The 576,716-nt window shown below is 41.3% G+C and overlaps 3 protein-coding genes, 1 non-coding gene and 2 pseudogenes across 5 annotated transcripts; 4 read left to right on the top strand and 2 right to left on the bottom strand.

The window, feature by feature from the left end:
- Window positions 1-20,245: 20,245 nt before the first annotated feature.
- NIBAN1 (niban apoptosis regulator 1) lies at window positions 20,246-169,167 on the top strand. Its single transcript, XM_028121575.2, has 14 exons — window positions 20,246-20,402; window positions 81,807-81,937; window positions 84,703-84,834; window positions 89,107-89,221; window positions 94,048-94,215; window positions 141,933-142,048; window positions 147,990-148,094; window positions 148,590-148,752; window positions 153,767-153,954; window positions 157,340-157,501; window positions 159,038-159,148; window positions 161,410-161,517; window positions 166,206-166,317; window positions 167,919-169,167. Exons 1-14 carry the CDS (start codon window positions 20,348-20,350, stop codon window positions 169,052-169,054), a joined length of 2,802 nt encoding a protein of 933 aa, XP_027977376.1. The 5' UTR covers window positions 20,246-20,347; the 3' UTR covers window positions 169,055-169,167.
- Window positions 101,242-101,624, bottom strand: LOC114222900 (large ribosomal subunit protein eL33 pseudogene; annotated as a pseudogene).
- Window positions 169,168-200,068: 30,901 nt separating the features above from the next.
- Window positions 200,069-268,857, top strand: EDEM3 (ER degradation enhancing alpha-mannosidase like protein 3). Of its 2 annotated transcripts, none has more exons than XM_028121539.2 (20): window positions 200,069-200,407; window positions 205,380-205,425; window positions 218,543-218,643; window positions 219,379-219,418; window positions 224,489-224,601; window positions 225,567-225,720; window positions 230,777-230,911; window positions 233,230-233,335; window positions 239,336-239,433; window positions 241,049-241,174; window positions 241,373-241,456; window positions 243,125-243,208; window positions 243,727-243,851; window positions 248,198-248,363; window positions 248,677-248,831; window positions 249,766-249,919; window positions 251,958-252,149; window positions 253,469-253,634; window positions 256,785-256,970; window positions 264,905-268,857. In XM_028121539.2, exons 1-20 carry the CDS (start codon window positions 200,247-200,249, stop codon window positions 265,312-265,314), a joined length of 2,802 nt encoding a protein of 933 aa, XP_027977340.1. In that variant the 5' UTR covers window positions 200,069-200,246; the 3' UTR covers window positions 265,315-268,857. The 2 variants fall into 2 exon arrangements, with proteins under 2 accessions (XP_027977340.1, XP_027977339.1); XM_028121538.2 differs by having other exon boundaries at window positions 249,763-249,919.
- A 35,839-nt stretch (window positions 268,858-304,696) lies between these two features.
- LOC148162802 (signal recognition particle RNA) lies at window positions 304,697-304,994 on the top strand. The gene has a single exon (XR_015766586.1).
- Window positions 304,995-319,149: 14,155 nt separating this feature from the next.
- Window positions 319,150-320,956, top strand: LOC114222849 (serine/threonine-protein kinase PLK1 pseudogene; annotated as a pseudogene).
- A 15,122-nt stretch (window positions 320,957-336,078) lies between these two features.
- On the bottom strand, window positions 336,079-557,607 carry CUNH1orf21 (chromosome unknown C1orf21 homolog). Its single transcript, XM_028121568.2, has 6 exons — window positions 557,265-557,607; window positions 472,527-472,744; window positions 436,504-436,598; window positions 362,937-363,013; window positions 354,836-354,896; window positions 336,079-336,889 (listed from the first exon to the last, which is right to left on the bottom strand). Exons 2-6 carry the CDS (start codon window positions 472,618-472,620, stop codon window positions 336,851-336,853), a joined length of 366 nt encoding a protein of 121 aa, XP_027977369.1. The 5' UTR covers window positions 472,621-472,744; window positions 557,265-557,607; the 3' UTR covers window positions 336,079-336,850.
- Window positions 557,608-576,716: the final 19,109 nt, after the last annotated feature.

The raw sequence follows: 576,716 nt of genomic DNA, 5'->3' as shown, positions 1-576,716 counted from the left end.
TCCCCCTGCTTGTGTTCCCTCTCTCACTGTGTCTCTGTCAAATAAATAAATAAAATCTTTTAAAAAAAATTAAAAGTAGAAATACCATATAATCCTATAATCCTCCTACTGGGTATTTACCCAGAGAAAATGAAAACACTAACTCCAAAAGATATACGCACCCCTATGTTTATTACAGCATAATTTACAATAGCAAAATTATGGAAGCAACCCAAGTATCCATTGATAGATGAATGGATAGATGATAGATAAATGGATAAAAAGATTTGGTATGTATATACAATGGAATATTACTCAGCTATAAAAAGAACAAGATCTTGCCATTTGTGACAACATGGGTGGACCTAGAGTTATTATGCTAAGTAAAATAAGTCAGACAGAGAAAGACAAATACCATTTGATTTCACTTATATGTGGAATCTAAAAACCAAAAGCAAGCAAACAGACAAAACCAAATTCTTAAATAGAACAAAGTGGTGGTTGCCAGAGAGGAGGTGGGTGGGGGGGATAGAGAAATAGATAAAGGAAATTAAGAGGTACAAACTTCCATTTCTAAAATAAATAAATGACAGAGATGATACGTATAGCATAGGGTATATAGTCGATAATATTGTAATAATGTATGGTGACAGATGGTGATTACACTTATGGTGAACACTGAGTAATGAACAGAATTGTCAAATCAATATGTTGTATACCTGAAACTAATATAACATTGTATGCTAATTATATTTCAATTTAAAAAAGAGCATGTTGAATAAAAGCAATTTTTCTCATTTAAAAAAAAATCTGTCTTTTCTAATAAAAATTTCACACAGAAGCTCCTGAAACTTTCCCTCAAGAATCACTGATGAGAAGTTGGATTCCATCTTGTATATATTCTCTCTAGAAAAGATTTTATCCAGCTTAGTTTCCTGTAGTTTGTATTATGAAACAGCTTTTTATGTCTTTCAAAAATACAGTTAGAGTATAATAGTACACTTCTTCCTTTTCAAAAGTACCCTGCCTCCTGGAAAGTGATTTGCCAATCATAAAGGTATTTAATAAGAATAAAATGAACTAGGAAGCAAGATGGCAGAGGGGTAGGAGACCTGGATTTCGTCTGGTCTCAGGAATTCAGCTGGATAGGGATCAAACCATTCTGAACACCTACGAACTCAACAGGAGATCAAAGAAAAGAATAGCAACAACTCTCTGAACAGAAAAGCGACCGCTCTCTGGAAAGTAGGACTTTCGGAGAAGTGAATCCGAGGTGATATTCGGGAGGATAGACAGCAGGGGAGGGGGCCTCCGTCGGCCACTTCTGGCAAGTGATAGAGCTGCAGAGCACAAAATCGGAACTTTTAGAAGTCGGCGCCGCTGAGGGGCGTCGCTCCAGTGGCTACGCTGGGGGTGGAACCCTTGCGGGACAGTGTGGTCTCACGACCCTTGGGGTCACAGAAAGACCGGGGGTGCCTGAGTGGGGCAGAGCTCCCAGGTATCGGAGCAGGGAAGCCAGCTGCAGAGACGGAGCCGAGGCGCGGGCATTCAGCTCAGGATTACCATAAACTGTGTAGTACTGTCTGCCAGGGACCTACTCAATACGTACATTAGTACGATGTCGGACCTAGAGTTCAGAATCATGATTTTAAAGATACTAGCTGGGCTTGAAAAAAGCATGGAGGTTATTAGAGAAACCCTTCCTGGAGAAATAAAAGAACTAAAATCTAACCAAGTCGAAATCAAAAAGGCTATTAATGAGGTGCAATCAAAAATGGGGGCACTAACTGCTAGGATAAATGAGGCAGAAGAGAGAATTAGCAATATAAAAGACCAAATGATGGAAAATAAAGAAGCTGAGAAAAAGAGAGATAAACAACTACTGGATCACGAGGGCAGAATTCGAGAGATAAGCGATACAATAAGATGAAACAACACTAGAATAATTGGGATCCCAGAAGAAGAAAGAGAGAGAGGGGCAGAAGGTATATTGGAGCAAATTATAGCAGAGAACTTCCCTAATGTGGGGAAGGAAACAGGCATCAAAATCCAGGAGGCACAGAGAACCCCTCTCAAAATCAATAAAAATAGGTCAAGACCCCAACATCTAATAGTAAAACTTATGAGTCTCAGAGACAAAGAGAAAATCTTGAAAGTAGCTCGGGAGAAGAGATATGTAACCTATAACGGTAGAAATATTAGATTGGCAACAGACCTATCCACAGAGACCTGACAGGCCAGAAAGGACTGGCATGATATCATCAGAGCACTAAACGAGAAAACTATGCAGCCAAGAATACTATATCCAGCTAGGCTGTCATTGAAAATAGAAGGAGAGATAAAAATCTTCCAGGACAAACAAAAACTAAAGGAATTTGCAAACACGAAACCAGCCCTACAAGAAATATTGAAAGGGGTCCTCTATGGGGCGCCTGGGTGGCTCAGTTGGTTAAGCGACTGCCTTCGGCTCAGGTCATGATCCTGGAGTCCCTGGATCGAGTCCCGCATCGGGCTCCCTGCTCGGCGGGGATTCTGCTTCTCCCTCTGACCCTCCCCCCTCTCGTGTGCTCTCTCTCTCTCTCTCTCATTCTCTCTGTCTCAAATAAATAAATAAAAATCTTAAAAAAAAAAAAAAAGAAAGGGGTCCTCTAAGCAAAGAGAGAGCCTAAAAGCAGCATAGACCAGAAAGGAACACAGACAATATACAGTAACAGTCACCTTACAGGCAATACAATGGCACTAAATTCATATCTTTCAATAGTTACCCTGAATGTAAATGGGCTAAATGCCCCAATCAAAAGACACAGGCTATCAGATTGGATTAAAAAACAAGACCCATCGATATGCTGTCTGCAAGAGACTCATTTTAGACCCAAAGACACCCCCACATTGAAAGTGAGGGGGTGGAAAGCCATTTACCATGCTAATGGGCACCAAAAGAAAGCTGGGGTGGCAATCCTTCTATCAGACAAATTAGATTTTAAAACAAAGACTGGAATAAGCGATGAGGAAGGACACTATATCCTACTTAAAGGGTCTATCCAACAAGAAGATCTAACAATTGTAAATATCTATGCCCCTAACATGGGAGCAGCCAATTATATAAGGCAATTAATAACAAAAGGAAAGAAACACATTGACAAAAATACAATAATAATGGGGGACTTTAACACCCCCCTGACTGAAATGGAGAGATCATCTAAGCAAAAGATCAACAAGGAAATAAAGACTTTAAATGACACACTGGACCAAATGGACTTCACAGATATATTCAGAACATTCCATCCCAAAGCAACAGAATACACATTCTTCTCTAGTGCCCATGGACATTCTCCAGAATAGATCACATCCTAGGTCACAAATCAGGTCTCAACCAGTACCAAAAGATTAGGATTATTCCCTGCATATTTTCAGACCACAATGCTTTGAAACTAGAACTCAATCAGAAGAGGAAAGTCGGAAAGAATTCAAATACATGGAGGCTAAAGAGCATCCTACTAAAGAATGAATGGGTCAACCAGGAAATTAAAGAATTAAAAAAAATTCATGGAAACCAATGAAAATGAAAACACAACTGTTCAAAATCTTTGGGATACAGCCAAGGCAGTCCTAAGAGGAAAGTATATAGCAATACAAGCCTTTCTCAAGAAACAAGAAAGGTCTCAAATACACAAACTAACCCTACACCTAAAGGAGATGGAGAAAAAAGAGCAAATAAAGCCTAAACCCAGCAGGAGAAGAGAAATAATAAAGATCAGAGCAGAAATCAATGAACTAGAAACCAAAAGAACAGTAGAACAGATCAACGAAACTAGGAGCTGGTTCTTTGAAAGAATTAGCAAGATTGATAAATCCCTGGCCAGACTTATCAAAAAGAAAAGAGAAATGACCCAAATCAACAAAATCATGAATGAAAGAGGAGAGATCACATCCAACATCAAAGAAATACAAACAATTATAAGAACATATTATGAGCAACTCTATGCCAGCAAATTAGATAACCTGGAAGAAATGGATGCATTCCTAGAGATGTATCAAGTACCAAAATTGAACCAGGAAGAAATAGAAAACCTGAACAGACCTATAACCACTAAGGAAATTGAAGCAGTCATCAAAAATCTCCCAAGAAACAAAAGCCCAGGGCCAGATGGCTTCCCAGGGGAATTCTACCAAACATTTAAAGCAGAATTAATACCTATTCTCCTGAAACTGTTCCAAAAAATAGAAATGGAAGGAAAACTTCCAAACTCATTTTATGAGGCCACCATTACCTTGATCCCAAAACCAGACAAAGACCCCATCAAAAAGGAGAATTACAGTCCAATATCCTTGATGAACATGGATGCAAAAATTCTCACCAAAATACTAGCCAATAGGATCCAACAGTACATTAAAAAGATTGTTCACCATGACCAAGTGGGATTTATCCCTGGGCTGCAAGGTTGGTTCAACATCCGCAAATCAATCAACATGATACAATATATTAAGAAAAGAAAGAACAAGAATCATATGATCCTCTCAATAGATGCAGAAAAAGCATTTGACAAAGTACAGCATCCTTTCTTGATCAAAACTCTTCAGAGTATAGGGATAGAGGGTATATACCTCAATATCATAAAAGCCATCTATGAAAAACCCACAGCGAATATCATCCTCAATGGGGAAAAGCTGAGCGCTTTCCCCCTAAGGTCAGGAACGTGGCAGGGATGTCCACTATCACCACTGCTATTCAACATAGTATTAGAAGTCCGAGCCACAGCAATCAGACAACGAAAAGAAATCAAAGGCATCCAAATCGCCAAAGAGGAAGTCAAACTCTCTTTGCAGATGATATGATACTTTATGTGGAAAACCCAAAAGACTCCATCCCAAAAGTGCTAGAACTCATACAGGAATTCAGTAAAGTGGCAGGATATAAAATCAATGCACAGAAATCAGTGGCATTCCTATACACCAACAACAAGACAGAAGAGAGACAAATTAAGGAGTCGATCCCATTTACAATTGCACCCAAAACCATAAGATACCTAGGAATAAATCTAACCAAAGAGGCAAAGGATCTGTACTCAGAAAACTATAAAATACTCATGAAAGAAATTGAGGAAGACACAAAGAAATGGAAAAATGTTCCATGCTCATGGATTGGAAGAACAAAGATTGTGAAGATGTCAATACTACCTAGAGCAATGTACACATTCAATGCAATCCCCATCAAAATACCATCCACTTTTTTCAAAGAACTGGAACAAATAATCCTCAAATTTGTATGGAACCAGAAGAGACCCTGAATAGCCAGAGGAATGTTGAAAAAGAAAAGCAAAGTTGGCGGCATCACAATTCCGGACTTCCATCTCTATTACAAAGCTGTCATCATCCAGACAGTATGGTACTGGCACAAAAACAGACACATAGATCAATGGAACAGAATAGAGAGCCCAGAAATGGACCCTCAACTCTAGGGTCAACTAATCTTTGACAAAGCAGGGAAGAATGTCCAATGGAAAAAAGACAGTCTCTTCAACAAATGGTGTTGGGAAAATTGGACAGCCACATGCAGAAGAATGAAACTGGACCATTCCCTTACACCACACACAAAAATAGACTCCAAATGGTTGAAAGACCTAAACGTGAGACAGGAGTCCATCAAAATCCTAAAGGAGAACACAGGCAGCAACCTCTTCGACCTTAGCCGCAGCAACTTCTTCCTAGAAACATCGCCAAAGGCAAGGGAAGCAAGGACAAAAATGAACTATTGAGATTTCATCAAGATAAAAAGCTTTTGCACAGCAAAAGAAACAGTCCACAAAACCAAAAGACAACTGACAGAATGGGAGAAAATATTTGCAAATGACATATCAGATAAAGGACTAGTATCCAAAATCTATAAAGAACTTATCCAACTCAACACCCAAAGAAGAAATAATCCAATCAAGAAATGGGCAGAAGACATGAACAGACATTTTTCCAAAGAAGACATCCAAATGGCCAACAGACACATGAAACAGTGCTCAACATCGCTCAGCATCAGGGAAATCCAAATCAAAACCTCAATGAGATACCACCTCACACCAGTCAGAATGGCTAAAATTAACAAGTCAGGAAACGACAGACGTTGGCGGGGATGTGGAGAAAGGGGAACCCTCCTACACTGTTGGTGGGAATGCAAGCTGGTGCAACCACTCTGGAAAACAGTATGGAGGGTCCTCAAACAGTTGAAAATAGAGCACCATACGATCCAGCAATTGCACTACTGGGTATTTACCACAAAGATACAAAGGTAGGGATCCGAAGGGGTACGTGCACCCCAATGTTTATAGCAGCAATGTCCACGACAGCCAAACTGTGGAAAGAGCCAAGGGATCCATTGACAGATGAATGGATAAAGAAGATGGGGTATATATACACAATGGAATATTATGCAGCCATCAAAAGGAATGAGATCTTGCCATTTGCAGCCATGTGGATGGAACTGGAGGGTGTTATGCTGAGTGAAATAAGTCAATCAGAGAAAGACATATATCATACGACCTCAGTGATATGAGGAATTCTTAATCTCAGGAAACAAACTGAGGGTTGCTGGAGTGGTGGGGGGGTGGGAGGGATGGGGTGTCTGGGTGATAGACATTGGGGAGGGTATGTGCTATGGTGAGCGTTGTGAATAGTGCAAGACTGTTGAATCACAGATCTGTACCTCTGAAACAAATAATGCAATATATGTTAAGAAAAAAAAAAGAAGAAGATAGCAGGAGGGGAAGAATGAAGGGGAGTAAGTCGGAGGGGGAGACGAACCAGGAGAGATGATGGACTCTGAAAAACAAACTGAGGTTTCTAGAGGGGAGGAGGGTAAGGGGGATGGGTTAGCCTGGTGGTGGGTATTAAAGAGGGCACGTTCTGCATGGAGCACTGGGTATTATGCACAAACAATGAATCATGGAACACTACATCAAAAACTAATGATGTAATGTATGGTGATTAACATAACAATAAAAAAATTTAAGGAAGAAAAAAATAAAATGAACTCATGTTGATATGTTAAAAAACAGTTAATAAAACAACTTTTTATTTATTACTTCTTGTCATGCTAGCTTCATTTAGAGAATGCTAAATATGTGCCAGGCATATTAATATGTATTAAGTGCATTACATATATGATCACATTAAATTTTCACAGACATTCATTTTAAAGATAAGGAATATAAGGTATTAGGGGCACCTGGGTGGCTCAGTCATTAAGCGTCTGCCTTCGGCTCAGGTCATGATCCCATGGTCCTGGGATGGAGCCCTGCATCAGGCTCCCTGCTCAGTGGGGAGCCTGCTTCTCCCTCTCCCACTCCCCCTGCTTGTGTTCCCTCTCTCTGTGTGTCTTTCTCTGTCAAATAAATAATAAAATCTTTAAAAAAAAGGAATATGAGGTAGAAAATTTATTTTCCCCAATCATGAAACAAGTCAGTATCGGAATGACAGCTGGGGCTTCTAAAACTTATACCCCTGAGAAAAACAGAACATATCAGATTATTGCAACAATCTTGCTAGTAAGTGAAGGAGCTTATTAAAAAAAAATTCATAAAATGACTTTCAATAGTTAAGCTACAACAATCTATAAGAGATATTTTTGAGGGGCGCCTGGGTGGCTCAGTTGGTTAAGCGACTGCCTTCGGCTCAGGTCATGACCCTGGAGTCCCGGGATCGAGTCCCGCATCGGGCTCCCTGCTCAGCAGTGAGTCTGCTTCTCCCTCTGACCCTCCCCTCTCTCATGCTCTCTCTATCTCATTCTCTCTCCCAAATAAATATATAAAATCTTTAAAAAAAAGAGATATTGTTGATAAGATTAGGCATTCTTCAGAAACTATACAAAGAGAAAAGAGAAGGGAGTGTTTTGTTTTAAGATTTTATTTATTTGTCAGAGAAAATACAAGCAGGGGGTGCCACAGGCAGAGGGAGAAGTGGGCTCCCCACTGAGCACGGAGCCCGATGCGGGACTCGATCCCAGGACCCTGGGATCATGACCTGAGCCGAAGGCAGACGCTTAACCAACTGAGCCACCGAGGTGTCCCAACAGAAGGGAGTGTTAAAGGAAGATTGGAGGGTACCAGAGACAAATGTAATTGATTTTACAATTTGTATATGGTTAGCCAATCTTCAAAGAAGATTATTGAATAAAGAACATAAGGAAATACATTTTAAGAAGTGTTTAATTTGCAATGTGTGTTAGCGTAACCGGGTCAATGTCTTTAATATATATAAAGCTCTTCCAAATCAATAAGAATAAGAAGTCAATATGTTACGGAACCTGGACTGGATCGCCCGACGGAAGAACCAAGCGGCACCCGGAGATCTTTTATTTAATGCCGGCGGGCTCAGAGGAGAGTCGTCTCCAAAGGTCTGAGCCTCAAGCACAAACAAAGGGGGCAATTTATACACTTCTACTTCTGCATACTTGGCACTTTTGGCAGTGCATGAAGCGGGGCAGGGAGCAGAACCTAGAAGAGCCCCAGGGCAAGGACTGGGACTCTCTCCCTGGCTCGGTTGGACAATTAGGACACAGATTTTCCTTACCATTCCTCCCTTTGATGCCCCTTTAAACACCTAGTTTAGAGGGCATCATTCTGTTTGACTCTGAGGGTTGACTGCAGGGCTTGGGGTGAACACGGACTTAATCATAAACTTAACAGCACACCAGGTAGCAGAAGGCCAGGACTGACTAGGGCCAGGAAAACCATGGTGAAATGTGCTTGGGAGTAGACGGCAGAGGGCCAGTAAAAGTGGGATCTGTGGGGCGCCTGGGTGGCTCAGTCGTTAAGCGTCTGCCTTCGGCTCAGGTCATGATCCCAGGGTCCTGGGATCGAGCCCCACATCGGGTTCCTTGCTCGGCGGGAAGCCTGCTTCTCCCTCTGCCACTCTCCCTGCTTGTGTTCCTTCTTTCACTGTGTCTCTCTCTCTGTCAAATAAATAAATAAAATCTTTAAAAAAAAAAAAAAGTGGGATCTATGACCTTATGTAGAAGCCTCTGGGGGAAAGTCCAGTCAGGAGGAGCAACAGTGTAGAGTCCAACTCCCAAGATGAGAGAAATCATGCCCATGAGGGCCAGGGACCACGGTGAGCAGGTGTCCATCAGTCGGTGGGGTCTTGTCGAAGGTGAAGCCGGAGTAGGTTTGTGAAGTCTGGCTGGACTCTCCACTGGCACGGCTCCTCGTCCAAATGATGAGCTTTCTTCTTTCTTCCAATCTTTGACCCAAACTGAGTCCCCTGTCTGGAAGGAGTGTACCTGAGACCCTAAGGAAATTGGGGCCCTCTCAAAGGGCCCCAATTTTATAATTTTATAATTATATAATTTTATCTTTTATAATTTATTTAGGGTGGCCCCCAGGGCCTGAAGCTGCTCCTTTGTCCCTTTATCTCCAACCTGATGCAAGTTTCCTGGAAGGCTTCTGAAGCACGGGGGAGGCCATCCATATATTAATTCAAATGGTGAGAAACCTGACGTCCCGGGCGTGCAGTGAGCTTGCAGGAGAGCTAGGGGTAGCAGATCCGGCCATGGAAGTTAGTCTCCCGACAAAACTTTGCTGAGGTTCCCTTGAGGGTGCGATTCATTCGCTCTACTGCTCAGAGACCCCATCTCCTCTTGCCTTGGGTTCAGTCGGAGGCTAGTGTGTCCAGTGGGCTCAAAGGTTATCTGAGCCCTAAGCTTGGAGAGTATGTCTCGGCCCAGGAGAGGGATAGGGCAGTCAGGCAGTTAAAGGAATTCATGCCGGACCTTGTGGCCCCCGAGTTCCCACTGGTGAGCCTGGCACAAGGGCTGTCATATCGCCCGCAGCATCCCTGTGGCCCCAAGGATGGTTGCAGTCCTTTTGCTTAAAGGAGCCACTGGGGAGGTGACAACAGAGTGCTCGGCCCCAGTATCAACCATAAAAGTCACTGGTTGGCCCTCCACCTTCATTCTGACCGTGGGCTCATGGGGGCCAAGGAGGAAAGAGCCCGGTCCCCCTCAGTCTGAGTCCATCTCCGCAAGGCCTATGAGGTCCTCCTCTTGGGTTCTTCCTTGTGGCGGCTGGGCATTCGTTTTTCCAATGCCCTTTCTCTTTATAGTAGGTACACTGATCCCTTGCCAAGGGGGTTCTGGGCTTCCCCCCCTTCAGTGGTTGGGGTCTCCCCACCTTTGTGTTGTCCTTTTCTCTCAGCGTGGCAGTGAGGAGGCTGACTTTCTTTTTCATCTTTTTTGTTGGCTTCCCGTTCAGCTGCAACCTACCTGTTCATGTAGACCTTATTGGCAATCTCTATTAGTTGGGTGATGTTCATCCGGCAAAACCCTCTAGTTTCTAAAGTTTTTTTCCTGATGTCTGGGGCGGCCTGAGCCACGAAGGAGGTGTTTACCATCTGTTGGCTTTTCTGTGCTTCGGGGTCAAATGGAGTGTATATCCTGTAGGCTTCACATAGTCTTTCATAGTAGGCCCCGGGGGACTCCCCTGGTTGTTGAGTGACCGAGGATACCTTAGTCATGTTCATGGGTTTCTTAGCTCCTACGTGGATTCCCCAGAGGAGGGCCTCCTGGTACCGGCGGATGTGGGCCTGTCCCTTGGTTGTGGTGAAGTCCCAAGCTGGGCGCTTTTCGGGTGTGACTGTATTAGCCCAGGCAGTGGGGTTGATGATTCCCACTGGTGTGTGCTCTTCCAGGTACTGCCGTGCACCTTTAACTGTTGGCAGTCTTCCCAGGTTGGCTGATGAGTCTGGGAAAGGGATTCTATGAGGTCTACCATGGCCTGTGGTAGACAGTCTTGGGGTTATGTATGGTGGGGGCAGGTTCGGTTTGGCCTCGGGATCTCTGGCTAGGATTTGTGGAGACTGGGGCTTTTGCTGATTTTCTTTATGTCGCTTGGATGAGGCAATTAAGACCCTGGCCTGTCCCTGCCTATTGCAAGTGAATCACACCCAGTGGGAAGGGTCTGAGCAATTCCTAGCCAGGAATCAATGTACAGAAACTGGTCAGGGTGTCCTGGTTCTCCTGTTATGACTTGCCATACTTGATGAATCATTGGGACATCCAATGTCCCTTCTGAAGGCCACCTGACATCAAAGGTGGGCCATTCCAATTCGCATAGGGTTCTCAACTTGCCAGGGTTCATCCTGACTCCATAGTCTCCTGAAAACCCCTTTCCCTGAACTTTGGGGCCGGTAAGCAGTGTGGAGTCTCCAGGTGATGTTGAGAGATTTGGTCAAGACCTGTGCAATGTCTGCCACAACTGCGGGTCCATTGTCACTATGGATTGTTAATGGCAGGCCAAACTGGGGCACCATCTCCTGCAAGAGGACTTTAGTTTCTTCCTGGCTTTGCTCCGTCCTGGTTGGGAAGGCTTCAACCCACCCAGAGTATGTGCATACTATTACTAGGAGATATTTGAACCCCCTGCTTGGAGGAACATCTGTGAAGTCTACCTCTAGATCTTCTTTGAAGGGGGTTGCTCCCATCCTCTGGACACCTGGCGGGGACCATGGTGCAGACCGAGCATTATTTTTCGTTCACTCATTGCTTGGCATAGTGCTGGCAGCTGACTGATGTTTTCTTGACTAGATGCCCTCCAGTTGCTATTGGAACAAAGATGTGCCCGTCTGGCATCATCCACCATCCCTTTTCAGTCAGGGTGGCCCCCTCAGCCATGGCCCATTCCTTCTCCTTTTTAGTGTTTAGGTTCTTTAGCTTCACAGAGCACCTTTCCCTGTCGTCTCTGGGTGGTGGGAGGTTGGGGTTAGTGTAACTGGGCGGGAGGGACTTCTTCCGGGGGTGACCATGGTGAGGGAAGGGGCTCTGTCCATGTCCTTCCTCACTGGCTGCGGTCTTGGCTGCCTCATCTGCCAGACGATTTCCCTGTGCTATGGGGTCATCACCTTTCTGGTGTCCCTTATGGTGCAGGATTGCTACTTCCTTTGGAAGCCAGACGGCTTCTAGGAGTCTCAGTATCTCCTTATTCTTGATAGTTTTCCTGCTGCGGTTAGGAGGCCCCTTTCCTTGTAGATGGCTCCATGTGTATGTACAGTAGCGAAGGTGTACTACATAACCCACTTTCCAGGCACCCTCTTGTAGGTAGCTGCTGCCGTCGCTGAACAGTGTGAGCTCTGAATTCTTTATGGCTTGACCCCGCAGATCTGGACGGCTCATGTAGACCTCTTCAGCTACCTCAGAACAGTCATGGTCTGGTTCCTCCTCTTCCATGGGGAGAAAGGTTGCTGGATTTAGATCTGTTTCGAGGATGACCCGTGGGTTTTTGCAGAGGAGCCCTTGGTATTGTGCTAGCCGAGAGTTGGAAAGGAAGTGGTGTCCCTGTGCATTCATGAGGGACACAACTGCATGAGGAACCTTGACCTTGAGTTCTTCTCCCAGGGTAAGTTTGTCTGCCTCCTTGATGAGTAGGACTGTGGCTGCCAGCACCCTGAGGCACGGTGGCCATCCCGCTGCCATGGGGTCCAGCTTCTTTGACAGGTAAGCAATTGGCCATTGCCAGGGTCCAACAGTCTGGGTGAGTAGCCCAAGCACTACTTTTTCTTTTTCAGTCCAGGCAGGGGGTTCTCAATCTGGTCCCCCTAAGAGATCATAAAGGGGTCTTGCTATTGCCGAGAACCCAGGGATCCAGATGCGACAGAATCCTGCAGCCCCCAGGAATTCTTGTAGGTCCCTTTTTGCCTGGGGCTGTGGCAAGAGACGATGATCCTTTTCCTCTCTGGCCCTAGTTCTCTTTACCCTTGGGTGAGGAGAAAACCAAGGTATCGGACCTGTTGTTGGCAGATTTGTGCCTTCTTCCATGAGGCTCGGTATCCCGAGTCTGACAGTTTTTTTCTGAGCCACTTAGGTGCCCCCGGGGGTTGCTTTTTAAACACACAGCTTCTGGGATATTCCCCCCATCCCACCCATTTTGATTCAGTGGGTATGCATAGGCCGGGTAGTATTACACCCGTGCTCATCACAACACCTGCCCTCCGTAATACCCATCACCTGGCTACCCCATCCCCCAGATAGTTGCCTTTTTAACAAGGTCCTCCCGGATGACTCTTACAGAGGAGGTCTGGAAACAATGTCGAAGCCTTGCTGTTCAGAGTGTGGCCAGTGGACCAGCAGGATCTGTATCACCTGGGGTATCTTGTTTAAATCGCCAATGTCAGCCCTACCCCAGACAGACAACCGGAATCTGTCTTTGAACAGTGTAGTAGCTTGGCTTTTGATCTGATGTCTTCTCTGTTTTCATTTTAGTAGGGTTCCTCCCCCGACTTCCTTGCCCCAGTCCTCTCCAGAAGAGCCAGTGTCCCCTACCTCTCCCTACCTGAGACCTGTCCCATCCCTTGGGGATGCTCACCCTAACCTCCCACCACCCGGAGACGACAGGGAAAGGTTCTCTGTGAAGCTAAAGAACCTAAGCAGCTGGAGATCTTGCCTTGTTAGAGAGAAGGCTGACTTGACTCCCAGGTCCTCCGACCTCCACAATTTCCAGACCCCCAGGCCTGTCTCATGATCTCAATTTTGGTTGCTCCACTTGGTCTCCATCAAGTGTTCTGAAGCATTTCACACACGACTGGGCTTAGGCAATTTGGCCAGACCTTCTTGAAATTTTTGATCGTGGTCTCTAGAACCGTAGGTTTACTCTGCCCTGACCCCATGGTCATGTCCCCGTGTGCAGGGGTGCAGAGAAAGACAAGGGGGGGTGCCTCCTGAGATGAGAAGACCAATCAGATGCCTGTCTGGCCGTGTCCTGAAGGAGCTTGGGTGAGGCTTAGCCTTAGCGGTCTCAGCCCTGTGACTTATGATCGGAAACTATTCTGATGCCACCATAGACCGTATGCCATTCACCACAGAATCGCAGATGGGCCCACGCAGACTCCGTAGGCTTCTGGGGGACCTTAAGGGTGCCTGCCCGTGGAGTCACAGAATCAGTCCATTTGAGCAAGCCAGCTCAGACTGCACATTCTCTCACACATTCACACTCCAGAAGTTACTACATTCCCTCCCTGGGAATCCCTACTTGTGAGACCTCTAAGAAGTCTCTGGGAGGTGATCAGTCTCCCCTTCCACCCCAATGGGGGTAGGCCTATCTGGGTCCTGGGGCCCCAGGCCTTACCGGAATCTGACGTCAGGACCAGGTCCTCACTTGCCAAGTCTCCTCCAGTCCAGCAGAGCAGGGCCCGCCCGAGGCGACCCACCAGGGCGGGAGACTGCTGAAAATTAGGCAGGGTGCGCCTTCTCCGTTAGGATCCCTCCTTCCGTCACCGCCCCGCCATTGCCCCCAAACCGGTGGCAACAATGGGCCAATGCGGTTGGGTTTCCCAGTCAGGGAACCAAATGTTAGGGAACCTGGACTGGATCGCCTGATGGAAGAACCAAGTGGCACTCAGAGATCTTGAAGCACAGGAAGTTTATTTAATGCCGGCAGGCTCAAAGGAGAGTGGTCTCCAAAGGTCTGAGCCCCGAGCACAAAGGGGGCAATTTATTCACTTGTACTTCTGCATACTTGGTACTTTTGGCGTGTGCGCGAAGCGGGGCAGGGAGAAGAACCAGATTGGTGCGAGAGGGAAGCAGAGTGGAGAGAAGAACCCAGAAGAGCCCCGGGGCAAGGACTGGGACTCTCTCGCTGGCTCGGTCGGCCATCTCAGGACACAGAGTTTCCTTCTCAAATAGCAAAACAGAAAAATATAAGAACAACCTATTCACAAGGGAACATGTATACCCAAAAAGCCCATGAAAACATAATCTTTCTCTTTAAAGATTTCAAAATCAAACCACAGAATGTGATACTTATTTTGACTCCTAAATTGCCAAATATTAAAATGAATAATGAAGGGCGCCTGGGTGTCTCAGTCGTTAGGCATCTGCCTTCGGCTCAGGTCATGATCCCAGGGTCCTGGGATCGAATCCCACATCGGGCTCCCTGCTCGGTGGGAAGCCTGCTTCTCCCTCTTCCACTACCCTGCTTGTGTTCCTGCTCTCGCTATCTCTCTCTGTCAAATAAATAAATAAAATCTTCAAAAAAAAAAAAATAGGGGCGCCTGGGTGGCTCAGTCATTAGGCATCTGCCTTCGGCTCAGGTCATGATCCCAGGGTTCTGGGATCGAGCCCCACATCAGGCTCCCTGCTCGGCGGGAAGCCTGCTTCTCCCTCTCCTACTCCCCCTGCTTGTGTTCCCTCTCTTGCTGTGTCTCTCGCTATCAAATAAATAAATAAAAATTTAAAAAATGATTAAAAAATAAAAGTGAAATGAATAATGAAATTCATGACGATAATTCAAAAAAAGATATGAAAATGTCCAATGTGACTGAGAAGTAGGGAAACAAGCAGGCATACATTGCTGGTAGATAGGTGATTTAGGTTACATTTACACAATGAACTATCATTGACCTAGACCTACATATTTATTTAAATGAAATATTCCAAATGAAAAATTACAATAGAGATTACAGAATATATAAAGAGCATCACCTCATTTTGGTAACTAAGTAACTATAAATAAATTTTTATTTAATTCTAATTTATAATTGCACATATTTCTATGTAAGTTTGTAGAAATCTATAGCAAACTGGTGATTTTTATTTATCTAAAGATATTGACATTGGGGCACCTGGGTGGCTCAGTTTGTTGAGCGTAGGACTCTTGATTTCAACTCAGGTCAGGATCTCAGAGTTGTAAGATCAAGCCCCACCCAGGGCTTGGCGCTGAGCATGGAGCCTGCTTAAGATTCTCTCTCTCCGGGCGCCTGGGTGGCTCAGATGGTTAAGCGTCTGCCTTCGGCTCAGGTCATGATCCCAGGGTCCTGGGATCGAGTCCCGCATCAGGCTTCCTGCTCCTTGGGAGACTGCTTCTCCATCTGCTTCTCTCTCTCTCTCCCCCCCTCTGAGTCTCATGAATAAATAAATAAAATCTTAAAAAAAAAAAAAAGATTCTCTCTCTCCCTCTGTCAGTCCCCCTCCCCTGGCTCACGTGCACTCTCTCTCCTTCTCTCTATCTAAATAAATAAATAAATAAATAAATAAAATACAGATACTGACTTTGGGATCTGGATGATCCCCCCTTTTTTTTCTTTTTGTTTGTCAGTAGTTTCTAATTTTTTATAGTAAAACCTGGATTATTTATGTAAATAAACAAAAGCAAGATTTAATATAAAAGTAGTAGCATCCGTGGTTAAGAAGATGAACTCTGGAGTTAGATAAACCCAGGTGACAGATGACCTTAGTTAAACTGCTTAAACTTCTTCACCTTGATTTTTCTCATCTTTAAAATGGTGCTAATAACAGTGCCTACTTCAATCTGTTTTTGTGAAGATTAAATCGGATTACTGGTAATAACCTATCATGTGCACTTATCATACAATCAAGTAATTACAGTCCTCCCACTCCTGTATGACACAGCCATACAAGGTACTTGGGGAAGTGCAAAGAAGTTTGAGATTGTCCGTGCTCTGCGGGCAGTTAAATGCCCAAATAGACAGATGTCACTAACTCAAACGAGAACATGGCAAACAAGGGGTTCATAGTTCTATGACAGGTAAGGGGATCCCAAAACACATGCTTATTCTACAGATACTAGGACTAAATGTCTATTAATCTAATCTGCTCCTTTAAAAAAGGTAATCTAAATGGGTGAATTTTATGGTATGTGAATTATATCTCGATTAAAATATTTAAAAAAGTAATCATTTTAGAATGTGCTATTTACCTGAAAGAAGTGTGTGTGTGGGGGGGTGTATTTTTTTTTTTTCAGGTTTTATGTATTCATGAGAGAGAGAGAGAGAGACAGAGGCAGTGGGAGAAGCAGGCTCCCCCGCAGAGTAGGGAGCCCGACACAAAACTGGATCCCAGCACTCTGGGATCAGGACCCGAGCCAAAGGCAGATGATTAACTGACTAAGCCACCCTGGTGCACCCCCCCTTTTTTTAAGATAAAGGGTGAGAGCACACTGGGGCTGGGGGAGCAAAAGGAAAGGGAGAGGGAGAAAGAGAATCTTAAGCAGGCTCCACGCTCAGCAATGAGCCCCACACAGAGCTAGATCTCACAATCCTGAGATTATGACCTGAAATCAAGAGTTGGACACCTAACTGACTGAGCCACCCAGGCGCCCCCGAGAAAGAAGTGGTCCTAAGGGTATTTTAAAACAAAATACATTGATATAATACAAAAACTAACATTGCATAGGAAGTTCTCTAAACTAGCTGATTTGAATCATATGAAGTTGAATCTGTTTCATAAAGTTATTGAATTGCTTGGAGACTCATTTTTAGCGTGTGATTAATAAAATGATGCCCACATAGGATTTGCAAATATTAAATACTATGACTAAAATAATGGATTCCTTATTTTTTCCTGTAAACCAGTTGGAGGAAAGGAGCTTTATTTGGGGGATAAAAATGGGAGCAGAAGTTCTTTCTTAATGTAATAATCAGTGATTTTCAAGTTCTAATTAAGATTATACTTTCTCTAGAAAATTGCTTCCTTGACCACTCTTGTTGTTACTGATAATAACAATCCGAGCTTCCTTTACTGAATACTTAACTATGTTCCTGGGAATATGTTAAGTGTTTCACAGACCTGATCAAATGTAATTTTGACAGCAGCACATGAGGTAACTGTTACCAACTCCATTTAACAGATAAAGAGACTGAAACAAGTAAGTTAGGCAATTTGACCGGGTCACATGTCTAAGTTCTCAGGTTAGGATCTGAAGCTGAAAGTGTGGTTACAAAGCTTATTGATACTACACACATATGAATCCTTCCTTGTACCTTGCTCCATCTGTGAGTGCTACAAATGAGTTAAGAACGAGAGATGAGAATAATCAGTCTTTTCTCAGATTGTTTCCAAACAAGAGGTGACAAGCCAAAACTATCCGCTGGCAGAAGATCCAAATTAGTTTTCTTCAATAACAATAACAGCATTCTGAGGCACAACTTTTGCAATTTATTTATTTTTTTCTTAAGATTTTATCTTTTATTTATTTGACAGAGAGAAACACAGCGAGAGAGGGAACACAAGCAGGGAGAGTAGGAGAGGGAGAAGCAGGCTTCCTGCTGAGCAGGGAGCCTGATGCGGGGCTCGATCCCAGGACCCCGGGATCATGACCTGAGCTGAAGGCAGACGCTTAGCGACTGAGCCACCCAGGCACCCCACAACTTTTGCAATTTATATAATGAATCTACTCTGAGAAGATATACTTCTTTTTTTAAAAAAATATATGTATTTATTTATTTATTTGAGAGAGTGAGAGAGAGAGAGAGCACGAGCACGGGAGGAGGAGAGGGAGATGGACAAGCAGACAGCACAGATCCCAAAGCCCATCCTGGGGCTCCATCCAGGACCCCAAGATCATGACCTGAGCTGAAATCAAGAGACACTTAACTGACTGAGCCACTCAGGTGCCCCAAGATATACTTAATTCTAAGAGCTAACTAGAATATTGAGAAAAGAGTTGAACATTGAAGACTTTGAATCATTGAGTAGCTACCTGGAAATGCTCTTTATTTTGAGATTCACAGCTTTCGTTGAGTCCAGATCCGATATTTTATATTTCACCCATTCACTCATTCAATGTTTTTTTATTGAGCACCTATGTACCAGATGCTGTTCTAGGCATTTGAGATATATCAGAGAATACAGTGAACAAAAATCCCTGCCCTTAAAGAAACAAGAAGAAAGAAAATGAATAATTAAAAAAACAAACAAACAAGAAACAACATCAACAAAGAAAATCCCCAACCTTATGGAGTTTCCATTTCAGTGGGGACAGATAAAGAAACATACCAGATGATGCTAAGTGATATGAAAAGAAATAATGAAGGGAAAGGAGTGGGACAGACATGAGGGCCGGCGTATAAACAGGGGCTAAAAAAAAAAAAGCCTCTTTTGAGGTGTTAGCATTTAAGAGGAGATTTGAATGAAATAAGAGACAGAGAGTGCACCACGTGAATATCTGAGGGCAGACCATCCTAGGCTAAGCAAGAGCACATGCAAAGGTGTGTCCTAGAGGAGCAAAAGGGCCAGTGGGGCTGGAACAGAGAGCAAGGGGGAGAGTGGTGGTAGATGAGGAAGTGGGGCCTAGTGTCAATGATATACCGGGGCTTACCAGTTAGGAAGCTAGTATAATTATCCAGGTGAGAAATGATGAGGGTGATAGCAGGGGAAGGGGTGAGAAATGGGTGGATACTGGATATATTTTCAAAGCAGAATGGAGAGGATTTTATTGATGGATTAGAGTGTAGGGTGAGAGAGATTGGGTGTGAGGTGCGAGAAATCTTGGCATTAAAATGCTAGTTAATTAACTTTTGAGGGCAAAGCCTTCCAAGTCCTCTTCAGGCCTGGTTCTTGTGTGTACAGACCATTTGACCTTGGAGGTTAAGTCAATAGGAGTCACTAAAAATCTGATTACTAAGAATAGGAAGAAATGCATGGTGACCCTTCTGCCCCAGCTGAGTGTTATTTGGGAGAGGCAGCCAAGCTAAATAGTGGTTGTGGGAAAAAGAATAGATGCCCTTTTTAATGAACTTTTTCCAGTTTGTCAAGGGGAAGAGCTGGACCTAAAGGTGTTAAGAACAGACTTTGATGGGGGTCTTCAGAAGTTTCAGGACTGGCAACATATTGCAGGACCCAGGTTTAGGTTTTCCCTGTTTTTCTATTTCTCCCTTTCTTTTTTCCCCCTTCATTCCTCACCCCCTCCTTGGCCCTACTTCATGGCTGCAGGAAGGTACAGTTTACTGTTGGTTCTCAAACTTCAGCAGGCACCAGAACTACCTGGCATGCCTGTGAAAACACAGTTTGCTGAGCCCCACTCCTGGAGTTTCTAATTGGGGTGAAGTATGTGTGCGCACGTACATGTGTAGAGGGGTATAGAGGGCTGGGGGTGCTGCAATTTTGTATTTCTAACAAGTTCTTAGGTGATGCTTGGGAACTGCTGTTTCTTGTACCCGGAGGGCGTGCAAAGCAATAGGGTCTTGAATTCCACCTCGTGTGGCTTGTCAGTGGAGAAGGTTCCAGCTCACAGAGGTTTACAGTCACTAAGGGAAATTGTCCACTTACCCAAAGGTGTTTCTCGGCTGCCCATAACCGGTGAGAAGAAGAGGCAAAAAGCCAGCAAGGAGAAGGAATGAACGGGAAGTCTTTCCAGCCTGGACATCCCCTCGGAGCTCCCCAGTGAAGCGAGGGCGGGAAGACAGCCCCCGGGCCAGCCCACAGATCCTCAGAGGGCGCGGACCTGGAGGAGGCGCCCCAGAAGGCGGCGCCTCTCGGAGGAAGTTTGTCCTTTAACTGCAGAGCCGGGTTCGCCGTCGCAGCCACCTCCAGGAACGAGCGGCGGGCGCCGACGGCAGCTGTCAGCGCCGCCCGGAGTGCACCGCCCGCACCGCCGCCATGGGCGGCTCGGCCTCCAGCCTGCTGGACGAGGGCAAGTGCACCTACATCCGAGGTACGCGCCGGGAGCGCCGCGCCCGCCCGGGGGGCCTGCACAGCTGCGCCGACCCTGGCCCCAGAGGGCGCGTGGAGAGCGGGTGTCCGGCCCGCGCCCCGCCCTCCACCTGCGGGCGCGGGGACCTCGGGGGTCCAAGGGCGCCTCGCCCGGCCAGCTTTCTCCTGCGGCCCGCGGCTCGGGCGAGCTGCGCTTGGGCCGAGGGCCAGCGGGCGGGGGATGCTCTGGGAAGTGCGGCGGCACGGTTGCGGGAGGCAGGTGCAGGCCGCGGGGTGGGGGACGCGACCTCGTTTTCTCCGCTCAGCCCGCCTTGGGGTCTGTTCAGGCCCGGGCCCAGAAACACCTTGCTCTCCCCTAAGTTCTGAGCTCTTTCTGAAGAGAGCCGCGGGGATATCCCTTGTTTATGGAGACTTCCCGGGGGATTCCCGGCCTATAAAGCAGAATTTCCCTCCGGGTAATGTTGGCCTGGTTTTGTAAAACGAGGTATCGGCCACAGCTTCACTTGAACTTTCAGATCACTTGTGGGATGATTTCATCAGAGGCAGAAAGGACCGTTGTCATTACGCTCCCAGGTTGTACGGTTCCTTTCCCTCTCTGGAGGGGGGCGGGAGGGAGGCAAAAGAGGAACATTGGCATATTTTGTAACACTTGCTAAAGTTATAGATGGAGAGAAACTCAGCTGGGGAGACTTCCAGAGATATAGTGACTCACTAGAGAGTGTGAGGCAGAAAAAAAAAAAAAGACCCAAACTGAATTGAAACTGCAGAAAATCATGACCCTCCTGGGTATATTTGGCGCCTATCTCTTCCTCCCCGGCAACCTTGCCCACAACCACTACCTAACATTTGGTTATCTTGTGAATTTAGTAATTTTCTGGCTTTAGAAATACCTTCTAAACTAGGTATCGAACTGTAAGTTTTACCCTAATTCTGTAAAGAAATGGTTAAGTTCTTCCTGATTACGTTCTTTTTCTCTTTCTGGCCCCTGAATCTTTCCTAAAAGGAAAGCGTTTATTTAGTGTTCTTATTCCATATTTGTTTTCAGTCACCACAACATTTATAACCATTTTAAAAGGATATCAGATCAGGGCACTTGAGAGCAATGTAATTGACTTTCCAGATTCTTCCTCCTGCTCTGGTACTTCTGGAGGCAGGATCATCAACAACCCATTCTGTTAGGGGATACAACTTGGTCAAGTATTCCTTTGCTGTCGTTTATTTAACATGGGAGAAAGATGGATGACTTATTTATATTAGTAAAACAGCTAAACTAAGGCTGTCTCGAGTCTTTCAAATTTGGCTATGTGCTTGTTTTCACCAGTGTGTAAGGGACTGACACAATTGTAGGAGAACACAGTGAGAAGGGGTTTGCATTTAGTTATTTGCAAAATATGTTTATGCCATTCCTTTTATAAGACTTTATTTCACTGCAAAGCTTAAAAACACCTACAGCTGAATCATGGCCATCTATAGTAGTCAGTGGAAGTCCAGCAAGGTAAGGGATTAAGGTTCTCGAAGCCTTCATAGTCCTGACCATTGTTGCTGCTGGTGCAAGCATTGTATTCACGTGAAAAGAAAACGTGTTACTTTTTATTTTATTGTGAAGTTAAATTATTACACATACAAAAATATGAGATGGCTAGTGCACAGGAAGGACTTGGAATGAATACGTTCTGAATGAATAAAACTATAGCAGATTGTGTAACAGTCATTTCATCCACAAGTCCTGTTCGATTTTATCTCGTAATTCTCTGGGAGGGCACTTTCAAGGTATGCACAGGCAAAGGGAAGAGAAGAGTTAAAGTTAGAATACCTCCAGAGAAAATGAGACATTGCCTCATTTGAGAATACTCGTCTTGCCAAAGGAGAAAAGAGCATTGGAAAAATGCATGGCGTTGTGAATTGTTAGTGCATGAGCACATGAAGGTCATGGGGCTGTGATTTCCTGATGGTTTTGAAGCCCCAGATCCCTGAAAAAAAACAAACAAACAAACCATAACCCTATCTTTTTCACCTCGCCCATCATTTAGCCCATGCATATTCTCAAGTTTTGACCTAATTGTATGCAGAACAATTGAAAATATGACAGTAAAGTTTAAATACAATTTTATGACCTGTTTCTCATAAAGTAGCTGCCAGTGAAATATTATAGATTTGAAAGCTCCTAGAGCTGATTCAATAACTTTCCTTCAAGCTTGATAAACTTTGCTAACATATGGAGAATAACTAGTCAGTATATTTGGAGTGAGTTTTGTTAACTTAATCTTGTATGTGTTATAAGCAGCTGAACTTCTGGTATGCTAACGAGTCTGAATCAGCATTTACTTTTAGACAAATCATTTAACAGCTGCCGTTGAGTTTGTGTGCATCGAAACTGTGTGTTGATAGTCATGTTCATCACATGGATGTTTCGAAAATACATTATTTCTTAGGATTTAGTAAATTTCTAGGTAAAAGGATATCAGAAGTATTAAGGAGTTACTTCATTTCTAAAGGTATTTTGAAAATTACTACCACACTTTTCTTACCACAGAATAAATTTTTAGTATTGCTTCTAGAAACTTTCAGTAACTTTGTTGATAAAGATGTTTCAGTTAAGAAATAATACTAAGACTTCCTTGTAATCATATGGACAGTGTCATCTGTTTTATCAGTGATGCTTTTAGCACCGACCTAAGAGGGTCTTCTTTTAATGAGAAGGAAAGCTCGTATAATCCAGGCATTGGTTGACAAATTTCAGGCACTTTTCTCTCTTTATGCTGGGTTTTCTTTTACTTTTTAAACTTTGATATGCAAAAAAGTGAACTATAGCTTCAGAGCACACGATGTCTTCCTGTTTGAGCAATAATTGTCTTTCCTTTTTTTAAAATTGCCATTGGATTGTTAATGAATCAAAAGAAAAATGAACCTGAAAACTCCCCCCACGTAAGTCCTGTGGAAGGTCAGAAGAGTACTATGAAATCAGTGCTGTAGCTGAGAACTGTGGCTTAACACAGGTCTGGGTGGGGACTGGTGGACTGTTCTTTTTCTAGACTTACTATTGCAGTCGGTCATATTTCCTGTGAGGGCCCAGTGGCTTCCAGTGAAATGCTCATCGGTGGTCTGATGCTTATAAAGTAGGAAATGAATTTCAGCTTAAAAACAACATGTATTTCTCTTAGGGAGATTTTCTCATATTGATACCAAAAGGGTTAACTTAGGTGGCTGTATATGAAATTTGTACTGATACCATTGCCTGGAGTGACATCTCCACAGACAAGGTGAACGGAAGATAGGGAGCAGTGTACATGTTTGCAGTCTACTTAATCTAGATGTGTACTATTCCACACATTTGTTTACTCTTCAGTCACGATTTGTTGGTAGGAGACGGGCATAAGAACTGGGCTGATTTATAAGGATAATTATGACAGTGTGATCTGAGAGTCCAATTTATCTGGCTAGAAATGGCAGTATATCATAATGAGAAGTTAGAATATGGAGTGTGGTAGGCACAGTTGGATGTCAACCCAACATCCCTTCCCCATTCCTCTTTCAAACAGAACCCCAATTTTGTTTGGGTCTTGAACTTCCTTTATGCAAAGCTTTCAGAGAAGCTCACCCCACTTACAGCTTTTTTGGGGTGGGTGCTGATCGGTCCATGCCTGTCATGGTGGTATCTTCTCCTTGTCAGTGATTATACAAGGCATGGGGTTGTGATGCATTCTGGCCAGTGAGGCTTGAAGGAAAGTTTGCTAGCAGCTTCTAAGAAAGTTCTCTTCCCTTTCAAAAAGGAGACAAAGGGTAGAGACATATTCTTCTTCCCCTTCTTTCGGACTTTGTGGCATCTGGATATGATGCCTGGAACTACTGAGTAGGAAGGGAGCTAGCTCAAAGACACAGCCAACATTGGGGCATTGCCAGGCCAATGGAGTCTCAGAGAAGAGAAGCTGGAGCCCTGGCACACCTCGTGCTGATCGCCTGCTGGTCCTACTCCGGAGCATTTCTTGTGTAGTATGCTAACTCCTCTTTGAGTTGGCATGGTAGAGAGTGCTGGTTACCCCCCAATATCATTCTTCCCTGATTTTTTAAAAAGCTTTTTGTTTTGTTTTTGTTTTTTAGAGAGAGAGTGCACGTAAGTGGTGGGGGGTGGGCAGAACAGAGTGGGGAGGGACAGAGAGAGCATCTCCACACTGGGTGTGGAGCCTGACGCTGGGCTCAATCTCAGGACCCTGAGGTCATGACCTGAGCTAAAATCAAGAGTTGGATGCTTCACCGACTGAGCCACCCGGGCGCCCCTGAGGTGTCCTTTTCAGAAGGAGTTCAGGCAGAGTAAAGTAAGTGGACAGAAGGAACCTAGGTTCATGAAGACTTCTTGTAGTCAACCTCCATACCAGCACTGAGCTACTTACTGCTGGACCTTAGTAAGAGAGAAATAAAGTACTATCTTATTTAAGCTCGTGTTACCTGTGTTATTATTATCCACAGACAAATCTTATTCTAATACAGTTGTCTTCTGTACTCGTGCCCCAAAGTGCCATAACCAGCACACTAAGAGCGCCTTATTGTGTCCCCCTTTAAGAAAAATTAATCAAAAGAAAGTAGGAGGTGGGTAAAGATTATGTCATTAGTATCTGTCTTAATTCTTAATTTGTAGCAATGAATGGGTCGCCCTGGGAAGTGAGGAATTGCAGCTCCCCAGGTGGAAATAGCAGGGATGGGAGGACGAAGGAGAGGGCTCAGTGTAAATAACACACAGATGTATACTGATCACCTTATTTTTTAAAAAAAAGGTTCAGTTATTCATTTGAGAGAGAGAGAGCCCGAGCGAGCAAGCGAGAGAGCGCAGGTGGTCGAGAGAAAGGGAGAGGGAGGCTCCCGCGGAGCGGGGAGCCCGATGCGGGGCTCGATCCCGCGATCCCGGGATCACGACCTGAGCCGAAGGCAAGCGCTCAACCGACTGAGCCACCCAGGCGTCCCCTGCTGATCACATTATATTTTGATTAAAAATGCCGTTAATCATTCCGAACCACGGGTGAAGCTAGCAGGAGTTTCTGATTAGGAAAACTATTGCAGACTGGTAATTTCAAGTGGCAACAAGAACTTTCTACTACCTTCAGTCTTTGTGAATGGATGCTAAGACCTTGGGAATTTAGTGTGAATTGAGAGTTTCTTAGACTCCTCAAAAATAAGCACACACAGACTGAGACAAATGAACATTTTTCCTTACGCTTGTGGAAGAAACAGTGACCTTCCGGCCTGGGTCGCAGTTCATGCCTTGATGAACCTCATGGAGTCAGACACTGAATCAAGATCTGGTCTCCATGAAACACTTCTTTTTTTCTGTGGATGTTGGCTGTGAGAGGACCACATCATCAATGGTGCTTTAGTAATAGTAATTACTAAAATGACAATAGTGATTCTTTTTATTGTTTTATTTATTTTTGCTGGACTACTAAACTGATTGTAGTTTTACGCTACTGTCATCTTTGGGAAGGTCTGAACTGGGTTCGCAGGTAGAAAGTGCAATAGCAGGAACTCAATTTGTAATAGTTTTTAATCCAATTAAAATAAATGTACTGTGAAAATTTTACAAAATATTCAGTGTGAGTTATGGCAGTGAATTTTAATCTCCTAAGCAGAATTTTTAATTGATCTGCTCAGTAAAGCTAGGTAACATCATTCTAAGAGAAAAGGTACATACAGCAATTTGCACTGGGAAATGGGAAATGAAGTCAGAAGTAAAGACAAAAGAATAAAAGAAAGCAATTCAGATGTTAAAGTCTCTTTAAAGCACTTTAGAAAAACACAGGACAGGGGACGCCTGGGTGGCTCAGTCAGTTGAGCGTCTGCTTTCGGCTCAGGTCATGATCCCAGGCTCCTGGGATCGAGTCCCACATCGGGCTCCTTGTTCGGCGGGGAGCCTGCCTCTCCCTCTGCCTGCCTCTCCCTCTGCTTGTGTTCTGTCTCTCTCTCTGACAAATAAATAAATAAAAAAGAAAAGAAAAACACAGGACATGAGAGCTAAAATTCTAACAGTTCCAAACTAAAGCACGCGCGCGCGTGCACAAAGCCCCAAATGCAATACAGATTTTTCCCTTGAAACTGGAAAATTCATTTAAAAAAGAGACTAGCAAGTTGCTGCCAGTAAGAAAATGCAGGCCAACTTATAAAAGTGTTACTGCTGCTTCTCTTCTTATTTTTTTGTTGGTAGACATATTTTTTCTCACTTCGAGGAGAAAAGATTTAGAGATATGAAAGCAATTAATTCTGTTTTGCAAATTGCAAGCTCCGGGACCCAAAGAAATTTATATTTGCATGCTTGATGTTGTTTGGATATTGATGTCTATAGGATTAGAATATATTAGTAGTTTTAACTAGGAGCTCCTAAGCGGTGTGTGTGTGTGTGTGTGTGTGTGTGTGCGCGCGTGCGCGCGTGCGCGTGTGGGTGTGTGTGTGTATGTGTGTGCGCGTGCGCGCGCGTGCGAAATGGTGGTTTTATTAAAGCACAGGGACAAGACCCCCAGGCAGAAAGAACTGCTGCCTCTAAGTGATTCCTTAAAAGCCCGTAGTGTGAAGGAATTTTGGAGGAAGAGTAAATGTCTCTATGCCAAACCATGTGGATTTTCTTTCTTCTTTTATCTTTTAAGATTTTATTTATTTATTTATTTGACAGAGAGAGACACAGCGAAAGCGGGAACACAAGCAGGGGGAGCGGGAGAGGGAGAAGCAGGCTTCCCGCGGAGCAGGGAGCCCGATGCGGGGCTCGATCCCAGGACCCCGGGATCACGACCTGAGCCGAAGGCAGACGCTTAACGATTGAGCCACCCAGGCGCCCCTCTTTCTTCTTTTAAAACTATTTTTATTTTAACATAAAACACAGGTTCAGAAAACCACACAAAACAAACGTATAGCTTAGTGAATCACTATAAGGCAAATATCCTCGTGGCCATCACCCAGGTCAAGAAATGGAAAGAACTTCACTAGCCATTCCAGAAGCCTCCATGTACTCCATCCTAATCCTAAACCGCTTTGTTTCTTCCACAATAACCACTATTTTCAGTTATCTATTGCTGCCTAATAAATTACCACCAAAAGATACTGGCTCTTCAGACAATGGTATTTGCTCACAATTCTGCTATCTGCCCTGGGTTCAGCTGGGTGGTTCTACATCTTCTGTTTCACAGGTGGTCATTCCTGTGGCTACACTCAGCTGGTGGATTGGCTGGTGGCCAGACTCAAATGGGAAGGCTTTCTGTCTCTCCAGGTGGCGTTTCTACATGGTCTCTCCTATAGGATGCTGGGCTTTTTATTTTTTTTTTAAAGATTTTATTTATTTATTTGAGAGAGCGAGAATGAGAGAGAGAGAGCACATGAGAGGGGGGAGGGTCAGAGGGAGAAGCAGACTCCCTGCTGAGCAGGGAGCCTGATGCAGGACTCGATCCTGGGACTCCAGGATCATGACCTGAGCCGCAGGCAGTTGCTTAACCAACTGAGCCACCCAGGCGCCCAAGGATGCTGGGCTTTTTAAATGATAGGTCAGGGTTTGCAAGAGTGCCACAGCTTCTAGGAGGCTCTTAAGGCTTAGGCTTGGAAGGCCATGGGATTACTGCACTACATTTTATTGGTTAAAGCAAGTCTTGGGTCCAGCCCAGATTCAAGAGGAGGGGACTGCACAAAGTCATGAATATCATGAGTTGTGCTTCATTAGGTAGGAGTTACCACCATAACGGACTACTACACCACTAATCTAGATGTGGAGTAATGACTTCCTTATATTTCCTGATGGTTTATCACCCATAACGCATTTTTAAACACTATAGTCCCGGCCACTTAAAAAATATCTTTTTTAAGTTTCTTTTAATTTACAGGTTTCCCTTTTATCTCTTTTACTTGCAAATTATCTGTTGAGGGATCTGGGCTATTTGAATCTGCTCATGGTGCAGTTCGACACATTTCTTCTATATTTTGTACACATTGACAGAGTGATAGTGAAACTTGATTAGACTCAGGATTAATACTTTTGTCAAGCGTATAGGCTGTGATCTTCATTTGAAGGCACATAACATCTGATTGTCTCTTTTTATGATGTCAGCAGCCACTGATGCTCGTTCCTGGGACCCATGAATTCACTGGGGGTTGAAAAAGTGGTGATATCCTAATTATGTCATTTTGTTTTCATCTATTACCTGGAATAATTTTATAGAGTGGTACTTTTTTAATCTATAGTTTTGTTACCTCATATTACAGTTCATATAGGAAAGACAAGATAAGAACTTTATCCTTTTATTTACCATTTTCAAATTATTTATTACTTTCTTGTCACTCCCCACAGGTGATCAATTAATTTAAAAAATATTATTGTGAACTCGTGAATTCCACTGTAATTCTAATCCTTATTGAAGCTCAAATTTCTCATCATTGGGAATGAAAACCTCTTCAAGTTGGCTCCTGAGTCTTTTTGAAATGACCCTAGTAGTATCTGATGGCTTCCTTGCCATCTGGTAGGTCAAGCTGTTTTAGGCTTACCCTGTTTATATCCTACCCTGTATCTGGAATAAGCAATATCTATAAGAAGCCCTGACTTCTTTAGTGGGAAATGGTATTTCAAGATGACAGTTTGGGCCTGGGAAGGCTTATGGCAGTGACTGGGTTAGCCATTGTTTCTGGGCCTATTTAGCGGATAGAACTAGGAAAAAGTGTATGTTTTCTGCACTACCTATATCTATATCCTATCCATCTATCTATCTGTCTATCTATCTGTCTGTCTATCTATCTATCTATCTCCTTTTCCTTGGTTCTCAAAGCACAAGATGATAGAATTAAATATCCCCAAATTCTTACTTGCTGTATTCCTCCTAATACATACAATGGCCTTAGACAAAAACATAAATACTACCACCATCAATTATGATTGTAGAAAACTATTGAACAAGCTGTTTTAAGAATCAGTAACACAATTTTTGTGTATGCTATCTAAATTCTCCAATTTTATTTTATGATTTTCAATGTCAGAGTATATAACTATTATATTATATTCTCTTTTCTCACTCTTGTTTTACAAATAAGTTTTATTTATTTATTTATTTATTTATTTTACAAGTAAGTATTATTTACTATATCTGTCCTTATATTGATATCTCTCTGGTCCTTGAGGCTCATTATCTAGTAGATGCCTTAAGAAGAGCTCATGGGAACGTGAAGAAGTATAAAGATAGACTGATTTAGTAGATCAGTGATATCACCAAAGGTCAGCTTATTTTTATCTTTCTACACTCCATGCACTAGCTCTTCTTATGGTTAAAAGATGACTAGAGCAGCAAAAAGTATCACATTCTTAGGTAAATCAATGTCCCAGAGGCTAAAAAGAGGCCTATCTATTCTTTGAATACCTTTATAAGAGCAAACCTTTCCCAGATGCCTTACTAGGAGACTCCCCCTTATATTCCACTGATCAGAAATTGTGTCACATATTCCTTCCTAAGCCATCACTGGCAAGTATATGGAATTACCATGATTTGGTTAGACTAATCCAGATTCATCCCTGGACTAGGGGCTGGGCCAAACTTCCTTGAAGCACATGGCTGTAGGGAAGATCTTGGATACCTGAACAAAATCAGGTTCAGTTATCAAGGAAGAAGCCTGAATGGCTATTAGATAAATAACCAACATTACAAGTTTTGATAATTATTATGCAAGGAATTAAAAGGGTAAACAACATTATAAGTTTTGATAAATATTGGGTGCCTGGGTGGCTCAGTTGGTTAAGCGACTGCCTTCAGCTCAGGTCATGATCCTGGAGTCCCAGGATCGAGTCCCGCATCGGGCTCCCTGCTCAGCAGGGAGTCTGCTTCTCCCTCTGACCCTCCCCACCTCATGTGCTCTCTCTCTCTCTCACTCTCTCTCTCAAATAAATAAAATCTTTAAAAAAATAAGTTTTGATAAATATCATGAAGGGAATTAAAAGGGTTATTGAGACAGAAAACTGATGGCAGTGATAGAGCAAGGAGAAGAGATATACTTAAGATGTGGTACTCAGGAGGATAAGTTGCTATCCATATGAAGAACCAGGGGAAGAATATTTTGAGTAGAGAGATCAGCATATAGAGGGAGGAGAAGGAACTTGAAGGTACTAAGAACAGTTAGTACAGCTAGAGTGTAGTGAGCAAGAGAGAGAAAAGTTTCATGGGAGGGAATTCCTTGTAGCACTTATTACTAAAGGACGTACGATATGTTTATTCCTTAATTTTGTATTGCTTGCCTACCATCACCACAATGTAAGCTCCATGAAAGCAGAGTCTTTGTTTTGATTCACTGCTATATTCTTAGCAAATAGATCAGCATCTGGCATGTGGTTTATTATCAATAAGTATTTGATTAATAAATGGATGAAAGGAAAAATTTAGAAACTGCAATGAATATCCTTAAAAATAAGAGAAGTATTGCGTTTGTAAAACAAGTTTAGGATGCGATGAAGTAATGATACTGGTAGATAAGAAATAGCTCTTGGAAAATAAAAATCTGGTGATCAATATTTTTTTTTAAGATTTTGTATTTATTCATTTGAGACAGAGAGATAGAGAGAGAGAGAGCACATGAGCATGGGGAGAGGCAGAGGGAGAGGGAGAAGCAGGCTTTCCGCTGAGCAGGGAGCCAAATGCGGGGCTCAATCCCAGGACCCTGGCATCATGACCTGAACCGAAGGCAGACGCTTAACCATCTGAGCCACCCAGGCGCCCTGGTGATCAATATTTTTAAAAATCCAGTTGTTGCTTCAGAAAATAAAGTTGAGGACTCTTGCAGAAAATAGAACAAAAAGATCAAATCATGGAAAATAGAAGAGATAATATTAAAAAAATTAAAGGGCCAATCCAAAAACTTAAAACGTGACTCACAGAAGTCCCACAAAATAAAGACCAAAGAAAACGGAGAAAATTACCAAGGAAATAATACAAGACCATTTTCTAGAACAGAAGATCATGTTTCTCTGGATTCATAGAGCCAAACATTTCCTGGAGCTCATCCAGAGCTGGGAATAGTTCATGTTTCCATCATCCAAAATAGGAAGACCTTATAATATGTAGGGCATTGTATAGAGTCTTCAGTAGTAGTGAGCAGAAATTAGCCCTGCAGGACTGCTTTGGACTTGCTCTAATAATAAATGTCAAAGCAAACCTCAGAAGAATTAAAAAAAATAAAAATAAAAACTTAAAAAAATAAAAAGAACAGAGATAGATGGTTTTTTCCAGTTGGAGTTTTCTGATGAGAATTCCAGTTGAAGTATTTTTCTATGTTGACCTCTGGATTGGTATCTCAGTCTGGGAAGTTTTAAGTTGACTAAGGGATAGATGATCACTAAGGATTCCTTTATTCATCTCAGTAACTCTGTTTTTTGCCTTTTTAAAACAATATTTTATTTATTTGAGAGAGAGAGAGCACAAGGTGGGTGAGGGACAGAGGGAGAGGGAGAAGCTGACTCCCCACTGTGTAGGGAGCCCACAGAGGGCTCGATTCCAGGACCTCAGGATCATGACCTGAGCCGAAGGCAGTCGCTTAACTGACTGATCCACCCAGACATCCCTCAGTGACTCTGTTTTATGCAGTTTGAGTTCTCATGTTTTCTATAAGGGTTGCTCTATAATTATCATAGTTGCTTTACTGAAAAAAAACAAACAAACACATCCAACAATGTAAAGTGCACAATATCCAGCATCCAATCAAAAATTACCAGGCAAACGAAAGCCGGAAAATATCCATAACTCTAAGGAAAAAAAAATTATCAATAGAAACAGAGAGGAATTACAGACATGATGAAATTAGCAGATAAGGATGTCAAGACAGTTTTTATAAATATGTTCCATATGCGAAAGTGGAAGAAAACATGAACATGTTGAGAAGGGAAATAGAAGATATGAAAAATGATACTTGTCCCCAGTCTTTAGGAAGGAGCGATATGACTACTTTGTTTTTGAAATCTGTTGGAACATCTGTTGGAAAATGTAGCTGTACTTTCTGCTACCAACAATCCCAGCTGACCTGGGAAAGGAGCAGAGCAGACCTGCATGAGGAGCTGCTGACATGGGGCTGGGCTGGGTCAGGACAGAAGAGCAGGATCAACTCAGAAATGAAGGGAAATTGTGGATGTTCTTTCAAAAAGGACCCTGCTAGTAGTGGACATGTGCCATTACCTCTGGGGCTCACACAGGGCAAGTGACAATTTCTATAATTAGCTCAGAAGAATTCAGAGGGGTTTTTTCCCCAGTTTGGATTAAGAGTGTTTGTTTAAAAAATTATTTCCTATGTAAGTCATGCTTGAATGAGTTAGATGGATATGCCTGAAGAATTGCCTGAGCAAAACAGACACAGGCTTGGAGTTGGAATAAAGATAAATTTTATTAGCAGTAATAGCAAATGTGTAGTATTTGGAGTATAAATATTTAAAATGGTTTCATTGGAAAGAAGGATTTAATCAGTAACATTAATTGAAATGTACTGTTTAAACTTAAAATAAATAAGAATTTTAAAGAACAACTAAGACCTGGGCCTTTCAATTGGGATGTCAGTTCTTAACTATAAATGGTAACTCCTGGCCTGAGGAGTGATAATAGTAAAAATAACAGTAAACACTAACATTTATTGAGTGTCTACTAAGTACCAGGCAGTGAGTATCTCAGAAAAAAAGGTAATGGGATGTCAAATGTTCTTCCAGAAATTCCAGGTCTTGTCCACGAAGCGTTTTCTTTAATGGAAAGGAGTACCAAACTTGATAGGCTTCGAACAGTGGCTTGTCCACTTTAAATGAGCTAAACCAGTAGTTTATTTCTTGGTAGAAACTGAAACATTTACTAAACCCTTAATTCCATGCTTTAATTCTAAATGATCTATTTTTCAAAGTGAGTATTTCCAGTGGATAAGATTATAAATAGCATAGTCCAGAAATTAAAATTCATCCAAATGTTAGCAAAACAGGGGCGCCTGGGTGGCTCAGTTGGTTAAGCATCTGCCTTCGGCTCAGGTCGTGGTCTTCGGGTTCTGGGATTGGCTGGGTTGGGCTCCCTGCTCAGCGGGGGAGCCTGCTTCTCCCTCTGCCCCTCCCCCCTCTCGCAAATAAATAAAATGTAAAAAAAAAAAAATGTTAGCAAAACCTAATACCAAAGTTACAAATAGGTGGAAGCAGGAATAGTAGGTCACTTATAATTAACTTTAAATAAAATGGTACCATAGGCAATTTCTTCATTATAAAAGAAAATATTAATATTTGGGAAACAAGACTCAAAAGACTCATAAATGGAGATTTCACATTTTAAAAACAGGCATGAGACTCTTCTGAGGACTCGCTGAATCTGAAGCTGGATTCTCTGTAGATTGTGGGTCTGTCAGCCGGCTGCCTTCAGTTTCTCATGTGTCAAATGGGGACAGCTGTACTGCCCAGTGAGATAAAAGGAGGTCAGCAATGAAGGTGATACAATTCTTGGATTTCCCAATCCTACTATTATGCTAATCAGTTTGCCTTTACTATCAGCTAGGGTACCAGGCCTTCCCAGAGTAAATAATTGGCTTTCAGACGCTGCCAAATAATACCTATTTCACACATTTGTTCTGAGGACTAATTAATGTTTAAAGTGTTTAAACACAAAATGCCTCTACAGAAGCAATGGCATTCTAATTTGTTGGGACACTCTAGTATTGTAATTAGTACTAATTAGGGGATTCTTTTCAACAGCTTGTTGAATTTACAAATTACTGCATCTAAGGTATTCTTTATTCATCATGAAAGAGTCAGACACAATGGTTTCAATTGGAGCCTTTAAACAGCTATTCTCAAAATTCCATGCACACCCCTCCCCGCAAACCAGGGGAGGACAATAACAAGACACATTTCTAGAAACTGTGATGGGAGAGTGGTTCCCATGGTGTGCGGGAGCCAGCTGACGCCGACTGGCAAGAGCTGAAGCTGGGCATCCCTTCCTTAGAGTTCAGTGACATGGTATTGGTAGCTTGAAATTAGTCACGGTAGGTGGGGTTTTTGTTTTGTTTTGTTTTGTTTTGTTTTGTTTGGGTTTTTTTGAGACTCATTTTATCAGCGCATCACTGCCAGTGCCCTCTCCTCAGTATTTGGAATCTGGCTAAAGTCATACCCAATTGTCAGGGCATGAAGCCAGATTTCAGTTATACATTAGTCAGAAGGGGCTTAACCACCGAAACGAATACTCCCCGAATCTCAGTGGCTTGATGTGATAACGATTTATGTTTCAGTCATTACACAATCCAGTGTGATTCCGTGTGGGATAGGGAAGGGGGGTGGGTCATTCAGGGATCCATACTCCTCCCATGTAGTGCATTGTGCCACAGACCCCTTTAGCAGTCTGGTGAAATCTATGGATCCCGTCTCAGAATAACATTTTTTTAAGTGGAAAAAAAAATACACAGGATTACAAAAGAAACCAATTTTATTGAACTGCAGATATCAAAGTATATTAAAAATCTGTGCCATGATAACATATGTGTTTCTTTATTAATGCATTCAATGACAAGGTTTCAGGGTGGGTCTAATAAAACTGCTGTCACTTTGATGAAGTGCTATCCTAAGATGTGCAGCCAATGAAATGTGCTTTGAAAACATCTGTGATCTCTAGTGATGATAAAGTCACAAGCTACCAGAGGAGAGGGGTGGGGGATGGGCTAAATAGGTCATGGGGGTTAAGGAGGGCCCTGGTGATGAGCACAGCGTGATGTATGGAAGTGTTTAATTACTGTATCGTACACCTGAAACTAATATCACACTGTATGTTAACTCACTGGAATTAAAGATTTTTTTAAAAAAAGAAAAAATCAATAACAGAAGTAAAGCAGGAAAAAAAAGTCACAAGTAGTGGTAAATTCTACTGGTCTGTGGCCTCCATTCATAATTGAAGGAAATGCTGATTTTGAGTTGGATGTTAATAAAAATAAGATATTATTTTCCCCCATTCAACTTTTAGACCCCCTGAATTCCATCTGCAGATCCCATAAGGGTCCATAGACCCCAGATTAGGAACCCCTGATCTAGTGGTTCCAGAATTCCTGGGGCTCCAAAGACCTTAACTGGATACCCTGCTTATGTCTGCTAATAAGAGAAGAGGGACAGTAGGGGATGAGGGTAAACATTTTAACAACCACGCGAGGTGGCAGACATCATCTCTGTCCAACTTTCAAACTTCCACGTGACACAGCTTCCTTCTGTAATCTCTCCATTTGGCGATTTCTATCAGAAATCCTATCCCTTTTTTGATCACCTCTTCTCTGACATCCACTCAATATGTGACCTTTCCATTTTAATGAATAGCTTTTGTACTTTAAATATATTTTCACTTTGAAGGTAGGCTGTATCTTTATTTTTAGGTGAGAAAAGTTCAAACCCTCTAAACTTGACTGTTGAGCACTGGAAATGTGGCTAGTCCCAACTAAGATATGATGCAAGCGTAAGATACACATTGGGTTTTGAAGACTTAATACAAAGAAAAGAATGTAAAACGTCTCATTAATATTATTTAATAGCAATTACATAGTGAAGTGATAATATTGAAGTCTTACTGGTTTAAATAGATATATAAATAAAATATGTTAAATATACATAAAATAAATGAAAATCAATTTAATCTGTTTTAAATATTTTAATGTGAAAAGTTAAAATTACATTAGGCTCACATCCGTGGCTCACATATTTCTTTTAACTCCTGTTCTTTTTTTTTTTAAGATTTTATTTATTTATTTGACAGAGAGAGAGAATGAGAGAGGGAACACAAGCAGGGGGAGTGGGAGAGGGAGAAGCAGGCTTCCCGCCGAGCAGGGAGCCCGATGCGGGGCTCGATCCCAGGACCTTGGGTTCATGACCTGAGCCGAAGGCAGACGCTTAACGACTGAGCCACTCAGGGGCTCCTAGACGCCTGTTCTTGAATAAAAATTCATAAAGACTCACAGAGCTGCAAGGGACCTTTGGATGGTTATCTAATCCAACTCCGTTGTTGTAACCTGAGAGACTGAGTGAGTTGCTCCTATCTGCAATGGCTAGAAATAGGACAGGAACTCAGATCTCCATATTCCTGGTACAGAGCCCTCTTCATATCTATGGGGTTTCAACCAAATCAAAACAAACCAAACATCTCTAAGCTCTAAGTTTTTAGTCTAAACCAGAGTATACTTTAATTAGAGTTACATGTAAAAATCCTAAAAATGGCAAGTTTTTTTCAATCTGATGTGTTATTCAGCCTTAGGTTTAACACTTAAGTATAGCATTCCCTGGCTACTGAAGAAGTGCAGGTGGGCAGAGAGACTGGCCGGTACTTGACTCCCTCACGATCCCAGAAAAAAGAAACCCTGTGGTCATTCTCCTTGTCTCTGGTCTCCACATTTCTCTCTGTTGAATATTTAAGCTCATGAAGAAATGTTAATTCTTTTCTCCCCTGTATTTTGTCTTAAAGGGATGGAAACATGTGGAACCCTATTCTACTTAACACAACCACCCCTTTCTTCCAGCCAGGAGATGACAGAATGGATAGCAATTAAAAGAAATAAATGATGGGCCCTATTTTTTCTTCCATCTTTTCTTCTTAGCTGCCACTGTGGACTCTATAGCCAACTTTAAGAAGATATCTGGAATATTTACTGAACTTTTTGTTCCAGAATATTCCTTCCCACAGATTTTTCTCCCACCAACTCATTCAGTCTGTGATGCACCAATTTTTATAGGATCACATTTGAGCCATTGTGTTTTTAAATAATATTTAAGGGAGGGCCTGGGTGGCTCAGTCTGTTAAGCACCTGCCTTTGACTCAGGTCAGAATCCAGGGTCCTGGGATCGAGTCCCACATCGGGCTCCCTGCTCTGCAGGAAGCCTGCTTCTCCCTCTGCCTCCTGCTCCCCCCTGCTTATGCTCAAGCACTCTCTCTGTCAAGTGAATAAATAAAATCTTTAAAAAATAATAATATTTAAGAGTTTAGGTTTAAAAAAAAACCTTGGCTTTATTTTTTTTTAAGATTTTATTTATTTATTTGACAGAGAGAGACACAGCGAGAGAGGGAACACAAGCAGGGCGAGTGGGAGAGGGAGAAGCAGGCCTCCCGCGGAGCAGGGAGCCCGAAGCGGGGCTCGATCCCAGGAGCCCGGGATCATGACCTGAGCTGAAGGCAGACGCTTAACGACTGAGCCACCCAGGCGCCCCAAACACCTTGGCTTTAAATCATGTATTGCCAATACATCATTTTTTCCTCTTAGGAATTTTAAGTAATACAAGTGCTTCTTGAATCATACAATTTGCTGAAAATGAAATAATATAGTCACATTACTCAGCACTGTCTGAAAAAGATTATACGTTACCTACGCTGGGTAACATAAAATGGGATGTCCCATTTTTCTCTGAACTTGCACTTCCCTGCATTTGCTACGGTCTCTAGAATTCTAAGTTCCAAGAAGGGACAGAAGGACTACATCGTGACCCATGGTAACTTTCATGACCCTCCTGCCTACAGATGTCATGTTTTGACATTTCTTCTCTTCAATATTGCTATTTGGCACATTCATGAGAAACTCTCGAGGCAAACTGGAACTAACTTCTTTGTTTTGGATCATCACAGCTGCTGACATCAATGGATGTCAAAGAGGGAGCGCAAACCCTCACTTGTCTCCATATGGTTTTTATGAAAATATATGATGCCTTGCGATGAGTTGATAACCAAACCCAGCAGTTCTCTGGAGACTTTTCTTTTTAACTCTGCATTGTTAATTAAAAGAAGAAATATACACATAGGTTGTATTTTGCAAATGAGTAGAAGACTGATTAAGATTTGTAATAAAAACTTTCCAAATGGTATTTATATATAATATGCCTCTGTCCTGTTTTCACAAGAGCAGACAAAATAAAATGAACCTACAGAGCAGATAAATCTTAGGAAAACATTCATCATGAAATGTTAACGGTGCAATTTTCTTGACTCAGTAAAACACTGGCTCTGCAGGTAGACTGCTCAGGTTCAGATGCTGGCCCCAACACTTGCTAACTGTGCAACCTTTTGCCAGTTACCTGAAATTTGGTGTCTTCCACTGTAAAACGGAGATAATGCTACTACCCCAGGTTGTAAGAGTTCATTGTGCTAGTTCTTGTAAAGTACTTAATACCAAGATAGGGATATGGCTTCTCAACAACTGTTAGGTGTTTTATGGTTTACAATCTTATACCTTATTCATCTTAAAACCAAAGTAAAATATTTTAAGTACACTGTACATCAAATAAAATCTCTTCCCACGAGATTGTTAGTCAAGAGGTTGGAACCAGAACTGAACTTCTACACAGTTTTTAACATTTACGGAATCGAGCCTACAGCCTGCTCCAACATGGACGTTAGGGGCAAGGACTTGAAACGATACAGAAGAACTTATATGAGTCCTGGTTCTAACACTTCCCATGTGACTTTGGGCTTGTCTTTAAGGCCTCAGTTTTCTTGTTAGTGAAACAAGTCATTTAAGTGATTAAGTATCTCCATAGAATCTTACTGAGGATAGACTTCTAAAACCTCATGGAATACATCTTCTCATGGTGAGGCATTCATTGCGTGTTTTTCTTCCTAATTATCAAACAGGATGTGCCCTGCTCTATGAACTGAGATGAAACAGACTAGACTGCTCTTGAGAGATTTCATCATGGAGGTGGTGGTGGGGGGCGGAATACAGTAAAGAGGAAGATGGGAGGTGGTAATCACTATTATAAAGAAACAGAAGAGCATGGCAAGGAAAGAGAGTGATGGGGGTTTCAGCTTCAGACCAGGGGTCAGGGAAGCCCTCTCTAACTTTTGAATGAAATGCCAGAGTGGGTCGTAGGAGTCCCCAGGGCAAGTACCTCCCAGGCAGAGGAAATAGCAAGTTCAAAGCCTCTGCATTTGGAAAGGAGCTCATCTTGTCTTAGGAACAGCAGAAAGCCAATGTGGTTGGAGAGGAGTGAGCAATGGATCTTATGGGAAGAGAGAGGGCAGGGAGGTAAGTAGGGTCACATCAGGGAGGGATTTATAGGTCACCATTAAGGACCTGGGCTTTACTCTGAATGAGAAGAGACATCATGGGGAGTTGTAGCAGAGGAGTGACATAATCTGATTTCTCTGACTGCTGTGTAGAGAATGGATTGCAAGAGGAGCAAGAGAGAGAGCAGGAGGTCAGTTAGGAAGCTAGATCTATATAATCCAGGTCAGGGATGGCTTGCGCGAGGGGGTAGCTGGAGGTAGTGAGAAGGGGTTGGGTTACAAACACATTTTGAAAGTAGAGCTGACAGGACTTGCTGTGGGAGAGGAGGAAAAAAGTGGCTTGAAGGACGACTCCAAGATTTCTGACCTGGTCCACAAAAAGAATGGAATTGCCACTCCTGAGACAGGGAAGAGCGGGGGAACACGCGGGAGGGGGACATGCTAAGTTTGAGATCCAAGTGGAGATACCAAATAGGCAGATGGACGAATAATCACCATCAAAACTATTCGTTAAATGAGGCCAGGCATTTAAGAACTTTATATACATTACCTCATTTAAATCCACACAGTAATTCCTGAGCTAGGTACTATTATCATGCTCATTTTGCAGATGGCAAGACTGAGGCTCAGGGAGATTAAGTCTGTGTTTAGGCCAAATGTCTAACATTTAGCAAGTGGAGCTCTCCCTGAAGCCAGAACCCTGCTGGTCCAGGGTGGCTGTAGAGCCCCAGGAGGAAGAGGAGGCCGGGCTTCGGAATGACCATGCTGAGTTCCTGCTCCCAAAGGGAGTCTGCCTTGGGGTTTACATCAGTTGCCTCTACCTCTTTTTATCTTCATTCCCATGGGCACCCTGCAGGTTGTTAAATTCATATCAAAACATCATTTATTATTTAAGAGCAGAAAGATGCTGGTGACATATATTTCCAACATATTTAACTTCTGAGGATTACAAATAATTTTTAGTGCCAGATACTATAATTTCAGGAGAGCAGTAAGGGGTGTCATCTGATGAAGTTATTGTTTGCAGAGGAAATAAACATGGATGCTGATCCTATGGCCATGATTTTCCTCTTTTATAGCTGAACGAGGCATTTGGCCATGAATTTTCCTTTCTAGCATATCCTGATCGGAAACCAGCTTCTTATTTGTGATGCTGCCACACCAGGGAAGTTTTTCCATCTATATATCATGATAGCCTTTAGATGAACAAGCAGAAGTATAATCCTGATGTTCTCATTTGCATAAGCATCTCCCTGACAGGTCATCAGATATCTTTATTGTTCTTGGGTACATTTCATGGGCTGCTGAAGGCATGCATAATCATCTCTAGCAATTCATCTTCTTACCTAGTTTAATGGCCCCTATTACATTGCAGGAGAATGATGGAGTGAAAAGGCTGTGTGTCCAGGGCCTGCCTGCTTAAGGATGTGGAGTAAATTACAGTGGGGAATAAATTACATTAGCTCTTTCTCATTATTCAGTTACCTTTTGCAAATTTCATCCCACTAGGCTAAACAATCCTGGATGGCCTGCAAAAAAAATTGTGCACCTTGTCACCAACATGCTCAGATTCCTTGTTTAGCGTCAAGCTAATAGGTGAGCAACGTAAAACCATGAATTCTACATTAACAAAGATGCCTCTGCACTAGTGAATCGGGCTAACATAGTCGCTTGAGTTGGGGTGAGTGGGGTCCTTATCTTTCTAACTCTTGATTTTTTAAACTAACTAACTAACTAATTATATATATATATATAGTTATAGCTATGTATAGTTATATATAATAGTATATATCTATTGGGAGATAAATTAGATAAAAAAATCCTTATCTTGATTGAGTTGTTTTAAATAAACTGTACATTGAATTATCTCTTTTTTGCTTCTTCCTTGGCCTCCTTTCAACAATGCTGAGGGCAGCAGGGATGGTGATGATTGTTCTCTGCTGGTAGTGCAAGAGCCTTATTTATGGCTGGTCTGCAGCAGAGGGACCCAAACCCAGTTCTACATAATTTTCTGTAAATATTATCATCCTCAATTTCCAGATTAGGAACTGAGACTTAAATGCTAGCTTGCAATTTTACACTGGAATATGTGCAATTCATGCGCCTTAGCATCGTCCTAGTTCAATTTTGATAGTTACTCTGAAGGAAAGCATTATCGCAAGATTAATAACTGCTTTTTCTTGAGAGGGAAGTGCAGTGTGCTTCTGCCTTGGATCCTATTTTGTATATAAATCTGTACACTGCTACTCCACATTGTATCACAAACAATTCCTTTATCACTATATATTCTTCTAAAGCATTAAGTTTTATTGGCTTTGGAGGCCATTAGGTTCGATATATCCTATAATTTACTTGGCCATTCTTTTATTGGACATGCAGGTCATTTTCAAATTTTTGTTATTACAAATAAGATTTTAATGAGCATTCTAACATTTATATGTCGCTCTATTTCCTTAGAAGTTCTTCTTAGGTGTCAAAGAGTATGAACAACTTAAACAATTATAATTTTAAAATGAGAGGCATAATGTATGCACGGTGTAGCAGTCACACTGAATTTCTGAACCTCCTGGGACACAGTAACTAATCTGAGCTCTTAGGAGCAGAAATTTTATCTTCCATCTTTTCCTACCACCTTTGTATTCCATGATATCTGTCCTCAATGCTTGTTTGTTGAATGAATAAATGACTAAATATTTGCTTTGGACTGGAGTTAATCGAATCTAGACCTCTTTCAGGCAGGAATATGTCTGAATTAGCCCATTCTAAGTACTGTATATACCTAAGAATCTCTTGAAAAAAATCCATAAGCAATTTTAATAATGATTATTGTATTTGACAATTTTTACTCCTAAAGATCTTTTCTTCTTCCTACATATTCTTGAGTATCCTGATTGTGTAGGTTGATAGGAGTAGGTTGATAACCAAATAATCTGACAGTACTTTTTCCATCCCCATTATTGTTCTACTTCACCACTATTTGGGGGCACTACTGTGTATATCTCATAGTTTCAGGAGATTATGATAAAGGAATAAATATCATCCGCTTACCCTTTGGAAGGGGATTTAAAGGTCATTAAAGGTCATCGTACGCTTGAATGTTCTTAAAAAAGCTGGTGAGCAGCTTTCAATACCTCTAGTAATAGGAAACTCATTATCTCCTAAAGCCAGTCTATCCATATTTGGACTGTTATTTTGTTAGTGAACTGCGCCAGAACTGAATTCTTCCTAGTTTCCATGCCTGCCTCTTGGCTCACACTTAGCTCCTGGACCAGGCCCTCTGCCCCCGCTTCTTACCCAGCCCCAGTCAACCCTCCCAGGTCTCTGGCCCTTGGTCAGTACCCAACCTCCTGTGTGTAAAAGAAGGGAGCTTAATCTATAAAAATCTGGGTTCAAACCCAGGTCTCTCTGTTCAAAGCCCCTTTTAGTTTTTTATTATGATACACAATGTAATATTTATCTTTTAGCCATTTATGAATATACAATTCAATGCCATTAAATGCATTCACAATGTTGTGTAACTATCACCACTATCTATACCCAAAACTCTTCATCATCCACAACAAAAACTCTGTACCCATTAATTAATAACCGTTTTATTCTGTCTATGAAGTTGCCTATTCTAGGTCCCTCTTATAAGTGGAATCATATAATATTTATCCTTCCGTATCTAAAGCCAGATGCCTTTTTACTGTAGTACCTTACCTTCATAGCATTATGTTCCATCATAAATGAATTTTGTCTATTTAAACTTCTTAAACCCATTCAGTTCCAAGAGCTGCCACACTTTTACAAATGTCTCAAAGGCTTTGACTGCATGTCAGTTGCTTCAATAGAGATCAAGTCAGGAGAAACAATATATTTCTTTGTCTTGAACTCTAAACTCCTCTGTAGGCAATTACTCCTTCCTGTTGTGCCAGATTTCCTTCTATGAAAATATGAAGAGTGGAGAATATGTGTCCCCCTCCCTGATCCCCAATAGCAGTCATTCTGACTTTGATCCACTTTTTAAAAGAAATGCCTCTAGGCATGCCTGGCTGGCTCAGTCAGTGCAGCCTGGGACTCTTGATCTCAGGGTTGTGAGTTCGAGTCCCATGCTGGATGTAGAGATGACTTAAGAATAAAATCCTTAAAAAAATAAAAAATGAAAAAAAAAAGAAATGCCTCTATTGTTTCTCTAATAAATATGATAGTTGCTTTTAGTTTGATACTATTTATGATTTTTTTATTTTGAAATTTCAAACCATCCCATTAATATCAATTCTATAATTATTCCTGGTATAACAACAAAGCTCAAAGGCCTGGAGATTGCAACATCTGCATCCTTTCCTCCTCTTTTCTCTTTTGAGAGTCAGATCGACATGTGTTTGTCCAACTCTTCTAGTACCTCTACTGGTCCACAACAGCTTGGCGCTCTTATCTGTGAGTTTTCTCAGTGCCCTGGATTGTAGTTATTTTACAGTGTCCCACTGCTCACTTTAAATCTCTTTCCCTATCTTGAGCTTTCGTTTTCTCTTACCATATTAGGTCTTCTATTTTAAGTCCCAAATCATTCTTCTTGGAAGAGAAGACAAGGACAAAAATCATAGTGCAGTTGTTCTTTTTTCTCTTTGTTTTTTCAGCAACATCATGCCAATGGTGTCAAACATTTGACTTATCTCTTCCTGGTATTCCTTTTGTTCCTAACAAATTCTAGGTCTCAATCTATCTGTCACTATTTTTGGAGCACTTTTCTTACCTTTGTTCTTGGGGAGCTCTTCTATTTTTTATTTGAGCCCTATTGACATCAGAGGCTATGATAGAACTATGTAGGAACCCCCATCTTTTCTCTTTTGGTGGAATCGCAGTCTAGGGTTATGTAGATAGAATTACAGACTGTGTGGACAGATGAGTGCCACTCACCTTCTTCAGAGTCTCTTGCACCAGAATCATGCCTTTGTTTCTGCTGACCCCCCCCTTTTTTTTAAAGTAAGCTCTGGGGATGCCTGGGTGGCTCAGTCGGTTAAGCATCTACCTTTGGCTCAGGTCATGATCCCAGGTCACGGGGATAGAGTTCCAAGTTGGGCTCCTTGCTCAGCGGTGAGCCTGTTTCTTCCTCTGCCTGCCACTCGCTCTGCTTGTGCTCTCTCTTGCTCTGACAAATAAATAAATTAAATTAAAAAAATAATAAAGTAAGCTCTGTGCCCAATGTGGGACTTAAAGTCATGACCCCGAGATCGAGAGTCTCATGCTCTACCAACTAAGGCAGCCAGGTGCCCCTTTGCTGCGCCTTTTGACATCTGCCCTCCTGAAGTCAGGTTTTGTCATCATTTTCAACCATCCCCTCTCTGGCTATCAGAAATGCCAGGGTAGAAGTCCTTTATCTCTTGCTGTTGGAATGGAGTTGGACAATTAAAAGACAGCTAAAGTAGCAAATCATAAAAAGACACATGTACCTTGAATATTTTGTTTTAATTTAAAATATATTAACTATGTATTTATATGTATATATTATGCTATATATTTATATATTGATTCACCATCTTTTGATATAGGGCAAAGGTCTTTTTTTAATTGATTAGACTTCCACCTTATTATTTGTGTATCATCTATAAGTTTCAGTTTTGATTTCCTTTAAGCTGGGAACGAACTTGTAAAAAAATCTAATCACAGAATCCATCTAGATCTATGTTTTTTGTGGTTTTGAAGTTTTCAAACAATGTTTACTATTGAATTGTCTACACCTAATTTAACAATCTTAGAACTCTTTATCAAAATTTTCCAAAACTTTTAACACAGTTAATAATTCTTTTCTTTTTGCACTAATATTTAGTCAGTTTGTATAGTATTTAACTATTTAACTTAAATTACAATATCCAGTACAACTGGCAAGGATAGGTCTGGAATATTTGATAAGCACACAACATACCAGGCAAAGCAGAGGTCCTAGAGAGTATATCGAACTGGAGCCCCGGGTCCCTGTGCCTCGGTAAGTGTGTTTTACAAAAATTGTGACAGCCTTGGATGAGTGGAGGATGGTTAAGAAGTCTTTGTTATATGCTATAATGATATCATTGCTTCCACCCAAGTTTCATTAAAGGCAGACCTCAGGAATAATGTGGATTCAGTGCTAGGCGACTGCAATACAGCGAATACTGCCAAAAAGCAAGGCAAATGAATTTTTTGGTTTCCCAGCACATATAAAAGATGTTTACACTGTACTGTAATTTATTAAGTGTGCAATAACATTATAGCAAAAAAAACACAAAGTACATATCTTAATTTAAAAATACTTTATTGCTAACAAAATGCTAACTATCATCTAAGGTTTCAGTGAGTCGTTATCTTTTTGCTGGTGGAGGGTCTGGCCTCAATGTTGATGGCTGCTGACTGAACAGGGTGGTAGTTGCTGAAGGATGGGGCGGCTCTGGCAATTTCTTAAACTAAGACAACAGCCAAATTGATTGGCTCCTCCTTTCATGAATGATTTCTCTGTAGCATGCGAGGCTGTTTGATAGCATTTTACCCACAGTGGAATTTCTTTCAAAATTGTAGTCAATCCTCTTAAGCCTTGCCTCTGCTTTATCAACTAAGTTTATAGAATATTCTAAATCCTTTGTAGTTATTTCAACATAGTTCACAGCGTCTTTACAAGGAGTGGATTCCACCTCATGAAATCACTTTCTTTGCTCATCCATAAGAAGCAATTCCTCATTTGTTAAAAATGTTATCATGAGATTGCAGCAAGTCAGTCACATCTTCAGGCTCCACTTCCAATTCTAGTTCTCTTGTTATTTCTATGACATCTACAGTTACTTCCTTCACTGAAGTCTTGAACCCCTCAAAGTCATCCATGAAGGTTAGAATCAACTTCTTCCAAACCCATATTCATGTTGATATTTTGACCTCTTTCCATGAATCATGAATGTTCTTAATGGTGAGTCCTTTCCAGAAGGTTTTCAACTTACTTTGCCCAGATCCATCAGAGGAATTACTATCTATGTCAGCTATAGCCTTACAAAATGTATTTCTTAAATACTAAGACTTGAAAGTTAAAATTACTCTTTGATCCATGGGCTACAGAACGGATGTTGTGTTAGCAAATATGAAAACAACATTCATCTTGTTGTTCATCTCCATCAGAGCTCTTGGATGACCAGGTACATTGTCAATGAGCAGTGATATTTTGAAAGGAATCTTTTTTTTCTGAGCAGTAGGTCTCAACAGTGGGCTTAAAATATTCAGTAAACTATGTTGGAAACAGATGTGCTTTGTTGTTCCATTTCTAGAGCAAGGCAAGTAGATTTAGCATGAATCTTAAGAGCCCTAGGATTTTTGGAATGGTAAATGAACATTGGCTTCAATTTAAAGTCACCAACTGCACTGGCCCCTGACAAGAGAGTCAGACTGTCCTTTGAGGCTTCAAAGCCAGGCATTGACTTCTCTGTAGCTCTGAAAGTCCTAGATGGCGTCTTCTTCCAACATAAGGCTGGTCCATCTATATTAAAAATCTGTTGTTTAGTGTAGCCACCTTCATGAATTATCTTAGATAGATCTTTTGGATAGCTTGCTCTAGCTTCTGTATCAGCATCTGCTGCTTCACCTTGCACTTTTGTGTTATGGAGATGGCTTCTTTCCTTAAGACTTGTGAGTCAACTTCTGCTAGCTTCAGACTTTTCTTCGGCAGCTTCCCCATCTCTCTGTCTTCATAGAATTGAACAGAGTTAGGGCCTCGCTCTGGATTAGGCTTTGGGTTAAGGGAATGTTATGGCTGTTTGATCTTCTGTCTAGACCATTAAAACTTTCTCCAAATCAGCAATAAGACTGTTTTGTTTTCTTCTAATTTGTGTGTTCACTGAAGTAACATTTTTAATTTTCTTCAAAAACTTTCCCTTTGCATTCACAACTTGGCTAACTGTTTGGTGCAAGAAGCCTAGCTTTCAGCCTATCTTGGCTTTTTGATAAAGCTTATTTCTAGCTTTTGATTTAAAGTGAGAGACATATGACACTTCCTTTCACTTGAACACTTAGAGGCCATTGTTGGGTTATTAATTGGCCTATCTCAAAATTGTTGTGTCTCAGGGAATAGGGAGGCCTGAGAAGAAGAAAGATGGAGGAATGACCATCAATGGGGCAGTCAGAACACATACACTTATCAATCAAGTTGGCCATCTATTATGGGCATAGTTCATAGTGCTGCAAAACAATTACAATAGTAATGATCCCTGATCACAGATCACCATGACAAAACAATAATAATGAAAAAGTTTGAAATATTGGGAGAATAACCAAATGTTGGAAGAATAACCAAAATGTGACACAGAGACATGGAGTGGGCAAATGCTTTTGGAGAAATGATGCCAATAGACTTGCTTGACGCAGAGTTGCCGCAGACCTTCTATTTGTAAAGAATGCAGTGTATCTATGAAGCACAGCAGAGCCAAGTGTGGTCAAAGGAGGCATGCCCATATTTCACTTCACTAGCTGATATCTTCATTGTTTAGAATTAGATCTAAATAGCAGTTCCCTGGTTACTTCCTCCATCTATAAAGAAAGAAAGTCGCTATCCAGGCCAGGCAGTAACTTGTCAGACATTCTGCTTTTAGTTGAGAGCCTCCAGTCAAATGTTTGCGTGGTTCAAGTTTCCCATCACAACTGTTTTATGCCTCTTGCCAGCATTGTAAACTAAATTAGGAACACATCATCCATTTCTTCCATTTGGCCTGATAGTCTGTTGATATCAATTTCATCAGCAAAAGAATATCTTTTCCTCTCATCTAATCTTTATTCGAGTATCTCTTCATCATCCTTTACCACCTGGATTTTCACACAAATGATAAGTGATATTTCTTTACCACCCTTCCTTACAGATCTCTCTTTGGAATACTGCCACCTTCCAGTAATTATTATGAGATTGTATGTACCATTTTATTCTCAAATTTGCATGCTATGTACTGGTCCCATATAGCTATGAGACCCTTGAGAGTATCGTTTTGGCAAGTTTTCCTAATTGTTTACTTATAGGAGTCTCATGGCTCCTCCTGAACTATTCTTTTTCCCACAACATGACTAAAGACATTTCAGGTAACTGTTTTCATGTTTTTACATGAGCATTGCTTTTTTTCCCCTTCCGTATTCAATTTAAAGACTACATAGTCTCAAAGACTTTCTTCCCTGTCCTCATGAGATGTACTCCAGCCCTACCCAAAGGCCATCATTGTGGCACATAAAGGCATCAAAGAGAACATGACATCCCATTTACCAATCATCTCTTAATAGTAGGCCGTTCACTTCCCCAGTATTCTCACTTTTCCAAAGTCCTAACCGCTGAGGGGAAGAGGTATAAGAACCACACGTGTGTTCCTGGGTCTTTTAGTCTCCAGCCTGTGACTTCCTAGGTGCAAATGATGCTCCTTTTGTCTTCTAATGTGACTCATTCCTAAGAGGATCCAAGGACTGAATCATGGGTTAATATGTTTCAGTAGACTATTATATTCCAGAACTAGTCACCAGAAAGATGGACAGCAAGCATGACTGACCATATCTTATCTGCATAGAACCCTAAACACCCACAACAAGGATTGGCAACAATCACCCACCCTTTTCCTCCCATGGCAGTAGCAGCTTTCTTTATTCTAATGCTTAGGTATCTTCTGGATAAAACTCTTTGATGCTCCACATATGTAAAGACAGCAATTGGTAGTGTGCTTAGAAGTAACTATGTAGTGGTTTCTGTACAGTGTGGCAAGGATAAATGTAGTACATGATTTTTCCATATTTCTTTTTGGAAGATCATCCTACCCACCCTACCTCAATTTTTGTAATAAGCTTCAAATCCTGAGCTTTCTTTTTTCCCCTTTGGTCATATTCTTCCACAGTGAACTCTACTCTTACATATCACCCATAGTGTTGATAGTATTAGTGCTCTAAAAAAGTTGGCACTTGTTAAAAGTTTTTTAAGTTAATTAATTCACATAAGATCCCACTAACTATATGAGCAAAGATTGTGAAGTCGTTTTTGAAGAGTAACTTGCAGTTGCTGAATTATTGGTTCTGACTTGCTACACTACATTTTCCTTAGCAAATAGCAAATATTTGCCCAGTAAGATATGTGGTCAAGTTCTAAACAATATGGTTGGTTTTTTCTGTGTCCTTTAGCATTAACCTTTGCTAGCTTCATTAATAAACCCCCAATCCAACTTCTGTGTTGCTATTAAGGAAATAAAAATTTCTCCCTAAGAAATGACAATGTGTTGGTATATTAAAGTTGCAGTGAGGGGCACCTGGGTGGCTCAGTTGGTTAAGCACCTGCCTTCAGCTCAGGTCATGATCCCAGGGTCCTGGCCCTGCATCGGGCTCCCTGCTCAGCTGGAAGCCTGCCTCTCCCTCTTCTTCTGTCCCCCACCCTTGCTTGTGTTCTCTCACTCTCTCTCTCTCAAATAAATAATCTTTTTTTAAAAAATTGATGTGATCAGGAGCCTATATTAATTTCAAAGAGCCACCATTTTGAAAATTGAATTTAAGTCTGAACCAAAAAATTAATAAAGTTTAGATGTAATCTCCTCTATTCCTTTATTCTTTCAGGACAAGCCCCATTGTTTTTCCATGTGTTGGACAATGCAGACTTCCCACAGAATACATTCTGATCTAACTTTGTAACTGAGAATATTAGTCTTGCTAGCTGCAGAAAGATTCCTCACGGCCATCTAAATCAAAATGACTTGGGGTCAGGGAATTGGAATTGGCAGAATTTTCTGTCTGTATACATTTTTCTGGAATCCCAAACTTTCAGCATATTATTAAAGGGGTTTATGACCCAAAAAAGCTGAACCATTTTTTTCTAGACAAATTGCAAGAAAAAGTATCACTTTCTCTCCAAAATAAGCAAAACACATAGCTCACATTCTCATTGATGTTCTTGTCACGGCATGTTTCTTTTTTCTGTTCTGGGTTGAGGATTTTTCTGAAGCATCATTGATTTTGAAGTCACACAGAGGTGCCTTTCTCATATTTGATGTGACAAATCACAGGGGCTGGCTGTATTGTTGGTGCACAGAGTTACAGAGTTTGAGTGTGAGAGACTGCTCCCACCAGTCATTACCATGGTTCTAAATGTGGGCAGTCAGGCATATCAGTAACAGTGTCCAGGAGAAATGTGATTCTTTTAAAAATGGCAGCTGTTAGCATATTTTTACTACACATATGTCTAATACTGAAGTTAACCCATTAAATATATTTTTAAAGATTTCCTCAAACAGGTGATGAAATTCAAGGCTTCAGTCTATTTCATTTGTGTTCTTCCTGCTGTGTTAAGGATATGCTCCAAAGATAAGTGTTTTTGTATTTTATAACCTGCGAAATGCATCTTGTCTTTTAAAGTGAAAACAGCTAAATGGACTAAAGAAAGGATAACTTAAATGCACACAGGAAGTGGAAAGATACAGTAATTACTATGTTCTCTTTCTGATAGTTTATTATTGTATTTCATGGCCTACACAGCTTTCATTATGAACTCTATTGGCTCCCTGAGAAATTGTTCTACAGGTCACTAATTTTTGTGTATTTGAGTCAATGTTAAATCAGGGGCTTCAGGAAACTAAGTTGTACCACTTAATTTGTTTTTTTAAACTGCAGGCTCTGTTATGTACTAGGCATTGTCTTTTTTTTTTTAAGATTTTATTTATACATTTCAGAGAGACAGAGAGACAGAGAGAGATCACAAGCGAGGGGGGGGGAGAGGCAGAGGGAGAGGGAGAAGCAGACTCCCCACTGAGCTGGAAGCCTGACATGGGGCTCCATCCCAGAACCCAGAGGCAGACGCTTAACCATCTGAGCCACCCAGGTGCCCCTAGGCATTCTTAATACAGTTTCTGTTCTGTCATTGAGCTGTGAGGTGTGGGAAGATGAGTCAAGGTCAGTTCTCTGTCTTAACATCACCTATCTTTGAGCTGTCTTCATATCCTCCCCTATGGTTGAAAACTTCCCTCTTCTGAGAACTGTGAACATCCTTCTTACGGGAGATTCACCTGCCCTCTGCACTTCCCTGTAAGAGTAACTGACTCCGTCAACCCAGCCTTAACCTCAAACACCAATTACAGACTTGCCCATCATCTCTTATACTTTTGCACATCTTCCCAGGTCCTAGAAACATAATTCATGGTGGGACTGATAACTTCATGCAACTCATTTCTTTTTCTTTTTCTTTTTTTTTAAATGCAACTCATTTCTTAAAGAGAACTGGGGAGACCAGACTCGAATTCACTGTGAGGAGGTCAGAGAGCGGCAGAGGGCTGAAGAATTTGCTACAAATTAGAGCAAATATGATCTCCTTTACCTCCCAGTGGCTGGACTGTTGCTCAAGCCCAATTATAGCTGCATCTCTGAGAATGTTGCAGGAACATGACAACAGACACCAATCTGTGTTGTCCTCTAGCATAAGACATAGGGAAGCACTTCTAATTGGTTTTTTGCAACCAGAATAAAGTAACTGGTAGTATAAGATATATCTGTTACGCCCTCCCTCCCCATCTGAATTCAGGAAGTCCATGGACTCTCTCACACTCTTTAAATAAAAGTGTTGACATCTTAGGTGTTTATCTTTCCTAATTTAGAACAAGACTTACTGTAGTTGAGAGGGAAAAGCCTGCCAAAGGGTTTCAGTTGGCTTTAGTTTACTTGCCTCAATTTCTTTTTTTTTTAAAGATTTTATTTGTTTATTTGAGAGAGAGAGAATGAGAGAGAGAGAGCACGAGAGGGAAGAGGGTCAGAGGGAGAAGCAGACTCCCCGCCGAGCAGGGAGCCCGATGCAGGACTCGATCCCGGGACTCCAGGATCATGACCTGAGCCGAAGGCAGTCGCTTAACCAACCCAGGCGCCCTACTTGCCTCAATTTCTTGTCTCCTTTCTTTTTTCTTCGATTTGCCAACCCCAGTCTTTTGGGTATCGTTCTAAGAGATGTCCAGAGGCAATATAGGGTCTATGAAGTTTTTCCATAACTTGAACCAGAAAATAATTGGGACTTAAGAAAGGGTAGATGGAAGTGAGCCCTTTTCTGTTGTATCTATGTTTGCAGCATATTGTCCCTTTTTACTGGCTAGATGTATGAAGACAACTCAGGCAGCCCATCTCAAGCAGAATGAGTGACAACATGTTCATGATTTTTCTGTATCTTTTCCATCCAGAAATTGCCTTCTCAGATTTTTTACAAATATTATCCATTTTGTCTATTATTTGAATATAGAATGTGCCTAACTAAGCAGTTTACTCACAGAACTAATGAGAACAAGGGTTTTTTTTTTTTTAATTATACAAATGTTTAGTTTAAATTTCTTCCCAAATACTTCCTTTAATAAGAAAGTTAATATGAATCATATTATTGTTGGAAGGCTTTAAGACAATGGTAGTCCTCTCCCTAGCCCCCAAATAAAATAAATTGGGTATTTGAATTTACACTAATTAAGATCCTATATACTGGGGCGCCTGGGTGGCTCAGTTGGTTAAGCAGCTGCCTTCGGCTCAGGTCATGATCCTGGAGTCCCGGGATCGAGTCCCCCATCGGGCTCCCTGCTCGGCAGGGAGTCTGCTTCTCCCTCTGACCTTCCCCCCTCTTATGCTCTCTCTCTCAAATAAATAAATAAAACCTTAAAAAAAAAAAGGTCCTATATACTTACCAAGTGCTTTCATCAGAAAACTATTTAAATGCAATAAATTATAAATTTTCTTTCCTGTATTTTTAAGCCATTTGCTGCTGAGTGGTGTGAGGGGAGTTGGTAATATTACATGATTTGAAGAATTTTAAAAGTTTCAAGTCCGTGCCAGGCCTGCAAAAGTCATTTGGGGGAAATGTACTCACTATAATGCTTCCTTGTTTTCATTCACATCTGTTTCTGCTTTCCACCTCTTGATATCACTATTGTATACATAACTCTTAGGTCTTCACATTAATGTAAATAATTTTCTTCTGAGCACTGATTTTGAATCACCATCTGCTTATTGGATATTTCCTCCTGAAGATCTTCTCAGAGACACTCCCAGAACCAGATATTGGCCAGTGAAATTTTTAATTTATTCAGCATTTTCCAAGTGCTATGCTAGAGTCTGGAGATACAAAGATGAATGGGATATATCCCTACCCATCAGAGGTTTACAGTCTGGTGTGGTAGAGTTCTAAGTATGCCATAACAACAGTGGCCAGCACTTATTGAGCATTGACCTTGGTAGATTTGATGCTAAGCTCTTGACATAATATACCCCCTAACCAATCCTGTAGGTATCAGTATCTCCATTTCATAGATGTGGAAATCAAAGCACAGAAAATTAAGTAGCTTGCTCAAAGTCCTTTGGACGTCAAGGGGCAAAAGCAAGGGACTTAAATCCAGGAAGTTGTTCTTAAATAACATGTGATATATGCATTTAAAAATGTGCCTGGGGGCGCCTGGGTGGCTCAGTCGGTTCAGTGTCCAGCTCTTGATTTCCACTGGGGTCATGATCTCTGGTCCGGGGATCTAGCCCTGCCTCAGGCTCGCTGGGTGTGGAGTCTGCTTGGGATTCTCTCCCTCTCCCTCCCCCCCCCCCGCCCCCACCATGTGCATGCAGGTGAGCTCTTGCATGAGTTCTCTCTCTGTCTCTCTCTCTCTCTCTCAGAAAAAGGGGGAGCCTGGAGGGGTTTTGTGAGTTACAAAAAGGAAACTTTAAATTCTACCTAAAAAGGTCAGAGAGGGCTTCCTAGAGGAAGTAACATTAGAATTGAGACCAGCAGAAGGAGAAAGAAAGGAAGGCATTTTAGGCGAAGGAGCCTCAGTGAGAAGGAGTGGGAACTGTAAGAAGGGAGAAAGCTTGAACTTACCACTTTCTGCCTATTTGTTTATGTGGTTTTCTCTGCCTGGGATTTGTTCTACCCTCAACTCTCCCATCAGTTATTCCCCTTGAATGTAACTCTCCTCTGCACTCCAAGAGCCTTGTCATGGCCATTATGTGGTGCCCAGTGCACCCTGCCTTGAACTGGACATGCAGTATCTCACCTCTGCCTCAGCACCAAATTATGTTCTTTATAATTCTGTGGCTTCTCGTACAGTTGCATTTAATGGCAACTCAATACACATTTGCTGAATATGGAATGAATGTTAATCAGGGCAAGAGAAGTAAAATTATTGGAAAAGTTGAGCAAAAATAATCCATAATCCTTGCCAGATGGTAGTCAATTTTTTTTTAAGATTTTATTTATTTATTTGAGAGAAAGAGAGAGAGAGTGAGTGCAGGAGCTGGGGGAGGAGGGCGGGGTGCAGACTCCCCACTGAGCGGAGAGTTTGACACGGGGCTTTATCCCAGGACCCTGAGATCATGACCCGAGCCAAAGTCAGACGCTTAACCGACTGAGTCACCCAGGCACCCTGGAGATGGTAATCAATTTACTTCAGGAGTAAATAAGCCAGTAGATGTTTGATAATGTAACCTACTCTAAGTAACTTGATTTGGTTGCTGCAGCTAACTTCTAAAGATACAGTGTATCCACTGGCCATGGGATAGTGGTCATGATTACTGGGGTAATCACTGAGGTGAACCCTAAAATTCTCCTTTTACAATTTCATTTATATTTGGCACCTAGAGCCTCTCAGCACTCTATCATTTCTTTTTTTTTTTAAATATTTTATTTTATTTTTTGACAGAGAGAAAGACAGCGAGAGAGGGAACACAAGCAGGGGGAGTGGGAGAGGGAGAAACAGGCTCCCTGCTGAGCAGGGAGCCCAATGCGGGGCTTGATCCCAGGACCCTGGGATCATGACCTGAGCCGAAGGCAGATGCTTAACGACTGAGCCACCCAGGCGCCCCTATCATTTCTTATTAGTGAAAAGAATGCCTTAACTTAAGAACTCCACCAGAATCATTACATTTTTTAAAGAGTAAGCTTAACAGGATTTAAAAATACATTTATAGTGGCTTTGTGCTGTCAAACAACCACTTGAAAGCTGAAAAATATGTTCAACATACTTTTGTATTTATATCCCAGCTTGAATTTCTGTTTTGGTTCAAAAAGAAAGATTTCATTTGATTTTATTAGAAAGAAAACAGTGAGAGAGATGGAGGGAAAGAGGGGAGGAAGAAGAGAAGAAAGAAAGGAAGAAACGGAGTCTCTTGGTTGTTTTGATATCATACAGATGTAACTGGTGAATTTTGGAGCCACTCTGATCTTCTTATTCTCCATTACCTGTCACAGATGATCTCCCCACTAAATGGTAAATTCTAACTCCAAAATGTGTCTAATATTCCTCTTCTCTTGTCCTCTTCCATGTCAGTGTCTGACTTCAAGCCTTTATGAACTTTGGCCAGGATCCTTACAAGTTTTAACTGATCTCCCTAACTTTTGTTTTTGTGTGGACCCCAAACCATCCTTGACCTGTTTGTATAAATCTGAGCATGTCACTTCCCTATTACCAAAGACTCCCTGTTAACCTAATGACTGACCCCTGCCCACCTGTTTGGCCGCATCTCATGACCTTCTTTCCAATTACCTTGAGCTTTTGGCTTTTGCCTGGACTGACCTGACAAACCGATACGTGCCTGTCAAGTTCCTGTTCAGGTCTTACCTCTCCGTCAAGCTTCCCCAATTCCCTCGGGTTGGCTTGGATTCTCCGTGCCCCCGCAGCATGCCAGGTGCTTCCCATATGTTATACTATTTAGTTCTCGCAACAGCTGTTTAAAGTGGGTAGTCTTTGTCCCCTTTATACAGGTAAGAACAGTGAGGCTCAAAGAGCTAAAGTAATTTGCCTGAGGTCACACAGTAAAACACTAAGTGGCAAGCTGGGATTTGAACCTTGTTCTTCTGTTTCAAGAACCTGAGTTCTTTCTGCTACACCTCCTCCTTTTTTTTTTTAATTGTATTTATTTATTCGTCAGAGAGAGAGAGAACACAAGCAGGGGGAGCGGCAGGCAGAGGGAGAAGCAGACTCCCCACTGAGCAAGGAGCCCAGTGTAGGACTTGATCTCAGGACCCCAGGATCATGACCGGGGCCAAAGGCAGACGCTTAACCGACTGAGCCACCCAGGCGTCCTGCACTGGTGTTGACTTTCATTATGGCATTCGTCACGTGTACCTCTGCTGCACTTACTGGGGATATCAGCCCACCTTTCCCCTTTCTATCTCCAAAGATTAGTGCAATGTTTGCCTCATGATAGGCAGCTGTTTATTGAGGTAATGAATGAACCAAGCAACATGCAAATAATATACAAACTCCAACTGTCTGGGAGGGAATAATATCCCTTGATCTTTTCTGGGTGGTGGTATAGAGAAGCTGAAAAAGGGGAAACCCTTCCTGAAGTGGAAGGGTTGTTGCAGGACAAGGGTAAGGCTGTGCAGAACCTCCAGAACCGTTTTAGGAAGGAGCTTTACATCTGCTGCTGAAAGAAGTCAGGAATGGAGACTTAGATAATTTTATTAGATTTTTGAAGGTTTGTACTGCCTAACAGATGAACTTACAATTAATCCATATAAAAATGTGCCTGTGTAAGTAACAAAGGAGCACAGGAGGAACAGGAATAAGATGGAGAGAAGTCCTGCAGTGTGGCTTCCTGAGACCCTGAGTTTCTTTATTTGAGAATATTTTTATGTTAACAGTTTACATTGACAGAAACTATTTTTATATTAAGAGTGGGCTTTTGTTAGCATGGCTTGGTCGACTGAAGAATGTCCCTTACCCCTGACACCTGTAAATGTTCACTTATTTAGAATAAGGGTTTTTGTAGATGTGATTAAGTCAAGGTTCTTGAGAGGAGGTGATTAAGGGCAATCACAGGTGTCCTTACAAGAGCAAGGCAGAGGGAGATCATGCGCATGCGCCCGCATACACAGGAAGTGCGGCCCTTCCAGAGGGAGGGGGGCGTGCTGACACCTTAATTTCATCCCAGTGACACCAGTTTTAGACTTCTGGCCCCCATGACTGTGAGAGAATAAGTTTCTGTTATTTTAAGTTGGTGGTAATTTGTTACAGCAACCACAGGAAACGGATACATATTGGGAGGCAGCAGTCTGGGAACATGGTAAATACGAGAACCCACAAACAGAGAGCTGCTTGGGGTGGCTCTTCATCCCACTTTCCCTGGAAAGCATTCCGCTTTCATGTTCCAGGGGATCAAAAATAGTGTCTGCCTCTAGAACTATACTCCCCGAATCTGGGAGTGGTCCAATAATTTTTCTCTCCCGTGATCCTCTGGTCCCAGGATCCATCACAGTTCCAGCCGTGCATATAGCATTCCTTTTGAGTGCATATGGCTGTTGCTGCCTGGTGATGGAATCTGGGAGCACAGCTATATTTGGTTGAGGCCAGTTACAAGTGGGCAAGCTCACGTTATTTAATTAGCTTAGCATAAGTGTAAACCTTTAAATAGACTCAACTTTCCCCTGTTCTTGTGTCTATCACAAGAGCAGGTTTGATTAGATAATAGCTCTGATTCCTTCCAACTCTGAAATCCTGTCTCTCTCAGTAGTCTGCATTTGCTTTCAACGATGAGGCTCTAGGCCTTTCTCACTGGGTAGCTTCTTCTACCTCTAGACGCAAGTTGAGCTCTGTCTCTGGCTACATTAGTTCCTAGAGAAGGAGGAATGATTTTCTTTCTGGATCCCAGGTCCTGGTCAAAGCTTAAAAAAAAACCCTTAGCTCTTGACTAATTTGGTGTCCCTGGATTCAGACTTTGGAATTTACCCACCTAGGCTTTCTTTGGTCCCAGTTACCTACATTTCACCCACTATTGTGAACAGAACTTGATCAAACCAGTCTGAATTCTTGCAAACGTCTATTCTCTTTTTCACACTTTTTTTCTTTTAATATGCTCCAGCATGTTGCTTCCTTTAGGCCTCAGTCTCAATCAGGATTTCCCCAGGCACATTCTGAGGTCCTTTAGAGCTTTCATCCTTCCTCTCTTCCTGACTTACCATAAAGGTTCAGTATGTCCCCATTTCTCACGACATCAGGGAGGAGGCTTTTCTCAGACCCTCATCTCTGCATCATTATGAACCAGCATTGGCTGGCATTTACCAGAATACTTGGAACACAGGTTGTTTTTGTAGAACACATTTCTTTTTCCTCTGACCAGATTTATTGAATAGAATAAATTGGGCATAGAATAAGAAAATTCTATGTACAAAGTGACCTGGACCTGCTTCTTCAAAACATGATCCTTTCTTACTAATATTTGGATAAGTCAGTCCATTGAGTGTCAAAAAGCAGCTTACTCTAAAATTAATAGAAAAGTGCCCAATGCACACTAAATAAATGGCCTAACTACTGGGACTTTCATAGTTCTACAAGATAATTTACACAGGTAGGATTGAGCCCCGATGACAGGCTGCTGGAGAACTGGTATGAGCTGTCAAGAGGCCATCTTGTGCACTGCCAGGGTGATGCCATCATGTTTCTGGGTCATAATGTTCCCATTTTTTTTAAACATTTTTTTTAAAGATTTTATTTATTTATTTGACAGCGAGAGAGGGAACACAAGCAGGGGGAGCAGCAGAGGGAGAAGCAGCCTTCCCGCTAAGCAGGGAACCCGACCCCAGGACCCCGGGATCATGACCTGACCCGAAGGCAGACGCTTAACGACTGAGCCACCCAGGTCCCCCATAATGTTCCCATTATCTGATTCTAGACACAACACAGGAATATCAGTGGGGTCTGAGGTCAGTTTAGCTGCTTGCTGGGCTAGAACAGATATCACCCCAGCATGCTCATCTGACAGGGTCCCACGGCAGCCCAGATTAAGTCCTTGTGAATCTGTGCACAGGACTCCAACAATGGATGGATTCTTCATTGTATCCTCCAAGAGCTGCTCCAAGGTGGCCTCCATCCCGCCCGCCATCCTCCTGGCCCAGGATCCCGCAGCTCGTTGCCTCCTTCTCCAACCTGTGAACACATTTTGAGCACCTACTATAAGCCAGATATTTCATAGGACTGGTGTTCCAACTATACTTTAGAATAAGATTCAAAACAAGAATAAATAAAAATGAGAAATACAAAATAAAAAATAAAGAATAGGGAAAAACAAGATATTATTGTAATTAAGAAGGTAAAATGATCGCACAAATAATAAGATCATGTGAATGCTGCTGAAAAATTATGGAAAGAGCCCTGGATACAGAAGCCAGTAGATCTAGGTTCTGATGCTTAACAGGACACTCACTATGAATGTGAATTTATGAGCATCAGTTTTCTCATATGCCTGGTGGGTCTGTGGAAACTCTACTTAGTGAAGTTCTTGTATGGATTACATAATGTAAATGTATGCAAAAGTGCCCAGTATTATCTCTGGTATAGAGGAGATCAGTAAGAGATTCTTAAGTTGAAGTAATACAAGAGAAGAGGATTTACAGGAAGGAGAGGTCATAGGTGGTTGAGTGGATCTATGGGACTTTGTGGAAGATGTGGCATTTAAGATAGGTCAGACGGGTGGCTCCTCGGGGCAGGGAAACTTTCAAATTACTTTTTTATCCTTCGTATTCTACACATAGACTGTGCTTAATATACATTGAATGAATGGACTTTGAAGGATGGATAGGATTCTGAAGGATTGCAATGGACTTGGAGAAAGGGCATTCCAGGTAGAGGAACATGGGAAGGTGCCCGTCATGCTGGCAGAACAGTACTCTAGTCTGACAGGAGTGTGAAGAAGTACTAGGAGTAAGAGTAAAATGTAAGCTGGGAATATTACATGGGCTTTGAAAGGGTTTTCAATAGACTGGGCAGTTTGTATTTAATTCAGTGTGGTTACTTTTTTTTTTTTTAAGTAGGCTCCATACCCAGTGTGGGGTTCAAACTCATGACCCTGAGATCAAGAGTCGCATGCTCTACCAACTGAGCCAGCCAGGTGCCCCCAGTCTACTTTTCAAAATTCCTCTGTCTCCAGCCAAATTTTGGAGAAGGGACTTTTTTGTCATGCTTTCTGGGTTATTGACAGTTTACCGTTATTGCCATCTGATGTGTTTCTACTGTTTTTGGAAGGTTTTGGGCAGTCCTTGCTATAGATAAAGAGATTCTTTTTCTATATGCTAAAGAAAACAGATATGAAGAGACTGGTACGAAGAAGGAATAGAGAGGTAGATAAGTTTTTCTTTGATTATGCCCAAGCTTTGTCTTTTTTTTTTTTTTAAGATTTTATTTATTTATTTGACAGAGAGAGACACAGCGAGAGCAGGAACACAAGCAGGGGGAGGGGAAGAGGGAGAAGCAGGCTTTCCGCCAAGCAGGGAGCCCGATGCAGGCAGGGCTCAATCCCAGGACCCTGGAATCATGACCTGAGCCGAAGGCAGACGCTTAACGACTGAGCCACCCAGGCACCCCCCAAGCTTTGTCTTTCTTAAGTCCTATGCTAAACATTAATAGCTTTCAAGATTTTTGAAAAAATCATAAAATTCAAGTCAAAGAAGCTACATATTCAAAGGGACAATTCATGATTTTTGCATGAATATTGGTGGCCACCAATAAAGTAGCCAAATGTATTTGAACCCAGGATTTTCCATATGCTGAATTATTTGAAGGAATAAAGCAAAACAGTCTTCGGGCTTGAACCAGCCTTGTCCATATTTCATTTTATAATTAGGTGTTATATTTTAAATACTAGTATCCCTGAGAGAGGTAATACTAAGAGGCAGAAACAACTGGGGAATGTACTGAGCTACCTGGAGGGGAGGAGGCTAAAGACAGGCTTGACTGTGGTGTTTCATTGACTTGCATATGACCTCAATTATAAGTATGTCACTATTTTATGTACCATTAAGAAAAAAAAGTGCTGTCAATTATGCTTAACAATCATTCTGCACTAAACCTGAATTGACCATATTGGCTTATCATTGCTTTGGCATTTCTTGCTTCTCTTCTGAGGTATTTGGCCTATGGCCTGCTTTTCAGTTGTATTGCTTGGCAGGAGGCAGGCAGTCCTTTTCATGGATCTCTGTAACAAAATGCAACTCAACCGCCTCTATCTCTCGTTTAGATCCCATAAGACAATTAACTGTTGCTTTGCAATCCAAGGATTGTTGTCATTTTCCCAAAGATAAATATTTATTCCACTAATATTAAATTTGTCCTGCAACTTCATTCCCCTGCCTTTTTATTTACACAATGATTTTTTGTTCTGATATCAAATCAGTAAAATCTTCTAAAGACATATAAAAATGGCGGTTAAATCCAGCACTAGCTATGAACAAATCTCAGTTAAAGTGACTGCAATATGAACAGCTATCACCAAGTTCGTGTGCATGCAACCAGGTCACAATAGCAACTTCATGGCAGACAATTCTAAGACTCTGTTGATTATAAGACACACTCCCGATGTAGAGTTGTTAAAGTGTGAAGAAAACGTGCATTTTAGGAGTAGTGGAGCACATTTACTTTAAAACTTGGCCAGAGACCCTCCTACCTCTTGCTGAAGTATTGCTTCTATCACTAAAGACTAAATTAGTTGAGCCACATCCTCTTGTGGTTCTGGTTTCTTGATGTGCACTAATGGGTGTCCTAAAACCATCATTTGGTGACCACATTCACCTGACCAAACAGCTCGCCAGAGGGGTGGCTGAAGCACTGAGCATCCATATTCTTAAACTTTGTTTCCCAAGTTGGTGGTTGTGTGTATATGGGCAGAAGCATCATATGCCTATTTGCCTTTGTTCCATTCCACCCATAATATGCACCAGTTAGGAGTTTATTCAGTGGATAATTTTGTGCTTTTCTTGTCTGATGGACTTCTTGCTGGTCCTCATTCAGTAAAGCCTATCTTTTCATAGACACAGGAAAACCTATGTTGAAATCACACAACTTATCCTCTGTGAGTCCGTGTCACTCTTATCACTGTGAGCATGCTCAAGTCAGGCATCCTAGTACTGCAGAGTGTGCCCCACAAATAGAGATGTGGGAAAGCTGCCAAAAGAAATCAAACTGTCAGTCTTTTTATCTTCCAGGCAGAAGGTTGAGAGATACATCTCTATTTTGGCAGCCTTCACTCTGAGTTGAATGAAACTTGAACTTTCCTCTTAGCAGTCTATCTAGAGCTTCATCTCTGAAGACTCCTTTTTCGTGGCTGATTATTTGAAACATGGGTAGATTTGAGTGTTACCCTACCTGTTTTTCTCCAGTCAATTACTGGTAAAATAAAATTTAAAAAACAAACAAACACTGAGCAGGACATTGTGAAAGAGGATAAAGAAAGACTCAGCAAACTGGCTGGATAGTCCTGAAAAGTCTGCAGGAGGGGATGAGTAGGGGAGATAGAGCAGAGGCTTTGGTCATTGGAGCATGAAGAGGGCAACATCAACGGGTTGCTGGGTGTACTCATCCTGGGAACGTCCTTTGGACTTCTCTTGGGGTGGAAGGGTTCTTGATTCCTGTTTTTGATCTTACTCCTACTGCTATCTCTGGAGGTTTGCTTCTGCTCTAATCTGCAGGGTGCAGTCTCACAACTGGCTAGATGATGAAATGTGATGATGTTTAAAGCACCAAACACAATGTTCGGTGCAAGTTAGACAAATCTTCCTATTAGGAAATATATATTCTGATCATTTGGTGACCACATTCATCTGACCAAACAGCTCGCCAGAGGGGAGGCTGCAGCCCTGAGCATCCATACTCTTAAACTTTGTTTCCCAAGTTGGTGGTTGTGTGTATATGAGCTGAGGCATATCTAATTTAACAGGTATACTCTTTAACACTTTTGACTAAGCATTAATGGAGCTGACACAGTTAGCCAGCATTCGTTTTATCATTATATTAAGCGAACAAAACAAAACAAAGCAAAACAAAATCCAAATTTAAATTTAAGTGTATAATCCTTCCAGTGGGGAAAAATTTCAAAGGGAAATCCTTGCACAAGTGAGTTTATTCCTTAAAAACAAAATGAGTGCCTTAAACCATATTTCTTCTTTTCTTGAGGTTGAAAACATTCTTCTAGGAAGTTGCTATTTACAGAAAATAAGTGGCATAGACTTTTTTTCCAAACTTTTAGAAACTAGACTTACTAAATCTCACTTAAGTTGTCAAAGGACAACACTGTTTGGAAACATCTTAAATATTATGATTTTAGGGTATTTGAATATTTAAAGGAGAATAAAAGTAATTATTTGTTAGATAGCATGAATTGTTTTTTTTAATTGTGTTTTTGGGGTGATAAAAATATTGTATATCATGATCATGTGGTGATTGTACAATTATAAACATTTGTCAAAACTCATTGAATTGTGCCCTTAAAGTTAGTGAATTTTATTGTATGTAAATTAGGCTTCAATGATGCTGACCAAAAAAGTGAAGTATTCTGGGATTTAGAAAAGGACTCACTAGAATTCCAAGGAAGGAAGTTTCTATGGACAACCCATGACACCAAGGTCATAGACGGGAACAGAAATTATTTTAACCAGAAGCCAAATGTAATGAACTGTTAAGGAAAATGATTTTATTTCATTGTACTTTACATGCCTATTTTTTTTTAAAGATTTATTTGTTTATTTGAGAGAGAGAGAGAAAGCGCACAAGCAGGAGGGGCAGAGGGAGAGAGAGAGAGAGAATCTCAAGCAGACTCTGCACTGAGCACAGAGCCCAACGCGGGACTCGTCTCATGACCCCAAGATCACGAGCTGAGCTGAAACCAAGAGTCAGACACTTAACCGACTGTGCCTCCCAGGCACCCCTGTTGTACTTTACATGACTATTATACTCCCCAGTATATTTGAGATCTTTCCACTGTGACAGTCACTTGTTTGTGTGGAGATGGAGTGGGACAGCAGTGAGGGGCTGGGGGTGAGTGTGCCTCACACAAAAATGAAAGGCGTGAAGAAGGTAACCACTGAAGATGGAGAGTGGGGAAAATTGTTCTTTCTCTTTGACCTGCATCAATTCATTTACTATAATTATGTGCACATAATAAACATTTAATATATTTTGACAGAATCATGTATTAAAATTATAATATAGAAGCAAAAAATGAGAAGAGAAACAGTTAAGCCAAAATTGGTATTTTTATATAATTACTAGTTCTTTAAAATTGGACTACATGCTTAAAATAACCCAAGCACAGAATCATAGTTGAGCTAAATCAATTGCTTATTTCAACTGACTGAATATTCTTGAAAATGGTGGCAGAATTGATGCTTTTGCAGGGATTACTATTAATTATTACTACTCTTAAAATAATTGGATTGATTATGCCATGCTCTGGCTGTTAATGGGGGCACTTATTTGCCTTGATTTTTAAATACTAGTTTAATAATACAGAATGATTTTATTTGTGCAGTTGTGTGCTCTCTACCCAGGCTTTCAGAGCTTTACTAAGCAGGTTATTATTTGGTCTGTACTGTTTCTCTGGAGAAAGTTTTTGTCTTACCCATTCAAAAATAAAATATGTCTACAAAGCATAGCACTTCATAAAAATAGAAGGGAAAAAATTCATGCATGGGTCTATTACTCAATGATAAAAACCGTTATTTTTTTTTTTTAGGATTTTATTTATTTATTTGACAGAGAGAGACACAGCGAGAGAGGGAACACAAGCAGGGGGAGTAGGAGAGGGAGAAGCAGGCTTCCCGCTGAGCAGGAAGCCCAAGGTGGACTCAATCCCAGGACCCCGGGATCATGACCTGAGCCAAAGGCAGACCCTTAACCACCTGAGCCACCCAGGTGTCCCTTCCTTGAGATTTTTAATAATTTAATGACTTACATATATTTTGATGGGAAACTTAAAAGGTTTTATATACAATCCACCTTCTTTCTTTTTGGTCTCTCTTGAATATCTTCTTACAATCTCTTTAAATAGCCATAAAAGAATAATTGGTTGAGTTATGCATCTTTGTGATAATCTAGTCATGGACTCTGAGTTTCTCTCTTAAGACAAAGCCCTTGATTTTCCATTTTTACACATCTTGTGGGTTTCCTACTCCTCGATCCTCTCTTGTTGATGGCTCAGAACCACTTCCTCTTTCAAGCTTGCCTAATTTCCTGTCCATTCATGTCCCTGGCTTTGGTTGGCAGGTCTTATTTATTTAAAACCATAACAACTAAGATACATTATATATATATGTGTGTGTGTGTGTATGTACATATAGATACACACATAATATAAATAAGATCTATATATGGTATATATAAGATATTTATGATACATATATTTTTTCTTTCTTTCTAGTCCTGCGTAACTGAGTGAGACAAAACTTGTCATCTTTCCCTCCTAAGGGAATTTCCTTCAATCTGGAGATTATTTTTGAGTATACGTTGTTTAAAAATTGTGTTTTGGTTATTGTTTAGTGCTTGCTTTGTTTATTTGTTTATCTAGAGATTATTAAAGAGCCTGTGACTCATAGAAGGTATTGTGTAAGCAGATGTGTTTTATACTCATTACCGAGGATGTTTACAGAATCTCCCCCTCCCCCAGGAAGTGAATATGCAGCTGCTTTGTATACTTCACCTGCTGCCATTACCCAAATATAGACAAGTTCAAAGCCCCACAGACACCCTTCACAGAAAACAGGAAAACAGATGACAAAATATCTCACTTCTTTTCTCTTTAATGGTCTTTCCTTTAAAATTATTTCCAGCATAAATTTGGAACTGTTTTGTTTTTCTAATAAGTAGCAAATTTCTAATATTCAGACTGTTTAAACTTGATTCTTTTCCCTTTCATGCAGAGTTGTATTAAATCAACCAAGTATTTTTGTGACACATAAGCTTGGTCTTAATCTAAATGTTTACCTAACTTTCTTTGTAAATGCGTAGTTTGATGATTTGCTCCCAGTGGAACAGGAAAGTTCAGGTCAGATTTGGAAAAAAGGAAAGAAGTGCTCCTGCTGTGAGTCCCAGGCTGCTGTGAGCAGGTCAGCTTCATTCATCAACAGATCACAACAGTCCAGTTTGTACCAGATATCTAGACACTTAAGATTACTTATTTTTATTTTATTTTTGCAATTTGTCTATACTTAATCAGTATATGTACTGATATGCTAAACATATTCTTTAGGATGAGTTTTTCTGACAAATTATTATTTATTTAAAGCCTTTCTGGTTCCATAATGAAGGGAAAATTAACTCACAGTGTGAAAGAAACGGTTTTGGAATGGAGTTTTTTTTAAAGAATTATAAAGGTACTAACAAGTTTATTTTATTTTTTTAAAGATTTTATTTATGTATTTGACAGAGAGAGCAAGAACAAGCAGGGGGAGCAGCAGAGGGAGAGAGAGAAGCAGTCTCCCCGCTGAGCAGGGAGCCCGATGTGGGGCTCAATCTCAGGACTCTGGGATCATGACCTGAGCTGAAGGCAGATGCTTAACCAACTGAACCACCCAGGTGTCCCCTAACAGGTTTAAATGTTGGTATAAATGTTCCATTTGTTTGGCAAACTAATTTTCACATTTGTTTTCCCCTTAGTCCTGTGGTGGGTAGAGGTTGAGAAGATGGGTAGGGAAAATGCTATACTATTCAGTATAGAACTAACATGACTAATATTACAATATCAATCCAACAACTATTTATCAAAGCATACCATGTACCTGTTACTGACCTTTCTAGGCTCTCAGGAGTGAAGGCTGAGAAATGCACTTTCAGTGAGCTGTAGAGTTATTTAGCGGGAGACAGTAGGAAATATATGACAGAGTGTAGGAGAGGATGGGATAGCAAACATGCATGTGGGAGTCATCAGGGTGTATAGTCTGTGTGGTGGGATTGTGTTTCAAGGGGAAAAGTGGCTGATCAAGAACGAAATAGGAGGTGATGAGACTGGGAACAGTGGGTTTGGGATACTGTTCAAGAGGTTTGATGGTGAAGGGAAAAAAAAAAAGAGGGCAGTTGCCTGAGAGGTAGATGAATTTGTTTTGTTTTGTTTTGTTTTGTTTTCCTTCAGAACTTGAGTACATGTTTGGGCTTGGAGGCAAAAGCAAGTAAAAAGAAAGATAATGACAATCCAAGAAAAGGGGCATAATTGATGGGGTAAGCATTTAGAGGAAGAAGATTGGGATATCTTCCTTTTGAGAAAGTCAGGGAAGAGGAAAGTATAGTAGATAAGGAGATGAACTTGAGACTTTGTTTTCTGGAAAGAGGAAGTCTTCCAGGAGTAAAGGGGGAGTGGGGAAGGGAGCCTGAGGACACCCCAGAACAGCTGCTGGGGAGAATAGACGAGGCAGTCACCCAGGATGAGAAAGGGCTTGCTGAATAGTGTTGGGTCCAGCTCAGGCTGGATGGAGCACATTTGTTTGTAGTGGAGCCAAGCACACAGCTTCGTTATGTCTTCTGCACTACTGGAACACCTGCAGGAATGCTATTAAATACCAAACTGTCCCGATCATAAGAATCAACTGGAAGAACATATAGAGAATACAGGATTTCCAGCCTGTCTTGGGTCCATTCTGATTCAGTGGGTCTGAGGTAGGGAATGGAATTTTCTATTTTTCTAGATCTCTTAATTTTAAAAAAGAATACATTATAGTGGCTACACAATATGTTTTAAAAGGAAGACTTTTTTTTTTTAGATTTATTTGAGGGGGAGAGAGAGAGAGAGAGAGAGAGAGAGAGAGCACAAGCAGGGGGAGGGGCAGAGGGAGAGGGAGAAGCAGGCTCCCCACTGAGGAGGAAGCCCGATGCAGGACTCAATCCCAGGACCCCAAGATCACGACCTGAGCCAAAGGCAGATGCTTAACTTACTGAGCCACCCAGGTGCCCTAAAAGGAAGACTTTTGATAAAATGTACAGAATCCAAGCTGAACCACGCTAATTTAACTCCTTAATGAAACACAAATCTTGATTTTGTTTATTTTTATAATGGACTAATTATAGTTGGGGGCAAAAATGGCAAACAAAATCAATATACTCTATCAAAATATTTTCCAGATCTGTTGACTAGGAACCTAAAACCTTTTTCTAAACTGAAATAACCCATCTGATTTAATTCCCACATAGTTTTAAAATGTGCCTTCACGTGGGGACTTAATAAACTCTAGAATGTCAATTGTGTGTGAAGTGTGAATGAGGAGTTTTAAACTTTGTTGCAGAAGATATGATTGAGTACATGGAAAATCCAAGATAATTTAAAGATAAATTAATGTACAGAGTTTTGGGTTTTTTTTTTTAAGTTTTGGGGCCTAAGACAAACATACAAAAGTTAAAAACTAGTAATAAGCAATTAGAAAATGGACAAGAAAAAAGATGCCATTCTTAAGAGCAAGACAAATCCATATGAAATTGGGATTCAGGAATAAATCTAACAAATATGTGCAAAAATCTTCATGAATGAAAATGACAAAATGTTATCAAAGAGCATTAAAGAAGACTTGAACAAATGAAGAGAGAGGCCATGCTAATGAACGAGAACAGGGCTGCTGTCTACAATTATTCAGGATACTCATAGCATAAGGCTCCTAACTAAGGAGGCAAACAGAGGCTAAAATGCAGCCTGTGCTGCATTTTCCACTAATGTGAGGCTGGCTGCATCTGGGCTGAGGAAGAGTAGCTTTTCCTAGTTTGCACGTAAGTGCCATATGGGCTAGCAGCAGTCTTAGATGGAAAGAATATATCATAAAGCTATCAGCCTCATGCTAATCACAAATTCACTGTTTTTCCAATCAAAATCCTGACACTGTTTTCCTATGGGACTTGACATAATTCAGCCTAGGTTCATATGGGAGAGCATTGGCTAGAGAATATCTAAGACAATTTGAAGAAGAACCAAGTGGGAAGAGTTTATAGTCCTGAGATCAGAAATTCTTGTAACACTATAATAATTAAGACAATATAGTACTAAGAGCACACGGATAGACAATAGGCCAATGGAATAGACTAGAGAGCTCAAAAGAAACTCATTCAAATATGGAAACTTGGAATCTATCAGAAATGGGCACATGTTGGGAGAAACGTGGACTATGCAATAAATAGCATTGAAATAATTATCTGTATGGTAAAGTATGGATTTCTAAATCAGTCTACACAACAGATTAATCCAGTTTGTAAAAAGCCTTATGCTAAAGTCCTTTTATTTTTATTTTATTTCTTTTAGAGCGAGAGCAGATGGGGAGGGGCAGAGAGAGAGAATCTTAGAATCTTAAGCAGGCTCTACACTCAGCGCGGAGCCTGACAAGAGGCTTGATCTCATGACCCTGAGATCAAGACTTGAGCTGAAATTAAGAGTCAGAAGTTTAACTGACTGAGCCATCCAGGTGCCCCTAAAGTCCTTTTAAAAAAAAAATGTGGGAGAACATCCTTATAAAGAAAATAGTAAGGAAGGATTTCCTAAACCAAACATTAAAAACAAAAACCAGAGAGAATAGGATAGTTATATCTGATTCCATTAAACTTTAAAACTGTTGTTCAACACTATAATCCAAGGGAAAAGACAAGCCACAGATTGGAAAAATACAAGTGAAATGTTTATATCTGAGGATTCATACCTAAAATTGACAAATAATGCCTACTTGTCACTAAGAAGACACATGGGGAGAGGATATGAATTCACAAAATAAGAAACCTGAATGGCCAATAAATATGTGGAAAGATGCTCAACTCACTAGTAATCTGATAATTGTAAATTAAGGCACCATTTTTCACTCATCAACATAGACGAAAATGTGTAAGTAGGACAATTCCTAGAGTTTCTAAGGATGTGGGAGGAAGGAAACTCTCATACTCTGCTGGTGGGATGTGACTGACACAGCTCCTTGGGAGAGAAATTTGGCAATGTCAAGTGCAGATGAAGATGTTCACACTTGGCCCCAGTATTCTAGACACACATTCTGGAGAAACTCTCCCATCTCTGCACCATATATGTTCACATCAGCCTTGATTATAAGAGCAAAAAGAGAGGAAACAAGTGAGAGGCCCATCAACAAGGAGATAAATAAATTGTAGTATGTGTTAGAAGTATGGATACCAGTTAAAATGAATAAACTGGAAATAAATATCATATATATACATGATATATGAGATCTATCTGCCATAAGCAAGCTACAGAATGACAGGTAGAATTAAGTTAGAAAATGTGCATATCAATGCTATTAGTTAGATATGGATACATGCATATGTTGGAAGAATCCAAAATGACTTACAGGAATAAATATCACTTTGAGTATAGTGGTGCCTAGTAATGTTGTGGGACAGGGTAGAGGGGGCCACAAATGTAGCCATAGTGTTTTGTTTAAAAAATTTTTGAGCAAATATGGCATAATGTAAAGACTTTGTTTAGCTTGACAGTGGGAATATATGTTATGCACCTTACCATTCCATATGTCTGAAATAGTTCATAATTAAAGAAAATACAGACATAGACAAAACCCTTGTTATTAGCGGTATATCATTCAATACATCTCACCTCTTGACTCATACAAAGTAGGATACAGAGAAGAGAGCAGAAAAACTTTGTTGAAGGGGCGTCTGGGTGGCTCAGTTGTTAAGCGTCTGCCTTTAGCTCAGGTCATGATCCCAGGGTCCTGGGATCGAGCCCCGCATCGGGATCCCTGCTTGGCAGGAAGCCTGCTTCTCCCTCTCCCACTCCCCCTGCTTGTGTTCCCTCTCTCACTGTCTCTCTCTGTTAAATAAATTAAATCTTTAAAAAAAAAAATAGAAAAACTTTGTTGAAGACATTTCAAATATGTGGATGATAGGCCAGGTCCATAGCAGTACCTTTTAACCTTGATTTGGTACAAAATACATTCTTAATCAGTAAATAAGAAAATCTACTTAATTAGTGAATTTCCCAGGGAGCCTTATGATATTAGCCAGCAAAGACTGTAGCTTTAATTGAGACAGGGATGCCACTTAATTGGCATCCTGGTTAAGGGGTACTCAGATAAGGTCAGCTTGTTTCCCCCACGCCCAGAGCTTTGCTGGGTCTCTGCCTTCTTGCTGGCAACTTCTGCCAATTAGGATGAAGCTGAGCCAAATGTTTTTACTGTCCTTCATAAATCACTTAATGGAATGTTTTAAATACAGATTCCATGAATTTCAGAATGTGTTCTGAAAGACATTGGCATGCTAATTCTACTGATAAATTTAGAATTTATTACATTGAAGCACTAGACACTTGCATTGCTTTTAATTTGTTACTGACCCAACTGCTTAATATGTATAGATTAAACGAAATAAATTGATAATTGTGTTGGGACTCAATAATGAATTTTGTTTGGTTATATCAGTATTGTCAGGGTTCTCCAGAGAAACAGAACCAACAGGAGAAAGAGAGAGATTTTTTAAAATAAGGAATTGGACAAATAAATAAAATAAAATAAAATAAAAACAAAATAAGGAATTGGCTTATGCAGTTATGGAGGCTGACAAGTCCCAAGATCTGAGGTCAGCAAGCTGGAGACCCAGAAGAGCTGATGGCATAGTTCCACTCTGAAAGTCAGCAGGCTAGAGACCCAGGAAGAGCCAATGTTTCAGTTCAAGTCGAAAGACCAGAAAAGACCAATGTCCCAGCTCAAGGAAGTCGAGAAGAAGGAAATTCCCTCTTACTCAACCTTTTTGTTTTATTCAGGCCTTCAACTGATTGGATGAGGCCCACCCACACTGGGGAGGTCAATCTTCATTATTCAATTCATGTATTCAAATACTAACCTCATCCAGAAACACCCTCACCGACGCATTCAGAATATCTGGGCACCCCATAGCCCAGTAAAGTTGACATGTAAAATTGACCATAACAACATCTTTTTACCCAAATTTAAGATCGTTTCACAAGACTTCTTTTTTTTTTAAAGATTTTATTTATTTATTTCAGAGAGAGAGAGAATGAGAGATAGAAAGCACGAGAGGGAAGAGGGTCAGAGGGAGAAGCAGACTCCCTGCTGAGCAGGAAGCCCTATGTGGGACTTGATCCCGGGACTCCAGGATCATGACCTGAGCCGAAGGCAGTCGCTTAACCAACTGAGCCACCCAGGCGCCCGGGCTAGTTAATTTCTTGATCTGAACACAGGAGGACATGGAATTTATTATTATGATCCGATTCAGCTCTAGAGGTCTGTAACTTTGATCTTTTCATCAATATGTGGAAGTTGCAGTGTGATTGGCATTGGCATGTCTGTGCTACCATCCAAATAAACTCAAGTTGCTTTCTTAGGGTTATTGTGGAAGGTAGTCCCAGTTATTTATAGCTCTCCTTCATATTTAATTTCCTTGGTGCATATAATGACTAGTTTAGAGTAAATGAATCTCACCTGTGAGGCTCAGACTCCAAGCAAAGCCAAACTTATGAGGTATCAGCACATTTATTAAGTACTGTGTGAACTTACTTTATAGAAGAGCGATTTCCATAGAAAAAAATGGTGGTTCCATAGAGCTTGATACTATCTAAACAGCACTATTAGAAGGTTTGGTGGGTCTTTTTCTGTCTCCTTTTTTAGAGTATCACATATAACAGCTTTGAATAATTTTTCACTAATGTACATTACTCAAGAATATTTTAATTTATGGGCAGCTGGGTGGCTTAGTGCATTAAGCATCTGTCTTTGGCTTAGGTCATGATCCCAGAGCATCGGGCTCCCTGCTCAGTAGGGAGTCTGCTTATCCCTCTGCCCTTCCCCGCACTCATGCTCTCGCTCTCTCAAAAATAAATAAATAAGTAAAATTAAAAAAAAGAATATTTTAATTTAGTGATTCACTGCTCTACTGACTGGCAACCATTAGACTGTCAAAAAACCAAAATCGTACTATGTGATGAGCTGTATTTTAGACTCTGCTAGATTCAACCTTATTATTGGAGATATTTGGGTTGTTATAAGAAAACTGTATTCTGAGGACACAGTGCCTGACCGAATCAAGTGGACAGGAATTAGAACCATTTTGGTAGTTCTTAAATTCTTGTGAGGATAAGTTAGAGCATGCTAAAATAATTTTCACTAATGAGTACTTTATCTGGCCTTGTAAATAGTTTCAAAAAGTTAGCTGGCCTACAGAAATGTTGACTAGTTTATGAAGTTCTTCTGGACCCTCCCAAGCCTAGCATTATCATCTTTCATTTTCCTAGCCAAGTCACTCCTACTTATTGTTACCCATATCCCCAGACTAACAAAACAAAGCATATCTGGGCTCCAAACATGGTTCTCTAAAAATGCACTCTTTCTTTTTTTACACCAAAAGCATAGATTCTTGAGCGAGAAGTAGAAACTGTAATAGCAAGCATTTCAAACAAATATACTTCTGTGTGGGGAAAAGAGAAGAATGAAGAAAAAAGACGGAATATCACTGGGAAAATAAAAAAACCTGAAAAAGACACCAGAACCTATTGTGTTGGAAGGGAAATCACTTAGTAAAATTCCTCGGCTTGTTGCCTGGTTTATTTTAAGTCTAGCCTGACTTCTTTTAGGTACATATTGTGTTCATTTACATGGCTGCAATCTGAAAGCAAAGAATATTTTCAGGATTCTGGAATAATCTGAGAGCCTCTGATAAAATATGTGCAGATAATTTTAATGACTATAATTAGACTCCAAAACAGCAAAGGAAACCTCATTCCTTCTTTCTTTCTTTCTGAATTTCAGTTATATATTTTCTTCAAAACCAAAAAGTTTGTCTAATGGGCAGCCATGATTCCTTCTGAATTCATAGTTCTTGTGATGCTTTCTGAAAAAGTAGCTGTGTCAGATTGGTTTAATTTTCTCTTTCACACGCTTTCCTCTCGTTTTTATGAAGAAAAAGACAGCCAATCTGCAGCTTCCTTTGGGGACATTACAGCTTAGAGAAGTGGCAAAATAAACAGGATTTATTCTCATCAGATGTGTCATGGGAAAATTGGAGGCATGCTGTGAGATAATGGCAAAATAATCTTGAAAATTTCCAAGCGCGTTTTCCAAATGAAATGGAAGAAATTTAAAGTTAGCTTCTGCCTAATTATGGCTAAAGAAAAATGTGTACATAAAAATATGGTCATATATATATCTTCCAACAATACTATTATAGTTTCTTCCTCTAAAAAAAAGAGGAGGGCAGACTTAAGGTCCTACAGTTCTAGAAAGCTGATCTCTGGAATAGCTGACCACAGGGGTTTTTAATTTTTCCATAGAATAAGGTAATGGGAATTACAACATATAATATGGTAGTGTTTTTTTCCCTTTCTTAGTGTCTCCTTCATTTCTCTTCTATTAACCTGTGAAGGTATTTTCTACTAAATGCCTAGTGCAGGTGAGCACCTTAATTTATTTCAGTGCTGTGGTCAATTGTAGAAAACATTGTTTTTGTTTCTGGTGCTAACCTTAAAACCGCCCTTTATTCTACCAGCAAAAGATGGGTTTATTCAGGAATAACAGAGAATTACAATCTGGGACAAGCAAGCTACAGCAAAACCCTAAGCAAATCCACACGGAACAAAGGAGAGGAATGCTCTTTTACAGAGGAAAAGGGGAAGTTGGGAAGACTGTTATAAACAAAAAGTCCATTGGAGTAAACTGGGAGTTCTAAGTATAGTGGTTTTTCATTGGCTGAGTTGTGACTTTCCCTCATTGGCTGGGCTACTGCAAGGGCAGGAAAGCCTTTCTTCCTCCTGCTGGGAGAATGAAGGCTATCCACCAACAAGCAAGGTCCATCTCTTCCTGTTGGATTTACAATTGAGGAAGAATGGTAGGGCATGAGAGCTCCCCCTGTGGAATGTCCTGACTCCATTTCAGTTAGGTTTTCATTTATGATTTTCACACTGTTGACCCAGTGGAGTTGGTGTCTGGCCCTTTATGGAGCATCTGTAAGTACATGGGGATTCACTGAATGTCCTTAACAAGCCAAGCTTTGTGGCCATGGTAAAGATACGGGGCCTGCTTTTAGAATAGGGATTGCAAAAGATTGAAGGTTTTTAACAGTCCAAGGACAAGTTATATCGCAAGCCCAACTCAGAGTTTTGGATCTCTGTGAGTGTGCGTTTGGAAATGAGGAAACCATTCTTTGTTTATCCCTAAGCCTGTCTGTTTTCTATCCAGATGCTTTCTCAATCTAGAGAGGGTCCTGGCATGCCTTTGAAATATTTCATATAAGCTCTTGTGAGTGTTTGTTTTGTTTCTCTTCTGTGGATTAATGTCTGAAGTAAATCACAGAGAACATAAGTGGTTTATATGTCTCTAGTTTTTAGCACGAAGTAGAGTTTCTGCCAGGTAAGCTTCAGGGAGTTGATGGGATTAAGGCTCCCCTTGAAGAATTTTTTACTCTTCCTATAGAGTCTGTTCAAAAACTTATCACTCAAGCACCAATAATAAATGTGCTTAAACACACACACACACACACACACACACACACATACACTATTTAGTTCAATTATGGAGAATCCAATTTATCCCCATTCTCTAAGGCATTTACTAGAAGAGAGAGTCCTTGGGCATTATTCTGTGTAATTAGATTTTTGCACCTTTGTATTGTGAATTGGGATTTCTGAATTTTCCACCCTAAGGTGCAGAATGATGATGCTCAGAAGCCTGAGACTAAAGCTGATGTTGTAATTCATCAGAATTTTTTAAACTTTTATAATTTGAGAAACTCTGGGGAAAATAAACAATAGTGGATATTATACTCTATTTTATAAATATTAAATATTTTATTTTTTAGAGCGACTTCTCTTGTTCCTCCAAATTAATCTTCACCAGAAACCTCAACAGTTTTTAAGAAACTGTGTCAAAGGCTTACTTAATCCTCTTCTCATGTGTGGATTTGGATCAGTTTTGGAGAAATAGCCACTTTGTTAAAATAAATCCATTTTTTTTTTTAATTTTGTATTTGGGGCACCTGGGTGGCTCAGTCAGTCAAGCATCTGCCTTCCACTCAGTTCATGATCATGAAGCCCTGGGATCAAGCCCTGTGTCGGGCTCCCTGCTCAGTGGGGAGTTTTCTTCTCCCTCTCCCTCTGCCTCCCACCCCAGTTGTTCTCTCTCTCTCTCACAAATAAATAAAATCTTCAAAAAATTTTTTTTGTATTTTTCTTATTCATAGTAACAATAAATATGCAACATTTGAAAATAGTGATTTTGAGGGGTAGTATAGGAAACAACAATGATGAAATGTTAAATAAAACTGGATACAAAATATAATATTCTCAACTATTTAAAAAATATAAAAATGTTTAGAAGAAAATATAGCAAAGATATGTTTGGATTTTTTATATCTTTCTGTACTTATGAGTTATTATTCTAAAAGTATTTGAAGAGGGAGGAATCTGTGTATTTCAGAGAAGACTTTAGAATATATTATAGTTATATTGACACTACAAATGATGGGAAAACTAGGAATAATCCACTATAAATAGTATCTTTCAAGAAAGAAAACTAATGATAAAGACTAGATTGGAGTTGAATTACTACAGAACTGGAAGGTTAACAAAGTAACTTCTAGGATAAAAAATACACAAATCTTTTAGGTTGTTCAGACTTCATGTAAGTTTTACCGCATGTAAGACTTCATATACTTCCCATGATTGCACGTTGGTCAAGAAAAACAAAGGAAGGCTTTTGTTTGTAAATAATTCCCCACATATAATTTCATGGACAAAATTCATATTAAAGCTTAAAAGGAATTAATCAGTAAGTCTGATTTTTTTAAAAAACAAATGAGTTGAGCTTTGAGTGTATATTTTTAATAATAAATAGTTGAGGGGCACCTGGGTGGCTCAGTCAGTTAAGCATCTGACTCTTGGTTTTTGGCTCAGGTCATGATCTCATGGGTCGTGGGATTGTAAGATCAAGGTGAGTATAATCGGGCTCTGCGCTTACGGAGAGTCTTCTTGAAAATTCTCTCCTTCTGCCCCTCCCTGCCACTCACTCGCTCACACTCTCTCTCTCTTTCTAAAAAAAAATAAAAAAAAATAAATCTCAAAAAAAATATTCGAGTGAGAACTGTGCATTTCTCCTTTCTGGGGACATTGGCATGGGTTTCAAGATTATGATGCATTGTACTTGGCTTTACTCTTAAACATTTACTCAGCCATTCTTTCATTCATTCAACAAATATCTGCCGAGTACACAAATACAGTATATCCTTGGAGAAGAGATAAAGTATATTTAAACAGCTGTAGCAAAGTGGAGCACAGTTTTGGAAGAACACAAAAGAAGGTGAGATTGTTGGGGAGAACCAACTTCTTTTTCGGATGGAAGCGCCATCTGGGCTTGAAGGATCTGAAAGTGGCTGGCAGAGCATTTAGGGCGAGAAAGGAGGGGTGAAGGCATGAGCATGTACAGGGGGCAAGGTAGGAGTAGGAGAGGTAGGAAATCAGGACAATTGGGGCCAGATCACAGGGCCTTTGGCACTGGGCTAAGTGGTCAGTACTCTGGGCAATGGGGAAACTGTTGAAGGTTTTTATGAAGGTAGTGACATCATCTTGTAGCAACCTGTCAAATGAAACTTGTCAGGCCAGGACCCAGAGGACTGTAGCTTTCTGTACTGACCATGAGGTTTTCAAGAGTTCCCTGGAAGCATTAAGCGTAAGACCTGGTTCTCAAGGACAATTCCCCACTCTAACATCTGGGCCTTGGTAACCTGTGCTCCTTTCTGGTGAGTGGGGCCGTGGTGGCCAGCTTGGGCTCAGCCTCTCATGTTCTGCTCCATCAGCCCTGGACTCACTCTGGCCAATCCCCAGGACCTGCCTCTGCCATACTGACCAAGCTTTGGCTTATTTCCCATGCCCCCCACCCCCCCAGGATCTCTGTATCAGCATTGGCATTCCCCATCTCCCGCTCTGGTTTTGACTTTTCTTGTTCCTCTTTTAGAGCTGAGAGCTAGCACTTTTGTTGTTGTTTGTTTGTTTATGTCCCCCCTGTGATACTGAGGGCAGATTAAGAGACTTTTACAGTGTTGAAGGTGTGCTGGTTGGGATGGGGCCAAGGGGGTGGGTCAAGAAATATTGTAGGAAGAGAAGGGACAAGATCTGATGATTGCTGATGATTGAATACGAGCACAAAGGAGAAGGAATCAAAAACTGAAATCGTACAGTTTTTCAGGCTGTACGAATTCAAACAGCTTTAAGGGGGCCAGAAGATGCTTTTCTGACTTTTACAATATCAAACTGAACCTAAGTGTTATAGACAGAGCTGTTGAAGAGTGTTCTTTCAGCTTTGGTACTGATTAGCCTGAAGCGTGTTATGAGCAGCTTGGTTGAGTTAGTTGTACTAACACAATGCCCCACACAGGCTGCAATTATTGAGTAGGACTGGAAGAAATATACCTATGCGGAAAATGTGGAAGAAGCCTCCATTGGTTCTAGTCTTTCTATTATTGATTAGCCTATTTTTAGTGAAAAAAAGTGCTCTCTTTTACAATTTAGGAAAAGGAATGTGATACTAAATCGCAGCAGGGGTTGAGGGGGCAGGGGGAGGATGAAGGCAGTTCAATACTCAAGAATATTGAAAACTGGAAAACAAGCTGCTTTTGGCTAAGGTTATTTTATGTGGTGTCTGTGGGCTGATCCACTTATTGAAATATTTTCATAGTGGAATATTAAATACTAGTAATAATAGTCAAAATTTATTGAGCAACTAGTGTCAGGCAGTACTCTAGGCACTTTTTTACCTACAGAATAATATCTCACTTAATCTTCACAAAACCAGTGAAAATGGGCAATTTACCCATTTTACGTGAGAAAATTGAGGCTCAGGGAGAGAGAGGCTCAATGTAACACAGTAACTAACTCATGCTTTTCACTCTGGTTCATTAATACCAATGTTTTATTTAGATGGTTTTCATTTAGGAAGGTACTGAGGGTCCCGTATGTGCTGGTAAGTGTTCCTGAAACATCTGTGAAAATGTAGGTTATGTTTGTTTCAAACCTGCAATGAGTGGGATACTGAACAGCCGTTCGGTATGCAGCTGGGCAGGATGACCCCAGTTGAAGAGTTACACAAGACAGCCTGCTTTTATCTTCTCCCTGATTCCTTAATTCAGCTTCAGGACCTTCCCCTGGCAGTTGGCTTGGGTGCTCATCACGATTATCATCATTGATTTAATTACTATTGATTATTGAGCACTTTCTATGTGCCAGCTACCATGCTGAGCAGTTTACTGCATTATTTCATGAATAACTACAATAACACTATGAGAATGCTCCTCTTGTCTTCATTTTATATGAGGGGAATTAACTTGCATAAGGTCCCACTGCTGGTAAGTAGCAGAGATGGCATTCAAACCCAAGTCTTTCTGACTCCAGAGTCCATCTTCCTAACCAAAGTGTATTTTGCCCCAACACTAGGCTTTTCTCTAAATGTCAAGATCTGGACTTCGGTGTTCCTATATTTGGGTTTAGATAGGCTTACTCTAAAATCTAGATACCTTTTGAGAATCGCTTTAGGTTCTTTTCCCCCTAGAACTTATGATATTTTTAGCTGTTTCATTCACATTTTGAACCAGTCATTAGGTTAATTACCAAAGGAAGCTGTAATCCCTTTCTTATAAATGCTGCCTGGTGGAAGATGTGTTGCTACTCAAATTACAGAAGCATTTTTCTCATACACTGGGAGGGAGTGGTGGCATCGTAACACCTCTGTAGAAACAGGGCATCCTTGGGTGAGGCTTTGTGATGTGGCAGGAAATCAAGTTTCAAAGCTTTGTAGAGCTCATCATAAAATGGCATCCACCTTCTTTCATTTAAATCCAAATGCTTGCAGGAGTGCAAAAATTAGCATCATAAATTAGCAGGCTGCTCTTCTGTTAGACAAAATAGTGGTCACTTGGTCCCAAAGGGCAAATTTTGTTAATTGTTTATATGTTTTGGTGATGTGACACTCATTCTTATTGTGGGAATTCTTAAAGATATCCTACTCCTATGTAAGAAAATTATAGACAAGGATCTAGAATTTTATTTCTTATGCACTATATAAAAGCTAATAAAAATATTAACCAATTAGATAATTATAAAGCCTGAGTATATTAAAGTATTATGCAAATACTGATTAATAGTCATACCATGGACTCACAGAGCAAGCAAAAGCATGCCTGATTCAAATTATAGGAGCTTTTATTTGCATTTGTACAGAACCTATTATTAATGGGTCTCAAAGCACCTTTCAAGTAATAGTTATTAAAGCCCATAAATATGACCCAAAAATGTCATTTTATTGAGGGGAATAAGCAAGAATTCCCTTTTACCTCAAAAATAGTATGAGATTGAAATGCCTGAGATAAAGGAGGATTCTTCATATAAAGGGATTACTCATACACTATGGGTCTTTGGCTGCTATGAATTCAAGGTTCTCATATTGAATATCTCAATCTATGGGGTTAGAACTCTTCACTTATTTTTGAAATTTTACATGCACAATAGCTCCAAACAGATCTTGCCGGTATGTTATATTTTAATATTTCTCTGTGACTATATCAAATTTGAAAACAAAAATTATGCCAAGTTCACATGAAAGTATTTAAAAATATTTTGGAATGTCATATCAGGTTTATTTTTTCTCAAGATAATATCTTATTCCAAGGACTAACAGTGTGTGAGCACAGTCAGTGGGACCTGTGTTTATTTCTCTACTTTGTAGCAAGTCCTTGACAGGTTGTGAGGATTTCTAATCTGTCTCAGAATATTCCTTTGCCCTTCCTCCCCAATTTCTTTTTCTCCTTTCCCTCCTTTGCAACTTCCCTACTCTCTAAAGCTAAGCACAGGTTGGAAAAGCTCAAGAATATTCCTAGTGTCTGACTCTCCCTCTTCTTCCATCTTGAGTCCTCCAACTGCCCCCTTCCCCACTGTGATTGATCCTAAGCTTTATTTTCTTTTGGTGCTGAGAGATCATAATGCAGTTGCTGGTCACTATTGGAAGACAGCTATACTCATGTTTATACTTCAGTGTCATATAGTTTCCAAGAAAAGTATGGACTAGTGAGCACCTTCCTTTATAGTTAGGGACACTGGAGCCTGGAGAGAATGAAGGACTCAACTGAGGTCATCCAGCTGGTTTCTGTCTCCCTGGAATTGGGACCACAGCTCAGGTCTCTAGACTCTTAAACCAAAGCTTTTCCCTCTACCTCATAGTAATTGTATAAGGCTTTGAGTCACACAAAAAATTTACCCAGAAACACAGGGGGCAGAACTAGAAGAAACAGTTTGTTGATTTTATCCAGGGCTGTGGGTCAGCAAGATGAGGTGGAGTCTCAGGGGTCTGAAGAAAAACAGAATATTGTGTGTGTGGAGTTGAAATGGTGGACCCTGGGATTATTGTGTAAGAGTTGGGTGACTGGAGGTAGAGGGGGATGAAGAGCAAGTTGAAGTGGAGAATCGGGTAAGGTAGAATGGTAGTTGTAGAAAGATTTAGAAGGATGGCTGAGTTTATGGCCTTGGTAATGTGAAAATTTCTATCGGTTACTGGATGGATGGTCCTTAGGGATAGTAGAGTCTCTCAGGATGATGTCAGGGAGAGGGAGAGATAAAGGCACGTATGGCATGTTACAAAGTTCTCAGGGAATGTGAACTCACCACAAATCCCTGGGAAACAGTGGTCTTAGAGGGGTAGATATGTGTCTATTCTGTAAGAGATGCTGTATTTCTAATTTCTAATTTTCATATTTTTCTAGGGAAAACTGAGGCTACTATCAAAAACTTCAGTCCCTACTATAGTCGCCAGTACTCTGTGGCTTTCTGCAATCATGTACGCAGTGAAGTAGAACAGCAAAGAGATTTAACATCACAATTTTTGAAGACCAAGGTAACTATGGACATTTGGTTGACATTTTCTCCCACTGAAGAATGCTTTATAACTCATCATATTTCTGAAATAAACAGTAATTTAAATGGCAGTTTAAAAAAATCTGTTCTCAAATCATTTCATGGTCAAAAAACTCTATCTTCCTAGAAGTTAGAGTGTATGGTTTCTTGTTGTTGATGTAATCCATATAGAAAGAAAACTAGTATGATCCAATTTTATTGTTTTTCCCACATGATGCTTTAATATCAGGAAATTTGACTTGCTGTAGTGAAGTTCAGTTTTTAAAAAGTCATAATTTTAGTGTCTCATATTATGGGCATTTTTGTTTTGGTCATTGATTAAATATGATTTTTTTCTTCGAGTCCCCTGACTTATTCTTTTTCCTTTGCTCCATGATAATAATTACCCACAACCTCAACACATATTCATTCATTGACACCTACTATGTGTCAGGCCCTATTCCAAGAATTGGGGATCAAGACAAATTCTCTGCTTTCCTGTATATATTTAAAAGTAGGAGACAGTAAACAAATAAAGAAACAAATATCAGGTGATATCAGGTCATAATAAATACTCAAAGAAAAATAAAGCAGGAGCCTTATTTTAGAGAAAATGATCAGAGAAGCCCTCTGTGAAGATGAAATCTGAGCGGGAACTGGAGTGAAATAAGAGTAGGCTGTGCGAATATCTGCGGGATTTGGAACAGTAAGTGCAAAGGCCCTACAGCAGTCATAAGCACATCAAGAAGGCTATGTGCTAAGAGCAGTGCGAGCAAGGGAGAAAGGATGATAAATGACTACAGAGTGAAAGGGAAGGACCAGACCATGGAGGAGCTGTAGACCATGATAAGGGTCTTTATTTGTAAATATGAAGAGAAGTTATTGGAGGATATCAAATACAGAGTAACTTGGAATTTTCAGCAATCTCTCTGGCCTCTCTATAGTGAATAGACCATGATGAGGGATAAGAGGGGAACCTGGAGACGGGTGAGGAGGACACAGTAGCAGTGCAAGAGAAGAAGGGTGAAGGCAAGTTGGATGAGGGTGGTGATGGTAGCAGTTGTGAGGAAAGGTCCAAGTCAAAATGGACCTGAGATAGAGCTGCTGGAACTTGCTGATGCGTTGGATAGACGTTATAGGAGAGTGAAAGTCAGGGATGACTACTGGGTTTTTAGCCTGCGCAAATAAGTACATGGAGTTGTCTTTTACTCAGAAGGAAGGGTCCGAGGTGGGTGGGAATCACATGTTCCCTTTTGGCCATGTAAGTTTGAGATGCTTATTTGACATACACCTGTGGAAATAGTGAATAGGTAATTAGTTGACATTTGGAGACCAGGAAAAGAAGGATCCAGCGAGATGGATTGATAAGAAATAGCCTTGCAGGAGGAGAAAATCAGGAAAGAGGAATGTGCCAGAAGGCAAATAAAGAAGGGCTTACAAGAAGGAGGGAGTGATAAATGGGTCAGATACTGCTTAGAATTTAAGTTGACCAATAGATTTAGCAGCATGGGTGTGTAGGGATAACTGAGTGTCATTCCCATAAAAGAGTGATTCTCACAATGTAGGGAGCTTGTTAAAAATGCAAAGTTTGGCCCACACCTCCAGAGATTCTGATATAGTAAGTCTAGGGTAAGGCCACATTTTTAACAAGCGTATCAGTTGATTTGAGTGGCCCAGGTTAAAAAAAAAATGCTGCACATAGAACTATAAAGTTCAGCCTATATATGGGTTCAGTCTCATTTAAAGAGAAGAGTGAGATCCTCTCTTACCTGTTAATAAAGCAAGATAGGAAACGGCCTCTTTTATCTGTCAGGATAGAATAAATTCAGAAGGCAATTTAGTTCATCCCTTAGCCAAGTCTTAAAAAGATTACTGTATCTGTCTTCTCCCTATGCTTCATGTAAATTTTGCTTGAAGGTGGAGGGATACGTTTCTAAAAGCACTTTGATTTTTTTTAATAAAGGGAAAAGAGATATAAATTCAGTGACACATGAAAGACAGGAGGCCCATTCCTGTATTTTGAGATAATACAGGGATTTTACCATGAGACAGGATGGGAGTTATTCCTTACACAGTTAGCCCAAAGGGAGACCTAACTAAGAATCTAGTACAGACTTCCCTATAGCACATATGTCATCAGGGTTAATAAGAAAGCCTCAAACTTTTACTTAAGTAGAAAGGTAGAACTGCAGTTTGCTGGCTAGCCTGCTTGTTCTTCAACCAGAGGGTAAACACAGTCTCTTTGAGGAGCATGCACACGGGGCAAGGGTTTACAGTCTGGGTCCCCAGGGCTTTTAGATCTGGGAAGACCATTGAACATTGACCCTCAAGCCTGTACCTGGAGGTATGGTGGATACAGGAGCAGCCTATTAATTCTCCTGTTTTCAGGGATATTCACAGTGTTGGGGTATACAGCCACAATTTACACTTACCTACCTCTTCTAGAGTTTATCAACGATCCTTAAGTGACATGTATACAAGGCACAACCTTATTCCTACAATCCCTTCTACCATCCGCTTCTCTTTTTGTAAAATAATGGAGGGAAATGAAAGTCACAAACATATCAATAAGACAAATATTTGCATTTGGTCAGAGGGAGCAGGAAGGGAAAGTATGGAGGGAGGTGGGGGAAGCCACAATTTCCCCAGAATCTCAGCACAAGATAGTTTCTGAAAACATTCCTTGAACTCCCGCGGATAGACTTAGTGATAGCATGCTATGTTATCTTTTGTTGTCATGATTAATGATATTCACCTTCTTTAAAGCCACCATTGGAGCCTGGAATTGTTCTGTATGAAGCAGAGCTATCACAGTTTGCTGAGGACATAAAGAAATGGAAGGAGCGGTACATTGTGGTCAAAAATGATTTTGCTGTGGAGAGCTATGAGAACAAAGAGGTACGATGTTTCCTTGTTTGTAGTGGTTCTTGCAACATTCTTCAACATTGGCTGGGTTGACTGATATGCCCCCTCCTCTGAGACTGATTCCTTCAATAAGCACTCACTCATGCAGCTACTCACTTCAGTTAACATGTTTACTGAATGCCTATGATATGCCAAGTGTTATAGAAGGTTCTGAGCCTCTAACAGAAGATGAAACAGATGCTTGCAGCCCAGCAGGCAAGATAGATTTGGAACGAGTAATTGCAAGGGAGTGTGAAAATAGGTTACACCAAGTGACCAGTGCAGGAGCCCTTCCTAGGATCATTCAGCTTCAAGGTCTTTTTCAGTCACTGCCCTCATATCTCTCCCTCTTGGCTCAATGTCTCCATGTCTTCCTACTGGTAAGCCTCCTATGTGACAAGCGGCTGAGAAGTTACTTAATAAGACTATGACTGCATTTGCATGGGTTCCTAAAAATTCAAACATTTCAAGACTTTATTCTACTTACAGATTTTTTTCATTTAACTTTTTCCTGGTTATCATATGATTTTTCTGTAAAATCATTAGATGGCTATCTAATACAATATGTCTGCAAACTCTGGAGAAAATGAGGTCATGTATAAAGTGCCTAGCACCTGAGAGGACTTCCGTTTTTGTTGGTTCCCATTTCTCTCCCCACATGGTGAGGTCATTTGGTCTAGAGGAAAAAACACTGGGCAGTGAATTGGGAAAATGAAAGTTTAGGTTGGGCCTCAGTTACACCAGAGAGTGAGGCTGAATGATCCCACTGGTTCCTTCCCGATCTTGCACTGTACACATTTTTAGAGTACATAGATCCTCAAGCTCCTTTTGGAGTGAATGTTTATCAGTTAAAGGTGGTACCAGGTTTAAAACTCTGCTTTCTTGACTCCAAGTTTAAGAACAGTCAGGACAACCTCCATGGATACTTGGAGTAATACCTCGGATGCTAAAGCATTAGGAAGAGGCTTCAGATTGACAAGTCAATGTGCTTCCTTTCCATTTCTGATGGGAAATAGAAATAAAATACAGTTTGAACTTATTCCACAGGCTACCAGGCAAAGTTGAAGTGCTCTCCTGGGTAGTCTTATTCAACATTCATTAAGCTAATATCTTCTCTGCTTATCTATATCAGGACTTTATTCAACACTTGATTTGCTCTCAGACGCAAATTATCAATGCACTACATACAATAATGATAATGATAATAAATCACCTCAGGGGTACCTGGGTGGCTCAGTTGGTTAAGCATCTGACTTCTGCTCAGATCACGATCCCGGGGTCCTGGGACTGAGTCACATGTTGGGTTCCCTCTCTCTCTGCTCCTTCTCCCACTCGTGCTCTCTCTCTCTTTCAAATAAATAAATAAAATCCTAAAATAAAATAAATCACCTCATTTTGTATGGCACATTACAATGTTCTGTCAGGGAAGCTTGAGAAGAGGCAGTAGAGCATAATGGTTAATATAAGGTGCTTTGAATCACACCTTTGCCAGTTACTAGATATGTGCCCTTGCATAAGTTATAAATCTCCTTGAGCCGCTATTTTCTCATCTTTAAATGGTGAGCATGATCCATCCCTTCGTCACCATGTTGTTGTAAGGGTTAAATAAATGAACATATTAAAGCACTTAGCATATGGCCAACCACTGGTACAGCCGTTACAGTATGATTACTACTATTTGAGAGGAAACACTCATAGAGCTTGCTCTTGGATTTATTAGGGTTTTCACCACATTTGGCACTAACTGAACTTTTAATTTTGAATCAGATTTTGGTTTTTTCCTTCTTTTCATTTTTTCAAGCTTGCTCCTTCAACTTGCAATTTATGGACTATATTGCTTTCTTTGCTTTGCTCATCATTAACTTGTTCAGGTTGGGTGCCTGGGTGGCTCAGTTGATTGGGCGACTGCCTTCGGCTCAGGTCATGATCCTGGAGTTCAGGGATCAAGTCCCGCATCGGGCTCTCTGCTCAGCAGGGAGTCTGCTTCTCCCTCTGACCCTCCCCCTCTCATGCTCTATCTCATTCCCTCTCTCAAATAAATAAATAAAATCTTTAAAAAAAATAAACTTGTTCAGGTTGTTAAGATATGGTCACTGAATTTGGTAATAACTACATATTTTTTTAAAAACTTGGAAATTTTACAGGGGTGCCTGCAGAGCACCTCAGGGGCGCTTCAGTTTGTTAAAAACTTGGAAATTTTTTAAAAGTGCCCATGCAGTTTGTCATAATTCCTCAAAGTTTTAATAATATTCTGTTTTTTTAATTTATAGAAGGGCATTTTTTTATTATACCTAAGACTTACATATTAAGTACCTATAAATTGCCTATTGTTTCATTGAGAGTCTGGTTTTGGAAGGTAATTAAGCAGGAAAAAATGAAGCGTTCTCATTCAATAATCATGCCCTACTTCCTGTACACTTTCTGGACAGACTGGGTATGAATCTGAGATTTGTCACCAACTCACTGCTGGGCCATTGACAAGTTCTTTGAGCTTCATTTTTCTCATTTATAAAATGGAGAAAATAACTAACTCATAGCACTGTTTTGAGGATTAAATAACATAAAGTTTATAAAAGTCCAGATTGGGGCCTGTTAGAAAAAATAACGCGATTCAGTCTGAGCTGAACTGCTCTTAGACTTTCTCAGTCACAACTTTAGATTCTTCTCTGTTGTGCTCTGGGTCCCTCGTGTGCTTAAGCAGTTGAGTAGGGGTTCTTACAAATGGAAAGCAACCGGGGCGCCTGGGTGGCTTGGTTGGTTGAGCATCTGCCTTCAGCTTAGGTCATGATTCCGGGGTCCTGGGATGAGTCCCCCATCGGGCTCCCTGCTCCTGGGAGAGTCTTCTTCTCCCTCTAACTCTCCCCCCTGCTTGTGATCTCTCTTTCATGCTCTTTCTCTCAAATAAAAAATCTTAAAAAAAAAAAAAAAGGAAAACAACCTTCTTAAGTATGCAAGAATTTGTTTTGGGGCTTCTGGGTGGCTCAGTCTCTTAAGCGTCTGGCTTTGGCTCAGGTCATGATCCCAGGGTCCTGGTTTGAGCCCTGCCTCGGGCTCTCTGCTCTGCAGGGAGTCTGCTTCTCCCTCTCCCTCTGCTCTGCCCCACTCTGTACTCTCTCTCTGTCTCAAATAAAAAAATCTTCAAAAATGTTTAAAAAGAAAATAATTTGTTTTGTTTGGGACTCTTTACTCGCCATCTTATTGATGGAGAATGTGTTATTGTTATTCTGATTTTGTTGCCCTGGTCAACATTATTTTAGTTTTCCCCAAAAGCATACTCTAGATTTTGGGTCGTACAGTTTCTTGGTATCAATTCTCAATTTGCATTGAGGCTGTTATTCTCAAAATTTTGCCTTGACGTAAGCCCTCCCATCAGAGGCACATACTTCAATTTTACCTTATCTGTCTATCCTCATGAGTGGATCTGCCACACAAACTGCTCTGGAGTGGTAGCAATTCTCTGCACTTCTTCTTTTTTTTAAGATTCCATTTAATTATTTGAGAGAGAGATAGTGAGCGAGAGCACAAGCAGGGGGTGGACAGAGGGAGAAGCAGGCTCTCCGCTGAGCAAGGAGGCCGAAGCTGGACTTCATCGCAGGACACTGGGATGACGACCTGGGACAAAGGCAGATACTTGACCAACTGAGCCAACCAGGCGCCCCTCTTTGCCCCTCTTTTACATTTCCCAAACAGCAGAGCTTTTTGTCTGCTGGCTAGAATTTGTTCTGTTGTCATGATGGTGCATTTCCCTCCCAGATCATTTTACTGCAAAACAGTCTCATGTGGTGTCATGTCTTATCATGACAACACTTTTCTGTTTTGGGTGAAAATCCATGGCAACCATCATTACAATTTTATGTCCCCCATGTCATTCGACATCGGTCCCCAAGCCTTTTGTGCAGGGAGTATCTACATGCATCATCACCCTTGTGGTTATGAGAATGATTCAGGTGCTAGCATCTGAAATGCTAAGTATGGTGCAGGATTTCTAGAAGTTACTAAGATGTTTTCCCCACTTGAGAAACATACCTAGAGTGAATCTCCTGAGATTAAGGACTCTGATTTACCATTTTGTGACCATCACTAAAGTACTTTGCAAGTCACAGGTACACAAAACATATTTTTTAAATATGTGGCTCTTCCTCAGAGACATAGTGTAGGAATTATCTCTGAGTGTGTGTGTGCCTGTGTCTCTTTCTAATATTCTTGGCATTTTCCAAAAATCCAAATGGGGGGAAAAATCACCTATTTATGCCTTTTTCTCCCCAGGCCTATCAGAGAGGAGCGACTCCTAAAAGCCGAATTCTTCCAGCTGGTGGCAAGGTGTTAACCTCAGAAGATGAATATAATTTGTTATCTGATCGGTTCTTCCCAGACCCTATTGGTGAGTCGCTGAGCATTCTTTCTCAAGGCAAAATTCCAACACTGGCTTTGTTTTGATAGACCAGTGGTTCTCAATGGGGGAAGGGGATTTTGCAGGACATTTGGTAGTGTCTGGAGACATTTCTGGTTGTCACAACTTGGGAGGCTGGTGCTACAAGCATTTAGTGGGTAGAGGGCAGCATGCTATACTGCACAGGATAGCCCCTAACAATGAAATATCTGTAGTTGAATAGTTGCTGAGGTTGAGAAACTTTGGGCTAGCCACACATTCTCTGTAGACACATGGAAGATTGTCATTTCTCTAATTTGGGTAAACATTTTACCACTTCTGTTATTTTAAATCACATTCAGTAATACACAAGGCAGGTACTGTGTTTCTAGCCCATGGAAAATGTACCATTCATCTGTCAGGCATCTTGAGGCTTTGAAATATATGCCAGCTTTAATTGCACCATACAGAGCAGCAGAAACAAATAGGTAGGGCCCTATTTCTATGAAATATACAATTCCACCTTTAAGCAAGCAAGTCCAGACCTGTCAGAATATTATTTTTATAATTTTAGGATGATATGCAATAAAATATCCTGAGTTGAGAAAATAACAAGTCACTCATAGCTACTGTATAAAAATAGCATTGCATTAATCTGTAAGTAATAACTAAGTAATAACTGATTGCTGTCATGGAAAGAGTATTGAACTATAAATTTAGAGGCTGGATTTTTATCTAGTTCTGTGACACTTATCAATGTTTTCCCTAGCCATTGTTGAGCCTCTCTGGTTTCTGATTCTCTAATTCTAGGCCCTTGAACTTAAAAATCTAGAAGGATCTTTCCAGCTCTAACGTTCTTGGATTCTCATTTATTCTACTTTTTGCATTAGAGAAAGTGATGGATAATATAGAGACCAAATAGCACGTTTCATAGAGATTCACGAACTGTGGATAATAACTCCATCTGGCTTTGTGTAAATCATACCACACAGTAATTACTTGGTTTCTTGAAGAGAGCCCTGGTTCTTATTAATGGGCATAATCATATCATTAGGATTTATGGAGAAAAATGTAGTCATTTTATCAATTGTTATTTTGGTATAGAATGCTTAGCATAGTGTTTTTAATAGCACTATTATAGGATTAGTACATGGACCATAAACCTAGATTAACAAACTCTTACTAAGTAATTCAAGCTAAAACAACACTTTATGTGCACTATACATATTATTATATTTTCTTTCAACATCTACTTGTATGTCATCTTGGCTCTGGAGCTGCTGCTAGAAATGGGAATGCCAACTTGATGACTCTTCAGAATTTCTCCAGCAGAACTTTTCAATGAAATCAGTCAGAATAGACAATACATTTATTGGTTTATTGGTGAAATCATATCAGAAGAAATGAATAGGAATAAAAAACACAAGGCCTGTGTGACTAATGCCATTTGACCCAAGGCTTCAGATTGGGGTATTTCAAGGACTTTTTTGTATTGAATGGTGTGGCCCTCTGAGTTTTAAAAATAGAATATTCTACAGTAGATCATTTGTGATATCTTTGTAACTCAACTCGGAAAAAATGCAGATCAATGGCATCTGGAAAATTGTTGTAAAATGTTAAATGAGAGATAACTAGAGGCTAAGAAGAATTTTATGGGGCTTGAAGCTTTTATATGCAAAGGGTCAGTGTTGCTTTTGAGTTGTTTGTACAAAACTGTGACATCTTGGAAAGGGTGAGGGGAATTGTATCATAAAACCATGTGGATCAGGAAGACTCACTGTGTGATACTAATTCAGCTGGAAAGAATAAAGGCACAATACAGATAGGAGGTATTAACCTCACTTGAGAGAAAGCACTAGAGGATATGAATAAATATGTCCTCTTTACACAGTATTCTACTAAGATGATGTATCAATAATGCCTTCATATTTTGCTAAAGTGATTCACTTATGTGACATTTGTTAGTTAGCATCTAGTTTGCTGCAAACAACAAAAGACTCAAATACGTAAGGCTTTATTCTTTTGCTAAAAATATTTTGGATATTCCAAGTCCAGGGCTGGTATAGCAGTTCCATTAAATGTCAGGGACTCTTTTTAGCTTTCTCTCCCTTTATCTCTAGGTTGTGGCCCTAAATGATATAATCAGTATCAGTTGGAGCGTCAGTCATGGTTTTCTCATTCCAGACAGCAGGCAGGAGAAAAGAGAAGGTGGGGACATTCCTCTTTTTAAGGATCCTTCCAGGAAGTTTCACTGCCACTTCGGTTTCTATCCCATTAACCAGAACTTAGTGGCTGGGGCCCACCAAGCTGTAATGGAAGCTGGAAATGTAATCTTTATCGTACACAGTCACTTGCTCAAATGAAATTTGGGGATTTTATAACTAAGAATGGAATGTTGGTGCGACAAGGAGATTTTATTAAAGCACGGGGACGGCCCCGTGGGCAGAAAGAGCTGCTGCACTGAGGTTGGAGGAATGGCTGATTATATACTTGGGAGTTGGGGGAAGTAAGGGACAAAGGGAGGTGTCCAAAAGGACTTTCATATGCTAAAGAAGATTTCAGGATACTGGAGGCTTGTTTTTCCTTCTAGTAAGGCATTAACATTAAGACAGCTGGGAGCTTCCTGGAGCAATGTTATACTCTATCTCAGGTCCTTGTCAATGGGCTGCAGGTCTAAAGAAATTCAATTTTGTTTACTTTCCCTTCTGCCTCAGTTTTCCACATCACTCATGGAAGGGAGGGTGATGTTAGGGCTCCAGAAAATTGAGTTACGAGTTATGGGTCTCTGAAAGTTAAGCTATTGATAAGAATGCTTTTTCCTTGCAAATCACTAAGACATTGGTAAAGTGATGGGAGACTCATGTCCGGCAGGACTGTGATCTCTGTCAGTTAACGATCTGTTTTTTCCCTTTCCTTAGTTTTAGGGCAGCTAGGACTCCCTGAGAAATGGAGTGGGGAGGGGGCAGTTTGCTTGGTCCTCAGCTTGACCTCTGCTCCCTCATCAGATATGTGTGACAACTAGGTCTGTGCTACCGAATTTAATCATTGATTAATTCGTTCGTACAGTGATTCATTCTTCTATTATGTGCCAGGGAATTTGTGAGGTACTGGTGCGCCAAAGTTTGTGCTTCTAGCGCATTCTACTTTGTTACCTTCCGATTTCAGGACATTGAACCAGAGTCCCCATATATGCCCCAGGAAACCTATTTTTTATTTATCCAATCTTGATTTATTAATTTGCTGGTAGCAAGACTCTGTCCTGGAGTCTCCCATGTGGCTCTGATCCACTGTTGGGTATGTCTAGTGCTTTCGGTGGCCTCTGAGAGGGTCCTTTTGTCCTTCCCTTCCCTGAGATTGGTGCCCATTTTATGTAGGTAGAGAGCACAAGCTAATAAGCTGGGGGTCATTTAGCCAAGCATAACATCATATGACGGGAATGCGTGGAAGGGAATAAAATTTAGGTAGGGATCTGAATAGTAGCATGGTTTAACATGAGTTTCTTCGAACTGATTTTGAGGTAAGTGCTAAACGTCCATCGTTTAAAAGTTTTTAAGATTTCCTAGGACAACATAGCACGTTTACTCAACAAACTGTAGTTGAATATCTCCTCGGTTCCACAGCTGTGCTAAGGGCTGAGCATACAAAGATATGTAAGGTGCGGTTTCCATCCTCTTAAGAGCTCCAGGGCACTGGTACTGCTTCCTGGGGAAAGGAACTGTGTGAGAACCAGTGGGGGAGCTCATCTCACTCTGAGCCGTCCACCCTGCCCATCAGACATGAAAAGAGACCTGTACAATATTTAGGGAGAACAAGGTAGAACAAGAAAGACCCAAGACCAACAAGGAGAACAAGAAAGACCCAACCCTTTCTCTAGGGGCACGGGGAGGTGCCAACAGAGATGCCCCAGAGGAGCAGCTTTTGAACTGACTTTTAAAGGATGAATGAGAATCTTCTAGGAGAAAGCATGGTGTAAAGGATAGAGGAAAAGGTAATAGGACCTGCAGAAACAACATTCCATATTATGGAATGGAGGACCACGCCAAAGGAGAACAGAGACTAGTCAAAATGGGACAGAACAGGGCAAAAACACCAACACTTCGCAGGGGGATGGAGAAAAGGGGCAGAGGAACCAATAAAGCTGACCATGAAGAAACAATTTTCAAAAAGCACAAAGGACACCAGGAGAGAGGTGATCCTGCAAGTCAAGGGGAGAGAACCTTTTCAAAAGAAGGGGTAAACAGCAGCAACAGACACTTCAGATCAGGTTAAAAGTTTTAGATAATGAGGAAAAAAAAGGCTTAGGTAATGAAGAAGAAGCCACAGGCTGGCAGTTAGGACATCAGTGACCTCAGCCATGGGGTTTTGGGGCTGGTGGGGCAGGAAGCCGACTGAGGCAGGAAGAAGCAAGTGCTGGGTTGGCAGCGACAGGGAGGAGCCAGGGAGCGCAGGGCAGAGAGAGAGCAGCCTGGTGGAATGGGCGCCTGTGGGGACGGGAGGGTGAGTGGCTGCGCAGGCCGACCTGTGAGCCTCAAGAGGGCCAGCGGGGCCACCCAGACTCTGCGGATCCTTGATAGGAGGAAGTTGAGAAAGACGATGTCTGGTGGCCTTGGCTGTCCCTGTCAGGGAGGGGGCGAAGCCACCTGCTGGAGTGAGACAGTTACCTGTGGAGGGAGTGAGAGGAGCCTGAACTGCCATTTCCTGCCATCCTGGGACGACATCTCATGTCACCTTTCTGTCCCATGGCCCGCCCCAGAGAGCTGCCTTCACGGCCCGAAATAAGTATTTTAAATAAAAGATGCACGTTTTAAAATGTCTTCGTGTTTTCCACATTCCGTTAGCCTCCAGTGAGAAGGAGAACGCTCAGCCCTTCGTGGTCTTGCCCAAGGAATTCCCGGTGTACCTGTGGCAGCCGTTCCTCAGACACGGCTACTTCTGCTTCCACGACGCCGCGGACCAGAAGAAGTTCGGCGCTCTCCTGAGTGACTGCATCAGACACCTAAATCACGGTAGGACACGGCGCCCTCACATGCCCCGCGACGCTGCTTTGGCTCAGGGGACCCTGGTCAGTCGCCGGAAGAACGGTTCCTGGAGCGTGCCGCCCCCCGGAAGGAGGGGAAGTCACGTGACGCAGGGGTTGGTCCGCCCCAGCGCGGTCATGCCGCCGCCGGTTCTTTGGTTAGGTCTGGGAAGCCTCCGCGAAACGGAGTGCGGGGGCCTTATCCCGTGGCACGTGTGAGCCAAACGCATGCATATAATTTTGTGTATCATTCACCCTCTTCCTTTCTTTTGAGGTTTCTTATTGAACACCAAGAATGTTCCAGCTGTCCCTGGTGATTTTAGTCCTTACAACGTTTCTTTTTTTTTTTTTTTCTCACCTTTATTTCCGAATAACTTGTGCAAAATTTTATGGTACCTACAATCACTGGGCGAACTTCTTGAACACAGATTTTTTTAGTGGCTCCAAGCTCAGATATTCTAATTCGCTGGCTCTCTGGTGGAGCCCCGATTTTCTGACAAGCTGCCCGGCGATGCAGATGCTGCTGGTCCCTGGCCACACCTGGAGTGATGTTGCTTCTCTTTGTCTCTAGGTACGGACTCTAGGTACCATCAGGTCTATAACGGAAAAGACTTTTCATTGCAATATTGCAATGAAACGCAACTCATTGATGAATTGATGTGAATGCTGGTTTTTCTGGAATCCACGGAGTCTTCAGTTACAGATGATTAAGCTCTTTTTGTTCTTTGGCAGCTGGAAAGGCAGTCGTTAGTCAGGTATCATTGAGGGATTATTCTGTGCCAGCCTCGGCAGGTATTAGGAACAGAGTAATGAACCATGCAAAGTCCCTGTCTCGGGGTCTGTATTCAGAGACGAGGGACAACACAAGATAACTTGATAGTTCTCAAAATTAACGTGTCGAGGTGTAACTAGAGGTGAGTACATGGTGAAGAATGGGAGTTCAGTACTTTAGGCTTGTCAGAGGAGGCCTCTTTGAGCAGGTGACGTGAGGTGAGTCACCTTCCCCATCAGTGCCTTTTTTTTTGTGATAAGGCTAATGTCATTGTATCTTTAAAGTTCTGAGAATGTCAGTCCCAAAGAGCAGGAGTCACTAAGTGATGTGTGTTGGTCTGTTCTTGATTTTAGCTTGTGTATTGATAGGAAGCTAATGAGAAAATATAATGTCACTGTATTTTGCTATAGCAACTCTGAGTAACGTGCGTCATAATATTGGCTCATAACAAGTTAGGGACTTTATAAAAGCGATACTCTTATTAATATCTTGCTTTGTGGTTTGGATGTTCTAGAGACAAAAAATTGCCCAGCATTGCCTGTTCCGTCTAGCTCATTCTTCAGTACACTTAGACCTCTGTGTGCAGGGCCTGGGTCTAGTATGAACATGCAGTTGGCACTAAACACAAAAACCATGAAGTTTCCTTAAGCAGAGAATGTTCTCTGCCTAGCCAGATGGGACTTGCTTCATTCTCCCTACCATGTACATAATAGGAAATTCCCTGGGGGAGTTTCTGGATGTTAATGTAGCCTGCATTCAGATTCCATTTATGGAAGATTTCAGTCAATTCAAAACCTAACTCCGCTCTCCAGTGTTATCAAAAGCACTAAGATAATGAGGTCTGGTCCCGTTGCTCTCATTTTCCATCACGTTCCTCTATCCAGAAACCACTTTTCTTCACTGCAGCTTTATGCAGACTTGATGGGATGTGGCGTAACTTCCAGTAGCTCCAGGCAGAACCAGAGACCGTCAAAACATTGTAGGGAACAGTCCTTGACTGCTATGGGTCCTTCCCTTCTGGCCTGTTTTTCTGTGTTTTTGACAGCACAATGTACCACCCGTCTTTACTGACTCACCTTTGTTGTTTCTACCTCTACCCGGTATTCATTGTATGATCTTGAGTAAACCTGTAAGAGGTTTGAGAATAGCGAACCATGATTTTCTTTCCCATAATTACTAGAAGAGTCTAGAAATAGATGTAAAATTAGGGCTCAGGAAAACAGAGTAGGGCTGTCAGCCTGTTGTTGCTGCTCCACTGGCCCTCAAGCCACAACATACGTCTGTTGAGAACTAGCATATTCCAGCAGCTGATGCCGGGCCACTAGATCCTGTCCACTCACAAGTCCTCGGGGGTCTTCTTGTCTTTTCAGTTTTATTGAGGTATAATTGTATCAGTTGCAGCTGTGTCACATACTAATTTGATGTATGTATATATCGTACAATGGTCACCACAGTAAGTTTAGTTAATATCCATCACCTGGCAGAATCACAGTTTTTTTCTCATGATGAGAACCTTCAAGATCTACTCTCTTGGTGACTTTCAAATGTGCAATACAGTATTGTTAACTGTCATCACCATGCTATATGTGACAGCCCAGATTTATTTATTTTATAACTGGAAGTTTATACCTTTGACCACCTTCACCCCATATCCCCACTCCCCACCTTCTGCCTTGTGTATTGTAGCCTAGCAGCTACCAATCCAATCCCTGTTTTGATGACATTGAGGTTTTTAGGGTTTTGGTTTTTTTTTTTAGATTCCAAATGTAAGTGAGATCATACAGTATTTGTCTTTCTCTGACATATTTTACTTAACGTGATGCCCTCTAGGAATCTTTGAGGGAAGATTATTTCCTTGCCTTTGTGGTAAGTTCCACCAAGGATGTCTGTCACTCGGGTTCCTAGGACACCTCTCTTCGTGCTCAAATCCCACCACAACCCGGCCCACTTGCCCCAGGAGTTGTGGGTTCAAATTGGTCCAGTTATACATGTCTAATTCTTTCTGAATCCAGAACCACTTCTGTTCCTCCTTATGGGGTGTGTTTGTTTACTATTTAACCCCAACAAAGGGCCTGGTTGCACTCTGTTCTTGGACAATAAGGCTACGTCCTAGGGCAGGTTAAGGCAAGTAGAAGGCTTTCTGCTCCTTCTTCCTTCAAGAGAGGGAGCTGCTTCTGGGCACCTCAAAGATTAGGTATGTAAAGGTATGTGTGAGCGTGTGTGTGTGTGTGTGTGTGTGTGTGTGTGTGTGTGTGTGTGTGTTTGTTTTTGGCACCTCTTCTTTGAGCAGGCATACAAAAATTCCACAATTATTCTTGAGCAGACCATCCTACTCCAAGACTCTGGACTAAATGTCAAGCCCATTACATGATATGTGTCTACAGCAACTGCTGTCCTCTGTCCTTTTGGAATCACACTGCAATCCCTTGTCTCCAGTGAGGGAAGGCCAGGGTTCTAAATGTCCACTGCTATAAAATGGGAGTTATGTAATGCCAAGGTATTCCAAGATAGTCCTGTTGTCCAAAATTCAGTCTTATTCTTTAGAATTTTAGTTTGAAAAATCTGGTCATTGTAGTTATAGGGATAGGCTAGTTAAAACTCTTTAAAAAATATAGAGTTGTACATATGCAACATGGAATAATGATCATTATCAACACAAGTCTGTCTTTTCAGCTCAGGGTAAACATTCCTTGGCATAGGAATTTGCAGGATGGGGAGAAAGTGTTTCTGGCAGGAAGAATAGAATGTGTGGGGGCCAGGAAGATAGAACATGGATCATTAGGGAAACTGAAAGAATTTTGTGTGGCTGGTGCTTAGTGAGGAGAGAGGAGCCAAGTGGGGATGGGGAGATGGGCAGGATCCAGGCTATAAAGGGCTTTGCAATGGATATTAAGGGATTTGCACTTTATTCTAACAGCAACAGGAAACTATTAAAAGGTTTTAAGCAGAGAAGCGACTCAGTCATATATTCATTTTAGAAAAGTCACACTGGCTGCCGTGTGGGCAAAGGATGGGAGGGTAGCATGCTGGGATGCCAGTAGGCCACTTAGAAAGCTTTGGTAAGCACCGGATGGTGGGAGCCTGCACGAGAGAGCTGATCATGGGGATGGTGAGAGGTGACCGGATAAGAGAGAGATCCAGGAAGTAGAATGAATAGAACTTGAGGTTAGACAGTGTGGAGAGTGAGGCAGTGGGAGGATTCCCACCTGCTGCCATTCTCTGAGACAGGAACCTTGCCTGAAGAGAAGCAGGTGCCAAGGACAGATGATGAATGTGGTCAGTGTCGTAGACACTGAGTTGGAGAAGTCCATGAACATCCAGGTGAGGAAGTCTCATAGACGGACGCATGGACAGGGCTGGAGACGGGAGGACCCTCTGGAGGGGAGACCCGAGTGGGAAGTCAGCAGCCTGCAGGCCGTCATTAAGCTGTGGCTGGCTTTGTAGGAAGGCTGTAGTTTGCGAGCCCCTCAAACGCAAATTGTCTTTTTTTCTATGAGTCCCCATTCCCAGCAATTGTCCAAGGGCCTAGTGCCAGGTAAAGGCTCTGTCAATCTCTCTATTCTCCATCCTTTGGTAGTTACAAATACGCTCATGTGTGAAAAAGCATGGAACACGTATGTTGGTACAGCTTAAAGATGTTTGTATATAAAATCTGCGAACATTTAAGGAAAATGGGTCGGTGCTTTTATGTTAGGTAAGTGCCAGCTTACTCACTACACGGATCTCTGATTTTACTGTTGAACCTTTAAAGCAGCATGCTCGTCAGGAATATAAAACCTTTGTGAAACTCAGTGACTGTTAGGCTCTCTGACTCACCCTCTGCATATGGATACCTCTTTAATTGCCAGTGTCTCTTCTGTATTTTATTTCAAGTTTGCTGCTACCAACCTGCTTTGGAACTCATATAAAAAACATTCCCAGAGGCTTTTAGTTGATCTGATTTTTTTCCAATTACTGCCACTTCCTTCTACATGTAACAGTCAGATAAATCATCTGTAAGCACAGTTTTTTATTAAAATCCTTCGGTGGCACCGCCGTTGTCACAAAGATGAAACATTTCATTCCAAGGAGATTGGCTGTGCCTGATCTACTGTATTCTCAAGCACAAGCCTTCTTTCTCCCAATCTTGATGTCCTACTCCTCCTGCCTTTGAATAGGAGTGTTACTTGGACACCTTCAGCTTTGCATACACCTCCAATACCCACTCCTCCCTTCCACCTGTTCAGATTCTCTCTTGCTCCTTTAAGACCCAGCTTCAGTCTGACCCCTGCCGTTATCTGTCCCACCGATGGGAAACTCTCCACGGTCTGCCTTACATTATTCATTTTCATGTCTACTTGTCCTGTTTCTCTTCCTCTATTTCAAGTCCCTCAAGGGAAATTGTATGTCACCCTTTGTATCCCCCTGCAGCGCTCAGACAAGTATCTTGTGTTTCATAAACTGGCTCAAGGACATTTGTGAATTAATAACTTACTGCTTAAAGTAAAGCTGATTTCAGAATTGAAGTGCAGTTTGAGAGATGATCATAGTATATGTGGCCTGGCCTACTTTATAAACACATTGGCATGAGTGAGTAAAGAGATTTGTCAATACAGAGCCTAAAGGGTTTGAGGAACAAAAGAGTCAGATGCCAGAAGACAGCCACCGCTGGATGCATGGTGATTCTGGTCGGAAGGTGGAATGATGACCATGCTGTGTTGGATGGTCCTGTGCTAGCTTGAAGGACAGCCAGGACTCTGCCACTGAGCAAATGCCAGTGTCCCCATCGTCATGAACGCTAAGGAAGAGGGGACAGTAAAATATCTGGGAAGCAAGGAGGGCACATGGGTCGAAAAGATAGTATAAAAGAAGGGCCCAGAGGATTTTGGAGAGAAGAACAAAATTATGTCAAGAGGCTCTGCGAACCTCTGTTTTGAGTTGGGCTGTTCAATCACTTATGACAATGATGACATCCAAGGGTGCCTGTGATAGAGTGAGTCAGGCTGAATGTGAAGCTGTCACAGTGATTAAACTCAGGGTTGTATGCTTTGAGCTCTTCTCCCAGAAATCCCATGTCAAATCAAACGCCTTTATTAGATTTGGTTTTGACATTTGCACATTTTAAGTGTTCAGTAAATGTTGCTGAATTAAACTGATTTTTAAAACAGAAAAGGATCTTCTGATTCAAGTAGCTAGAGCAAACCCTTTTTGGTGTATGTTTCTTTGAACATGATGTGTTATGCTCTCCAGTGCTCACCAGTAGATTTCAGATCTGTTTTCACTAACTTCTACGTGAAGCAGTATCTCCTCAGCCCACCATCACCTGTGAAACACATTCATTACTTGAGGGACTGAGTGATCTAATGTGAGCATCAGTGAAGTTGAACTGAAAATATACAATGTGTTTTATGTTATCATATCTGAAGACATACTTATGAATTTGTGGCACGTGCTTGTATTCATAGACACACCTATCTATGAGTCAGAAAATTCTAACTATGCTTGGGCTCTTTTGGATGTTTTATTACAAAAGAATGTTCCACTGGACATACATAAATAAAAGTACAGTTTTTATAAACATCTCTTTGCATGCTTTTACTTCAAAAAGCATTCTGCAGTGTACTATTGTTGCAATGCACGAAAACCTCTATGCACTGTAAAGAAAAATGCTTGCCAAATTACTGTTTAATCAGTCACTAGATATCAGTTTCCAGTTTTCATAGGACTGTCCCAGACAAAATTCTTTACAAGGATTCTCTCTGCTTGGAGACTATATTCTCCTTGATTTTAGCATGTGCTCTTTGCCTCACACAGTTAATGCTCTACAAGTTATAAACATTTCTCTCTGTCCCTTTGTGAATATGCCATTTTCTCTTAAGGAGTCATCACTTCCTTTCCAACCCTTGTTTACTGTTCATAAAAAGTTAACTTTGGAAGGGACCTTTAGTGGTCACCTATTCCAAGCCCTCAGGGTTCATTTATGATAAAGGCTCAAATAGTGACTCACATGCCCAAGGTCATAGCCGGTTCGTGGTAGAGGACTAGTTGTCCTGACACCTAGTCCTTGTAATTTATCATCTTTCAGGACTACTTTTTAGAAGACTCTTTAATCTCTTGGTCACTTAAAACACAATACTATTAAATCAGACTACTTTTGTGATATATTTGCATGACCCGAATTGAAGCAAACTCAGAGCTGTTCACTGAAGGTCATCTGAGACCTGGGTTATGTCTGGTTTCTTGATAAGCAATACTATCTTTTTTTTTTTTTACAAGAGAACAAATCTACACCTTTATTTACTTTTCATTAAATTTAAATCCTTGAGGGGTACAGCATCACACGGATTCTGTGGCCAATGACTTTAGCAGGAAGGTTGCTTTGGAATTTGGCACGAACCATGCCACTGTTTCCATGAGCACGAGTTACTTTTCCCCAGATTATTCTGGTTTTGTTTGGTTTGCCACCAGGAGTCACTGTATTGTTCTTTGCTTTGTACACATAAGCACATCTCTTGCCTAGATAGAATTCCGTTTGATCTCGAGCATAAACAGCTTCGGTTTTAAGAAGAGCTATGTGCTCCCTCTGGTTCCGGAGACCCCGCTTATAGCCAGCAAAAATGGCCTTGGACCACAGCCTTCCAGACATTATTTGGTGTTGTAGGAGTCCTGTTCCCAGCAGGCCTCCACAGACTCCAAGATGGTGGAAAAAGAGCAATACTATCTTGAATTTAACTCAGTATTTTGCCCACCTGCTAAACATGGCTGTATCTTTTAGTCTAGGTATGCTCTGAAGATAAAATATCTGATAATGTAGCTTGTTTATTGGTTAAATTTTGTGTATGGTAAAATGCAAGCTACATATGGTTTTATACAGTTTAATAAAAACTGATTTGTAAAGGAAAATTATGGTGCTTGTGAAGACTTGTGTTGGAATAGTCTAAAAATAATAGATCTAAAATTAGCCAGACAGGGAAGACAAATACCACATGGCATCACTAAAAAAAAAAAAAAAGCCAAACTCACAGAAAAGAGTAAAAGAGTGGTTACTGGGGATGGGGGCGTCGAGGAAATAGGGAGAGGTTAGTAAAAGTGTACAAACTTTCAGCTGTCAGATGAATAAGGTCTGAGGATCTAATGTAAAACATGGTGACTGTAGTTGACAGCACTGTATCGTATCATTGAAATTTGCTAAAAAAAAAAATAGAATTTTAAGTGTTCTAATCTACCTCCCACCCACCAAAAGGTAAATACATGAAGTGATAGATGTGTTAATTAACTAGATGGGTGAATCTTTTCATTATATATGTAATCATTATATATATACATATATGATTTCATTATATATATAATGTATATAGTCATTATATATATATATATAATCACCAGGATATACGTTTTACACATCTTATAATTTTATATGTCAGTTGTACCCGAATAAAGCTGAAGTGAAGAGCCAAAATAATAGATCCAGACAGGTTTTATTCATATTATTTATACTTACAGATATACTTAAATTACTCAAAGCTCTCAAAACAGTTTAAGAGTTGATACTGAAAGAACGGGTTTACATCGGAGACGAGAATCAACAGAAGTATTTTCTCGCAGTCATTCAGCATTCATCACCACAGAGTACCTACAAATGTAGCCTTCCGTTCATTTGTTGCCTAAAGCTATGTTGTCGTGAAACTACTGTTGAATGCTTCTTTTGGGCCTGTCCAGCCCAGTTATCACTTCAGTGAAACCGTTGATTCTTGCCACCCCTCCCACTTCCTACTTCCAAAGAACCAAGTAGTTATTTTGGGAGGGAGGTCTGAAAGTTGTGTTCTTGTGGTAGTTAAGGGTGACAACTTGGAACAATAATAAAGATTAAACAAGCAGAGAGTTGAAATCAATTCAAGTAAAGTTATTTGTCTGTTATTTTGATTGGGTAAATTCCAAAATTACTGGACAGTTTTTGATGTTGCTATGACCGACTTTGGCAAAGCTTGACAAACTTTCAGGTTTTTTGTTTGTGTGTGTGTGTGTGTTTTTTTACTTCTGGATAGACTATGGTAAGATTGAAATGATACAGCAAATGAGATGGCTGTTTTAATATATGGTTGTATAGTCAATGTTATGAAAGATCTCCATTTGGCATATATTCCCAGATTTCTTTTAAAAAATCAACATTCAGGGGTTTTGGAGAAAAGTCTCACCTCTTGTCATGGAATGGTGAGCCGCTGTCCTTCTCGCACTGTGAACAAATTTAGAACATGTAAGATGGAAGAGAGCCATGCTAGGAGCTGTCTGTTGTTCATTCTATTAGGTTGTTTTGAGTTTTTAAAAATTAAATATTGAGTAGTTATAAAAGAATGCTTATGAAGTATATACAAGTTTTAAAGAACATTACTCTCACCTGTGTTATTTCTTATGTGCCTCTCCCACATCCACTGCCTTCTTTTCCCTTTGAGAGAACACCATCCTGGATTTTGTATTTTGCTTTTCTTTATAGCTTTATCATGAGTGTTTAATCATTCAGCATGTTTTTAGACTTTATCCTGTGGAATTGTATTTACATGCCTTCGTTCATGACCTCCATTTTCAATCTTTTACTCCAGTGATTCACCAGTGTTATTGCTTACAGCTGTATTTCATTGAATTTCATTGTAAAATATATATTCCATTATATTAATATACTCTAATTTCTAATACCCATTTTCCTGTTGATAGGCATGTGGGTTGTTTCCATTATTTATTCCGAACAGTGCTGCTGTGAACACTTTCTATTTGTTGCTGGTTTATAGAAGTGTAATTCTGATTTGGTTTGCTAGTATCTCAGGGAATGTTCACATCCATGTTGAGTGCATTTGGCCTATAATTTTGCAATGACATTTTTAGATTTTGCCATCAGGGTTGTTCTTGTTCATAAAAGGAATTATGATAGAGTTTTCCCCCTCTCCTCTTTTTTTCCTTTTCTATAATCTGGAATAGTTTGTGTAACACTTGTATTTTTGCTATTTGATGGAGCTTGTCTGTAAACCCATCTTAGATTGGTGCCCTTTTTGAGGGAAAATTTTAAATTACTGACTTAGATTTTTAAACTGTTACAGGATTATTCCGTTTTTATCCATTTTATTTATGTTTTAAAATTCAGTGGCATGTAGTTATGCATGATATCTCTTACTAAGAATATATTCATGATTCCCCCTATATTCTCTGTGGGGTCTGTAGTTGTTCCTTTTTTATTTCTAATATTGTTATTCTGTATCTCCTCTCTTTTTTTTCTTGGTCAGTTTCACTGGAAGTTCATCAGTTTTGTCATCTTTTTCCAGAAACCAAACTTGGATTTGGCAGACTATTGCATATTTGTTTTCTATTATGTGAATTTCTGATGTTATGTTTCTAATTGCCTTTCTTCTATTTCCTCGGGCTTTATTTTGTTCATTTGTTCCCCTGCCCCTCATCTCTTTAGGTAGATACTTAGCTCATTGTGATTGTTTTAAAATGCTTGCAAATTCTTTGACACTTTTTCCTTCAGAAAAATGAAAACCCAATTTCCTTCTCTTAAATATGGGCCAGATTTGGTGACTCTTACACTTCTTACAAATAGAAGGTGGCAGAAGTAATATGTTGAGTTTCAAGAATAGGTCACAAAAAGAATAGCTTCTGCCTGGCTTTTTCTCTTTTGGTTCGTTCACTTGGGAGGAGCTAGCCACCATCTAGTGAGAACACACAGCAGCCCTCTATGGAGGGCCATGTGGAGAGAAACTGAGGCTTCCTGTAACAACCAACACCAATATGCCAGCCATGTGGATGCTTCTGTTGTAGTCAAGCCTTCGGATGATTGTAGTTTTGGCCAACCATGTGACTGCAACCTCATGAAACACCTCAAGCCAGAACCACCCAGCCATAGCGCTTTTGAGTTCCTGACCCACAAAAACTATGAAAAAGGATATGTACCATGGTTGTAAGTCATTGGCTTTTAGAGTAATTTGTTATCATAGCAGTAGAAAAACTAATATACTCACTAATCATCATCCTTTCTTCTGCTCTAATAAAAGCGTAAATGCTTTACATTTCCCTCTACATATTATTTTAACTTAATCCCACAAGTTTGGATGGGCAGTATTTTTCATTATCATTTTTGCAGTGATTTTCATTATCAGATTTAAATATTTTCTAATTTCCATTATTATTTTTTCTTTAACTTATGAGTTACTTAGAATTGTGTTTTTTTATTTCCAAATACATATTGTGTATTTATTATTGATTTCTAGCTTAACTGTATTGTAGACAAAAAATATGGTCTGTATGATACCCTTTAAAATGTGTTGCACCTTGCTTTATGGCCTTGTATGGGGTCTTCTGCAGGAGGGAGCCAGCAGCCTAAAAGCTCCTTGAGTACTTGTATATGTATGTGTCTATTAACTTAAGTGTGTCTTTGTGTCATTCCAGTCTGTTTTATGTTTACTGATTGATTGGTTTTTTTTTTTTAAGATTTTTCATTTATTTATTTGACAGAGATAGAGACAGCAAGAGAGGGAACAGAAGCAGGGGGAGTGGGAGAGGGAGAAGCAGGCTTCCTGCTGAGCAGAGAGACCAATGCGGGGCTCGATCCCAGGACCCTGGGATCATGACCTGAGCCGAAAGCAAATGCTTACGGACTGAGCCACCCAGGCGCCCCTGATTGTTTCTTACTATGCTAAATTTATCCCTTACCAAAGAGGGGTCTATTAAAATCTGCCACTATGATGGTAGACTTTTTCATTTCTATTAATTGTTGAATTATATTTTGTTACATATTTTATAACATATCCATGTTACTAGATGGATACTTGTTTAAAATTGCTTTATCTTCCTGTGAATTGAATCGTTTATTATTATGAAATGATCCATTTTATCTCTGTGAATGCTGTTTGCCTTCAAGTCTATTTTGTCTGATTTTATTTATTTATTTTTTTAAGATTTTATTTATTTTTCAACAGAGAGACACAGCGAGAGAGGGAACACAAGCAGAGGGAGTGGGAGAGGGAGAAGCAGGCTACCCGTCGAGCAGGGAGCCCGACGCAGGGCTCGATCCCAGGACTCTGGGATCATGACCTGAGCCTAAGGTAGATGCTTAACGACTGAGCCACCCAGGTGCCCTATTTTGTCTGATTTTAATGTAGCAACACTAATTTTCCTTTTTTAGGGCTTGCATAGACTATTCATTTAATAAAAACTTCTGACAATCTTTTAAAAGGAGCATTTAGTTTGCTGATATCTACTATGATGGTTTGGTTTTAAATCCCTCATATTTTGTGTTTTCTGTATATTCCACCTTTTCTGTTTCCTTTTTCTCTACATGCTTGCCTTCTTGCAGATTGATTATTACCACTGTGCAATAGAAATGTGTATATCCTGTTTTCTGTCTTGTTAGCCTGCATAACTTCTCAAAAATTAATCAACATCCTTAACTTTCTCTAAAAAAAATACAAATAAGTTAGAATGCTAACTCCTATAACATTCCCCACCACCACCATGAATAGACTCTCGTTGACATGAATTTTAATGATATCTTTTTATGTTAACCCTCCGAGATATTCTTATTGCTGTTTTATGCAGTTTTAATGTTTATCTTACACATCTTTACACTCTCTTTGCTCACAATTTCTTCTTGCATTTCAGACCTTCCATCTGGGAGCATTTTCTCTTGCTTGCTTGCTTGCTTTCTTTCTTTTCTTTTCTTTTCTTTTCTTTTTTTTCTTTTCTTTTCTTTTCTTTCTTTCTTTCTTTCTTTCTTTCTCTTTCTTTCTTTCTTTCTTTCTTTCTTTCTTTCTTTCTTTCTTTCTTTCTTTCTTTCTTTCTCTCTCTCTCTCTCTCTCTCTCTTTCTTTCTTTCTTCTTCCTAAACTGTATCCTATAGAATTTCCAGTTTTTGTTTATCAGAAAATGTCTCTATCTTATCCTTGTTCACAAAAGATATTTCACCGCATATGAAATCTGGGGTGACAGTCATTTTCTGTAACCACATTGAATATTTTATTCCAGTCTTTTTGCTTTCCTCATTGAAGTTGAGAGATTTGTTGTTCTTTTGAAAGGAGTTTGATGTATTTCTCACTTTTAAAAAAAACACACACATATTTTCTTTGTCTCTGGTATTCTCCAGTTTCACAAAAATGTGTCAAAACTGTGGAGTTCGTATTTATTTAGAATGCTTGAGATTTGTTGGTTTTCCTGAATCTGTAGGTTATTATTTAATCAATTTTAGAAAATTCTCAGCCATTATCTCTTTTTCTCCTTTGTTCTGTTTCTTCTCCTTTGGGAAATCTGATTAGACACATATTATATTTCTTATTCTATCTTCTTCATCCCTTAACCTTTTATATTTTTCATCTTTTTTTTCTGTTTCTTCCTAAACAGTTTCTATAGATCTCTCTTCTCAGCTATATTTAATTTCCTGCTAAACTCATTGAGTTTTGCTTTTAATTGTCATATTTTTTCTGTTTCTAGTGATTATTTCTGTTCTTTTTCTAATCTAAACAGTCATTTGAAATCATCTCTTGCTCTTTACTCACATTGTCAATTTCTTCTATTTTAAAAACATGTTAAACTGACTATATTTTATATTCTGTGTTACTAATTCCAATATCTGAAATCTTTGTGGATTGTATTCTGCTATTTCTTACTTCTGCTTGTTCTCTCTCATGGTACCTTATTAACTGGTGTACGTTGTGATTTTTCATATAAGCTCATAAGTTCATAATTCACCAGTTGAAGGTGAATTCCTCCAGAGAGGATTTGTGTTTCATCTTACCAGATGATAGAGGGCACTGCCAGATATTTGGACCACTCAGTTAATGTGCATTTAGGCTATAAAGTTGTGGGAATGTGCTTGTGAATATGATTTCTCAAGGGAAGTATTTATCTCCTTTACTCAGTGCCAAGGTTTGAGACAGGCGATTTTCCTTGTAATGGTATAAAACCATTTATATATGGGTGGTTTCTGCACTTTAATTTAGCACCTTATATGGATTGGGACTTTGATTCTGGTACTCAGCTTCCTGGGAGACTACATAAAGGGTAGCACACAGTCATCAGCTTAAGGTGGTAAAGGCACTGGGTCTGTGATGCCTTCACTTTTCAAAAGTGAAAGCTAGCTTCAAGGCTTGGCTTACATTTTGGGAGTTTGTATTAGTTTGCTAGGGCCACTATAACAAATTACCACTGACCGGGTAGCTTAAGCACCAAAAATTTTTTGTCTCACATTTCTAGAAGCAAGATGGTGTTGGCAGGGTTGGCTCCTTCTATGGGCTGTGAGAGAGTATCTGTTCCAGGCTTTTCTCCTTGCCTTATAGAAACATTACTCCTATCTCTGCCTTCGTCTTTACATGGCATTGTCCCTCTGGGCATGCCTGTGTCCAAATATCGCCTCTTTATAAGGACACCAGTCATATTGGATTAGGAGCTCAAACTATTCCAGAATGCCCTCATCTTAACTAGCTACATCTACTATGACTTTATTTCTAAAGAAGGGCACTTTCTGAGATACTAAGGATCAGAGTTTCAACATACAAATTTGAGGGGGAAACACAATTCAACCCATAACATATTTCTTCTTTTACTGCCAGCTCATCAAGGTATTTAAAAATATTATTCAGAGTGTATGGGACGCCTGGGTGGCTCAGTTGGTTAAACGTCTGCCTTCAGCTCAGGTCATGATCCCAGGGCCCTGGGACTGAGTCCCTGGTCCGGCTCCTTGCTCAGCGAGGAACCTGCTTCTCCCTCTGCGCACTCCCCTGCTTGTGCTCTCTCTCTCTCTCTCCCTGATAAATAAATAAAAATCTTTAAAAAAAAAATTAAAAATATTATTCACAGTGTAATTTATGCAGCAAATATGTATATATTTTTCCCATGGAGAAGACCGGTTAAAGTACAGAACCTACCATAGTGCTGGACACCCACAGATAAAATTTAAATGGTGTTGAAAAGCTAATTGTCCCTAATAGCAGTTTTACAAAGGATGCTTCCGTCTTTTAAGCACACGTTCATTTTGCAACCCCGTTGCATTGCCCTTGAGGTTTGGCAGCTGCACATTGGCCACCTTGCCCTCGGGGAAAAGACTCAAAAGCTAGCTAATCTTCAGAAAATTTTCAAGTTCCAGGGCCTCGTTAGGAACCAGTGTTTCAGGGCGCCTGGGTGGCTCAGTTGGTTAAGCGACTGCCTTCGGCTCAGGTCATGATCCTGGAGTCCTGGGATCGAGTCCCACATCGGGCTCCCTGCTCAGCAGGGAGTCTGCTTCTTCCTCTGACCCTCTTCCTTCTCGTGCTCTCTATCTCTCATTCTCTCTCTCTCAAATGAATAAAATCTTAAAAAAAAAAAAGGAACCAGTGTTTCAGTCTAACTCTGTGTTGAATGCTCTCTGCAACTATAGCCGATACCAGCCATAGTGGTAATAATAAAGAAATCTCAGTCATCAAGGTTAAATTCTACACTGTATGCAATGTGTAAGATGATAGAGAAATGCAGAATACATTTTAGAAAGCTTTTCATTACATATAAAGGAATCAGCCTCAGTTCTCTGAAAACTTTGCTTCATCAGAAGCTCTTACTCATTTAAGGTTATCTAGAGACGAAGATTCTTAACAGTATTTTTCAAGATTTTATTTATTTGAGAGAGAGAGAGTGGGAGCAGGGAGAGGAACAGAGGGGGAGGGAGAGGGAGGAGGGGAATGAATCTCAAGCAGACTCCGTGCTGAGTGTAAAGCCAGACACAGAGCTCAATACGGGGCTCAATGCGGGGCTCAGTGAAACACCAGGCTCCACATGGGGCTCAATCTCACAGCCCTGAGATCATGACCTGAGCCGAAACCAAGAGTGGGACATTCAACTGACTGAGCCATCCATGAGCCCCAACGTTTTTCAAAGTGAATCTGTCAACCACTTGCTCTGAATGAATATGGGGTCAGGGTGGGGTGAAGAAGCTGTTAAAATTTCAGATTCCCTGGCTTTACCACAGACCTACTAAATTAGAATTTCTGAGGAGGAAAGCCCAGAAATCTGTATTTTAAAGCAGCATCCCTTCAAAGTTAGAATGGTGGCTGCCTAGGGTCTTCCTCCCAAATGTAAGGAGTTTTTCTTTAAGCAACTTAATCGTTGTTTTTTCTAAAGTCACATTTCTGGTAGGGAGTTAGGATTTTTATAATACAAAATCGTTGTTTGAAGTGGTATTCAATAAAACAGTTTAAAATTAGTGTATGGCCACAATGTGCTTAGCAATTATATGATAAAATCAAACCATTTATAATATTGTAGCTAGGGTACCACAACTTCCTTTTTGAAAATGACCTTAAATCTAATAGAAGTACAACTGAGAAATATTTTATTTATTTACTGAGTTTTGCATTTCTAGTGTAAGCCTTTATCTTTATCTTTCCTACTGCATTATCTAATTGTACATAAAAGCTCACTCTGGCAAGTTGTACCTTGAGTATGTGTGTGGAGATGATCTCCTCTAATAAGATGAGATATCTCTCTTCCCTTCTGCCTGTGTTCTCGCCTTCTGACTACTGTAGGGGAGGAAAAAATTTTCCTCAACCTTCTTAGTCAGACTCAGACCGAGTCTCTGGCTCGGTCTGAAAATTAGACTGACAAAGACAGATGAACAGGAGAAAAGTATACAAATTTGTCTAATACACATGGAATGAAGGGTATATATATATGTAATAAGTCTTTATAATGGAATGAAGACCTAAAGAAACAATTTCACCTGAGCTTTTTTATACTAGGTTTGATGAAGAATGGTAAACTGTGGAAAGACCTGATAGGCCAAGGAGTATGAGCTAAAGGTAGTAAACTGAGGGAAACAGGGAAGGCCTGTTTTTAGATTCTTCTTGGTGTCCCTGTCTTGGAGGTAAGGATGCTCCTTTCCTCTAGGTCTAGGGAAGGCACCTCTCACATGAGGGGATTAGGGTAGGAGAAGGTCAGGGAGACCTTTTAGTTTCTGCCATTTTCTCAAACTACTTCAGCTTAAAAATTCAATATGCTGAGGTGCCATATTTGGGGGTAGTGTGTTCTGAACCCCATTATTACCTTCTACCTCTAACTGAGAGATGGCTCTAAAATCCCAGAGGTAAACAATACCTCTAAAAGTTATTTAGTCTGTTTCCCTTGCCAGTCAGCTATCTTGGAGGCTGTGCTTGATGAGGGTAGGAACCCTGTGTTGTAAAAACTTGAGTTACCTAGCTGCTGCCTTGAAGCATTGTATAGATCAGTAAGAATAGTTAACAGTCTGTGAAGGTTCCCTGGGTGCTCCCATGAGTACAGGAGCAAAAGGAACTGTGCTATTTATTTTATAGGGATTAACTCAGTGATTCTTCAACTTCTGTGGGTGTCAGAATCCCCTGGAGAGCCTATTAAAACACAGATTGTTGGGCTCTATCCCCAGAGTTTCTGAATCATTAGGTCTGGGTTGGGTCCTAAGAATTTGCATTTCTAACATGTTCTCTGGTGATGCTGATTTTGATATTCCTGGTCTGGTGACCATACTTGCAAAACCACAGTATTAACTCATTTAATCCTCATAGAGGTAGGCACTATTATTTTTATCATCCCCATTTTATAGATGAGGATTCTGGCTGGGAAGACAGCTGGTGATTAATACAAGACTTCAAACCCAGGCAGTGTGACTCCAAAGCCCATGCTCCATCTAACCTACTGTACCATGTGGCTTCTCAATTGGCAAGTACTTATTAAGCACCTATTGTTCATTATTTGACTAGCTGCTATAAGAAAAATCTAATCCAATTCCTTATTCAGGCCCACAGGATTTCAGGTTTTAGTCACTTCTTACTGAACTTGACACCAGCATATTTAATTTTGTAATATCTATCTGAGAGGGAAGTGAACTGCTGTAGATTTATTGAAATTAAGGTAGCAATTGAGATGCAGAAGTTAAATCTTTTCTCTGCTTTTCAACATGAAGTTGTGCCTTAACCCAGATGGGTTTTCCTGTGGTAAATTATGTACTGTAAAAATGCTCTTCAAAGTCAATTTTTTTTGGCTTGTACAAAAATACAGCTGAGAATAATTTTGTGGGGTATGTTGCAGGGGTGGGATTGAAAATTCATGGTACTTATGTATTACCATCTCCTTATGTTTTAAGTACTTAGCCTTTTTTTTTTTCCTTTTAGCATTTTCTTATGCTGGTTGGATTCCTATATTGGCTATTGCTGTGGGGGGGACGTCCTGACTTGACCTGATTTTTTTAGCGTTTTCTTGTGGAGACCACAAATTATGCTTCAAGTGACCACCATCCGGCTGTTAGGGGGATGTTCCTATTTTAAGGGGCTCCAAAAGGAAGGTGAAAGAGAAGGAAGTTGGGGAGGAGCAATGACATCATAACACCCACTTTCAGACCAGGCTACTCCCTCCCGAGTTCCCTTTCCTGTCAGGGATCAGGGCATGGGCTATGCAAGTACCAGCAAAGAAAAGAACTGAGACTTCTCTTCATATGTACTTGCTGTTCCTTCCCCAGCTTTCCACAGAAATTAGAGGACTGCCCGGACTGCCCAACTGCCTAGATTAATGACAATAATTTTTCTTCTAGTTTTGTGCAGGTATGTCAGGGATAAATAACACCTTACAAGATGAGATGGGCAAAACTTGGAACAAAAGAACCTTTATTAAGTGTCTACCATATCCAGAACATTGTCTTAGATACTGGGCAGGGGGTGGGTGGCCAGGGAGCAAGCCAAAACCAAACAGCCACTGCCTGTAAACAAGACTTGGGTTGCAAGGCTAGCCCATTCCATCAATAGTGGAGAGTTTTGGGAATTGTTTTCTCCTAACTTTCAAGGACAGTTGGAATAACAACTGGAAAGTAAACCAGGAACATCATTTTACCTCATTCCATCTCGCTTCAAGGCAACTCTTGCCCAACCTGAGGTGTCTCTCTTCCAGAGAACATGGCTAATCAGACTAGAGGCGATCTTTTAACACATCTTAACCATTGTCCTTTCCTTTTTCAGCCCCTTGTGAGGAGGATAATAGTTAAAGGTCTCCCCTCTTCTTTTCTTCACCGCTCATTAAGACATCAGATAAGATATATTTTCAAGTTTTGAGAACCAAGAGCCTTCCAGTACAGCTGTAGACTCCTTTAGGCAATGCCAATGAGTCATTCTTGCCAAGACCATAGGTAGTTTGCATCTGTCTAGCATTTTCTTGTCAGAGGAAGCTTGACATACACAGAATGAGCTGTACTTCCTGGCACTGTGTGCCCTAGTCAGGAACCACAGAATTTTGCAACAAGACCATTCATTAAGGGCATTCAGTATTGCAGTTGGGTCACTTTTCGTATGTGTATTGTGTGTGTATGTGTGTGTGTGCTGTGCTGTGTGTGATGGGGGCTACACCCCAGCTTCCCGGCTGGCCTCACTGATATCACTGCATCGGTATAGGCACTGTGCTTTGTACCTTTTGTGCAGAAGCAGCTCATCATAGTTTGTGTTTGTCTTTATTTTTTTTTAAAGATTTTATTAATTTTTTGACAGAGAGCGAGAGAGGGAACACAAGCAGAGGGAGTGGGAGAGGGAGAAGCAGGCTTCCTGCTGAGCAGGGAACCCAAGGGGCTGGATCCCAGGACCCTGGGATCATGACCTGAGCCAAAGGCAGACCCTTAATGACTGAGCCACCCAGGTGTCCCTGTGTTTGTCTTTAAAACAAACCAATTTACCCATTTGTGTGTTGATGGATAAACAACAATAGAATGGAAAAGAAGTATTGGATTCTGGTTGGCTGAACAAATGCAAAACTTACATTGTTTCTTTTATAGATACCTTGAAGGCCAGATGTTCTTAGGATTGCCAGAAAGTTCTAAATATCACTAATGTTATTAATTTTGAGGTAGGTTGATTGATGTTTATGGTTCAGTTTGGTTGTGATGAAATATAGGGAAATTCCCAGCATAGATAAGTGAGTGGCTATTGGACTCGGAAGGTGGTCTAAACTTTTTCCATCTCTGGTTTCTTTTCTGACTTCTAGTTCCATGTTTGGTGAGGGTTTTTTTTTTTTTTTAATTTTTTAAAAGATTTTTTACTTTAAGTAATCTCTACATCCAACATGGGGCTCAAACTCACAATCCCTGAGATCAAGAATCACATGCTCCACTGACTGAGCCACACAGGCACCCCCATATTTGGTGGTTTTCGATGAATACAGTAGTACTCTGCTCATACCATTTATCCTTTTACCAGGTCAAGAATCTAAGTCTCCTATGGTCTCATTAAGATGTTCCTGGAAATGTGAATTTCATAACCGAAGAGAAGGGAATGGAAATTGAAATATTATAATAGCTAACAATCAGGGCTAAATGGACTATTACACATTATATTCTTGAAATTATATTTCTTGTCTTCTTAGTTTTTCTCCAAAGAATATATCCTGTAATTACAACACTATTTTTACTGCCCTTTGCTTCCTTCTGCCTTAGAAATAAATCCTGTGCCAAGTAGCTCACTTGGGGCTCCTTAGTTCAATTTTCTGAAGGGGTTGGCTTACATGTCATTTCCCCTGGAAAGCCTTCTTTGTCAGGGCTAGACGAAAACTTCTCTGATTTCCTTCTTTCTATCTGTGCATTCATCTGTCCTTCCTTCTTTCCTCCCTGTTTCTATTTCCATCACAGTACCAACCACGTTATTATCATCATTTATTGTTTACTTGTCTGGCTCCTAAAATGAGAAACTCCTAGAAGCCAGGCCAGTGCTGATTTCCTATTGCTTTTAGCAACAGGCCTGGGGTATAGTATGCATGCACACATTTTTGTATTTTTTAACTGAGTGAAAGAGCATAGGGTGGGGGTCATTATTTGAAGAAGGGTCTAGAAAGGATAAGAATAGTTAACAAAGCTATTTAGAGTGTTTTGGAAGAGGGTCCAATTTACTTGTATTAATAGCAAGGCATTTTCCTCCTAAGACTCAGCTTTCTTCCTTAAATACCCATGAAGTTTTTTGCTTATTTTCCATTTCTCCAAAGGTGCATCAACTTTGCAACTTTTCCTCTTGCTCCTCATCATTTGCTGTCATTCCTATTTAGTCTTTTTTTCTGGATAGAAAGCAGTATTTTTGGCTTATTATTCAAATAATTTGTGAAAATCAATTTTACTAGTCGATTTCTGACCAAGACCAGTCTCAGGCAAAGTGATTATTATGCCATTATTTAAATGAATTGTTTTGCCAGCTGTGCCTCATTAAACATGCTTTCTTTTGTTTTAAAAAAACCCTTTATTGTCTTTTATACACCCGTTTTCATTTTACACATAATTCTTTAGAGTCACATTGGTAACTGTAACTTTAACGTTCCTTTTGAATAAGTAACTTAATAAAAGAAGAACACAAACAACATTTCTTCACCCCTGTGAATGAAAGACTTTTCCTCTCACATTAAAGTGGCTTCTGAAACCCTATCCGCTCCATGAAGCTTTACTAGAATAATGCCAGGATAGGTAACTTCCTCCAATCCTATTCTACTCAAATGTGCAAGTCATACTTGTTCATGGACTAAAATTATGCATGTATAAAGTGTTTATTTATTATTAGATAGCTCATAGAGGAAGAAAATGGAAATGAAATATTTTGTATGTTATAGCTTGTCAGAGATATGATTGTAAATTGTAATGGTAAAATATTGGCTAACATTGCTAATATTTATTGAGCACTTACCATGCGCTATGTGCTAAGGCTGACAATAGTCGTATGGATTAGTGTCATCCTGAAGAAACTGAGGCTTGCACAGGTAAAGGAACCTGCCTAGGAGATGGACAGTTAATCATGTGTAGACTCAATCCTGAATGTTTGACCCCGAAGGCCATGCTCCTAAATGATGTGTGTTTAAGAGCTTGGCACCCAAAGGATAACATTCAGTTTTCCCTGACACATTTCAAGAGGGATTTTAGAAAGTGATAATATTAGTCACCAGTATTTGAGTGAATACTGTGCTAGGTAAGGTGCTTGGTGTTTGATATATGTACGCTCTTTCAATCCCAGTGACAATATTAAGCAGAATTAATTTTTAGCCCCATTTTGTAGATGAAGAAACTGAGACTCATGGAAATTAAGAAATTTGTTTAAGGTCACAAAGCTATTAGATAGCTAAGCTCAATTCATACATAGATCTGAGTTCTTGCTGCTGCAATACTACAGTGTGTTCAGGGAAATGTTGAATAGTATGAGGTCAGGAAGCCAGGTTGTATTCTGAGAGAACTGCATATGTGCAGCCTCACAATGATTGAGGGGAGGAAAAATTTTCATATATCTTCTGTCACATAGAAGAAGGATCAGGCATATTTTATTTTGCTCCAAAAGGCAAAAGTGTCTCTTGTAAATATGGGCGATCCCGATTCTGAAATCCCAGTTGCAGTTGCTTGCTTCTAGGAGTTTTATTTAATTAAAAGTAGAAATTGAATCTCTAATTCAAAATTACTAACAACTAAATGTGAGCTCACTTAAAGCCCCTGAGTGACATCTATCACATGCACCACATAGTATATTTTTGTTGTATTAGAAGGAATAACACTTCTAGAGTAACAGAGATAAAGCCTCAAGTCTGCTCCATGTCTGCCTGAATGAAAACAAAAATAATCTTATCTTTCTTCTTTTCCTCCCTACAAGAAGGTGTCAGTAGTTCCAAAGGATGATAAGGTCATCTGTGGGGTAGGAGAGGGGAATTGCTTCAGTGTTCAAGCCTTCATAAGGCAGAGGACATTGGACAAGTCAACTGATAACACCTACCACAATATTGTGATGAAGTGAGTCAACTATTGAACATGAAGTTCTTGGAGCTCCTTACAGGAGGCATATAATGTTAAGTTAATAAAAGCTGGTGAGAGGTTGAGCAGCAAGTAGGAAGTGATGTGAGCAGGATCAGGAGACCCAGTGTGGGCCAGCCTGAGGGTTGGCCATCACTTCCCATCACAAGACAGTGGTTGATGTGGGCCAGGAAGGGGGAATATTTAAGGATAAACAGGCAGTGCCAAGGGAAGGTCTGCAGGTGATTTTCCAATATGTACTTTGGCATGGTCTGATACTGACTTGGTGCAAGGAAAGACCATGTGAACCTTGTCATTATTTCCTCTCTTTGAATGGTAGATTAACTGTGGGTGTCCTTGCATCTGTGGAGGAAAGAGTAGAAAATTTGTTTTTCTTCACATAAAAGGACACTGGAGCACTTGGTTTCTGATGGTACCATAAGACTACATAGTGCTAAGTAAAGAGGTGCTGGGAAAGGTGGCTTTGTGGGACACACTAATTCTACTCCAGGACACAGAACCAGGTTAAGGATGAAGAAATAACCTTTTCTTCCTTCCTTCCTTCCTTCCTTCCTTCCTTCCTTCCTTCCTTCCTTCCTTCCTTTCTTTCTTTCTTTCTTTCTTTCTTTTTCTTTCTTTCTTTCTTTTCTTCCTTTCTTCCTTCCTTCCTTCCTTCCTTCCTTCCTTCCTTCCTTCCTTCCTTCCTTCCTTCCTTCCTTCCTCTCTCCCTCCCTCCCTTGTGCCAACTAATACCCACTGAGCACCTTTTGTGTATCAAGCACATGCTAAGTGCTAGGAATCCAGTGGTGTACAAAGCAGACCTGATCCCTGCCTTCCTAGAGGTTAAAAGCTAGTAATAATAAAGAAAAAAATGTAGTTATAAATTGAGATGTGTATGTAAAACATGCACTAACGACTTATAACAGAAGGACTTGATTTAGATTGGTTCAAGGGAAGGATTCTGTGAAGGAATAACATGGCAAATTAGCCTTGAAGAATGTAAGGTCTAGGAAAAGAGTTGACAAATTATGGTCTATATACCTTGCCCTCTCTCTTCTCTCTCACGCTAAATCTGGCCCAATCTGGCTACCTGTTTTTATGTGGAACATTGGCCACACCATTCACCTGCGAATTGTAGGGCTGCTCCTGAGATACAATGATAGAGTTGAGTAGTTTCAACAGAGAACGTTTAGGCCTGCAAAGCATAAAATATTTACTACTTTGACTTTTACAGAAAAAGCTTGCTGACTGCTGGTCTAGAAATATCCTTGAAAATAAGAGTTACAGTATTTAGTTTGACCAATGGATTTTCAGGCAATGTGGGCCATAGACTTTGCAAGAGTGAAATATTTGTGGGCACAAATTATTTGGACATTGTAGTGTATCTCTCTTCATGAAGTAGGCTTTAAGCAGAACAGCTTTCTCCAAAATTTGACATTACATATTTCAAATGGATTTTCTGTCTGCAGAGAGTGCTATGGCATGGTGGTCATAAGCTTTACATTTGGAATCAGATTATTTTGGATTCAAATCCTGGCTTCACCACTTATGACCTGTGTTATTTACCCTCATTATTCTTTTTTTTTTTTTTGAGATTTTATTTATTTGAACGAGAGAGAGAGCACGAGTGGGGTGAGGGACAGAGGGAGAAGCAGACTCCCCGCTGAGCAGGGAGCCCGATGCCAGACTTGATCCCAGGACCCTGGGATTACGACCTGAGCCGAAGGTAGACACTTCACCAACTGAGCGACCCAGGCGCCCCAACCCTCATTATTCTTTAGTTTCCCCAAATACTTCTTGTGAAAACCAAGTGAAATAATGCGATAGGACTTAATACAATGACTGGCATACAGTAAATACTTAATACATATCATGTTACTATTTTTAATACACAAAAATATCCTCGTAGAAAAGCACATCAATTTTTGAATGTCATCCCATATACAGTCTTCATGGCTTTTCTTTATTTTATTTTCTATCCTAACAAAACATTTTTCACGATGTCTGAAGATAATTAAGAGTGGTGATACCTAAGTCACAATTTTATAATGTTTTGAAATTTTTAGCATATTAAAAAAAAATGTTTTACTCTGGAAATTTGAGGACTTTGCCTACTTTGTCTCTCCCATCTCCCTCCCCATGGACTTTACTTGGTGATTGTGTGCTTCTTAATCCCTTTGCTGACTCCCAGCTACCTGCAGCTTCGCATATTTCTAAATGCCCCTCAAGGCGGATCTTCTTCATGGTTCCCTCCGTCTGCAACCCTAGCCTGTATTAACTCTACAGCTCAAATTCCAACCCCTTCTAACACTGCAGTTCTTGGATTTTTGTTTTTGTTTTTGTTTTTTTAGCTATTCATGAAAGGGCCTATTCTTCCAATGTTTTATTTTCTCTCTCTTTGTTGTATGCAGTCCTTGTACTGACCTGACCATTGCCCCCCTCCATGTTACCCCACCTCAACCTAGCTTATTCTGCCCTGAAGCTCTGGCTTTTGTTCCATTTTCCCATGGCTCTGATGTGCAGGAGTGCATGCGTACTGATTGATAATCACCCGAAAAACCATGGGGTGAAGAGGTAACAAAGGTGGAAGCTGACTGCCTTGCACACACCCACTCAGCTGTCACCTCTACTGTTCCCTGCTGAAAAGTGGCCTTCTCACCATGCTGTTCATGAAACTGGCACCTAGACCTTCCCTAAAATGCCCGTAGGGTGGCCAGCAGTCACCCAACAGAAATTTGGTGATGAGCATTGCAAAGCACACCAGTGATGCAGAGCAAGTGAGCATGTTTCCACACTGGTGATGGCTTCACAGCACCATGAAAAAAACATTGGCTTGATAGCCTAGTCAAGAAAAAAATTAGAATGGGTAAAACAGAAATCAGGTAGTGAGATGCACTCTGCTTCTGCTTTCTGATCCTTTTTGGTTTGTTTGTGTGGGCTACATGGTTACTGGGGAAATACAAACATAGGCTTCTGAGTCCAGTGGTATGGGAAGCAGAGGCATCAAATCAAAGAATCTTAGAGACCATGTACTCCACGGCCATCATAGATAAGGGTACAGATAGATAGATAAGGGTACAGGGTAGTTGAGAATTTACCCAGGATCACGCGGAGGAAGAGTGGCATTGATAAATGTGTGTGGGCTGAGGACAAATTTGTAGGCAGCAGAGGGTTTCAATGAGTCAAACCATTTTTTGAGACAAATTTTGTTTCTCTATTTTTTCTTTAAAAATTTTCACATCTCTCTATCATCTATATGTCCTATATAGATGATATAGTATATAATATGATATAGATGATATAGATATAACATATACATGATTGTATACAAATCCATAAATTCAGTCATACCATAAATGCTAAGCTTCTGTTTTTTTGCTTGCTGTCTCCTCTCATTCCTCCATTAACAACATTAAAAACCTTGAATGTATCTTTCTATATTTTTCTCCATATATATACATACATTAATTTCTTTAAAAGTAGGACTATGTGATACCTACTTTTCTGTATTTTGTTTTTCTCACTCAGCAAGGCCTCATGGAACTCTGTCCAAGTCAGTGAACAGCAGTAATTCATTTATTAGTGTCTCTATAATAGTCCATGGGTCACATCCCATATTACTCAACCATTCTCTTTATCAATCACCTTAACTTTGTTGTCAGCTTTACCACTCTAATCTGTGATGAAATAAATATCTTTGTGCATATATCCTCATGTTCTTATTTCTATGAGACATTGTTTAGGAAGTGGAATTGCTAGGTTTAACAGTAAATGTGGTTTTAATTTAGTCGATGTTGCCAGATTAATTTTCAGATGAAGGGTAAAATTTCACATCTCTGCAGTGTCGGAGAGTGCTCTTGTCCTGTATCTCTATCACCAAGAGACCTTTTGTTCTTTTCATGCGTTGACAAGCTGATAGGGGAGAGTGCATCTCTTTGTTACTGAGTGCCCTTTCCCTGACTTCCAGTGAGTCTGAACATCTCTGCTATTTATTGGCCCTTGGGATTTACTTTTATGTGAATTGTCCCCCATCTCTTTGTCTCTTTTCATGTACATCCATTCATTCATTCTTTTGTTCTCTCCCTCCTTTTTTTGATTATTTTTTTTTGTAAGAGCTCTGTGAAAACTTAGATGTCAACTCTTTTCTATTTCTCCACTTAAAAACATTTTTCTCAAAATCATTGGTTGTTATTATTAACTTATCATATTGGCATTAACCATTAATTATGATGCATTTTGCCATGCAAGGATGTCTCATTTTTGTATAGTCAAATACATCCATCTTTTCTTTTATGGCTTTTGGATTTCCTGTCTTTGTTAAGATTTCCCCTTGCCCCCAGGTTACATATGTAATTTCCTTGATTTTTCTTGAAGCTTTTATGTTGTTTTATTTTTAGCATTTCAGTCTGCACTCTGTCTGAAAGTTATGTGTATATATGGATGTCAGTGGTCTAAAATTTTCCCTTTAAATGGATAACCAGTTGTGTGAGCACCGTTTATTAAATCTGACTTTGCCCACTGAATTAAGGTACTATCCTTGCCATATAAAATGTATACATATCTTGAGATTATCTAGGTATTCTCTTTTCTGTTTACCTACTTATTCCCACATTAATGCAATCTTGATTCTATTATAGTAGATTTTTGTTATATGTTCTTATATCTGATAAAAGACGTTTCTACTTACAATTCATTCATTTTATACTTTTCTTGACCACTTTTAGGCACATATTCGTATTTGTGTTCACATTCATTGTAGCTAATTATCCTCTAATGCCTGTTGGGATTCTAACTGCAATCACATAGATTTATAAATTACTTCACAAAGTATTATTAACCTATTGCCTGTCTATTCAATGGAGGATTTTTAAAAATTCATTTTAAAGACCAGATTCACACTGTTGGGGATAGACTAAATGTTGTAATGTGTGCTTTTCCTGTCAGTATCAAGCTCAAGGGTGCAGTTAGGACACGGAGTGAAGGAGAAGAGGAAAGTCACTAGCAACCATAGAGAACCCACATGGTGCCAGGCTCTGTCCTCAGTCCTTTGCTCATAGAACCTCACATAATACAGCAGCATCTTGGTCACCGTTAGAAAGTCCCGAGGCCTCGTGGACTCCAGAGCCCACCACCTTGCACTCTGTCTTTGGGAAGCCTTTGTAACCACATAATGTTACATCTGCAGCAAATATAAATTAAAAACTCTTTCTGCAGGTTGGCTTGAAGATTTCATAGTTTGGGTGTTTAAAAACAGGCAATGCTCTTCAATGAGGACAGGTCATATGTGCTCTGTATGGTTTGCCTCTGTGCTATGGCTCATGTTCCTCCCTTTGCCTTGAACAACTACCACTTCCCACAATTCAACCTATCCTGTCTACTTAGCTCCCTGCTCCAAGGAAACCTTGCTATCCCAAACCAGAGAGACTCCTTCCTTTTCTGAATTCCCATGATCCTTGCTTTTTCTGATAGCATTTGTTACACTCTTTATTGTATTGTGGATAATTTTGCATTCTTGTTACCAATATTTACCAAATTGAGCATCTGCCATGTGGTTGTTTGGGGGTGCTGGTATATAGTGGTGAGTAGTTGGTGTATTTATCATTATTTCCCACACAAAACTTGATGTCCATAAACCAAATCTTATTCCCTGGTATTCAGAGAATTCCTCACAGTGACTCACACACAGAATATGTTCAGCCAATGTTTGGTGAGTGAATGAATATATGATAGGGAATAGATCATGGGAGCAGTAATCCTGGTTAAAATATAATTTTATCAATTTTACATCAATCATCACTTTTTTCCTAGCTTTAAATTTTTAAAAATATGCTGTATTTGTTGCTTTTTCAAAACCAAATGTGCTTGGTCAAATTTTTCTAAGTTTGCCAGAATTGGTTTTCAATCAATCACTCAATAAGCAAACAAACAAACAAACAAATCTCTTTAAAGCCCCTGCTATAGTTTCGGTCCCATAATAAGCATTGGAGATAAAATGGGGATCAAAAATAAGCCCACATCAATAGAATTGCCATTTGAAAAAATGAAAGTTGAGTTAGTTTTCTCCAGATAGCAGGTAGGTACATTTTTTTATCTAAAATTTTGAGATCTAACTTATAAAACAGGTAAAGAAGTCAGTCAGGAGCCTAAAATATATTTAATATTTGATACCTATATATATATATATATATATATATACACACACACCTATATAAATGATACCTATATAAATATATATATATTTAAAGATTTTATTTATTTATTTGAGAGAGCGAGAGAGAGCACGAGTGGGGGGAGGTACAGAGGGAGAGGGAAAAGTAGACTCCTCACTGATCAAGGAGCCCAACATGAAGTGGGGGGGTGGGGCTCGATCCCAGGACCCAGGAATCATGACCTGAGCTGAAGGCAGATACCTAACTGACTGAGCCACCCAGGCACCCCGATACCTACATTTAAACTGAGAAGGGCGTGAGCATAACTTTGAATATTCTAGATTTGTAGAATCTATAATTAGAAAAATGTGGGAATAAATCAGAAATAATTAGTATTCCTTTTTTTGAGAGAGAGAGACTATGTGTGCATGCACATACAAGCAGAGGTGGGGGGAGGGGAGGCAGAGAGGGAAACTTAAGCAGGCTCCATGCCCAGCGTGGAGCCAGATGTGGGGCTCGATCTCACAAGCTGAGATCATGACCTGAGCCAAAATCAAGAGTCAGACTCTTAACTGACTGAGCCACCTAGGCACACCCAATAATTAGTATTCCTAATCCTTGATACTGAAGAATAACAAACTTTTTCAAGATTAAATATTGCCAGTATAACTCAGTTTTCTTCTATATTGTAATAAAATAAACATTTATTTTTTATATTATTTTATTTTTAAAGATTTTATTTATTTATTTGACAGATAGTGAGAGCAGGAACACAAGCAAGGGGAGTGGGAGAGGTAGAAGCAGGCTTCCCGCCGAGCAGGGAGCCCAATGTGGGGCTCGATCCCAGGACCCTGGGATCATAACCTGAGCCATAGGCACTCGCTTAATGACTGAGCCACCCAGGCATCCCAATAAACATTTATTTTAGACATTTGATTTTGTCTTGTCTGACATGCTTATCAATCAACTAGAAACATGGGTCTAAATGAATATTTATACATTAACTCAATTAGAAACCATGTGGATTTACACTGATCAGATCTATATTCATTTATTAAACAAATATTTATTGAGTGTATACTATGTGCCAAGCACGGTTTTAGGCACTTAGGTTACAGCAAAGAGCAAAACAAAGATCCCCGTTCCTGTGACACTTATATTCTAGTTAAGGACCAATGGTGGAGACAGAAAATAAATCATAATAAATAAGCAAATTATATAATATGTTAAAAGGAAATAAGTACTACGGAAAAATAGTGGAGTAGGTTGAGGAGCTCAAGTGTGCTAGAGGTGGAGGGGTGAGGGCAGCCTGTGGTATAAAATAAGGTCATATTAAATATGCTGAGAATTAAGGAGAGAGAACTATGCCCAGCCCAAAACTTAAGAAATGTTGAGTTGTAGAATACTATGAGAGGAGATCCAAAATTGTAAGTATGGGGTTGAAAAATGAAAACTGTAAGGAATGTTAGAGACACTTGTATGACTCAGCCTGAAAGGAAAGGTCTGGGAAGACATAATAATGACTTTCAAATGGTATTTCTAACTCTACTGAAGATGCTCCTTGCAGAAATATACTCTACTGTAACATGAGAAATGTAGGTTACCCATGAGGGAGAACTGCCTGATAATGAGAACTCACGTGTTCTAAAGTGTGATATACGGAAACATTGAGGGGGTATCTTTTGAATGATTTACACTGATTAATTTTTTTAAAAGACTTATTTATTTATTTTAGAGGGGACAGAGGGAGAGGGAGAGAGAATCCTTTTTTTTCTCTCTCTTTTTTTTAAGATTTTATTTATTTATTCATGACAGACAGAGAGAGAGAGAGAGAAGCAGAGGGAGAAGCAGGCTCCCAAGGAGCAGGGAGCCCGATGTGGGACTCCATCCCAGGACCCTGGGATCATGACCTGAGCCGAAGGCAGATGCTTAACCATCTGAGCCCCCAGGCGCCTGAGGGAGAGAGAATCCTAAGCAGACCCCACGCTAAGCACATTGCCTGAGGGGGGCTCAATCTCAGGACCATGAGATGGAGACCTAAGCTGAAACCAAGAGTCACATGCTTAACCAACTGCACCATCCAGGCGCCCCAGATTAATTTTAATTTGTAAACCCAAGTGGAATGCAGTACTTAATAAATATTAGCTTTTACTGTTATTAATGGTCATAGATCTGGAATAACTTATATGCTCTTTCAGTTATTTAATAAATAAATGCTGTCCTATTAGTAGAGAAATGAATTAGACATTAAAAGCTCGTTCTAGTTTTATGATTCCATTATGTCTTTTTTAATCATAAAAATACCAATAAGAACTGTGAACACTTAAGAGGCATTTACTTATAAATAACACATCATCATAGGAGATGGACACACACAGTCCCTGTCCCTCTCTCTCCCTCTCTCTCCCTGTCTCCTCCTCTCTCTCATATATTTAGAAACTTTGACATTTCCAATCCAGGAATTGAAGTTTTGTTTTTATTTTCTCTTTCTCTGTTTTCCCATGAGGAAATTAGATCATTTCTTCCACTTCTTCCAAATAGTTTCATGGAATGAGTTAATTACATCATGTAATTCAAGTCTATAGCAACTACTGAGACTGACTACAGTAGGAACAGGACACCTAAAACCATCAAGCATGTAAGCTGTTCTTTCTTTTTGGCGAAGGGTGAACAATTTGTTGCTATAAATACAGCAGATGGTTGTAAGGCTGTATCCTGTTTGGAAATGATCTCATCTAACATGTCTGTTGGTGGTTAGCAGTTGTCCACCACACAGAACAGGACTATTAAGACATGGCATTGTTCTTAGAGAACCCTCAAAGTTAAAGCCACAAGGATTCTTCAGGGCCCAGAAGGCAGGGTTTATGAATGAGATATAATTGTCAAGCATCTTAAATTCTAACCTTAATCTATATAGGGACTTGGTATAAGTCATCTTATTTCTGTGCATTACTCTAGTCCTGGAATTGTTTTATTAGATGACCTATGCTATGTGTGCGATGATGAATTAGAGATAGAGTCGGGGTTTTTTCTTTTTTATTGATTTAGAATGGGAATAGATCTGAATTAGATCACTTTGTAATAATGTTGCTTCAATAAGGCTGAGGTGTGCAGTGGCATGCTGTCTTTTATTACCTCCTCCCTCTTCCTCACTCAGATAAACAAGATAACTCTGAAACCATGTGCATATTGTAGAGCTGTGCAGGCTTATACGGTGGTCACCAGCCAAATCTGGCTCCTGAGCACCTGAAATGCGGCTAGTCTGAAATGAAATGTGTTGTTGAGTGTGAAATACACACAGCATTTCAAAAAATTAGTACAAAAAGTGTAAGATATCTCATTAATAATTTTTATATTGCTTACATATTTTGGATATATTGGTTGACATAAAGTATATTACTAAAATTAATCTTACCATTTGACTTTTATGATGTGGCTACTATAAAATTTACAATTGCCTATAGGTTTTCATTGTATTTCTACTGGATAGCACAGGTCTAGAGTCTCTTTGCCCTCCCACTTCCCCTTCCTTTCCTCTGGAGGAGCCTTTAAAGCAGTATTGATTACTATCTGCAGCCTAAGGACAGATTTGTTTGTGTGTGTGTGTGTGTGTGTGTGTGTGTGTGCGCGCACACACACACACACATACATAAATTTGTGCATATGAGTGGTGAGTGCGTTCAGGCCAGAGAATGTTCAATGGGAAGGATAAGAACAAAGGACAGGAAGAGAAGTGAGCAGTTTTGTTGGTCTGAGATGCCATCTACTCTCACTTAGAGTAAGGAAGGAGGACAGGCTGATCGCAAGTTAGCTCCCCACAAGGCAACTTTGCTCTTTTTTTTTTTTTTAAGATTGTATTTATTTGACAGAGAGAGAGACAGCGAGAGAGGGAACACAAGCAGGGGGAGTGGGAGAGGGAGAAGCAGGCTTCCCACTGAGCAGGGAGCCCGATGTGGGGCTTGATCCCAGGACCCTGGGATTATGACCTGAGCCAAGGGCAGATGCTTAACAACTGAGCCACCCAGGTGCCCCTCTTTTTTTAAAAACTAGAGTGAATCACTGCAACATCAGACTTCTCTGAATTCGAATGTAAATACACAAAAAGCTTCCATAACATCTGTACAGAAGCAAACATGAAGTTTTAAGAATTAGCATTGCCATTGCTTTCCTTAGTTAACAAAGATAATCAAGAACTGACCTATATTCCAATTGATAGTTCTTATTTGGGCAAAGGACATAATGTGTTTTGTTCTTCAGCATTTCATAAAAAGAGAAGTTTCTGGTTGAGATAGAATCTTTTAATGACCTTATAGTTCAGACTCAAATACCCAAACTACTATGGTGGTTTTTCTGGAGAACTGGAAGATTGTGTAAATCACAGTGCTTTTGTTAGATTTTAAATTAAGAGCTATCAGGCAGATTGCACTTTTTCAAGAAAAAAAAATGGGGGGAGGGGATATATTACAGACCATGCTCATATGACCGTCAAATTTAATGATTCAGTGTTTTATATAAGACAAATGCGTTTTGCTGTAGACTTGCAATAGACAAAAAATGGCAAATTAAAATAATTTTGCTATTTATTGGGGCACCTGGGTGGCTCAGTCATTAAGCGTCTGCCTTCGGCTCAGGTCATGATCCCATGGTCCTGGGATTGAGACCCGCATCAGGCTTCCTGCTCTGGGGGATGCCTGCTTCTCCCTCTGCCACTCCCCCTGCTTGTGTTCCCTCTCTCGCTGTGTCTTTCTCTGTCAAATAAATAAAATCTTTAAAAAAAATTTACTATTTATTTACCTTAATTAAATAGCCCAATGTGGTAAGCCCATTGGAAATAACCATGAACTGAACTGCGTTATTCAGGTTAATGGAAGGGGAAGAGGAGAGGGCAAAGAGACTCAGATCAGCGCTGTCCACTAGAAATATAATGAAAAGCACATATGTAATTTTTATTTTTATCAAAGTAGGGTTGATACACAGTGTTGCATTAGTTTCAGGTGTATGCCATAGTGATTGAACAAACCTATACATTTTGCTCCACTCCCCACAAATGTTGTTACCATCTGTCACGATGCAACACCATTACAACATCATTGACTGTACTCCATATGTACCATTCTTCCTTGTGATGTATTCACTCTATAACTGGAAGCCTGTATCTCCCCCTCTCCTTCACCCATTTTGCCTCTCCCCCCATTCTGTCCCCTCAGGCAACCATCAGTTTGTTCTCTATGGATCTGTTTCTGCATTTTGTTTGTGTGCTTATTCACTTGTTTTGCTTTTTAGGTCCCACATATGAATGAAATCACGTGGTATTTGTCTTTCTCTCTCTGACTTATTTCACTTAGCAAAATCCCCTCTAGGTCCATCCATGTGTAGCAAATGACAAGATCTCATCCTTTTTATGGCTGAATAATATTCCATTATATATACACCACATCTTCTTTATCCATTCATCTATCAGTGGACACTTATGTTGCTTTCATATCTTGGCTGTTGTAAATAATGCCTCAATAAACATAGCGGTATGGGGCGCTTGGATGGCATAGGCTTAAGTGTCCAACTCTTGGTTCGGCTCAGGTTGTGAGATCAGGCCCCGAGTCGTGCTCCGTGTTTGGCATGGAGTCGCTTGAGATTCTCTCTCCCTCTGCCCTTCCACCCCAAAAATAAATAAAAAAGTCTTCAAAAAAAAAAAGTCGGGATGCATATATCTTTTTGCATTAGTGTTTGTTTCCTTTAGTAAACACCTCATACACCACATATGTAATTTAATACATCTAGTAGTCATGTTGATTTTTTCCTGCAGCCCAGAGAAAGCTGCATATTTGAGAGAGAGAGAGAGGTTTAGCGGGAAGCAAAGGATAAGGTGGTCCTGCAGCTGGACCTTTCTGTCCCCAGGTTAGAACTCTGTCATGGAGAGCACTACTCAAATGTTGGTAGACTAACTGTATTTGCAGTTTATCGCAAAATCACACTATTTCACAGCTGAAAAAGGAGAACTGACAGCCTCTTATTTCAAATGTGATGAAGTAGGCCCAGAGAAGCAAAGGAACTCACCTCAAGTCCCAGAGTCAAAGTGACACCCAGTTTTGAGTCCCACCAGATTGTTGTCTCTACTCTTCCATGTTGCCTCTGTATCATTGAGCCATTTATTTCTTTGTTCATTGGTCTGTTCAAAAGAAATTTGGTGGCAGGCACTGAGGTATGGCCTTGCGATACAGTGATGAATATGACAGTCCTTATCCTCGAAGACATTGTATGTAAGGGGACACAAGTTCATTCAGTTGTGTCACAGATGAACCTCCAGCTTCTAATGCATGTCACACTGTGTCATCCTAAGATCTTACTCCATTTTCATGGCAAGCAGGGGCTAGTAATAATATTTTATTTTTTAAAAGATTTTATTTATTTATTTGACAGAGAGAGAGACACAGCGAGAGAGGGAACACAAGCAGGGGGAGAGGGAGAGGGAGAAGCAGGCTTCCTGCTGAGCAGGGAGCCCAACACACGGGGCTCAATCCTAGGACCCCGGGATCACAACCCAAGCCAAAGGCAGATGCTTAACGACTGAGCCACCCAGGTGCCGCAGGGATAGTAATAATATTTTAAAGGACATTTGTGACAAGCCTGGAAGGGCTCCAAGGTGTAAGGGTTTTCCCTCCATTCATGAAGGAGGCACTGGAGACCTATTCTGAGTAAACCACACTAAGCAAAACCTTTAAGGAGAGGAAAAGAAGAATGAACTAATTCTTCAGTTAATTTACTTTACAAACCTGTCAGTATGGACCCTGTATGTCTGGACCATAGCATGTGCCATGATTCGGCAGTTGCCCGGGCTTCTCTGAGGTTCTAAGAGGCGTACTGCCACAGAACCATTTGGACTCTGGAAAGACAAATATTGCTCATGGTCATGAGAGGACTGGTATTAAAAAAATAAAAAGTCATTAGATCAGCACAGATCTTCCTAAGGTTAAGTATAACACTTCATAAAGTTTGAGCCACAAATACAAAAATCGCCCATAGCTCACTTTTTATTTCTTATGCATTCCCTTTCAGTCATATGGGTGAATATTCACATTGCTTAATCAGGATATATGTGCAATTTTATAATTTTGTTTTTGCAATTAAAATGATCTTTAAATTACTTTTCTATGATGCATATGAGTCATCATAATTGTTATTTTAGTGACTGCATAATATTCCATTCAGTAATCCTACCATGTTTTGCTTAAATTTGTCATTAGTCAAGTTATTAAACAAGATGCTCCTTGGACTTTACTGAAAATAATTGTGAACGCTTAGAGTTTTCACAATAAAATCTCCTGTTTACCTATAAAGCCACTTTCAAAGGATCCCTTAGTGAGACAATGTATGCTAATGCAGTTATAGGCTTTCAATCACCAAAGATGCTTTCCAAGTATCTTTGGTTTAAAGGAATTATGCAAAACTGGTACATACTGTGGGCTCTGTTAACCCAGAAATTAAAAAGAACTCTGTTGGCAGCACTGCCCCTTCTTGTAATAGGTCAGGAGTGTAGACACTATTTCTATTGGTACCTGGCTGCTAAAGTTCTCAGTTTTAAAAAAACGATCTTGTCCCTAAGAACCTGAGGACTAAGTTGTATACTGCCCCTCCAAACTATGGCTGCCATCCCTACTTCTTAGGGAGGTAATGGAGCATGGGTCAATTTAATTTTTTAGGTCTTTGGGGAAAGGTTACGAATAAGGAAACAGACATTTTATCCTAGACAAAAGTAGCTACCACTTCTGCTGTTGGTAGCTGTTTTAAATAACGTTAGGTCCTTTTTGAAGTTTGAGTCTGTATGAAATTTATTTCCTGCTTGTTATTTTTGCTCTCCTTTGATGACCCAATAAAATGAGTTGTGTATTTATATGACCTTGGGTAATGACTTCAACTTCTTCGATTTGTAGTTTTTCCATTTTCTACCTAGGAATGATTACATCTGGCTTACCTGTCTCATGAGGTTGCTATGAGACCCAAATGACGTGTAAACTGTAAAAACTTCTGACAAGTGCAAGGTGGATGCTATTATTAATCATCGGTAATGGTGATGAGTGGAAAATCCCCGGATAGCATCAGCAGACGGTGCTACACTCTGTGGGTGTGTCAGAGGAGGATATGATAAAGTGCAGCCAGTTAAACCCAGTGATTTGTTCTCGAATGTGGACCTGACCAAGTCCTTCCACTGTGTGCCTTACTTCTAGAAAGTGTGCTCCCATGCAAGTGGGTAAGACTAGGCAAGGTGTTTTGAGCTCACAAGACAAAGGTCATCCATAGACTCAGTCAGGAAGAATCTCCTTGATGTTTTTGTGTGCGGCAGTGACGAATTATAACAAGACCCCTGCGTAAACAGTCACTTCTGGGGGTAAGAGAAAGTGTCATCAAAAATGAAGGACAAGTCTGTGGCGAGAGGAGCATCTTCCCTATTTATTTGAAAACTCAAGCTTGCTTTAAATTTAGTGCCCAGCTTGTGTGGTCAAGTTTTGCCTGCAGGGAGTAAGCCCCACGACTGCCCACAATGACAGTGGGAGGCATGAGACCCAGTTTCTGTGGTCTGAGCTGGAAGACAATCCGAGTGTGCACACTACCGCGTCTGCCTGCAAACACTACAGAGTGAACTCCTAAAATTCACATTTTCAAGAGGAAATTAGATTGTTTTCATTTGTTTTGCTTCGGTTTTGAGGTGTGATTATTTTTTTTTCCTGCTGAGGTCATTTCAGTGCTATCTCCACAAATGGTCGGTCTTAGAATATGAATCTCCCAGGACGCCTAGGTGGCTCAGTAGGTTAAGCGTCTGCCTTCGGCTCAGATCATGATCTCAGGGTCCTGGGATCGAGTCCCGCATGGGGCTCCCTGTTCAGCGGGGAGCCTGCTTCTCCCTCTGCCTGCCGCTCCCCCTGCTTGTGCTCTCTCTCTCTCTCTGACAAATAAATCTAAAAAAAAAAAATGAATATGAATCTCCCCCATATAAAGACAGAGAGAGTTGTCCTGGGCAGAGAGGAAATAATTGATTGCCTTGTTGTTCTCCTGGCCTCACTCTGCCCAGGTATCTAAGGCACAGAGAGTGACTGATGAACTCTTTCGGCCCATGGAAAGCATGTTCAATGAACACAGCTTCGGGTCAACAGAGTATCTTCATGGTATTCAGAAAGAAGCAAATATTCTCCCCTCCCTTATCAGGATTTTGATGACACCATCCTTACTTTTTGGAAGAGATAGGAGTGGGGGTCATCTTTATTTTTTTGAAAAGCTTTGAATATTTTTTAAGGCTTTGAATATTTTTTAAGGCTTTGAAAAAAACTTAAAGGAAATAGGATCATTTATGCTAAAGAAAAGAAGACTGCCACACAGAAGATATAGTCCATATATCCACTGAGTACCAAAAAAGAGAAAATGAGATTCAACCGGGGTCGCAACTGAAGATTTATGTCCAGACAATGATGATTGTTTCTGAAGCAAGTGGGGGTTGCCCTCAGTGGATAGAGTTCTAATTGTTTGAAATGATGTCCATATGAACCTGCCTAAAGCATTTCCTTATCCACATACCCTTTGGTAGAGCTTCATCATAGTACTATTTTTATGCATCACTTTAAGTACAAGGGCTCATTTGTGTTAAGTGGGTGAGGAGTTGGCAGAGAGGACTTTTCCTGACCTGATAAGGAGAGAAGTTCATCGAGACCCTAGGCATTCAAGAGTTATGGTCTTCTACTGTATCTCTTTCTTCTATGCAATTTGTTTCTTTCTCAAAATCTAGCCTGTAAACTCCTTGCAACAGAATTATCTGAACAGCTTTTTAAATGCAGATTCCTGGGCCCAGCCCCAGACCTGCTGAATTGGAATCTCTGGGGCAAGATCAAGAATTGCATTTTTAACAAACACATAGGTGATTCTGATGTTTGAGAATCACTTCCCTTATGTTGGGTAGAGGAATGGTTCTCAAGGTGTGCCCCTGGACCTAGAGCATCAGCATCGCCTGGGAGCTTATTAGAAATGCAAATTCTTAGACCTCACCCTGTACCTTACTGAATCTGAAAATTCTGGGGGCTGAAGCTCAGCAATCTGTTTTAGCAAACCCTCCAGGTGATTCTGATTTTCACCAAAGTCTGAGAAGCATTGGAGTAAGTAGGTCAATTTCCTTCAGTACCTCTTTACAAGAGTAAGAAAGAGACTCATTAAGAGAGAATCTGATTCATTTGCAACACTTGGGTTTTATCTGCAACCAAGAAATCTTGGTTGAGATAGAACCTTAAAAGGAGATTTAATCTAGGGGCACCTGGGTTGGTGCAGTTGGTTAAGTGTCTGGTTCTTGGTTTTGGCTCATGTCGTGATCTCAGGGTCTTAAAAACAAGACCCACCTCAGGCTCCACCTGAGTGCTTGGCATGGAGTCTGCTTAAGACTGTCTCTCCCTCTCTCACTGCCCCTACTACCCCCCCCCCCCCGCCCGCCAAGCATGGGTTTGGGCACACTCTCTCTCTCTGAAATAAATAAATCTTTATTTTAAAGGAAATTTAATCTAGTGCCCCACCCCCGTAGTGTTTAAATCCCTTCCCTCCCTCAATCCCTCTTTAAAAAAAAAAAAAAGATTTTATTTATTTATTTGACAGAAAGAGAGACAGCGGGAGAGGGGACACAAGCAGGGTGAGTGGGAGAGGGAGAAGCAGGCTTCCCGCTGAGCAGGGAGCCCGATGCGGGGCCCGATCCCAGGACCCTGGGATCATGACCTGAGCCAAAGGCAAATGCTTAACGACTGAGCCACCCAGGCACCCCTCCCTCGATCCCTCTGTCTCCCTCACTCTCTCCTTCTCCTCCTTCCCCCACCCACCTCTCTCTCTCTCTCTCTCTCTCTCTCTCTCTCTCTTTCTTATGTGCCAGGCACTCAGGTAGGGATTGAGGATACGGTAGTGAACACAAACTATAGTTCCCTGTCCTCTTGGAACTTACACTCTTGGGGAAAGGCATATTTCAAATGATTACACTAATAACTCTGAAATTATAATTCTTATAAGTGCTATGGTGAGGAGGCACATGATGTCATGAGAGCGCATAATAGAGGCATTGGAGCAAATCTGTACACCCCCTATAAGGCAACTCAGCCCAGACAGAGCACTTCCTCTTGAGGAACTAGAAGTGTGTGATGGTAATTTCCTAGGAGCGGATCTCGGAGTCCATCTGTGACTGTCCTTGTCCTGTCCCACATTCCCATGGCCCCCCCTCAGTGGCTTCGTGCACAACTGTATCGCGTCACTGACGTTCACTGGGCTCACCGTTAAGTGAAACCCTGGGGTTATCCATCTTACCTTTTTTAAATAATTGAAAATGTGTTAAGGGCAGGACCTTAGAGATTTTCCTCTGGATGTCAGCCTTTTAGCCAGCATCCATCACTGAGGTTGTTTATTCAGTTATGTTTATTTGCATTATCAACCAATCTAAATTTCTTCCGTGTGTCAGTCAAAAGCATGTAAAACTTTAATAATTGCCTTGCTAAAATCTAGATACAGGATGTCTCCCACAGCCTTCTAATCTGCCAATCTAGTATGTCTGCGTGAAGGAAATGGGTTAGTCTGTCTTCACTTGTTCTAGTAATCACCACTTCCTTTTGTCTGTTGACAAACAGTCTTTTAATATTTATTGACAAGTCAAGAATTCATGAGATGCACTAGTTTTAGTCAAATGAGGCATGCAGCCCTTTTCTACGTGGTTAAAAATTTCTATCAAAACAGTATCTTCACTAGAACACCTTTCTTTCATCCATTTGAGAAGTCCTTCATATCCTCTGAGTGAGTCTCACATCTTCATATTTTCACCTAGAGCAACACCAACATTGTAACTCATCCTCAGGTCTCTGGATCTCCATGGACTGCACTTTTTTTCTTGGCTTATTCTTCTTCTCTTCTTGGTAGGTCTGTATCCACTAACACAAATAAGATTTAGTCAGTAGATGAATATTTTAGTCTAGAAGTTTACAAAATACAATTCAGGGACTTCTAAGTAATCCTGGGGCTAGTGCTCATAAGAGTTATCATTTATAATATGGCAATAAATATTTGCTTAAGTTGGTTATGAATAACTTTTTTTCAAAGATTTTATCTACTTATTTGACAGAGAGGGAGAGAGATCACAAGCAGGCAGAGCAGCAGGCAGAGGGAGAGAGAGAAGCAGGCTCCCTGCTGAGCAGAGAGCCCAATGCAGGAATTGATCCCAGGACCCTAGGATCATGATCTGAGTCGAAGGCGGACGCCTACCTGACTGAGCCACCCAGGCGCCCTAAATAAATTTTTTAAACAAAATCAAAACTTTTATTACCATTTCATGAAAATGGACTCCATTCATTTTTAATTCCAGTGAGGAGTTTTCTTTTGTTTTTAATGATGTCACATTCTGTCTGGCCCTGAGTCTGCTCACTTGTTAAATGAGTGGTTTGGACTAGATGATTCTTTTTTTTTTTAATTTTATTTATTTGAGAGAGAGAGAGCGAGCATGCATGGGGGGAAAGACAGAGAGAGGGAGAAGCAGACTCCCCGCTGAGCAGGCAGCCTTACACAGGGTTCTATCCCAGAACCCTGAGATCATGACCTGAGCCAAACCAACTGAGCCACCCGATCCCAGGGTCCTGGGATCGAGTCCCATATCGGGCTCCCTGCTTGGTGGGGAGCCTGCTTCTCCCTCTCCCGCTGCCCCTGCTTGTGTTCTCTCTCTTGCTGTCTCTCTCTCTTGCTGTCTCTCTCTCTGTCAAATAAGTTAATAAAATCTTTTTAAAAAATTAAAAAAAAATAAACCACGACACATACACACACACACACACACACACACGTGCAAACATACACACATGAACATGTGCATACATGTCAGACTGGTCAGATGATTAACCGACTGCACCACCCAGGCGCCCCATCTCTCTATTATTTCTTTTTTTTTTATTTTTTTATTAACATGTACTATATTATTTGTTTCAGGGCTACAGGTCTGTGATTCATCAGTCTTTTTTTTTTTTAAGATTTTTTTTTATTTATTTATTTGAGAGAGAGAGAATGAAAGACAGAGAGCATGAGAAGGAAGAGGGTCAGAGGGAGAAACAGACCCCCCGCTGAGCAGGGAGCCTGATGTGGGACTCGATCCTGGGACTCCAGGATCATGACCTGAGCCGAAGGCAGTCGCTTAACCAACTGAGCCACCCAGGCGCCCTGTGATTCATCAGTCTTACACAATTCACAGCACTCACCATAGCACATACCCTCCCCAGCGTCCATCACCCAGCCACCCCATCCCTCCTCCATTATTTCTTATAAGAACATGTGACCCTACAATTACCTCAAAATAAAAAGTTTTTAAAATATTAAACCATGGAGTGTTATAACAGGACTTTGGAAGTAAGTAGGCTGACTTGACCACCTATTAGCTTAAACAAATTGTTTAGCCTTTCTGAAGTCAGTTTCTTTGTCAGCCTTAAAGTGGGAATACTAATTCCTACCTAATGGGATTACTGGAAGGATTATGTGAGATAGTGTGTGTAAACATCTTACGTGGTTCATGCTTACACTGACGTATTCAACAAACGTTGGTTACTTTCATGCTGCTTCTCCTTTGCTGTAGAGAAGAAACTAGGGCAGACAGCCTTGTTGCAGCTCTCCCAGGAAAATTGACCTATGACCTGAAGCCGAAGACAATTTAGAAGTATACATTAGTGAGATGAGCCCCATAGCAGTGTAGTGAGTAATGCTGTTACATAACTTTTGCAAATCACCAGGCGGATCAGCTAACATGGCTTGGCGCAGTGAACCAATAAAATAACAACACAGCTTCCAAACCCAGCCTGAGTCAGGGGGTCCCAACACAGCAGCCAGAGTGAAAATCCAGAATGACTGCATAGGCCTCGGAGCTTTGGCGTTTCAGTTGACTCAGACATGCTGTAAATCTGTGCAAGTAGAAAAAAACAAAAGCTGGCCCCCTGGCTAACTGTTCCCCCAAGGGGCCCAGAGAAACTTTCTTTTCCTTGCAAAATCCTTAATCATGTCTCCCAACTATGAGTTTTCCATGCAACTGCACAGATGAGAAATAGGGAGAGACTAAGGTCCTGAGAATGTGATTGTCGAATGAATGGCCAAGATGTGTCTCCCATGTCTTCTAAAATGTTTAGAATTTCCCAGGAATCTGTCCTTGCCCCCAATCTGATGAATGTTTCAATCGGTGAGTTGGATAGAAACAACAGGAAGGAAAGCCCACCAAATTTTTTAATGATACAGAGGTGAAAGGGAGTTCGGAAACAGAATTATAATTTTAAAATGATTTTGGCCGGCTCTGGGGCACTGAGTTGATCACAGTAACTTGTAATTTATTAGGGGTAGCGTTAAAACCTGTACTTCAAAATCAAAAGCGTAAGTACAGGTTAGGAAAGGATTAAATTGACAAGGGTTTTATATGAAAAGTTGGAGGGATTTTATTTGCTTATAAGAAAAGTATGAGTCAATGGTGTAATGTGTTTGTGTTAAAAAAAAAAAGAAAAAGAAGTTAGGGACCAGAAAAAGGAAAGTAATCTTTTTACTTTACATAATTTGTGCAAGTATAAAATACTCAGTGGGTTGGATTCAGTGTAGGGGCCAAATTTAAGAAAGATATTGATTAAATGGAGTTGGTTACTAAGGGAAGGAATGAAAAAAGAGGGCTAAATTTAAAAGATCCCCAAAACTATATTGTTTAAAGAATTGTTGAAGGAAAACAAGGATATTCAGCTATTTTTTTAGAGTTACCATATAGAAGTGGAGTAAACTTGTCTATTTTGCTCTGAAAAGCAGAAATGAGATTAATGAGAATTCATGGAAACAGATTTTTGGCTCAATAAAAGGAAAAGTTTTCAAATAATTAGAGCAGTTCCGTGACTACTTCATAAATTGTGAGCTTTCTGTCACTGGAAATAATCAAGCTAAGGCCAGATGAGCGTCTGGGATTCTGAAGGCTTCCAGCATGGAGTGAGAGCTCAGGGTAGGTGACCTTTAAGACCACTTTCAGCTCCCATAGTCTATGATTTAAGTAAGCAAGAATGCCAAGGCCACTCCTGACATGCCAGAGCTACTTTTTCAGCTCTTGGCTCTGATTCTGACCAGCTGTGTGACCTTCGGCCAAGAAATTAACCATTTTTTTCTTTCCGTTTCTTATCCACCAAATGAGGGATCTGTATTTAATGAAAGTTCTCTCCAGCACATCTGTCTCCTTGAGCATCCTCATAATGATAACATGTTGGGAAAGTACAGTTGGAGCTGAGAACCTGCCATTTTTCTAAGTCGACCTACAAGGAGAAGGCTTAACAACCAAAAGCCTTTGTTGATTCTGGGGACTACTGGACTAAACTCTCAGCTGCTTGTTGGCAGGAGAGCGAGTGATTGTGATCCTGGAATTTGTTCTCATGAGATCTATGGCAGGAAGTTGATCAAATAACTGATAATCCGGTTTTTCTCAAACACCTGTACATTCTGGCTGAGTTCAACAAAGCCTCTACAAACAACTTAGAAGAAATGAAGGTCATATTACCATTGCAATACAGTTCTATTTTTTACAAAGCAAACCTTTGTTCTTTATTTCCGTAACGATTTGGCAGATGCTGTTGAGCTTGGCTTACAATCATAAAAATTAATATCCATAAAGTGGATTTAATATGGCAGATACTGTTCTAAAAGGTTTATAGAAGTTAATTTATTTAACCAGTTTATAACCTGAAAAAAATCTAATGATGAATCAGTAAATTAGATCCTTTTTTCCCTGTGGAAAAGGAATAGTTAAAATCCAGTTTAAATCCATCTTAATGATAGGGAGTCAAGAATTCAGATCCCTGCCCTCATTCTTTTAGGCTTTCTTGCTGATGTTCAATTGCTATAATTTCCTGTGTGGTTCATCTGATTACTAACCCTTTTCTTTTCTGCCTAGATTAGGTGCCTCATCCACCACTACTACATTCCAGCTCTTCTTTCTCCTCTTGGACTTCTCTCTGACTCCCACATCATTGTCTCCAAATCCCATTTCTTCTGTTTTGTTTTGTTTTTTTTCAAAGATTTTTGGAAACACACATAGGGGGGCTGCCATAGTTTGCTTTGATATAATTATGGAAGGTATGAGTAGGATCTCAAATACCTCCTCCAGTTACTGAGGTTAGTGGGGGAAGAAATAAGTAAATTTATGCTTTTTGTAAGGACATGAAGAATTTAAAACCTTATTCCCAGGCTCGCGGGTCTGGCAGTTCTCACTCCATCCAAGTACCACATTTTCTTCCATCTCTTTGTTTCCTTAGGTTGGAAATGAAAACAGCTGTTAAAAATAAGAGCACATGAGTCAATTTTGAATCTCAATGTATAATTACAGTTTCCATCTTTGTTGGTAAAGTCCCTCCCAGTGTACTGAGCCCCGTATCACAGCTCCCTTGCTGTCAATTTTATACCAAGACTTTAATTTGTGTTTTCCAAACCTCTAAGATTAAACACTAAATCATTTGCCAAGCCAGAAAAAATAACAAGGAAGAAAATACTTCAATTTAAAAACTTGATTCTCAGACATGCTCTTTTTCTGATTTAGATCTTGAACAGATCTCTGTGTCAATATTAGAAATGTCAGTTACGGTTCCACATTTTTGAAGGTGGAGATTCAGGGCTTTGTGGTATCCTCACTGTGAAGAATGTTGCTTGAACTCTATAGAGGCTCTGCCTTGAAAGGTATTGTATTTTCTTTTCCAGGTTCCTGAGGCTTATGACCTCCTAAACCAATCTTAAAAGAGTCATCTAGAGCCTATTGATTGTCACCTTCTGGAGCAGATTGATCCTTTTTCAGTTCTGCCCAGTCCCCCTTATCAACCACTCATTCCTTGACGGAGTAATCCCATTGTCTAAAGCTCTGAAGGTCTCCAGTGAATCAGCGGCCTTCAACTGGCTAATCTAATTTGCCCTATAAATACAGATCATATGCTATTAGCAAGAGAACTTGTGTCCTATAGGGGGAGAAGCAGGAGACAAGAGACTTGGTGCTTTCAATCCCTTCATTTAGCCTTATTTCCCCTTTCTAAGATTTGATTTCTTTATTGTTAGATTAGATTATTTCTATGATTCATTTCCCTGAAAAGATTATTATAATTCTATAACCATTGTATCTTCCAAGAGCCAGCTTTGTGCATTGAAAATTGCCTTGGTCAGGGACGCCTGGGTGGCTCAGTCGGTTAAGCATCTGCCTTCAGCTCAGGTCATGATCCCAGGGTCCTGGGATCGAGTCCCACATCGGGCTCCCTGCTCAGCGGGAAACCTGCTTCTCCCTCTCCTACTCCCCCTGCTTGTGCTCGCTTGCTCTCTCTCTCTCTCACAAATAAATAAATAAAATCTAAAAAAAAAAAAAAATTGCCTTGGTCAGTTTAGGCTGCTGTAACAAAAATATCACAGTCTTGGAAGTTTAAGATCAAAGCACTGGCAGGTCCAGTGTCTGGTGAGAGAGATAGAAGTGGGGGGAAGAGCTCTCTTCTTATGAGGGCACTAATCCCATCATGATAAGGGCAGTAATCCTATAATACCTCCCTGACCTGATTACCTCCCAAAGGCTCTATCTCCAAATATTATCATACTGGGGATTAGTATGTATTATCATACATATGAATTCTGGGGGACACAAATAAAGTCAGTTCATAGCAGAAATGAAGACATTTGTATGCATGGTGTGATTTGTGGAATTCTGGGAAGGTTATTGAGCCCTTGCTCCCCCAACCACACTTAAAATCCTGCCATTAAATATTTCCTCTCAGACATAACACCTTTTAAAATCTATTATGTTTGGCTATGGAAAGAGCTCAGATGTCCTTCAACAGATGAATGGATAAAGATGTGGTATATATATATACAACGGAATATTACTGAGCCATCAAAAAAAAAGAAATCTTACCATTTGCAAAGATATGGCTTGAACTACAGGGTATTATGCTAAGCTAAATAAGTCAATCAGAGAAAGAATTATACGATTTCACTCATGTGGAAATTAAGAAACAAAACAGAGGATCATAAGGGAAGGAAGGGAAAAATAAAATAAGATTAAATCAGAGAGGGAGACACACTGAGAGACTATAGGAAACAATCTGAGGGTTGCTGGAGGGAAGGGGAGTGGGGGGATGGGGTCACTGGGTGATGGGCATTAAGGAGGGCACATGATGCGATGAGCCCTGAGTGTTATATAAGACTGATAAATCCCTGAACTCTGCCTCTGAAAGTAATAACACACTATATGTTAATTAATTACTTTAAATAAAATAAAATAAAAGAATAAAGTCTATTTTTTTGGAAGGGCAAACCCGGAAAACTAATATGTGAGGTAGTGTAGCGTGGTGCTGGTATAATGTAGTGTCGTCTGACTGGAATCAGGCTGCCTAAGTTCACACACTTACTAGCTGTATGGCCTTAGGCAATTAATTAATCTCTCTGGGCTTCTGGAGCATCTATATAATCAAGATGATAACACCTCAAAGGTTCTTGTGAGGTTTCAATGAAATATGTAACATGCTTAGAAGAACAGTATCTTGCTATATAGTTGTTAGCCATTGTCATCCTTTGTTTGCGTAAATCAGCATATTATATTGATGTCCTTTTGACAGAAAGTTGTTATCAAGCCACAAAGAAATCAGAGTTTTGTTCAGGGAACGGGGAGGGGATTCTGTGGCTACACAAAGCCCTGTGAAGAAATGGTCTGCCGTAGTGAGGTGCTACGGTTGGAGGCATAAAGCCACTAGGTGCCCCCATGCCCCAGGGAAGCATTTATAAGAAAGATAAAGGGGGGGTTCATCTGCTTCTCGTCCTAGCCAGTCTGCCTAGGAACGGATAGAATGAATCTGCTGCTATGGGGAGCAAGGAGTATAATTCACATCTGCACATGAACTTTGAATTTGGCACCTGCTTAATTTTTCTGTGTCTCATAATTCTCTCCCTTGTAACATTCAGATAATAGTAGGTCCCCTGAAGAGCCATGGTCAAATGTAGAAGTATTCTTCTCTGCTAAATGCCCTTGCCTCTTTCTCTTAGATTACATGAAGCAGACGACATTCGAAGCCCAAGCGTTTCTAGAAGCTGTACAGTTCTTCCGGCAGGAGAAGGGACACTATGGCTCATGGGAAATGATCACGGGGGATGAAGTCCAGGTAACACAGGCTCAGAATTCTGGACCCTCTTCTCTGTCTACATGCGGGGCGTCAGAGTCATAATTTTAAAAATTTTTTAAAAATCAAACAAAAAAGTTGCAAGAACGGAAGATGTAGTTCCAAAGGCTGTTTCTCTCATCGTCTAGAAGCATTAGGTCCACAAGCTATTAGGCACCCTCTCCAAAAACCTCCAGACTGGGCAGTAAACAGGGCAGCTTGAAACGCGTAAACGGCAATGGGGAGAGCTGCTTCTACTGCTTTCTACACAAAGCATGATTCTTTCAACTGGCCTCGTGCTTCCAGACTGTAAGCAAACATGTGTGGTGGGGGCTTAGGTCAGTGGACTTGGGCTAAATCTTGCCAAGTTATTGGACCTCTTTTCGTCTCAGGTTAGTCCTCTGAGAAAGAAAGTAATGATAATGTTTACCTTGCAGGGTTCTGAGCATTAAGTGAGATGTTGTCGGAAAACTATTCGACATGCGCTTGTCTTTATGTATTGAATGATCTGTAAACGAAGTCAAGGAAACACATTTTAAAAGCATTAGACAGTTTTCCGTGCATTTTATTTACCTCTTCTAGTTTTCTATCCCCCGTGGCCTGATATAATTTCCCATGACCTTGATTAAATGCTAGTCATGGGCTGAGTACCTCCATTGGCTTGGTACCAGGGACATTGTTACAAATCTCCAAGGAAACTGTGTCCATGAGAACACCAATCACATGGCTGATTCAGCCAGGAAGGTTGGGTATGGCATTATTTAATTAGAGGCACATAGGGTCCAACAATGCTGTTCTTTAATTTCCCCTCATCTCCCTGAGTGCCTCTTTTGGGGGCCAGTGGAATTTGTTATTAGGAGACAATATTTGGAAGAGACCAGACGGGGCCTTGCCTTCATATGGTCATGAAATATCTAACGCCGAAAACATTTGCTCATGATGATGGGGCTATTCTTCATTGTTTAACCATATGACTCAGAAGCTTCTTTTTTCCCTCCCTTTGGAGGATTCTAAACTCATTTATTTCTTAGCCTGAGACTTATTCCAGCACTTTAGCCAATTCTTGGTTTCTGATATTTGGGGGAAGCACATTCATTTATCAGTCTGAGAGGATTAAGGACTAACTGTACTTATGCCAAAAAGAAAAATGAAAGCAAAAGGGGAGGCTGAAGCCTGCCATGTAAACCAACATATTTAGTAGATATACCAGTATTAAAATGCCTTTGTGTAATGCTTTTTAATGTTCAAATCCTAATTCTGTGTGTTCATCTTACTGATCTCATGAGGTTGCTAGTATTTCCATTTTGTAAATGAGAAAACCAAGGGAGGCATATAACAGTTAAGTGACTTGTCTGGTTTTAGTGCCTCAACAACTATTGAGCCACTGTATGCCAGGCACCATGGTGGGTGCTGGTGACCCAGAGGATGGGCGGGACAGGGCGGCCCCTGCCCCGTGCAGCTGATAGCTTCATGGTCACATGCTAAGTGGACAAACGGCAAAGGAAATGATGGCTTAGAAATGACCAATTCCTGGTCCCGTGAAAGATCAACACCAACAATGGAACGCTACCAAGTTCAACATTTATTTGACTCCTCAAGTTTACCTATGCTACTTGCTTGATCTTTTCTTTCATTTGAAATCTCACGGCGGCTCACATGTCTTCATGATGCCCCATCGAAAGCAGGTACTTAATGAATCCTTTCTTTGCATTGAGTATCATGTTTCTTTTGTTGACCTTCTGCCTTTTGCTTTGCGTTGATAATGTGCGAAGCGCTAGAAGGAGGAAGAGAACTAAATGACTCATCCTCTGCCATCGCAGTGAGGCAAGTCATACCTAGATGTAGAACAAGGCAGTGTTAGAAGTGTGTGTGGGTAAGCATATGTGGGTCTGCACATATATGGACATCATAAAGCATTAGCACGAAGCAGTGATAGGAAGGTGCGAATTTTGCAGTATAAAAAAATACCATAAATGGGAAAGCAGAACTAAACAAAACAAAAGCAGATAAGAGATCAGTAAAAGCTGGAGTTATCAAGTGACCCAGTAAGAAGTTTTGCTCCCTCAGGAATCTGAGTATCTGTGGGGAAGTCAGACTCCTAAAATGTGAGCGCTGGAAGGGCATTTCAAGGATTATCTGTCCATCACCCTCCAGGTGAGAAAAAGAACATGCAGAGAGGTTGGCTGAGGTCACAGAGCCAGTCTGGGATGGAAACGCATTTTAAGCCATGTCTGGCTCTGCCTGGAGAAGCCAGTGAAAGAAAATGGAAGGAAGTGGGCTCCAAAACCCCCCTGTCTGGGGCCCAGGGAGGGTACGTTTCCCTGTAACCTCACGCATGGAGCTGAAGCGGTGTCTCTCTTAACGCTCACAGGAAAAAGAGATCAGGGGCCCAAAAAAGCTACCGAGTAATTAAAAAAAAAAAATAGCATGACATAACTGAGTTTAAGAATATGACATCTTTTGCTTAAAGCACTGCATTTGTTTGCACTTTTTTCAGATCTACTAAAAATTTGATCATTTTGTCCTAACCCCCTCTACCTCAGGGCCTGATATTCAGAAGATGCTCAGCATTGTTACATTATTATCTTCATAGTAATGACTCACATAGCAAGTCTGGTGGGCCCTCATGGTAGGGGTTATTTTTCAGGCAAGTGTCCAGGCAGAGCAAATATCTTAGGATAACTTGCCTACAGACGATTAAGGTGAAAATATTTGTATACTAGTAAAAACTTAAATATAGTTCCTACTCGACTATAAAAATCTAACAGATGAGGTCATGAAGGAAAGCAGTTTGCAAAATGTAAAATATTTACAGTTATTTGGTATATTTATTATTTATCATAGTAACACTTATGTAATATATATTTATTATCTTATAAGTGTTACTATAAATTTAAATTTGCCTTTAAATTAATCAGCTGAGCTGAGAAAGTAGCTCATAATTCCCACAGAACAGGTAGTTTCAAGACAAGAAAACTATCCACATTTTAGGCCTTCTCCATACATTTCAGAGTTGTCTTTTGTCTAATGACCTTGAATGTGACCCCTTTAAATTATTCTTTCACCCATGGCCACACAGTAACATAAAAGGCACAAGGCCGACAGCCCGGTCAGTCCATCGGGCTAGTCTCAGGAAGAGGAGCAGTCTCTCTGGACCTCACATCTTCCCCACAGCATCAGCATCTGGAAGGTAACACATGGTGTGGCCTTCAGGGAGTGAGCCTGAGTTTGTTGATTTTGACCAACCTAATGGCGTGTTTGGTTTCTTATATGTGTGATGGAATTTTAAAATCTACACATCCCAGCAGTTAAATTTACACACACACACACACACACACACACACACACACCCTTTTTTTTTTTTAAACAAAAGTGGTATTTTTAGGGCCCTAAAAATACTTGATAGATTTGTTCTGGGGGAGAAGGTTGAGGAACCCCTTCATTAGTATGGCTTACTTATTTGACTAGCTACTTTCCCTAGAATAGCCCCAGGGCTTTGGACCCTGCTCATGAAGAGCAGCTGACCCAGGTAGGGAATCTCAGAGCGGACCCTGGGCGGGTGAGGGGGCTGCACAAGGATGGGGGGTGGGCTGAAGGGTGGAGGAAGAGGGTTACTCAGCATTGGGATGGACACAGTTGGGCCTCAGCACTTCGAGGCTCTGCCTGCCCTGTGGTGTTGCCAAGCCCCACACCCTTGCAAGCCACTCCTATTCCCCCTTTTTTTTTCCCCAGACATATTTCCTTTTCAATTCCCTAAATTATAAAATAGAACTCAATTTCTTGGAACATTATGGGAAAGACTAAAAGAAAACTATAAGCCCACCCAAATGGAATATTTTTTTCCTTTGGCCTTTGTAACATTTTCATCTTTTCAAACCCATTTCATGCTTATGTTCAGACTCAAACTAATATCTGCAAAAAGATGAATTAGGCAATTTTTATGACCCTGATTTTAACACTATCAACTAAGATAACATTTCCCATTGATTTTAAGCTCTGCCTTCAGGCTCCTTATTTTCCTAGCTCATTCTCCCCATGCCACACTTCCATCAGTCTCAGGGAAATGTGTTCCAACTAAGGACTTACTCCACCAAGTAGGATGGGGGGAGGGTCCATGGATTATTAATTACCTACTTGAATCTAATTGTTGGACCTGCTAATCTCCATGGAGCTTGCATATATCATGTTCCTCTCAAATTCCTCAGAAATTCTGGTTCACCTCTTGACTGCTCCCAGAGAATGGTTAAGAAAGAAAAACATCCCCACCAATGAATTACCAGGACTTGAGGAAATCCTATCCCCATTATAATCTTCATCACACCATAAAGTTCTACATCGCAGGTGACAGGAGCCCCACTCCCTGCACTGACCTGAGCAGCCTGCTCTCCCAAGGACCCATAGGCACAGGGGAATTGGACGGCTCACCCACCTCTACCCTGGGAGTGTTCCTGGACTGTTCAGCTGAAGTTTCCCACCCTGCTATAACAGAGCCCTTGGTGAAAGGCAAAATCTCGTGAGCTCATGAGTATTTGCACTAGCGTGAGACTGACCAATGACCTCAGGAAAAAATCTTCCGTAATTCCCAAAGCCTAATTTGAATTTTTATGAGAAGGAGGTCAATTATTTTGCACAGTTATCATTTTAAATTCATAGAACAAATGTCAAATGATTCTCCATTCCCAAAATTACTCTTTTTCTTTTGTAAATCTTGTTTTGCAGCCTGATACTGAAAACTAAGCTGTGAGCCCCAAAAGATTCATAGTAAAACTGAATCTGAAAAACAAATCTGCTCCAATTTGGGGGGAGGTGGCCAGTTAAGGAAGGAGAAGTTGATGTTACATGGAGCACTGTAATATGTGGACATGGAGAACATGCTCAGATTAAAAAAAAAAAATTCAATGAGCCAAGCAAAATCTCAGGAGTGACTTGGGAGCAAATTTTTTTTTTTAAACATTCTGAAGACTTTAGATCCCCTCGCCCGTGTTCTGCTCATCCCACAAACGTCCAGTTGTTCTAAGTAGTTTTTTTTAAACTTTTTATTTATTTATTCATGAGAGACAGAGAGAGAGAGAGAGAGAGGCAGAGGGAGAAGCAGGCTCCCAAGGAGCAGGGAGCCCGATGCGGGACTCAATCCCAGGACCCTGGGATTCATGACCTGAGCCGAAGGCAGATGCCCAACCATCTGAGCCACCCAGGCGCCCTGTTCTAAGTATTTGTTACTCCCCTCTTTCTCTAAACTTTAAAGATAATGGAGGTGGGGTTCAGGAGACGGCAGGGACAAAGAGCATGAAGACACATAGATCCCAAGGGAGCTTGAGGAGGCATGATGGTCTCAGAGGACACAGAAAAGGACTCAAGCCACCAAAACCAAGCCTGATGCCTGTCACGAGGTTGCTGAGGATGCCCTTATCCATAATTAAACTTTTTTTAAAAGATTTTATTTATTTATTTGAGAGAGAGAGAATGAGAGATAGCATGAGAGGGAAGAGGGTCAGAGGGAGAAGCAGACTCCCCGCCGAGCAGGGAGCCTGATGCGGGGCTCGATCCCGGGACTCCAGGATCATGACCTGAGCCGAAGGCAGTCGCTCAACCAACTGAGCCACCCAGGCGTAAACTTTCGCCTTTTATCCTAAATGCACTAGATTCTTCTAGTTTGAAGAAATGTGAATTTGAGGAATTTGTCCTTTCTGATGGCAAACCGTCAGCAAACATTACTATTCTTTGCGAATATTTAAGAACATTTACCCTCCAAGATTGTCTTTAGTTGAGATTTCTGTAGCCTCAGAACCAGAGTGAAACTATCAGCCTAACAGATTTTATGTAGTCCGGGACAATCTTATGTTGCCAGGATCGGGACTGCGAATTATGATAACTTCACTAGGCCTGATGCTCAGATTCAGTAATCACCACCCAACTCACTCTAGGACTGTCTTCCTCCCCCCAGATCCTGAGTAACTTGGTGATGGAGGACCTCCTGCCAACCCTTCAGACAGACCTTCTGCCCAAAATGAAGGGGAAGAAGAACGAAAGAAAGAGGGCCTGGCTTGGCGTAAGCCATGACTTTGCTATGCGACTGTGCTACTCAAAATGAACGTCCCTTTCCCTTCTTTTTTTAGGGCAGTTTCTTCCTTCCTTCCTTCCTTCCTTCCTTCCTTCCTTCTTTCCTTCCTTCCTTCCTTCCTTCCTTCCTTCCTTTCTTTCTTTCTTTCTTTTCTTCCTTTCTTCCTTCCTTCCTTCCTTCCTTCCTTCCTTCCTTCCTTCCTTCCTTCCTTCCTTCCTTCCTTCCTTCCTTTCTCTTCTTCTTCTTTCGTTTTTTTTAAATAATTCCTTCCCTGGGTGGAGAACTGCCTACCTTGAGTCTGCTCAGTCTCACTTACATGAGGACTAATCCAAACAGGCTCAAACCTTGAAAGAAAAATTAGAGTGTGCCTGCAGTTGTGTTTATGTTAAGATAATCTGTGATTAGCCCTCCTCCCTCTACTTGGCTCCGGCCGGCGCTCGCACATGACAGAGCCCCTGATTTCTGTGCTGTTCTCTGTTACAGCTCCTTGAGGAGGCCTACAACCTGGTTCGGCATCAAGTTTCAGAAGGATTAAGTGCCTTGAAGGAGGAGTGCCGCGCTCTGACGAAGGGCCTGGAGGGAACCATCCGTTCGGACATGGATCAGATCGTGAACTCAAAGAACTTCTTAATTGGAAAGATCAAAGGTCAGTGGAGATAATCCATGCTCCTACAGCTCAATAAGCTGTGCGTGTAGGGCTCCACCAGGTAGTCAGAATTCATGATTTCAGAGGAAAACTGAACTGACGGAATTGGGAAGAATTGAGAACAGGTGTAAAGGGGACATGCAAGTAAGGGCCTGGACCTTCCCAAGGAGACTTCAGGGACACAGAGTGGAGGAGAGTTCGCTTCTTGCCTGTGGTGGTGCCTGCATATTCTGATTCGGCCCACCCCTGCCCTGTTGCAGCACTTCTTAGGCTCATTACGCACGCCCCTCCTCTGCTATAAGCTGTCTAAGAACAGGACCATGTGGCCCCTGTTTCACTCAGGCACACCCAGGGCCTAGTACCATGCCTGGTATATTCCGACTCTCAGCGAATACTTGAATGGGTGAATAAATGGATTTTCTTTTTGCAAGAAGAAAATTGGCTTAGAGTTGATAAATGTAGATTCTAGTCATAAGTGCAGCATTGGCCCGTCAGGTGTACTTGGGGAGGTCACTTGACTTCTATGTGCCTTAGTGTCCTCCTCTGTCATCAGGAGGGGCCTTGAGAGGGAGATCTGCCAACTGTGGCCCCAACCCAAATTGGGCCCACCGCCTATTTCTGTAAATAACATTTCATCGGGACACAGCCATGCCCATTCGTTTATGTATCGTCTGTGGCTGCGTTCATGCTTCAAGGGCAGAGTTGAGTAGTTGGAACTGAGACCTCCTGGGCTGCAACGTCACGAATGTTCGCAATCTGACCACTGACAGAAAAATGGTTGTTGCCTGTGCCCTCACAAGAGGCCTGAGATGGCCTCTAAGGAATTCTACAGGATAACATGTTAAATGTTAATTCCTACGTCCCAACAAGCACAGCACACCGAGTGTCATTTCAGAGAAGCATGCTGGTTCCTCTGCGATTGTTTATCAGCAATCTTATATTGTCAATTCTCAGAGTCTTCACTCACTTGCTCACTTGCCCGCTCACTCATTGAAAAAATATGTACTAAGTGCTTTCTGAGCAAGGTGCTGGAGCTTTAGCAGTGAACAGGAGACTCAGTTCCTGTACTCAAGAGACTCAGAACCTGACAGGGGTTGTCTGCTTGGTGGATTATCCTCTGCCCTTCAGGCCCCATCCGCACTGCAGCCCAGCTCACCTCTGAGCCCTTCCAGCTGGTTCTTCTGAGAGAGAGTAGAGAGGAGGCATGACTATAGCAAGGATGTGCCTGTCTGTTTCCATGCATGAGTGTTCATGTGGTGCCTTCTGAGGCACATAAATTAACCTAAGCATGTATCTTTACTATTATCCATTCCTCCGTTAGCACAACTGATCTGGAATTGACTATATCGAAGTACTTATACAGCCTAAAACTGCCAGCACCCAACTCCTGAGCCCACGTTCCAGGGAGCTGGGCCTCACTGTGACCATTCTCCTGGCCCAAATTCAGCCAGTTTCTCTCTCTCTCTCTCTCTCTCTCTCTCTCTCCTCTAGTCTCGGTGGCTCCAGTATATCCCACATAAGATGCAAAAACACTCTGCCCTAGACTAGTCTTTGTTTCCTAAAAGGATCTTTGAAAGGAAGTCATGATCAAGTCTTTTTACAAGGGAATATCAGAAACACATTTTAACCGAGCCTCTGGTTCTCCACCTTTAAACAATAAAGTACAGTTGAGCCTTGAACAACATGGGTTTGAACCGTACACATGCACTTATAGGTGGGGTTTTTTTTTGGATAAATTCAGTCCAGTACTGTAAATATATTTTCTCTTCCTTATGATTTTCTTAGTAACATTTTATTTTCTCTAGCTTTTTTTTTCTGAAGATTTTATTTATTTGACAGAGAGAGAGGGATCACAAGCAGGCAGAGCGGCAGGGAGAAGCAGGCTCCCTGCTGAACAGAGAGCCCGACATGGGGCTCGATCCCAGGACCCTGGGATCATGACCTGAGCCAAAGGCAGACGCTTAACTGACTGAGCCACCCAGGTGCCCTTCTCTAGCTTACTTTATTGCAAGAATACAGTATATAACACACACAACATACAAAATATGTGTTCGTCAACTGTTTATGTTATGGGCAAGGCTTCTGTTCAACACAGTAGGCTATTTAGTTTTGGGGGAGTCAGAAGTTATACACAGATTTTCAACGACACGGGGGGTGGTCAGCACCCCTAACCTCGGCATTGGTCAAGGATCCACTGTACACTTCAGACTGCATCAATAAAGGGCTTTGGATTTTGAAAGAATTTTGGGAGTACTAAGCAGTGATCTTTCCATTACCTCCCATATGACTCTTGAGAGTCAAGCAACCAATCTTTAGTCCTGCCTCACAGTATTTATTCACTCAATAAACATTTATCCTGCTCCTACTGAACACAAGGGCTACGAGGATTCAACGAAGACAGCATGATTTTACAACAGGAGGATATGAGACATGTTGCAGATTCTGAAGCAGCAGGGAAGAGATGGGAAAGGTGCCATAAGCGAAGCAGGGACAGAGGACACTGTGGTTCCCAGCCAGGAACTATTTCAGCTTCAAAAAACACTGTGGTCTCTTTATAACAATAACGCTGTTTTTGTGTCGGTTGATGGGGAAAAAGGATGATGTCCACAGGTGGGACACGGGCTCACAGTCCGGGAGTGCTTCCCGAGTGCCACCTGTGGTTCCAAGCAGCCGAACACAGTAAGCCTGCTTCATTGTCGCCCCAACCCCCGGAAGTCATGCATCCCGTGATCTGCACCTCCCAGATAAGAACACCGAAGCAGAGATTAAGTAACTTGGCCAGATTCCAAAACTGAGTCAGGCTCCAAACCCCTCTAAGCCCAACACTTTCCGTCTTCGTCCCTGTGCTCCCTAACTTCTGGATGAGTTTATGAATCCACGTGTCACCGAACAGTATTCATCACAACGGCGTCTTGACCATGCCTGGAAGTCAGCAGAGCGTGTCCATGCGGGGTGTTGAATGTATTCCATGCAGAAGGAAGCACCAGCAGGCAGCTCACAGCTCAGAGAGCCGCATGGTGGTGCCAAGGGCATTCGGCCATCTGAGTGGGTGAAGTGTGTACTGGGTCTTGAAGAGGTGAGTGGGTTGTTCACAAGCAGAGGTGGAGGAAGGAAGGCCCAGGGGAAAGGAGCACTGAATGAAGGCACGGAGAGGAGGCTGCAGCCCCTGCTGGTACACAGACATCAGCAGAGAGCAGGCAGAGGGGAGCGGGGTCTCCACCCCTGCCGGTGTCCATTTTCTCCCCGCTCAGTAGGTGAAACCCACCATCCGCCACTAAATCTTTACTGCATGTTGACCTGTGTTCATGATTATTCTGAAATTTCAATCAGGTGCTTTTCAAACAGTCCTTCTCTCCAAGTTAATTGATAAATAATTCATTTATTCTCCCGACATGCAGTTTTGCATTTTGGTAACAAGCAAGTCATTTTTAGAAGTTACAGATCGTTTCATATTTAAATCATACAATCAAAAGGTTTTTTTTTTTCCCTAGCAGTTCTATGACCTCTTTAATATTTTATATGCCAAATATTTGTGAATTATTCATAATATGAATAGTCATCTCAGAGTCTCCAAGAGGCAGTCTGATCCTCCATACCTGTGAAATATTTCTGCAAACTAAAAGAAGAACGTGCCCATTCATCTCACTCTAAGCACCTTATTTGCCAATAAAAGATTAAGAAATACACTTGAAGTATAGTCCTCGATCTGCAAATTAGGGTTTGACCTTGGTCAAGCCCTCGGACATCTCCAGGCTGTCCTCGGACATCTCCATCTGATTTTCCATGTAATAAAATGGATTGGACACCCAGATACGCTTGTCCTTCCTTTCTTGGTCCTGTGGTACCATGACAAGGGCCATGTGACTTAGCAGAGCCACAAAGCTAACCTTCCAGTGTACAGAGCAAGCTCAGTCCTTTTCCAGTTTAGCCTTCCCTCACTAGATCTGCTTTTAAACCTGGCTAATCATGACCTTCACCTTAGCACTTTTAAAAAAATGCAGATTTCCACGTCCTATCCAGACTTCCTGAATGAGCATCTTTACTATGCTCTTCCTCTTTTACTTTTTTTTTTTAAGATTTTATTTATTTATTTGACGGAGAGAGACAGTGAGAGAGGGAACACAAGCAGGGGGAGCAGGAGAGGGAGAAGCAGGCTTCCTGCTGAGCGGGGAGCCCAATGCTAGGCAGATGCTTAACGACTGAGCCACTCAGGCGCCCCAATGCTCTTCCTTTTTTAAATCAAAGGGCAGGATTTGCCTCCAGGAAGTGTGGTTACATTTCTTTCATCCCTCTTAATGATTTTTCTGTGCTCTCTGTATTTTTGTCACTGTGCATGTTTTCCGTGATTATCGGGAAAAAAATAGCCTTTGAAAAAAAATTGGGTGTGGGAGTGGGAGGTGGGGTGGTATTTGTTTTGAATGAAATTTGTTTCTGTTTGCCCAAGAAAAGACTGTGTTTGAGTTTTTAAAACGTCTCTTGAGGAGGGGAGAGGGGAATTGAATTCTATGAGCTGATTAACTCTTAAAGAAATTAAAACAATAAATTGTTATATACAAATATTGAATCATTATGTTGTACAACTGAAACTAATATAATGTTACACATAAGTTATACCTCAATTTAAAAACTTAGTAAATTGTGTTTTTTAGAAGACAAATTACGCATGTATAACGATGATGCTGATAATAAATAGGTGGATCACCAGCATTTTCTGTTTTCTATTAGGCATTGCGTGATCATAGGGACCACACAGAAAAATGCACTTCATCCCAGGGCAGAGGAAAGCTTGGGGAGGGGAGGGATTGTTTGTTCCAATTCTAAAAACATCTAATGGTTTTCCATTCCGGTGAATGCTGGCCTGGGACTCTCTGTGCTGGTCTGTCTTACCCGTTTGAGCTTGCCTGGGCTGTTAAATGGCTCTCTGGGGCACTGCCCACCCCAGGCCTGGCTCCAGGGATTTTGAACCCAATTTTGCCATAGTAAGTGATGGTTTTCTGCCTTTTTCCGATCTCAGCCATGGTGGCCCAGCCTGCAGAAAGAAGCTGTGCGGAAAGTGTGCAACCATTCTTGGCGTCCATTCTGGAGGAGCTCATGGGGCCGGTGAGCTCAGGATTCAGTGAAGTACGCTCACTCTTTGAAAAAGAGGTGGATGAACTTAACCAGAACTTTCAGACCACCAAAGACAGTGCCCAGCTTAAGGAGGTAAGATATGGAGCCAAGGAACTGAGTGTGAATGGCCTGCCTGGGGCTGCCTTTCTCTTGGGCCTTTATCTGCATTTGTGCATTCTTTCCTTTCCTTCCTTCCTCCCTCCCCCCCTTCCTTCTATCCATTCATCTATTTCTTTCATTCAGCCAGCCACCCCATTTATCTATACGTTCACCTGATTTCCTTTATTAATGTTTTTCAAGTTGCAAAACTAATAATGTGCTTGTGCAAGTGAAACAATATATATATAGACAAAAAATATATATGGGCAAAATTGATCACCCATGATGTAGGAAAGAGGTTAGGGTTCGAAGCCGACGGCCAAGAAAGAATTCTTGAGACATCTTTGGTGCAAAAAGGTGGTTTTATTAAAAAGCACGGGGACAGGACCTGTGGACAGAAAGAGCTTCGTGGGTGTCATGAGGAGTGACCCATTATATATTTTCAAGTTGGGAGGGGGTTAGGGATAGCATAAGTCTCTGAAGAATTTTGGAAGCAAGGTTTCCAGGACCTTGAGGGGGCTAGCTATTGTTGGGAAAAGGTCATTTATTTCTGTCTAATAAAACCTGAGTCATGAGACCTTCAGATGTATATCAGTGGGTCATATGCTTGGGGGATGACTGCCAGCATGTAATTTGGGGGAGTAGAGGTAAAGAAAGTTTCCAAAGGAATTTTTATATATAAAAGTAGACTTACAGGATCATGGAGTGGGGGGCGGGCTATTATTGTCTTTTGCCCTTAGCAAAGCATCAACATCGGGGCAGTTGAGTCCCTAGAGGAATGTCACTCTGCCTGTTTCAAGGACTTGTCAATGGGCTGTAGGTAGTAAGGAAATTAAATATTTTTCTTCAGCTTTTGTTTCCCACATTAACCCATGCCCACCCCAACTCCTAGGCTACCTCCACTCCCAACTCCCTGAATTAACTAATATAAATAACTTAGAATGTGTTTTCACATACTTGTTTCTTCTTCATACAAATGTAGAAGCATATATCCTCTTGATATAAATTTTGTTTGTTGATTTGTTTCCAAAAATATAGACTTGTGATGAAAACAATATTTCTCAAAGTGTGGTCCCCGGACGGGTAGTGTCATCAGCTGGCTGTTAAAAATGCAAATTCTCAGGCCCCCACCAGCAATCTACTGAATCGGAAACTCTGGGGGTAGGGCCCAGCATTCTGTTTCACAAGGCCTCCCGAGGATGTGAGGTACCCTAAAGTTCAGGAATCACTCACATAATGTGGCAGCTTGGCTTATACTTGACATATCACTGTCAGTCCATGGATAAAACCAGATACCTCTCTCTTTCCCCCCTTTCTTATTTATTTATGCATACATACACATGTAATTATACATAAACAAGATACATTTATAAATATTTTGAAATTCCTTTTCACAACCCTTTTTAAAACTTGACTTTACTGTCCCTCTTCCCCTCTCCCCCACTACCCACATCCCTTCAAGTAACTAGTGTTAACATCTTAGCATATACCATTCTGTACTTTTCCCCCTGCTTATATAGCTATAAAACATACACTTTTTTTTTAAGATTTTATTTATTTATTTGACAGAGAGAGAGACAGCGAGAGAGCGAACACAAACAGGGGGAGTGGGAGAGGGAGAAGCAGGCTTCCCCCCCCCCCAGCAGGAAATCCCAGTGCGGGTCTCTATCCCAGGACCCTGGGATCATGACCTGAGCCGAAGGCAGGTGCTTAACAACTGAGCCACCCAGGTGCCCCTAAAACATACACATTTATGGGCTGTTTTTTTTTTTTATTTTTCCAGATTGTTTGCTCTTTAAAAAATGGGATTGTATTACAAATCCTACTCTTTATCAGTGTTCTCATTCAAAAAATACCTCGCGAAACTGTCTTCAAGTTAGCTGCTCTAGCTCTAAATCATTCTTTGTAACGCTACATAATATTTCATGTCTGAATGCACCATGATTTATTCAGCTATCCAAATGTTCCTGGCATCATGGACAAAGCTGTAATAAATAACCTTGTTACATATATTATACTCGTGCTTTCATTCCTGTGGGATAGATTCCTAAGGCAGGATGGCTAGGTTGAAAGGTGGCTTTATTTCTCCTGTTAACAGATGTTACCATTTGCATTTTCAAAAAGAAAAAAAAGGATTTAAATTTTACATTTCTGTCCATTGTGTATGGAAGAGGACTTTCTTCCCCATATGCTCCTCAGCAGTAGGCAGTACCACTCCTTTAAACTTTGGCCCGTCTGATAGGAGCAAAGCAGCAGCCCACTTTTCCTCTCTTGTCTGCTTAATTGTTATTTCTTAAAAAAAGACATTTCATATTGTGTGAGGAGGGACAAGTTTGATCTTGTGCGTTTGATCATTAATTCTACCTCAGTGCAGCTCCCCACAACTCACTTCTCAAGGAGACTGATGTGTTCTCTTTACAAACACAATGAGAATGGGCCCTTTAAGAATTCCTATTTAGAGACACCTAGAACTTGAGCTTTGTCACTTTTCTGTGACTTGGAAATCAGGCAGCACATCCTCTATGATACACACTCACCCTGTGTTACTCCCCAGTTCTCCCTGGGCATCCATTTTTAGCACCTATCTTCTCTTTCGCTGCCCACCCACCTGTTTCTTCTAGATATCTGGTATTCAATTTTTAAAATTATTTGAAAATCAGCTTGGAAAATAGAAGGCATTCTGTTGGCAACAACACTCATGGTGTGAGCGTGTGTTGGTAAAACCTGATGTCTTTAGCGGAGGAGACCCATTGCTGCCCTCTTGTTGGAAGCCCTGTGGCTTCATTGCTTGTGCAAACCAGAGGAGGAGGGATCCCCGTTTTTTAACTGGTTGCATCTCCCAGGCCAGGCCTCTTCCCACCACCTACCTCTGCACCCACTAGCCCCATAGAGAACCTATGGCAGAGGAAGCCCCCGTGAGCCCTGACAGAGCCTCAGAGAACTGTGGAGATTCTGACCTCATTCCCAGAGTCCCGGGGTCCAGGGGCATCCTGACCCCATTAAAGAAGGCTTTGGAGGTCCCAGGGGCCCAGCAGCAATTCCAGGTGCCTAAAAGCCTGCCTACCTAGTTCTCAAGCTCTGCAAGTTGGAGCCCCAAGTCCATCAAGAGCTAAGATTGGAGCCCCCTCAAATGCTTTCCCGGGTCCTCCCGTCATCCAGTGGGTTCCTCTACCATTCTCTGCCCTAGCAATAGAGCTGCCCCAGGGACCCCTGAAGGAGGCAAGTAAGACAGTTGAAATGTCACAGGTGCAGTGATTTGAGAAGTGATTCACTCTACTAACGTACATTTGATCATTTAGAATTTATGTAATATGGAATATGCATGTAATCTTGCTCCTGAGTCTGAAGGTATTTAATGCTTCCCTTCACCAAAATGCAGCATCTAGACCAGCTCATGAATCTTCCACTGGATTCCATGAAGATGGAACCTTGTTACAGTAAAGTCAACCTGCTTCAGGAGCGTTTGCAGGATCTCAAGAGCCGCTTCCGATTCCCCCACGTGGATCTGGTGGTCCAGAGGACACAGAACGACATGCAGGAGGTGGGAGTGGCAGGGGCCTCCGTGGGGGGTGAGGATGGAGACAGCAGAGAAACAAGGGCTGGCCAGCGAGGCTGGGGTGCTGGTGCAACTCTTGGCAGTGGGGCCCTTCGCAGTCGTCATCATGTTGAGTTGAGAACATCCTTGGTCGTTCCAGTTGGCTTCATCTTTCTTCCATGTTGATGAACATCAGAAAGAAAAAATTTTTTCAGGGAAATCAGGTAGCATTAATTGATAATTACTTGATTTGCCAAACCAGCGCTTTTAACCTTGGCTGCACATGAGAATCATCTGGGGAGCTTTTGAGAAATGCTGACGTCTAGGCCCCACTCGCAGAAATTTTCCCCCACTCGCATTCCCACTGCTTCTAATATGAAGCCAGAAGAGAGAACTACCGGCTTACGTTAATTCCCTAACCCGGTTAAGAGTAAATCAATCAATCAATCATGGCTTCATATTTGGATCTCTTGGGTCTACTTGATAGGTTCCCTTCCCCCCCCCCCACAAGGAACTTTTTCTCCAGGAACAAGTACAGATTCTTTCCTTACTATAGTGCTTTCTAAATGAAGAAGGGTGTGATCGCTGAAGCCAGAAGAGCACAATTCTATTTCAGGGGTGTTCTGGGGGGAGCTCACTCAGGGGCCAGGCACTGTGCCAGACCCCCCTTCAGAGACAGATGCTTAGATAAGGTCACTATAGTGTTGAGAGTGCTGGACAAAGCTATGTGTTCATGCTTTGGGATCAGAAGCTTGGGGAAGAAAGGAACGTTTGTTCCTTATAAGTTATAGGGCGGATTAAGTGGTACACCTTATTATCTAACCTCTGAGTTGTGAAGGATTAAAGACGGACTGGGGAAACAAAATTGGGCAACAGTTTAACAGAAGTCCCTTTTTGGTAATACTGAACCCTGGTGAAACAGATACAGGTATGGGTGCGGAGAATAAGAAATCGCAATCATTTCCATTTTCTACCCCATGAGCGCATCAGCCTCTGTGCCCACCAAGCCCCGACCCTGCCTCCCTTCCAGCCTGGCAGAGCAAGGAAGAGAAGTGAGGGGGTGGGCTAAGTGCAGAGAGGTGTGCTGGACTGGTTTGCATCCCCCCTCCCCAAAGTGGCAGTGCATGATTAAAGCCGCCAAGAAATAACTGGAGAAGCCTCCCACCTCCCTTTGTCAAGCCCGGGCTGCAGGAACCAGAGACCAGAGGAAGGGGCTGACCACAGGAGAGGGTGGTATTCTCAATCCCATGGCCTCCATGGGTTTTGCAGCTCAGAGCATAAGGAGAAAAGAGGAGGGAAAAAATACGTGTATGCATACATACATGGGTGTGTGAGTGTGTGTTATTTCCCAGACTCTTACTGATCCCACTGTGGCCAGGTGCCTATCTATTTAATAACCCAGGTAGGGGGCTGAGGACCTGTTGCCCTGGGTGGCCCCAGAGTAGTGCCTAGGGGACAGTCTGATGGTCATCCCCTCCCTGCTCCAGGGTAGAGACCCCTGTCTCTGACCGGGCGCTGTTCTGTGTTGCTTTTGGTTTCTAGCTAATGGAGAATGCAGTATTCACTTTCGAGCAGTTGCTTTCCCCACACCTCCAAGGAGAGGCCTCCAAAACTGCAGTCGCCATCGAGAAGGTTAAGCTCCGAGTCTTAAAGGTAAAACCTTTCTCTCATTTGTGGGAAGCGTAAAACAAGTATGACCCCCTGCTTCTTTTGTTAAGTGGAAAATACCAAATTCTGTCCTTGACCCTCCCTGTTTGTAATCCTGCTCCCTTTCCCTGCCTGAAGTAGCAATGGCTACAGCACCACTAGGCCCCCAGCGTGACTTTCGTGCCTATTCTGCCATCTAGTGGCAACTCTAGGGACCACAGGTCCTCGGGATTCCTGTCCATCAGCTCGAAGTGACCTGTCCTTCACAGAGCAATTGCACTTGATATTTATTGGCATTCATAGCAATTGCTATGAATTTATTGAGTGTCCACGCTAAGCAAAGTGTTGTGATAGATATTACATAAAATGTAAAAATAGGCAAGGCACAGTTTCCTTCTTCAAAGAGTTTACAATATAGTAAAACCCATTTAAATTAGCCAGCATTTTTTAGAAAAATCAAAATCTCCTGGCAAAAGAAATACTCAAAAAAAAAAGACACCTGCCATATGAATTTTTTTAAGACTTTATTTATTTATTTGAGAGAGAGAGAGAAAGCACGAGTCGTGGGCAGAGGGAGAGGGAGAAGCCGACTCCCCACTGAGTAGGGTGCCAAATGTGGGGTTTGATCCCAGGACCCTGAGACCATGACCTGAGCCGAAGGCAGACGCCTAAATGACTGAGCCACCCAGGCGCCCCTGAAATTGTTTTTAATGTGCGTACTGCTTAAGTATTTATCAAAATGGTTTTAATAATAGCAGCTTGCACATATATGGTCTATTTTTAAAGCTGTTTTGTTTTTAACCTACCCTGTTTTGTTTGATCTTCACAAAGACTTGTGAGATAATTAGAATATGTCTCCATTATAGAGATGAGGAAACTGACTCTAAGAGCTAACGTGACTTACTTAAGCTCAACAGGCTACTCAATGGTGAGCCTAGAGCTAAAACAATTCTTAAATTTAGTCCACTAATTTCTTACTACCTATCCCCCTAAACAGTGCCTTGGAGCAGAAGATTAAAGTTCCACAGAGCCTAGGAAGTGGTCCCTGAATTTTAGACCCAATCATAATACCTCGTAGGCAGTAGGAAACAATGGCAACCAAATCACTGAGATTAAAAGCAATATTTATGGGGCACCTGTGTGCCTCAGTCAGTTAAGCATTTGCCTTCGGCTCAGGTCATGATCCCAGGGTTCTCGGATCGAGTCCCGCATCGGGCTCCTTGCTACGCGGGGAACCTGCTTCTCCTTCTGCCTGCCGCTCCCCCTGCTTGTGCTCGCTCTCTCTCTCTGACAAATAAGTAAATAAAATCTTTTAAAAAATAAAAAAATAATAAAAGCAATATTTATTATGGGAACACAAGTAATAATGAACTCGCAATTGGAAAGAAAAGATAGTATCAATGTCAATATCACCTCCAGTGTCAGGACACTTTAGACCTCCCTGGACAATCCATTTCTTCTCTGGACACTTTTTACTGCAAGAACATGCTTCCTAATGTGAAGCCAAAGTTGACACTGTCGGTGATTCTCGTTCTGTTGTCTCTGTTCATGTCCTTCTTCCACACAGTAGCCTTTTGTTGTTTGAATAGAGCTATAATTTTGCCCAAAGTTATCATCTCCAGTAGAAATACCTTCATCTCACGAATTCTTTATTTGGCCCGACCGTTCTGCTCACATGCCTGTGAGTGTGTTCCAGAGCATCTGTGATACTCTTAAAGGGTCGTCTAAAACCAAACTCGAGTCTCTAGGTTTGAATATTCCATGCAGAAAAGTGAATCAACATCTTTCTTGGTCTGGATACTAAACTTCTTCGGTTAACATGCCACAGTGTTAAGGTAGCTATGAGCCAGACCCTCCCTTCCTTTGTGGAAATCATTACAACCCACTCATCCTGCTTCTTGGACGTAAAGTGAAGGAAGTAGATGATCTTGGCTCCTTATGGACCCACCCAGGACAGGGGTGATGACATACAAACTCACCCCCCATTTCTGTCCCTAACTTCTTTATAATGCAGAAGTTACTGTTTTGATCTTGCCTCAGTTTCCCTATCTGTAAAAGGGGAGGGTAAGATGGGTCATTAATGGTCATACCCTCTACCCAAAGTATTAGAGAATTGCATAGTAAGATCTTTGAGACCTTGGAAACACCATAAGTGTCCTCAGAAATGGGAAAAGGAAGACAAGTGAGTGACTGAGTTTTTGTTTAAGCAAAAGTTAACAGATTGCAATGTTGCTATTTAGCACATGTTTCTATCTCTGTATTGACAGCAATATGATTATGACAGCAGCACCATCCGGAAGAGGATATTTCAAGAGGCACTGGTTCAAATCACACTTCCCACCGTGCAGAAGGCACTGGCATCCACGTGCAAACCCGTAAGAGGATGGCTTACTCCAGAGAGCCTGCTTTTATTGCTGTGAAGTTCAAGCAAGTTCTTTTGCTAGAATGTGCTTGCAGTCAGTAGACTAGATCAGTGAGGGGTCGGCAAACTTCTTCTGCAAATGGTCAGATAGTAAAGATTTTAGGCTTCGTGGGTCGTACTGTTTTTGTTGCAACTTCTCAGCTCTGCTAAGTGCAAGAGCATACATTAACAATGGGTGCTTCTATGTCCCAATAAAACTTTATTTACAGAAGTAAGCAGCTGCCAGATTTGCCAACCTTTGGACTAGACAGAATCTCAAAGGTGATGATCTGACTTTGAGCCAAACTGAGGGTTGTCATAGAGCACCTGAGGACACCAAGTGCTCCTTGTCATAGTATAACTCATGGGTACCACCTGTCCTCTGAAACTTGACCACTACGTCCAGGGAAAGACCATAAGTAACCTGATTACAGAAGGATATTTTTTTCTTTTAATGTTTGTTTTGTGAAGTCAGTGAAACAGAAACCATTTAAAGCTGCTACCAGTGATAGTCATGATTATGAAGGTGTGACTTGGTCTGCAGAGCAGAGCCATGGGTGAGCCACTTATGGAGGCAGGTCTAAGACCTGGGTTCAAGTCCTGGTTCCTCCATGTATTGGCTCTGGGGCCTTGGCCAAGTCACTTTTCCTCTTTCTTGACCTGGATTCCATCTTCTAGAAAATGAAAATGATACATTTTGCAGTGCCTTTCTTTTTTTTTTTTTTTTTTTTTACACGTATCTTTTTGGCAGCCTCGAAATCCTAAGAAATGTAAGGGGGAGGGGGGCAAAGCTCCAGAGATAAACTTTATTCTTTTTTTTTTTTTTTTTTTAAAGATTTTATTTATTTGAGAGAGAGAGAGAATGAGAGGTCCGGGTCAGAGGGAGAAGCAGACTCCCCGTCGAGCAGGTAGTCCGATGTGGGACTCGATCCCGAGACTCCAGGATCATGACCTGAGCCGAAGGCAGTCACCTAACCAACTGAGCCACCCAGGCGCCCTGCAGTGCCTTTCTTAAGATTGAGGGGACTAAATTACTAATATTTGATGAGTGTTGACCATGTGTTAGACACTATGTTAAACACACTTTGTATGGATTATCTCAATAATTCTCATGACAACTTGAGGAGGAAGTACTACTTATATCCTCAGTTGTACAAATGGGGAAACTTGAGGATTAAGTAATGGGCCCAAAGTCACAGATCTGATAACCACCAGAGTTTGAACTCAGCTCATATTTGCTGATTACAAGGTGTGCACTCAGTGAATAATATATATGACTACTATTACTATTTCTACGTTTCAGAAATGATCTATGAGCCTGGACATTTTCAGTGCCTTCTCCCTATTGGAGCAAATCATAAAGAGCTTATTAGAATTTCAAAAGGACTTTTGGGCAGCGTAGAGGGTCTCCAAGAATTGGAACATTAAAATCCTTGGCATAAGTTATTTTACTACAGAAATTTCTTTGGTTATTTTATATTCTATAAATGCTTTTTTCTTTAGAGTCTTGGCATATCTAGTACCTGACCTTTATTTCTGGGAGTTTGATCAAGCCACGGGAATAAAGAATCTGTCTATATGATTGTCCTTTGGCCATGTGTGGATGGAAAAGTTTAGCCGCCCAAAGGATGACTTTGTCTACCTCTGGATGCGTCTGCACACAGACATTCTACTTAGGATGTTTTTCAATCCCAGAGGCAATTTAGGGGCCTCCGAGCCACTTCCTCCCAGAAGAAGAGAAGGGCAAAGAAAATCCCCCTTTCTTGTCTGTTCCCCCTCCCTTTTTTTTAAAGATTTTATTTGTTTATTTGACAGAGAACGAGACAGTGAGAGAGGGAACACAAGCAGGGGGAGTGGGAGAGGGAGAAGCAGCCTTCCACTGAGCAGGGAGCCCGACATGGGGCTCGATCCCAGGACCCTGGGATCATGACCTGAGCCGAAGGCAGACACTTAACGACTGAGCCACCCAGGCGCCCCATCGTCTATTCCCTTTTTCCACACATCAGCAGAGTTGCACCCAATCTGTAAAATGCTCTTGGGATCTTTGAATCAAGAAAGATTGGTTCCCAAAGAAACTGAGACCCCAAGTTTTCAGTAATGAAGGATATGATTTCAGTGCCAAGAGATTTCTTAAAATCTGGATTTGCAGAACGGATAAATTAAGGGATTATCTGCTCCACTGAAGGATTCTTTATTTTACTAACGTATGTTTCCCTTGGTTCTGTAAATCACAGCTTCCTAGATCTCTGGTACTCAGTCCAGGGTGCCCAGTGAAATTGCCTGGGGAGCTGTAAAAAAAAATTCTGATTCCCCAAGACCCACCCTTAGGGATTCCAATTAAATTGCTCCAAGGAATTAAACATATGTCACGGTTTAGTCAGTTCAATATAGAAGACCTATGTTACAAAGCTGGACATGTCACAGTGGTATAAACATCCCTAGAAAATTGTTCCTTCCCACACACTTATTTAGCTGTTTGAAATTTTTTTTAAGATTTATTTATTTTAGAGAGAGAGAGAGTTGCAAGCAGAGGGGAGAGGCAGAGAGAGAGAGACAATCCCAAGCAGACTCTGCACTGCACAGAGCCCGACTCAGGACTCAGTCTCACGACCCTGAGATCACGACCTGAGCCAAAACCAAGAGTCAGACGCTTAACCGACTAGGCCACCCAGGCACCCCTAGCTGTTGAAAATTTCAAAGGTCTACTATTTCTTCAGCAAACACGTACTGACTATGTATCAGATACGATCCAGGCACTGTGCCAGGCCAGCGTCCCTGCCGTCCGGGAGTTCGTAGGCTTCTCAGGTAGCGGGCCTGCAGTGGATGAGCACAGCAGTAGTCTATGGGAAAGAGGGCCAGGCAGAGCTCCGAGCCGGGTGCCCAGCGCTGCTTATGGGGTCAGGGAAGACTTCCCAGAGTTGTGTTTTCGCCCAGTCCTGAGGCAGGAACCAGGGAAATAAAGAGTGGGAGACCACCTAGGGAGAGGAAAGGGTGTTGCAGAACTGAGCCTGTGGCCCTGGCTTTGCAGAGGCAGAGAGAGGCTTGGAGCAGTGACGTGGCTGGCTCGGATCCCGCAGCGAATCCAGGGCAGCATCCAGCCTCCTGGCCAGTGCTCTTTCCACACAGTTCTCATCTGTGTGTCCGTCCTGCCTCACAGACCCGCTCAGGATCCTGCAAGCTCACGTCTGTCCAATCCTTTAGCTCTGCTCTGGGGTGGGTATAAAGGGACCTCATTATGACCTGCTTGTGATCTGGGCCTGGGCCCCCAAGTCCTAGCACTGAATTGTCTGCACATGGTGGCTTCTGATCACCTGCTGAAAATCCTGTCCCTTCAGGTAAAAGGCATCAAATCCCACTGCTAAAGCCCTGGCTCTTGGGGCCCTTTGAGCACCCTTAGCTGTAAGGATTTCTGAGTTAATCACTGGCATGTGATTTGGTACATTTTGATCCCTACCCTGACCTCAAGCCATCTGGAAACCCTCAGAGAGCAGGAAGGGTTAAAGGATTATGCAGCCTGCCTGGGTTGTCTTAGAGGGAATCAATGACTGTCAGGGCCAGTTGGAGGGAAAGAGGAGAAGGTTCCTGAAGAGTCTTTGACGAGAGAGTTTCCATACCCAGAAAGGGTCCCATTCTAATAGTGTTAAACATACATCTAGTCCAGGACCCAGCAATTTCACTTCTAGGTATACACTGAAGATAAAAAAAGTCCTTAAATCCAAAAAAAATCATGCACAGAAATGTTTATAGCAATTATATTCATAACAGTTAGAAAATGAACAAATCTCAACACCATTGATAGGAGGAGAGTTAAACAATTTTAGTTTATCCATATAATGAATGTCTTTTATCAATAAAAGGGAATGAGCTACTGATATATGCAGCAACACAGATGAATCTCAAAGCCAAACACACAAGAATATGTGATTCAATTTGTGTAAAGTTCAAAAATTAGAAAAACTAGGGACACCCGGGTGGCTCCGTCGGTTAAGCATCTGCCTTTGGCTCAGATCCTGATCTCAGGGTCATGAGGTCGAGCTCGGTGTCAGGCTCACTGCTGGACATGGAGCCTGCTTAAGATTCTCTTTCCCCCTCCCTCTCTCTTCCTCCCCCCACCACACGTGTTCTCTCTCTCAAAAAAAAAAAAAAAATTAGGAAAACAAATTTGTTGTGATATATATCAGAGTAGTGCTTATCTCTTGTTGGGGGTGTAGACTGGAAAAACGCACAGGGTGTTGGAAATTTTCTCTATCTTGATCTGGGCTGTGGTTCCATGGGTATAGTTATATATTTAAAACCACTGAGCTGTACTGGTGAAATGTGTACATTTTACTGTGTGTGACTTATACCTTGGTAAAGTACTGTTGGAGTTTAAAGGGGGATAAAAGGGAAGAAGGGAACATTTTGGTTGTGATGGAAAAAAAGGAGGGCCTTGAGACCCACGGACCCGCAGACAGGGCCTTGAGATGATTAAAATCTGTGTTGTCTACACCCCTCAAGTACACATCGTGCCTCGGTGGCTGGGGACGGGAAAGGGGATGACCAGTGGCTGAGGGCCCCACACTCCAAAGAGGGGATCATGAGTGCAAGTCGTGCTCCCTGTACCTCCTCTACAAACTGGCATCTCATGCCTTGTCCTCTGTCTCCCTCTCTCTCACTGTCCAGGAGCTCCAGAAATATGAGCAGTTCATTTTTGCAGATCACACCAACATGATTCACGTGGAAAATGTCTACGAGGAGATTTTACATCAGAGCCTCCTTGATGAAACTCTGAAAGGTGAGGAAGATTTCCTTGGTCCTGGAGGAAACGGCAGATACAGGGGAGGACCCCTCAAGGGGACCCAGGGAGGCCTGCTAGGTTTCTCAACAGGAATGAAGGGGGAAGAGGAAATTGCTGCTGATTTGTTGGGGAGACAGAGAAGAGAGGAGAGGAAAGAGAGAGGGATACTAACCTTGACTGAGAATCATGACCTGGCACACACTATACTGGCCCTTTGGATATTATTTCTTTGAATTACAAATAAGAACTCCGGGAGACAGAAATTTCAAGCTTCATGTTTCACAGAAAACTGAGGTTTGGGGAGATTAAGGCTAGACTGTCTCATGAACATCTGTCTTCCTCCAGCTGCCCCAGACAGAACAAAGGACAACAGGTGCTTTTAGCCACAGACTTCCGACCCCTCCCTGAGGCAGGGGGAGGGGATTCTGGAACGGGTTACCAGCTGCCTCCTCGGCACATTCCTCATGTCCTGTCCGCTGGACAGAAGCAGACCCAGGGCGCCGACACAGTACTCGGTGAATCTTGGGGCTCCAGTACCCACTGTCCTGTGGAGTTAGGCCTTGCTTGTGATGGGACCATGGGCAGGACAGCCTTGATAGAAATCAGCTGCACAGGGCCATTCCCCCAAAACCGTAGGCCTGTGTCTGGTCTCCACGGGGAAGGTGTTAGTATCACCAGAAACCCCCCACAAAGGAAACGGGCCAAGCACGAGCCCCAGTAGCTAATCCAACGAGATGAGAAATGTGAAGATGTCAGCACAGTGTCTGACAGGAAGGGCCCCCTCAAGCCCATGCCATTCCATCATGGCACCTTTCCACCAATCAGGAAAAGGCTCCCTTTCTCCAGACACTGGGCGGCCCTCTGTCAAAAAAAATTGCCATGATATACTGATTTTTATCAGAGTAGGATGCTCTACTGCTTGTTGCTGGAAAATTCTGCCGAACACACAAATCTATGCTGTCTCTGATGTGAGTGGCGCCCCCTTGGATATGATACCGTTGGGCACTGGACAGCCTGCATAGCTCTAGTGGCCTGTGGTCAAAATGTCAGCTGCTATCGTTGTTATTGTTGTTTTGAGTCCTCTCAAGGCCTCTAAGACTGAGCTGGATGCACGTAGGTCTTCATTCTAGACACTGCAGGTCAACAGGGCTCTCTCTGCATGCTCAGTACTGAGTACCCAGTACACATTCAGGACTGGACTATGAGAGTAAGCAGAGAAATGACAGCCCTGCCCCTGCAGCAGGGCCTCTATGGGTGATACAGATAATACTATTCTAGGTGGTGAGCTCCATGAAAGCCAGTCTTTGGATTCTCAGAGCCTGTCCCATAGTGGATGCCCAGTCTGCATCCATGAATGAGTGAAGGATTGAATGAATGAATGAACACGACAGAGGTCCAGAGCTGAAGATGAGTGTGTGGGCTTTGGTCATGAGGGAAGGAGACCGGGAAGAGGGTGGCTATCAGCTGGAATTTGACATGGAGAGATTTGGGTAGCCAGAAAAGCTGAGAAGGGACTTTGGCTTCTGGATAACATGGGAAAATCCAGGGTGGCCGGGGCCGAGGGTCAATGTCATGTTCTCTTTTCTGGTCTCTGTCAGTGATAAAGGAAGCTGCTGTCCTGAAGAAACACAACTTATTTGAAGACAACATGGCCTTGCCCAGTGAAAGTGTGTCCAGCTTAACTGATCTAAAAACCCCCACAGGGTCAAACCAGGCCAGCCCTGCCAGGAGGGCCTCGGCCATTCTGCCAGGCGTTTCTGAGAGCGAGGCACTGAGTAACGAAGTATTCCAGGAGTCAGGGGAAAAGAAGCAGCCTGGGGTCCCTAGTCCGTTGGCCAAAGGAGAAAGCCCGTCTTTCCCTGTCCCCACCCCTCCCCCAGACGGGACCGGACAGGTGATTCCTTCAGGCCCAGTTGTGGGTCTCGTGACTGCAGAGGACATGGCAGGAGCCCTGGGCACACCCCCGTCAGAGCTGGAGTTTGGAGGGGCTCCTGAGGACGGAGAACCCAGCCACGAAAAGCCAGAAGCCAGATCCGCCTCGGGCTCCTTAATGGAGCTCAGAAATTTGTTGATGGTGACCACTGAAGTGCCCGTGGAATCGGCCACCCTCGAGATTGAGAAAGATTCAAATGAAGAGACCCTTGGTCCCCAAGAAATTGAAAAATTAGAGGAAACAACCCAAATCGACACAGAGGCCGATCAAGCAGTGGCCTCCAGTCAAGACAGCTGTGAAGGCAGTGACATCAGTGAGAGGGAGGCCCATTCTTCCCCTCCAGAGGTGCAGGCGGAGGCCGGCAGGGTGGAGTTGGGGGGGTTGCTGGGGGCTCAGCAGGCCTGTGAAGGGCTCACCCAGGGTGCCAGCAGCCCTGGCCCCCCAGAGCAGCATGCAGAGGCTGGGGAGCCCACTGAGAGGGAGCTCACAGGGGGGACTTCCAGACTGGATGCCCAGGAAGGAGGAGGGGCCGCGGCCATGGTGGAGGGTGAGGCCAGGCCACAAGAAGATTGCATTTCCAGTGCTCACCACACCTGCCCCGGTGAGAGCCAGGGTTCTGTGGAAGAAGCCCTGGGAGGGACCAGCAGCATGGCCCAGGCCACTGCTAGCGTGGATACAGGGGACATTAAGGCTGCTGGTGTCCATGAGTGCCAGTGGGTGGTGGAGAATGCTCCAAACTTCGATCTGCTAGGTTCACAAGATGTGGGGGAGAGTACCCCAGGGCAGTCCTCAGAAGAGTGAAAGGGAAAATTGGGCATAAGTATTTCTTCGCACAAACTCAGCCAAAGGTTAATAGTTATGGGTATGCTTAGGGGTTGCACACAAGTTGTTACAAAAAAAAAAAAAAAAAATTACTTCCTCAATGTGTGTAATGAAACCAGAGGAAATGCACACAGGGCATGCTCACTGAGGCAGACCTTTGTGGAATTGAACTGTTCTACCGTGAATTACTGCTTTAGCATTTTAATAGGAAGTGTCTGGGATGAGAGGCAGCTGAGGATGTTGAAGGGAGGCGGTGGTGTTCCAGCGAAGATGAAGAAAACAGTAGGAGCCCAGTTTCCAATACCCTGCACGTTTTCCTCTCATGTACTTCGAGGCTTTTTACTTTTTGGTAAGGATGCAAATGTATACTGTAAATCCAGCTTCACCGTCCGCTAGAGCAACTTCATTGTTTCTGAAGGACTCAACATTCATCCACAGTCAGACTGCAGGGAAGGGTTGGTGGGGAACACTGGTCACCCTGCTGTGGGCAGCCCTGCAGCCCCTGAGAGAGCCCAGGGGAAGCTGAGCACAAACGGAGGAAGGTTGTGGTCTGTGGGGCTGTCTGAGCCTGTTACTAATTCTGCTATCAATTTCTTGTTAATTAATCATGTTGATTCTTATTAATTAATCACCTTTTGGGGACATTCAGATGAGGCAAGAAAATTTCCTTGGCAGGTTTAAGCCTGAAAGCATTCCAAATTAGCCTTAGGCTGTGCAGAGGGGCCTTAGCTAATTGTCGAGCTACTACAGGTTAAACAAGCATTATTCGAATAGCTGCTCTATGCCATGCACTGTGCTAGGTGTAGTAACAACAGCAACAGCAACAAAAAAGCAGAAGAAAAGATAAGATGCTCTGTCTGACATAAGTTAAAAGACCTACGGGAATTTAAAGAAAAAAATGTGCCAATTTTCAAACCATGACAACTTTCTGTCTATCCATTGAAACAGTCCTGGTTCATTTCCAGAAGGGGAATGAAGTGAATAAATGGGAAAGAAAAAAGAAAAGGAAATAAAAAAGAAAAGAAAGGAAATGAAAAGCCAAGATGTACATCATCAAGTTCCAATCAAGTTCCAAAGATGTCACCAAAAGTGGAAATCATTTGTTTGGTCATTCAGCAAATTAACTGAGTCCCTATGATGTCTCAGGTGCTAGAGATACTATAGTGAAAAAGACTCTGTTCCTCTCTCCTGGAACTTACAAAAGCTTTATGGAAATAGACATAGATACATCTTCTCAATGGACCATGACCTAGAAATGTTGATGTTAAAGGACTTACTTGCAGAAGATTAAAAAGCTGTGTTTTATTATCCTTCCAGAGAATACCATATCATTTCCTAAAAGCTTCAGTCCCAGGTAGTACCTCTTGATATTTCCTTCCACAAATTTTAATATTAGATCCTAACATACTGTCCTAAAATCTTGTTTTGATCATCATCAGCAAGTTTATATCAGTTGTTTAGAGAATTTGTCCCACAGTTTAACTCTTTCAGCAGGAATTAAAATCTTTCTCTGTCCAACTCCCCATGAAGAATTTCTAGGTGATAAAGAATGAATACTAATCAGTATCATTATAGTCTCATATTGAATCATCTTAATTTCTCTTAGAGTGTTTAGATCTTCACATCTATGAAGGGTCTCCTTAGAAGAAGGTAGAGGCTACTCCTCGCCGGTGGTTGCAGTACCCAGTGCTCACTCATATCCTTGCATTGAGCACAGAGTATTGAAATTGTGTTTACTTCCCATCTCTTCTGGGACCTCTCTCTTCAAGGACAGAAACTGGGGTTTATTAATCATGTGTGCTTCCTGTTAGAGACACACAGCCTGGAATAGTGGCTCTTTGCCTTCTCAAGTCACTTTCATATCCCTAGTGCCTCGCACAAAAACTGGCAGGTGTCGAGCTGCTCAAGACGTGTGAGACCTGAATACCTGCCACACTGCTGCGTTGGAGCTATTTGGGGCTTGCTGTCAGGCAGGGAGACGTTTTTAATTGGGCTTTCTGCCCTTGGGGAGGCTTCCCTTAGGTCAAGTCCAAAGTCCAAGAGGCAGACAGCCAGATGGTCAGATGCACTGCCCAGTAAGGCAAGGAGCCCGAGGAGTAGTGCCCAGCCCCACCAAGGATGCCCTTCTCTGCAGGAGAATGTCAGCAAGCAAGGAGGCCCCAGCCCTGCTCGAACCCATGCTGGAGTTTCCCAGCTTCCTTCCTTTGCTCACCTCAGGGCTTCTTGGACCCCTTGGAAAATTAAGAAATTTTTCCAACCCTAAAAGAAAGTACATCTGCATTGGATGGATGACTATCAGTGCCCTCCCTTTACCCATCTTGTAGGCCAGAGGGTACTGGGCACTACATGGTAGGACATACTTGAGAACACGAAGAATTTTTCTGTACATATTTCACAAAAGACAAGTTCACTAGACTAAGCGGGATGCTTGTTCCATTTGAAGATGGAACAGGAAACTAAAGTTCATTAAAAAGATTCCTTATTCATTTTAACATGTTGAATGGAGTAACTTCATATTACTTCATATTATTATGAGCTTGTCTTGTTTTTAATAGACTTGTCTGTGTTGCTTCAGTGGTTTCCAGGTTAGAGCAAGGTTATTGTAATTTAAATGAGCAGCATGCAAAGCTTCTGCAGGCTGCTCTGGGGAATCTCTCCTCCAGGCAAAGCCATTAGAAATACATAAAACCTCAGGACATGGTTTTTGGGGAAAATTCCATGACTTTAAACGAGTTATGTGACAATTGACCTTTCACAAAGAGAATGTTTGCCTTGAAAAAAATTAGCTTGTCATTTTTTTTCCCTTTGCAGCTTAGAGTGGAGACAGTGGTACCCTGAATCATGCAGAGAAAACTCTGTTTTCAAAAAAAAAAAAAAAAAAAGTCTTTTGGAAACCACAAGGATAAGATTCCAATCTGTCCAAAAGCTTTTATAAAGAGGCTGCATGTGAAGAACTTCAGGTCTCTGGGCCTGATCTTCTACATTTTATTGCAAAGATTCTCGAGTCTGGTCTTGTAACCCTCCAGACTGGAGTCCATGATTTCCAAGGGTTTCACAGTTCTGCCACATGAGTGATTTTCACTCTTTATCAAAAGTGCTAAATGCTGTATGCTCCATAGCAATTTTAATCTGGGGAAAGGAAGGACATCACTGACTAAAACAATACAGGTTCACTAGGTAAAAAAGCTGGCTACATGTGTCTTCGTACTTTAAGTAAGCGGGTTTGGGGACTTGTCTTCTGAAGTCTGGAACTTTAAGAAAAAAATCTACACTGTGGATGGGTTTTTCTGGTCACTATATAAAGCAGATAGACTTAAAGCACTTTGTAACCACATATTTACTCTGCCACGTGCCTATATTCCAATAAAATGTTCATCCTTGAAGAGTTGTCCAAATGTCTTATTTATTTTGAATGGGGGTGGTTTCATCTTTTAAGCAAATGTCATACTTGAGCTGGGAGGAACAGCCCTCAGATGGAAAGGTGAGTCACTGTTCCTGCATTATGGAACTTTAAATTTTCTCTTGTCAGAAGGGAGTCCACGGAGAAGTCACTTAATGTCAGATGTAATTATGCTTTGAAAATTATGCTTATTTCTCTAGGAATTGGAATATGTCTATAATAACGGGCAATTACTCCTGACGTAATTGAACTGCTTTTCAAACAAGTTTATCTTCGATGGTAACATTAAGCAAAACATTCCTTCTTTCTATGATCATAAACAAAACAATATTTACTCACTAATATCTACAGTTGCTCATTCCTCCATGAATTCATTCATCCAAAAAATAATGATTGTGTATCTATTATATGCAGGCACTCTAGTGGGTACTGGAGAAGCAGAGGTGAATAGGGTGGATATGGTCCCTGACATCAGCAAACTCAAATTCTCATGGTAGACATGGCCAGGGAGAGCCCAGAATGGGTATTTGCTCGCTTGTTTGGCATAAAACTTGTCTATAACAGTTTAAACTCTACCTGAGCCAACAGCTCCAGCCAGGAAAGTTAGAAACACTGGAGAAATCAAGTCTAGCAGGGATGGGGACACTGGGTGTGGCAAGGACTTTACTACTCCCTCTCCTTTCATACCAAGCTCCCAATATGCAAGAATCATTCTCAGAGTGGCTCCTCCAGAACTTTTATTTAGGGCCAAGGATCGGATTGGAATTGGGGGTTCCAATTCCAGTTGGAGATTCCATTGATTTGAAATGTCTTCTGCATAGTTTTTTCTTAGATTATATGTTTATTTGGTGTGGTTTGGGTGGAACTAATGGACATCTTGGGAGGAGTCAATTAAATAAAGCTCTTCTGTCAGCCCTGCTTGGAGCCTCTCTTGCTTGAACACCTCTCAACCTTTGCCAGAGTCTTCTCTTCTCCAAGAACTTCTGACCCTCCTTTCTCAATCTGGCCAATTCCCACTTTTCCTGTAAGAGTCAGGACAAGTCTGGACAAACCCTTCCTCCTTCCCCCATAACACTTTGCTGAACTGTCACCCTTGTTTACTTGCCCACTTCTATTGTTTTCTCTCACTCTATTGCAGCGATCTACAGTCTCTGTGCAACCCTGTCTTCAATCTTTGTGTCCCTAACAGAGTATACATCCTTGTGTACAGAAAACGCTTAATAAATGTTGAACAAATGAATAAATATCACTAATCCCAGAAATAGGAGACAAGTGGAGAGGTAGCTGATGATTGCCTGGCATAGCGTAATGGTCTGTGAAGCTGGTAACTACTCACCCTCAACCTACTGAGAGAGTTCTGTTTTTGTGATGGAATTTCATCGCATGTTTATGCACACCTGTCCCTCTGGGAGAGAGCATCAGAGCCAAGTCGCCCCCACATCAAGCTAGCTACTGGTATGAATCACTCCTAGTTTTCAGAACAGGAGCCTCCACTGGATTTTCCTGAGGTCCCTATGAGGTCAACGAGGTAAAAAGTTGAGAAGTTTACCCTTGAATTCCACCCAAATCTGGAAGACATGAGCAAAGGCCCAAGAAATTCATGGACAGCCTCTGCCTTCTGGCAATCTTCCTCTTGAGACTGGGCAAGAGCAGGAAAGAGGCTGTGGTCCCTGCTTTTAGGGAACTTGGTCCAGTTGGGAAGACAGAGAAGCAAGTGGTGGTTCTGCAGGCAGAGGAGGAAGCGTTCTGGCAGCACAAAGGAAGGGCAACCAAAGACTCTACTCAAGAAATTTCACATTTGGTTTTGAACCTATTGAGCCTGCCCTTTATGTCCTGCCTTACTTACTTCTTCTCTGTCATGCACTAAAATCCAAACTCTAGCTGCCTACAGATAACCTGAAGAACATTTTTATCAAGACCTCTTTATACCAACCCCTGCACACTCTTTTCAGGAATCTTGTGGCCCCTCTGGATGCTGATCCAGACCTTCTGCAGATCCATTGTGGTTTAATTCACGGAAGCCAAATTCATGGATTAATTTTCCCCCTCTGGTCTCTATACGAAAGGATACACAAGTGTAGTGGTGAACTACACTTGTGTAGTTCTCTTTATATTAGCGATTCTAAGTGGAACTGTTGGGGTGGGAAAGTGGGTTTATGTGTTGGGGAATTGCTCCAAGGTACTGAAGTGATTTTGAAGCTAAGGGGTGGCTTTTGGTGATAATACTAACTCCCCTTTCCCTCCCTGCTTCCACATTCTATGCAGGCTCTTGAATCATGTGGGGGACAGTTTTTTGGTATATTGGTTTGAGGGAGATCATGTGGGGAAAAAGGAAGATATTTTAATTTTTATCTGTCAGAGGCTTCAAGTTTTGAACCCTTAAATTTTTTATTCAGGTCTTAGAATAAATGATATTTTCCATGCACCATCAGGATTCTTTCATGGGGTAATTTTTTCCAAAAATATTTATTGATACCTACTAATGTGCTGTGAACTCTGCTAGGCCCTAGGAGCAGAGAGGCAGATGCTCACCCTAGTTGCATTCAGACTGTGGATTATCTTTTCTGCACTGAAAACTTCTGTTACTCAACTTAAGGGGAGTATTCTTAAATATAAATGAGACTCCCCACCTTTAGATCACATTTTAGAATTCTTCATTAAGTTTGCTTACAAACTTGATTTACTTTCGCTGAGGTCATTTATGAGAAAATTGCATGGCTGTCAACGTATTGTGTGAACTTGGGCTAATTATTTAACCTTTATAAGAACCAGTTTGTGAAATGGGAATAACAGTACGCACATCACAAGGTTATGGCGAGGATTAAAAGCGACATTTAAGCCCAGATGAATAAAATGAGACTCAGAGAAATTAAGCAACTTCCTGAAGATTACACAGCTAGTAACTAGTTGAACCAGGTGCATCATTTAGCAATTGCTACAAAGCAAAACCATTCTGAAACTAAGTGGCTTAAAATAGTAACCATTTAGTATTGCTCAGAAGACTGCAAGCCAGGCATTAGGTAGACAGATCTTCTCATCTTGGCTGGCTCTCTTGACATGTTTGAGGGCTGGCTGTATGTCAATCTAGCCTAGAGGTGTTTGGGACAATGGGGCTCTACTCCCTGTGGTCTCTCTCCCTTCAGCAGACTGTTTTGGGCTTATACATGTGGTGCAAGCAAGGTTGAGAGAGAGAAGGTAGGAAGTAGGAGGAGAAGAGAGAGTGAGAAGGAGGAGGAGGAGGAAGACCAAAAGCTTTTTGAGACCTGGGCTCAGAACTGGTGCAACATCCCTTCTGCCTTGCTCTGCTGACCAAGGCAAGTCACAAGACTGGCCAAGATTCAAGGGATGGGAAGAGCTGCAAAGTCACATTGCACTGGCCATGAGTCCAGGTAAGCCATTAACTGGGGCCATCAATGCAATCAGCTGAGCTCACCAGGATTCAAATGACTCCTGTACTACGAACAAAACCCATACTCTTGCCTCTGTACTATGTTAACCATAAACACACAGACGTATTGGTTCCCATCACATACTTCCCCAATATCTATGTGCTGCTGTAGCCCCACTCACCATTAGATGAACAAACCATGATCACTCCCAACTCAAATCCTTTGGTCTATCAAAGATTCTTGACTTTCGGGGCGCCTGGGTGGCTCAGTTGGTTGAGCGATTGCCTTCGGCTCAGGTCATGATCCTGGAGTCCCGGGATCAAGTCCCACATCGGGCTCCCTGCTCAGCAGGGAGTCTGCTTCTCCCTCTGACCCTCTTCCCTCTCGTGCTCTCTATCTCTCATTCTCTCTCTCTCAAATAAATAAAAATAAAAATCTTTATAAAAAAGATTCTTGACTTTTGCACTGGGTTTGAAAATGAATCTTCCATTGAAAAATATTTTTTACAACTAAGAAGAAAGGTCTAAAAGGGATTTTTCTCCCTATCTTAGCAACAGAATTCACATTGTTTACATGCTGCTTTGATCATCTATAACAAGATCAGTGGTCATGATCAACACGTTAATTATCTCAAGGTGAGTGAGAAAATTTGACCTGTGACATAGCACATAATCTCAGAAAAACAAGCACAATTCTCTACAATAAACGTGCTAATAATGGACACCAGTTTTCTATAGCAAACAATCATAGTCTTCAAAAAAGGTTACAGTCCTTGAGGGATAATTATAAACACACACCCACTCCACTCAACACTTTGAGGGAAGGTTCTTTTGCCTTCTCAAAAGTAAAACAAAATGAAAGAAAAAATGTTAAATTAACTAGAAACTCTGTTCCCTGACACCAAACAAATAAGGATAAACCTTGACACATTTATCCCATCTTTATTCCTTATAACTCTAAGGTAACTGATCTGTAAATATTCCTAACCCCTCTCCTCTTCCTATTAAAATACGATCCTCAGGATATAACATTTTTCAAAGCACTTGTATCAGATTTTACCCTTCTAGTTTTCTTGCTAGAATATTGTTGTTGTGATCTATGGTTGTCTTTTAAAATTTTAAATAAAAGATTTTGGGGCTTACAACAATTTTACTCTAAATCTTGTAGTATACCATCTCATCGAGAATGGTCTTTCTTTTCCTGTCTACCCAACACATAGGACCACATCATTCTGCTCCTAGCATCAATTTTAAGCCTTCTTTCTCTGAACTCCTTTGGCTATCATGTTAACAACATTGATTTGGGCACTTACTTACTAACCATCACCAAGAAACTTTTAATGATTTCCCATGTGTTTTGGCTCATAACTTTTGGAGGAGAGGGAGTTTTCCCTGCATGTCTAGAAACTCAATATACTCCTGAAATCAGAGACTGTTAGGGTTGAAGATACCCTGGTGTTTAACCAGTGCAAATGCATCCATAGTGCTTGCATTTTCCCCTTTATAAACATTCCTGCTAAGCGGCCATCCACTGTGGTTGGGGAGCTCACTATCTCCTAAAGATTATTCCATTTCCAGATAGCTCTGATTGTTAGAGAGCAACTATCTTACTCTCATTCTCCACTTTTCCTCCACCAATGTCATCAGCTATAATTCCTGTCCCATGGGGCGCATTCTACCAGGGCTGTATACAATATTCTAAGCTCTTTCCCTCAGGACAGATTTCAAATCTCCAAACAACTGAAATCCTTTCTCAGAACAAATATCCCCAAATCTTCTCTTTTTTTTTTTTTTTATGTGACATGGCTTTTAAATTTTACTTATTTTTTGTTGAGGTATAACTAACATACATTATATTAGTTGCAGGTGTACAACATATTGATTCAATAATTCTATACATTACTCAGTGCTCACATGATAAGTGTAGTCACTATCTGTCACCAGTGTTACTACAATATCACTAACTATATTTAAATTTTTAATTAGCTGGAATATTGGTAACCAAGGAACTGGACTGATAGAACAGTCATTAAAATTATGTTTAGGACTAGATACTTACCAACACGATCTAACTCTCCATAATGAATATGGTAGCTTAGACCATTTGGAAATGTGACTTGTGCCTGGCGGTGACTTCATACCATGAGCACATGTAGAAGCTATAACCTATGTCGCTCAGGTAATAAAGCGGATTTAGTCTCCATTTAAACTGCAGGAAGGACGTTTCTCCTCCTACTTTCTCCTCTCAACTCAAGGACGAGAGAACTGTCCTCTCCCTCCGCAGGTCTCCAAACTCATAGCTGCACTGAACTTCAAAACACCAAGCAGAGCCATTTAAATCTTTCTGCTGAGCTATTTTATTTTCAGCATATATGGGTGTACCAACCATGGAAAGAATTGTTTACAAATAGTTTGCAATAATATGGAGAAGGCTTAGCCATTGTTTTGAATTAAAAAAAAATCTCAAGAAGATTAAATATATATGCATAGGCAAAAAAGCCTGGAAGAAATTTTGCAGAAATGGAAACAGTGGCTTGTGCTGATGAGATTTTAAATGTTTATTGTTGTCTTTTGTATCCTTCACCCTGCCCCCCAGGTTCCACAATGAAGATGTGTTACTATCAAAATCAGAAAAATGGGAATATTTAAAAATATTTTAAATTTTAATTTAAATTGGGCAAAAGGATCCTCTGTTTTTCTAGAACCCCATATGTTAAGGGATGCTTTGGGTGCATTTACTCCTATCCATAGGCCCATTAACAACAGTGTATAATTGGGAATGATACATAAACACAAGTGAAAAAGTCACTAGAAACCTTTGCCAAGTTAAAATTAGCCCCTAAAGTAACCATTTGATGAGTACTGTTCTGAAGGGCTCTGCTGCTTCTTTGAAGTTGTGATCTCGAGTCAAATCTTCTTCCCCATAATTCCTATGTTGATGCCCTTGCATCTGCCAGACCACCTTGCCAGCACTTTCTTCCCACTGCAGAGGGCCAGACACCTGAGTACGGCAAGATCTAACGGACTGCCTAGTGGGGAGTTAGGAACATCCAGTTTCTATTTTCAGTCATGTAGTACTGAGGAATCCCCCCAAGAGGTCTAACATGAAAGACAACTGAATTTATTTAAGCCCATTACTGCTTGCTTGATAGGCCTTAAGAAATTCCAAATACGAAAGAGATCACACTCATTAAAGCACAACACGATGCACTGTGAAAAACAGCATATGGTTATTATTTGAAGTCTGAAAAGCCTGAATATCCTTTGATGTGTAAACGTGTCCTTTTTGATTCTCTGAAAAATAGTGGTTTCTAGATCAAAACCACAGATGGAAACTCTCTCAGTGGGTAAAAATCACCTGAAGATAAAGTTGATAGACTCCATTAAGGGGATGAGATTAAATACATGAACACAAAACACTTATTTGTTATTTTTTGAAAGATTTTATCCATTTATTTGAGAGAGAGAGAGCGCGCACATGAGAGAGGGGAGGGTCAGAGGGAAAAGCAGACTCCCCGCCAAGCAGGGAGCCCGATGCAGGACTCGAGGATCATGACCTGAGCCGAAGGCAGTTGCTTAACCAACTGAGCCACCCAGGCGCCCTGAACACAAAACATTTAAACACATCTACATGAACACGACAATCTCATAATCACTCTTCAAAATTTAGTAAGCCCATAAAAATGAGAGAGACACTCCTTTAAATATTTTTTCACTCCTAGTTATGTAATAGTTACCATGGAAGTAGTAATTTTGTTCCACTTATTTAAAACCAGTGACCCTTTATAAACCTGACACAGCTGTCATCAAGAATCTATTTGAGGGGCACCTGGGTGGCTCAGTGCGTTAAGTGTCTGCCTTCGGCTCAGGTCATGATCCCAGAGTCCTGGGATGGAGCCCCTCGTCGAGCTCTCTGCTCAGTGGGGAGTCTCCTTCTCCCTCTCCCTCTGCCTCTCCCCTTACCTTGTGCTCCCTCTCTCACTCACTCTCTCTCTCTCTCTCAAATAAATAAAATCTTTTAAAAAAAGAATCTATTTGGGAAAAATATTAGTTCAGAGTTATAGTAAAAGCCTTGAGAACAGGGTTTACGCACTAAATTTTATGCTTACCTCTTACTAACTAAACTACTGCTAAGATGTAAGTGATGAAGTTAATTGTGAAATTGTAAAATTCAGGGTGCCTGAGTAGCTCCGTCGTTAAGTGTCTGCCTCCCACTCAGGTCATGATCCCAGGGTCCTGAGATTGAGCCCCGCATTGGGCTCCCTGCTCCGCAGGAAGCCTGCTTCTCCCTCTCCCACTCCCCCTGCTTGTGTTCCCTCTCTCGTTGTCTCTCTCTGTCAAATAAATAAATAACATCTTTAAAAAAAAAAAAAGAAATTGTAAAATTCATTTTCTTCTCTTCTGTTATTTACCTGGCCTTTTAACTCCCATCCTTAGGCCTTTAGCTTAGATTTGTTTCACAGTACTTTTCTCCTCTCTCTGTATTTCTGTGGGTGTACATACATATATATACATATATATAAGTATATATATGTGTATATATACACATATATAAGCATATTATATATGTGTATATGTATTTTATACATAATTTAAGTTTATTTATTTATTTTTTTAGTAATCCCTATACCCAACGTGGGGCTTGAACCCATGACCCAGAGATCAAGAGTCACATGCACTTTTGAATGAGCCAGTCAGACGCCCTTCTTTCTGTCTTTGAGATGTACCAATATGTTAGTTACCAAGTGCTAATCTTCCTGTCTCAGTCAATGCTATTTGGAGGCAAGTAGCAAAACCCTACTGAAACCAGCTTAGGCAAAAAGAGGAGAGTTTACAAGTCATACAAGTATCTTCTGGGAACCAAAGAAATCAAAATTCAACGGGAGATCTTTGCTCCATCTTCCTCCATCTCTGAGGCCACCTGGTCTCCCATTTTTGCTTTTCTTGGCACATCTGCTGGATTCTCATCAATTTGCAGTGTAGCCTTCTCTACTTTTCTGTACATAGCAGGGACTGTCACTACTTCATAGCCCTGAGTTTACTTATCCCCCATTTCTAAGAACCGGCAAAGACCCCCTGGTCTAAATCAGCATAGCCAGGGGGTGAGGTCATATAGCATACATCCAGCCCAGCGCTTTCTCAATTTATTTGAACACAGAACATTATCCACCCACAGTCTCTGACTATGCGGGAGGATATTGAGGGGTACACCTGTTCACATCCTCCAAAGCAGAATTCCTCAAGATGTGAGTTTGGGATGTTCTGATTGAATTTGCAATTTTTATATTAGGGGTGGGCAAACTTAGACCCAAAGAGACAAAATAACTCGCTTAAATTACCAAAATATGATTTAGGGCTGACATGTTACTCATCCCTTCAGTCCAACCTGCATTCCAAGGAAAAGTATAATGGTTACCTGGGCCAAAAGTAAAGAATGAAAGTTGACTAGTTCCTTCCCCTTTCCTCAGCTAGTTCATAAATTAAGGCTTTTTATCACAAGCTAGGCTGTATTGGTTTCCCAAGGCTGCCATGGCAAGCTGATACACACTTGGAGGCTTAAAGTGACAGAAATTTACTTGCTCACAGTTCTGGAAGACAGAAGTTCAAAATCAAGGTGTCCACAAGGCCATGCTCCCTCTGAAAACTCTGGGGGCAAATCCTTCCTTGCCTCTTCCAGCTTCTGATGGCTCCGGGTGCTTTGGGGACTGTGTCTGCCTAACTCCAGTCTCTGCTTCAGTTTTCCCATGGCCTTCTCTCCGTCTTCTCTTCTGTTTCTTATAAGGACACTTGTCATTGGCTTTAGGGCCACCCAGATAATCTCACCTTGAGACCAATAATTACATCTGAGAAGGCCGTTTATCCAAATAAGATCACACTCAAAGGTTACAGGGGTGAAAACATGGACATATCTTTTGAGGGCCACCACTCAGATCACAAAAAGGCTTTATAAGGTATCATAAGGTACTTAAAAACATCAAGAGGATACAAGCGGGAGGGAGAAAAGGGTAATGATTTGGGATTTTTCTTTTCGAAATTGTAGGATGTGGAATTGAGAAAGAAAATGTAATAGAATTTCAAGAGTATGCAGTATCCTATTTTCCAGGTTATAAAATTTATATTCCTAGATATCCCCTGATACATTCATTCATCTAACCTTTGGGCCATGTGATAGGCCATACCGATCATATGAGTGTGGTGATATTTTTTGTTTGTAAAAAACCTTTCCTGACAAAAAATTGTTTGATAGCATGAGACAATTTACATCATATGAATTTTGCTCCACTATCATAAAAATCATCCTTTGAAAGGCGTCATCCAGTTTGCCCTGGTGCTTCTCAATCCTTTGGTATTTAAATCTTGGAAGAACCTATTGTGTTCTAGAGACACCAGTGTTAAACAAAAAAGGATGGTTGAGTGCAGATCAATGTTTTTAGAGGTCATTTTATTAGTGAATATTTTCACCTCATAATATAACGCTTGCTTTTATCCACACACTTGGTTTGCAGAGTTTTGGAGAATGAATATTCTGACAAAAGAGCTTCTGTTGACAAACGAGAAATGTGTCAAACAAGGAAGAGGAACAGGAATTTTTCTGTTTGCCCTGGGGAGGAGCAGACTTGAGTTGGGGCTAGATAAGACAGCATGACAGCTGTACAGTTCCTTACATAGTACGTGGCAAGTCTTAAGTTGAATTAAATGGTAAGACTCATATGGCAAGAAGCATTAGATCTATTTTAATGATGCTAAAGGAAAACATCTTAGAAGCTGAAAGTACAGAGAGCCAAATTTCTTCCCACTGTAAAGGATTTCTGATTGTTAGAATTGTCCATAAATGAAAAAGATCATCATGCAGAATAGTAAGACATCCATCATTAGAAATTTTTCAACCCAACATCCATGACTCTGGGTACACCATCAGTGTGTCCTTGCACTGGAGAGGCTGTTGGTTTAAAACTCTATGACCTTTGGATTAGGACAATGTGCCATAAAGTAGGTCAGTTCAAGCCTGGGAAAAGAGATCCTTTCTCTTATGCAACTTCTAAAGCAGCACCGTCCAACAGAAGAATAATATGAGTCAGAATGTAATTAAAAAAATTTTAGTAGTCACATTAAAAAAGTGAAAACAGATGAAATTAGTGTACATAATATATTTTAACACAATGTTTTAAAATATTATCATTTAAACATGTAACCAATGTTAAAAATCATCACATAGCCTACATTATTTTTTCATAATAAGTCTTTGAAATCCAGTGTATATTTACAATTATGAACTAACCACATTTCAGGTGCTCAAATGCCACATGTGGCTAGTGGTTACCATATTGAACAGCATAGTTCTACAATATGCCATTAATGAAAGCACAAATCAAATTTCTGGGAGTTGAAAAAAAAAAAACCAACTTCATAAATGCACAAAAATGGTTTCTAAAATCCAGGTTCCCGGGCGCCTGGGTGGCTCGGTTGATTAAGCGACTGCCTTTGGCTCAGGTCATGATCCTGGAGTCCCGGGATCGAGTCCCACATCGGGCTCCCTGCTCAGCAGGGAGTCTGCTTCTCCCTCTGACCCTCTTCCCTCTCGTGCTCTCTATCTCTCATTCTCTCTCTCAAATAAATAAATAAAATCTTTAAAAAAAAAATAAAATAAAATCCAGGTTCCCTGGCATACTGGAGGAATGGAAGTGATAGGAAACCACTTCCGTTTAACTGGCATACATTCACACTTCCTTCAGTGACTTCTCTCATACTTTCCCTGCTTTGTCACCAAAACCTAATATTGAGTGAATTAAAGGACTTTGCAAAGCACTGATTTTCTTAGGAACTTCTAACAGTCTCTACCTCTCCAAAAAAAAAAAAAAAAAAGGAAAGAAAAAAAAACAGTAAATAACAACCCTCCAATACTTTTATGTTAATCCTACTATATGTCATTCTTTTTTTTTTAAGATTTTATTTATTTATTTATTTGACAAAGAGAGACACAACGAGAGAGGGAACACAAGCAGGGGGAGTGGGAGAGGGAGAAGCAGGCTCTCCACCGAGCAGGGCTCGATCCCAGGACCCTGGAACCATGACCTGAGCTGAAGGCAGATGCTTAAAGACTGAGCCACCCAGGTGCCCCCTACTATATTTCATTCTTTTATTCTAGGAGCAACTGCAATTACTGATACGTAGTTCCCCTTGTCTGTGGTTTCACCTTTTACGGTTTCAGTCACCTATGGTCAACCAGTGTCCAAAGCAGATGATCCTCTTTCTGTTGCGTGGTCAGAAGGTCAGCAATAGCCTAACATTAGGTCACAGTGCCTGTGTCATTCCCCTCCCTTCGTCTCATCACCTAGACATTTCATCCTTTCATGTCACAAAAAGAAGGGTGAGTGTACGACAATAAGATATTTTGAGAAAGAGGGAGACTACGTTCACATAACTTTTATTAGAGTATATTGTTAAAATTGTTCTATTTTATTACTATTGTTACAAATCTTTTACTGTGCCTAATCTATAAATCAAACTTTATCACAGGTATGTGTATGTATAGAAAAACAGTATATAGGGGCGCCTGGTGTCTCAGTCTGTTAAGCGTCTGCCTTTGGCTCAGGTCATGATCCCAGGGTCCTGAGATTGAGTCCCGCATCGGGCTTCTTGCTCAGAGGGGAGCCTGCTTCTCCCTCTCCCTCTGCCTCTCCCCTGCTTGTGCTCTCTCTGTCTCTCTCTCACACACACACACCACATATAAATAAATAAAATCTTAAAGAAAAGACAAGAGAAGAAAAAGCAGTATATATAGGGTTTGGTACTATCCAGGTTTTCAGGCATCTACTGGAAGTCTTGGAACACATCCCCCATGGATAAGAAGGAACTCCTATAGCACAGTTTTCACTGTTTACTAGTTGTGCGTTGTCACCATGGGATTTAAATACTCCCAAGGGAAGCTGCCTTGCAATATTCCCAGTAACACATTATATCCGTGCATCTTATACAGAGGAGAAAGGATAAGGAAGGTCCTAAAGATACACTGGGCTACCTCCATACCTATAAAATTTCCCCAAAGCTCGGTCAAAATAATGATGTTTTTAAACACTCCTCCAAGGACAGCCTATTATTTATTTATAGCATTTAGGAATTGATAAGCTATAGGCAATAAGCAAAATTAAAAGTAAAATGGAAGAGATTTTTCAGTTAACCCATTTTAGGAATCCATGGACATTTCAAAAACTCCTATTGGCATCTTCAGTATAAGTATGATCATGACTGTAAAAATACCGAAGCAAGAGTTTGGCATAGATGGCCAAGTATCTCCCAATATTTGTTATTCTCCTCTCCTCTCTAGTTGTACAATCTCTTGAGTTTAAGACGGGCTCATGGCTGCCCAATTAGAGATAAAAAAACAAAAACAAAAACAAAAACAAAAAACACCTCAGCCCTTCTTGTAGCTAGGTGTGACCAATTGATTAATTCCTTTCCAATGAGATGTGAGTATAGGTGACGTATGCACCTTCCTGGTCACATCTTTTACAAAGAAAATTGCTCCTCTTCCTCTCTCCCATTCCTCTTCAGCCCAGCTGGAAGGTCTATGTGATGCTGGTGAACCAGCTTCTACCATAGAGGAGCCTACCAGGGGATGGGATAGCAAACTGCTCCCGGATGACGTCATGGAGTAGAATTGCCCATCCATCCTGAATCACCCACCCGCTTCTGAATGTTATCTGGAAGAGAAACTACTTTCTATTTTGTATAAATCATTGTATGTGGGAATCTCTTTCTTGCAGGACTTTGGCTTATACCTTAACTCATAAAAGGGTTTAGCATCATCCTCACTATCATTTGTACTATGTTCAAAACTTTTGTCTATTACTTTTAACCATCTTTATATATGAGAATATCTCCTTGAAAGACACAGGGACTTGTTTGTTTTTTTTAACCTACAGAAAAAGCTCTATGACTACTTCCTTGGGAGGATTGTTAGTTTAAATGATACAATGTAGTATTTATGAAATACTACAATGTAGTATTTATGAAATCTTCGTAAACTTAAAAGGTTTGCAAGTAAAAAGTCATTACGTTAATCTCAGGGTAGCAATCCATGATCATGTAGGGTTAATGATATTTCTGCAAACATTTTAGCCAGCTAATGTAGCCCACCCTCTAGGTGACATAATCCAGTCAACATGTATATGCTTCCAGAATAATTTTTTTTTTTGAGCACTGTAATAAGATAGCAGTAGGAGGGATACTGAAGTATACAAAGACATAGATCTATTTAGTTACCCCTTGGAAGTGGCTGCTTACTTTACCTGTGTATAAAGCTGGTTCTAGTTATTTGGGAGACTGATTCAGTTCATCACTTAAAAGAGACTATAAAATGACCTAATAAAGTGCCACTGTCTAATTGTACATGTCTTTCATTTGTTGATGTAAAGGCAAACCTAATTAAATCTGCCACTGGCATAGAATGTGATTAATTTTCTTCACTCCTCTCAAATTATTTAATGGACTTAATTTTTCTGTAAACATTTACTGAATATTCACTGCAACAGAATCACCTTAAGGGAATTTGCAAGTAAGATAAGGACCTTTCAGTCCTTATGTCTTTTGACCGTTCTGCAACAGGGGCACCATTGGCTACTCCTTCCTTCCAACTTCATCCTTTGACTTGAGTGACTCATCCCTAGTTTGCTTTTAAACTTTCTGGCTTTCCTTTCTCGGCTGTTCTTCCTCCACTTCTTATTTTGGAGATTGCCAACGATCCTTCCTGAACCTTCTCTTTTTACCTATCATTCTTGGCCTTTCTGGAGTCATGAAACTTATGGAGAAAAACATTCCAGGGGGAGGACTTGTTGCATATAATTATAGGATTACTGAATATAATTATGCATATATTGTATTACTGCTTATAATTATGGACATACTGAAACAACTGGAGGACTCTCAAAGGGTCCTTAGCCCTGAGGTTAAGAACAACTTTTCCATGGCTTTAACTCCCACCCATGGTACTTGATGACACTCTTTTCTATTTAGCCTGGATCTCTCTCTCTCTCTCTTTCTCTATCTCCATCTCCAGACCCACACATCTGGCTGCTTATTGTATTCCTCACTGGGATGTCAAACAGGCACCTTCCACTCAAACTCATCATGCCCCAACTGAACTCATCATCTATCCCCCTTCTCCTCAACTGTCCTTCATCCTATGGTTTCCATTTTGGTGAGTGGCACCACACTCCAATAAATTGTTCAAATCACAAAGAAATAAAAGCATCAATCCAGATTACTACTTCTGAAAAAAATGTTTGTTGAATGACTCAATTAATGAATGAATGGAAGGATGAATCAAGTATGATGAAAACAACAGAGAGTAACTATTGAGAATGATATAATAGAGCTATGTTCAATGTGCACTCAAGTGCTAAAAGCTGGTTTAATTAAGTAGTCTTCAAACAAATTAATATGTACTTATTAAGTACCTGTTAGTACAAGACACTGTGCTGGGCACTGATTTCATTAGGGATTAGACTTTAACAATATTTCCAGGGAAATGAGGAACATGGTTTGTCAGAAAAGAGTAGTCATAGTATTTTAAGTGGGATAAATTTTTACTGAAGTTCAATTAATCTTACTTCATGACCACGAAATGCTAAATTATTATAGCTTCTCTAATTCTCTCTAATTAACAATAGCTCTCTAATTCTTCTCTAATTAATAATAGCTGCTCTTTGTTATGTCTTCAAAGATTTCATCATAGTTTAGACACAGTAGCTATTATAATGGATACTCAAGAAGATGGGACTGTCTTTGGAGTTTCGGGCCATTAAATCGGGCAGCTTTTCTTCCCTGAATTCCCATAGCTCTTTATTTGCTTTTCTCTGATGGCACTTATTTTCATTTTATGATTTGTGTACATATCCTACCTCTTATCAGAGAGATTTTTTTTCCCCCCACAGACTCTGTGCATACTCAATTTTGTGCTTTATATCTGGAAGGAGAAAAGTAAATACTGAGTCAATGAATGTTTTTCAATATCAAAAAAACTCGTTTAAAGGTAAGATCAGGGGCCCCTGGGTGGCTCAGTCAGTTAAGCATCCAACTCTTGATTTCGGTTCAGGTCGTAATTTCAGGGTTGTGAGATCAAGCCCTGTGTTGGGGTCCACACTGGGCATGGAGCCTGCTTGGGATTCTCTCTCTCTCTCCCCCTCTGCCCCTACCCCTGTCCACATTCTCTTTCTCTAAAAAAATAAAGAATAAATTAAAAAAAAATAAAGGTAACATCAAATAAGTCCTATAAGTCAAGTAAATTGTTTTACAAGTGATGTTAAGAAGGTTGTGATGTTTTCCAATATGAGAGAAGCATACTGAAACTTTAAGTAAGTTACAGATTTTTTGGTTTGTACTTTAATGCAGCCAGGAACATGCTAACCCATCTTTTTCTTTTTTTTAAATGATTTTATGTATTTATTTGAGAGAGAGAGAAAGCACACTCGAGCCAGGGATAGGTGGGGGAGGGGCAGAGGGAGCAGGAGAAATAGACTCCCCACTGAGCAGGGAGCCTGACTTGGCGCTCAGTCCCTGGACCCTGGGATCATGACCTGAGCCAAAGGCAGAGGCTTAACAGACTGAGCCACCCAGCTGCCCCCATGTTAACCCATGTTAGAAGGTAATTTAAGAGGCAAGGTATTGGCTGGTTGAAAGACACCTCCAGGGCCAGACCATGTGGGTTCAGACCTGCCTTTGCCATTCAACAGCTGGGAGGCAGAGGACCCCTTGGTGCCTCACTTCCCCCTCTGGAAAATGAGGATCCTAATAGGACTTACTTTGCAGAATTTTTAAAAGGATAAAAATTAATGTATACACATAAAGCACCCAGAATGGTGTTAGAACTCATTAGACACTAGCCATCATTTCTTACAGTCCTAACAAGAAGAAAGGGGGGGCCGTGATCATTTATTAGATTAGGAAAGAATGGAATTTTCTTCTTTGGAAAATGTGATGTAGACAACATCTCTCCTAATTTCCCAGCTCAAAACATTCCCATGACTCCCACCTTGTCCATGACACCACAAAGGCCTGGAAGGTATTTTTCAAGATGTAGGTAAGAGCCAAAACACATTTTATAATAAATCAAACAGGTGAAAGTTTCACACAAATTGTATTTTATCCTTTTTAGTGTTCCCTACTCAAAAGACTCATCTGCCTTCCTAGACCACGGCAACAGATTTTACCATGTGGTTGTATCCTTCTCCCAACCTCCCCACCCTGTCCCCAGTAAAAAGCTTTCTAGGACTTAAAGAAAAAGACTGTATCTAACCAAATCTAAGGCACAATGCAAGGAATTGACCAGAAAATTCCCGGTTGTCTAGGTGGACTTGTTGGTCTCCCCAAATGTTCTCACTCTGCCATTGCTGCCAGTTATTACCGAGAACCCACGTTTGGCAAGGCCTCGGGCAATGTCAGATGTGGGAGGAGAGGGTGACTGCAGCTTAAGCTTGGCGCAGAAGCTCCAGAGAATCGTTAAATTTCAGAGAAAGGGCCATGCAAAATATCAGAATAAGAGCCTCTGATAGTCAGCCCAGTCATGGGATGACGAGTGACAGACGGCGGCTTTGCCTCACATGAGAACAGTTCTTAGTCCTGGAAGCCTGCTCATTAACTGGGTCACAGGACTATGTGTCTCTGCCATGGTGAATCTTCATACAAGAAAAGGCCAGCCTTTCTCAGCCCACATCCGCTGGCAGCTGTCTTTATCATTTCAGGAAAAGGTCATGGTAGTGATAAGGGATTTGGGTTTTGCCTGAAAAAGGAACGCTCTTTGAGTATATTTTCTGTGCGTCCTAGAGAAGTGCTTTTCAGTTCCCACAACTGACTGGTAAATTTAACTCCACACCAAAGGTGTGATTTTTATATTATACCCAAAGTGGTAAAATTTAGGTGCAAAAATTGTTTATTCCCTTAATGTTCCAGAGTAAGTATAAATGGAAACAAGACACAACAGACAGACACCAAATTTAGTCAGTATGAATATCCTCGGGCAAACATGGTTGGACATATATTTCCATATTGGTCTTGTTCTTCTTCCTATAACTTCCATTGCATGCTATAATCAATTACTTTAGTCTGTCCAATTTCTTGGTGACTCATTATTACATTTTTCTTAGTAAAGGAGGAGACTTGTATTTCCCGTTAGCAGGACTTTCTTTTCCTGAATTTGTGCCACCTAATGACACTGTTTTTTCTTCCTTTTATTCAAAATAGTGTGGTGGGGCAAGAAGAAGCCAGGCCAGAACTTTCTGTGGTGTGGTGTTCATAGACCTGTTAGTATCTGACAGAGGTCGGGGATGAGGTCCTTGGACTTTGGAGGTGATAGAATGTAGTTTGGGTGATCAGATAATATATTGTTTAAATTGGGACATTTTTGAAAATGAAAGGGGGCACTATTCAGATAAGACAACAGGAGAGTGTAAATCAAGACTGTCACAGGCAAGGGCGCCTGGGTGGCTCAGTTGGTTAAGTGATTGCCTTCGGCTCAGGTCATGATCCTGGAGTCCCGGGATCAAGTCCTGCATTGGGCTCCCTGCTCAGCAGGGAGTCTGCTTCTCCCTCTGACCCTCTTCCCTCTCATGCTCTCTATCTCTCATTCTCTCTCTCTCAAATAAATAAATCAAATCTTAAAAAAAAAAAGACTATCACAGGCAAAACCAGAATTTGTGGTCATCCTACTAGGGTAGAAATGATCTGGACTTCTATCCAAATCTTGACTGTACAATTTTCCTGCTTTGACTTGTGCAGGGTGATACAACCTTCTTTTTCTACATCTGTAAAAGAAGGATAACAATTTTTACACGTTGAGAGTGGGGGAGGTGCCTGACACATTGTATACCCTTTGTAAATATTATCATGATGATGTTTGCCTTGTATACCTTAAAATTCTGCAACGTCGATGGTATGAGATTATAAATGAATTAGGTTAAGTTACCCTAGAGGTGCAGTCAGTTGCCCCAATCAGAATTTCCCACTCTAGGATGACAGTGAGTGATCTCATCAGGATGTAGGTACTACAGGCATATCTTTCCATCTTATCTGAATTCAGACCAAAGATCATGCTATTTAATATAACAAATGTCAAAAATGAGTTTTTCATTGTTGGAATTAGTGGTTTGTTAGTCATCATAATGGACATTAGAACTAGGCTCTCATTGATCGTTGTGTGGACTGGCTAGCATATTTTAGAGGTACACCCACGCTTGCATGAACATGTTTTAAAGAAGCTGGACCATCGGGGATGGTGCATGGGATGGAGGTCTTCCAGTTGTCTGATGCTTACTGTGAGGATGACAGAATCCTGACTCTGGAATATTGTTCATCTGCCTCCAGTGAACCTTTCATGCAAGGTCATGATTACAGTTCCCAAACAGAAAGAGGCCAGGCACTTCAACAAACTCACAGAGCAGGTGGTAAGTGTTACCTGTTTCTGCCTGCTAACAAATGTTTGCTTAATAAATGTCTGTATGTATGACAGAAGTTGGCCTGAGATTTAGTTTAATAATAAAAACTGGTTATGAGGTGTTGAAGAATAGTTCATTTTCATCCCAATTCCTATAGTGGCTGCTATCACTATGTACCAAAAAATAAGCCAGTCATTTTGCATGATTAAAATATTTGCAACAGTTATTTCGCTGTTTTTCACCACTACTGTGATTCTACATCTGGAACTTCTGCCCACTTTGGTTGGCCATCTGGAATGAAAAAAACAAAACAAAGCCAAAAAACCCAAATCGTAGAGAAACTGACTTGCATAGAATGGAAAATGGCATATCCAGGTGTAGAACTCAAATCATGTGATTTGAAGTTCAGTGCTCAAGAGTGGGTACAAAGCAAATGAGTGTGTGTGTGTGTGTGTGTGTGTGTGTGTGTGCGCGCGCGCGCGCGCACATACATGCCTGTGCCAGATGAAGAGAAAGAGTAGAAAGGAAAGTGAAATGATATGAGGTGACACAGAGGAAAACCAGACAAAAACATAAGACAATACTGTGGGATGCTCTGGCAACCCAAACAAGTGCTAAAATTAAGTGCAAGCCCCCAAAGAAGGGCTGGGAAGAATCTGAAGTTAGTATTTGCTTAAGAGCTAGTTCTTTTTTAAAAAAAAAAATATATATATTTAATTTATTTATTTGAGAGAGAGAGTGAGAGCATGCTCGCACAAGTTGGGGGAGATGCGGTGGAGGGGTAGGGGGAGGGACAGAGGGAGAAGCAGACTCCTCGCTGAGTGTGGAGCCTGCCTTGGGGCTGGGTCCCAGGACCCTGAGATTATGACCTGAGTCGAAGTCAGATGCTTAACCGACTGAGCCACCCAGGCACCCCAAAAGCTAGTTCTCTAAATAATAATGTCTATTAATCATTAGCAGTGGACTAACAATAGTACATTTCCATGCACAATGCAGATGTGCTTGCCTCATTGCCTGGTGCCATGAAAAAATGTGGTTAGGAGGGTAGTGGTACCTAAAACCACATCTCTCAGTTTTAAGTACAATCATGTGTATTTGAGATTGTATAGTGATTTTAGAACACCACAAGGAAATTGATTTACAAAGAAACGATTTATTCCATTTTTCATCCATGACAAATTTTCCCTTCCCTTGGCTTATCACCTAAAATACTAAACACTCTACTTGTAAAAAAAAAAAAAAAATCAAGAAACAAAAACACAACAGAGAAAAAGCACAAGAATCTTTCAATAGATTTGGAGAAGAACCAAATAAAGTACTATTTTCAAACAACTTTAAGCTGGAGAAAAAAGTCAGGAAGTAGCTAATTTTAAATATTTAAGAACTGTCAACATTTATTTCAATGGAAAGCACACCTCTAAGGTTAACAAATGATGACGTTTGACAAATTTGGATCACTCTGTCTGAGGATTATGGGATAAGAGGAAGAAAGCCTGAAAAGACAGTATCAGGTGTGTATAAATTTTCTACATGTGTATCTATATATGCAAATGGAGTTTCTAGAAAGTAAGAATGTCAGATTTGGATAATCAGTAAAATCAGCATCACTACAGAAATAGCTAATTTTTTAAAAAGATTTTATTTATTTGTCAGAGAGAGAGAGAGAGAGAGAGCACAAGCAGGGGGAAGGGCAGGCAGAGGGAGAAGCAGGCTTCCGGCTGAGCAAGGAGCCCGATGAGGAGCTCGATCCCAGGACCCTGGGATCATGACCTGAGCTGAAGGCAGACACTTAACTGACTGAGCCAGCCAGGTGCCCCAGAAATAGCTAATTTTTAATTCTTGAGCGTCAGAATACTGAGATGCTTTTTGACCTATTCAGCTGGGCCTCTTTCACTTTGATCCTCAATTTCATGTATAATTAAATCAGCCTGTACAATTGAGTATCCTTTAAGTCCCACGGAGATTGGAGGTAAAATGCACCTTGGTGAAAACAAAGTAAAAAACGGAGCTAAGTCACACAGAAAACTGAAAAGATTTCTGACAAGTCGATTCCACCCCTATTAACTTCACATGGCTTACAGACGAGGCCACTTTTAATTTTAAGAGGGGAGAACAGTACCTGGTGTTTGTATGTATGTTTACTCAAAAACACGGAGGAAGCTCTACAGCTTACGCAAGGTCTCCGTGGCAGAAACCAGGCATGAATTCTAAAGTTTCTTGAGTTGCAGGTCTAGGAGAGCTACATTTTCGGATGGCGAGCCTGCAGTAGCAGGAGGTGGCCAGGAAGCCAAGGAACGGGACAAGAGTAGAATCATGGTCCTGTGGGAGAAGCTGCACCTACCCGCGAATCCAATGTTCTCAACAATGGCGACTTTTCCTTTTCACTCCATAATGACCAGAATATCAATAGCTACTACTTATTGAGCTCTTTCAAACTATGCTAAATATTTTACACACATCATCTCACCACTTTCACAATGTCGCTAAGGAGGAAGGTTTTTACAACAATTAAACCATTTACTCCTTTTTTTTTTTAAAGATTTTATTTATTTGAGAGAGAGCACACGCAAGAGAGCATGAGAGAGCAAGAGAGCGGCAGAGTGAGGGGGAGAAGCCCCCTCCCCGCTGAGCAGGGAGTCCAGCATAGCTGATCCCAGGACCTAGGATCATGACCTGAACTGAAGGCAGACGCCAGACCTACTGAGTCACCTAGGCGCAGTGACCATTTAATCCTTCTAAAAAATGCTGGGAGGCAGGTACTATTCTTACTCTCATTTTATAAATGAGGAACTAAGGCACAAAGAAATTCGGTAATTTGCTTAAGATAACATGGCCAGTAAGTAGCAGAGCTGGCTCAGAGTCCTGTTCTTGGTCACCTAGTGAAGTCAGCCCCCTTCAAATGTGGAGTGGGGCAGACTTTAACCCCTGTGGCCAGACTAAAATACAAAGTGGGGACTGTGTTGGCAATGCAGAGTGGGGATTTAGGAGAGAGGCCAGGGGGCAAGATGCACTTGCTTGGAAAGAGCCATGTGACTTGGCTTTGTTTCTGATACATGGAAGTAAATGGAAAATGGCTACAAAATGAGACACCCAACCATAAGAGCGAGCTTAACACGAAACATGACTCATTGACGCAGGTGCAAAATCTCTTATCTAAGGCAACTGGTGCAGGTGTCACGAAGAGAAGTGAGATAATAATCTGAAACTGAAGTGATTTTTAAGATCTTGAATCATGATTGAGAGGTGGGAAAAGCCCTGGGGACATCTTTAGCAGCAGCGAATCTTCCATATTTCCCATTCTCTTTCTTGGAATTTGGGTAAGTCCGACAGCCAAGCCTGAAGTCAGCCCACCACATTCACTATCTTCTTCATGAAATTGTCTTTCTAGGGCCTGAAAGTCCCTAGTTGTGAATGTAGAATAAGTACTGTCTGTATTTAATATTTGTAAGATTGGGTTCTCCAGAAGTGTTCTGCAAATTCCACCCACTATCAAATTATGGGAGAAGCAATTTGAAGAATGACAAAACCACTACCCTCAAATTCCACACTAGAGTTTTAGGAGTAATTAGATCTGTTGTACTAAAGAATTCAAGTCATTTAGGGGCAACTGCTCCTGTAATGGTCAGTCTCACACAGCTGCAAGCAGCCTCCTGGGGCTATTACCCAGCAGTGATAGTGAAGGGAAGACCCTCCCTTGTGTTTGTGAATCCACTTGATTCTGACCAGGGCTCCTCCCACTCCCTAAGTCCAGATCCATCCAAGGAAGAAAATAAAAAGAACACCTGGTGAGCATACATATTTACATAAGCTACAAGGTTGTGCAAACAAACTCTTTTAACTGGTAAAAGGGCATTTTATAAATGGCTCTTATTTCTAACCATTTGCTTTGACAACTTTATTTTTTTAATTCAAGTGCAATTAACAGTGTTATATGAGTTTCAGGTATACATTTTAATGATTCAACAATTCCATACATTACTCAGTGCTCATCAAGATTAAGTGTGCTCTAATCCCTTTCACCTATTTTATCCATCCCCCCACCATCCCACCTGTGGTAACCACCAGTTTGTTCTCTATATTTCAGAATCTGGCTTTTTGTTTATCTCTTTTTTTCTTTGTTCGTTTCTTTTGTTTTTTAAATTTCACACGAATGACATCATATGGTATTTGTCTTTCTCTGACTGACTTATTTCACTTAGTATAATATCCTCTAGATCCAACCATGTTGTTGCAAATGGCAAGATTTCATTCTTTTTTATGGCTGAGTAATATTCCATTATATAGTCACCACATTTTCTTTATCCATTTCTCTATGGATGGACACTTGGGCTTCCATATTTTGGCTATTGTAAATAATGTTGCAATAAACATAGGGGTGCATATATCTTTTTGAATTAGGGTTTTCATTTTCTTTGGATAAATATCCAGTAATAGAATTACTGGATCATTTATTTTTAATTTTTTGAGGAACCTCCATACTGTTTTCCACAGTGACTGCACTACCTTTCATTCCCACCAACAGCTCCTTTCTCTCCCTATCCCTGCCAATACTTATTATTTCCCATCCTTTTTGAGTCTAGCCATTCTGACTGGTATGAGGTGATATCTCACTGTGGTTTTGATTTGCATTTCCCTGATGACTGGTGACATTGAGCACCTCTTCATGTGCCGGTTGGCCATCTGTATGTCTTTTTTGGAAAAATATCTATTCATGGTCTCTGCTCATTTTTAGTTGGATTATTTGGTGTTGAATTGTATAAGTCCTTTATATATTTGGGGCATTAACCCCTTATCAGATACATCAGTTACAAATGTTTCTCCCATTCATTCGGTTGTCTTTTGTTTTGTTGATGGTCTCCTTGGATGGGCAAAAGCTTTTTATTTCTGTACTGTAGTGATTTCTTACCATTTTTAATGGTCTCTACATATCTAAAATCTTTTCCATATTGTTTAAAGTACTTATCCTTATTCTCCTTAATGCTCTCCACCAGTGTCCCCCGCCCCCCCCCCCCCCGTATAACACACCAAGGTTTCTCTTGTCTAACTCCTACATCGTTTTTTATCACTAAGTGTATAGGTTCTAAAAGACCATGTATAGGTTTTCAAATAATGAATGTAAATTGTTCCTAGTGTCCATAAGTAGCCAAGTAGCTAAAAATTTTGATTATTTCCATCATGGGGTTAAAATGGAATCTCTTTTGAAATACACTTTGGGAATATATTTTTCTTTCACTTCCATGGGTTCCACCTGACCTATGGTAAGTTGCAATGCTTTATAGGCCACGCAAGCTTTTCTACTCACAGTTTTGCAGAGATTGGTGACAAATGGACTCAAGCATTGACTAGAAATTGAATTTCAGTAAAGGAGGGGAAAAAATGCTTATTATGTAGCAAGTCAACAAAAGTATGTTCCGTGGTCTTATCAGACACTTTTTAAATGTAGCGTTAGCTTAAAAACAAATAAATAAGCCAAAGTGGGGGACAGAAAATGCTAACATTAAAAGCCAGAACTTCTTCTTGAGAACATTGTTTGTTAATGATAGTTACTAGTCAATTCTTGACTTCTTTTTTTTTTAAAGATTTAATTATTTATTTGAGAGAGAGAAAGAGAGAGAGCACAAGAGGGGGGAGGGCCAGAGGGAGAAGCAGACTCCCCGCTAAGCAGGGAGTCTGATGCGGGACTTGATCCCGGGACTCCAGGATCATGACCTGGGCCGAAGGCAGATGCTTACGACTGAGCCACCCAGGTGCCCTCAATTCTTGACTTCTTATAAAGGCTTGGAACATCAGGAAGATAAAGGAAACTGAGTTACTACCAATAATCTACTACAAATAATTGACTACATTTCAATAAAACTGAAGGTCATTGGCTATTTTTCTATTTTTTTCTTCTTTTTTAGATTTTATTTATTTGAGAGAGAAACAGAGAGTGCCCAAGCAGGGGGGAGGGTACAGAGGAAGAGGGACAAGCTGATTCCCTGCTGAGTGCAGAGCCCCACATGGTGTGACTTGGGTGGGGGGACAAACTTGGCCTACGCTGGCTGACCAGGGCCAACATGGGCCCCATGTGGCTTGATCCCAGGACCCTGAGATCATGACCTGAGCCAAAGTCAGACACTTAACTGACTGAGCCACCCAGAAACCCCTATTTTTCTATTTTCTTTGTTCCTAGTTTTCAAATACTGGATGTTGGTATTGACCTTTAGCTTGTCATGTTCTCTATGCCAGCACCAAGAACAATTCATAGCTATTATTTATTTAGCTAACTTCATCCTTAAAGCTGCCAAAGAGGATCCAGGGTGGAACCGATATAGGCTTGCAAGTCCATAAAAAGAATAAAATTAAATGTTGTACAGAAATGACCTCATGTGTTTTCACAGCCTCCATGTAAGTAGATAAAGGGACTACATTAGTCCTTATTTTATAGATAAGGAAACTGAAGGAATAAGGAAACAAGTATATTCAACATTTATTAAGCATCTGTAACAGCAGAGGCACAGTGCGGAGTTTTGGAACATACACATAATTAAGCTGAAGTCTATACCCTCCAAACAGTTACAATCTAGCGGACATGGCTGACTGTGAAAAACACAACCATAAACATAGACTACAATGAAAGAACAGGCGAGGGAATGACTTCTAATAGCTGTAAGCTTTTGAAAGGGTTTTGTAGAGGGGCACCCGGGTGGCTCAGTCATTAAGCATCTGCCTTCGGCTCAGGTCATGATCTCAGGGTCCTGGGATCGAGCCCTGCATCGGGCTCCCTGCTCGGCGGGAAGCCTGCTTCTCCCTCTCCCACTCCCCCTGCTTGTGTTCCCTCTCTCACTGTGTCTCTCTCTGTCATATAAATAAATAAAATCTTTTTTTTTTAAAGAAAGCGTTTTGTAGAGATGGAATCTGAGCCAAGATTTAATGGGTAGAGTGTTCTCCAGACAAAGCTGGTGGGATAGCAGAGGTAAGAGCAAAGGCATAGAAAGGTAGGACACGTGAATTTGTTAGTTATCCCATGAATCTGAGGGCAGGGCGGGGTAGAAAGGAGATGACATGTTCAGAAGGTCTGCAGATGTCCTTAATGCCAACTCTGGTAACAATGGGGTGAAAAGTAGGGTGGCAGGGAGATAATTGGGAGACAACTGCAATGGTTCAGGAAAGAGGTAATGAGGTTTGAGCTGAGCAGAAGTAGGAGTGACAGCAGGTAGAGATAGCAGAAGTAAAATCTATATAATTTGGCCACTGAGTGGGTGTGGACCATGAAGGAGGAGGAAGAGTTGAAGATGATTCTAACGCATTAATTTGAACCAGTGAACATACTACATTTGAGCTACCTTGGGCCAGAGAGAAGAAAATTTCTATTAGGAAGGTGGAAATGGGGGTCTAGAGATCAGGACAGATACGGATTTAGAAATCGACCACAGGCATATGATGGCTGAATCCATATGAGTGGAAGAAATCACCAAAGAATAATGTACAAAGAGAAAAAGAGACAAAAAGAAAACCTTAAAATGTAGGGAACACCAGCGTTTTAAGAATGAGTAGAGTGGGGAGTGAAGGAAGAGTCCTTGGTGTCACATGAACGGTCGGTCTGAGAGGGAAGCGGATGATGCAAGGTGATAGAAATCAAGGAAGAAAAGTTTCCAGAAATAGAGCTGAACGATGCTGAGAGGATCAGTAGGCGATTTCCTGTGGTCACAGAGATCACATCTGCACCTAAACTCCGCAACTACCTACCGAATTATCACACACACACACAAACGTGTTTTTTTTTTTTTTCAAGAGGAACTTACTCCTTATTTTACCAATAGTTAATGTGGGACTCAATGATCAAAATAAATCGCAAGTTCCAATTTTCTTCAATAATTTTTCTTTGCAGCTCACTCTACTCTCCTTACATTGAGCTTTTTAGAGAACTATTATTAATCAAGTACGTGTCCTCTTTAATCCTTGCGGATGCGGTTACATGCAAGGACTCCTGAGTCATAGACGCTGGTTGGGCATCTAATGCCAGCAGTGTAACGAGGACTTGTTACCCAACCTCTTCAGCGTCGGTTTCCTCATTTGCAAAGTGGGAATGACGGTACTTACTTCTTAAGAGTTGAGAAGTGTGCAGGAGAGAACGCAAGTAAAACTCTTAGCACATTAAGTCAAAGGTCAAGTCATTTTTGCTGTTACCGTTCTGTAATCTCCCCGAGAGAAGACAACCCCAACACTAGTCCCTAAAGCGTGTAGCACCGAACTGGGGACGTGTGAGCCTCATTCTGCCAGCCCTCGGGGGAGCGTCAAGCGCAGGAAGAGGGATAAATAGTTGACAGCTTCCCCAGGACTCTGTAGCTGACAGTCCCGGTGCAAGGACTGGCTGCAAAACGCAGCGGAAAGCGGGATCTCCGGCACCGCCCGTGACCCTCAGACGACCACACGTCCCAGGGTGCAGCGCGCCCACCCTGAGTGGAAATTTAGCCAGGCTGAGTCGGATTGCGAGCCCGCCGGGGGAAGCAGTGCACGCTGGGACTTGTAGTCTTCGGGTCGCAAGTTCACGGGTCGGAGGCGGGCCGAAGCCAGAGGTCCCTCCCCAGTCCCGCCTTTTGTCCACGTCTCACTTCTCTCGACCAATGCCCTCTCCTTTCCCCGGAGCCAGCCCCTCTCCGATCCTGTCCCCATTGGTCCTGAGCCTCAACGCCTTGGGCCCTACCCGGAAGTAGCGTTGGGGGAGGCGGTTTCCTAGACTACGACACCGGAAAGCTGGGGGAGGTGCTCGGGGCCGCTGAGGGCGGAGGGCGGTGGCAGCGCTGGCGCTGGAGACCGGCTCGGTGGTTTCGGGAAGCAGATCGGCGACGGCTGCCGCTCGCGTAGCTCCGCATCCCGCCCTCGGCACGGCTCGCAGCCCCCTTGCCACCGGCGTCCGACAATGTGTCCCACCGGCCCGGCGTAGCCGCTGCGCGTGCGCGGAACCGTGGGGCCATGAGCGAAGCCGGCGGCGGCCGGGGCTGTGGGTCCTCGGTCCCCCAGCGAGCGCCATGGAGCCTGGTGGCGGCGACGGCCGCGTTCTGTCTGGTGTCGGCCACGTCCGTGTGGACGGCGGGTGCCGCGCCCATGAGTAGGGAGGAGAGACAGAAGCTTGGGTAAGGGTGCTTGGCAGCCTCGGGTGGGTTTCCTCAGGGGTCGGACCACAGGCGAGGTGCCTGTCATTGCGACCCGGGCGCGCAGTGGCCTCTCCTGTCGCGATTGGGATGGCTGTTGCCCCACGAGGACCCTGACGGGGAGGACAGAGTCCGGGAAGGTGGGGGCCGTCGCCTGCAGTGCGACCTCGAGGGACTGTCGGGGTGCCGCCTGGGCCGTCGGTGACATGTGCAGGCTCCTTGAGGCCATCCGCCGTGTGTCAACGCAGCTGCCATGTCAGTGGCCCGTGAAGGGGGCTACAGCCCGTGCTACTACAAGTCAGAGTCCTGCGATTGTCTTTAGTGGGAGACACGGTTAGATTTCTTGCACTAGTGAGTTCCTAGCTGGGAAAATGTTGGCTGATCTCACAGTAGTTAAGGAAATAGTCTTTACACCTGTTACGGAAAAGGGGGCGTTCATTGGAATTTGAACTTTACACATTTACCATTTCCTTGCAATGTTTTCTTGCGCTGCATTTTCTAATAGAACAGTATTTAATGGTATTATTCAGAAGCCTCAAGTATACCTGTTCACTTTACTCAAAGTTTTATCAATTTTGAAAGTGTCGTAAAATTATCACTTATATTTACAGCATTTAATTGGGAGTTAATATTCCTAATATATGCTAGGTCCCACAAATGAATAAGAAAAAAGCCAAGAACCAGTAAGAAAATGAGCAAAGAGCATGAAGAGTTAATTCACTCAAGAGGAAATGCAAATGGTCAATAAACATGAAAAGTTACTCAACCTCTTAAATGTGAGAGATGCAGATTAAAACAATGAGATAGCTGTTTTTGCCATCAGATTAATAAGTACAGGGGCGCCTGGCTGGTTCAGTCAGTAGAGCCTGTGACTCGATCTCAGGGTTGTAAATTCGAGCCCCACGTTGGGTGTAGAGATGACTTAAAAATAAAATCTTAAAAAAAGATTAGTAAGTACAAAACACAGAGTACTGACTAGTCGAAGTGTGAGAAAAGACTTGGTGGGAGTGTAAATTGCTGTAACTTATTGACAGTATCTCCTACAATTTAAATTGTGTGTACTCTTTGATTCATTAATCCCGTCTCAGGGAATCAATCCTACAGAAATACAAGCGCTATTGATGTAGAGATAGGTGTACAAGGATGTGCATTTTCTTTTTTTTTTTTTTTTAGGATGTGCATTTTGAAAGAATGGAACTGTTCCTTGGAGCATCCGTATTGTGGAATAATATTCAGACATTAGGGAGGAGGTAGATCATTGGAAGGCTATCCAGGATACATTCCCAAGACAAAAAAAAAAAATGCAAGTTGTAGAATAATATGTTTAGTGCCATTCCATGTTCTCTCTCTCTCTCTTTTTTAAGATTTTTATTTGAGAGAGAGAGCCAGTGAGAGAGAGCATGAGCAGGGGGAGGGGCAGAGGGAGTGGCAGGCTCCCTGCTGATCAGGGAGTGAGATGTGGGGCTGGATCCTAGGACTCCCGGATCATGACCTGAGCCGAAGGCAGACACTTAGCCCACTGAGCCACCCAGGTGCCCCACCATCCCATGTTCTTTTTTTTTTTTAAGATTTTATTTATTTATTTGACAGAGAGAGACACACACAGAGAAAGGGAACACAAACAGGGGGAGTGGAGAGGGAGAAGCGGGCTTCCCGCGGAGCAGGGAGTGATGCGGGGCTCCATCCCAGGACCCTGGGATCATGACCTGAGCCGAAGGCAGACACTTAACGACTGAGCCACCCAGGCACCCCATCCCATGTTCTTTTAAAAGCAGAAAAGAAATTGTCTAAGTTCAGAAAAACATGGAAAGATGATTACCCCTGGGTTAGGATGGAGGTGAGATGGAACCATCAGGTTTTATTTCATATACTTCCTTATGTTTAAATTATTGCAAGAGGATTGTATTAGTTTTTAAATAATGTAACAATAAAAGATGCCTGATGGAAAAAAAATCAGCTACCCAAAGAAAATTATCAGTAAACTCTTAATAAGTATCTTAAATTTTCTCTATGAATTCAATGTGTCATTGATAACCGTTTTAATGAATGCTCTGCTCTGTGCCAGGCACTTTACACACTTTACTCTCTAATCCTCCCTGTTAATGAGGTGGAGGTGATCTCCATTAAGCAGGTGAGGAAATTGAAACTCAAGGTCAACTTGTTCAAACTCAGAGCTAGTAAATGATGGAGTCAGTATTCAAAACCAGGTCTGTATGACCTCAGAGCTGATGTTCTCTCCGCTATGTTGCACTTCTTCAGACTTGGAAAGAGAAGCTTCAAGTCTGTTAAGGATAGAAAGTATCTTATTTGACTACCACTCCTCTTTTTTTTTTAAATTTTTTTAAAAAAGATTTTATTTATTTGAGAGAGAGAATGAGAGATAGAGAGCACTAGAGGGAAGAGGGTCAGAGGGAGAAGCAGACTCCCCACTGAGCAGGGAGCCCTATGTGGGACTCCATCCCGGGACTCCAGGATCATGACCTGAGCCGAAGGCAGTCGCTTAACCAACTGAGCCACCCAGGCGCCCTCCTCTTTTTTTTTATTAAAAATTTTTATTTGAAGAAAAGTCATTAGTTAAGTCATTTTTGACTAAAATTAATTTTTAACTGGAAAAGTTCAACCAGAGTGGCTTGAACTGTCAGTTTAAATTTTGAGAGTAAGAGTCTGGAGCTATAAACCACAAATACACAATTGCTTGCTGGTTTCCCCTTTGGAAATTTTCGGGAAACTGAGTTAGGTTTACCTGTGCAATTTTTTTAAAAGCCCAAATAATGATTTATGATAAAAAGCCTAAAATGCCCCATCCCTTTTCCTATCCCCCCAAACCAAACTGATGATAAAGACTGGAATTATCACAAGTTGTGAGCAGTTGCTCAGTTGCTTGCAGTTTATAGTTTATGGAATTTTTTACTTGGTCATATGTAGTCTTACTCTTCTTGGATTACATTTTTTGTCTTTGTGGTTTAAATGTTACAGCAGTTGTTAATGTTATCTTTTCATTTAAAAAAAAAAGTATAAAGCCATCCAATTTCTGTAGGACATTGACAGGCAATGTAGTTTTAGAAAAAGCTGACTTATAAAAATTATTTTAAGATAATTAAAAAGACAATTTTTGAACTATGGATCTGATTTCCAGTACATTTCTGTTCACTTGCTGAATAGAAATAAAACTTCACAGAGACATTTTTTTCTGTTTAATAGAGTAAGCTACCATTCTGTATTCAAGTATGACTGTGAGGACTTACATGTTTAACTAGGAGAGAGAGTGTTCAACTGGATATTAAATATCTCCACTTTGAAGTATGTGTTACGATATTTGATGGTCATATGCTACAAAAGTGTAAGGTTTGGAAAATTATGTGTCCTCATATGCAATTGTGATTTATTCATAATGATGAAAATTGAATGCTTATGAAGTTTGGGTTAACAAGTTAAAGCTTATGTTATCTGTAATGCGCATGTCTAGGCACTGCCATTACCAGTTAGAGGAATTCCTATTTCTTGGCAATAATCTTGTGTTGATTCCATTTCAGTGAAAGGAAAAAGAATTTCCATATTCCATTTATTGATATCAGTGCTTGAAAAAATTTTAACATTGTTTTTGGTTGTTCATTAGCTAATAGGAGAGATCTTTATCATCTGCAATTTTAATAAATGTGTGGAAGAATTCTTTAAGATACTTTATAGTTTTCTGAGATAACTTGATCCATAGTCTATCATATATGTACATATATAAAGAATCAGTGTTTTAGCAAAGTGACAAGATCTTGTTTATAATGATTATTTTTAAATGATTATTCATAAAAAGTGTGTCAGGACTTTATTCAGTATACAAGTTTGAATGTAGTTGATTTTGCTGGTCATTATAGCCAGGATCTGGAAATTAGTTCTTTTCTGTATGCTAGCTTTATTATTACCAGTATTTCATCATCCATGATTACGGTTTTTAAAATGACAATTGCAATCAGTATAACAGGACGTAAAATAAAATTATACCCAGCCATTTTCTCTAACACTTTCTTCAATTCTTGCTATTAGTGACTGGAACTTTGGGAACAATAGTAAGTGTTAGTAGAAGATTGTTGAACTATTTTTCCCTTGCTAATTATTGAGATATTTGGCCTTGTCTAACCATAACATTAACTTTGTAGTTTTTCGTGTAGTCCTCAAGCCCCAAACTTGAGAGTGTTGAACTGAAAGACCGATTTGTTGGTCCAGACAATACAGATTTTGACTTAGTAAATCTGGTGTGGGGATCAGAAATCTCCATTTTAAATAGTCATCTTGGGGATTTTAAGAAACAGATAACCAAAACACACAAATCTCTTCTCATTTTAGAGATGAATATTACTTATTTGACTTCTGACAGTTTTTTAAAGAAGAGAGTACATCATAAAATCAAAATGGTATCTTTTGAAAGTGTGAACAAACATTAATAAATGTATATTAAACTAAGCATTAGTGATTTGACTTAAAATGAAAGATAGAAGCTTGTTAGAGTGCTGTTATTTCATACCATTACATACCCACCCTTCTCTTGATAGAATATATAGTATAAGCAATAAACAGTAACAATAATTACTTCTTTTGGGAGTCTCCAGCTATATTCTTCCTTTTAAGACAGATATGTTGAATAATTTTATTAAGAGATAATTGTTTTTCAGCATCAGATTTCCTTCTCTCTGCATGGCATGCATCATTTATCAATTTTCTTGGGAAACATAAGGTGAATTTTACATAGATTGCTAGGAATAGTAAAAGTTTGGCCCAGCGCTATGTGGTTCATGAAAGCTTGTCTACTAACACTGGTGTAATTCTTGAGTCTGTCTATGTCTTTTCTAACTAATTTTTTCTTTTTTTTTATTGGTGTATGTTTATGAAGGAGCATTAACTTTTTTAGAAAAATAAATAGAATGTTCTTAACTTTTTTCCATTTCTGCTCTTTTAAAATTAGGAATCAAGTACTGGAGATGTTTGATCATGCTTATGGTAACTATATGGTAAGTAGAAGGCTTATCTTTACACATCATTTATGTGAGCGGATTATTATATAAACATAGTCAGCTGCAGATTTTGAAACCTGAATTAATAGCACATTTTTTTTAACGGAATTTTTTAGAAAAACAGCGCAAGCGTAAGCTAACAGAGTGTTTCTGGTAATTGGTTCTTAGAGGAGTTTATTGGATAGCTACGAAATTGCTTTAGATTATGAAACTTGGTATTTAAGTATCTTTCCTTTGATGCTATCAGCAATGTGAGTGATTTATATAGCTAGATATTGTGGATGTACATGAATAAGATGTCTCCAGCCTTTGGGGAAATGCTCTTAATTAAAAATACTGTTTATAATATTGCTTTATATATTCTACAAAGAAAACCATTGCTGAAAAGAGACAAAATATGACCTAGTTTCTGTCCAAGTTATGTCTTCATAGTGGGCTTTGATTTGAATATATTCTGCTTTCTAGATACACTGATCTGTATTGTTTTAAAATGTCTTAATGTTCACTTGGGATGAAATAGCACCTTCAATTTTGCAAGATGAGAAAGTTACGGAGATCTCTTGCTCAACAGTGAATATACTTAATGCTGCTGAACTTAAAAATGTTAAAAATGGTAAATTTTATGTTACATGTTTTTTACCACAATTAAAAATTTAATCCCCCCATAGTACAGGGAGCCACTTAGGGGATGGTAGGGCTGGGGGGGTTGTAGCTGCCACCTGTTTCTCCCTGCCTCATGCCCCTTAATAAAATGACCTTAGACTCCAGGAGAAAAAGGTTTAATTTCTAAAAAGGTGAACTAGCAGCAAATTTTAGAGTTCAAAGAAAATTTTCTGTGTAAATTTCTGTAATTTTGAAAAGAGTAATCAAATTATTTTGAGAATTCTTATGAATTTTATACGTTTTTACATTTTAAAATCTGTTTTTAGTTTTTTACATTTTAAAATGTTTTTACATTTTAAAATATGTCAGCAGATTTTCTTTTATGATGAAAGCCTATAAAATATAGTTGGGAAGAGTTTAGCAGAGAACTAACTTTAATTGATTCTGCTTTAAGTATATTTCAACTGATTCTGTGAATCCATTTTTCATTATATATTACCCAAATATCTTCATATATTAACATCTTTATAAACATCTAAGTGTACACACTTTATGTGTTCTTTTACTGTTTTTTTTTTTTGAGATTTTTAAAAAAAATTTTATTTGACACAGAAGGGAGCAAGCAAGAGAATGCAGGTTGTGGGGAGGGGCAAAGGGAGAGGGAGAAGCAGACTCCCTGCTGAGCAGGGAACCTGACTCCACTCAGGGCTCAATCCCAGGACCCTGAGATCATGACCTGAGCTGAAGGCAGATGCTTAACCAACTGTGCCACTGTGCCCCTTAAAATTTCATTTTTAATGTATTCATTTTGTAATTGATAAAATTATTTATCTCTGGTTGGTTAATTCCATTTGGGCCAAGCATAACTGAACAGATCTAGGCTAATAGTTTTGTGGTGGCCACGCGGATCCATGCTATACCCTCAAACCTGAGCCATCTCATAAATGCATACTTTTGCTTCCAAAGTTGAATAAAAGGTAAATAACTGGATCAGTTCAGTATATTTCACTGTAAATAGGATCCTCTCTTTATAAAGCACAGTATCTTAATTAATTAATTAATTTTAAAAAGATTTTATTTATTCATTTGGGGCGGGGAGGGACAAAGGGAGACAGAGAAACAGACTCCCTGCCGAGCAGGGAGCCCGATGTCAGGCTCCATCACCCATCTGCAATCCACTGCAGTACATATTTTTAAATGTTCAACTATTTTACAACACAAGTGACTCTTGCAATGTACTTGTGCTATGCTCAGTATGTGAAGATTGTAACCCAAAATATAGTCTGGAATTCTCACTTCCCTTTTTCAAGTTCGGAACTAACCTGAAACAGTTCTAAAATATTAAGCAGAAACCAGGTGCTCTGTATTTGTCATTTGAAGTCACTTGAAAAATTTTTTCCGGTTACTATACTCAGAAACAGTATTAGCTTGCTGTAGAACAGAAGTGTATAGGTTTTGGAGTTAGATGGGTTTGAGTTCAAATTCTGTCTTGTTTATTTAATAGCTTGGACCCTAAAGAGATCATTTAACCCCTTTGAGCACTATCTTATGTAAAATGGACATAATTGTAAAGGGCTGTTGTAGCTTGTAAGATTGTTGAGAACAGGGATCATTTTATTTATTTTACTTTTTATTTTTAAAAGATTTTATTTATTTGTCAGAGAGAGAGCACAAGCAGGGGGAGCAGCAGGCAGAGGGAGAAGCAAGCTTCCTGCTGAGCAAGGAGCCCATTGTGGGATGGACTGGATCCCAGGACCCTGAGATCATAACCTGAGCTGAAGGCAGACGCTTAACCGACTGAGCCACCCAGGCGTCTCGAGAACAGGGATCATTTTATTTAATTTTTAATAAATTCATCTTTTATATGTCTTGTGCCTGAAATCATGCCTGGTACACACACACTTATTAAATGTTTTTAAAGAGGGGCACCCAGGTGGCTCAGTTGGTTAAGCGTCCGACTCTTGATTTCAACTCAGGTCATGAGATCAAGCCCTGCATGGGGCTTCGTGCTGAGTGTGGGGTCTGCTTAAGATTCTTTCTCTCCCCTTCTGTCTCTACCTCTCCCCCTGCTTGTGCTCTCTCTCTTTCTCTCTGTCTCTTGAAATAAATAAAATCTTTAAAAAAAATAAACTTTTTTAAAAGAACTGAATTGAATTCTTGTGAAGATGTAATCAAATAGTGATTTTTTTTTGCATTTGATTATTATGATATATTATTGCCTGTTAAATTCAAAGAAACCATCTAACAAACTTCATGAAAGATACAAGTTTATGGTGAGTTTTGGGATCTGTAAGTCTGCTTCTTGTAGTCGGTTGCCTACTATGCTGAAATGTAAATACCTGGCACATGGTGGGCTTTTAATAAGTGTTGAAAGCTTTTAATTTCTCACTAGTCCTTCTAAATATTACTCTCCATTCTAGTGTACATTTAGAGCGATTCCTTTTAACTTTCTTGGTTCCTAGGAGAACAGTGGTTTTCCAAAGATGGCAATATAATATTAAGAGCAAGCAAGAAGTCTGGAAATGGAACAGGACACCCTGAGCTAGCTGTGCCACCTACCCCCTGGGTTGCAATGAGAAAGTTACCTAATCTCCCTGAACCTGTTTCATCTCTCGAAAATGGTTTGCCTGCCCCACACTGCTGTTGTAAGGATTGAACAAGTTAATATAATTCAAGTGTGTGGAACTAGTGTCCAGCAAATAGGAAGCACTATATAAGAGTTTACTGCTGCTGTCATTATCCATTTTCTGCCTGAGATTGAAATTGCCCTCCTAAGCTTCATCTAGGCTCTTAACTCAGAACTCGTTCCTTGGATTGTACATACAACTTCTTTAAAACACATTTTTTCTGTTCTAGGCATGTACCCTTTGAGCTTATTTTTTCACCTTACCTTTTTGTTTTTGATTCTCCAAGTTCTGTAAATGCTATATTTTTTTAAGATTTTATTTATTTATTTGACAGAGAGAGAGACAGCGAGAGAGGGAACACAAGCAGGGGGAGTGGGAGAAGGAGAAGCAGGCTTCCCGCCGAGCCGGGAGCCCGATGTGGGGCTCGATCCCAGGACCCTGGGATCATGACCTGAACGGAAGGCAGAGGCTTAACGACTGAGCCACCCAGGTGCCCCAGTGCTATTTTTCAATAACAATGCCCTGCCAGCTTTAGGTAGGGCACTCCAACACTGCCATCCTTTGTTATATCCAGGAATTTTCTGGTTTTATCAATTAATTGGCTTAAATATTAACATTATAACAACTATGCTTGACAGATCTCTGGCCTTGATCAGACTGCAACTTATCCACAGAGCAGAGAGAGGGGCAGAGGGAGAAGCAGGCTCCCTGCTGAGCAAGGAGCCCGATGCAGGGCTTGATCCCAGGACCCTGGGATCATGACCTGAGCTGAAGGCAGATGCTTAACAGACTGAGCCACCCAGGCACCCCCAGAACTACTTTCTGATGAACAATCAAAAAGAAAACATTAGGTACAGAGTTTCAAATGGGGAATATGAAAATGTTCTGGAGATCGTTGGTAATGGTTACCCAACATGGTGAATATACTGAATGCCAGAGAAATGTTCACTTAAAAATGGTTAAAATGGTAAATTTTATTATATATATTTATATACATATTTTTTACCACACTAAAAAATGTTCAAAGAAAGTAACCTTAGGGAGAAAAAGGTATTCTAAGAAAAATTACAGAAATCTAGAAATCTATAAGGACGTTACATTTTCCCTTGGTTTGAATAAGGACCAATCTACTGTTTCTTTGAACTGTGCTCTCACAAAATCAAGCTTGAAAGTGGGTATTAGGTACGATTCTACTAGGTAAAAGAAACTGTGCTTACCAACTCTTTTAAAGTTTATTTGTAATGTTTAACGCTCTACCTTAACAGTTTTTGCTTATAACAGTTTGAGTTGTTTACAGTAACAGGAAAAACACAGGGAGACAAATATCAGGTCAGGAAGCAAAGATCCAAAACAGTTCTGCATTTGGTGGCCTCAATACATGTCATTTTGTCATCTAAATTAATCTGCAAAGTAACCTCAGCACAAATACTAAAAACATACTAACAGAAGCGCTAAAGTGGCTATGGTCTGAGGTTAAATAAGGCCACACAAGAATTGCCAAAACAAACATCTAATTTCATATTATTTGAGGGAAAAAGAAAGCCATTTCTGCTCATGCTGTCTGTCTCTCTTTTTCTTTCTCTCAAATAAAATCTTTTTTTAAAGTAATTCTGTAAATAAAATACTTAAAAAGTGGTACTGATGGCTGGGAGGAGGGAAGTTATAAATTTATATGTGTCTTTTTTTGTGTGGATGAGTGTGGGACTACCTTTTCTTAACCAGTGTTCCTTGGTGTGTACTTTTAGAGCATCCTAAAACTTTGCCAAAATGACAAAAATTCTGTAGTATCCTCTTGTAATATTTTATTATCACATTTTGATACTCTGTTTAAGATTTTAACTCAGTAGAACAAAGTTTTTCTGTTTAATTAGGTATAGCTTATTGACAAAGACTTTTTTTTAAGATTTTATTTATTTATTTGACAGAGAGAGAGATGGAGAAAGCAGGAACACAAACAGGGGGAGTGGAAGAGGGAGAAGCAGGCTTCCTGCCAAGCAGGGAGCCTGATGTGGGGCTTGATCCCAGGACCCTGGGATCATGACCTGAGCCGAAGGCAGACGCTTAATGACTGAGCCACCCAGGCGCCCCTTGACAAAGAAATTTTTAATTTTAAGTGCACGATTCTGAATTTTGACAGTGTTTCCATTTGTTTAACTACCACCACAGTCATGACATGCTTTTCCATCAAAATGCTTCCTCATGCTCCGTAGCAGTCAGTTCCTTTTCTCTACCTCTGACCCCTGGCAACCATTGTAAACTGCTTTTGGCACTATAGTTTTTCCTTTTTAGGATTTCATATAAATGGCATCATACAGTATATAGTCTTTTTTGATTGAGATTCTTATGTTTAACATGATGGTTTTGAGATTTTAGCCATGTTGTTGGATATATTGTAGTTCCTATATATTGCTTAGTAGTATTCAGTTGATTTGATAGAACACAATTTATTTATCCATTTGCCAATTGGTAAGTATTTGGCTTGTTTCTGGTCTTTGGCTATTATTAAAAAGACTGCTGTGAAAATTTGCTGTGAATGCAGATTTTTACATGGACATACATTTTCATGTATTTCCTAACTAAGAATGGGATTGTTAGGTTATATGGGAAGGATAAGTTTAACTTTATGATAAACTGCAAAACTTCCCTGAAGTGTCTGTAACATTTTGTATTCCACACCAGCAATGTATAAGAGTTTCAGTTATGCCACATCTTCTCCAGTACTTGGTATTTTTGGTCTTTTTAATTTTAGCTATTCTAATGGGTATATAATGGCATTTTGTTGTGACTTTAATTCGACTTTCCCAATAACCAGTGATGTTGAAAATCTTTCTGTGTGCTTAGTATATCTTCTTTTTAGTGAAGCCTACTCAAATCTCTTGTCTATTTTAAAATCAGGTCATTTGTCCTGTTATTGCTGAGTCATAAGAGTTATATATTCTGGATATCAGTCCTTAATCACATATATCCCATATCACAGAGATTTTTCTCCCTATCTGTGCTTTGCCTTTTAATTTTCTTAACAGTGTCTTTTGAAGGCAAATGTTTTAAACTGTGATCAAATCCAATTTATTCTTTTTTATGATTCCTATCTTTTATATACTACCTAAAAAATATTTCCCTAGCCCAGGCCACAAATATTTTCTTGTTTTCTTCCAGGTGTTTTATAATCTTAGCCTGTTCATTTAGATCATCACTCATTTTGTGTTAATGTTTATATATAGAATGAGGTAAAGGTTGATTTATATTTTTTTCTATGTGGATACCAACTATTCCAGCAGTCTTTGTTGAAAATATCCTCTTACCACTGAATTACTTTGGTACCTGTGTAAAATTAGTTAACCATCTATGCATGGGTCTGTTTCCAGACTGTATTTTTTTCCCCATTGATCTGAATATCTATATGTATACTATCACACTGGCTTAAGTGTGATATTAAGTTGTGAAATCAGGCAGTGTAAGTCTTTCAGCATTGTTCTTTTTCAAGATTGTTTTTGATATTCTAGGTTCTTTGCATTTTTTTTTTTTTTTTTTTAAGATTTTCTTGGAGAGCGGGTGTGCATACGTGACACACGCACATGTATAGGGTGGAGGGGCACGGGGAGAGGGAGAGGGAGAAGCAGACTCTCCACTGAGCAGGGAGCCCGACATGGGGCTCCATCCCAGGACCCTGAGATCATGACCTGAGGCAAAGAGCCACCGCAGGCGCCCCGGTTCTTTGCATTTCTGTGTAAATTTTAGAATCATAGTGTCAATTTCTACCAGAAATAGGAGTCTGCTTTGTTGTTTTATGCATTTGCTCTTGCTTTTAGCTAGGCACATGTTCTACTTAATTTGTATAGGACTCTTTTTATCACCTGAGTTTTATTTCTGAGTGATAATTATTAAATGTGTTTTGTGGTTCTGAGTCATAGCAATATGAATTACTTATCCCTCGTTCTGGCAATACATTGTGAAGAGAAAGTTTTACTGTACCTCAAATAAACAGGATATTTGAAGTGTAATATGGCTGTTTATTTGCCACGTAGGCATTGCTCCAGATTTATGCAAACCCAACTGTAGTTCACTTTGTGGTTAACCCAAAGAAAAGGCTGTAGTTTCGTTTTATCCTTAATCTTGAAGTAACAGAGCATAAAACATTTTTACATCTTGTTCAAAGTTCCCTTATTTGATTATTCTTTTTGTAATTGTTATTAATATTTTTCTTATCTAGATAAGCCTAGGGTTTGAGTTTCATATTTAATTTCAGACAGAGGTGTTTGTGCATGTGTATGTTTTTGCAAAACCCTGGGAATAGTATAAAGTGTTCTAAGCGATGGTGGTTTAGATACTAAGGAATTCTTTACGATCAAATTAACATTTGAATGGTATCTTACAAAGTTTCAAAGTTTCAAAATACATCAGCAAGTTGAAAAAATACCACTTTTTTTGAATTACTTCTAAGTGTTGTTTAGATGTGTTAAATATAAAACTTAAGCAATAAAAAATAATATGCATTCTGGGAAATCACAGTTCAATTGGAATTAACACTGAAAAAGAAGTTAGGAACTTATTGTATATAATATTAAAATGACAGTATGTTCAATTCAGAATTTGGTAGCTGCGTGTGGGTTCTAATTATAGTATAAACAGTTGTCTTGAATCCTTTCCTCAGGAAATGAATCATTATGTAGCACTGAACTTTTTTAAATATCTGAAGGGGTGCAGTCTTCAGTGCTTTTTGTATTCTTTAGCATTATTATTATTTTTTTATCTTTCCTTTTCTGTTTAGCCATGTGTTTAGTGTACCTGTCCTCTATTCTGTTTTTCTGCTGCTAATGTGCTGTGGATTTGGCCTATAGATAATTGAGGTTAGTAAGAGGCAGTAGGATAGAGCTGGGCATGGAATTGGGAGTATTTCTGCTGAACTTCAAGAATTAAGAATCATAAGAACATACAGGTATAGGAGGTACAAGTCATTCAGGGTATGAAGGATCAGACTAGTCTTAGAAACTTTGCCATAATGATACTCAGTGAATGCAAGAGGTTGTGGAACAGTAGCTTCAGATTTCTGAAGGAAAGAAAATCGTCTCAAGCATTTTATAAACATTCATTTTATTTTTCAAGTGTAAGACAAGAGACATCCTAACCCAAGGATACCAGAGAAATAACAATACTGATGACACTCTTTTAAAACCAAGAAAGAGGGGCGCCTGGGTGGCTCAGTCGTTAAGCGTCTGCCTTCAGCTCAGGTCATGACCCCAGGGTCCTGGGATCGAGCCCCGCGTCGGGCTCCCTGTTCAGCGGGAAGCCCGCTTCTCCCTCTTCCACTCCCCCTGCTTGTGTTCCTGCTCTCACTATCTCTCTCTCTGTCAAATAAATAAATAAAATCTTAAAAAAAAAAAAACAAAACCAAAAAAACCCAAGAAACAAAAACGTACCTGAGGAAAGTCCAGGCAACCAACAGCTGAATCAAAATAAAAAGTCAGGAATGGAGAAGCCATTAGAAAAATGGTGTGCGTCGACTCTACTTAGGTAAAATCCTAATACTAGCAACTGTGGGAATTAGGGTTCCAGAGCAGAATACAAATGTTACAAACCTTTTAAAATCTTTGTCAAAACATTGAAAATTCTCTTTCTGATGGTTATAAATGTACAGAGGAGATTTTAAAATAGCAAAACTAATATTCAAAATATTAGAGACTTTCGGAAAATTAAAGTGTTACTTCTTTGCAAAAACTCATTAAGATCAAATAGTCTTGCCTCCCTTGCCTTCACCTCAGTTGCGTAACCCAAGATAACAGCACGCATCTTTTCTATGCGTCGGTGAATTGTCATCTTCCTTTCAAAATTTGGATCAGCTGAAAAAATTGTACTGTTTTCCCTCTGTATCCTGAAATACCTCTGAGGATTCCTTTAATGGGAAGTCTTTTGCAGGTATCGGTTCCTTTGTGACATCTTCACCCTTTATGTCGCAACCATTTCCTTCATCTGTGTAGCTAATTGGGCCCTCACTCAGTTCCTATAGCTGCGCATCTGCAGTCTCTGAGTGTCAGTGTTGTCAGTAGTCCCTGGCCAGCTGTTCTGTACACTGTTTATGTTCGGTTCGAATTGCACTTTCAGTGTCCTCATTTTTCATTTCTTCGCTGAACTTTCATCCTTGTTGGCTGATTTCCTCTTCTGATTATCCATCCTTGTAAATTGTCACACTGTCATGTGTGACTATCACAGGCTGACAGGGAGACTACACACTTGCTGTGTATGAACTAAAGACTAGACACACGGTGATCAAACCACTGACAGACTTCGAAAGAAGTGATGTGATTGATCACTGAGCATGATGAGCGTCGGTTATTTACGTAGTAACTTGTGGCTTGAAGAGCTGGCTCCGAAGTTTGTGTTTTATGCACTTACTTGCAGTTAATACACAGCCGTGTTGTTGAGGGTTTATTTAACTAGGTTGTAAAAGCTTGTATATAGCGAAGCCAGGCAGAGTGAAGACTGTCTATAATAACATAATTGACAAAAATCTTAAGTTGAATGGGGAGCAATGTGAGTGTGTTAATCTTATTATTCTTGATAGGGAGTCAGTGAATATTGTCTGAAGTTGAAATATATAAGCACAGAGTGATTCTAATCTCTAAGTGTTTCTCATAATCATATAATTAATTTTAGAGGAATCTTTTAGGGACTCTCCCCTAGGGAAGAAAATACAAAGTTCAGCAGGTCTTTCTTGTTTCTGTCCTTTTCTGTTAAGACCTGTAGCCAGTAGGTGGGGATGTTCCAGTCCAGTTTCACTGAAGCCAACTGTCCAACTTAAAGAACCTACTTCTCTGGCTTATGGCCATGTATACAAGACCAGTAGCATCAACTCTCATACCCTTTGGGCATTAACATAATTCCCCCGAAGTCTATCTTTATTTCTAATGCCCATGTCATTGTCACCGCAGCTTCATCTGTACTCCATTATTCACTTTTGGTACTTGAGAATTTTTTTTTGTTCTTAAGCTCAGCTATGTATTTAAAATAATTTGACACTGATACAGCATTTCTGTGTGTTTGTAATGAATAGGAGGGAAGAGTTTTGCATGTGTTTCATTATTATCTGGATTAGAAAGACTCTATCATGGTCATTCTTTAAAAAAAAAAAAAAAAGAATTCCAGGGGCCCCTGGGTGGCTCAGTTAAGCGTCCAACTCTTGGTTTCACTCAGGTCATGATCTCAGGGTCGTGAGATTGAGCCCTGCATCGAGCCTGGCAGAGGGCTCTGTGCTCAGTAGGAAGTCTGCTTCCCCTCTCCCTCTCCCTCTTTGTGCACGTGCGCTCTCTCTCTTATAAATAAATCTTTAATAGAAAATTCCACTCAAAATAGTATCCCAAACTATAAAATTCCTATTAATAACTATTAAGAAATGTGTGAGACCTATAGAAGGAAACCAAATTCCTAAAAGAAGATACGAATTAATGTAGTGATATACTACATTCTTAGATGGGAAGACTCAGTTGATAGTGATGTCAATTCTCCCCAAAGTAGGCTCTTCCAATTAAAATTTCAGTGGAATTTTAAAGAAAATTTAAAGTTATCCAGAGAGGTAAGTTTGAAGATGTAGTTAAGAAAATTTTGAAGAAAAATAATTGGGGGGAGTGAGTTGCTGTACTAAGTAGCAAGGTATGGTGCAAAGATAGAATATTAAGATAATGGTTTGGAGCAGGAAATAGGTCTGTGGGGCAGTAGGAGTAGGAAATAAGCAGACCATCAAGCAGATGGGTCTGTAGAACAAAAGTGAGGCTACAGAAACATGTAGACAATTTTGAACTAATAAAACTGCATTTCAAGCAATTAGGGAGAGGATGGGTTATTTAAAAAGTGGCATTTAGAAAATTGGCTGTTTTGGGGGGGCAAACACAATTATATCCCTATTTTACATCATAAAGAAAATTAGATTCCAGATGGAGTAAATCTCTAGATATAAAAAAAAAATAAGAGTGCTGTTTTCAGAGGCTCAAGATAGCCTTCTTAACCATGCCTGAAATCTAGAAGCCCCATAAAGGAAGAGACTGATAGACTTAACTACATATTTAAAGCTTAAAGTAGGAGCGCCTGGGTGGCTCAGTTGTTAAGCGTCTGCCTTCGGCTCGGGTCATTGATTCCAGGGTGCTGGGATCGAGCCCCGCATTAGGCTCCCTGCCCAGTGGGAAGCCTGCTTCTCCCTCCTGCTCTCACTATCTCTCTCTCTGTCAAATAAATAAATAAAATCTTAAAAAAAAAATAAAGCTTAAAGTAAAAAGCACCAAAACAAAGTTGAAAGATTAACAAAAGACAGGAGAAATATATTTACTATATAAAACAAACACAATATATAGAGTGTCTTGGCCAATAAGACAACCAATAGAAAATGGACAAAATATATAAACAGACATTTCAAAAAAAATAGCAATGACTAATACAAAAAGATGTTTATCCTCATTAATAATAAAACTTGAGATACCTTTTTTTACTCAGGTGATGGGCAAAATATAAATCATTGGTCATCTCCCATGTTAGAGTATTGTAGGGATGTAAGTTAGTGTCTTCAGTTTGATAGTTATCAGAAATTAAATATCCATACCTTTGGCCCATTGGGTCTATTTCTAGGGATTTAATCTACAGAAATACAAGCATATGTGCAAAAGATATATGCATATAGATGTTCATTGTAGCATTGTTTAGTGAAAAATTGAGTTCAATCTACATGTTCCTCAATAGAGGAATAAATGAATAAATTTTAGTGTATCCGTACTTTGGAATACTGTGAGGAGCAGGTACCATGAATGATCATGGGCTCTAGAGTCAGGCTTAAATTCTGGATTCATTATTTACTAGTTGCATGTCTGGACTTACTTAACTTCTCTGGCCTCAATTTTCTCATCTGTAAAATAGGGATAATTGAATCTGTTTCAGAGGTGTGATAATTAAATGAACTAAACTGTATAGAACAGTGCTTAGAATGTAAGTACTCAGTAATATTAGCTAATAGTAAATGATCACTTTTTGTTAAAAAAATACATTTATAAAATTCTAGCATGGAAAAACCCCACTGTGATTTAAGTAAACAAATTTTATTTATTTATTTATTTTTTTAAAGATTTTATTTATTTGAGAGAGAGAGAATGAGAGATAGAGGGTACAAGAGGGAAGAGGGTCAGAGGGAGAAGCAGACCCCCCACTGAGCAGGGAGCCCGATGTGGGACTCGATCCCGGGACTCCAGGATCATGACCCGAGCCGAAGGCAGTCGCTTAACCGACTGAGCCACCCGGGCGCCCCTAAGTAAACAAATTTTAGAGCAATGTGTGCATATGGCATGAGCACCTATTTGTAAATAAAATGTAAATTATGTATGTGCCTGTATTTTAATGTATGTGGATAAATTTGGAAGCATAAATGCCAGTCTTAACAGTAGTTACCTTTGAGGAGTGAGATTTGGTGGAGTAGAAGCAGATTATCAGATTTTTAAAGATATTTTTTAGTATTTTTTTCTTAAGCATGTATTACACTATAACTAAATTAAAAAAAAAGATTTATTTATTTATTTGACAGAGAGAGAGAGATAGCGAGAGCAGGAACACAAGCAGGGGGCATGGGAGAGGGAGAAGCAGGCTTCCCGCCAAACAGGGAGCCGGATGCAGGGCTCGATCCCAGGACCCTGGGACCATCACCTGAGCCGAAGGCAGACGCTTAACAACTGAGCCACCCAGGTGCCCCACATGATAACTAAATTTTTAAAAAAAGATCCCATAGACTAAGAATGTAGAACTTCTGACTAACTTCCATCTTACTTTTTTTAAAATAACTGCAAGAAGGTTGTGTCCTAGGTGATGTTTGCTTTCTCTTTATTTTCCTCAGTGACTCACTATAATTTTCCTTGCAGGAACATGCTTACCCAGCTGATGAACTCATGCCTTTAACCTGTAGAGGTCGTGTTAGAGGCCAGGAGCCAAGTCGGGGTGATGTTGATGACGCCTTGGGAAAGTGAGTATTATTAACACAGTGGATGGTGTGGCATCTCAGGCTTCCGAAGTCGTAGACTTCCTAGATGCAGCATACAGTTGTATTTCTGGGGGTTGATTAAATACCAAGGACTGCTTTAAGTATTAACATTAAACTCTTATTTCCTTCTATTATCTTTTATAAAAAATCATTTTACCTCTTAGATCAGTGAAAAGTTAAGTTGCTAAGATGAATATAACTTTTGAAATGTATATAAAGTCATTGACACATTATAAAGTGTTGATAGTTTAGTATTTTTTATATTTATTTTTTAAAGATTTTATTTATTTGAGAGAGAGTATAGCAGGGGGTGGGGTGGGGGGCAGAGGGAGAGGGAGAAGCAGACTCCCTGCTGAACAGGGAGCCCAGTGTAGGGCTTGATTCCAGGATCCTGGGATCATGACCTGAGCTGAAGGCAGATGCTTAACTGATTGAGCCACCCAGGCAACCTTGACAGTTTAATATTTTTATTTGTTTTAAAAAAGAGTTAATATTTCTATTCATTTTGAAAGATACGTAGATACACTGAATATTAAATGTCATGTTAAGCCTTTTCAGGTGCCTTCAGTACTTTATAGGTTACATTGTACTATAGATGCATGGAAGTACTAGCTAATAGAAACTACCAGTCAATAAGGCATAGATACATCTGCTTATACATTCATGGATAAAATTCAGAATTCTAATGGTTTGTATCTCATTATACTTGTTTCTCAGATTTTCCCTGACACTGATTGATTCTTTGGACACTCTTGTGGTAGGTTTGATTCCTCTTGAATTTACTTATTTTATAAATTTCATAGTTTGTACACTCAAAATATTATGAATACAGTCATTACGCAGTAAGTTTGAAGTAGAAGTCAGAATTTATAATTCTATAATTCTATATAGAAGCTTTGCTTCTAAATAGTTATTTCACACTGTTGAGTTGATTATGTCATGTGAATATCAAATGAAAGTATGCAGAAATCATGGAGATATTGAAATAATTTATAGGCATGTTAACTTACGTGATGGCACTTTTAATCAGGAAGGTTGTTTCCCCATTATACAAGGAGGTTGAAGCTATTGGAAGAAATTAATTCTAGAAAATACCACTGATATTCTTGTTCCAGAATGGCATGCTACAATGATACTGAAATTGTTAAACTAGAATTCTTATGGTCATTAAAAAAATTAATTTTTTCCCACCAGTGATTTTTAGCACCAAGTGATCACTACTTGGCAATCCTTTTTGACCTCATGGGATACAAAATCATTTTAATTAATTCTGGTTGGGATGGTTTGTAATGGCAGAGGAGAAAGATTGAGTTCCAGATGTCATGATTTCTAAATACAGTATCTTTCTAATTTTCTACTTTGAGATCACTTACAATATTAAAAGTAGGCTTGTTTCAGAATTTTCCTTAAGACCTGGGTCTCAACTTTGAGTAAATGTCTCAAGGACTGATTAATATTTTAAAAAACAAAAAAATCTTTGGGGTGGCAGGAATTTTTCAGAACTAAGCTCTTCGTCCTACTGTTGCTTCCACGTTCTTTTTTCACTGGGCATTTTCTTTTTCTTTTCTTTTCATTTCCTATTCCCTTCTCTGCCCTCCTTCCTTCTATACCTGTGTCTTAGGAGGATGGCCTGTGAAGTTTTAAAAAATATCCCCGCCTCCCAAGTTAGTCTGATTTAATTATTCTGGAGTGGGGCTGGGCATTATTATTTATGCCTTTAAAGCTTCTCTTTGTCTATAGAGTGCCACCTTGGTTGAGAAGACCTTTTTGTTGTGAGGACTGCCGTTGTATACAACTTTTACAGTTGTGTCAGGGTTTCAAATGTTGACTCCGTTTTTCAGAGATTAAAGTCATTATCATGACTGTGAGAATGAGAGAATATTTGTGTGCCTTATTTTTGGTTTGGTGGTCCTACGTGTTCTGCTATACTAGGGCTTCCTCTCAAATAAAAGACAAAGGTAAACAAAATATGCTGGGAGGCACAGATGGCCAGCCTGGGAGAAGCCAAGTGGTGTACTTACAGCTGTAGCTGGGTTATCCTCCCCAGGTCTACTTTGACATGGGGGAGTACGTGAGGAGCAGTAGCTGTGTATTAGCAAGGACCATAGGTGAACTTAACTTTGTTTCTCATTCTATTAGCTTGGCTTTATCCTTCCAGATAGCAAATTCCCCATCATCTCCCTGTAAGTTGATTTTCTTAAACATGGACCTCGGGTATCATATGCTTTAAAAAATCTTATCAGAAATGACGGGAAAAAAAGGTAGTTTCAGGCTGCATAACTCCTAAATTTAGAAATCTGTTGGCTTCTAATTGAGTAGTCATTAATTATTACAAAAGTTCTATCTTTCAGGTTTTACCAGTTGTATACTTCGACACTGATTCGCAGAATATGATCTAAGGACCAGCAGCAGCAGCAGCGCCGGACAGCTTGTTAGAAATGCAAAATTCTAGCGCCTCATCCCAGACATACTAAATCAGACAGTCTGGGAGGGAGGCCCAGCAGTCTGTTTTTTAACAAGCTTCCAGATGATTCCGATGTATGCTAAAGTTTGAGAAATACTGTATAATGATACAGTGCTTTTTAAACTTCAATGTATTACAAGTCACCTAGGGATCTTGCTAAAATGCAGATTCTGATCCAATAGACTGAAGGTAGGTTCCAAGAATCTGTGTTTCTAATAAGCTGCCACTTGGTGGTGCTGCTCTTGCTGGTTAGCAGACTATATCCTCCATAATGTGTGGTATAAACTTGAGTTCTGGCTCGTTGTGGCAGGTAGTAACAAGAAGTGAAACATAATAATGATATTTGCAACCTTGGTCAAATTAATTAACTTCTCTGGGCTCCTGTTTTCACCTCAGAAGGGCCTAGACTAGATATCTAAGTTTCCTATGAACTATAAGGTATTATTTCTTACTGATCTTTGGATTCAGATTCACATAAGTAACTCCTATTTGTTGAAGTTACCCTCAAGAAGAGTTAAGAAAGATTGATAAAGTCTTACATTTAAAAAAATGATACTTTATAAACTCTTTAAATTTTAGTCTCTTCAAGTAGGAATAACCTAAGTAACTTATTACATGTCATCATAACTTTGAAACATAAAAATTCACTTTGAATTTTTATTACTATTTTAAACATTTTCTTTTTAATTAGAAGAATTAGTTTAGAAATATTTTTCCTACATTTAAGGAATTGTTTTGGTACATTTTATTAATACACTTATTAATATTTCTTTTTTTCTTAAATATTTTTATTTATTTATTTGACAGAGACACAGCGTGAGAGGGAACACAAGCAGGGGGAGTGGTCGAGGGAGAAGCAGGCCTCCCACCAAGCAGGGAGCCCGATACAGGGCTCTATCCCAGGACCCTGGGATCATGACCTGAGCCAAAGGCAGACGCTTAACCAATTGAGCCACCCAGGCGCCCCACACTTATTAAATATTTCTAATTTACTTTGCCTTGACTTTGTGATTATTTTTTTATTTTGTGATTTATTTGAAAATATTAATAGACCATATCACGTGTGACAGTACATGCAACTCTACTATTTTTATTTTGGTCATACCATAATATGTTAAGTAGACTTCCTGTTGTCATAGTTTGATCTTTAAATTTAATCTCTTGTTCCTAATTCTAGCCATCTAGTTTTTATTGATACAATGAAGCCAAGAACTAAATTTAAATTTATCTTTATATTCTACATTGCCATGAAATCTGTAGAAAGAAAGATATCAAAACAAATTAAAGATGATGAGGGAAAGGAAGAGACCTGAATTCATCTTTGCTATCCTCTAGGAGCTTAAAAATCTTATTAAGTAATAGAGCAGTTGGAATGAATTTTCTCACTAATTATGGACAAAGAGAACTCTTCTCACTTTTATTCTCCTTTGAAACAAAGAACATTGGTATAATTTTGGGGAGTAATTCTCAGGAGATAGACCTAGGAAGAAGAATAAGATTAACAAAATGATACTAAAAAGTGTATGTGTAGGTGAGTTGGGAGTAGCACAGTTGTGTTTCATTCTAAAAGTGATTCAGAGCTGTATACATCTGCACTTGTTGCTGCAGAATTGACATGGATTTAGAGGTTGACAAGGAAAAGCAGTCACTTTAAAGGCAGGCTTGATAGTATATTTTATTCAGGACTTACCTTAAATTTTACTTTTACTTGAATTTTAGTCAGATATTCTTCTGGAATGTTCTATACCTAAATTAGAATCTTTTAAAGAAAGAAATCAAGTGAAAAAGCACTATAAAATATTATCAAACAAAAAGATTAAACAAGTAAAGGAGATAATGGATCTGTGGTCTAAATAACATGTAATTATGCAGCTGTTACCGAACAATCTATCACAACTGCTAACTCAGGAAATGAACAGGTAAGGCCTGGCACACTGCCTCGGCCAACTGCTCCCTTCCTGGGAATGCTGAGGGAGCTGGACAAGTCAGAAGCATAGCTCCTGGCTGGGTGTGCCAACACTGTTGTTTAACAGACTCAGGTAAATTTGTGGCAAGAGAAGCCAATAACTCAAGAGAGGAAGGTTTGGAAAAGAGAAGGGGAGAGATTTATTTCAGGTGCTGGCAGCTGGGGGAGGTGGCAGGCACAGGCCTTAACAACTGACCTCTCCACAGACACGGTGGACACCTAGAGTTTTATAAGGAGAGGTGGGGGGTTAGGGGTATGTAAAAGAGAGCAGGCAGAGGGTGTGATCATGGGCTGGGGGCGGGGTGTCGGAAGGTGTTCAGCCCATGATCATGGGCAGGGAAGGGGACATGTAGAGTGTGGTGTTCTAGGTATCAGGGCTTTTCTGATCTGGCAGTTGGAATATTCTGGTCCCTGCAAAATGTCTTGTCAATGACTCAAGAAAGTGTGATAAGCAGTAAGCACAATGGGTTGTAGCTAGAGCATGAGTTAAGCGGTCTTGCCTATTTCTGGTTTTGACTGTTGGGGTCAATAGTTGAGCAAGAGAGCTTTCTGACACATCCTTGATTTTGACTGAAAAATCAAAGCAACTATGTCATGCATTGGCCCCTTCGTGGAACTGATTGCAAGAATCCACAGAATTCTTAACGTAGTCAGGATTCTAGACCCCCATGGTAATAATAATAACAGTAATGATATTAATTACTTACTAAGTCAGGCACTCTACTGAAAATACTTCTTATATTACCTCATTTAAGAAAACAGTCCTTTAAGAGTAGATATTCTTTTTATGGATGATGGAAGAGGCTCAGAGTTGGAAGTCACTTGACCAAGATTACACAGGTAGTGAGTGAAAGAAACAGAGTTCAAAACAGGGCTTGCTCTTGATTACAATATTATACTCCTCCTAAGTTAGGGGTCAGGGCATCCACGGGTAAAGATGGCAGGTTGTGTGTGGTTTAGGATCAGTCAGTCATTTCTCTGAAGGATGTGCTCTCTTTTGAGAGTAATCAACCTTTAAAATAATATTTGGTGAATAAGATGGTTTTTGTGTTGTTTTGACTTGGAAACCAAATCCTGGTAGAGCTCATCTCATGTAGCTCTAGGTCATGGGTTATATATTAAGAAACCAGTTAACAGTTCTGATGATGATCGTTTTAAAGTCTTAATGATTTCCTTGTACCTAAAAAAGAAATATATAAAGATTCCTTATAATGTAGGCATTTAATTTTGGGGGGTTTTTAGATACCATGTTTTTATCAGAGGCTTAAGGGAAACATTTTGTATGTGTCACTTTTTAGAGTCTTAATGTATTAACTTGCATTTAGTAGTTCATTCTAACACTATTTCTTTTTGACTTGCTGGAAGAGAATTTTATTTTCATAATTTTCTTCTCCTAGGTATTAAATAAAACTAAAGAATTTGAAGATGCGGTGAGAAAAGTTTTAAGAGATGTTAATTTAGATAATGATGTAGTTGTATCAGTCTTTGAAACAAACATCAGAGTTCTTGGGTAAGTATGTAAGACACTAAAGCTATAATTTTAATAACAGAAAAGCCTAGGGTATACTGTTTATTTCTTGATGGTAATAAAGCAAGATATTTCTTATGTTTAAAAGATATAAGTTAGGATATTATGAAACAGAGGCTGTGGGATGACCTTGCATTGTATCAGGCACAGACAGCAGCAGACTTTGGAAATAGTTGCAGATTCAAATCAAAGGTAATCCCATGTTTGTTTAAAAAGGATTAGAGGTTGAACATTTGCATATTAGCTATATCTCAGGTTTTTTGCTAGTTTACATAGTTTGCTAATCTTAGCCAGCACCTCTTCAGGCCAAATGAAATTAAATGTATAATGCTACCTCTCAACTGAACAGTTTGAAATGCTCTCAGGACATTTAAAAATATTGAATTATGGGATTTATTAATTCAAGTTTCAATATTATTAAATTTTTATATTTATTGGTTACTTTTATGTTATTGTAACACATTTCCTTTGTCAGACAGGTAAAGTGAGTCTTTTTCAGTTTAGGAAATATTTACGTAGCTTTTCACAGAGTTTGTTAATCTGTTTAATATAACGTTGGGGAGATTTTTTTAATGTTATACTGTAAGAGTTAAAGATTACATGATATTAAGTTAAATTTAAAAGTTGTTAGAATCAAATGTCAGGTTTGTTAAAATAAGTGATTTCTAGGATATTCTTTCTTTTTTTTGTTAAGGATCTGCTTTAAGAAATTTTAAGGTATTTGAGAATGCCAAACACTTTACAGCAGATAGAATATCTAAAACTTTTTTGTACCGTCTGTGTTTCGCCATAAAATGAGTAGCCAGAGTTAGGTAAAAAAAAAAAAAAAGTTCTTCTGAGGTCTTTCCTATGTGTGCTAAATTGTTGATAACAAGATACCCACATCTTTTTGAGGTGGTGACTTAAGTATCTGTAAGAGGTGGATAATGTTTCATCTCTGATTGTAGGGGTCTTTTGGGTGGACACTCATTGGCAATCATGCTGAAAGAAAAAGGCGAGTACATGCAGTGGTACAATGATGAACTTCTCCAAATGGCAAAGCAATTGGGTTACAAACTTTTACCAGCTTTCAATACTACCAGTGGCCTTCCTTATCCAAGAGTAAGTAATTCTGAAAAATATGGCAGTCTTTCTGTACTTCTTTGCTGTCTTAAAAAAATGAGTTTTTGTAATTGGAGCCATTGTTCCTCACCTGCTTGAGGCTGAAGAAAAATATTTCTTAGCTATATAAAACATTTATATTGACATTTCAGTTTTGCATTTGAGTGGTAGGAGAGTTTAGATTCATTTAAGGCTTTTATGTGTCACCGTGTAACAGATTAGGTTATGCTGCAGAAGGAAGAGACAGATGCCAGACTAGAATTTGGGCACAGAATTATTTGTGCAGAAGATACAGTTGAAACAGTGAGAGTGGGTGCTGGCTCTCCAGAAGAGGATGTGGAGAGAACACAGGACAGAAGGGATAAGGAAGAAGTAGAGTGGTGGGAAAGAGAGAGTGCAGAGACTCAGGAGGAGAACCACACAGTAGGAGCTGTGGTGTGATGAAATCTTAGAGCCTCAAAAGGAGGTGTTTTAGAAAACAGTAGGAGAATTAGATGCAAACAGAGCCTTAAAGGATGTAATGTGGGGGAGAATAAAGGGGAGGGAAGGGTTCAAACTAGGTGAAAACACAGGACCATTCATTTTGAGATTTCTGTGTTGGTAGTTAAAGAGAGGTACAGCAGAGTCAGTTGAGGGAGTTTTTTTTCCCCCCAAGACAATGTTATATTTAAAGCAAAGGGAAAGAAGCCATTGAATAGGGAAGGAACTTCCTATGCTGATTTATTTCTTTATTATTTTTTATTTATTTGAGAGAAAGAGCAAGAGAGAGAGCATGAGTGGGGTGAGGGGCAGAGGGAGAAGCAGCCTCCCCGCTGAGCAGGGAGCTCGATGCAGGGCTCGATCCTGGGATTCCGGGATCATGACTGGAGCCGAAGGCAGACACTTAACCAACTAAGCCCACTTAGGCGTCCCTGATTTATTTCTTTATTAATACTATTGCTCTCTCCCTCTTGTCCAAGTTAGACACCTCCGCCATTACTGAGTTGTGATAATTTTTCACAAAAATTATGCTAGTTGAAACCAATATAATTCCTAAACTATTGTAAATACCTATCTTTCTCTTTTCTCTCTGGTTTATTTAGAGACTTAACGAAACTAATCTTACTAAAACAATTTTTATCAAACTACCTCCAGAAGTTTTCCTGACTCCCTATTGTACAGAGTATCTTTTAACTTTCAGAATTCATTATGGTTTGGCCATAGGCTTTCTGACCTGCTCTCAGAACCTCACGCCCCAATGAAATGAGTGTTCCATTTCAGCCAAAAGAATCTATTAGTGTCCCCCCAAACACCTAAGGTATGTTTTTCTTTGTTTTTTGTTTTTTTCCATTTCCATGCTGTTAGGCCTGTCATCTCTATTACCTGGAATAACTTTTCTCCCACTGTAAATCAAGTAAGACTCACTTTCACCATCAAGAAACCTTTGACTGGAGAGACAGCATGATATAGAGCAGTGCTTTTCAAACTGGAGGTCATAGCATATTATATTACCCACCAACTTAGTGGATTGTGACCAACACTTTTTTTGTTTGTTTAGTGAAACAGACTATTTTATTAAATCTCTTATTTAAATTCCTCACTCTTGAAATTTTGAATAGCTCTTCTGTGAACATCTTTATACAGATCTCTTCTTCCATGGGATAAATTACTAGGAGAGGAAATAGTAAGTCACAGAAATAGGGAATGTTTTTTAAGGCTTTGGGTACTTATTGTCCAGTTGTTCTCCAGAAAGGTTCTACTTTTATAGTTACTCACTGTTTTATAAAAGTATATGTGTTATTGTACTGTTGCCAACAGTGTGTATTGTTATTATTTTGCCAATTGAATGAGAAAAATTGGGAGTCTTGTTTTAAGGTGAATTTCTTTGCTTTTTAGTGTGGTGAAACTTGATGTTTTTATTAGCATATTAAAATTAAAAACAAAGTTATTTCAAATAACCTAAATGTTTATTTAATTGAATTTACTGTTAGTAAATACTTTTAATTTTTGTTATAATTGGAGGTGCTAAATTTTGGGGAATCTAGCATTTCTTCACTTTTGTCATAACATGAGAAACAGGAGAGGAATTAAAACAGTAGCTACTAAGTATTGTAAAATAAAGAAAATGTATTATTTTCTTATACTCTGAAGTATCAAGAAAATTTAAAAAATTGCTTTTTAGAAGAGGACTACAGACAGAAACTAAGTATCTTCCTATCCTGCTTTCTTCACACTTATGAGCTTTTACTCATGAAAATGTGTACAGTCTCTCTTAGATATGCATACATAATTGATAGTACTGCATTAGTGTTTTTAACTCAAGAATTTGCTGGACAGAAATGATATTTTAGTGGTTAATGGTCATTTGTTACATCTACACATAAACCCTAGAGGTAGTCCACACTTTGGGATGCCATTTCCTCAACGTTAATTAAAAGCACTTTGCCAGTTTTTCATTTAAGACCTCATTTCTAAGGTCAGGTAGGTGATTATATCCATAAAACACAAGGTTAATGGCAATTCCGTTTTGATTTTGTAGATATTTTAGGGGTCTTTTGGGTATAGCAAATATATAATGTAGGTAAATTTAGTGTAGATAATTTAAACTTCTACCTTTTAATAAAAAACATTTCTTTTTAAGAACTACTTTGTGATTCCAGGACATAGGACCAGGAGGGAGAAACCAGGTTCCAAATTCCTTCTAAGTACAAAACCTTTATTATACTTTTAACCCTTTTTGTCTGAAGCCGTTCAAGTAAAGGGCAATAAGCTCCTTGTTTCTAACTTCTACATGACTAAATGGATGCTCCTACCAGTGCCCTTTCTACACCTGTCCTCTGAGATCTAGTCAGGAGGACTGCAGTTTATCTAACCAGCCTCTAGAGCAAAATTCAGCAAGAGGATTAACATAAGCAAAAAAGGCACTCAACACTTTCTCCTTGTCTTATAGAACTGGTAGTGCCTCCTGGAGGTTTTCCATTTGGAAGTTGTTTAATAACGCAGATCTTCAGCGTACGAGATGGAAATGATATGATACTATGGATAGTTGTATTAAGAAATAGTCCTTTTACATCATTTAGTAGCGACCATCTTGGGACAGTGAAGACTATAATGCAGTATACAACCATCTTAAATATTTTTAATGTACAGAACTTCAGTGAGTCAAAGTATTTCCTTTTTTTTTTTGTTAAGAGAAAAGATACTAAAAATGGGATATAAATGTTTCCTGTCTTGCCTTTGCTTTCTCATGACTACTTCCCTGGACTTTTCCATTTGTTAGCCCTCGGCTACTCCCAATCCAGTGATATTTTATCAAATATCAGTGATATTTCCTCTGATTTTTAGATCTTAGCGTTTGTTGTTAGTTCCATTTGTTTGGCGCTTACTTATGACTTTCCATTATTAGTTCCCGTCTCCATTTATATATCTGTCTTAATTGCTCTGTCTGGATTTTAAGCTCCCCGAGAACAAGGATCTTTTCAGTTACTTTGTATCTTAATACTCTCCACAGAGTAGAAAACTACTGATCAGTTAATTGTAATAATTAATAGAATTAACCAGAAAATATTTTTCACTGTTGACTCTTATTACAGATATTTATAAAAATTATTACACTTTACCTTAGCGCAGTTAATGTAAATATTTTATTATTGAGGATGTCTTCATTTTAAAGTTTATTCTTTTTTTTTTTTTTTAAGATTTTATTCATTTGAGAGAAAGGGCGCACAGGTGCGGGGGGGCGGCAGAGGGAGAGGGAGAAGCAGACTCCCCGCTGAGCAGGGACCCTGACATAGGGCTCCATCCCAGGACCCTGAGATCATGACCTGAGCTGAAGACAGTCGCTTAACTGACTGAGCCATCCAGGCGCCCCTTAAAGTTTATTCTTAACATCAATTTTAATTCTGTTGGTAGAGATATAGGTAACATAAAAGGACAAGGGATGATTTCCATTCCGGTTTTTGGGGCAGAACTACCTAAAGCCATTTATTCTTTCAGCATTATAAATGGTAGAGATAATTATGAATTTGAGTGGGGACAGAGAGATACTTCTAGGCTAATAAGACATGGAATATGATATAAAATGCCTCAAAGTGACATTTTGGAAAGTGAGGTGAATGGCCAACATAACAATCCACTCCTCATGTTTCACCTACATTTCACTTTTGTTATTTGTTTATTGGTGGTGAGTGGGTATTATCCCTGTCTCCTTGCTTAGATATTCTTAGTGTTTGGACCCTGTTAAGGTAATAGGCATACCCAGCAATTGATTTCTGCAGATAAGTTGAACTATGACTTTATTTGAACTTCTCCTTATAGAGTCTGGATAATAACTGATCTGGAAATATTTGTATTTGATGTTTTTGTTTATTGTTATGTGGAATCCTTGGTATATGCTTGCTCTTTTGTTATTTATTTGGACTTCAGAAGACCATGCGAGTTTTAATCAGTTTCTAGTCCGTTTGGTTCTGGTTAATCTAGGTTTATAATGTAGTATAATTTGGCTTTGAATTATTAAAAAAAAAAAAAACTTCTTTGAAAAAATTTTCTTTGTGTTGCTTGATAGCCTGTCAGCAAGGCAATGTACTCTATACTTCAAAATTTTTAAAACATGTAAACAAAATCTTAATCCCCTTTTAAATATATACTATAACTTAATCAGTTTGTTGTTGTGAAGGACTAAGATAGTATTGGTTTTTCATAAATTCTCAATTAAATCTTATTTCTTTTAGAGCTAGTCTAGTTTCTTATTCTTATACTGACTAGTTCAAACTGTCCAGAGAATAAAATTGTTATAGAAGGTATTTTCTCTATGTAATTCTTATATGGGTACTGAATTTTGGTCTCATTGAGGAAGGAAATAAGGGAAAACTTATTTACCCCATGAATATTATATGTGTAGAATATACTTCTCTACATGTTAAATTGGAAAGTCACAAAGATCATCAGATTTCAGTGTTTAGATATTTTATGAATTATTTCCATGATTTGATGAAAAATCTTGATTGAAAAATAATCTCTTATCCAGAAGCCATTTTCTCTCCATAGTTGCTAATGATAATCTTCTGATTTTGTTTAGATTAATTTAAAGTTTGGTGTCAGAAAACCAGAAGCTCGAACAGGAACTGAGACAGATACCTGTACAGCTTGTGCGGGTACCTTGATCCTTGAGTTTGCCGCCTTAAGTCGATTCACAGGAGCAACAATATTTGAGGTTTGCTTTTCATATAGTCTTGATCTTTGGGGTATTGGGCATAACTAACTTTATATCCTGTTTTCATCGCTCAGGTATGAGGATTATCAGTTGGAGGATTACTGTCATTTTAGTGAACTTTTGTCTAGATTCCATCATATGGTTTTTATCAAAAAACCTAGAACTCATTGTGAAGTAGATATATATTAATACAACTTTGCATTTTTTCACAAACTGTTTTTAGCTTTATTCTTAGGAGAGTCTAGCCATATTATATGAATTTGCAATCACAAATGTCTTATATGAAAAACTGTCTTTTTGTTTTATTTGGTATACTTCTAGATGGTCTGTTGGTTTTCTGAAAACTTCACTGAAACAGTGAAATTTTTGCACTTGTCTTGATAGAGTCATATCTGTAAGTTTGTTTACCCCAAGGTTAATGTTATTTCTTATCCAAAAGACTTAATATTCCCCAAGTAATTTGTTGTAGACTAACTATGTCTCACACTTTTAATTTTATCTATTTGTTGAAGCATGTCATTGTGTGCAATAGTATCACAAAAACCTTCTTTTTTCAAACATATGACTTAGGAAAATTTTTAAAAATTCAGCAGATGGCACACATAAAGCAAGCAGAAATAGGGAATATATACCAGCATTAGAGACATTGGATCTGAGTGTAAGTAAAACAAGTCAAGTGGTCTTTGTGCGTCTATATGTTCAGAGTGTCAAGGACAGACTTATCATATTTGGTTTAATTTTTATTCTGTACTTTGCTGACATATTTTCCTTTCATTGAAAAGTATATTCACTTTTGCACTGTCTAATTTGAACTAGAAACTCTGAGATACTGATCCATTTATAGGTTAGGAAAGTGAGATTCAAAGAGGATATGATGCACAGTTATGGGTGAATGAGTAGAATTGGAATTAGAATCCATGCCTTTCTAAATTCAAAGCCCATACTCTTTCCACTGGCATATTTTGTACTTATGAGTAAATCTATTGAAAATTATGATCTCTTTAACTTTATGAATGTATAGTAATTTATTGTAGGAGAAGCAACCTGATGCAGTTGACAGCATCGATCTAATACAGGGTTGGCAAACAACAGCCTTGGGGCCAAATCTAGCCACTGCCTATTTTTGTGAATAAAGTTTTATTGAAACACAGCCATGCTTATTTATTTATTTGTGTCTATGACTGCATCTGTGCTAAAGTGACAAGAGTTGAATAATTGTGACAGTCACTGTATGGACTCATAATGCCTAAAATACTTACTATCTGACAAAAAAAGTTTGCTGACTTGGTCTAGTATATAAAGAGATATGAATTCTCATATTCTATAACTCAGTTTTAAACTTTGATTTCACTGGGCCTGTTTTCTTAGCTGTAACATAGGAACAGGGAAATAAAATCTTTATTAAACTTTCTGGCTCTGAAATTATAGCATTTAATTAAAGCCATAGTCTGCTTTGTTTTCAGCATAAATAAATTAATTCAAGAACTAAGACTATTTTATACTCTGTTCTTAAATCTGCAAAGTGGCAAATTGGTTTAATGATTTTTTTCTTTTATAGAAGTACTTCTCCAATGCTAAATAGATTCATGTTCTGAAATTAAGTTTAACTTAGAAACTCTCCTGTACATGTCTTATGCTGTTATGTTTTATAACATCTTTTTATCCAAAGCTAAGAATTTGATCAGAAATTATTTTAATTTAGTGGCCAATGGATAAAAATAAGTGAAAAAAAAGAAAAATGGTGTCATAAGGTTAGGTTTGGTATTGTCAAATGAATACTAGTGAATTTATTTACTCTTCACTAACAAAGTTGCATGCTATGTCAAAAGTGGGCTCCTGAAATGCTTGTTTGTGTTTCAGAGATGACATACCAACTTTGGAATTCTCTTCTAAATACTTACATACTTACATACTTACATACTCTAAATAAGAGTATGTAAGGAGATTTTCACTTTGTATTTAAATGATAGAAATTATTTGAACAAGTGCATTTAATTATGGTAGCAATTAATATAATTTAATACATGTATGTGAATGTGAACTTGCACTACAAGTATAGACGAACATGATGATCTCAAAGTGAGATCACTGCCACTAAATAGTATTTTTAGACTCATTCTTTTTAACTAGGCTTGATTGGCTGAAAAAGAGCCAAGATTTGACTTGTAAGGAAATTTAATGTATATTATAAATGATTATCATAGGAATTTTATATAATCCTTAAAATATTCTATGAGCCTTTGACTTTGGTTTCTTTGTTTCCTGTTTGCCAGAGACGTGCAGTTCTTCAAGTATGCTTTTCTTTTTTTTAATTATAGGAATATGCAAGAAAAGCTCTTGATTTTCTCTGGGAAAAAAGACAGCGAAGTAGTAACTTAGTGGGTGTGACTATAAATATTCATACTGGAGATTGGGTAAGAAAAGGTATGTAAGTTGGGCTTTTTTTTTTTTTCCATGTAAGTTGGCCTTTTTAAATTAAGCCCTCACATCCTCAGAATGGTTGGGAAATAAAGGATTTTCATTTGTTAAAATAATCTTTGGGACAGTATAAAGAATCATTTTTCACCAGATTGCTGGAATTTTAATTTAATCTGATTTTCTTCTTTGGGACCAAATAATAGCACCCTTATTCTAGATGGACTTACTGTTTTATTTCATACCTTAATGGGTATAGCATTATAGATACAGGATATAGATGAAACACTAGAACTAGTTTCCTTGAGAACTAGAGAATCAGAATACCTCAGTCACCTCAGACTAAGTGGAAATCTACATTTAATAATTTATCAGTAGATGTTATTGAAATGAATTGGAATCATGAGATACATGTTACATGAACAAACAGGATATAAAATTATATAAAGAATATAATTTTAGGGCGCTTGGGTGGCTCAGTCGTTAAGCGTCTGCCTTCGGCTCAGGTTATGATCCCAGGGTCGTGGGGTCAAGCTCCTCATTGGGCTCCCTGCTCAGTGGGAAGCCTGCCTCTCCCTCTCCCACTCCCCCTGCTTGTGTTCCCTCTCTTGCTGTGTCTCTCTCTGTCAAATAAATAAATAAAATCTTTAAAGATATATATATAACTTTATCTTTATAAGACACCCCTATAGAGCATAGATGAATGGAAATATACTAGAATATTTATTCTTAGATTATTGTAATTAATATCTAGTATTATGTAAGATTTTTCCAAATTTTATCTAAATGGTCTCTGAAACTAATCTGAATTCTGGCTTCAGAATTCTGCCATTTCTTTTCTGTTTTTTTAACCTGCTTGGAACTCAGGTACAAATTAATTAGTTAGGATTAATTTTAAATTAATCATAATCCTTGGTTTTTGACACACTCATCATTGGTCCATGCATGGCCCATTTTACTTAGGCATTTTTTTTTTAAAGGTTTTATTTATTTATTTGTCAGAGAGAGAGAGAGCATAAGCAGGGAGAGTAGGAGAGAGAGAAGCAGGTTCCCCACTGAGCAAGGAGCCCGACATGGGACTCGATCGCAGGACTCTGGGATCATGACCTGAGCCGAAGGCAGACGCTTAACTGACTGAGCCACCCAGGTGTCTCTCATTTTTAATAATGTAATAAGGACCCACAAATGGACCATTACTTGACAACATACACTTGTGTGTATGATCCTTGACTCTCTCTACCTCTGCAATCCCATACCTCTGCCTTCTCTGACTGAAATAGCATTCTTATCTTCTACTGATCATTTGCTTTTAATAAAGTTTTATTGCATCTCTATGTATTCTTAAAAAGTGTATTTTTTGTTTTAAACCTTATAAAATCATATCACATGCATACTTTTGAGAATTTTTTTTCACTTAATGTATTGCTAAGATTCATGCGTATTTTTGCATAAAGGGGTAGGTTTTTTTTTTTTTTGGACTGCTGTATAATATTTTATTGGATGAATGAACCACAATCTGGGCATTTAGATTGTGTCCTGGATTTTACTATTGTGAATAGTAGTGCCGTGAATATTTGTATGTTTCTCCTGTTGTACATGTATAAGAGTTTTTCTTGGTTATGTATGGAGGAGTGGAATTTTTAGATCATAGGATAAATTAATGTTCAGCAGGAGATAATGTCAAAATTGTTTTCAAAACTGTTTTCCAAAGTTGTTTCACCACTTTATACTTCTAGCAAAATATGAGAGATCCCATGGATCAACATCCTCTCCATTGAGTATTATCAGACTCAAAAGGTTTTGCCAATGAAATAGGTATATAAATGATTTCCCATTGTAGTTTGATTTGTATTTCTTTGGATCACTGATGATGTTGAACACTTCTTGGTATTTATTGGTCATATAGGTTTCCCTTTTGATATTGATGTTCTTGTATTTTGACCATTTTCTATTCAGTTAGTTGTACTTTTAATGAATACTATTGATACCTATATGATACGATTTATGTGATAATTATCCATTAAAATTTATTGACGTTTTCTTTTTGGTCTAGAACGTGGCCATTTTTTTTTTCTTTTCCCCAGAGAGAGAGAGTGCGCGCGCATGCATGTGCATGGGGCAGGGGGAGGGGCAAAAGGAGAGGGAAAGTGTCGAGAGAGAATCTTAAGCAGGCTCCATGCCTAGTGCGGAACCCAATGCAGGGCTCGATCTCAGGACCCTGAGATCATGACCAGAGCCAAAACCAAGAGTCAGATAGATGCCTAACCAACTGAGCCACCCAGGAGCCCCAAACATGGCTGGTTTTTGTGAACATTTTGCATGTGCTTTAAGAAGTGTGTATTTTCTCATGTTGGGTAGAGATTTCTGTATATGTCAGTTTGCTCAGTTAACGTTGTTCAGATCTTTGCTAATTTTCTGTTTGACCTACCAAGAATTAAGAAAGGTAGATAAAATTTCTGATAGTGATAGTGGACTTATTAATATCTCCCTGTAGTTCTGTTTTGCTTTATATATATTTTTGGGTGCATTAGTCTATTTTATTGGGTGCATTCATTTAAAATAGCTCTCTCCTTAGTTGAGAGAAATATTTTTGTATGTTTTGTTTTAAACAATACAGATGATTTAAAATATTTCATCATTATATGGTGATTATCTCTAATAATGTTGTCTTACAGTCTAATCTGATAGTAATATAGCTACATCAGCTTTATTTTGCTTAATTGCCTGATAACTTTTTTCTGTCCTTTTACTTTCAGTCTTTGCAGGTGCTCATGCTCTAAGTGTAACTCTTATAAAATTTATAGATTTTTTTAAAAGCCAATTTGTCAGTCTTTGTCTTTTAATTGGTGATTTCAGTCCATTTACATTTACTTCTGTTTTTAATATATTTGGACTTATACTACCTTAATTGTAATTTCAGTGTGTTCCACCTTTCAGGTTTTCTTTTTAATCCTTTTGTTATTAAATGAAACCTATATTTACCTCCTAGTAAGACAGGAACTTTAGCATGTTCTCCTATCTCTGTCTCCCTCAGCCCCAACCTGCACCCTCCGTTTTGTTAATATTATATAGTTATTCTTACTCACTATGAATATGTTCTTTTTTCTTTTGGGCATAGTGCAGCCCTCCTTTCTCTTTCTTTAAAGGTAACAAGCTGTCAAGGTATTTGGTCACTTTTACCTTGTATATTGCTAGCAACATCTGTTAGATTTGTCTCCCTTCTTTCTTAAGTATTTATCCCTGTTTTCACTAGCTTTTAATAGTTTCTGGAGGCTTTTTATACCTAACAATTTTATTATGCTTTCATATTTGAGTGACAGTTTGGCTGTATATCATTTTCTGTTTAAGTTCTTTTCCTTGAGTGTTTGAAAATACAGTTCTGTTGTCTTCTTACGTTGTATTAAAAAATCTGATATTATTCTGATTTTTATGCTCTTATGTGTGTGATCTACTCTTCCTCTTTGGAAGACTAAGAATATCAAAAGCAAAGAGAAATTTCTAAAAATGTCACTGTAATTTTTGGTGTAGAAATTTCTTTAGCTCCTCTTTTGATATTCTGTAGGTCCTTTCTATTTAAAATCTTTGTTTTTTTTTTAAGATTTTATTTATTTACTTGAGAGAGAGAATGAGAGAGAGAGAGAGCATGAGGGGGGGAGGGTCAGAGGGAGAAGCAGACTCCCCGCTGAGCAGGGAGTCCGATGTGGGACTCGATCCCAGGACTCCAGGATCATGACCTGAGCCAAAGGCAGTCGCTTAACCAACTGAGCCACCCAGGCGCCCTAAAATCTTTGTTTTTAATTGCTGAAAACTGGTCTTATTTTTCAGATATTCTTTTCATTTTTATTAATCTTTTTGTAGTTCCTGTTAGCTAATCACTTCTGTTTCTGTCCTCCATATATCTTATCTTTATTTTTTTTTTCAAAGATTTTATTTATTTATTTGACAGAGACACAGCGAGAGAGGGAACACAAGCAGGGCGAGTGGGAGAGGGAGAAGCAGGCCTCCCGCTGAGCAGGGAGCCCGATACGGGGCTCGATCCCAGGACCCTGGGATCATGACCTGAGCTGAAGGCAGATGCTTAACGACTGAGCCACCCAGGCGCCCCTTTATCTTATCTTTATATATATATATTTTTTTTCTGCCTTTTTTTCTTCTGGAAGATTGCTACATGTGATCTTCCAGTTTGCTGATCTGTTCCTCAGTTGTATCCTTTCTGCTATATATCCCATCTGTTTTGTTATTTTAACTGTTATATTTTTTATTCCATGTATTTCTTTCTGCCTGGTTAAAAATTTTTCTTCGTGGGGTGCCTGGCTGGCTCAGTTTGGTAGAGCATGAGTTCCATCCCCATGTAGGGTGTAGAGCTTACTGAAACATTTTTTTTCTTCTTATTTTATATTGTTAATATCTTCCCTATCTTTAGTATGTCTATTAGGCTAATTTTAAAATTAAATAAGGGGCGCCTGAGTGTCTCAGTCGTTAAGCATCTGCCTTCGGCTGAGGTCATGGTCCCAGGGTCCTGGGATTGAGCCCCGCATCGGGCTCCCTGCTCAGCGGGAAGCCTGCTTCTCCCTCTCCCACTCCCCCTGCTTGTGTTCCCTCTCTCACTGTGTCTCTCTCTGTCAAATAAATAAATAAAATCTTTAAAAAAAAATAATTTAAAATAAGTGTGCCTGTTCTATTATTTCTTCTTCTGATAAATTCTTTTTTTTTTAAGATTTTATTTATTTGAGAGAGAATGAGAGAGAGAGAGAGCACGAGATGGGGGAGGGTCAGAGGGAGAAGCAGACTCCCCGCTGAGCACGGAGGCGATGCGGGACTCAATCCCGGGACGCCAGGATCATGACCTGAGCTGAAGATAGTCGCTTAACCAACTGAGCCACCCAGGCGCCCCCTTCTGATGAATTCTTATTCCAGCACATTCTTTTTATTTTTAGAAAGTTGTGCTGCTTACGTGTTTTTTGGCCTATAAGTTTATAGTTCCTTTTTCACCTAACTCTGTGGGAAGGTCAGATTCCAATCCCTATCATCCCCAATGCTCTTAGGGATGAATTCTAACAAGTTTTTTTTTTAAATACCAATGCTTGGACCCCAGGAGATTCTGATTTAATTGATGCTGAATGTTCCCTGGGTATAGGGATTTCTCAGATTGTAATTGTAATTATAATTTAAATTGTAAGCTCACCAACCTCAGGAATTATGGGGAAAGAATGTCTAAAATTAGGTCCCACCTTTTTAATTCAATTCCTTATGCAGGATTTTAGTGCTGCCCTGATTTTACTCCTGAGGAGACCTGGAACACAGACCTGAGTTGTAGCAAGTGTAGGAGGAGATGTATCTTAAGATAGTGGTTGGGGAGAAGCAAGAGCAAAGCTCTAGCAGTTTCCCTATTTGATTCTTTCTTAGTCGTGTCTGGCTGCCTTCTGCTCTGGCCAAAGCCACCCTCTCCCCAACCTGCCCTGCCCATGCTGCCAGGTTTCTTACAGTTTTCTTATTTTCTTTCTTTGGTCCTCAGTGATGATCTTGGAGGAAGAAGCCAACAACCATGTTAGTTGCAGCAAAATTAAAATTGGCATCTCCAAACAGCAGCAGTCTTGATTTCATATCTCTAACTTTAAAGATTGATATCTTACTGATTAAGGATCTAAATGTTTAAAAAAATGCATAATAGTCCTCTCTAATGTCTCCTTTTTGGAGTTCCTCACTGAGAAAATGAGCTTTGAAAAACTTCTTAAAACTAGTATCTCCTGCTTTTAAATAAGACTTATATAACCAATTTTGCAAAGTAAGATTCTTCTTTTGTAAATATACAAACATCAGCAAGGAACTATTGTTATTCATATAGTAGGGTTAATTCTATAAATGTTGAATTTTTACTTTTACTTTAAACAGTTTCATGTTTAGACTAATGTTTCATTCTTAGTGTACTAATATGCTCACTTGTGCTCTGTCAAGAGTTTTTAAGACTTGTTTAATAAAGAATCACATTTATATGTATTTTTTCCATAGATAGTGGAGTTGGAGCAGGGATTGATTCATATTATGAATATCTGTTGAAAGCCTATGTCTTGCTTGGAGATGACAGTTTTCTGGAAAGATTTAATACAGTAAGTTGATCTAATTTTATATTAACTTTAGAGCCAATTTTATTTGAGTGCCAGATTTTGATAGAAACTGAATTATCTGAGTGACAATCTGAGAAATAATCTTTTTAAAATGTTAAAAATACGTTTTTTTGTCAGTATTCCCTGATGATGTTAGACAGGGATAGAACAAAGCTACATACATTCCAAAAATTAGTTTACAAAGTAGTTTTATTTTCATCTCTTATCAGAAGTTTTTAAGTTCTGCCAGTAAGTCATAAAATAGGTAGATTTGAGTTTACCTCATCTTTTATACAAGGAAGAGAATTTATTATAATAAATTACTAGTTATCTTTCTCCTTTGGATTCCAATTCTTGTTGAAATCTTGGAAGTTTGGACTAGTCCTTGATCCCACCAAGCAGGCAGGGCTTTGGAGATTTAGAGAAACTAGTGAGTATTCGTTTCAAAAGCAGGTCTATAACTCTATAACTATAAGTCTGGGTCAGAACCGCAGGCATATTTTTAGGGGAGAAGGGGGAGGATTATTGAACCTGATTGGATTGCCTTTGTAATTGAAGCAAATTGAAATCGGTACAGCAAACTCATCAGCTGTATCACTGTATTCTTTTTGAAATCATATACAATTTCTTTGTGCGCCGATCAGTTCACCCACATTACTGTGAGACAGTATGGTATAGTGGCTAAAGTATGGGAGTTGTCCTGCTTGGGTTTAAATCCTGGTGTACCACTGGTTTTGTGACTTTGGGCAAGTAACTTTATACTATTTGACTCTGTTCCTTATCCACAAAATGGGAATACTAATATTATTCATAGAGTTATTGGAAGGATTAAATAAGCTAGTGCATGTGAAGTGTTAGAACAGTGCCTTAACGTCTAGCAGATACTCAATAATAGTTATTAAAAAATAGGTGCGTTAGGAAAAACCAATAAGAGACCTAATAAGTTGCCATTTGAATACTTTAAAAAACATGATCACATATTGTTTATAAGATTATAACAAGATTTTCTTGAGGTGACTGAGGACAGGTTTTTTTTTTGTTGGCTCATTATCATGGAATGACTAACAGCTCAACCTGTTGTTGTCAAACCTGAGAAATATCTAGAAGATAAAAGAAGGGGAAAAAGTTTTTAAGAACATAAAAGACAGATGTAACAGACTATAAGAGTGGTAACAATGATTAGATGCATGAATTTGAGTAGTGAACACCAGAGTATTACATTAGCTGAGAAGGGACCAAACTTCTATACACAGGAGAAAATGCAACTAATTCCATAATACAGAAGCCTGTAACTATATTTCAAGAAGGCATAAGAGCATCCTTTGGCCACAACCATGGGCCAATCCCACAAGACAACAACAGGATCTCCCCTCAGAAGATCCTATATTAATTATAGTCTTTAATATTCTGCATCAGAATTAACACAGGGGACTATATATAATATATTTTAGAAAGATTTCCATATAGAATAATTTAAATATTTACATATTTAACTAATAGTAAATTTATTTATATATAAATTCAGGTTTACTTTCTTCACAGTGCGACTTAATTACAGTTTTTAGAATAATACATCTTTTTTCATCTACTTTCATGAACACATATTGTGATCTTCTAGCACTACGATGCCATCATGAGGTACATTAGCCAGCCACCTCTTCTACTTGATGTGCATATCCACAAGCCAATGCTGAATGCTCGAACTTGGATGGATGCTTTGCTCGCCTTTTTTCCAGGTTTGCAGGTAAAAAAAAACAAAAAAACCTGTACTTTTTTAATATTAACGTAGAACAATTAAGTGCGTATGTGATCTCTAAAATTGAATTACCAAAATGGAGTCACATTTTAAAATTTATTAATGTACATTTTTCTGTTTATATAATGACTCTAGATAAAATCAACTCATATTTTATTAGGTAATTTTGTTGTTGTTGACTTTTAGGTCTTAAAGGGGGATATTAGACCTGCTATTGAAACTCATGAAATGTTATATCAGGTGATTAAAAAACATAATTTCCTACCAGAGGTAAGCAAATCATCTTTGGAACTCTAATTTACATATACTATAAGTTGCTGATTTAAAGACAGCAAATGTTATCTTCAGGATTGGTTTATTCTTTTTTTTTTTTTAAGATTTTATTTATTTATTTGACAGAGAGATAGCGAGAGCAGGAACACAAGCAGGGGGAGTTTAGGAGGGAGAAGCAGGCTCCCCACAGAGCAGGGAGCCCGATGTGGGGCTCGATCCCAGGACCCTGGGATCATGACCTGAGCCAAAGGCAGACACTTAACCGACTGAGCCACCTAGGCACACTGGTTTATTCTTTTTTGTTTGTTTTTTTCCAGGTTAAATAGTTTATTTAATTAATTTGTTTTTGGTGTATACACTACTGTATATGTTTTTCCTTTTTCTCATGTATTAAGAGAAGTCTAAGGTAATGCTGACCTTTTATGTAAGAAAAAAAAAATCCCAAATTAGTATTTCTCAGGCTTTTTTTTTTTTTAAAGATTTTATTTATTTATTTATTTGAGAAAGAGAGAGCACGTAAGAGGGGGGAGGGTCTGAGGGAGAAGCAGACTCCCTGCCGAGCAGGGAGCCTGATGCGGGACTCGATCCCGGGACTCCAGGATCATGACCTGAGCCGAAGGCAGTCGCTTAACCAACTGAGCCACCCAGGCGCCCAGGCTTTTCTAATCTATGCCATTACATACATATTGTTTCATTCTAACTTTTACATATACCCACCAGCTAGAGAGACTTTATTTTACTCTTTACTTCTAAAGATTATTTTATGAAAATGACATACATTGAATATACACTCTTCCTGATCACATAGACTGCCTAGTTTTTATATATTAGTAATAAATATTCTTGCTGGCTTGATATGGCAAAATCTTAACAGCACACATTTTGGCTTTCCAGAAATGTACCATTAAAAATTTCCAAATTCATGTATGTTTTCTGTCCCTGCTTATTCACTACACTCTGTGAGATACCTAAGCATTCCACCAATTTAGATCGCTTCCTAAAGTGTTTGTTTTAGAAAGTATAGTTTTATTAGACCAGGTAAGTAGGACTGTGCATTGTAGAAAATTCATATTCACTCAGAATAAACAGAGGTTCAACTAAATACATGTTATCACAGATGAAGTTTTATTTGGTTCCCATAAACATTTTGGGTTTTATTTTAATTTTTTTTTTTAAACCAGTTGGCTCTGTTAGTGAATAATTTCAAGTGAAACTAGTTTTATTTTTAAATAATGCCTTGTCTCACTGTGCAGAGGATTTGAGGGTGTTATAAAAGAAAGCATATGCTAAAATGCTAAAACAGAAGTATGAGAACGAGGGACTTAATAATTAAGAGGGAAAAATGGAGATAAGGAAAAAGAAGAAAACACAAAGACCCATCTAGTGGCATTACTGAGTTTCATAGTTTTCTTTAAGCTTCCTAATAGCCAAAATGAACATTTACAAAAATAGTTACATTTAATTGGTAAAAATAGCACCTTAACAAAAATGAATTGTGATTTTTAGCAATGAAGATTTTCATTTTATAGATGAAAATTGTTATCAGTATTTTAATTTTTAACTTTTTTATGATCTAACTTACTATCTAACTACTATATAGTCTAGAACCACTTGTTTATTTTTTAAATCACGTTTCTATACCTATTTATATGTTGTTTTGTCCAGGCATTCACCACAGATTTCAGGGTACATTGGGCTCAACATCCTTTAAGACCAGAATTTGCAGAAAGTACCTACTTCTTGTATAAAGTAAGCTATTTTACCTCTCTTTTTGCTGTTTAGTCCCCATTCTGTGTTGGATATCTCACCACCTTATAATAGTAATTGGGTTTTCAGAGTCTTTGTTTAATGTTATAATGGTTGGATATGTTACAGTTTTCATTCATCTAGTCCATAATTATTGAAAGAGAGAAGAATTGACATCTAAGTTTTGTGTCTTTTCAAAATATTTACGTAAACATTTCTAAAAAGAGAAATGTTATATTCTAGAGCTGCTTTCTAAAGCATGTCTGTTACCTTTCTGGGTATTAAAAATTTTATCAAAGGGCTGAGGTACATAGTTGGACAACTTTCCAGTTGTGTGTTTAAGAAATTCCATAAAGCAGATCCCTGGCTTATTTTCAGAGCTAAGTTCTGTGTAACGTGCTCCAGTGCCTGATACAATGCCTAAGCACCTAGTAGGTACTCAATAAATAGCTGATAAATGAGTGGGTATATGGTAATATATAAGCTGTATATATGTATACATATATTCTCCTTTTTAATAGGCTACAGGAGATCCTTACTACCTTGAAGTAGGGAAAACACTTATTGAAAATTTAAATAAATATGCTAGAGTGCCTTGCGGATTTGCTGCCATGAAGGATGTTCGTACTGGAAGTCATGAGGACAGGTAAAACAATTCCTAACATCCCCTTTCCTCAGGATAACTCGGAAACAACACAAAATACAACTCTTAGTTAGAATTCAGATAAGCTTAATGCTTTTACAAAAGGTTCTTGAAGATGCAGAACGTAGTTCATTGTGTTTATTTTTTAAACTCTTGAATAGGCTCATTTAAAATTGTTTGAACAGTTTGTATTTTTATCATAGTGCCTGGCATATAGTAGGTGCTCAAATGATTTTTAAGCAGATGAATAAATGAATGTTAAATATCAGAACCTTGGTATTAGGAGTATTAGGAACGGGGCGGGGGGTTCTGTGTTAATAGTTTTTATATTATGTACAATGTTAAAAATTATCAAGACGATGATGGATCTGGATTATGATTTGTGTTGAGTCAAGAATTCCTTAAAGCATATCTTGGTTAATGTGTGTATTCTTACTCTGTTGCTGATTTGGAAGGCTGGGGAAGAAAGACCATTGGCAATTTCTCTTTCATCGGATACTGGATTGATGTGGATGGCATGAAATACTCAAGCTATAAAAAGCATACTTTGGTTACTGTGATATTCACTAACATTACAGTTATTCCAGGATTACTTATCTGATTATTTTAACCATCCAGAACCTAGGAACACATCTCTAATGAACACTAACGTTTGTTTATTTGGTTGCCAAATGTTCATTCCACAGGTGTTTATGTAGTCTTTTATGTGCCAGAGTTACACTAGTTTTTGAGGATTAAGGATAGAAGACATGTCTTTTCCATCTTTGAATCACTGAGAATAGGCAAATAAATAGGTGTTACAACATTGTATATGTGCCATGAAACATATTAAAGATTAAGATCTGACAGTCCCTGGAAGGTTTTTGGAGGCTTCTGTATTTTAAAGGATGAGCCCTTGCTCATGAGAAAAAAGTAGTGAAAGGAATTTCAGGCAGAGGGACTAGAGGCAGGTGAGACACAGCTCTCATCATCTACTCAGAGTTGTCCCTTAGTCCTTCACTTGAGAGTATTTAGATAATAGTTAATGAGACTTGAGACCTACTTCCTGATCATAGCTGATGAGAAATGGATAGGTTTTTGGAAGTAGGCATGCAGATACCAGCAAGAAGTGAAAGCAGATAGGCTGTGTATTTATTTTTAACATTTATTGACTACTTCCTACATTCTGGGCACTCTTCTAGTTAAGCCCCTGCTTTGTTTAATTCATTTGACCTTAACAGCCCTCTGAAGTGTAATCTCTCTTTTAATCTTCATTGTATACATGAAGAAGCCAAGGCACAGAAAGGTTGGGGAATTTACCTAAGGTCACACAATTAGTAAGGTTAACAGAATTCTTATCAAGGCAGATTGGCTCTTGAACACAACGCTATTCTGGCAACTCATGCAGGGAACAATAATTAAGCACCTACTGTATGCCAGGCACTGCACTTGGGTGTGGGGATGGAAAGAGAAGTTAGAACCTGTTCCTGCCCTCCCTTGACTTGTAGTTAGTGAAGAAGATAAGTGTGTAAAGAAATAATTACAACCATGTAATTTGTGCTGTAGTAAAAAAAAAAAAAGAGTAACAGGTTGAGGAATTACAGAGGAAGGCATGAGTTACTCTATTTAGAGAGTTCCAGTTTTCTAAATTTAGCATTCTATTTTTCCCTATCACATATTCCTTATGTGACATTGTTTCTAGACTGTTTACCACTGCCTTTGCCCCAATCTGATTACATTCCAATACATAGAGTATCTCTTAAAATATCATGTCCAGAATTAACCATATTCAAGATGTGCCTGGCAAAACATCACTGTTGAAGAACAGTTGTGAGGTTGCTAATTTTCTGAGCGGCTGGTGGGTTTACACCGTCTATCCAATTGAGGATCACTGCTTCATCAACTCACTGTTTGTCCTGGCAGCATTGTATCTCTCCTGCATTTGGCCCAGCAAAAGGTTGAGAACTACTAATCTTCATCATTCTGTGTTACTAGATGTGCTTTAAATTTTTTAGCAGCTTTATTACATTCAACTCACAGTGAACTTGTGGCCGGTTGACTTCAGTTACTTAATTGTGGCCTGCTGACAAATGGGTATTCTCCATCCTGCTTTTGAGCAAGTGATTTTTTTGTTTGTTTGTTTGTTTTTAGTGTAAACTTAGAACTTTACCCTTAGCTCAGCAAAATTTGATTTTGTCGGGTTTTGTGTGTGTGCGTGTGTGTTTCTAGACCTAAAAGAGAGTTTGAATCTCATCCCAGTCATCTGACGTACTACCTAAAATTATGTTTTCAGTGATCTGCAGTTTATTTTTTTTAAGATTTTATTTATTTGACAGAGACACAGTGAGAGAGGGGATACAAGCAGGGGGAGTGGGAGAGGGAGAAGCAGGCTTCCTGCTGAGCAAGGAGCCTGATGCGGGGCTCGATCCCAGGACCCTGGGATCATGACCTGAGCTGAAGGCAGACGCTGAACGACTGAGCCACCCAGGCGCCCCAGACCTGCAATTTAGATAAGGAATACCTAAAAAAATTTCCATCTAAATTGTTGGGGAAGAACTCTGGTTAGGACCATGACTAGTGTACCTTATGGTGTGACACTTGAGGGCTTTCATGTTACAAGCTCTTTGCGTCTGGTTGCTTACTCCCTTACAGATCTACCAGTGCTGTCCCCTGACTCACTAGCATACACACACACAGTTTTCAAAATGGAAATATTTGTATGTTTCTTAATGATCACTGAAAGAATATAAATGGCAAAAAGAATATGAAAATCTTTTCTAAGACACTTCCCTACTTACGCACCCTAAGATAACCACTGTTGGCAATTTGATAAACAGTCTTCCAGACAGTTTTATTGTATGTGTTTGCATTTGTGTATAATATGCTTATGGTTTTTTAATACAAGTTAGATTATATGATATGATACCCAGTTTACTAGCTTTACCCAACTCAAACTGTAGTGATCTTACCATTTCTCTATTCTAAGTGTTTGCAAATCATCTGTTTCATAATAAGTTCTAGAATTTGCCAAAACTCAAGACCCTGCTCATCAGTCTACAGTTCTCAAGCTAGCATTTGCTCATGATAATAACTATCCCCCAGAAAAAGTTAAATTATCATAAGTATATTGCAGGTTGACAGGAAGTGTTTTATCTATTCTGAAAAGATTAACAAACAAAATGTTCAAAAAAGTTTTGAAACATTACAGGTGAGTTGTTGGAAGTTCCAAAACAAAACATCATTGATGTATAGTAAAAATAATGATAGCTCTGTTTTTGAGCTCCTACCTATGCCAGGTTCTATGCTAAATAATGGATTTGTAGTATCTCATTTAGTCTTTACCCCAGTGTTAGGCATGTATTATTATTATGTCCTTTCCAGAAGAATAAACTGAAGCTCACAGTCCTTATATAATATCCTCATGATTACACAGCTAGTCAGTGGAAAGTCTTTTCTATTTCCAAAGCCCATTTCTTTACCTCTATGTTCCATTGCATCTCTAGTTCATTCTTTAGTAATACTGTTAAAACTTGCTTTTGATTTAGTAAATGTTTATTGAGTGCCTACTGTGTGCCGGGACTTGTGCTTGCCTGGAGGTGTGAAACTATGTAGTCTGTCCAGTAAATTACAAGTTATTACTGCCAAAACCTAGGATGCTTTGGGAGTAAATGTAATAAATTCCATGTTACCATAACTCTATCTAACAGCTGTGCTCTTTTTTTGCCACTTTTAATTTTATTAAAGCTTTTCTTTAAAATGTTTATTAAAACATTATAACATTAATTTATAAAGTCACGTATGTTTTTATCCCCTTTGTTTCTTCTGTATTCGCTTCTTGACAGGTATTTAAATATTTACAAAGTTATAATCATAGTCCCTGTGATTTTGTGTTGTAGTTTTTTCATGTAATTTTTTGTAAGTGATTTACTTTACCTTTAAAGCCTTCTTGTTTATCACTTAAATGCTACATAATGAACTCCGTCAAAATTATATTACTTTGTCCAGTTTAATATTAATTGAATTCTTGTATGACTCTCAGTAGTAAAGTTTATCTGCATTACCTCCCTGCTGTTAGTTTTCTATAGAAGAAATGGAAAACTCTCCTTCATTGGAAGGCCAACAGGAAAATCTTGTCAGTACTGTTGATGAGATTTAGTGTACCTATGTGGTAGGCAGCCCCTCTGGTCTTTTTCATTCCCTTGGAATATGCCTGGAGTCAAGACTACTACCACTGGGCAATAGATAGATTCTATAGTACTTTGGACATCTAAATTGGTATAGACATGTTTATTGACCTTGACTCTCTGTTTCAGATCGTTGTCATTGAATATTTTTATGTTCTTAGATTTATTTGTGACCTTTTATTTTAGAATGGATTCTTTCTTCTTGGCTGAGATGTTTAAATATCTTTACCTGTTATTTGCGGATAAAGAAGACATTATTTTTGACATAGAAGATTACATCTTTACAACAGAAGCTCATCTGTTACCTCTTTGGCTCTCTACTACAAATCAAAGCATCTCTAAGAAGAATACAGTAGGTTATGTTTTTTAATTAAATGTCTTATTCTCTTTTATGTGTTTATTTTTCCAAGTGAAAAGTAATCAATGAATAGAATTCAATAAATATGTGTATGGTAAGAGGAAAGGTACACTTGATATTTTATTTTGTTTTCTTTTATTATAGCTTTGTCCTGTATACACTTAATACTTATTGTATTCTTGTTTTGTTTTATTATGTTGCTTTTATCCTGTATACACTTAGATTTCACTTAATGTTTCATTTGAATAAGCTGTAATGTTAAGTAAAATAATTATTTTTACTTATGTAACATTGTTTTATATTGTAGACCTCAGAATATACAGAACTGGATGACAGTAATTTTGATTGGACTTGTCCAAACACTCAGATTCTCTTCCCTAATGACCCACTGTATGCTCAGAGCATTCGTGAACCCTTGAAAAATGTGGTGGATAAGAGCTGTCCTAGAGGCATCATCAGAGTGTAAGATGTCTTATTTTGTATTTGTTAATAACAAAGTTAATTGTTAATAAATGACAGAGAGTGTAAGGAACATATAACGGCCAAGAAGACATTCACTTAGACCAAAAACATATTGAAGTATGTAGTTATCACTACATACTTGTAATATGTAATTATTAAAAATTATTCATTGGTAAAGTTAGATGACAAAGTTTATTCTGCAGTAATATCTTTATTATTATGGAAATTTTATTATGGAAACTATTATGGAAATTTATTATGGTGATTATTTCGTTTAATGAACTAAGTATTAATAGTCAGTGGGTGGCACTAATAGTCTTTAACTTCTGTAGTTCATTTTTACACAGAATAGTTTCATCAGATACTTCCACATGTATACATAGAAAGTATTGTATATGTAGAAAATATTTTTCCTTTAATCTATAGTTTCTTTCTAGTGAAAATATAGTTTTTTGTTTTATTTCATTTTTTGATGAAATACTTATTTTTTGGCTTAATGAGTTCATTTTTTCCCAAATAGTTACATTAGAAAGGCCATCAATAAGAAATTTTAAAAAAATTTCTTTTAAGTGAGTGTTATTATTCACAGATAGAAGTACTGTTTTGCTTTTAAAATATTGGGAGAAAACCCTGTTTTTAAGGAAGAAATCAACAATAACAAATCCCCAAGCCAACCTGTTCTGTACTTTCAGATAGTTATAAGGCTGTCGACTGACATAGACTTGTAGATAATACATGCTTTGGTTAACTGTAAAATATATTTGAGAGCTATATAACCTAAGTTATATATGGGAAACAGCTGTTTTCAGTTTTTCCAGTTTCACTAGTTCTAAAACTAGCAATTTTGCAAATATCTAAAATTATTTTTGTCTTAGGTTTTTCCCCAGTTCTGATTTGTAGTTTTTTAAGCCTTGCCTATGATTACTTTTAGCAGAGAGGAGAGTTTCAGGAGTGGAGCTAAACCCCCTCTGAGAGCCAGAGATTTCATGGCCACTAACCCTGAACATTTAGAAATCTTGAAGAAGATGGGGGTGAGTTTGATTCACCTCAAAGATGGGAGAGTCCAGTTGGTTCAACATGCAATCCAAGTAAGCCATTGCTGTACTAATTAGATACCATCTCTGCCCTTTTTGGTCTCATCAGCTTTCATAAGATAATGACATTTGGCTTTCTAAAAACTTTTAATACATGATTTAAAGTTAGAGAATCAGAATTTTAGGACTTGGAAGTATCTTGGAAAGCCATGTAATTCAGCTCCTTCATAGTATAAATCAAATCACAAGTAGGTTGGGTAATTTGCTTAAATCAAGAGAGTCAGATGTAGGGCTCAAGTTCAGATTTTTCTGTTTCTCAGCACCTTGTCTTTCCACTATTTAGAGCAAATCTTAAAAGCTAGTAATTCATTTTAATATCTCTGTAGTTTACAGTATTTTAGTTTCCAAAAAGCTACTGAATCTAAGTATTTTATTCATTGTGGAAATTAAAATTTGCAAGTATTTGTCTCTGCCTGGGAAAAATAACATGCCTTTTTGAGAAAATTCTATTGCTTTTTGCTTTAAAAGCTTTCATAACAGGAGGACTTTTAATTTTTCACCTTATTCACCTTATTAGTACATTGATTCTGAGAAAACACAGTTTGCTAAAGAATTTCAATGTGTAACTGTACCTGGTATATCCCTTAATCTCAAATTCAGCCTTCCCACAACCTTAGTTTTCCTTCTGATTTCTTTCTCATCTCTGTTGTCACATCCATCCTTTCTTAAAGAGTCTTCTGCCTGCTTTCTTATGTTTCACTTACTATCACCTCGCAGTAGTGGGAGCAGCCTCTCTAATGACATTACTTTCACTTACACCACCAATGACATAACTACCACCCAGTGGCCTCTTAGTCCTTATTTGATTGAATTTTTCTGTAACTGTTGACCCCCTTTTTAAAACATACCCCTTTCTTGGCTTTCAGGGCATTCCAGCAATATCCATCTTTCCTATTTTTCTGTTCATTGCTTTGTGGGTTCCTTTGGAACTTTCCTTTTTTGGCACAACCGCTCAACGTAGGCACTACCGGGGAATCTGGATTGTACTCTCTTCTCTCTATATTCTTCTTCAACAGTCACATCTGTTTCTATAAGCTCAGCTGTCGTCTTTGTACACGTGATTTCTTAGATATACATAGGTAACCCTGATTCCTAACTTTACTCTTAAATTCAGCTTTAATCTGCCTGTCATATGTATGACATGTGTCTGCATCTCAGTCTCAGTCTTTACAAACCTGAATTAATTATCTCTTCCTGCCCCCACCTCAGTCCGTCTCTCCTCCTTTTTGTTTGCCATCTCAGTAGACCTAACATTCTCTTAAGTCACCAAAACTGGACATATCCAGATAGACTTAAACTTGTCTTTGTCTCCCAGCTCCTCTCTGTTCTCTCTTATCCTCTAACTCCTGTCAAGTCCAATTAACTTCCTGTTAAGTGTCAGGAATCCACCTTTTTTCCACTATAGTCAGGCATTCTTCAGCTTTTCCTTTGTGAAGACTCAATTCAAATATCATTTTAAATATTTCTCAGATCCACACTGGCAGAATCAATCATTCCCTTGTCTGTGCTGCTAGTCTAGTTTCCCACTTGAGAATTTTATCATAGGTAAAAGTACATGTCTGTATCCTCTAGATACAAACTTCTTACAGTGAAACTCTCCCCAGTTCCTAGTCTAAGTGCTGGGATCTTAATAGATGCCTGATACATATATTTTGAATTTAGTGTGATTACTGGTTCATAATTCCAAAGAAGGGAAGTATGGGTCAGTATGAGGTTTATTTCTTAAAAGGAGAAGCAGTGGAAAAATCAAGCAAAGTAAGCATTTCAGCATTTGGTGGAAGTCCAATTCTCAATTCATATCAGAAGTGGTTTGTAGAACAGTGAAAGAGACATTGAAAAAATTACAAATCTTACTTTCAGAAAATATTTCCAGAAGTAATATTTTTAGGACAAATCAGGCCATAAATATTTGATAGAGACTGAAACCAAAAGGGGAAATTTTAGAGTAGATTATAGTGCAATAGTATTTAAGACCTCAAAAAGTTGAAAGTTTTCATTTCGAAAGGATAAAATTAATCTGTTTTTTTCCTAGGCTGCTAGTTCAATTGATGCTGAAGATGGGTTGAGGTTCATGCAGGAGATGATTGAACTCTCAAGTCAGCAACAAAAAGAACAGCAGCTACCTCCACGAGCTGTACAAATTGTTTCCCACCCATTTTTTGGCAGGGTAGTGTTGACTGCTGGACCAGCTCAGTTTGGGCTAGATCTGTCTAAACATAAAGAGGTGTGTACACTTACAATATGCTTGTTGAAATTGAATGTAAGGTATTGTGTAAGTATTGTCTAATTACTTAGTCTAATTTAGTAGTTTTAATTTATTACACCTAAATATTTAATCTATTAAAACCCAAATATTCATTCTCCCAGATTAAAGTTAAAAGCATATCTTGAAAATTTTGATTCATAATTTATGTATACAACATGCTTATAGAATTTTACTTAAAATATTGTTCAGATACTGTCCAATTCTTGGTAAATGGGTTTTTGGACTTTTTAACAACTACTAGAACCTTTCGTTGAACAAAAATCCAGCTTGGAGCCTTAAGGTAGAACACAGCTAAAAGCAGAGGTGCTCTGGCTCAGGTAGCTGTGGAGAGCATGACACTGCGGTCCCACCGAGCCAACTTGGAAGACCACTAAGCTAGCCCAGCCCCTTAGTTTTAACGTAGGAAACAAAGACCTACATTGCTAAACAGTTCACAAGTTCATCTAATTGGTTGCAGAGTTGGGACCAGACCCAAGTCTCCTGATAATCTAAAGCCAATACTCTTTGAACTCCATTCCCCCTAATTGAGACCTATTTTGTGTGTGTATTTTAAAGCTGTAAAGGTTTATAGATTGACTCATCCATTTAGCAACTCTTTTTTGAGTCCTAGTATTACTATATTCTAGGCACTATTTTAGATGTTAGCTATCTATCATGTTTATAAAGCGAGTGCAGATCATGCCCTTGTGGAGTTTGCATTCTCAGAGAGAGAGGGATATTAAAGTACCTTTACATTGGTATCTTTAAAATCCGTTCTCTGGTGGATTTAATTTTTCTGGGAAGAGAACTGCTTGCAGATTCATGTAGACTAAATCCATTTTTTCCCTCTTTCAAAAATTTTTCTGGCTGCAAGTGATGGTTTTAAAAGTGGTTCCCAGCTGTTTTAAGTGTGGGTATGGGTACAAGGTGAATCTGCCTACAAATTCCAACTTTACCACTTACTAACACTGTGTCTTTGAGCAAATTATGTAACCCGGGTCTCAGTTTCCCCATATGTAAAATGGAGATATTATATGTATTATTTTTCTTAGAGTCATTATAAAGATGAGATTTAGTAATTTATGTAAAAATGCTTTATAAACTGCAGAGCACAGTAAAATGTTGGTTGGGTACTATGATATGCGAGATGTTCAAAACAAAAACTTATGCTAATATGTACTGGATATGTTATTAGAAAAGAAGTAAGGTCTATTTAAAGCTCTAGATAGTGAATTGTATTGACTAGATAATGATTTGAGAAGATAAAAGGATATTTAAGTTACTTTTATTTCTGACAGACAAGAGGATTTGTTGCAAGCAGTAAACCATATAATGGTTGTTCAGAGCTTACTAACCCTGAGGCAGTGATGGGAAAAATCGCTCTGATACAAAGAGGACAGTGCATGTTTGCAGAAAAGGCACGCAACATTCAGAATGCTGGTGCCATTGGTGGCATTGTTATTGGTGAGTAGTCCTCTGTGTCATTGTGTTGACTAGGAGGAGATCATTTTTAGGATTTTTCCTTGTATTTGTCAAAATTTTAGCAGAATTCATCATATTATTTTTACTTCACTAGACAGCATAATGGATAGGTAATCCAGTGACTCTCTTAATAACTTCTGTGTGTTGTATATCTTTTTTGAAAGTGTAGATTCGGGTTTCTGTATATTAATGCCAGAAAAAGTACTTGGGGACAGGTGTGAACGTGGGGATACCACCCCAAAGGACGCAACACCATGAATAAGAAAATGTGCTTTCAGATCCAAAGCCCTCTAAGGGCAAGAATTACACCCTGCCACCTCCAGTGGGAAGCCATTAAAAATACCCATTCCTCCACAAAGATGCAGGCTTTGGAGTCAAATACATTGGGGTGCAGTTCCTGGCTCTTCCACAAAATTGTGGTGTAACCTTGGCCCAGATTTAGTTTATCAGTTTGTTCAGTAGAATATTTTTTGAGCTCTAGTAATAAGTGGTAGTAAATATCTTTTAGGTGGTTGTAAGGTTTGAAGATAATATATATAAAATTTCTTAGCATAATCGTTTACATATCATAGGTATAAGCACTAGTTGCCAGCAAATTTTTATTTCCTCAGGTCTTTTTCCACTCAAATTACAAACTCAAATCATTTTACCTCTGTATTTCAACCAGTGTGTTCCGCTGTTTTAGTTTTCATAGGCAATCACTTATAATAAGCATGCCATGACTGCCAGGGAAAATATAAATTTTTCTTTTCTTTTTAAAGATGTATGTATTTATTTTTAGAGAGAAAGAGTGGGGTGGAGGGGCGGAGAGGCAGAGGAAGAGAGAGAGAGAGAATCTCAAGCAGACTCCCCCACTGAGTGGGGAGCCCCATGCGGGGCTCGATCTCACAACCCTGAGATTATGACCTGAGCCGAAATCAAGAGTTAGACACTTCACTGACTGAGCCACCCAGGTGCCCCAAATTTTTCTTTGCTTTAAATATTCAGAACTATAAAACCTGAGGTCACATTCTAATGATGAAGTTAAGTTTTTATGGCTTCTCTCACGGGGGAAATCTGTTTTGAATTTTTTCTTTCTTACTAGTATAGATTTCCTTTTTCAGTTCATGGTAAATAAAAATTAAGGCATTTACAATACTAGGATTTATTTCAGTGAAAATAAGTATTTACTTTTCTTTTCTGCTTATCCTATACGGGTACTCCAGTGTTGATTTATTGGGTACATAGATTTCATAGTTAAGTAAGTATTAGGAGAAATTCTTCTTAATAACTTAAATCAGCACTTGGCAAACTACAGCCTGTAGGCCAAGTCCACATCACTGCCTGTTTTTGTAAATAAGTTTTATTGGAACACAGCCATGCCAATCTGTTTAATATTGTCTATGCCTACTTTTGAGCAACAGTAATAGAGTGGAGAAGAACTGCATAGCCTAAAATATCCACTCCCTGGCCAATTACAGAAAAAGACTGCTGCTGCCCAACTTAAATAACCTCTCCATCCTTGGTTATTTTCCACACTGAGATTTCTTTTATTGAAGAATTTAATAGCTTGTCATCACTATCATTTTGAACACCTCTTTGCCAAGATTAAAAAATATATAAAGGCTGGAATACATATGGAATAGTTTAGATTTTCCCTATAAGTCTAATTCTCATGGTATTCTACACTCTGCAAGGTTTGTCAAGTCAAGTTTGTTTTCTTTAGTAGCTATTAGTAGCAGAATCCTCTATTGAGTTCAGTGGGTAAGCAAATAAGAGGCAATGGTCCTTACTCTCAGGAAATTTCATTTTTAAAGGGAAACTTTCTTGTATTATAACTTCTTTTCTTTCCCTATGTTTTTTATTTCTGATGAAGTATTTTGTTTGGTTTTGCTGGTTTTCATTGTATATAAATGAGCAAATTAGGCCTTAGGTGTTTTTTTATTGCAAGTACTAAAAGTAAAAATTATCTTAGAAATAATCATTTGGCTGTAAGACAGTAATTGATTTAAGATGGTTTAAGAAGGGAGGTTTGTTTACTACATGGAGCTGGATTATTTTAATTGAATGCAAGAGTAAGAAATTCAGCTGAGTAAAAAATCATCAGGAACCATGATAGCTAGTAGAGTTGTTCACCTCTCTCTCTTATCTCTGGGTCTTCCTAGACTCTCTTCTCTGCATCTCTGCAGTTCTGCTTCGTTCTCCAGCTTCTCACCAGCTTGCTCCCTCTTTGCTCGTTAGTTCCAAAAAGGTTATTCTAAAATTACAGCCTCAGCCCTGAGTCTGTGTCACCTTACTAGATCACTACCCACTGCTAACTGAAACTCAGTCTTTCTGTGTGCCACTTCCGGGGCCTCCAGAGAGACTGAGAGCCAGGTGGCCATGCTTTATCCAGTCAGTTATTGCTAAGGAGGTGGGTCCTACATGGTATTCTCCACTTAGCGGGGCCTATCAGAGCAAGCTCTCCAAGAAGGGACAGGCAGGCTTCTCATCTGGCTTGTGAGGTTAGAGGGGGGGCGTGACCGGCCCCTGCCAGTAAAACAGTATTTAGCGGTCCTACTGCAGTTACCTCACCAGAGTAAAAGAACAGTGGTGTTTACCTCAACCTAGAGAGGAGAAACCACGATCATCATTCTTCTTTGTGAACAGTTGAGAAACAAGAACTATCAATTAATAGTTTGGTAAATGCCATTAAAGGAAATCTTAAACAGCAATGAAATTTCATTCATAGTTCTATCATTGTAAGCCAAGTCTTTGAATGTTTCTATTTCTAGGCTTCTTCATAAGCATATGGAAGTTTTTAGTCATAATCATAGAATTTTGTGTTTTCCTTTTTTCATGTAATAATATTCCGCTTTTCTGTGTGTTGCATCAAGTAGTTAATTATAATTTACTTATAATAGTTCAGTTATTCACAATTATAAATAGCACTCCAGTAAACTACTTTGTGCATAGATCATTTTGCTTGTTTTGAGTTCTTCCCTCAGGATAAATTTCTAGAAGTGGAATTAGTGAGCTCTAAAAGTATGTTAATTTTTATGATTCTTGATGCATAAAGTAAATGCCGCCAATGGGAAAAATCGTAAAGATTGGTCTATAGATCTTTTTAATGGACAGATGTTTTTATGTTTGCTGTATTCATTTTCTGGCTAGATGACAATGAGGGGAGCAGCAGTGATACTGCCCCTCTGTTCCAGATGGCAGGTGATGGAAAAGACACAGATGACATCAAGATCCCCATGCTATTCTTATTCAGTAAAGAAGGAAGTATCATACTGGATGCCATCCGGGAGTATGAGGAGGTGGAAGTGCTCCTTTCTGATAAAGCAAAAGATAGAGGTAAGGGTAAAAACTCATGTGTTTTTTACACAGCTTAGCATTAATTTTACTAGTTTGATAACAAAAATGAGTTACAAAAAGTTATTTTTGGTTTACTGGTAAAATAGAAGATGGTTTCAAAAAATATTTTTCTTTTGGAAGTAAGCGTTTTAAAACATTTATTTTGCTTTGCTGACTTAGGATGTTTTTAGAATTGTATTTTTTATGTCATTTGTCACTTTTGCTGTGGTTCTGCCCAGTGATAAAAATACAGTTAATATATCAAGAGAGTCAATTTAAATATCCACAAATGTTCACCATTCAGTTCTGCTGATACTGCATCTTACATTTCTTTTATAAAGAATAAAAAGATTGTATCAAATGGTATTGTATACAATATAATAGTAGTTGGGTTTGAGCAGGCCACCAATAATCAAATGACCACTGTCTTGGTGAAGGCAATAAAAATCTAGCAGGTTCTATCCACTGAGGTGTAAGTTTATCACATAGGGATTTTTAAGTTACAAGAGTTACAACTGGCTGATGTCTGAAGAACAGGGTAGCCATGCCTTAACTCGTGACAATATATAGTCCTCGCTAGGCCAAAATGTTTGTTAGTAACTTGAAAGCTATTTGAAACCCAAATTATTGTATAAATACAAGGTCTTACTAGTACTCTTTTTTAGTTTGACACCCAGGGATAGTGCAGAAGTGAGGGAAGGTGACCCATCAGACATAGACTGCCATCCTGCTTGTGGGAGCAGTCCTCCTTATCCACTGGAGGCGTCTGGAGAGAGAACTGTACTTCTCTCATTACCTGTAAATGGCTAAAGCTATGGGATTTGTGCAGGGTTGTTGAATCCCTGGGGATGTTTGTCTGACAGCTAGGGAGGTAACTGATTCAATTCAGTGTAACTTCCAAGTGAAATAGTAAAAAAAGTTTAGCGATAATCTAGTACTAGCGAAATCAGTGTTTTATCTTCTTGTGTTACTTTATTCTTCTTTGAGATTCTTCCACATGTCCACTATTTAAGAGCAATGAAGTGAGTAGGATGCATGTATGTAAGGATGTATAGATAAAACTGGAACAGAAAAGAAAGGATTTCTAATCTTCTTAAATCCTCCTGTGTTCCTGACTTTTTTTTTCCTAAGTCTTTTTTCTCACCTCAGACCTTCTCTCCTACATATATGCATTTAGGCACATCAAACACAGGCAAATTATTATTCCATATAACTCTTTAATGCCTTTACTTTTCTCCCCCCTATTTTGTGCTACCATTGGAATTTCAGCAGCAATATTAAAAGGTAAAATGATTCCAAGCTACATTATTAATAGTAGTAAGTATCTTGTATTAATAAGCTTTAAATTATATATATGTATATATGTATGTGTACATGTGTATATATACACATGCATGTGCAAAATATATATATATATATATAATTTGTTTCAGTGGATACATGGTAATATCTGGCTTAATGTAATTAGATTATTTTCATGTCTAGTCAGCTGTCCCACAATAATAATTCTTTATTCCTGTCATAACAAATCCTGTGAATTATATATCCATATAATATAGATGAATTCACTAGTCCATGTAAGAGTCAGTCTAACAAAGACAGTGTTGTTTTGGCATGTATTACTTTTGATCACTTTTATTCGAATATAATGTAAAGTATTTAAAATATCAGCTTGTTTTAAAAACTTGTACGTGTGTAGGGGTACGTGGGATTAGGGCTACAAGGTCAGTAAAGCATATGCTTCTCATACAGAGAAAATAAGAGAAAAAGGTAAATTCTACTACAGGTAGTCCCCCAACCCCCCATCTTTGGGGGATATATTCCAAGACCCCCCAGTAGATGCCTGAAACTGTGGATAGTATACTCTTCTGTGTGTATACCATGTTTTCCTATGCATACATACCTGTGATAAAGTTTAATTTATAAGTTGGGCACAATAAAAGGCTAATAACAATAACTAATAATAAAACAGAACAGTTATAACAATATACTGTAATGGGATTTATGGGAATCTGGCCTTTTTAAAATATCTTACTGTACTATACCCATCCTTCTTGTGGTGATATGAGATGGTAAAATGCTACGTGATGCGATGAAGTGAGGGGAATGATGACATAGGCAGTGTGACCTAGCATTAGGCTGCTATTGACCTTCTGATGCTGTGTCAGGAGGCGGAGGGTCATCTGCTTCCTGACCATGGTTGACTGTGGGTAACTGAAATGTCAGAAAGGGAAACCGTGGAAAAGGGGGGATTACTGTATAAAAAATATTATCTGAAGAGTATTCTTTTAAGGACCGTGCAGTAAAAGGGCTTTATGTAAATGATATATTTTTAAAAGTTTTGTTGGTCTCTAAAGTTAGTGAGCTGTGATTGTGTTACAGAGTGATCTTTTGACAAAAAGTCTTTAAAAACTCCCCTTTTTATGTAGCTCTTTCAAATATTGTACAACTGCATTAACAAAGTCAATGTAACAAAATTATCAGTATAACAGAAACTCAGTAATAGTTTTATTAAATCAGCTACTTTATTCACTTAGGAAAATATCCTAAGAAGTTGATGTCTGGAGTGTTGTCATTAATTTATCCTGTGCCATTACCGCATGCCCCAGTGTTTCTTTTCTGCATCAGCTGATGCTGATGCTTTTGTTACAAGTGTAGATTCCTGAGTCTTACTCCAGAATATTGAATCAGACTCTCTGAAGGCAGGGGACCAGAATCTGACATTGTAAACAAGCATCCCAGGTAATTACACTCAGCTACACTTGAGAAACACTGAACAACACTAAGAATGTACCTCTTTTTTTTTTTTTTTAAGTCTCCCAGCTATGTATGAACCATACTGTACCATCAAGGGTACTAGGTAGGATTATATAAGTAACCCCAAATAATTAGCATCCTTAAAATCTGAACAGTAACATGTCCTCCAGATTACTCTTTAAAAATCTCATTCCACAAATACATACTTCCTTTATAAAGTCACATAGTTTTGATTGAGCAATTCTTCCCACATGTTGATACAGAAAATAGAAGCCCCAGAACAAACCCCTACTCCCACTCTCGCTTTCTTATTCTGATGAGAAGTCCCAGCCATTAATATAGAAATATCTGCAGTAGTCCTATCTGCTAGCAAAAATGTTCAGCTATCTCATTACACATTCTTCTTCACAAGTAAAGCATTAGAAATTTATCAAGTGGAAATATTGCTTCCTCAGGTCAGACCAGTCCTACTTCTAAAAGTTGAGGTATCCGTGGAAGTTTTTTTTTAATTTTTTTATTGTTATGTTAATCACCATACATTACATTATTAGCTTTTGATGTAGTGTTCCATGATTCATTGTTTGTGCATAACACCCAGTGCTCCACGCAGAACGTGCCTTCTTTAATACCCATCACCAGGCTAACCCATCCCCCCACCCTCCTCCCCTCTAGAACCCTCAGTTTGTTTTTCAGAGTCCATCGTCTCTCATGGTTCATCTCCCCCTCCGACTTACTCCCCTTCATTCTTCCCCTCCTGCTATCTTCTTTTTTTTTTTTCTTAACATATATTGCATTATTTGTTTCAGAGGTACAGATCTGTGATTCAACAGTCTTGCACAATTCACTATCCGTGGAAGTTTTAATATGTCTCTCATGTGTTCCACCTTTCCAAATTTTAAGAATTATTCCAGCCCAGGGGCGCCTGGGTGGCTCAGTCATTAAGCGTCTGCCTTCGGCTCAGGTCGTGATCCCGGGGTCCTGGGATTGAGCCCCACATTGGGCTCCCCACTCCGCGGGAAGCCTGCTTCTCCCTCTCCCACTCCCTCTGCTTGTGTTCCCTCTCTCGCTGTGTCTTTCTCTGTCAAATAAATAATAAATAAATAAAATCTTAAAAAAAAAATTATTCCAGCTCTGTGCTCACCAACAAATGACACTGTACTGTTACATTTAGATTCAGATTGAAACAGTTTATAATTCAGAATCAATTTCCTGTTCTCAGTAGTATTTTCAGGGGGAAAAGAATCAGCATTTTAAAGGTTCCATATGTTATCATGCTTTCAGTTTACAGGGTAGGCCTATATTGCCTTGAGAGCTGTAGACTGATGTTTTCAGAGCTACTCCTATATTTATATCTACCTGATAAAGAGGTGGACAGAGAAAATGTAGGAAAGAAAAGAAAGGTCCCATGGTTTGAACTGTTCAAGATTTAAGTCTAGCAGTGTTAACTTTTCCCAAGATTATCCCCCATTGAACTTGATTGGGGTGAATCTGCCCTAAAGTTGAACTGCAAAATTTAATATGTATGCAGACCTCTTTGCCTGGAAAGGAGCATCTGAAACATTCTTGTTAAGCCAAATCGATACTTACCTGCACCCCTTCTACAACCCGGCATGTTTTCTCCTGCAGCTTTGCATCTCATGCATTTGTACATCTCTTCCCTTTTTTGAAATGCTTATCCATCCCTATCTGCACCCCCATGGCCCATTTCCTCTTTGAGGAAATTTAGCCATCCTGAATACCCAGTTTAATTACTACCTTTTTGGGGCACCTGGATGGCTCAGTTGGTTAAGCATCTGCCTTTGACTCAGGTCATGATCCTAGGGTCCTGGGATTGAGCCCCATGTCAGGCTCCCTGCTTCTCTTTCTCCCTCTGTTGCTCCTCCTGCTTGTGCTGTCTCTGTCAAATAAATAAATAAATAAAATCTTTAAAAAATTAAAAAAAAATAAATACCACCATTTTAATGGAATTTTCTCTTATTCTCATAGGTAAAATTTAAGGGTGTCTTTATTTTATTATGTTAATCACCATACATCATTACATCATTAGTTTTTGATGTAGTGTTCCATGATTGTTTGTGCATAACTCCCAGTGCTCCACACAGAATATGCCCTCGTTAATACCCATCCCCCTCCCCCCTCCCCCTCAAGAACCCGCAGTTTGTTTTCTCAGAATCCATAGTCTCTCATGGTTCGTCTAAGGGTGTATTTTTTTAAGATTTGTTTATTTATTTTAGAGAGAGAGCAGAGGGAGAGGGAGAGGAGACAAGCAGACTCCATGCTGAGTCAGAGCCTGACGTGGGGCTCGATCTCACGACCCTGAGATCACAACCTGAGCCAAAACCAAGAGTTGGACTCTTAAATGACTGTGCCCCCCCAGGCACCCCCAGGGACTCTTTAATATAGTTCTACTTTGACATTCATATTACATCCTGCTTCTTTACCTGCTCTTATCTCTGTTATCCGGGCTTGCAGCAAATGCTGGCTATACAGATAAATGAATGATTGTAGAACATCCAGTCTTAGGTCTTTGCCAAGGCTCCCTTGTCCTTTTATTATTAAAACTTAATCATTTTCTTGTCTTTGCATCATGAGATTTTCTTCATTTTTATGCTTCCTGTGTTTCCGATACACCATTCCTGAATTCAGTGATGTAGTTGTTAATGCTCTGAGGACTCTGATGCTCCATACGGAGTGCTAACCCGCACCGTAGAATAAAGCTGTGAAGCAGTGTGGCAGACACTAACTCCTTCCTTGCCTTTTCTGTTTCTCCATCTACCATCTTTACTTTCCTGATTGCCGCCTCTTGGCTAGCTATCAGATAGTCTTATATATTTCCTCTGTTTCGAGACTTGCTCTTCTTTTCCACTAATCTGTCTGTTCACTCCTATGCCAATAATAAAAGTTTGCTGTTTTGAATGCATGTTGATACCTGATAAGGCAACTCTCTTCTCACTAATTCTTTTCAAAATTTCTTGACTTCTCTTCGATGTATAATCTTCCATACGAACTTCCAAATAGTTCTATCTCGTCCCAAAAGAAAACAAAAAAATGTAGAAATGGGGCTCATTTTGGAATTGGATAGTTATATGCTTTATGTATAAATAGGAAGTTTTTGTTAAATAATAACATTCCATCCAGGAATATACACTTACTTGTAAATGTAATCAGATCTTGTTTTATGTTTTCATTAAAATTTTATGGTACTGAGGGGGCGCCTGGGTGGCTCAGACGTTAAGCGTCTGCCTTCAGCTTGGGTCATGATCCCAGCGTCTTGGGATCGAGCCCCGCATCGGGCTCCCCGCTCAGCGGGAAGCCTGCTTCTCCCTCTCCCACTCCCCCTGCTTGTGTTCCCTCTCTCGCTGTATCTATCTCTGTCAAATGAATAAACAAAATCTTTAAAAAAAATTTTTATGGTATTGAGTAATGTAGGTCTTGTATCTTTCATAATAAATTTAATCATTTTACAGTTTTTTATTATGAAAAGGGTACTTAATTTTATTTCTAACCAGTTGTTACTCTAGAGAGGTTATTTGCCTGTTTATCTTACTTTTACCCTCCTCAAGTTCTTTTATTATCTTAATGGTATTTTTAAAAATTAAGAGTCGCTTTGAGTTTAAGCATACAACACAGTCTAAAAATACAGTTTGATCTATTCTTTTCCTGTATTTACACTGGCTTTTCTGTTTTCTTATCATTGTATTAGCTAGATTTCCAAAATATATTGCATAATATGTATCCCTATGGTAATTTTTTGCCAAAAGCACAATTTTTATTACTAGATGAGACAGTACTACACCTTTTCCTACACTTCTAAACCAGATTAATACAATCTAGAAAAAACCTGAAGGTTTTCCTTTTTGTTTTCCCTTGAACTTAGGGTAGCCTAGTGTAAATGAGTGACCAGCTCCTGTGTTCTCTTCTTTGGTCCCCGCCTTGGTTTTCCTCATTGCTGAGTTAAAGTATACCTTTTCCACAGCTTAGAAGAGAGAGAGTGTGGGGACCTCCCCAGCCCCCAAGAACTTAAACTTCCCTAGTCAGGTAATCCTACTTCATCAGGATGTACATAAATGCACCTCTCTGTACCTTCCTGCATGCTTGCTTCCTTTAGTTTTTCTGGTTAATCTCAGCTCAAGTGTCACTTTCTGAAGGAAACCCTCAACTCTCCTTATTCTTTCCTATTCCCCGTAAGCTTTCCTAGCAACACAAAACATGTCACAGTTAGAGTTTTCTGTTTATTTTGTGTGATTATTTGTAAATGTTTTCCCCAACTGGACTAAAAGATCCATGAGGGCAGGTCTGGTGTTTGGTTTTGCCTCATTTTATCCCGAGCCCCTTGCACAATGCCTGCCACACCGAGAGAGGACGCTCAGGGCCTATATTCTGACTGCCCACAGAGCCTGGGAGGAGGCCACAGGGCGTCAGTGTGATCAGTGCCGTTTACGTGCGTTCTTGTAGGAACCCGAAACAGAATGCCTCTAGTGGGGTCACTCTACCTTCAGTACAAGAGCTTTAGCCTACTCTTGAGCCTTCCAGTGGATTTGAAAATGATAGCTTATAATTCATAGACCCACAATAATGAAATACAGGTTTTGTAAATAATCTCAGTTCTTGCTTGTCTTTATGAAAATATTTTATCTAACCACATTAATACCCTCAGATCATCCATAATTTTGTATTATCAGCATTCTCATGGCTTACTGAGTGGAATTTCACTTTTCAGAAGAATATTATCTTAAAACATAGAAGTGCTATTTAAAATTTATTCTACTTCATATGTTCTCATATACAAGCTTTCCTGAATTTAGATACTTAACAATAAATTTTAGACAGAGTGCAAATTTATTTGCACTTTAATATTATTTAGTGTATTTCTTAGCATTTGCTAATCCCCATTAAAGGCAGTCTTACAGTTATTAGAGTCATTCCTTTCAGTTTGGAAGAATATTTATTTTGTACTGTCACATTTTGCAAAATGCATATACAGGGAAAATGATTACATTATTATTCGAAGGCAGTACTTTTACTCTTCAATGTTAATGTTCACTGTTCTGCATTAACATGCTTTTCTTTCTCTTTTATTTCTTCATTCTATTGCAACAACCAATATGTTCTTAAAACTGTGATAGTAAATATTTTGAGTGGGAAAGTAGCATGAAGCTTGTTTCTTTCATTTACAGATCCTGAAATGGAAAACGAAGAACAACCATCCTCTGAAAATGACTCTCAGAATCAGAGTGCTGAACAGATTACATCAAGTTCTCAGGAGGTTGATTTGGTTGATCAAGAGTCTCCTGAGGAAAGTTTTCTAAATTCGCAACCAGAATCATCATCTCCCGCAGATACGGACAATGCTGCAAGTGTTTCTGCTTCTGAACAGAATTCTAACCCCATGGAAAACCACGAGACTACAAGTCTTGATGGTGAATGTACAGATTTAGATAACCAACTTCAAGAACAATCAGAAACTGAGGAAGATTCCAGTCCTAATGTTAGCTGGGGTAAAAAGGTCCAGCCTATAGACTCCATATTAGCAGACTGGAATGAAGATATAGAAGCATTTGAAATGATGGAGAAAGATGAACTATGACTCACTAAAGAATCTGGTGGTAGGTATTTAAAAAGAAAAGGCAAACTGTGGTTCATAGACATCCAGATACTAAGCAGGCTCTCTAATGGGAGTCTTTAAGTATGGTGATGAGCAACCACGTTCTGACTGAGATAGTTATCATAGGAATCTGGAGCATGCTGTGTTAGAATTGACCTTGCTTAAAACTGTCCCATTCAAAATGGAAACTCACAGCCCCTCCCCCACCCTGACCCCCACCCTGTGACAGCATCGCACCACCCTGCAGCACCTCAGGCCAGGAAAAGATTGCTGGGCATTCCTAGGAACCAGATTTCTGCAGTCTCTGGATAGACCAGAAACAAATTCAGTTAATGGTGGAGAACAGGTATTTGTATAGCTTTCTAATTAAAGGAAGTGCGGCTTTCTTGGTTTTGGGGTTAGAGGCTCTTTGGGGAAAAGACATATGAGTATTGTGGGCATTCTGGTTATGCTGCCTTCACAAAAACACTCAAAGTGACCTAAGTGGTTATGAAGCAAATGCATTTATGGGGAAAACAGCCTTTGCTCATCACTTTCACTTGCTTCATTGTGTAACAAATGATCAAGATGACTTGATTTTTTTTCTCTCTTAACAATGTCCTTTTCATTTAAACCAAAGGTGAAGCCAGTGTACTTTCTCAGTGAGTTCTTTGCATAAAGATTAATCATTGGGACCAGGTAAAAAGGTCATATATTATGGAAATTGGTTACTTAATACTTACGAAAAATGGAACAAGGGAGAAACTATAAAGTAATATGAACTTGCCATTGGGCCTTCCGTAGGGAAAGCCGTGACTACTCTGAAATGGAACTTAAAGTTCTATCCTTGTCGGGTAAATTATAAATCTTGTCCAGTTCATTTCTCTTAGAGGTGATTACCTCTAGCCATCAGCCTTACTCCATCCCATGTTTAGTATGCAATTTGAGCCACAAGGGCCATATCGCCAATAGCTGAATACATTTTGTTCCATTTTTCTATCTTAGGGAGCCATAATAAAACTGTGGTAGTGATCTAAAAATCCTAGGGAAACAACTGTTTTTCATCTTTGAAACTATGGTTTCTAAAGATGCACCTAGGGAGTCTGTCACATTTTCTGTTGAATCATGGTTTTTAAAGATTTTTTTTAAACTTTTTTTTAACAGATATTCCTTCTGACATGGACTTGAAAATTAATCTATGGTAACCTGTGTAAGAAACTTACACAGTAGCAACTAACATATAGCCATATAGCTTAATGAGAATTTATTTTCCTTTTTTTTTTTGGTGGCAGTCTGGTGCTGGCCACATTTAAGTTTTAAAAACTGTTGTTGATATCCTGTAGACAGCCCTGTAGTTGAAATCATGTTTTTACTCATTTTATTTATTTTTTAAAACTTAATCAGTTCTAAAGGAATATTTGTGAGACTTAATTTTCTTTCTCTTTACCGTGACATTACATAATAATCTTTTCTTAAAACACGGTTTTGAGGTACTGATGAACTTAAACTGTATATGGAGCTGTTAAAAGAGCAGTGCTGTATTGTAGTTATGTATATTCATGTACAGTATGTCTTAGATCCCAGGTAAACATATTCTTTTATAAGGGGATAAATAGCTGCTTTCAAAAATTCCAGCTAAATGTAATTGGGTCAGTGAGTAATAAAACTAATAGAGAATTCACTATTTGGGGGGGAGGGTGGGCAAAAGTAGTAGTATAAGACCTTTATTGGCCCTTAATTAAACCTGACACTAAAATGGATATTTTAGTCTTTTTGCATGTGAAATTTGGTGTAAGAAGATAGAACTATAATGCATACAGTATACGGAAGGATAGACATAGTGCTTTGTTCATATTAATTGCAAAGCTGCCAAAATAGCTGAAGCTTAATTACTTGCCTTGATTTATAGGACTGGGGCTTGGAGAAAAGGAGCAGATGTTCCTCTAAGACTTTGATTACAGAAGCCTTATATACATTGATTTGATTTTGTGTTTGTAACTCAGAGCCATTGTTGTCTAAATCCAACTTTTCTAAGTTAATCTAAACCACATGAGTTTTTTGCCAGTGAAGATCTCAACGGTATACGAGAGCCAGCTTATTACTCTCCCTGCCTTTGGCCGGTAGGGGGGGTTGTTGCCATTCACTGAAGTCTAGAAGCAAAATGTTCACTTTTTTAGAAACGTGCATCCTTTAAAAAAAAAAAAAGAGGCAAAAAATTTAACAAGTTATACTTAACACCCAGAAGGAATCATACTTGATTTTTCCCTAGTTAAGAAGGTGTAATGTTCAGCTTCAAAACTCTTAACATTATCATTAACTCTATACATTCTTATTTGACTTACTGCCATGAAGTTATTTTTGAGTTCATTAAACAATTCCAACAGCATTAGGTGTTTTTTTTTTTTTAATATTTTGTTTTTAAAATACCTTTGATAGACATTTTATTTACTTCCTAAATATTCAGGGGATTCTGTGAGATCCTGAATTTTAGAAACATCTGGTCTACCTCAGTTAAATGTTGACTGCATAGAAACAGAGCTGAAGTGATCACCACAGCCATAAAATTGTTTGACTAAGAAGGATTTATACAATGTTTACAAACGTGTAATCAAGTAAGGATTTTATCTGAAAATGAAAAGTTAGATATTAGAGCAAGTATTTAATTCAGGTATTTTCAAGTTTTAAAACTTAACTTGTTTACCTACTAAAAAATAGCTGTAGTTTTTTCTGCTCATGAAAGTCCATTGAAATGATAACGCCCTAATTTGCAATAATTTTTCCATAAATTTGTAAGTGTGACAGAATTGTAATTTACTGGATATGTTTAGGATGGGATATTTTGTTGGGTAGGTGGTTTTTATTTTTCTTTTTAACCTTTAATAGGCTTCCAACAAGAATACAATTCTTGTTTCAGAACAAATTGTTTTTTGACATTATACTTTCCCCTTTTTCTTCACAGTATTAATAAAATGAAAAATTTTGCGCTCTCTGATTTTAATTTCTAATATAATTATTCTTTTGAGAATTTTTTAAAAATTTGAATTACCATCATAGCCCTTTTTACAATAAAACCAGCATTTGTTCTCTCACCAAACCCCATGCCAGATTCATCGTAAAGGAAGCTCAGCATAAGTAATTCAGGTAGTGCTTATAATTTTGGAGGTAGGGGGTGGAGGGGAGCTGATTTAGTAAATATTCCAACTGGTCGTTTTATGCACAAGGCTTCAGTCAGAACATAGAAAAAAAAACATTCTGTGAATGAAATATTGTATGTTCAGATTTTATAAAAGACATTTTTAAAAGCCCAATTTACAGCCGTATATTTTCTTATGATGTAATTTATGAAAAAGATGTCTGTACTAACAGGTGCTGTAACACTACTGTTGTTGGATTTTATTGTTTGGTGATAAATGTATACAATATTTCTAAGGGAAACTCTGTACTGTGATGTAAAAGTCTGGGCAAAATGTATATAATCCTTGTATATAATTGTATTTGATTATAATTACTGATTGTAAAGATTTAATAAAATATGTAAATATTCTGGTCTAGTTTTAATTTGGATTTTTAGCATCACTTTGCCTATCTTTATACTTTGGTATTTTTTAAAAGAATTTTTTTTCACTGCTCTGTCTTCCCTTTAATTTTCATTTTACCCCAGGGGAGTAAATCTGGGGACAACTTAGGGTATAGAAACAAGCATTGAAGAGTTCCACAACTTAAATAGTGCCAAGGACCTTCAGAGCAGAAATAAGAGTTAATAATTCACAGTGTCAATATTGGTAACGTGTTTATGTTTCAAGTTTACTTAATAAAATAAGTTCTTTTGATAATCGTCATCCAAAGGAACCCTAGCCTCTCCTGTTAATTCCAGTGAGGCCACTTCCTTTTAGCAGCCACTTCCAGATACTGTGATATTGTGCTTTTCATCTGTACTGTTCCAGTGTTTCTGAGCACAGACATCTTGAAAGGTCTGTTCGTTATTACTATTACCTATTGATAATTGCTTTCTTTAAAGATGAGTATATTGAGACCTGAAGTTCTAAGCATCTCACTCAAAGTCCCACATTTGGTGACTGGGCAATGGGATGGGAGCCCTGGTCTATTTCCCCGAGCCCATGCTCCTTTCAACGTACCTTCTCCCTTTCTCTGTCCTTACCCCTTCTCACACCCCCGTTACAGTTTCTGTTCACCTTTTGCTCAGCCAGTACCTTCCCACCTGACCACTTTCTCCCCGTTTGGGGTTGAAGTTTAGAAATGGTAGCATCCATTCTCAGGTTCTCTGGACATAATTCTGGTGTCAGCATGCCTCCATTCCCCAAGGACAATGGACCACTATTTCAGGAAGAGTTCAAAGGGTCTAATAGCATCTCTTGGAAGATTTCAAGGGGGAGGTTGCCTTTCTTTCCTGGGTAAAAGCAAACTTAAGAGTTCTCTCTACTAAGAGAAGCTAAGTATTTTAAGGGTTGAGAACAGTATAGAATACAGCATCTACCTGCTAGTAAAATTTATAGTTCCCAAAGCTTTGCTTTTGATTTACTTTAATAAGGCTGGAGGTCTGTAGTGTTCATCTTCAGTGAAGAAGTAAATGGGAGGCCACTGATAGACTCTTGGGGATTTTCTTAATTCATAAAAGAATGCCCTTGTCATCCCAGATGACAGAGAAATGCTTAAGTCAGTGGCAAGATGGGAGTATGAAGCTAAATGAGGAAAAATCTAGGACTGTATATATATGATCTCAACTACTGTGTATGTAAAGACTCATATTTCAATAAAGACTTACTGAGCACCTCCTGTGTGCTAGGCGTTGTCTGGGGCAGTAGACAACACATAGCAAAGAAGATAAGAAAATAGTAAATAAGACAATGAGTTATGAAGAAAAACTTACAGTAAGAGAGGATAGTGATGGAAATGAGCATGGTGTAGAAGTCTCTAACCAAAACATTAACAGTGGTTATCTCAGGATTACAGGCGATTTCTATTTCTTTACTTAGAACTTCATCTGTTTTCCTAAGTTTCCAAAACGAGCAGTATGATCTTAAGAATAAAAACAGCCTAGCTCAGTTAAAGGATAAAAGGGAAAAAGAAAAATATCACACCAGAACCCCATCTTGTGCTTCTGCATAATTCAACAAGTCCCTGATGTGTCATCAAACTCTCATGGGTATAAGCAGTGAAGGACAGCAGAATATGCCACCCCAAAACATGTCACTTTTGGCAAATTGATTATTTTGAATTAAAGTTACTTAAGAAACAGCCAGTGCAAAAAGGACAGTCTGACCTTCCTTTGTCCCCCTGAAAAGAGGAAATAAGTCTGCCATGTGAAGGTACCCTCCCGCTACCGGAGGCTAGAGGCATCCTTATCACCAAAGAGAGGGAATTTAGGGCAGAGAGAGCTGTTTAACAAACCTTGTTACTTTTTCACTACTTTGCTACACCAAGTCCAAACCCTTTTGTCTTGCTAATTCTTCACAAATGTATTACTTCCTTGTCTAAAAAGTATAACAAAGCTGTCTGCTTTGGTCACTTCTTTGAATCTCGTATTTTTATGGACTCCCGTACATACAAAATTAAATTTGCTTTTCTCTTGTTAATCTGTCTTATGTCAATTTAGTTATTAGACCAGCCAAAGAACCCAGAAGGGAAGAAGGGAAAAAGATTTTCTCCTTTACAACGGCATAGCTGGGACTCAAAAGATTGATCAGGAGTATGTGGAATAGGGAGAAGAGAAGATCTAAAACAGGGCCCTGAGATCGCTGGCATTTAAGGCAATAGGAGGGGGGGTTTGTATAAAACAATAAAAAAGGGCGGGTAGAGAGGGAGGAGGAAAATGAGGACAGAGCAGGGTTACAAAAACCAGAAGAAAAGATTATTTCAAGGAGAAAGTTGGCAAATAATCTGAAACCCCCAAAGAGTCGGTGCCAGCAAACTTGCTACGCAAGAATGTAGGTTCCGTGTGGCTCTATTGTCGAATATTTGAGAAAAGCCAAGAAAACTAGGTGAAATTTCATCTTAAACGCCGTTCAGGTTGAAATAGATGTGACAACAAAGGCCTCCAGTTTGCAACCTCTGAGCTGACAGATCCTTAACCTCCCAATACCAGTGTGGGAAGAAGACTCCTCCATTTTCAGGGTACCGTTCACCAAGCTCCAGTTCCAGAATTATTATGTACACCAAAGGCGTCCTCCAACTGTTGAGATTTTCTGGCTTAATGTTCCAAATGGTGATGATGTGGCTTTCCAAACAGAGATTACTGGTTTAATCAAGCAGGTCAATGGGGAAAAAAAGCCTCATCCATTCACCTTGCTAGAATTCTAATGTCAACCATCAACACCTTTGATGTGAGGCCACAGAAGTTTCTCTTCTGAATCCAGTTCAGATCTCCACTCCATCAACTGGTCTGGCCAGACTACTGACTCAGCTTCACCCCAACTTCATCCTTCTGTGGTTCTGGGGGTTCTCTGACTCCCACCCAGGACACATCTGTAAGCCTCTGCTCAGCCCTGCAGTGATTCCTTCAAGTTCCAGCAATGATCTCAGAGCACTGGTCCAGTCAGCTCTTCATTCATAGGCAGCGTGATGACTAACTCCCTTTAGCAGAGCTCATCATAAAAAGAGCTGCCACTCTTTGAATCCTACCCAGGCATAACAGATACTGGGCACTCTGTATCGGTGCGTCCTTACCCATCTGACAACCTCATGAGATGTCTGTGATTTCATCTTACAAATCAGGAAAAATAAGATTCAGCCAAGTTGACTAGCTTGCCAAAAGTCACAGAGCCAGTTAGATGGGCCTGGAATTTGAGTCTCGATTAATCTCAATCAGATTACTACACAGGCTGCCGTTCCTAACTATGCACAGTGATCCACTTGAACCAAGTGTCATATGTTTCTAAACAAGCCTGCATCAGAGATCCTTATAAACAATGTTCTACCGCCAACCAGCCAGCCACCAAAGGGATCTGGGAATTGAAGGTACTTTGCACTTACCAAAGAGGAGGGAATAGGAGAATGGACTGCTTTCAGATTGAAACCTTATGGTCTCTGAGCCAGAAGATATTTATTGGAAACCCATCAAAAGGCCGGGGAGGCGGGTCTCCCTTCTTTCCAAGGCAACTACCAGTTTCTCTGATCTTTGGCTCAAACATATTATCATTCCTAGTCAGAAGGGCCAGACCTAGGAGACATCTATAAACCATACCAAAAAACCACATGAGTGGGTTTACCAGCTCATCACTGGACTGGGAGTCCCTGGAGAAAATAGAACAGTTGGGCCTATTCAGTTTTTCCTTCCCTAGACCAGTACCTGGCTCTTGAAAGGCACTCACTAAACACTTCTGGAGTGAAAGAAAAATACCTGGTTTTGAACAAATGGACAAATGAAAGTGCTAGGATTTGCAATCACTGAGAAACGTCAAAGAAATGACATACCAGCTTTGAAGACAGTGGTATGAAGATAATCCTACACTATTTTTTTGTTGGAAGCTGACATTGTGGAGAACACAACTCATACAGTGATCTCAGAGTTTTAGAGCCAAAAGAATTCTGTTTCCTCTCCATCATTGATTCTCCTCATTGGACAGAAAAGAAAACAGAAACCAGAGGTGGAAAGTGACCTGACCAAGGTCACACATAGTCAGGATTGATCACCGCTTTAGGTTCTGGTGCACCTGTTTCAAAGTCATTTCCCTGCTTCAGCCTCGGTACATCCATTCATCTCCAAGTTAACGTTCAGCCAGTGGGATGATGACTGACTTCAGAGCTGTCCCTGAGGTGCCTTGGCAAAACTCCAGGGCTCCCCTGAACACGCTTTAAAATCTACTGACTTAGATAATTTATTATTTGTTATTTAAACTTTTAGCACGTTCAGGCAGAAGTGTCTTTTAATTCCCTGAAAACTGGCTATTCTCATTGGCAGCCTTTATTCTTCTCTTCCATTCCCAATGAATAAACCCATTAATGAAAGAATACACTGTGTACTTTCTCTTGTTCTGTTATTCATCTGAATTAATGTGTGTGGGCAAAGCTCAGATGATGAGACCAAGATACAGACCTTTTGCCTGGTGTGCCCTCTTGTGGGTCTCAAACCCAATGGTTCCCAAGCTTGCTTTGTGGGGATGGCAGAAATGGTTCTTTTTTGACCCAAGTGACTGAACTGAAATTTATAAATTTGAAATTCTGAGTAAGATACAGAACTACAATGATAAACAACCTGTTTGTATTTGTACTGGTAGAGCAATAATGGAGAATTCTAGCCTAAGGAAGCCAGAGACATCTCACCTTTAGCCAGTGTTTTCTAAACCTCTGTAAAATTCTCCAATAGCTTATAGTAATAATAATCACTTATTGGATGTTTACCATATGTCTAGAATTTATAAAACCATATGAAACAGGTACCATTATTTTTCCCATTTTACCAATGGTAGTTGGGGTTTTTAACACCAAGAAACATACTCTGGCTAAATAAAGCAGGGTGGTGGGGAGACACTGGAGAGAGAAAGAGTATTCTCTTGGAGGATTCTAGTCGCAGCAACAAGGGTTGCTGGGGGAGGGAAGAAGTTCTCAACGTAGAAGTTACAAGTACAGACTCTGAAGCCAGACTGCTGAGATTAGAATCCTGGCTCTACCCCTTACTCTATGTGACCTTCACCTGGGTCTCTCAGTTTCCTCATCTGTGAAGTGAGATTATTGGTAGAACCTATTGTTAGCTATTGTGTAAAGTGATATATAAATGTGCTTTTAAGTCCCCTCCTGCCCACCGCTGCCCTCCCCAGAGACTGCTGTCCTTGAACTCCAACTATAAATTCTAACCATATTAACCAGTTCTGTGTCATCACTAGTAGGAGCTTTGGCCATGTGCTGTGTCCTTGGACTTCTTAATGGGTCTTCACGTGGTGATGTGGGGAGAGTATCCGACCAGAAGAAACAGACCTAATCATCTCCTTCTCTCAAAAGACAGCAGAAAATTTCCTTTGAAACAATAGGAGCTTTCAAAAGCCATATTTCGGGGAGAAACAAAGGAGTGGGCGGGATTCTTTATATAGGTCTTGTGCAACAGAAGACTGGAATAATAAATTAAATCTCAGAATGAAACAAAGTACACACAGGGGAGCAGGGCATGTCCTGAGGACATCAGCTCTTGTCACTACCCTAAGAACTCCCAAGGGCAGGCCCGCCAAGCGGGGTGCTCACTAGCTGTCCGACACAATCCCTAAAGCAGTCTCTGCATAACACGGGTCGAGATGAGCCAGGCAACAGCCCAGGCAGCTGCCACCCGGAATGTGAGCTCTGGAGAGGGTGGTAGCCCCTGGCCAGTGGGTCTGGGTTACAGAGAGCCTGTCTCTTTGCACAGACTCTAAAACTAAAGAAAGAGCCCCAAATTGTGGAAGAATTGTATAGGAATGGATGTGGAAGGGATAGGAGGGAGGGAGGGAGGGAGTGAGGAAGGGAGGGAGGGACGGAGGGAGGAAGGGAGGGAGGGAGGAAGGAAGGAAGGAGGGAGGGAGGAAGAAAAGAGAGAAAAAATGTTTTAAAAAGAAAAAAAAAAAAAAGGCAGAGGCACCCTGGGTGGCTCAGTCGTTAAGCGTCTGCCTTCGGCTCAGGTCATGGTCCCAGGGTCCTGGGATCGAGCCCCGCATCGGGCTCCCTGCTCAGCGGGAAGCCTGCTTCTCCCTCTCCCACTCCCCCTGCTTGTGTTCCCTCTCTTGCTGTGTCTCTCTCTGTCAAATAAATAAATAAAATCTTAAAAAAAAAAGAAAGGCAATTATTCCAATGAAGTAAAAATGCAAAGCCAATTTCCTGGGAATTCTCACATCACTTTGAAAAAGGCACATTGTACAACACATCTCCCTGGAAAAAGTAGGGGAAAGTGTCTACTTCATGTAGCCTTGGGTCACCTAGCGCCTTATAAATTCAGGCTGGGATGTGATTTTTTCTTTGGTTCTTGAGGGTTGCATCTTTTTTTGTTGTTTCTTTTTATCCACCCCCCCCCACACACACACAAATTTTCTCTGTCACATATAAGAACCAAAATTCCTTCCTGAAGCCTCTGGTTCCCAGAACTTGCTTGGAAAGTGTCTGATCTTGTAATGTAAAACCACTTCCTTGCCCTGTGACCTTGGCAAGTTACCTAACTTCTCTGGGACTTGGTTTTCTCCTCCATAAAGTGTTGGTTTCATCTATTCAACAAGCTTTCCTCCATTTTCTCTGTTTCGTGGGTCCCACCGCAGGATTGATGCTATAGAAATAAACGCTATCAGATACAGTCTTGCTTTGGCAGCCTCTCTCACAGCCATGGGGTGAGGTCATAGCTTCAATTCCCATGAGACTGATGGCAGCCACTACTTCAGCAGAAACACAATGACAACATTTGCATCCAGGGACACTGAGAGGTCTATGTCCTCTGTGTGTGTGTGTGTGTGTGTGTGTGTGTGTTTGTGTTGGGGAGGGACATATTTGTTTCCTACTCCTCGTGTTTCTGTGGGGAAGGTCCTCTCTAACCCTGGTTTGCCTCTCCATCCGTTAGTTATGGATTGGTGAATTGGAAGCCAGCCCATCTGTGGAAAACATGCTTCTTGGTCCACTTTGTCTTGTGCAGTCAAAGCAGTCAGCCTCTGAGTGAAAGGGGAAGCCTGGGTTTTCCTGCTCTGCCGGTTATTGGGCGTGTCAGTCTGCCTAATTCTCTAATGATGTGTTCGTGTGTCTGTGTTAGTCCATAAATCTATTGCTTTTTTAAAACAAGTTCATTCCAGAAAGAATTTTTTTTAAGATTTTATTTATTTATTTGAGATAAAGAGTGAGAGGACAAGCGGGGGAGGGGGGTGAAGGAGGGGCAGAAGGAGAGGGAGCTCAATCCCAGGACCCTGGGATCATGACGTGAGCCGAAGGCAGAGGCTTAACTGGCTGAGCCACCCAGGTGCCCCAAGAAAAAAAAATTTTATATGAGCATCTTTTTTCTTTTTTAGATTTTCTTTTCTTTCTTTCTTTCTTTCTTTCTTTCTTTCTTTCTTTCTTTCTTTCTTTCTTTCTTTCTTTCTTTCTTTCTTTTCTTTTTTTCAGAGAGGAAGGAGAGAGGTGCAGGAGGGGGTGGAGGGAGAGGGAGAGAGAGAATCTTAAGCAGGCTCCATGGTGAAATCAAGAGTCAGACGCTTAACTGACTAAGCTACCAAGACACTCCTTTTTAGATTTTATTTTTAACTTATCTCCACACCCAATGTGGGGCTCGAACTCACAACACTGAGATCAAGAGTCACATGCTCTGGGTGCCTGGGTTAAGTCAGTTAAGTGTCTGACTTTGGCTCAGGTCATGATCTCAGGGTCCTGGGATGAAGCCCTGCATCAGGCTCCCTGCTCAGTGGGAAGTCTGCTAGTCCCTCTTCCTCTCGCCCGCCCCCTGCTCGTGTGCACTCTGTCTCTCTCTCAATAAACAAAATCTTAAAAAAAAAAAAAATCACATGCTCTCCTGACTGAGGCAGCCAGGTACTCCTATATGAACATCTTTTATACAAAAAAAAAAAAAGTTCTTTATAACTTTAAGCATGGGATGATCTTTAAATACATGATTATTAAAAAAATAATCACATTTGTGTACCACTTAAAATCATATTCAGACCAGTGATATATGACTTTTACTTTGGAAAATACTGTATTATGCTTTACCGTCTCCATTTTTTTTAATTGCCATAGCTGTTCTTGTCTGAAAGAAACGCTCACCTACATTAAAATGAGCCTCAAACAAAGCTACATCATTCAGTAGGTTTGCATGGCTATTATGATAATTTCACTTTCTCTTTATTACTCTAGATTTCTAGTATGCATTGAACTCAGGTGGTGTGATTCCTCCAGTTTTGTTATTTGTTGAGATTATCTTGGCTATTCTAGGTCCTTTGAATTTCCACATAAATTTTAGAATAACTTGTCAATTATTTCAAAAAAGTCTGATGAGACTTTGATTGGGATTGCTTTATATCTAGAGATCTAATTTGGGAAGAAAAACATTTTTAACAATACTGAGTCATCCAGGGCGCCTGGGTGGCTCAGTCGTTGGGCGTCTGCCTTCGGCTCAGGTCATGATCCCAGGGTCCTGGGATCAAGTCCCACATCGGGCTCCCTGCTCAGCGGGAAGCCTGCTTCTCCCTTTCCCACTCCCCCTGCTTGTATTCCTGCTCTCGCTGTCTCTCTCTGTCAAATAAATAAATAAAATCTTTAAAAAAAACATATTGAGTCATCCATTCTATGAACATGGTATGTCCTTCCATTTAATTGGATCTTCTTTAATTTCTCTTAGCAGTATTTTATAGTTTTTAATGTAGAAGTTTTTACATATCTTTTATTAAATCAAGTGTTTTGTGTTTATGATTATCTGGAATTGTTTTAAAATTTTTTTAATTTTTTAAAAATTTTACATATTGGTGCTAATATATAAGCATATAATTGATTTTTGTATATTGACCTTATGTCCTACAATCTTATCAGATTCACTTATTGGTTGTAGCAACATTTTTGTAGATTCTGTAGTATTTTGTATGTAAACAATCATGCTGTCTATAAAGAAATGACAGTTTTACTTTTTCTTTTTCAAACTTGATCCATTTATGTCACTTTTTGGCCATCTAAAACTGGCTAGGATCTTTGGTACATTGTTGAGTAGAAGAGGTGACAGTTAACATTCTTGCTTTATTCATGAAATGAGAAAGTATTCAATATCTCATTATTATATGTGATATTAGTTGTACACTTTTCAGAGATACCCTTTTTCAGATTGAGTAACTTCCCTTCTATTCCTGGTTTGCTGGGAATTTTATCATGAATAGCTATTGGATTTTGTCAAACACCTTCTATGCATCTATTGAAATGATCATGTGGTTTTTCTCCTATATACTACTAATAATAAATTCCATTAATCAATTTTCAAATATTTAACCAACCTTACATTCCTGGGATAAACTCCACATGGTAATGATGTATTATACTTTTTATATACTGCTGAATTTGACTTACTAATATTTTGGTAAGAATTTTTGTGTCAGTATTCATGAGAGGTATTTTTTATTCTCTCTCTCTCTCTTTTTTTTTTTTTTAAGCAGGCTCCACACCCAGCATTGAGCCCAACATGGAGCTTGAACTCATGACCCTGAGATTGAGACCTGAGGTGAAATCAAATGTCAGACACCTAACTGAGCCACCCAAGCACCCCTTCTTTTTCTTGTTTAGGACTTTATTTTTAAGTAATCTCCACACACAACATGGGGCTGGAACTTACAAACCTGAGATCAAGAGACACATGCTCTAAGCCAGCCAGATGTTTCTATTCTCTTTTCTTATAATGTTTTTATCAGGCTTTGGTATTAGGGTTATACTGGCCTCAAAACAAGCTAGGAAGTGTCTCCTCCTCTATTTTTGGAAATAACTTAAGATTGATTTTATTTCTTCCCTAAATATTTGATTGTATTTACTAGTGAAATCCTTTGGACCTGAAGTTCTTTTTGTGGGAATGTTTTGATAAATTCAATTTAAAAAAAGATATATGGGTATTCAGATTGTCCATTTCTTCTTTTGTCAGTTTTGGTAAGATATTCTTTAAGGAATTTGTGCATTTCATTTAAGTTGTTGAATTTGACATAAATTGTTTCACAGTAATTCCTTATTATTTTTTATTGCCTATAAGATTTGTATTATCTCCTCCCTTCTACATTTTTTTAAGTTTAATTTGCTGTATTTTTCTAGTTTCTTAAGATGAAACTTAAATTATTCGTTTTAAACATTTGCCTTCCAGTGTCTGCTGGCTTTTGGTTGTATTCTCCTACGTTTTGGACAGCTGGGTAAAATATTTTGTCCATACTTTATAAGCATTAACTGGAGGATAGTTATTCTATCCTAATATATATATATATATATATCCTAATATAAGTCATTCCACCATTACTGGAACTGGAATTCAGGTTTTTTTTAAGATTTACTTATTTATTTATTTTTGGGGGAGGGCATAGGGAGAAAGAGAAAATCTCAAGCAGACTCCCCACTGAGTGTGGAGCCCGACTCAGGGCTCGATCCCATGACCCTGGACCTAAGTGGGAATCAAGAGTCAGATGCTTAACCGACTGAGCCACCCAGGTGCCCCTGGAATTTAGATTCAAGCTTTATCATCTTGGGTAAGTATTCCCTTTTTTTTTTTTTTTTAGGGAGAGAGAGAGTGCATGTGTGTGGAGTGGGGGCAGAGGGAGAGGGAGAGAGAGAAGCTTGAACATGCTCCATGCCCAGAGCAGAGCCTACGTGGGGCTTGATCTCAGGACCCTGAGATCATGACCTGAGCCGAAATCGAGTCCATCACTTAACCAACGGAGCCACTGAGTAAGTATTCTAACCCAAGTGCCAATTTCCTCATCTGTAAAGTGGGGATAATATGATAACATATACCTTAAAAATTGTTTGTCATGGAGATCAAATGAGATAATTTATAGGGAAACACTTTTGAAAGAATAACATAATATATAAATTATGTTTATTACCATTAATGCAACAAAAAGAATCACTCCAGTGTCATGCCCTTGTATTTCCACTAAAAGTTAAGAAACAATACGAAGTCATTTAATTTTCACAGCCTAGCAGATGAAGAAGATAGTTCTTTATCTTCTTCCAAGATATTCTAACCTTGAAATTATATGCAGTTTCATTTTCAACTGATATCGATTAAATGCCTATCATGTATATATTAGGCATATTTATGTGCACTATCTTATTCAATTTATTACTCATAAAAATGTGCCCTCCAACTTACCAACATGTGACAATAACTCAAAATCTTTCATACCTTGATTCCACTTTTAAAATTTTATCCGAAGGAAATCATCAGAGATGGCACCCAGATTTATGTGCAAAATGCTTATTGTAGCCTTATTCATAATAATAAACTATTGGTAGCAACCAAAATAAACACATTTAAAGGATTTGTCAAAAAATTATGATGCAGAAACATAATTCAATACTATTTAGTTGTTAAAAACATTTTCAGAGATTATTTTATTTTTTTATCACATGAGAAAATACACATAATATAATGTATCAATAATAAGATTACTATTTAAACATCATGATTGTAATTTTGTTTAAAAATCTGAATTAGAAAAAAAATAGCTAGAAGGAAATATACCAAAATGCTAATAATGATTATTTCTGGAGTGATATTGTTAGGGATGACTCTTTCTTCACATACTTTGCTGGGTTCTAAATTGTTCACAATGAATGTGTAATTTTGCTTTCAGTTTTCCCTCTGGATGCCAGAACACATTCTGAATTGGATTAATCATAATCTTCAACTCAGCAAATACTCTTCTCATTTATTAATTTATTCTTATTTATTAATTTGTTTATTATAAGTTCTCATAAACCCAATGATCAATATAAAAGCTAACATTCAAACAAAAGTTAACATCAAGCTGTGGATTCTTTCTTATCCCATTTACCATGTTTCTCTACACAAAATAACCACTTTCCCAAGTCTCATAATCCCATTGTTTTCTTTTTAACAAAATTGTATCTAATTGATATATACCCCTAAAAAACATGTATTTTTTATTATTGTGACTTTAACTCTTTTAAGAGGGTAGCATGCTACATATTATATTCTAGGATTTTTTTCTCTTAATATCGTATTGCCAAAATTCATCTGTATCGATGCATGCCCATGGAGCTCATTTATTTTGATGGCTATATCACATTCCATTGTGTAAAGATATTATTGTTTATTCTGTAGCTATTTCCAGACTCTTCCTGTTATGAACAGAGTGACTATGAACATTCTTGTACGTGTCTTCCCAGTGCCCCTATATAACAATTTCTCTTGGATATAACCCTGGGAGTAGAAATGCTTGTCATAGGGTATGTGAAAGTTTACCTTTAAAAGATAATGTCTGAGTGTTTTCACGAAGTGGTTGCATCAGTCATTATGTATCTCCCCCAGTAGTGTATAAGAGATCCTACAGATCTGTGTCCTTACCGGCATTTGATACTGCTGATATATTATTGCTTTTATATTCAGGAGAAAAAGAATGTTTCTAAAAACAAGAACAAAAACAAAACTGCCTTGCCCTCCTTTCCCCCAAATTCTGGGAAAGATTTGGGGCACAGGAGGTGGTGTATAAAACTATCCCTCCACCAACAGCTTTTCAAAACCTTCTAGTTTTGGAAACCCTTTCTTAGCAGTGAAGTGGAAACAGTGCAGGGGTTGTGAGAAGGTAGAGAAACTGCAGAATTTCGTGTCATGGGGACTCTTTCCAACAGATGATGAAATTATTCTACAGGTCTGAATTAGAAATCTCTCTTGTTCTCCCTCTCTTCTCTCCTTCTCTTAAGGACCAGACATATCATTTTCATTCTCTGTAATATGTTCCCAAGACGTTCTCTTTGCAACCCTCTTTGCAAACATCAGAGACCTGACCTGCTTATCTAGTGGTTTCTTTTTCCTGACAGCAGAATAAGAACTCACCAGGTATGCTAAGTGGGGCGAGGGGTTCCCTGTACAAGCACTGCATAGAAAAAGAAATTCAACACTGTTAAGAGTTGGACAGCCTATTTGAATGTGGCCCGCTGACTGCTTCCCCTTTCAGAGCTCAGCCCTAGGTTCTCTCACTTTGCAGTCGCCTGGAACGGGACACGGAGCACCAGATGGACATGAGGATGCATGAGGTGCCCATCAATTCTGAGAAAGGTAGGCAGCCTGTTCTCAAATCTACACAAAAGAACCAGGATGAGCTTGCGGGCCAAATTGGTTCTCAGCCTGGGATTGGCATTCAGCCTAGAGGGTGGCTCCCGGGGGGCGGGCCTCCAGGGCAATTTCACCAGGTAAATCCACCAGCCATGAGACAGTGGTTATCCCAATTAGGTTTAGCAAGGTCCTCTCAGGGCTCTGGAGAAAGTAGGAGAGTCAGGGAGGCAGTTAACATCCCACCATTTTTAGATAGAAATGGAGTAACTTCAAAATAGGCTATTTAATGTATATGGTTTCAAAATTATTTTGCTTGTGAAAAAGTTTCCTCTATTTTAAAGGAAGTTTAGAAACCACTGATAGTGTTTAGACCTTGGGCTCTCAGGGAAACGGAGGTAGAGGTTTGAAATACCCTTTGGAGCAGCATAGCTGCATGGAATGAGGTTAGATGTGGATTCTATGTTGCAGGAGGCAAGTCCATGTGGTTTCAAAATCAACCAAGCACAAGACAAGGCTTGAATCTTCTAATAAAACTTAAAGAGGCAGACCCAAGACTCTTACTCCAATATGAGGAAGATAAATGAGGGGAAGGAAACAGTGCCGATTTTGTTCACCATTGTTATTTTTGTGCCTAGCACAGTGCCTGATACATATGGGTATTAACAAGTATTTGATGAAGGAAAGCAAGAAAGATGGAGGCAAGCATATCACGTGGGCAGGGCCAAGAGTCTCTTTACAAAGTAGTTCTTAGACTTTTCCAAACAATGAACATGGACTAATGTGCATGAACACGTGTGCGCATGCGCACGCACACACACATACACCTCTTGTTTTTCACCAGAGAGTGCAATGAAGAAAACTTCAGGATAATAGTTAACAACTATGAATGTCCTCTAGAGAAAAAACCCAACAACATATCTGTGACACATCCCATTTTAAACAGCATTGGTTCCTTGAACCTTCCAGGAAAAATTGGTTGTGAAATGAACCTCTAAGAATGAATGAGCTCACCTGCTATCTAGAGTTGTCAATTGATAAATTACATTTTTAAGAGCACAGGCCACAAATGATTTGGGCTTAGCAGTAATTGATTCTAAACCATTCAATCTGAAGGTAGAGAAGTAAAAGCTCCATACTGGGTCCCTGACCATCATCTGAAATCACTAGTACTGAGGAAGGCACTCTCTGTTCTTACCAGCAGGAAGGGTTGAGTAGGTGGGAAGACAGGCATTCTTTGCAAGGATCAAAAAGAGGCCATAAATCAGCACATATTTTATTTTATTTTATTTTTTATTTTTTTAAAGATTTATTTATTTATTTTGAGAGAGTGAGAATGAGAGAGAGAACATGAGAGGGGGGAGTGTTAGAGGGAGAAGCAGGCTCCTCGCCGAGCAGGGAACCCAATGAGGGACTCGATCCTGGGACTCCAGGATCATGACCTGAGCCAAAGGCAGTCGCTTAACCAACTGAGCCACCCAGGCGCCCAATCAGCACATATTTTAAACAAAGGGCATGAAACATTGCTCCACTTGGCACCTTCTTTGACTAAAAAAGAAAACTGTATATTCTCAAGAAACCATACTTAACTGACTCCAACTCTGAGGCAGTATGAAATGCTGGTTCATTATAAGGATCAGTTACTGAGCTTCAATTTTGAGTATAAGCAGTGAAATCCAAAAATTGGTTTCAATCCACAGAAGGAAAGGTTGAGGAAATCTCAACATATGGACAAGAGACCGTCTTATCTTTTGTTCATGAGAGAATCCTGCCCAACCTGACAGAGAGGCTGTGAATGCTCCATGGGCCTGGAATCAGGCCGAGAAGCCCTGGAAATTTCAGGCTGACCCTCAACAGGAAGGACAGAAGCACAGTGTTTACGCAATGTGTTTAGTAAACCGATTGGGCAACAGTTTGAATCAGGGAGTCAACTACAATCACAGTGCTTTCTAGGGGGTTTAAATTGGTGACTTGCACTGGACCCTACAGACCAGAGCAAACCACAAACAGTCCTTTCAGGGAAAGAAACATTTATTCGATTATTACAACTTTTTTGAGGTTTTAAAATAAACTAAACTCTATGAGAAGACATGACCAAAATCCAATCAGAGAGAAGCCTGTGATCTACAAATCGTAAGACATTTGTGCTGAAGGAGAAGAGCTGGAAAGAGAGAAGTGTCAGTCTGGATTTGAGCTTCCATGTTCACACTCAGCCGGTTCGTGCCTGGCTGATTATATCCCCGCATCTTACCTCATTCATGACTGTAACTGCCAAACCTTGGGCCTCCCACAAAGATTGGAGTCTTTTGGTTGCAGTAATAAGTTTATATAAGATGTGAAGTCAGTACATTCTAAAGCTGACCCCTTCCAAATTCTATGAGTCCATGGTCTCAGCAGCTTAGCCAAAGTTCGTGTTACTGCTATTTCCCCTGCCTCGACAAACCAGGAACATGGGGGTCATCCACCCAAATGTGAAACAGATAAGACTCCTCATTCACTGTTTATGAGTCCCTAGTCTGTGCCAGGCTTTTTCCTGGATGCAGGGGAAACAGCAACGAACAAAGTGAAGTTCCCACCCCCATGAAGCCTCCCTTCTAGTTCTAGTCAACAATTCACCAATGGAGATTAGAGAGGAGCAGAACACTTCTTGCGGCACCAGGCATAACCCAGAGATCATGTTTGGAAAAAGTCACCCAGATTAGATATTCTCCTTCTGCGTCCTTCTTAACCCCTCAATCCTCTAGTTCGATGGTGGGCACAAGCAAGCCCCAGCACAACTTCAGAAGGGGAAAGAGGAGGGGGACATTATTTCCCTGACTCCAAATCTTCATCTTAAGATGGATAAGTTAGAGATGACTTTACTACACTACAATGCTGACACCAACTGCAGGGATAAAACCTCCCCCAGAGAGTCCCCATTTTCAGATTCTCCTTACCCAGAGATTTTCTACGGAAGAGGGATTTTAGCTATAGAAGTTGCAAGTAAGCAAGACATTTCCCAGGGAGAGTTTCAGATTAGAACGGGGCAAAAGACGTGCCTTAAGAACACCTGGACTTCTTGATGGGCAGCTGGTGAAAAGTCTGGATCAAAGCGTCAGCCATGGGAGAATTAGGAGCTAAAAACAGCACATGGTTGTGTTTCAGAGAAAAGTTTCCAGCTTGAGTTAGTGCTCAGCCTGCAAGGGGAATTGGGAGGTCCCAGAGGCTAGAACTTTGAGTCTTTTGTGCTTTGGCCAGTAGACGTTCGTTCATGACGGGAAAGGATAGTTTCAGCCAACAGGTGGGAGAAAAGCCTAGATGCCATGGATGGAGGGGGAAATTGGTGACAAGGCAGCAAGTGTCCCTGGGAGTAGACTCCATGAAGAATGACAGCTCTCACCTCCCACCTGGCTCCCTACCTCTGACTGTCCTGCACACCACTCGCTGCTTGTACAACAAACACTCCCAGGCTTTAGCACCCGTTCATAGCACCCTTAACACCTGCACAGTAAATGCCATACTTCTTTGCACAGACATCCCATCCTGCCCAAACCTGAGTTCCAGTTATCTGCATAACTGCCACTCTTTGCCCCTGGGTTAGTCCCTAACAGACTCCATCCCTTAAAGGAACGTACCATTTCTTTTTCTTTTCTTTCTTTTTTTTTTTTTAAGAGAGCACGTGAGCAAGAGAGCACAAGCAGGGGGAGCAGCAGAGGGAGAGGGAGAAGCAGGCTCCTCACTGAGCAGGAGCCCGATGTGGGGCTCAATCCCAGGACCCTGGGATCATGACCTGAGCCGAAGGCAGATGCTTAACTATCTGAGCCACCCAGGCTCCCCAGGAATGTACCATGTCTTATTTGACACTTTATGTCACCCCAACTTCTATCAATTCAACTCATGTAGTAGCATGCATGGAAAAATAAGTTAAGTGGGCGATGGATAAATGAACCAAGGAATGATACCAATCCTGTCTTTGTAACAACGGATTTCTGAGTCCCAATATGGCACTTGAAGATAATCTATAATTTTCCTTTGTGAGATGTCTCATCAAGTTGAAAGAATCTCTCTCTAAATTCAACATCCTGTTGTTGCTTAGTCATCATCGAAGTGTTTTATTTTTGTACTTTGCGTTACCTTGATGTTTCCTCCTTATAACTAGACAAGTTCAAGTGCCCTGACGATCTCTGACTGGAACAGGACACTCTCAGTGATGTGACAGGGGTGTCTGGAAGCACTACTGTTAGCGCAGCCCCAAGACACATCATCCCACGTGTCCAGTTCTGTCAGAGCTCTGAGTCGCACTTGTGGAATCAACGGAGTCCCCGGGATGGCAATCGACTTTGCTCTGTGATTCCCCTGTTGGCACGTTTATTTGAGCTCTTTTGGCAGAGCCCGAGCCTTGCTCTACTAATTCACTAGGACGTGGTTTTCTAACCAGGCGTCTTGGCACAGCAGGCATTTCAGTCTTGAACATTTCCTTTGCTGCTTTGTTGCTTTGTTGTGCCAGCAAGCTGTCTGACTTTGAGCGGCCTGCTCTTCGGGATGCGTTACCTGCAGTGTAAAAGGGGAACACAGGTGAGCACCTAGCCAGGGTGTGGCGCCTGCGGGGGGTCTTTGAGAAACGTTTGTCACACTCCCCTCTTCTTCTGTGCCTCCTGCCCTTCTGGTGCTTTAGTTAACCTCAGAGATAAAATATTACCTTGGGAAGGCTGACATTTTTCTTCATCCCAGAAGAGAGTCTAGTGATTCTACAAACAGGTACTATGTGGATTCTGTAAATAATAACGGCCCGCATGGAACGAATGCTATCCGTGCACCTGGTGTTTCAGTCCCCTTTCCTTTCATCCTCACGGTAATCCTACAGGGGTGGACATTTTTAGTCTCTTTTTCAGAGGAAGAAACTTGAACGGAGAAGTACTGAGGTTACAGAGCGGGGGAGGAAGAGCGGTGGACCAGAACCCAGGTCTGCCTCGCTCCAAATTTCTTGGTCTTCAACCACCACACCAGCTGCTTCCCAGGTGGGCTCTGGGAGGCCGGCCTCGCCTTGGGGACTATGCGGGACACAGAGATGGACAAGCCACAGCCCTGTCCTAAAGGGTGACCCCAGGTGTTAAGTGCCACCACTCCCTGAGCCTCGGGAGACTCCAGTCCCAGAGCCTGGTCCTTGCTCAGCCCTTCCTCTGGGCTGTGCCCCCGGAGCCTCATCTGGCATGTGGAGGAGGGACCTCCTGTAGCAAGTGCATGGCTCGCCCCCCCACTCCCTCGGGCACGCCCCTCTTTCTCCAGCTCCGCCCCCAATATCCGCCAGAGTGGAGAGAACAGCAGGTGCCCCCTCGGTGTTCTGGGAGCCCATTGTCTCATTTTGCTTCGGCCTAGCCTGCTTCCCTTTCAGCCCCGGGCATGTGGGCAGAGTACAAGTTAACTGGCAGGCCTGCTCCAAATACTAAAGAACGCGGAGCTGCCTGTTCCACAGCGGAGGGCTAACATTCCGCAGCTTGCGCTCTGACGTTTTCTGGGGCCTGGGCAAAGGCACCTGCCAGCAGAGGTGTAATAGGGAATGGGTAGACAGGGACAATCAGGTCCTGACGGCTTGGCAGAGAGAACCCCCAGAGGAAGGGACGCGGCTGAAATCCAGAGTCTGCAAGGAGGAGACCCGACCTGGGGAGAGGGAAGGGTTCCAGCAGCGTCCCAGACGAGCTCATCCAGTCCTCCATCCACCTGCCAGGCCCCAGGAGCCGGATCCCCCAGGTTCTCGAGGGGCACAAGTGGGCCGCCGAGGAGGCTGCCGAAAGGTCTCCGGGCCCGGTGACTGTTGGGTGCCTGGAGGCCAAGCTCCTTGACCTGGACAAAGAAACCCATCGCAGACAGGAGCCCTGGAGCCGAAAAGAGGTTTTGCCTCGTCAAGAAGCTGTGGCCTCGGGAGCCAGACAGATCTGTGTTCAAATCTCAACTCTCCGGCTGACCCGAGCCGTAGCACCGTCGCCGCACTGTTCCTTCGTAGGACTCACAACGACCCTTGAAGGAGATTATCTTTCGATCTTTACTTTATTAAGAAACAGAAGCTTTGTTCAGCTCCTGCGGGTGGAAGTATGCTCAGGGAGAGAGGTGCCATGCCAGGGACTTGGGGCCGCCTGCCAGACGTGCGCGCTCAACCGCCAGGCCTCCCGGCGAAAGCTGCTTTGAGGGGACCATGATCTATGGGACCGTGCCTGTCGTCATAGACAGTGAGTTTCTTACTTTGGTCATCTCCAACATGGGACTAATAATAATGCATCTTTGGGTTTTTTTTTTTTTTTTTTTTTTTTGCAAAAATTAGCGCTCATATAAAAAGGCATAAGGGAGAGGTGCTTGAGGATGAAGGGGGCTCGGGGGAGGCCCCAACCCTCTCTGGGCGACAGCGGCAGGCCCAAGCTCGTTGCTGCTCTTCTACACCAGACAACTTTCAAAAATGACACATGACATCAAAACGGAGCGATTGTGGGGTCTGAATGATGAGGTCACGGTTTTGTTTTCATTTTTATGTTTTTCCAAATACAAATCGTATGTATTACATTGTCTCATTATAATTGGAATACATGCTGATGCATTAATGACAGAGAATATAGAAACTGTAAGAAAGAAAGAAAAATCTTTACTTCCCATTGTTCAGAGAGGACTACTATCAAAATTTTCTGTTTTCTTTTTTCAGTGTTTTATGATTTGCTTTTTTTTTACAGAATTGACATCATATTGCACTTTTCCACTTTTTAAAAAAGATTTTATTTATTTGAGAGAGAGAGAGAGAGAGAGAGCGCGCCCGCTCGGGGGCGAAGGGGTGGGGGGCTAGGTGGGGGGAGGGAAGGGAGAGGGAGAAATGGATTCCCTGCTGAGTAGGGAGCCTGGCAAGGAACTCGCCTGCCTTCGGCTCAGGTCATGATCCCAGGATTCTGGGATCAAGCCCCACATGGGGCTCCCTGCTCAGCGGGAAGCCTGCTTCTCCCTCTCCCACTCCCCCTGCTTGCGTTCCCTCTTTAGCTGTCTCTCTCAGTCAAATTAATAAACAAAATCTTTAAAAAAAATAAAGTGTAATGTATCATGAACATTTTACCATGACATCAAATAACTCTTAATACGTATGAGAATTAATGGTTGCTTTTAAATTTTCCTTGCAAGGTGGTTCATTACTTTTCTAGTGGAAAAAAAATTATACTTAAGGGAACTTCACTGTGTTAAAAATATATTTGTGCACTGCTTCAGGGGGGTGCACTGCTTTGCCCAAGACGTGTAGTGTCCTGTGTTTTATGTGTAGCTCAGGCCAAGTGGAGGGTGACAATCCCCCAGGAGTAATCATGACATATGAAATGGAGATAGGGATAACTGGTTTTGTTAGGATTAGATGAGATCAGGTGTGTGATGTCTCCAGGAGAGCATGGGCCATACTGAGTGCTCAATAATGACCAAATTGTGTCGGTCAATGACGATGCAAGGAGAAGAAGATGGGTGTTGGTTGGGGGTGCCCTGGAGAATTGCAGGCTAGCCCTGCCCGTGTGGTGCTGGATCCGGCTCTTACAGGCTCTTACAAGCCACTTGTTAAATACTCAGGGACTTTCAAGCTGGTTGTTAAGAGTTGTGAAGCCATCAGTAGGTTGAAATCTGTCATAGTGGGAGTATTTACACCATCAAAATGGCAAATCAGCAAATGCTACATACCAGGGCTATTTATTTGCTGATTTATTTATGTATTTTTCCAGCACATCGTTGGTAGAGATAATCCAAAGACAGGTCATGCTGTTGCTTTTTTTTTTTTTTTTAAGATTTATTTATGTATTTTGAGAGAGAGCCCGGACAGGGAAGGGAGAGAGAGGGAGAGGGAGAATCTCAAGCAGCCTCCCCTGCTGAGTGCAGAGCCCCACATGGGACTCGATCCCAGGACCTTGAGAGCATGACCTGAGCCAAAATCAAGAGTCAGCTGCTCAACCTACTGAGCCACCCGGTCGCCCCAGGCGGTGCTGCTTCTGAGAGTGGTTGGAGGGACAATGGAGGACAATGTCCAAAATGCGGACAATGCTTCTGAGGGCTTGTGTAGCATTAATCGATGTTGTAAAGATGATATGTGATAAACATGAGCTGAAATCCTGGTCTGATTGCTGCGGCTTTAATTGGAAGGAGGAATAGGGAAACACAGGCATAGGGGAAACTAAACAGTCAAACCAGCACAGTTTGTATTTATTCTCCTAAAACAGAAAGAATGGGATTCGAGGAGGAGACAGCAGGAGATAGGGAGGCTGGTCATCCAGAAGGACAAGGACTCGTTAATGTGAGTGAATAGGAAGGGTTGGCAGAGACGTCCCTGCCCGAGAGGAGCCTGGGGGGAGGGGTGGAAGAATGGATGCCCACAGAAGACTCTTTCAACATGGGGCAGGGAGCCATCCTTCCGTGTGGCAAGGACCAGAGGCATAGGTCGCTGTGCTACAAGGGTGCCCAGATCCTTGATCCACCTTCTCCAACTGGCAGGTAAGGAATTTGGGGTAATGTAAGGAACTTTCCCCAAATCCAGAATCAGGGGCGTTGGATTCCAGGCTCAAGGTTCTTTCTCCAACTGCCATTGCCCAATTTATCGTGGGTTCTGTGGCCTCATAAAAAGGGATGGAGTTTAAGAGATTTCAAATAGAAAAACAAAAGCATAAAGATTCTGTGTTGACATAGTTCACTCAGGCTCCTATAACAACAACACCAGAGACAAGGGCATCTTATAAACCAGAGAAGTATAGTTTTCACAGTTCTGGAGGCTGGGAAGTCCAAGATCAAAGAGTCTGCAGATTTGGTGTCTGGTGAGGGCCCGAGTCCTGTCTCAGAGACAGCCGTCTTTATGTTCGGGTCTCCCATGGTAGAAGGGGCTAGGGATTTTTCTAGGGTCTCTCTTATAATCTCATTCCTGAGGGCTCCACCCTCATAACCTGACCCCCCTCAAAGGCCCACCTCCAAATACCATCACGTTGGGGGGTTAGGATTTCAACATATGAATTTGGGTTGGTAGAAACAGGCCTTGCCCTGTGGGACTGTGGACGTCGAGCAGGGGGAGGAACAGGTGCAGGGTAGACATGTGTCCCTCGTTTTCCAAAAGTTCAAGTTTCACCACTTCACTTTTACACAAGACCCCCACTGGTACCGTAATGGCTTTTTCTGTAAATCTTCTGATTTCTTTCGGTTGGTGAAAACAGGTTCTAATGTGGGTGTTTTGTAAAAGCAAAGTGGCCTAATTCCAACTTTCAGAGAGCAGAGAATACTGTTCATTTCACCCCATTTCACTTCTGAAAGTTTTCATGCGAAGCCTCTACTTCCCAGTGCCATGGAAAGAAGGAAGAAACCAGAGAAAGCAAATGGAGTTCTTAGATGTTAATGAGAAACCAGTTTGTGATGAGAAATGGAAACTCAGGCCAGGCCTACAAAATACTATATTAATATCTGAATTAAGAAGACCTTCAGCCTCCTGCCTCATGACGGGAACTTGGCCCCAGCAATGACTTCTGGGAACCCCGACTCCCAGGCACTTAGGGACAAGCTATAGTCCTCTCCCACCCACTGTGTCTGCACCTTTTGCCCTTCACGCTGGCAGTCTGGGTTCTCTGGAAGCAGAAGGGAGGACAGAGTTTGGGCTTCAGGTTGTTATTTGAGAGCAACACTGTGAAAGGGCTCCCCCAACCAGGTGGAAAACTCCCTGCAGGATGTTTGTATCCAGGTGTCCTGTGTCACTTGGCAGGGTTCTTAGAAGCTGCCTCGCTCAGGCCCCAGATCAGAGGTGCCCAGAGAGGGAATGACCAGGCGAGGAGGTCCTCTGCAGGCGAGGTGGACCCTGCTGGGGTGGACCCCTGGAGGCAGGGACTGACTGACCTCCCACAGGAAGGTTTTCTGTTCCATCCCCATCAGGGAGCAGCTTCCTTAATTCTCCCTTCCATCTTGCTGCTCTTAAGAGGAACTTTCTGAAGGGCTGAGAGCATCAGAAGGGAAGTAGGATCCAGTAGGGAACGTGTCCTAACCAGTGCTAGATGTGACTACTTTCAGAGAACATGGTAGGGGTGGGGGCCCTTACAGAGAGTCTCGTGGTCTGGCTTCCCCAGCTGGGTGGCTTAGCCCTGTGCGCTGCCTTCTGTCCCAGTCCATCCTGCCAGAGGGAGGCCAGGAGAGAAGAAAATGCTCCGTGCCTCAGCCCAGCGCAAGACCAGGCTTCCCAGGCTTCGTTTCTGGTCCTAGTATCTACCCCTTCTCAGCAAAGTGGAAGGACCACCCCCTTCATGGCCGGCCCCATTTTACCCCCACAAGGGGTAAAAGATCCACCTTACAGGAATTTCTCATCAGCAGATTCTGGGTTGTTAAATCTCACAAAATAGTCTTGTTGAGCTGCCCCGATACGGCCCATTTCTTTTTTACCATCTCATACTTGCAGTTTGCTCTTATAAGCACCTCTCCTCTCCGTCTCCCAGTTCTGGATGTCTTGCAAACAATGCTTAAAAAATCCCCAGCAGTTTGCCACTGTAATACAAGCAGTACATTGTAGCATAGGCATTTTTTAAATCAATAAAATCCCTGGAACACAGAAAAAGCCCAGATACAGATCTCAGTAAACATAACCATATAATATACAATATGAAAAGGTAGTATTTTAATCCAGTAGGGAAAGGAAGGTTGATATACTGTAATAAATGGTGCTAGCACCATGTGCTTCCACCTAGAAAAAAGTAAAGCTGGATCCCTATCTCACACCATATTAAAAAATGAAGTTTTGATTTTATGAAGCCCTAAGATAATAAAAAGGAAGCTTAACTAGAGATTTCGGCATGTATATTAAACCTGCGTGTTAGAGAGAGTATTTTTATTAAGACAGAAAAGCCAGAAACCATATATACGTATATATGAATGATTGACACTGATAAGATACATTTGTATATCGGGATCCACCAAATGGAGGCTCCCCCCAACCCAGTGGCCCACCCAACCCACATCACAAATTTAAACCTAAGTCAGCCTGGACTTTCTGGAAGATGCCTGCCAAGGAAATCTAATACACTAATCACAATCGTCCAACTCAGCATTTGCCAGCTTACTTTACCCTAGAAAACAGGACCTGCTGGTCTTAGCAGGAAATCCCCAAGCTTCTACTCAGTCATGCTCTTTCTAAGTTTCTCTTCTGTTCCTAAGTTTTGCTCTTGCCCAAGATTCCCAGGAAAGTGCTCTGTTGTTTGTGAGGCACTCCCTCTAATCCATGGATTGTTTTCCCTTGAATAAAGGACATCAGACTCATTACTAAATTGTTTTTGCTTTGTCGTTTGACAGCACAAAGTTTTAAAACTGTTGCATGGTAAAAAATGCCATAAACAAAATTAAAAGACAAATGATACATTTAAGGGAAAGCATTTGCAAGAAAGATTATAGATAAAGAATTTATAGTTAATACCTACCATATCAAAGAGTTCTTCAGCTTAAGAGTCAAAACACTGTCCAAAAGAAAAATGGCTTAGAGTTACAAATACGTAGTTTTTGGAAAAGCGATTCAAAATTCCAAAAATCCATGAATGTATGAGACCTTGGAGCCTAGTATAGCGATTGGAGTGATTTCTAGAGACAGATTAGCTGGTAGTGTGACCTTGGCCAAGTTACTGAACTTCCCTGTGCCCCAGGTATATCGTCTTATAAATGGAGATACTTAAAATACCTGTCTCACAGGATTGTTGTAAGAATTAAGAGCTCTTCTATGTAAAGTGCTCCATACAATGTGTGACTCATAGTAAGCCCAGTGCCAAGTAAAGCATTGTGTAAGTATTGGCTAATGTTATGAGTTAGGGAAATGCAAATTAGAGTAATAGAGCAATAGCACTCCTTACGGATCAGGTTGGCAAACATGAAAAGTGTGACTACATTGCTGGTGGGAGTTCATTGGAATTCATCAGAAGAGAGTTTATTACTAGAGGAAACATGGAATGTCACGATCATTTTTGGAGTGGCTTCTGACAATATCTCTAAACAAAAATTTTAAGTCCATCTAATGCTTTTTGACTCAGTAGTTCAATGCCTGGGAGTCTACCTTGTAGAAATAAAGCCGCTAGCACAAGGATATTCACTGCAGCCTTGTTTGTATTGGCAAAGAGCATGAAACAAGACGAGGACCTATCAAAGGGGAAGGACTGAGTAAAATCATGGCATATTCCCAACCTGGTAATATTATGCAATCTTTAATAATATTATGCAATCTTTAAATAGAATGATTTTGAGCTTTGCCAGTTGACTTGGAGAGATTTTCATAATATGTTTTCAAGTGACAAAAGCAAACTTTAGAGAAAGTTTGGGGGGGGAAACATTTTTATAAAGCAAATATTGGTGCCCTTATATACATGTACATGTGTTTGTATATTGTCATATGAACATGAGAATCTTAGAAAGACCACACAAAGGGTTGTTAATTGAGTGTCTGCCTTTATTGCATGTTCTGTATACACACACACACACACACACACACACACACACACACACACACACACATAGTAATAAATTTAAACTCAAAGAAGTATGAGGAAGAGGGTTGAAATTATCTGAAATCCCACCATCTGGAGATAATCACCATTAACATTTTAGAGATCATCTTTCATACATCTCTTTGCACATATGTAGATGGGGTGTGTGATATTGTGATGTAAGAAATATATATTTGGGGATGCCTGGGTGGTTCAGTGGGTTGAGCATCTGACTCTTGATTTCGGGTCAGGTCATGATCTCGGGGTCGTGGGATCCAGCCTGTGTCAGCTCTGGGTTGAGTGTGGAACCTGCTTGAGATTCTCTCTCTCCCTCTCCCTCTGCCCCTCCCCTGGCTCACACACGTACTCTCTCCCCCCCCTCTAAATAAATAAATAAATAAATAAAATCTTAAAAAAAAAAAAGAAATGTACATTTGGTCTATGACTAGGTTATTGGAACAAGAGATTCTAAAAGTTTTATTTCCAAAGTGGCAGGTGTGAGAGGGGCAACTTTTGTTATTTGTAATAAGCTTCTTTCAACCCTACCTAAGTTTATGCTAATGAAGTGACTTAAGGAGGGCCCCTAGATAGTTTTGGGGTGGGGCTGGTTGCCAGAGGAATCAAGCAGTGGTTACAGGGTTGGGACTTTCAGTTCTTCCCCACCCCCAACTCTGGAGAGGGGAGAGGGGCTAGAATTGAGTGAATTAACCAAATGCCAATGATTTAATCAATCATGACTAAGGAATGAAACCTCTATAGAAACCCTAAACAATGTTTAGATGCATCCCTATGCCAAGAGGGTGGTGTACCCCCAAATCCAAAGGGATAGAGGAAGTTCGTGTGCTCAGGACCCTTCCAGACCAGACCTTGTCTTATGTACATCTTGCCTTCATCCGGCTGTTCATTTATATCCTTTATAATATCCTTTACCATACACCTATAATAGTAAGTAAAGTGTTTCCTTGATTCTGTGAGCCATTAATAACAAATTATCAAGCCTGAGGCAGAGGGTGTCAGGGGAACCCTCAATTTGTAACCAAGTTGGACTGCAGTGTGGATAACCTGGGACTCACCCCTTGTGATTGGTGTCTGAAGTTGGGGGCAGTCTTGTGGAACTGAGCCCTTAACCAGTGGGGTCTACATTAACTGGGTAGTGTCAGGATTGAATTAAATGGTAGGATACTGTAGCTGATGTCTGCAGAAAACTGGAGAATTGCTAGGTGTGGAAACCCTACACATTTAGAAGTGTTATGTGTCAACACAGATCTTAGTAGGGCAAATGCTCTTCTTCTCACGTATTCCTTTGTAAGGGGATCCCAACAAAATCTCACACCGAGTCTTTTTTTTTCTTTAAAATATTTTGTTATGTTAATCACCATACATTACATCATTAGTTTTTGATGTAGTGTTCCATGATTCATTGTTTGTGCATGACACCCAGTGCTCCACGCAGAACGTGCCCTCTTTAATACCCATCACCAGGCAAACCCATCCCCCCACCCCCCTCCCCTCTAGAACCCTCAGTTTGTTTTTCAGAGTCCATCGTCTCTCATGGTTCGTCTCCCCCTCTGACTTACTCCCCTTCATTCTTCCCCTCCTGCTATCTTCTTCTTCTTTTTTTTCCCTTAACATATATTGCATTATTTGTTTCAGAGGTACAAATCTGTGATTCAACAGTCTTGCACAATTCACCATAGCACATACCCTCCCCAAAGTCTACCACCCAGCCACCCCATCCCTCCCACCCCACATCACTCCAGCAACCCTCAGTTTGTTTCCTGAGATTAAGAATTCCTCATATCAGTGAGGTCATATGACACATGTCTTTCTCTGATTGACTTATTTCACTCAGCATAACACCCTTCAGTTCTATCCACGTCGTTGCAAATGGCAAGATCTCATTCCCTTTGATGGCTGCATAATATTCCATTTATATATATACCACCTCTTCTTTATCCATTCATCTGTCGGTGGACATCTTGGCTCTTTCCACAGTTTGGCTATCGTGGACATTGCTGCTATAAACTTCGGGGTGCACATACCCCTTCGGATCCCTACATTTGTATCTTTCGGGTAAATACCCAGTAGTGTAATTGCTGGATCGTATGGTAGCTCTATTTTCAACTTTTTGAGGAACCTCCATACTGTTTTCCAGAGTGGTTGCACCAGCTTGCATTCCCACCAACAGTGTAGGAGGGTTCCCCTTTCTCCGCATCCCAGCCAACATCTGTCGTTTCCTGACTTGTTAATTTTAGCCATTCTGACTGGTGTGAGGTGGTATCTCATTGAGGTTTTGATTTGGATTTCCCTGATGCCGAGCGATGTTGAGCACTTTTTCATGTGTCTGTTGGCCATTTGGACGTCTTCTTTGGAAAAATGTCTGTTCATGTCTTCTGCCCATTTCTTGATTGGATTATTTTTGTTCTTTGGGTGTTGAGTTTGATAAGTTCTTTATAGATTTTGGATACGAGCCCTTTATCTGATATGTCATTTGCAAATATCTTCTCCCATTCTGTCGGTTGTCTTTTGGTTTCGTGGACTGTTTCTTTTGCTGTGCAAAAGCTTTTTACCTTGATGAGGTCCCTATAGTTCATTTTTGCCCTTGCTTCCCTTGCCTTTGGTCATGTTTCTAGGAAGAAGTTGCTGCGGCTGAGGTCGAAGAGGTTGCTGCCTGTGTTCTCCTTTAGGATTTTGATGGACTCCTGTCTCACGTTTAGGTCTTTCAACCATTTGGAGTCTATTTTTGTGTGTGGTGTAAGGAAATGGTCCAGTTTCATTCTTCTGCATGTGGCTGTCCAATTTTCCCAACACCATTTGTTGAAGAGACTGTCTTTTTTCCATTGGACATTCTTTCCTGCTTTGTCAAGGATGAGCTGACCATAGAGTTGAGGGTCCATTTCTGGGCTTTCTATTCTGTTCCATTGATCTATGTGTCTGTTTTTGTGCCAGTACCATATTGTCTTGATGATGACAGCTTTGTAATAGAGCTGGAAGTCCGGAATTGTGATGCCATCAGCTTTGCTTTTCTTTTTCAACATTCCTCTGGCTATTCAGGGTCTCTTCTGGTTCCATACAAATTTTAGGATTATTTGTTCCATTTCTTTGAAAAAAGTGGATGGTATTTTGTTGGGGATTGCATTGAATGTGTAGATTGCTCTAGGTAGCATTGACATCTTCACAATATTTGTTCTTCCAATCCATGAGCATGGAACATTTTTCCATTTTTTGTGTCTTCCTCAATTTCTTTCATGAGTATTTTATAGTTTTCTGAGTACAGATCCTTTGCCTCTTTGGTTATATTTATTCCTGGGTATCCTATGGTTTGGGGTGCAATTGTAAATGGGATCGACTCCTTAATTTGTCTCTCTTCTGTCTTGTTTTTGGTGTATAGGAATGCCACTGATTTCTGTGCATTGATTTTATATCCTGCCACTTGACTGAATTCCTGTATGAGTTCTAGCAGTTTTGGGGTGGAGTCTTTTGGGGTTTCCACATACAGTATGATATCATCTGCAAAGAGTGAGAGTTTGACTTCTTCTTTGCCAATTTGGATGCCTTTGATTTCTTTTTGTTGTCTGATTGCTGTGGCTAGGACTTCTAATACTATGTTGAATAGCAGTGGTGATAGTGGACGTCCCTGCCGCGTTCCTGACCTTAGGGGGCAAGCTCTCAGCTTTTCCCCATTGAGAATGATATTCGCTGTAGGTTTTTCATAGATGGCTTTTATGATATTGAGGTATGTACCCTCTATCCCTATACTCTGAAGAGTTTTGATCAAGAAAGGATGCTGTACTTTGTCAAATGCTTTTTCTGCATCTATTGAGAGGATCATATGGTTCTTGTTCTTTCTTTTGTTAATGTATTGTATCACGTTGATTGATTTGCGGATGTTGAACCATCCTTGGAGCCCAGGGATAAATCCCACTTGGTCGTGGTGAATAATCCTTTTAATGTACTGTTGGATCCTATTGGCTAGTATTTTGGTGAGAATTTTTGCATCCACGTTCATCAAGGATATTGGTCTGTAATTCTCCTTTTTGATGGGGTCTTTTTCTGGTTTGGGGATCAAGGTAATGGTGGCCTCATAAAATGAGTTTGGAAGTTTTCCTTCCATTTCTATTTTTTGGAACAGTTTCAGAAAAATAGGTATTAATTCTTCTTGAAATGTTTGGTAGAATTCCCCTGGGAAGCCATCTGGCCCTGGGCTTTTGTTTGTTGGGAGATTTTTGATGACTGTTTCAATTTCCTTAGTGGTTATAGGTCTGTTCAGGTTTTCTATTTCTTCCTGGTTCAATTTTGGTAATTGATACATCTCTAGGAATGCATCCATTTCTTCCAGGTTATCTAATTTGCTGGCATATAGTTGCTCATCATATGTTCTTATAATTGTTTGTATTTCTTTGGTGTTGGTTGTGATCTCTCCTCTTTCATTCATGATTTTGTTGATTTGGGTCATTTCTCTTTTCTTTGTGATAAGTCTGGCCAGGGGTTTATCAATCTTGTTAATTCTTTCAAAGAACAAGCTCCTAGTTTCGTTGATCTGTTCTACTGTTCTTTTGGTTTCTATTTCTTTGATTTCTGCTCTGATCTTTATTATTTCTCTTCTCCTGCTGGGTTTAGGCTTTATTTGCTGTTTTTTCTCTAGCTCCTTTAGGTGTAAGGTTAGATTGTGTATTTGAGACCTTTCTTGTTTCTTTTTTTTTTCTTTTTTAAAAATATTTTATTTATTTATTCATGAGAGACAGAGGGAGAGAGAGAGAGGGAGAGAGAGATAGAGAGAGAGAGAGAAGCAGAGGGAGAAGCAGGCTTCCAAGGAGCAGGGAGCCCGATGCGGGACTCGATCCCAGGACCGATCATGACCTGAGCTGAAGGCAGATGCTTAACCATCTGAGCCACCAGGCGCCCAAGACCTTTCTTGTTTCTTGAGAAAGGCTTGTATTGCTATATACTTTCCTCTCAGGACTGCCTTTGCTGCATCCCAAAGATTTTGAACAGTTGTGTTTTCATTTTCATTGGTTTCCATGAATTTCTTAAATTCTTCTTTAATTTCCTGGTTGACCCATTCATTCTTTAGTAGGATGCTCTTTAGCCTCCATGTATTTGAGTTCTTTCCGACTTTCCTCTTGTGATTGAGTTCTAGTTTCAAAGCATTGTGGTTTGAAAATATGCAGGGAATAATCCCAATCTTTTGGTACCGGTTGAGACCTGATTTGTGACCTAGGATGTGATCTCTTCTGGAGAATGTTCCATGGGCACTAGAGAAGAATGTGTATTCCGTTGCTTCGGGGTGGAAGGTTCTGAATATGTCTGTAAAGTCCATTTGGTCCAGTGTGTCATTTAAAGTCTTTATTTCCTTGTTGATCTTTTGCTTAGATGATCTGTCCATTTCAGTCAGGGGGGTGTTAAAGTCCCCCACTATTATTGTATTGTTGTCAATGTGTTTCTTCGCTTTTGTTATGCATTGCCTTATATAATTGGCTGCTCCCATGTTAGGGGCATAGATATTTACAATTGTTAGATCTTCTTGTTGGATAGACCCTTTAAGTAGGATATAGTGTCCTTCCTCATCTTTTAGTACAGTCTTTGGCTTAAAATCTAATTTGTCTGATAGAAGGATTGCCACCCCAGCTTTCTTTTGGTGTCCATTAGCATGGTAAATTGTTTTCCACCCCCTCACTTTCAATGTGGGGGTGTCTTTGGATCTAAAATGAGTCTCTTGCAGACAGCATATTGATGGGTCTTTTTTTTAAATCCAATCTGATAGCCCGTGTTTTTGATTGGGGCATTTAGCCCATTTACATTCAGGGTAACTATTGAAAGATATGAATTTAGTGCCATTGTATTGCCTGTAAGGTGACTGTTAACTGTATATTGTCTGTGTTCCTTTCTGGTCTATGCTGCTTTTAGGCTCTCTCTTTGCTTAGAGGACCCCTTTCAATATTTCTTGGAGGGCTGGTTTCGTGTTTGCAAATTCCTTTAGTTTCTGTTTGTCCTGGAAGCTTTTTATCTCTTCTTCTATTTTCAATGACAGCCTAATTGGATATAGTATTCTTGGCTGCATATTTTTCTCATTTAGTGCTCTGAATATATCATTCCAGTCCTTTCTGGCCTGCCAGGTCTCTGTCTGTTGCCAATGTAATGTTTCTACCATTATAGGTTACATATCTCTTCTCCCGAGCTGCTTTCAGGATTTTCTCTTTGTCTCTGACAATTGTAAGTTTTACTATTAGATGTCAGGGTGTTGATGTATTTTTATTGATTTTGAGAGGGGTTCTCTGTGCCTCCTGGATTTTGATGCCTGTTTCCTTCCCCACATTAGGGAAGTTCTCTGTTATAATTTGTTCCAATATACCTTCTGCCCCTCTCTCTCTTTCTTCTTCTGGGATCCCAATTATTCTAATGTTGTTTCGTCTTATGGTATCGCTTATCTCTCGAATTCTGCCCTCGTGATCCAGTAGTTGTTTATCTCTCTTTTTCTCAGCTTCTTTATTTTCCATCATTTGGTCGTCTATATCGCTGATTCTCTCTTCTGCCTCATTTATCCTAGCAGTTAGTGACCCATTTTTGATTACACCTCATTAATAGCCTTTTTGATTTTGACGTGGTTAGATTTTAGTTCTTTTATTTCCCCAGAAAGGGTTTCTCTAATAACTCCCATGCTTTTTTCAAGCCCAGCTATTATCTTTAAAGTCGTGATTCTGAACTCTAGGTCTGACATCGTACTAATGTCCATATTGAGTAGGTCCCTGGCAGACGGTACTACCTCTTGTTCTTTTTGTTGAGGTGATTTTTTCCATCTTGTCATTTTGTCCAGAGAAGAATAGATGAATGAAAGAACAAAATGCTAACAGGGTAGCAACGTACCCAGAAAATATACTCTAAACAAATCAGAAAAGACCTGAAACCAGGGGAAAAGAAAGGAAAAGAAAGAAAAAAGAAAGAGAAAAAAAAAAAGAAAAAGAAAAAGATAAAAACAAGCAAAAACAGAACAAAACAAAACAAAACAAAACAGAATATGATCAAATATGATCAGGCTGGTGCATAGATCAGTGCCACACACTAGATTTTGGGTGTATTTTGGTCTGTTAGAAGAAAGTGCCTCCCAAAATTTTAAAGAAAGAGAGATATATGTACAAAATAAGGGTTGATACAATGAAGGGATGGAATATGACTGTAAAGATGAAAATTAATGATTTTATAAAAGGAATTGATAGGATAAGAAGTTGTTTGAACAAAGAAAGAAGAGGATAATAAAAAAGAAAGAAAGAAAGAAAAGGGGGGAGAGAATGTGATCAGGCAGGAGACTAGAACAAAGCCATACACTAGAGATTTAGTGTATGTTTTGAACTGTTAGAAGAAACTGTGTCTCAATTTTAAAGAGAGAACAATTTATATATATATCTGCCAAAAATAAGGGTAACTACTATGAAGGGATAGAATATGACTCTAAAAATGAAAAATAAAAATGTTTTTTAAAAAAGGGATTGATAAGATGGTTGAAAAAGGGAAAAAAATTTCAAAAAAAAAGTTAAAAAATTTAACTTTGAAAGACTAAAGAATCATGGTAAAAAAGCCATGGATTCTATGTGCAGTATTCCCCTAGCGCTGGAGTTCTGCTGTTCTCACTGATGGGTAAACTTGGTCTTGGTTTGCTGGCTGTTCGTGCTGATCTTCTGGGGGAGGGGCCTGTTGCCGTGGTTCCCAAATGTCTTTGCCGGGAGGCGGAATTGCCCTGCCCTTGTCGGTCCAGGCTAAGCAAGCTGCTCAGGTTTGCTCTCAGGAGATTTGTTTCCTGCAAGCTCTTGGTGCAGCTTTGGAGGACCAGGGTGAAAATGGTGGCCTCCCAATCTCTGCCCCGGAGAGCTGAGAACTCGGGGCCCCGCTCCTCAGTGCGCCCCCAGAGAAAAGTAATCACTCCCATCTCCCTGGTCTCCGGCCAAACTCCGTGCTCACCGGGCCTGTGACAGAGCATTTCTATCTCTGGCACCCGACCCCGTGTGGAGTCTCCAAACCCAGCAGATCCCTGCGGTGCGCTCCCGCGCCGCTCCTCCCGGGGGAGGAAGAAGAGTCTCCCCGGCTCTGCTGCTTGTTGGGTCCCTGCTGGAGGAGCAGTGGCCCGACTGGGCCGCGGATCACAGTTTATGGCAACCCTTAGCTGAGAGCCCGCGCCTCGGCTCCATCTCTGCAGCCGGCTTCCCCGCTCCGATACCTGGGAGCTCTGCTGCACTCAGGCACCCCCGGTCTTTCTGTGACCCCAAGGGTCCTGCGACCACACTGTCCCGCGAGGGTTCCACCCTCCCGCTTAGCCACTGGAGCGACGTCCCTCCGCGGAGCCGACTTCTAAAAGTTCCGATTTTGTGCTCCGCGGCTCTATCACTTGCCAGAAGCGGCTGACGGAGGCCCCCTCCCCCGCCGTCTATCCTCCTGAATATCGCCTCGGATTCACTTCTCTGAACGTCCTCCTTTCCAGAAAGTGGTCACTTTTGCGTCAAATTTTTATTATTTTACTCCTTATTTTAGCCTTTTGTACCCCTCTTTTGATTTGTGCTTTGCATATTCCTGAGTTTATTTCTTTCTGTATTTTTAAAATTTCATTTTTAAAAGATCTTAATGATTTGAGAGAGAGTGCACAAGTAGGGGGGAGGGGCAGAGGGAGAGGGCGAAGCAGACTCCTCATTGAGCAGGGAGCCCAATGCAGGCCTCAGGGCTTGATCTCAGGACCCCAGGATCATGACCTGAGCTGAAGGTAGATCCTTAGCCAACTGTGCCACCCAGGTGCCCCTTAAAATTTCATTTTTTAATGTATTCATTTTGTAATTGATATTTTTGTTAGCCATTTGAGTCTTTGGAGAATTAGGCAGGATACACACACGCACACACACACACACACACACACACACATAAATATCCCAGAAGGATAAGCTGAGTATCAAACCAAAATTATTGTATTGGATAGAAACAAATGTGTGGTGTATCTTAAGTAATTCTCTTTAAGGAGTCAGTTTATCCATTTTCTATACTCAGTGTACCAATTCATAATTCTTCAAAAATCAAAGAAGTGTCTCAGTATAATTTAATAACACCTATCATTTCATGAATATTTACTGTGTGTCCTGAAAGAGACTGACATGCCTTTTCTTTATTTCTCATAACATGTCAGCATATTGGGTAACATTATCTCCATGTTAAACAAAAGAAAACTAAAGCTCTGAGAAGGTAAGTGTCTTCCTCAGATTTATCCAGCTGGTAGGTGGTGGGTTAGAGATTTGAGTCCTGGAAGGTTTAATTACTATTCATGACCTCTTCAGTACATTGTGCCCCTTTCACACAATCAAGAACTTCTCTGGTTGGTAATGGCTGTTGTATATATTTCTGCAGCTGAGGCTATTTTGTGCACATCAGATGCTGCAGTGGTTTGATTCCCCTACCTTTAAGAGGTGGAGCTTAATTCCCCTTCACTTGACTATGGCCTGAACTTAGTGGCTTACTTCCAGCAAATAGAATATGGTGGAAGTAAAAGTATGTGGCAGCAAGACTAGGTCATAGAAGGCCCTGGGGCTTCCTTTTTGTTCTCTCTCTTGGGTCACTTCCTCTAGAAGAAGCCAGCCAGCATGTCATGAAGACCCTCAAGTGACCCCACAGAGAGACCCTGTGGGAAAGAACTGAGGCTCCCTGCCAATAGCCAGGGAGGAACTGTCAGCAACCCTGGGAGTGAGCTACCTTAGAATTGAAATCTCCAGCCCCAGTCAAGCCTTCAGATGATGGCAGCCCCAGCCAATGTTTCATTGTAACCTCATCAGAGACCTCGAAACAGAACCACCCAGCTAAGCTGCTGCCAAATTCCTGGTGCACAGAAACTGTGAGATAATAAGGGTTTGTCATTTTAAGCTAAGTTTTTTTTGGTGGGGGGGGGTGGTAATTTCTTATGTAACAACAGATAGCTGAGGCAGATGATACGGAATTTGAGGGCCCTTGACAGCTCCCTGTTACTGTCCCTTCTTTTCTACAGGATGTACTGGATCTGCCTCTAGCTACTCCTGCAGCCCATGTTTCTGCTGAAGATGGTTGACTTTTCTGCAGATGAGACTGTAAGTCCAGCTCTTAAATATTTGCAGGTGAATAAGAATTTGCCTCATTGTCTGGCAGTCTGGAAGGCTCTCGCTTTAGGCAAACTTGAAGAGCTGTATTAGAGTACTTGTTGGGGAGGCCAATGAGGAACTGACCTTGGTGTGGGGGTGGTACCTGTAGTCCCAGCTCCTTGAGAGGCTGAGGCAGGAAGACCACCTGAGCCCAGGAGTGCTGGGCTACAGAGCGCTGTGCCGATTGGGTGTCCACATGAATTCCAGCATTAAGATGGTGCCCTCTGGGGAGCAGGTGACCACCGTGTTGTCTAAGGAGGGGTGAACCAGCCCACACTGGAAACAGAGCAGGTCAAAACTCCCATGCTAATCAGTAGGGGGAATGTGCCTGTGAATCGTCACTGCACTCCAGCCTGGGCAACTCAGTGCGACCCCTCCTATAGAATATATACATATACGTGGAAAAAAAGGACTGACCTTGAGTGAAGATTTGTCAAAGTTCACCTTAGGCCCCCTGATGTTGGAAGCAGATAACAGACCCAGGAAGTTGTTGATGTTATCCATTTATAGATCCTCCGTGTTCTATCCCGGTATGAAATCGTTAAAAGCATACAAAGAGCTTGGAACATGTTATCTCATACTCGTCAGAGAGTGTCCAAAACCAGAAGAGTCTCCTTCTAAAATGATGTTTCTGTGTTTCCCCCAAACCCTGGTTGAGACTATGTCTTGGGTCACGATTCAAGCAATATATATTTAATGCCTGCTAGGTACCAAGTGCTACTTGAGGGACTTAGAGTGCGCAATGAACAAACAGACAAAATTCCTGCCCTCATGAAGCTTACAGTCTTTTGAGGGAGACAGCAAGTAAGTAAGCCAAGAAGTAAGGTGATTTTGGAGAGGTAAGTGCAATGCAGAGAAATAAAAAAGAGAGTGTGGTGCTTGGCCCAAGGGGAGCCCCGGGGGAGAAAAGGCAGGGATGGCTGCTCTCAGGGTACACTTGAGCAGAGAGGCGCATGTTGAGAAGTGCCCTGCCGACATTCCAGGCAGAAGGACAAGTCCTGTGGCAGGAACGAGTGTGGCTTATGTGAGGAACAGCCCAATGACACTTTGGGATTTGTGTAAGGATTCACATAACAAATCCCTCTTGAGGGGCAGAATTTCAGGAAAAGTTTGTCCCTGCTGACCAATTTGTGTTCTTTTTTGGCGAGAAAATAACTTACAATGTCTCCCTTTCAGCCTGGGCTTCCAGAAAGCTCAGAGCCAAATTCTGTACCATCTGTTTGTGTGCAATCAGTTCATCTTAGGAGTCTGGGAGTAGCTGCTCACTCTGCTTCTTTATAGAAATAAATTCTCATTTGTCCTGGGCTTTCTCGGGGTATGCTTATATTGTCACCCAGATACCACCCCAAGTTGAGCTGGGAGGGGGTAGAAGAATTAAGCTATTAATAATACTTGTCATTTGACAGATTTTCATTAGAAACAAGGAAGTATAACAAAGTGGCAGATTTCATTGCCCTGTAGATTCATTGCACAGAGATTTATTAATTGCGTACCAGTTTCCAGAAACTGGGTGGGGATCTGTGTGGAAAGATGAAGAAGATGGTCCCTGCCCTTAAAGTGGTCCCTCACATTCTAGGATGCAGTACAAACGCTACAAGCAAATACTTACAAACATATGAGGCAAGCTGGGATGGGATGGGAGCCCCGAGAGCGGCAGCTTGTCTTGGGGAAGACTTTGATGGAGGAGGTGTCTGTGCATGGGGTCCCTGCCCCACATGGTAGAAAAAGGCCACATCAGCCCCTTCAACCCGCCCCCATCAGAGAAGGGTAGTGATTGGGTGCTCCCCCCCTCCACCGGCAGAACATATGGGCACCTTCTGGGATCAGTCCCCGCCTCAGGTCTGAGCTCCATGGCAAGAGCTTTCCTGACAGGAAGGAAAAATAGATTGAAAATGTCTCAGCTCCACAAGTCCTATTTTTAATTGATTAGCACACAGACTCTTCAATCACAGTATTAATATTTAATTGTCCTGTCAGGTCAAATCCTTCCCGGTCAGACAGTTAAAAATGGCCTAGGACAGAGGAGGAAATGAGGTGGCGGGGTGGTGTGGTGGCTTGGGGCAGGGGCGATCAGGATCTGAGGGCCGAGGAGGAGCAACCCTGGCCCTACGCTCCTGACAGGAAGAACGTTTGGCTCCCTTTCCCCCTGTCACTGTCCCTTCAGTGCCTACATCTGTGAGCACAGCAGTGCTTGTCCGCAAGGCCATTTAGGGAGCCACGTGGGAGTTCAGGCAACACAGAGGCTGTGGAGAAAATGGGGGTTTCTTTGACGAGGAGAAGCTGAGAGTCTGGTCTCTTTGGAAGGACCCAGAGACCAAGCGCTCAAGCCCCCCAGTTCCCTAAATCGGAGGTGAAACACGATTTATAGGCATGTTTCTTTGAAAAATGGTGTTCATCTTGGCTGCCTGGAATCACAGCAACATGGAAAAATGGCATTTTAGGTGAATGCTCGCACAGAGGCAGTCAGTCAACGTCTCCATGTGACTCATTAGAGACTATTAATAGGCAGGAGATGAGAGGGATGCGAGAACTGGTTTTCAGTTTCAGCCTCTGGCTTCATTTATACATCCTTTTTAAGTGCAGAAGCTGGGAGGGAAGGCCTGTCCCCCAGAGCCATGGGGGGAAATGAGCGCCACCCGCATCCTGGAGGCCCCCAAGGTCTCTTCTGACCACTGCCGAGTCCTTCCCTGAACAAACATCCAGCAAGTCCAGATAGTCACACAAAATCGAGATGAAGTGATGCCTCATTTTCGGCAAGCTCTGAAGAAAAACTCAAGTCATCACCAGGAAAATCTTCAGTATTGCCTTCACCTCTTCGTGCGTCCTCTTGGTTTGAAGCAATGGTTCTCATGGGGGGAGAAACATCTGCCCGAAGGGGGCCTTTGGAAATGTGTGGGTGTGTTTGGTTGTCTCAATGGTTGGGTTGGGATGCTCTTAGTGCTCAGAGGGGGAAAGGGCAGAGATGCCAGAGAGGCTGAAATGCTCCGGATGGTGTCCCCAACCAAGAACTATCTGTCCTCTGCGCTGCATGTTTGCTGGGTGTGCCGGAGTGGAGAACGTGTTTGGGATGATCTGAGCCTAAAACTGAACTCCATTCTACTCATAAAGTATTTGTTGCACATTTTCTAATGCACACGGTTTTCCAGGAAGGCGACTGTTGTGGAAATCAAGGAAAAACTGGATTTGGAGGTGGGGGGGAACGTTCCCAAGAGCTGTTCACCTTTCAGAAAGATCAGATCCCCAACGGCAATGCCGCTTGTGGCTCATGAGCTTCCAGAATCACACAGATGTACGGGTCTGCATCTGCAGCTGCCGTATTCACGGGGGCCTCTGCTACTGCCCCAGGGGGGCCTCTCATACTTCCCACTGGCTCCTAAAGTAGTGCCACCAAACCTTTATGTATTGAAACACATGCTGTTATCGCAAGAAACTTTCATTTTATTTTGCCTTTATATCTCCATTTGGGCATGATACTGACTTTCAGAATTGTGTGTAGGTGGGTCATACTAATTTAATTTCAGGAACACAAAGGGGACATTATAGGATGTTTGTTTTTGGCGGGAGGCATTGGGTCTGATCCAGGTCCTTAACCAGGGTTGAGATGACTGGGTTTAGGTTTTAAAACAGCAAAAACCCTTGAGAGAAGAGCCAAGCAGGTGGATCATCAGGAATTGGATCCCCTGAGTCATGTTCTACTCTAAGGCTCGAATGTTTCTGAGAACACGATTGTCTGCAAGCCTCAGAAAGAGTGTGGGAAAGAGTGAAGGGTTGGAAAAAGCAAGAGCGCAAAGGTCACGCGGGACACTGGCTCCCAGCCTCCCCGGGGGCAACTGCGGGGTTTGTGGCAAAGTGGGACTTAGCTCGTGCTGATTGCGGGCACAGGGTTGCCAGATTCCCTCCCCCGAGTGGTGCTGGGAAGCTGACATGTTGGCAGTTGATTCGTTGGGGTAAAGCCAGTCTGCTCTAACAAAGGGAGCCAACAATGCAATGGCTTAAGGAACCGGGATGTTGATTTCTTTTGCAGGTCACGGTCAATGCAGGGCCACAGCCACGTCTGGGTGTTTGCCAGAAGAGGGAAGAGGGCGTGAGCAGCGTTGTTAAGGTCCAGGCTGGGAAGTGGCCCACCTAGGTTCTGCTGGTGCACGTCCTCTGATTGGTGGGGAAACGGCATCTTTAGGAGGGCGACCATCGCCCCGCCTCTTGTAACACTGCCGGCCTCCGCCCGAATCCCGAATTCCAATATTTAAAACCCATCATGTGGACAGTGCAGTGCGGACCACAGGGCGGGGCTGGGCTCAAAGGCTGCCGGTCCTGCCCCGCTGGAATTTCTCATTTAGTTGGGGATTTGTGTTCCACACACGGACAAACAATTCACAATAGAGGTGGAAGGAGGAAGGTGGGTGGGACAGGGTGTTTGAGCTGGTGGAGGAGTGGCATACTCAGCGCAAACACTCCTAGCTTGGAGGAACAAGAAGAATAGACCTTGAATGCAGGCAAGGGAGTTTTTATTCGGGTTATCTGTCCCCCGTCTCCGGGAAACCTTTCCTGACAGATCCCTCCTGGACCCACCTCAGCGTTCCTGTGAAACACTTCCCAAGCAGTGCCAATCACCCTAACTGTCTTCCTGGCCCATTTTTGTCTTTCTATCTAGACTGCATTTATATTTTGCTCACTGTTCTAGCCTCAGTGGTCTTGCAGAGTTATTGGAATATGGTAGGTGCTCAGCAAAAACTTGATGAATGACTGAAAAAAATCCCCCGAGCAGTAGACAATGAATGCATGTTAGAGTCTGTGCAAGGCATGATGATGATGCTTTGGTGGGAAGATGGATCTGGTTATCAAGCTGAGAAGGCAGAGTAGCAGGACACAGACCGACTGGGTTGCTAATGAAGTACCTGGTGAGTGAGGGCAGAGGTGTCCTGTGGGAAAGGATGCGCGTGGAAAGGCTGATGGATCCACGGGTCTGGGTGAGGAGTGGCGAATAAGAAACTCTGACTCAGGGCGCCTGGGTGGCTCAGTTGGTTAAGCGACTGCCTTCGGCTCAGGTCATGATCCTGGAGTCCCGGGATCGAGTCCCACATCGGGCTCCCTGCTCGGCGGGGAGTCTGCTTCTCCCTCTGAGCCTCTTCCCTCTCGTGCTCTCTATCTCTCATTCTCTCTATCTCAAATAAATAAATAAAATCTTAAAAAAAAAAAAAGAAACTCTGACTCTGGGTATTTCCCTCCCAGTCTGGAGCAGCACTAATAGGAAGCCGCAGGACCCGTCACCCCAGGGAAGGCCTGAGTGTGGAGACAGCAGGGAGCAGTGAGTGCTCAAAGGTTCTGCGTACTACCAAACAGAATTAATATAGCAATGCTAGGAGACCTGTGATGTTCGAGGAAGCATTTATGGTGGGCTTTGAGGCATGGGGAACAGGAGGACTCAGAAAAGGAAGGTCAGCTTCTTTAATTATCCAGGAATATAGTAAGAGTCCAATAAATATTTTTATGAATGAAAAAATAGACTAAAGATGGATGGATGGGTGGATGGATGAATGGATAGATTGGCTTGTATTAGACTTGTGAGAAAAATGATGAAGAGGACAATTGGGGATTCTTCCCAAGTCAGAAAGTTTTTGGTTGCTATGTCGGGCCTTGGCCTCTCGAGGGAGTCAAAGAAAGCTGTGATCTCTGAGGAACAGGCTGCTTCTGCTGGACATGAGTGGGCGTTTTGGGAAAAGTCTGGTCACCTCTTCCCTGAGCCAGTGGTCTCGCTGGATGTAGCCCCTGTGACCCAGGATCAATCCAACTGCTGACCTTGTCAGCTCCAGCCGCCAGGCCACAAAGGTTTCTGCAGCCCCGAGGGTTGGCAGCCTCCCCGGCATCCGATGTAACGTCCTCCCGGTGGTAAAAGACACAGGTCTTCCATTGTGTGCAGGGGAGGGAGGCTGCGTGTGGGGGGCCCCAGACAGAGCGCAGATACATGTGGGGGGAGAGAGCCTCTGCCTTCAGACAAAGGCCTGGCTGTGTTAGAGGATCCCTCAGGGAGTCAGATTATCAGGCTTGAGTTAAGGAAAGAGCTTTCTCTGCAAATAGAGCAGGTGCCCAGAAGTCAGAGCGCCAACTCAAGATGCTGTGGGAAGCAAAACAGAAAGGCCCGGAGTGGCTGGTGGTCAGGGTCACGGTGTCACCAAGGAGACCTTGGGAGCTAGGGGCGAGGAAGGGTTGGACTTGGTTTCAGTCCCCTGGACGAGGAGGCTCTGAATATGGCTGGAAGTGAAGAGGAGGCAGGGGATAATTGCGTTGAAGGAGAACGTGGAGACCAGAAGTCAGAAGTCTTAGGTTTTAAATTCAAGCTTCACCAATGAACAATTGACTGTGAGCACGTTTTCCTTCTCTGTGCTGGGCTCTGGCCCAGGACTGTTGGAGATGGGGGAGGGGCAGGTGGAGGTGCTCGGAAGAGGAACAGAGTTGCTCTTAGTGCATCCGTGGTTGTCATTGCCCTGCATCTCATCATGGAGCTCCATGAATATAAAACAGCAAAGGTTCCAGGCTCAGAGACCCCACTTTGGAATATTCCCTACCAAGGTCAGATGGGCCCCAAATAACCTGAAGGAGCAGTGATTTCCCTTCCTGCAGCTCCCAGGATCAATTAGAAATAATAAAAGCTTTGGGCCCCAGCATTATAAATTGGGATCGATTACGAGTACTTCACCCCCAAATATCTCATTCTTCCCAAGGTGATGATTCAAATAATTGACATTCTGAAGGAGACTGAAAAATGTGCTTTGGGAAAAGATTAGATTCCTTTGCTGAACAATAGATTTGGTATTTTTGAAATGACCGGGAACAACAAAGATAAAATATCCAAACCTACCTCATGAGTTAATCAAGCAAAAAACTAGACATTGCCATTATCCAAGTCAAATGAGCAAGACTTTAAATGTAAATAAACATCTCAGAACGTCATATTTGGAAGGGACCTTTGAAGATGAATGTAGCCCTACATACTCATTTTACAGATGGAGAAACTAAGGCCCAGAGAAGTTACAGGTAGACATGAAAGAGGCCATATTCTGAGTTTACTTTCTCCTACACTGAATGAGGCCCTGACTGCCGCGTGTCCACACCGTGGCACCTGGCTGGATGCCTGGGACACCTGGCAACGCATGGACTCATTTTACCCAGCATTTGGGGGAACATTCTTCTGGGTCCATCCTTCTTTCTCCTGGGTCCATCAGTCATGGTACTGTCCGTCACGGGAGGGCACATGACGCCTGCCGGCCAAGTCACAGGGATTGGTCTGGAGTGAGCATGCGACCCAGAGTCTCTTCCTGGAATTTTTATATGGGTGGTTCCAGAGCTGCTGGGGCCAGAGAGGCATGTCTCCCTCCCTGTAAACAGGAAGTTGTTTGAAATAGGAGAGAATGAGACTACTCTATCTAGAAGGGAGAAAATCCAAGGTGAGATAGTTGATAGAGAGACAGAAAGATAGATATACACATAGAATGAAAGAACCAGCCCCTACACTTGCTAGTTCTTTTGCTTGAGCTAGCTTGAATTAAATTTCTGTCACCAGCAGACAAAAAAATTGTGATTAACATAGTGGAAAAACCCAGGGCTCTGCGACTTTGTTAATGATCTCAAGCAGATATGTTGGTGGTAGAAGGGAGAGAAATGAGAAAACCTAGCTGGTCTTTGGCCACTTTCTATCATACTTTAGTTAAATTCATTTTCAGATAAATACTGGGCCACTTCCAACAAGTCACTATGCATTGGAAGTCCACGCTTTCATTCGCCTTTGTAAATGTCATCCTCTCTGCCCTTGAAATCTCCTGCCCCTTTCTTTTATTTATTTTTATTAAAAATTTTTTAAATGTAAACCCTATGCCCAATGTGGGGCTCAAACGCACGACCCTGAGATCTAGAGTTGTATGCTCCACCAACTGAGCCAGCCAGGTGCCCCCCCCACCTGCCCCTTTCTTTTTATGTTCCTTGGCTGATTAGCTTCTAGTCATCATTCAAAGCCCTGTCTTGACCCCCCCTCATTTATTCATTTATTCTTTTAGCAAGAATTTATTAAACCAAGTTTTGCTCTAGGAGCTGGGGATATGGCAAGAAACAGGACATGCTCTCATTCAACAGGTATCTCTTGAATGTGCCAATCACAGCACGCAGGTAATCCAGTGGTGAGTGTGCCAGACAAGGTCTCTGTCCTTGCGGAACTTACATAGTATTGGGAGATAAAAGATAGAACTAATTTAAGATTGGGATGTGTACTCCTTTTATCACCATCCTCCTCAATAGCTCTTCCTTACCTGTGTTTCCTACTAGACTCAGGAACTTGGGGAGAGAGACCGTGTCCTTCAATTCCTTTCTCCACCTGTAGGGGGCCCAGGGGCACCTCGATGCCTGGTCCGAGCCAGCAGTGCTTCCTTATTCATGGAGGATGCCGCCCAGTTAGGCGACGGGTAGCTGCCGTGGGAGGAGGGACTGTGCCTCCCCAAGGCCTGGTGGCCTCCTCTCCAACAGGGGGTGGAAAGAGGAATTTAATGAGGTTTTAAAGAAGACAATAACGAAGGTTCAAAGGCGTGGCCTCTGGACTCAGCAGTTTATGAGAAGTAAGCCCAGTCCCCGAAAACAGCTGTTCAATCTCTGAAGAGAAGCCGAGTTTAAGCCCCAGTGAAAGCTGTTGGTGGAGTCTGTGGGCGAGGCTGTGACTGTCACCACCATCTAAGGAGGTTGTCGTGACTTCTTGCCAGCTTTGGGTGAGGGAGGTCAGGGGACCGGACAGGCGGGCCCAGGGCAGGGCAAATGAAGGAGGCCCTAAGAGGGGAGGTCCTGGGTGCTGAGAGGGGGCTGGAGACCTGCAGTGCCCCTGGAATGAGTGCTGGAGGGACTGTGGAGTTCATCTGGACCAACCCCCTGATTTCAGTGAGAAGACTGAGGCCCAGAGACGTGAGGCAGCCTGACCAACGTCAACCAGCTAGGCCGTGGCAAAGCTAGGAGTTAGCTCCCAGTTCTGCCTCAGCAGCGGTGGAGCCCCTTCAGGTGGGATATGGGAACCTTGGCTGATTCCCTAGCATATGAAGGCAGTTTTCAAGATTAGTATCTGGCTTTCTCCTCCCTTCCTTCCTTCCTTCCTTCCTTCCTTCCTTCCTTCCTTCCTTCCTTCCTTCCTTCCTTCCTTCTTTCTTTCTTTCTTTCTTTCTTTCTTTCTTTCTTTCTTTCTTTCTTTCTTTCTTTCTTTCTTTCTTTCTTTCTTTCTTTCTTTCTTTTTCTTTCTTTCTCTCTTTCTTTCTTTTTCTTTCTTTCTTTCTCTTTCTTTTTTCTTTCTCTCTCTCTCTCTCTTTCTTTCTCTTTCTTTCTTTCTTTTTCTTTTTTTAAGATTTTATCCATTTATTTGAGAGAGAGAGAGAGAGACAGGGAGCACAAGCTGGGGGAGGAACTGAGGGGGAGGGAGAAGGAGGAGAGACTCTCACGGAGACTCCGTGCTGAGTGTGGTGCCCAAAGCAGGGCTCGGTCGCCCAACCCTGAGATCATGACCTGAGCCAAAACCAAGAGTCAGACAACCAACTGACTGAGCCACCCAGGCGCCCCTGGCCCTCTTCCCTCCCCTTCCTAAGATGAATGAACACCTGTGTGCCCCAGGCACTGGCATCGGGGCAGAGCATGGAGATGCCCAGGTGTGGTTGAGTTCTGAGGAGTGGCCACTAGGTACTTATGGCTCAGTGTGGTTGGTCAGGCAGGCAGGCAGCACTGGGAGCTCTAAGTGCACGGGGGTCATGGTCACCGAGCTCATCGTGGAAGCATCAGGGACCGTGTTCTGTAGGAGAGGATGCTCGTCCTAGTGTTGAAGAACGAGAGGGAGGGCGCCTGGGTGGCTCAGTTGGTTAGGTGACTGCCTTTGGCTCGGGTCATGATCCTGGAGTCCCTGGATCAAGTCCCGCATTGGGCTCCCTGCTTGGCAGGGAGTCTGCTTCGCCCTCTGACCCTCCCCCCCTCATGTGCTCTCTCTCTCTCATTCTCGCTCTCTCAAATAAATAAAATGAAATCTTTAAAAAAAAAAAAGGGAACGAGAGGGAGACAGGCGTTCGAGAAGCTTTAAGCGGGAATGGAAGACGCTGGGAATTTTGTTTCAAATAAACGACTCTGGTGCTGATGTGAAGGGTGGATTTAAGGGGGCAGAGACTGGCAGGGGAGACCTGAGAGAAGGAAAAGCTTATGAGGGCCTGGAGTTGTACATGGGAGGCAGGCGGGCAGGAAAGAGTCAAGAAATATTTAAAAGGTAGCACCAGGGGCGCCTGGGTGGCTCAGTCGTTAAGCGTCTGCCTTCGGCTCAGGTCATGATCCCAGGGTCCTGGGATCGAGCCCTGCATCGGGCTCCCTGCTCCGCAGGAAGCCTGCTTCTCCCTCTCCCACTCCCACTGCTTGTGTTCCCTCTCACTGTGTCTCTCTCAAATAAATAAATAAATCTTAAAAAAAATAAAAAAAATTAAAGGTAGCACCAGCAAACCTGTTTGTTGGTGAGGGGGAGTGGGAAGCAGACCGAGGGACGAGGCTGAGTGCTCAAGGTCACCTTGTCCGTCCGTCGTCCAACGGCTCTTCCCTCAGACTCCAGGCTGCTGGCTGGATGTCTCTATGCAGACAAGCACTGTCCTCTCAAATCCAAAGCCCTCTTGATTCTCTGCAAAAATGTCTCCACCTTTTCATTTTCAGGTTTCAGTCCGTGGTTCCCTACCTTCCCTGTCTTTAAGCTCTAGTTTCAGCCTTTGTGGCTGGGGCCACCCTGGTCCTTACCTTGGCCGAGCACATGACGTCCCTCTGAGCGAATGCAACTCACCTGACTTTACCTGAAGCTGAATTTAAAAGGTGCATCTAGTTACTTCCCAGGGACTGGTTGTTTTTCATCCCGAGCAGTTGAATAATTTAAAATTTAGTGAAATTCAACAAACATTTACCCAAAAATTCATTATTTGCTAAGACCCCAGAATCCAGCTAGAGTGTGGATTTCTGCTCTCTAGGAGATGCCCAGAGTGTAAGGGGATCCTCTGTTTCTGAACCACAGGCCCTGCGATTCTGGGTTTTCTCCACCTTGCTCTGGTGAACAGAATGGAAAAAAAAAAGTTGATTCAGAAAACAAAATTAACAAACAACAAAACTTTCTTAATTATTTGTTCTCACAGGATCTGACAATAAGTCTGTTGTAGAGAATACATTTTCAAATTTGACTTTTGGTTTTATTGTAGGTGCTCAATAAATATTTGTGGGATGAATGAATGTCTAGGCTAAGAAAGCATTCACTGCAATAGGTCCTGTAAGACCTGATTGAAAAAGCAGGGGGTGGGAGGCACCCCTTGGCATCCTTGGCACCTGTCACTGGGCCCTGCACTCACAAAAACTCAGGGCACGCTGGGTGGGTAAAGGATCAATTATTAGGATCACATTCTCCATTTATAAAAATCAATGATATTACTTTGTCCTGGAAAGTAGCTATTTAAAATAGATCTCTCCTGCATCCTGAAATCTTGTTACTGTACTTATTCAAATCAATTCGGTATCTACTGAGAAAAAGTACACATTGTTCAGGAAGGAGAGGGAGCCATTTCTAGTTCCCTAAGAATTGCAGTCTGGGTGGTGGGGGAATTGGGGCCGGGAGCTGGAGGGTGGTGGGAGTGTGGGCTCTGGGTGTCAAACAGGCCCCACACTCACCCCAGGAAAAAGCTACTTCTTTCAATCAGCAGTTCATCCACGTTGCTGCATGTATCAGTAGTTAGCCAAGTAATATTCCGTTATATGGATATATTGCATTATGTTAAACTGTTTGTCAGTTGATGCACATTGAAGTACTTTCTACTTTTCAATGTTTATGAATAGAGCGCTGGTGAACATTAAAACTGAGAGTCCTGTGACGCCTGGGTGGCTTAGTCAGTTAAGTGGCCGACCCTTGATTTCTGCTCAGGTCATGACCTCAGGGTCCTGGGATCGAGCCCCATGTTGGGCTCTGCACTCAGCGGGGAGTCTGCTTGAGGATTCTGTCTCTCCCTTTCCCTCTGCCCCTCCCTTGGTTCTCTCTCTCTCTCAAATAATTAAATAAATCTTAGAAGAAAAAAGAGTGCAAGTCTTTTTGTGGGCTTATGCTTTCCTTTCTCTTGGGTAAAATACCTAAGAATGGGATTGTTGAGTGAAATGCTAAGTGGATGCTTATCTTTATGAAATCCTGCAAGGTGTGCGCCATACCATTTTTGTACCCCCATGGGCGATGTATGGAAGTTCTAGTTGCTCCACGCTCTTGCCAACACTTGGTGTTGTCAATTTTTTTAATTTACTTTTAGCCATTCTAATGGATATGTAGTGGTATTTCACTGCGGTTTTAACTTGTATTTTCCTAATGATTAATGAGGTTGAACATATTTATCAAATGTGTACATATATTACATACCTCTTTGTCAGATATATGCTTTACACATATTTTATCACAGTCTGTGCTTTATCTTTTCATTTTGCTTAACACTATCTTTTGAAGAGCAGGATTAAAAATTTTTGATTCAGTCTAATTTATCAAGTTTTGCTTTTATGATGCATGGTTTTTGTGTTCTAGCTAAAATTTTTATTTTAGGGCACCTGGGTGGCTCAGTCGTTAAGCGTCTGCCTTCAGTTCAGGTCATGATCCCAGAGTCCTGGGATTGAGCCCCGCATCAGGCTCCCTGCTCCACGGGAAGACTTCTTCTCCCTCTCCCACTCCCCCTGCTGTGTTCCCTCTCTCACTGTGTCTCTCTCTGTCAAATAAGTAAATAAAATCTTAATAAATAAATAAATAAATATTTTAATTTAATTTTTTTTTAAGATCTTTTAAAAATTTATTTGACAGAGAGAGAGACAGAGAGAGAGGGAGGGAACACAAGCAGGGGGAGTGGGAGAGGGAGAAGAAGGCTTCCCGCGGAGCAGGGAGCTGGATGCAGGGCCCGATTCCAGGACCCTGGGATCATGACGCAAGCCGAAGGCAGTCACCCAATGACTGAGCCACCCAGGCGCCCCTAAATATCTTTATTTAATCCAAAACCGTAATGGTTTTATCCTCCAGTTTTCTTTCAAAAGCTTTATAAATTTAGTTCTTGCATTTAGTACTGATCCATTTCAAGTTCATTTTGTGTGTGATTTGCAGGAAGGGTCAGAGTTCACTTATGCATATGAATGTCCAATTATACCAGCACAACTTATTAACCATATATGTGCGGGCCCTAGCTAGACTCTTATTCTGTTTCACTGATTGATCTGTTTGTACTTATGTGTCCAGGACCCCATTGTCTATTTTTGTAGCTTTATATTGAGTCTTCAAATAGGGTAGTATTAGTCAAAAGACAACTTTGTTCTTTTTCAAAATTGTTTTTCCTATTCTAGATCCCTTGCATTTCTATATAAATTTTATAATCAGATTATGAATTTCTAGACAAAAACCTCTCAGGATTTTGACTGAGATTACTTGTCCCTATATGGAATTCCTTTTGATAAATTAGAGGAATTCCATTCCTAATTGCCGTTGATTTCTGAACGAAGCTTTGGCATTTCAGTAAACTGGCTGATTTTCACTTGGCTGAGTGTTTAGAAGCCCATACTTCTCACCTTCTCTTCTGATCCTAGGATGCAATGAAATGAAGCATCGCTCTGGTGATAGAAACACCCGGGAATGTACCTAAGGCTCCAGGGACCACCATTTTGTCCTGAGAGGAAAACCAGCTTCCTCCTTCAGGTGAACTCTGTGTCTGTGATGGTGAGGTAAAACCTCACAACTCAGGCTCAAGAGAAGCTGTTTTAGGCATTTCCAAATGGCCACCCTTCCCTTGTTTGTCCAGAGCAAAGTTCATGTGGTTTTGGGAAAAGTTGTCTTACTCATAGTCCAAGAACACCACAGGCCCTAGGAAGAGAGTATTCTGGGAAGGGGTTGAGGAGAGGCCCAGAAAAAGCCAGGGCAGAGGCACAGTCTTCTGGAAGCATTGCCACCACTGGCAAGGGAGGTCTTCCAGATGCAATATCCAGAGCTGGGGCCATGTTGGCCACACAGCCAGCTCCCCTGGGGAGTGCTACCCTCAAAAAGAGCATTTCAGCAGGGGCACTGTTGCCTGTTCTTTATACTGTGAATTGTTAGCAGGTTCTAAATAGACCATTCATTTTTCCTTTGCGCACAGAAGGGTCTCACACCTCCAACTACCACCACCGGCTTGAATGTTTCAAGTCAAAACATTCCCCAAACCACAGCCCCTGGGTGAGATGCAGGGCTGGCCAAGAGTTTGGAGGAAAAACAACCCCCCATCAGCCTGGAAACCACTGGGTACACAGGAGCCTGGGTCAGCTTGCTCACAGAAGCTGGGAGCCCGAGCATTTTAACCAGTTAATCTGATAAAGCCACTTTCCCTCCCAAGGCCTGCCTCTACTTCCCCTCTGCCCCAGGTAATAAGCCCATTCCCACTACTGGAGGCCTCAGGGAGCAGGGTGCAGGGCACAGAGTGGGACAGCCTAGGGCCCATGGAGGACCTGAGCCACTCCCTCCCTAGTTGTAGAAAAAAAAAAAGAGTCTTTTGTAATGTTCCCAGCACTGTGTTGGAATCAGGAAGCAGCGCAGCAATGCCAAGCCTCCGTCAGACCTTACTAGGTCCGCTGACCAACTCCCAGAACAGGACGGATGGTGGCGACTGCAGGGAAGCCAGCCCCAGTCAACCCTGGAAAAGCCATGGTCTCAGAAGTTTCGGCTCCTGGGGCTGCCCACCGCAGCCAAGCTCCTGTGAAGGAGATCCAGGAGGTCCTAGTGGACCCTTGCAGCCGGCGGTGCTATCTGCAGGTGTTGCTTTCTGGGAAAGGGCAGCTTCATCAAGTGCTTCAAAATCTAGGTCTCAGACACCAAGGTGTTTGTGGGCAATATCTCACCTACGTCGCTGCTACTCAAGCTGTACCAGAAGAAGGAGAAGGCATCCATGGAGATGTGCATTCACTGCAGCCTCGCCCACCGACGTGCCATGGGCTTCCATGGCTTTTTCGAGTACACGACTTGGTGTTGGAGCTCTGCTGCTGGAGATCTCAAGGGAGGAAAGCACTGGCTGAGCCTGAGGTCGCTACTACCTCCTTGGATGCCAGAACCTGCCCTGAAACCAGGTTCATCACTGGGACCTCAAGCTGAGCTAACTCTTACTTGGTGAGGATCTGGAGGCGAAACTAGGGGATTCTGATTGGCAACCAAAGTGGAGTATGACAAGGAGAGGAAGAAGCCCCTGGGCGGGACCCCTACTAACATAACTCTGGAAGTGCTGAGCAAGAGGGCATGGTTCTGAAGTGGACATGTGGTCCCTTGGGTGAGTCACGTGTACCTTGCCATTGGGCAAACCACCTTTTGAGATGTCTTGCCTCAAAGACACCGATGAAGAATGAATACAGTATTCCAAGCACATCAACCCCATGGCCACCTCCCGAGTTTACGAGATGCTTTGGACAGTTTCCACTGCCTGTCAGACCACTCACGAGCTGCTCAACAACAAGTTCTTTACTTCTGTCCGCATTCTTGCTCTTGTGGGCCTGCCCCTGCCTCACCATTCCTCCGAGGTTTTCACTCGTTCCCGGCAGCCTGGACCCCAGCACCAGAAGCTTCCCATAATCCTCAGTAAAGGCAACAAGAACCCCCAGCCCCAGCCCCGTGGGAAAGAGGAATCAGTGGTCCGGGAGACCAGTGAGGTGATAGACTCCCCCTAGGGGACATGCTGTGACAGTTACATGGCATTAACGCCTCCGGATCCCGCCTGCACCCCCATCTTCTGGGATGGCAAGGGGGGGGACTCTGGACAGGGACAGCCTGATGTGACAACAGTGTGGGGGTGTGCTTCGATTACATGACTCATTCTCTACACCGACAATGACAGCCTGAAGAACGCAGAGCATGATGACATAGAGTCCTCCCTCACGGTGGGCTCTCATCCCAACTCCTTGATGAAGATCGCCCACTTTAAGGGTTTCCAAAACCATGTGCGCAAACACCTGCTGAAGGCAGATGCCAAGACCACGCCCCAGAATCTAGCCCAGCTACCCCCCTGCACACCCGGTTTTGCACCTGCTAGTCCATCGTCTTGCACCTCAGTCTGGCTGTGTGCACATCAACTTCTAGGACCGTGCCAGACTCATCCTGTGCCCACTCATGGCAGCTATTTACCGACCTCGACGAGAAGTGGGACTTTGTTAGGTACCGCCTGAGCCCCCTGGAGGAGCACCCCTGCCTCCAGGGGCTGGCCGGCCGGTTCCACTGCGCCTGCATGCCGGTGGACAAGCTTCCGAGCCCATGCTCAGCCACCAACGGCCTCAGGGCCTCCTTCCCTGTGGACTAGTGCCCCCCTCACCCCTGCCAGGACCTTGGGCCCACATGGGTTAGCGCCCACTGTGCTATTTGGGGTAATGTGCCCCCTGGCGGCTGGGGACCCGGAGAAAGCTACATCATCCTTGCAAGTGGGGTTTGCTCTGTGCATAGCTCTTTTTGAACATATTGGGGTGCGGATTGTATGGCCTCTTCCCCTGGCCTCCCAACCGCATCATATGAATTGTGTAGAATATTGCTACTGAACCCGGACTGTTCTTTCCTCGACTTTATATGCATTAAACCCCTGTGAATCTTTAAAAAGTTTGGGGAGTATTGATTGGCTGTTAGTTGTCATGTGCGCTCAGAGGCTGCCGGTCTCAACCAATAAGCAGCTAAAATGAAGTACTCCCAAGGTGGAGGGCAGAGGAGGCTTGGGGTGGACGGGATGCCTGCCTGCACTGTTCCTTGGTCCAATAAGACATGTAGCAAATATAAACAAATTCGGTGACAGCACATTGCCAAGTCTTCCACAGAGCTCCTTCGACAAAAGGCAGTGTTCTGCTGAGAGCCGTGTTGGTCCTGGGCTGACAGGGCTCGGAGGATGCCACAGTGACTGTGCCACGGGGACAAACCTCTCGGGAGTGGTCGGAGGGGAAGAGGGCAAACCTTGTGAGACCTCCTTTGAAGACCCACTGTCTCCAGGGCATCTAGCTGAGGAGTCAAAGAGCTCAAAAAGCAAGCCAAAAGCTTGGGAAGGCAGTGAATGCGAAGGAAAGGGACCAAGGAACGCAAGGAACCCCCAGGTGGTGAGTTCTGTGAGGGGTCCCCACTCGCGGGCCTCACGACAGCGTTTGTCCACTCGGGAGGGGTGGTTGGTCCAGGAGGGATGAAGCGCAGATGGGAAGGCTTGGGGATCCTGGAGGGAAGCTGGAGAAGGCAGCTCAGTGTTGATCCAGGCAACGAATGCAACCAAACCAAGAAGACGACAGCACACGGCCCCAAGGCGCGCATGTGAGCAGCATTATGGCTGAGTGGTTGCTGGCCAGACCTCTGGGTCAAGGGCCCTTACTGCTGTGTGACCTTGAGCAAGTTACTCAGTCTCTCTGAGGCTCAGCTTCCCCAACTGTAAAATGAAGACTCGGCAGTTATTTTATAGGGGTTGTTGGGAGGATTTCCTGAGAAACATTTAGTCACTGCTCCAAAGTGGCAGTGACAATTACGAAGATGGAACACCTGGGGTCCAAGGGACAGCTTTCAATGCCACACTTGGCTGGAATGATGTAGACTCTGCCGGTGTTTGGCAGGCTCGGTTTCTACCAGGAAGCTCATCTCGCCTGGGACTTGAGGGTGGGAACTCTGCACTGACCACAGCCAAGTTTTAATGCATGAAGAGGATTCCCTTAGCGCTGGGGGCTTCCTACTTATCCAGATGACCCTATCTATGTACTTATATTTCAGAAGATCCTCAAGCTTTTTCCTTCCAATTGTGTGTGTTTTGGTGGTGGGGGGGGAGGAGGCAGAAGAAGGGAGACATTTGAGGCCAAAGCCGCCTCTGTGACCACAGGGCAGGAGCCAGAGGGGGGCCTGGGGCACCAGAATCCCACTGCATCAGCAGAAGCACAAATACCAGACGACTGTCTCAAGGATAAAAGAGGGTTTAGGGTGACTTGATTTAGATCTTCCCTTTCTCCTGTTTTGGGCACAGGCCTGGGTGTAGGGGTGGGACTGAAAACAGACAGAGCCTTGTTAGGGACTTGAATTTTCACATGTAGAATGACAGAACTTCGGAAAGGGCTTTCTCCTTCATGTGCCCCTCCCATCATATGTCATCTCACCTGACTGTTTTATTTTTTATTTTTTAATTTTTAAAAAAGATTTTATTTATTTGAGAGAGAGAGAAAGCAAGAGACAGAGCATGAGGGGGAGGGGCCGAGGGAGAAGCAGACTCCCCCCTGAGCAGAGAGCATGACTCAATCCTCGATCCCAGAACCCTGGGATCACGACCTGAGCCGAAGGCAGACGCTTAATCAACTGAACCACCCAGGCGCCCTAACGTGATCTTTAAATGTAAAACTCCATTTGTATTCCAGTGTCATCATGGGAGACTTGTCTCCTGGCGTCCCAGCCTGGGTTTGTATCTGATGCGAAATGTGCAGGGGAGCCTTCAGCTGATACCAGAACTCTGGCAAAACCGGCCGGCATCCGTCTCAGCATCCTCACCACCCAGCTGAGCCCCGGGGCACCAAGGTGAGGGCAGATCGGCCTTTCCAGCCACCTTTCACTGGCTCTGCTCTGCGTTGTGGTATTCAAGGCTCTCAGTCCCCGGGAGGACGGCAAAGCATGAGAACCCAGAGTTGGGTCAGGGACCAAGTGTCGAGCATACCAATGACCAGACCTGTGTGAACAATTGGAGCGAGGGTTTGCAGTTCCAGCCGTGAGCCTGCCTGCTCCATGTGGGGAGGTGCATATGTCTTGGGTCACATCCCAGCTGGCAATTTCCAAATTCACCAGGAATTCCACCACCGCAGCCCCCAACTATAAGACTGATAACAACCCCCCGCCCCCTGCCCCACCAAAGGCGCTGGGTGCGTAAATCCTGCTTTCCTGTTTATTTGGCTCAGGGGTTCTGCAGAGGACGCACAGCCATGGCCCTCGGTCCCCTGAAACTGGGGACCCCTCCTTCACTCACACAGAGGCTTTGCTGGGGCCAGCGATCTGCCTTCCCTGAGGCTCATCAGTTTAGGGGGAAGGGGTTCCTTTCTGAACGCTGTGTTCCAGCCCCAACATGCCTCCCACAAGAAGGGGTATCCTGAAGCCTGAGGGGCAACTGGCTGAGGAACAGGGTAAAGCTGGGACTGGCTTAGGCTGCTACCTGAGGTGGGCCATGAAGGGTAAGCTTCCCGCCCGGGCTGCCAATGGCAGCAGCAGGTTTCCCATCGGGGGGTCTTCCTGAAATTCTCTTTGGAATGATGGAGCAAAATCGTGCCTGGAAACCAGATGGAGCCTGAAGGCCTTTCCCCAGCCCGAGCTTCTAGCCTTGCAGGCGTTGACTCATTCTCTTGTCCCGTATCCACAAAAGGGACGCCCCTCCGCGTGTCACTGGGGAGTCCCTACTCGGTCCCTCACTTGCCCTGCTCATTCTCCCCATGGGCAGTGATGGCAGACTTGTTTCTTTTTCCGAGCGCTCACAGCCCCGTGGAGTGTGTGTGTACAAACCTACCTGCTCCTGTTCTTTAACTCCTGAGACGCCGGGTGTATTTTGCTCAGTTGTGTTTGCTGGTGCCCAAGTCCGTGTCATGCAGTGTAGACACGTGGTTCTGAAATCCTCCCTGTGCCTCACCGTTGCCTGGGGAGATATTTAGAAACACCCAGCCCCACTCCCAGAGACCATGAGTCTCCCCAGGGGATCCCAATGTGCTGTCATTGTTGAGAGGCCCCCCAAAACTTGTCTCAGAATGAGCCAATCAGGCAGCTTTACCCCAGTGGCACTTTCTCTTTTATTTACATTTTTTTTTGAAGGGGGCTGGATTCTCAAGGCTTGTGGACATCATGAAACCTAGGGCATCTGAAGGTGCCCACCAGAGAGTGTGTGTAGGCTAGGCCAGAGGGTTTGGAAGGGAACTGGCATCATTTCTGGGGCAAGGAGAAATTAAGTTAGGCATATGCACCCCAGACACCGGCCTTCATAGCCTGGGGTCGGAGCCCAGCAAAAGGAAGCAGATCGCCCAGGGCATCTGGACCCGTGGCATGCCCCAGGTACCCTTACGGGTGGGGGCACAGTGACTCTGGGTTCTTCATCCCCTGTCATCACACATTTGCTCTGTGCATGGCCTGGCCGTGTGCTTGCTGTGCCCTTGTGTTGGGGGAGTGGACTTTTGGAAATCCAGCGGGCTCCTCCTCTGCGTGTTTTTTAGTCAGTTTTTTTTTTTTTAAGATTTTATTTATTGGGGTGCCTGGGTGGCTCAGTCAGTTAAGCATGCTCTCTCTCTCAAATAAATAAATAAAATCTTATTTATTAAGGCAAACGCTTAACTGGCTGAGCCACCCAGGCGCCCCTTACTCACTCCTTTTGAGGCTTATCCGTGTTGACACAAGATTAACTGCATTACTATTTATTTATGCATTCTTTTTTTGATGGTCATTTAAAACTGTGTCTAATTCTTTCCTGTTGGAAATAATGGTACAACTTGATGTAGAATGTCTATTCTGGTACCTGTGTCCTTGCGCGCAGGTGTTCCACTCTCTCCACGGCCATTGCCGCTTTCAGGCCCGCTGCCTGCCTGCGCTGGGCTCTGCTACGCGTCACCGTCCTCAGAACTGGTGATCTGGCTCTCTGTTGGTCAGTGTTTGCCCTGGGCCTGGTTGCCTGGCCTTTGGCGACCTAGTCTGGCACCAGAACTCTCCGTGGCTCAAGTCTCAGGCTTCTACCCCACCCGCCACCACTATCTGGCCCCTCCTATAAGGGAGTGTTCTTTCTGGCAGGAAAGATTGGTGATGTCTTGGAGCCATAAGGTGAGGTCTCATGCAAGTGGTCAGTTTTAACTGGGCCGCAAAGGAAGTTCAGTTTATGGTGATGAGGAGAGACCGAGACTTTTCCTGATAAGGGGACAGCGGGGAGCAGAGTAGGAGAATAAACATGGCAGAGCAGTATGGGGGTGAGGACTGGGCGAAGAGCAGGCTGCCCGATGGCAGCTGGTTCTGGCGGGAGCCAGCAGCTTCTTTTGTAACACGAGGTGATGGAGGAAGTTAAAGCCTCCTGTCCACCTCCCGACGACTTTGCTTGGGTGTTCTGGCAGGACGTGGTGCATGGGCATTGTCAGTGGCAGGGCGATGGTAGCCCGGGGAACCCTGGGAAGAAGCACCCGTCTCCCACAGCCATCCCAGGGGCCTGGCTGAGCTCTGGGCTTGCTCACTCCTCAGACTTGTGGTCTACAAACTCATTTTCCTCCAACCCATTCAGAGTTGAGGCTCCAGGAAGCGGGGCATTGTTCTCCGTCCAGGGCTTACAGGCTGCCTCTCAGCCCTCCTGCCTCCAAGCGAGGGAACTTGGAAAGCCACGTGCAGGCTTCAGCTGAGTAATGACCAGGGACTTAGAAACTGATGTCACAGCCACGGGGTTGGGGAGTGGACACCAAGGGGCAGTCCAGCATCCTCTCAGCTTGACTCGTCTTTGGCCTGAGGTTAAAGAAAGCTCCCAAAGCCCCAGTCTGGGGTACAGGAGACCAGCATGCGTGGGCTTGGGAGAGGGAGCTCATCAAGCTTGGAGGGCCTTGTGATTTCAAGCGAACTCCTACTGGGAGAAACAGGCTTATTGTTTTTGAAAGCATTTACTCTGGGCAGAAGCTTGGGCTTTTGCCTTGTTTGACAGCCCATAAAACTCAAGTGCAAACTTCCAGCTCTACTGTTTGCAGGAAAAAACCTAGGGCACAGGTATCGACTCCTTCCCCTTGGCTGGCCGTCCCCCTCCCGTGTCCACCCCGGGCCCCTGACTCTCACCTCCACACCGTTAGGAAATTGCGAGGGAAATGTTCCCAAGGGCAAGGGTGGAGGACAGGAAGCTGGCTGGGGTGGCTGAGGGACCAACATTTGTCAGATGTGAACAGGCTGATGCGGCAGGGAAGATGGAGCCAAGGGATAGTGCTTTGACTTCATGCTTTGAGGCTCTGTGGGTGTGTGCGTGCGTGTGCGTATTTCTGGTAGATCCTGGAAGGTCAGTGCAGTGAGAGAATTAATTATTTTGAGCCTCCCATAGGTGCCAGGTACTCACTGTGTTGGAGTTGGGCAGGAGATCTGCCTTATTTTTTCATGCTGCTTCTCCTGCATTTGACTTTGAAGAGAGGCATTCCTTAAGTCCTCGTCTCCCTGCCCCCACCCCGTTTGGGAGACCCAAGTGCCTGGCGTACACGGTGTCATGAATAAACATCACTGAGTGAGTGACTGCCTTCGTGAAGTGGGTGGCTGTTTACTGAGCATTTACTATGGGGTCTCCTCATATCCAACCTATGAAAAAATGTATTTATTGTTTTTTACAGATAGGGTAGGTAGACACTAGGCTCAGGAAGGTTAAGTGACTTGTCCCACGTCTTGCAGCTAGGACTGTGTGTGTGTGTGTGTGTGTGTGTGTATTGGGGAGGGTGGGTGGAGATGTACAAGAGATGTAAAAGGCTCATGGCATCATTTTAATTATTGCTCATTCTTGCAACTTCATCACATCTGTGAATTTGTGCATTTGTAGAGCTGATGGGATTGAGTGGGCTGCCCCTGGAAACTGGGGGCAATGAAAACAAAGTTGGGGGTTTTCCAAGAGGGTGCCTGATGCAGTACATTATCCCTAAAAATAGAACCTAAAAGAATGGATAGGAGAAGCCCTCTGTACCGAAAATAGGGCAGGAGAGAGAGGAGTGGAGGGAACAGAGGGGCAAGATCTTCTGCGATATTTAAACGGCCCCCTCTCTGAGACCCAGGAAAGAAGAAAGGTACACAAAGCAACAAAGCCAGGTCAACTGTTAAAAATTATTTAATAGAAAGTCCAATGTCAAAATGTAACAATAAACAAAAATACACATGTATAAATATGTATATATAATTAGACCTGTACACTTTCTCAGACCCTTTTCAAAATGGAACAGAATCATCATTACATCTTGGTGGTCAAATCAACAATAATATTCAAGCGACGTGGACCCACTGGTGCCGTGGGGAATATACTGCAGAAGCAGTTGGAGGGTTCAAAGAATTCCAATCATGTGAGAGCTGGGAGGACTGCCAAATGTCCTCTTCTGGAAACCCAGAGAGGGAAGATGAGCAATCCCACGGCTCTGGACATTGCACCTGATCTTTTCTTAGCACCTGTAGCCACCACTGTCCAGGGACAGCTTTCCTGTTGGGCAGGTTTTTCATTATTGAAATTTAGGTTGTTTAAAGTTTGCCCTGTCTCCCAGATGAGAAACTCCTGGGATTTTTATCTTAAGACCTTCTTATTCTGTAGGCCAAGTGCCAGCACAGTGGTTTGGGGATGGATGCCATGAAGGTGTACCGATTTGCTCTTAAAACAGTAGTGTCCAAAGTGGGTGTGCACATACCAGGGGGTACTCAAGGTCCCCCTGAGGTGTTCAGAGAGAAGATGCCAGAACCTCTGTTTATAATATTTTGTATCTTATTCTTTTAAAATGGCTACACTGTGTACTTTTTATAATATGTGTCTAATATAGTAGTCCAGGAGTATGTGAATATAGGCTTTCAATAAATTAATAAACATCCAGAGGGGGTGCATCTCACAGAGTTTTCGCCGAGAGGCGTGTACGGTAGAAATAAACGGGCACGCACTGCTTTATAGAACTCACGTGCATGCAGAGCGCTGGGGAGGCTGCCCTGCTGGGCTCCCATGCCCACCTTAAGGAAGCTTTGCAGGTGCTCAGAAGATCATTGCCCCAGGATACCCCTCAGAACCAACTGAGAGCGGATGCCTCCTAATCCTGCCACGGTATTTCACTTGAATGTAAGGCCTTATTCATACGTAAAACACAACACAGAGCAAATACACAGCCACGGACAACTGGCAAGGAGGCATTTTGATTCTTTCCTGGTGACAGTGAGGAAACCAGACTGGAGCAGACAATGGGGAGAGGGTGCCCTAAGGCAAACCTGGCCGTATTTCATGACCATCCCCCTGCTGCCACTAAGGGGACCCCGCAGGACCCTAATTTTAAGGTAGGTGTGTGTGAGGCCAAATGCTCTGTCAATTTCCAGGATCACGACTGCCACAGGCCAAATTCTAATCGAAAGGACTAAGCCTGTGGGATATTCAAGTGGGAGCCACAAGACACAGAATTAGAAATTCCTCACCAAGGAGCCAGAGGAGTATCTGGGAAAAGAGTATGTGTGAGCCAAATCCTTTCCAAGGGTTCAGAAGGCTGGTGTTGCTTTTGAATATGCCAAGCTGCACCCAGAAGGGCGGGTGTTGGGGGTCTTGCAAAAGAGGTCAGCCCCAAGGAATATTCAGGGCCCTTGGGGATCCCTGGAGACCGAACTACTCGGCTAAGAAAAGTGCCTTCAGCACCTAATTCCTCCAACCTCTCAGGGAAACCATGTCACTTGTTTGAGCCTTTACTTAAGTTTCTAGAAACCAGGCTGCCGCACAGCTAGTATTTTGATTCATCGAATTCTTTCCCTTCTCTTTATAAAATTTCTGATTATTTGTGGGGTGGGGGGAGGGAAGAACCCAACGCTCTGAACTCTGAATAGGTTCTCTGGAAAACCTAAAAGGCACTGTGAGGTGTCTCCATAGAGAGCCTGCTTCTCCCCAAACCTCCCTGCCTCACGACCGGAGGGCACAGGGCTGAGCTTGGTGGCCCCCCTTGTCCCCACGAGGTCCATGGTGGCTGTCTAGACTGGCAGGTTATTTGCCATGTGCATACAATCCATTTGTGCTTTTTGTTTTGTTTTGTTTTTATTTTTTACCATCCCCTTTCTTTGGCAGGATTCAGGTGTGCACTCCAGACCTAGCAGAGGCTTGGCCGCAGGGCATGACCGAACCCGGGGAAGGGCTGTCCCAGGGCAGCTGCCTCTGGGTAGGATGAAGGAAGGCGTCACACTAAGCCAGTGAGCCCTCGGCTCTTTCCCGGGAATTCATCTTAGGGCACCCCCTCATCGCGGGGTCTAGGCCAGCCTCGTACCAAGAGGTATTTTAGCCTCGGTGGCTCTACGGACAGGTCAGGATGCCCAGGCGCTGTCCCCTGTATGTCTCTAAGCCAGAGCTAGCCCAGGTTAAAGCCCCTGAATTCAAACGGCGTTTGGAGGGAGGATAAGGTGCTGGGATGGGTGGCAGAGGACACATGGGGACAAATCATCTCAGCAAGCAAGTGTGCGCTCCCACAGCAAGACGGCAAACCCGGGCTCTGATGCTGACCACACTTATCTCTCTGGCTGACCTCGGCAGTGACCTCAGCTTCGGAGGACAGAGCATGGTCTACAGCTCTTCCCTATCCCCCTCCGCCCCCCCGCCTCGGCCACACGCGGCCCTCTGGGACCAGCCAGCTGACTGCCTGCCCTCACCCCCTCTCCTCTCCTCTCATTTCCCAGCTTCAGCTGCTTTGCTGCACGCCACGACAGCCTACACTCCCTTCTTTGGGCTGAGTCCCATGCTGGGTCCTTTGTAACGCCCTCCCTCAGTCCTCTGACACACTTGAGCTTGGATGTCACCTCTTTCTGGAAGCCCCCAGATTCTCCAAGCTGGGCAGCTGCCACTTTGAGATGCTCCCACAGCACCCGGGACTGACGCTTACGGTGTCCACACTGTCTCCCTGACCGATGGTAGGCTCCTCGAGGGCAGGAGCTGTGTTCGGCTTAACCGGGTGTTACGGGCGATTATACCAGGTGCTCTGTACATAGTCTGCTGGATGAATGAGTCTGCAACCCTGGAGAAGGCAATGCTAAAGATGCTCCATCTAGGACAACCCAGATGCAGGGGCCCCAAATCCACACACTGGTGTCGGAACGTCGCAGCACAACGGCTGGGCTGCCAGTCAGGGCCACGCTGGACGAGCTGGCGAGTGCGTGAGAAACGCTGTGGTTGAATATGGCTGCGCGTGGCCCGTATCCTCAGGGATGCGCCCTTTATGCACCAGGGGTTGGGACAGGATGCCGGCCCCAGTATCCAGGCTAGAGGCCCAGCTGAGGCAAACGTGCCAGTGGCAGAGCATCCTGGTCCAGAGAGGGCACAAGGCCAGGTTGGCCAACAGACCTCCGTTCTCCTCACTGAGTCTAACTCAAAGTTTTGCAAGAGGGATCACTAGCTTTTCCTGTTCTGGCATTATTAGAGTTATGCTAATATTTTGCTAGATATTATCTCAGAGATTAAAAAGAGCAAAGTACAGTTCTTCCTTGGAGTATTTCCATGATAAAGTAGTTATATATTTTCTTTCTCTAAGTACCTGTGTGTGTGTGTGTCTGTGTGTGTGTTAAGAAAAGAGATCCGAATTTAGAGTCCTAATAAGGCAGCTGCCTGGTTCTGTTCCAGGAAAATAGATATGCCTTTTAAAAAATAAATTTGCATCTTGTTTTGAATGGAAAAGCTGGCTTGAAATCTATTGCGAAGCCTCCCTTCCCTCGCTCACTTGACGGTCAAGAAAGAACAGTCCCTGAAGGTCTGGACTAAAATGCCAAAAAAAAGGGGGCTGTTTGAGCCCCTCTGGGTCTAGGCCAAATGGCCCCTAAGGTTCTAGAACTATTTGCAACCCTGGAGACCCTATGGCAGTTCTGGCTGAGTTTACGATGTTCTTTTTACTGCTTTTAAGTCTTACTCAATCGTGTTCAAAGCCCTGGGCTAAAAATAACTCTTGGAAAGGGAAAACGGGAGAATTCTGGGTAGAGGGGGAAGACAGTATTAGAATGAGGCCTTTGGTTTAGAACGAATCTTGCTGAATTAAAGCCACTTCTCTGGCTTACAAGAGACAAGAGCCATTTCCCACATCATCTTGAGGGAATCTGACAACTGCCAGGTTTGAAAGAGGCAAGATCTTGGGGATAGTTTTCATAGAAAACTGAACATACTAGCACCCCCTCTACACAAGGAAATGTTTTTGATTCTTTCAAGCCCAGTGAGGGCAGGGGTGGGCCCCCTCTAGGCACCACCTTTAACAGTTGCCATGGAGATGTGAGTCATCTTTTTTAGAGGACGAGCCTTCAGAAGCAAAGCAAGGAACTCTGGGAAGTTCTTGGGCTCTTCTGACCTTGGACACGTTATTTAAATGACTGTCCAAGTCACGACACGACTCTCCAAAACATTTAAAGTCTCAAAAGAGATTCACATTTAGTTGCAGTGCTTCAACTGGCCTGGAAAATACAGACCTGGTTCAAACGTCAAAAAGAGACATCCAGCCCTGGCCCACAAGAAAGGATTTCAAGTCAATGGTCCAGGCCTTGCGTCTACCTTGGACGATCGGGTTCTCCCACACTTCTCTGCAAGGTTAAGGCTTTTCACCCTAAAACGATGCACTCTGGGATGAAATAAGCCTTGGGAGCCCAGAAACAATCACAGCATTCAAAGGCCTGTTCTGGCTGCCTCTGGAATTTCACCGTACAAGTAACAGGTTCCTTTTCCAGATGCCGAAAGGGTTCCAGGAAGTGAGACATGTGCCTAAATCCCCAAAGCCTTTTCCTTCTGGGCACTAAATTTCTGTTAGCCAGCGGCCTCTTGCGGTATGTGTGTAGCTCGCCAGATTTGGGAAGGCCAAGGAAAACATTCCCCATGGCAAACCCAGATGGTGATGAGCCAAAGAGTGATTCTGGAAGAGAGAAGTCCCAAAGGGTTCTTTTCACAGTGTTGCAAAGGGTAGAGAAAGAATAACAAAATTCAGAAAATACTTGAATGACATCTTTCCTCCTTTCCCCATGGGCACTGATAGGGGATAGACACATTCTGTACTTAGGATACGCTACTTGGAACATGAGGGTCACAAATGCACTTCACGGGATTACCGGGAGGATGACACAAGACAATTACAAAATGCCGAGAACAGGATATGGCACGGAGTGAGTATAAATGATAAGTATCAGTTCCGTTTCCTCTTTCCCCAAGATTAGGTTAGATCCCAGATAAGGTACAAGAGTCTTCCTGAAAGACGTGGGAGAGCTAGTGAGTCTGAAGGTTGGTCACATAAGTAAATACATTCACCCAGCATCCTCGGTTTCTGCTGTAGTTTTTGACCCTTTTCCGGAGACACGCGAAAAGGTGACTGAAGGACATTTTTCCCCCTTGGAAAAACATGTCCATTCACTGGCAAAGGCAATTCATAGAAGTCATTCACAAAATTCCAAAGGTTTATTGCAAGGGCATTTGCAGTGGGAAAGCCGATTGCCTCACCGAACTGAACGCAGGTGCGTGGGGGCCCAGGGGTCTGCATGCGACATGTAGAAGCCAACGTCCCTGCCTCCAGCCACCTTTTCACCATGCCCCCAAATACCCATTCCCTCTCCCCGACCAGGTCTTCTTTATCTACTGGGGTTTTGCGCCACTTCACAAAAAACTTACTTTCTGAGAGGTACCAAGAGATAAAGCTCTGAAAATGCCTCCCAGGGGCAAAAGCACAGAAGGCAGATTTTCTGTCAAATGATCCAGTGCAATCTAATACTTCTTTTTTTTTTTTTTTAAATTTGGGAGTTGGGAGGAGGGAGGCTGCCTTAGATACCAAATCGTTTTGCTTTTCACAAAGAACGTATCAGAGTCCTCGAGTCCAAGATTCGGAGTCAATATTTTCCTGGCTTGAGACATGGATCATTTTTCTTCCTATGAAACCAACATATTTAACGGGGTTTCTTTCCTAAGACCAGTAGGGATGGAGCGCTCCTTTCAGATTCTTGCCTAATGTCTAAGCAGAATTTGTAACCAACACGCTGGCCTGTATCACAGGCTCCTGAGGTAAAATTCGTGAGAGGTAAAATCTCTGTTTTTAGCAGGCTTCTGGGACAGTCTGGCCCTTAGAGAAAAAAAGTCTCGATGAGGTTGGGAGGAGGGCAGTTAGAACTCGAAGCAGGATGGCATCCAGTGGGATGGAAACACGGGTGCCATCAGCCCTGGGCTGCACCGGCGGGCTGTCCAGTTGCAGGCGTTGGGGGGGGTCATCCTGGGCTGACTCTGGGGGTGCCCCCGACATGGAGGGGCTTCCCTGCCTGGCACAAAGGACCTGAGGCTACCCCTTCCTCTGCCAGCCTAGTCCATCTCTCACTCGAGGCGGAGTAGCCCAGTCTCAGAGCAGGGGCCGTGCAGAGGGGGAGAGACCAGTCCCCCCCGCAGGCCCATGGGTGGCCCCTGCCGCCGTCACGGGCTGACCTAGTGTCCTCGTCTCTGGACTTCATTCATTCTTAGTCCCTAAATCGGCCAGAACACCCCTCCGTGCTCCAGCCTGGGGGCTAGGAGGCATGGCTGAGGTTCTGTGCCAGTAACAAACACGTATTCGGTTATGGACAGCAAGTACTCCATGATCCTGAATCTCCGCCAACCAAAAGAAAGCAGCGCATATACTGCTGAACTCTGACAACTCCACAACTCGGAGCACATAAAGCGAGTGTGATCCAGCTGTAAATCTTCTAGATGGTCGGCCCCACCCACTGGCGGCCAGGCCGCTGGATTGTGAACTGCACCCAAGCCCGCCGCCGTGCTATCAACTCTCTCTGCTGAAGGTGTCTCACAGTCCATTTTTCGTCCTTCCTTTTTCTACCTCCTTCCCCCAGGCCACTCCCCGCTCCCCTCCCTCCCTCCTTCCATCTCCCCGAGTCGTCAGCGGCAGAAGCACTAGTTTCTGGATGATTCTTTTCATGGTATCTGAGACAATCTGCTTCATGTTCAGATACATGGGGAGAAAAAAAGGGCAAAATATTTTTGCATTAGACCTTTTGCAGAAGCCATAAAAAAATAAAGTACAAACACAAATCACTTGACAATTTTATGATTAAAGCCAACGATGGAAAAAACAGACAGTTTAGAGTGTTGCTAACATAATCAAGTACCTCATGCCAACCCACTCAACCACCCCATTTCTCAGATCTATTTCCAGATATACCAAATTTGTCTGCAGATGAAATCACATCTGCACATCAAAGAGTTAAACTTGGGAGACAAGAACTCCAGGTGAAAAGCCCCTGGGTTCACAGGAACCAGTTTCTAGTTTTATGAAACACTCAAAAGTCAACTTCCCAAGAAGCACTTGGTTCTGGGCACATGTATATCATGTCAAAATGCTAAACAGGACTAGAAAAAATGATATGAGCATGTATCATCTTTGGGTAGAAGGTGGGCGGTTTTTCTGGGAAGACACTCTCTGAGACACCAGGTAGAGCAGCCCCGTGGAAGATGCTTAGTGCCTGCGACCCTCTTGCTCGAGAAGAATCAGAAAATCACATAACAGTGAACAAAGTCCCACGTGGACAAGTTTCAGGTGGGGCTCAGCAGTTCATTTACAGCTGAGGAAAACTATTTTAGTAACTTGGCCAAAAACCATACAAAGGGAGGGAACGTAAACCCCTAGGCGACTTGACTCTCTCTGCATTTTTCTGCTTGAAGCAGGATAAAAAGCCTTAAATTTTGGCCGCATCTCTATTTATGTAACAACCACAGCTGCTCCCCAAAGTAGCTGCGGCTGCCTGAAAGAATTAAGGGCTTTTGTTGCTACCATGTGAGTCCGTTTTCTGTAGCACTAACAGAGTTTCCTGCCCCTCACTTCTGTGCCCTGGGGTCTAACGGCAGATAAGGAATCTCCCCATTAGCCCATCCCTGGCGCCATCCGTTACACGGATGGATTTTAAAGTCAAGGTTCATCTTCTCAGTAAGAGCACATTTAGCTTCTTATTCTGGTCTGTGGCAGGTGATCTCTTGGCTACCCAGGACAAACAACGACTCCCCACCTTTGGACAGTGGCAGTGTGGCTGATCCCGAGCCCCTCACATTCAAACCCCCCGAGAGAGAAACCTACAGTGCTCCTTCTGTGTTTCCGTGGCCCAAAGCCCCACCTGGCCTGTTGGCATAGCATTTAGCAGGGTGCCCCGCCCTGAAAGTAACAAAGAGAACCCTCGTTCAAGCTATCAAACGCGTTAAAAAAATACAAAAGTTATTTTCTCCTTTTGATTGCTATTTACTTGTGACAACATTTGTTAAAAATATTACTTCTGTCTTTGAGAAGAGATCATTCTCTTCATATAATATGGAAAAATAAACTCTACCAAACCCACAGTTCACATTCCCCCAACACTGCCCCAGGGCTTTGGCTTCCGCATCTCCAAATAGCATCACCAGGGTCAATGTACTAGGTTTCCAGTAGGCGAACGCTTGGCACCGTCCTAGCCAGTGCCACGAGTGAGAGAAGAAGTGGCAAGACTCACGGAACATTCGGAAGGGAGCGAGTGAGGACGTAGGATGGCTTATCTGCTGACAAAAGGAAAGGACACAGGGTGGTTTCGGGGCTTCCTAAAATGTCGAGGGGGATGTCCCCTCATCTCCCCTGACCACTGGCAGCCCTGCCAATGGTGGCGGATGATCGATGGGAGGGTAGGGAGCCAGGAAGCTCAATTATCGGTGTCCCTGCAAAGGAGGGCTCATCTTCCGCACCCAAGATCACGGTAAGACACTGAACTGGATGAATGGGAGAAGACAAGGATGCATAAAAACAGTAAAATGTTTATTTTCTTAGAAAAAAAAGGGGGGGAAGAGGGATTCAAAATGATTGTGATCACACTTCCATCTGCATCTGAGCAAAGCCAATGTTGCAAGCTTAATCCTTGATGAAGATACCTAGTCAATGAAACCACCTGCTGCCCACTCCTACGTCACTCCGTCACTCCGGAAGTCACGTCCCCACGTGCTTTTAATGGATAATGGCTTCTTTACTTCTTCTTAGCAGGGAAACAAGGCTTGCCATAGCAACCATCCCATCTCCAAAGCACAACACTGCCAGTAAGAAGCAAGGCTCTGGACCGTTCGGGAGAGACAGAGAGGGAGGAGAGAGGGAAGGAGACGCTTGTCTTAGAAGCAGAACAGTTCTACAACAGAAGTTTGATATCTGAGTTCACCACTACCTCATCTTATATAGAAAATAGTTTGGAGAGCATCTGTAAAACCAACAGTATCTTTAAGGTGAAACTGCAGAGTTTTGCTGCATACCTGGACACAAGAGAAGTGAGAAGTTGCAACAAGTTTTAACTAGCAGCAACAAAGAAAGTTCGATAACAGTTTTTGTGTGTGTGTTTGTTTTTAGCAATATTCCTTTGCAAGTTCATTAAGAAACACTGTAATTTAATGGGGCATAGGATATGGAACGATCTTCTTTTTGCTAGAGTGCTGTTCGCTGAAGAGAACCGACCTTGGCAAAGATTTCAACCGGGGTGTAACCTATTTACACAGCAGTAGCTCCTGGTTTCAGTGGTAGAATGGATGCTATGTGATATCCTCCTCTTCGGAACAGTAATCTCGACCCTTGAGGGGAAAAGAGAAGGGCAGCAGGTGAGTGAGGAATTCAAAGCAGAACCCGAGACAGTGAATCCCCAGCAATTTTCTCTCAATGTCTATATCCTTGGGAGAGAACTCAGGCTTTATCAGCGACTACGGGGGGGGGGGGGGGGGGGCGCACAAGGGAGAGAAGTCACAAATTCGCGTTGGCTGATTTATCAACAGTATATGCCTCAGGGCACGGAAGTGTTATTACCAAGCCCAAAATAAGCCCTTACTTTATATTGGTAAGAACTTATATTAGGCACATACGAGACTCAGTCTTTCACCAAGAAATTACCAAACGGATGATCCATTCAGGAGACCAAGTTCTCAAGAGCAAGAGAAACTGAAATAAACAATGAACAAGTCACTTTTGGCTGGTGTCAGGGCTGCTCATAATCTACGGTTGTTATCTCCATGCCTGGAATTTATAATTCTACAGAAGGGGAGGGTATAATCCAGGGATGTCTTAGTTTGAATCCACTCTAACAGGGGGTTAAAAAAAACCCCAAAGATTCACTGACAGCTGTATAACAAATCTGGGACTATGTCTGGTACTATGCTTGGTACGTGTAGGATGCACAAGAAAGGCAAAAATGCTTTTTTGGTTTATTCGCTACCAAAACAGGTCACTTGAAGGCTTAAGGACTATACACAATCGTTACTTTTGAACATTTTTCATCCTCTCTCCAGGAGGTTATACACCCTATGAGGGCGTGGTTAGGACTGGGATTTAAGCGTCACATCTGACCCAGCTGGGTTGTCTTGGTCAAAGCATTCAGCTTCTTGGTCTGTAATCCCTCGAGATAGGACAGGAACAAAAGTACCCTCCCTGCCTGCATCACAGTATCAGAGATAAGGGCTTTGTAAAAGGTCAGGTATTAATACTATTTGTACCCTTCAACCTCTTTTTGTATACACATGCTTAAATTTGGGGGGGGGTATTCGTTTAAGATCAGAATTCTCTACATAACTGGAATTTATTCTTAAAAGTAAACTTAAAGATAGTAACAATTTTGCATGAAACTAGTTCTCAAGTGTCTTACAGGTTTCTTTGTCACAGTATCTGTACACTGAACATATTTCATGTTCTCCTAATAGTTGAGCGTCATCATAATGAAGGGCTGTACCATCTGGCCAGACAGTCATCCTGGCTCTGTGACTTACTAACTCTGGAATCTTTGTCAAGTTACCTCTCTGTACCTCCGTTTCCCCATCGGTAGAGTGAAGAAAACAATAATACCTACTTCACATGGTTGATGAAGATTAAGCAATAGTCGTAAGGCGATGGGATAGGGCCTGGCCCAGCATTCTGTACATGTTGTATGTGTGTATGCAGATGTGTTTGGTAAAAAAAATGCTGCCACGTGGTGAAGTCTCTGGGGCCTGCGAAGCACAAGAGGTTGCCAGCTCCCATGCTAAATGGCCCCAGCTTGCTTGTTCTCTTTGAACGGGACTCACTAACGAGCATGCTTTGGTTTCCCACCCCTGCTACTTGCAGAGTTTCTGAGCCCCATGTCACCTCCAGGCTTACTTTACCTGTGGCGTGAAACATCTCCTGGGCAAAGAAACTGGGTAAGCAATCTCCCCAAGAAGAGAAGCATGCACCCAGGGGAGCCATGTGTTGGAGAGCCGGAAAGGAGAACCTCGTGGACCCTGATGGTTGGGAGTTCAACTCTTCAATGGGAGAAACAGGACACATCCAAACACACCAGCACAGTGCTAGAAACAGATCGCATGATGCTGTCCCACAGATCCTCAACTCGTGAGGCTTAGGGAGGAAATCTGCAAATGGGCACCGGGTGTTTAGCTAGAGGGGAAAAGCAGGGCTCGTGCAGTTTTTATTAGGAAATTAAAGAGGACATATCCAGCGTATAAATGGACACACTGTTGCGGGACAACAGGCAAAATACTGGGCTTTGGTTTCCTGGGGATAATCGTGGTCTCTGTTTCAGGGTTGTGATCAGGATTCAGTGGGAAAAACAGTGTGTGGCAGGTAGTCCGTCAAGGTCAGCTGCTGTTGCTATCACCGTGATCACTGTTGTTATATGCCCTGTGTCTGGCCAGCCCCCGGGCAGGGGCTGGGGTCTCTTTCCTTGTGGCTGTCGGTGAGAGGACTGTGGTCATAAACTGTGATCAGATAGATGGTGGGGAGACCTTCCTCCTGCCCCACCAGCCTTGTGGCCCAGACAGGCCAGAACCCTGTGCACTTGGATAAAACTTCCATGGCTGACACCTAAGGCCCTTTCCTTCTTCTATCTAAATGAGGCCGCAAATCAAAGGCTCAGCCAGCTAACGTGTTAACGCAGCAAGAGCTTTCCAGAGCCTCCACGTTCACTGCCACCACAAGGGAGCACCCCCTTTGGAGGGACAAATCTATATCAACTGTCTGTGTAAACCCAAGACTGCAATGATCATTTCCTGAGCATTTGCTTCTCGGAAATTATAATCACTCTGAGGAGGAGGAGGAAAATGACATGAATTGCTTTGCAGACACTTATTTCCTTGAGGGCTGACGCCGACCCTGTCAGGGGGAGTGGCGCCCTGCTACCTGGAGGGAAACCTGAGAGGGGCCCAAGACCACAGGGTTCATCCTCACCCTTTTTGTTATGACTGCAGTGAGCTGACAACTAAATTCAAATTGCAATCAGTTCCATGCTTGTTATTATCACGGGCCTGCAGCTCCGAGAACCAAATATTTCATGGATGGAAAACGTGGAAATCAAAGGCTTGGAGGGTAACAGCTCCCAGAGGGCCGGCGCCATTCTAAGGATGGGGAACCTGAGAACCGTCACAGGAACACCCCACCTGCACATGGGCAGGCCTTCTACAACATGACTGCATGTCTCATGTAAATTTATAAAGAACTGTGCTAAAAAGAGAACCTGAAAACCTTCAGCTGTCAGAAGACAGAGGTGGGAGTGAGCTGGGTTTGGGAGGAACATGGCAATCCTCCTAACTGAGGCAGCCCTACCCTGTAAAGGGGCTACAAAAGGGACGTCTGTAAAGAGGCTCCCCGCAGTCAGAATTGGGACCGGTGGACACAATTCCACCCTTGTGCAAAGGACCCACCAAAAGCTACAGGGAACAAGATCCTTACAAGGCCCCCGCAAGCTGGAAGGCCAGAAAGTCCTGGTGATGCTGACAAGGAAGGGTTGTTTGAAGAACCACGGGGGCATCTTGGTGCAGACTCAAAAATCTCGAAGAGCTCTTGTCTATGGAGATTTTCCCCACCACACCCCTACTCTGTATAAGTTTCTGTGTCCTCATCAGCTGTGTGTGCTATCTCCTTGGAAACTCAAAGAAGTTTATGTCAGCTCAGAACATACATTTCCAAGGTTCTAGGGTAAGGATTCTTTGTTTGTTGAAATGTCCAGGCTAAGAATTAGGGATATTAAGGAAGAGGGAAGGAAAGACCATTATCCTCATTTTAAATTCTGCTAAAAAGGAGCAGCTCAAAGAGTGACTTCAAATAAGAGAATTGTTCCCCCAAAGTACCTACAGTGCTTTTCTCCTTAAGTTTAACTAGACAAATAGTCAAGGACTGGCCGTCCAGTCACAGGTGTGATTTTATCTTGGAAGTCTCTAGTACATTTCTGTAGACCTGTGTGCATTCAGCCTAATACATACACCTCAAGTACATAACACTCAGCTGTGAACTGAGTATTTTTCCAGTGGGGTAGATCAGAACCATATGGTTGTTACTGCGAGGATGCATCAAGTCTCCATTTCTCCATCTATAAAATGGGGACAGTAAGACCTAACATGCAGTTAGGAAGGAATGCAGCTGCTGAGGGAATCAGAAGTAATACATGTAAGGTGTTTAGCAAAGCTTGGCACATGGGAGGGAGGTAATTAATAAATTAGGGCTCTAATGATGATATTAAAAAATGAGATCAACAGATGCAGGAGTGAAAAAACTGTCTAGGTGAGAAATTGGGCCCACAGCTGAATGAGTCAGTTACATTCAAGTCCTCAAACAAGCCAAGCACTTGGGTGCACTTTTCTGGATCTCTGCTCAAATGCCACCTCAGGTTCCCTGAACACTTTATACACAACAGCACTTCCCTTACTCTGCTTCATTTTTGTTTATATTACTTATCATTTCCTGACATTAATATATTAATTCCTTTCTTTATTGGCTGTTTTCTCTCTTGAATAGAACCAATAGGTAGGCAGGGACTGTTTTATACAATGCTGAATCTTCAGGACTCAAGACTAGTGTTAGCCACATGTGAGATGCTCAGTGAGTATTTGTTGCATAAGTGAAAGGATGAAAAGTATCTAGAGTTATATAAAAAAAAAAGAAAAATATCTAGAGTTGTGAAGTTTCAGAGTTGAAAGGGGACTTAGAGGTTTCCCCCTCTGACCTTGCATCTAATGTAGGATGGGTCTCCATTTACCCCATTCCAGACTGGGAGCCTTCTCTTTTAGGCTGGAAAATGTCAGATAGTTTTCCATGCTGCCCATGACACTGTTCAACAGCTGGACCCAAACTCTGCCTCTTTCTAATTGCCAAAGAATGGCTTAATCTAGGCCTTTGGAACCAAAGGATCATTCTTCCCAGACCGACAGCACACCTTGGTCCCTCATCTGCAAATAACAGGGCTCCATCTAGGTCTCTCCCTTGCAAGGGTGCCACTTTCCCCATGATCTTATTAAAACTGACCCATCAGAAACATCACCTGCACAGAATAAGATATCCCAGATACACAGCATGAGAGGTAAGAATTCAGTAGCTGACAAAGGGGATCACCAGGAATGACAGATTCCAAGAGAATGGATGTGCTAAATCTTAATAATACAACAGAACTTCTGTCAGGGTTCTGGAGAGGGAAATAGCTCTCAGGGAAAGAGGGAAATAAACTTATACAAAGGAATAGAAAAAGATTGCAAGGGAAAAGATAAAAAGAGGAACACACTTGATCATGTGAAAATGAACTTTTGCAGGGTAAAAAATAATAAAATAAAAAGGCAAATTTCATAATGGGAAAAATACCTGTAGCATATAATGTGTCAATGAGTTATAGAAGGAGCTCATACCTATAAAAATGGACAGTAAGAGGATCTCAGTAAGAGGGAAGGAAGGGTATAAACTGGAAACTCATTCAGAATGAAGTAAGACCAGTGAACACAGAGATAGAAAAATGGTCTGCTTCAGTCATCAAAAAATACAAATCAAATAATTAGATATTATTGAAAAATAGCGACACCCACTTCTTGAGAGTACACGAAGAAATGTAATTCTCCTATCTTGCTGGCAGCTGTGTCAAATGGTATAGCGGCTTTGAAGGGTACCTTGGTAATACCTACTATGAGTCATAAAAATGTTCATACCCTTTATTATAGCAATCACTGAAATCAGTCTCAAAGATAAACCCCCAAATATAGGTTTTAAAAAAATACATGCATTGTTTCCCTGGGGCTGGAAGTGGGCCTGGGGATTGACTGTAAGCTGGCAGGAGGGACCTTCTTGAGGTGATGGAAATGTTCTAACACTGGAAGGTGGTGATGGTTGCATCATTTGGTAAATTCACTAAAAATTACTGCATTGCACATATAAAATGAGTAAATTTTATGCCATGTAAATGATATCTTCAGAAAGTTCTTAGAAATATATGTACAAATATTTTCATTACAGCCTTTTTACTAGGCATGAAAAAAACCTCAATCAAATATCCCAAAGAAAAAAAGTGGTTACTAAGGGATGGTCCAAGCACACTCTGTGACCAAAGAGGCACATAAACAAAATGACCGGACCTGTCACCCCCTGTGTCCAGCGGCTCCTGCTTGGATACCACTGCATTTTCACACATATTGTTCCCTTCTCACAGACCCCCCTCCCCAGCTGTCACCCTATGGCCGCTCAGCCTTCACGGTGGTGTTCCAACATCATATCTTCAAGTGACATTTCCCCCAGCTGCTCAGGGAGAATCTTTTCCCTTCCATCCCACCACCACACTTTATAGTGATTTTAGCCAAAATGTTTGCCTCCCTTACTCTAGGCAGCAGGAAGTGTCTCATTCATCCTTGTGTGGTCACAATGGTTATGAATACTCAGGCATTTGGAGGGAGGTGTTGCTGTGTATGCATGTGTGCGTGCGCGCGCGCGCGCGCGTGTGTGTGTGTAGGGATGGAGGTTGTTACATGATGTCTTCTGGAAGTGTCTTGGACTTTAATAAGTGAAGCAAGTTGTCACCACTTTGTGGATCGCACTAGGAAAAGCAGTCCTCTTCAACAACACCGCTGATAAAGAGTAAGTTTTGAACACCAGAATCAGCAGAGACTGGGGCACAGTCTGGGTCTCAAGAAGAGCCTGGAATTTAGCAGAGGGCAGCAGGAATGCAAGATGGGGGAATAAAAGCTGGTATCAGAATCCTATGTCTACTACTTAGCATTCTTATTTATATAAATAATGCTTATGTAAACCACATAAGGAATCATGTCTGGTTCTCTCTCTCTCTCTTTTTTTTGGACAAGGCAATTGCAATTTTATGTTTTGATTTAAAAATGTGCATCTGGACAGCTAAAATCTAAATTCTAAGTCAATCTAATGCAAGTGTAATAGGAACACCAGCTGTCCCTTTTTTAAAAAAAATTAATTCCAGTATAGTTAACATACAGTGTTATATTAGTTTTAGGTATACAATGTAGTGATTCAGGAATTCTATACATTACTCAGTGCTCATCATGAAAAGTGTACTCTTAATCCCCACCACCTATTTCACCCATCCCCCACCCCCTACCCTCTGGTGACCATCTGTTTGTTCTCTATAGTTAACAGTCTATTTTTGGGTTTCTCTCTTTTTTTTTTTTCTTTGTTCATTTGTTTTGTTTCTAAATTCCACATACCAGTGGAGTCATATGGTATTTGTCTTTCTCTGACTGACTTATTTCGCTTACCATTAGACTTTCTAGATCCATCCATGTTGTTGCAAATGGCAAGATTCCATTCTTTTTTATGGCTGAGTCATATTCCATTGTGTATATATACACACCACATCTTCTTTGTCCACTCATCTGTCCATGGACATTTGGGTTGCTTTTTACAATAGCCAATATCTTGGCTATTGTAAATAATGCTACACTAAACATAAGGGTATATATAGCTTTTCAGATTAGTGTTTTCGTATTCTTTGGGTGGATACCCAGTAGTGTGATTACTAGATCATATGGTAGTTCTACTTTTAATTTTTTGAGGAACCTCCATACCGTTTCCACAGTGTCTGCACCAGTTTGCATTCCCAGTCTGGTTCTCTTTTTATAATATTCATCCCGGAGTCTTAAACTCAGTCTTGGTTGTTGTCACAAAGTTCTGATTAAAAACCTCACAGGTACTGCAAAGGGGCCAGACAACTAAATATTTTAGGGAAGACTCTCATGTTTGTAGAAAGCAAACATTAAGTTTTGTAACGGAGGCTCATTATGGAAGTTTGTTTTAATGAGGCTTATTTCTGTCTCAAACTGTGAGCTACATTTGTCATAAAGCAGGCTCTTGTTTGCTGACTGACTGACTGACTGACCAAAGGAAGCATTCATTCTTCTCTCCTTTACCTCTCTGGATGACACCAGGAACCACCGTTAGTTTCTGCCCTGTGCATTATTTTGATTCTCCTACTTCCTGTCTGCTTCCTTGATATGATTCCTCTTCCTCCTCTCTCTTCCTAATCGGGGGCATCCTGAGTTTCAGTTTCTTGACATAGTTTTGCCTCCTGGATAGACTGCTATCCTGCACTGTGGCTTTCAGGGTGCCCAAGAACACCCCAATTAAGGAAACACAACTGCTGCGACTGTATCTTGGCGCAGAGATTTAATGGGCCACATCCTTGCGCTGCCCACCTAATGCCTCTTATTCCCCTGACCTTTGCCTCCATGCAGCACCATCCAGAGGCAACCTCGGATCCAAATTTCCACGAGAATCTGGACATTTGAAAGCTCTGTCCCTGAACCCAGAATACAGGGGCAGGAGAGCTATATGCCACAGCTTGAGCATCTGTGAATGATGAGCTGGAATCCAGAACACCCATGATGTGGAGGCAGGAGGCGGGAAAAGAGAGGAAAAGTGGAAATGAAGGCCCTCCCCCACCCTCCGCCTGCGGGGCAGCGGGCCCAAAGCAGGCGCCCTCCACCCCTTCCTCGGGGCTGGAAGTGGCAGGGTGTCTTCCGTCAGTGCTCCAGCAGCATTTTCACTAACAGTCCAACAACAATTTCTAACCACAGTTTTGAGGAAATGCCAAAAAAAAAAAAAAGCAAAAATAATTAGCTGCGCTGTTCAAGTCTCCTCCTCCGACTTACTTCATTAGAAAAATCAGTCAAGGCATTAACGGCCATCTCTGTTTCTAATGAGCTTTATTCTAATTAGACTCACGCGTTATTATTTCGGTTGGAAAAAGGTCTCGTTTGTAAAGAGCAGTAGGAGTGTGACAGCTTGTGACGGCTTCTTTGACCAGGCAGAAGCATGATCGTCAATGATAACAGCAGCAGGGACAACAGTCCCAGTGTACTGAGCTTTTCATTTCCAAGAGAGAGCAAGTATTAACTACACGGCTTTAAAACCCCCATGAAGTGTTTATTATACCCGAATCCTCATTCTACGAACAAAAAGGAGGGTATTTTAGAAGCTTTAAGGCACATATTTCTCAAGCTTTATCTGACACTGGCACTCAGATGACTTCAATGACGCTCCTTCTCCCCCCACCCCCCAGGAAGTGAGCAGGAATGAGGATAAAGGTGGGAGGTTCGTATCTCTAGGCCAGGGTGAACTGATGTCGGAGGGCAGGAGTTGGCAACCTTCTCTGTGAAGGGCCAAATAGTAAATATTTTAGGCTCTGCATTCCATACGGTCTCTGTTGCCACTCAGCTCTGCTGTTGGAAGCATGAAGGCAGCCATAGATAAAAGGAGAAGAATGAGCGTGGCTGCGTTCCAATAAAACTTTATTTGTGGACACTAAAACTGGAATTTCATGTAATTTTTCACGTCAGAAAACATATTGTTTTTTGCTTTTCCCAACCATTGAAAGACGTAAAACCCATTCTTGTGTGGTGAGCTGGATTTGGCTCATGGACTATAGTTTGCCCACCCCTGTTGCAGAGAACAGAATTACGGTCAGTGGGTTCAGAGGTTAACATTGTCAAGGGTTTGGCCCTCTTCCTAGAAGCTCAAGCAACGGAGATAATTTCCGTCTTGAGAGAAACGTCTCTCAAGATGGGGTCAGAGTTCTTTTCTAAAATGTCATTTTTATAAAATTGTTCTTATTTTACAAACAAGAAAACCATCAATCAAAATCAAATTTTCCTATAACCTACCTAATAAATTGGATAGTTTCCAAGTTTCATTTAAATCTCTGTCCATATATCTGTCATTTTTATATAGTTTCAATCCTATGATAGACACATTTTTTTCCACTTAATGTTATCTTGTAAAATTTTTCCCTGTTGTAACCGATTCCTTCTAATGATAAATAGATATAACATAAATTTTTGTGGAATTATTTGTGGAAGATTTCCAGGCCATGTGATGGACTTAATTCAAAGAGATGTCTTAGTCTACTCTCAGGTGTAAGAGTTAAGATTTAAATACCACCCCCTCACCCCCAGGCCAGGTCAACCTACTTGGTAGATTGAGCCTTGTGGGTCCCCTCTAGGGTTCAGTTCCTCTAGGACATGAAGTCTCATGTGTCTCCTCTAGGATTCACTTCCTCTAGACATGAAGCCTCATGTGCCTCCTCTAGGATTCACTTCTTCTAGACATGAAGTCTCCTCTAGGGTTTACTTCCTCTAGGACATGAAGTTTCATGGGTCTCCTCTAGGATTCACTTCCTCTAGGACATGAAGTCTTGTGGGTCTCCTCTAGGGTTCACTTCCTCTAGGACATGAAGCCTCATGGCTTCTCTGGGGTTCACCTCCTTCAGGACAGTGGCTGTAGCAAGTTTGGGATTTCAATCCATATGCCTCTTGACAAAGACGTGTTTTCCAGACAGACTTTTTATTTTGTAACATTTGCTTCTAGCTGCCACTCTCCCTGATGAAATTGCTGTCCCAGTCCCCAGGCACAACAATGGTCATGGGTTTAGTAGGCGGCCTCCCAGCTCATTTTTGATACTCTAACATTCATATTTTTACTCGATAAACTATGCTTTATGTGTCTATGCATGTTTAAATGTGTAACAGACATAAACACATGCCATATATAAATATATCATATAAAAATATACCATATCAATGTGTGCACATACACATGTATATGTGTGTGTATCAGTGCATATGGCATATAGCCAGTACTTCATAAATACTTGCTGAATGTCCATGTATGGCATTTTTACATTTTTTAATTGGGATGGTATCATACAATTTTTATCATTCTGCATATTTCTTTGTTCATCTAATAATATGGTTTCAAATCTATACAGTCCATATAGATATATGTACCTGATTCACTTCCTTTAACTGCTGTATAATACTCCACTGCAGATTCCTACAGTTTCGTCTACTCATTCCTCCACAGGTAGACACTTAGGCTGCTTCCGGGGCCTTTCTGTTTGCTATCAAACACAGAATGCTTCAGCAAACTTTATTGTATAGATGTAAAAGAATTTCAAGGATACCAACCCAGAAGTTTCATCAATGATTTTATTGGTTTGTATTAATAGTACTTCTTTATATATTCCAGCTATAGATCCTTTCGATATTTTAAGTGTTGCAAATATATTCCGAACTAGTTTACTAGAAGCTCTGCATTTGGGAATTATGAGGCTCATGAATAAGGGAGACACTGACCCATGAGAGTCACCTGGCTCCTTGTGTCAATTTTCAGTTTGTTAAGAACCCGGAAGGGAGGCAGGATATGATTAAATGTCTCCACAACCTCCGACAACCAATTTTGGGAATATGAGTTTAAAGAATTCTGGTACTCCTCTTTTGAATCTATGTAGGAAAATGGGATTAAATGAGGGCAATCTAGAATTAACTGCTCCAAGAATGCTTTTTTCTAGGAATGAAACAGAGTATGTCTCCACTCAACAGAACTTCAAAGAAAGGAATAAGTATCCATTAATAACAAGATTATCTCAGAATAAAACTCTCAAGAAATGTACAGAACATAATATGCTTCGTAATTCCTTCCCAAATGATATAAATGGGCATGTGTCATTCTTTGCTACAGAGGATTTGCTTAGTGGGAATTTTAAAGAGTCGGGAGCAATCGGAAAACATATTCTCTAAAGTTCCTCTCAACTCAAAATTTTATGCTTCTAGATTAGACGTTCCCTAAAGGCAAGAACCCAACTTTTAAATTATGCACCTCCTATGGCCCCTGGCTCATTTCTGGGTCCAGAGAACACGTCCCAGTTATGCTTATTAAATGAATCAAAAGAAGTCAGTTTTACTGTTTTAATGATTTTTGGGGAGATCCCCTTTCCTAACTTTTTGTTGTTTTTGTTGTTGTCACAAGCATTTTGAGGCTGGTATTGCTATTTGTAAAAGCGTGTTTTAAAAAAAATCTACAAGAGTTAACCCTCTAAACACGAAAAATCTATATATAGGGATCCAGCTCTACCCAGGCCACAGACTCACTGACTCGTTCTGTAATCACAGCTCAAAAGCTAGTGCAAGGTTATTTAATGGCGCTAAAAATGTTCACATGAATCTAATTCCTTAAGATGTTTATGCCACACAGGAGGAAGGCAGGTCAGTGCACACTGGAAAAGAATCTTCTTCCAATACTCCACCTGTAAGGAGACATCTGTACCACAGGAAGACACTTTTGCTGGAGCAAAATTCAAGCTGTTAAGTTCTGCATTTTTAGTTTCAGTTTTTGCCCCCTCAAAACCCACCTCCCCTCATTCTCTACAAATGGCCTTGATGATAAGGATACAAACAACTTCAAGCATGTCCCACAGACCAAACTCTCCGCTAGACTCTGGTGAATTATCTCTAATTTCCCAGACAAGTTGGCATTGTTATGCAAATTTTTCAAGGAGGAACCAGAGGATCCGAAAGGTCTAACAATCAGCCTGGGGCCACACAGCTACAACTGGAGCTGGTCCTCAGATCTGGCCCCGGGCTGGAAGCAAGCAAGGCTCTTTCTCTTCCTCTGCGCTGCCTCTTTCCTTGCCCTCTCTCAATGCAGGTCTTGGCTCTGCACCTGCTAGCTACTTATTGTGCTATTCTTTGTTAAGAGCACCTCCTATCTTGCTGAGCCCTCTACTGTAGGAGTCTGCCTGACCGTACCTCCTTCCCTGTATGCTTTCGCTTCTGCTAAGCCCTACGGTCTTATTTGTACCATTCCCTCATTCAACAAGTTTGCTAAGCATCTGTTCTGTGCTGGGTTCTGTGGGAGCAAAGACAAATGATTCCCAAAGACAAATCTTAGCCCAGAGGGTTAAGACAATGCCCCTGGCTGCCAAACGCAAAGAATGGAAAGGCCACACAGAGGAAGGGAAACAGCCCAGGAAGAGGACAGGAAGGAGAAACGGAATGGCAACAAGGCAATGGCCACACCAGCATCACTGTCTCTGCTCTGAGTGGTACCCTGGGCTGCCCTCCCTTGCCTAACTACTGCACCATGGCAAAATGACACCATTCACTGGTTGTGCCCCACATTACAGTCGGCCACACTTCATTCATAAAAACGGCAGGGTTCTTATCTGCATTCATGTACCCTATCGTTCTGGAATCTGAACTCTTCTCTGCTGCTCCCTAAAGAGCCCGGCTGATAGTACCTCAAGAATTCTCAGAAAATCAAGCCCTCCAGAAAAAAGCAAGCAAGCAGAGGCTGAGTGTTTCATGTCTTTCAGGCTCGTTGCCTGCTTTATCTTCCTTGGCCGCACCATCTATTCCTATCAGCTACCTTAGCATCTCAGCCCAGAGCATGCACACGCTTTGCCAGTGGTTCCTACACCAGCGTTATCATCATGACTATTCAGTAGGGAGAAAAACAGAACAGGACTGAGTCCCATCCTTACCCTTGTAATTACAGCTTTAATTTGGCTGATGAATGAGGAAAGGTACACACAGGAGAGAGGGAAGGCAAGGCAGGGGGACACAAGGAAGGTTCTGCTTATTAGGCAAAGGTAAGGCCATACTACCACAAAACTGTTTAATGAAATGATATTGGCAAACCAGCCCACTTGCAAAATATACATGCCAGCAAGAGCCTCTCTCCACCAGTGTTGAGGGCTGTTGCCGGCCTTGGCTGTTGCTAAAAGTGAAAAGCAAGAAGGGAGGCACACCCTATGATTTCCTCTGCACACACAGGCAGGCTGTGTAACATTCCTTAGGATTTGATACAACAGTCCCATGTTTCTCTTCCCTAGTGGGCACTGAGGAGGCCTTCAAACACTGCCCAGAAAGTAAAACCTATCATCAGCTGCATCTGCCACACATTGTATCTGATTCTATAGCAACTCTGAAGTTACACAGTCCTCTACAGGGATAGTTTATATATAGAACCAAACATCATGGTTTGTAAATTACATGCTAGTCACTCTCTTCACCAAGTGAAAAGCAAACACCTTCTGATCTCCAACACATTGATTCAAGACATGGTTCAGATTGAGCTGATGTAGTATTACGAGGAAGAGCCCTTGAAATAACTTTATAAATGCAGACATGCTCTTTCTCACCAGCTAGGCTTAGTTCTGGGGCCAAGGGAACCAGGCCACTGCAGGAACGCAAACATATTCTAAGTGTAAATGATTTTTTTAATAGATGTACAGGTCTATCGATGAACACACGTCCTTTAAAATCAGCCGATTTTAAATCCAGAGCTGCTCTTTCTCATACATTTCCTCAAAAGGTTATAATGAATAATTCCAGTCAACAGTGACAGAATCTCAAGCTCATACAGGAATAAGCAAGATGATACAGTAGGTGTGCTGGTCGCTCATCCTCAGGGGGTGAAGTACTATCAGCTACTTTTGAGAGGAAGGAAGGGCAGTAAGAAAAGGAGAATGGGTTTGTGTGGAGTTTCCTAGTCTTTAAAACCAGAGATCTATATGGATCATTGCGAGTAAGGTTCACGGGTGCAGATAGGCCCTGGATCAGAGGGAAGCAGCACGTCAATGAAATGCCATCATAAAGAAATCCACAGGTTCTTGGCCTGGGGCCCAGGGACAGGCTCCAGGGAATTTTCAAACCCTGACATTTTACTTAAGAAATTTGTGTATATGATATGTGCATTTTTATAGGGGAGAGTCTCTATAACTTTTATAAGATTCCAAAAAGATGCTCACGGCTTAACAAAGCTTACAAAGTCTTGCTTGAGAAAAACTAATCAGATGCAAATGGCACTGTACTGAGACATTCTTTATTTAATATTAAGAGCTGTCTTGGGATGTCTGGATGGCTCAGTCTGTTAAGTTTCTGCCTTCTTCAGCTCAGGTCATACTCCAGTTGAATATCCGAGTAAAACATAATGAGGTGAAAGTAAATGAGGTGCTCCTATTGTGTCATAGGATTTTTACTCTCCACAAAGGAAATGCAGAAGTAAATCAAATAGAGGTTAATAAAGTTCTTTAGAACTCTCATTGCTCTCCTGACCAAAGCTCTCCCAGATGCAGCTCAGTGTCGGGGCCTTCTAGATGCCAGCGCAGTGGAAATAGTACCAAGTGTCCGGGAAGCTGTCCTGGCTGCCTGGTTAATGGGACCTGAAGTTTCAACACCTGACCCAACAAACACTTGTGTTCGGTACGGGAGGACCTGGCTCCCGGTGACGACGGAGGGCAGGGGGGTGTGGGGAGAAGGGGGTGATGGATGAAGGGTTCCAATCAGTAAAACGATTACATTGTGAAAGAAATGTACTTTTAAAATTGAGCTCCTCAAGGCCAGGGACTGTTACCTACATATTTTGTATCCCAAATTTCCTATCTATTGTCTATCCTGAATAAGTAACTATCTGGTACTCAGTAAGTGGTAAGTTTTTTAAAGGCATTTTTGCTACTTGCTTTCCTTTGCCATCATTAACTTCTCAGAAAATGCTGGTCCAGCTGAAGGTGCGAACTAGAGCCGTCCAACTTAAGTTCCACTGTAAATATGAGACCATCTAACAGTCTTTATACTATACTTTCTTTATACTAATGGTACTTCTACATCTCTCTTGAGAGAGACAGAGATTTCTTTTGGTGTCGAGAGTTGAAGGGTAAATTGAAACCATGTCCTACAGACATTCAATAAATATAAAGGAAGAATCAAGGAAGGGCAGACTTAAATCTCTGCACATTCAGTCAATTTTGCTTATCAATTGAAGGAAGAAAAAGGAATCCCTGGACATTTCTGAGAGATATTAAATCTCAAAACTCAAGCCCTCTGAGAATGACTCCAATTTTTAGCATGAAGCACTTGAGGTGTTTTTTTCTTTTTAAAGATTTATTTATTTGAGAGAGAGAGAGAGAATGCAGAGCAGGGAGGGGCAGAGGGAGAGAGTCTGAAGCCCACTCTGTGCTCAGGGTGGAGCCCGATGTGGGGCTCGATCTTACAACCCCGAGATCATGACCTGAGCTGAAACCAAGAGCTGGACACTTAACTGACTGTGCCTGCCAGGTGCCCCTGTTTTTTGCTTTTTAAAATTAATCCTATAAAACCTAAAGAATAGATCTGAGTCACATTTATGGTTGTCCTCAGGCTACCTTGGACTAAAGACATATTTAGCAATGGTGGAAAGTCAGGAAAATAATTGATAAGAATCCACGTCCAATCTTGGTTATATAAAATATAGTGAAGATTATATTAAGTCAAATGCATATATTAAGAAGGAACATTTTAATCTTAGAGGCTCAATGGTTAAATAATACACAGAACAGCATGTTCAAAATATTCAGAAAGATGAACTTTAGATAAGAGGGAAGAAACAGGAAAGCCTGGTTCAGACCGGATAGAAAATTCCCCTAGAAATCTATAACTGGGTGCATGTCACAGATTACATAACAGCTCTTTGAACATAAATGTATTCCATAGTGGGAATACTGTTTATGTTGAAAATGCTCCTTTGTCTAGGGAAGGCTCCATCCAACAAATGATCAAGTTATAAACTTTTCTTTTGTTGTGTTAGACACATCATACTCTACACACTGGATGCAAAAGGTAAAAGGGAAATCGGATTTCAGATGGGAACAATGAATTCCAGTTTTGAGTAAAAGGAGGTAGAATTTCAATTACGGAAACACACCAGGAAGGGATTAGATCATCTTAAATGCCTTGTCAGGGTTTGTAACTTTTGGTTAAAAAGATAGTAACTTACTATTCAGGTTTCAACCTTTACAGACTAACTCTATTAAGATCTTTTTATTGCCATAGAGCCCAAACAAACTGAGAAAGAAAAGGTCTACAGCCTTATAGTGGGAAAAAAAATATTTATTTTTTTTGCCTTTCTTTACTAAAACAAATGTTATTGACAAGTTGAACAGCTTTTGAACCAATACATGAAACTTGGTAATTATTCCTAAATGAAGTTTTCAATCTAAAAATCATATGTAAGCCAGGATTTCACTAAAAAAATGGGTGGGGGGGCACCTGAGTGGCTCAGCTGGTTGAGCATTCGACTCTTGATTTTGGCTCAGGTCATGATCTCAGCGTGGTGAGATCGAGCCCTGAGTTGGGCTCAGCCCTGGGTGTGGAGCCTGCTTGAGATTCTTTCTCTCTCTCTCTCTCTCCCTCTGCCCCTTCACTCCCCCTCTCTAAAAATAAAATAAAATAAAATAAATTATATGCAAAGGAGTATTTATGCATAGCCAAGAAATACTGTAGGTTAAAGTTCCATTCTAATTCATCATCCATCTCTACCTTTCACATTGGCAACATATGTGGTCCTTTAATGGTGCATTAGAAGATTGCACAACTATTCTTTGAGGAGGTCCACTTCAGAATGAGGTCTGCTGCTAAAATACTGATGAATTTAAGCCCTTCATTATTTTCCATTGAGTGATATATATCATGACATAGGAATTCATGAAGGAATGCTCAGATAAAAGGGCCACAAAAAGTAAAAAATAAATACAAATTAAAATGGAAAAAACTTCAAAGGCAAAACTGGCCCATGATGCCTTAATCATAGTTGTGCTATGTTCTGAATTTAGAATTTTACTCTTCTTCAGAACAGGGTTTTCAAATGGTAATACTCAGATTTATAACTGTAGTATTTAAAATTCACCCCCTGCAGTGATGAATTTAAATTCTACAAGTATGTAAGTAAGCCTTTAATTCTTACCATATTCCATACTTCATTCAGTTGATTAGCATATGGCACTCTGAGATCCGAAGTATGGGTTCAATTTCCACACAGATCTTCCTGTCAATGTAAAATCCCCACGCTCCTAGAGAAGCAACTTGGGAGATTCTGCTTTGGGGTCAGGCAGATGTGGGCTGGAATTCCAACTTGACCACTATTGGCATTGCAAACCTTGGTAAGTTATTCAAGTATTGTGAGCCTTAGTTTCCTTGTCTGTAAAATGCAGATGATACCTGTCTCTGAGCCATTTCCCTGCGGTGGGAATTGACTGCAACATGCATGCGATGTTTGTACAGAACTCAGAGCAGTGTCAGGCATATAGCGGACACTCCATAGGTTTTTTGCAGGCACTAACGACCTTCTTGCTTGCCGTCTCAAGTGAGAGCAGGGTTTCAGGTGCAGACAATGTGCAGGGATAGCAATGTTCTGTCTCTAGGCAAAGGCTCTTACTAGTCTCTATTTGGCCCTATACATGTAATTAATGATCAACAAGCCTAGGGTCTTGGGTGCTGCTCCAGCATACATTAAACATTCTCATAGTCACATTTTTTTTTGTTGTTTTTGTTGTGAGGGGAGACTTTTGTTTTAACTCTCTACCCATCCCCTTACAAGAACAGCTTTGTAACACAGAAATCAGAATATTATTACCTTAACTCATGAGGCAGTTAGCATATTTCCTTTGAAACAAGTGGTTCATTTATTTTACTTACCTTTTCAATTTTTTCATCCAGCATTCTGAAGAATTCTTGTTGGCTTTCAGAGATGTGCATGCTAAAAATACAAGAATAGTTAAGTGCATTATTTCAATGTTTTCTTCAACCAGCTCCCTCAAATGAAAACCACTGAGTCCCCAAACTTTGAAGCAGACATTTATATATTACCGACTATTCCAGTGAGCAGTCTAAGTCATATTAAGGATAAATGCCATTACAGTAATTCCTATAAATGTGTTTCATTATAGTCTATCAGTTCCTATGATTTAAGGTATACAATTTCCTTTCAAATGTACACATATTATTTATAGTGATGTTACTGGGAGGTGTGTGTCAATTTTTTTCTTCAGATACACATTTGTGATTTAAAAAAAAAAAAGCACAGACAAGCATTCCATGGCATATTTCAAACCTGTGTGTAACTGTGAAAAGAAAATATATCCAAGTTATTTTGTGGAAATGTATATTTTACAAAGACTGTCATTATCAGCATGGTATTCAGTCGACCGTGTAGGTATGGGCTGGCAGTTAACAGGCAAAGAACTTGACATTGCCCCTGAACCCTTTGTGCAGTGGTGACAGCCAATGCACCTCTTTGGAAGTGAGATCCCACTGGAATGTGGGAGAAAGGCAGGGGGCATATGTGAGCAGCACTTGCCCTGTGTGTTTGTTTGCCTAATGCTATTTGACTGCACACTTAGTGAGACCGACATGGGTGCTGGGGACAAAACATAAGAAGGTAAAGGAGAGCAGAGAAGAATCACAGATGGGAAGGGCATGGGGAGGAATGGGTCTTGGTGGCAACATGGTCTTAATGATAGTAATTTCTACGCAACAAACAGGTGCAGTTGGTCCAAGGAGGTTCAGGATGCTGGGCTAAGAGACACATCGCATAGTGCCTCTTTCTAGTGCTCAGTTGTTGCAGTGGTTGGGCATGGAAGGAGGGGAGGCTCTGCAAGTCTAGGCGTGGGGGGCAGCCCACCTGACTTACCCTTTAGCATTCTGCCTCACCCTTTAGGGGCCACAGAGAATGGCCCAAGAGACCCCAAACCCTTCAGGCCTCCAAGGACAGATAATGGGGCTCGAAAGTTTTTCCCTGTGAGTAAAACCAAGATTTAACATTGGGAGCACCATGACATCAGCTCTGATATAAAAGGAAAATGATAAACTATCTGATATCAGCAATCAACTTTCACATACATCATGTAATTTTTCCTGTTCTTTATATGATAATTCAAGTGAGGTAAATGTCCTGTTTCAGAAACAGACCCTCTCTTGTTGCAGCTTAGAAAGGCAGGCCAGAATCTGGGATGATGAGAATATATTAAAACAGTCTCCTTTCTTTCTCTGGCTGGGTGGAAAAGCCACTTTTGCATACCTGAATTTTTCCAGATTCCCCATGGTTTTACTTCTTTAAGTGCCAAAACAATTTTTATTTGAGCCACTTTGGATGCAAATCTTCTAAACTTTAATAGAGGATCTATCACAAACATTATTTAACTTTCACTTAATGACTAGAGGCCACTCCCATGATCTTAAATCACAATCCCCCTCTGTAATAGTGGGACACCCCCTAGAGCCTCTGAGATGGGGAGAGCTGTCTCTCCTTAAGCAAGGTGGCCTGAAACTACGGGCTTTTGTTCTCTGCCTGCTTTGATCTTTTCCCCGCATTTCCTCTTGTCAAAGAAGGTATTGGTTCTCTTTCAGTTTCCTTCCCAGCTGCTGCTTCTACTCCATGCTTAGCACAACCAAGTCTGTTAGAGTTGTGTCTAAAGTTAGTGTAAACAGGCTCTGAGGGAGAGCTTGGGGGGGGTGGTTCTTGTGATTGGGGAACAGGCATATTCTGGCAGTCATTGTGACTGCTCAGACACATTCTGGGCATCCTCCCTGTTCCTGGCCATACTCTCAGCAAATGAGGTTGCTGGACAGCTCTGGGTCCCAGATAGAAAAGGCGTGAAGACATACAGATATAGATATACCTTAATATAGATAACCACGCACACATGCATGCATGCACGCACACACACACCTTAATATAGATAACCACGCACACATGCGTGCACGCACGCACACACACACCTTAATATAGATAACCACGCACACATGCGTGCACGCACGCACGCACACACCTTAATATAGATAACCACGCACACATGCGTGCACGCACGCACGCACACACCTTAATATAGATAACCACGCACACATGCGTGCACGCACGCACGCACACACCTTAATATAGATAACCACGCACACATGCGTGCACGCACGCACGCACATACCTTAATATAGATAACCACGCACACATGCGTGCATGCACGCACACACATACCTTCATATAGATAACCATGTATGTATTAGTTTCCCTAGGAAATTCCAAGAGACCTCATAAAAATGGCATGTTTAGGATTTGAGGTACACGGTGGAAACTTTTAGGGTAGAGTTTTTAACATATATTGCCTTGCAAATAACAGAAGGGCAATATTTACTCAATTGACAAAGCTTACCTATTTTAATTCATGTGATGCATGACTCCTCACAGAGGTAGTTCAGTATGTTGGCATGGGTGAGGTGCAGGCCTCAGATTTCTCATTTTTAAAACCATTAGGCTGGTCTCTGAGGTCCCTTCCAGCACTGATATTCTAGGATTGTTATTAACTTCCATTAACTGCTTAATTGAACTATCACAACATGAAAACAGGCATGCTTGGTTAGTACTCATACATACGCATACTAGACTAACAAAATGATTAGTCTTAAGTAAAAGTGATTCTGCAAATGTGTCTGCCATCTCTGGGATCAAGAATGCAGAGCTCAGGGGCACTTGGCTGGCTCAGTCAGAGGAGCGTCTGACTCTTGGTCTTGGGGTCATGAGTTAGAGCCCCACATTGGGTATAGAGATTACATAAATAAATAAATAAATTTTAAAAAGAATGCAGAGCTCCGGGGTCCATACCAGGAGCTTGATGCCAAAGGTAATGGTGAGGACTTTAAGATGCATATATAGTAAGCCAGCACAAAAATCTTAGTGGTTCCAGTTCTGGGTAGTTTTAACTACATACTTTCTAACCATTAAAAAAAAAAAAGGAATTCCTTGATTAAAGCAAACTGAACAAAAGCCCCTTAACCCAGAATTAATTAGTCAAGACAGGGTATCTGCAACCCCACCTGAATCCTGAACCAAACAGTAGCCTCACTCTGGGGCAGAGGGTACTATGGCTGGGAAGCAAACTCTACCATTTTCATTTTCGTGTGTGCCCTTTGAGAAACAATTCTAACTAAACCTAGGCCACTGGCTTTCAGCCGGTGCATCTCTACCATCATACTCCACTGATAGAGAAATGCTGCCTGCTTTCTCCTGGGGTAAGAGCATCAGGACATCCCTGCCTGCCTCTGTCTCATTTCAAAACCTACCAAGACGCGTCTTCCGCCAGACTGATTCACTATCTTGCCACATAGAGTATGTGGACAGTGTTAGCCAGAAAAGACTAATGGAAGGGTGACTTATTTATCATCAAATCCTGATGTACCAAATGAGCTCCGTCCGATAAGCTCCACTGTCCCCGATGGAGCAAGGGCCCGCATGAGGCCATCTTCAGGGTGGTGTGACCTACAAGCACAACGCTCACTCGGCTCCTCTCTGTCCTCTGTGGATTCATTTCACAGACAAGCCCCGAAGGCCCTTCCGCGGGGGCGGAGGAAGCACTGTTACTCTGGGGGAGTGAATAAATCACGAAATCGCCCCATCTGCACCGATTCCTGCCTAGATAAACACGGATGTTCTCTCTTCGTGTGGAAACTCCATCAACATGATGGCATTAATATTCGTTTTTACCTTCAAGAGTCCGAACTGCACCGTGAGAAACAGCCCGTAGGTAACAGCTCCATCCTTAAACCCTTTCTGATGCACACTTTGGTGACCATATGTGGGGAGGGAGGAAAAAAGCACACAGGCCTTTCTAGCTTTCCTCAAGATAATAGAAACGGATAATTAAATTGTTTATGATTCAGTTTATAAAGTATGAATAATTGATGCTAAGATTGATTAGATCTAAAAATATTTTATAAAAGCCTGTATGCTGGCACTTGATTTAACTGATAAAACTTAACAATCACAGCAATTCCTATTTTTCTCTAATGCACTCTGTTGTGCGGAAAACACAATGCTCCCTGCACCCCCCAGCACTTCCTGTGCCCCCAGCTGGTGCTGGCAGAGCCCTTCTGAGTCAACCCTGAGTCATCCAAGACTCTTCTGACTATGATTCCTCAGCTTCATGACATGAGGGATGACAACAGTATGGAATCTTAATGACAAGTAATCAAAGGAATGAAAAAGGTGGGCAAAATGAGCTTGAGAGCTGAAAGGTATATGGCTTTCAATTTTAGTGACTTAAAAAAAAGTTTCCTCTTATAATAAAAACCTAAGTCACAAAAGTATCAGAAGGCAAGGCCCTGACTCCCTAATACTTCACCTGCAAAAATAAAATACCATCACTCAGGGAGTTCCTGGCAAATCTTGGCCTGAACACAGTTCTTTCTTTCGTAATTATCATCACCATTGCTCAAGTGGACCTTGGGGAAGTGGCTTAATCCTAATTCTCACATCATGGCACACCCTTGCTAGCAGTTCATGCACGACTCACTTTTGTTTAGTCAAATATAGTATAAAAAGCATCCACAAAACCAAAACAAAAAACAAAAGCCAGGACTTTGACAACAACCTAGAGCTACCTTACTTCCCACCTAGGCGTGTGTTTCCTCCAACTCAAGGGAACCAATATGCCCTCCCCCCCTTTTATAAAGCTTTACTGCATATGTGCTTTATAAAGCAGATGATTTATTTAGTTGTTTTTAACTTTATGTAGAGTGCATCATGCTCTATGTAATCTTTCAGGACCTACTCTTTTCTTCTAGTATTATATTGCTCAGGTCCATCCAGCGTTGTGTGTTGCTACAGTGCATTTGGGTTTTAACTGCTAATATTCCACTGTGTGAAGGCAATAAGGTTCTTTACCCAATTTCCTGTTAAAGGGCATTTGGGCTGTTTCTAACTGTTAAGGCATTCTTTTTTTTTTTTTTAATATTGTATTTATTTGACAGAGAGAGAGCACAAGCAGGGGGAGTGGGAGAGGGAGAAGCAGGCTCCCCACTGAACAGGGAGCCCGATGTAGGGCTTGATCCCAGGACCCTGGGATCATGACCCGAGCCGAAGGCAGACGCTTAACCATCTGAGCCACCCAGATGCCCCTAACTATTAAGGCATTCTTAACAAGCATCAGACACTGTGATAGACACTGGACGTACATTATTTCATTTAATCCCCAGCCCTAGGAGAGGGCTCTATTTTAATCTGAGAAAACTGAAGCCCAGTGACACTGGCCTGAGATTATAAAATAAGAATGTGCTCTGCATGTTATATCAAATGAAGGCATGAAGACTATCTGCCTTTTATTACCTATCTACCTTTATTATTACTAAATCTCTTGTTATCACATATATGGGATTGCCCTTCCACTTCTGGAGAAAAGAAACTCATTATCTTGTTTTATACACTGCAGAATAAATAAAAGTTTCCCTGATCCTCTGTGTCAGTAGAGGAGAAGTACCACTCCTCATGGCCTTCCAGGAAGATTTCATAGTTGAATTCCAGTAATCCAAGGTTCTGACTCATAGTTTAAAACACACACACACACACACACACACACACACACACACACACACACACACACACACACACACACACACACACCCCCCAGAAGATTTTCTTCCTAATTTAAATGTAAACACATGAGCCAGTTTAATCAACCTCTCTGAAAGCCCCAGCACATGCCGGTCTGCAGAGCATCTGCTTCAATGCGTCTATGTCTAAGTTCCATAAGTATTTACACCAAAGGAAAAAAGAAATTCTCTTTAATGCAACCTCTCCTTAGAACTCAGAGATAAGGGAAACATTTAAAAATAGCATATATTGGGGGCGCCTGGGTGGCTCAGTTGGTTGAGCATCTGCCTTTGGCTCAGGTCATGATTCCAGGGTCCTGGGATTGAGCCCCACATCGGGCTCTCTGCTCAGCAGGGAGCCTGCTTCTCCTTCTCCCTCTGCTTGCTGCTCCCCCCGCTTGCGTTCTCTCTCTGTCAAACAAATAAAATCTTAAAAAAAATTTAAAAAATAGCATATATTGAATGGCTTGAATGAAAAGATGACTTCATTCTATCATCAGACACCTGCTGTCCCGCAAAGGCAGATAAAAGTAGTGTAGATAAAAGTGGCTACCAGTGAAGTGGATGCGGGAGGTTGTGATTACGGCATCACGTGTCCCTAAGGGTGCAAAAATCGGTTTTACCATCCTACTGTCAATGTAAATGGTAAGTGGATTTTAAAATGTCCAGTTTTCTCTGAAAGTAAACAATTAAATCTCTGAGCTCATTCACCACCCTGTAGAGTCCTAACCACCTACAGCACCACCAAAGACACCAAGCCAGCGTAAAGTGATTGGTTGGACCTCAGTTATTTTTGTCTCCATTTCCTGGGAAGAACCAGACGTAACACAACTTCTTCTGCTTATGACTTGGATGGAACTACTATTAAGTAGATGTAATAGGTTTATCTGGGGGGTGGGTGTGACTGGATCAGCTGCACTAGTACGATCAGCACCATCAGGGAATTTGTTATTTAGGTGGAACACCACAAAAGAGATCTGTAGCCTTGGGAAAACAGAGCCTCTTTGAAGGAAAGGGGAAACAGCTTCAAAGTCACACAAAGGGCGTTTCATTGCCATGGTAGATTCAGTTCTAGAACAATCTAGAAAAATACTCATTCTTCTCTTTAACTTTTTAATCGTGCAATGCATAACACATAGAAAAATACCATGTTATTTGTAGTTTTAAATAATAATGAAAGGAACACCCATGTAATCACCACTCAGGTTAACAAACAGAATCCCTGGTCCCACTGCCTTCCATCGAGTGAGAAAGAACCACTCTTCTAAGTTTAATGCCTTTTCATGTCCTCGCTCGTCTTTATTGTTTTATCACATACATACATAACCTATTGATTAGTTCTGCCTGTTTTTTTGAACTTTATATAAATGACTATATGCAGGCAGGTGCTACTACTTTCCTTACTGCACAGCCTTACCTTCGTGACCGTCCCCCATCTCGATATGTGCAGTCATAGGTCATTCACTTTCACTGATGTGTAGAATTCCTAGCTTAAGAATATGCCACATTTTTTGGTCATCCACTGTATTTCTGAAGGACATTTGGGTTTTGCCTTCAAGAGCTTTACGAGCTCATGTAAACAGTGCTGCTATGGACCTGTCAACCATGTCTGGGGCACACATGCGTGAGGGTTTTCTAGGCTAATAAACCTGAGAGGGGAGTTGCTGGTGGGCGAGGTACATCCAGGTACGATTTTATTAGAAAATACAAATTGTTTTCCAAAGTAATTGTACTGGTTTATATTTCCATTGGGGTGAAGAGTGCCTGTTGTTCAACACCCTGGTCAACCATTTGTACCATCAGACTTTCTGAATTTCGCCAATCTTGTGGTGTGAAATGGTATTTTCCCTAGACATTATTAGCTCTTCAAGTTTCCTCTGTAGTGAAATGGTTGTTCGCATCTTTAGCCTCTTTTTCTATGAGCTCTCTGTTTTGTACTTACTGATTTATAGAATTACTTTACATATCCTGGAAACCCAACTATTGTCCATTATATGCAATGTAGATATATTCCACCATTTCCTTTTACTCCCCTACAGTAAATTTTGATAAATGGAATTTCTTAATTTTAATGCAGTCATATTAATGAATCATTTTTCTTAAGATCTGCATCTTTTGTGACTTACTCAAAATTCTTCCCTACCCCACAGTCATAAAGATATTCCCCTTTATTTTCTTCTAACTGATCTGAAATGTCAGTTCTGTCATTTATTATGGGTCTGTTTTGGGACTCTCTATGCTGTTCCATTAGACCAAACCACACTGTCTCAATTCACTGAAGCTTTACAATACATCTTGGTTAGCTGGCAGGCAAAACTGAGCTCACTCTGAAAACATTATTAGCTTTAAAAACAACATAAGGAAAATAGGAACTAGAACTTACTTTGCTCTGGGTTGATGGACTAATCCTGGAATCTCTTTATTAGTTTTAAGTCTTACGTTTGAACTGGCACTTTTTTCCTGAAAAACATAAAACACACATGTAACAGACAAGGTGAGAATCAGCAATTAAGCAGTGGCATGAACTGTCATCATGGAAATGTTAGATTTGTTTGAGACCCTCCACAGCTGACCACTTCACAAGGGCAAAAAATCCTGCAAAGAGGTCATACTGTAAGGTAAAACTGCCCAAGCATTTTAACGGGGAACACTGTCATGAAAAGAGAAGTTAGCTTTATAACAGTTATAAGTATTTTTAAAAAATTATGTGCAACTAATATTTGACGTTTAGGTGTTTTTAGGAAAAAATAGTAAGAGAATCAAAGAACAGAAGATTCTAGTGCCAAAGAACAACAGTAGTGTAATTACAGACGTTGTTTATGTGCTAAGGTTAACTGTTAAATGCAGTACATTTTGTTTATAAAAGATAACTGCGGTTATTGAGACACGAAGTTTGCATGAGGCCCTCGCAGTGACAGAGACAAGAACATGATTAACAATAACTAATTTATTCCACCCATAGCAAATACTGCGATTGAATTCAATTGAATTAATAACATTCAATACTAACTTATATTCAAGAAATGCTTCTCTGGCTTTTAGTCTGATCTGATTTCTTATCCCCAGTTTACCAGCCTCACAGGAAAGAAACATTCTTAAATCTTAAAATGCAAGTATATTGGGACACTTGGGTAGCTAAATCGGTTAAGTGTCTGCCTTTGGCTCAAGTCATGATCTCAGGGTCCTGGGATCGAGCCCCATGTCACGCTTCTTGCTCAGTGGGGAATCTGCTTCTCCCTCTGCCTCCCCACCCCTGATGCTTGTGCTCTCTCTCTCTCAAATAAATAAATAAATAAAATCTTTTTAAAAAATGCAAGTATATCAGTAGGTATACTATCTCAATAATAGTATGCTCTATATTTATACAACGTTATCTTTAAAAAATATTAGGATGCTTTATAATTTGTTCGGACAACACATCCCCGAAATGAAAGGACAGACTATTCTAAACCTATTTATAACAGGCGACTATATCCACTCAAGGAACCTGACGTGTAGCGATAAAGACCCAGGTGAGGGCAAGGAATAAAGACTCCTGTGGGCCAACCCACTGCTCTTACCACATGCAGAGTGATGTGGGATGGTGCATAAAGCAGATGGTCCCCAAATGAACTCTTTTGAGAGTTCCTATTTCTCTCAGGACAGCAGAAGCCATTTAAATCAGTGAAACTCCAATGATTTGCACGCTGTGGTTGTTTCCATTCACCATTAAATGTGAGCTTATCTGTATAACATCAGGACTCCAAAATACAGGGTAAGTTTTGTTTGTGATCTTCCAGGAAAAGAAACAATCCTTATGATTCTTTTGTGGTCTAACTTACCTTCTCTGCCCCACACTAAACTGAAGAGTATTTTCATACACCTTTAAAAGGCATAAAATATATACTGTTCCTTCTGCTGACACAGCCAGGGAACAACAGATGAACTACCTTAGCTTTCACAAAGCAGCTCCAGGAGGGCTAGGCTTTACCAGTGGGGACTCCCAGCCTCGGTGGGGCCCGCCTGGCACTTCATGTGAGTTACGCATCGTATACTGGTAGCACGAATGAACAAGGTCAACAAATGATGAACTTCTTTTTAACAGTGAGAGATAAAAATAGCTCTAATGTAGTCTCTCTGAAGGACTGCAAAGGTAGGTTCCAAGTTAGTCATTTTTCCCCCTTAAACTTCCTGTCTGCTTGGATTAAGCACCGAAAATGGACACAGGACAGAGCCCTACACTTTTTCCCTATTCACATAATTTCCCAAACGCTGAGCCTAAATGATACACTGTCATTTTGTTATTTATTTATTTTTTGAGACACTGTAATTGTAAACATTGCTGAGGCAGGAACGAGGCCTCTAATTCTATGACTGTAAACGATACACAATTGTATTCTGCTTATAGTCAATGTATTAAACGGTACCCTTCACAATGACATTGCCTCTCTGCATCTTCCTTAAAAACACATTGTGTGGTTGCTAGGGAGAGAAGGAAACCCCAAATAACAGGGCTCAATGGATGGGCGGGGAAACTCCGGTCCGGAACAAGCCATCCCTTTGCGCATGCGCACAAGTGCGCCCTGCCAGGAAGCGGGAGGACCAAAGCTTCCGCAGAGGCACTGGAGGAAATGTCGCCTTCAGATTTCCCAGTTATAAAAAAAGAAAAAAGAAAGTATATATAATTACAGAGAGATTTCTTCTGATTATGTATGTATGATGTATTTGTTTTTACAAATTACCACTCACCAAGATCTTAATATCAATGATCACTTACTATATAGGTCGGGCATTATTCTAAGTGATTTCCATATAGTAACTCATTTTAATATTCACAAATATTTACATATATTAACTCATTCATTTTTTTTTTTAAGATTTTATTTATTTATTTAACAGACAGAGAGAGAGCAGGAACACAAGCAGGGGGAGTGGGAGAGGGAGAAGCAGGCTTCCTGCCGAGCAGGGAGCCCGAAGTGGGAATCGTTCCCAGGACCCTGGGATCATGACCTGAGCGGAGGGCAGACGCTTAACGACTGAGCCACCCAGGCGCCCTATTAACTCATTCTTATGTCCACAATACCTCTCTGAGATAGGTACCATTTTTTTCCCTTTGTATAGATGAGAAAGCTGAGGCATTGAGAGGTGAAGTATTTATTTGAGACCATACAGGTCATAAGTGATAGTGGTGGGATTTCGACCGAAGCAGAATGGCCCCAGAGTCCTTGCTATTAGCCACTAGGCCAGCAGTTCTCAAACGCTTTAGTATCAAGACCCCTTTGCCCATATTATACAAATTTTGACACATTTCCTTGTACAATATGAAAAAAAAAATCACATTTGTTAAAATTCACCATCAATCTCATTAGGAAAATCTTGACAGAAGCTGTCAAGCTCATGGTGGTATAAAATTTTCCAAAATTCTAATTTTGGTTTAACGTTTGAATTTTATGACTGGCAACACATACTGCCAATTGTTTTCTTTGAAGTGACAGGTTCTCTTCATTCATTCATTCATTTTTTTTTTTAAGATTTTATTTATTTGACAGAGAGAGACACAGCGAGAGAGGGAACCCAAGCAGGGGGAGTGGGAGAGGGAGAAGCAGGCTTCCCGCTGAGCAGGGAGCCCAATGCGGGGCTCGATCCCAGGACCCTAGGATCATGACCCGAGCTGAAGGCAGATGCTTAACAAATGAGCCACCCAGGCGCCCCTCTCTTCATTCATTCTTGAGACAATGTTTGCAAAATACCCAAGCCTGAATATTCATAATATATGTCAGGCATTTTTTTCTCTAAAGTAGAGATGGTGTTCCATAAAAACAACCATGAGTTCAGCCTGCAACTCCATCAACTGAACAAGTACTTTTCCTTCAAATAACCATCTTACCCGAGTGTGCAGAAGAAATGCCTTATGTATGCCTCTTTCCCATATTATCGCATAGACTATTAAAAAGCTCTGCACCCAAGGCACAAGACTTAATAAAATTAAATAAAATTTACTGCTTCATCAAGGAGATTCTTAAGTGAAAATGGAATGTATTCTTCCACTGTAAGCGCATGGTGCAGGTGAATACAATGACTATAAGATTGGGGGCCACTGCCTTGATTTTGTGCTAAGGCACCAGCAGTTTCAACTACCATTGCTTTTGCACCATCAATGCAAATGTCAACACAGCAAAAAGGGCAAACTGCTTCTTAGTATTGTTAGGAAAATGAGCTTGAGGGCATCCTGAGACTGTTTTGGGGACCCCAGGTCTGCAGGCCATACTTTGACTAGTGTCCTTATTTCCTTTGCAGAGAAAAGAACTATCAATTATTTAATGTGCTATATGCCTTATTTAAAAAAATATTTAACCACCATATTGAGGTAAAATTTACATTCCATAAAATTCCATTATAAAGGTATGATTAAGTGATTTTAGTAAATTTATACGACTGTACAATTATCACTCAATCCAGTTTTTGAACAGTTCTATCATCTTAAAAAGTTTCCTCAAACCCATTTGCAGTTCTTCTCTGCTCTCCTCTGTAGCCCCAGGCAACCACAAATATGCTTTCTGTCTCTACAAATTTGCCTTTTATAGATTCATAGAAATGGAATCTTATCACATATAGCCTTTGGTGTCTGGCATTTTTCTTTAGCATAATGTTTCTGAGATTAATCTATATCGTAGCATCTTTCAGTATTTCACTTATTTTAATTGCTAAATAATATTCCACTGTGTGGATATACTGTATATTGTTTGTACATTCACTACTTGATGGACATTTGGGTTGTTTTAAGTTTGAGGATATTGTGAATAATGCTGCAATGAACATTCACATATAAGTTTTGTGCAAACATATACTGTCATTTCTCTTGGGCAGGTTCCTAGAAATGGTATTGCTAGATTATATGCTAAGTGTATATTTAATTATTTAAGATATCACCAAACTGTTTTCCAAAGTGGCTGCACCATTTTACATTATCACTTGGGATGCATGATGGTTCCAGTTTCTCCACATCCCTGCCAACTCTTGATAGTATCTTTTCGATTATTGCCATTCAAGTGGTATCTCATTGTGGGCTTCATTTATTTTTAAAACCATGACTTATTTGGATTTGTTCTTTGCATCCCTCAGAATACCTTGCTACGGGAGAGCATTTACATGCTTACCAGTTAGCTATACTTGCATCAAGAAGTCAGCTTTATATTTGCTTATAAACATCACTTAACTTCTTTTCTGGGTTTGTTTGTTGGGGAAGGGGAGGTTTACAGAGATCTGCTTAAAAAAAAAAAAAGGCAAAGAAACAATCAAATAAAGAAAACCAGAAGGGCTGACAGGACAAGGTTGCTGGGAACCTGAGATGGAGGAGACCCAACAGAGAGCCAAGAGTCAGGCCACGTCTGGGGTGCTCCAGAAATAGGAACAAGAGAATTCGGGAGATGATGGAAGCAGTAACTAAGATATCATTTTTCTTGGCAGAAAAACTGATTTTATTGGTATTTGACACTTATAAACTAGTACTTAAAATAAACTGGAACCAAGGGGAACTAAGACGAACCCACTGAATAGGCCCCCAGCAAGGAGTTTGTAGAGCAGTGTTTCTCATGATCCATTCATTTTGGTATCAGAATCCTTGGGGGTGCTTGTTAAAATACAGATTCCCAGGCCCTACACAAGCTTTCCTGAGTATGAGTCTCTGGGATCAAGGCCCAGGAATCTGTATTTTATTTTTTATTATTTTATTTTATTTTATTTTATTTTATTTATTTTATTATTATTTTATTTTATAAGTAGGCTCCACACCCAGTGTGGAGCCCAACGCAGGGCTTGAACTCATGACCCTGAGATCCAGACCTGAGCTGAGATCAGGAGTCAGATGCTTAACTGACTGAGCCACCCAGGTGCCCCAAGGAATCTGCATATTAAATAAGAGTCCGAGGTGACAAAAAAGTTTGAGAATTTCTATTTCAGAGAATAAATACCTTTGTGCTTAGGATTCCCCTGGGGTTCTGCAGAGCTGCCCTCGGGGTCAACAGGGAGGCCCACCAGAGCAGCAACCCCTTTAACCTGTTTTATACTTAGGGGCTCTATCAGTTGGAAAAAACATCCATTTCTTAAAAATATTTGCAAACTAAAGCCAGGTAGTGACAGGTTTAAACAGCAAATCAAACAACTTTCTCCTTTGCTTGGAATAATTCTCTCTCTTTATGAACAGAGCAACACTTGTCAGTGTCTAGAGTAAACTTACCATTCTCCTAGTTTCTCTGAGGCTGGATGGAGACTGTCAAACCAACTCTGTTTATGGGGCTGCTCCCCTGTCCCTGGGTGGCATCTTCCAAAGGGAAAGTCAGAACCCTGAGAGAAACTGATAGCTTCTGTACAAAATTCCCCCAAACTTCCCCTCCTTAATTCTTTTTTTTTTGGAAGACTGTATTTTTATGTAATCTCTACACCCAGTGTGGGGCCCTAACTCACAACCCGAAATCAAGAGCAGCACGCTCCACCGACTGAGCCAGCCAGCTGCCCCACCCCTCCTTAATTCTTAAGGGAGCCACACAATGTGTTCCGGAAAATGGCAGAAAGCACCCCACCCCGTTGACAAGGGATGGAACTTCTTTTCATCCGTCAGTTCTTTTTGCCTGTGTTGTCCCACTGAGTCTGAGCAGATCTAAGTAGCTGTAGCCCTGCGAGGCTCACTGAGCTGTTTTTGGGTTGGAAATGTGGGGAGGAATCTCAATTTCTTTTTCTGGGCCCAACAGGAGGAAGTTCAGTCTTATAAAGAAATCCCAGGGGCCAGATGGATGCAGGAAGCTGGAGGCCTAGAGAAAAGTAGTGGGGGTTGGATTACTAGCCTCTGGGACTGCCAGTGAGGGAGCTACGCAGAGAAAAGACACAAAAGTACTAAATATTAATTCGCAAAGTGTCCCCTCTACACACAGACTCGTGTGTGTGTGTGTGTGTGTGTGTGTGTGTGTGTGTACATTTGAACCACTGCATTTCAGAAAATACATGAAAACTAGAAAGGTAAATAATTTAACTACAATTAGGAGATTGGGGGGTACACACATCTTTAAAACAGGAAGACATCAGCTATAAAATACATGAGTAATCATTCCAACTTTGAGGGAGTAACCCATAGAATGTACTCTCTAAGAAAACGACCTCGGGGTGCCTGGGTGGCTCAGTCCGTTAACCGTCTGCCTTCAGCTCGGGTCGTGATCCCAGGGTCCTAGAATCGAGCCTGCTTCTCCTTCTCCCTCTGCCCTTCCCCACTGCTCGTGTGCTCTCGCTCGCTCTCTCTCTTTCAAATAAATAAAAAAAATCTTAAAAAAAACCTTATTTGATGTTTTATATGGGATTTCTCATGTGGCATTAACATGGGATAGGATACTGCTCCCTTCAAATATAAAGGAATTTTAGATTCTGTCTTCTGAACAATGGTGACACATTCACTCTACCAGAATTTCTGCATATTAACAAGTAGCAAGGCCCAAGCTACCAGATGAAACTGTTGACTTCGATCGACCTATATCTTCATAGTTTCATGAACTCAACACTTCCATTTATAATTACCTGTCCAGGGAGATTATTAGAATTATTAGTATTTTGTTAGAATTTAGTAGTGATGAAGTTGGCATGGAAAGTATCAGCTTTATGGAAATTCTTTTTCTATAAATTAAAATTTACCTAATTTTATATCAAGCAAATGTTAAGTGGGGCAAATCAGTTTTTTTTTTTAAAGATTTTATTTATTTATTTATTTGAGAGCTAGAATGAGAGAGAGAGAGAGAGAGCACATGAGAGGGAAGAGGGTCAGAGGGAGAAGCAGAATCCCCGCTGAGCAGGGAGCCCGATGCGGGACTCGATCCTGGAACTCCAGGATCATGACCTGAGCAGAAGGTAGTCTCTTAACCAACTGAGCCACCCAGGTGCCCCAGTTTTAAAGACCTGATATATTTTGTACAGTTGTTTCTCGAGGTAGATTGTAAACATTTAAGATAATCTTTAAAAAGTAAACAGAGTTATAAGAAATTTCTTGGAACAGATTTAGTTGTGTACCAACAAATCTAAAACAAAGTCCTTAAGTCACTATGCCGGTATGTCAGTAATTAAAAGTAGAAAGCTCCATATAATGTTGTCAAATTACATGGAGAATTTTAAGTTGAGGATGTTTTCCACAAGATGCTGTCTGAGTTTTTCAAAGAAGTATTATATACACACCCAGACAACGAACTAATCTGGAAGAACCGTATTCAGTTTTTGCCCAAGACGCTTCATCACTTTGAACAGGGGGGATCACACTACCGTAAAAAACAATACCCACTATTGGTGGTTCAATAAAATCCAAGTTTATGTCTTGCACATGCTGTATGTCTAGCACTGGCTAGCAGCGGGGCTTTGCTCATCCTAATCCCTCAGGGACTCAGGCTAATGGAGGCCCCATGTTGGCCCATGCTGTCATAATCATCACGGCAGAGGAGAGAAGACTAGAGCAGAGCAAAAGTTAAGTGCTCATGTTTACTTGGCCAAAGCAAATCAGAGAACTACATGTAAATTTGGCAGAATGGAGAAAGTATAATCCTACTATGTGCTTGGAAAGAACAGAACTGGAATATTTATGAATAGCCCTAATGACCACCACGATGCTCATTTTTTTTAAAAAAAGTATGTTTTCTTGATCACAGAACCACCTAACATTAATCATAGATATCTTTTTTTTTTCTGAATAATCTGATGTCAAACTGTGTCAAGTATCTTATTTGAACTAAATTATGTGTAAGTCACAGAAATATGGAAGAAACTTAAATACTGAAAGTTTAAATTGGGCTAAAATTTGAGTTTAGACTTCAAAAAAAAGCTGAAACTACTTGGTTAGCTGACTGTAGTGGATAAGCATTAGTAAATCAGGCTAAATGCCACCTGGATAACATGAAAAGGGAACAGAGGCAAAATCTGTGGTTTATACCCCAGAAAACTGCACCTACATCCACACCTACACCCATGCTCACACACTTCCTGAATTTTCCATTTCTCACTTCTCTCCAACCATCAAATATAACAAAACACATAGAAATGCCAATCACATTCATTGTTATCCATAATAACGAGATCAAAGATTTTAAGAGTTCAACTATCAATGGACTGTGGTCCCCAAAAGACTGCATTTAAGAGCTCTTTAGCACAAAATAAACACGCTTTGTCACAGATTTTTCTGGTGGGTAAAAACATAGCCAGAAAAATCAAAGTATATTTGATCAAAGTTAATAAAATATTAGAATGAAGAAATGCATCGCTCATCATGTCTTTAATATTTTAACAAATAAAAAGTCATCATTTACGCAGAATTGCTAAACTTTCCCTGTGCGGAACCAAAATCTCAACAGGTTTTCCTCACTAAGTTGAGGAAACTGCCAATGTCAAAGCTGAAAACAAAAAAGTTAAACGATCCAGTTTTGCTTACAGGCACGACTGTTTTTCTCACACTCATTGTGCTGTATAAGTCAGCCAAAAAATCAGACTCCAGCCTTCCTGAACTCGCTGGGCACACCCACAACTCTTTTTTAATTCCACATTTGTCAGTGCCGAGAAAATCTGCCATGTCAGCTTCCTATTGCTCCTGTTGCAAGTCAACACACACGTGGGGGCTTAAAACCACACACATCTATTATCTAACGCTTCTGGAGGTCAGAAGTCTGAAAACAAGTTGTAGGGCTGCCTCCGTCTGGAGGCTCTAGGAGAGAATCCGTTTCCTTGACGTTCTCGGCTTCTACACGGCACCTACACTCGCGGGCTCATGGTCCATCTTCAAAGCAGTACTGTAGCATCTTCTCTCCTGACCTCTGCTCTGTCCTTACATCTTCTTTTTCTAACTCTGATTCTCCTACCTGCCTCCTGAAAGGATCCTTGCGATTATATTGGGTCTGCTCAAATAATTCAAGAAAATCTCTCCATGTCAAGATCCTTGATTTAATCACATCTGTAAAGTCCCTTTTCCCATGGGGTGCCGTATTTATAGGTTCCATGGTTTAGGATGTGGACCTCTCTGGGGGCAGGCTTTATTTGGCCTACGACAGTGTTCCCCCTGGATTCATACTAAAGATTCAGACCTCTCTCACATGGAAAACAGGTTCACTTCAAGGTACCCCAAAATCTCAACCCATTACAGCATCAACCCAAGTCTCAAGAAGTAGCCAAATCTCATCAGCTCAAAAGTCCCTAAATTTCATTACCTAAATAATCTAAATTAGATACAGATGAGGTTCTGGGTCTAATCCATCCTAGGGCAGAATTGCTCTCCATCCATGAACGTGTGGAACTAGAAATCAAGTGACCTGCTTGTTCACAAAATACAATGGTGGGGTCCTAGTCAAACAGGGAGAAATGGAAGGAAAAAAAAACAAAAGAGTTGCTTGTTCCAAGCAATTTCAAAATCCAACCAGGCAAACTCCATGAGCTTTCAAGGTCTGGTAATAATCCTCTGTGGATTAAGACTCTGCTCTCTGGACCTGTGGCTCCAGCCTTGTGGTCGTTCTTCCTTTTGCCCCAACATATTTGGAGCTGAGCTCTTTTATCAGCTCGTTTCCTGCCTGCAGAAGTTTGGGAGCATGACACCTTTCTTTCATTTCACCCTCTTGCTGTCCCTTTCGGTTCAAACTGGCAGTCTTTCTGCTGGGTACAACCTCCTCAAGAACGCCAGGGGCCTCCTGTGTACGTCATGGGGCTTCGCTCCATTACCAAGGAGGCTCTTTCACAGAAATTCCCTAGATAATCCCACCTCTGTTTCTGGCTTCTGCTGAGACGGTTGAGGGAATACATGCCTCATCTATTCAGAGTCTTCGTGGGACCGAATACTCTGACCTTTTAATTTTTTCCAGGGATTAGCAAAAGATTGTTCAGCCACACCCTTGGCCTTCTCTCCAGAGCATGTGTTCCAGATAGCAAATCTCCTAGTTTTAGCATCTTTTGCAATCCGGACAGGATAAGAATTTCCCAAATCCACAAGTCCTGGCTCCTTTTTGATGAACAATTCTTCCTTCAATTTATCTCTTTGCTCTCACATTTTACTATCAGCAGCAAGAAGAAACTAGGTGGTGACTAACACTTTGCTAAGAAATCTTCTCAGCTAAATGGTCAAGTTCATTGCTTACAAGTTCTGCTTTCCACATCCTTGTAGGACATGATTTGCTATGCGTTTGGCCACCATATTACAAGTGTCACCTTTCCTCCAGTTTCTAACTGGAAACCACCCACCATATTACAAGTGTCACCTTTCCTCCAGTTTCTAACTGGAAACTTGCCAATGGTAACTTTCATGTCCATATTTTTACCAACAGTGTGTTTGTGACGACTTATATTCCGTAAGATGATATAGGTTTTCTTCACGATGCTCTTCACCTTCTTCTGAGCCCTTACCAGCAAAGTCTTTAAAGATTTTATTTATTTGAGAGAGAGAGCACAAACAGGGGCAGCTGCAGGCAGAGGGAGAGGGAGAAGCAGGCTCCTGGCTGAGCAGAGAGTCCTACATGGGGCTTGATCCCAGAATCCTGGGATCATGATCCGAGCCAAAGGCAGACGCTTAACCAACTGAGCCACCCAGGTGCCCCTAACAGAGTCTTTAATATCCATGTTTTCTACTAACTGCTCAAGGCAATCTAGGCTATCTCTACCATGCTTCTCAGAATTCTCCCGATCTCTATCCACTTCCCAATTCCAAAGGCACTCCACATTTATAGGTGTTTATTACAGCACTATTATATTTCAAGGTAACAAATCTATATTGGCTTCCTACTGCCGCTTAACAAATTATCACAGACTTACGGATTTTTAGAACACAAATTTGGAGGTCAGAAGTCTAAAACTGGTCTGTAGGGCAGTCTTCCTTCCAGAGGCTCTAGGAGACAATCTGTTTCCTTGACTTTTCTAGCTTCTAGAGACTGACTACCTTTGCTCAAGGCTCCTTTTTTCCATTTTCAAAGTCAGAGCTTAGTATCTCTCTTCTTTGACCTCTGCTTCCAACCTTATATCTTCTTTTTCTAACTCTGATCCTCCTGCATTCCTCTTAGAAGGATCCTTCTGATTCTACTGGGCCCCCTGGATAATCCAGGATAATCTCTCTATGTCAAGACCCTTAATGTAATCACATCTGCAAAGTCCCATGTAAGGTACCATATTGACAGGTTCCAGGAATTAGGATGTGGACATCTTGGGGGGGGGGGGTTAGTCTTCATTCTACCTTTTCTTAATGAAGAACTTGCCATCTCACATCTGCAAAGCTCAGTCCTATCAGGACAAACCAGGTCTGTGGCTCACAATGAAAAGTTACGCAGGGACAGAAACAAGGATTGACAAGTACTTGTGGAAAACCACAACAGAGAAACCTAATGGCCCATTCTTCACTAAATCCCTGTTTAATGGCCCTTGTGTGCCGGACTGTGCTAGAGAGTTAGCGATATGATCCTCACCCACTACAAAATCGGAAAGTGAAATGATATTTGGAAATGATAGAAGTATGCGTGGTGGAAGCACTTGAGATGACACTTAACTCAGAGGAGGAGGTCAGGGAAGCTTCCTGGAAAGCAAACCAGCCAGGGGTGGGTCTGGAAGGTGGAAGAATGTATACCCTGTCAGGGAGAGGAGAGAATATGACAGTACTTGGAACCACAGGGCCTGGGAGAGCCAGGGAGAGCATGAAGTGCCAGGAGGGCATATGAGAGATGACGTGGTGAGGTGGGCAGGGGTGGAGGGCTCATGCTTGGATACTGGGTTTTCCTTTGCAACAAGGAGGAAACACTAAAGAAGTTTATGAACCTTCTGGCAAAATGTTTCAGAGATGGGAGCAGAGAGCCCGTCAGGAAGCCATGCCAGTAAATCAGCAGAGTCTATGAAAGCTAACTAAGACCAGATGGGCAGAGCATAGAGGATAAGAGTATAGCCTCTGGAGTCACATGACCCCTCCACTTTCTACTTGTGTGACCTTGAGCATATTATATAACCTGTACGCTTCAGTTCCCTTAGCTGGGAAACCGGGACGGAAGTCATACCTCCTTCACTGGGTTACCTGTGGGACAGGGAGTCCATCACAAATGATAGCTTGTGTTGATAAGATAGTTGCCCCGGAAATAAGGATGAGGAAACAAATTTGACAGTTGTAACGAAAATTACCGAGTGCTCACTGTATGCTGCGCGCCTTGCTTTCCTTTGAGGGAAACAAGAAAAAGACAAAGGAGAGCCCCACCTTCGTGGATCAATGACAAATGTCAGAGAAAAAAAACCCAAATACTAAATATTAGCACTTACTATCATTTAAATTTAAATATCTATAAATAAAATAAATATATATAAACATAGCATTTATATATATATATATATATATATATATATATATACTTATAGAAGTAAAAGCACTGATAAAATCTGAGGTCATCTGAATGTACAGGGGAGGTGGAAGAGGGCAAGGTTTAGTCAAGCATGACAGCCAGTTTTTTGGCTGAGCTGACAACAGGAAATGGTCGTGGCCAAACGGAGAAATAAAGGAACTTCAGGGTTACTGATTAAAAGGGTGAAATATGGATTTCAAAAAATTGCTTTTTCTTCCTTGCTACGTATGTGTAATGGGTGGGTCGACTCCAAGTGAAGGTCTTTCTGGGCAAGCAAAGGAAAGGTGACATGGCTATTAAGCAGAAACAGGGCTGGGCAGAGGTGCATTTTTCCTGAAGGGAAAGAAACGTAAGCTTCAGGGCCTATACCTAGATGGCCTGAACAGTCAGAAGAAATATAGGAGAAAATGTAGTCTTTCTGAATGGATACATTAAAATGCAACTATTTTTGAGACCATAGCCTTTACTTATCACATAGTCTCTCCACGTGGAGCCCAACCAACATTCACGGAAGAGAGAGGCAGGTGAGGGTGCTGTAGATGGAGAGACCACCTGTCTGAAGGCCTGGGACTTACTGGTTTACCTCACAAGAGTGGATCTGAGTTCAGGCCTGACTGCATCCAGGTGGTCAAAAAACGCTCCCTCACTCCTTTGCTAATCACCCTGATTTCATTTTTTCCAGGACCCTGTGGCAATGCCTGAGTCAATCCTTATAACCCTGTCACTCAACAGGCAAGGAAGTCTTCCCTGTTAGGGCCATTTTCAAGAATCTCAGGGAAACACCGATTAGCTTGCCTTCCATCCGTCCAGTGCCAACTTGGCAGGAAACCACATCTTTTATTCTGCCTGTGAGCTCTCTGCCTGAAAAAAAGTTTTTTTTTTTTCTATTACTGGACATATTTACAAAACATACATTCTCCGTTGCATGGGTTTCTCTTTTTAAAAATTGTGTTTAAAAAAATCCTTTTATGTTTTCACATACGGGAGTTCTAAGTTTTGACTGGTGAAAAAGAACGGATTTCTTTTTTCTTTGATTATTTCTCCGTAACTTCTAGGATTAGTCCTGGCTATTTCTAAATTTAGCTCCCTCCCCATACATTTTCTTCTGTACCCTTTGCCACCTCTCCCAACAGAAGTCGGTGTAAATGAAGGGAAGTCGATGTTTTAACAGTGCCCCCAGGCTTTCTAGCTAATACAAGTGTCAATCCTGTCACGGCAAGATTCTTTTACAATGTGGAGTCAGTCACTAGATTTCTATACACAGTCAATAATCAAATGTGGCGTTGTTCCATTATTGATGTAACTTTTAGCCCAAGGCTAGGAAAAGGCTAGTTGGTTGTAACTAGCATTTGGGTTGAAAAAGCTCTTTAAAAATTGAAATATGGTACTTAGGTAATAAAAGGTAAGCACTATTTTTCCCCAACCCTCCCCCCCACCTCCTTTCGGGGAAATGGGCTGCTAGAAATATCTTCATTCTAAACTTTGCAAACAGAAATGATCCTGAAATGCTTTAATGGGTTGTGTTTAACCAGGAGTGTCTTTATTTGCTTACCTCCTTTCTAGAAAAGCTCCCATACTCATCTTTTTCCACATCTGCCTTCACAGCCGGTGTACCCTCCCATAAGACTTCTGAGCCGAGCACTTACTGCCAACGTGGGACAGTGATCGGCTTGGGCCCCTTCGGCAGCCTGAAATCAAGCTGGGGGAATCTAAGAACCAATGATCTGTGTTCTCTGCCGCTGTCATTTCTCATCTCTCTGAGGATCTTTTATGAGACTTTCCAATGAGGGGCTTATTAGTGGTACGATAGGCCTTAGTTTACTAAGTCTGCCTTGTGTAAAGTGGTTTCTGAATGTTTGATCCCATTTTCTCCATTCTTCTCACTCTAGGTCCTACCAGGCAAATAAGTCTTCGCAGACAGCTTTTTCCCTTCTTTGCCTCTCACCTTAAGTGAGTCTTTCCCTACCTGAGTAAAAGGGCAGGGGATGGGGGGGAGGGTGGAGCTGGCTTGGAGAGAAAAATATGTTAGACCACATGTCTAAAAGCTCTGATGAGACAAACCATGAGAGACAATGGACTCTGAAAAACAAACTGAGGGTTCTAGAGGGGAGGGGGGTGGGGGGATGGGTTAGCCTGGTGATGGGTATTAAAGAGGGCACATTCTGCATGGAGCACTGGGTGTTATGCACAAACAATGAACATGGAACACTACATCAAAAACTAATGATGTAATGTATGGTGATTAACATAACAATAAAAATTTTTAAAAAAGGAATAAACTGTAGTTTACTTACAAAAAAAATAAATAAATAAAAGCTCTGATGAACCACACGGGCCTAAATGTGAGATGATCCCCATTCCTCTAAAGACAAGATCCTCAGAAACGTGTCCTGGCAAGCTTAAATATATAATCCATCCTTCAGGAATGTAGGAAACCTTCAGGCGATGGACTTACGATAAATATTAAATTCAGCTACACAAATATTTAAAACCACATATTGTGTACAAAATTATATGAATTCAGAAATATTACTTTTTCCACACTCACATTTTGTCAAACAATTTAAACGTCCCAGGTGCATCCGGAATCAGTATTTTTCACCATCAGTCACCCACTTTTTTGAGTTTCTAATGTTTCCAAGGCGTATTATCTTCACTTCTGACTTGAGGAAATACAATGCCATTTGAATTTTTGTATGTTGCTGTCTTGGACATTTAATTCCAAGCCATAAATACCCAGGTTAGTGTGGTGATCTCCACGTTGTGCACCACTTACTGCATTATTCTTTCAACGTTAACTGTTAAAAAGGCTGTTATGATGACGCACAGAAGTATTACTAAATTAGAATGGTGTTTTTTTTCCCAGAAACAAAAATGATTCTATCAGCAGGCCCCTCTCTGTAAGCACCTAAAGTGTTCACTAACTGAAGCTGGTGTTTTAGGCAAATGTTTCCCTTAAACTTTGTGTTCAAAATAACAAGAGTGCCCTGTACCACGTGGTTCATATAGAAGGTGGCATCCACTTTTCTCAAGGACTCCGGAAAAAAAAAAATCCTGCTTATATTCTGGCAAATACCACAACACAGTGAAAACTTCTCATGTGAATATGATTGAAAGGGTATCTTTTACCACCATCCAAGGTTTCCTGATGAAACTTAATAGAAATATTAGAGACTTTATTCCATTTCTCAAGGGGAATACTGAAATGAAATCTCACAAATGTTGAGGGCCCCATCTGTTGTCCAATGGTCATTTGGTAGAAAACATTCCGAGGCTGGTGAAACAACACGGAACAACTTGTACGTATGCTGATGAGCTTGTCTATGTCCCTCTTCTCTCTCAGAGTCCTTGTTCCAGAAGATAAACTCCTCAAGTACACATATAATCGTGTTTAATTTGTTTCTTACATGAGGCCATTAGGTATGTACGTCACTGACGCTCCCATGATAATCTGACAATAGAGAAACATAGCTTTTGATTCTTTATCACCATGGTTCTTATAATTGCAGAAACAGTTAACAACAGTAAACATAACAGCTATCACTGACAACACCCCGGACAGGTTCCAGACTCCACACCAGGGCCTGCGGGCATTAATTATGTTAGCACAGACCAAGGGCCATGCACAGGCCCTGCCGTGTGGTAAGAGCCCAACAGATGTCAGCAATTACTGTTACTGTTATTATTCTAACTTATTATTATTTGATCCTCACAGCAACTGTATGAGGCAAGCATTCACAGAGAACATTAAGGAAACCATTAAGGATACAGAGCCTCTGAGACATTTTCTAAGTTGCCCAAGGTCAGAGAGTTATTGGCCAAAGGGGGACAGGGACTATGCACTGGCATCTCTTTTGATAAATATTGTGCATTCTTTTTTTTTTTTTCTTTTAGAGAGAGAGGGAGAGAGAGCATGGGCAGGGGGAGGGGCAGAGGGAGAGGGAGAAGCAGGCTCCCTGCTCAGAGGGATGTGGGACTTGATCCCAGGACCCTGGGATCATGACCTGAGCCGGAAGGCAGACACTCAACCGACTAAGCCACCCAGGCGCCCCAATATTGTGCATTCTTAAAACAGCCAAATTTATATAAATTAAAGAGGGTGAGAGTAAGAGCAGTCCACATGATTTTTAACACCTGCTTTGTGTTTCAATACCAGAAGATGAAATGAGAAGCCTAGGAGGGACCCAGTTTCAAAGACAAAGGCAAGAACCCCACAGCCATTGGTGAAACACAGCATCTGTACCTCCCAGACCAAAGCAACTCAAGGCCAGGCGAGTAATGGGACTAGCTGATGCACCTTGAGTAAGCAATAGGGAGCAGGGGCACCAGGTATAACTCATAAGGACAGCCATCAGTGACTGTTTCTCTCAAAGGCATTCAAATTACATTTTTAAAAATTGAGGTAGAATCGACATATCACATTAAAATACTTTTCAGGGGTACAACATAATGATCCAATATTTGTATATATTGCAAGATGATCACCACAGTAAGTCTAGTTAACATCTATCACCAAACATAGCTACAAATTTTCTTTTCTTGTGATGAGAACTGTTGAGGTCTACTCTCCTAACAAGTTTCAAATTAACCACGGTCACCATACTGTACTTTACATCCCCATACCTTATTTATTGTATAACTGCAAGTCTGTCCTGTTTGACTCCCTTTACCCACGTTGTACACCTTCCACCCTCCCACCTCTGGTAACCACTCAAATTTAAGTTTTTAAGAAAAGATATTTCTACCACCTATAGTAGTGGTATGCTGGAGCTGGCCTTTACTAGGAGAGTCAGTTGTTAAATATTCAGGAATTTTGTTAGCCAACGGTTGGTAGTTTGAAATTTGCCTTTGTGGGAGTAATTAGACTGCGGAAATTGGCAAACTGTATAAATCAAACCTTTTTCTCCCCCCAGAGAGCTCGTTTACCAGCACTGTCTCTATAAAATCATATACGACTGGTTTTAGATTTGTTTGCCATCTCTACCTGAGTCCTTGTTCTAGACTTGAGACAGGTGTTCATGACCAAAGTAAGGTGACCTTACATAATTGACAGCTTTTTCCTTAAATAAATACCCTTTATATATGGTCAAGAGGAAACTACAGTCCAATGGAATGCTTTAAATGGACCAGGCTGATGTGTCATTGTGTTGATTTTAAAAAACTGGGTTAAGGGATCCTAAATTCTTGACTTCCATAGGCTCAGCTCCTAGGACAAATTGCTATGTCATGTCCTCTCCACAGCATAGTGACTTCTTCCTGAACGGATGACATGGGATCCTTTTCCATCCCCAGCTCACTGTTCTGTCGTCCTGGGTCCCAGTCTCCAAAAAAGCACCACGTGGCCGCGACTAGATTCATAATCATGTCTTGTAGGAAGTTCTATTATTTCTCCTCCAAATCAGGCAGGTGTCTATTTAGGGATTTTCTTTGAAAGGACATTGTAATCTAGAATTGAATTAGAGTTGTTTTTTGTTTGTCTCTTTGCTTGCTTAACCTTCCAGAGAAGAATAAAGTTCAGCTTCCAACAAAATGTGAGGCAAATGAGAGATTTCAGCTAATTTGTGTACCATAGGACTTTCAACCCCGCTCCACAAAATTCTCATGCTTCCATTTAATGACCACTGCGGAGGGAGATGAGAGACAAGGGGCAACGGCTAGTGCTGCTTTCTTGTCCAAAGCTCCCCTGCTTCTTTATTCAAACAGCCCCAAATCCATCCAGAGACTAGAACCTAAGGAGCTGCAGAAGGAAGTCAAGGTAGGATGGAACACTTTATCAGCCTTGTGAAGAAAGGCACCCTCCCCCCCCGCAAAAGCCACCATGACGACTGACATCCTCAGCTACCTGTGTGGAACCAACTTCCCCCTCACTGTTCTTGGATTGGCACCTAGGCTTATCTGTTTATCCACCTCTCTCTTTCTCTCTTCTTACCAGAGATTGTTTTAAATGATTCAACCTAACGGAATGGAAGCCCCTTAGAGACAGCGAGAGTGTCTGATCTACCTTTGTAGGCAGTATGTGACAGTGGGAGGCACTCAGTAAAAGTTTGAGGAAAGAACAAACGAACATTTGTCCTACCTTTACTTGACTGCTATACTATTCAGCAACATCAGTCCCACTCAAGAGTATGATGTTGGACAGGTGGTTTTTAGGAATGAACTTTGGAGCTGGGGCACGAGGGTGGGGGCACCAAAGGGAAGAAGGAATAGAGCTTCTATTGTGGTCTTCACTAAAATTGCGTTTGGGGTCCCATGCGAGAAAAGAGCAAGGAATCACATCTGTCCAAGCACATGGCACCATCATTTTTTAAAAGCTGAATTATAAGAACCTCAGGATGTTTTTGTAAAAAAATAGGTTTTAGGTTTTAACTTATTTCAAAGAAAGAGAAAGAGCTTAACATATGTCATTTCACTCGAAAAACCTCTGAAATATATTTGCCATAAACCATCTGGGTAGTAACAGTAATACATGACAACTGTTCCTCTCTTAATTATAGCACTGATCGTGTCAGGTAAGATTTTCTACAAAACCTATAGTAGTCAAGTTCATGGAGACAGAAAGTTGGTCATTGCCAGTGGTTGGGGGTAGTGGGGTGGAGAATTGGGAGTTAGTGTTCAATGGCTGCAGAGTTTCAGTTCTGCAAGATGAGAAAAGTTCTGGAGATGGATGCTGGTGATGTTTGTGCAAAAATGTGAATGTATTTAATGCCACTGAACTGACACTTAAAAATGGTTCAAGTAGTACATTTTTTTAAAAAAAGATTTTATTTATTTATTGGACAGAGAGAGACAGTGAGAGAAGGAACACAAGCAAGGGGAGTGAGAGAGGCAGAAGCAGGCTTCCTGCTGAGCAGGGAGCCCGATGCGGGGCTCGATCCCAGAACCCTGGGATCATGACCTGAGCTGAAGGCAGATGCTTAATGACTGAGCCACCCAGGCTCCCCTCAAGTAGTAAATTTTATGTTATGTCCATTTCACCCAATTTTAAAAAAATGCACAGCAGAAGTGAGAGGGAGTTCTCACCTCCAGCCTCCCCCAGGCTTCTTTTAAAAGATTTTCTTGATGCTTCATCAAATCTATTTGTTCTCTCCTTATTTTTATATACTCCAAAATTGACATTAAGCAGAAAAAAGATTTATGTATAAAGACCTGTTACAATAGTCACTTATTAGTTTATAGAGCCTGGCAAACTCAAAGGACAGCTGGTGTGTCGCATAATCCACTGAACAAAAGTGATCTGCAGGCTTGGTGGCACAGGCAAACACAACACATCCTGTTCAAGTTTAGATGTGCAGGAATTTGAACAGTGTAATGTCACACATGTAGAACCTTTTAAATGGGGACTCTGAGAATTCAGAGCAAGCGATCTGTGAGAGGAATACAGGGCTCGGTTCGTTTATGACTCCAATGCCAATCCGCGTTACAGGGGAAAAAACGTAACTCTCCAGTGGTAGGCAGTAAAGCCAGACTAAAACCGAAAGCAGCCAAGGGACCTCAAATGAGTATAATGCTCTCACTGGGGAAGGACCCAACAGAGTTCAAAAAAGAGATGCATGGTGAGATCTAGAGAACTGGTTCTCTGGAGGTGGCCAGATCTTCAAAACCCAGACTCTGCCACTTCTGTCTGTAAATTTTACACATAAATCCTCGGGAGCCTCAGTTAGCTTCTCTGCAAAATGGGGATAAAAGAATGTCTCTCATAAAGCACTAGTATCCCAGAAGTGAGGTTAAAGAAGATAATGCAAGCATCTGGAATACATGGTAGATATTCAAATAATTCTTAGATATTATTATTTATCTTCATGATATATTATCTATTACTAATAATATATTTATTGTTAGTAGTCATATGTACATACACTTCTGAAAAGTAACCAGGTCGGCCTCAGAGACTTGTCCTGATGTCTTGGGGTGTTTGAGAAAAAGGAAGGCACCTTTAAAGATGGTGGTCTAGTCTAAAAACAAACAAACAAACAAACAAACAAAAAGGTCTAATCTATCCCCTCTCTTTTACATCAGTAGTGACTACTACCTAGAGAGATTAAGGACTTGACTGAAGGCCATACTGTTAGTGGCAGACGTTAAAAAAACCTGTAATATGCCCCACTGTATACACCACACAATGATCCACCCTCAGGAGACGTTGGTCTGGGGTCCCTGGCTCTCTGTCCCAGGTAAGCATGGAACACTAGACCACTGACTGGAAGCTTCGTGCACACAGGCTAGGCAGGTGGACCGTGGGATTCAGGGATGTGATGGGCTTTTTAGTTACAGAATGTCCAAGGGCAGTATACTTGGGTCTATTTACTTGGGCCAGAGAAGGCATCTCATCATGTCTTGGAGGGTCTAAACTTCCTTGCCAGCATCTAGGGAGCCAGAGGGGGTAAGACAACTAAGGAGGTCAGCATTCAGAATGCAGACTTTTACTTAAAAACCCTGATTTCACTTTGGGGTGTCCCTGCCCTTAATAGTGCCTGGCTCCAAGGAATGAAAAAGCAGAACTGGGTTTCAATGAATCCTCCTGTTAGCCCCACTTTCACCTCCATCTCCAGAGATATCTAGTGTGAGCAATTCCTGAGCCTCTCGTGCATTCTACAGTGTAACTGGCTTTCTTGGGTTTGCTAAGTCGGTTTCCACTCCCTGCTTTCCACCTTATAGAATGTTGATATTGCTGTCTTCTGTTAGTCATAGAGGATTACTATTATTTGTAGAGTGCCTTCACTGTTGTTTTATTGGCATTTCAGAAGGAAATGAAGAGTAACAGCTATGTTCTATCTACCTGTGGCACCTAATCTATTTTTCTTTTTTTTAAGTAGGCTCCATGGCCAACATAGGGCTTGAACTCATGACCCCGAGATCAAGAGTTGCCTGCTTGACTGACTAAGCCAGCCAGAAGCCCCTACTTAGTCTAATCTAGGAATTCTGCATACACCGTTAAATTCTATAACTGTATGCAATTGTTAAAATCATCCCCATTTAGTGGTGAGAAAATCGAGTTTCAGCAACTTGCCCAGGGTCTCCCAGAGGGTTTGAACTCAGGTCTTTCTGGTATTAGAATCCAAGCTGTAGATCACGACCACATCCAAGCATCCACAGTGAAATAACAGCTATCGATCGTCACTAATCATTCGTTATGTGCTAAGCTGCTCAAGTGCTTTGTGTGTCTTCCCTGCAACGGCTCCGTAAGACAGGTACCTATTACCATTCACGCATTTTAACACAGGAAGAAACGGAAGTTACAGACTGCTTAAGGAGCCCACCCAAGATCACAAAGCCCAGAACAGAGTCTGGCTCCAGGGGTTGTGTTCTTAACACTCACCAAAGAGTTAAATATACTACACCTACCTTGTGGATTTCCATGATCTACTTTAGGAACCTCCCCCAGCTCTGCCTTTTTCTCTTTCCTAGATGACTTACTCCAAAAACAACAAACAAACCCCAAATCTCCTTAAATCAGCCAACCAAAGCAGAGACAATGAATAGAAGACAGCCAGATTTAAAGTAAAATCATCTTGAAAATCTTTGCACAAGGAATTATTCTACTGGGCACCTGGGTGGCTCAGTCGTTAAGTGTCTGCCTTCGGCTCAGGTCATGATCCCAGGATCCTGGGATCGAGCCCCGCATGGGGCTTCCTGCTCGGCAGAAGTCTGCTTCTCCCTCTCCCAACCCTGCTGCTTGTGTTCCTTCTCTCGCTGTGCCTCTCTGTGTCAAATAAGTAAATAAAAACCTTAAAAAAAAAAAAAGAAATTATTCTACTAGATCACGCTATCCTCTGTTTATAGTTACCTTCAGACATTCAATTCAGGAATAATGTGAAGAATGTGCCAATATAACCAGATATATTTAAAAACCTATACTTTTTAGGGACGAAATGACAAATAGAATTTGCTTCCTAGTCTTATAGCCTAAAATTATATATGCTAGGGGGTGCTATTGAACAATTTTAGGGTTTTTTTGTCCACTAGGTATTCTTAGATTTGCATGTGATAGTGCTCTGGGCTAGGGTGAGCTTTTGTAACTTTTAATTAAAGTCTCTTTAACCTCAGTTTGCTGTCAACTAGCACAATATTTTACTGCAGAAGAAATTTTAAAGTAAGTCATATTCATTATATAGTCCTCATTCACACAGAAGCATTAATCATCCATTATTTTCTTTTCCACTGACATGACCGAGAACTCAATTAAAAGATAATGAAATGTAGGTGTTAAACCCAAAGAAGGTGTCACTGTGTCCAGAGCCATCTGATGGTGTAAAGACTCGTGTCCCAGGGCAGTTAAGAGAACCTGTGAGCTGAAGGCAGCACAAAATCAAATTAGCGAAACCAAAACATTAGCCATCGGGAAATCTTAGTTCTAAATCTCTTGCTCCACAATTAAGCTAAATTACCTAAGTCGTTGTGTTAATAAATCACGACGCAGGAAATACACAGGGTTAGGAAGCCTAGAAAACACAGCAGGGCTTAGGATGAACTCATACAATTTTGGCTCCACAAGCCGAGTCTAAAATAGAAAACGTGATGTAGTCAAACACAGAAAAGACCAAATGCCATGCAGAACCTCCCCCATAAGAATCCAAATAGGAATGAGGCACTTAGACATAGCCATCCTTTTCTGAACTTCCAAGAGTGATCTAAAAAAATTATTCGTTCTAGAATGGTGCCGCATTCTACACAAAGTCATTTCGGTAGTGGATGGTTACATATGTTTTGAACGAATAAAGGTTACCTATTGACTGTAGCCCTGACAAGTCTGCAGCAAGTCATAGGGAAACTGTAGAACCATCTGCATAGGCTGAAAGGCACTACGTGTTGAATGACAATTTACCGAGACAGCCCTGTTACCTTGACTATTCCCTCACGGCTCCGCTTGTTGCTTCCCAGGATGGAACAAATGACTTCTTGAAGGACGTGATGCTGACACCTACTACCCCGGTATTTTATGCAACTCCGAGGCCAGCACCAGGCAAAAGGAACTCAATGCACACGTGGTGACTGATCAACTGTACCGACAGAAGTGTGCGCTACTTCCTAAGGGGTTTATCCAAGTTCACGGACACATTCCTACAGTTCAGGGGGAGCCATTACTCTCTTAACTGCTGTGTAAAGGTGAAAGCGAACCATGTTGCTAAAAGAACCATTTGCCTTCTTGAACGGTACCATGTCCCACATAATTTTTTCCTGTCAGCTCTCAAGTCCAAGACAATTACTGCTTATGATCAGAAGACCTGACAGCTTCTGCAATACCGAGGTAAGGTGGTTTTTCCTGCTACACACGAAACCACGTGAGTTACTCCACGTACTAGTTTTCTAAAACCATTTAGTGTGTGCTTGGAAATAGCTTTCGGCAGCATACACAACGCATAGGTCCTTTTGCAGTCGGCAACTCTGAAACTACTATTCTGGGATACAGACTAAAAAAAGAAAACCCTAAAAGAATTTTTGGTTGAAAACTGATTCTTAGATGATTTTTCTTTTTAAAGAAACCGGGGGGGGGGGGGGGGACTCAAAGTATCATATTTAAAGAAATCGTAAAAATATATTTATCCAACAGACAATGTCAGACTTTTGGAACCAATGGTTACTTTCCAGAGAGTAATTTCAAGGATCTGGGAGAGAAAACACTTTTGAGTATGGGACTGATTCTAACTAACTCGTATCTGTTAATCCTAAAATGCCAAATTTTGGCATCATCTTGTCACAGAATGTGTGCTGTCGCCCAGGTAACAGCTACCTGACTGTAAGAGGCCAACGGCCTATTGCCCTGCTCAGGGGGGTTTGCCAAGGTTTGGCAGGTATCCTGCCCACCCCCCACCCTTGCGGCCAGGGAAACTGAAGGGCACACTTGTGTATCTTTGAGGTGGGCAGAGGGTTGAGTGAGGGAGCAGCTCTGAAATACATGATAATGGCTTCTTGCTCTGGCATTGGTAGACTCACCTGGGGCTAGGCAGACCCACTGCCCTGCAATTTATTCTAAATATAGTAAATGCCCTCGTCAAGATGATCTCCACTAAAACTGGACTCTTCCACAAAGGCTGGAAATGATCTCTACTCGGAGAAAGGTTTCTCATATAGAGAACACAAATACCATTGCCAACAAGAGCACTTAGGCAATGCTTAACAGAATTAAGAAAATCAACTGTTGGGACGCCTGGGTGGCTCAGTCGTTAAGCGTCTGCCTTCGGCTCAGGTCATGATCCCAGGGTCCTGGGATCAAGTCCCGCATCAGGCTCCTTGCTCAGCAGGGAGCCTGCTTCTCCCTCTGCCTGCAGCTCCCCCTGCTTGTACCTTTGCTCACTCTCTCTCGCTCACTCTAACAAATAAATAAATAAAATCTAAAAAAACAAATCAACTGTTTTCAAAAGGCCTTTAAGCACATCAGAAAGCATCATTTACATATAGACAACTGAAGCACTAATTAAAAATAATTCCTATCTATTCATTAAAACAGGCAACTTCAGAGCTGCCATTAGTCACCATCTCATTAATCTATAATCAAAGAATCATTCAAGGTAAAGCGTTCATTTCATAGGGGTGTCTTTGCCTGGGACTGGCTCCTTTTAGAGGTGCGTGGATCAGGGATCATGCCTGTGACATCAGAGGATTCTGGAGAGCCCGCTTCTGGGGGCTCATGACTTGCTGGTCTGGAGAGTCTGCAGTTGATGGTGGGGAAGAGGCTGTTCGCCCTGGCTAGGCACCCCTTTATCTGCAGAAAAGACACCTGACAATGGCTCCTTCAGATAATTAGAGATTCTCCAGGAAGGGGGAGGGGTGGTCCTCTAATACTTGAAAAAGTCTGAATTTCCTTAAAAATACTCTGATTTGGCTTTTTCTTCTTCTTCTTCTTCTTTATTTTTTGGCTCATATGAATCAGTGCAGTTTTGCTATCACTGAAGAGAAACATTCCCAGAAATCCTGAGTTTCTACACATCAGAGAATCTCACACATTCAAGGCTTTTAATCTGTAGGTTTGCAAAAATCTTTTGTGTCTTTTCTTTGGTTCTTAGACGCTCCAAACGTGCATTACTCTTCAATTTCACCTCTTACTCTCCTCTGAGTAAAATACTCCAATATCTATTAAGCACTAGTGTGACAGGAACAGGACTATCCTGTCTCTTAAGGCAAAGCAAACATAACTTTCTTTTTTGGCCTCTTCAACTAAGTAGAAAATGGGACGAATCATGATGGTTTAATGCATGCCTACTCCGTATTGGGCATCTTGCATGAATTCTCTCCATAACCCTTTACATCTCTTGGCATTTTACTGACAGCGTACTACTGCACGTACACACTGCGGACTCCTTCACAGTGACAGATACAGAAATTCAAGCTCAGAAAATAGCAAGCAACTGAACTGTCATGTTCACAGGGCTGGGTATTGGCAGAGTCTGAGCTCCAACCAGTTGGCCTGACTTGCACCTCCCCACAGAGGCAGCATTATCAACTCGCAGTGACTGGGCCCTCAGCTCTTGCCAGGACTGTCCAAGGGTTTTACACATACTGACTGAGCTAACAGTCATAACAATTCTATGAGGAAGTACTATTAACAGTCACCATTTCAGATGAAGAAACAGAGAGCTTAAAAACCTGGCCCCCACTCACACAAAGCATCAGACTCCAGGTGCCCAACAACCAGAGCAAGCAGCCAGGTGACCCAGCAGAATAATCCCCTCACGAAGGACCCTGTGTCCAGGGTGCCGGAGAAGGGTCCCTGCACAGAGATGACTGTGCTTGACCTCTGACCTTCTTCCAGCTAAAGATTCCTAGATGCTTTTGTTCACAACCTAATGATTTATGTATATTTGACTTTAGAATTCCTGGCATATAAAATGGTGTTTAAAAAAAAAAATCCTAGCAACTACCCTAGGAAATAAAAGAAAAAAATGTACAATTTGTCACCTTGCCTAGATCAAATATTCTGAGGGCCTGAGTGACATGAACAGTCATCACTCACACAAGTCAGGGCCACAGAAATCATGAGGGTAGTGTACTGATGGGCACTGAAGATGGTGTATTCTGTGACATACATGCTAAAAGCTTCTTGTTGATGAGTGTGTGTGGAGGGGGGAACGTGAAGAGGTAGTTGAAGAGGAAAACAGAAAGCTAAGGTGAAAACAGTATGCTAAGCTTCCGCTTCAAAAGTTGCTAATGAATGTGTGGGAAGTGGGAAGGAAGCAGCAGCAGGAAACGGCAGCTGGGCCCTCAGAGAGCTGGTCATGGCCAAGGCAGTCAGTGGCTCTTTGCTCTTATCATTTCAAATACCAAGCAAGTAAAGCAAGACCTGTGCCCAAATTCATATAAAACAGGTTGATCCCAATATCCTTTTAGGACACCTGCATGCTGGTGAAGTTCTTCCAGAATCCCCCACCTCACCTCTGAATAGCTCTGTCAGCTCACAGAGGTGTCACCTAGGACCAAAGGGTCCATCAGCATACATTCTGTGGTAGTGGGGCCAAGCTATAGGTGGTGGTTTTTAAAGTTAAAACAAAGTCACTTAAGAAAACAAAAGAACAACAAACTAATAAAAATCAAAGAGCCCCAAAATCAATCTAAATACTTCCTAATTGGAAAAATTAAAACTTGAAGGAAACAGTGTTTTAAATTGGGATTCTCTCAGGGAGCTGGCAACTCCGTCAGGGCAGCATGCAATTCCTGATCTTGGGGTCGTGAGTTCGAGCCCCACATTGGGTGTAGAGATTAAATAAATAAAAACAAAAAAAATTGGGATTCTTGGGTGAAGGTAACACCATAAGAACAATAATGGATCGATTCATGACCCCCACTGATACTCTTGAGAGTCAGGAGGGGCCGGGGCATCCTGCGGGGAATTCCCACTCGATAGTGCAAAGATGGGAGCACAGGGTTGCTCACATGCACGCAAATTCATCAGCGATAATTCATCCATAGATGTGATGTTTGCCAATGAGGAGAAACTCTTTACTGTACGAAGCAAGATAAAAACCGACAGAAAAAAAATGAGCATTTTCGGGAATGGAGTGGGAGGGGAAATGACATAAAGGTTAGTGAGTCTTGTGATACTCGGGCCACTTTTATCACAGTGACTCAGCTGGACAAAAAATAGAAATGGATCTTGTAAGCCCAGACAGTCTTCCATTCATCTCTGCCTTTCTAAAATTATAGCCATCCTCCTTAACAGTTAGATCATGTTTTTACAAAGTGGGGAGCATGGTTTTCCCCTGGGCTTGATTCGACTGTGCCCTGTCACTATGCAGGTATCACCTTTCCACTGCTAAGGCAGGTTCTGTGGTGCCTTCCTTCGCCCTTCCTCGGCGTACCCAATTGTTCCAAAATAAAACGTAACAGCCTTTTCTGGGTAAAAGCATTATATGAGTACACAACCCTGAAAAAATAACGAGCAGTGGTCACCAGGGGACAGACAGTGGAAGGTTCCTTCCTTCCTAGTTTGTTTTTAAATAAAGAGGGGGTTGCCTCCCCCCCGCCCCCCCCCCAGTTCCCTTTCTTTGGGTTGGCCTAGCCTCCGGCCGAGGCCTGCATCCTTCTCCTCTGCCCAGATCCATGAGAGGCATCAGCCTTCTCAGAAATAAGACTCCTTTACCAGCAGGGGCTCTGTGAGTGCTCTGGAAGCAGGAACAGGTTTGGGGATACGCTTTGTTAGCCTGCAAGGGGCGCCCACAGTAAAAGGCCACGGGTGTCAACAGATGTTGCGGGTTCATTTTCTCAGGCCGGGAGACTCCAATCCTACCACTGCTGCTGACCTATCCCACCGCTTTATCCCCTTCTCATCTGCCTCGGTTTATTTGTCCGCGAAGCTAAGTTAAACCCTGTGACAATATATTCTGTGGTGAACACTGTGAACGCCTGTGTGTGTGTGTGTGTGTGTGCGCGCGTGTGCGTGTCTGTTTGAGGTGGGGGGTGGGCAATTACTAATTAAGATAACATTTCTTTCGTATCTTTCTAGAATATTGTTCAAAACAAAGCAGAAAGGAAGCAGCTAAGCTTTATCTCCCTCTCGCAGCCAACCTAGCCTGGGGCGACAGTGAGTCCCCTTCAAGGGTCCATTGTGTACACATGGCCTGGAGGGCCAGTACCGGTGCAGCTCCACACAGGGACAATTTGCATGAGGCACCAAGTTGCCTCCAGGGAAATTATTTTTCCTGCCAGAGACTTGTTAGCTAAGTCAGAAGAATGCCTCTGCATTGGAGGGGCACTGTGATGGCTTTTTCCTCAGAACTTCTGATTCAGTCAAGCCACCCACCCCACCCCACACACTCCCCCCATCCCCCTCCCCCAACCCTAGTACCAGCCCCGGGGCCTAGGAGTCAAAACAGGGAGGTTTCACCAAAAAACTGAGAAAAATTTGGAAGCATGAGGTAGCTCCGGCCCACAACTCTGGGATAGGAAGGTAACAGATGTCTTTTGCATGTGGGTGTGAGTGTATGCATGCACGTGTGTGAGTAGCGCATGTAAGTGTGTGTATGTGCTCATTACCACATCAGCAGAGAAGACTCAAGGCATAGTTCCACAGAACAGTGAGTGGACTTTGGTTAGGAGTCTCCCACAGTGAAAGAAGCAGCATCTGGCCGCGGACATCAGTGCCCTCAGCTTGGACCCCGAGGGACCGTGCCCGTGCAGACATCAGTAGTGGCTCAGAGGGGCCTCTGCCTGGCACCAAGAGATAGGGTATAGGGGTGTAAGGGTCCCGCGGCAGATCCCACAGGAAGCCAGAGCAGGGTGAGTGAAGGGTAGAGGGACTGGTAGTGGCCATTGGTAGTGTTGGGACTGTGCTCAAAGTCACCTGCTAGATATCTCTTGGAAATCCCAAAAATAGCTCAGGAACCTCAATATGGGTGTGTGTGTGGGGGGGGGGCAGGGGTTCTCCTCCCATATAGCACATAGAGGCAGAGAAATTCATTCATCCATTAGTTCATTCATTCATTCTATCTACATGAAATTGAGGCGTAGGTATGTGCCAGGTATTGTTCTAGATGCTGAGCAGGGGAAAAAGGACAAAAATCAGTGTCCTAACAGAGCCTTCATTCTAGTGAAGGGAGAGGCAATAAAAAATGAGCATACATATACATAATATGAAGTCCCGTGGGGAGAAGTAGTGAAGAAGAAAATACGACAGAATAGAGAGTGGGGGTTTGCAGAGAAGGTCAAGGTCTCTGGAATTAGGGAAATGTTCATATTGTTGTCAGATGTACACACAAACATACATATTTTTGAATTTTAAACAACAAAACAGCTTCAATTTTTGTTTCTATTTTCAAGAATCTTCCATCAAGTTAAAAGAATCCTATTATACGCCAATTTAAGTTTTACAAGGAATTTTTAATGAACATAATTTTTTAAAAAGATTTATTTATTTATTTTGAGAGAGAGAGAACGGGGGGATGGGGTGGGCGGGCAGAGGAATCTCCAGCAGACTCCCTGCTGAGTGGGACGCTCAAATGACTGAGCCACCCAAGCACCCCTGTTCATAATTTTTATTTTATTTAGATTTTTGTTTCATAAATTATGATGCAAAGGAAGTGTGCCATAAACTAAAGTTTACAAATCTTTGCTAACCACGGACTTTCTTGAAGTGATGTTTATTTTATCCATCGAATGAGTGAATGAATGGAGGCACGATACCCCAGTTAACAGATGGGTTCAAAGTTATCAATTACTCACTTGACTCTGAAGCGTTTATTTCTGTAAAATGGAAGTAAAAACCATAACCATAGGATTGTGAAGGTAAGATAGTGAGTTTAAAATGTGTAGCACCAGGGATGCCTGGGTGGATCAGTTCATTGGGTATCTGCCTTCAGCTCAGGTCATGATCCCAGAGTCCTGGGATTGAGCCTGCATAGGGCTCTCTGCTCAGTGGGGAGTCTGCTTAGGATTCTCTCTCCCCCCTCTCCTTACCCCTCCCCCAGAATGAGACACGTGCTCTCTCTCTCAAATAAGTAAGTCTTATTTACTTAAATTTAGAAAAAAGAAAATTTAATTAAAAATTAAATTAATTAAAAAGAAAATTAAAAAAAGAAAAGAAAAAAGAAATCCAGGAGATCTGTTCAGAGGCTTTGGGACCCTCTGTCCCAAACAGAGATTCGGGATTTGAATGTGCTGTCGACATTCACTGAATAACTATTATGAGTACTGGGCATGGACCAAGTCCTTTAGAAATGGACTCTCTAATTTAATTCTTTGAAAGTTAATATGAGGATTATATGGAAGCTACTTCTCTCCTGAGCAGATACGTCCCTTCTCTAGGCCAAATGATAAAAATGTCCATTTTACTTTCATGTAAATGCCAAATACATCACTGTTGTTTTCTTTCTGATAACCAAAGTAATAGTTTCCTTGCAGAAAATAAATCACTTGTTACCCTCCCAGGTACCACTAACAACTTGGAATATTTCCTATGTTCGTTTTACATCTCTTTGTTTCTCTCTCTCTTTTCTTTACTCTGCTGTTTTTTTGTTTTTAAGATTTTATTGATTTAAGAGAGAGAGTGAGAGAGAGCACAAGCAGGATGAAGGGGAGAGGGAGCAGACTCCCCACTGAGCGGGGAGCCCGATGCAGGACTCGATCCCAGGATGCCGGGATCATGACCTGAGCCGAAGGCAGATGCTCAACCGACTGAGCCACCCAGGCGCCCCACTCTCTCTGCTGTTTATCTGCAAAACTGGAATTATGTAAATAAACATTCTTAGAACAAATGGTTTTTAATGGTTCTTAATATTCCATTATAGGATAACCATTAAGTAACCCTAAGGGTAATATTAGGAATTTAGGTTATTTCCAGATTTCCACCATTACAAATAATGTTATAATAACTATCTTAATACAAATCTTTGGCTTCCTTCCCTTCTTAGAATAATAATTTGATCAACTTGAACATGAGTGTCTTCATGGCTCAAAAAATTGTTGTCCAGAAAGGTTGTAACAATTTACACCCCCAGCAGAAAACACCCACTTGACCTTTGCTTGAATTGGCAGCATGGTTTTAAAAACACATACAAGCACAAAATGGCACAAAAACTGTCAGTTTCCTAGACAAAAAAAATTTATGTTACTGTTTTCTTAAATCTGCCTTTTTTTTTTTTTTTGCTAATAAGGTCACTATCACTTCTGCGCCTTCTGTGTACACTATTTTCTTTCTTCTTTTTTGCAGACCACATATTTATGTCCTTTGCCCATTGAAAAATAACTGGATTGTTAGAAATTTCCTTATTGTCTGATAAAAACACTGTTTTTTTTTTTAAAGATTTTTTTTTAAATTTTTTTATTCATGAGAGGCAGAGAGAGAGAGAGAGGCAGAGGCAGAGGGAGAAACAGGCTCCCCGCCGAGCAGGGAGCCCGATGCGGGACTCGATCCCAGGACCCTGGGATTGTGACCTGAGCCGAAGGCAGACGCTTACCAACTGAGCCACCCAGGTGCCCTAAAAACACTTTCTATGTTAAAGATATTAAATCTTTTTTTCGGTAATATTGTTGCAAATATTTTTTTATAGCCCATGGTGTTTACCTTTTTAAATGTTTACTTTTTGACCTAAGGAATTTCAAATTTGAATATATTAGGCAAGATTCATCTCTGCCCTGCCGAGTGACCCTTTCTGTCCAATTCATATTCCTTTTTTCAGAGAATTTGTTCCTGCCCAGAAAGCAGTAGACACAGGCTGTTTAACTGAGCTCAGATTCTTGGTCCTTCCAGAATCCAGGGTGGCTTCTCTGCCTCACCCCTGGGAAGGCCCAGCCCAATCACAGTCCCTGCCCTGGTGTTAATCTGAGATCTTTCTCTGGTCAACCCACCATTTATGTGTGGTATTTTAAGTTAGTTTAGTTCCTCAAACTCATAATTACTAAAACATGATGAAATAAAAAGAATTCTTTCCCTGTGGTTTCTTCCACTGCTTTTATATTTCAAAATCCTTTCCCCTCCCACTATTGGTTAAGTATTCACCTATATCTTTCTCCTAGATTTTAAAAGAATCGTCTAAAAAAAACCCACATGGTTCTCTAGTTCCCGAGTTTATTCTGGTATGTGGTTTGCTGAATAATCTATTTCCTCCCCCACAGGTTTTTTGTATTTCAGTGATTATAAATTGGTGTCTGTGTGTCTTTGTGTGTATTTCAAAGCACTGTTTTAATTACTATAGCTTTATTATATATTTTAATATTTGAGATAGCATGTTCCTTTTCATCACTTTTTAAAAATTTTCATAGCTACCCTGTCCGAAACTATTTTGTTATCAGAAGATATCTTTTGGGGGGCTTTGGAGTAGGGGAAATGAGGAGATGTTTGTCAAACGGGCCAAATTCTCAGTTATAAGATAAATACATTCTGGGGATCTAACTATAGTATGTGGACTATGGTTAATAACAGTGTATTGTACACTTGAAATTTGCTAAGGGAGTAGATCTTAAATGTTCTCACTACAAAAGAAAAAGGTATCTGTGTGAGGTAAAGGATGTGTTAATTAACTTGATTCTGGAAATTATTTCTCAATGTATTAAATCACACTGTACACCCTAAATATATACAAATTTTGTCAATTATACCTTAATAAAGCTGGAAAAAGAGCGAGAGTGTGGGGAGGGGCAGCAAAGGAAGAGGGAGAGAAATCTTAAGCAGGCTCCACACCCAGCACAGAGCCCATCACAGGGCTTGATCTCACGACCCTGAGGTCATGACCTGAGCTGAAATCAAGAGTCGGATGCTCAACCGACTGAGCCACCCAGGACGCCCCTATCTTTTTCTTTCATTGTGTCACTAACTGGCTGTCTCAAGCTTTTGAAAGTCAGTTACAGTTTAACTAAGTCTAATAAGTCTGTCTTTATGAAACCAGACGAGAACTTACTTCTGGAAGGCCAGATCTAGTTACTGGCTCAGCAGTCCTGCCAGATTAAATCAATAAGGCAGCTACAAGAAATTTTGCAAATATGCTGTGGGTAGCATTATAATTTGCCTTTTTTTAAATTGGGTGAAGAAAATTGGGTAGTTCACAAAATTAAAACAAATTAATTTACTTCCCTTCCAAAATCTTTTTGTTTGTTTGTTTTTTAAATAGACATTAACATTATAATCTGGTCTAGTACCATATGCTTTCCTTGATATTGAGATCTTTCTAATTTTTAGGCATTTATTTCTATTATTTGTTTTTTACAACAACATATAATAGTTATTGGTACTTAATGGGAAAATATCCATGAACATCTCTAATCAACTACTATATTTTGTCTTTCACCATAGCTCTGAAGGCATTTTCTATATATGATTAGGTCTTTTCAGTGACTTTTATGTTTATTTAAAATTACATGAAATACATGTAATACATGAAGATAAGTAGGAAAATCAGTCATTTGGAGACTTTACTGATAAATTTTTCATTAAAAAGAGAAGGGATGGGGGCCCTGGGTGGCTCAGTCAGGTAAGTATCTGACTCTAGTTGCCTGCGTTTGTAATTAGCGTGTTGTTTCCTACATGCCTTAGCTCCTTCTCCAAAGGAAGGCACCCTAAACACTGACACTAACCAGAAGTCTAAATTTTAGTTAGAGGTTGGTGAATATAAAGATCTAATTTTTTTCTTCTCATTCAAGTTCACGGGCTCCTAGAATTTTGTCCACAGCCTTAGGAACTGCCTAAGTACTGGATGCAGATTGCACGTACATGCCGCACAAACTGCCATAATGAACTGGTGATGAGCGTGAGTCAAACAAATAAAGACGGGGCAGTTCCCGGGTCGGTTCACTTGCTCTCTCAGGGACAGTTTAACGAGCCCACCCTCCCCACCTAGAGTGGGTCTGTGTGTGCACGCCTGCATGTCTGAGTGTGTGTTGGAGGTGGGAGATGAATTACCACACTTCTGAAAGGCACCTTTTTAACCTGCCTGACCAGTGCTGGGCACCTGCTGACCCTCTGTCCTTCAGAGCATGCAATGGAGGTACCATCAGGAGGTGACGGCTGGTCTTTGGGGAACAGACCCTGTTAGGTTGCCTGAAGGAGGGGTGAAGCAAGGAGCAAGGAGGTGAGGCCCAGCAGAGAGTAACGGCCTTCCCAAAGCAGTAGCAACCTCCAGCCATGGTCCAGAGGGGCCGGGACCACCAGAGTGGATGCGGATGAGGCAGCAGAAACAGGTGTCTGTTTCCAGTCACGTGACTCGCCCACCTTGCAGCTGCACACTCTGATGCCTTAGGTCAACATTTCAGATTGTTATGAAAGTCAAACACTCCTTTCTGAGAAATTCTTGTCTGATATTCACCCACATCATCTTCCTAGAGAACAGCATATTCATTTTGATTGTTCTTATAAATGATGAGGTATGTTCATTTAACCTATTCAAGGTTTTAAATTAATTGAAGATGTGAGTTAAAATTTTAAATACCTGAAATGTTGCCAAAAGAAAATAGACAAACACATTTGGCTTTATTTCCTTGACTTTGTATGTGGGAGAGAACATTCCGCTGTGTGCATTTGTGTGTGTATACATGTGTGCCGGTCATGGGGAAAAGAACAGAGCTTCTTTTATGATTTTCTAGATTTCCTCCCTGTGGTTCTCAGAAACTGTTTTCCTTGCAGCAAACCCAAGAACTTGTTTTGAGCATGCATGCCACTTGCAGTTTTTCTGAGAGAAAGACATACGTTTATATGTATCCTTAATTGGCAAGAAAGTAGGATCATAATTAGAAATGTAAATGAACAAAGACTGATTACACTTGACAAAAAGGAGGCAGAATGATTCAGTCCCTATATAAATGAAAGAATGATACTAAAAAAAAAAAAAGAATGGTACTCCAATTCAAATTCCTTAGCTTGGCCTTCAAGGCTATCCTCCGTCTGGGCCTACTGACTTGTACAAGAAGAGCCTGCCCTGTTTGGTCTGGAGGTTTTCAGCCACTCTAGTTTCATCTCAACCCACCTTTGCCCTCCCTCTCCTTCTCTAGTCTCAGTTCCTGGAACATCCTAGGCTCTGTCCTATGTTGGGGACTCTTAAACAGTTTTCTCTGCCTGGAAGACTCTGGATGGTCTTCCCCACCATCCTTCCTCCATTGTCTAGTTAATACCTACTTATCCTTCCCGTCTTATCTCAGGTCTGTCTAGATCCTCCAGGTCAGACAGGCTCCCAGAGCCTGTGGATTTGGTTGGGCAGGAGGTGCTCTAAATAAGGGCTCCTAAGCAAGGGGGGTGGGTAGGGAGGAAGGCTGCTCTGCTGGCCAAGTCATGTGCCCTGGGACTGGGCTGCATCTGCCTGGAGAAAGAGATTCCTTTGTGTGAACTAGAAAAAGCCTCCATCCACTTGCCAAACCACGTGCCCACTGTGTGCATTTACCTGGAGGGGCTGCCTTTTAATTTGTCCATTTAGGGGGGATGGCTTTTTTAATCTGCACAAAGGCACTGTCACCGGCCCTGCAAGTCTTCTTGCTTTACATCTGCAGGTAGACTCCTCATTCTTGGCCCTAATCAGAGTGTGTAGTCATTGCTTCCTACACTCAATTGGTTAGTGGCAGTTCTCCCACTAGACAGTAAGATCCACTTAGGGCAGGGACTGTGGGCTTTTGCTCCTGATTCTACTTCCAGTCTCTAATATAGTGTCTGGCATGGAGTAGGTGCTCGATGCATATTTGTGGAATGAATTAATAAAAAGGAGAGCCACGGAGATGCTGTAATGGAAGAAATACCCAGACTCGGGGACACAAGAGAGGTATCCAGCAAACATATTTACTCTTACTGAATAAATGAGGATTCAACAGATAATAAGACGTGGAAGCTGGCAGACCAAAAGACAGACTTCATAAAGCAGAATTTTCACTGAAGCATTTCACCCCAGGGCTAGAAATAAACATGCTGCTTCTGGAAGAACGCAGAGTCAGGCCGGCAGTACCCCGAGAGCTTGCTTGGGAATCAAGGGAGTTTTAGACAGGACGGCAAGCTGGGAGGAACCCTAAGTGAGACAAAAATCTAATGACTCATGAGATTCCAGGTAGACCAGGCATCTTGGAACTTGCAAAATTTATTGAAACAAAAATTCTTGCCCAGTTGGCTGAAGATGCTAAGGCAGAAAGCCTCTATGTACCACTCCGTCAGTACACTGCACAGCAGGGCAACGGGCTGCAAATGAAAAGCAGAGTCCAGTGTAGAAACAGTTATGGCTCAGAAACTCCTGCGGTCCTCAGGGACTTGGAAAAGAGAGATCTGTGTGGTGCAGGGCCTTGGTGCTGAGGGGGCAGGGCATGAGGACTGTTCAAGCAGACATCAGGGCCCCAATTCTAAATTTAAAAAAATTACTCATTAGGGAAATGGAGGGAGGGAAAAAGATGAAAGGTAATCACTGGTAATAGTTTTTCATTCTAGCAAAAAAATGTATGCTATACCAGATTACACGTATACTATAAAAAAATCTGTATCTCATCGTATACTACTTTCTCTACCATAATTTTTTATTTCATAGTATATTTTAGGGATAATTTCATATCTGCACATATAGATCTCATTCTTTTTTTTTTTTTTCTCCTTAGAGAGAGAGAGAATCTTAAGCAGAATCTCCACTGAGCGCAGAGCCCAACAGGGGCTCGATCTCAAGACCCTGAGATCGTGAAGCTGAAATCAAGAGCTGGATGCTCAATTGACTGAGTGACCCAGGCAACCCAAGATTTTATTCTGTTTTAACCCCTGGTACACATTCCACTGTATGATGCACGTGATTTATTTAACACAGAGATGGGCATTCAGGTTGGTAATACAGCTTGGGTTTTTGTTCATTTTAAGTGGCCACACGTGGTTGGCAGCCTTCAAGAGGACCCCCAAGAATTTCTGCCTCCTGGCTGTCATATGGTACCCGGTTGTTCTCTGTGGCCCAGAATCTATGACAGAAATGATGCTAAGATTGGTTTATAAAAGATGGTGGCTTCTCTCTTGTGTGTTCCCTGGCTTGCTTGCTGGGTCCCTCTTGGTTCATATGCTCTGGGGGAAGCCAACAGCCATGTTATGAAGACACTCAGGCACCCTGAGGGGAGGCCCATGTGGTGAGGGAGTGAGGCCTCCCAACAACCGTAACAGTGTGCTTGGAAAAGAACTCCCCACCCCCATTGAGTCTTGAAATGACTGAGCCTTGAGATGACTGCCGCCCTGTCTCCAGTTTGACAGGAACCTCATGGGAGAGCATGAGCCAGACCCACCCAGCTAACCTGTCCCCTGTTCCTGAACTCAGAAACCGTGAGATGATGAATATCTGTCATTTTAAACTGGCTACGCTCTGTGGTAATGTGTTACATGGTAACAAATGACTCATTCATCACACACAGTAAAGTCCTAGCAAGTGGCCTACTAGACCAAAGGTATATGCATTAATAATTTTAAAAGATCCTGCCAAATTGTCTACCAAAGAGGTGGCAGCAATTTATAACCACACCAATAAAGCATAAGAATGTCGGTTTCCCTAAAGCCTCACCAGCACCAGAAACTATCAAACTTTAGCCATTGTGCTAAACTATTAAGTGAAAAATGGTGTCTGTTTGCTTTGATTTGTATTTTTTAATTTCAAAAGTTCTTTTGAACACATACCCTGCATCATCAGAAATGCAAAAGACAAGGTGCACTGTAGGGTTCCAAATGATTAATTACAAATGAGATACTGTGGGCCACCATGCCTCAACCTTCAAGCCACTATCTAATTATTTAAAATTTATATCAAATGATTAATTTTATAAAAGTAATAACCACTGGAGTTGAGTCTGGGAGTGGAAGTAAGCATCTGGTTTTAATTACTTTCTCGAAAATGCACAGAACATTAAGTAATTGTAACAAGAGGCATGACCCTGAATCTCAAGCTCGGAGCCCTAAATTATAAGTGATCTAAATCTAAATATTAATTCTCTTTTGTGGTTCTGAACCAGAAGTTGAAAAACAAAAATTGAGTGAGTGGAATCAAATGGGAACTAAATGTCTGTATTTTTCAAAACTACTTAAATGAAACATCACAATAGTCTCAAATCAAATATAAACTCAACTGAATCTTATATGGCTTCAGTTGCTAGTGAGAATAAATGGTTTTGGAAAAAAATCCTTTATCTTTTATAAAAAATTATCGAGGGGATTGGAATTCAGTGATATTGGAGAAAAGCAGAAATCCTGCTCTTCACTAGAGAAAAGGACTTGCAGTCATCACAGGTCTCCCGCTGCCACACCCCAGCTTCATGATAGTGAAAACAAAAGCATTTGGTTATTTAAAAAAGATAAACCTTAGGGAGGCCTGGGTGGCTCAGTCGGTTAAGCATCTGCCTTCGGCTCAGGTCATGATCCCAGGGTCCTGGGATCGAGTCCTGCATTGGGCTCCTTGCTCAGCAGGGAGCCTGCTTCTCCCTCTGCCTGCCATTACCCCTGCCTGTGCTCATCTTTCTCTCTCTGACAAATAAATAAATAAAATCTTGAAAAAAATAAACCTATTCTTTTGATAACATTTCACTAAATTATAAAATATATCAGTTTCCCCTGCTAGAAATCATAAAAAATATTTTTAGAACAACCAATCTACTTTTCGTAACAATACAGTGGACATACTCGACCAGGGAAATTCTAGAAAGCATTCCTAAATATCCAAGTATCTAGGGTTGAAAACCAAGACAAACTGGTTGCAGATGATATCAAATGATCACTTGAAGCACATAAATGAGCATGGTAGAAGGCTCTGTATGGTTATTAAACTAATAACAGTTGACCCTTGAACAATGAGTTGGTTAGGGGCACTGACCCCCCATGCAGTTGAAAAATCTGCATAGAACTTCTGACTCCTCCAAAACTTAACTACTAATAGCCTATTATTGCCTGGAAGCCTTGCCAATTACCTAAATAGTTGATTAATACATATTTTGTATGATGTATGTATTATATACTGTATTCTTAAAATAAAGTAAGCTAGAGAAAATGTTAATAATAAAATCATGAGGAAATACATTTATAGTACTATAGTGTAGTTATCCTCCCAAAATCTGCATCAAAGTTCACAGTACAAACCCATGTGGTTTGAGGGTCAACTGTAGTTGACTTCTCACTTAGTACATGACAAGTAAATGACAATATAATTATCATTGTTGCTCCCCCAGGCTACACTGGCTGAAGGAAGGAAAAAAGAAGGATGTGGGTAAAAAAAACAGGGTCTCCTCTCAGGGGACGCACTGGGACCCCCGTGTCTCCCCTCCAGTTTTCCCGGCAGAGAAACAGGGCACTAAACTTTTCTTGCCGCTCTGCCCCACTCCAGGGATACCTCTAATGGGCAGCTTCTGCTCCATCTGCCCTGACCTGGGTTGATCTAGCTGTTCCTGCCATTGTCCTGGGCTTGTGACAGGCTCTACCAGACCTCCCCAGGCACCAGCGTGCATGTATGTTCTTCCGGAGTGAGGGAGGGCGCCCTCCCTAGTACTGGTGCAGCTGGGTCACTGGGCAATGTGAGACTGCACTTTCAGTGACCCTTGGCCCTCTTACTGGCTCCCACAGTAGATGGACGCCATGCTTGCGGTTCTCCGAGGTTTGGGTGAGAGGACATTTTAGTCATCCTACACAGTGTCTGTCATCCTCGAAAGCACTTCTGCCCATTCACAGTTGAAGAGAGCTTTACATAAAGCCATGGAACTGCATCTCTCTCTCTCCTCTGCAGGACGCTGTGGCCATGGGAGGCAGGCAGTCTCTGAGCTCTGGCAGGAGCTCTGGGCCCATTTACCGTCAACTTGACTCTTGCTCACTAAAGGTCTGCTGGATCCTCCAGCAAACACAAAGATGATCACCCCTACCGTGTCATTGCTACATGCTCCACACATGGCATGCACCCTGAAGAGATTTTCTAATCATCTACCTATGTATAAGCACTGTCTGTTACGGTATCCACAACCTCTACTAACTCTCCATGCAGGAGACACTTCTCCCATGTAGAAGTGTCTCATCCAGTAGCAGCTCAGAATTCTGACCTGCTTGTCAGGTATTCATCCAACCTTCCTACGATAAAAACTAGTATTTTGCTAAAATATGTATTTCCTTCCTTTGAATCATCATTGATCCTATGACTTACCATTTTCAAGAGAATACTACTTTTGTGTGATTGGGTCATTCCAGCTACTGGAGCTAGACTGCCTGAGTTTGAATCCAGCTCTCGACCGGTTGCATGACCCTAAGTGCTTAACATTTCTTTATCTATGAAGTAAGGATATTAAAAGCATTTTCTCCATAGGTTGTTACTAGTATTAAATGAGTTAATGCACGTAAAGGGCTTAGAACCATGCCCAGCACAGTGTTTACTGTTGGTGTATCACATGAATTGCCTGTCTTATATCTCAGTATCCCCACATGGTGAGATCTGCAGGTGAGATCAGTTATCTAGCTGCAAGTGCCTAAAATGAGAGCCTCCCAACGTGTTGTGACAACAACCTGCTGACAAGCTAAAGACTGCACCCTATTTGGAGGAGGAATTTGCCTGAAAGCAAAAACAGGAGCATGGTTCAGGCAATTAATCACTCTCATCCCTCCACTCCCAGAACATTCAGCTTCAGCAAATTCAGGAATTTCTACACTTAAGAAACTGTAAAAAGAGAGCTGGCTAAGCTGACATGCCGAACCTGCCAGAAGTCACACAGAATGCTGTCACCTTCCCATTCAAGTTCAGGGGGTTCCGACTGAGCAGCTCTGCACATCAGCCTGTGATAACCTCTGGTTTCCAGCTTAGTAAGTGAAGACGCACACCTTGGCACACCTTTCCCAAAAGCCAACCAAGATCATGAACTTCCCATCTGGACAGACAGATCTGCTCTGCTTATGCACAAGAAGAAAGCCAGGCATTGCTTTTCAAGTTTTAACTGAACAGCATTATGAACAATTTTGGCTCTGTGGGCCCTCAACATCACCAGGGGACCATGATGTGATCTCTCAGTAAATATTTAAGGACCTGATATTCTCTCCCCATCATTTCTGCTAGGACCTGAACACAAGATTTCTAGCCTTATCCTGTCACCAGAAGACATCCAGACAGGTCACCTGTAAAGAGTCCTGGTCTCAGACCTAAAAAAGTGAAGTTACGATTCTGTCTTCTGGGATGGGGAAGAGCAGACCCGACACACAGTAGATCGAACAGATGGAGGCTGTTTCTTCTAATGATGATAGGAAGCATATTCACTTAGGATGATGCTCCAAGTTAATCTTTTTAGGATGTTTACTTAAAATAAGTAAACAAAAAAACCCCCAAAACAACAAACAAAAAAGCCCTTAGTATTTCAGGATGAGGGGAATCACACACTGGTTGTTGTCAAACAATGAGAAAGAAGTGTGATCTCGCTGCTCTTCTACATACGCACTTGGGCAAAATCAGCAAGGGACATAGGTCCTTCCCAGGATTCTCCCACACCACCCCCTCAGGGAGGCAGGAGGCCACTGTGGATATAGATGGAGGCTCAGGGGGCCACACAACATGGGTTCAAATCTCAATTCCTTCACTTCCCACTAGGTTGGGCTTCAGGAGATTTCCTAGTTTTCTCTGTGCTTCGATTTTCTCATGCACAAGAGGACTGCTATGAAGACTGAATGAGATAATTTATGTAGATCATTTAGAATACTTGGTAAATAGCATGTAATAAATGTTAGCTATTACTCTTTGGTTCTGGAACTGACTTTTAATTAAATAAAGTGACTCTTAAAAGTTGTTTTTACATTTACAAGTATACTTTGACACTTCTTGTACTTAAAAAATGATAAGCATTTGGAGAAAAAATTGGTATGATAGCATTTACATTGTTTGTGGTAATACCATTCACAGGTTACAGATCAGAAAGTCACTGTTTCTGCTCCAAATATCAGGACATCAGAACTATAGAGTTCTTTAGCATAATAAAAACTTTTTCCAAATCTAGATTACAAGTTTCTATAACCCAAAATACTGAAGACTGTCAACGTCAAGGACATATTACAAGTCTGTCGATTTGTTTTAAAACCCTGGTGTGCCATAAAAAACAAAAACAAAAACAAAAACAAAACCTTGGTATATCTTATAGCCTAACAATTATGTTAAGATGAGAGGTTAGGGATTGGCTGACTGAAAATCCTGCTGCTAACTACCATGAAAAAACACAACTAAATTAACCTAATAATTTGAGCACTAGCTGTTAGTATTTGGGTAAAAGCATTAAGATGGAACAAAAAGATGCATGCATTATATATACTGCATTTCTTTGGCATTTACTAACAATGATGGGTTTTTTGTTTAATTAATATTCACTTTCATGAATGGAGTGGTAACTGCCTCCCTATCACTTGACATCCATTGATGGGGTATTTTTTAGTTTCTGTTTGTATCAGCCAGGGGGTTATCTTATGGTAACAAACATCCCCCAAACTCAATGGCTTAAAACAACAAAGATTTATTTCTCACTCATGCTACACGCCCATCACAGGTCAACAGGGGTGCTGCTCTGTATCACCATGTCTTATCTTCACTCAGGGATATATTTAAAGAGAGCAGCCATCAAGAACTTTGCTGGTCACCATGGTAGGAAGTATGCAATATGTAGAATTCTACACTGGCTCTTAAGGGTTTCCCTTAAATGTGACATATATCAGTTCTATTCACATTCCATTAGGAAAGGCAAGTCACATGGTCACATGGGCCAAAAAATTGCCCCATGGACTCAGAAGAAGATTTAATGAATATCTCCGGTGACTACCACACTATTAAAAGGAGCTTTGTAGGATTCTTTCACTTTAATTTAGAGGTTATAACATGTCGCTGTATCTAATTCTGGCATCAGATAGAGCTTGTCTGCCTTTTCAATACCCCCTTGCTATACAGAGCCACGTTCTAGGCTATGCAATGGAAGGAATTAGTCATTTGCATCCAACAGGAACAAACTTAATTCTCCCTCTGAATTAAAACAAAACTTGGATATGAAAGTAAAAAGGAGAAATTAAGGTCCCAGTTAATTTGTTTCTTGTTGAGTTATAATGTAAGTAGAGAGAGGAACACATAGGTTTCTTATTTGTTTTCCCTGTTTTGAAGAAAAGTAATCAGTTTTTTCACACAAAGAACACACTTCATCAGGACTTTGCAATATCCCCCTCTGCTGGACCTTTTGCCTCCTGCCCTCTCCACCCCTGGCACTTCAAACAGGTACCTGAGCAGGAGAGGGATATGGTCTCCCATTTTTTTCACAGTTGATGGGAAATTAGACCTGGAACTTGCACTTATTATCATTTATTTTAAAACTAGAAAGGACCCGAGATGTGGGACAGGAGACTGCTAGTTGTCTTCATATATCTACCCCCTTCCCTTCTATATTGGTGCAGCATCCATGACAACGACATGACATGACAGCCATCTCACACCTCTCTCATAGCTGGGGGTGACCACATGACCATGTTCTAGCCAAAGGGGTATGAGTGGAAGGTGTGTGTCACTTTTAGATCATGCCTTTGAAGGAAAAGGTGTGTCTTCCCCTTGGCACCTTTCCTCTTCTCGTTGGCTGATCTGTGGATGTGGTGGCAGGTGCTGGAGCAACATTTTTATTTTTTTTTAAAGATTTTATTTATTTATTTGAGAGAGAGAGAAAATGAGAGATAGAGAGCATGAGAAGGAAGAGGGTCAGAGGGAGAAGCAGATTCCCTGCTGAGCAGGGAGCCCGATGTGGGACTTGATCCTGGGACTCCAGGATCATGACCTGAGCTGAAGGCAGTCGCTTAACCAACTGAGCCACCCAGGCACCCCTGGAGCAACATTTTTAACCACAAGATGGAAGCTGTATGTTGAGCATGGCAGAGCAACAAGGTAGAAGGAATCTGGGTCTCTGAAACTATGAAGCTTCTGAAACAGCCCTGGAGTGTGTTTGCTAGACTATATGTTAGAGAAATACATGTTTACAATAAAGTGTTACCTATTGCCATGTCAGCTGGTTCAAATCTCTTGTTTTTAGATGAAGAAACTGAAACCAGAGAGACTAAAAGATGTGTCCATGGTCATAAAGCTATCTTCTCTGTAGACTGTTTATTACAATGATGGAAAATTACTCAATTCCTTTCTTATTGACTTAATGTCGTACTAAGCAGGAGGAACAGTAGGATTTAATGCTAAGAATTATACCATTTCAAGTTTCTTAGGATGATCAACATATCCTATTAATAGAAATTATTTAATTCAATATAGATTGCCAGGGTTTAGAGCTAATGAGAAATTCTGGGGGTTGTGGTTGAGGCCACAGCCAAACTGTGAGAAGATATTCTCGAAGTACATTTCCCAAAGTCCACAGGAAGATGATCAGTGGGTTGTCTGTATGTACTTCTTTCTGAGAAGGAACAGTAAACCTTCAGACATGATTAGAACTTGGCTCTGATGGTGTAAGCACCAAGATTTAAGTACACATACAAGAAACCACAGGCTTAATTTACTAAAATGAGGTCCACCCATTGAACCACATGTGTTTTTAGTTAACTTTTTCATAGGAAAAGAAGAAAAAAAAGTTCTCAATTCACCATTTCTTTAATATCCTCATTTGCTGTTTTAAATGACATTCAACAGGAATTATGTTATTTGACGGGGTTCATGCATCTGATGCTCTAAGGAGTTGCGAAATGACTGGGAACTGTTTCAGAGAGCAAAAACATCTGACCTTGTTGGTTTAAGCTTTGGATATAGTTTATGGAAAACCAGAATTCTTTCTTTCCTTTGGAATATTGCTTAGAAGCATTTCTTGTAGGTTCTACTTAGTGTCCTCATGTTTATAGGGCTGATATTGAGTCTTAACATCACAGAATCAGGGACAACTCAGACTGCAGTGAACCAGCCATCAAAATACAAAGCCATTTGGTTCAATTTTTTCCACCCCTCCTTCCGAGCTCCCACACAACTGACCGGAGTCACTTTTGCTACTAGTAGAAATCAGCGTGAATTGGGCTCGCTTTCCTACAATACATTGTTCTCTGCTTCACTTCACTTCTACTTTTCATAATCTTCAACTTGGAACTCAGAATTTCTAGACGGGAACACATTAATGCCAGTTATTTTTAAAATCTGATGTCATCCATCTGTTTTAAAAAATATCAAGGGCTCCCTTTTGCCTAGAGAATGCCTGAGCTTTAACATCCTAAGACCTTCAAGTCTAACCATCCTGCCTCTTGAGACCTATCTTCCCCCACACTGTTCCTCTCTGTCATAACTACCCCGGACTATTATCCATTTGAGGATGTTCTCACCCCATCCTTCTGTTCTCTATGCCTGGAGTGACTCCCTCCACCCCTTTATCTATTTATTCTCCATGAAATATTCTTGTTGCCTGCCCTCTCTCCTACTCCCACATAGACATGTTCATTCTCTAAACCTTCCTACCTCCACAGTATCACTGGTTTAACTGTATTTTAGTTATTTATGTATCCATACACACCACTAAGTTATGAGCACCTCAACAAGAAGGATCATGTCCTAATTTTATTCTGAACATCCAGGACAGTTCTTGGCACATAGGAGATGTTCAGTGCGTGGTCGCTGAATCACTGTGGGGATAAAAGAAAAAGAAAGGATCCTAAACTACAATGGAAAAAAAAAAAATCCCAACTAAATGTGTAAAGGAAATAAAAATTTATAATAATGTCTTTTTGTTCCATCTCTTATGTTGAGACAGAAAGAAGCAAAAAATTTATGCTGTAGAAAAGTTGGATGAGAGGCAATTGATACCTTTACACTAGGAATCAGAAGACCCAGATTTGAGTTTCTTCTCTGGATTTTCTGCCTCCTTAACTCTGGGCAATTTACATTTATAAAATTGAAATCTAAATCATACCTCATTCCAAAGTAAATCTCAGGCAATAGTTGGCAGGGAATACCCCTCTGAGATTTTCTTTTCCGTTTTAAAATTAGTTTAAAATAGAGATGAAAATACCTGCCGTACCTTTGTCACAGAGTGTGAGCTTCCAACGAGCGTGCGGCCTTGAAAGAGCTCTGTAAACTACTGGGTGACGTGTAAATGAAATGCATTATTATCAGAGACGGGAAAGAGAAGGAGACAAGTACCTTTCACTCAATAATCCTCTTCGGAGTGGTTACTGTGGAGCAGACAAGGTAGCAGGTGTTGGGATTCAAAGAAAGCCTGGAGACTCAGGATTGCCCTGGCAAGGTCTCTCTCAGACAGACCCACCTGCTCTCAGATGGACTCTCTCTACAACTAATTTCCATCTCCACGGGTCTGAGCATCATGGCCTAAGGGCAAGTCTGGATATAGGAAAGGAACAGGTGCACCTCTGAGGCCATACCCCAAATAGAGCCACCACCAACCCTCAGCCCCACCCCATTTTGACAGGTTATAGCAGAGCTGGTCAGTTCTTACTGAAAACAAGTGCGATATAATTTAACTTTTTTCTTATGTGAAAGAACCAATAACTGCAAATATCATATTAGGACGTTTATTTTTGAAGTTGTTTATGAGGCATTCATTATTCCTTAGCATCCAACCTGGCTAAGTCTTGGATCTACTGGAAATATTAAAAAATCAAAGACCATGCCTCCTTTAGCATCATGTGAAAATTATATTCATTTGTTTATTCATTCATTTATCCTATAAATATTTATTTAGTGCTTATGACATGCTAGGCAGTAAACAAGGTGTTTGGAAAACAGCCATTGTCAATGAGAGGTGGCCTAAAGCAAACAGTTATGTAAGTAACTTTAATTACAAGGTGATAAGGGTTACGAAGGAGAAGTACAGGGCTCCATGCTACAGTGAAATCTGGGGGCGCGGGCAGTGGAGGGGATGGTGGAGGGGTGAGAGAATGCTCCTTGGACCAAGCACATTAGGGCTGAGACAAGGGAGATGGAGCTGGCCAAGGAAAGGACAAGAGAAAAGCTCAGGGGCAGGAAGTGCAGGAAAGCAGGCTTGAGGTGGGAAGGAGCTTAGCTAGGAGGGGAGGGGAGAGAGGAGCCGGGAGTGCAGTGCAGGTCATCCCCACTTGGGTCAGAACCTGAGAGCAATGGGAAGGGCTTTCACAAGGGGAGTAACATGATCAGATATGCAGTAAAAAGCAACATCAAAAGGTGACTTTAATACCCAGGACAGTGGTAAGAAAGAGAGAGAACTGGACCCAGGTGGGAGGGGAAGCCATCAAGGTTATGTGTATTTTGTGGATGAAGACACTGAGCCTCAAAAGTGAAGTCACTTGACCAAGAACACAGAGAGATACTGGAAGAACCACCCTCTTCTAACTCTTGGTCCAAGTTTTTTCTTTCTTTCTTTTCTACACAAGCACCCTCCATCCTATAACTGAATTTGGAGTCACGGCTTTCCCACTCTCTGACTCCCACCTACGTAATCATAGAACTGACTTTGCTTTCTCACCACTTTGAACTGAACGATGCCACTAGTAATAGCAACAGTCATTTATTAGGAACCTGCCATGTACCAGGCAACTTGGTCCATGCTTTCCATTTCTAGTCTTCACAACGATCTTGTCGGGTAGGTATTATTTTTACTGTTCCATAGTTGAAAAGATGGAGGCTCAAAAATATTTTGTAAACTGCCCAAGGTCACACAGATAGTTAAGTGGGATCGGGGTCCACAGCCACTTCCCTCTGGCTCCAAACCTTGCTATCACACCATACTGACTCTGGATTTTATCACTGTCAAATGCCAAATTCTGGTCTTCTGGGAAAAATCAGAACAGGGAGGGAAAACTTTCTCTCCCTCAATTAAAAAAAAACCAACAACAAACCTATGTGAAATTTTCTGAAAAGTTAACTAAATATATACAGCCACAAGGAATGATAAGAATTGAGAAAATTCAGAAGAAATTTTTCATTTTTCATCTACCACACTAACGGCATACACATTTTTAAATGTTCCACCAATCTGTTTCAGGAGATAAATATTGGCAGTAACCACATGGCTGCGTAAGATGAAAATGTCCCCTTAAAATGGTCTGATCTACAATCTCAACTGGAGGAATTGTACTGCTGATTACTGAAAAGGGTAGGAGAGCAGAGAAAAAAAAGAATTCATCTCTGGTAGATCTGATCCCAACCTCCCAAACAGGTGGAAATGGAATTTAAAGTCAACTTCCATATAGTAGACACTCCAAAATTAGAGAGACAGTTTAAGAAAATATACTAAAAAAAAAAAAATCTGGCCCTAAGGAGAAAGTTACATGACCCAAAGGAAAAATGAAAAAACTAGATGATCTTGGAAACAATTATAAGCCCCCTGATGTAAATGTCACACACCATGTGAGAAATTTTCAAATGGCTGTTACTAGTTCTCAAGGAGGTAAAAAGAAACATCTCCATTAAGAAACAAGAACAGAGTAGGATGTACTCGCTCCACGAAAGAAGAAATAAGATCATCAATGCATACAGTAAATATTAAAATCAACACAGCAGAAAAATTGAGTTAGTGAATCAGAAATAGGTACAAGAGACATACATGGAAGGTTGAAAAATAATCAGACATTGAAAAGACGGTGAGAGATGACAGACATAGAAAATAGAGCGTGGAGTTGTAACTTACAAGCAAGGGGAGTCTCTAATGGGAGAAGAACCAACAAAAAATGGTCAATTTTCCAGAACCTAACACCAAGGCCAAATAGAAAAATCCTATGGATTGGAGATTGGAAATGCTCACTGTGTTCTCTGTTATATTTGTAAGCAAAAAAATACACTAAGGCATACCTATTTAAGATACAAAGCGTTCTGAAGTCTAAAACCAGAAAATCAGATCACTGTCAAAAGGTGAAAATTAGTATAGTTTCAGATTTTCCCTGTAAAAATTGAATCTAACAGAGGAGGTAGGATAGGAGTACAAGGACTGGGGGCTGTGTGTGTGTGTGCGCGTGTGCGTGTGTGCACCAATGGGTGTATGTGAAACCTACAAAGAATATTTAAATGGCTTCTGCATGCTAGAAAGGCTGTATCATCCCAATAACAACTCCACAGAAATCTGAGACTGTTGTTCCAAATATCAGGGATAGAATAAAAGAGGAATACACTTACTGGGGAATAGCGATGTTGAAAAAGGGATGGGTGACCATGGAATCAATTTTCCATTCAGCAATAAGTAAGCAAGATCACCAGTTGAAGACAGTTGTAGATTAAAAAAAAAAAAAAAGCCATGAAGAAAAATCCTAAGTATTGATCTTAACAAGTCTAATAACTGATGAGATCATTGAAACAGAAAAGAAAAAAAAGAAATGTAAATGAAACTTCAAGAGAAAGGAACAAGAATTTTTAAGATCCTCAGAATAAACTAATGAAGTATGGGAAAGGGAGAGAGTAAAGAGAAAAAAGTCAAAGGCACTGAATTACTCATATTCTTAAAATAGAGTTATTTTGTCCAAAGAGGTAGCTATCACCATGACCACCTCCACCACCATCAGCATCATCACCACCATCAAAGCTATCTCTGATAACAACACTCATTATGTGGCATTTTAAGTATTTTAACCCTGAAAAGAAACCTATGCGGTGGGTGTTATTATTGTCTCCATTTCACAGACGAAGAAACTGAGGCCCAGAGTGACAAAGTAACTTGCTCAAGGCCCAGAGCTAAGTGGGATCCTAACCCAGCTGTTAACCACCTCACTCTCCTGCTCTGCTATGACTAGTTATGACTAGAAGAACACAGGATGTACGGGATGTGCTTAAAAATAATCACTAGTACACATTTGAGGTAATAATGATCATTTTAGCAGCTACTATTTGCAGAGGACCTATGATTGCCAGGCATTGCATTAAGCATTTTAAAGACATCAGTTCATTTAATCCTAAGATCCTACAAGATACCGTAAAAGAGTTTATATAAAGATATTGTAAAGATCATAGTTATTAAGATTCTTGCCCAAGGTCACCCAGCTAGTAGGTAGCTAAGCCATGATCTGAACTGGGGTCTATTTGATCCTGAAGCACAGACTCCCTCTCTACTACACATCCCATATAGGGACAGGCATTTTTAAAATCAGAATGGCACTGCAAGATAAAAGAATATCAGATCGACTTGGTCTTTTAAAAAGGCACTGCCTCCATCAAGGTTACCAATGCTAACAGCTCAGTTCAATAGATGCTCCTCCACTCACTCATCCGGCTGAGGTTACCACTCCTCTCTTCAAATTCCCTCCTCCCATGGCTGTCCCCCAATTTTCCTACCTCACTGCCCTTTTCTTTCTATTCTTTTACTGGGCCACTCCATCTTTGGCCATCTCCTTACTTGTCAGTGCTTCTGGCTCTGGGCAAATGTTCCACTTGTCACCCTATGATAATGATGACCAAATATTATACATGCCCAGATTTCTGCCCACACGCGCGCGTACACACACACGTATCTGCATCTGCCTGCTATAAATACACTCACACATACACATGTACAAACAGCATCTGTATCTCTTTCAAAATGACTCAAGAGCCATTCCATTCAAGAAGTGTGTTCTTCCTTGCCCTCTGCCTTCCTACTACAGGTGGATACCTATCATAGTCCTTATCACATGAAGCCAAAGTGGTCCTTAACCCGCTTATCTCTCCTGCCAGACGGTAAAATCCCTTATCTTTCACTTCCCTTCTGTTTCCAAAACAAGGGAGTCCAGGACTGGTACAGATACTCCAGAAATGTTTATTAATTGAATAATAAAAATAAGAGTAGAAAGAAAGCATAAAAAGGCCATAATATTAGGTGACCCTCCATTTTATTTTATTTTATTATTTATTTATTTATTTATTTTTTGGTGACCCTCCATTTTAAAGTACCAAAATAATAATCAAAACCTGCAAAAAATAAAATGGCCTTGGGTCTCATTTTCATTCTCAATTCAATTAGCAAGAATTTTAAAAAAATAAAATGCACACTGCTGGAGAGGTTATCAATTGGACCTCTTTATCTTAGTGTTAAAATTGGCAGTCTCCAAACACTGCTGGTTGAAGGCATGAGGCAATGTATGTCAAAAACAATAAAACTATTTATAACCATCAACCCAATGAGCCCACTCCTGGAAACTTATCTAAGAAAATAAATCAACAGAAGAATATGGCTGTATTTGGGGATATGCTTACAGAAGCATTATATGCTATATAATAATGAAAAATAGGAAATAGACGAATACCCAACAGCAGGACAAAAGCTAAGGAAATCAATTTGAAGTACTTTTACACATCCATTAAAATTTAACATGATGACTATAAAGGAAAACGGAAAATGACCTAATGCTAAGAAAAAGCTGGAATGCAAAATTATACACCGGTTATGACTGCCACTGTGGAAAAACGATGACTTGCACCTGAGCAAGGACAAAACCATCTGACGAGAATTCACAAAAATGAAAAACGTGTTGCGATGATCGGGTTTTATGTCTAAAAATCCAATTTTAAGATGCAATTGCTATAATACGAAATGAAACACAGTTTGGATACAGGTCACGCACTTTATTAGCTGTACTACCTCAGGCAAGAAGCTTAACATCCCTGAACTTCGCTTACTCATCTATAAAATAAGAAAACTCTATTTCTAACTCTTGGCAGATTAAATGTGATACACACTTACTATGTACCTGGCACTGTTCTAAGCACTTTACAAATATGACTTTGTTTAACTAGCAAAACAACTTTTTACGATGACACACAAGGAAGTTCAGTAATCTACAGTGACAATAGCAAGAGAACAGTAACTGTCAATAGCTTTCCAATGACCACTGGATCAAATCTAGCCGCAATAGCACCTGCTAATATGTACCGAGTGTCCACTAGCATGGCAAGCATTGTGCTAAGGGTTTTCTTTGCATTATTCTACATAGCCCTTATAACAGTCCATTACAGAGGTACTATACTTATGTCCTCATGATATTCAGCCTCAGAGGTTATGTAACGTGCTAAGGAGTGAGAGAGCCAAAATTTGAACATGTGTTTGTCTGAGTTCAGAGCCAACCAGGTGCTTTGATACTATGTAATGATGCTTCCAATTTTTGCTGGGATGGTGTACACAGTCCTTCAGAGCTTGACCGTGGCCCACACTCTCCTCACTCTGGATCTGGAGGAGTTCTGAGTTGACACGATGACCTTTTAAGTCCCTGGCCTTAGCTTCTTCTGTTCCTCACCTGGTCTTCCTCAAAACTCCTCTTTATCCCTCAAAGTTCCATCTCCCTTACCTCAAGAGGCATAATTAATTGTTCCCTTATCTCCTATCTCTCTCTCTCTATTTTTTAAGTAGGCTCCACTCACAATGTGGGGCTTGAACTCATGACCCTGAGATCAAGAGTCGCATGCTCCACCCCCTGAGCCAGCCAGGCACTCCTGTCTGCTGCTCTTTTAGCTAGTAATTCATGTTTGTAAGTTAGCAACTACCATACTGTTTCTATGCTTCTTTACCAGACTGTTTCTTCCCAATTATGTTTCACAAAGGCAAAGAGCACGTTTTACACAGTTTTGTATACTGTTGTATTCCTGGCTTTAAACACAGTTCGTAGCATGTGATAAGGACCCAACTCCTACTTGCTGAATGAACAAATACTTCCAGCTGGGAGGATGTTTCCAGGCACACCGGTCAACACTGGAGCACCCTTCGTTGTGTGCAAAGGATGGAACATCAATCAGGGGCCCATACTTTGCTATACCGTTTTTCACAGAGCTTTGATGTAGGTAGTTTAGCTAAAATGAGGATATAAAGGAGACCCACCACTTGGACTTCCTAACATACTACATTTGGATTAAGGGTGCATAGTGCCATGTGGTTACTTGTTGGGCCTGTTAGGATATTCCATGGAAATTGGTTGCTCACTGGTTTGCCTTCCCCTTCTAGATAGGACTGTAGGTATTCCACACAATCCCTAAAACCAACAATAACTGACATGGAATTGGTGATTAAGGAATATTTGTTGAATAACTGACTGAATGAATAAATAGTGGGGTTGAGGCATTTTTCTCTCCCTGGGTTCTTGAGAAAATATTTCAACTTGTAGCATGCTCTACTAAACTAGTGCCAGACTTAAAAAAAATATAACCTTTCAATTTCATGATGCTCCCAGAATTCTGTGTAAATATTAAATGAACAATTTCAACAGTTAAACTACTTGTCCATCTATGTTATATCTTTCTCTACTCTCTTCAATAACTAGGAAATCACTGGAAGCTCTAACTTTATAGAGGATTTATTTTTCCTCTAAAAGCAGAATAGAACCTTTTTAGAAAGTAAAAATACTTCCCACTTAACATTCTTTAAAAATGCACAAAATAAGAAGATTCATTTGGTGGACATGTTTTCTCTCTTTATCCTGACATCGGTTCAGTGCTGAGGAACTATTATTAGAAAGTTCTCAGTTGAAGAAGATGCCTTCAAGAAGAAGATGCCTTCAAAATGAAGATGGGATGTAGGATACTGTGTGTTCAAAGCTAATTTTAATTATACAGGCTATAGGGTTACTGAGATATGCCAAACATTTAGCTAATTAGCAGACTCTTGAGACAAGAGGGCCACTAGAGATAGAAACAGTTTTTCCTCATTAATGAGTGATGACAAATTCTAGTTAAACACACATTTTTACTTGTACTATAAATTCACTTTACTTGTTCTTTCTTAAATTCTAAGAACATGAACTCATTTAAACTTAAAATTTAGACATTAAGACCAAGATGAAGATCTTCCACTTTAAACACAATGACCCAACACTGACTGCCATATTGGGGAAATTGGAGGGGGGTGGGTAAAAAATTATTTATAAGCTCAAAGACTCAAAATTGAAATTAGTTAGGAGACTCCATTTAAAAAATTCCATAGAAGGTATTCAACAAAATAGTAAAACCTAAGTTAACAAGCACTGAAGTGTCTGTAACTCTCTAGTAACTGGTATGTTTTGAGGGCCTATCATACGAAGAGAAATGAGAAGAACAGAGATAAGAAGAAAGTAGCTATCTTTCATGGAGTACTTACAATCTGCTGCAGTCTACTAGGTGTTTTACAAAAATCACCTAATTTGTTCCTCAAAACAGCCCAGGAAAGTATAAATCATTTTTCTTATTTTATAAATGAGGGATCAAGGCATATGGAGTTTGAATAAGGTCATCTGGTTAGAAAGTAGCTTGGCTATTTTTGATGACAGACTGCTTCTCTTAGGCTCATTACTGATGTCAGCTTGTATCTGGAGAAGATCTTATGAACAACATAAATGGTTTTTTGTTTGTCTCCCTGGATTAGATATATTTAGCAATTTGGGTATTTGGTACTTATATAAAGGTGTCTTTCTCAGGACATAAGCATGAAGTAGCTGTGTTTCTCTGGCAGCTTTTCTTTCAGAATAAAAATTAGATCCAAGGACAAAATCTAAATTTCCAATATGTAATCAGTGGGATTGCCCACAACGCTTTTCACAGAAAGTGGTCCCTACCCATCCTGAAACTTGAATAGGTTGGTGGCTGTAGCAGATTGCGGTTCCCAAAGATGGCTGCTACATATCTCCTGTTTCTGGTGCTCCTCCATTATGAAACCTTGCTACTTCCCCACCAAGAGGCGAAGGCTATTTTTCCACTCCCTTGAATATGGGCAGGTTCTGTGACCACTGCTCTGACAAAGAGAATCAGAAGAAGTGCCACTGCTTCTAGGAAGCCAGCTGTCAGGTGAGAAGCATGACTACTATCCTCAGACCACCATGTTGTGAGAAGCCCACGCTATGTGGAAAAGTCATTTTTAGGTGTTTGTTGATGGCCCAGTTGAGCTCATAGTCAACATCAATTGCCAGCCCTGTGAGGGAGCCATCTTGAACATCCAGCCCAGCCAAGCCTTGGGGTAACTGCAATGTGAGCCAAAATCTAAATCCAAGTGTGTGAGAGATCCTAAGCAGGAACTGTCTAGCTGAACTCAGTTAATCCACAGAACCACAACATAATAATAACTTATTATTTTAAGGCACTGCATTTTGGAGTGGTCTGTTACATAATAGATCATCAGAACAGTGGTGTTGGTTTTCTTCTAGAATGAAGCAACTATTTCTTTAAAGCAATTGAGGGTAGATTTTGGGGGCAGGGGATATGTTAAAATCTCACACATACCCAAAGTGGTAGCTAGGCAATTTTCTAGTTGAGGGTTATTCCTATAAAGAATTGAGGGACTACGAAAATGTACCTACATAAACATTCTTACATTTTGGGCTACTTTTCAATAAATTAGCCATACAGAGGTAGTATGTTTCAAAGCTGATGTTTTATTAAGAAAACAGAGTGGGTTCTCAGCAAAATGATTAGAAAATACGGAGTCAGTTTACCATAGTGCTGTCAAACTATTCTCCTTTTTAAAAGCAATAACCAAACATGATTTAGTCCCTGAACAGCCTCAGAATGCCAATAACTTGATTTACTTCTTTTTTTAAAGATTTTATTTATTTATTTATTTATTTGAGAGAGAGAGAGAGAGAGAGAGAGAGAGACAGCGAGAGAGGAAACACAAGCGGGGGAGTGGGAGAAGGAGAAGCAGGCTTCCCGCTGAGCAGGGAGCCCAATGCGGGGCTTGATCCCAGGACCCTGAGATCATAACCTGAGCCGAAGGCAGATGCTTAACGCCTGAGCCACCCAGGCACCCCAACTTGATTTACTTTTATATTACCTGCCAAATTCCACCTGAGCTGATGAGAGAGAATTCAGCACTAATGATCCCACGAAAAAGAATAAAATGCTGGGAACAGAATGATGTTCCAAAAATACTTGAAGGTTAAGTATAAGAGAAAATAATGCTTAGATAAAAAATAAACTCTTTTCTAGGGAACGTCAGAAGGCTAGCACAGATTTTGTCAAATCTCTTCAGCTTTTGGATCTATTGCTTATTTTTTGTTTTTTTTAACAATGACCTTAAGGCCAGGCAAGATACTGAATCACGAAAGAAATCATGAAAGAAAAATTTACTGGTATTTAAAATCCTGCATTTCTAAGCAAAGAGAGGGCAAATATATTTAAAAAAAAAACTTTCAATAACAAGGCAAGAATAAAGGAATTATGGTGCTTGATTAGCACACTCCATTCCTGGGGCAATTTGGTTAACTCAAGTTTTCTGTCATTAACTCTAACAATAAGATTTAAAAATTATTGCCATTTTGCTAAATAATGGAAATAATTTCACAACAGTACTTTCATTGTGTCTTTTTAAGAACTCCTAAAAAGACAAAGCAATTTGTCCACATGGTGAATGTGTTCCCTTCCCTAGTTTATTAAGTCCTGAAAAGTTATATAATGGCTGCATTCATTCATAGACTATGCCACCTGTGGCAGAATGAAGTTTCCACTGATTCTTGAGACAGAAACAGGGTGAATGCTCCTTTCCCCACCACTCACAGAGATGTCCATTACAAGAACAAGAGCAACAGGGGCGCCTGGGTGGCTCAGTTGGTTAAGCATCTGACTCTTAATTTCGGCTCAGGTCATGATCTCAAGGTCATGAGATCAAGCCCCTCATGAAGCCCCACATTGGGTTCCACACTGAGCGTGGAGCCTGCTTAAGATTCTTTCTCCCTCTCCCTCTGCCCGACCCCCAGCCCTCTGTCTCCCTCTCAAAACAAACAAACAAACAAACAAACAAACAAACAAAAAAAGCAGCAACTAACAATTCAGGTAGCATGATGTTTTGCTCTGCTGTAACTCCTTGTGTTTTAAATGCTTTTTGTATAATATCCTTTTCCTAAGTTTAAAAGTAATAAGTGTTCACCAGGGAGGAAAAAATTTTAAACGCAGAAAGGAATTAAAAAAAAAAAAAAGAAGAAGAATTTTCCACAACCCTGCTACCCAGAGAAACCACCCTTCCCTCTACTCTTTTGATCAGTTAAAAACAACACCACTGTTCTGATTATCTATTGTTGCCTAACAAACCACTACAACTTCTCTTGTAGTTTACTCTTCAGACGAAGTTCATGATCTGATCACAAAATTCCTGTGTATATCACAATGTTTATATGGGTTCTGCTTACACAATCAGAACCCTAAACTAATCTTTCTTAATGCCGATGGGATTTCTTGGTTTAAAAACGAAACAAAACACAAAAAACAAATGATGGAAAAGAAAACTGTCATGAAACAAAAGGGTAAGATTTAAATGAATAGAAAATCAGAAGCTCACTGAAATATGGTAGGAAGAGTACATTGTATAAATTTTATAATTTGATTACAAATTAAGATTTTAAAACTGGAAGTTAATTTTCCATGGAAACGGGTGGTATGAAAATAATTATAATGACCAAAATTTTAAAAATAAAACAAAGGAGGTCTTTAATAGCCAACATTATGTTTAAAATAAAAGCTATTTTTTCCCACTCATCCCTGCAGGTATATTGTTTGTCTTTGCCTTAAAACAAAGCAAAATATCACTATATTGCAAATGAGTCTTGTTCAAGGAGTAAAAGAATTTACCATTGCTCCAATTCAGAAAATACCGGTATTATTAGCAGGTAACCTCAATGTACTCCCAAACTGATGGATACTTTTAAGAAGTAACTTTTGAGAATATTTTCTACAGCAAAGCGAGTAAGACCAATAATAACCAGTTCAAAGAGTTTCATCTTAGCTCAATTATCTCATTTACAAGACTACAAGATGCCCTGAAGTTAAGGCAGGAACCTTATAAGTTTTAAGGCTCCTGGTCCACAACACTGAGGAAGGGTGCTCTTCTTCAGGAATTTGAAACCTGCTGAATGACCCCAACCCTCAAGCAGCCAGTGAAATGGTACTGTCCAGCTATATTTATGTATTTAATTCAACACTGTTGGAATAAGTGATGACTATTTCAAAACCACTTAAAAAGTACTACTATCCCAGTTCTGTACCCTAATTGAATGGAAGGATAATTATGGTATCTTCGAATATTCACAGTGTGTACAGAACAGGTCTTTTTTTTTTAATTCCAGTATAGTTAATGTACAGTGTTAGATTAGTGTCAGGTGTACAATACAGTGATTCAACACTTCTATATACTACTCAGTGCTCTTTGTGACAAGTGTACTCTGAATTCCCTTTACTTATTTCACCTATGCCCCACCCACGTCCCTAGGATAGGTCTATTTTTTCATACTTAATTAACTGTCATAATTTAGAATAGTTTTAACTTACAGACAAGTTGTGAAGACAGCACAGAGTTCCCATATACTGGACACCCGGGTTCCTCTATTATTAACACCTTACACGAGGATGGTACACTTGTCACAATTAATGAACCAACATTGATAAGATATTCATATTTCCTTAGTTTTCACCTGATGTCCTTCTTCTGTTCCAGGATCCCTTCCAAGATACCATATTACATTTAGTTGTCATGTCTATTTATGTTCCTCTTGGCTGTGACAGTTTCTCAGATTTTATTTATTTTTGATGACCTTGATAGTTTTCAGGAGTACTGGGCAGGTCTTTTTGTAGAATGTCCCTTAACTGGGCTTTGTCTGATGTTCCTTCTCATGATTACACTGAGGTTATGGGTTTTGGGAGGAAGACTACAGAGATAAAATGCCATTCTCATCATGTCATAACAAGGATGTATGCTATCAACCTAACTTATCACTGTTCATTTGGATCACCTGCCTGAGGTAGTGTTTGTCATGTTCCTCCACTGTAAAGTTATCTGTTTTCTCCTGTATCCATGGAGCATTCTTTCTAAGAAAGTCACCATGCAAAGTTATGCTTTGCCTCCTTGAGGACAGAGCACTACATAGATGATTTGGAATTATTTTGCATGGAGATTTATCGAGTCCTCTCCATTTGTTTATTGAGTCATTTCTATCAGTATGGACTCATGGATATTTATTTTATAATTTGTTCAAAGTAAATACATTGTTTACTATACTAGATTTATAGCACAATCTGATACGATATTATAATTTTGTTGCTTCAATTGTTTCAGTTTTAGCCACTGAGAGTTCTTTCAGTTGATTCTTGTGTCCCTGTGCCATACCCCATCATTGTGTGTGTATGTGTGCGTCCACGTGGGCACTTCCTAATATTCTAGCACTACAAAATGCTCTAGGATCATCATATATATCCCCTAGCCCTATAATAAGCCATGTATCCAAGGAATCCTGGTTCCTTTTTTCTGGAGAATGGTTCTAGACACAAGATCTGGGTGGTGGATATGCTTGCTGCTACTGGGGTATCATTGCTTCTAGGTTCTCTTAGCTGACAGCAAGAAAACGTGTGTGTGTGCATGCTTATGTGTACACCATGTCTCTACATGTGTATACATATATGTATACAAATATATGCATGCCCACTCGTGTATGTGTGTTTATACATAACTATCAATATTTCTACATGTAGCCATCTGTATCTACATTGGCTAAACATCAATTCTCACTGATGTCTCCAACAGTGATCCACTGCCATAGGATGCTGCTGCTTTTTTTTTTTTTCAGGGAGAAAGCGAGAGTGTTTGCGCGCATGCTCAGGGGGAGACGCAGAGGGAGAGGATCTCAAGCAGGTTCCATGTTCAGTGCGGAGCCCGACGCAGGGTTCGATGACTCTGAGATCATGACCTGAGCCAAAATCAAGAGTCGGACACCTAACTGACTGAACCAGCCAGGCGCCCTACCACAGGATGCTTCTAGCCACTTCACTTGTGTGTTTACAACCTCCCACTCCAACAGTGAGAAACCTGGCTCCACAATCCAGCCACCACTAATTAATTGTTTTTAGAATTGTTAACTCTTAGCTCCACAGTAAAGGTGTAGAGTGCTTATATACAGCTACTTTTACTTACAGTTTTAACAGATTCTATTCACTTCCAAAGTTACTCAGGTCAGCACATCTTCCCCCCACCATCTTCAGTGAGGTTATTTCATGTATTTGTAATACTGTTAGATTTCTTTATCAGTCTACATTCTACCCTGGATCCCCTGACCTCCTAAATGTTTCTATAAATTTTCAAACATTAAAGTTCACTCTCTTTTTTGTAGCATTCTATGCACTTTGACAAATGCACAGTGTCATGTATCTACCATTACAGTATCATACAGAATAGCTTCACTACGGAACAGACTCCTAAATACAGAGAACAAATTGGTGGTTGCCGGGGGGGTTGGGTGGGGTGGGGGGATGCGTGAAATAGGTAAAGGAAATTAAGAGGTACAAACTTCCACTTATAAATAAGTCATACAGATAAAAAGTACAGCACACAGAATACAGTCAGTAACATTGTAATACATTGTTATAACATTGTACAGTGACAGATGGTTACTATACTTATCCTGGTGGGCACTTAGTAATAGACAAAATAGTACAGTCAGTATGTTGTACATCTGAAACTAATACAACGATGTCAACTATACTTAAAAAAAAAAAATCCCCTGTGATTCACCTCATCAATCTTCCTTTTCCCACAAACTCTTGGAAACTACTGATCTGTTTACCACCTCTATGGTTTTGCCTTTTTCTGAATGTCATATAGGGAGAATCATACTGTATATATCTTTCAGACTAGGTTCTTTCATTTAGCAATATGCACATAAGATTCATGTTTTTACATGGATGGTAGCACATTCCTTTTTATCATTGAATAATATCCCATTGTGTGGATGTAACCAGTTTGTTAATTCACTCGCTGAAAGACATCTCAGTTGCTTCTAGTTTTTTGGTGATTATGAATAAAGCTACTACCAATGTTCGCATAAAGATTTTTGTGTGATCATAGTTTTTCTTTTCTTTTTTTTTTTTTTTAAAGATTTTGGTTTTTTTTTTCCAAGTAATCTCTACACTCAATGTGGGGCTTGAACTCAAAACCTTGAGATCAAGAACCCACTGTCGACTGAGCCAGTCAGGTGACCTGATCATAGTTTTTCAAATCACTTGGGAAAATATCCTAGGGCTATGATTGCTGGACACATGTTAAGACTACATTTAGTTCAGTTTTTTTTTTTTTAAGATTTTATTTATTTATTTGACAGAGAGAGACACAGAGAGAGAGGGAACACAAGCAGGGGGAGTGGGAGAGGGAGAAGCAGGCTTCCCGCTGAGCAGGGAGCCCAATGTGGGGCTCAATCCCAGGACCCTGGGATCATGACCTGAGCCGAAGGCAGACGCTTAACGACTGAGCCACCCAGGCACCCCAAGACTACATTTAGTTTTGTAAGAGATGTGAGTCCACATTGTTCAGAAAAAAAATTGTATTTCTATGTATATTAGGCATACAATCATAAACAGTTATGTGATTTATGACTGATTTTATTTATTTTCATTCATTTCTGTATTTCCCAAGAATATTTTAAAGTAATTTAAGCAAGCAGCACATATTTAATCACGAAAAAGTTAATTTAAAAAGTATAATTGGGGCACGTGGATGGCTCAGTCGTTAAGCGTCTGCCTTCGGCTCAGGTCATGATCCCAGGGTCCTGGGATCGAGCCCCGCGTCGGGCTCCCCGCTCAGCAGGAAGCCTGCTTCTCCCTCTCCCACTCCCCTTGCTTGTGTTCCTGCTCTCACTATCTCCCTCTCTGTCAAATAAATAAATAAAATCTTTAAAAATAAATAAAAAGTACAATTAGATAAGAGAATAACAGGAGTGAACCAAATCCAATAGCTATGTATTGTTGATCTGGTTTCACTAGCCCGCCAGCTCCCAGCCAGCCGATTCTTCGATATGAGTTTACGTGCTGTGAGTGTTAAGGCATCACACAGACTGTGAAGCATTTCACTATAATGAGATTCTCTGTTCTTTCCTTACAGCTAGAGCTCCCTGACATTCTTTTTCAGGAGAAGTCAACGATCCCGGCTTAGCATTTGAGAAATCCAGATTCATGTCAGTGTTGCTGTACCTTGTGTCTAATAATGAACTTTTGCTTTGTTTCTGAGAGCAGCCTTTAATTAATTTTCCAGTTCCAATCAACAGATTCCTATCTTGTTTCTGGTCTAAGTGCCCTCAACAGTACAAATCCATAAAGTGTTAAAAAAAAAAAAAAAAAGGTTTTTCTCCAATTAAGCAAGCCTTGAAGTGATCTAGTTATGAGAAGAAATCTGCCAGTAAATGAAAACCTGTAGTATACCATCACACGCTGACAGGAACAAAAAAAAAAAAAAAAAAAGGAGTCAGCTCATTACATTTCGGAAAGTATTGCTGTCACTGTCAATTGTTTTAATTTTCAAAGAAGGAGGAAATTTGGTATCTCTTATCATACGGAGCACTGCGGAAATAAATTAAATTAGACTTACTACGCACACAAAGCAGGCAGTTACAATGGCATCTTCATATATCTATTTTAATGTTGACAAGCTAAAACAATACATCCTCCGCCCTCCAAAGATGATGTATGAATTTTTTATGCCTGGTTATTTATTCCCACCTTTTCTGAATGACAGGTATAGAATCCATGGTTAGAATTACCAGGAACTTTTTAAAAACAAATGAGGTTGGCAAATCCTGTATCTCTGTTAATCCTGGGTATTACTTGCTCACAAATAAAGTCCACAAGAAGAGAGAGACACTTATCAAAGCCCAGACTTGGAAACAGTACCGTGGCTTTTGATACTCTCACCTCCAGGGCATAAATTATTAATTTCGAGTGAAGTTACCTCATTGAGTTTGCCAACTGATGAGTGAAACTTATATGTTTTGGTTTTATTTTTAGCATTGCGTAGGATATAAGAGAGAAATATGAACAACCTGCAGAAAAGGCACACCACTGTGTTTTTGTTTTAGAAACTCTGATAACAGCGGCGGAGCCTTTGGCGATTCTCTCAGTTGTCACTCATTTCCCCTCACTCCGTTGTTGAGACTGGGCCACTTGGGTAAAAAAATGCCCATGTTTCAGTGAGATAAATAAATCCAGCATCTAGAATGACCATGGGGATTGGACAGAATCAAGCTTTGAAGAGGGCTCCTTTCCATTTTCTATTTAAATATCAGGGTACTGCTCTTGGAGATGAGGCCAAAAATTGAACTCTAAGGTACTGTTTGTGTTTGCTGTACTTTCCAAAGTTAAATGGGGAAAGTTTCAGAGCATACATTAGAAGCCAACCTTTCCCGGGCAAGAGAAGGTCAAGAGTAACTATGTTCAATAACTTTTAGCCAGCACCTTGCATCCAAGGAAAGCATATTTAAAAGCAATCACATTTTGCAACAATGCTGAGAAAACGGAAGTCATTATCAACACCCTCAATCTTTAAATTAGAGGAGAGGTGTGTTCTATTTACTCTGTAGTCACAAATGCTGCAAACTGGCTAAAGCCTGTGGCTCTCTGTAAACCAGAAATTAATGTGGTAACGGAAACGAAATGAAACAAACAAACAAACAAAAAAACCCCAGCTAAAACACACCGACTAACCAAAACACTTCACAGCGTGCTCCATCCGCCTCCCCACCCACTCATTATTTGTGCCACATCTTCGTGCCTGGCTCTCACTATTCTGTTGCTTGAAATGCCTTGCCCAACCTCATCTGCCAATGAAAACTTGCTTTCCCCTCAAGGCTCTGTGGGAATGCCAGCTCTGTGAACCTTCTCAGATATCCCAGCAAGGGTCCCCCGTTCCGTTCTGGTTCTCCCCCAAAGACTCTATTAGAGACTTACAGCATATCTATCTGTCTCCTGGCGTTTCTGGAGAGTTACAACTGTGCCTCACCAACCCTCATATTCTTTCAGTGCCCTGGACGATGACTAGCTGCCAGTGAGAATTGAGTCCATTGAAATAGGGATTTATTCAAGAAATATTTGTACCAGGACCCTAACTCTGTTCATCTGCATGGGGTCAGTTCAGTGTATTAATATGGGAAAGAGAAAAAGCCATTTGAAATGGGATTTCAGTCATGGTTTGCTATGCCTGGCTTTTCACAGTAGTTGCTTTAAAACCCACCTTTGATTTACTGATTTCTGTATCTACTGAGTATACACTTTGCTGTCCCTTCTTTGTGGGAGAATGAGGGGTGCTATGAGGATACACGCTGTACCTTACTTGTGTTTCTTTTTTTTTTTTTAAAGGTTTTATTTATTCATTTGACAGAAACAGAGATAGCGAGAGCAGGAACACAAGCAGGGGGGAGTGGGAGAGGGAGAAGCAGGCTTCCCCCCGAGGAGGGAGCCCGATGCGGGGCTCGATCCCAGGACCCTGGGATCATGACCTGAGCTGAAGGCAGACGCTTAACGACTGAGCCACCCAGGCGCCCCTTACTTGTGTTTCTACCATGGAATAACAACCAATCTCAGGAAAGCATCCAGGTGTCCTTTGAACTAGTAACAAAAACAATCGCTATCATTTGCATTGGGCTTATGTTTACAAAGCACTTCTGTGGGCATTCTTTTATTCTTATAATGTTCTGTTCCTCAATCAGGAACTGTGCTTCGGTACAACACTTGAAACTTAGAAGGCTGATTCGACAAATCCCTCATCCTTAGAGAATTAAACTCTACTTCTGTTCTGCTCTAAAACAAATCACAGTGCTAGAAGAATCTGTAAGACCCTGAATGTGCCTGGCTCAGGTAGCACAAAAAGGCTGGCTGGAGAAAGGACGTCTTCCAAGAAAGATGAAGAGCTAGCACTCTTTCCTCCAATTCCTTCTACTCCATGACAAACAGAGAAAAAGGGAATGATACTACCCAAACCCTCCACTCGTAAGAGCTTGTTATTCCCTTAAGAAACTAAAAGGTTCAGGCGATCTCCCAGGTATGTGGAAGAACCAGAGGCTGATGTCAGCATCATACGCATGAGAGAAGAGGGAATGAGAATGGGGGTCCTTGAGTTGGAAGCAGGTGAACTTTGGGGAGGGGTCTTGTGCTAATGTGACTGTTTCCAAAGCTGCTCTTGGAAGAGGCTTCTCTGGTCTAAAGTCAGATACCCTCAAACCACTCTCCATCTTCACTTTGGTTTGGAAACCCTCAGTCCTATCAAATTTCCATAAACCAAAAATTCTCTACCTCAAGTCCAGATGTCCCCAAACAACCCACCCAATTCCAGCCCTAGCCTGAGCTCCAATCCAACCTGTACCTGGAAGGAGGGAGGGAAGAGAGGAGAGGTGCTCCACAGAGCTTGACCCTTTGTCTGGAATATCAGCTTTATTCTTGTCGGTTTATTTTACCTTATTCTCAAGAGTGCTAAGAGTGTTTAAGTAACTTGGGAAATTGGGACAATTTAAAGTCGTGGTCTTTTGCTATTATACTAGCTGCTCTGTAGAGTCATAGAAGTAAACATGGTTGTATTTGTTAAAAAGAAGAGTTTAAACAGACTCTTAGAGGGGGTCCCACCTAGGAGAATGCCTTTATTGGAAGGTCTATCGCTTAGTATAATAAACATTAGTGATTCAAAGTTTACAATGTTCATTCACATAAGTTTATTTCTTACAGGTATGCTCTAATATTTAGAGTGATATGGTGACTGTGGTCTTGAGCACTCAGCCTTCCTATTGACCCTATGGTTACGAATGGAATCACAGACTCATCCCCGGTTTCAGACTGTCCGTCAATACAGTGCTTTGGAGAACACTAGCCGCCTACAGGGAACTGCTTGAGCTGTGGGGCAGGGCGACTTGCCAATTGTTACCAGCTGGAAACCACTGCTCCAAAGAGAGCTCTCAGCAGTTTCTGGAGCATTTCCTCTAATCAAAGAGGTCTCCTAATCTCCAGGTTTTCAATTCTGGAACTGGATCCTCTGACATTTATTGGAAATCTAATGCACTCGAGACACATATGGAAACTCTCACAAACTCAGCAAGTAGAAGGAGGATGTAGCCACACCTAAAGTTTGATTCCACTCTCCTTTCCTGCTCAAATATATTAGAACATTCTTTTTATAGCATCATTTGATTGTACTCAGGAAGTGATGACTTAGACAAGCATGTTTCAAATCAATTCTCAACTTCTATGGATAAGGATGAAGTCAAAAGCATGGTGGGTGCAACCATGAGATAGGTCACTGGCTACAGAAGAATCTTCTCATGCATACAAAGATATCTGGAAACAGTGAATCAAAAGCCATTGTAATATATGTAAATCTAGGAAATGTATATCAAAAAAAAAACCCCTCCATAATCAAAGAATTTATTAACTCCTAAGGGAGGACAGCTTAAGAAGGACAGATGCTAAGGAAAACAAGACAATGTTTTAGCACATAGTAAGAGGAAGCACTTTAAAACTCAAACTGGAATGCCTTTCATTAGTCAAGATATTTACTTTGGAGAAGGAAGGGACTGAATGCTGCCAACTCTGGAGTAATTTACCTATTAAATTATTTATATGTAGTTAACCTACATAAATGAAGTTGGATGACCCCTGAGCTTTCTTCTACTGCCTTTTGTTAATCAATATCAGAGAATGACAAAAAACTGAGGATATTTAAGATAATGAGAAAATGACATAATCCCACTTACATTACAGATTCCCAAGGAGTCACAATCTGAGTTTTGCTACTACCATTCCCCTTTTAAAAAATTAACTTCAAATCACACAAATAATATACTCATATTTTCTTTAAAAAGTGAAAACCATAAGTTTAACGGTAAAAAAAAAAAAATCTCCTTTTACCACCACATACAATTCTTTCTCATCCTTCCTACATAATCCAACTCCATTGCAGACACTAGCCAACAATGGCATTTGCTATGCCAGAAACCATGCTGAGTTTACAAGCATAGCTTATTTAATTTTCACAATTTCCCGCTAAAGTGGGTTCAATTATTATCCTCATTTTGCAGAGGAGGAAATTGAGCTTCAGCATGAGTACATCCCCCATTACTCAGGTACCCACTGTTAATGGTTTGGGACATAGCCATCCAGGTTTTTCTATAAATCCCTATACATCTATGAGTATTCATAGAAATTGTAGTATGTTGCTATTTTGTTTTATTAAAAAAACCTTAAATGGGAACATACTATACAATTTGCAGATTTCCCCGTGACAGTTCATAAAGCTCTACCTCATTCTTTCCTAATTGCTGTCTAGTATATTACAGCTGTACCATTCTCCTACTGACAAGAATGAAGGTTATTTCCAGTTTTTCAACAGACACAACGCTGAAGTGAACAGTCTTGTGCAAGCTTCCTCATGCACACCGGCAGCTGCTCTCGGTGGATACCAAGATGTGGAAGTGCTGAGTCATGGGTGTGCATGTTTCAATTTTAATAGATACTGCTATGTTGTTCTCCAAGATGTCTGCCACCAGTATGTGAATACATATTTTCCTACAACCATGCCAAAATCTGGTATTACCAAGCTTCAAATTTTTCCCAGTCTAAGGAATCAGGTTTAAATTGCATTTCCCTGATTAAAATAAAAGTTATATTAGGCAATGCCATCCAGACTGGTAATTAAATGGTAAAGTGAGTTAAAGCAGGGCAACATAAAGATGTAAATATACATTAAGTATATGATTTTATTTTAAAATATATAGATGTTCATGTCCCTCTCATCTTTTGACGTAGGAACAAGGCTTCTGTCTTAAGTAAGGAACCACACGCGGAGGCTCCATGTGTTCCTCCTGCACTAACCACACCCTTATAAAGCACATCTAAGATCCCCCTGGTTTGGTTTCTTAACTGAAGTGAGAATATAAAGACGTGAAATAATCTGAGTGCAGAAATTAATTTAACTGAATTTAACAGCAAGCTTTTTAGTCATGTGCCTTCATCAAGACTTTCTAAAGCATTTAATTTAATTTTCAATGAAATAGCTCTGTTTCCACACTTGTGTTTCAGTGGCTTACATATTACTTAATAAATTACATAATTACAATGACATTCAACCAGTATAAACAGGTTTGGGAACCACCACACGGGCTCTTGGAAAACACATTTAACTGAGGCAGCACAAGCACAGAGGTGTTCTGGAGAGAAGACCACGAGCCATCCGGGTGAGCACGCTGTAGGCTGCAGTCAGCATCTTCCAGAGAGGGATTTATGAGTCTTCTTAGGCAGCGAGTTGGATAAGAGAGTATCCATTGTACCAGTGATGTGGAACATCTTTTCATATGCTTATTGCCCAATATCCTCTACGGTGAACCATCTGTTTCTGTTCATTTCATGTACCTGCTCTTCTCGTGGATTATCTTTTTCTTAATTATTTATAAGCATTCTTTATCAATCTCTTATTAATTAACCTTTTGCCTTTTAGAGGTCATAAATATTTTCTCCCAGGCTGTTGCCTATCTATGAACTACCTTTTTGTGGTTGTTCCGTTTCAGAAAAGTATTTAATTTTAATCTAATGGAATAAACTACTTTTCTGTCTTCTAAGCTTTTGCTTTCTATGTCTTATTTAAGAAAACCTCCCTTTGCTAAGATTTTAAACATATTTTTCTATGTTTCTTCTAATACTTCAATCATTTTGTTATTACTGGGCTCCACATGAGGAAGTCAAAGTTCAGAAGTTTTAGACGTTTGACCAAAATTACAAAGCTAGAAACAACAAAGCTAGGATCTAGATTGATACATACCTATATATAATCAAAGCCAATGCAACAATTTCACATCACCTTCCTGAAGCAGGAATTAAAGTCTGAGAGAAGTAAAGTGGAATATACAGATGTCTAACAATGATGAAAATTGGGACAAATGCACATCTTTGCACTGAGAACACATAAATGATTGACCTATAAAGGATTCATCATCACCCTCAGAAAACCAACATATCTCCTACACCCACAGAAACCACAGCCAAAGGGCTGGAGCAACTGGAGATCTAAATACCACTGAGCAACTAACTACGAGGTGCCAACTACTGTGACTTAGAGGTCCAACTACTCTTATTCACTCATGCATCCATCCACTCCAGCAAACAAAAATATACTGAACACCTAATATGTCCCAGGCAATGCTCCTGAGCTCCACACCCTCACTTTTGTCCTTTGCTAGATTTCTCCACATGGATGTTCTGCAAGTTCCTACAGCTGTGCTTACTCAAAACCAAGCTCTACGTTCACAGTGTACCTTGGATTCTTATGGTCATTCAAGTCTCATGCCTTCTATCTGCTACCAGAAAGTGAGCTCTCGCAGGTGAGATTTACATCTGATGCACCTCTGAGTCCTCCAAAGCACAGTGTCTAAGGACCCTGGCAATACAGGCTTTCTGTAACTGCACTCACTACATTTCGGTGTGATCAGCAGCTTCACTTTCTCTCTTGTGGACTACACTGTGATGTTTTTAAGGGTGGGCCAGAATGAATAACAAGTGAACGAAAAGGAGGGAAGGAACAAACCTCTTGTGTTTTCATCAAACCCTATCTTCCTAAGTGATTTTCCCATTTTGTTTGATGTCACTATTTATTCTCACATCCACCAGTGCTCTTCCCCCAGTGGCCATGGGAATTACCATGATCTTCTGATGCCTCTGCCTTCTTTAGACATCTATAACAAGCTATCAAATCTTGTTGCTTCTACTGCAACTTTGTCCAAATCTTTTCTGTTCTCTCGGCCACCATCTTGCTTCAGGCTCACTGTCTCTTGCAAAAGCTATGATAAATGATCTCCAACCCAGGCTCCCCACACCAATCCATACGACACCCACTGAGGAAAGTTTATGAACTTTCCTCATTCGTAATCTCATTCTGTCCGTGCCTTGCTTGAAACCTTCAAAGGTTCCCTGTGATCCATGGAATTCATTTCAGACCTCTCGGCTGGACATGACGGCTCTATATAATACCCCATCTACATTTTGGTTGTAATTTCCCCCTGCTGTCCTACTAACACCTTCTCTTCCCTCCTACTCCCCAAACAGGACTACATGCTTTTCATTAAATATACCTTGCATTTTCCATCTCTGTCACTTCTGCCTGAGCCAACCTTCCTCATCCTATCCTCCGAGGCCCATTGCAAACAACAGCTCTTTCATGAAGTAGGTCCAGACACCCCAACAGACAAGATCTCTGCCTCCTTTGATATCAGCAGCACTTTGTATTGCCTTCTTGGAGTCAATCTTGCTTGCCTGATTGATTTATGCATTGCTTTATGTATTTAATCCTGTTTTATTTATAGTCCTTTGGTATTCACCTTGTTAACTACCATAGAGCACCTTAAGGTAAGAGTCAGTGGTTTCCTTGTTTTGTGTTTTTCTGCAGAGTCTAGTACAGAGGCTGGTACCTAGAGGCAATCAATAAAATATTTGTTGGAACTGAACTGTTCTCTAAACTTTGCTGTAAGCTCTTTGAGGACAGTGACTTTAAGTATTGCCATGTCTCTTGATACAAATAAGGGCCTTGTCCATAACAGGTGATCGAAACATACTTGTTTAAATAACTTCATAGTTCCTGAGCAAGATTTTTCAAAATACATGTCATACTGGCATTAACCTAAAGTATTCATTTAGAAACCTCTCACCAATTAACATAAAAGAAAAAGGAAAGAAACACTGACCCTAACATTCTTTTCCATTTATTTTATATGATAATGCCTAACTCATACTAGGGGCTTATCATGTGCCAGGCTTTGTACTCCAAGCCCTACAATGCTCATCTCAAGCTGTCCTCACCGTGGCACCCTGAGGCCCTGCCTTTTCCCCACTTGATGGGCAGGAGGTGCAGAGAAGTGAAGTAACTTGACCCCACACTGAGCAAGTGGCAGAGCTGAGATCTGAACCCAGGCAGTTTCTGCCTCCAAAACCCATGGTCGTCACCAGCATGCCACAGTATCTGGATTGAGTTTGCTGAGCCCCTTAATTTTAACAGTTAGAGTAAAAAGAAAAAAAAAAGCTTCTAAAAATACTAAAAACAAGAACTTCTTGTCTTTTAGATTCTATTAATGGATGGAAAAATAGAATTGTTACATCTATTTCATCTACCTCAATGTAAGCTTCAAATTTAGAAGATCTATTAGTTTTCTCAAACAACATGCATGGTCCACACTCGATTATGCATCCCAAAGGACAGAACAGATGACAAACATAATATACTAGCAGACAGCTGAAAAATCATTTAATTTTGGGAAGCTGCCTAGAAATCTCAGAATCAAAGATAACCACTTACTCCCCCTTCTCCACGAAAGTCATTACACACTTAAAAACTCCTGTTGGTGGTGTGGACTCTGATTGGTTGGCAGAAAGGGGGTATGAGGGTTGTCACAGATAGTCTACAAGTAAAAAAACAAAACAAAACAGAACAAAAAACCCAGAAATTTCTCTCTTTTGAATTTTCATTCAGTCTGCACAGAAAAGCACTAGTGCCCATTCTGACCAAGTGTTGGAAAAGAATATATTAGCACCAAGGAGTTGAGAGACTGTGAAATTGGAGAGAAGGAAAAAGTGGTATCAGCTTTAAATATGATGAAAGGGCACACTGAGGAAAATGTTACATGCTGTAAGATATATGTCGTTGCTTCCCTTCCGATTTCAGAGATACAAGCATGCTAAGTAGAGACGGACTCTAGCGTTAGATCCAAGGAACACCACTGCCAGACTCTTCAGCCTCCAACAGAAATATTAAAGGTGAGATTTATAACTCAAGCTGAAATTATATCAAGCAGAAGGACAAAGTCTGATTTTCAGTAAAATGAAGTAGAAAAATACCAACTGCTGCTTCAACTCCTTGGGTCATCTATTTATCTATTCAAAGTCAGAAAAAATTCATGTAAAAAGTCAGATCATAGTAACTCCCACTATTAGTCATAGCTACTGTTTTCTAGATCTAAGAGCTAATGTTAAAATAGGCCATACATATGATGAATCTCTGTGACTCAAGCAATACCTTAAAATCCAAATCCCATTTATGAAGCAAAATTTTATTGCAGAGTATTTCCACTCTTTTATAATGATCTAAAATAGCCAGTTGTTGGTAACTTCAGTATTTCAAGGTGTAGATCAGATGTTTAGAGAAGAACAGAGGAGAAAAGAATTAGCCCATGATGTCCATTAATGTGTCACAGAAAATGACGGCGTGAAATACTCATGGGCGCTGGCCAACTCCCTCTGCTGTAGCAGAAATCACAAAAACAAAAACAAAGCACATAATGGAAAAAGGAGTTTAAGTCAAGGGAAAACACTTTATGACGTTTCAAGCTTCTTAAAAATACATCCACTCAAACATGAAAAGCACAGCAAATAATTAATCCCAAAATAAAATACAAAAACAATGTTGCTCTAACACATGGAATAAATGCACATTCTTAACCGTTTGTCACATCTTTTAAGAAGTCAGCGAATACGGCATTAACGAAATGTTTTCACAGAGATGGAACGTTAAGGTGTAGTATATACCAATTCACATGAAAGAAAGAGGCTCCTAATTTTCTGTTTCAGATCACGGCCGTTCTCACATTCACTCAAAAGCCCCAATACCCTTAACACTGTGAATGTGAACTGCTGACTATTTTGATAGAGACATGTCCTCTCAAAGGCAACTTTATCCACAACACTGTGTCCAGAACAATGAAGCTCAGCCGTTCATTCTGACTGCGTAAGAGCGAAAGAGGTGTAACAAAAAAGAAAAAAATATATTGGTCCTCCCCCCATAAATCTCAATCCGACTTCATGCCTTTTGCTTTACATTTAACCATTTTAAGACGCTAATAATTTTGCCATATCCCCCCCGCCCCGCCCCCGCCGGGAGCGTTCTCTATCAAGATTAAAGAAGGGCTTATTCAGGAACAAACAGGATACAGGAGTGATCGTGCAGCTTCCAGGCAAGCTATAAATAGCAACAGCATTTTCAAGAAATCTTGTGCCAATGTGTAAGTTAACAGTTGAAACATGCAGTGCAGATTTTATTACAATGGTGTCACCAAAATTCATTCTTATACGAGAAATGCAATCTTACCAAGTTTTCTTGGTTCCTGGCTGCTATTTTCTGCTCCTCTTCTGCCCCATTTTTCATGTACTTGACTTCTTCCACCGGTTTGATCCTATACTCGTCTGAGCACCAAAAAAAGAAAAGACATTTTATAACTTTTTCACAGTGGTAGAAAAGTGTCACTGAAAAAAGCCCCCAGTAGCGTAATCTGTCAGAGCCTTTTCCCTGCAGCGTTTATATGGGGTTCATTTGAAACAATCTGGAATACGCTTAGCCAGCCTCTTTCTAGGAGGTGCTCTCTTCTGCCCTTTGGGAAGAACTCAGCACCATGAAGGCAGCTAATGAACGTGGCATTGCCTGGTCCTTTCACCAAGAGCAGATGGCGGCAGAGGAAACAGAGGGTATTCCACCTCTAAAGACTATCTAGAACCCACACATACCAGGGCATATCACATAATGGTCTAAGGAAACTTTTTCTCCATGAGAACATTAGTTCGAAATGCCTGTGGCAGCAACTTTCAGCAGTACATTCACACCTTAATTTCCCTCTTTTGCAGAAACAAAGTATTGCTTAAGACTAAAGAGTTTAATAGATCAACAAATAGATGTAAACAATAGGGAGCTGAAATTTTCCTATTTGTGAGCCCCATATGAAATGTGGAACAGTCTTCAATTACTTCATACGCTGCACACACACACTTTAATCTCTCTGTACAGTCACGTGCATGAAGAGCCACAGTATCTAAGGGAGCTAATAGGTATACCACTCAAGACTGGAGAGGCAGTGGGCCTCTAGGTAATGGGATCTAGACTTCCCAACAGCCAGAGAGAGACGGTACAATAAATCTCAATCTCAGTACACATCACAGGACAAACTCTGGAATAAAGCTCTTCTCCACGGCAGCAGTTTGGTAATGACGGTGACGCTTCCATCAGATTCCTGTCAACAGGAAATGACTTGGGAACCCTAAGGTCCAAATAGGTGTGACTTCGAGTCATCTTTAATTTGCTGGAAAAATTACAGAAATTGTGCAAGTGGAAAATTTCACCAATCAACAAACTGACGATTGCCTAGCATATGGCATGGAATAATGCCTATGATGGTCTACCTGAAAGACAGATGTTTATTGCTAAGAGAGTTTGCATTTCAGTTTGGGAAGTTGTAATGTAATAACCTTTAACACACTACCCCCAAAGATGTTTGCTAAAGTAACATTTTCCCAAGTAATTATACTGTTCAAATGTTTCTCAAAATGATCACCCTTATGAAAGTAGTACATTTGCATGTATCTGAATAAAGATTCCATGTTCATGGCTAAGCCAATTATTTTTTCCACCTGACAATTCAAGGTAGTTATTGATTCTGCTTCTTTCTAAAGAAATTAGAAAGACTGGTGTGAGGTTACAGTAATGAGCCCTTCAGGAATACGGAGTCCTAAATGTATTAACAAGTTAATCAGCGGACTCCGATCCACAGTCACAACACAAAAGAATTTCACATTCCAATTTGTATTAAGAGGAAAAAAAATGAAAGTAAATGAACAAAATAGACACATTTAATTAAGGATTACTTATTCAGAAGTTAAAAAAGCACTTGTTAATTTCCAAGAAAAAGACATTGACAAATTATGCCTCCAATATAATTACACAGAGATAAAAAAAAGGTGAAAAAAATAAAAGTTATGAGCCTCCCTAACTTCAGTTTGGGACGTTAATATTTATAAACCATGGTTCACTTGGATAAACTAACATTTCACTGGACTAAACTGTGATCTTAAGTACTTCTGGTCTCTATTTAAATATAAATAATACACACACACACACATTTTTTTAAACATAATTTCGGTGGATTTCTATGACCATCTGTAGGATCCTACCCCTCAGATGATAAGAAGGAAAGCACAGCATTTTAGGACTTAAGCAGAACCTTCTGAGATGGTACTTTGCCCACTGCACAGCAAAGGGTCTGCCCTAGAGAAGATCCCCCCTTGCCTCGCCCCTTCCTCTCTACCTACCCACCATAGCCCACTGTCCGCACTCTCTGAGCGGTCTAGCAATATTCAGTCTTCATTTGCTTTTTTACCCTCCAGGGAACACAACTGAATTGAAAGTAGTAGACAACCTATTAATATTTTCCTAATATTTTTCTTCAATGAAATGGGAAACCCATTGGCTACATGACTTTCAAAGCAGCATTATCCCAAATACAGCCTTTTTTAAAAAAAAATCAAGGCAGAATCATCACCAATTCAAAAAGAGGATAGGTTTTAGTGTGTCATTAACAACCATGGCTGGCTGGCCGATGCGGAATACAAAGAAAGAAAAAACAAACAGCCATGACTACAAAGCCAGACCTATCATTATTACTTACACAACACACTGCCTAAAATCTGTTGTGGTATAAAACAAAACAAAACAAAAAGCCAGGAAGACCCTTAGAGAAGCCACAATTTGCACAAAGCAAATACTTAAAAAAAAAAAAAAAAGGTCTGTTCCATTTCTCAAAGGCTGGTGTTGGGAATGAAGGTGTCCATCTGGAAACAGACAACTCATCAACAAATGTGTCACACATTTCCATGGCGATGTCGCTGTCAGGAGCTGCACTCGCCAGCAAGCCTCAGCGCAGACGAATGGAGCATTTCGGGTTCTGACAGTGAACCAGCCAGACAAAAATCCCGTTTTCCTTTTGTTTAAGGCACAGGGGAATCAAAGTGGGACTCTGGGCCCAATTCGTCAAGCCCCACCCTGGAGGCCATTAGCACAGCCATCGGTAGAAGAGAATCCTGCATCAGAGCAATGTGCCAACTTGATTAAGAAGGAGGGAGGGGCAGGACCATCTTCCTCTGGCTCCCTCACACCTGTTTGCAATTTTTCTTTTCTTCCTGTTGATCTTGTCAGGTGGCCTATTAAAATGCACGTCAGGAACAGAAGGCTGACACCCCGTTCCGAACCTGCTCCCCCCTTCTCTCTATGTAAACAGTCGCAAGCTGTGCTAGTCAAAATAGATCTGGGGTAAAAGCAATGAGCTGGTGATATTTTTAGCATTTTATTCCCCAGCTTGCACCAGAAGAGGGGCCGGATTGTTTTTGTGGTGGCTCCAGCATGAAGATACACAGTTTCCCACAAAATCTCTGGGCTTCATTTTTTTCTTTTTTAAAAGATTTTATTTATTTATTTGACAGAGAGAGACACAGCGAGAGAGGGAACACAAGCAGGGGGAGTGGGAGAGGGAGAAGCAGGCTTCCTGCTGAGCAGGGAGCCCGATGCGGGGCTCGATCCCAGGACCCTGGGATCGTGACCTGAGCCGAAGGCAGACGCTTAAGGACTGAGCCACCCAGGCACCCCTGGGCTTCATTTTGATGTACAGTATGTATTGTGTGTGTGTGTGTGTGTGTGTGTGTGTGTACACAATATTACAGTTTTTACAGCTAGGAAGGGATCAGTTGGCTGCACATGTTTTAGGCAGTATGGACTCACCCCATTCTCTGGATCCTGTCAATTCTTCCATCATCAACAACTCACTGCCCCAGCCCCACTGTCCCAAGCTTTGCCTTCAGGTTCCCTTTATAAGCAATGCAACTGACTTTAAAATGAGCCCATTAGATGGAGGTAAGTGCTGGAGTGAGTTTATAATGCCAGAATTATTAAAAAAAAAAAAAGTTAACAGTTTTCACAAATGTATACATTAGATGGGGAAGGAAGAAATGCAGAATGCATTATATGCTACTCTTTCTAGTAAGAAGGGATCTTACAGTTGTTTGCTAAAATGGTGAAATTTGCACCTACTTTCATACTTTCTTATCCAGTCTTCTTTTGATCAATGACATGTATGTGATAATAAATTGCTTGTTTTCCAGGACTGTTCCAATTTCAAAATTCTGTGCTTATATCCTCATATTAAAAATGTCCAACATCTGGGCACCTTAACTGAACGCTTTGGATTGCCTCTTTATCCAGAATTTGCATGAAGATTCTCTGGTAGACAATTAAGATATGCTCAGGAAAATATGAGAGTTTGGGAAAGGCATTCCAAGAAGTATTTACAAACATAAGCCACTGAAAAGAAAACAACTCTACTAACCTTACGGCATACACATGTTCCTCTTGGGTTCCTCCCATTGAACATCCTTATCTCCCTGGCTAACTAAATTTGAGCCTTAAAATCCCGATACAACTTCAAATTCTTGCCTAGGATCTTTATTTCCTTAGTTGGTAGGATTTTTCAAGAAGCAAGTATTCATAATGGCTAAAGGCTTAGCTTCTAGAGCTGGAATGCCTAGCCATATGACCCTGGGCAAGTTACTCATCCTTTCTGTGCCCTGATTTCTTCATTGGTAAAATGGGAATATCTACAATACCTAATCTCACACACAGAGTCACATGAATTAATACATGAAAACAGTGCCTGGTCTATAGTAAATAGTAAATGTTAGCTGCTGCTTTAGAAAGCTCTGCTGGGGAGCACCTGGGTGGCTCCATCGTTAAGCGTCTGCCTTTGGCTCAGGTCATGATCCCAGGGTCCTGGGACTGAGTCCTGCATCAGGCAAGTCCCCTTGCTCAGCAGGGCTGCTTCTTCCTGTGCCTGCCGCTCCCCCTGTTTGTGCTCTCTCTCTCTGACAAATAAAATCTTTAAAAAAAAAAGTAGAAAGCTCTGCTGGTTCTGCAGGGAATACTATTCGTAAGGTATAAAATCCATCAAGATAGAAAAAGAAAAGGCATAATATAAACATCAGTAATTAATTTAACCAAAAATTGTGACTTAACTACATTAACAAATGAGGACAGAAGACGTGAGAAGGGGATTTATCATCCATAAGCCTTTAGCATTTTTTTTAGCCATGCACATATATTACTTTATTTTTTTTTTTTAAGATTTTATTTATTTATTCAAGAGAGAGAATGAGAGAGAGCATGGGGGGGGAGGGTCAGAGGGAGAAGCACACTCCCCGCTGAGCAGGAAGCCCAATGCGGGACTCGATTCCGGGACTCCAGGACCATGACCCGAGCCGAAGGCAGCCGCCCAAAAACTGAGCCACGCAGGCGCCCCCACATATATTACTTTAATCAAAATACTAACTAAAGTACCAGATTACTTTAGTCAGAATAATTTTAAAAGAATAAACAATTTTATGACTCAGAGAAGAAAAGTGATCATTATTCAAGTGAAATCAGGGGTTCAACAAAATGATGCTCCTCTATCTTCACTTACATCCTCATTCAATAGTTGCCATTGGCACTGCCTTGGTGTAGCCTACCTTGAGGGCCAAGAGTGAACAAGTGAGATTCCAATTCCGAACAGGCAGATTGACTGTTTGCGAGCCAGAAGAGTAGAGGCAGCTCTAATGAAAAGCAACTTGTGGAAGGAAAACCCTTTTTTGGAAGGACAAAGAGGCAGGACCCTCTGAAACTACAAACCAAAGATGGATGGATGGGTCAGCTGCATTGGGAAGATTTGTCTTCTCACTTCAGGAGACTCCAGCCCATCAGCTGTTCCCACTTCCATTGGTTCCATTCAACAAACAGCATTTAATATCTGCTGTGTGCTAAGCCCTGGTCTTTCTCAGGGGTTCATCTGGCACAGTACATTATGGGGACTGTGTGTCTGTGTTGTTACTCAAAGTGTCTGGCACACAGAAGGTGTTTAATAAAGCCTTCTTCAAAAAGGAGAAAAAAAGCACAGAGCTGACTGTTCATACATGAATAAATATTTCCTCTAATCAGTGAGTGCTTCAGTCCTGTTTGTCTCAGGGGCACATTTTTTTTTCCTGCTAGATTTTCCAAGGAAGAAAAAGCAACGCTAAATGAAAAAAAAAAAAAAATCCCCTTCTTTGCTTTTTTTTTTTTTTTTTTTGCATCCAAACACAATGGGTGGAAACTTCTCTTTCAAGTCCATTTTTGGTCTATGAATGTCCTCAATGTGACATTCTTAGCTGAGCTATATGGGCACATCACAGAGATAATGTGGTTTCAGTTCCAGACCACTGTCATAAAGCGAATATGCAATAAAGTGAGTCAAATAAATATTTTGGTTTCCCACGAGATATAGAGATTGTTTACACTATATTGTAGTCTATAAAGTATGCAATAGCATTATGTCTCAAAAATCCAATGTACATAACTTAATTTAAAAATACTGTATTGCTACTAAGTAACATTTTCTTCTAGGCTCATGGAGTAGAGTGGAAGTAACGAGACTTTTCAATATTAGAAACAATTAAGGAAGAATAAGTTTAGATCATTTGCCAAAATAGCAATCAATATATTCCCTACAATTTGACTCCTAGGGCCCTACCGTAAAAAAATTGGATCCCAAAGATTACAGGTGAGGTCCATATTCAGGTGGAAATCAAGGAAGTTCAGCCGAAAAGAACTGTGGACTGACTAAAAGTGACAAATCTGGACTGAACAAAGGTTCTTTTTAAAAGGGCTATTTTGGAGATTATGATTTGGACTTTGGAGGCACTATTGTGATTAGCAGTGGAAGGAATTACATGTAAAATTCCTTAAATATTTATTGACCTTTGAAAAATAATAAATAAAAATAAAAACACTTTATTGCTAAAAAATGCTAACCATCATCTGAGCTTTTAGCAAGTCATAATCTTTTGATTACTGGACCTCGATGTTGATGGTTGCTGATTGATCAGGGTTGTGGTTGCTCAACGCTGGCATGGCTTGGGCAATTTCTTAAAATAAGACAGCAGAGAAGACTGCCATATCAACGGAATCTTGCTTTCATGAACAATTTCTCTGTAGCACACAATGCTGTTTGACAGCATTTTACGCACAGGAGCATTTCTTTCAAAATTGGAGTCGATCTTCTCCAACCCTGAAGTTGCTTTATCAACTAAAGTTATGTAATATTCTCTCTATCCATCCATCTATCTATTTATCTATCCATCCATCCATCTATCTTTTGTTATCATTTCAAAAATCTTCAGAGCATCTTTACTGGGAGTAGATTCCATCTCAAGAAACCACTTTCTTTGCTCATCCATAAGAAGGAGCTCCTTATCCACTCAAGTTTGATCATGAGATTGTAGCAATTCATTCCCATCGTCAGGTTCCATTTCTCATTCTAGTTCTCTTGCTGTTTCACCACATCTGCAGTCACTTCCTCCTCTGAAGTCTTGAGCTCCTTTCTAAGTCATCCATGAGGGTTGGAATCACTTCTCAGACTCCTGTTCCTGTTGGTATTTAGACCTCTTCCCGTCAATCATGAGCATTCTTAGTGGCATCTAGAATGCAGAATCCTTTCCAGAGGGCTTTCAACTGTATGTTTTCCAGGTCCATCAGAAAAATCACCTATCTGTGGCAGTTATAGCCTTAAAAATGTATTCCTTAAATAAGACGACTTGAAAGTCAAAATTATTCCTTGATCCAAAGGCTGCAGAATGGATATTGTGTTAGCTGGCATAAAAACAACATTCATCTCATTTTATGTCTCCAGTAGAGCTCCTGGGTGAGCAGGTATAATGTTAATGAGCAGTAATATTTTGAAAAAAAAAAAAACAAAAAACCCTTTTTTTTTCTGAGCAGATCTCAACAATGGGCTTAAAATAGTCAGTAAACCATGTTATAAACAGATGTGCTATCATCCAAGATTTGTTGTTCCATTTCTACAGCATGGGCTGAGTATATTTAGCATCGTTCTTAAGAGCCAAGGATTTTCGGAATGGGAAATGAGCACTGGCTTCAACTTCAAGTCACCAGCTGCGGTGAGCCCCTGACAAGAGAGTCAGTCTGTCCTTGGAAGCTTTGAAGCCACGCACTGACTTCTCCTCTCTAGCTATGAAAGTGCTAGCTGGCATCCAGAAGGCTGTCACGTCTATCCTGGAAATCTGTTGTTTTGCATAGCCACCTTCGTTGATTATCACAGCTACATCTTCTGGATGACTTGGTGCAGCTTCACCATCAGCACCTGCTGCTTCATCCTGCACTTCTGTTATGAAGATGGCTTCTCTCCTTAAGCCTCCTGAACTAACTTCTGCTAGCTTCCAACTTTTCTTCCGCAGCTTCCTCAGTCTTCACAGAATGGAAGAGGGTAGGGCGTTGCTCTGGATTAGGCTTTGGCGTAAGGGAATGCTGTGGCTGGTCTAATCTATGCAAACCACTCAAACTTTCTCTATCTCAGCAATAAGGCTGATTCACTTTCTTATTGTTTGTGTGTTCACTGGAGTATAGCACTTTTAATTTCTTTTCCTTTGCTTTCACATGGCTAACTATTTGGTGCAAGAGGCCTAGCTTTCAGCCTGTCTCGGCTTTTGTCGTGCCTTCCTCCCTAAGCTTAAGCATTTTTAGCTTTTGATTTCAAGTGAGAGATGTGTGACTCTTGCTTTCACTCGGAGGCTATTGTTGGGATATCCACTGCCCTAATTTCAATACTGTGTCTCAGGGGCTAGGGAGGCCCAAGGAGAGGGAGAGAGATGGGGGATGGCCAGTCAATGAAGCAGTCAGCATACACGAAACATTTACCAATTACATACCCATCCTACATGGGTGTGGCTCGTGGTGCCCCAAACAATTACAAATAGTAACATCCAAGATCACTGATCACAGATCATCATAACAAGCATAATAATAATAATGAAAAGGTTTGAAATATTGCAAGAATAACCAGAATGTGACACAGAGACACGAAGTGAGCAAATGCTGCTGGAAAATGGTGCCAAGAGACTTGCTTGATGCAGGGTTGCCACAAACCCTTGTTTAAAAAAAAAAAAAAAAAGCAGTATCTGCAAAGTGCAACAAAGCAAAGCACAATAAACTGAAATGAAGTATGCTTGTATATCACTGGGCTATGCTTTTGAACTTGTCTCACCCCTCCTATCATCCTCATCTTAAAATACATTTTGCACTTCTTATTTTTGCAACAATAGGTCAGTGCCTGATATCTGCTGGATTGAAAAGAATTTTGTTACGGAGGCATTAAAGAGCAGAGAAAGGGGCACCGGGGTGGCTCAGTCGTTAAGCGTCTGCCTTCAGCTCAGGTCATGATCCCGGGGTCCTGGGATGGAGCCCCACATCAGGCTCCCTGCTCGGCGGGAAGCCTGCTTCTCCCTCTCCCTCTCCCCCTGCTTGTGTTCCCTCTCCCCCTGCTTGTGTTCCCTCTCTTGCTGTCTCTCTCTGTCCAATAAATAAATAAAATCTTTAAAAAAAAATAAAGAGCAGAGAATAGTGAAAGCTTTGATGACTTCAGCGTATCTAACCCTAGTTCACTTCTAAACTCTCTTCCTCTTGAAAGCTTGTGCTGGGTACATCTAAGAAGCTGTTATGTGCTAGGTTCTGTGACAAGCAATGCAGGGCTTATGGAGGAGGCTGGGAGTGCCAAGGAAGACCACCTGTCTGGAGGGGAAGACTCAGGCTCTGACCACCCCTCTGCTATCCGGAGCACATTCCTCAGCACACATAGACTGACCCCATTCCCCTCGGCCACTGCTCACCGGGGCTGATTCTAAATCTGGAACAATCGTAGGCAAAGCAGAGACTAGGTTGAAGGAGCTAATAGACCATCATCCATTCTCTGAGTCAGGCAGTCCCTTAGTGATAATTATTGTACCTCGCTTATAGAAAGTGATTTTGCCCTTTCCAATGTAATAGTTATTACTAAGCAATTTCTAGGATAATTATAAACTGCCCATTCTAAATGTTTTGAACATTTCAAAACAAGGCTTTGGTACATTTAATATAAAACACTCTCAGTTCTTTTTAGAATAGGTCTCAAATCCACCTAATAAAGGAAAAGTGATTTCAAATTAAGATTGTTTGATACATTACATTCTAATAATCTAAAAATAGAAGTTGTTAAAAAATAACAGGCAAGGGGCGCCTGGGTGGCTCCGTCAGTTAAGCGACTGCCTTCGGCTCAGGTCATGATCCTGGAGTCCCGGGGTCGAGTCCCGCATTGGGCTCCCTGCTCGGCAGGGAGTCTACTTCTCCCTCTGACCCTCCCCCCTCTCATGTGCTCTCTCTCCGTCTCTCACTGTCGCTCTCTCAAATAAATAAATAAATAAATAAATAAAATCTTAAAAAAAAAAAAGACAAATAAAACCTAATGGAGTTTCCAAGAAACAGACCTTTAAAAAAAAAAATAACAGGCAAGAAAATTATATTTTTAGACTTTATATGTGTGGAGATTAGACATGGAGAGGTCTGACCCGGGGGTTTCTACTAGGGGAAGTAGGAACATTGTACATATTTTTACTTATCCCCCATTATCTCAAAATCCCCAAATGTTAATGTCACAAAGACAGCAATTGTCCTGTGCTTATTGCATCCTTATTCTCTAGTGAAACCTAATGTTTGCTTGTATTTGAAAACCAGAGAGAAAAGGCCTTCGGGGGTGCTGACTCCATTTAGTCTTGCTTCAGTGGTGTAAAACTCATTTTAGCACCACCTCATCCATAAAGGGTACTATCCTTTTCAAAAATATGCAATGAAGTGAAGAGTGGAAGCGGTACCTAATTTTTATTTTAGTTTGATGTTTCAGAATTTACCAATAACACTGAGAACTTTTTCCATGCATCGATATCATTCATTTGTACTTCCATCTATGTGAGGCATCTCTTCATATCTTTTGCCCTTTTTTTTCTTATTGGAGTTACAGCATTTTTCTTACTGACTGCTATAAGCTCTTTGTAAACTACATCAATTTAGGACACTCTTCTGGCCCAAAAAGGTCTGGGCAAAAACACTCTTGATTTTAGTTTGGACATGAGAAAGTGGAAGGAACCAGCTGTTTTCTGTCTTTGAGTCAAGCGTTGGGGTATCTTGTGCTGCTTTTCTGTGTTTCTTTCCTTCAGCAATATTTACTGGGCACCTACTATATGCCAGAGAACATAGCATTCAGTCCTAGGGGTTAGGTCTAGGAGGCAGAAGCAGGCCCTGTTTTGAAGGAGCTCACAGCCTCCTCTGGGGGAGTGGGTGAGGAAGGATACAAGAAAATAAGGAAGGAGAGCACACAGTGACTATCGCTATGAGAAGCACATGTATGGGGTGGTTGTGATAAAAAGGAGAGACCCCCTAAGCAAGGTTGGGGAGAGCCTTGGAGGAGGTGATATATCTCAGTGGAGCCCTGAGGAGCACTAGTATGTGTGGGAATGACAAGTTCAGGCAACAGGCCAATGAGTTCAGAGGCCAGTGAGAATATGGCAAACGGGAACTACAATTAATTCAATATGGCCGACACGAAGAATTCCAGGGGGGTACAGTGATGTAAAGAGAAGAGCTGATAGGACCAGTCCAGGAAGACCTGATATGCAAGTCCCACGGAAGAGTCAGCCTCTATTCTGGATTGATGTGGACTCTCCCACCAGTGCCCAGCACTGAAGCCACCAACTAGGTCAACTGTCTGTCCTTTGGATTGTCCTTACCCATCTCTTCTGGAGAGACCCTAACCACCTTAATCCAAGGCTTTCTGCTTCTCTCTGAAAGAAGGTGCAGCAAAGGAAGAATGAATGTACATCTTGAGATTGACCAGTTGGTCGAGGAAGGTTAGGAAAAACATGTAAGTAAGACAGGGAAAGAGCCAGAGAGAGAATTCACAGAAAGTTTCAAGAGAGTGGAGTCTTTATCCTGGATTCAGCTGATGGCATGATGGTGGGACACTGGTGAGTATAATGCCACATGTGCCGGAACGTGTGTTTCCTGTCTCCCGCAACAGGTATGCCTTCAACTGGGGATGGGGAAGTGCCACAACACTAAGAATTGGGAGTGGTTGAGATGGGGATGTATAACCTCTCCTAGGGTCAAAAAGAATGTCACTGAATCTGATGTCAGCTCCTTCCCCTTCTATAGGACAACAACAGATCACTCCAGATGGAGCACTGGTTTCCAAGGCCTTTCTCTTCCAGACCTGCCTTTGTGACTTCTCAGCTGTGTGTCATGGAAGCAAGGGTACCTCTCTTAGTGAACTCTGCGCTGAGATGCATGCATGGGGTGCTTATGGTCTCTTAGCATTCTTAGGTCATGTCCATGTCTTCAAGAGAACAAGATGAGGGGTGCCTGCAGCTGCAAGGATGAGAGGGTGACAAAGCCTCTCTCACTATAGCACCTTTAATCATTAACACTCGACCTGCAGGCCCCATTCCTGAATCATTTAATCATTTCAGAGGCCAGACAACACATTTCCTTCATTCATCTGTGGTACATTATTCAGTGACCAGGGAACTATTATCCAGTCATTAAGGGTCCCTGGACATTCATCTTCTGACAAGCTCCCACAAAAGACACACAACCAGATCCAAATCCAGCCTGGATTCCTTTATGAATCCATATGCACAGCAAGGCTTCCAGATGGGGAGGGGGTGTAATTTCTATACCATAGAGTAATAATTTCCAACCAAGAAACAGAATGAGTGGTCGAGGAAGATTCAGAGCTACTTTCAGAGAGGAGGGCTTGCATGGTTGTTCTGACAGCAATTTATCAAGTTTCTCAAGAGCCCTGCTCTGACTCTTCTTAGTGCTGGTTCCCCACCCACTGGCTGAATCGCTGGGACTCTTGAAAAGTTGGAGGCCAGCTAATTCCTCTCTGCTATTCTTAGTTGGCCTCCTGTTATCTTAGATAAGCCTTCATGATAAAAGTCTGCACAGTCATCTTTGCTCTCTTCTGCTTTGATTTAATCCCCATGTCAGTTCTATGAGGCAGGAATTATACTGGTCAAGTGGCAATGCTGGTTCAAATCCAGGTTGGTCTGAGTTGGGACTAGGTTCTTAACCACCAAGTCAGTTATTTTTTGTTTTTGTTTTTTTTAAACCACAAAGCACAGTAAATAATTACTTTGGGAGATGATATAGGCATAAAGCACAAATGGATTCAGAAAGGATTTGGATGAATTTGTAAATCACAGAGATATGAGTAAAAGTTACAAAGACATCTAACCTTCTTGGAAAGTAACAACAGGGAAACTACTAGACCCTCCCTTGTCAGGTGTCTGGAAACTTTATCAGTGGAAGATAGCATCCCTGTGCTCTTTAAGTTAGGAACTAATAACGCCATCCAAAGTAAGTGCTATGGGAAACCTTTTGTTAAAATGGTGATTTGACTACTGCTGCATTTAACATAACAGAAAAAAACTGAGTTTTTCTCCAATACATAGTAATTACTGCAATGTATTTACAAAAACTTGTTTTTTGAGAGAGAACTTAATTTTAAGGCTTCTGGTATACTACTACAACTCTGATATATGATCATTAAGACCAAGGAATAAATCACGGACCTCTTCCTTCACTGGAGTAAGAAGGAGGAGGAGGGGGAGGGAGAGGGGGAAGAAGAAGTGGAGGAGGAGGAGGAGGAGGAGGAGGAAGCATAAGAGAAGAAAGGAGAGCTATCATTTATAGAGCCCTTTTAATGTTCCAGATCCAGTTCTGAAAACCTGACATACAACAACCCATTTAATACTCACGAGGGCTCTATGAAGTAGAACCATTAATGTCTCTATCATACTAAAAAGGAAACTGAGGCACAGAACATTCATTCACCTAGCTGTACCCCCTAGTGAGTGGTGGGATGGGGCTAGGTCTTGAACCCAGGCAATCTGATTCAGACCCCATGCTCTCATTCAACTTTCCCACAAATGTATAGTAAAGTGAATTTCTGAGAAAAAGAGAAATTCTTTTTGTATACAGAACTATTACATGTTTTCACACCATGTACTCTCTGCCTGAATGGAAGTCACCCTTAAGATAAGCCTTTTCAAGTCAGTCATTAAGAACTGTATTATCATAAAATAAGACCTGAAGTAACGCGAATGGTAAACTGTTAGGGTAAACTACAAGGCAATAACAAATACTTCTGAAGAGATAACTAATAGAGTGGCTCACGTGCCCTCCTCTGTATATGCAGTTGATAAAATTCCACTGTTCTCAAAAGGGCCTGAAATGTGAGTTGTTTTTCTAGGGCTGGCAGTAAATTTCTGCTGATTCATTTGTAGTCAGTTCCTCACTACATTCAAGATCAATGTTCATGAATTTGCAGGATGGCTCTTCAGGATGAGGAATTTCAATGACCGTTCCAGAAACTCTCTCCCATTTCCTGTGGCTGCCACAGCCATCTCAAACATTGAACAGTTTGTCCAACAGGTGTGTGTGTGTGCAAACACGTTTGTGTTTGAGGAAGAAGTACATTTTAATGTCCATTTGACTTAATTGCTTTAATTGGGTTCTGACATAAGTGGATTTCTGTTAAGGAAAAGATTCACAGATAATAACCAGCACAGAGAACAGTATGGGAACTCGAGCCTCCCGGCACCCCACCTGCCGAGCCACCTCACCGATGAGCTGCATGAGGCCAGACCTGCTTGTGTGCTTTTGTGCTGCAGACTGGCAAAGGGGTGAGGAGGTTAGTGGGAGAGCTGCGGCAGGCCAGATTTACACCAGAAAGGGGAGGGCTAACAAGAGGAGAAGAATTGTTAAGGCCAGCCACAGAAGACCTCAGGTGGCCTCGGCTAGAGGGGAAAGTTTTGTGGACGATGACACAGAGAAAGAGGGAGATTTCTGAGATGGTAAGAGGAAGACAGACAGAGTCACTGGAGTGACAGAGAGCTAGAGATTTCTGGGAGTAGACTTCAGTATGTTGTGCTGTGGTTTATGAATGGCACTGCCTTGTGATTCTTTGAGATTATTCAGTAAAAATTTAAATTGCTTTTCAATGATGTTTAATGTTTCTTTTGATATGTCTCTGGATTGAAGGTGGCTTTCAGGGGCCTGACTCAATCTGGGTTAGACAACCATGAGTGGCAGCAAAATCATTAACAAGAAGAGAAAGAGACTGGATAGAGTCATTTCCAGTTAAAGTTTGTAAGCACTGCCACTGAATTTTGAAAATGGAAAGCTAAGATACAATTTGTGATAAAATAGGGTAGCGTCTCTCCTTATGAAAAATATTCATGACCTGACTTTCACTGCACAGATCTCATGAAAAGAAATGCTCACACTCATGGAGAAAGGTCCTGGAATGTTAGGGAGAGCGCTTATTCACATGGGCACAGACAGAAGACAAGGGCTCTCACGCTTCTCTCCTTTGACAAGTCTGTAGATCTCTTCTCACAAGAGCTTCATTCACATAAAACTAAAGATCATTTCCAGTTGCTATGAATCGCCAAGTTATCTTCCCCTCAGAGATGAAAGTGGGCTCAGACTGCGACAAAGAGTAGCTCTTTAGGAATAATGTGTCTGGGTGAGAGGGGGAACAGCATGCTCAAGGATAGTTTGATGGTGAGCAACACAGTAAATAAGATCACACCATCTTCCACAACCCGTTTCGTCTGAACCAGCCTGTTTTAGTAACCCATTCTGCTCAATTGGTTTGTGAAAGACAGCGGGCACTTATCTTTGGGGAGAAGGGATGAGGACTCATTCAAAAGGGCATCTGAGCGGTTCAATTAAATTCAAATCAGCTAACTTGTTGTGACAGTTGCCAGGTAGGCTCTGTAGTGAGAGTCTGAGGACCAGAGCTGATGGAGAAGTGGTCCTTAAGGACTCTCACCCACCATCTATACATAAGCTATTTAAATGTAGATTAGGATCACAAAACTTCTTAAAGCTGACATTCCATTTTGCTTCCTCAACAGGGATGTATAGTAGCAAACAAGATAAAACAAAACAAAAAACCCTCCTGTATCATCTGATCATGTTAGAATGGTAATTATCGAAAAGACAAGAAATAACAAGTGTTGATGAGGATGTAGGAAAAAAGAGACTCCTCATGCACTGTTGGTGGGAATGTTAATTGGTGTAGCCACTATGAAAAGCAGTATGGAGGTTCCTGAAAAAATTAAAAATAGAACTCCCATATGAGCTAGCACTCCCACTTTGGGTATATACCTAAAGGAAAGGAAATCAGGATCTTGAAGAGATATCTGTATCCCCATGTTCACTGCAGCTTTATTCACAATAGCCAAGATATGGAAACAACCTAAAGGTTCACTGACAAAGTAATGGATAAAGAAAATGTGACACACACACACACACACACACACACACACACACACTGGAATATTACTCAGTTGTGACAAAGAAGGAAATCCTATCATTTGTGATGACTGGGATGGATCTTGAGGGCATTATGCTAAGTGAAGTAAGTCAGAGAAAGTCAAATATGTATGATATCATTTATATGTGGACTCTAAAAATGTTAAACTCACAGAAACAGAGTAGAATGGTGGTTGCCAGTAGCTGGGGGATGGGGGGAATGGGGAGATGTATGTCAAAGGGTACAACTTTCAGTCATAAGATAAGTAAGTTCTGGGGATGTAATGTACAGAATGGTCACTATAGTTAACAATACTGTATTATATACTTGAAATTTGCTAAGAGAATAAATCTTAAGTGTTCTCCCCACATACACAAAAAAAGGTAATTATGTGAGGTCATAGACAGACATGTTAACTGACTTATTCTCATAACCACTTTCCAATATATATGTGTATCAAATCATCACGTTGTAAACCTTAAACTTATACAATGTTCTAAGTCGATTACACATAAATAATGCTGAGAAAAATAATGGAAAAAGAAAAGAACTGCTGTAATTTCTAAGACTTCGGATGATTTAAATCAGACATTTTTAACATAGGGAAGTATGAAAAGCCCACACATTTCTATTTACACAGGCCAAAGGAGAATTTGGGAGGACAGCTCAGAGAGAGGCACAACATTGCCAGAGTTTTTTAGCACATCTCCTGTACTGCTTTCTTTCAGCTACCCTTCTTTGAGATGTTGCTTGGATTCAAAGGCCTAAGTTAGGTAAAATCTCAGAGTTCAAAGATTTTCAAGTATAATGCATGACGTGGACGTAGTTCAAGGTTTCTTTTACTTTGGGTTACATCTGAAGCAGCACATATAGTGCAAAGAGGCCTTGCAGCCAATCAAGGGGTGATGATGGCTCCATGGCCTTTTACACGCCCACCACGTCAGTTTCCAGATACAACCTCCATCACCATTTGGGACATCTGTTCCCTATGGAGTGAGCCGCATCACCCACTCTAAGGTGTGGGTTTCAGGTTTTGAAATCCCTCATGGTCTAGGACTTCGGATCTCCCCTTACCTAGGGGAGAGCCCAGAGGTTAGTCACTTGTTTCCTCAGGATGCTCTCTGGGTAGATCTGGCCTTGGATTACCAAACCTACTCTACTCATCCCTCTCTTACTTGCTCCCTTTTCTACCCTTTCCAGTTGGTCATCTAATCTCCTCTTCCATTTTTGGTCAACTTGTCCTCTTTTCACAATCTGTGGAGGCAAATCAAGCCCCCCTCTTCCCCAAGCCCAACTTTCTGCAAAAGGTGACATTTACACATTTACATCTTTTCACGGGCGACTTTTTTCTTCTGTAAGATTCTGCTGAGCACAAAAGAGTATCTTTTGTGAAGTACCTCGAAGAATACAGGTACTGTTACTTGGTGATGGAGAGAGCAGGGGGGTGGGCAAGACAAGGAGTGAGGGGACTGACGTTATTCGTTCCTTGAAAGGTAACAACGGAAACTGGAAGAGAGATTCACAATGGAAAATTATCTGGCGGCTTGATGTGCCTCCCCAGAAATGTTTTATTTGTGTGTATCCGTTCTCTCATCTCATAGGATGCTGTTCCTACTCTAGGGAGATGTAAAAGATAACTGAATTGGGGTGGTGCATATATCGGAAGTGAAGAGAACAGGAACAGGGACCACAGCTCAGAGCAGGTCGGGGAAAAAGAAACTAGAGCTCAGAGTTCCACGAGGACCAAAGAGGGCAGGAATAAGCGTCGGTGGCGGGGGCTAGGGAGAGAAATGGCAAGCAAGGGAAGGCAGGTGAGAGCAGACATGTATCTCCTCAGGTACCTGTGGCCTTCAACCCACTTGCTAAAAATGAAAGAACAAGTCATTTCTGAAGATCCCTTCACAATTAGGCTGAGTGAAATGAAACATGGTGGTTTCTATCAGATCCAAGGAAATGCTCAAGAGAAGAAGCACCGCACACCAGGAAGTTTTGGAGTCCTGAAGTGACTCTCTCTACCTGGGCCATGTCCCACACCTACGTACAGCCAAGCACCGTAAACTAAAGAACAGAACCAGGTCATATTTTACTCCTTATAACCCTGTCTTGAAAAAGTCCTTACTTGCACAATACCACGTTGCTAAGCCTCAAAACACAGTTTCTGCTTCAGAACCTATAAACCTTGCATCCCATGAACCGCTTAGGAGGAGGAGCCTCTACTGGTACGTAATTCCTCCCAACACTCCCACTGCCTCACTGAAAAACCTGCAGGTGAGATGCGCTCTAATGAAGACCATATTTAATCATCCCCCGAATGTACCTGGAACCTGCCCATATCGCCACCTCCACTGCTACCTCCCTAGTCCAGACCACCATCACCTCCTGCCTGACCCAGCCTTTAACCATCACCTGCCTCCCCTCTTGCCTTGTACAGTCTATTCCCATCACAGCAGCCAGATTAAGCCTTCAGATTAAAACCAAAGTCAGACTATATCACTCCCTAACTCCCTAAACCCTCTCCCGGCTTCTATTTAGAATAGAATCTGGCGTCTGTACCTGAGCTACAGGGCAACAGAGAGTGAGTTCATCACCCATCACGCTCCTGGCCTGAAGACCTCAGGCTTTTCCCTGGGACCCACCAGCAGGCTCCCTCTCAGGGAGTTGGCCTTGATGTTCCTTTGCCTGAATTATTCTGTTCCAGGGCATTCCCGTGGCTTTTGTTCCCTTCTTCACGTCTCTGCTCAAAAAGGTCAACTACTCAGGCGAACCTTCTCTGACCTATGCATTTAAAATAGCCACCCGTCCTTCTCTCTCCCTGTATTTTTTCATTGCACATATCCCCATCTGACCAGGTATTATCCGTCTCTCTGCTTAGTGTCTGTGTCACTCCCTAGGTTGTGAGCCAAATGAGGGCAGTTACTGTCTTACTACGTATTACACTCCCTAGTAAAAAGCCAGTTTATAGCAATGGCTCAATAAATATCTCTGAAATGAGTAACTGTGATTTTCAGAGTTCCATCGGAGCTAAAAGCATATTGTTTTTCATTTCAACACTTGGCAATTGAGCAATTGCATTAGGGGGAAACAGCCAAGGAACAAAGGAGGAAAGCCAAGGTCAAAACTCAAGGTCTAAACACCTTTTTTTTTTTTTTTTTTAAGGAGATTTCTTTCCCGCTGAGCAGGGAGCTGGATGTGGGGCTCCACTGCAGGACCCTAAGATCATGACCTGAGCTGAAGGCAGATGCTTAACCGACTGAGCCACCCAGGTGCCCCAGGGTCTAAACACTTTTAAATAAAGAAAGACTTCTTGAGTGAAAAAAGGCAACGAGAACTAAAAGATTAATGAAAAATACTGTGTTAAAAAGCAGACATAATAAATGCCAAAATGTTGGGTGCAACATTAAAAACAAAATCCTATTTCATGTATCATTTGATGGTATCTTCTTTGGTCAAAGATCAAAAACAACAGTGACATAGAGTGAAGCATGGGTGCATGTAGCTAGAAGGGAATTTAAATGCAATTCAGCTTGTTGTGCATGGGGTTTCCAAAATGGAAATGAAACTTAATTCAAAAAAGATCTGTACCAGTTTGGCTTTGTTTCACAATTTGAAAACTTCATCAGTTTCACAGATTGCTGTTATAGTGCTCTGCTTTTCCATTTGCCCTTACTCTTTTTGACTTCCAGTCTTAACAGCCATGCACATAGCTTTTGAACTATATTTTAAATGAAAATGTAAATATCCATTTACATAATAACTTAAGCACGGATTATTGTGTCTAAGGAAGTGAACTGTGCACATTGTGTCCCACGCAGCCTTCCTCCCTCTCCACCAATTCCTTTCCCCAGCAATGGCCTTTCTAGCTAAGAAATTTTATGCAACCTTTTAAAAACCATCCAAGACCATTCTTCAAATGTACTATTATGTTAGTGGAACATTATTTATGTATATATTTAATATTATGGCCACGAGACTTTTATCTCTTTGTTGTGCTTTAGAATTTGATTTTAAGTTCTGACTTTCTTTTACCCTTTTGAAATCCAGCAGAACCAACAGAGTACATCTATATAAGTTAATAAACAAATCATACTCTGAAAGTGACCAGCCTACAGTAGAGTAGTTTTTGCCAAAGTCAGCAACCTGGGAAATTAAATGTTCTCTTTTTAGCCTAAATTTCATTTCAGACTATCTTCTATCAAACATTTCATTATTCCTTTCAAATAGCAGAACCCATGTATGTCACCCACTACTTCTAACAAAACTTTAAAACAAAAAGTCAGCAGAATGAATCTCATACTGACTAGCAGCCGCACAAGAGCAATGTAAACAAGCAACACTGGATGAAAGATAAACAGAAAACCCGCCAGCCAGAATGGAAGCAGGGATCGTACCCCACACTTCCCGCTTTCTCACCTTCTAGCTCGCGGGAATGCTTTGAAGCTACAGATGATATTCGTGATTTTTGTTTCCAATTTTTTAGAAGAAAAAAAATGGTATCACCAAAGCCTTGGTCAACTTGGGACCATAAAGCTGGTAGCTGTGAACACTATCAGCCCCATCGTTTTTTAAAAAAAACAAAAACAAAAACAACAACAAAGCAATATCATATATAGTATTTTCAATGACCCCATGGCTAAAGAGAAACCAAGAGCACAAAGTTGTGTGACCATAGTCTGGGGAACAGGTAAAGTGAAAACTCTGAACATTAGTGCTCAGCACACGATCACCTAAGTTCAACATACTCACTCCCAAGATGGAGCAAGAAGCTCACAGGTCACCTTGTAGCCATTATTCTACAGCAGAATCCAAATGCACCCGAGGTCTCCACCCACTAAGTCAGCAGCTCCTCCATACACTGGGTTTACTAGGCTACAGCCATTTGTTTTGTTTGTTTGTTTTAATGAAACCTGATGCAGTATGTAGCCTACTATGTTCTCTAGAAGTTACTGTACTGTGAAGAATTACTTACAGTAGAAAATCTGAGCACAACTGAGAACTCACACAGGATGAGGATGGCTCAACTTCAAGCTGGTCGTCTGTCAACCCTCACATCGCCCTGCTCGTTTCTCCTTTCTTTAAAAAACTGGTATGCTATTTATTTATTTGTTTACTTATTTATTAATTTATTATTTATCTACTATTTATCTATTAGAAAGGGAGAGAGAGAGCACAAGCAGGGAAGAGGGGCAGAGGGAAGGGGGTTAAGAGAGAATCTTAAGCAGACTCCGTGCTACGTGTGGAGCCCGATGCAGGGCTTGATCTCACAACCCTAAGATCATGACTTGAGCCGAAATTAAGAGTCAGGTGTTTAACCAACTGTGCCACCCAGGCGACCCTCATTTCTCCTCTTTAAACTTTGAAAGGAAGAGTAAGACAACGGATAGGTTCCTGCTAGAACCTACCTCATAAGGTATTATGAGGATTGAATGAATTAATAAATAACAAAATACTTGAAATAATGCCTGCACATAAAAAATATTCAATAAATAGACTTCTTTAAGAAAGTTTTATAGTTTATTCCCTTTCATAAACAGCACATTCATTAAAAGTAAGGATCATCATAGTGTGTTTTGAAAAAAAACATTTATTTAATTGTTTTCAAAAACTTCCTTTAGAAAGAGATGTGGAATATTTGGAAACTACAACAGAAGCACAAAGACTCAGTGGTAATCAGCACCACCCTGAGATAATCATTATTCACCTTTCCTGGTAAACACCTAGAGGCTTTCCTTTCAGTCCATGCACATATCTCTTGACTATATATTGCCATTTGATAGATAGAGTCATTCTATATGTATGAGTTTCATACCCAGCTTTTTCAATTTAACATCAGAGTACTTAATACAATGAACAAATAGACATGTCCAGACAAGGAAATGAAGCATTTACTATGGTAAACTCTCTTATCTTTATATCCCCAAAGTCCAGAGTTTGGAATTATTTGATGTAATTAGGTTTTCATTGGGTTCAAGGAACTGCAGAGCCAGACAGAGCCAGACATGCTGATGAGTTCCACGCCTCTCAAACAGAGGTGCCCTTGACCTTCCTTGGGCTCAGATGTAGGTTCTCCAGACCCTAGTCCACAGAGTCAGCTTAAGAGCAGGATACGATATGAGGGGGTATCTTCCCACCACTGTTCAATGGTTGTTTGCCGACAAGAACAAAAAGAAATTAGATGTAAAACATGGCTCATGACATCTGTGTGCCTTCATCAGAGCCCTGTAGTTCACTGTCATGGGATGATCCAAGTCGGTACCGAGAGCCATGGGCCAGAGGGCTGCCATCCGCACATGGGGAGCAGGCCAGGGTTGAAAGGCCTCCCATCTAACAGGGCTCAATATGTCAGTGCTTGATGAATGAGAAAGGATGAGGTAGGTGATGCAAGGCTTTGTTCTTCCATTACACTGAAAGTCCCCAGAACAGAGGAACTGTATCTTGTATGTTTTTAAAAAATCCCTTACTATGCCTAATGGAGTGCCTTCCTTGCTTCCTCTTTCAAAGCACACATTTGTTCACTGAAGTTCTTAAGTCAGACATACCTGAGTTCCTGACCAGATTCCAAGTTAACATATTACCTGTGTACACTTAGGCAAGTTATGTAACTTCTCAGGGTCTCCACTCCCTCACCTACAACTGGGCGTAACAGCCCCCCGGGTAATTGTTGTTGTTATTAATATCCATCCATTATTATCTAACGACTTATATGTTGGGCACTCGGTTATGTTAGGCAAGAGTGGTCTGTGATTAAATTATAAGCATTATCTTCAAGGAACTCACAGTCAATGATCATAAAAGACTGATGATTTACTGAATAGTGGGCTAGATTTTTCTCTAAGAAGGAAACATCTTTATTTTCCCATAATATTTTCCTCTTCTCTCTACCCCAAAAGCAGCCTGTATTTATTTTTTCCATTGTCCACAGTATTTGGGGACCTGTTGTGCCAACAGACACTTCAATGTAGCACTTTGCTACACATATTCAAGTCTCTGTTTCTTGCTGAATTATTTCCTGTGCATAAATGGTGTCAACTCTAAAATAGGATGAACGCTTTATGGGCAAGTCACCTGACTCTGCTTCTGTTGTATCCACCACCCACCAGCTCACAGGTTCTGTTCATAAACATGGATTCAACTGGAACCATTCTAACCTTATAACTGGCCAACCAACAACCGCTGACTGGGGATTATTGCTTTAGGAGTTACTAATAGGATGAAGCAATTTTCCTCACTGTTTGGAACATTGTTATCAGAAACACAATTAAACTGTGACACCAATTTATGATCACAAACTACTCACCTAGAAATATTTAACAGCTGAACTCTTAGGAACAATGGGTGGGTGGGTGAGGGAATGGTAGCCCTCACCTTGCTCTGCCCCTGGGGGATGGACATGCCATGGCTACCTCCCATTGTGTCTCAATCCTCCCCTCCAAAGATTGCCAAAGACTCAGGGCTTATCTGCAGCAACAAGTTCCTGCAGGCTTCTAAGTGAGTAACTACTGCCATGTTTTTGTCTTTATTTCACCCCATGTGAAGAATTTACTTGTGACATATGACGCATATAGAATCTACTTTGAAGACACCACCAGTGTGCAATAATAAATAACAGAGTCATGTTCTGATACTCACATGGGACAAACACTACACCGTCAAATTCTGTCTCAGCTGGTTTGATGGTGTTTATACAGTCATAACATGTATACAAGGCTATACTCCGGGATTAGTGTTTCAGGGTCTATGATTATTAAAACTTAAGTGAGGCTAACCACTTAGATAGCTTAAGGAATTAGCATCAGATCTTCTACACTGCCTGTCCAGCGTTTTCTAAATTCTCAGCCCACTGTCTGATCTCTGATATAATTTCGATTCCTGTACCGCCTACGTGAACTTTTCAGTATTTGGGGGTAAAATTACAGTGTAAAATTTCCAAATATTTAAGACACTTGTTCTGATGTGAGATTCTCTAAAGTTATTTCCCCACTGGATTGGTAAAGCTTCCCAGGCTCCTCTTGACATACCTGGTGCACAATGCACCCCTGAGCCTTTTCACGGTCGCTCAGCCTCTCACTCCTGCCCTACCTCTGTTCTTTTGTCTGTTACTCATCTTTTAAGACTCAGCTGAGGGGCGCCTGGGTGGCTCAGTTGGCTAAGCATTTGCCTTTGGCTCAAGTCATGATCTTGGGTTCCTGGGACTGAGTCCCGCATTGGGCTCCTTGCTCGGCAGGGAGCCTGCTTCTTCCTCTCCCTCTGTCTGCTGCTCCCCCTGCTTATGCTCTCTCACTCTCTGTCAAATAAATAATAAAATCTTAAAAAAAAAAAAAGACTCAGCTGAGATCTTAATCATCCTCTTTAAGAGTCTTCCTCCACTCCTGCGATAAGAGACCCTTCTGCATGATCATCATATGATGCTGAGATGCTTATATGTTGCATCATGATCAGTTCCTAAAAAACAGGGACCAGGCCTCCTTTATCTATATAGTCTCAGTGCCTAGCACAGTGCCTACGCCCTGTGAAGTAGTCGGTAAGTGCTTAGTAGAACGAACTGCTAGCCAACAAGCGCCTTTGATCAGACTCCATCTGTTTACCTGGGCAAACAAGTCTATTAGTCAAATCCCTGTTGCCCTGTGGCTATTTCCAGTGATAGAACTTTCTCCTATGGGGTAGAGTTCACATTGCTCTGAAAGCACAACTGCTGGCCTTCGGAAAATGGAAACATAAAATTCTATTTATCAAAATAAACAGTTGTATCGAACGATAAATGTTGACCATCAAAGATTTAAATCACATAGAAAAATTCTAAGAAGAAATTAAGAATCACCTGAGACTTCACAAGAGACTTGCCATTGTTAATGTTTTGGCGAACAGCCTTCCCAAACACTTTTTTAAATATACTTACACATTTTACATATATTTTCAAAGTTTACAAACAAGATATGCTGTAAAACCCTTTACTGTTTTCATTTATTAACACGTCGTAGACTTTTTTTAAATCTCAATAAATATAGAGTAGGGGCGCAGGGGTGGTTCAGTCGGTTAAGCGTCTGACTCTTGATCTCAGCTCAGGTCTTGATCTCAGGGTCATGAGTTCAAGCCCCACGTTGGGCTCCACACTGGGTGTGGAGCCTACTTAAAAATAAACAAACAAATAAATAAAGTACCTTAATCTTTAATGGCTATATCTGATAATATGTTTCATCAGTGAGAAAGACCCTGGAGTACATAGGTTTGCATGCTCGTCCAACTATTTCCTTATGATAAATTCCCAGAAGTGGGATGGCTGGGGGTGAAGGGCATGCTCATTTACATTCTATATATATATATATCTCTATAACTATTTGGTGCCCCCCCAGATTCCCAGTTATAGCGTGAGATAGATGCCCATTCCTGCCAATTTGAGTGGTGAAAAAGGTTTTGTTCTGCTTTCTTTGGTGTCGTTTATTTGATTTCTAGGAAGCTGAGTATCTTTCTGCCATGTTTATTGGCCTTTTGTATTTTTTCTTTTCAATTGCTTGGTCATAAACCCTGTTCACTTTTCAGTTAAAGTGTTATTTCTTTCCTTATAGATTTAAGAATATTTTAATACTAGTCTTATTAATCTTATCTATGTTATGAATATTATGACATTTGTCTTTTAACTTAGTTTATGGCAGTTTGTTGCCGTGCAGAGAATTTTACATGGTCAAATTTATCAACTTTTCTTTATGACACTGGATTTTGCAGCATTACAAACCAAAGATGATAAAAACACTCACCCATATTCTTTTTCATCCATATTTTTTATAGTACTTTTATGGTTCCATATTTTACAGTTCAATCTTGATTCATCTGGAAAACTCTAATATGGTGTGAGGAGTTAAGGAATTCAATTCTTAATATAAGACTTATAAATAAAGTATTTTTAAAGAATAAAATGTGAATTGAAATAGTATCTAATTTGTACATCTTTTTATTTGTTAGTTATGGATGCATTTATTCAATTACAATCACTGAGGGCATCATCTGTGTCTGTTGCCTCCTGGCCTCTCCACAGTGCTTCATAAAGAAACATCCTTATTTCTATAAACATCCTCACTGTGCATGATAAACCCAGGAGTAGGAAAACGCTACGGTGTATTGTGCACACATGCATGCGTGCACATGTCTGCACACGTATACACACACAGAGATTAATGTGTGATAAATGAAAATATATTTGTTAACTTCTAGGATGGCACTATTTTTTAAAACCACACTTCTATAGAAATAAGGCATAATATTATATTCACCACTCAAATCATATACTTTAGTCTTCTGATTTAAAGATACACACATGCTCATGTACACTCATATCTTACACAGAAGAGAAGCTGTTCTAGGTCGAAACAGAACAACAAATTATAGGAACACAAATATTTTAAAAATACAAAATAAAGAAATAAGTATTATATGGATAACTGATAAACTTTTAAAGTTTGGAGAATTACATATCTGTAATAAACGGGTTTTGCTTCCCCAGCCCCTCAGCATAATCAAGGAAAACTAAGGCTGCTAATTCAATATTAACAAATGGCACTCACACAATGCGTATTATACAAGTCCCATTCTATACACTCATACACTAAATCTCACAACAGTCCTCTCTGAAGGCAGGTAAGTACTTGTTCTCCCCATATTATACAAATGAGGAAACTGAGACAAAGAGAGTAATTTGCCAAGTTACAGGTGGTTGAGGAGCTGAGCCAGGATTTGAAACCAATTTGCCAGATTTCAGGCCCGTGCATTCACCATGACCGTGAATTTCAGGTCTCCTGAAAATAGCCCTAACAACTATAATAGAGCCTTCAGATAGCCTCGGTTAAAAGCTGGGGCTGAGCTCAAGCGGCCAGTTAGCAGTTACTTCTCAAAGACTCCTGAGCAGAGGCTGGTTTAGATGTAATAGCAAAGACAGATATCTTATTCCTGAGAGGGGGATCTCCCTTAGTCAAGAGTTTGCATGCTCAGTTCTAGCCACAGCCCTGCTTCTTTAGGTAAGTGAACTGGTGTGGCTCTTGGCTTCATTCTCCTTTTGCATCAAATGGGGATAGCAAGAGAAACTGTAGAATATGAGTCTAACAGCTGCTTTGATATTATAATTCAGGGGCAAAAGAAACAGACACATTTCTGGCTCTGGGTGCTGAGCCGGTCTCTGCAGAGGACAGCCAGGTCCCAAATGAGGTCTAAGCATCGGGCAGGTGCAGCCAGGGAAGCACTGCCAGGTGGGTGGTACCAGGCAGGTGCTGATGGCAAAACACATCCTTTCTGCCACACCAGCCAGGATTCCAGGAAGAAGCCATTGTTTCTGACTTTCCAAATTCTGTGATGTCACTCAGGAGAAAGTAACTCAGAGGAGAAATGCTGTGGGTCAAGAAACCCTCCCACCTTCTCTTGTGTTGCTGAGTCACTTTTTGAGAACCTCCTGCAGCAGAGAACAAGCCTTGTGCGCAGCTCCAGTCCTCTGTGCCTTTCACTGGATGGTACCAGAACCATCTCCACTGCCTTCTGAAGGGCCAAGTTCTTTCTTATTTTCTGCCTGAAAAGGGGCTCCAGGCAGCTCTAGAGAAGACCAGGCCCCTGGGGAGCAGGAGAGCAATTGAAGGGAACCCTCTAGACATAAAACGACAGGGACACCTCCAAGGGCCCTGCCTGCATGTCCCTGCCAATGGTGTCTGTGAACTCAGAGGCTCCCTCATCCTGCAGTCAGGCTGCCTTGAAACCATAAGTGATAAATAGTCCTACTTTTCCACTTCTCTCTCTATATAACATTCAACAAACAGGTTCATGATACCAATGGCAAGGGAAGGAAAATAGTACTCGGATTTTTTTTTCTTAAGATTTATTTATTTGAGAGAGACAGAGAGGGAGAGAGAGAATCTCCAGCAGACTCCTTGCTGAGCACAGAGTCTGACCCGGGGCTCGATTTCACGACCCTGAGATCATGCCCTGAGCTGAAATCAAGAGTCAGACGCTCAACCGACCGGGCCATCTGGGCACCCAGATTTTTCTTTTTTTAAATACGGAAAGTGTTATGCTAAGCAAAATAAGTCAATCAGAGAAAGACAATTACATGATTTCACTCATGTAGAATTATACGATTTCACTCATGTGGAATTTAAAGAAACAAGACAGAGGATCATAGGGGAAGGGAGAGAAAAGAAAATAAGACAAATCAGAGAGGGAGACAAACCATAAGAGACTCTTAACTATAGGGAACAAACTGAGGCTTGCTGGGGGGTGTGGGGGGATGGGGTAACTGGGTGATAGACATTGGGGAAGACACGTGATGTCATGAGCACTGGGTGTTATATGCAACTGATGAATCACTGACCTCTACTTCTGAAACTACATGTTAACTAATTGAATTTAAATTTAAAAGATACAGAGTTTTCTTGACTTTCTGTTACAGGAAATTCTTCCAAACAGAAATCCAGACTGACTCTACCTCAGCTAGATTAGATTCTGCATCACAGGACATTCTAGCATGGTATATTTTGAGGTGGGTGAGGGGCAAGAGTGAAGAGGTGGGGCAAATTTATTCATATTTATAATCGATGCTTGGGTGCTAATTATGCACCAGATAATGTTCTGAGTGCTTTCCATTGTTAATTCATCTGATCCCCCACAGGACTCCTAGTGGTGGATTCCACTATTATCTCTGTATCGCAGATGAAAAAACCTGGGCACTGATGAGTTAAGTTACTTGCCAAAGGCAATACAAGAAGTGGGGAAGCTGGAAGAAACCCCAGCAGAGAGAGAACTCACAATCACTGTTACGTGCTCATAAAACAGACTTGTCTCTTGTCAAAGCAACAAGCAGCTATCAGAATAGCCCAGGAGCCATTTGGGCACCTCCTCTGAGCCAGGCACTGGGCTAAGCACTTTTACTCTGGAAGAGTATGATGAAACCCCCTGGCCAAGGCGGGCTGACTTCTATAATTTCGCGAGCTCCATGTACACTTCAAGCCATTGAGACCATTGTGAGGCTCAGCTCAAGACACTGTGGAGTCTTCAAAGACTAAAACCCAGGGCTAGGTTCCTCACTCATCTTGACTTAATTTTTTTTTTTCCCCAGCTTTCATGACCATGACCTGGCTCTATCACAAACCCATCAAACGGTTCTCCTGCCCTTAAGGTTCTTTACCTACTCATTGAAAACAAAACAAAACAAAAAAGGCGGGGGGGGGGCAGAGAGAATGATTTCTTCTCTGATCTTTGGGAAATAACAATTTCAGAAGTCAACAGAAGCTTCCCTAGACCAGCAAAAGAAGTTACGTGAGAGGCAGCTAAAGACTACCACTAATTAGCGCAGAGAGATGAGCAAGTTAGAGTGTGCTCTTCCTCATCTGCTAAGCTGCTTCCCCATCTCTGCCTTTCCAGCTGTCCTGTTACCCCAATACCCTGCTCCCCCACCTGTCTCAGCCTAACTAACTCCTTTTCTCTTGGATTCCAGAATAAGTAAACTCCAAAGCTGAAATGGGAAAGAAAAGGGAGCTCTAAACACCAACACTTCCTTTCAGGGACTTAAACCAGCATCATCCAATAGAAAGATAATGTGCCGGCGTTGGTGGTATAGTGGTACAGCTATAGAAGCACAGCTGCCTTCCAATAGAAAGATAATGTGAGTTATGGATGTACTTTAAATATTTCTAGGAGCCACATTAAATGTGCAAAAAGAAACTGATTAAATTAATTTGAATAATGCATTTTATTTAACCCAACATATCCAAAATATTATCACTTCAATACATAATTAATAAAAAAATCATTAATGAGCTATTTTATTCTCTTTTATACTGTCTTTAAAATCCTGTGTGTATTTCATGCTCATAGCATATCTCAATTAGAATTAGGCATATTTCACATGCTTCATAGTCAGAGGTGACCAGAGGCTACTGGACTGGATGGCACAGAGGTAACATCCTTTTACTGTCTCACAAACACAAATGCAGATTAATTTTAATTAATCTTCACTTCATGCAATCAGAAATCACTGCAGAAAGAAACAGTGAATTATTAGTTTCCTTCAACTGCTTTGACTTTCTGAATGAATGTGATATATTCTCTTATGTAATCTTCCCATAACCTGTGAAGTTGGTCCCTACAGTATTTTAGATGGGTAACAGATTGGATAACAGCGTCTCTCTCTCTCTCTCTCTCTCTCTCTCTCTCTCTCTCACACACACACACAGACAAGCCTGTTGTATGTTCCCAATTTGCAGAGCTGAGCATCAGCACTTAACTGAAGCTACACAGCAACATAGAGCCCAGGGGAGACAAAGTAGCCAAAATCTTGCTTTATAGCTTCCCTTTTATATTCAGTCTTACACTGCTATTCCGGAAGAATTTACTGTCATAATCTAAGCACCTCCACTTACGGGATATTTATAAACCTCAGACTCTCTTGGCCCTTCAGCCAAACTCGGCCACCTAGTGATATGGGGAAGCTGGTGCTGGCAGAGCCCAACCGGATCCCCAGTCTCTCTGCCTCCAGCTCCCAGGGTTCTGGGAACTCAGGTTTCTCTCAATACCTACAGTCCGTGCCTTTAATGGGCTAACCGGCTCATAAGAGAGATGACACATAAACACAAATAATGAGATGAGACATATCAAGAAATAATCCAAATATGTAAGTATGTAAAAAGGTATTCTGGGATGGCAGGAAAGCAATACTTTCTGAAGGTATTAGAAAAGCTTCACACAAGTTTGGGTGAAGTTTGGAAGAACAGCAGGATTTAAAAAGATGAAGGCAAGAGAAAGGGCCCAATGCCCGGCAGAGGTCATGGCGTACCAGAGGCCCTGGGAGACAGGTGTGTCTGAGGTCACAGGGCGAGCTTCCAGTTTGGCTGAGGAACAGCAAACATGAAGGGCAGAGTGTGAAACAAGGATGCCAGGGTGGCTGTGAGCACTCTGTGAGGCCTTGCATGTTCACTGCGGATTTAGGATTTTACTGGCTAAGAACTAGGCACCACAGAACGTTCTGGAGTAGGAAAATGAACACGGGCAGAGGAGCACTTAGAAAAACCCGACAGATTCCGACAAAAGCGCAAAAAAAAAATGGAGAATTAAAAATGAACAACAACAACAAAAAAAATCCAAGAAGAAAACAAGCAACCAGGGAGGCTCATGGAGCTCAGGTCGGAGGGCACTGCGCTGTTCTGGGCGATGGGTTGTAGCAACTGCAGGAAAAGAGCCTCTGAGGAAAACTGCAAGAGTCACAGGAGCTGGGAACTGGAAGAGACAAAGGCCTCCAGTTTAAAGCCTTTTCAAGACTAAAGCCTATATTCCTGGAAGAATGGTGGGGCCCGGGCAAATAGTACAGTCAATATAAGTAAAGAGCTTTCTCCCCTTGGGGTGGGCTGCAGAAGAGATAATGATCTCAGGTCTGACATGTTAACTTCCCTAATAATATTAGGCTTGACTCTGTTATGTGCACCTACTTTAATAGTCTAAGTGAATGGCTGTTGAAAGAAATCCAATAAGCACTTGGCTTTCCTTAGAACTTGCTTAACTAGTTCATGATAACTTGAACCTGTTGGTCACTCGTTTGATGCAAGCTGGTTTTGGCAATCTGCTCAGCTGTCCTCCAATTGACCTTGGTAGATCTGCTGACCACTCTTCACATCTGCCCTGATCGCTGGGAAGGAAAATTCCAATCTGGAGATGGAGATTTCTGGTCTGGATTTTACTTCTCAACAGGCCACATGGATGTGAGGCACAACTTAGGATCTGAAACCTTTTATGCTTCGGTATTTAAAGGGAAAGAAAATCTACAGGTGAACGACAGTGATAAAGTTCCTTGTCAATGACCTCCTGAATTCTATGAAATCTAGGAGTCAAGATGTTCTTTTGTCACTTAATCCTCTATGGTGGAGTATTCTAGACATATTCTGTCACACACATTTGGAGTGGTCGCTCTCCTAAATAACTAAAACATCAAGGAGACCAAACTGCTTCTTAAAAATGGAAATTAGCATTTGTAAAAACACACTGTTTATCAATGCTCCCCAGCATGTCCTTAGAAGCTATGAAATTAAATTCACACCTTTAGGAAAAGGATCGAATGTGTGTGTGTACACACACTCAGAGACACATACTTCAGCGCCATCCCCAAATATGCCATCCTTCACAGACTTTGTCAACTCTTCACAACAAGCAGTAATAACATTTTTTAAACATTTAAAAACGGCTATGAAAAAGTGAACAAGGCAACTTTATTCAGTAAAAAACAGAGCAGTGCTTTAGAAAGCAGACTCTAACTGTCCAGGTTGGAATATAATCCAGTCATGGGGTTCTCACTGCCTTTCTCAGTGGCTGAGGTAACTAGTCTCCAAAGATGGCCCCCAACAATTCCTCAGACTCAATAGATGGAGACCTCTAGCTCTCTCAACTCTGGGATGGTCTTATGACTTGCTTTAATCAACAGAATGAGGCAAAAGTGACATTCTTGGACTTCCAAGGCTAGGTCTTTATAGGCCTGACAGCTTCTACTTCCTCTCTTAGACACCAGCCACCTCGTGAAAAGTTTGACTTTCTAGCTAAGAAAGAGAGACTTGAAGCCATCTTGGTTACTTGAGCCTCACTGAGCTCCCAGCTAAATTCCGCTACCTGGTTGAGTCCAGGCAAAAACAGCAGATGAACCCCAGGCACCCCACAGAATTGTGATAAATAATAAGTCAATGCTTGTTTCAAGCCACTAAATGTGGAGTTGTGATACGGTAATAAGTTACTGAAACAATGGGTGACAAAGATATCAAGTGGGTAAAAGTAAGCCAGATCTGCCAGTTACCTGTGACCATCTGTGATCACATTTGGTGCAAACTAAAATTTAAGTGGAGAAACACAAATAGGACCTTCTCTTGTCCTACACGTACTCTAGCATTCAGTAACACTAGGATAATGGCACTGATGTTCAAACTGCCCTCTGACAATTCTACCCCCAGAGCCCTGTGGGACTATCAAAAACCATCTCCCTTGACCGGTTCAAGAAGTTCTCTCCCTCCTTGTTCTGCTGTATCTAACACCATGCCACAAACCCACAAATGTTTATGTTAGAAAGAGTAACAAGATGATGAATGCTGGAGTGAATAAAACTTCAGTATAAGTATTAGGAGGCTGGAAAAAAGCTAACGGGCTGCATGAACCGCATGGAGCCGCACAGGCAGCAATGACTAGGCAGGCTGGGGGTGGACTGAATTGTTCGCCCCAATTCTTGACCTTTCTCCGCATCCGCACCCTCGTCACAAATGCACTGCCGTCAGGTGGGTTTCTCTGCCTCTTGTCTCGGAGCCCGTTCATGTGACTTGAGTTGACCAGAAAAATGATGCTGTGCCAGCAATAAGCCCAAGGTTAAGAGGCATCTTGTGTATCGCTTGCACTTTTACCCTTCTGCAAAAGAAGAGCATGCCCCCCTCTCCCCTCCTGCGGCTCACTGGTCCCAGGAGGAAGATGAGAGACATGGAGCAGAACCACTCCAGCTGACTCACCAACTCGTGATCAAGAAAGACATGCTCATTGCTGAATGCCGCTGAGATCTTCAGGTTGTCCAATACCCAGCGACAGCTGACTAATAGAAGGCTCCTTTATTAGATGCCAACTTTTGCCAAATACACATAGTACTTTAGAATAATAGAAAGTCTCCTCACCTATAAAAGCTGAAACTGAATTACCAAATGGATGGTTAGGTGGTCTCATTGCGGGGCAGAATGTAAGTGCAATATACTGAATATCACTGATTTTTGCCCTTACAGTCTATCTTTCTAGACTGTAATTTGGTATTCAAAGTTCTCTATAATTTAACCCTAACTTAGTTTTCTAGCCAATTCTCTCTCACTTAAATTTTATACTCCATTCCAACTGGATTATTTATAATTCTCGAGTAAGTCTCACATTACCTCTAGCCTTTCTTCATCCAACAAGTTTAGATTCTTCTGGTCCTTTAAGGCCAGGTTCAGATGTCCCCTCTAGAAATCTGCTCTGATCCCACCTTTTAAGGCAGTCTCTCCATCCCCTTGACTCTTATCATGATGTATGTCTTTTCCTTTCCTGGTGTTTGGCTTATTCTGCCTCATAAAATTTCCTCATCCTCTTATTAAGTCTAGGAAGGGAGGTTTACATATTATTTACCTCTGTACCCTCCATGGCATTTAGCAAAAGGTCTTGGCATATCCTGTACAGGCCAATGCAATTCTTTTGCATTTAAGAATGAGTGACCAATGGGAGGCAGCAGGGCGCCAGGCATCAACATTAAGAAAAGCAACATGGACTCTGGAGTCAGAGAGACCTGAGTCTGTGGCTTCCGTAGCTGGGCAACTTGGGACCAGTTAGTCTCTCCTGTGCTTCAGCTTCCAAATATGTAAAACTGGGATGACACATCTTTCACAGGATTGTTGTGAAAATTCACCATGAAAATGAATGTATAAATGCTTTTTGCATGTTTAACATACGGTGGCAGCTCCATTAATGGTAGCTCTTGTTACAAAAATGATAATGACATAGAATATCACGCAGAAGTTAGTTTGAACAAACCCTTGATACTAGATTATGTTCTCTTAAAAGTTAAGTGTTCAAGGGTGACAGAATGACGCTAGTTCCAATTAACTGTTTTCCCAGAAACCGGTCTCAGTGATCCGAAGTCGAGTTTTTTTTTCTTTTTTAAGATTTTATTTATTTATTTAAGACAGAGAGAATGAGAGAGAGAGAGAGAGCACATGAGAGGGGAGAGGGTCCGAGGGAGAAGCAGACTCACTGCTGAGCAGGGAGCCCGATGCGGGACTCGATCCAGGGACTCCAGAATCATGACCTGAGCCGAAGGCAGTTGCTTAACCAACTGAGCCACCCAGGCGCCCCAAAGTCGAGTTTTATTTAGATGCTCACATGTTACTCTTTGCCACAGTTCTCAATTTTCTAGGCAGTCCCCACCAGAAGCAAATTTGTTCCAGGCAACACATACATTTCCTTAAAACGATACAACACAAAATCCTCCTCCATATATACTAGCCCACTTTTAGCAGAGCATTAGTCTTCCCACAACACCCCAATTCCTCACCAGGGACCGGCATAACCATTACAATGGACCAAAATGCCGTAGAATGACTTGATGGTGACTGAACACAGGAATGCCATGCATGGGTCCAGTTGTGGGTTATCACTGTTCAAGTAACTCAGCAAAACTGCTATGTCTGCTTCCTAACTGGAATTTTGTACTAACCCACGGCCATGTGATGCCAGAGCAATCGCTGATCTTCTAAGGGACGAACTCATCACCAGACAAACTCAGAAGCCTGTAAGTGGCCAGGCAGATGACATTCATGAGTGAAAGGGACTGGATGTGCTACTCTCCAGGGCAGGCTCTGCAGTTCTCGGGAGGCCACAGCTGGACTGAGGGGGCCACTGCCTCAGGGAAGACAAACCTGGTGTTGCCAGATTTCCTGAAGAAATTTGGGGGTTTTATGTGAAACATACTGAGTTTTGAACACTGCCTTGCACTTTATTTCATAATTCTCTGGGAGCCAAAGAAAATATATTTGCAAGCCAGACATGGCCATGGGTTGGCAGGTTGTGATCTTTGCACTAGATATTCCAAAGTCACTTTGAATCACCACAGAAAGGTTAAAAGACGATTATTAAATTCATTGTATTTGTATTTTTTAATCTGAAGAAATACACATAAAAAGTCACATAAAGAGTAACTACTAACCCTAAAAAACACCTCACTCTTTCGTTTACAAATCCTCACTCACTGTACTTTTGGACCGCTGTGTTTTCGGTCTTACAGTGAGCGCACCTCTACCAGGACCCCCTGAGGTTGCTGTGCTATGTACCCATTTAAGTCCTACTAGTTATTTAAAACTTGACTGAAATACTATAAAACCTCCACCATGCTCCTCAAAATCCTCTATGTATAAATTATTACGGAAATTGCCCCACGTTAAAGATCTGCAGTGATTTCTAGCCCTATCTCGTCAGCCCTTTACCAGCAGCGCCCCCCCCCAAACACTACAAATATTTGCTCCTGAGAAAGTGAAAAGCCCAGGTCAAAAGGTCAAAGGTAAAGTTCAAGGGCACTCACCGCCGAACACATCTCCATTCTGGTAGTTCTTCCCTTTCTGGGCTTCCTCTTCATTTTGAACAGTGGCAACATGCTTAGCAGAGGCACAGCCCATAGTCTCATTCGGTCAGCTTCAGCCGGGCTGAACTGCAAATCATCTCTACAGACACAGGGACATTTTTTTTCTTTAAACACAAAGAAAATCCACCTTCCTGCTAAGTCAGTCGAGATGTGCGCACCTGCAAGAACAGAAAGCTGGATCAGAATGCGTGAAATAAAGCCTGTGTCTCGTTGTGCTATGTGATCAGCAATGCACTAGGATTCCTGCATGAACTCCCTGCACTCGGGGTAGGGGTGGGGTAATTGGTGCTGAAGGAGGAAAGGCAACATGGCCCCATTTCATCTGATTTTCTCTCGGAAAGCAAGACTAGAAGGCGTGCCCCCTGTACAACTCATGGCTGAACTTGTTGAGGAGATAACAAAAACATACGTATTTGTTTATTCAAATAAATATTTGAGCACTGCTCCTTGCTACACATAAAGTGCACGTATGTTTGCTAATGTTCTGGAATCTAAAAAACCTTCAGAGTAAGGAAAGTACATTCATGAGATCTCCCAGCCACAGGAAACTGGGAAAAATTCTCCATCTTCCCCCTCCTGCCTTGCAAGCCAGCTCTTCTCAGATCCTCAGTTTTTTCCCCAGGACGAAGTGGTCTTCCTCTTCAGGCTGAAATATGGGCTAATTTATAGATTTCTAGTGGGTTCTGTAAGGAACTCCGTATTTTATTTTACCTGAGGTGACAGTGTTTTGGAAGATAAAGGAAGGAGATGGGGGCAAGGATTCAAACTTACTTTTGTCCATTTTCTGCTTAGCTAGCTGAATGCTTTAAGGATTGAGAAGATGTGGGAAGATCAAGAGAAGAAAACAAGGCACTTGCCCACCTCTTATCAGAGCCTTTGTATGTCTACTGGACCGCTAATAAAGACTGCGGAGAATTTATGGATAGACCACAAAGGAGATAGTCCTCTAGCTAACTTAAGTAAATATACCTTCCCCACCCCACCGAAGGTCGCTTCCCAAATTCTCAGGGTTTGCTGTTTATTTATTTTATTCTTTCATCATCCTTTTCCAGCCATTTCAATCTTGTAGATGACTTATGCCAGTATCATAGATGTTTGCTTTGGGTATCTACCCATTCTTTTGTCTCCATCCAGCCTGCCGTAGCACAGGCCCTTACCTCTTTACACCCAAGCGGAGCAAAAGAAGCATCAGGCCATGCACCTGATACGAATTAGCACTTGCACCTCCCCTTTATGAACAACTGATGTTTCTCAGCCTAAGGAACAGGGCTATAGAAACCGAAACACAGCTGCAGGCCTCCTTCCTAGAGCTCTAAGGACACCTATGGATGTAGAAATCTAATCATTTAAGCCTTAAAGTATCAGCAAAGGGAATTTTTCAAATTAACCTAATACTGAAAGGTAATTCTAAATCAATCTCCAAAACAAACTTAGATACAAAGGTAATGATCTTAAATGAAGCCAAGCAAATGCAAATTGCAGTATTTCTTCATACTACTTTCTAGCACTGGTTCTATCAAATCATTAACAGGAAGTATAGGGTTAGGGTTAGTTGGTCAAGTTTTACAAAAAAGGAAGATTTTTTTTATTCCCTAGACAGTTAATGTTTGTAGTTTCTCTACACGATTGGGTAACCTCTTAACACATTTTGATTTGGTCTATTCATACTGGTATATATAACTCAGGGCCCTGACAGGGGAAATGTGCATGAGGAAGACATTTTTTGAAAATCTACACAATGTTGTGTAGGAGTGCCATGATAGAGGTTTCACAGAAATCTATGGCAATGCAGAATTTAAAAAAAAAATGAAATTATGACTGGGCAAAGACAGGAATTAAAAGAGGAAGTGGTATTTTGTAGAGACTTCAAAGTCTTGTAGAATTTTTTTTTTTAAGATTTTATTTATTTATTTATTTGAGGGAGAGAGACAGAGATAGTGAGAGAGAGCATGAACAGGGAGGAGCGGGAGAAGCAGACTCCCTGCTGAGCAGGGAGCCCGATGCGGGACTCGATCCCAGGACCCTGAGATCATGACCAGAGCCGAAGACAGCCGCTTTACCGACAGAGCCACCCAGGTGCCCTCTGGTAGAAATTTGCAAGGCTGCAAGGACAGTGGCATCATCCAGACATAAGGAAGTGCCTGAGTGAAGACACTAGAATGCGGAAGAGCGCGTGTGCGCGTGAGTCCATACTCACCCTCGTTTGGCGGGAGGAGGTGGGAGCGGGGCAGGGAAGGGGACTGTGGGCTGACGCTGTGAAGGGCCTTATCCAACTTAAAGATAAGGACGTCTCTCTGGTGCCAAGTTGAGCACACTTTGAGAGATATTCAATTAGTAGTGCAGAAATCCATTCTGTCAACCTACCATAGTTTTTGAAGAAACACCACCGAATTGTGAGACAAGAAGAATGAGAGATGGGATTCAGCTCTGAAGGTAGAAGAAGGGGAAAATTCCTCTCCAACCGGGAGGCTGCTGAGGGTCATTGCTGCCACCGCCGCCATGCGTTGACGGCCAGCACGTTCTCAGGGGTCGACCTCCCTCAGTCCCACCTCAAGCATCACCACCTAAGGGAACTGGATTCCTCACTTTTCAGAAAGGAATGTAGGAAAGCAAGCTCATGCGTCCACAGGAGAGCAAACTGAAGTGAGAGGGGAAACCTCCCCGTTGCCACCTCTTCAAAACAAAGTAAAAACAGGAAGGAGAGTGGGAAACCCTAACAGAATCCCTGAAGGACAGTGGTGATCCAAGGGAACTTGACAACTGTCCTCTCTGGAAGTCCCTCTCACTGTCCCCATCCTCATTCCAAATTCCTGCTTACAGCCTCGTAAGTGATCCAAGAAGTTAATGTAAGGATCTAAGATGTGAATTATCCTTTGCTACCCTTGAAAAGCATTGTGTGGTGTTTCTTCCGTGTTGTAGAAGCTGTGTTTGTATCAAGAAGTCTTACTTGCATTTAAAAAGGTGAAATCACACAAAAATCAAATAAACCGCAGCAAGCTAACAAAAATGAAACATGTAAGAATAACTTTTAGGAGGACTTCTCTGTTATTCAGGCATGGAGGTGAGGGGCATGTTAATAAGCAGATTAGACATGATTTACATCCAATTCAAGGGATGACTCAGGAAGCTTCCATTTAATTATATTTTTTAAAAGACATGCATGATCGATATGAGTTCTCTCAGAATCCTAACTAGGTAGGGATTTTGTTTTTGAAACACACACACTCTATATTTTATAGCAGTAATTTAATGAGTGGTGTTTTCAAGTTTTACAACTTCATCAGAAATATATTTTAATATTTTGCCTTGGGAGGGGCAGAGGGAAAGGGAGAGGGAGACAAAGAATCTTAAGCAAGCTCCACGCCCCGTGTAGAGGTGGACACGGGGCTCAATCTCACAACCCTGAGATCATGACCTGAGTTGAAATCAAGAGTTGGATGCTTCACCGATTGAGCCATCCAGGAGCCCCAATATTTTGCCCATTTTGAAGGTTATGATTATGAAGTCATTTAAGAGGCAGAAGATCTCTAATTCATAAAGTTAACCATGGATCAGTAGGGAAAGCTTTTTACTATGTTATCTGGATCCTGCACATAAGCAATTGTCCAATCATTCATTCATTTAATCAACAAATACTTATTGAAAACTACTAAGTGTCTGGCAAGCATGGGGTATACAGAGATACACAAGGTACAGTTTTCCTCCCTATCCCCACAGAACATGAACATTTGGAGAGAAGCGATCACGAGAAAGACTAGTTTCGCAGCAGTGATGGTACAGCTACTGTGGGTCAAATCCAAGAAGAGAGGTGAGTTCACCCCACAGGCACCTGATTCAGCCTTGAGAGAGAGAATGTCAAGAGAGATCAGGCTTGAGGCCTGACCATAGCTAAAGAATCATCATTAAAACACCCCTGCATTGCACCTCTTTCATAGCCTGATGCAATGTCACGGTTTCATTTCCACTGAAAATTCTCTCACTTTGACTACAGTCCCACCCACTGAGACCTCAAACTGAGCAGACCCTCAGAAATGTCCCCCTAATGTCTGCCACGATAATCTGCCCCAAACGCTTCCCTCTGGTTTGTACTATCCCTCATAGAAACCCTAGCATTTTTTTTTTTTTAGCTTCTATTTTCTCATTGGCTTTGCTCAGCTTTTCTCTGCCAACGCCTATACCCTCTATTCACGCCCCTTCCTGAAACCACAGCACTTAGAGAGGTGAGTCCGATGGTGCAGATGAACATGCTGAGACCACGAAGCTGGGCAGAGCTGTGTCTCGTTTTCACTTATTGTTATTAACAGCATGCTATTTCTGAAGTCAGATCACAGTGTGAGAATTAAGCTGAAGTATCTCTTTGATGTTTGATAGAATCTTCTAATAATACCAACTCCCCCTGAGGATAGTTTTAAAAAACTAAATAATCTATATGATAGGATCATCAGGTACCTCTAAAACATGGGATCCACTTAATTGCCCATGGCTTTGTATAAAAATCCCCCAAACAGTTGTATGGGTACATTATCCTGTACCATGAAATGAGAAGTTGGAATCCCTATCCACAATGCTATGAGCCAACTGACTTTAGGACCATCTTTATAGGATATTTTTCCTGCCTTTGATAAAATACATTAGAAATTTGCAAATCCAATTCAAAAATTTTAAAAAGGGCTAAAACATTTGTAACCATGCATATTTATCATTCCTTACACTATGCCTCAGGCCCCCTTAGGTGATGCTTTGAGTATCACTAGGGGAATTACTGTTAGAGAACACTCCACATTGTAACACGAGAAAGTTCTTTTCTATACACAACTAAGCCCATTACCTTTCTATGAATACCTATTACATACATGTGACATTTGTCCTTTTATAAGAAAAGACTATGATTATGGCTTTTTCCCCATGCCAGTGATTTCTCTTTGTTTTTTATGGTTTTCAGCTTTACTGAGGTAAAACTGACAAAACTGCAATACACTGCAACTGTTCAAGCTCCATAAAGATGATCTGATACACCCATACATTGTGAAAGGGATCCCACCATTGGGTTAACACATCTAGCAACTCTCCTATTTACATTTCTCTCTCTCTCTCTCTCTCTCTGGCAAGAACACTTTTAGCAATCTGCAATTATAAAACACAGTGCCAATCAACTACAGTCACCATGTTTTATATTAGATTCTCAGACCTTATTCATCTTGTAACTGAAAGTTTGTATCCTTCTACCAACCTCTCTTTATTTCTCCCATCCCCCAGTCCCTGGCTACTGTTGCTGAGTTTGACTTATTTTATTTTTAGATTGCACATATAAGTGACGCCATGCAGTATTTGTCTTTCTCTCACTTCACTTAGCAAAATGCCCTCTAGTTCATTGGTGTTGTTGCAAATGACAAGATCTCTTCCTCTTTTTAAGGTTAGTATTCCAGTGTGAAAGAGAGAGAGAGAGAGAGAGAGAGAGAGTGTGTATGTATGTGTGTGTGTGTGTGTGTGTGTGACATTTTCTTGATCCATTCATCCAGGACACTTAGGTTGTTTCCACACCTTGAATATTGTGAATAATTCTGCAGTGAACATGGAAGTGCAGACATCTCTTTGAAATAGTGATTTTGTTCCCTTTGAATATATATCCAGAAGTGGAATTGCTGATGGCCTTTTTCTTTACCTGAATTTTTTTTAACTCAAAGCACAGTTTCATCAGAAAACCTATTCTTAAAAAATTGGGAAGGAAGCGGGGCACGGAGCAAGATGGCAGAGGAGTAGGAGACCTGGATTTCGTCTGATCTCAGGAATTCAGCCGGATAGGGATCAAACTATTCTGAACACCTACGAACTCAACAAGAGATCAAAGAAAAGAATAGCAGCAAATCTCCGAACAGAAAAGCGACCACTTTCTGGAAGGTAGGACATGCAGAGAAGTGAATCTGAGGCGATATCCGGGAGGATAGACGGCGGGAGAGGGGGCCTCCGTCGGCTGCTTCCGGCAAGTGATAGAGCCGCAGAGCACAAAATCGGAACTTTTAGAAGTCGGCTCCGCTGAGGGACGTCGCTCCAGTGGCTAAGCGGGGAGTGGAACCCTCGTGGGACAGTGTGGTCTCAGGACCCTCGGGGTCACAGAAAGACCGGGGGTGCCTGAGTGCGGCAGAGCTCACAGGTATCGGAGCGGGGAAGCCGGCTGCAGAGATGGAGCCGAGGCACGGGCTCTCAGCTCGGGGTTGCCATAAACCGTGATCCGCGGCCCAGTTGGGCCACTGCTCCTCCAGCAGGGGCCCAACAAGCGGCAGATCCGGGGAGACTCCCCTTCCTCCCCTGGGAGGAGCGGCGCGGGAACGCACCGCAGGGATCTGCTGGGTTTGGAGACTCCACACGGGGCCGGGTGCCAGAGATAGAAACGCTCGGTCACAGGCCCGGTGAGCACGGAGTGTGGCCGGAGACCGGGGAGACGGGAGTGACTGCTTTTCTCTGGGGGCGCACTGAGGAGCGGAGCCCCGGGTTCTCAGCTCCTCTGGGGCGGAGATTGGGAGGCCGCCATTTTCACTCTCGTCCTCCAAAGCTGTACCGAGAGATTGCAGGGAACAAAAGCTCCTGAGAGCAAACCCGGCCAGATTGCTTAGCCCTGGACCAAGGAGGGCAGGGCAATTCTGCCTCCAGCAAAGACATTTGGGAACCACGGCAACAGGCCCCTCCCCCAGAAGATCAGCACGAACAGCCGCAAGCCAAGACCAAGTTTACCGATCAAGGAGAACGGGAGAACTCCAGCGCTAGGGGAATACTGCGCATAGAATTCATGGCTTTTTTACCATGATTCATTAGTTTTTCAAAGTTAATTTTTTTAACTGTTTTTTTTTTTGAATTTTTCTTTTTCCCTTTTTCAACCAACATCTTATCAATCCCTTTTTAAAAAAATTTTTTTTATTTTTCATTTTTAGAGTCATATTTTATCCCTTCATAGTAGTTACCCTTATTTTTGGCATATATATATATATATATATATATAAGTTGTTCTCTCTTTAAAATTTAAAATTTTGAGATAGTTTCTTCTAACAGATCAAAATATACCCTAAATCACTAGTGTATGGCTTTGTTCTAGTCTCCTGCCTGATCACATTCTCTCCCTTTTTTCTCTTTTCTTTTTTTAAATCTTTTTTCAAACTTCTTATCAATTCCTTTTATAAAATCTTTTATAATTTTCATCTTTACAGTCATATTCCATCCCTTCATTGTATCAACCCTTATTTTGTACATATATAAGTCTTTCTTTCTTTAAAATTTTGGGAGGCACTTTCTTCTAACAGACCAAAATACACCCAAAATCTAGTGTGTGGCACTGATCTATGCACTAGCCTGATCATATTTGATCATATTCTGTTTTTTTTTGTTTTGTTCCGTTTCTGTTTGTTTTTATCTTTTTCTTTTTTTTTCTCTTTCTTTTTTCATTCTTTCCCTTTCTTTTCCCCTCGTTTCAGGTCTTTTCTGATTTCTTTAGAGTATATTTACTGGGGATGTTGTTAACCTGTTAGCATTTTGTTCTCTCATTCATCTATTCTCCTCTGGACAAAATGACAAGACGAAAAAAATCACCTCAGCAAAAAGAACAAGAGGTAGTACCGTCTGCCAGGGACCTACTCAATACAGACATTAGTACGATGTCGGACCTAGAGTTCAGAATCATGACTTTAAAGATACTAGCTGGGCTTGAAAAAAGCATGGAAGTTATTAGAGAAACCCTTTCTGGAGAAATAAAAGAACTAAAATCTAACCAAGTCGAAATCAAAAAGGCTATTAATGAGGTGCAATCAAAAATGGGGCACTAACTGCTAGGATAAATGAGGCAGAAGAGAGAATCAGCAATATAGACGACCAAATGATGGAAAATAAAGAAGCTAAGAAAAAGAGAGATAAACAACTACAGGATCACGAGGGCAGAATTCGAGAGATAAGCGATACGATAAGACAACACAACATTAGAATAATTGGGATGCCAGAAGAAGAAGAGAGAGAGAGAGGGGCAGAAGGTTTTTGGAGCAAATAATAGCAGAGAACTTCCCTAATGTGAGGGAGGAAACAGGCATCAAAATCCAGGAGGCACAGAGAACCCCTCTCAAAATCAATAAAAATAGGTCAACACCCCAAAATGTAATAGTAAAACTTACGAGTCTCAGAGACAAAGAGAAAATCTTGAAAGCAGCTCGGGGGAAGAGATATGTAACCTACAATGGTAGAAACATCAGATTAGCAACAGACCTATCCACAGAGACCTGGCAGGCCAGAAAGGACTGGCATGATATATTCAGAGCACTAAACGAGAAAAATATGCAGCCAAAAATACTATATCCAGCTAGGCTGTCATTGAAAATTGAAGGAGAGATAAAAAGCTTCCAGGACAAACAAAAACTAAAGGAATTTGCAAACACGAAACCAGCCCTACAAGAAATATTGAAAGGGGTCCTCTAAGCAAAGAGAGAGCCTAAAAGCAGTATAGATCAGAAAGGAACACAGACAATATACAGTAACAGTCACCTTACAGGCAATACAATGGCACTAAATTCATACCTTTCAATAGTTACCCTGAATGTAAATGGGCTAAATGCCCCAATCAAAAGACACAGGCTATCAGATTGGATTAAAAAACAAGACCCATCAATATGCTGTCTGCAAGAGACTCATTTTAGACCCAAAGACAAGCCCACATTGAAAGTGAAGGGGTGGAAAACCATTTAACATGCTAATGGACACCAAAAGAAAGCTGGGGTGGCAATCCTTATATCAGACAAATTAGATTTTAAACCAAAGACTGTAATAAGAGATGAGAAGGACACTATATCCTACTTAAAGGGTCTATCCAACAAGAAGATCTAACAATTGTAAATATCTATGCCCCTAACATGGGAGCAGCCAATTATATAAGGCAATTAATAACAAAAGGAAAGAAACACATTGACAACAATACAATAATAGTGGGGGACTTTAACACCTCCCTCAATGAAATGGACAGATCATCTAAGCAAAAGATCAACAAGGAAATAAAAGACTTTAAATGATACACTGGACCAAATGGACTTCACAGACATATTCAGAACATTCCATCCCAAAGCAACGGAATACACATTCTTCTCTAGTGCCCATGGAACATTCTCCAGAATAGATCCCATCGTAGGTCACAAATCAGGTCTCAACCGGTACCAAAAGATTGGGATTATTCCCTGCATATTTTCAGACCACAATGCTTTGAAACTAGAACTCAATCACAAGAGGAAAATCGGAAAGAACTCAAATACCTGGAGGCTAAAGAGCAACCTACTAAAGAATGAATGGGTCAACAAGGAAATTAAAGAAGAATTTAAAAAATTTATGGAAACCAATGAAAATGAAAACACAACTGTTCAAAATCTTTGGGATACACAAAGGCAGTCCTAAGAGAAAAGTATATAGCAATACAAGCCTTTCTCAAGAAACAAGAAAGGTCTCAAATACACAACCTAACCCTACACCTAAAGGAGCTAGAGAAAAAAACAGCAAATAAAGCCTAAACCCAGCAGGAGGAGAGAAATAATAAAGATCAGAGCAGAAATCAATGAAATAGAAACCAAAAGAACACTAAAACAGATCAACGAAACTAGGAGCTGGTTCTTTGAAAGAATTAACAAGATTGATAAACCCCTGGCCAGACTTATCAAAAAGAAAAGAGAAATGACCCAAATCAACAAAATCATGAATGAAAGAGGAGAGATCACAACCAACACCAAAGAAATACAAACAATTATAAGAACATATGATGAGCAACTCTATGCCAGCAAATTAGATAACTGGAAGAAATGGGTGCATTCCTAGAGATGTATCAACTACCAAATTTGAACCAGGAAGAAATAGAAAACCTGAACAGACCTATAACCACTAAGGAAATTGAAGCAGGAATCAAAAATCTCCCAACAAACAAAGCCCAGGGCCAGATGGCTTTCCAGGGGAATTCTACCAAACATTTCAAGAAGAATTAATACCTATTCTTCTGAAACTGTTCCAAAAAATAGAAATGGAAGGAAAACTTCCAAACTCATTTTATGAGGCCACCATTACACCTTGATCCCAAAACCAGACAAAGACCCCATCAAAAAGGAGAATTACAGACCAATATCCTTGATGAACATGGATGCAAAAATTCTCACCAAAATACTAGCCAGTAGGATCCAACAGTACATTAAAAGGATTATTCACCACGACCAAGTGGGATTTATCCCTGGGCTGCAAGGTTGGTTCAACATCCGCAAATCAATCAACGTGATACAATATATTAACAAAAGAAAGAACAAGAATCATATGATCTTCTCAATAGATGCAGAAAAAGCATTTGACAAAGTACAGCATCCTTTCTTGATCAAAACTCTTCAGAGTATAGGGATAGAGGGTACAGACCTCAATATCATAAAAGCCATCTATGAAAAACCTACAGCGAATATCATTCTCAATGGGGAAAAGCTGAGAGCTTTCCCCCTAAGGTCAGGAACGCGGCAGGGATGTCCACTATCACCACTGCTATTCAACATAGTATTAGAAGTCCTAGCCACAGCAATCAGACCACAAAAAGAAATCAAAGGCATCCAAATCGGCAAAGAGGAAGTCAAACTCTCACTCTTTGCAGATGATATGATACTGTATGTGGAAAACCCAAAAGACTCCACCCCAAAACTGCTAGAACTCATACAGGAATTCAGTCAAGTGGCAGGATATAAAATCAATGCACAGAAATCAGTGGCATTCCTATACACCAACAACCAGACAGAAGAGAGACAAATCAAGGAGTCAATCCCATTTACAACTATACCCAAAAGCATAAGATACCTAGGAATAGATCTAACCAAAGAGGCAAAGGATTTGTACTCAGAAAACTATAAAATACTCAGGAAAGAAACTGAAGACACAAAGAAATGGAAAAACGTTCCATGCTCATGGATTGGAAGAACAAACATTGTGAAGATGTCAATGCTACCTATAGCAATTTACACATTCAATGCAATCCCCATCAAAATACCATCCTTTTTTCAAAGAAATGGAACAAATAATCCTAAAATTTGTATGGAACCAGAAAAGACCCAAATAGCCAGAGGAATGTTGAAAAAGAAAAGCAAAGCTGGCGGCATCACAATTCCGGACTTCCCGCTCTATTACAAAGCTGTCATCATCAAGACAATATGGTACTGGCACAAAAACAGACACATAGATCAATGGAACAGAATACAGAGCCCAGAAATGGACCCTCAACTCTATGGTCAACTCATCTTTGACAAAGCAGGAAAGAATGTCCAATGGAAAAAAGACAGTCTCTTCAACAAATGGTGTTGGGAAAATTGGACAGCCACATGCAGAAGAATGAAACTGGACCATTTCCTTACACCACACACAAAAATAGACTCCAAATGGTTGAAAGACCTAAACGTGAGACAGGAGTCCATCAACATCCTAAAGGAGAACACAGGTAGCAACCTCTTTGACCTCAGCCGCAGCAACTTCTTCCTAGAAACATCGCCAAAGGCAAGGGAAGCAAGGGCAAAAATGAACTATTGGGATTTCATCAAGATAAAAAGCTTTTGCACAGCAAAAGAAACAGTCCACAAAACCAACAGACAACCGACAGAATGGGAGAAAATATTTGCAAATGACATATCAGATAAAGGGCTAGTATCCAAAATCTATAAAGAACTTATCAAACTCAACACCCAAAGAACAAATAATCCAATCAAGAAATGGGCAGATGACATGAACAGACATGTTTCCAAAGAAGACATCCAAATGGCCAACAGACTCATGAAAAGTGCTCAACATCGCTCGGCATCAGGGAAATCCAAATCAAAACCTCAATGAGATACCACCTCACACCAGTCAGAATGACTAAAATTAACAAGTCAGGAAACGACACAGATGTTGGCGGGGATGTGGCAAAAGGGGAACCCTCCTACACTGTTGGTGGGAATGCAAGCTGGTGCAACCACTCTGGAAAACAGTATGGAGGTTCCTCAAAAATTTGAAAATAGAGCTACCATATGATCAAGCAATTGCACTACTGGGTATTTACCCGAAAGATACAAATGTAGGGATCCGAAGGGGTACATGCACCCCGATGTTTATAGCAGCAATGTCCACAATAGCCAAACTGTGGAAAGAGCCAAGATGTCCACTGACAGATGAATGGATAAAGAAGAAGTGGTATATATACACAATGGAATATTATGCAGCCATCAAAAGGAATGAGATCCTGCCATTGCAACGACATGGATGGAACTGGAGGGTGTTATGCTGAGTGAAATAAGTCAATCAGAGAAAGATATGTATCATATGACCTCACTGATATTAGGAAGTCTTAATCTCAGGAAACAAACTGAGGGTTGCTGGAGTGGGGGTGGGGTGGGAGGGATGGGGTGTCTGGGTGATAGACATTGGGGAGGGTATGTGCTATGGTGAGCACTGTGAATTGTGCAAGACTGTTGAATGACAGATCTGTACTTCTAAGACAAATAATGCAATATATGTTAAGAAAAAAAAAAGAAGAAGAAGATAGCAGGAGGGGAAGAATGAAGGTGAGTTAGTTGGAGGGGGAGACGAACCATGAGAGACAAAGGACTCTGAAAAACAAACTGAGGGTTCTAGAGGGGAGGGGGTGGGGGGATGGGTTAGCCTGGTGATGGGTATTAAAGAGGGCACATTCTGCGTGGAACACTGGGTGTTATGCACAAACAATGAATCATGGAACACTACATCAAAAACTAATGATGTATTGTATGGTGATTAACATAACAATAAAAAATTTTAAAAAATATATAAAAAATTGGGAAGGAAGGAAATACACAAATTTTTTTTGAGAAAAATCAGAGATATCTGACCCTTTTTCAAAAGAGGAAAAACATGGGAAAATATTTCTATTGACGTAATATTATGGATAATTTCACTTTCCACCAATCAGTTCTAGTCTTTGTCATTTTGGATGAAAAAGCCAAAAGTACTGTAGACAGTTTCCTTATCAAGAAAGACACTTCTAAAAAAATGAATTACAAGTGATAAGCTCCATAAAGAAATCCTAAGCCAGAAAGAACTTGAATGTACCACATGCAGCTTGGAGGATTGGAGAGAAATCAAATTCTGATTGAAATGGGTACACAGAGAGGTATGAAGTCAGCAGTTAAGAATAGGATATAGCCACATTATTAATAGATCAGGAGCAAAGTGCCCCCTTTTTCCCTGTGATTAAAAAGGGAAATCAAGACAAGGCAACATCTAAAAACTCCTTTCTTTTATTAAAGGAAGAGCCAATATCTAAGCTCCATAAAGAAAAAATATATATATAAATAACTAATCAGTCTGTGTGCCCATCTGCTCTGCTTTGCTACAATGAGTGAATACAGCAACCCACTTGGGGGGGCGGGTGGCGGGGAGGAGAAGAAAGGCAGCCTAAAAGTGACTTCTAATCTTGAAGCTTTGGTATCCTTGGGCTTCTGTTAACACTATTTCACATTTCATTGTGAATGTTGAAAGTAATACATAAAGAGATGTCACATTTGACATGAGGGTAATCTGGGAAAGTCAAATCTTCTTACCAGCAATTGCCGGCATCCCAGAAGATATTCATTCCTCACCTCAAACTCATTTGGTGGCATGACACTCAACAATATGCTATTAACTCCAAGAAACAGGAATTGGCATCTGCTTTCTTTACAAGAAAACTCTCAGTTCCATAAATAATAATTGCATGGAGGTGTCTCTCGGAAACGTTAACAATCATAAGTCCTGTGCAAGATGATACACTTCTGCAGGATTTGGGCAGTGAGGTGTGGGGATGAGGAGGCATGGCAGCAAGGGCACCACAGTGGGAGTGAGAATCCAGCTCTGGTCTCAGGCATCACACACATGCCTGGCTCAGTACCAAGGCTGTGCTTCACCTCTCCGTGCCTCTCTCCTTGATTCTATGATCTATCTGAACATATGTCCAAGGGATGCTAAGGATGAAACTGCCACTTACAAAAAGACAATTTGTTTTGTTTTTATCTAGATTCAATTTACTTACAAACTTTGCTTTCAAAACTCACCCAGTTAGGGTATCTTGCAAGTCTGAAACCCCCCACATTTTGAGAAGCCCTATGAAGCCTATGGATTATTACCAATGATGTTTGGGCCTGAGGGTGTTGATTTCAATTGTGTATAAAGCGGAAAGATGAACAAAGCTTAGCTCTCCTATTTCCTCTTCTCTATCCTGCCTTTAATGAATAAAAATAAATTTTAAAAATATTTCTTGTAGGGAGCGGATTAAAAAAAAAATCTGTAGAATAATTGTTCTTCAGCTAGGGACTTAAGGGTTTGGTTCCTTTATCCTACACCTGAAAACTCCACTCTTGTGTCACCTGTATATGTTCACACAGTTCATGAATGGCTGACACTATTTCTGGGAAGGCAAGAGAGGAAAACAGCAGATCGTGATTAGAGTCAGCCACACACACTAGGGTGAACCTATGCAGAATTATGTTATTTCTAGATCTGCCCCTCAGTGATCAAGGCCAATGGCAGATATTCCAGGACTTGGGAGTTCTCATTCTTCCTTCCATTTCCAAGACTCAGTATACTAAGGGTATGTGCAGGAAGTTGTCAACCTGTGTCACAGGGGGACCTTCTGTACCAGGCCACCCATGACTGGGATCATGACAATTATGCCACTGGTTCACCCTGTCACTTGAACCAAATCTGTGTGATTTCCTTGTCAGTATCCTAAGAATAACAATTGCAGCTCCCTCTCTTTTTATGGATTGTTCTGGAAATCTAGGTAGATAATGAAATGCTGGGAAAAGCACTTATAAATGCTAAATGCAAGGTAATATTCTTCTATGCATACTTTGCTATGCCAGGTGCAGGACATTACTTTTCAGGAGCACTGGGTGGAATCGGTTTGCCCAGAGGATTCCTATAGGTGGCTCCAGAGAAATGAGAGAAAACAGATGGTAAGGGAAGGATTTAAAAAAAAAAAAAAAAAAAATCAAGAAATAACCAGAAAGTGAAAGTAGAGTAAGTACGAATTACTAAAGAAGCACAGTTTGATTTTAGTCTAAGTCAATAGGGTCACGATCCTTCCTGAATGGCCAATGAAGAACATCCTGGGTGATCTGCATGTTGAAATATATTATGAAGAGCAAAGAGGATTCCTGCCCTTGAAGGGCGAGCATTCAGAGAGTCTAACAGATCAGAAACATAATGAAGTAAACTAAAATTCCAATACCTGATGCACATTGCAGGAAAAGAAGGGAGCAGAGATGCTCTTGAAATTCATAGGATGTTTCAATCTAATTAAACTAGTGCTGCCCCAGCTTTATTTTATGCAACAAGAGATGCAGGAACATCAGTACAATGCACTACTCTCAGCAGACCCTCAGTAAGCATTTACTGAGGAGGACAGTGAAACAGAGGTTGTGCCAGTTTTGAGCTGTTGATCCTTTGCAACACCATAAACTACAACAGAACTGCAGCTGGATTAATCCCTCGGAAATCTGAACGTTACTCTCATGGTGCCGAGGGGGCAAGGGTTGAATGCCGGTGATCCCGATCTGATACATGCCTTGGGAAAGCACGTATCATGTTTTCATCCCTGAATTAGAAAGCGTCAACTTTCACACAAGCCTAGCATGTTCCTCCTTTTTTATTCAATGCAATCTCTGAACTTAATGCTGACGTGGCATATCTCAGCCTTAAGCTGGTTACTGTGGTAGATAAAAAGAAATGGGACCAATAGACGCAAAAGATAGGAATTATCTAAACTAACCATTAGGAGCAAATGTGAGAATTATTTAAAAACAAAAGAGCCTGCTTATATTTTCTTTGAGCAGTTTGGTACTGATATTTAAGTATGGATATATTTAATATCTTCAGAATTATAAATACTTTTGACAAAGTAATGTAGTAATACTCTAAAAAGCGCTGAATACTAGAAGTTGAAAAACAGTGTTTCCCTCAAAAATCTAAACATACATCTCTCTTCCCTCCCAAAATAGCCTCTTTCCTCCTTTCTTCCCCCCACCCCCAACACTAAAATAAATGAAATCATCCCTGAGAAACTGGTGCAAACTCTGTCTTAAGAGCTCTCTCTCCCTGGGCTCAGACTCAGGCCACAGTATCCCAGGTCTGAGAAGTCAGCAATGATCCAGTGACCGAGGAAACCCACCTCTCTCCAATTGGGCAGAGAGCTGCTGCCTGAAATGAGCATCCCCAAGGGAAAGCCTTGGATACCTGAAACTCTGCCTTCTAGAACCTTCCAGTTCTATCTAGAACAGCTCAAGATTTGGAAATGCCCTGAAAACTTAGAGCCCACAGATAAAACCTCATTATTGGTAAAGGACTTAGTGTTTTTCTCTCTCTCTTCCTCATGCACACATACACCTACACACATATACCCACCACAAAAGTTGTAGAGATGCAAAGACTATACCCAATATTCTGTGATTTTGTGAGGGGAAAGGAGCTGTGTGGCTTTGGGCAAGTTATTTGCTTCACAGTGCCTCGGGTGCTCATTTATAAGATGGGGTAAAAGTGCGTGAATTAGGACAGCTCCTGACAATTAGTAAACAACTGATAATGTGATTCTTACTGTCATTATCATTACTACCATCACTATTACTTAATGGGATGGCTATGAACTTTAAGAAGAAAGGGGGAGAGAAGAAAGGAGAAATGGGAAGAGAGGAGGGGTTAACTGAGACAACTTGGTAGTTCTTAGGAACTGCACCAAAGATGAGCAGGCTGACTCAAAGAACACAGACAGAACCAAGAGACAGCAGTGCTATAGCAGAAGCCCGTGGTCCGTGAGCAGCACCTGCAAAGGGAGCCCTGAGCAGTACCCATGTGGCTGCCCGGTTGAAGGTGGGGAGGTCCGCTTCTGTGTGGCACATCCCAGGGCTCTGAAGGCCAAGGCTGCTGCGTGCAGCCAAACTGAAGGTCAGTGAGCTCTCCCGAGCTTTGCCACAGCCTTGATGAGGTGCAGTTCTCATCCTGCTGCTCTTAAGTGTTTATGTGTCTGTCTCCTTCACCGGGCCGATTTCCAAGGTTACAACCATGTCTTAATTATTCCTCCCTATATTCCCTCTGTTAGAGATCAGGCAGACAGTAGGTCTGCAATAGATGTTGAATTAATGAATTCTCTTAGAAACCTTTTTTTCACAAAGAGACGTCCAGGGCTTTTAAGGAAGGGAGTTCTCCTAAGCCCCAGGCCCTAGGTCAATTGCATGGACGGTTGACTCCTTCAGTACATCACAAGAACTACAGTTAAAGATACTTGTCTGAGCCATCATAGACAATTTAAAACTATGCTCAGTATATACTTCCTTTTTAAAAGACAGGAAGGGAGTAATACATAATATACTAGTATGATGGAATTTTGAAAGCTTTTGGCACTTGTATGGTTGGCCCTAACCTGCCTTGGAAAACTATGCTATTTATTTATTTCAACAATCGTTTTGGGGGAACTTGTTTAGTTCTCAACATTCCACTAGGAACCAGAGATTCCAAAATGGGTAAGTCAGCCAGACCTTGACGCGCATTTTCTGACTTTCAGTTAGAATCCAGAGATGTTTAGCAGCATTTCGAAAACTCATCTGTCGGAAAAACCAAGGCATTTTGGGTTTTGCTGAAATTTAAATCTTTGGTTAACTTTCCATGACAAAGAACTATTTAAAAATGATGTCCTTACAAGGCCAAAAAATTGAAGTTATAAATATCATTTTCAGGTGGCATAAATCCATGTCCCCTTAACCTACGGAGTTTTTGTTTTGTTTTGTTTTTTAAAAGGGCACATCGGTTCTCATACTGCTCTCAAGCAACGCAGAAGACTTTGGGGAACTTTGATTTTGCAAAGCTCGGCCAAAAACACATTCTGTGCAATTATCTCCTTTAAAGAAAACAAAAAGTAAGAAACTGAAAGACTAGACCCAGAGGAGAAAGCAGTCAGCTGAGTAATGGCCACTTCTCTCTAATGTCCCAGCAGAGGCCCTCTCCTGCCCCTTCTGAGTTCACTCAAGACTCTATGTTGAATGTACCTACCACCATCTCTGTGACCCGTAGTAGGGTTTGAGTCATGAGATGTAAAAGGGAGGGCAAGAAGCTGTTCCCTGGCTTTGATGCCCATCTTCAGCCACTAAACAGCTATGAAAGAACTGGTAGGGTTATAGGCTATGAGCTGTTATGACCTCGTAAATGTTACCAAAATTTGCAGTCTACTCTATAATTATTTTAAATTATTTTAAATCAGCCCAATGTTCCCCCTTTGAAGTAGCATAATTAGTGAACATGGTGTTCTTTACTACTTGTCCAGCAAAATGTACTTAGAGCAAGAGACCAGAGTGACACATATTTGGCAGGAGTGGAAAATGAGAGCAAGAGCAATAGGACTGGGGGGCCCACCAACAGAAGACCACAGCTGAACATCAAGACGCCTCAGCCAGTACTCCCTGGCATTAGCACTCTCCAACAGATCCACGTTCGGTTCCAGTCTGACATATGGAAGTTTTAAGTCTTCATCTGGACAGAGAACTAAACACATGGCTTGATGATAAACTGTTTTATTGGAGAATGAAATAGCAAAAGTAGGTTACATCGAGGATTTGACCACATTCTAACCAGGCCTTTGTCCCGCTGCCATCTCTGTGGCACCTCCCGTGGGTGGACAGGCTGAGGCGGTCGTGGTCCTGGATTATGACAAAGGCACATCCAGTAAGCTGCGTCGTATTCCTGTATCCGGAGGGATCGCCGCCCCATTATCACCTCTGTTGCACGACCACCCCAGGAACGGTACTACAAAAATAAGAGATATACATTTTCCAATTCCAAGGTCTCCCTGAAAACTTTGAAGAGTTTTTCGGATCTAAATTAAAATTTGGATTTGTAGGTCACTTTTTGGACTCCGCTCTAAACCTCTCCCCTATTCATCAGGCTTTTCTAGGCCCTATCTTTTGTTTGGTTTTTGCTTTTTTGAGAAAGAACTCAAAAGGCAATGTGCAGTGGACATCAGGGTGGTCCCACTAGCAGTTTTAAGAACATCAGAACATGATTAAAGTTTTTAGTAAAAAACTGTACTTCTCGTAAATTAGTAATTATCCCAGTAATTTTCTATAATAAGAGATATTAATCTTTTTAATGCACTGATTTCTGTTAGTTTCAAAATGCTCCAGAACTCATTAATGCCTTGGGAATTAAGCCCAAAATACCTAGACTTTCAAGCTAGACACACTCTCAGGGACTACTAAGGTCAAGGTTCCTAAATTTACAAATGAGAAAACAGAAGGGCAAGGTTCCCCCAATGGGACCAAGACTTGCTGACCCACTGTCGTCTCTTTCTACTGCTCCAAGGTCATGAGCATCCTCTTCATCACACCAGGTGGGTCTCAAAGACCATCCTTCCCCCTCAATATTCTTCTCACATACCCACCTCTCTACAACTGCTTCAGCCTTAACTTTTCTAGGAAGATTTCACACTGTTCCATGACTTCCTTCAATTTTCTCTTTCCTAAATCTTACTTCTGGAGTAAATTATTTGGTGTTTCTTAGATGTCTCTCTCTGAAAAGACACTAAGTGCTTTGGGGGCAGAAACCACCTCCTGTATTTGTCCCCCCACTATTGGTGGGGGGGGATGCATTGCTAGGCAGATAGTGTGAACTCAGTAAACCTTCAAAATGGCTGTCTTTATCTTCCCACCTCTACACCTGTTATTCCTCTGGCTGGAAAGCTCTTCTTCCTCATCTTTGCCTGACTAACTTTTGGTCTTCGTGAGTTGTCCCTTCCAAAAGGTCCCAGTGCACCAGATAATTCCCCTTCATGGACCCATTACAGTGCAGGATGTTCTCAGTTCCTAATTGCCTATCACTTCCACAGGTCTGGAGGGCATACTCCTCGTGAGACACAAGACTGTGTTTCTTGATCTCTAGTATATCCCCAGCTTCTCATGGTGCTTAGTTCAAAATATGTGCACAGTGAATAAATAATAAATGAATGTATCCAGAAGAAAGTTTAAACTTCTTCTCATGGAAATCAAGGGTTTCTATAGTTACCTTGCTCTAGCCAGTCTAGTCTCCAGCTACTATGCCATGGACCTGTTTTCCCAATCTAACCCCTAACTGCCTCTGGTCATGGTCTCACCTCAGATAGAAAGCCCTCCCCATTAATCTCTGCCTGTCATTCAAATTCTACCTGTCTTTAAGGTACAGACCAGTCTTGTCACCTCTAAGAAATCTTGCCCCAGGCCACACAGATCTTCCCCTTCTGTAAGCTCATCAGCAGGCATGCACATGACCATTCATCACCTACCCATGTTGGGACATGTCCATAGTTAGCATTCCACCTCAGTCTAACTTGGTCTATGGGAGCCCCCCCCAGCATTTAACTCTCTCACTCAGGAAAGAATCACACACACAGCTTTGGGACATCTCTGTTGTTTTATACTGTTAATTTTTGTACATTTTTGTGTTGGCATCCTAATTCATTTTTAACTTTTTCAATGCTTTCGACATCTGGTCCTGTGCAATTCTTGGCACAAAGTAGAAGGTTAACGAATATGTGTTACCTGACATATTGGCTACAAAACAAAAGTGTGCAGGATGGGAGAACTATAGAAGTTATTTAAAAAAATAACTTTTGCCAAAAGTGCAGTTGAACATTTCTGATTATTAGAGGCTATTTTAAAAGATCAAATGTTGGTAGTATAATTATACCATAATTTGGTAAAATTACTCTCTGAACAAAGGTTATTTTTAAATAGAAACGTTTGTCTATATGAAAAAAATTACAAATAGAAAAGGAGATTTAGTAAAAAAAAAAAAAAAAAAAAGGAACAGAAAGAAAAATGTATACCCAAGATTGCCACCCCCACCTCTACCCCTAGATCAGGAGGGTTGGCTGGGCTGCAGCATTCAGAACTGAATCAGTTGACTTTCATTACAGAGTCTAGGTCGTGACTGAGTTCACCTAATAGCTCTATAAAGGCTGGCCTAACAGTTCTGTGAACATGAGCAAAATAATTCTCCCAATGTTGCAGGGGTAGGAGGAAGGGAAATCAATCTCTTTCCTAATTTGCCATCAACATGTCCTTATAATTATTGTTTGATGTACTGTGTCTATTTAGTTTTAGTTATTTTACATCTCACCATACTCTCCCCCCAAATACGTGCAGCAGTTGCTTTCAACCATAAATAACAATTTTTAGAACACAAATGCTATGTTCAGGGTTCAGTAATTCAGGGTTCAGTAACCTAGCAACAGAATGTCAAAATCCCCTAATCTCTACCCTCAAGTGTCCAATATCCACATACCCCCAAGACATGGACCTGCAAACTGCGGTTCAAATCAGGTTTGGCTTAATCACAAATCAATATTGTCCAGCTCAGGAAATAAAACAAAACACCTTCTGCCGGGCTCCAAAAGCCCAGGGTCAAGGAATAGAAATAGTAAATGTATACATTACTAGAGACTAGCAGCCACAAAGTTGCCGATTGGGATTTGGCCCTGGGAAAATCCCAATTAGCCAGTATCTGCAATCCTCTAAACAACCAACACCTCACATGTGTTTTATACATCAAAACACATTCTTAGTGGAAATGAGCAAATGTACCCATTACCAAGAACATTCTGTCATAGGGAGACAAGAGAAAGAACTCTTTGATGTCTTGCTTTAATGAATTAATGAGAGTTGAATCCTCATCTCCAAGATGTATTACAGGAAATAAAATGAAGACTCATGTCCTCCTCCCTCTTATTTAGTTTGGTTTTGTCATCAAATCCATCTCGTTAATGGACCTGGGCTTGTAGGGACATTTGTAGCGAAGGGTCCCTCATGTCTTAAAAAGTATACATACTTTCCTGGTTTTTTCTTCCCTACCCAGTAGTGAAGGTCATGATATAGGAAAGCGGCTTAACAATGTGTTTTTTAAATCAACCATCCCAGCAGTGGCAAAAATAAATGAAATGTGGGAAGCTGTTTATTTGTATGTCAAAGAGAAAGTGAAATTCTCTGTAGGGTGACATAATCATTTGTTTTCCCCAATGAAGCAAACAAATCAAATAGTAATGAAACAGGAGCCACCCTTCATCATTCATGGTAAGAGTTCTTGCTAGATTAACCATTCTCCTTCCCTGTTACAGTCACTCCAAAAAAACAGATGTACAATGACATCAGCAAAACAGCCAAAGATCATCAATCTACAAGACAAGAAATGCAGCAGCCAGACTTGCATTCTTTTAAAACATTAGCTGACTCCTGGCTGGTGGCTCTGGCTCTGCTGTGCAGGAAATGGGCTCACCGATAGGACACATCTTTGGGTAGCAGCAATGATCAGGACGATTTATCAGTAGCAGTGCCTTAGGACAGAGATCCAGACTGGCCAAGGCTATTCCAGATCAGGTGGTTGCCTGATGGTATGCCTGATGGTATGCCTAAGGTCAAAAACCTCAGACTCACTGCCCCAGTGGGAAGTACCTAAGGGTACTTCTCTCCCATCTAACTCAACCACCCATTATTAGAAGCTGGATACCAACAACATTCTTTCAGGAAGATCAAAGACAGAGTGTATAAAGCACTGGAGAGTCCTGGCCACCAGTATTAGGACAGTCTATTGGATGCACAAGGCCACCACAGTGCATACAAGGAACAAGCCCGTTCAAGCCCTGGTTGGCTGAGCACTCTAAGGTCCTAAGCAAAAGGCCTGGCCAATAGAATGGGTGATGTGCGTGCTCCTGGGTCACAGGAGTGGGGCGAGGTGCTCGTACTGAAAGAACGCTGCCTCTGGCAGTGATGGTCAGATGATGGCAGGCATGCAAGCATCAGCATTTTCTGTGAAGAAATGGAGACAGGGAATCCAAGGTAAATGGAGACACCAGGGAGAAAAGGAAGGACACCAGTCCTCAATGTCAGCAATGGAAGGCTATGGAACCCAGGCCTCCTGCTGACATCACAGATGCAAAACAACCGATTGTACACACCACTTTACCATTTGCAGAGGCTTTCACACAAATTGGCTCTGTTGATCTGCCAGGGTCTTCACTAGTGTCTTAGAAGGCACCGCTAATACACCTCGAGATGCCTGTAAAGCTAATCCAGATCTAGGGTGCCCCCCGTGTGTGGGGAAGAAAGGAAGGGCTACCTCTAGAAAAGGGCTGGTCACCCCATTTGATTTCCTTTGCTTGAGAGTAACAGACGTTTTAGAGAACAACAAAATCAATAAGAGTATCAGAGCTTATTCGATGGTATTTATAACATCTCTAACCTTAGTACCTCTGGCTGGCATACCCACAGCTCAATTTCTATTGAATGTCTACTGAAGCTGCATTTTATTTGGGATGTAAACATCTGCAAAGCAATCCTGCTTCTCCTGACAATGGTAGCGGTTGCTTGAATGAGCAGAGTGATGACTGGGATTTGGGGGCTCACTGAGTGACTTCCTCCCACCGCTTGCTAATCCCCCCACTTCTGATCTATTTCTATCACTACCTACCAACATGACTTTGATTTAAATTTGTGCCTTGGATGTCTAAAGAAAAGCAGTTGATGGTTTCCAGTCTACCACGGAAGAAATCTGTCTTTCTGTCAGGGCGCCCACTTGCGCTGTGTTCTTTGTTGCTTCCTGGAAGGGGGCTGTGTGCAGAGCTCCCCATGTGGAAAAGTCCTGAAGAACAAGAAGAGCTGAAGAGAAACGGGGTGTGAGGAAAAGACATGCTGGGCAACTGCGGGAGGCCGAGGAAACTGGAAGCAGCCAAAGGAAAAGTGAAAGAAAGAAGAAGGAAAAGAGAAGGGAATGGATGCAAAAGCTTGTATGAAAGCTCTCCTTGCCAGGGCAACTCAACCTCTACACTCTGCTCAAAAGCATCGGATTTCTAGGAGGGCTCTGGTGGTTCTTGCTCCCCCTGTGTGCTCTCAGCTCTTCACTGCATCCTCTCAGCCTCCTATGTTTGTCCCCAGAACGAGACCATGAGCAACAAATGTGGGGACTCTTACTCACTTAAAAAAAAAAGAAAAATCCATCCCCAACTCCCAGCACTGACTGATGTATAGAAGACGTTCAACACATGTTTGCCAAATAACATGAATCTTAAAAATGGAGAAGGTGTTAAAAAAGGATATTAGCCGTAACAATCCTAGGGCAGCTTTGGGATCTTAAACCCATATACAGCACAACAAAACAGTCATAAAATCCTTTTATAAGAAAGGAAAGGCATTCAGTCACTGAGAAATAAACAGAGAATGCTGAAGGCAATTCCTTTCCATATTCCACAAGGCCACATGAGGCACTTTTATAACTGGCATCAACTCCTTAAGGATGCAGATTTAAGAGTTTTTACTCTTTGACCTAAAAGCATTCAGGCAAACCTTAAAAGAGTCTGATTTACCCTTCACCTTCTCCAGGAACGATTTGTATTTTGGAAAAAAAAAAAACCCAATCTGTTAAAGTGATGAACTTCTTGAATGTCAAGGCTATTTACCAAATAAATTACTCCCCAGACCACTTTGTAATCTACTCTTCTCGGGAAGATGGTAGAAGCTGATGCTTCAAGTTTAGAACCCTGGAAAAGTCTCTGTAATGTCAACATTCTCCAGAAAGGGATCAAGATGCAGAAACAAAAGTACTTCATAACAAACAGCACAACACAACATAATGTATGTTAAAGGCAGTTAAAGAATTTTTAAGTAAATACAAATACTACTAAGATTCTGGGCCTTTAAAAAAAAAATACACTTAACTTCATTCAAGGAATGGGAAAATCTTTGACAGAATTACCTCTAAAACAGAGAAACCCAATAAAAGTACAAATACCACCCTGATTCCTATTTATTTAAATTTGCTGCAAACTCAAAAATGCAAGAGCTAATTTCTCACTCTTTGTGAGGTTCCAGCATTCTATCATTTTGTTTCCTGGCATAAACTTTAACGCCTTTAAACTCTGAATTAGTCTAAGTTTGACTCTTTCAAAATTATTTTTATAGCATGCATTTAGAAATGAATAAATGAATGAATTTATTATGAGAAAATTTCCAATCTTTTATGATAACTGGCAAAAAGCCAGATTGTTGTAAAAGCCAGAGTTAGGATAAATAAATGAAGATGTTAAATTGAAATACTTCTGGAGTTGTTTCAAATTATAGCAGAGTCAAAACCATATTCATCTACCATTCAGTACACATGTGCCAAGCATAATATATAGTTATGGCTTCAAATAGTCTAGACCTAGCAGTCTATATGTTAAAGTCCTTTAGTATATATATTAATTCCTTTTATCTGTTTCCCAATCGGGACCCAACAGAAAGGAATGAATGACTAGGAGATTGTGACAAACCTTTTCCCCCTATCAATCTTATCAATCTATCTTCTACCAAAATTCCTAAAGAGAAGCAAATATTAGCAGAAGACAGACGAAAGGGCAAATACCACTGGAATAATCTGTACACACCACAGAACAGTAATACTTCCTCTCCTGGGATCAGTTATACCAGGCTTCAAACACCTCTGCTCCCATCTAAAGTTCCATAAAGGCAGGAACGGAGCCCCTCGACCAGTGGACTCAGCCCCACTATAGAGGCAGAATGGGGCAGCTAAAAGAACCTAAGCTTTGGAGTCAGGCAGACCAGGCAAGAATTAGGCTCTGCTATTTACCAGGTATTAATACAAGTTAATTAATCTCTTAAACCTCAGTGTCCTCTTCTATAAAATGGATATAAACACCATCTACCCCTGTAGGATAGTTCTGACCATTTGAAGCAATGTCTACGAAGCAACACCCAGGATACCAAGCACTTTAGTAGACACTTAAAGAAGATAGCCGTCATTATAAAATAAGTGAGTATGTATCAGGAAGTGCACATGCCATTAAATGATAAAAATGGCTTTCTACCTAGCTTCACTCCCATAAAAAATCCCAGGACACTCAAAACGGATGCAATCTCACTTTCCCTTTAGCTGTGCTACAGCTCATAACACACCAGACTGAACATGGGGGAAGCAAGCACACTGACAACTGGCGTATCTTGACCTAGGAAAGAGGCTCAAAGGAACTGTGAGCAGATCCAAGAGTCCAGAAGAGTCCAGGAAGTACCAGAAGAGCAGCTTTCAGCTGACTGAGGTCCCAAACCAAGGTTCATGTGAATAATCACAGAGAGGTCACGCTGCCTGCAGCAGATCAATCCTACTTCAGAAGGCACGAGAGACAGAATCTACGTAAGAACCGTTTCTGTCCAACTCCAGCTGGAATCTGTGCCTCCTCCCTCTGGGTTCTCACAGCACTGTGTTTGCTTCTCCACAACAGAGCTCTTTACAGTCTATTTGGTGGTAGTCTATATGGCAGTAGAACATGAGCTCCTTGAAAGCAGGGAACCAGTTTGATTCATTTTTGATCAATAAGTATTTCTTGAATATATCAACTTTCAAGATGACAGATATAATTCTCAACACTTCTACAGTCCCCCTCAGAAGTTCCTTCCTATGAGTAAGAATTAAGTTCAGAACATCTGTAAATATCTTCATAGTTTACTGCTTTATGCAGCAACACCCTCTTCTTATGGGGCATTTATTTACAACTCTCAAATACTGGTGGCAGTACTATACTAATTATAAGGCAGGAGATAATGTCCAACCAAATGATCATCATCACCTTTTCCAGAAAGCTGCCCCAGATAGCTTCTGCCTGGTTTGGTCTTCCTTCTCTCCTCAAATGCTCAAATCGTTCATGTGTTTTTCAGTCAACATTTACCGCTGCTGTGGGCCTGCATTAGGTTAGGCATACCTGGACATATAAAAATATATAGATGGAGTGATTATCGGAGAGTAAAAGATGAGCAAATCAGAGACTGCAATATGAGAAACTGATTGATCTGGCCTGCATAAAACCAAGCAGAGGAGATCAAGTTAAAAAGCAATGCCTGGATGGATTCCAGAAAGTCTGTGCAGAACGTAGGGTTTGAGTTGACACTTGGGAGAATTTTAACATGAAATATATCAAATCTGGGACTTGTGCTATCATAGCTGTTTGTTTCTAAAGAGGAAGATTGGGAATATCTTTACTGTGAATGAATATAAACCTATCACAACCTTTCCAAAGATTACGAGGTTTCTATCTCAGAAGTAAACTCTTCATACTGCCCTGGAACTGTTTGCTATGATAATGAGATTCCCTAATTTCGTTAATGAAAGAAGTTAAATTTAAGTAGAAAGCAATGAAAAGAGATGAGGTGTCAACCTGACGACTCCTCAAGTTAGAACCAGGTTCCAGGATGTATCTACTCTACACTTATACACAGAGAATTAGGTAGCTTTTTGATGTGTTCCCAGGGGGTATTAAAAATGTGATGGTGAAAACCCAAAATGAATGGTACTCATAATGCCCCCAAATCTGAATGTTATATATTTATCCATTTATGACCTCATTCAGCAGGTATTTACTCAGCTCCCAGCATGTGCCAGGAGCATTCTAGGTGCTTGAAATATAATGGGAAGAAGAAAGACATGGAGCTTGGTAGTCACTGTGAAAGAGTTTTACAGTAAACCTTAATATTAGCAATCCCAAAAAGGTGACCATTTGTGCATGATTTTCATCGATGCCCCCAAAGCATGAAAATATTGGGACCAACATAATACCCATATGAGAGAATATATAAAAGGAGAATTCCTAATTTAGGGGTGGGGGTTGGCTGTTTCACAGCTACTTTTTAAGACTGTGTTTCTCCAAATATGATACAGGGCTTCAACAGGATTGGGATCCACCTCGGATCTTTCCAGGAATGCACATTCTCAGGCTCGATCCCAGGCCCCAGAATCTGTATTTCTAACAAGATTCCCCAGTGACAAGTATGCAGGTAGAAGTTTCAGAAGCACTGTTCTCAGAGGTTTTATTTACAAGTCTAATTACAAACAGGTCACTTTACATCTGTGGCTGAAATGAGACCTCGAAGGCTTCTTCCAACTTTGGAGACGGTGCTGCAAACAATGGCATGGAAAGTCTGGGAGGGCTCATTTGTTCTTTTACAATGTCAGGTCACAGGTTAGGGACAAACCTACAAATATCTTAGCTCTTTTTTTTTTTAAGATTTTATTTATTTGACAGAGAGAGACACAGCGAGAGAGGGAACACAAGCAGGGGGAGCAGGAGAGGGAGAAGCAGGCTTCCCGCTGAGCAGGGAACCCAATACGGGGCTCGATCCCAGGACCCTGGGACCATGACCTGAGCCGAAGGCAGACGCTTAACAACTGAGCCACCCAGGTGCCCATCTTAGCTATTTTTAACAGTGGAGTTTTGAGAAATTCAAAATTCAGATGACAGGATAGTTATATTAGACAAACAGGCCATATCACACTTCATTAAACTCTAATTCCTACTTTCAGAATCTAGACTGTCTTGAAATAAGGACATAATTAACTAATTTAAAATGGCCTATATAAAAGAAATGTATTTACTACTCCCTAATTCCTCCAAAGAATGCAGGTGTCTGAAAACAGTTTTGATTTGCCTGAGATCAGTAGCTTAAAATTCACCAAGAATTTAGGGAAACCACAGTGTGGTACTGGATGCCTTCTGAGAAATCCTTCTCTCTTCCACACGCTATTGACTACTGGGTTATGTTGCCCACTGCTGTTTGGACCTACTATTAAATTCACCTCTAATTATCTGTGACTATAATTACTGATTCTATTTATACCTACTCTGGTAATAGATTATCCATATAAAATTAAAGGTTTCTAATCTACTCAACCATATCATAATGAACTGTATCAAATATATCAAAACTTGAAATATTCTTTTTTCCTTCGATTCTCAGCTTCCATTCCTGGATAAGGATTAAGTTTTAAACATACAAAATTTCCTTCTGTCTTTCCAAAAGTAAATAAAACAAAAGAAACTCACTCTCTGTATGTACTTTTTTTTAAAGGTTTTATTTATTTGACAGAGAGAGACACAGCAAGAGAGGGAACACAAGCAGGGGGAGTGGGAGAGGGAGAAGCAGGCCTCCCGCGGAGCAGGGAGCCCGATGCAGGGCTCGATCCCAGGACCCTGGGATCATGACCTGAGCCGAAGGCAGACGCTTAACGACTGAGCCACCCAGGTGCCCCTCTCTGTATTTTTTTATTATTATTATTATGTTATGTTAATCACCATATATTACATCATTAGTTTTTGATGTAGTGTTCCATGATTCATTGTTTGCGTATAATACCCAGTGCTCCACGCAGAACGTGCCCTCTTTAATACCCATCACCAGGCTAACCCATCCCCCCACTCCCCTCCCCTCTAGAACCCTCAGTTTGTTTCTCAGAGTCCATCGTCTCTCATGGTTCGTCTCCCCCTCTGATTCCCCCCCCTTCATTTTTCCCTTCCTACTATCTTATTTTTTTTTAACATATAATGTATTATTTGTTTCAGAGGTACAGGTCTGTGATTCAACAGTCTTACACAATTCACAGCACTCACCATAGCACATACCCTCCCCAATGTCTTTTTTAAGTGTTTTCCTTACGGATCTGCTACCAACGGTATATGTTTAGCCTAGAGCACTCAGAGTTCCCTCATGACGTATGTTATCCTTCTCCTCATAGAATGTTTTGTTTCTTATGTTCAAGTTTAGAAACAAATTTCAGTCACTCTCTCTAGCTGCTGGAAAGAAAATTTAAATATAATCTCTCTTCTCTTTCAGAGTTGACTGTTCAAAATTGTCATTTAAAAGCACATTCTGGGAAAAGCAGGAGAGCAGCTTCTTTCATTAAACTCTAACTGACACAGACAAAAGCTATAAAATATCCGGCATTCACTGTCCCTTAATCCCTAAAGTTTCACACATGAAAACTAACAGCTTTTCTTGAAGAACAAGTCAAACACGGCAGTTATAAACAAATGACCTCATAAAAAACCAGTTGGGGTCAAGATTTCTTCAGAGATTAAAAACTAACATAGGTGGCAGTGTCAAGCAAAGGCTTTGGAACTTAAAAAAGGGCATTAACATCGGGACATTCAGCAAGTGAAGGAAAAGACAAAACACCAACACCCAGACCAGTATTTACGCAGGGTTGTTTCCTTCAGGAAAATGAAACACTAGTTTCCTGAGAAAGGCAGATCCAGTAAAAAATGTGTTACTAAACTGTGTATTTGTCAATACTTTAAAATGTTATGGGAAGCAAAGAAAGGACTGCAAAGCCAAGACAGAAGCACTTGCTTTCTGTGTGACGTACACCCAAGGCGATGCTGCATTTACCTGGGGTTTCATGGATGCCAACAGTCGGTTAATACTGAGTTCTCTCTGCTCGGAGAAGCTCTGGAGAAGGGAATAGGGCTCAGTTCCTCAAGATAAGCTATAACGCAACTCTAGCTGCCTCTTCCCACAGTGATGGACTCTGAGGTCCGTACCACTTAGAGGCATTCCATAGCGTGCTTCCCAGCTCTAAGATTTTTCTAGAAACAGACTGTGGCTCCTCCTCAGCCAGCTTGTTTACCATTTAGGAGGGAAGTGACCCTGGCTGAGTAGAGACCAATGGGCTCTCGAACACAGCAATCCTCTCAGCAAAAGGCTATATGCTTCCTTCTGACTGAAAGTTTTCCACTCATGAGAACAGGGAAAGCTTTTAAGGCACAAACAATAGAGGTGAAGCAAAGCTACTACATTTTTTAAAGGCATTAAAAATTGTTCATCGAATTATGCTGGGTCACAAGAAAGAGAGAGCTTCAGAGGGGACAGGGCTGACAGAATGCACAAACAAGATACAGATTTTGCTCCTACCAGGTATAACCTAAACAATCTCATCAATCCTCTGAGACACCACAGTCATTCACAGAGCTTCTTTGTGTTATTAGCTACAAAAAGGCCAACTGAAGTTTCTTCTGAGCCACCAGCCACACAGACGTATCATGAAAAGGCATACAAATCATGACCTTCTGGGGCACCTGGGTGGCTCAGTCAGTTGAGCTTCTGACTTCGGCTCAGGTCATGATCTCAAAGTCCTGGGACTAAGTCCCGTGTCGGGCTCCCTGCTCAGTGGGAAGTCTACTTCTCCCTCTACCTTTCCCCCCTGCTCATGATCTCTCTCTCTCAAATAAATAAATAAAATCTTTAAAAAAAATCATGGCCTTCTAATGTGCAAACAATGCATGTGGTGGTTACACACTGTTTTTGCCACCTGGCCATACTCGGGTCAGGCTGATGGTAGTACATAGAGCAAATATGACCTTTAGGATACAAACAGAAGAACCCAGAGCTTACTTTGGGGGCAACGCTTAATTCTGTTTCTAACAAACACAACAGTATCCAGTCACCTACATGCATGGTGACCCACCAATGAGATGAGAAGTCCGATCTCCCTTTGGACTGATAAGAGTTGGTCTCACACCCACCCTTGTAAACAAAGGGAATTTTGCTCTGCACCAGGTTTTGGGAACCGTAGAAACCAAAATCTTTTTAAATGGAATAGCCCTTCATTAGAGACATGGCAACGATACCATCATTCCTGCCAAACCACACCTTCTATCTTGTTAATAAACAGCTTCCTCCAAGATGCATTCCACAAAATTTTCATCAGAAACACTTCTACAATGCACACATACATGTCTAGGAGTTTAAGAAGCATTCTGTACACCACCCAGGGGTAAATCTCATCTAAGTAGTTAGCTTTGGCTTTGACTTCTGATTTCAATGTCACAAAATATTTCACCTCCCAGGGAAAGCAAAAGATCACTTGGGGATTAATGCTTTCGTTCATCTCCAAAAACAAACTAACATTAACATTTATTTCTAAAAACACAATTATTTATAAAGAATGTAATCACTTAATGGAGCATTTGCTCATTAAGTTTATAAACATGGAAAACTTCAGCTTTCAGATGCTTATAATTTGCTAATGCCCTTTGTGTGAACTTGGAGCAGAAGAGATCTTCAGCGTGCAAGATACTCATTTCGGGGCAGGGAGGAATTCTGCTAACTTTTAATTCATTTGTTTTTGAGCATGTAAAGAAGTGTGTGTGTATGTGTGTATAGAATTCTTTAGAGCCACAAAGTATAATATTACAACCGCTGATGGGCAGATTGAGATTAAAACCAGGTTCCAAAATTGGTGAAAAATAGAAAATTAAAAAAAAAACCAGGCATGCCAATTATTTTTATGTGATTCATTTTTTAAAACATAGCTTTAATGAGCACTTTTTATACTGGTGAATTCAGAGGTCATCTGAAACTTCTTTTTTCTCCATCCTCATTTCTGATTTTAAAGAATAAAAGGACTCATTAGCACACACACACACACACAAAATGAGTTAGGTTTTCTCCCTGACCTTTATAAAGCTTTTCATCCAGATGGGATTTAATTAAGTTTAATATTGATATGGACACAGCAGAAGACAGGAAAGTTAAAGGCAAAGAACTGGCAATCTGGCGATATGGGTATTTTGACAACCTTTATCTGGCTGTGTGTATGTACGTGCACACCTCTTGGGCATGCCACAACTTACAAGGTAGGTACTTCGCTGGGAATAGCACCTCTGCCACCTGTCACCCTAAAACTCAACAGATTTTCCATTCTTTGTGTGACGGCACTGTTGACGTCCTTAAAATGTAAATAGTATTGGGAAGACCACATATTCTATCGTTAACCCGCTTCCCTGATTCAGTGTTACAGGTTAGCTGGTTAGACCCCCCAGAAGGCTCTAAATGGGGGCAAGGGGAGTCCAAGAAAGGGCAGTGATTAGCAGCATCCTGCCTGGAAGGGCACTGGGCTTGGAGAACCCCTGAGAGATCTGCACCCGGTGTGGTGACCATGCTCTCTATTTCACTGACCCCAGTGAAGGCAACAAAGGGGTGCTTCTCCGATTGAACCCTGAGGGGCAAACCCTTCATGGAGCCGCTCTGCAAGGTGACCCATATAACTATCCCCTCGATGACTGTACTAGGCATCCCCCTACTACGACCTCACTGTGCTATCTTCAAAATAAATGACTCATATGCCTGGAATTGAAGACACCACACAGCCCAATTTTACCATAAAAATGCCTCCCTTCGTTTTCTGTTCTGTCTATACCTGTATCCTGCATGCTAGGCAGGGAGACTTTTGTGTGATTTCCAAAATCCCATGCAAGCCTTTCTTTCCTATTTTTCAGGACTCAAGGTAGGCCACCCTCCTGCCTTCTGCACCATGGAGCTGGCGGGATGAAGTTACTCAACACTGAAGGAAAGCTGTATGGAGATACATGATCACACAGTTACATACAAACTCACAGCTACTAATCTGTGGGCTTATGAAGAGAATCGAGATCAAGATCTGAATTCTAGGGGCGCCTGGGTGGCTCAGTTGGTTAAAGCGACTGCCTTCAGCTCAGGTCATGATCCTGGAGTCCCGGGATCGAGTCCCGCATCGGCTTCCTGCTCAGCGGGGAGTCTGCTTCTCCAACTCTGACCCTCTTCCCTCTCGTGCTTTCTAACTCTCATTCTCTCTCTCTCTCAAATAAATAAATAAAATCTTTAAAAAAAAAAAAAAAGAAGTTTAAAAAAAAAAGATCTGAATTCTGACTAGTATAATGTTGAGGCCACTAACAAAGCCTTTTCTGACTCAAACTGTTCTCAGAAGATTTAAATAATAATTTTCCAGGGAAAATGGGTCCACTATCAATACGGAGTTCAGTGGCTCCAGGGCACCGAGAAATCTAGTTAAGCCCCTATTCTTGTTACTAAAAATACTATAAAATAAGTTAAAAATGAAATTCAATCCACTGAATTCAGTTAAAAAATACATAGATTTAGGCAGAAAGTTTAGGAAGAGGGTAGTCTTATTTCAAATCCTTTAGTCACATATTTTAAAGGGGTCACCAAGAAATGGTAGAGAATAGAACCTAGGAAGGGAGGGAAATAATGGGGTCCCCAAAGAAAAACTTCCGCTTGAAAATGCTCTCTCAGCTTCCCCTCCCAGTGGCCACTCAGGATGCCTCTCCTCTCCTCAGGAAATGGTATCCAGAGAAAAAGAAGCCCCGTGGCCTCCCTGTCACTATCTCCTTGAAAGAGCTCAAGGTGGCTCCCATATGTAGGAAAGGAAGAATTTCTGGAGGCCCGGGTCAGCGTACATTTGGCAACCACTTATCGAACGCTCATTCCCTCCATACTGGGCAAGAGCTAGAGCAGTCTCAAAAAGATGCTATGAAAGTATTAACAGGTTAGCTTATGACCCTACCAACAACCGCAAGGCAATTAAAACACCAACACTTAGTGACAGTATGTGCAACTGGAGAGTGAGCATTTGAGAAGAAGCACCCGAGCGCTGTGGGGGGGGACCATCATGAACACTGAAGACTTGAAGGGTAAAGTGGTATTTCCCATGTTGGCAAGATGGGGAAGGAAGGTTAGTGGTAAGGTGTGGTGACTTTCAGGGGAAGTGAATACATGAGCAAAGCCTAGGAGATTTGACAAATATGTTATGCTCCAAATAGGTCCGAGGAGTAAGTGTCAGGAAATAAGACCGCTTAAGTAGACAAGGGCTGCCTAACGAACAGCCTTACTAAGACCTTGTTAGCCACTGATGTAAACAGAGAGGCCAAATGGCCAGATTTCTGTTAGTAACATCATTTCTGGGAACTGAAAGCACTGCGCTAAAGGCAAGGAGGCTGGTAAGAAGGTTCACCATGACAGTCTAGTAGCCAGGTGATGGAGGGTGAGCCTCCAAATGAAGACATTGTACCAAATAAGAAGACACAAGAGATATCACTCAGGAGGTAAAATGATGAGAGTTTGAGGACTATTTAGATGCAAGAGTTCATGCAAAGAAGAGAGTGAAATCTGGGCTAATTCAGAGGTATCTGGTATGGAGAGGAACTGGGTATCTGGGAAAACCATCACCTAAACATGTTATCTTTGAGGTGGTAATGGAGATAAAAACCAGCCAAATGAATGGACAGGGCTGAAGCGCAGGACAGAACTGAGGACCAGAGAGCAGATAGGAAATACCAAACATGCTCGTAAAAGACAAAGCCATGAGGTGTTCTTAACCTTCTTTAATCACAGATCCTTGAAATGCTGATAAAAGTCATGAGCCTAACTCCCTAAAAAAATACACATTTGCAAATACAGAAAAGGCACTAAATATCAGAGAAATTAGAGATCCTCTGTAGCTCATCTATGAACGTACAGGCTAAGAATTCTTAGTATAAAGCAAGAAGAGAAGGGGGCTTAGGGAGGAGACAGTGAAGACAGGGCACACGGAAGAAACAAGACCTGCCAAGCATTTGAGACTCCACTCCTTCCAAAACTGTGTATGAAATAACAGGCAGTATGGACAGGGCTCAGTTCAAAGAAGAGTTTTGGTTTGCTGTTGTTGTTGTTGTTGTTGTTTTAATGTTTTCTTACAGAAAATTTCAAATATACTCGAAGTAGAGAGACATTTACTATAGCCCCTTCACCTGGTCTGAACTTCAACAATTATCAATTCATATCACTGCATCCCTAAATATCAGTATCTACCTCTAAAATGACCACACCAAAAAGACATAACCGTGCTGGCATTATCACATCTTAAAAAATTAACAATAACTTCTTAAAAGCATCAAATATCCAGTAGCATTCAACTTGCCCCCCATTGTCTCATATTTGTCATTATGTTTTCAGTTTGTTTAAAGCAAGATCTAAAACAGGTCCATATGCTGTAACTGACTGACAAGGCTGCTAGTCTCTTTTAACCCATAGGTTTCCCTACATGACTGACTTTCCTTCTTTCTTCCTTTCTTTCCCCCTTGGTCATTTATTCTAGAAAAGTTTTTTTTTTTCTGATTGTATCCCTAAAGTAATATTTAACACTCATCTGATTCCTCTATATCTTGTAAATTGGTACCTGTACATAGAAGTTTGATTAGATTCTCATTCAATATTTGGCAATATTTTGGCAAGTTTGATTAGATTCTGGTTCAATATTTTGGTACCTGTACATAGAAGTTTGATTAGAGTCTGGTTCAATATTTTGATAAATTTGTACCTGTGCATAAAAGTTTGATTAGATTCTGGTTCAGTATTTGGCAACGGGGTGTTGGGATTCCCACCAGGAGACAAAAAGATGGGGCTAACAAATCAATGTGTATCTGCTATGGGAAAGAAGCCCATGAAAAAGGTGAGGGTAAAGAACGGGGAGAGGCACGGCCTGAAAGACAGAGGACAGTGAAAAAAGAAAAATATAAAAGTAATTACATATCCTACTCATAAAGCATCACACTGTGGGACCATTTCAAGCAGCCCCAAGCATCTCTCCATAGTATTAAGAGGTAATAACTGGCCCCCATCACAGGAATCCTAAAGGCTTCAAGAAAAAAGCTTCCCAAGAAAATTCTCTAAAAAGGAGGCTACCACATCACCCATATAGGAAACTATTCTGTCTTGTAACCACAGAGCCCATATAATGACATCCCTTGACTTCACAAGGCAAAATATTTAGCCAACAATATAACATCGATGTAATTATTCCAGGAATATGGTAATAAAGAGATCCAAACACCCTTTTCATTAATTTTCACCATATCCTCACATGACATTTTTTCTAAGGATCAAAACTTACATTTGACAAAATGCTCTACCAAACACAAGCTCCATTAATGGATGCCCCCTAAAGGACACATTCATTCCACCAGCGTGCCCTCTCAGGAAACCTGTCTTATTGTCTGTGACGTTTCTCCTGTCCCTGCCTCAAAAGAACAAATTCTATTTCAACATCTACGGCAAGTATGTTCCAGTTCACTCAGTGTCCCATGCACTCTAATCACTCTGCCACTGGAAATAAACACCAGGTCTAAAAAAAACCATGTTTTAATTTGGGGCACAGTAGTATCAGGTAAGAAGGGGCTCAGATAAATTAATAGGTTTTCATCATAAAATTTTATATTCTAAAAACATTCATCTGAAAACAAGCCTTTTTATTTTTTTTAAGATTTTATTTGTTTATTTGAGAGAGACAGCATGGGCACACACAAGCTGGAGGGAGGGGCAGAGGGAGTAGGAGAAGCAGACTCTCCGCTAAGCCGGGAGCCCAACTCGGGGCTCAATCCCAGGACCCTGAGATCATGACCTGAGCTGAAGGCAGACGCCTAACTGACTAAGCCACCCAGGTGCCCCCAAACAAAAGCCTGTTTTTAATGCATTTATAAATGCATCAGTGAGGTGATTTCATTAGGATGAATGGACAAGTAAAAAGTCAAGAGATGCTTCCCAGATGCCAGTCTGGAGACCAGTGACCGTCCACTATAGACAGGGAGGTCTCTCTTGTGGGAGGACTTTCCATACCCGCGAGGTGCTCATCTGCCATCTTGCTATTGTCCCATACTGGGTCACATATAATATTACAGCACAATCACGTTACACACAACTATTCAACAACTATTGTATTCATACTAGGTGTTTACACACTGAGGATACAAAAGGTGAGAGGAATCGTCTTGCTTGGGAGAGCACTCTCTTTATCTCCCTGCGTGGGGGACCATGTGACGCCTGGGTACTTGACACAAAACCCTGCATGGCCTTTATCCTGTGTTTGTGGAATGCTTGGATGAAGCACTTTCCTCGTGCTCCACACAACAACATTGTGAGGTGGACAGGAAGGACACAGATTATATATTCCTTTGTACATAAGGAAATCAGGTTTAAATGTAACGTGACTTCCCCAAAGTCTCACAGCCAATAAGGAAACCAGTCCATTTTGAGTAGATGAAGGAGAGGACCAAGGGACCAAGGTAGAAGGTTCCAAGTCCTCCTTTGCAGACCCTGTAACGATTAGGCCCTGGGAGCTCTTTCCAGGACTGTCCTCGTTGGGAGGCAGAGCCCTCTAAGGACATATAGGTCAAACGAAAGGGGGAATAAAGGCATTTTAAGAAACTGTACTCCTCCCTGCGCCCACTCCAAAGCAAGAATTTTTTCACTGAAAGAATGTTCAATAACCAGCTCATTCTAAAAGGTTGTGGTTTACTTCCAATCACTATGGGAAATGCTGCCCATATACAGCCTCAGCCTCAGGACTGGGCCTTCTCACCTCCTGCCCAGGCAGGACAGCAGACTCAAAACACAGGAGAAGTTCAGGCTTTGCTTGGACTTCTGTGCCTGATACCCCATTTCAGGGACTCCAGGCCAGTGGGAACCCACTGTGCCCTGCCATCCCTTCTGCAGCTCTAGAAAATGGGAACTAGGTAAAGGAAAGTGATCGGATCATCGAGTTCTGTCCTTCCAGGAAAACATGGGTGTTGGGGAGGGGAGATGTGGACCCCAGAAGAATAAATCACCAACACTGTGATTAGCAGGGAGAATAACTTAAGGTGAAGAATTTCCCCAGTGCCCCTTAAATAACAACCAAGTAAGCAAACCATCTTTTACGGGTGTTGTGTTTATAAGGACATTTTGCTTTGAGGGCTCCAGGAGCCCCCCACATGGCATCTAGGTCCATGACAACTGTCACTGTCACTCTGAGAGGGACGGGAGGAAAGTTAATGTCCAATTAATAGACTTGGTAGCCAGTGGAATATTAAATCTGGCATCCAGTGGCAAACAGAATTTGGGATTTTAAAACCTGATAACTCTTCACATCAGAACAGCTACTGCACTCCTAGTTCCAAAACACTGAAAAGCAGGTTAGGTAAGATCTTACATTACATATAATAATCTCACCCAGAGCTCTTTATGCAGGGCACACAGGCACAGCCCACCAAAATAAAGTAAATTGCACGTAAGGAGTAGAAATGTTAAGTATATGATTATGGGATTCTGCACCTAAACCTCAGGGAAGATCCTACGAGCAAGGGAACTCCCTTCAGGAAAATGCACAGTAAAATTATTTAGATGCTTTGTTCATGTTTTCACATTCACATTTCACATTTCAGTAACAATATATTACTAGCGTTATTACTGACTTCAAACTACAGGGCTTCACATGAAGTTAGAGAGAGAGGGAGAGAGAATGGAGTGGAGATAAAAGAAATGAAACTGTCATACTTAGCATTAAATTATTTAAAATGTTGATGATCTCAATATGACATTCGGAATCACTGGCAACAGGCACACAGAGCACTGAGCAATCAGATGCACACATTAATGTAAATGGACACACTTTCACAGTCTTTTGATTCGGAACTTTTTTCCCTCATGTACACAAATATTTTTGTTCAGCACAGAATGTATCCAGGAAAACGGAGATAAAGATCAATGGTAGAAGAATAGGAACTCTAATCTTAACAATCAAGTAAGTGGGTTGGGGTCCTGACAATATTTCTAGATATAATCCAAATCATAACCCAGACAAAAATAACTTGCCTCAGTCATTCAGATCACGGGATCAGAGCCAAACTGGTAAACATCACAGGGAAACTAATGTTCAGTGTTAAGTAAAGCTCTAATAATTCCAGCTCTCTAGAGCTGCCCTGTCCCTAGAGGTTGTGAGCCAAAGGAAGACAGTCATCACCATTTATGAGGGTCAATTTGTGGTTGGACACTTCAGAGATGTCACATGTCACACAATTTTTATCATAATCCTGTGTTAAATATTATCTCTATTGTGCAGGTGAGGAAACAGAAACTCAGAGAGACAAGCAACTTGACTGAGGTGAATGCTAGTAGAGCCAAAACCTGCACTAAGTCTATCTGACCATAAGATCCTTCTCAGCTCAGAGATTCCAGGATTATGACAATTGTTATTAACAAGTGCCATTTTGTTGAATATTTATTCTATGTAAGGCTCTATGCAATGTACATAACATTTTTCCTCTTAATCACCACAGCAATAGGAGATAGTATTATTTCCATTTTACAGATGACTATACTGAGGTTAGAAGGGCTGAATAGCTTGCAAGCTCATTCAAGAGCAGGGAAAAAGTCAGAATTTGAATCAAGTTCTATTTGAACTGAAAATCCAGGGTGCACTCAACTATAGGACTATCCCAACCACTGACCACAGCATAACTGAATAGAGTACAAGAGTTCTGCTGTGACATTCATTGACATCTACTCATATTACTAATGAATACCGGCCCCTATAAACATCAATAACTGCAGGACCTGAACGACCACTAAATGGGTCTACACATTTATTACTGTCAGTTTTTTGGACATGCTTCTAAACCAAGTCAAAAAAATTAATCTTACCTTGGGTTTATAGAAGCTTTAAACACACTAATCAATTTCCAATTAGCTCAGAACTGTACATCTATTAGACAGTATTACCAGGCAGTATAAACACAGTAGTTAAGATTATCTATTCATCTATAAAGTGGGGATGATTCCACTCATCTGAGGATTGTTGTGTGAGATTAAAATAAAGTCACAAATGGGCATAGAACTGGCACATAATAATCACACAACATTGCTACTGCCGACTTATTTTGGAATTGGGTCATTTAGGTCAAGTAAGAACAAAAGAACTAAGAAACTGGTGAATGAATTCAAATTGAGTTGTAAGACACAAAAATACAAACCGGGAATGAAGCATCATGATTTTGGGGGCAGAACTGACATCTGATTTCTATACAAACCAGATGTTTTCCTTTTTTTTTTTTTTAAGAGAAACATAAAAAAAATTTAAAATATCTCTCAGTGTAGGAAAGGTTTAAGAAAAGAGCTGTGGGAATTAATTAATGGAGAAAGAGAAGTAAAAGATACAGCATAGTTAAACAGGGAATGAGGAGAAACATGGTAACTCACTAAAAATAACTCACTCACAAAACCAAGAGGAAGCTGCACTGAAGTAAAAATGCATATGTATCCTGGGAATGGAAGTTTCCACTAACCAAAAGATGAAGCTTTCTTTTATCAGAAAACTTAGAATTTTAAAGAGGTATCTCTCCCTTGATGCCTCTCCAAAGGGAGGAGGGTGGAAATGCAGTTTACCTAGGACACTGGATCCAATAACAACAACAAAAAAAATCCTATAGAACACTTCAGTTCAAATTATAGGGGGCACTTGGTAAGATATTCCCCCCTGTATTTTTGATGTATCTCTGGCACCAGCATTCAAAAGGAAATGCAAGAACTTTCTAGGACTTGATTTTCTTGGAAAATGCAGAATCTGGCAGGTCTCTCAGCTGGGTTCCTTTAACTGAGAAGGGTAAATCAGGTCTCCTAATAATTTTTTTAACATGAATGCTTCATGCATAACCTAATATATGCTTTTAAGTGACACACACTTCACAAACTTTATGAAACACTCCTCTCTCTTTCTCCCCTCTTTCTATGATATACTTGATTTTCATATCATAGGTTTAAAGTATCAGAGATGTTTTTCCAAACTTACTATATTGGAACATGTTTGTTCAACTTCTTAGTAAACTACTTTCAAAGAAGTTTTGAGAATCATCAGATTTCCTCAAGGCAAATATTTAGACAGGTTCCTCTAATATTAAAAAAAGAAAATTAGGAAACTGACATTTTTCTGGTGCTACTCATCTCAAAGCAAGTCTCAATCATGCTAATTTTTACCAAAGCAATCAATATCTATTGTGGAGAAATCAGATATCACTTCCTAATGTCCTCAGTCAACAACCATTTTGGGATATCCAGCTCAAGGGCTCCTCAGTCTCCTGAGGCTCAGCCCCTATCAGAACTCAAAAGTAGAAGCAAGAAACAAATCTAGTATTAATTCTTGGGGGTTTGGTTTATTTAGAGAAATTTATTTATCACCAAGCTGAATTCTTATTTCATTTTAATTTTTGCTAAGTTAACAACCACAAAAACCTTAAGAAATCATCAGGCTCACTTTTCAGCCTCGCTTTTCATGCCATCTTTATTTGGACCATCTTTCTAACTCCCAAACATAAGATAATGCCCAGTAACGTATGTTGAACGATTGAACTCAAGTGCTTTACAAATCTAGGCATTGTTGGCCAACATCCATTTGAACTAAACCACAAAATTTTTTACAAAAAAAAAAAAAAAAAAAAAAATGCAACCTCGGGACTTCTCCAGTGTCTTATGAATGTGGTTGTGTTAACAAAAGGCTTCTACTGGGGAATTCTGATGAAGTGATTTAGAGTAAGGGCTTTGGAGTCAGATAGCTCTGGGGTAAGGTCTGGACTCTGTCCCATACTAGATAATATTACCATCCTCACTGTACAGATGAGAAAACCATAGCCTCAAGAGATAACCAGCCAACAAGTGGTTCAACTGGAACTCAAACCTGAGTGGTGTGATTCCAGGCAGCCCAATGATGTGTCTATCTTTAATTTTCCAGAAGCTTAGAAAGAATTCTCTGTAGTGATCTCCCAGGGAAGATAATCCTTGTTGCTTTTAAGGCAACCATATTCATGGACTCTCTACCAGTTGTAAAGAACTTTTGAAGAACTATTCAAGAATGACCAAACAGCCCCTCCTTTCAAGCGGCACATGATCTACTAAAGGAGTCCAGCCTCTCAGCCGTGCTTCCTAACTAGGGGGCCACCAATGGATTCGATGTGTACCAAGACAGCATCTCCTCTGTTCTGTGCTTCCTCCCAACCCAGGCCCCCCTGCCAGTCACCTCTGGCCTTGAGCAACCTTGTCTATTAACCCCAATGTGCCCTGCCACGCTGATCATTTTCTATGTGCACGGTGAAGGGGAAACACATCGGGGAGCACCACACTATGGCACTAGAGGGGCAGCACCACGGGAGGGGACACTCCGCTCTGCTGGCACCAAGTCATCCAAGTTGACACGGAAGGAGAACCGAGGGACCTCTCTGGGGGGACCCAGACAAGTTCCAAGACCCCTTCCGGCTCTCAGATTCCTCAGAGGGAAATACAATTGGCAAGTGAAATTTTCTTCTCAGAATGACACCTGCTCAGGGCTCCCAGGGCAACATAGAGTTTGGAACTGAGCTAAGTTCTATCCTACATTCCTCAGGAATGAGGAGGGAAGTTGATTTTTGAGAGCCCTGTGAATGTGACCTCTTTGGCTTTTTTTCTCCCCACTGGAAAAGTCGATAAAGTGGGGTTATGGCTGCATATTAAACGTTAAGTTCCTCCGTGCTCCGCCCAACAAGCACACAAACAACCTGACACCTCCCGCCATCCAGCCCAGCTTCCCCCCACAGCGGCTACCTTTCCACCCAGGATGTGACCCCCAGGGAGAAAGAAAGAAGGCTCTCAGCTAAGATAGGAACCAGACGTACAGTGAAAGTAGGAGGAAAAGGAGCAAGGGTAGGCCTGGGTGGGACTTCTTACTAGAGAAAGATTTCCTTACTCACTCTTTGCTTGTGGTTCCTGACCCAAGACCCTTGATTCTGGGTCTCAGGTCAATTTTCCGAGTTCATTTTGGAGTGGGCCTGATCCCGAGATCAAACCCCTTTCTGTCCTTCCAGGATGATTTCCTTTTCCGAAATGAACAGTTGTTGAAATGGAGGGAAGGAGGGAAGGAGGGAGGTAAAAAGATTCCTTCCACAATGAGATGGAAACATTTTAGCATTTTAATCTTCTGAACACAAATTCCAAGAGGGTTTCCCCTTTCATCGGGGCTCCTCTTCTCCACCAGGGACAGAAAAGGCCTCCAGCTGTTAAAGATTCTCTACGGCTGGCTTCTTCTTACCCTTCAGGTCTCAATCAAAGGTCAAGTCCCCAGAAGGACCTTCTCAAGCAGCCCCCCTGCCACGACCCGGCCACTCAATCTCACCGCCTGGTTCCTGAGCTGACAGCACTCACCAGGATCTGATCACTGGGGACAACTGTCTCCACGGGGTTATGGCTGCTGCCCCGAGAACAAGTGTCCTGTGAGACTTGGGACCTCTCCTGCCTTGTTCCCAGCTGCATTCCCAGCACACCGACCAGCGCCTGTCACTGCGAGGTGTTCCATGCTCGAATAAGGGTGAGCCAGGCGGGGGTGAGTCCAGAGGTCCCAGGAAGGGCAAAGAGGAGGCAGAAGCAGAAGTGTTCTAACACCTTGTGGACTCAGAGGGGAAAGAAGCAGTACGGCAAAGACCAGATTGAGGTTTTGACCTTCGGGGAAGTGTGTTGCTAAGTCCCCGGCTCCTGGGGGTTGGGCAGAGCTGCGCTCCAAGGCCTCTCTGCCTCAGACCCACACAAGTGATGACGTCTCCGGACATTTCTTTTGGGCGCTCAACTTTGCACACACTCCTTCTCCGCCCCGCCCATGTACACACTTTCCTCGAACTCTCCAGGCCGACCACTCCCAGGTCCTTAAGTGTTGGACTTCACCCCAAACTCTCAGCCATACTTTCGGCCGCATTGTTACATGCATCATAAAGAAAACAGAACAGAACAACCCTGTCTTCCCAGCAACAATACCCCCAACTTAGCTGCATCTATTCCACGTCCTCTACTTTCCAAGGGGTTACGATACAAGAAATGTTCCTTCTGCTAAGGCCACGTTCCCAACCCCTTCCTGCCTCCCAGGGACTTCTCTCCTGCGATCATCCCCTTTTGCCCACATCACCAGCACCTCCCTTTCCACTGTGTTGTTCTCCTCTTTACATTCTATTTTCTCCTCTTCCTAGCCCTCTTGGGCTTTGGTCCCCACCATGCTGCCATCCTTAGATTTTTACGATTCTTCCTGTGGATAACTGGAGCCATCGGAAGCATGTATGCAGGCAAGTAGTATGTTCAAAGCTGCACTTTACAAAGGTCGGCATAGAAGTGATACCACGCATGCACTGTGTATTTTAGACCTTTCTCGGGGCGGCTGGGTGGCTCAGTCGTTAAGCGTCTGCCTTCGGCTTGGGTCATGATCCGAGGGTCCTGGGATAGAGCTGCACGTCAGGCTCTCTGCTCAGCAGGAAGCCTGCTTCTCCCTCTCTGTCTAGCTCCTCCTGCTTGTGCTCTCTGTGTGTGTGTGTGTCAAACAAATAAATAAAATCTTTAAAAAAAAAAATCAGACCTTTCTCAGTCCCTGGCAAAGAGGAGACTGGGGAAGAAAGCCTTCTGCATACCTAGCGTTCTCTCTGCCAGCCCAGCAGAGAGCTCTGAGCACCACCCTTGGCAGCCTAAGCAGACGGAAAAAGATTTTCCATGGCTATGGTACAGGAGCAGAGCAAGGAAGACTCTAGGGCTTGGGCGACCACCATGCACACGCTCCCCACCCCATCCCCCATCCCCACAGAGGAAGAACTGCCAGATCAGCTATGCCACTGGAGGCTGAGAGATGGCCATGCACTGCTGTCTCAGGCAGCAGCAAACACATACCTGCCTAAAAAATCCCCAGAGTGAGGAGGAATCCAGGGCCCTGAAAACAACCACGCGCCTATGGCTGGGGACAGCCCGGAAAGGCTGCTACATACAGCTCCTCATTCTGCAAGCCTGTGACAACAGAAGCATGGACCTCTCCAGTCTGATGTACCAATCCCAAACTTCAGTGTCTCAATTCCATGACTGAAATAAGGTGTTTTTTTTTTTTTTAAAGATTCTGACACTTGTCTTTTGATATCCCAAACTTAATAATAAAAAATAGCAAATTCGGGATTCCATATTCTTTCGCAAAAAAAACAGGAAAAACAAAGCAGAGGAGTTCCTAATAATCTTAAGGATTCTGCAAAATCTCTCATGTTCTCCATTTAGTTCTTCAGCAAATGTCTTAACTCACTGAAAGCCCATAAATTTTGCAAGGATGTGGTGCTGTATTTTTCCTTCTTCCTCACAGAGGCACCAGACCTCAAAAGAAGGAATGATGAATGGGTATAGTTATAAATATTCCAATGCTAATGAGAACCAAAGATGAACTGTAGAAAAATCTGGTATTTGGGGGTTAGCTCTTGGCGTGTGCTTGAGCTAACAGGTCCTGACCTCATATAAAAATTCCAGAGCTATTTTATCAAATAAGAAAAACAAAGCCAAAAAGTACTCATAAAGTACTGTAAATTCAGATTTCATCAAATATGATTACCAAAACATAGGTTAACAGATGGCTAATTGAGATATAAATTATATTCACGGACATCTTAAGCATCTTAATAGAACGGCTGTTTGTCACTTCATCTTTCGTGGGGGAAAGAGAAATGTCAATCAAAGTCCTACAAACAGTAAAATGTGTTATGTTTGAAATAGCAACTCCTCTTATGTGAGAAAGGGCCCAGAGTGGAGAACATTCAGGGGAACAGAGGCAGGGCTGATTGACTGGTGAGTTTGTTAACTATACCATACGTACCCAAGATCACAGATTATAAGTGGAGGCTGCCTAGCGTTGCCTGATTCGGGGGCGGGGGAAAGATCACCAGTTAAACTTGAATTTCAGATGAACAACAGATAATTTTTTACTATGTCCTAAAGTATATCACATATGAGTAACAAATTGCTCATATTTTTGGTATGTTACATTTTTATCTGGCACACACCTAACGCTACCTGGCGGCTGGCGAAGCTGCTAGAACATTTCAGCTGAATATGAGGATAGCAGATCCCTCTAAGTACCTTTGTTGCCCTCAGACCAAAATCCAGTAATTCTTTCATGCCAGATGGTACCAAATGTGAATAAGCAGACACCTCAAGACAACATCCACAGTGTCCATGGAAACACGCTCAAAACCCGTCTGACTGCTTTCCTAAATTAATTTAGAATCATACAATCACAGAATTTTAGAATTGGGAAGACTTGCATAGATTTCTTTTTTTAAAAAAAGAAAAAAATGATGTCATTCCCCAGCGCAAATAACCTTCCTACAACCAGTTACCAACATGAGAGTTAAGGAAAGTGACGTGGACACCACATTTAACCACAAGAGGGCCAAGAAGATGCCAGTGCCTCTCCCGCCCCAGCATTTATTTATTTTTCCAATGCTGGCAAAGCGAGAGCCCTTTCCTCAAGCGGTGATAGAAACAGAGAAGAAACGGACTATGCGCTCCCCGAGGACTGGATGGGTATTGAATTCATCTGTGTAACCCAAATGTTGGGCACTTGGTGGACACTCAATGAATATTTGATGAATTAATGGGTGACTGTGTATGTAGTCTTGAGTCACTGAGACCACATGTGTTGGTTGGGAGAGATAGTGAAGCAGGCAAAAGCAAACAGGAGGGGAACTCTGACAACAGGGTAATGGGAGAATGCAGGACGACCACAGCCTCGGCTCTCAGGCCATCTTCTAACTGGATCTTCTTGTTTGTCCTAGCCCCAGTAACGATGCAAAGATGTCATCATCCCCTACATTTGGGTCCTCAGGAAAGCAACCTGATCGTAGCCCAGGGTCAGCTCAGACCCAGCTGCTTACCCTCTCCAAGACCATTTTATCCACAGCGATAGGGACACAGGCACAGACATTGGCCCATAGGCTCTCACTAACATCTGTGACCCAAGGGAAAAAGAATTAGTTCCAGAATACAAAAAGAAATCAGACTATCAAAATTAGTACATGTTTGGGCGCCTGGGTGGCTCAGTTGGTTGGGCGACTGCCTTCAGCTCAGGTCATGATCCTGGAGTCCCGGGATCGAGTCCCGCATCGGGCTCCCTGCTCAGAAGGGAGTCTGCTTCTCCCTCTGACCCTCTTGCCTCTCGTGCTTTCTATCTCTCATTCTCTCTCTCAAATAAATAAATAAATAATCTTTAAAAAGAAGGTTTAAAAAAAACAAAATTAGTACATGTTTGCTTAGATGACTATAAAACCTTACTTTAAGTCAACAATCAAATGCAACTCAATGCTCACATTCTTAAAGAGAAGTCATATTTAATGGGGACTATGGGTACATTTTATTAATTCTGAGGCAAGGTTAAGTATGACCAGCCTTGACCAGATTCCTTCCTCCTCCCATCAGAAGCTGTTCTAATGTAAATTACCAGGTAGACCACCTCACGTAACATTTAGAAAAAGAATTAATTCCTTCTCCTCCCTCCTATCTTCTGCCTCCTCAAAGCCGTTCATTATTGTAATGCTCTGACTTTAAAGGCTTCTTCATGCAGCAACCTGTTTACCTATGCAGTCTTACACAGTCTCCCGCACGGTGACGTACCATATGAAACAGCTGAAGAATTCAGTGTAGGTCTGCTGGAAAAAGTTCCAGTGGTTGAAGAATGAAAAGAGGCACAAATACTAAAAATGGCATTTGAAAAGTGTTCACCTTAAGACGCTGTGCTCACTCAGTGAGATACCAACACCTCATAACATCCACTGAAGTGGGGTCTATTCTCATCTTCCTTTTACAGACAAGGAAACGGAGACCTAGAGAGGTTAAGTATCTTGCCTGAGGTCACAGAGCAGAGCCAAGACTTAAACTTGGACAACATGATCCTGTTTTAGGTAAGCTGTTGATTGTTGCAGCCCTGGAGTCCAAGGGACAAAGGGTCATTGCCCAAGAGTGGTTCAAACCTATAAAAATGTTAGGAAGCCCATGCCCCAAATGAGCTAAGACAGGGAAGAGTGTGGGAGGGAGGGAGGAAAAAAGACAACCAAACAGAGTTTTCTAAGCAGGGATGATCGAAAAGATGGAAAGGCAAGATGCACACTCCTCAAACTAAAGGCAGAGCTACTCAGACTATACTTTGGAGCTGGAGGGTCACTCTATTAGGAAGTTCCTAATACCAGGAGCTAGAGGGATACGTTGAATTCATTCATTTCAACCACTTCATTTAACGGACAGGCAGCAAAAGCCAAGAAAGGTTAAATAACTTGTCCAAGATCACCCGGCTGAAGAGGATTCCAAGGCGTCCTGACTCTATTCCAGGGCTCCTCTCCCTCCAGCTGCCTCCCTGGGCCTGCCAGGGAGAAGTGAAAAAACAAAAGAACCTTTAAAAAAAATAAAAATAAAAAGCAATCCAGGATACATAAGGAGAACCTGATCTTTAAAGCCTCTCTGAGAAATCTTTGGGGAACCACAAAGAGTTAAGGGAAGTCCCTGCAAAGGAAAGGAGACAGGTCAGAGCTTTTTGGGTTTTTTATAAATGGGGTAGATCCAGGAAACCAAACCAGTAGACAGAGTCTGTCTAAACTAAAAAGGGGCTCTCATGGATTTTTGTGAGCACTAGGTACTAACAAGAATTCACTAGGAATATTAAGTTGTGTTAACTTTATATTTCGCTTTTTACAGTTTTTGATAAGCAGGAAAAGTCTGGTCCGCTTAAAGTATCAAGACTTAGGCAGGGTATATGGTAGTCTCATACCTGGAGATGAAAATGGCAAAATAAAAGGGATTTAGCTCAAACATTGTCTTCTTAGGACACCTTTGGCAGCTCCACTGCAGACGTGGAAACCCCACCTACCCCAGTCCCACAGGTCTGCACACTCGCTCTGTTGGAGCAAACGAAGGTGACAGCTTCCTGTGGCTCATTTACCTGGCTGGACCCCCCCTAAGGGGTGGTAAGCTGATGAATCTGTAGCCCCTGCACGTTGGAGGATCTCGGTTGGGGTTGGCCGAATGAGTTCCTACTTCTCTTTATAATACGTTCATTATCTACTGAGTACCTACAATGTGCCAGGCACTGTGCCAAGCACCAGTATGCCTGGCTTATTAACAGGACAGACGCGATCCCTGCCCTCGGGGAACTTAAGAGTCTTCTGATAGGGACAAGGATAAAGCAAATAAGCATACAAACAATTATAACAGTTACAGAGGGAAAGTACCCGATGCTACCAAAGGGGGCATTTAGGGAAAACAGTTATGAAGAAATGACATGTAAGCCAAGAACCAAGATTAGAGTTAATGAAATAAAAGCTAGGGAGAAGAACACCTTCTAGAAGGAGAGCCTGAGCGAAATCCCCGAGGCAGGAAGATGCAGGACGTACCGAGAGAACAGAAAGCAGCCCTGTGGGGCCGGAACATGGCGGAGCAGAGTGAGCCCCAGTAAGGTGAGGGGCCAAGCATGAGAGGTGCACAGGTCTCTGAAGACTCCTGCCCAGCGAGCCCACGGACACGCTGCCAAAGGGCTGACGGCTGAGAAACATGATCAGACAGGCTCTCTAAAAGACCACTCTGGCTGTGGGTGCAGCATAAATGAGAGGGGAAAGTAAAAGACCACCAATTAGGCGGTTCCTGCAGTCATCCTGGCAAGTTTTGAATGGACAGACAAGTGGGTAAGAGCACTGTTTGGAGGAGTCACCCTTTATGTAACAATCACCCCAGAGGACATTTATGCTTGGGTGACAATTTCAGGAAGATCTTCATCACGCGGGGCCACCATTTCTCGCTGGCTCCACCCTGGGTCTCTGTCCTTTCCAACACGTTATCTTGATGGGGGTGAGGCCAGGAGGGAAACCAGCCAAACCGCTAGTACATAAAAACCTGGGAGGGATGGCCGCTATCAGAAAATTCACTGAACCACTACTGGACTCTCTTGTAGGCTCGGGAAAGAAAAGGTTGATAAAGATGAAAACTGAACAGTCTTGTTCTCACGGGACTCCCAGAGGCCCCAGTGGGGAATGGGTGAGTTTGGGCCCAACACACTTTAATACGGGGCCGACTTAGATAAGAGCTGTTAACAGCACTATAAACAAAGTTGTATGGACGCGCACTAACAAGAGAAATTGATCCTGGCAGGGAAGTAGGGCAAGTTTCTTTCAAAACTGGCCTCTGACCTTGGCCTTTCAGGCTGAGTAACACTTTGAGGGGTAGAGGAGGGGTGGGAGGGGGCATACCTGGGAGCAGGAAGAGTCTGAGTAAAATAAGAACAAAGAGGAGTGAGTCCGCTGGAGCCCAGGGGCAAGGCAGGCCTCGATCTATATGGTAAAACATCAGGATTAGCAATGACTTGCCCATTGACAATAGCCATCCACAAACACCGTCTCATTTCATCTCACATTCATATCGAGGTCAGTAAGACTGATCTTGTTTGACAACAAGGTGCACGGATGCTCCCCTCACCCAACCACACCCAAGTGATCGGCCCCATTCCTGAGCGTTGTTCCACCCGTCACCAGTGAAACCAAACAACGCTAACAGTGTGCCATTTCACAGAAAGAAAAATAAAGGCCACTAGTTAGGTTTTTAAAAGTTTTCCATAAGCTCACAATGACCGTAAATGTAACACACGCTGACAAATCCGCTGCTGCAGCTAATAGCAGCTTCATGAAGATACAATTAGAGATTATGGTAAAGAACGGCCCTTCTGTGACCCTGATATCAAAGAGAGCGCTCAGTCTAATTGCCAGCACGTCCACTTACTAGCTGTATGGCTGTGGACTGGGAATTATTTCATTCCCAAGTGAAATTTCCCCACATCTGGAAGTTGGGAGTCCTAAACCCACCCCTCTGAGACTGCTCAAAGACCAGATGGAAAGTGCAGGGAACCAGGCTGGCACAAACCTGGCACATTCTGTTAATGTTGGCCTTTATTAACTCTCATTACAGCTCTCTGCCAAGGTCAGAGCGCAAGAGACACCATGCTCAACTGCAGGTTCCACGTTTTATCGGAGAGTGAAAATTCGCAGACTGTTTGGGAAGGGGGATCGTGACAGAAGGTTCAAGAAAGCACTAGTCTTGCAAGTACAGACACCTAAAAGCTTGAGTTCTTGCCCTAGTTTTGTCACTAACTAGCTCTGTGATCTTAGGCATGTCACAACTTATTTGTGACTCAGATCCTACCTGTAAAGTGATGACGGTTGAGATATGAATTCCAAATGACTCCTAAAGTCCCATTCAGCTCTAAAACTCCTTCAGTTTTATGAATCCTGCCTTATGAGGACCTTTTAAAAGGGAAAGTGATTTTCCAAAAGAAGAAATGATTAAAAAGCTCCATGCTCTAGTTTTAAAAATGATTAGAAGCAGTCACATAAAAGAAGAGTACACTTAGTATGTTTTACAAGAAATAATTATAAAAGTAGGACCAATAGGAAAGAAGCTCAAAAGGGAAGCGGCTTTTGACTCAGGCTAAGGAAAAAAGAACTTTCCAACAATAAAAATTATTTGCTAATGGACACTCCCAGCACTTTGCCCAAAGTGGCACATAATAAACTCAAGAAATGATGGATAGGTGGATGGGCGGATGGGTGGGTGGGTGGGTGGGAAGGAATGAAGGGAAGAGAGAGCTGGCTCAGGAGGGAGTAAACTTCCCCATGCCAGCTGTGTTCAGGCATCAGCTGGATGATCTTCTGTAAGGGGCACTGCAGAACGGACTTCTATCCCATGTAGAAGGTTCCACTACAGGTCAATGTGATATTTATTTCCTCATTTCTCTCCCACTAACTCATACATATTTTATGTATGTATATTTTTATCAGATTAATTTCCCTAAAGGACAGTTCTGTTGATGACACCCTCCTACTCAGAAAAATTCAATGGCTCCCCATTGCCTCTTCAGTTAAGTCCACAATCCTGATATTTATTTGAGGGTTTATTCCAGCTCTACCTTAAGGACTTTTATTCATTTTTCAAATCCCAACTTGGCTCTATTCCCCATCAAGAAAATGACCACACTTCACCTTCTCCCCTACAAATTCTCTGAACTGTGTCTATTGTTGTATATTATTGCACACAATTATAATGCATTCAGTGACTGTCCTTCTCATCCATGAGACTGTGAAGTCCCTGCATGAGGGAGGAATCTTTATCTCTGTACCTCCAACAAGGAGGAGAATACTTGACTTTCAGTAGTCATTCTATAACAACAGAAATCGCTTATTGTTTATCATAAACCAGGCATTCTGTTAAATTCCTGATATGCAATATCTGCTTGGATCTTTAGAACAACTCTGTTGTCCCCAGTAAATATATAAGGAACTGGGGGTAAGGGAATATAAATCTGCACAAGACACAAAGCCAGTAAGTGGTCGGGGCTGGATTCAAACCTGGTACCTCATGCCTCAAAGTCCTGGACAGGAAGCATTCCTTATGCTCCTTTCCTGCAGCAAGGCCATCTATGACAGCTAAAACACGTCATTCATTCACTCATTCAACAAAGCACTGACTGAGCCATTAGGGGACAGGATCCGGAGGTAGAGTTCCTGGCCTCAAGAAGTTTACAATTTACCATGTGAAAGAGACAAACCAACAATTATGGCACAGTGCAATAATGCTACCAGAGAGAGAGAGATAGGAAGAAAAACATTTCAACCAAACTGGGGAGATGGGAAATACTAATTATAGCAATGACTTCTAACTATTGAGCACCCACTGTGTGCTGAACAATGTTTTAAAAATCCTATCACAGGGCTTTACAAATAAACAAACTGCAGCCGAGCAAGATCATAGTGTGGTTAAGTGGTTGAGACAATAGTTTCTGGAGGCAAAGTGCCATTGTCCTAGTCTCGGTACTGCTGGTTTCTAGCTGTGTGCTCGTGTGTGCCATCCGTACCTTAGGTCCTCCATCTCTAAAATGGGAACAGTTCCGAGTCACAGGGATGTTACAAGGATGAAGCCTATGCCAGGCACTGAAAATGTTCCCTGATACTGCATAAAGCATATTAAGGAACTTGACCCAGAGCATACCAAGTATCCAATTCCAGTATCCATACGTACAAAGCCTTCCTCAGGAATGCACCTATACCCAGGTGATGTAGGGCTGAGCTTTGAAGGCAAATGTAGGTATAAGAGCAGGGAGGGTATGACTAGCTACGGAAACAGCCAACATTCCACACTGCCCTATTCCTTCTCCCAGAGTCTTGACCCAATGAAATCCTATCCATCAGCCAACAAAGCCATCCTATTAGACCGCTTCCACGAATGTGCCCCTAATCTCCCTCCCAGACACTTAGCTGACGCCTCTTGGGTCAGGGTCAGTCTTGTGTCTACAGTTGGTATTTACACACTCTCACCCATACAACTATGCACACACATACGTGCATATGAGCAGAAATCCATGGGGCTTCTAGAATGCCTCACTTTCACAGGGCAGGTACTTTACAAAGCACCACAAGACAGTGATCATCAGCTCAAGTTCAGAGATATTTGCTATACTAATTACCATTCCAAAGCTAAAATTAGAAACCAACCCCGAACTGCAGACAGCTCTACTGTAAACAATATTTCCTACTCATCCTAACTCATCGTCTTGAGTTTCTCACTAATGGGGGAAGTAAACTATGATTTATTATTTAAAACTGCAACTCCATCTAAGGAGCTTAAAAACAGACAGGAGAATGTGAGACAAAAGAAACCTCTACCCTCCCTAATACATATTTATCTGAAACTGTCACATCTGTATTCTTGGCATCCTTGTAAGTTGGAGTGGAAGAAAGTGGGAAGCATTTTTACATTAAAAATTATCAGAAGCATAGGGGCACCTGGGTGGCTCAGTAGGTTAAGCAACAGACTCTTGATTTCAGCTCAGGTTACGATCTCAGGGTTGTGAGACTGAGGATCCCACCACCCGCCACCACCACCTCCCGCCCCCCAGTTAGCCTCCTGCTCAGAAGGGAGTCTGCTGGAGATTTTCTCTCTCCCCCCGCCCCTCCCCCCCACACTCTCCTCCTCTCTAAAATAAATAAATAAATCTTTTAAAACATTAAAAATAAAATAAAAATTATCAGAAGCATAATAAAAATTTCCTAACATCAGTCTATGTCAAATATTGTTTTATTTTAAAAACTAAAGGAATTTTATTTTTTTCATGGCCAACTTTTGATCAAGAATGCAATCAATCCAGTGTGATAGCAGATCTGGGGGAAAATGCACCAAAAAATGATGAAACTGTGAAGTTAATAAATGAAAGAGGCAAATATGAACTCTATCTCTTTTCTTTCCTTCAGCCCAATTATAGAAGGGGTAGACAGATATGAGGCTATAATGCAGGCAAAGTTAACAGAAAAAAAAGAAGCAAAAGATCAAGAAGATCCAAACATTAAATAATTGTCTCTCCTCCAAAGGATTACCTTGGCCTCTGAGCACTGATTTAATCTTTATTACAGGTCTCTTTATTTAAAAAAAAAAAAAAATCATGGGAGGTGTGTCACTGGCTCAGTCAGTAGAGCATGTGACTGGATCTCAGGGTTGTAGGTTCAAGCCCCATGTTGGGTATAGAGATTACTTACAAATAACATCTTAAAAAAAATAATAATTGGCTTAAAAATACCTAGAAAATTAAGGGCGCCTGGGTGCCTCAGTCGGTTAAGCGACTGCCTTTGGCTCAGGTCATGATCCCAGGGTCCTGGGATCGAGCCCTGCATTGGGCTCCCTGCTCAGTGGGGAGCCTGCTTCTCCCTCTCCCTCTGCTGCACTCCCCGCACCTGTGCGCCCTCTCTCTCAAATGAATAAAATCTTAAAAAAAAAAAAAAACCTAGAAAATTAGAATTGAAAGAAAATTTATTATTATTTTTTGGCTTTGAGGGTTAAGGGATTAACTTATTTCTAGCAATTTAAGATTGTTTTTATGCCAAATAGTACATTTAGGGGGTTTCTCCAAAAACAAAAAGACAGGGATCAAGTATTGGCCAAGGTTAAAAATAAAGAAGGACTAATGGGGAGGCAAACCTATCAGACTAAGTCATTTTTTCCTCATAATAGTCTAAAATTAGATCCCTTAGCAATGCTTACTTTCTTTAAGTAAAAATGATATAATATCACAAACCTCCCTTTTAAACACCACTGAGGTACTTTGGTTCCATAAGTACTTGACAGCTAACTACAAAGCTAACCAGACCTAGAGATTTTAAGTCTAATAAAATGTCACAGCCAACCTGGTGAAATCTCAACTCTTCTTTGAAGTACCCAGTCTATAAACCCAAAGCTATATGGACAAACACTCCACAAGTAATTTTAGGGTACAAAAAAAGACGTCAGCTTTCATCCCCCCAGATACGTTAGTAAAATAAATGGAATCAGCCTTTTTCCTTCTTTCAAAGCCTAAATCTTGGCTCTCAGAGGTAGTGGGATACTGTGATGCCCACAGTGGTACAGCAGCAGACACAGGATCTGAACCCGAATTTCAAGTTCTATTCTAACATGAAGGAGTTAAAGATGACCCCCAAGGTCTCTGCTCTTCATGGCCACTGTGCTCTGAACAGCACCAGAGTGATCCTATTAAAACTAAGTCAGATCTTGTCATCCTGGTGCTCAGAACTCCCCCTTCACCTTCCCTGTCAGAGTAAAAACCAAAGCCCTACAATGGCCTCCAGGTCACTATAGATTCTGACCCCTGTGTTCTTACGTCCTGATTGTCCCTTTGCTCACCAACTCCAGACACACTGGCCTCTCTGCTCTGGCTGCCCTCTGCCCGGAATGCTCTTCCCCCAAATATCGGCATAACTAATTGTCACCTTCAAATATTTGAATAAACGTTTCCCTCCCAATTAGATCTGTTTAAAATTACATGTCTTTTAAACTCCATTATTTTTCTTTCTCCATGGTCCTTACCACTTTCCAACAAATGACACAATTGATTTCTTTATTGTGTTTCTTGTTTATTGGCTTGTTTCTTCCAGCTAGCATGAACACTCCTTGAGGGCAGGAATTTGCTTGTGTTGTTAACTGATGCATCTCACGTATTCGGTATGTAGCAGGTGTTCAGCAGATATTTGTAGGATGAATAAATAAGGTCTTCTATTGCTCTAACTTCTTATGATTCCCTGAAGTATCTAGTACTTCCCACTTGGCAAACTGATAACTGGTTATTTCCCCACAGATACCAACACAAGAAACTGATGTAGTCAAGTTCAAAAACATTTAGTTAATTGCCACCATTTATTGAGAATTTACTACGCGCCAGGTATCATGTCTTAGATGTGTTTTCTCATTTAATCATCACCAAGCACCAGTTAGAAAGACATTACATTCCTCCCTAATTTTTTAAGGAGGGCGCCTGGGTGGCTCAGTCGGTTAAGTGTCTGCCTTCGGCTCAGGTCATGATCCCAGGGTCCTGGGATTGAGTCCCACATCAGGCTCCCTGCTCTGTGGGGAGCCTGCTTCTCCCTCTCCTCCCCACTTGGGCTCTCTCTCTCTCACTATCTCTGTCTCTCTCTCTCTCTCAAATAAATAAAATCTAAAAAAAAAAAAAAAAAATTAAGGAGCCTAAGGAAATGTAGGCTCAGACAGGATAAGAGAGTAACCTATGAGGGTCCATGCTGGGCTGTCTGAACATCCAGGGCCATCTGATGCCCCATTCTGCCTCCATCATAAACCTGGTTCCACTCTTCAGTAGCACAGACAACAGAGACCCCATGGCTGTGTTATGGAAAGACTCCAGGGTGCAGTTAATTATACAGAGAAAATGTGGGCTTAAAAAAAAAAAAAAGTAATAAATGCAACAAAATTTTGTGAAAGAATCTGTACTTTTATAATAAAACATATGGTCATTCTTATAAAATCATTCTGATACTGTTAAAACCAAACCAATAACAACAGAACTTGAAAGGGAGACGGCATGATTAAACTCAGCACTGGTCTCCCTAAAGACTCGCTTATGTGACCAGGATAGCCCCTGACCCCCTCACTGAGCCTCGGCACTATAGGCTGCAGATTTTGAGACTCACTAAGTGAGAAAAATCTATCTGCAAAAAATAATGAATTTACAAAAGAAAGGCACGCTGTAAATTCAACCAGCTCCTGATCACAATTTCTGAGGTTGGTAGCAATATTTTGAGAGCCATTACACAAGCCCAGTAGAACAAAACCTGAGTCAACTCAGAGAGCTGAGTTCAGCAGTTCCCAGAGAATGACAGAAAAAGGATAATTCTATCAGAGGCTCTTTTCTCTGAATCATCTTACTGGTGGACCAAAGTCTTCATTGACGGCAACTCACAAAGGAGACACGACCCATGAGCAAAAGTTTCTGGAAGGGTTAGCTTCTCTTCCAGCGGAGAGGGAAATGGTCCAAAACAGCCACCCACTTCTATGGCTCAGAATAGGCTGTGTGGTTAGACAAGGCTGGGATGCCCGTCCTGAGGCTACCATCACCACCTTAACCAACTCCTGAACCCCAGACACTGGGAGGAAAGGCCAACTGAGGGGTCTCCCGACTCCCACACACAGGGCACGACAACGTTATGTCCCAGTCAGACCTGGCCTATTCCAACAATCTGATTCCATCAGATCTTCTTATCCAAATTCTCCTGGGGGTTTCTCAACCAGACACTGCTTTCACCTTCCTGAGGTGGGAGGTGGGAGCCTTCAGTGACCATCGACAGAGGTAAAAGGAGAGTCCCGCATGTTGGCGTTGCCTCATCCAGAAGAAGTATCTGAAACTTCAAAGTATCACGTGGATAACTGAAGTTTTTCTTTTACTTGATAATTCTAAATTTTGAGTTCAATATCTAAAATTAGATTATGCATAAATGCCAAGAATTCCTTTTGTGATAATCATTAAAACCCCAAATTTAAAATCCCTGCTTAAATGGTTTTAATCAAGATAGCAATCCAAAGTCTTAATTTTTCAGGTCTATTATTTGTAGAAACTTTTACTTTATTAGTAATGTAAAATAAGCAGGCAGTCTCTAGGAAAAAAATTTTTAATTAAAAGCCTTCACAAGTATTCCATAACCACTTTGAGAGCTGTCTTGACGCATGGATGCCTTTGGGGGAGGGGTGTACCTAGGCTCTAACTGTACTTGAAAAATAGCATTGTCGCTATGGAAGCAGCTCTAAATTTTGACTGTTCTTCCTTATGCTAGCAAAGGCCATGTTCTTTATACGCAGCTTTTCTTTTCACTGAAAAGGGCTTTGACAGTAATCCACCTAGGGTATAGCATGCCCTGCCTCGCCTAGGTACCATCCTTCTGACTTGCTGTCAAGCACCATGCTTTCAGCTGAGCCCCAAACATAGAGGCAGAGTATATGGGAATGGGAATACCAGCTTCACCAAAAAAAAAAAAAAGTGACTTTCATTCATTTAACCATTCATTCCTTGAAGGAATCACAGATAAGGCCCATTCAAGTTCTTGTCACTGGCCTAATTATGATCTCTCTTTTCTGGACCCTTTACTGACAACTGTAGTCTCACTATTGAGTAAGTATGACCAAGTTTGATTTAAAAACAAATGTTTCAGAGCACCAGGGTGGCTCCGTCGGTTAAGCGTCTGCCTTTGGTTCAGGTCATGATCTCAGGGTCCTGGGATTGATCCCCACGTTGGGGTCCCTGTTCAGTGGGGAGCCTGCTTCTCCCTCTCTCTCTGCCCCCTCCCCCTGCTTGTGTTTTCTTCTCTCTCTGTCAAAAAAAAAAATCTTTAAAAAATAATAATAAATTGCAAAATAAATAAATAAATAAACACATATGTTCCATAAATTTTACATTTAAGAGTACAGGCTTTTGGAGTGGTCACCTTTGGAAACCAGCACGTCTTCCAGTAGCATGAAGAAGGCTGCTCCAATATGTTTGCGACTCCTCTTTCTGAGCTGCTTCCATTTCAATAGCTCAGAGACAGTAAGTTTTCATTCTCTGAAGATATATTTGATTCTGGGAAGTACTCAAAAGGCCTTCAGAGCCCAGGCTTGCCAAATAATGTAGGTAATCATGTTGAGTAATATTGTTTTTCATAAAAATGAGGTGTAACCATTAAAGTAATAAAACCGGTTTTCTTATGAAGATCGTAACCAGACTCTGAAGGCAAATGCAAAAAAAAGTTCAAAAAGTGTTTGGTGATGGATAGTCTTGGTTTTTGGTTGTTTTTAAGCAATGGCAAGATCTTTAAAATTAGTACAAAATGAACCAAAGCTACTCCGAAGACAGTTTTTCCCACTTGGCCACACATATGCGTATATGCAATAAATTATATTAATAAATTCTGCCAGCTGCCTCTTAATTTAACATTTTGATTAATTTTCACAAAATCTTATCCTTTTTCCACCATCATTCTCATTAATTTAAATCATTCACTGTGATAGCAAAAAATATTAAAATATATGATTCCCTCAAGGAGCAAATGATCAAATGCATGAAAGCAAAGTCTTCTTTAGCATCTTAGAATTAAAGTGGCTTTCGAGAGCATCCCTCCAATAGATATTTATTGAGCAAATACTAGCGAAGAGAGAGAGATGTTCAGTTTGCCAAGATTAACCATCTAGATCTCCTTGAATAAGTCATCTATTTAGGAGGATGGTTTTGTGGCTGTGAAGATGGAACTTATCCTTAGCAATCTTTTAGGCCTGGGACTGTTATTTTCAGTTTTCAGTAAGTGGAAGGGAGCAGGGCTTCCTATTCTATTCCTGGGGAGAAGACTTAGAGAGGATCTTCTTCGTCTATGTTATGATACCGAGAACAAGCTTCCCTAGCCACAGTGGAATAACCGTTTCTATCCTGGGGCTGTGGCAGTGGCTATCAGCATTAAAACTTCCATCTCAAGTCAATTCATCTTCTTGAAATAATCAATGCTCCAGGAAAAAGATGAACTCCACAGCTCCTATTTGCACATTCAGGTCAATTAGCAGACAGTAGGCATAACAGTCTTCTAGATGCCTGGAAGTGGAGTGTTGTTCTAGCAAACCCTTAAAAATTTAGATGGTGGGTTTCTCATTTTATTCACCCCCAAGATGCCTCTGATATCTTCTTTTCTATTTCATTTTCACAAGGCTTTTCAAAGTCTACTAAATTGATTTCATGACTCATTAATGGGTCACCTCCCACAGTTTGGAAAACAATGACCTACACCAGATGTTTTTGACAGTATGGTCCACAGTCCACATCCACCAGAACAGAACATGCAAAGGAAAAAAAAAAAAAGCAAATTCCTGGGCTCCATCCCAGACCTTCCACAACAGATGATCTGTTGGTAGAGTCCATGAACTGTCATTTCAATGAGCTTCTGAGGTCATTCTGATGTGCACTGAAGTTTGAAAACTTGTCTTGACCATTACCCAGCCATAAATCATAAGGAAAATAGGTCCAAAGAGGCTACATGGTTTTTCAAGATCATACTGCTAATTAGTAGCAAATCCAACAGCAGGGCTTGTGCCTCCTGTATTCCTGGGGAGTGTTCTTTAAATACATAAAGAACACCATTCATGCCCACCTCTGATCCATATCCCCCAAATTTACTCAATGGTCACACCCACTGCTGTATCTCCAATGCCTAGAACAGTGCTATGTCTGGGTTGGGGGGGTTAGGAGGAACCACAGAAATGTATGTCTTATCATTTCCAAAATTAATATTCCAAGAAGACAGGAGTATAAAATCATACATATGGCCAATCCAACAACCAGCGCACTGTTTAATAAGCATTGGTCTTCATCAAATGTACCTCTGACCTAACAAAACAAATGATTTGCAAGAATGAAAAATGAAATAATGGAGACAAAGGTGCTTTGCTTTCCCTTTATACAGGTAAGAAGAAAACAGAGGCCAAAAGGGTCAATAAACTAGCAATAAAAAGTGTCAGTTTTAGTTCCTAAATCATAAAACTGACAAATGGTTTTCTCAGATTCTAACAAAGGAATAATATCAACAAAAAGCAAGTCGATCAAGGATACTAAATAAAGCTAACTATATGTAATAGAATAAAAACAGACCATGGAATTGGAATGTTTACTGTCAAATTCGTGGTTTGGTTAGGCTGAGTTTACCTTTCTAATATCAATTTTTCCATTTGAAGGCCTCCTCCAGTTCAAGTTCCCATGGGTCAGGCGTTAGGGTCCACAGTTATGACCAGTGATCTATGAGGATTCCACTGAGTAATGTTGGCCCTCTCTTCCAGAAGCAGCCCAAGGATGGTTTTCTAGGGTCTAAAATCAAATTAATTCAATATGCATCTATTGAACAACATTAACTTCTGGGTCCAGTGTGACGCTGTAGGAGTAGGAAGAGATATAAGTAGAGTCTTCAGTTCTCAAGTCGCGTAACTGATTACAAAAACCTCTCAGTGCGTACATAAGTACTAGGTTATTATCAATAACTACACAAGCAGGTACATAATGACCAACTTCTTTACCTGGAAGTTAGGAGCAAGTAATTATAATGTATACACAAAAGGACTTCTTTTTTTCAGGGAAATATGCAAGTGTGAGGTAGAGGGGTCTCCCCGGGGCACCTCCCCCCTGACTTTGAAACTCCTCTATCCTTCACTTTCCTTTCGACTTCTCTGGCAAAGTCCAGGTAGAAAAAGAGACTTGAAGGTGCCCCACCACACATACTTGCACACATGGGCCATATTTTTTCAGGGCAGAGAAGGCAGTGGGAGTAAAGGCAAAGCTGACACATCTCTCTCACTTCATTCCCTACATCACTCACTAAGATTCCCACAGCGTTCTCTGTAAACAAGGGGTTGATGAGATAGTCAACCATGTCTACAAACTCAATGCCTTGGGTTATTGAGCATTTTTCAGAAACATACTTCCCTGGTAACTCAGGTCTGACCGTAGCTACTTCAGAGATTTATTGCCAAGTTCAGCAGCTGATCAAAATAAGAAAGAAATATTCTACAGATTTCAAACACTTTTATGAACCTAAAGAGAAAAAAATCAACTCTGGCATCATTAAAATGTTAATACAGGAGTTCTATCTTGATCCATAGCAGTTACTCCCATACTTTAATCATCATTAATTCTGTGAGATTTAGTTCAGATAAATCTAACAACTGACTGCAAATACACTTCATAATTTTTATCAGGATTCGAGGATGGGCTTCACCTCTGGAGTCTGATGACAAATACCAGTGTTTTAAGAAATTGTGCCGTGTACGTTTCATCACACATGCCATACATACACATCAATACAGGCGTGAAGCCCCAATCACTCCTTTGCTTGAAGAATTCAAGAAACTACTCGTGGAGGACCCTGCAGGATCACCCCAGTAACACAAATCCTCCAAAGAGATAACAGAAAAAACAGGAGAGATTAGATTTCTTTTGCTTGCTCTCAGGGTTTTGGGATGACTGTATCTCGAGAGTTAATCCCTCCAGATGTATAAACGTAACGTCTGACATTGCTCCCCACCTGCAGTAATCAAAGAAGTATCTCTAGAAAGGCTCAGGAAGATAACTGGATTTTCCCAAGCAAAGCTGAACCGTCCTCACTCCGTGTCCCTTTCTCTCCATATGAATTTCTCTCCATGTGAGGAGAAGCAAAGATATATTTTTATCCTATAACTGAATTTTGTCATTGATAATGTTTCTTCCTCTCATATGGCTGCAGGGAAACTCAGGGCCAGATTTGCAGACTACCTTTAACATAATTAGGCAGAGCCTTACTGAATGCCTTTCTAGATTTTAACACTCTTCTGGTTTCATCTGTGTGATCCGTATGCCACTTTTGTTCTGCTTTCTTCGTCTTTATTAACGTGTTTTGTTAAGAAACAGACAAGTAAGTACCTAAGCATTGTTTATCCTGTATGAGGCTTCCCCTAAGCATTCACCACCTGTCAGGATGTTCCCAAGCATGCTGACATGTTCACATTACCCCAAGTCCATAATTTCTATTTTCAAGCACACATTCCTTACATGAGAAAACCCACTGCTGCCTTGCTGACAATCCTGAGGGGTTCATCCTCTCCACTTAATAGTGGATGGTAGTGCTGTCTTCTTTGGAGTGGTATTTAAACCTGGCTTCATTGTTAACTAAGAAAATCCTTCCTGGCAGGATTATTGAAAAATGAGGATTCGGGAAGTAAAATAACTCAACTAAAAACACAGAAATGTAAAAAGCACCCAATGATGTCATCGTTGTCACACAGTCCATCCCATTAAAAAGCCATCTGTATTCTACAATAAAGGAAGACAAAGTAGATGGTAAATTATGCCTCTACATCACAGTTCTCTCTGAAATTTTATTCGATCATAAACCGCCACATCAAATAGTTTCTACATGTTCACTCATCTCTGCCTAATGTCAAGTATGTGATTAGCGCCAGGAAAGCATCACGTAAGTTTTGAATCTCACATCCAGGTCTGCAACAGTGAGGTGAGTTTAGTGGACTGAGGACAAATTTTAGCTTGTGACAGAAATAACATACAGAACCTGGTAATCTCTCATAATCAACTCAGGATGGGGCATTTAAAAAGAAATTCATATAACCAAGAGCTTTCAGCTACGTTGGTTTTAAGAAGAGAGCAGTGAACTTAACCACACCCTAATTTGGAAGTAGCACAGAAAGGTGCCCAGCGGCCACACTTTACTGCAAAATATAGATAAATATTCTTATTTTGCAATCATGAATAAGGGGGTAATATTCCCTAGTCCATCTGCAGAAAAGCCCTTTTAGAGCCTAGAAAAGCCAGCAGGTTTTCCAAGCCTGCTTAATGCCAAAACCAAAAAACTAGATAGGACCTCACTGATTCTTGCATTTGATCATAAACTTTCCTGTAAGCCACATGCATTCATGTTTAAGTCTCCATGTTTATTGAAACCAAAAATCATTGGCAGAATGCCGGGGTGGCTCAGTCAGTTAGGCATCTGACTCTTGATTTTGGCTCAGGTCATGATCTCAGGGCCGTGAGATCCAGCCCTGAGCTGGGTGTGGAGCCTGCTAGGGATTTTCTCTTTCCCTCTCCCTCTGCTCCCTCTCCCCACCCCTCTCTAAAAAGCAAAAACAAAACAAAACAAAACAAAAAAACACTGGCAATAAAATACAGAGAATCAATAGGGCATTTTCTCTAAATTAGAAATATTTCATTAATATTATCTCTATAAGATTTTAGAATTGCCTGAGAGAAACAACTCTAATTGATACAGAGATTTAGGGGAAAAAATATATTTTGGCAAATTAACTTTTATTACATCACATAAAATTAATCCACAGTATATATATATATTAGAAGAAAATCTGAAAACTGATCACAAGTTCTTTTTTTTTTTAAAGATTTTATTTATTTGAGAGAATGAGATAGAGAGAGAGAGCATGAGAAGGGGGAGGATCAGAGGGAGAAGCACACTCCCTGCTGAGCAGGGAGCCCGATGCGGGACTCGATCCCAGGATTCCAGGATCATGACCTGAGCCGAAGGCAGTCGCTTAACCAACTGAGCCACCCAGGCGCCCCTGATCACAAGTTCTTGCTCAATACTGTCATATACCATTAGCCACCTTCATCCACCTAAAATTTGTTGTATTTCATTTCAATATACAGAAATACACTGGAAATGAACTGGCTTTCATTACTGTTTCAACACTGCCTACCAAACCAAAGGCTGAATCTAAGCTATTTCTTGTGCTGTTAACATATTTGATCAAAATCATTCAACATGTTCAAAAATTATGATTAGAGTATGAAATCCAACATATACACCTAAAAAAAATCTTTGGTCTCAGCATAACTCTTCCTCCCAAGACAAATTCTGACTTCTTGAAACATCTTTACCTATCCAGACACAGGTATAATTATGAGGACACTGCTTTCAGAGCCATATTTCCTAGATTAGCAAACTAATCACAGATCTTTTATCTGTTGTTCTTTTTCTTTGCTTTTGCTTGCCAGAACAATAAATCCTTTATTTTTTTTTTTTTAAGCTTTTATGTACTTGAGAGAGAGAGATCGAGAGCACGAGCTGCAGAAGGGGCAGAGGGAGAAGCAGACTCCCAGCTGAACAGGGAGCCCAACACAGCGCTCAATCCCAGGACCCCAGGATCATGGCCTGAGCCAAAGGCAGATGCTTAACCTGAGCCACCCAGGCGCCCCACAATAAATCCTTTAAAAGGAAGAATCTTGCTGCATATTTATTAGATATTATTTTAAAATTAGAGAACAGACTCATTTCTATTATAATGGAAAAATAAATTCCCTGCTGTCCTTACCCTTTCTTCTCCATAGTCTATCACTTTTACCACTCATAAGTTCACCAGTTTTTCATACTTTATCCCTATTCTGCTATATGTCTTTCCCTGACATTACACAAATTTATATAAATGTTTTGATTCTTTTCCGTGGTAGCTACTCTGCAGTGCTACTTGAGAAAGGACATAAATAAGAGCAAAGCCAACTGAGACTATAGCTTAGAACAGTAAGATATTACTCAGCAACCCACAGAGAAGGGAAATGAAACAATGAATACCCAGAGCCCCTGGAGTCACCATAACATTTAATTCAATTCTGTATGATTTGTGGAGGCCTGCCATGAACCAGGCAATGTGCTTGGTAGACAGTGAGCTATAAAGAAAGGGCAGGCCGTGTGGACCAAAGACCTCATGCCACAAGGACTTATTAATTGGTGGTCTGTAAAGAACTATTAATTCATGACCAAGAGAGTTATGTTACTTTGGTAAAGATCACTTTCTTCTTATTCTTTTTGTTTTAATTTGCCAAGATCCATTAGGAAGCCCTGTATTCCTGCAGGACACCTGGGAAGGGATTATGTGACACCCCACCTGCCAACCTCCCATTCACCATCTAAAGCCCACATCCCACACCCCACCTGCATTCCATTACTACCTCATTTCATTTATTTCCTCCCCAATAGTGTGAGGTGCTTTCCTTCTACAAAGGCTGAAGATCAGAATCAATTCCAACACAAGAGCCTACTCACTGACAAACACAAGCAGAGCAGATTTCTGGCGCTCCATTGAAGCTCACCTGGACAGAATAGAAACTACAAGCCAAGAGGTTAGCAACTGCTGGCTGGAGATCATCCCTACACTACAAAACATGCCGAAGAAACCTTTCTTTGAACATCAAGTAAGAATGAAAAACAAACAAACAAAAAACAAAAACAAACAAAAAAAAAAACCCAAAGCGCTGAATAGAAGACAGAAATGTTGGAGGCTCTCCACATTTCATTTTCTCAGCTGAAATAACTCTTGGTAGTCTAGTACAGAAAGGATGCTGATATCCAAACCCATTAGGTCACTGTGAGAATAGCTGTGTGATGAAGGCATAGACTTTGTTCTCAAATTTTCTGATAGAGCTTTGTCAGAACTAAATAAAAGGACCCTAATTTGCCATTTTTGTTATGCGTGAGGCTTCATCAGATTGGGATGCTGGAGAAAAGGTGGTGAAACCTGACCAGGCTTACAACAGCTTTTTCAAAGGTCAGACTATCCCCAAAGGATGGGAAAGCCTGCAGGGGGGATATGCCTTCACATTCTATCTGTTTAGCGGCTCAGTGACTATTCCTATCTCTAAGTGCTTACCAGAGATTCTTTATTCCTTACAAATACCTATCACAGATAAAAATTCCTCCTTGATTATAAACATTTTGACTTATAGCTCAATTTAGCAAAGCTCCAGGCCCTAGCAAATGACCCAAATAACCCTTTGTTGATCTGGGAGTCAAAATACTAATGATGAATTAAAAAAAAAAAATCAAGGCAATAAAAAAATCCAGTAGAGCAGTGTTTTCTCCCTGATAGAATGGGTCCCACTGTTGAGACATCGAAGTAAGTCTCTTTGGAGGCAGGGTTTGCTAACAAGCACAAACCCTCCATACCCAGGGCTGCTGCAGCAAAATAAATTTACTCACCTCCTCTGTTCATTCAATGAAAAGTAATGTTTCAGTTCAGGTTTTATGTTTGACTTGCAAATATACTACCACCAACAAAAATAAACCATTGCCCACTGCGATGTTACGATATTAACACACCCTTTCCAGTTTTGATAGAACAATTTTAATGTATTACCGAGTGCACTGAGTCATCTACCTACTTGGCAAGGAAATACTGAATTGCTACAATTTCTATCTATCTATCTGTTTATTTATTTATTTATTTGTTTGTGACTAAAGCGATAGAGGTTTATCAAGTGAAGATACAGAAAAAGCTCTCAAGAGTGAGAGAGGTCCCGACAGGGTTGCCTACAATTTCTATTTAGGACACTTTTCTCATCCTTATCTGCCCAATCTCAGTATAATTATCACTGAGTTATTAATTCTCCAACTACTACTCTTTCTTGTGTTGATCATCTCAGGTAACAAGGTTAGAGCCAGGTTAGTAAAAAGGGAAAATGAGAACTCAGACTCCTCAGAGATCACCTGATTGTCTTCTAACCCCTAAGAGTGGAAGGTCATGGCTCCCTTCTCTATCTGACACCCATAAGCACATCTACGTTGGAATCCGTATGCCCATGCGATGCAAAAACCAGACTCCGGGTCTTCTTCACCATGACTTCCTCATGACTGTACCATGGCTGTCAGTGCAGTGAAGATATGTAACTGTTTATTTTAGACTTCTTTATACCTGATAAAAAAGATAAACACTCAGATCAAACCTAATGCTCATATGGCATCCCAACAGCCACAGATGATTTGCTAGAGACCTGGTACATTTCCTTAAATGCCCCCATCCCTCCTTACTGACCTAAAAAAACAAACAAACAAAAAACAAAACAAAAAAACAAGAAGCCATTATGCTTCAAAGGTAAGCAGGTAAGGGATAGATAAGAACTATCAAAATAACCCAAACTGATGTATTTTATTTACTTCCGAGGGAAAATGGTGTTTGTGGATTTCTGAACTACTGTGCACGCATGTGTTTAATAGATGCATACATGGCGCTAAGTGGAGGTGGCAGACCACAGGATGGAACCCACGGGGAAAGTTTTGTTTCGCTTAGAAAGAAAATCTCACCTGAGAGATTTTCTGAGTTTTTCATATTAAATGTTACCAAATGTAGTTGCATATTCATTCAATTATGGGAAATACCATTTAGGTACCTATTTAATTCTTCTCACTCATTTTAGACATATAAAATATTATAGTCACGGTTCCACATCAAAGACTCAATTCCACAGAGAAAGGGGGATCGTGTTGGGGGGGAAAAATCCACTTACTCTCTTCCCTTACTCTTCCACATACATGCGGCCGGCTCACTAAAGCACAATGTAACAGAGTGAAGCCCGTGTCCTTCCTCCAGTAGTCCTTTAAAGGAGCAATCCGGAAAACACAATCTGAATGCATTTCTGTAGATGACAAGGTTATCTTCAGGCCATACGGAGAAGACAAGCAGTGCCGACCGAACTGAAATTAACTGCATTTCCCTCAGAATTCTGAGCCTCTCTGCCACTTAACAAATAACCTGCCACACGTTCTAGTATAAATGTTATTTCCCAATGCACAACACTTGATCATAAATACAAGTGCTTCTTTTTCCTCTTCCAAGGACATTACCCCTCACCCTCACTCTAATCCCACCTTTGGGATGGACAACAGCTAAGATTCAAAGAAAGGTTCTAGGTAGTTTGGCTGTAAGCATCTTTGATGCAAGCATTTTTGCCACATAACCAATTAATTGGCCATAAGGCAATTCTGCATAAAAGATAAAAAAAAAAATAACTGGTTGAAAGTGTGGTTTGACAGTCTGTTGGTTTTATCAACTGGCTGACAGTTTAGTTTCATTTCTCCATTAATGCAATACTCCTGTTTTATATTATATAAATTTTAACCCTCACAATCGTCTAGACAGCAGCACAGAGTTTTAAACATACATTTCCCATGGAACCTTGGAACCTCTATCAACGGACAGGTGACAAGATGCCAAAAACAATGTAGGTTTTCACCACACAATACAACAAAAGCTCATTTACAAATATACATTCTAGTATTTGGAAACAGCTAGGCCTTAGAATAAAGAAAGAAATATTAGTGAAAAAAGAAAAAGTGTGATGCTGAATGAGGAGATAAACCAACAAGCAAAAAAAAAGTATAATGCTATGAACAAAAGACTCCAAAGACAGGGCTTAAGTATAAGCCACCAAAACAAAAAATCAGTTATTTGCACAGTAGTGCCATGAATCAATACTACACATCTTGAATGTATACAAACATACTGTATTTCGCAATTAAGTCTTTTTATTCTTGTCGCTTATTTTTCATATTTCATTATGTCCTTTTTAATGAATGTCCCTCTTTTTTGTGTGTGTGATTTTTACCTTTTACAGCAAAATTGCCTTATGGCCAATTAATTATTTGGTGAAAATGTTTGCAGTGAAAATGCTTGCAGCAAGGATGCTTACGGCAAAAACACCAGACATGCCAAAGAAGAACCCCCAAAAATCATTATTATAAGACCTAAACAAGGAAGAGAAAACAAGTATGAATCTCACAGGCATTTCATTTCTGGATATACTCATATTACTTCCTTGCTAATCACGGGAGTTTATTTAATTCTATCTGGTTCCTTTGAAACATGGGTTGGTCTTAGCTATTATAATAAAAAGTGAAAAACCAAAACACTTGCAAGGGATTTTATCTTCACACAGAGCATCCTAAAACTCTCATTTGAGATTATATGAAGGGGAAGTATTTTCTTGACATTAGAACCTAAAGCAAACTTGGTAGAGACCCAAATATAATGAAAATAGAAGGGAGATATAAAGATAGCTTTGGTATTATAAAAACTATCCTCCTAGGGTTTGAAAGGCACACACACATCCACAGATCACAAGACGTGCTGGGGATTCGCCATCTTCACTTTGCACTGACCTTCTGATTTTGATTAGAAGATAGTTTTTCGCCACATTCATGCCCTTGAGACAAGTCTACCAGCCCCCACAGAAAGGAGCCCAGCAGCCTTAGGAGCTTCAGTCGACTCCAAAGCTGAAGGCACACAAACCTAAAGAGGAAAGTGCTACTGGACAGAGATCCCAAGTAGCTCTGCCATAATTTGTGCCTCACTTTGGGGAAGTCACAATTCCCGAGTAAACCAGGCTCCCTGGCAACCAAATGTTTATTTGAATGCTCCTTCCCACCCTATCCCCTTCATCTGCTGTGTCATGTCATGAAAATATCAGTGGAAAGAAGAGGATGTAGCAATGGGAGGATTTTGAAAGCAAACTTCAAAGCGTAATGATAATTATTAGTGCTGGGTCTGATCAGACCACGTCAAATAATGACTCAGATAAAAGACAAGGGGGTGGGCAGCGCTGGGTGGCACAGTCCGTTGAACGCCTGACTCTCAGTTTCAGCTCAGGTCGTGATGGCGGGGTCGTGGGATCAAGTCCCACATGGGGCTCCCCACTCAGCTCGGAGTCTGCTTAGGATTCTCTCTCTCCCTCTCCCTCTGCCCCCCACCCCCGTGCGCTCTCTCTCTCTAAAATAAATAAATATTTAAAAAAAAAAAGAGGTCAGGGAATGGGTTTCATTTGCTGACATCACAATTTGGGATACATAAGGTAATCTTTGAAGAACAAGGGGGAAAAAAAGGTTTTAAAATTTTGACAAGTTGGAGAAATAGATACATATAATCTCAATACCAGAAGGGAAGATGGGCTACAAAAGTTTTGTATAGGCACAGTCAACACAGGTTTGGGGGGTTCAGGCTAATCGTAAGAATGGGAAACTCGGAGAGGCTTCAAATCAGAAAACAAACAGAACCCAGCCCCGTCAGGTGTCCCATCACCCAGCTGAATCCTTTGAGGCTACCAAGTCTCTGAAAGCACACATCACAGAGGGGGAGAGAGCAAACTTGAACTGATGTTAAAAATTCCCATTGACATAGTGAAGAACCGGCACAAGAGATTCAAGGATTTCCTCTCTGAAATTTTAAAGGTAAAAATACCAACTTTCTAGGATGGGCCGCCATCGAGCAAAAGGACAGAGTATCACCTGAAGTTCTTAAAAAGATACTCTGGAAGAGAAGTTGGGAACATGGGATTTGGGGCCAAACCTTCATGAAAACCCCATCATGTATTTCCCGCAGACTTTCTGACATCATGTAATTTCCTGTGTGGCTTAACCTCTCTGAGTATCAGTTTATTCATCAGTAACACAAAGCCCATATGTAACTCTCACAGGACCACTAAGGAGACTAAATGAGTTCATGTACATGCTGCATCTGGCATATAGCACATGTGTAACAAATGTTTCCTATTTATGATGTTGTCCCTTCAAAAATCATCTCTCTCTGAATAAAGTTTAGAATTGACCATGATGATATTTTGCATAAATGGTTAAAAAAAAATCACTTAAGTGTCAAAGAACCCATGACTCTGTGTTGCTGCACCTGGTGATGTAAGTCACTCGTGTGTGTACACCACACAACAACATAGTTCTTGCTGCCTGACCCAGACACTAAAAAAAAAAAAAAAAAAGTAATTGTCCCTAAATAAGAAATGAAAAAAACCACGTGTTTCATATCTAACAGAAGTCTTTCTCAAGCATAAATTTAATTACTTGAGTTCTGAGTAATCTAGCCTATTCCTGGGTCTGGACTTTTGTTGTTGTTCTCTTTTGTTATGAAATAATCACATACATAAGTACAATTCAATGGATAAAAGCAAAACGAACGTGTCTATGTACCTACCTGTAGAACACTGCAAGCACCTTTGAAGTCCCAGGTGTAGCTATTCCTAATCAGACCCTATCCTTCACCCACAGAAGTAATCACTGTTCTCCTGCATTTTGTTACTAGTTCCCTTCCTTTTCTTTATAATCTTCCCATATATGAGTCAATCCTTAAAGAATGTGTTGCTTTAGTTCAGCATTTTTTAGAATTTTACATAAATGGAATCACACTGTATTATTCTTCTATCTTGCTTTTCCACTCAACATTATGCTTAAGAGATTCATCCCTGTTGATATGCACCATTGTACGTTATTCTCACTGCTATTTATTATAAATGTATCACAATTTCTTTTCTCAATATACTGGTTCGTAGGCCTATAGACCTATTTCAGTATTTCACTGTAAGCATTCCTACAGATGTGTAAGAGTTTCTAAGGCTGTGTTTCCCAATCTTCTTCATAACCCCACTTATATAAAAAAAATAGTATTATCAGAATGACAAGCTATAAAACCGCTCCCACTCCAGGCTTGCAATTTGCTCTGCTACCCCGAAGACTAAGAGGATCAGGGGACCATTTTACAAGGAATTCCAAACTTCTTTCCAAAACCATTATACCAGTTTCCACTGTCACCAGAATCATATGTATATTCCCTGTGCACCAGAATCATAAGCATATTCCCTCTGCTCTATATCCTTGCCCAGTGCTTGATGCTGACAGACATTTACCAACCTGGTAGGTATGAAACGGTAGCTCATCATGGTTTTAATGTTAAAACATATTATACCACCTCTATAATCGAAACAGTAGAGAACAGAATAGAAACTGCAGAAAGACAGCCAATTAAATACTTACGGAAATTAAATATATGATAGGGGCACATCTCAAATCAGTAGGGAAGAGATGAGACTTTTTTTTTTAAAGGTTTTATTTATTTATTTGACAGAGAGAGACAGCGAGAGAGGGAACACAAGCAGGGGGAGTGGGAGAAGGAGAAGCAGGCTTCCCCCATGGAGCAGGGAGCCCGATGTGGGGCTCGATCCCAGGACCCTGGGATCAGGGCCCAAGCCCAAGGCAGACACTTAACAACTGATCCGCCCAGGTGCCCCAAGATGAGACTTTTAATAAGTGGTTTGTGACATCTAGATAGCCGTGTGGAAAAAGAGAAAATTGGATCCATTTTCCCACACAACAAAATAAATTCCAAAGGGGTCATATACTTAAATGTTAGTGATAAAACCACACAGGCACTAAAAGAAAATTTGGGTGACTCTCTGTAACTGTCCAGAAGGGTAGTCATTATCCACATGTGGCTACTAAGCACTTGAAATGTAGTTAAGTGTGCCTGAGGAACTAAATTGGCAGTTTTAGTTTATTTTAATTAACTTATATTGAAATTTTAAAATACTTAACTCAGTTATTGGAAAGCTTTCATGTACACTTGGGACAACCTGGTTATGTGAATTTATTTTTTCAACAGCAAATTTTATGAAGTCGAAACACAGATCAAGTATTTATTATGAAAATTTAGTGACCAAATTGAAATGTGCTATAGTATAAAACACACATCAGTTCTTGAAAGTTTAGCATGGAAAAAGAATGTAAAATATCTCATTAATTTAAAAATGTTGATTAGTTATTGAAACAATAATATTTTGATAGATTCAATAAAATTATTATTAAATTCTTTTCACCTGTTTCTTTTCATGCTTTTTAATGTGGCTACTAAAAATGTACATATATGGTTTCTACTGGACAGTGCCGCTGTACGGTCTAGAAGGAATTTTTTTTTCTGCATCATGATTCAAAACCAAGAGGCAATAAAAGAAAGACTGATAAAACTGACTACAACAAAGAAAAAAGTCTGCATTAAAAAAACCAAAATCTGGGTCGCCTGGCTGGCTCAGTCAGAAGAGCATGTGACTCTTAATCTCAGGGTCATGAGTTCCAGCCCCATCTTGGGTATAGATTACTTAAATAAAAACTTTAAAAAACAATAAAAATCAAAATTTAAAAAGAAAAAAAAAACAGAATCAGAGAGAAAAGACAAGTGATAAAACTGGGGGAAAAAAATGCTGGCACTGCCCATTGACCTGTCCATTCAGTTAAGGAAAAATAATGTTTCAGTCCCAGCTTTATGTTTGATTTGCAAATAAACCTCTACCAACAAAAACAATCATTCCACTACAGTGTAAGAGCAAAAGACTAAGAACAACCATCTATCCAAATGAATAAAGTGTGGTGTATTTATACACTGGAGTCTCTGCGGTTGTAAAATACAATGAAAAACTTTATATATGGCTCCAGAGTGATCTCTGAAATACAGTGTTAAATGCAAAAAACAAGGTGCAGAACTATAATATGCTACCCTTTTTCCTAAGAAGAAGAAAATGAAGATGTTTGCATACATTAAACAGAAATAGGGCATATGTCACAGAGGTCACACATACACACATATACACAAACACATACCTATACACATACATATGTATATTTTCCTAACTCTGTCCATTGAACAATGACCAGCCCAGAGACGATGAGAACTTCTAACACCCAGACTATGGTCTCTAAATACCATTTACCACTAAAACTGATCAGCAGTAGAAAAAGTACTAGGTAGGTCTGAAATATCTTATTACACCAGAAAGTAAAAAATATCATCAAAGACCACTATAGTCATGTGAAAAGGATTTAGAAGCCAATTTAAAGAGTCTTCCACATGCCAAAGATAATTAGAGCTTTGAAAGAAGTAACTGCAAGGGATTGAAACACACATATAACCTGTGTTAATATCCATGAGTTCAGAATACTAAAAAAAAAAAAAAAAAAAACCAACCTCTTACCTCTTTAGTCTTCTTTGGAAAATGCTAGAAAATCAACACATTTTTCTGAATATTATTTAAGATGAGGGAATAAAACCAAGCATTAATTTTCCTATATAAGCTACACGGAGGTAATGAAATAATTGATGCAGTTCGTTTCTTCTTGATAGAAAAACTCCAGCTAACAAATGCAGAATGGATGGCAGGATATCATCATTTTACAACCCTTACTGAAACACTGTATCTAAGCAATGACCATCAATGGTTTTTGAAGGGCCTGGGGAAACTTTATAATGGAGAGATCATGCTGACAACACCTAAATCCACTGATGAGTCTTAACCTCACAAAAGAAGAAACAAGAAGGCACATGTGCCTCCTAAAGTGTTGTCACAGAAGTACATAACACTTTGTATGATGTACTCTCGCCAAACTATCTGATCGAGCTTCCAGTCTAGATCAAACTACCAGCTTACAGGAAATATGAGAAACAGAAATAGTGAAGAACACCAAGAAAGAAGATGCAATCAGCAATCTACAGAATGCAGGAAATCCTACAGAAAAAAATCCCTGTTTCTTCAACAAATAAACTCCCAGGAAAGAAGCAGAAGAGGGAAAAATAGAAAAAGGAAGCCTATAAATAAGGACAGATGCATCTTTCAGGTGTGAAAACTGTCTGAATCCTGAATGTAACAAATTAATCATTAAAAATAATTATGGACCAAAAAAATAATAATGATAATAATTATGGACCAATCAGGAAAATTTGCTTTCTGATTGGGTATCTGATATTAAAGAAATACTGTTGAATTTTTTTAGGCATGATAATGATATTGTGGTTATACTAAAAGAAAAAAAGTCCTATCATTTAGAAATATAATCTAGTATGCATGGGCAAGATGACACAATGTCTGTGATTTGCTTCAGGAAGAACCAGGAGGTGAGGGGAAGGGAATAGGTATGTGTGGCAGGAAGGGGAGATGAGTATGCAGAAAACAGAATTGGCCAGGAGTCGGTAATTAAAGGCCTGACTTTATCATCAGAGAGCTTGGCTTCCAGTCTTGGCACCACCATTTGATGGCTACAAAACCTTGGTCGAGGTCCTAAAGATCCCGAGCCTCAGTTCTGCCTTATCCCTAAAGTAGAGGTAATGGTAGAAGGTTCCTCATAAGGCTGTTGCAAGCATTAAAGAAGATAATTCATGTAATGTACTTAGCACAGTACCCAGGCACAGAGTAAGCTACTCAATACATGTTAGCTTTCATTATTATTATTGTTAATTATTACCATTGTTATTCAAGATCATGAAGCTCGAGTCAAAAGATGGTAGAATTGGGATAGAAGTGCTGAATTCAAAGCCCTGCTTCGTTCCAATACATTATGATGCCACCTCTACCCTGAGTCTCTCAGTGGAGACCGAAAACACGTAAAAATACTCTGCAATAAGAGTCTCTTTTTCACAAGACAAGGCTTTGATGACATCGCTACTCATGGCTTCTAGAATCAGACAATGAGCCATCCTTGGTCATAGTGTCATAACTTCACGTGTCTTTACTGTTAATGGTTTCTCATCTGGTGGCATGTATGCACTCAAGTATTTTAACCCCCTTAAATCAATATGCACACCCATAAATTCACAAGGATTAAACACTGCACTATTTCACCATCCTCCCAAAATATGGCCTCAAATTTTTACTACATCAGATGCTGGTGTAAATTACATAAAGCAAACCTCAAAATCCCAACATATCAAACTAACAGTGATAGAACATCAAACATTGCATAGCACAAGCTAACATAGTATTACGGTGCTAAGTACCTGTATCTAGCAATCACCCATAAGGTAAATACTTCCACTTCTATTAAATAACAGAATTACAAATTTTGAGAAACTTCTTCAATATTATTTTACTTCTCTGTTGGACCATGCTGACCATACGCTGATTCGTGACCCACACTCCCTGCTCCCTGACACCAGGCCTACCTGTCTCTCCTGCCTCTCCGAGGGCCTGCACTGTTCATTCTTTTTCCTTGTCCTTTTCCATCCACAGACCTAAATGTCAGTATTGCCTGGAACTCACTGTGCACTTTTCTTGTACTTACTCTCCCTGGGCAATCTCACATCAAACCACATAGCTTCAACCACCAAATTTACAAAAATTCTTTCTTTTCCTTCCTTCCTTTTCTCTTTCTTTCATCCATCCACTCACTCACTCACTCACCAAACATATACGAGGCCCCAGTTGTGTGGTAAGCTGTCATGGGGATATAAGAGAATTAAAAACAGATATAGTCTTACTCTCATGGACTTTACAGTTGGGGGGTGGAGGTGGGCAATCGGTATTTAAAGAACCAAAAAATAAATTTGCAACTATAATAGTAGTTAAGTACATGCATACAAGGGGTATGGTGAAGCTGGAAGACAGAAAAGAGGGATCTAACCTTATCATGGAGGTTAGGGAATAATTCCCTAACAAATGCTCACTGAGATCAAAGCCATAAGTCTGTCCCAAATCTCTCTTCTGAAATCTAGACCAGAATTTCAGTATATCTCCACCTAAAAGAATATAAGCACCTAAAACTCAACATACTCCAAACTGAGTTAATGATCTTTCCTCCTGCTGCATGAATTCTTCATCTCAGCAAAAGACAGAACAATCCATCCCAAAATTTTGCAATTATCCTTTACCCTTTTCTTCGCTCTCCAGTGTCAATCTGTCACCAGGTCCCACCAATCTTGCTTCCTAATACCTTTCCTGTCTGTCCATCTTCTCAATGTTCAGGCATTAATTCAGTTCCCATCAGCTCTTACCCAGTTGGGACCAGAGTTCCCTTGCTCTGACTCCAGCCTCCTACTCACACTTGGAAGGAACTATCTATCATGCAAATGAAGTCTCTCCCCTGTTTACAATCTTTCAATACCTCTCACTGCTTGTATTTTGCATGAAGTCCAAACTGTTTACCATGAAGCCTTGTGTGGTTCCTCAGCCTCATCTCCCACTGCGTTCTGTCACATGTGTAAACTCCAGCCATCAATCAGGACCCACATCCACATGTCTCCACACCATGCGTGTCTTCCGCCTGAAATGCTCTACTTCATCTTCCCTTTGTCCATAAACTCTTTTATCCCCAAATGCCAGTCTGTGAACTAGTCTATGAATCCATAGTAACGTGAGAAAAATAAAGTTAGAAAGCCAATGTTAGCTGCCCTCCAATATTTTTAGAAATGTAAACAATACCGTAGAGGACTCTTGTGTAGCTTTTGAGTGTCATCCCAAACACCTCCTCCTCTGTGAAGCCTTCTAGGACTTCTTTATTTTGGGGAATCACATAATTTATTGCCCAAACTGGGAGACTTTTGAGGGCCAAGAGGGTATATTAAGACCTATGTGGAACACTGGGCATAGACCAGGGCTGTCCCAGGGAAACCAGGCTGCAAAGTCAGCCTACCTGTAGAGAGAATTCGCTTTCTTCCCTCAACTCCCAAAGCAGCGTCTATTCACCACATATCATGTATTTGTATGTCAATTTACTCATTTGTCTGAGAAGCCCACAAAGACAGGGCCAGGCCTTTTTATCTGTATCTCCAGCATCTCTCCAGTGCCAGGCACGGAGATGACACAAAGTGTCATCAACAAAAGTAAATGTTTGTTTAACAAATTATCTGAGTGAGTAAGAAAGATTAGATGCCTTAATCTTGGCCAACAAAGGAATTTTAAAATTCCCATTATCTTTTCTCATCCCACACTATACTTCCTCATTTGGTCAAATGGAGTTTTGAATGGGAGCAAGGTCTTCACAGAGAAAAATTCTAAGCCTCAGACCACTGACCAGCTGTCAACCAACCAACAGCCACTTACTCAGCATAATATACCCCCAGGGGGCAAGACAGAAGATCTTATCATTTGGTGGGGCAGTGAAAAGTACATCACTGAAAACAAAAACTAATACTGAAAGAAACAGACATCAAGTAAGGGTTACAGGCATTCATGGATGGTAAGGGAGGAACCATTCCTATGGTCAGAAAACGGTCAGAGACAGGATCTGAACTGAGACCTGAGATCCCCAGGCAGGGCTGGGGTGGGTGCTAGGGAGGCCACCAAGGATAAGCACAAGGTTTGTTTTGGTTGCTGTGTCTAGACTGCCATGGATTCCTGGCACAGAAACCAGAACATCTGAATTCTCAGCAAATATTAAGGGACTCAAAGAGGCTCCTGGATTCTCATCTCCTTCAACAAAATAGTAATCATATCTTTCTGAGACATACAGTGAGATATATGTTGCTTCTTCCTTTATAACCTTTTAACTGCAAGAACTGTCACAAAATTATTTTAGGGAAATTGCTTCTGGCAGAACTTTCCGATAGAACTGCCGAAGTCACCCCTTGGCATGTATTAACTATCTGTGTCTTTGAAAAGTTCTCTGCAAACCACAGTCTGGCAGCCTGCAGCATCTCCTTACTCTACACCTGGCCTTTCAATCTTCTTGTGATAGAAACAGTAGTGTCAATAGAGGGGTTCCGCTGCAAACAACCATATATAGACCTCTTTGTCAACCTGGGGTTCAGGGGGAGGCTTTCAGGAGTGGCTATGATACACATTAGCATCTGTGATGATTGGTATAAAAAAAATCCCCACACTCCAGCAAAGACTAAACTTCTCATGACCTTTTCCCTACCCGGCTCAGTGGGGAAAATCCTAAGTCACCAAGTGAGGTGGGATATGTCCTAACATAGGGTTTACCAATGAACTAGAACTACTGTGGTATCCATCGCACTCAAATAAAACACAGACTCATCAAAGAAAGGGAATCCTTACCTAAAAACCATTTGCTCTGCTCTGCTTTAAAGCACAGTCTTCCAAAAGCCGAGGAGCACTCAGGATATTGCATAACTAGTGTTGGATCTACTTGTGAAGTACAATTTTATAAAAAGACCAACCCAAGGATGTATGTAATGAGTCAATAGGATATGTTTTTCTAGGAGTTGTCCCCATTAATACTTTTTCTCCCACTGACTCCCTACTGATGGGGCCGACCTAGGTTACAAATTTACAGGGAAAACCAGTAATATTAGATCTTATTAGCTAACAAGCTAATAATATTAGCTAAAGAATCCTTACTTGGCAGAAATGTGTCCTCCAGGCATATAAAATTTTCATGGAGAGCAGTAAAACCATAACAAATGAGAAAAAAAATCTGGTTTAAATTACAGTAATATTTATTTAACCAAAGGAGAAAAAAAGAAGGTAATGAAGATGACATTAAATAAACCATTCTATTTCTGTCATTAGTCAGTAGATTTTGGTGTACAGCAAAGCCCTAAAATGGTGCCATTACGAAAATCTCTGAAATGCTTTTCAAGATTTATTGTCCAAATCTTTAAAAGTAACAATATCATTGAGATGTTCCTTTATTATCCAACACAGGCTATAAAAGCTAAGCGAAGAAGCAAAATACTTCGGCTATTACTACATGGCTTAAGAACCTTGAAAAATCCAAAACATAGTAAGGTCAAAAGTGAAAACAAAGGCAAAAAGATCCCTACACTCACGGGTGCTCTAATCCCATTTTTCTACAAGGCACAAAGCATGTGGACTTGAACTCATGAATGCTATAAATGCATCTGTTAAGTGGCATGAGCCTGTGAAACAGGCACAGGCAGGTATGTGCTAGAAGATCTAAAGGCTTGATGGAGAGAAGTGGGTGGGAGTAATAAGGGAGGTGTGGGGCCCAAGTGGGACAAGGTAGGGGGGCCCTGGGGGCAGAAGGAAGAAGCTCCCCAGAAGCCAGAGGCTATACTGGAACAGGGAGGTGGGTGGAGTCAAGGAGAAAGTGGACCTGGAGATGAGGTTAAAATACTGGACAAGATGATTCAAACATAAAATACCCAAGTGCTGCAGGCAAAAGTAAGGTGGGAGGGTAAGAAGCAGGAGCCTCTATGAATGAAAACCTATGGGACAGAAAGCCATGTTAAAGCTCCAGAAAGGACTAGAAGGTGAAAGGGACCCTGGGCAAAGGAGTAAGGTAAAAGGCAGCCCTAAGAGTGAGAACAGATGTAGGGGCAGAGCCACGGGATGCCAGGAGCCTAGTGAGCTCCCTGCAGGAGACAGGTCTCCACTTTCCTCATGTTAAGTGATTTTAGAGGGAACAGCAGTGACTATTGATTACTGCCTCCCTTGGGAAAACCTGGTAAACCAAGAGCTGGGGCTACCTGAGCCTTCCCAGACCCTCTCCCCCACTCCTAGATCCAGGGACATTCTGGGATTCCAGCATGGGACACCTGGAGCACAAGTTTAGTAAGACAAGGTACATGAGAGTTCTCTGGAAACCACAAAGCGTCCTATGGATACGAGGCATTGTTATTCACCGAACCCCTTAGACTAAAAAGATAAAGACCATAGTCACAAGTCAACACTCACGAGTGAAGAAATATTTGTTAAAGATGGATACTACCTATAAATCCAATCAAGATCCCCCCAAGTAGAAATTCGATTAATGTGAGGGGGACATTACACTTGGTATGTTTACTTGCCTGTTAAATATTCTCCAACAATTAAAAATCCCATCCGAGGCAGAATACGGAGCTCTTAATAAGCTATCATACTGATTTATTGAAATGGAAGTCCGTAGCTAATGTATTTCCAAGGAGTTTTTTGACACATTACAGACCTTAACTAATTAGGTTAATTCAATTCAATTCAATCACTCACTGAGTAACTTCCAAGTACAAGGTATTGTGCTGGCTACTGCGGGGTTTGCAAAGATGACCCAAACCGCCTGCCTTCTAGCCGTCCTCTGGTTGCCTGGCCAACTCATCTTCTCGGTTTCCACTGCAGATCGGGAAGGAGCTACCTCTCCTTTCACAAGTGGAGACGGAAGGCAGTCTTTAAATTCTGTGCCTGGCCTACAACCCAGGAAATACATTTTCCAGGAACACATTGCATAAAAAAAAAAAAAAAGCCAAGGAACTTCTTAATACTTGCTGACGGAGGACGCTGTCGGGTGCTCATTTTTATGTTCATCCTAGCCCAGCTTACATCCAACCACCCTTGTCATTATTGCATAACCATACATGTCAAGTTGTTTCTTGTTGCAACTGTAACTTGTAAAATTAAACTTCAGAACTGAGATAGTCAAGCTAAATAATTGCCTACTTTAAGAATATGTATATGTGTAATTTGTGTGCCACTTTAGATAAGCCCTTGAATTATGAGCTCTTAAAGTCACAACTGTCACCAATTTCTAAAATACAGTTTCAGTGTCGCAATTCCCCCCGCAGACAGGCCCTACCCTTGTCTTCTCAGTTGTCTAAGCAGTATGTTATACTAGTCTATTGCGATCTGCTTTTCATGTTTTAACAAGAACTTAATACAACATTTACTTCTCCCATGCTATGGGACTTCTGAAAGTCCCAAGAAGGACCATAAAATAGCCCAAAGTGTACTTGTATGTGCCTCAGGTAGCACCAAGTTGTACTGATAAGTTCAAGTGAAGCTGGGGATATCTATCACACTTAGGATCCCCCCACCACCATGATATGATCGAGTCCCGGCCTTCTCCTGTCTCTCCTGACCTCATGGGAGGGGCCATGCCAGCCCTCTCTCAGCCTGGGGTGTCTCACTCTCTGAGAGAAAATATCCAGGAGAAAGGGGGCTGGTCATGAAGAGCCTGGAGCAAGCCACTAGAAATGTAACAGTCAAGGCTTGCCTAGTGGAAAATCCGGCACAGTGCTGAGGCACCATCTGCCTGGAAATGAGACTCATAATCGGGCAAACCACCTTCCTCCTTGGTAGGATTTTTCATCCGTCACAGTAAGTAGTACCAATTAACGAACAAGCTCTTGATTTGCACCCTGTGATTCTTCAAGAAGCTCAAACCACTTCAAACAGTGGCCTATTAATTCCCAGAAATCCATGTGAGATGATAAAATAAGATAGGGAGAAAGGGGTGACGGATAAATTACTAGCCAAGAAAACAAAATGATCAGTTCTCTCAAAAGAGTGAAAATGAGTCAGTGCTGCAGAGGGAAGCTTGAACCTCAGGGTTCTTCCAGGATGAACTTTCAATGTTGGGTAAAAGACTTCCACACCAACCAAGGCCATTTTTCTTGGGACATACGCTCCAAGGGAGGTAAGCTTGACCACAGAAGCACCCACTCCTCCCCAGGCATCGGTTCATCCAAGAGCTAAGTTTGCTTGTCTTTGCTGCTTTGCCCAGTGGCCCTCCAGAACTGTTCTCTGAACCCCATTTGTCCAGCAGGAAACGTGAGGGGAAGTGACATTTCAGGGCTGCATTTTGTGATCAGCGAGTAAGTGCTGGTCCCAGCAATGGTTTAACGCAGATAAACACACTCACCTATCACCAACACTTCCCATTTCACAAGGGGCAAAACAAAAATAGCTGATCAAGTCTAAATTAATTTCCATGACTGTTCAATTGTATTTCCAGAGAGCCAACACACATGTTCTACTGGCCCTACAATCCAGCTCTAAAAGTATGAAAAAGGGGAGAAAACCCCCCAAATTGAGCATCTTGGACTGAAAAACCCTTCAAAAATATCACCTTCTCCCCCCACCAGCCCCCACGAGACCTAAATAGCCCAGACCCACACTACCCATGATTTTCTTCTACCCTGGTACATTCCAACTCTACCAAACTAAAAGGTTATTATTAGGTGAAAAGCGAGTCCACCCCCTTGAGTAGGTAGGTTTTCATCACATTTCTCTGTGTAATGAACATGCCACTTCCCCAAACAGTCCATACTGTTTCCTTAAAAAAAAAAAAGTGTTTCATGGAATCTATGGTGTGTCAGCCCCCCCCTCCCAACGTCTGAGTCAGAGCAGAGCATGCGTGTGTCTTCAACCAAGATTCTGGATGATCAGGGTGTATCACTTTCAGAGTTGCTCCAATAGCTGAACTTATGGCTCTCTTCCAGCCACACACAACATAAGCACTATCTATTTTAAAACAAATTTCCTAACCCACATGCGATGGAAGATACCTCATAGGGAGGTAGGTTTCCTACTGAAACAAATCGCTTCTATCCCCAACTGTGCTTGTCATCACTCAGGATTAATGCGTGTTTCTGTGTATGTATTTTTATCTTTGACCATGTAACTCCTGGAGCAAAGAAAGCCACCTCAAATTTGACCAACGTGCCTGAGCCAATTCCGAGCTTTAGAAGAGGAATGAATGGGAGATGAGAGCCCTTAAGCCCAGGGACTTCACTCACACAAACAGTAAAGTTGGGGGGAGGGAATCCCTCCGTGGGGGGAGGAGGCAGGGTGGATGATCGGGGAAGGACATCAGCAGCCGTGGCGGCCACACTTCGCGGACTGCCTGCAGAGGGGAGGGAGATCTCTTCCGTGTACAGTACCCAAGCACCCTCTGCTGCTGCCTCGCATGGGCACGAATAATAAACACACCGAGGTGAGCAAACAGATGCACCGAGGCAAGCCACCCCCAAAAGGTCAAAACTTCAGAAATCCCGGGGATCCCAGCACCCACCCAAGCACATCAATCGGTCGGAGCGGGAGAAGGGACTCGAAGACTCAGCACAGGATTCTGAATTTTGTTTTCTCTTTCCAGATCTGGCTTGCAAAGTACGGTGGCTACATGCACAGCTCCGAGAGGAGCAGGCAGGCTGAGGGCGGCGGGGAGGGGGGGCGGTGCGGGTGGGAAGGGAGGGGTGTCTCACACCAGCCACCCAGGCCTCAATGTGACGAAAGTCGTCAGCAGCCCTAACCGCATCCCAGCCCCTCCGCCCCGGCGAGCAGACGCCCCCACCCCAGCTTCCGTCCCCGCACTAAGCAGCAGCAGCCCCGGGCCGGGCCGCGCGCCCGCAGCGCCACCACCGCGGCTCCCATCCCTTCGGCGCGGCAGCCTCCCCGCAGGCCTCCCTCCCAGCCCACCCGGGCTCGCCGGGGAGCCGAGCCGCGGGGCCACGCCGCCCGCTCCCCGCCCCGCCCGAGGTCGGCGGGGGCCACGCTTACCTTGGCGCTCGCGGGGGGGGCCGAAGGTGGCAAGCCTCCCGCCCCCCGCCCCTTTCCTCCTCGCCTTTTCTCTTCCTCCCTCCTCTCCTCTTCCTTCGGCTCCCCACAGTGAGTCGGTGTCCCCCTCCTCCCCGCCGCTCGGAGTAGACGCCGAGAACCCCGGAGCCCGGCCCGCGTGCGTGCGTGCGGGAGGCGACGGCGCGGGGCCAGCTCTCCAGTAACTGAGCGCGGCGCGCAGCTCCCAACTAAAGTGTGAAAGAAGCGGCGGCCGCGGGGCCGCGGCGCGGAACGTTCCCCCCGGGAGTGGGCAGGGAGCGAGCGGGAGCGGGCTGGGAGCGAGCGAGGGAGGGGACCGCCAGGGAGGGGCGGAGGGAGGGAGGGGCCCTCCTCGCCCAGTCACTCACTCGAGGGGCGGGGGCAGCCAGCCACGCCCCCGCCGCCGGCCCCACCCCGCGCCCCGCTCCGCGCTGCAGCCCGTTTCCCTCCCCCGGGGAGGGGCTTGCCGAGACCGCCCGGACGCCGAGCCCCGGGAGGACCGCTCCGGGCGAGCCGGCGCGCGGGGCTGCGGGAAGGGAAGGAGGGCGCCGGCCGGCACAGATGCGCGCGTATGTGTGTGTGTGTGTGTGTGCGCGCGCGCGCGCGGGTGTGTGGCAGGAGCCCGCGGGCCGGCGGGAGGGGACACCCTGGCGGGAAAGCTGCGTGCGGGCCCTGTCACACGGGAGGAGGCGCGGGTGTAGCGGGGCAGCTCCGAGGCCGGAGGGCGCAGCTCTGCGGTGGACCCGGCCCACCCCTGGGCCCTGCCGCGGGGCTGCGCCTGCTGGGAGCAGACGGAGGGAAGGCCGGGCACCCTGGGCGCGCTGCGCGGCCCCTCCCCTCCCTGGCGGGATGGCCGCAACGCCGCGGCTCCGGCTCCGCCACCGAATCGCCTCCAGCCTGCCCTGGAGCCGCGGCGCCTTCCAGATGAATGAAGCCCGGGCGACCCGGCGGAAGCGGCCCTGCGGGGGAGAGCTGTGCGCCTCCAGCCCTGGCCGGGGACTTCGCGCCCTGCCCCCCTCCCAGCCCTTCCCGGCCTCTAGGGACTGAAAGGGCGGAGACCGCGAGGGCTGGGCGCGTCTGGGATGGTTGAGGGTCCAGAAAGATCGCCGTTAAGTTTTCTGTGGGCACTTAGAAGAGGCCACCCAATTTCCCAGCCTTTGGGAGAAGCTATTTTATTTTTCCGCCTCTCCTCGGTCATCTCGGGTGTTTCGTGCGAGCACCGAATGGATCTTTCCACATTGATAGCGGTTGGACGTCTTTTGTGCGGCTTCCCCGCGCTTCGCTGCTGCGGCATTGCCCCAGACACGTAAGGAATGCCAGGCCTCCAGAGTGAGGGACGCCCTAGAAAACAAAAGGGGCAAAAGATAACCCCTGGGTCTCGTGGATTGCACATAAACCGAACCATGTCTCACTTTCCAAGATGAAGTTGGAAAATGGAAAAGGACACGCCAGAGCCGTGACAGTGATGAGACACTTAATTGAAAAGCAAATTCATAATTTAGTGTAATGAAATGAGTTAATAACCACCCATCATGGCTGGGAAGTCAGGATTTTTTTTAAAAAAAAATGGTTTTCCAGTGTTTTTTTCTTTCTCAATTTAAAAGGCTGGTATCACGTTGTTTTTGAAAATATACTTGTGTTCTGTTTTTTAAATTACCATATTCTAGTTCATTTTCCTCCTTGGAACCAGAACTCTCTGTCGTCTAAAGAGGAATGGTTAAGAAGGGAGAGGAGGCAAATTAGGATTCCAATCAGGCGCTGCCAGCCACCATCTCTATCACCCTAGGCAACCCGTTTCATTTCTGTCAGCCTTCCTTTCCTCAGCTGTAAAATGGGATTGATGATACTGGCTCCGACCTCATAGGCTTGTGAAAGTAAAGGGAAAATGAAATGAGGTGCCAATGTGTGTAAAGCACTTTGCATAATGACACATGGTAAGAACTCACTAAAGATGAGCTGTTATTTCAGATGTATAGTTTAACCCCAAATTTGGTAGACTTTTTTTTTCTAATCTTTGCATTCCTTCTTTTTTTTTTTTAAAGATTTTATTTATTTATTTGAGTGAGAGAGAATGAGAGACAGAGAGCACGAGAGGGAAGAGGGTCAGAGGGAGAAGCAGAGTCCCCGCCGAGCAGGGAGCCCGATGTGGGACTCGATCCCGGGACTCCAGGATCATGACCTGAGCCGAAGGCAGTCGCTTAACCAACTGAGCCATCCAGGCACCCTCTTTGCATTCCTTCTTAAAGTTGGGGGAGGGATCCATCTGCTGGGTTTATGCAAACGTAGTCAACTCTTCTTTGGGGTTTTTAGGCCATGGCTAACGCTTCCTATGCTAAAATGAAAGAAATATATGATGACTAAGATGTGTGTGTGTGTGTTTATCTATGTAAAAGGATCCTTAGGAGTAACAAGCTTTTGTCTCCCCCACCCCCCACTTCCCTCATCTACACAGACCACCCTGAATAGACCAACTCTATAAATTGTTGACCTGGGTTGAATTCTGTCCCTTCAGGCCTCGGAACAGTGACTGACACTGTGGATTGTTGAGGGCAAGGCAATGTCGGTCTCCTTTGACTTGGTCTCCTCAGAACTAACAGAAGGCCACAAAGCAAGCACTTCATACATGCATAAATTAAAGGGCATCTGTACTATGAACTTTTAAAGCAAGTTTTAAATTATTCAAAGGAATACATGTTCATTGCAGAAAATTTAGAAATTTTGGAAACTCGGCCAAGTATGAAGAAAAGAAAACTCACCATAATCCTATCATCCAGAAAGAGGTACTGAATAAGGACTTCAACGATGTTCATTTTCCCTTCATTTATTTCATTATTATTTCATCACCAAACATTTATTAAGTACCTAGACAACTTCCTACGGCAGAGAACAGGTTGTATGTTGTTAAGTGTTTGTTTCTCAATAGACACTACTTAGAAGTAACATTTTATATGGTAATGAGGTTCTCAGGATAGTCTACAAAGAGTCCATGAAGGGAATCTGTAATTAAACGATAGTGTTGACCAGAAATAATCCAGGTTTTATAGGACTGGAAGCACAATTTGGGGAGCAAAAGTACAAAAAACCCCTTGGAAGGGTTCATGTGAAATGAGGGGTCTCGAAACTTAAGACCCTTTTACCTTTTTAGTAAACCCTCTTTGGTGCTGTGATTTTTGTAAAAATTAACTGCTTTGGTAAACACTGTTTTAATAAGAAAACTCATTCTTCATTTCACCTGGGATCCCAGGGACACCTGTCCATCTCTCCTCCCCACCACATGTGGAAGACACAAGAGTGCAGACTCCCACCACACACACACACACACACACACACACACACACACACACACTTTCTTGCACATGGTCCTAGGAGAGACAGTGGGACTGTGAGGACTTTGGCAAGGACAGCAGAAGAGAAGAGCACAGGAGGAAGGGAGGGGGTAGGCAGAAGAGGCTCTGAGGGGCTAGAGAGGCAGGATTCTAGCACAAACCGTGCAAATCTGTTTTGGTCAGCACAAGCTAAATCTACTAGATATGTTATCACAGAATAATCTCTCTAGCTATTCATAATTATTAAGATAACTCTAAACACAGGGGCGCCTGGGTGGCTCAGTTGGTTGAGCGACTGCCTTCGGCTCAGGTCATGGTCCTGGAGTCCCGGGATCGAGTCCCACATCAGGCTCCCTGCTCGGCGGGGAGTCTGCTTCTCCCTCTGACCCTCTTCCCTCTCGTGCTTTCTATCTCTCATTCTCTCTCTCTCTGAAATAAATAAATAAAATCTTTAAAAAAAAAAAAGATAACTCTAAACATATAAAAATAATGAAAAACATGATTATCCCCTCTGGTTACAAGTAATAAAACCATCACCTCTTTGCCCTTCCACCCCAGCAGCATCTCTGAATTCCATATCTTCAAATACTCTAATTTTCAAAGAAAAATGATATACTTTATGCTCAGAAAATTTGCATTTTTAAACTTCAAAGTCTCTACACTTATAATTAATTTTCTTTTATTTCTAAAGCTTTAACTTACAAATACTTGGCACTATAGGACCATTCATAACAAATAAGTTTGAATGTTTTGTTTCTTATTTTTTCTTTTAAGTAGATTGAATGTTTGTATCCCCCCAAATTCCTATGTTGAAGCCCTAACCCCAGTGTCGATGCTATTAGGAGGAGGTAGAACTTTGGGAGATGAGGTCATGAGGGTGGGGTCCTCCCTTATAAGAAGAGAATACAGAGCTCTCCCCTACCCCATCCCACCCATGACACAGCCATCTGGATGGAAATGGAAGCCAAGAAAGGGGCCATCAACAAGAACTTGACCATATTGGCACCTTGATCTCAGACTTCTGCCTCCAGGACTGGACAAATAAACATCTGCAGTTTAAGTCATCCAGTCTATGGTATTTTGTTATAGCACCCCCAGCTAAGACAGATAGGTTCCCTTCCCTATTGACCATAAAAAGGAAATGAAGGAAAATTCAGGTTGATTGGAAAAAAAGTAGTAAACCCTGTATATGCCGCCTCCTAGAATATCTCATAGATCAACATGATTTCATTTTATGTGATTTGTTTTTAAAAGGTACTAATCAGGTTAATTTTTCTGAATGATCAAGTTAAAAGTAGCTTTAGCAGGATTATTCAAAAACAAGTGATCCTAAAATAAGTACTACTCTGAAATGTGCTTTCTTTGTATTCGCTACATGCAGTAACAGCTAACACTGATTGCCAGCTGTGTATTAACCAGGCATCACATAATTCATAATGTATGTGAACTAACTCACTTCATCTTCCCCAACAATGCCATCAGGTAGATACTACTGTTCTCATCATTCCCACACAGATGTGGAAATGGAAGCACAGAGGGGTAAAGTAGTGAGAGCAAGGCCAAGTGGTAAAGCCAAGATCGGTTCTCACTACTCAGATGCCAGAGCCCACCCTCTGTTGGAAATATATTTTCTCTTCCATCTCCTCCACTTTTTTGCTTCAATTTTACTCATCCTTCAAGGTGAGGCTCCAAGTCTAAGTCCTAACAGGAGGTCTATCTGAGCAACCCCAGCCTTGAAGTCTCTGAACTTTTGTGTAGCCATAGTCTTCCTCCTTTGCTGAAATTTTCCTTTATGCTGTTGGGGACCTTCCACATCTTTTATGTTAGCTCCACCATCAAGACCAGTAGCTAGTGGTTTGAGACTAGATAGTTGTGTGCATGTGTTAAATCTGCCTTTGGGGAGGGACCACAATGCACGGGCAGGTAAAGTACCCAACAAACAGTTGCGGATTGAGGGTTGTTTATATACAGGTATGTTTATACTGGTTAATTCCAGTGACCCCACACAGCCCGTCTGAATGGTTGGGGCTACATCAGAGCAGGTAGCTTAAAGTCAGTGCTAATAACTTGCGAATGGTTCTAATTGGTCTCTCAATGATGTGTGAATTACTCTGAGTAACTTGCTTTTCTAGATCTGTAAAATAATGACTCTGACTTAGATCCATTTATTTCTTCCTTGGGTGTCTCCCTAGGGTCTATATGTTCTTTTATCTCACTTTCCAAATCTGGGTAGACAGAAGATGAAAACGTGTAGCAGTCACTCGAAGCAGGGAGTGTTAAGAACCCATAACCAAGAAGTGAGATTCAGCCCCAGGCGAAAGAGATGAAGGAGGACAGGCGGGCGAGGATCTCAGACGCCCAGGAGGGGTCAGCTAAGCCCCCAGGCTATCTGCTACCTCTCCTCATTTCACAAGCTTTGCCCAGATAGTGGAAGTTAGCTTTTTCCAGTGTGGAGCCCCTTTTTCTGGGTCACACAACGGCCCTGCCACTGTGGGTGTAACAGATGAATCCCTAGACACTCAAGTCATCGGTTCTTACCGGTATCAGCTAGAATACTGTCCTGCTTCCAGCCTGTAATGTGTTAATGGTAATTGTTATTTCACGGTTGGTCTTGTCTCTCCAGTGGATTATAAACTCTGAGGGAAGAGGAGGTCTTGCTCTCTAAATTTCTCCATCATGCACACAAAACCTTCCATAATTTGGGTCCTGCCTCCCTTTGAAGATTAAGTCCTAGTTCCAGTTGCTAACTGGAGGGATAACCCAGCTACTTGGCTGATTTGCTGGTTACCATCCATCTTCCACTATTTCTACCCTTACTCACTTGCACTGTTGTTCCCTCTGTGTAGATTACTCAAACCTCTACATATTCCAAGAGCTCATGTGTCAGCCAATCCAACTCTTTGTCTGCACAGGCCAGCCATCTAGACCTCTCTGAGCCTCAGGTTCTTGGTTTGCAACAAAGGGACCATACTATGTATACAGAGAATTAAAAATAAAGGTCTGGCATTCAGCATATTTAAAGAGCAGATATGGGTGCTTTGTAAATGGCTATTATAATCTCTTGTTCTTTATGGTCTGACTTAAATGTTTTTGTTCTGAGAAGCTTTCCAAAAATCCCCCTTGTCAGAATTGAACTCTTCCTCCCCCACCTCCTATTGAAGTTCTGGGCTTTTTTAAAGCCTTTGAGATTTGGCTTATTTGTTGTAGTAGTTAACCAATTCTGACTAATACATGGCAGACATGTATTTTGCAAATTGTACGATTCAGTTGTTTTTCGTACAATCACATGACTATGTAACCATCGACACCGTTCCATTCTGGAACATTTTTATCACCTCAGAGAATAGGAGGGTTTCAATTTTTCCACATCTTCACAGTCACTTGTTAATACCTGTCTTTTTTGTTGTAGCCGTCCTGGTGGGTGTGAAGTGGTATCTCATTGTGGTTTTGGTTTGCGTTTCCCTAACGACTAATCGACTAATCCTGTTGAACACCTTTTCATGTGCTCTGTTGAAGTTTGCTTATAATTTTGTAATGGCAGTTGCTACAGCCAGCACTTGGTTACTCTTCACATTTCCTATAAACTTTTGCTTAAAGCTTTGTAAATTGTGGGTCTCCAAATGTGTTTATCGAATGAGTTATTTATTGCTGATATCACCCACTAGGTATCCTGATGTGAACTGACTCTAAGAGAGAAGAGAGAGAACAAAGAAAGTATGCAGAAAAGAATAGAGCAAAATATAAAAGAATATGATGCCTGTTATTCTGAGAGTATACAAATTATATGTTGAATAATGCGTTATAGCTATTAAAGATATCCTGGTATTTCTACCAGCTGATCTGCTTTCATTGTATTTTTTGTCTTGATTACTTGGGTGGATTCAATAAGGAGGTATTATATACAAATTAAGACTTTTTAGTTTAAAATGAGAAAAAAAGAATTAAACTGGAAAATGTAATTTTCTTTTTTTTTTTAAGATTTTATTTTATTTATTTGAAACAGAGAGAGAGAGAGAGAGCACAAGAGGGAGTAGGGTGAGAGGGAGAGGCAGACTCCCTGCCGAGCAGGGAGCCCAATGCGGGACTCGATCCCAGGACTCCGGGATCATGACCTGAGCTGAAGGCAGTTGCTTAACCAACTGAGCCACCCAGGCACCCTGGAAAATGTAATTTTCAACCAATGATGGTAATTGGAGCACAAGGGCTTTACTCCTTCATGCTCCTTCAAAGGAATTTTAAAAACAGGAGCAAACCTGTAACTCAATTAAAGTGCTACCACATTCTAGAAAATCTAAAAAATATTTGTTAGATACTTTCTTTAAATAAAATGAGACTCATTTGAAAGAAAAAGAAAGGCAACTGCCAATTCATGAAATGCAAAAGCAAGGCCCAAGGAGTGAGAAAAAGGAGTTTGCAGTGGAGTCTCACTGTCACCCATGCTGGAGAGCCTGGAGCTACAGTAGCCATGGAGGAGCAAATTGATCCCTATAGAATCTCCCAGAAGTGTACCAACAGCAATACCAACAGAGTCAGATCCCACTACCGTGGTCAGAACCAGTTGCTAAGGGGGACTGTTGGACAAAGGGCCCAGGCCAGCTAACAGTGAACTACCTCACAGCCACTCCCCAGGGTTACCTCACTCCCTTAGAGGTCTGTTGTTTAAGTTTCATGTCTATCTCCTCAGGCTACTGATCTGATGTGTACCAGTCTCTTCTTCCAGCATGTGCATGGTGTTTTAGTTAGGCTTTGTTGGTTGTAAGAAATAGAGGCTTAATTATACCAACTTGAGTCAGGGGGACCAGGGAGAATTACTTTAAAACATCATGGGAAGCAGAACCCTTCGGGAAATTCAAGAAAAAGAACCCTAGAATGACCAGAGCTCGTGGACATCAACGTAAAGATGTGACTCCACATAGCTTCCACCTGTCTGTCCCACTATAAAGAACTGTAATGCTTCCTAAGCATTCTCATCACAGGAAAAAAAAACATTTCTTTCCTTCTTTCTTTCTTTTCTTTCTTTCTTTCTTTCTTTCTTTCTTTCTTTCTTTCTTTTTCTTTCTTTCTTTCTTTCTTTCTTTCTTTCTTTCTTTCTTTCTTTCTTTCTTTCTTTCTTTTCTTTCTTTCTCTTTCTTTCTTTCTTTCTTCTTTCTTTCTTTTCTTTCCTCCTTTCTCTCTCTCTCTCTCTTTCTTTCTTTCTGTAACTGTATGTGATGATGGATGTTAACTAAAGGTATTGTGGTAATTGTTTCATAATGGATGTAAGTCAACTTATTATTCTGTACTCCTTAAACTTATACAGTGTGCTATATGTCAATTATGTCTCAATAAAACTGGAAAAAAGAAAAGGAAATATAATACTAGTGAATGAGAAAGGTATTAGTATTGATATATCAGATGAACTCTAATTCATATATACATTAGTTGCAAGTTTAAATATTTTATTAGCAGTAAAATTTTACTTTGCAACACAACATACAATAGTTCACAGTGACTGAGATTCACTGTACTTGACAAAAAAGAAATACCCATACATTTACCAAAGTAGAAAAATGTATAGGCCACATTCTGAAGACAGTGCAATAAAACTGGAAATGAATAAAAAGGAGATTTTTTTAAAAGATTTTATTTATTTATTTGAGAGAGAGAGAATGAGAGATAGAGAGCATGAGAGGGAAGAGGGTCAGAGGGAGAAGCAGACTCCCTGCTGAGCAGGGAGCCCGATGTGGGACTCGATCCCGGGACTCCGGGATCATGACCTGAGCTGAAGGCAGTTGCTTAACCAACTGAGCCACCCAGGCGCCCTAAAAAGGAGATTTTTAAAACCCACAGAAAAATATAAAATACTTTCTTTGTGTATAGTCAAGATGAAAAGTCAAATAAATGGGAAAAGATAGATTATGCCATCAATAGGGTTGGAACAAACTGATAACAATTTGTAAAATAGCAAAATTAAATTCCTACCTTGAGCAATATTTAAAAATAAACTCCATATGGATGACATATTTATTTATATTTTTGCCTCAATTTCTTCATCTTTATTTTTATTATTTAATTTTTTTATTTGAGTGTAGTTGACATAGGATGGCAAATTTAAATGTGAAAAGTAAAGCCACATTTATTTTTTTAGTACAAGAGAAAACAGATTTAAGATTTTGTATAATCTTGAAATACGCAAGACTTAGCTAAGCAGAAATTATAAATGAAAAGATTGTTAGTTTTGAATGCATAAAACAATTGTATATTGGGAAAACATCATAAACAAATTGAAAAGTAAATGACACACTGAGGTAATATTTGCAATATAGTTGATAGGTAAATGATTAGGCCATTAGTATGTAAAGAGTTCTATAAACCAATAAGAAAAGACATGAATCCAGTGAAAGCTGATCAAAAACATGGCAAAATAATTCACAAAGAGGAAATATAAGCTATTAGTAAAATAAACTAAAAAGGTCATTGTTACTAGTGTTTAAAGATTTTATTTATTTATTCATGAAAGACAGAGAGAGAGGCAGAGGGAGAAGCAGGCTCCCAAGGAGCAGGGAGCCCGATGTGGGACTCGATCCCAGGACCCTGGGATCATGACCTGAGCCGAAGGAAGATGCTTAACCATCTGAGCCACCCAGGCGCCCATCAATGTTCCTAGTGTTTAAAGAAAATAAACATTATGCCACTTTCTCTGTATATAACTGGCAGATTTTTAATAATTACTATCCTTAGAGTTGAGGAAAGTTTAGAAAAACAGGCACTCTCATATACTGCTGATAGAGTGATTTTTCAATATATATCAAAAGCATTAGAAGTTTGTATGCCCGGGCGCCTGGGTGGCTCAGTTGGTTAAGCGACTGCCTTTGGCTCAGGTCATGATCCTGGAGTCCCTGGATCGAGTCCCGCATCGGGCTCCCTGCTCAGCGGGGAGTCTGCTTCTCCTTCTGACCCTCCCCCCTCTCATGTGCTCTCTCTCTCTCACTCTCTCTCTCTCTCTCAAATAAATAAATAAAATCTTAAAAAAAAAAGAAGTTTGTATGCCCTTTGCCCTAACAACTACTAGCCTTCTAGGAATTAATCATAAAGAGATATTCAGAGATGTACACTAATATATACCATGTTAAAGCGTTTTTAACGATATGGGGAAATGTTTATGCCACATTATACTACAAAAGAAGATATCAAGTTGTATATATAACATGATCATAAAAAGGTTAAAATATATACACATGGCTTTAAAAATATTAAAACATTAATAATGGTGGTTTCTGTGGCAGAATTTGGGGCAATTGTTTTTTAAAATACATTTTCTCAAAAAAATTTTTTCCTCCATTTTTCAAAGAGCCTATTTTACTTTTATAGTTACAGAAAAAGACAACTGAAAAAAGAGTCTACTCTTTTAAGAGTCCATTAGAGAAGTATCGCTCTTGAGATTAGAAGCGACCTTTAAGATTTTTAATCCAAACCCCCATTCTGCTCACTGCTAGCCCATCAGCACTTCAACTCATACTATAAAGAATATATTTTGAGGTTGCTCTTTCTTCTATAAAGAATATATTTTGAGGTTGCTCTTTCTTCTTTAACTATATATATATATATATACATATAAATTTGTTTATATAGTATTTTCAAAAGAGAGTCATACAAATAATTCAAGGATCAGAACATAAGACCTATGTGAACAGATAAAGATGCTGGCGTTCGAAGGATGAGAGGAAGGAGAGGCTCTTTTAAGTCTTTGCTCTCTTGCAACAAATATTCTGGCTATGCTTTTTCTAGGTTGTCTCAGAGCCTGTTAGGTACCAGAGATGGCTTCTGTGACTGTTAAGAAAATGCACTTGGGGACCTCCAACCAGAGAGAACACTATGAACCACGGGCCCCAGCTTTGCTGCACTCGGAAACCCATTGCTGTGTTTGTGCAGAGGCCAAGCTTCCCAGTGGGTGCTACAAGCCAGTGACCGAGTGCGTTAGGGATACTACAGCAGACCCATTCCTGGGAAACACGGGACTCCTTGGACCCCAGATCTTGCCCCCAGGACTCTGTGCTCTTTGCTGAACCAGTGAGGCTGACTCCACCGCAGCAGAGGACACCTCCCCTAACCTTCTGTCCCTTCCTCCTTCACTACTGCTCTTACTTGCTCTCCCAGGCTGGTCTCTCCCCATTTTTTTTCTCATTCAAGTATTTTTCCCTAACAAAATCCTTGCATATTTAATCCCATCTTGGTTGTTTGCTTCTCAGAGGACCTGAGCAAACAGAGCTTCCCAGCAGTCTTTAATCCTAAGCCTTGCGGCCTCCCCCTCCCCCACTCCTCACAGTCAGCAGCCATCATTGTAACCAAGGCATGTCAGTGAGGCAGAAGGAAAAGAGTCTGAATGGCATTACCGGGACAGACAGCCTGTTGCAGTTTCAGGCTCTGTGAGGTGATAGACACAGATTTAGTCACATTTCATCTATTCAGATCCATCTTCCATTTCCATTACTGCTCATTTCTCCTCCCAACTTCTTGGAGTCTGGATAAATTTCTGCTGAACACACATTCACCAGTGAGACCAGTGCTGTCCAATAGAAATATAATTGTGAACCACACATGTAATTTGAAATTTTCTAATAGCTGCATTGGAAAATAAAAAGAAACAGGTGAAATTCCTTTTAATAATAAATTTTATTTGAGTCGTATCAGAAGATTATTGCAGCATGTAATCATTATAAAATTATTAATGATATATTTTCCTTTTTCTTGTATCTCTTTGAAATCCGCCATGTATTTTATATATATTTATTTATAGCACATTTCAATTCAGACTAAGCTACATTTCAAATGCTCAGTAATGCCACATAACTAGAGGCTGTATTGGGTGGTACAGAACCAGACTATTAAGTACCTTTAACATAAAAGTGAGTTTTTCCTTATTTTTGGCTTAGAAGAGCAATTGGGACTAGATGGGCATTCAGCAGATGCTTCATAGATACTTGGTTGGTTACTGTTAAATGAATATAAATAGTTGGTTATTGTTACGTGAATGACCTAGAATGTGTGTGATATAAAGCTGTCTTACCCACATGGCTATAAGGGCTAGGGAGTAACTTGGATGATGGCCATAGGCTAGGTGGGGAATGAGGTGCATAGGGGTGCCTCTCAGCTCTAGGTGGTTATTGACATCTGTGGAGGTGAGTCTTTTGTGCTTTATCAGGAGAGAACAGAAATCTTGATTTCCATGTGAAGTCTTCCAGCTTTTAATGTCAGCAATCAATTTAATTTTTTTTTTCTTATTTGACAGAGAGAGAGAGCAAACCAGCACAAGCAGGGGGAGTGGCAGAGAGAGAGGGAGAAGCAGGCTCCTGCTCAACAGGGAGCCTGATGTAGGGCTTGATCCCAGGACTCCAGGATCATGACCTGAGCCAAGGGCAAGACCCTTTATGGACTGAGCCACCCAGGCGCCCCATCAATTCAAATTTAAAATGTGTATGAGTCAGTGTTTGCTTGTGGAACACACGTGTTTGTGACTAGTACTCTCTACTATATGTAACTCATTTGAAGGCAGACAAAATATAGTTAATTAGCATTAGCAAGAGAATTAAACAAAAAAATTATAAAATTATAAAAGCTGCCATGTTGCTTTTTGTGGGGGAAGGGGAGGTGTCATATGTTCTTCAAAGCTTGGGTTAGCCTCTTTCAGAAATGTTAAAATCCTGTGATTTCAGACTATGATTTCTTAATCTTTTTCTATACATGTACATATAGATAGAGATATCTTTAACAGTTCCCTATAGAAATATAGTTAGATGGGACACAACACCTTTAAGTACTTGATATCACTACTGCTAACTGGACCCATGGGGCAGAAAATGCTTATTTCAATGGGACAATGTCAAAGTCCTTCCCACCCTCAACTACCAAAGAGCTTCAACCTGTTGATGATAGAGAGAACCTGTCAGGAAGTCACCTTGGGATGCACTGTTACTGCACCACACCACACCACAGCTGTAACCCACACTCCCCAGAATTTGCCTGAGGTTCAGAGTGGCCAACAAGCTAAGGACCCATCCCTTCATGGTGTCACCTCCGGTGAGGGTTGAGGGAGGAGCATATAGTAGGAAGCCCCTCCCTCCATAGGAACCAGTAGGCTCTGATATGAAATATGTGTCAGCTCTGCTAACCAGTGCCATAAACATTCTGGAATGCAATCCTGTGCATCATCCAAGTTGATTGCCACATTCCTGTGGGTGGGGAATTCGGCAGTGATTCTGTAGATCTGGGCTCCAGGTTCAAGGCCCTGCCATTTCTACTGGAAGTAATGCCTCTGAAAACAGACAAAACACAGAGGCAAACTTCTGTGAGATGGGTGGAGGGCAGCATTCCCTTCACCACTGGTACTGACCTGCTGTCACTCCCTTCCGGGTCTTAAGCAGAAGAGGCCATAGAGCTAGTCACAATAATTCAGGATTTAAATCCAGAATTTTCTGATTCCAGAGCTAGGAGGCTCCCATGAAGCTCATTGGTTCCTGGTCTTCATATCTTGCCCTCATTGCTCTCTGCTGTGCCATCCTGTGTCCCCACATCCTTCCAGCTGTTTTAGATCCAACTGGACTCTGTCATTGGATATAGAGGTGGGGTAGTAATGATTGCAACAGCTCATATTAATCAAGGCTCTTGGTCCAGCCCTGAGTGTGTGACCTGAATCATTTCCATTGGATCCTCATGGCATCTGCATGGGGGAGATGCTGCTATTAGACCCACAGACATGGAAGGACTCAGAGGCTCATGGAGTTTAGGTCACTTATTGAGTGTTCAAAGTTGCAAAGCTAAAAAATGGTGATCCAGATTTGAACCTGAGTTTATTTTTATACATGCATTCATGATCTCATATCCTTCCAAAAGGATTTGAGGTTGGTATTATCAGCAGTGATAAAGCATAGAATATACTTTTATAAGAAGAAATGATTCTAATGGAAAGTGAGGGTGAGAAGGGAGATTCAGGGCAGGCTCAACTAAACCACTCTGTACAGGGGAGGACACATCTAGACTAGTCTGTGTCAAAGACTCATTTAATTTAGGTTGTTCACTGTAAATTAAGGTAAGATTTTACTGGGCTGTCCACGCTTGGAGCCATCAATCACTCCTCTCTTTCCTATGCCTGTCCAATCAGGTAGAACTTAATCTCCTCAAATTTGTCTCTCTGTGCCCTCACTGCTGCTCCCCCAGTTCAGGTCCTCATCATCTCTTGTTGAATATTGAAGTGATTTCCCAACACTTCCTCCTCCCTCTGTCCCCTTTTTCCTCCACCGTCACCATAATCCGGTTGCTTTTACTTCCTAAATAACTTTCTTTCCATTTCTTCTCTGTTTGTTCCAGCTTAGACCCTACTATCTTTTGCCTGGATATTGTGGTCCTCTAACCTGTGTCCCTAGCCCCCTGGCTTTGCCCCACTCAAATCCACCCTCCACACGCCAATTGGAAAATATCTATTCTTTGCTTAAAATTACGTATTGCCCTTTTGCGCATCAAAGGGCACTATCAAAAAAGTGAAAAGCAACCCATGGAGTGGGAGAAAAATCTTTGCGAATCATATGTCTGATAAGCAATTAATAGCCAGAATATACAAAGAACTCCTGCAATCCTACAGCAAAAAAGCAAACAACTCAGTTAAAAAATAGGCAAATAAGAAAATAGACATTTTCTCCAGAGAAGATAGGCAGATAGTCCATAAGCCCATGAAAAGAGGCTCAAAAACCAATCCTTAGGGAAATGGAAACCAAAACCACAATGAGATATCACTTCATACCCATTAGCATGGCTAGAATGAGATAAAAAAACAGAAAATAAATGTTGGAGAGGATATGGAGAAACCGGAATCCTTGTGCATCACTGGTGGGAATGGAACAGGGAATGGCTGCTGGGAAAGAGTTGGATGGTTGCTCAAAAAGTGAAACATAGAGTTACCATATAATAAAATAATTCCACCTCCAGGTGTATAGCCCCAAAATTAAAAACAGGGACTCAGATAGATACTTGTACACTGATGTTTGCAGCAGCATTATTCATGATAGCCAAAAAGTGGAAACAACCCAAATGTCCATTAACAGATAGGTGCATTAACAAAATGTGGTTTGTGTGTGTGTAATTCAGCCTTAAAAGATGAAATTATGATTCATGCTACAAATGGATGAACTTTGAAAACATTATGCTAAGTGAACTAACACAAAAGGACAAAAATTGTATAATTCCACTTATCTGAGGTATCTAGAATAGGCAAATTCATAGAGATAGAGAGTAGAATAGTGGTTGAAAGTAGACTGGGGAGGGGGTGGGGGGGAAATGGTAATTCTCCATTAAACATTAATTCCATGTTTAATGAAGAGAGTTTTTGTTTGAGATGATGAAAGTTCTGTGAACAAATAGTGGTGATGTACAACAGTGTAATATACTTAACGTCACTGCATCATGCACTTAAAAATGGTTAAAATGGTGAATTTTTGGTGCATATTATACCACGATAAAAAAAAAAAAATATTTACTATCAACAAGATAAAGTCCAGGCTCCTTAGCCTGGTCAAAAGACCTTTTATGACCTGACTTCGGCCAATGCCCCAGGTTCATCTCCCACAAGTCTCCCTGCCTATGATAAGGCATTTGAATGATCCTCCTTTCACCGTGGGGCTCCATGCCCCCTCCTTCATTCAAATCTCAACTCAGACTTCTACCACCAGGAAGTCCCTCCCACCCCTTGACTCCTCATGCTTCACTCAGCACCCCTCATTCGCACTTTCCATCCTGCTGAAACACACAAACTTCTACTTGTCCCTCAACATGGAGTGCCATTGGAGTCCTTCTGTGAAACCCTCCTGCCCTTTTTGGGCAGGATAGCTTCTCCCAGCATCATGTTCCTCAATCTCTTTGTGTGGCAATCATCAGTTCACCCATCTGTCTCTCTCACTAGCCTGGGAGATTTTCTAAGGAAGAGACCACAGCACCTCAACGCACAGCAGTATAATGGAGTAAAAGGCCCACTCAGAAGCCCTTGCTGGATGACTGAATGTCTATGAATGGCCACATCTCAAACCTTTTCAGTTTGGACATGAGGAAAAAAAGGCCATTGTTCTCTAGGGAAATAAAGGAAGAACTTAAATGTACTTTTCCCATCAAAGGCTTAGATGGTCTTATTGATAACCTATGAGGAAGTCGACTCTAAAAGACATCCAAGCTTTGTTTAATTTCATTTTTGGTGAGTTGGTTCTCTTTTAGTTCTAAGGATATAGCATGAAGACCAGAAGTCAGCATTACTTCTACCTTTAAGAAGAAGAAAAATACTGGGGGGGGCGGGGAGAAAGAAACTTTTAATAACTTCCAGGAAATGTGATTATTTTGGGGATATTTTGTTCAAGCCCTGTAACATACCCTCACCTTAAATGCCATGTCTTCATATTTTTATTCTGACTTGTATTAGCCCCTAACCTCTGCCTTCTTAACATAAATCATTACATCATCCCTCACTATTGTTTTCAGTTGTCCCTTCCAAAATCAAATATTTAATGACAGCCAAAGTCCTTCTTAAATATAAACTTTCATGAAAGTCTAATACAGAAAGAGAGAATAATAAATAAAGATTTTGAATACCTATTACACACTGCCTCTGGACACTGCTTATGCCTCCTGCCTTGGTTTGCTTGGGCTGCCGTAAAAGGGTACCATCAACAGGGGCGCCTGGATGGCTCAGTCCTTAAGCATCTGCCTTCTGCTCAGGTCATGATTCCAGGGTCCTGGGATTGAGCCCTGCATCGGTCTCCCTGCTCAGTGGGGAGTGTGCTTCTCCCTCCCCCACTCCCCCTGTTTGTATTTCCTCTCCCATTGTGTCTCTCTCTGTCAAATAAATAAATAAATAAAATCTTAAAAAAAAAAAGAAGATATCATCAACAGAGTGGCTTTAAACAACAAAAATGTATCATCTCACAGTTTTAGAGACTAGACGCCCAAGGCTAAGGTGTTAGCAGGGTTGGTTCCTTTCGGGGGCTTACAGAAAGACTCTGTTCTGTACCTTTAGCATTGGATGGCTTGGGGGCACCCTGTGTTATCCTGGTGTCTAGAAACATCACCCTGATCTCTGCTGTCAGCCTCACGTGGTGTTTTCCTGAGTGTGTGTGTCCGTATCCAAATTTCTCCTTTTTATAAGGAAACCAGTCACCTTGGATCAGGAGGCCCCCCCCTAGTTCCAGGATGACCTAATCTTAACTAATGATGTCTGCAGTGACCCTATTTCCAAATTAGGTCACAGTCTAGGAGTTAGGACTTCAATGACATGAATTTTGAGGGGCCATAATCAACCCACAGCACCACCTCTTTTAATCTACCCAGCAACCCACTGAGAAATTTGTCAACCCCATTTCACAGAGGATGAAATCAAGGCTCAATGAGTTTGAGTAACTAACTCAAAGTGGAACGACCAGTGAGTTGCAAAGCTGGGATTTGAAATGTGGTCTTTCTGATTATAAATTGCCGTTTTTTCCTCATTATATAAGCAAAATACCATTGTTTTCAGTCTCTGTCTGATTTCTTCTAGGCTTAGTAAATACCTGTCAACTTAGGGAGCCTGAGCCTCTTCACCATTACATAATGATTTAGTTCCATTTCAAAATATTTAGTGAGTGCCTGCTACTGTAAGTATTTCAGACACAGAGTTCAAAGATGACTTGAAACATGCGCGAGGTTTCAAGGCACTTAAAAAAATTTTTTTTTTAATTAATTTATTTGACAGAGAGAGAGACACAGCAAGAGAGGGAACACAAGCAGGGAGAGTGGGAGAGGGAGAAGCAGACTTCCCGCTGGGCAGGGAGCCTGCTGCGGGCCGATCCCAAGACCCTAGGATCATGACCCGAGCCAAAGGCAGACACTCACCGACTGAGTCACCCAGGCACCCCAAGGCACTTAAAATTTAGTGGAAGAGACAGACATATAAACAAGTCACTATTTCATAAGGAAATCTTAAGTGTTAGGTAGAGATTCAGACAACTCTGCTGTGGAGGGATTAATACTAATGAATAGGATTCAACCAATAATTTTTATATCCTTGCACGGACGACAGGGGACTGAGGAAAGACATTTTCTTTGCTCTAGCACGCTCTCCCCTCCTCCATGGGGCTATTGCACAAGAGCTATCCAACAAGGAATTAATTTCTGAAGCAGAATAGCTTCAGAGAAGCTTGGTCTCAGCACGATGTTCCTTTCTCTCCTTTGAGGTCATTCAATCTCTCTCAGTGAAGAGGATCTGGTTCTTGAGACATTTAATCTTAGCATGAAGCAGCTTCCCTTCTTTGAGTCTGATGATGAAGTTTCCACAAGAAAACAAGAGGGCCTTTTCTTCCTAGCCCAGGCTCACCCTGAACATCACAAATTGGCCCTTCTCTGGGGGAAGTACACAGGAGCTTGAACGGAGCCAATCTTTTCTTTACTCTAGCTACCAGAATCAGTCTGATGGATGAAATAGTTCCCAGGAAGGCGCTTCTTCAAAGCAATGTCAAAGTCCCTTGCCTTTGAAGTCATCCATATAAACCAGTTACTATAGAACAGAAACAAATCCATGGCCCTCTCAAAATGCACACACACACACTCCAGTATGTTACAGACTCTCAAGGAGCAATGATGAATTCCATTAGGGCTTCAGAAAAAAAATCTTCTTGCAGACATGAAAATACTTGTTTTAAATTTTTCACAGGATCAGATAATTTAAGATTCTGAAACTTCCAGACAGAGCACGCATGAGAATCAAGGCAAGAGAAAGAGAGGGAGGGCTCTTCGTTTCGAAAAGTGGAGCTATCATACTTTGCACTCTGGGTTTAACTAGATGTGGTTGAAAAAGGCAGGTGGTATTTGGGTTTCGACCTCAAAAATAGAGTCTCAAATATTTTCAATTCTCTAAATCCTCCTTGCTGTTATATTTACAAATAGGTTATTCACACATACATCCAACAAATATTTATTGAACAACTATTATGTGTCAAGCACTGGGTGTTCAGAGAAGTTTTGGAGGAACTCAGACTCAGGATTATGGTAATGACAATGTCAATGTTAACCACAAACAGATAAAAATGCCAGCTTTTGTGTGCTA

Source organism: Eumetopias jubatus, unplaced genomic scaffold (genome assembly GCF_037043125.1).
Source record: "Eumetopias jubatus isolate StellerSeaLion01/CBP00866 unplaced genomic scaffold, mEumJub1_p1.0 scaffold_12, whole genome shotgun sequence".
NCBI lineage: Eukaryota > Metazoa > Chordata > Mammalia > Carnivora > Otariidae > Eumetopias > Eumetopias jubatus.
The sequence above is the reverse complement of the archived record's forward strand: the minus strand, read 5'-3'. Positions and strand labels throughout refer to the sequence as shown.

Coding starts and splice junctions, on each gene's coding strand:
- NIBAN1 (XM_028121575.2), top strand. CDS start 20,348: ATGGGCGGCTCGGCCTCCAGCCTGCTGGACGAGGGCAAGTGCACCTAC. Junction 81,938..84,702: donor CACAATTTTTGAAGACCAAG/GTAACTATGGAC, acceptor CCTTCTTTAAAG/CCACCATTGGAGCCTGGAAT. Junction 84,835..89,106: donor AGAGCTATGAGAACAAAGAG/GTACGATGTTTC, acceptor TTTTCTCCCCAG/GCCTATCAGAGAGGAGCGAC.
- EDEM3 (XM_028121538.2), top strand. CDS start 200,247: ATGAGCGAAGCCGGCGGCGGCCGGGGCTGTGGGTCCTCGGTCCCCCAG. Junction 200,408..205,379: donor GAGGAGAGACAGAAGCTTGG/GTAAGGGTGCTT, acceptor TTTTAAAATTAG/GAATCAAGTACTGGAGATGT. Junction 224,602..225,566: donor ACAAACATCAGAGTTCTTGG/GTAAGTATGTAA, acceptor CTCTGATTGTAG/GGGTCTTTTGGGTGGACACT.
- CUNH1orf21 (XM_028121568.2), bottom strand. CDS start 472,620: ATGGGCTGTGCCTCTGCTAAGCATGTTGCCACTGTTCAAAATGAAGAG. Junction 436,599..472,526: donor GAATGGAGATGTGTTCGGCG/GTGAGTGCCCTT, acceptor TTTGGTGCTCAG/ACGAGTATAGGATCAAACCG. Junction 363,014..436,503: donor CCAGGAACCAAGAAAACTTG/GTAAGATTGCAT, acceptor TATGTTTTTCAG/GAAAAAAGTGCCAGTTCAAA.